The sequence below is a fragment of the Rhinopithecus roxellana genome, chromosome 18 (genome assembly GCF_007565055.1).
Source record: "Rhinopithecus roxellana isolate Shanxi Qingling chromosome 18, ASM756505v1, whole genome shotgun sequence".
NCBI classification, from domain to species: Eukaryota; Metazoa; Chordata; class Mammalia; order Primates; family Cercopithecidae; genus Rhinopithecus; species Rhinopithecus roxellana.
This window is the reverse complement of record NC_044566.1, coordinates 51,472,850-52,049,565: the sequence shown is the minus strand read 5'-3', so window position 1 is coordinate 52,049,565 and position 576,716 is coordinate 51,472,850. Positions and strand designations below refer to the sequence as shown.

Genomic DNA, 576,716 nt, shown 5'->3' with positions numbered 1-576,716 from the left:
CCACACACACACCACACACACCCCTACTAGATTTAATAAACAAGTTCACCAAGGTCAATATACAAAAGGCTGTTGTATTTCTATATACTAGGAACCATCTGAAAATAAAATTAAGAAAACTTATATTCACATCAGCATGAAAAATGAATAAAATAGGAATAAACTTAGCAAAAAAGTTCCAGGTGTGTACACTAAAACTATGAGACATTGCTGAGAGAAATTAAAGAAGGTCTGAATAAATGAAGAGGCATTACATGCTCATGGATAGGAAGACTCAATATCGTTAAGATAGCAACACTACCTAAATTCGTCTCAGATTCAGTGCAAACCCTAGCAGAAATCCCGGCAGAAATTTTGCAGAAATTGTCAAGCTGATTTTGAAACTTATATGGAAATGTGAAGGATCTAGAGTGCCCAAAACAATACTGAAAAAGAACAAACTTGAAGACTTACATCTCTCAATTTCAAAACTTAACTATAAAACTGTAGTAACCAAGATAGGTTGGTGTAAAAATAGACCTAAAGATGAACGAAGGTAAGTTAAGAGTCAAGAAATCCTATGCTTATGTTCAATTAATTTTCAACAAAAATGCCAAGGCAATTCCATTGGAAAAAGATGGCCTTTTCAACAAATGGTGCTGGGTGCTTTTGGGGGCAATGGAAATGTTCAAAATCTAATTCTGGTGATGGTTGTACCACTCTATTAAGTTTATTAATAGTTATTTAACTTTAAACTTAAAATGGAGGAATGTATGATATATAAATTACGCCTCGATAAAACTGTTGAACAAAAAAAGGCACTTCCTAAAAGTTGAAAGTGAACTAAAGCAAACACTGAAACATTTACCTTTAATGACCTTAAAACTCAGCGTTGTTGCTGGGCATGGTGGCATGTGCCTGTAGTCTCAGCTACTTCAGGCTGAGGTAGGAAGATCCCTTGAGCCCAGGAGTTTAAGTCCAGCCTGGGCAACATAGTGAGACCCCATTTCTAAATTTAAAAAACAAACACAAAAAACTTAGTGATGTTACTGTACACTCCCTAGTAGAAGATCCTGGGGAAAAAAAAAAAAAAACTTTAAAAAGCTTAAACTGTTTTCAGTAAGCATATTGTTTGTAGTAGTACTGGTATAGTTTTTCTAAGACCTCTATAGGTGCTGATCAAGTAAACAAGTGATCATATTGGTGTGGTTGAAAATGAGAACATTCAGAGTGGAGGACAAGGATACAAATGAAAGATCAATTGGGCTAAATGAAAACTTAAATGGTCCTGAAATGGAATAGAAAGTAACAGTATAAATGACTGATGTATTTGATCTTAAACATTTTTTTTAGCTTTGTCTACTAAAAATCCTAGTGAAAAATGACCTACCCAGTATTTATGAGCCCCTAGCACCCAAACTGTGGTCTCTAATACGATTTTCCACTGAAAAGAACCGATGTTTCTTGAAGAAGTGATCGATTCTAGATCTGTGATACAAAATGTACCAGATAAGTCTTGAAATGTTTGTCTAACCACAAAGAAAATAAACTACCAAAAACTACTAGCGTCATGTTCAGAAGAATTGAGGTGCCACCAACCTGACTGGATTTCCACTGGTCAAAGATGGAACAACTAAGCATCAAAAAGAGTAATAACCACAATTGACTGAAACACTTTCAGTATGTTTAAATCTCTGACTTTATAATGACACTAAAAAACAAAACAAAACCCACTGGTTGCCTTGGAATGATGCTGGGAAATCAACTCATTATTTTGAAAAATGGTAGAATAAAGCATTCATCTTGCCTTGCATACTCAAATTAAATGTTAGAATAACTGGTTCAAAAGGAAAAGTTTATCTTTAGAGAAATGATCCACGTAATAAAGGAAGAAGGAAAGGTGAAATTAGAAAATCACCATTTTGGGCCGGGCGCAGTGGTTCATGCTTGTAATCTTAGCACTTTGGGAGGCTGAGGCAGGTGGATCACAAGGTCAGGAGTTCAAGACCAGCCTGGCCAACATGGCAAAACCCCGTCTCTACTAAACACAAAAAACAAAAACTAGCCAGGCATGGTGGGGTGCACCTATAATCCCAGCTACTCGGGAGGCTGAGACAGAAGAATCACTTGAAACCAGGAAGTGGAGGTTGCAGTGAGCTGAGATCGCACCACTGCACTGCAGCCTGGGCAACAGGGTGAGACTCCATCTCAAAAAAAAAAAAAGAAAAAGAAAAGAAAATCACCATTTTACAATTTTACAACCCTAATGAAAAAATGAATTTGGGCAATAATTATCAAAGATTGCTAACATCCAGAAGAGAGAAATAATCACACACCATGGCATCCTATCTGAAGTGCACAACACCCTCTATGATGTATGTGCTAAAAGAAATTTAACTTAAATCTGATCAAGCCTCCAAACCCAATTTACAGGAAATATGGGGTAGAGGGAAATGTTAAATAGCACTACAATGATGCAGTTGACAGAATCTAGACTTTTGGAAATTCTAAAGACAAAGACACATTTCTACACTGAAAAAAAAAAAGCATGGAAAAATGAGAGGGCGAACCAATAGATTAAAAGAGACTGAAAAGACAATCAATCACAGCACATGAGCCCTAATAAAATTCCGATGATATATAAGTGCTCTAAACCGGGCTTGTGGCAATGTTAACACAACTGTTTAAGTTTACTAACAATAGGCAGGGTGCGGTGACTGATGCCTGTAATCCCAGCACTTTGGGAGACTGAGGCAGATGGATCACGAGGTCAAGAGATGGAGACCATCCTGGCCAACATGGTGAAATCCTGTCTCTACTAAAAATAGAAAAGTTAGCTGGGCTTGGTGGCGCACACTTGTAGTCCCAGCTACTGGGAAGGCTGAGGCAGGAGAATGACTCAAACCCGGGAGGCGGAGGTTGCAGCAAGCCGAGATTGCGCCACTGCACTCCAGCCTGGAGACAGAGCAAGATTCTGTCTCAAAAAAAAAAAAAAAAAAAATTACTAACAATCAAACTGTATTTACAATGGATGAAGTTTACAGCTTGTAAATTATACCTCAATAAAACTGTGTCAGGCTATCAGGGAAATATGAAGACTAATGAACAATAAGGAATTATTGTTGATTTTTAAGGCATTATCATTTTTTAAAAATACTTCTTATCTTTTAAAGACAAATATTGAAGTATTTACAAATATTTGCAGATAATTCGAAGCATTTGTTTCCAAACATTCTGGTGTGGAGGTGATGGGGACAAATGGTAGGGAGCACACAGGCATTATTATACTATTCTACATTTGTGCACATTCAAAATGTTCTATAATAAAGTGGAGCAGCTGGGCGCGGTGGCTCACAGCTGTAATCTCAGCACTTCAGGAGGCCAAGGCAGGCAGAATATCTGAGGTCAGGAGTTCAAGACCAGCCTGGCCAACATGGTGAAACCGTGTCTCTAACAAAAATACAAAAATTAGCCAGGTGTGGTGGCACGGCCTGTGATCCCAGCTACTCGGGAGGCTGAGGCAGAAGAATTGCTTCGCTGCAGTCCAGCCTGGGTGACAGAGCAAAACTCCGTCTCAAAAATAAATAAATAAATAAAGAGTGGAGTATTAAAAAATAATTTGAAAAAAAGAAAAGAGAAACAACAAGGAAGAGAAAAAGCCTTTTAATTCATTACTTCACTCTCAATTATTTAGCTCTCAACTTTCTACCTTTGCTATTAATGCAATTGATGTGTGGGAATAGATGGCATATAAATAATAATAAATAAATTTTTATAATAATATAAAAACCAAATAACCATAACTTACATCCCGTGTCTTCAAACCCATACAGAGTGTGGAACTGCTGCCTCCCATCCCTGGGATGTTGCAAAGGAAATGGAAACCAACCACTAATACAAAGATGTGACCCACAAATGGGAGATGAAGTGCTGAGCAGGGATCTGGAGGTGTTTTCGTCATGGTTTGTGCACACTGCGGTGCTGCACACAGACTGTGCCTGGGCATCCCACCACCATTTATAATAGTCAACCCCAGTGAAATTAGATCCATTAAATGGCTTCTTTTTAAAGAAAATACTTTACATTGCTGCACACTGCTGGGTGAGGTGGCTCACACCTGTAATCCCAACACGTTGGGAGGCCGAAGCGGGTGGATCACTTGAGGCCAGGAGTTCAAGACCAACCTGGCCAACATGGTGAAACTCCGTCTCTACTAAAAATACAAAAAATTAGCCAGGTGTGGTGGTGTGTGCCTATAGTCTCAGCTGCTCGAGAGGCTGAGGCAAAAGAATTGCTTGAACCCAGGAGGTCGAGGTTGAAGTGGGCCAAGATCGCGCCACTGCACTCCAGCCTGGGTGACAGAATGAGACTCTGTCTCAAATATAAATAAATAAATAAATTGTTGCATGAACATCAAAGCTTACACATTCACAAATAATGTTATTTAAGTTTACACTAAAAATGGGTGAATTTATGATATGTAAATTATACCTCAATAAAGCTGTTAAACAAAAAAGGCACTTCCTAAAAATTGAAAGTGACACCTGTCAGGTGAGTAACAGGTTTTTTCACATCTGAGTGTGAACATCAGTCACTTGCTCTGAACACAGAGCCAAAGAAAATGCCGAACACGTTCTCTGGATTTATCTGAGTGACGCAACATAACATGGTGGTAAAGAACGTGGCCTTCAGGGTTGGACAAATGGGCTCTGTTCAGCAAGCTTCAGTAAATGCTTAACCTTTCCAATCCCAGACTCCTCTTCAGGAAAACAGGAATAAAAACACCTTCCTTGCAGGATAGATGCAGGAATTAAACGAGGTAATGCAGTAAAGCTTGGCATCTAAGATTTCAACCCAAACCAGTGGCTATGATTGTTTCTAACACCAAGGCTTGCGCAAGGAGACTGAACAAGAGGGGGACTTGCAGCATGTTTCACTGGCCAAAAAAATTAAAAATAGGCTGGGCACGGTGCCTCACGCTTGTAATCCCAGCACTTTGGGAGGCCAAGGCGGGCGGATCACGAGATCAGGAGTTCGAGACCAGCCTGACCAACGTGGTGAAACCCCATCTCTACTAAAAATACAAAAATTAGCTGGGCGTGGTAGCATGTGCCTGTACTCCCAGCTACTCAGGAGGCTGAGGCAGGAGAATCGCTTGAACCTGGGAGGCAGAGGTTGCAGTGAGCCGAGATCATGCCACTGTACTCCAGCCTGGGTGGCAGAGCGAGACTCTGTCTCAAAAATAATGAAACATAAAAATAAAAAAACAGAGCACTTGAGCTGCCAGATGACCTGGCAGGGCACACATCTGACGAACAGAATTTTCCAGTGATGATTCTGAAATGATGAAGAAGTTTAAAAGAGCTTCAAAGGGCTGTGGCCGTCTCTCGAGCCCACACAGGCCGGTCAGCCCTGTCACCTCCAGAACAGGCCTGGCACCATGAAAAGGGCACGGAGCGGGCTGCCAAGGCCGGCCTCGCGCCCACGCACAGCACCACCAACCCCGCACCCGGGCCCAGCAGCTCCCCTCCATCTCCTCTCTTCAAAATGAAGACCCTAAGATCTCCCTCGAGGAGATGAGCAGAAAGCCCAGCGGCAGAGCTGCAGACACTAACGCCAGCGCGGAGCTGGGTGCTGACACTCCCTGCTGCTGTTCCGGCCCCACACCATCTGGAAAACAAGGTCTTACCCTGTTTCGTCCATGAGGAAAGAAAGGCTCAGCTCGGGGAGGACATTTGCCCAGGGTTACATAACCGGTGGGTGCGCGGGCCAGGCCTGACACCAGGTCCACCCAGATGCCAACCCTCCCTACTGTTCCTCTCCAGCGCCTCAGCCAGCTCTCAGCCTGGGACCCAGAGAGGCCCAGAGCCCGCGCTCATGCCAGCACACGATCTTTTAGGTACTAATCCCTGGATTTCATTAATCCTTATCACAGGTCCAAAGAGGAGGGGTCGCTGAGGCTGGGCTAAGCTCCCTCCCGAGTTTGACTTCCAACTTTCCATGAAGGCCTTAGCCCTGTTGTATCCCATGGGACCAAGCAAAAACCTTAGGCTCCCAGAAGATCAAGGAGATCTTTATCTGGCATCTAGGGATCAACTTCTGGAAGAAAAAAACACAGCAATATATCTAAATCCACTTCTTCAGAAAATTAATGAATGGAAGGGCTGCTCTAGCAGAAGCTCCAGAACTGAATATGCAGAGGGCTTAAGGGTACCTTTGCTAAGTAAGAGCTGTCTCACTGCTTACTTTTTATTTATTTATTTATTTATTTATTTATTTATTTATTTATTTATTTATTTATTTTGAGACAGGGTCTTGCTTTGTCACCCAGGCTGGAGTTGAGTGGCACAATCATAGCTCACTGTAGCCTGGACCTCCTGGGCTCACACAATCCTCCTGCCTTAGCAACCAAGTAGCTAAGACCACAGGCACACGCCACCACACCTGGCTTTTTCTTTTCTTTTCTTTTCTTTTTTTTCTTTTTTTTCTTCTTTTGTAGAGAGGGGGTTTCGCTGTTTCCCAGGCTGGTCTCTACTTATTGACCTCAAGTAATCCGCCCACCGTGGCTTCCCAAAGTGCTGGGGTTACAGGCGTGAGGTTACAGGCCAAGCCCTTAAATTATTCAAAGCTAAAGTTCTAGTCCCAAGACCCCTTGTTAAGTCCAAAAGTCCTCCGGTACCTGAAGTACCTCACAGCTGCTAGGCTTTATGGCTGTTGTCAGACTGTTGAAACACAAACAGAGCCAAATACCCTGCCAGCCAGCACTGACCTGCTCCCAAGAATCATGTGTTATGGTTTCCATCACACTCAGCCATCAAGTCCTGTTTGAACTTGTCATCCCTGCAAACCGTGTGACTGCTGGCACCTACCTGGGTCACATGTGCCTCTTCCCTTGGGACACAGCTTTTTGCAAAAAGGCCACAGCCACTTGCTAAGATGAGTCAGAAGTTCCCCAAATCTCCTGACACAACTCAGGGGCAAAGAGAAAGGGACAGCAAACAGGCCCAGCAGGGGCTGTCTAGCCATGACATAAGAAGCCAGCACATATCTTTAGAGGAGCCTTCAGCTCCGAATCCCAACCTGCTTCACAAACACGTGGGGCAAGCTCCAGAGATGGCATTTCCCCTGGTGATGACAGGAATTGGGCCAAACTCCACAATCCGCCTGGATACTCTTGACGTTCAGTACATTCACAGACGCTTCCTTGACCACTCCTGGGCCCAGAGACCCTGTCAGGCCAAGGAGCTGGTTCCCAGAAAGGGGAAGATTCTGACAAGCAGAGTATTTTCTCTCTGAGCAGGTGTGGTTACTCACTGAAACAGGAATCCTCTGTGTTCCACAAGCGAGACACAGAACAAACAGTGCCCCAGGCCAGAGAACTGAGGCCAGACCTGCTTCCCAGGTGACCCCAGTGTCCACAAAATAAATGCCCCTGTGGGATGGGGACCATCCGCCTGCCTCTCTGCACACACTAGTCCCCTGGCCATTCTCCTGCGAAGGCCTCAACCTCCCAAAGCCCTTTAAAATATACCATTTTTTCCATCCCCCTTTAATTGTCTTGAGTCAATGCGGACAGATTCAGACTCCGTCCCTGATTACTTTGGTGGGTAAATCCCCTGCTGCTCAGCCGAGGAGGGCTCTCAGCAACCTTGGTCCAGCCATCCAGTTCCCCATAGCCCCGGTGCCACGAAGAGCCTGGCTCCCCGACCCCCTGCCAGGCCCTTGACTTTCAGCCAAGCGTACCTGCTCACTCTTTTCCTGTGCTTTCCTGCACACATGCTTTGATTCCAGCTTTTAAAAGGCCTGGCTCAGGGGTTCACACCTGTAATCCTGACACTTTGGGAGGCCGAGGCCGGAGGATCTCTTGAGCCCAGGAGTTCGAGACCAGCCTGGCCAACATAGAGAGACTCCCATCTCTACAAAAAAATTAAAATAAAAAGATTATTCACGCCTGTAATCCTAGCACTTTGGGAGGCTGAGGCAGGCAGATCATCTGAGGTCAGGAGATGGAGACCAGCCTGCCCAACATGAGAAACCCCATTTCTACTAAAAATACAAAAATCATCCAGGTGTGATGGCAGGCACCTATAGTCCCAGCTACTTGGGAGGCTGAGGCAAGAGAATCGCTTGAACCTGAGAAGCAGAGATTGCAGTGAGTCGAGATCATGCCACTGCACTCCAGCCTGGGCAACAAAGCAAGACTCCCTCTCAAAAAAAAAAAAAAGAAGAGATTATTGGGTGTGGTGGTGTGTACCTGTAATGCCAGCTACTTGGGAGGCCGGGGCAATATAATCCATTGAGTGCAGGAGTTTGAGGCTGCAGTGAGCCATGACAGTGACACTGCACTCCAGCTGGGGCAACAGAGTGAGACTCAGTCTCTTAGAAAAAACAAAGTAGGAAAGGGAGTTTTTACATACCCTTCGTCCAGCTTCTCCTAATGTTAATGACTTACATACTCATAGTACAATAATCAAAACCAAGGAATTAACTCTGGAATGATACTATTACCTATACTGAGATTTCACCAGATTCTCCACCAATGTCTTTTTTTTCTGTTTCAAGATTCAATCCAGGATCCCTTGCTGCCTTTATCCTCATGTGTCCTGCAAGCTGAGACAGTTCCTCTGCGTTTTCTTGTCCTTCAGGACCCTGACAATTTGGAAGAGTCCTAGTCAGGTATTTTGTAGGATATCCCTTAACTTGGGTTTGTCTGATGTGCTTTCTCACCATTAAACTGAGGTTATACATTTCTGGCAAGATTCCCAAAGAGATGACGTGCCCTTCTCAGTGCATCATATAAGAAAGTATATGAGGAAACTGAGGCCCAAGAGCTTAAATAATTTCCTCAAAGGCAAATGGCTAATAATGGACAGAGCTGGTACTCAAGTTTGCACAACTAAAAAGGCATTGGTCTTTTTACCTTTCCCTGTTGCCTTCCAGAACACAGAAACCATACTTTAAGCAACATACAGGTTATGTAATACATGAAACACAGTATTCTATATTATGGCAGGTACAATATGAATATACAGGCCAGGTGCGGTGGCTCATGTCTGTAATCCCAACACTCTGGGAGGCCAAGTAGGGTGGATCATTTGAGGTCAGGAGTTCAAGACCAGCCTGTCCCACATGGTGAAACCCTGTCTCTACTAAAAATACAAAAATTAGCCAGGCATGGTGTTGTGTGCCTATAATCCCAGCTACTAGGGAGGCTGAGGCAGGAGAATCGCTTGAGTCTGGGAGGTGGAGGTTGCAGTGAGCTGAGATGGCATCACTGTACTCCAGCCTGGGCAACAGAGTGAGACCCTGTCTTAAAAAAAAAAAAAAGTATATGATGTTGATTTATCTTCCCACTGGTGATGCTAATCTTGATCATTTGGCAAAAGTGATATCTTCCAGGTTTTTCCACTGTCATCTCATTCTTTTCCCCCTTTATAATTAGAAAATATTTGAGGGGAGATGCTTTGACACTATGTAAATATCCTATTTCTCCCTTTTGCCCTCTAACTTACCATTCATCAGCAGATCTTTCTACGGCAATTATTACTGTGATATTTTAAGGGTGATCTTCCATTTCCCTCTTACTCAATAGAAGAAAAGTAACGGGTAACTATTGTGTATAAATAGGGTATCCACGTGATTTGTCATTCAAACCAGGACACTTTTGAAAGTGAAAGAAGGTACTATTAATAACTACAGTATGGCAACAAGCATAAGTTTGTCCTGGGAAAACTGGGATGCACAGTCACTCTGTGTAAAATCGAATCTCCAGCTCAAAACAACAGAAACTGGTCAACATTTACTGAAAGTATCTGTATCTTCAAGAAAGTCAACAGCAATCTTTGGTGGGGTTTTGAGGGGAAATAGATCATCTTACAGCTGAGTGAAATGTGCAAAGGAATAGAAACTGCTGGCTTGTGGAAGATAATTGTGAAAGACAATCAAGGGCTAGGAAGCAAAAGCCATAAGCAGCCTAATATACAAGAAATAATCCCCCTCCTCCAAACAAGAGAGAATGCAAACCTGCCTGTGAACCAGCTGGGCAGTACCTGTCCCTGTGAAAGGGACTATGTCGCATAAACTCATTAGTCTTTCAGACCCTAAACACTTTCTTCTCTCATGTCAAGGCCAATTTTGAGTATTCTGTTTAATAATTTCCTTCACACATCTAGTCACTTAGATCATTTCCTTTTAGAAGACACTAAGCCACAAAGAAGGTAAAATGGGGAATCTCACCAGGGAGGGTGTGTTCCCTGGAATGTCGTTCTCCTATATTTATTTGGAAAAGGTTTCAGACCCCAGCATCTGCCCAAGCTGTCTCCAGTTGGTCTGTAGTGGGAAACACCTCTTTGGCACAAAGTCATGAGCCAGTATTATTCTTTCCCATTCTACCAAGGAGGAAATGGAGCCTTTGTGAGGGGCAAAGGATCTGTTTAAATTCCTGACTTGACGCAGTAAGCGGCCAGAGTGGAGATTACTCATGCCGCAGCTATGGGCCACCTCTTTCAACTTTAATGGGAATAGTCAACATCCTATTATTTGAATGTTTATCCTGGGTTCATATTATTTCACACAGGGAAAGGCATTTAATGGTAGAAATATTTTCAAACCTAAAAAGTTAAAGGAGAGGAAAATCTTCCACATATCCATACTGGAAACAATGGCCTGGAAGAAACCCGTACAGAAGATCAGAGATTATTTGATAAATCTGTTACCTTATGTGGAAAGCCACAGTGTCTATGAATAATAATTTCCAGCTCAGAGGATCTGACGAGTGCTTCAGTTAGACCCTGCCCCCAGAGTGCTCAGAACATAATGATTATTTTTCTTGTTGTTGTAAATATTAATAAGCAACAACTGTAGCCTAACACTGTGGAGAAAACTTAAAAACTAGTGATACAAAGCAGATTAACAACTTCAGAAATTATTCCTGGCATTCCTGGAGCTATTCAAGATAGAGTCCACAGGGCATCCAAATAGTCATTTCAAGGAATTATAATCATAAAAGTTTTCAGCTGATGAATTTAGAGGAAATGGTAGAATTGGGCCAGGCACGGTGGCTCACACCTGTAATCCCAGCACTTTGACTGAGGCAGGCGGATCACCTGAGGTCAGGAGTTCAAGACCAGCCTGGCCAACATGGCGGAAACCCATCTCTATTCAAAATAAAAAAATTAGCTGGCTGTGGTGGTGTGCACCTGTAGTCCCAGCTACTTGGGAGGCTGAGGCACAAGAATTGCTTGAAGCTTGAACCCAGGAAGCGGAGGTTGCAGTGAGCTGAGATCATGCCAGTGCTCTCCAGCCTGGGAGACCGAGACTCTGTCTCAAACCAAAAAAAAAAAAAAACAAGAAATGGTAGAATTAGAATATCGCCATTATGTAACCCTCATGAAATAATGACAATAACAATGGTCATCAATGGCTGCTAATATACAAAAGGCAAGTGGACATCATGTGCTTCTCACCCTATCTATTCACAGAATACTATAAAGTATTCTTGACAAAGACTGGACCCAGGCTGGGTGCGGTGGCTCACACCTGTAATCCCAGCCCTTGGGAGGCCAAGGCAGGTGGATCGCCTGAGGTCAGGAGTTCGAGACCCATCTGGCCAACATGGTGAAACCCCATCTCTACTAAAAATACAACAATTAGCTGGGCGTGGTGGCAGGTGCCTGTAATCCCAGCTACTCAGGAGGCTGAGACAGGAAAATTGCTTGCACCTGGGAGGCGGAGGTTGCAGTGAGCCGAGATCACGCCACTGCACTCCAGCCTGGGGAACAAAAGTAAGACTCCAACTCCAAAAAAGAAAAAAAAAAAAAAAAAAAAAGACTGGACCTAAATATCACTGAGCCTCTAGATCTAGTTTTCAGGTTACACAGGGGCAGAGAAATATACTAATGGCACTATGAGGATAAAATCAGCAAAATCCAAACTATGAGACACACTACAAATGACACAGTTTCTTTAAAACAGTACCAAAAAAAAAAAATAGGGGTGACCGATAGATTAAGAAAGACTCTTAGAATACATATCAAAAAAAGTAATGTATTGCCAGGCATGGTGGCTCACGCCTGTAAATCCAAGCACTTTGGGAGCCTGAGGAAGGCAGATCACGAGGTCAGGAGTTCAAGACCAGCCTGGCAAACATGGTGAAACCCTGTCTGTACTAAAAATACAAAAAGCTAGCCAGGCGCAGTGGCGGGCACCCGTAATCCCAGCTACTCGGGAGGCTGAGGCAGGAGAATGGCGTGAACCCGGGAGGCGGAGCTTGCAGTGAGCCGAGATCGCACCACTGCACTCTAGCCTGGGAGACAGAATGAGACTCTGTCTCAGAAAAAACAAAAAACAAAAAAAAAGTATTATAATATGGATGTTATCTGGATTCTAATTTGAATGAACAAATCATCAGAAAAACCTAAAAAGTAAGTGAGAAAATGTGAACATTGTGCTAACTGGGTATTTGATAATATTAAGAATTTTTATTCCTTATGTATTATGCTGGGTTTTGTGGTTATGCTTTTCTTGTTGTTGCTTTTTTTAGTTTCTGTGCACATATATAAACACAATGTCATTAGAAGAAAACATAAGAGAATATTAGGGTAAGTAAAGATTTCTTGATGAAGACATAGAAAGCACAAATCACAAAAGAAAAAAGTAATACATTGAACTTCATCAAAAATTAAAATTGTTCACCAAAAGGCACTCAGGAAAATAGGTAACATTGGGAGAAAATACACGCAACACCTGTGTCTGAATATCTATTATATCTAATCTATATCATATACAAAGATATTACATCCTTATATACACACAGATTCCTATAGCTTATATGCAGAATATATACAGACCTCCTACAACTCAATAAAAAGACAAAAAATAATAAAATAATAAAAAGACAAACAACCCAATTTAAACATGGATACAATACTTGAATAGACACTTCACAAGACATACAAATGGTCAATAAGCACATGAAAAAGCATTCACCATCATAATCATCAGGGAAATGCAAGTTAAAATCATAATGAGACACTACTACGAACACTAAAATAGCTAAAATGAAAAAGATGAAAAATACCAGATTTCGGAGAGGACATAAACAATCAGAGCTCTCATGCATTGCTGGTGGGAGTGTAAACTGGTACAGTCACTTTGGAAAACCATTTGGCATTTTCTTAAAAAGTTGAATGTGGGGCCGGGCGCAGTGGCTCAAGCCTGTAATCCCAGCACTTTGGGAGGCCGAGACGGGCGGATCATGAGGTCAGGAGATCAAGACCATCCTGGCTAACACTGTGAAACCCCGTCTCTACTAAAAAATACAAAAAACTAGCCGGGCGAGGTGGCGGGCGCCTGTAGTCCCAGCTACTCGGGAGGCTGAGGCAGGAGAATGGCGTAAACCCGGGAGGCGGAGCTTGCAGTGAGCTGAGATCCGGCCACTGCACTCCAGCCTGGGTGACAGAGCAAGACTCCGTCTCAAAAAAGAAAAAAAAAAAAAGTTGAATGTACCTATGATCCTGCAATTACACTCCTAAATATCTCACTCAAGAGAAATGAAAATATATGCCCACAAAAAAACTTTGTACAAGAATGTATATAGCACTTTTATCCATAATAGTCAAAAACTGGAAATAGCCCAGATGTCTATCAACAGAAGAATGGATAAACCCACTGGTATATCTACACATTGCCAATACTACTTAAAAATAAAAAGGACCTGGCTGGGCATGGTGGTTCACACCTGTAATCCCAGCACTTTGGGAGGCTGAGGTGAGTAGATCACTTGAGGTCAGGAGTTTGAGACCACCCTGGCCAACATGGTGAAACCCCGTCTGTACTAAAAAATGAGAAACGTAGCTGGGTGTTGTGGTGCATGCCTGTAATCCCAGCTACTTGGGGGGCTGAGGCAGGAGAATCGCTTGAACCCGAAGGGCGGAGCTTGCAGTGAGCTGAGTTCGCACCATTGTACCCAACCTGGACGACAGAGTGAGACTTCATCTCAAAACAATAATAATAAAAATAAATAAAAGGGACCAAATTACCAATACAAGAAATAACATGAATGAATTTCAAAAATAATACTCAAGTGAAAGAAGCCAGGAGCAAAAACATGTACATAGTAAATGATATGATTCCATTTATTTGAAATTCTAAAATAATAACCAAGGATTATTGAGGATGAGGATACAGTCAAATACCGCATAACGTTTTGGTCAGAGATGGACCACACATGACAGTGATCTTATAAGATAATAGAGCTGAACATTGTCTATCACCTGGTAACATGGTAGCTGTCCTACTGTGCTAGAGCAATGCATACTTGTGTGTTTGTGGTGATGCTTGTATGAACCAACCTACCACACTGCCAGTCATTCAAAAGTACAGCACATACAATTATGTACAATACATAATCCTTGATAATGATAATAAATGACCATGTTACTGTTTTTACGGTTATTTTAGAGTGTACTCTTTCTACTTACATATATATATATATATATTTTAAATATTAACTGTTAGCCTCAGGCAGGTCTTGCGGGAGGTATCCAGAAGAAGGCCTTGTTATCATAAGAGATGACAGCTCCATGGATGTTATTGCTCCTGAGGACCCTTCAGTGGGATTAGATGTGGAGGTGGAAGACAGTGATATTGATGATCCTGACACTGTGAAGGCCTAGGCTAATGTGTGTGTTTGTGTCTTAGTTTTTAACAAAAATATTTAAAAAGTAAAAATATAGGCGAGGTACAGGGGCTCACACTTGTAATCCCAACACCTTGGGAGGCCAAGACAGGAGGATTGTTTGAGGCCAGGAGTTCAAGACCAACTTGGGTAATATAGTGAGAACCTGATTCTACCCCCCCCCCAAAAAAAGGTAAAAATTTAAAACATTTAAAAATAGAAAAATCCTTATAGAATAAGGATACAAAGAAAGTATTTTAGACAGCTACACAATGTATGTGTTAAGTGTTGTTACAAGAGTCAAAAAGCCAAAAAAATTTAAAGTTAATAAAGGGACAGTAAGCTAAGGTTAATTTATTATTGAAGAGGGAAACCATTTGGTATAAATATAGTGTAGCCTAAGTGCACAGCATATGTCAGGTCTCCAGAAGTGCACAGTAATGTCCTAGGCCTCCACATTCACTCACTCACTCACTCACTCACTCACCAGAGCAACTGCCGGTCCTGCAAGCTCCATGCATGCTAAGTGCCCTACAGAGGTGTACCATTTTTGTCTTTTATACCATATTTTTACTGTACCTTTTCTATGCTGTGTTTACATATGTTTAGATACACAAATACCACTGTGCTATAGTTGCCTACAGTATTCAGTACAGTAATATGCTGTAAAGATGTGCAGCCTAGGAGTCACAGGCCATACCATTATAGCCCAGGTGGGTAGCAGGCTATACCATCTAGATTTGTCCAAGGACACTCTATCATGTCCACATAACAACAGATTTGCTTAACCATACATTTCTCAGAATACATCCCTGTTGTTAAGCAACACTTGACTGTGTACGAAGCAAGTTTAGTCACGAGTTGATAATTATTCAACCTGAGTAAAGAGAACTCCCAACACTTTGGGAGGCTGAAGCAGGCGGATCACCTGAGGTCAGGAGTTTGAGACCAGCCTGACCAACATGAAGAAACCCCGTCTCTACTAAAAATACAAAAAATTAGTCGGGCGTGGTGGCGCAGGCATGTAATCCCAGCAACTTGGGAGGCTGAGGCAGGAGAATCGCTTGAACCCGGGAGGCGGAGGTTGCAGTGAGCCAAGATCGCACCACTGCACTCCAGCCTCGGCAACAAGAGCAAAACTCTGTCTCAAAAAAAAAAAAAGAAAAAAGAAAAAAAAGAACTCATGGGGGTTTATTATATTTTTAATTCTCTCTACTTTTTTTATGTTTCCAATTTTCCATGATAAAGAATAAGTAGGGGGTTGGAAGGACTGAGGGAGGAAGAGAGGAAGGAAGGGAGAAAGGGAGGGAAGGATGGGGAGAGAGGAGAGAGAGAAGGGAAGGGAAGGGGGTAGGACAGAGTCCAAAAACAGGACCGACCTCCACAGCCCTGAGGACATGGCTGAACACCAACTCTGCGCCATCACAGACGTTCCTAACGACGCCCCTGAGGCATCAGGAAAGGCCAGGTTGTATTGATTCTTTTTGCAACAGAGATTGATTTATGTCCACTTTGGGGGACACTTTACAAACAGCATAGAAAAAAATCCAGGCATCCTCCTTCAAATGTTCCTCAGCATTTGTAGCATGGAACAGAGCTCCGCCTGAGGACACCACCCAAATGAAGTGTCAAAGTGTTACCATCATGGGGTGTCTGGCCCTGCCCCAGGTGGCTCCGACCTTGGCCACTGCTCCCTCGCCAGGGGTTTGGAAGTTGCCCTGGAGCTGCCTTTGCCCTGGAGCTAGCCTGGAGCAAGGTGGTGTCCACCCAGCCTGGAGTATGGGAAACTCATCCCAGCACCAACAACTGGGTCTAGCTTATGCTACCTCAAAGATCTTGTAAGAGGAGCTGCTTCTGTTTCACAGCTTTAAGAAAAGAGAGGCCCATTTCCGATGGAAAACAGACCCTCTGCGGGGGCTGGGTTGTTATTTTCCTCAGACCTGGATGCATTTAGCTCAGCCACGTGGTCCCCCCAGATCAAATAAGCCGGTTTCCAGATCTGCCTTTTGGCTCAAACGGTTTCAATGCCACTCCACAGTGTTATTCAGGGATTGATCCTTGTGCTGGCAAGACCAGAGGAGAGGCCAAACCAGGCCCAGATGCGCAAGCTCCTAGAGCAGGAGACCAGGCTGTCCAACTCACTTATGCGGCACCCACAGTAGGTTAGGGAGGGAAAAGCCTCTGATGAATGATGGAATTTTCAGTTTCATGGCCTGCTATCAGCCCAGTATTTATTTGATCCAAAGAGCCTATTTTTACAGAATACTTCATGACATCTTTCTGCTAACCCACACTACATACTAAAGAGCAGCAGAAGACTGGAAGCCTCACGAGGAAAGACAGCGCGTCTGTCCCAGTCACCATATAGGATGTCTCTAGCATCTTGCATAGGGCCCGCTACACAGTGGATACTCAGTAGGTAAATGTAACTATTGAATGAATGAATGAATGAATGAATGAATGAATGAATGAATGAATGGCAGAAAATGTTACAGCGTTTCTGTAGTCTAAGAGCAGTCCTCAAATTTCAGTGTTCATAAAAATCAGATTTCTCCACCATCACAACCCCCATCCAAGATTCTGTTTCTGTTTCTCAGAGGTTCTGGAATTTGCATTTTTTACCAATCTTCCCAAGTAATTCTGAACCGTAGCTCACATTTGAGAAAGTCTCATCTCTGAAGTTCCCTTACAACAGGTTCCCTCAGGGTCTTGGGTAACTAAACTCCCCCCCGCCCGACGGACTCATTTTTCACTTCTCCATGGTCCACAGCGAATGGGTTTTTGCTCTACTCTTTTTAATTCAAAGGGAGGCTGAGGAATTAGCGTTGGCAGAAGTGGTTGGTATCCTTGGATGGAAGGTATTATAAATGCAAAGCGCTATTAAAATCACAAAACCTTTTGAACAAAAAGCCTTTCCTAATAATCCATACACTTTTCTTAATCATAGTTTTTTTTCTACAAGTCTTAGAAGTGCCCTGGAAAAAAAACAAATCAACTTATTTTGCAGAGAAACAACCAGTTCCAACACTTGCTTTATGCTGGTCAATGTCTTGCTGCTTCCAAACGTTTCATACATGGGGCCTCTATTCTCTATAGCCTACAAGGTGACAGGCACCTCCCTGTCAGGGGTAAGCCTGCAGCTCTCTTTCTGGATGACACATTTGAGGCAAAGAGCCGCTTGGTTTCAGAATGCTTACTAAGGTCAAAGCAGCACCTTTGGGAGCTGATTCACATGTCTTCTAATCCCAGAGGGGCCATTATTGTCCATAACAAACACTGAATTTTCATTCATTCAATTCATAGCAGTCTCCCCAACACTCAGATCCAGCAGCGGGGAACATGGCTGAGATCTGAGCCAACTCTTTGAGCAAGGAAAGGTAACTCAAACGCTGGAAGTATATTACATGATAGAATGCCCAGGCCTGGAAACATTCCAAAGTCTTTTTTTAGTTATCCAGAAATGACAAAGGAAATTATTTACTCCAGAAAGGTTTGCAGATTGGTGTGGCTGAGGGATCCAAGAAAGCATTTTTCCTATGTCTTCCTCCCTCTCTCTACTCCTGCCAGTAACCAAGTGACAACAGTATTGCTAGTCATCTATTTTTTTAATCATGTGATTTTTCTTACAAAAGACAAGGACAATTGCTCAGATTGTTGTTTCCAGAAAAAGGCACATGATGGTTAGATGAGATTCCATACAGCTGTTAAATGCTTCCAGCCAGCCCTATCCAGGGTTTTGAAAATTATAGCCATGTTTTTAATGGAATAACAATTACTGAAGACAGAAAAATGGAGTCAGAGGGGAACTAGAAACTTACAGATAATATTGACTTAAAATATAGCTCATAGGACTCTTAGAACTTTTGAGTCTCAGAAGATGCGTTTACAAGTACAAATGAAGTTTTCTATTCAGGTTTTTTGTGAGGAGTTTTTGTTTTTGTTTTGAGATGGAGTCTCGCTCTGTTGCCCAGGCTGGAGTGCAGTGGTACAATTTCAGCTCACTGCAACCTCCGCCTCCCGAGTTCAAGCAATTCTCCTGCCTCAGCCTCCTGAGTAGCTAGGATTACAGGCGTGCACCACCACGCCTGGCTAATTTTCGTATTTTTCGTAGAGACAGGGTTTTGCCGTGTTGACCAGGCTGGTCTGGAACTCCTGACCTCAAGTGATTCACCCACCTCTGCCTCCCAAATTGCTGGGACTACAGGCGTGAGCCACTGCGCCCAACCAATTCAGGCTACGTTTTCTCACAACTTCCCAATTATTTCTAAACAGAATTGCTTGACCTCAGGAGGTCCTCCTTTTCACCAAGACATTGTTTTGGTAGGAGTGGGGAAATAAAACAGGAAAAACTTTTCTGTCTTGCAAAGGAGAATTATTTTCCTTTCAAAATAATATTTAATTCCAAAATATTTCAAAAATATTTGAATATTTCAAGGACTTCAAATTAATTTTTTTTTTTAAGTCAGAACATGAAATCCACATATTTTATCCAATCCCATTAGGCTGGGGAGAGCTGGAGACACGCCCATCACACAACCGAGGCAAAAACTACAAATAACACTGCAATGTCCTTCTCAGGTGAGGTGGCATGAAAACAAATCACATTATCTATTTAATTAAGGGTGGCCAGTTGTCTTGTTAAAAAACAACCTCAGAGACTATAACTGTCCCAAGACGAGCACATCCTAGCTCTGCCTATAAACATGCCACCCTTTCTGGGGGAAAGTAGATAAACTGGCATTTCAGTCTTGTTAATGGCAATTTCGGAAGTAGGAACTAAGTGAAAGGGCTGCCTCTGTCCCTGAAGTCCAGAGAAAAATCTCTATGTAAAGAAAGGATTCTGCAGCCCTGGAGATGGCGGGAGGGCAGGCCAATGATCCCTTTTAGACATTTCACCGTTGCCTATACCTTTCTCTCTTGCCTTTGTGCTTGCCTCGGTTGAAGCAATAGCAGCTCCAGACTTGTCAAAAGACGGGGGTTCTTGGTCTGCTTTTAATTTGGTGGAATGTTGGCAGATGTGGGCTGGCTCACCAAAGAAGAATGTCTTTGGCTGTGTCCAGTGGTCAACTGCACTGGCCAGTTGCTTCAGGCTCAGTGGGAGGCTGTTGATGAACCAAAGTCAAGCAGGCCTGGCTCCAAACTTCTTGTTAGGATGGTTAGATGGCTGCCTCGGGAGATTGTTAGTATTTAGCCAGGGCTAAACACAGCCACAAGGCTGTATTTGGGAAAGGAGTCTTAAACGGTTCCAGTTCACCTGTGTAACTGCTCTGATACTAGGGGGTGGGGTGGACTTTAATGATAGGGGGAGGCTTTGAGCTGGACTTTGGTAAGGAAGGGAGGAGCAAGACATTCCCGATAAACAGACATTCCGGATAAACACACCTTCCAGCATGCAAAAGGCCGGAAGCATAAAAGGGCATGGAGTGTGACTGGTGCATATAGTGGAGATGCGAAGGCAAAGGTTGGTTGGGAAGGTCCTTGCATGCTGTCTGAGTACCTTCAGGCTGCTATAATAAAATACCATAATCCAGGTGGCTTAGAAACAACAGAAATTTATTTCCCTGTTTTGGAGGCTGGGAAATCCAAGACCAAGGCCCCTCCCTTTCCTGGTTCACAGATGGCACTTTCTAGGAAGGGGTATCTAGAGACAGGTACCTCTTTCGGGTTTCTTTTGTGAGGGCACTAATCCCATTCATGAGGGCTCCACTCTCATGACTGAATTACCTCCCAAAGGCCCCACCTCCTAACACTATCACCACAGGGGTCAGGATACCAACATTTGCAACATTTGAATGGGGCGGTGGAGGTACACAAACATTCGGATGGTAGTATGTGTCATAGATTCACGTTTATGCTGAGACACCAGGCTAACATTCCTTTAGAAGAATAACCCTCCAGCCTGTGATAGATTCTTCCAGGGGGCCTCTGAGTCCTCTCACCCACTGGGTGCTCTTGGTAGGTCTACTGTGAGGTGAGCGTTCCAGGAAGTAATTAAAAAGCAGTCATTTGTTGATAGGGTGAACATATAATTAATCACCCAAACCTGAACACGTTCACTAACAAGAAGAACTTAACCATAACTGTGCTGGGACAACACCTTTTCCTAAGCAAACCAGAACGTTTGATTGCTCTTATTTTGTGAGCCCTTTCTATATGCCAATCACTACCATAAAGGGTTAACTCAGGTTATTTAATTTCCACAGTAACCCCAGTATGCAGGTGTAATTCCTCCCATCAAAAATGAGTCTAAAAAGCAGAACTGGCATTCTTTGCATTCCTTTTCCAACTCTAGAATCTTTCTCTTGCACACTCATATTAAAAGCTGTGTCCATGCTTACAGCATCAGCCTAACCCGCTGTGTGTGTGCCCTTCCCAGTCACTGACATCTAGTGGCTACTGGCTCCGCATTTCTCCCCCAAATTAAAGGCACTGGCACTAAATGTGACTCCTCTCCACCCCAAGTCCCTTGGTTAGCTCTGAAATCTAATTTGCATGCTACATTCAATCTTGAGGCCCTATCATCCATCCCCTAACCTCTTCTCCTCTAGGGCCCTGGACTTCACAGCTTCTCAGACACCTGCTGCCATGACCTCACCCCAGACCCTTCCTCAACCTCCTATTCTACCCCAGACCCTTCCTCAACCTCCTATTCTATCTTTCCCTTACTTCCATTCTGCCTGTTATTCTGTCACCAAAATCATTAGTCCTTTAATGCCTTCATACACCCAGTCGGTGGTGTGTTGGCCAATGTTTAACAACCTGCTCTGTGGGGAAATAGCGTGTGCCTGTACATACGTACATAAATGAATAATTTCCTGATATAAAAGATGAGTAACAATTTACAAATAATAAAATATACAATACTCCCTACTGTAAATTATATTAGGTCAATTGATTCTCACAGAATTCTCTGATTTTTTTGGTGTACTTTTATCCGTAGCCAACATATGGTGGCAATCCAACCAGGACTTGATGAACGGATTTGTATCCCAAACCATTTTTTTTCTCAGATTTACTTTCTCAATAAACTGATGTGATTTAACTGTTAAACTATTTCTCACTCTCACCCAAATTATATTAGTGAAGCTGAAACTCTGCTTAGTGTCAGCACAGCAGCAGTGTAACAGTGAAACAGCCAAAGAGCTAACATAACTCACTCCATTTTGGTTTAAGTGGCCCTTACCCATTTCTGCACACAGACAAGGATAATTTTAGAGTACTATTAATATGCAAAAACAGCAATCATGTAGTTTTAAAAACTAACTCTGGGATTAAAGGAGAAATATGTAAACAACTATGTTTTTGTTAAAGATTTATGGGAGCACTGTGACCTGACCGAGGACAAAGAAGTTCCTGAACCCTTGCTGGCACCCAGATGTCAGTGGTTATCTGTTACCTCTTGATCTCAATCCTCTCCTCTTCCTTCTGCCCTTAAAATAAAAAGAGCCTAAAATTTGTACTGTCTTAAGATGGTACCTTAGAAGGCTAGTTTCTCATCTTCTTGGTTTGCTGGCTCTCCAATTAATCCTGCTTTTCCTCCCACCAACCCTTGTCTCTCAAATCTAGCTTTCAGGCAGTGAGCCAAGCCACACCTGGGATCGGTTATCGTAGCACACCATTACACAACATCCTCACCATGCAACACAGTCGCAGCCAACAACCTCGATGGTGGACAAGACTAACATGAATAGGATCATTACAAAATAAGGAGTTTTGAGGACTTACTATCTTTGTTTTTAAATATAATAGTTTATCTGACTTGTTGATAATGAAGGTGTTTAAAATTGGCTCACAAAACTACTGCAAGTTGGCTGGGCGCGGGGGCTCACGCCTATAATCCCAGCACTTTGGGAGGCCAAGGTGGGTGGATCACACGGTGAAACCTCGTCGCTACTAAAAATACAAAAAATTAGCCGGGCATGGTGACGGGTGCCTGTAGTCCCAGCTACTCGGGAGGCTGAGGCAGGAGAATGGCGTGAACCTGGGAGGCAGAGCTTGCAGTGAGCCAAGATTGCGCCACTGCACTCCAGCCAGAGGGCCAGAGCGAGACTTCGTCTCAAAAAAAAAAAAAAACTTCTGCAAGTTTAACCATTCATTTTTCTGGACCAGGTGACTGGGCTCCAACACACACCACTGTGCCCTCATCGACCTCAGGCTTTTCCTCTCCTCTCCTCTCCTCTCTCCCTATCTTACAGATGGAGTCCCACAGAGTGTATTCTAGACTGGGATGAGGTCAAGGTCAAGAAAGCTTAAATGTCTGTAAATTTCTTTAGTACGGGTTCATGTGGGGAACTTCTTGGGGAATAAATATCAATACTAGTTTTTATTGGGTAGATACAGGTTTACAGTTTTACTACTGATAATAGAGTTGCTGAAGAAAAACAGGCCCACTCACTCTTGGAAATGGTCCTGTAAACCTGTCTACACTCTCCTGCTTAAGAAATGAAACACAGCAAATAGGAATGCAGAAAAACACTGGGGGCTGGGCACGGTGGCTCACGCCTGTAATCCCAGCACTCTGGGAGGCTAAGGCAGGTAGATCACAAGGCCAGGAGTTGGAGACCAGCCTGGCCAGCATGGTGAAACATCGTCACTACTAAAAATACAAAAATTAGCCGGGTGTGGTGGTGCACACCTGTAGTCCCAGCTACTCGGGAGGCTGGAGCAGGACAATCAACCGAACCCGGGAGGTGGAAGTTGCAGTGAGTGGAGACTGCACCACTGCATTCCAGCCTGGGTGACAGAGTGAGACTTTGTCTCAAAACAAACAAAAAACAGAAAAACATTGGGGATGTACCAAATAGTTCTCACTTATCCTGCAGGGAGACGCTGTCAGAAGCCCCACTACGGAAACATCCCAAGGCCTACTATTACCTAAGATGACACCACTCAGCTGTGCAGGCTTTCTCCCTGACACAGGAAACCATTCGCAGACATTACCTCATCCCTCTCATCTCCTATCAAACCTGTGAGGCAGGTAACAGAAGGTATCCTCATTTTACCTGTGGGGAAATTGCTGCCCAAGCATCAGAACTTCCCACTCTGCACACACTCCAAGTGTCCCTGACACCAGCATAGACTTAAGAAGTGGGCATCTCTGGCTTATTCTGGGACCAAGTGCTAAAGTGCAAATGGATCTCTCTACCCCAATTCATCACGAGAGAAAAATCTGGTTTAAAATGTGAGCCTTATTCTAGGCAGCTATCTCATCTAAGGTCATCCGACTTGGGCAGCAATTTTAGTACTTTACAAGTCAAGTATGTTTGCAGAAACTCTAGCAACTGCAAGAACCCATCAGAGCTCCTATACTGCCATCTGCCATGTGTTTTTGTAGGAATTCTTTCTCAAAGTTGCTTGTTCGGGGATTTAAGCTCATAGAAGTTAGTATGTAAAGGACAATTAACAAGCGACCTTCTTCCTGAAGGATGTAAATCTCTACTTTCCACCAGTGGCTTCCAAGAAAACAAGAGAGTCACTTTGGGGAGATATGACATGAGAAAGGTACTAACGGCAAGAAATTTCCTTCAGCCTTGGAGTCCGTGGAAATATGGGGGCAGAGGCCTGGGGGTGGAAAAGTGTCCTGCCACCAGTCAAGCAGGAAAAGCTGGCCCCAACTGTTTTTTACTTTGCTTCTTCTAACAGGTGAATGCCTTCTCAGTACACAGTTCCTCCTCTCACAGCCACATCACCAAAGCCAGGCACTTGCACAGAAAGCCTCCTCTCTCCCTATTGGCTTCAAAAGCTCTCTTTAGTTTTCAGATGCCTCCGTGACACTCCGTAGCTTCCTCCCAAGGCCTACGGCTCCGCTTCACATCTGGTTTCCTGATGTATCACCCACCACCAACCAGGACTACTTGTTCTTCTCCTTTATCCCCGCATACAGCTACCTCCCTTTCCAGTCCACTGGAAATTCCATTTTTTCTAGTTACTTAAACTAAAAAACACCCCAGAGTCTATGATTTGACAAGTGGACCTGTACCCCAATCCGCTTTTTCCCAATAATTTTCTCAATAAATGTAACTGGTGTGATTTAAGCGTTAAACTATTTCTTACCAAAGCAACTTTTACACCAAAACAACAAACTGTAATAAGGAAGGCTACCAGGAATTGACCTTCATACACCTGGGCCCAGAATGAGCACCACCAGATGATACAGGGTTTGATGTGTATGTGATGACGTCTGCTTCAGAGACTGCCATTGTTAAGCATGGTATATCCAGTGGAACAGCCCTCCACCTCCCTTACCTAACCCCACCAATCAGTGCAGTGTCCTTGTTATAGGTCACCTAAAACACGGAGAAACAATAGCCAAGGCAAAGGTCTTCCAGTGTGGCCGATTCACAGGTCAAGAAACAAACCTAGGTACACAGCCTGATTCTACTGTCCGCTCTGGTCACATCAAGGGCCTAGATAACTGTCCAAGGAAGGAAGCCCGTCAGGCTACAAAGGCTAACACTGAGCTCCTCCTGCGAGGCCTCCCAGGGAAACCTTCCTGCTATATGTTGCTTATCAATTAATGTAAAACTTGGAAACTGGCCTCAAGTAATGACACTGGATGTGCAGTTCTGTATATATGTGCAGAGTTGTCAAAGGCTAGCTGGTTAGAGTTCTGGGGTATAATCAAGGGGTTTTTCCTAATTTGGACTAGATCTGCAGTCTTCACACTGAACTATGCATGAGCCCCAGGGGATGGGGGGTAGATGTTTTCATCTCTTCTATACATTGGGCTTCTGGCTGTCGTGTCTTTTAAAGAAAGGGTTTCCACTTCCAAAAGTGGGTAAATTTTAAAATACTGTGAAAGCGGGATGGACCCTCAGTGTCTAGAGATAAACAGAATAATCTTCTTCCTTGCTTCTCCAGCTCATTCACTTGTCCGGTCAGAAACTCAGAAATTAGGAGAAAGTAGGCTTCACAATGATTTTAAAATGCATCTTAACCATCTTAATCTAATCTCGGCTCATTCCTCAGACATTTTCTGAAAAAGGCAAACATAAACTGCCCATCTACAGCCACTTAGAGGGCTGATCCTCCCTCTTCAGCAAGGTGTGCAGTAGTGACTGGAGGCGCACTTACAACCTTAGCCATGGGGTTCAGGCACTCCATCCACCATATCTGCTTTGTGACCTCCTAGCCAGACCCTCCTAACTTGCCTTCCAGGTATTTTTACCTTTAGCAGAGTCTGTTCTAACATAAGACTTAATATGTCTAGTAATTACTGAAATTGATGTAGTTTCAGACATTCCAAAGATGAAGTATTCCAGGATTGTTATCAGGGATTGTACTTGTTCCCCATCTCAGGGGACTACGGTTTGGTCCCAGAGGGGCTGTTCCCCCTTTCCTCCAAAGGAAATACCAGATTTGAACCAACCATAACACTGTGGCTGACAAGACTTAACTCAAGTATTTAATAGCTGCACAAAAAACTTCCTAATAAAGAGCTTATTCTGCATAATTAGCAAAGAAAGACACCCAGCCATTTAAACATAATTTATGTACATTTATGGCTTTATACAATTATAGCAAAGATTGTTCTTGTGTCTGTAAGTACATCAACATCATCAGGCACTTCTCAGAGAGTATCGGAGAACAGGAACGTGGAATCTGCACTGTTACTAAACTCGGGTAGCGAAATGCAGGAGGCATGACTACGTCCTGATGGGACTTACATGGCCATCCCTGGCCACACTGCCAGGCTGTGCCCACCTCAAGGAGAGGCCAACTGTAATGCCAGGCTGGTCTGTTCGCATAAACCACAATGCATTTTTTTTTTAAATGAATGATTATTCCCAAACTAAAACCAGAAAAGAAACTTCTCTTTTAAAATTAGTTATAAATTAAGAACTCTTAAGAGCTTGAATGTAAGAATTTTAAGTTGGGGCTGGGGTTATTGGTAGCATATATCCAGCAGTTGAACAAGTCCAATTTGTATATCGTTGGAGAATGATTTCCATTTTAAGTGTCCTTATCCTCTTCTTGGGATGTTCCATTGATTTACTTCTCACTGGGATACATTTGCTCATTAATTTAGACTTTGTCAGTTTGTCAAAGCAGAACTTTCCAAGTAATACATCTATTACCTAAATATATTCCATACGTCTATATTACGGCAACAATACATCTTTATATTTAAAATATCTGAATAGCTCTATAATACAATATGCTTTTAATAACAGTACAAACCAGAGAAAATAAATCAAACAAGGCTGCATAGGTGATATCATTTGCACATTTCACAAAGCAATCATGTACAATAACTGATATATACTCATTACTCCAGAAAGTCAGTATTCTTACAGGAAAAAAAAACTACCAGAGGCCACATAATGTTTGCTTTCCAGACAGACCAGATGCTTTTCCCTGGACCTCACTGTTGTCAGAGAGCTACCCAGGATTCATGTCAGGATTTCAACACACAATGGCGGCTTGGGGGAGGTATAATTACCCAGACTCAGGAGGAAGAAACATTTTCCTAAGAGCTACTCTATGAAGTAGTAAGATTTTAACAGTGATTTTAAGTGTAGTTGTCTCTTCAATGAACAAATGGGGGCTCTGAGGTTCCTTGTATTATGGTGCAGTAATGGCATGGGAGGAAAGCGACAGTGCGTAGCAACAGAAATGAGTACACAAGTACTTTGGCACCAAGTTCAATTACACACCCGGGAGGCCGTGCTTAGAGGAACTCGGGTTTCTAAAACCAGTTATGTCTTGGAGTGCCCAAAAATGAGGATGGTTAGAGTGGTGGTGGTTCAATGAATCTTCAAAAAAAAAGATCACAGTGGGAAGCTTACAACAGAGCTGGCTTACTGTAGGCAATCTTATCAGGAACACTTGTGTTCTTGTTAAACATTTAGGAACTACCAAGCCAAAGAAGACGCAATTAACATACAAGACAAAGCAAGTGTGATGTGGACTATATACAGAAAAATTAGATCCCTCTCAAGAACGCAAGAGGAACAGTGAGTGCTGTGCACCTGTTCTCTTCATTGTGATGACTTTGGGCTTTCCACATGACTTGAAAATACTGATGGACTGAATAGGACACAAAGCCAATTAATTTGGTCTGTCAGTTACAGGTAATTGGGAAGTAATAAAACCATAATGATAGGAATTACAGTTTAGGTTGCTACAGGCTAAAGACATTTTCGAGTTCTTAAGCCAAGGCTTTTAACATAATCTCAATGCACAACTTACAGCTGGAAGTTTTCAAATAAATCTCCCCAATTTTTAAGTAAGTTCTATTCCATTTGCTACCCATCTGAACTTATGAACATAAACTCTACAAACCACACAAGTCCCATTTTTAAATTCCCTCCTTCCACTTGAACTTCCACAGTGTGCTAAGTAACCTAATCTGCAGCAGAAGGGAGAATGGGAAGAAGTGTGAGTGTTGACATAATTCCTCAAGGCAGAACTACAAAACCAACCTCCACCTGGACTGAAATAAGAGCAAAGAATTACGAGGGGAAACTTTTGCTAAAGCTCAGCTAAAAATGGTGAAGTGGATCAAAATCCCTTGTTTGACAAAGGACCATTGCTTTAGATGCAGATCTCCCTTTTCTGATCTGCAAACATTATGAGGCCTCCCAGGACTACAGAGGTCTCTAGAGAAGACTTGTTGCTATGCAGTGCGCATAGTTCAGTAGAAGCAGATGAAATTTCTTTAAAATACATACATAAAAACATATTAAGTTATCCTAAATATGAAACGCAAAGTGTCCATAACTATACATCACTTTCCTGCCCAAATAGGGCCTGAAACGTTGAGTATGCAAGTACTAATTACAATGATTTAAGATTAGTCAGAAACATCACTAAGTAGCATCCCAAAGTGTACAAACCAGTTAAGCACGTATAAAATTAGTACTAATCCAGTTAGAATACAAAATGAAAATTATGAATGCTGCCCCAAATATCTGTGGTTCCACAAAATTTACAAGCCGACTATGTAACAAAGTAGACTCTAGTTTTAAGAAAACATTATTACAGTTCAGTATCTATTCCAAAAATGTTCTTAAGTCCCACCAATAACGTCAAAAATCATCTGGAAATTAGAACCATTTGAATGTTTGTACAAATTTGCAAATAACAAAATAAACAAACAAAAAAAAAATAGAAAAGACCTGTACAAAGCTGGCATTTAACCTTTTTTTTCCAAAAGTTTAACAAGTCCATTAATTTAGCAGATTGATAACAGGCTACTTGGTTCTCATGTGAATTCTGTGGCAACGTGAACAGGTCCAAAGCTGTTCAATGGAGGTGCAGAATGGAGATTCAGTTCTTTGTGATCCGTCAGTTCCGCAGAAAACAGGTAGTACAAACCAAAGTTTAACTTATCAAGACATGAGACCCATCACAGTATTACAAAAAGAGTATAAACTTTCCTTGGACCAAATGGATATTTAAAAAAAAAAAAAAAAAAAACCACACACACAAATACAATCTGTATCTACTGCTTATATACAAAACGTGAAAGCACACCAGGATCTGAAAATCTTTTCTGCAATTATATGGTGTAGTGAGTTTGGCACTTCATTGTAATGAAATTTCCAATGGCACAGTCCTTATCTACAGCAGCACATAACCTGCACACATTGGGCAAACATCCTGTACAGGAAAAATGTCTTTGCTGCCAAGTCTGACGAAAGGAAAAAAGGAAGGTTTTTTTTTGTTTTGTTTTGTTTTTAAACCAAGAAAACTAAAAGGGAGTTGGTGAAGGACATCTTTGGACTGCTTCTCTCAGTTCCTGCTGTCAGACAATCTGAAGTACTTTTAAGTGTAACCTAGGAAAAAACACATACACACACACACACACATACACACACAATGAAAATATAGCCAAATTAAAATCAATTCAACTTAACATGTTAAGAGTGGCAGACATACTTAGGGGCAAGAAGCTAGAGCTTTCTCAAACAGCTCTAAAATCATTCAATGAGGAAAATTCTACTTTACAAAAAACCCTTCAGCATTTGATTTATATCAAATGTATTCATTTATTGAAGAGCTACTAAAAAGATGCAGCCATCGAACTGTCAAAAAGAAATCTTTAAAGCAGTTAAAGGAAGCTTCCTTCTGTTTAAGCTATGAAGGAAAATTGATAAGCTGCAAAAAGGACAGAGAATGAATGATAAAAGATCCCTCTCTGCAAGGGGCAGTCAGTTGACATCAAAGATGTGCTAACCATGGCAAGTTACTGTGTTCCTCTCTTTTAAGTTCTATTTTTCAAAAGGTCTTTTGATATTGGGGTGAACTTACCTGCTCACTAATCCTCAGCCTGACACCCAGCTATGTGTCGTCGTCTTGACACTGTGCGGGAAACTTTGGTTGGGCAACACATTGTCAAAATTAAAATCCAATGTATCTCCATCCATGAGGTCATTCCGAATGATGGATTCCATGTCACAGTCTAAGCGCTCAATGAACATGCCATCCAAGTCACTTGGGAGCTTCTCCTGGTGGAGAAGGCCCATTCTGCCATAGCCATTGCAGCTGCTCATGGAGGAGTAGCCCCCCAGGGCACTCATCTGCATGGGGTGGGGCAGAGGCACTTGTACAGGTGTCTTCACTTGGGTCAGGCGGTTCATTCCCGAGGTGTGGGGCATGGTGCTTACCGTGTGGGACAGGGCACGCCCATTAACTGCAGATGACTGCTGAGCGTGTCCAGGGTGGGTATGGGAGTTGGGATTCATCATTTTGTTATGAGATGCCTGGCTGCCATAGGTTGACATGACCGAATTAGGGCCCATCATGACGTTCTGGCCCAGAACCCGGCTGTTGGGTTGAGCTACCCCAGGATCAACTGGTGTCATAATGTCATTGTGGGGAGGAGAGTCAGAAGTCAGCAACTCCTTCAAGAGTCCAGGTGCACAGTTATACTGACTCATCCCTCCATAACTTGACTTATTGTCCTGAAGTGTTTGCATAGGCATCTGGGGTAAAGGGCTCATGCTGGATTGGCCATATGTATATTTTTGGTAGTTTGGGCTGGGTGAATTCAAACTGGTGTTTGGTGGCGCAAACGAGTAGCATGGTGTCTGCTGCATCATGGTGCCAGGTGAGGACTGGGTCGAAACAGTTAATGATGTTGGTGATGAGAGAAGGTTGAGATTATCCAAAAGATTTTCCATGTTTTCGGGATTGCTTATCTCAGACAGACTGGGTAAAGTAGAGGCCATCTTTGCGGCAGATGGCGGGTACACCATAGAATGCACATCCCCTTCTCCAAGATCATCCTGTTCGGTCATAATGGGTGAGAGTCTCCCACTAATAGTACTAGCATTTGAGCTAGTTCGAGGGCGAAATGTACTCCAGTTATCAAAGTCGTCGTTGCTATGAGAGCCAGGGCTTGCAGGCCACTTGGAAAACTGTGATCCAGGGCTGTCCCCAGCACCCTCCTGGCCAGACTGGAGGGATGCTTTCTTCTTGGCAGCTCGGCTTCGGCTCTTAGCAAATTTACTGTTGTTGTCCATGGATGCGGCTCTTCTCCTGGGAGATTTCCCGCTCTTGCCGCCCTCTGGATTGAGCATCCACCAAGAACTTTTTCCAGTTCCTTCATTCTGCACACGAATGAACTTGCTGTGTAGGGACAGATTATGACGAATTGAATTCTGTAAGGCAAAACATCTTATTAGAAGTACAATACTTCTCTGCTTGCAAAACTTACTATTCTACATGTATTACATGGAAAACAAGTAAAAAATCTTAAGAGTGTGTGGTACAGATTTTCATCTGAACAGTCCTAATGGCTCTGAAGTCACTACAAAAGATCTCAAATAGCATAGGAATAAATAGTATCTTATCTTAAAAACAGTATCTGTGGCTGGGCACGGTGGCTCACGCCTGTAATCCTAGCACTTTGGGAGGCCCAGGCGGGCGGATCACGAGGTCAGAACATCAAGACCATCCTGGCTAAAACAGTGAAACCCCGTCTCCACTAAAAATACAAAAAATTAGCAAGGCGTGGTGGCACACGCCTGTAGTCCCAGCTACTCGGGAGGCTGAGGCAGGGGAATGACGTGAACCTGGGAGGTGGAACTTGCAGTGAGCCGAGATCGTGCCACTGCACTCCAGCCTGGGCGCCAGAGCAAGACTGGGTCTCAAAAAAAAAAAAAAAAAATCTGTATTTTAATTTAATGAAGGGATAAAATTTAATAGAAAGTATTGAAATACCTCCTTTTATACAGCTATATTTTATGGAAAAATCACAGGAACTGGTTTTAATAACCGCTTAAATTTTGCTTAGCTACAACAGTACTCTGTATCAAAGTGCTATCAAAAACCCCTTCCATTCTACTATCCTTAAAACTACTGCCAATTCTCTTCAGTCTGAACATGTGCCCTTTACATAAAGAAATTTTATATCACTGGGCCCACATGCTTATAGAAACAAAAAAGATGAAAGAATATAGAGAATATAGGCCAGGCATGGTGGTTCACACCTGTAATCCCAGCACTGTGGGAGGCCAAGGCAGGCACACCACCTGAGGTCAGGAGTTCAAGACCGGCCTAGCCAACATGGTGAAACTCCATCTCTACTAAAAATACAAAAATTAGTCGGGTGTAGTGGCAGTCGCCAGTAATCCCAGCTACTTGGGAGGCTGAGGCAGGAGAAGGAGACTGCACTGAGCTGAGATCACTTCAGCCCGGGTGACAAGAGTTAAACACTCTGTCGCAAAAAGAAAAAAAAAAGAATATAGAGCTGATCAAGAATTAAAGGCCCCCAAATTAGTAAGACTTGGATTCATTCACACTTTTAAAGTCCATTAAGCAAATACAAGTGAATATAAGGAAAACAGAGTCATTGCTTTTGTATTTGAGAAAGCTGATCTGCCAAAAGAAATTTTTGTTTTATTTCAAGTAGTGCCCCTACCCTCCAGTTCTACCAACAACCAGTAGTATGAGTAGGATGCACCAACTAACTCCATGACACACCTCCACGTAGCCAGAGGCTACACTGTCCAAACAGACAACCTGGGATGGGAAGAAATGACAAAGAATGCAAAGAGCTCTAACACTCAAGCTAGCGCAGCTTCATGACTAATCATGCCACGTTTATCATCCGTAGGCCAACTAGGGAAGAAAAACCAACCATTTTTCTTTGGAGTACTTGGGTGGCTCTGCTACTTACTTACCTAGGTGACCTTGGGAAGCTGCCTAGCCCCTAATGTCTCTTAAGTTTCCTCACCTGTAAAGCAGGGATAAATTATAGAACCTTATCAGGGTTGTTACATGTATTAAATGAGATACATAAAAATGCTCAGTGGTGCCTGGCATGTAAGCAGTCACCATTAAGGGAATATTAGACCCCAACTTAGAATAGTGGTATCCTGCGCCCCCAAAGTCCTGCTCCCCTATTCCTATTCAGTGTGGCGTGTATAGGAGCTTAGAAGTAGTAGAGATACAAACCCACAACTGCAAATACATGGTGAAAGGGGCCAGAGGTGGTCTCTCCAAGTTTCAGTAGAAACACCAGAGCCAGGCTGCAGATGAGAAAGTCATGGTTTGATTTACCTCCTCTACAACACACAGTAAGACGGTGTTCAGGAGAGTCCATGGGACACGTGGAAAAGGAGACGAGGGAAACGCTGTGAGCTCCCCAGGGGGAAGGGCCTTGTCTTACAGCTTCTGGCTCCCAGCACAGTACAGGGCACACAGCCACTGCAACTTGTTCATTCAGCAGCCTGTTTCCTCAGAGGTCTGCTCCCAAGGCCAGGAGTGGGATTCTGGGTGTCCTAAGACCCTGGAATGTGCACAGTCTCCCAGCTTTCTTGGCCTCATCTGCCAAATGGATGCAAGGCTCAGCTGACCATGCCCCCTGCATCTCTGCAGGCCCTCTTCTCAACCACAAAAAGGCTCTGGCTGGATTTGTGGTCACCCAGGGGTGCAGCCACAGCGCCCACATCCTCATGCCATTGACATGGGCCCCCCCAGGACCGAGTGCCAACCACTGCGCCTGAGCAGAGCCTCTGCACAGCAGGATAAGGCCTGGCTCCAACATGAACTGGGAGAGAAGTCTTCTCTCATTAAAAGGTGGTAGAAGAGAGAAAATGGAGGGGCCTCACTTTCTAAAGGGAGATGCAAAAGTCAGGGTAAGGCCCAGCAGTCACGGCTCAGAAATCCACATTTCAAAATGCCCTCTGACTTCTGTACTCATTCCGCCTAAAGATTTCAACACGGCAGCTACATGACAAGCCCTCCTGCCAGAGCATACAGTGAGTGTGAGAGTGGGGAAGACACCACCAGAGCCCCAGATTCCCAGCTGGAGCGGAGCAGGTGTGTGAGTGCATGGCAGTGACTGTCTCCTGTTCCCAAGACTCCCTGCCTTCCTCCGCACCCAAGATCTACCCTCACCTTGAGACATGCTGTGAGGAGGGCCAGGGCCTTAAAGTCGGTACAAGAATCCCTAAAAGAGGCCAGGGAGTACATTTCCCTCCCATCCTATTTCATTCCCCTAAGATTCCCAAATTCCTATGGGAAGGCGCTACACACACACATGCATGCTCTCACAGAGCCATAGCCTTGTCTGCTACACTCACCAACCCCAGCGGAACAGAGTTCTTAATTCCTCCTTAATATCAGCAGGCCTGCCCCTGGGGTAGCGCTGGAATGCAGCCCTGCACTCTGACCCTGACGTTTTCTATACACTGGATTGGAAGTCCAGGCATTTGCACAATATTCCATCATGACAGTTTTGTTCTTTGAACACAATAGACACACAGATAAGCTCCGATGAAATCTCTGGAGGAGAGGAAGCTTGACTCCTGTCCCTGTCACATTTAGTTAATGATAAAGGGGGAAGAAAGATCTTCCCAGATAGAAGCTTCCTGGTTGTTGCACTGACTTGGGGAGAGTCGGTGAAGTTCTCTAACATTCATGATAAGCCTGTCAGATCACTGGCAAGCGCAGCTGGGGGTCATATTTAAAAAGACTACAGGAGACCTAATAAGGAAATCTTTAAAATAGTCAAGAAGCATTCACTAACTCAGGTGGGACATATACTAATTTAGACTTAAAAAAAAAAAAAAGCCACAGCAGTCTCTTACTTATCAAAACATCATATTACATATTTTTCTAAGAGGACATTTCAGGTCGCTCTTTGAGTAACAGAGCTGTCTCCTAACTTTGCCAACAATTAAATTTTTTCCGAACAGGAAAAGGTTTGCTGTGCAGGGCTTGTTACATAAATTCCTGTTTTTCACACAGCCAGCAGGACATTAAAGAAGCTACGGTTTCTAGGGGGTGGGGTTTGAAAAGGTAAATCTTGTAAAAATGTGTTGCTATTAACGACGTTGTGTCTGCACTCCTCTACCGGCCACGAGAGAGGCTAGATGAAAGAGCAGTTCACCAGAGGGACTCCGCAGCAGAGCCGCGTGGCACTGCTGGGCTCTGAGATATTATGCCCTTGAACTCCCAACAAATATTACCTGAGGACAGAGGCAGGGTGTCAGGACAGAGGCTCATGCCCTGTCAATCACTTGCCCAAATCCAGCGGTTTCTACATGACAACAGTAGAGAAACACAAGTCAGCCAATCTCCTCTCCACTAGCTTGTTTCTCTGCACCACTCACAAGCCTCTGCCATCTGCGTGCCTGGCCACCCCAAGCAGTGCAGCATGTGCTTCCTGGGAAGCCTGACCCAATGAGCTCCACAGACGGGGGAGTTGGGGAACCCCGACATGGTGTACTTGCTTGTTCAACCTGCTCTGCTAGCTGTTCTATGTTCAGATTCTGAGCTCCTTAAAGAGCAAAGGGCCGAAGTTTGTCTTTACTTTCTAATACCATAGCCTCAATAAATGTTGCTTGAACCCCAAAAAACATTACAAGGAAAATACGGTATCTTAAACACTACACATCTCCATCCATTTGAGTACCAATTCATGTCAACTAACATTTACTGGAAACTATTTTGTGTTAGGAGTAGTGAAAGACATGAAGGAAAGAGACACAGAACATGCCCTCCAGAAGCTTTTCATCTACCTGGGGAGAAAGTGAGTCCAGCTTTTGATGTACCTGGGGAGAAAAGAGCCACTTAATAGGACAGAAAACAACACAACCCACAGACTGTCCAGAAGCATGGACCTTTTCTTTCCAAAGGCTGCCACCCTGCCCTCCATGCCCCAGTTTCTGTCTCAGCCCAACTGTCCCCTCCAGAAGCATTTCTTGATGACCTCATCCCATCCTACAGCTCTAACATGGGACCTTGCTTACTCACCCCTCTTTATGATTCCACTATGTTGGGTCCCTGGCGGGGGGCATGCCTGGCTCCCCACTACACTGTGAGCTGCTCAAGTGAGCAAAGGGACTTTTGTCTGTCTTCTTGTACACTGTATCCTCACAGCGCCAACACCATATGGGGCACTCAAGTAACAGTTGAACAGATTAGTATTTCCCACATTTACAGGGTTGTTGCGAAGATTAAATGAGATAGTATGCGTGGAAAGGCTTACCTTAATCTCTACTAGCTAATGTTACTGTTATCACTACTGGCATAATAGCAGCCATAAAATAACATATGTCTGTGTTTTACAGACCTATCTATGTCATAAACATTAGTCTTATTTCTTTATAACCACACGATGCAGCTCTCACTTAACATGAGGCTTTTTGGTATGTTAATTACTGGAAAGATTGACTGGTTTGGGAAAAACAATTTTTCTCTTCACACTAGATATTGCCTCAGAACTGATTCAAATACTAAGGTAAGTCTGTCAGTGCCCTGGTCAGCCAGTGTCACTAGAATACTTAAGTCTTCTCAAGGTGCTGCAGCCAAGCCACATGTGCAGGCATTACACATTGCTGGGGCCAGGGCCCTCCAAACTCTGGACACAGTCAGCATGTGCAGAGCAGCAGCAGGGGTTGGCAGAGCAGGGACCTCAACAGGCCAGTTGGGAGGCTCCACGAGGGATGGTTCCAACTGAGCACTGCTATTCTATTCCCTCACTGTTCTGCCTCTGTGGCTGGAAGAAGTGAGGTGCTGAGGCTGGTCCCCAGAGATCCCTGAGGACACAATGCCCTCCCCAGGATGCTCCCAGCTGTCTAAGGCAATCATTAGATAGCCATTGAAGTGCAGGATGAAATCTTTACAACTTTCATTTACTTTAATTTTTTTTTTTTTCTTTAAAGACGGAGTCTTGCTGTGTTGCCCAGGCTGGAGTGCAGTGGCACGGTCTTGGCTCACTGCAACCTCTGCCTCCCGGTTCAAGCAATTCTCCTGCCTCAGCCTCCCGAGTAGCTGGGATTACAGGCACCTGTCACAATGCCCAGCTAATTATTTGTATTTTTAGTAGAGGCGGGGTTTCACCACATTAGCCAGGCTGGTCTTGAACTCCTGACCTCGTGATCTGCCTGCCTTGACCTCCGCAAAGTGTTGGGATTACAGGCGTGAGCCACCGCGCCCGGCCTACTTTAAATTTTTTATCTCAGTCTTTTAAAATTCTTATTTGTGAATGTATTATGTAATACCCACAATATATTTAAAGTGTATAAACAAGTATGTTTTATCAAAAAGGGTATGTGATTTTTTTTTTTTTTTTAATAAAAACCATTTACAGACCACTAGTCAGTCTTTCACGGTAGCCTTCTAGGAGCCTGAAGGCCCCAATAAAGATGATCAAACCAGCAGAACTAGCTCTAAGTCAAGTCTAGGTTGACTTTGCCCCCATCCTTCAAGACTGGGTTGAAAAAAAGAGACCTGGTCCCACCCTCTGCTTGCAGCTCTCTACCTCCTCAGAGCTGAGCCTGGCCGCCTTCCCAGCCACTTCTCTTCACCCTGGCCTGGAGACTCACATCCCCAAATCCTGCCTTCCAACCTGAGCTACCAGTTCACATGCATCTAGCTTGTCCCTCAGCCTATATGAAGACCACCACCTGTCAGCCAGTGATCTCCACACCACTGCTACATGCTGCATTTCTTTCTGCTTGGCAGCTCTATGATAACCCTGGTCTTTATATTTAACCAAAAACAATGCAAAATCGCAACTTATGCCTTGCTCATGAAACCCTTAGATGGCCTTCATATCCCGTGTTTCATATTTTTTATTTATTTTATAGTTTATTATATCAACTATGTATTTTACAGTTTACTGCTGTCAATACATCTCATTCCATCCTTGCAACAGCCCTATATCAGCAGGTATTACTGGCCTCACTTTAGAAATGGAAAAGGAAAAATTAAGACTCAGAAAATGATCTGTCCAGTTAGGGCTCAAAACAAAGTTCTGTGAGTCAACCTGCAACCCCACTGCTGGCTGAAAAACTATCCCCTTGGCTTCACCACTGTTAAGAGGAATCAAAAGAACATACTTAAGGCTGAGGTTACATGTGTGCACCTTGAGGGAGCAGAAATAATTCTGTTCACTGGTTTATAAAGCTCATTTTCTGCCTTAACACAATGTGGCCGGGTGCGGTGGCTCACACCTGTAATCCCAGCACTTTGGGAGGCTGAGGCGGGCAGATCACAAGATCAGGAGTTCAAGACCAGCCTGGGCAATATGGTGAAACCCCGTCTCTACTAAAAACACAAAAATTAGCAGGGCATGGTGGCAGTGGCCTATAGTCCCAGGTACTCGAGAGGCTGAGGCAGGAGAATCACTCGAACCTGGGAGGCAGAGGTTGCAGTGAGCCGAGATCACGCCGCTGCACTCCAGTCTGGGCAACAGAGTGAGACTCCGTCTTAAAAAAAAAAAAAATTACACAATGTGATTTTCTTTTTCTAGTGGGTTCTTCTTTATGGCAGGAATCCACAGCAGCTGAAGTGTGCATTTCAGATGTGAGCATCGTCCTAGGGAAAGCCTGTGGGGACTCACAGACAAAGCAGAAAGGTCCCCAGAGACCCCCAGCTACCTAGAACTGCCTACCACCCTGCGTGAAGGTGTGAGCAACAGCCACCAAATCCAACAAAAAGAACTTCACACTCAGAAACTGGAACATATGATTAAATGAATTCATTGTCCCAGAAATTCTAGAAATTCTTTCAAAATGCTAGACAAACTAGATTTTTCCAAAGCATTTTATCTAATTTATGTGAACTTTCTCAATGTGTGCAATTGTTACGCAGGCTCCCGGCATGGTCTTTATTCCCTCCTCCTCCTTCCTCTCTCTTACACCATCTCTTCCTGCACTTCCACAAGTGAAAACAAACTAAAGTAGAAAAATCTATTCAACAGGGTTCCCATTAAGAGTTACTAATAAAACAACAACTTTTAAAAATAATCCATTTTGTTTGCAAACAGAAGGAAAACATGACCTTTTGCCAACCCTTCTTTTTACAAGAGATGTCAGTAGACACACGTTAGCAATAGATAGTATGTAAGTCAATTTTACAAAGTGTTTTACACAAGATCTGCTAAGAATAGCTAATCTACATGCTTACACCCTAGATCCTTCCATAAGGTTGGTTCATTTCCCAGAATCGTCTCCTTCTTGCCTGAATATCCTCAAAGACCACTATACCCCCCACTACGACCCGCAGTACGCAGAGGTCTTAAAGTGTCTCCACTGATCCCAGGGCTGTGGGCAGAGACTCGTGGCCTGATAAAACCGGAAGGTACTTCGAAGGTCATCTGGTTCAACACTTTTGTTTTATATTAGGGAAACAAAGTTCAGAGAGATTGCAATGCAAATGGAAAGCTTATGGGTGTTCATTTACAAAAAATAGAACCACGTGGAGCTTTAGTACTGGAAGAAATGTAAAGCAAGTACCAAGAACATGCAATATTCCTCCCCTAGCCAAGCCAATCCTTACCTATAGTCTCAAACCGTTATAGACACAAATTTAGTTCTACACAGTTTTATCTCTGACTCTAGTCATTCCAAAGGAAGGGAAAATATGACTATCGACTGTAAAAGGAATATAGGAGATTATGCTTGCATGTCAAACAGTACTAAAAAGACAAATGGAAGAACTCATAGGTGTCAGGAGAAGCTTCATGGACTTGGGAAGTACACTGTGAGGCAGAACCGGAGGTGCCGGCTCTGGAGGCAGAGTTACCTCTGGGCCCTTCTGAGTTAAGCCCTGGATCTCATCACCAAGCCTGTTTTCACATCTGTAAAACAGTTATATGCACGGATGGCATGATATACATGAAATTGCCTGGTGCATCGCCTGACACAGAGACAATAAATGCTGGCTATTTTGCTTCAGGAAGTGAAAGAATACATAAACAACAATTTTTTAAGCCATTATGAATGGTTGTAACTTGATTAAAAGTCACTCATCACAAACTTCCTGTTTAAAGGCGGCCAGCCTTCCTCAGGCTTATTTCCATGTCCTCACAACTGAGCTGCAATCCTTCATTTACAGAAAAATCGCATTTTCTCCCTGTTAAGAAAATTTTAAATGAAAGAATTTGAGCACTTAACTAGCATATTCTGTCAACTTTTGAGGTGACCTGTGTCAGAACACGTGTGTCCAGGATGTTGTTCAAGTTAAGGGAGATGCAGCAGTTATCTGATAATAGATTAATTTTTAATTTTGAACAATTTTTAAAATAGATTAGGTTTTGCTATGCTGCCCATGCTGGTCTCCAACTCCTGGCCTCAACTGATCCTCCCACCTCAGCCTCCCAAAGTGCTGGGATTACAGGCCTGCACCACTGCACCTGACCTGATGACAAATTATATCCAGGATGGCGATTATTAGAATGATGTTCTCTCATCTCTTCGCAAATACTAGTCACCCATGACTATTTACTTTATGGAAAACAAACTCTAAAAGAGCCCTCAGGCCAGGCACGGTGGCTCACGCCTGTAATCACAGCACTTTTGGGAGGCCAAGGCAGGTGAATCACGAGGTGAAGAGATGGAGACTATCCTGGCCAACGTGGTGAAACTCCGCCTCTACTAAAAATACAAAATTTGGCCAGGTGTGGTGGCAGGTGCCTGTAATCCCAGCTATTTGGGAGGCTAAGGCAAGAGAATTCCTTGAACCCGGGAGGTAGAGGTCGCAGTGAGCCAAGATCACGCCACCGCACTCCAGCCCGGCAACAGAGTGAGACTCTGTCTCAAAAAAAAAAAAAAAAAAAAGGCCCTAAGATGTGAAGAGGTCAAGGAGTATAAGAACATACTACAGGACAAAATGTTTGGTAAAGAGGTGCATTACAAGTAAATGGGACTGTGGTATAAAGGAACAAAGAAGGAAGAAGGGGGCCACCTTCTACAAGACGGGGGGGCAGAAAGCTTTACGACGGAGGATGCTCTGTGGTTTGTCTGATCTTTATTAGCCAAAGGCCTAAATATTCAGAGTAACATTTCAGCCAATAACCTCACACATTTAGGATTGAAGAAAAACTCTTCAGGGACAGAACAGAAAATGTACTTAATGATACTACACCATACCAAAGCTTTTGCATTTCAGAAGGTAGTAATTAAAAAGAAGCACTACAAAATTTCACTGTGTCCCACATGAGAACCCTGTAATAAAGGAAGCTACCGTTTCGTGAAAGGAAGGGCAAAGCCCTTTAATTTTCAGGAAGTGAAATGGAAGTCTCCTATACCATTCAATACTATGGGCTCTATGCAGTATCAGAAACAAAGGACCCCAAAAAGACAAACCCCAAAACAATCCAGGTGAGGCGAAAATGAGCAATAACCTTAGACACCAGCTCCAGATCACAAGGCATTCATTTTAATCACTTTTCTTCTATAACCCCTCTGTATCAGGTACTAATGTGGACCCCTGTTTAAGAAAAGCCTGGAAAACAGAAACTATCTCACACTGTCACACGCTTGGGTTTAATGATACCACACAACCCAAACAAGGCCAGCTCTCAAATGAATGTCATCAACCCTAGCTAAGAAGGTCCCTGTGGTGGATATCCAGAGACTAAATTTCATCTAGCTAAAATTCTTCTAAATGACTTGTTTAAAGAGATCCGTAGGCGGATGGGGAACATCACACACTGGGGCCTGTCGTGGGGTAGAGGGAGGGGGGAAGGATAGCATTAGGAGGTATACCTAAAGTAAATGACGAGTTAATCGGTGCAGCACACCAACATGGCACACGTATACATATGTAACAAACCTGCACGTTGTGCACACGTACCCTAGAACATAAAGTATAATAAAAAATAAAAAAAGAGTTCTGTAGGCTACCAAGGATTTCAAAGTGGAGCTTGCTTCCCCTGGGATTGATTTAGTTTTGATGCAGCCTGCAGTTACCCCTGGGGACCCTTTAACCCACTCTCCAGCTCCTCTCCAGGGAGGCACAGAAGCCAGGCATTGCCAAATCCACAGCAGACAGCCAAAACTCCGCCATTTTGCCCATCAGGGACCTAAAGGGGCCTTCCTGAAACTTCGACCAAATTTACTGGAATATCCATGCTTTTTGCTACTTCCCCCTAATGGCTGTCTCAGATGCAAAAGGCCCCACCATAGGAGAATATTAAGAGGAAACTCATTTGACGCTGAAGTAATTCTGCTGTTCCTAATGAAAATCTTTGTCTATTTTATAGGCCATGCAATTTTTCTAATCTGCAATGATCCTATAAACGCACAGCATTATAACACAATTAACTACCTTATCTATCTGGCTACCAAAAGACTAATGCACAACAAAGTTAAAACCAAAAACAACACATTAGCATCTACTCTCTTCTGATGAAGAAATTAAATTAGGCATAAAATAAAGCATAACCATACCAATACTTTGATCCATTTTAAAGCTTTCTAAAATTTTAAAGAACTAAAGTGAATTTTAAAGTATTCCGTCAGCATTATATTGATAAGCCTACTAATCCTGTTCGTGTTAGGTATATTCAAGGTATGTTCCTGAATTGTTTACAGAAGCCAGTGAAAAACTTTATGGATACAAATTCAGAAGCAAGAACACTGAAACTTTGACAGATTAAAATCCCTAGGACAATATCCCACCTATAGTACGTACTGTGTAGAACTGTTTTTATCCTAAATATGTTTGCTATCTGGAAAATCTAGGGAAGAATTTATCTATTGGATGCATAGTCTGTTTACTAAGAATTCTTAGTAAACAGAGTACAAAGTCTAGATTTAGGTGTTTTTTCTCCTATTTTGGGACCTAGATATGATAATTCAGATTACAAAAACAACAGCAAACTGCAATAAAGTGTAATGCCGAATTACACTACCTGCAATGTTGAGTTTTCCTGCAGGGTTTACACAGAATCTTGACACCATCTTGCCCATTATTCTGTCTAGGAAGCCTAATGCAACAATGACTTGAGACTGTCGAGTACATACCGTTTGGTGGTTACCACTCAAATATTATTCAAAGTTTGTCTCAAATCAAATAGCTTCCCAAATGGGTTGACCCAATAACAGCAAAACTATTTGGGGCCAGGTTTATGCTAAAGAGAAACTCCCCCGACCACAGAGACTGAGGCCAAGGCAGGGCTGTGGCCCAGTTTCCCACAGACATCAGGGATCCACCTGAGGAGGCAGAACACAATTACACTCTAAGACACAGTAGGTCAGCTGCACAACAACCCTGCTGTCCACACTTTCCTTCTAAATAACACAAAAGACATGGTCCCCTCACAAACTGCTGCTCCCTCAGCACCACCAGAAGCCCAGGCGTGTTTAGGGACTCCAAAAGAAGCTCACAGAAATGTTTCAGTAATGCTGCTTTCATTAACATACCTAAAAGCCTCCATGACTCCTCCTGGCCCTCCTCAATGTGCCCACACTAACGTCACACATCCCCATCAGCACACACCTAACATGAATGAAGCCTACATTTTGCTTATTTTTAAGGTCAAATTTCCACCCCAATGGAAGCACCTGTATGAGAGCCGCATTTTCACGTCTGTTTGAAAACTTGGCACGCACTGAGCAGCAAAGAAGCCTGCGGAGCAGCCTTCACCACTGCGCATTCACTGGCACTCCACCAGATGTGAGCACATCTGTGTCAGGGGTACCCACGAGGACTTCCAGCTTAAATGCAGTTTCAGGTCAAAGCAAGCCAGCCCAGGAAGAATGTGCTTCCCCAAGATCACGCCTGGGCTAAAGGAATTCTGGAAGGCTCCAAGATGAGTCGGCCTTGGAACCACATTTAGATGACTTAAGGACATCCCACTAGGAATTCTTTGGGCTTCAGAGAGAAGGGAGAATGTCAGGTAGGACAAAAGGGATCCCTGAACCACCTGAGGGTCCCCATTTGAATGACTAAGCAAACCTTACCATATGGAGAGTTTTCCTTGTATTAAATATTAAACGTTTTATTCTAATGCTGCAGTTCGAATCATGTCTTTTTTGGAAACATTGACTATATTGTTGTCATAAATTAAAACAAGACTATCTTTATAAACCTCCAAAGACCAAAAGAAAACAACAACAACAACAAAACAAAACAAAACAAAAACACCTCACAGTTGCCTTTGGAAGTTATCGATATCATTTTTAGAAAAGTCGTGATCTTTTAAAAGACACTGGCTACACACAATACGCATTTGTTGTTTGAGGATGAAAACACAAAGATAATTATATACAGTTCATCTTAATAACTTTAGACAAACTAGCAAAGGCAGAAGGAATGAATGATTAAATGAACCATTTTTTAGGATGATTCAAACCAATGGAAAATTAGAACCTCCCACACAAGCCAATAATTTGCCATGGTACACCTTAAACTCCTCTTTGGAATTTTAGTCCTCGTTGTTTCAGCGTCTTCACTTACAATTTCCTCCAAAGGGGAAATGAGTATCAACCATTGTGGCTAGAATCTTGCACACAAGTACAAAGGTTTTGTATCTCTTCCAAGCTACTATTCAAGGATACTCTGCACATGTATCCCATCACTTGAAGTAAAATACAAAATTTTTAAAAAGGATACCCTGACCTGCTGCTAGTTTTCCAACACAATGTATGTATGAGCACATCTGGAGATGCCTTTTCTCTACTTCTCTTAAAACTACAAAGTTGCCAATATGGTCCAGTAGGAAGAGTACTAGAAGTCAGGGCTTGTATGTCTGTGTCCAAGTTAGATCATTACTGCACGTGTGAATCTGAGCTGTATGATGCCTGGTGCCTCCATACCATATAACTCAATGGTGCACTGTGAAGATTAAATGAGAACATGTTTGGAAAACAAAAAACAGACTACACATATGAAGAATGCTACCAATTTCAAGCATATTAGAGAATTATTCTATAAACTCATGATATTCTAGAACAAAATGCAAGGTTTTTAGAAGAAATTATTGGCTCTACTGTCACAGATACTTATATAACAAAGAGATAAGCAGTAAGGTCAGCCTAACAGATTACTTCAGCATTTCAACTCTCAAAGATCACTCTTCACTGAACCAACATGTAGTCTCTGATATTTCAATTTACTTTCACTTTGATTACTGAGAAAACTAATTTAAATTCTGACAGCCTAGTTAAGATTGCAATGGATGACTTAGAACTGCTGTTGACTGAACAAAGTGTAAAACAATCGTTCTTCAGTGGTACCCTATCACCTCCAAAAAGAAAAGTTTTACATTTTAAACATTTAAAAAATCTATCACACATAATAAATAACCAAACCTAGAAAACTCTTTTAAAGAAATATTTTGTTCAAAAATTGCTTGCTATTCCTAGCTTAATTTATAGCTACTTTGAAGACTAACATGGTTATCCAATATATTGGGGTCTATCTTCATGAAGTCTCTGATAGAAACGTATGACAGACTTTAAAGGACCATTTGGGCCAGGCTGGTAGCTCACACCTGTAATTCCAGCACTTTCGGAGGCAAAAGAGGGAGGATTGCTTGAGCATAGGAGTTCAAGACCAGCTGGGCAACACAGTGAGACCATCCTGTCTCTACATTAAAAAAAAAAAATCAAAAAATTAGGTGTGGTGGTGCACATTTGTAGTCCCAGCCACACAGAAGGCAGAGGCAGGAGGATAGCTCGAGCCCAGGAAGTTGAGCCTGGAGTGAGACAAGTTCACAACAATGCACTCCAGCCTGCGTGACAAAAATAAATAAATAAGGGACCATTCAGAGAATCAGGACTCAAAACAGAACATGTCCAGTTCATCCTGCCCAAGTCGGTGTTAGAGCACTTGCCAGGGGTGGGAGTAGGTGGAGTGAAGGGCACCAAGGAGGAAGGGTCTCAAAGGACCTTGTGTCAGTCATTTTTATTGGGAACACAAAACCAAAGATCAATTTTTATCTTCATTTTTGTCACTGGAAAATCTAGGCAAAATTAATCGGGAATCTGAGCAAGGCCTAGCTAAAGTGGGCCTAGTGTAAACTATTTCAATCCACTGACAATTTCAGAAGTTACTTTATTTCCATTCACATTTCAATAACATAAATTAGGATCTTTTGATTTGGCCAAATCAATACCGATCAATGTAATTTTCATTGAACAATTATTTACTAAGCCCCTACCGTATACTACATACTGTGGAAATAACAAGTAGGCATTAAGGCTCAAGGCTCTCCCTGCCTCCCATGGTCTTACACATATGTACAGAAGGCTGACAACACAGAAACATTAAGGTGCAGCACACACAAAACAAGAAAGGAAAGGCCCTACGCTGGAATTGGGACATGAAGCAAAGGACGACTTGGATTGCTGGATAAAAGGGGATGGGAATTCTCAGTGTAGGGCAGAGCATGAACCAATGTTGACAAACTATGTGGTGGTACTGAACATGTGTGCTAGAACCAGACTGGCCCAATTCAAACCCAGTTACCGCCTGAGTGCTCTTGGATAAGTGGCTTGTGATCTTTGGGCTTGGTTCCCTTGTCTGCAAGAAGGAAATACTAACAGTACTTACTGACAACTGTGCAGAATGTCCAATAAATATGAACTATTAGTGTTGGTGAGGAAACTTTTTATAAAACACTAGTAAGGTATCTCTGGAGAAAAGAGAAGAGGTCAGTATGGCCATGTATGAGTTTAGACACAGAAAGGGGGAAGAGAGAGAGAAGGTACGGTGGGTGGGGCCTTAACACAGGAGCATGTTTTTTATCCTACATGCAATGCACAGGAGAGCAAGTGGAAGATCAGAGGACAACAGAATAAAGTTATAATGCAGAACCTAGAGCAAAGCACCAAACCTGTCTTCCCACCTGGATGATAGGAGGAGAGTTCGGGCCCTGCTGGGAAAGCAGAAAGGTATTTCTGACTATCCACAAATGTAACTGTGTGTGGGTGTCTGTATTTTTGCATACATCTACATTGCTCTTGATAAGTAAAAGCACCTCTTCCAGGAGCTGCTGTCCTTGGCTGTGGTTCTTCCCCCACCTTACGAGAGGCTGCTGCAGCTAGTGCTGAGAGAAGGGGCCTCCAGAAACAAGTTACCTTCAGGCCCTCATCTCTGTCTCCCTCGCTGAAAATGACAGGGTTTTAGATTCAAGGTTTGGCTTCTGTCTCATGATTTAAAGGATACTTGATTGTTTTCAAACTTATGGCATAATCTGATATTTTCATAGCCAAAGAAGGGCAGAATGCTGGGGCCAGGACCACTTGTTTTGAAAACAAATTTTAAAAGTCTCCCTCCATGAAGTTGACTGCTTTCATTACATTTTATCCATCATTCACAACATTTGGCATACAAACTTGGTTCTTACATTTTCAAGGTTTATTTTTGTTCCTCGAGGTCATTGTCTAGGCTCAACCATAACATCTTTCAGGTTGTTTTGAACAGCTAAAAGGAAATTAAAGGAAATAATGGCCTACAATGTAACCATGGATTGTTCTACATAAACATGGATAAAGCTGCAACAAAGTACTCAGGCATTAGTCAGCACCCTGGTGGGCACACAGGAGATGCAGGGTCAAGGCTGTGCGGTGCTGCAGGGGTATGAGGATAAGCTGCAATGGCATCAGACTTCCCCCACCCACCCACCCCTCCTCAATGTGAAAGGCATGATTACCGCCCCCCCTCCAACCAAACGCATACTAGAAGGCAAGTGGTCCAATTCTTGAAAACTTAACTTTTAAAAGGTTGATGAGCACTTCCCACAACAAAATTCGATTATATACATTTTATGTGATGTTAACCTTATCCTCAACAGATCCCATCCTCCTTTCTTTCTTATTCCACCAACCAGATGCCCTGACCTCTAACTGCTTCCTTTCCTTCCTGTTACAAACCAGGTGTGTGCCATGCAACTTAAGACAGGGTCTAAAAGTCACAGTTACTAGCAAACAAAGAAACCTTAGCAGATAGCTCAAATATTCTGTAGAATGTGTCACAGAGTCTAATACTCTGTCCACTTTATGAAGCACATATAACCACTTTATGGATGACGGCTAAGGGATACCTGCAGACAGGAACACCACACCTTAGGTTATTAACTTTTCCTATTTCATAGCACTTCTTCCAGTCACTCCTCCTACGAGGATCATTTTATTCTCCTCACCAGCCCAAACTAAGTAAACTAATCACCTCTATTAATCTAAAGTTTTTGTCGGGATTTAAAAATATTGTACATGAACTTTTTGATCTATACTCAATGCTTAGAACAGAACAGAGCTGAGCACAACATAAAAGAATGAAACAGAATGGAACAGTAGAGGACAAAAGATAGATCAAGGGTGGTATCTGTGACCAGTTCTTAAGAGGTTAGACTTTCTTCCTTAGTTTCAGATATCAACGCAAAATAATTTATCCTTTCTACTTGGCTGGAACAAACTTACTTCAAAATAAAAGAGTTTTATCAAGTTCTATTTCTGCTAAAAGACAGCAGAAGAGCTGATGAAGGAGACGGATGCAGAATGTGCCCACTGGCTGGCACCTTTACTACCAACCTCTCTTCCACTCTTCCCTCAATTGCCATCCAGTAAGAACAAAATTGCAGGCAAAGTTAAACATTAAGTACTAAAGAAAGGGCAGTGGAGGGGGATTTGATGCAGATGGCCTCACTCAGGGAATGTGCGTTGTCAAACTCCAGGCCAAGACGCAGCAGCATGCTGGCTGTTCTGGGTCCAAATTTCTTAAGTCCATCCTTAAACCAATAAATTCTGCAGCTGTCACTCAGGCTACAGTTCATGGAACTTTAGCTAACAAAGCTGACAACTGGTCCTAGAATGCTGATCCAGTAGATTGAGAACTTTTGTGCATTCTGGTTAAATTCCTACTTGGTATGAAATCCTGGAGGCATGGTGCTTACAGTGACATGATGACAAAGATTCCCTGCAGCCAGCCTCCCATCCCCCTCCACCTTCGGGACAGTCTTTATTCCCAAAGCATCCCCAGCCACTGACTGTGCATCAGCATCCTCTGGACTCTTCCCTGCAGGTTCCCTGAAGATCACACTTTCCTCTAACAATTGAGGGCTCTTGTAGCACCTCCAAAGTAATTCCAGGACAAAGCAGCCTACTAAAGCATTCTTCAGCTCCACAAAATAATGGTTCCTTTTAGGGTGATCTGAATTCACTGAACAAACACCTTTGGGACACTCTGGCCACACAGAATTAAACAGGATTCATTCCTAACTGCACAGTTTTTTAGAGCCTTGAATACACAAAACAACGCAAAACAAACAAACAAGAGCAAAACTGTTCCCTTAGACTTTGTTTTGTTTTGTTGGTGGGATGACATGCATGCACATGCACACCACTCCACACACACACATTTCTCTGCCCACGCTTCTTGACAGAATATACCAAGAAACTGATGTTCAGCAGCACACATTTCGGAAAATGCTGATCTAATGGCAAGATGGTGGTAATGAGGAAGAAGATCTAAGTCTGGCTCTATCCTTCTGACTGGACAAACTTTACATCCTTTATGTCTCAGCATTCTTGTCTATGAAGTGGGAAAACAATGCCTGTTCTAAATGCCCCACAGAGTTGTAATGGGTATAACTGCTTTAAAAAGCATGAAGTGTTATGCATTGGTGAGATTTTATGATTATGCCAAGGTAGAAAGAGGCTCTCACTGAAAGCCCCAGTGCTGCCCAAACTTCCTACCAAATAACACGCCGGCCCTAGGTAGCTCAGAAGGCCCAGGTGTTCTGTGGGACTTACTGCTAGAAGTAATTGAACCATGCCTTACTCTTTGATGGAGGGAGGAGGAGACCAGACAATCCAAGCCAGGTCGGATTATCCCATGTGAAGCAAAACCCAGAGTAGACCTCTTTCTCCTACATCCCATCCCCCAACAGTCAACATCATCTTCAAAAATACACAGGCAGAGTTACGACAGGAGAAGAATGGGCCAAATCTTTTCCACCTCCGTAAATGCTTCTGTAAAAAGACAAGCAAGGTACAGGAAGGAACAAGCAAAGAAGGGGAAAAGAAGACAGGAGAAGAGTGATTGAGAAGTTGATTCGCTGAGAAGGCAGCAGAATAGCAGAATGAAAAAAAGGTGAGGGTAGGGCAGGGAAGGCACAATCCTAAGACTTCTCCCAGGCCAGGAAAACCCTCTAGCCTTGGCTGTGATACCGCTCATGCTGTTAGGAGCCATGATGTGAGCACAGAGGCAGTTTCTAGGGTCACCGCAATAGAGCTTGGAAGATGAGGAACCTATACACAGGGTTTCCCCATTAAGTGTAATATGTGGTGGGATTAGTGTGGAACCTAACTAGGCAAAAACGCCATCTGGGATTGTAAAGTTTATTTACAACACCTGACAATGAACATCAATCATGACACCCCTGAAACCTACTGCACACTATTTGCAACTAAAATACAGGGTGCTCTTTATTACCAATTATACAAGCTCTGTACGATTATTTCTTTTACAAGACAATTTTGATAAATACAATAATGTTGCTTCCAGGTGGTGAATATAATGGGGCTTTTTACTTTGTAGATTACCTTTGCATGTTGTCTTTTTTGCTGCTGTTGTTAAACAGCATTTTACCTTTCATAATGTTGCTACATTAGGGAAACCAACAAAAATCCAGGCATTTTCCTTTCTCATATATTCATTCAAAAATAAAGCAGTTCCTATCAAGTGGAATATATCTGAGTGAAATATATATAATGTTTATACACACACACACACACACACACACACACACACCCCTGCACAACCAAATAATAATTTGTAGTTTGCAAACTATATGCTAACATTTTTGTTTTTCCACGAAACACCCTCTTTCCTTAAGCAGGAGAAGGGGAAAGAGAGCAACAGTTTTACACAAAACTAGTGCTGAGGAGCATGGGCCTGTTGTCACGCAAACCTGGAATTTACATCCAGTACTGGCACTTAGCAAATGTGAAACCTTGGCTGAGTCACTTTTACCTCTCCAGGCTTCAATCTCCTCATCTACAAAATGGGGATAAACAACTTCCATTTCAAAGCATTTTTGTAAGGATTAAAATGAGATAATCCTACAAAGCACTTATAAATATTAGATATTATGGGCACAAAATCTCAAGCAAATGTCTAGTCCCTGGCTCCAAGCAAAGCATACCTCATCTGACCTCATGTCACTCCCTGTACACATTCAAAGAAAATCCAGTGCTGGCATGTTTCTTAAGCAAAACACATAGAGGGCACTCGTCCTTAATGTTTACGTAACCACTATTAGCAGTAGCAACAAAAGATGCTGTCATTTGAAGGTGAAAGTCATCCAGGACACAATCAAGCAAAATAAGTTCAAGTCCCTAACATCTCATGGCCAGAAGCTCGAAGACACTGAAGAACAAGGTGAGGCTCCAGGAAAGTGTCTACAGCACTGCTTAGCCTTCGCCTACACACTTAAATACATGCTGCTTCTGCTAGCTAGATGTGGCCCTTCTTGGGTTGTGATCAGGGCAACAACATTGGAAAGCCCACCAAGAGACGGAGTTGAGATAAGTAAGAAAAACTACAAAAGGAAATGCTTGGGCATTTTCTTGCAGACAGACTTTAGACTTTTCTGGGACACTACAAGTGTCCAGAGAGCATCACTGAAAATCTGGCCAGGTTTTGCGATCCCTTAACACCCTTTTTTGGACAAACCCTGAAGTGACACCGCTTGAAGGCAAAAAAGGGAAGCGAGCACAAACAGGGCCACAACAGCCTTCACACTTGTTGCTGGAACACATGCTTTCACCTTTGAAAGATGCTCATGAGAACTTGCAGAGGGCTGTCTTCATACAATAGTACAAATTGTGTTTAAACTGAGAAACCAGCTGCTCGCTCCTTGATCAGTCATCCTTTTATCATCAACAGAACTTTAATTAGTCCCCATCTGCTTCCTGTTTTATGCTACAAATCTTAACTTTCACCTGTTTGAACCAAACAGCAGTAACTACACCCATAGTAAATTAAAACAATTAACTTTCCATACAACAAGCAATTAATCCCCATTAAGCTGTTATTAGGCTATTCAAAATAATGCAGAATTCAAATCAACTAGTTTCCCACAAATGACAATGTTCTATACAAAAATTCAACAGAAACTCTATCCCACCCACTTCTTGCATTTTTTTCCATTAAGAAGGTTTTCAAGCAGTCTGGCTTCAATTTCCTGATTTTACTATTAAGTATGGGGCCATATCTGGTCATGTAAGAACAATACATCTCAAAAATATAATGCTGACTTTTATTAAAGAAAGCCAAGTTACAGAATGGTGTTTACCTTAAATGATAACATTTATGTAAAGCTTTTTTTTTTAAGGGGATCCTACAAAGAGTTTGTGGACCACATCTACCAGCACAGCCCGGGGGACGGGCTTCTGGCAGGAAAGGTGCCCTTCAACACACCAACTCCGAAATTAGTGGCTACCTCTGGGACAAGGAGGGGAGGAATTCTATTTATAGCTAAAACAAAGAGGTAGCATATGGGTACTAATTATATTGGCCCCTATGCCTTTCTTCATGTATGAAATACAGGCCTACCTTAGAGATACCTCAAGTTCACTTCCAGAATACCGCAATAAAGCAAGTATCACAGTAAAGCGAGTCACACAAATTTTTTGTTTCCCTGTGCATAAAAGGTATGCAGTATACTGTAGCCTATTAAGTGTGCAACGGCATTATTTTTAAAACACAATGTACACATCTTAATTTAAAACTGTTTTATTGTTAAAATATGCTAATAATCATCTGAGCCTTCAATAAGTTGTGATTGGTTGCTGGAGGGCCTTGCCTCGATGTTGATGACTGCAGTCTTATCAGGGTGGTGGTGGCTGAAAGCTGGGATGGCTGTGGTAATTTCTTAAAACAGCACAATTAAGTTTGCCTCATCAATTGACTCTTTCACGAAAAATTTATCTGTAGCATGTGATGCTGTTTGATAGCATTTTACCCACAGAACTTCTTTCAAAATTAGAGTCAATCCTCTCAAACCCTGCCACCGCTTTATGTAATATCCTAAAGCCTCTATTGTCATTTCAACAATGTTCTTTCACAGCGTCTTCACTAGAAGTAGATTCCATCTCAAGAAACCACTTTCTTTGTTCATCCATAAGAAGCAACTCCTCATGAGTTCAAGTTTTATCATGAGATTGCTGCAATTCAATCGCACCTTCAGGCTCCACTTCTAATTCTAGTTCTTTTGATGTTTTCACCACATCTGCATCTACTTCCTCTTCTGAAATCTTGAACCCCTCCCAAGTCATCCATGAGGATTGGAATCAGCTTATTCCAAAGTTCTGTTAATATTGCTATTAGGACCTCCTCCCATGAACCACAAATTTCTTAATGGCATCTACAATGCTAAATCCTTTCCTGAAGATTTTTAATTTTACTTTGCCCAGATCCATCAGAGGAATTACTATCTATGGCAGGGCAGCTAGGGCCTTAATAAAATGTATTTCTTAAATAATAAGACTTGAAGGTCAAAATTATTTCTTGACCCATGGGCTGCAGAATAGATGTTGTGTCAGCAGGCAAGAAAACAACACTAATCTGCTTATACATCTCCATCAGAGCTCTTGTGTGAGGAGGTACATTATCATTGAGCAATTTAATATTTTGAATCTTTCATCCTGAGCAGTAGGTCTCAACCATGGGCTTAAAATATTCAGTAAGCCACACTGTAAACAGATGTGCTGTCACTCAGGCTTTGTTGTTCCCTTTACTTCGACTTAGCACGGATAGAGTTGACTTAGCACACTTCTTAAGGGCACTAGAATTTTCTGAATGGTCCATGAGCACTGGCTTCAATTTCAAACCGCCAGCTGCATTACCCCCTGATAAGAGAATCAACCTGTTCTTTGAAGCTTGGCATTAACTTCTCTTTTCTAGCTATGAGTCCTAGATGGCATCTTCTTCCAATAGAATGCCACTTCATCTACATTGAAAATCTGTTGTTTAGTGTGGCCACCTTCATCAATTGTCTTATCTACATCTTCTGGATAACTTGCTGCCGCTTCACTTTGTACTTTTATGTTATGGTGATGGCTTCTTTCCTTACACCTCATGAACTAACAACCTCTGCTAGTTTCAAACTTTTCTTCTACAGCTTCCTCACCTCTCTCAACCTTCGTAGAATTTAAGAGTTATGGCCTTGCTCTGAAGGTGGCTTTGGCTTAAAGGAATGTCATGACTGTTTTGATCTTCTATACAAACCACTAAAACTTTCTCCCGATCAGCAATAAGGCTGTTTTGCTTTCTTATAATTTGTGTGTTCACTAGAGTGACATTTTTAATTTCCTTCAAGAACTTTCCCTTTGCATTCACAACTCGGCTGACTGGCACAAGAGGCCAAGCTTTTGGACAATCTGGGCTTTATACGTGCCTTCCTCACTAAGCTGAATCATTTCTAGCCTTTAATTTACAGTGAGTGAGATCAGAAGACAGTGTGATTCTTCATTTTATTTGAACATGTAGAAACCATTGTGGGTTTTTTAATGGCCTAATCTCAATATTGTTTTGTCTCAGGGATAGGGAACCCTGAAGAGAGGGAGAGAGATGGGGAATGGCAGGGTGATGGAGCAGTGAGAACAAACATTTATCAGTTAAGTTCGCAGTCTTATATGGGCATTAGAATTTTTTTAAATAGAAAGCTCTCCAAGTGAGTCTAATACCACTCTCTGAAACTCATCCCTTGAGAAAGGCTGAATAACAATCCACATATATCTCCAAGGCAGAGAGACCTTGCTCATCTACCTAGTCGGTACCTGAAATGTAAATATTATGTGGGGCTGAGCATGGTAGCTCTGAGCATGGTAGTTCACACCTGTAATCCTAGCACTTTGGGAAGCCAAGGTAGGTGGATGGCTTGAGCGCAGGAGTTCAAGACCAGCCTGGGCAACACGAAGAAATTCTATCTCTATAAAAAATGCAAAAAAAGAAAAAAGTCAGATGTAGTGGCACGTGTCTATAGTCCTAGCTATTCAGGAGGCTGAGGTGGGAGGATCACCTGAGCCCCAGGTAGGTTGAGGCTGCAGTGAGCTGTGATTGTGCCACTGCACTCCAGCCAGGGTGGCAAAGTGTGACCCTGTCTCAAACAAACATTTTATATATACATACATACATACATACATACATATATATATATTACTTGGATGAATCTATAGACATAATATTTCCTGTCCTGCTATTAATCAGCCCAATAACCAAGCACATAAATTTCCCTTTCCTGAAGGCAACTGGGTAAGTGAGTGGTTATCACTCCAGTCTAATGGTCAGACTCTTCTAGGAAGCTTCTGATGTTATGATTCACTAGGTATGAAGCGGGGCTTGGCAATCTATTAAAACAGTCATGGTACTGGAGCCAGGTTTGGGAACACCTGAACTACTTTCATGTATAAGATTCTTTTCAGTTCTACTATTCTAAGAAAATAAGGTAACCATGTATTCCAGGTAGATTCTGATTTAACAAGAGGAAGATGAAGTCCCAGAATATTCTTAACAAGTATCTTATATGACAGGCAAATATAAGAAACACTATATTAGTGGTACTTTTGGTTACTAACACCAAATAATAAAAGGCAATTCATTAGATATTTACGAAAGGATGTCTAAAAAACAAAATTGTAATCTTATGGATAAAAAGCCAATTGGTTCTGGGATCAAATTTTTAAGTCATCATTGTTTTTCAGAAAGAAAAACAGAAGCAAGCGTTAGGAGAATAAGGAATGTCAACCTCACCTTCCAATTCCCTGGAATTTTCCTCCCCCGCTTTCCGCTTTAGTATGTAAGTATTTCCTTTGCGCGTGCGCACGCACATGCGCGCGCACACACACACACACACACACACACACACAGCCAACTTCACAATGGAGTTTTGAAAAGATTACTACTCCATATGCCAACAGGCAAGTCGTGGACTCAGTGGGAAGGACACTATTCCAGAGCACAGCCTTCTCCAAGCCAGATCACACCAGTTTCAGCTGTTCCAGCTCTGCAGAGAAAGAGTAATCACTTCTTATCAAACATTGATAACACCTAAAATTCCTTTACAGTTCTGACTTCAGGGTGGACATGCAATTCGTATTTACCCTGAAGATATGAAAAGTGGAATGTGCTTTCATGAGATCAAAGCTTCTGTGGAAATAATTGATTCAGGTGAGCCTTACTCAGGTTAATCCCAAAAGAAAGAAGCATGAAACCTCACCCAGGAAAGTGGACCCAGCAGCTGCCCATTTTCAACGGTTGAACACAAAAGCTAAATGACAAGATGTCCAGATGGGTGAAAAACCCTATCCTAGGTAGTCTGTGCCAGCAGGGCTTAAAAACCAAACTGTATCTTTTGGGTCTGTTTGATTAAGTACATAATTTTAACTAGCTCCATGTCTGAGACCAATACAGAGAGGGGCTACTTAAAAACCAGCTCAGCCCAAATCATTGTGTGTTCAAGTGACTGACCTGTGAACTCCCTCCTCACTTCTCATATATGGCCAATTCTCCATATATGGATATATCTACCTGTTTTCCCTAACTTCAAGGCTGCTGCCGTGACACAAAGGTCTTGAAAGAATGTGAGAAGGGCCTCAGGCTAAAACTCTGGATCACAATCCATAAAATAGTGAAATCAATTGAGAGGATTGTGGCTAGTATTTCTGTGAAGAATAATAAAACAGAGCAAGCATATCTTACATAAATGGCTAAGTACAGTATTATTTTGTAAAATTCTTCTACCATTGTGTGCACATGTGCACTGAGTCATACTGTAAAATGGATTTCTCACTATGCATCAGGATGGGAAGAAACTGAGAAAGCCACAGAAACAGAAGGAAACATACTACTTCCTACAGGATATGCTTTCTCTCTCTAAGAAGGGCTTAATAACAAAAGCCCAGTAAAATGGTAGCACAGTCCCATCCCCGGGTTTCCAGAGAGACCCCAATCCCTTCAAGAACACCTACTCCTCACAGGCAACAGAGGTACCCCTTGTGAAGCTGTTCAGCAGCCTGCATAGAAGATGTGACTCTTGCAGTCTGGGATAAAAAGTACCAAATGGGAAATCGTTGTGTAGTATCACTTTTGACAATCTTTGCAACTAAATAACTTTTGAGCATAGTTCCTCATTTCTCATTTTCTTATCAACAGAATGATCCTGGAATGCTAAACCTCTACAGGGTACAATTTTAAGGAAATGTTACTACTTAAACCTTTTACCTGCACAAGACTGCCCCTCTGTCTTTCCTCTCTGATGGGTACAGAAGTTACTGACATGCAAAGTTAGCACAAGGGAACCATGGCTCAGGCAAACGAGGAAAAATGAATTTAGATTATGTTTACAGCCAAGGAAAGGAGACACGTTGAACAATCCTCTACTGGAAACACTGCTAAAGTGTTTTTAAACTGAAGATTATACCACCACTTAAGATATTTTTTGTCTGCTATTTTATCCAGCATATTACAAAACTGCATCTAGGACTGAAATAGCAGATTGCCTCAAGAGCAAATGACAATATTTGTACCAGAAATGTTGGCAACCAGCAGCACAGATGGGTTTCTGCACAGCAATCTTCAAACTGGGACTCCAAGAATAACTCCACCTACTGCACCAATGTTAAATTGCTGAATCCAAAGTCAGAAGGGCTCATTATTCCATATTTTTCTACCACCTTCTTCCCAAAGGCACGTGTACCTGCCTGACCTCCTCTGCCTGAGAAGGGCTCAGAACAAAGTAAAAAAAAAAAAAAAAAAAAAAAAAAAAAAAAAAAAAAAGTGGGGGTGGGTAGGGCGGAGCAGGAGACCACAGTGAGAAGCAAATACGAACAGATAGTGAAAAATCGATTATCCGTGAGAGGAAGGAACACAAAAATGACTGTCAAGTCCAGATAAGCCAAACAGCTATTTACATGACTAGTTTTAAACTTCCCCTTCAAATACAAATTTTAAAAAATAAAGATTTATCTTAATTTCATCTCCTCTCCAAGGCTGGGTACCCTTGCTTGAGGAGTCAAATAAAAACTTATTTTTGCTAAAAGACTCAAGGATAGAGAGAGAAGCTGGTATTAACCATGATGATTACTAGGATGGCCCAAAAGACAGTCCTTCTATACCAAGAGCACAGCTCAAGTGCTTGGAGAAAATCTTTGTTGCTTCTTCCACATCTGCTCCTCCTGCCTGCCAACTGAGATGCACTATTCTCCCTCCATTCCTCTGTATTTCTACCGAATGGTCTGGAAAGGCAAATGAAACAGAAGTCTTCACTTAATGAGACATTAATTATGAAGTCCATCCAATTAAAGTGCTGTCTTCAGTGTTCACAGTAGCCTTTCCCCACCTTTTAAGAGGGTCAGAGGGTTGATGGTGGTAATGGGTCTCTGCCTCTGTGCCACCCTAGGTTGACTTACAAGGGTAAACTTTAAGGCTTTTCATGTGAAAGAGAGTTAATGCACTGACATTTTCGGGCTAGAACGGCGCTTTTCAAATTGCATAACACAGAGTACAGAGCATTATGCTCCATATCCTCACATCTCCTATGGTGCAGGAAAGGAAGCCCAGGATATAAAGGATTCAATTCAATTAACAGAACCTTGGGAGTTCAGGCAAGCTGAATCCTACATTTAAATAAATGCCCATTTATTTAACCCTAAAGAAACTGAGTAGAGAAGGGTTAGGGAGTGCTCATCTTCCACCTTTGCTCTCCAATATTCAAGGTGCTCCTTTCTCAGGCTCTAGTTACAATTCCCTGAACAGCAGAATCAGGAAGTTTGAGTGTATCTGCACAAGACTTCTCTAGCTTCATTAACAAATCTTGAGTCACCTGAATCTGATCAGGCCAACTGATGTTGTAAGTGAACAAAATTCCCTGCCTACCTTTTCTTTTTCCATTTATTGGGCTAAAAACCTAGTGAAAATGTGCGCGGTTAAACCCTCCATAACGGTCACTAACAGAAGCAAACAATGTTCACAGAATCCCAAAGTCCAGGAACAAATATGTTAAGTTTTCATCCTTAAACTGAGTTTAAGATTTTGGGGGGGTACATTTACTCCAAGCCAAAAAATTATCCTAAGAAGACCCCTCTCTTACAGGGTCTGGGAAGCACGGTAATTATTTCCCCATTACCCATCTAATCTCCTCAACCCACACTGGCAGAGGCCCCAGGCTAATGAGAACAACCCTCAACCAAATCTTCTTGAAAGAATTCAGAATGAGCAACTATGGAGGCCCCCTTGGTAGAATAAAGGGCCTGTCCCTCATAAAGTCAACATAAAAAGAGTCAAGTACACAAGTGATTTAAAAGTGTCACTGATTGACTGGGAGTGATGGCTCACTCCTGTAATCTCAGCACCTTGAGAGGCCAAGGTGAGCAGATTGCTGGAAGTCAGGAGTTCAAGACCAGCCTGGTCAACATGGTAAAACCCCGTCTCTATTAAAAATGCAAAAATTAGCCAGGCATGATGGTACATGCCTGTAATTCCAGCTACTTGGGAGGCTGAGGCACGAGAATCACTTGAATCCAGCAGGCAGAGGTTTCAGTGAGCCTGAGATCACACCACTGCATTCCAGCCTGGGCAACAGAGCGAGACTCTGTCTAAAAATAAATAAATAAGTAAATAAATAAAAGTGTCACTGATGCCAACTGTCCATAAGACAGTCAAGGTAGACCATCATGAAATGGCTGCAAGAATACTCTACATTCAAAGACATCTCAAAAGTACCTATCTATTCACATAAACAGTTTAATACAACTCAATCCAATTCTTGCCCATTTGAAACAAGACTGGCATAAAATATAAATCTTCTCCCCAATCAAGGCCAACAATGAAATTAAAGGAAAAAACTCTCACATGAGTACAGTCTGTATTATTTATAGAAACAACTTTCATATCCATTTCAAGTTACTTAAATTCAAAACTTGCTAATAATAGAAACAGTATGTAAGTGTCACTAAAACCGGAAGCTGCTGCAAAATAACATAGAATATTTCAGAGTCAAATTCAAGGATCTGTGTTGTAAAATATTTGGTCTTTGTTACTCTCTAAGCATTTAATTTGTAAAAAGTGAACATGTTCTAGTTTGGTTAATTAACCACTAACGTTAAGTCAAATAATGAATGCTGCTGCCTCCTAAATTAATCAGAATAGATTAACAGAATCCTTTGAGCTTACTGTTGCAGAACAAATTTCAAAGCCACCACAGTAACTTTCTGGAAGTTAAGAAAGAGGAAATGTGCTTCTCATGTCAACAGCAGAACAGTTTTCAGGAGTCCCATTGTTTCAGTGCAGGGAGCTCAGCTGTCCTGGACTGGCCTGAGTCGAGACAGGAAGAGCTGTCAGACTTATGGGGCTGGTCACTCAAGCATGACTGGACAAGACCAGAAGCAGCAGATGTTTAAAGGGTGATGGGAAACAACTATGCAAAGAAGCAAACACTAGTAACTTAAAGAGTTATCAAAGCCTTACTCTGTTGACATAATTTGCAATCAATAAATACGTTTTAATAAAAGTCTGCAAGTCTGTAAGATGGGAGCCTCTCTCTCCCTGCTGCTGTGGCCCCTACCCAGCTCCTCCACATAACAACAGTATTATTTCACAACCCCAAGAGCAGGTCTTAAAATGTAAGAGAGATTTAAAAACTATCATTTCTGTCCAAGAATGACTATTCTGGCATAGTGACGCAAAGAGAAGCCATTCAGATAAACAAGAAACCTATTTTCCAAGAACAAAGAATTGGATTAGACTAGTAACATCTAATAACAGCTAAGCCCAATGATACAAACAAAACATGAGAGGAATGTGTACTATACTATGGGCCAAATGCCACAAACAGAAACCTTCTCCTTGCTAAGACTCTTCTTACATAAAGACTCCAGGCAATTATTGTCCCCCAAAATAGCTTTCTTTCCAAAATGACCATTAACCAAAAGCCCCTCTTGCAGAGCTGCAGAAGAGGATAGATGTCAAGTGTTCCATCAAGTGGAACAAGAACTAAAATATGGAACCTTGAAACCACAACTGCTGATATACCAAAGATAAATCCAAATAAACCAGAAAATTCACTCAGATAAAGTTTAGTTTTCCATCTCCACAGCATGGGTTATCACAGCGGTCTCAAAGGTTCGCACCTGTTTCACTGGCTCAGCTGTGCCATCAATGGGAGATGTGGAGATATGCTGAAATATCGTTCCAGTCTCAATAACATACCACGCTGAACTAATGCCTTCTGTGTGGCTTTTTTTCTTTTTAAAGAATATCAAAATGCTCGGGGCTTGAGAGAGATTTAGTTTAAACATTTCACCTGGTACAGTAGCATTAGGACTTTCAAAAATACCAAACTGTTCACATCACAATGTTTCACTTAACATTCCTCTTTACGAGCTGGCCATCAAAATCCTCTTCCACTTCATACTTACTCTCCTCGTTTATCACCTTCCGGTTTCTAAGGTACTGAAGTACTAGAAAAAAACAAAAACAAAAAACACAGTGCTCAGGTTCTGGAAGGCCTCTTGGGGGATGGGGCCTGGGGACACACAGAGGACCCCTTTATACCAAAAGCAAGAGGGCTAGCAGTCCCAAGAGGGAGGACTGCTTCAGAGTTCAACAGACGTCCATCACTTCTGATCTGCAAATCAGCTCAGAAATACAGAGAGACTCTTCCTGCCAAAAAGTACAAAGCAAGAAGGGGAGTAATGAGAAATCCAAGAGAGTCAAACACCCTGAAAGAGGGCAAGCTATAGCTTGCTGCTACTGCTAGGAGGGAAGCAGTGTTGAGTTTCCTAGCTGGGTGGTTCTCACCTTCTGGACATAGCACCATGAGGAGGTCCAGGCAGAAAGTAGCTCACAGGGAAGAGGCAAGGCTCACAAAAAGAAGGGTCATCAGCAGCGCACTTCAGTCAAACTTGGTGCGATTGAATTTTGAGCAGCTGAAGGTCCAGAGACTTCTAGCAATGGAGAAGTACAAAGCAGCCAGAGGCCCAGAACAGGAATCCTAGTGCCATACTTACTGGGTGGGCAGGCCAGCCAGGTAGGGTGTCCAAGAGGGATGATGGGAAGGACAGACAGCAGAGTGGAGGCTAGCAGACGATACATTCTGGGTGGCTACAAACTGAGAACGCTTTAGACCATAAAGGCCAATTGTCTTACAATTTTGCTAGTCTTGTCACTTTCATAAAACTATAGCAGAAACTACTAAAACTATATATTTTTTTTGAGACAGAGTCTCACTTTATCGCCCAGGCTGGAGTGCAGCGGCTTGATCTTGGCTCACTGCAACCTCCCCCTCCCAGGTCCAAGCGATTCTCGTACCTCAGCCTCCTGAATAGCTGGAATATTTTTAGAGCTGTGTGCCACCACGCCAGGCTAATTTTTGCATTTTTAGTAGAGTCAGGGTTTCATCATGTTGGCCAGGCTGGTCTCGAGTTCTGGGCCTCAAGTGATCCACCCACCTTGGCCTCCCAAAGTGCTGGGATTACAGATGTGAGCCACCGCACCCAGCCCTACTAGAAATTTTTTGTTTGTACAGCTAAGTAAATTAGAGCTCTACAAGTAGATTACATGAAATAAATTACTACGCTTGCTGAATTCTCACAAACTGTGACATCTGTATCCTCACCCGTCAACACTACCTGTATATTACCTATGCATTACTCTTCCAAACTGGGTAAGCCAGAATGTGCAATCCCCATCTTATTCAATCTTCATGCTACTCTGATCTCTTCCAATCTCCAGCACTCTGCTTACTAAATTCCAGACATATTAATTGAGGACCTGTATCCTGACCATGATTTAAAAAAAAAAAAAACAACTTCATCAAAACTCAGGACAGAGAAAGCTGCTCCCGGCTCACTGTACAATTTGTTTTGTGAACTAGGCCTGCAATATCTTTGAAGGAGTTACCTGAAATTATTAAAAGCAAAGACCAATCTATATCTCAAAGTTCCAGAACAAAGCTTTTCACTTTCTGAATAGTAGTGAAGCAGAAAAGATGACTTAAACCAGAAGGGTGCCCTGATTACTACATTCCTCCCGAACATTTTCTGAATATCTCCAGTTCTCCTCTCCTGCCTCTTGGAGGAACACAACCAAAACTACAGCGTCAGGTTAACCTTGTCTTGAATGTAAGCTCCTGAAGATGTAAATCTTTTGTCTCACACTTTGCCTTTCTGCAGTACTTAGCACAGTCAGGAAACCAGACTTTTAATAACTACAAAAGAATTTATATTACTCCCTCACTTTTTCCACTTTCAAGAATCCCAATCCCTATTTTCCAATCCTTTACACTTTATTGCTTCACAGTGATGGCAGGCCCCTACTGTCTTCCCAAGAAATGGTAAAGGTGTGTACAGGAGGCATTTCTGGGTCTCACATGATCAAAAGTGATTAAAGGTATATGGTTTATATTACCAAACCAATCTTATATAGGCAATCACTTTACAGCCTATATAAGATAATCCTCATGTTTATAACACCACTAAAACATCAACTATGCCTCAAGAATAGAGGGAAGCATTTTGTTTTGGGGGCTTTTTTGTTTTGTTTCTGATACAGGGTCTCACTCAGTCACCCACATTGGAGTGCAGTGGCGTGATCATTGCTCACTGCAGCCTCAAACTCCCAGGCTCAGGTGATGGCCCCAGCTCAGCCTCCTGAGTAGCTGGGACCACAGGCACACGTCACCACGCCTGGCTAATTTTTGTTGTTTTTTTTTTATAGAGGCAGGGTCTCCCGATGTTGCACAGGTTGGTCTTGAACTCCTGGGCTCAAGTGATCCGCCCACCATGGACTTCCAAAGTGACAGAATTACAAGCATGAGCCACCATGTCTGGCCTAAGGAAACATTTTGAATTAAGACTATTTAAAATCTAAGACTCAAAGGGGAGAAGTACTAAACTTCATGTCACCCTGCAACTGGAAAACTTCCAGGGTTTCAAGCACTAATTTACAATCATTCCAAGATGTCACTGTTTTCTTCCTAGGTAATCTAAAACTGCAGCAAAGAAAAGTTCTTACCGCTGTAGACTGTGCTTTAAAAATATTTCAAGTTCACACTTGAACTATGGTAATATGTAAGTAATACATATTACTCACTCAATACATATTACTTACTGAACATACCAACCTATGGGTTAGTTCTATTTATACCAAAGGTAAAGAAAAAAAAATTAGTTTCATTATTTGCTATTTTTGCAAATGGGAGTTAATTAGATAAAGAATCCTCTGGCTTACAGTAAATCTACCCCAATATAACAAAACAAAAAATCAGGACTTTGGATCCTTCTCTGACATACTTCTATGCTCCTTAATTAGATATTTCATTGGCTTTCAAGTGCTCAACTTTTGGCTCTGAGATAATTTGCATTTAGTTAGACATTTTAAGTCACCCTGTCACCATTATAGAGAACTGCCTAATGAGGTCCCCTTAGACAAGGTCTGATTTGACAACCACCTGCAATTTTAAGACTAAATTTAATACTAAAATGATCCAAGGTTTCCTAATTTCTCTGAATTTGAAAGGATTTGGTGAATGTCATTCCCTAAAGATGGGGCAGTGGGGAGGTCATATTTCATTAAGGAATATCTTCAGTTTGAAACACTTTCAAGTCAACTATATAATTATCAAGTGAACAGAAAATCAGATAAACTCACAATTTCACCTCTGACTCCTTGAACACAGCATCTCCCTCCTTGAAAAGTTAATGGACAGTGAACAAAAAGACCTACCTGATCACTTATATGCTCTTCTGGAGTTTAAGGGGGCCCATGGGGGCAGGGGGAGCCAGGTAAAAGTCAGCCAGGATGGAGGAAGAACAGAAGAGCAGGAAGGAGTCTCAGGTCCTCAAGAGCTGGCCAGAGAGCACAGAGTAGTGGAATCTAACCCCTTCATTTCAGGGTTAAGGAAACTGAGGCCCAGGGAGACAAAATTATTTGCCCAAAGTCAAAAGGCCAGGAAGTGATGGGAAACAGGCCCAGGTTACCTAAATCTAGTTACTGAAAGAGCAGAATGCACTGACATTAATTAACAAAAACAAACGTTCAAACCGCCACAATGGGAAGCACCTTTCTATGCGTTCACCTCACTTTTCTCCAAGAAAGACCACAAGATGAGGGCAGGGGAAAAGGTGTCAGGGAGGGAGGGTTCTGAATAATACACACGGGCTTCTCTCCTCCACACCATTTACAGGAGATTCTGTTTTAGAGACAGGGTCTTGCTCTGACACCCAGGCTGGAATGCAATGGTACAATCATGGCTCACCTGTAGCTTCCAACTCCTGGGCTCAAGCTATCCTCCTGCCTCAGCCCCCCAAGTAGCTGGGACTACAGGTGCATGCCACCACACCGGCTAATTTATTTTTTCTAGAGACAAGGTCTCACTATGTTGCCCAGACTAGTCTTAAACTTCTGGGCTCAAGCGACCCTCCTACTTTGACCTCCCAAAGTGCTGAGATTATAGGCATGAGCCACTGCACCAGCATACAATAGATTTTATATGCGTATTTGGTTTTGATTTTTATACTTTTATGAGAACTAAGATGGAATCCGCCCCCCTTTTCCCTCAGAGAAGGAACATCCTAATAGCTTCACATTGCAAATGGAATACAACATAAACAGAAAAAACTGAGATGGAGTGATCAGGAGGTTTAGTAAGTCAGACTTTGCTAGAAATGGCAAAACACCTCCGATGCTGAACAGGTACACTTGAGACTTCTGTTCTCTAAAGCCTAGCTTTAAAAGAGCTTGACACACTTTGTAAAGAAGAATAAAGCCTCCATTCTATAAGCGTAACCAGTAAGTGCGAGGGAGACTACGTACCATAAAAATCAGTGCTTCTCATACTGGAACATACACAGGAATCATCAGGGATCTATTCTATCCTGTCAAAATGCACATCCTTGTTCAGTATGCCTGGGGTAGGCCTGAGATTTCCTGGTGATACTGATGTCAATGGTCCATGCTACAATTTTATCTAAATTGACACATAATAATTATACATAATTATGGAGTACTGAGTAACACTATGATACATGTATACAGTGTACAATGATCAAATCAGGGTAAAATGGGGCAGGAGTGGTAATATTTAATAAAGGGGCATATTCTGTTTGAAGGACCTCTAAGACAACTATAAAATTATCAAGTGAACAGTAATAGAAATTCAACTAAATTCACAATTTCCTCTCTGATTCCTTGAACACAGAATCTCCATCCTTGAACAGTTAACAAAATGACCCACCCTGATCACATCTGTGCTCTTCTGAGCATATCACCTCAAACATTTGTCATTTCTCTGTGGGCCATAAAATACAGGAGGTATTTTATGACCACATTTCAAAGAATGTTTATTTCACAATTTGGACTGCTAGCTACAAACAGTGACATGTGAGCCTTTTTCCCTCTGGTTAGTGGTAGGCCCTGTAGAAATGTCAGCTAATTTTTTTTTTTTTTCCCCTTTGCAGGAAGGAGATAGGAGTCAAGTCCAATAAATAAGTGTAAAAGCATTCGGTACATGGCATGGTTATGTAATACAACAGAATTTGCTCTGAGTTGGAAGGACAGGGGTTTCAGCCTTTGTGTTTGTCATACAACAAAGGGACTTTAGGCTGATAAAGTTATGGAACATGAGACTTCATTCTTCTTATTAAATGGCCAAATGGACCGAATGTTTGCATGAAAGCTAATCTTTCCTTCCATGAAAAGGAAATTAACCCCACTTGCTCCCAAATGGGATGCTTTTCAGGAGTCCTGAGCTATGTTCTGGCGGAAAGCTGGGGTCTGTGACCATGGAGCAGGACTGCTGTCATCCAGGCCATTATTATCAGGAATGCCTAACATCGCTTCTTTCTGCAGTCTTACGTGCCTTGGTTAAGATGTAAGCTTTCTGAAGACTACCTTGCATACAGCCTTTGTGGGCTACTCCATATTTGACAAAAGAAATTTTAAACTAGCTTTAGGAAGAGATGTAGCTTTGGAGATCTTGACTCAAATCCCTGCCAGTTATTTAGTTACATGACCCTGGGCAAATTACGTAAGCTTTCTGTTTCTCAACTATAAAAGAAGTACGATAGATACCAGTGAGGTTCCAGTGAGATCCTGTACTTGTGACCAGCCAGTGAGCGTCTAGGGTTAGGATTATCACTGTCGCCATCAGGGCCATCCTTCTGCAACTGTCTTACTGTACTAAATATACATGTCACTGAGCAGGCTCTGTTCTCAATAAGAACAGAAGTTCCATGCCAGCAACATCTAATTTTCAAACATCACTGATAACTCTTGATTTCTGCATACTCATCTAAGCACTACAGTATACAGAAAAGAAAGACCGTAAATCATATGCACAACCATTCTCTCCACTGTCCCCAATGCCATCTCATCATTGATCCTCCCCTACCTTCCTACCACCTCCTCTCATCCTCATTCTGTCAAAGGACAGCAAGGTACCCCAAAGGGGAGGAAGACAGCGCCTAAATTCTCATTCCACCTCCCTAAATCAAGAAGAATGTGTCCTTCATGAGCCAGCAGCAACTCATCTCCCCAAGCATGGCGTAATGAGAATGGGCTGCTCTTTTGCTGTCAGTTTAGTATTGATCACATGGGGGAGCCTATTTACTAAAAGCAAAAACCTACAAAACCGCTGTTCACAGCTAGTCACACGTGATTAATGCTTTAATATCTAGTCTTTCCTTATACATTCTCAATCAATCACCACAATAACCCCAGAATCTATTAGGACTATTATTATTATTACCAAGATAAAGACAAAGGCTACTGGAGTTTGTTGCCAGAGATGAGTTCCTGGTCACCCAGCCTTAGAGCCTGTTCTCTCACTCTCTAAGGCAAACATCTTCCCAATAAGAGGGTAGTGGGAACACAAAAACATCTTTGTTATCAGAATCACCTATGTAATTCAACTGCACACATTTCTGACAGAGCCCAAGGTCCATTTTTATCAGTCTGAGCTGCATCCCTAACTGTGATCAGGACCGATAAATGACAGCCCACCACCTGGAGGCCCTTAGTCATAGCTTCAACAAGGTGCCCTGTGTCAAAATGTAAATGACAATGCTGAGTCAAGGTTGGAGCCTAAACCCTACATCTTCCCTCGGTAAACGGTCCTGCCTTAGAAAGAACTTTCCCCTAAGTCTCTTCCGCCAATTCAGGGCAGAAAGTAATGGTTAGCCTTGGAGTGCTGCTGACTCGCACCCTGGGAGCTTCTAAGGGGCCCTGTTCACCAGTGTGAAGGCGCCTCTCTCACTGCCCACATGCCCTTCTCCAGCTCAAAGGGCCTTTTCAAAGGGATTAGAGGTGTGCTTCAAAATCTTCATTAAGTAATTTAATAATGTGTGTGTCCAGTACTTCAGTCCCCAAACAGAAAGGAATGTGCCCAGGAGCCGGCAGGCAGAGCCACATTCTTCCTGTTAACCTGTTATGGTGGGGGCGGTGCTCGGGCCAAGTCCTCAGAGGCTTTCCCCGCCTAAGAGCATCAGGCTCTCATTTTCAATTTCCAACTTGGACTTTTCTCAGTTTCAAATCATAGGCTAACAGAGGTTGAAGATCCTGACAGGGCATAATATCCTCTACCAAGTCAAGACTGTGATAGGCAAAAGGGAACAAAGGAAAGAAAGAGACCCCAGTTCAGAGGAGGGAAATGGAAATCTACTCATGGTTAAGTGAGAAGATGGAACATCGGTGAAACTGGCTCTTCAGATGGCATATGGCACAGAATAGCAACTTTTGTCAAGTACTATGCATGAAATAAAGTAACAAATGGGCAGGATGGTACTTTTTAGTTCAGTTTTTGGGGCTTTTTTGTTGATGTTGTTACTATTTCTTTAAAGAAGGGGCATTCACACAAATAAATTTCTTTCCCTAAAATTCTGATCAAATTCATGACCATTTCTGATATATTATTTGCAAGAGGGAAGAAAAACAAATGAATGAACAAAAAACAAACTAATGAAATCAACCAGTCTTTTCCACTAGCATTAAAAAAAAAATCACACAACATCAAAACTTTAAAAGACAAGCTGATGCTTTCTTGAATGGATTCTTTCAGGAATATTTACATAAATGTGGTTCACAAGGTCACTACCCACCCAAATTTGTGGGGTGGTTTTTATGAGCTAAGTTCTTGTTTTGCCCTTCATAATGTCCCATCTCTGAACCTGAATACACCCCTAGCTCTGCTCTACTCCCAGTGTGGTTCTGGGGCCAGCAGCACTGGCATCACTAGGAGCTGGTTATAAATGCAGGACCTTGGGCTTCAGCCCAGACCTACTAAATCAGAACTGACAAGATCCCCAAGTGATTAATACATACACTAAAGTTTGCCATCTCGCAAAATGGTTTATTATTTCATTTTCACAGCTCAATTAGCAAAGTCTTCCTTAGTCATATGCCTTCCTAATAAGTACCATTTATGGATGCTTCTCTGGTAACTAGATGACTTGGGAAAATAAATCTTGTTTGTTGTATGAAATACTTTTAAGATAAAGTTCTTTTTTGATATGTGCAATGTTTTGGGGGAAGGGGGAATTGCTTAATCCATTAAGAGCCTTCTACAACACACCCTACTGTCATTATTTCTATTGATCAAAAATGTACACTATAAACAAGAAAAAAAGCAAGTATATCCATATTAAACCAAAAATACCAACTGAGCAAAACATGGCAATAAAAGTCAAGTGAAAAACACACTGGGGAAAAAAAAAAGCTTACAAGGTCTGTTTGCAGAGTTACTCTTGTCAGGGAAGAATATATCTGCCATATAATTCAGAGTGAGAGCAACTGCTTCTGTCTAAAAGAGATGGGATTTCCCCCACATGCCAGGCCTTGCCCTCAGCATTTTATATACTACATTATATAATTTAAGCCTCATCACAGCCTTACACGATGGGCAGTGGTTTACTGAGGTCTAATTTACACACAGCCAAATGCTCAAATGGGCTGTGTATAGCTGGATGAAGTTTTATATGTGTACCCTGTGAAATCACCACCCACAGGTATTGTCACTTACTAGCACTTACGTTCGTTTTGCCGGTTTGTTGAAATTCATACAAATGGAATTGTGTGGCATGTGTCTTTGTGAGCCTGGCTTTTTTCATTGAGTGGTTCTAGATAGGGTGGGTAGGGAAAAGGAATGCCCTGCTAAGGAGCACAGAGAAGTGTAAAATACCTCAAAGGGAGGGAGTGCCCCTCCTCGGGCCTGGGAGGGGTGGTAGAGGAATCTGTAGGGAAGGAAGCTGGAAAGATGGGCCTTTCAGATGGTGAGTGGTCTTGATGCCCAGGAAAAGGATTTAGATTTTATCCTCAAAGTAGCACAGTATCTGAAGATGTTTCAGGAGGTGAAATGTTATAATTAAAGTGATGCGTCATCTTGCCCACAGCAGAGTGAAGGAAGAAACCGGAGGCAGCAAGCCGATGAAAAGACCAGTGTAGTGACCCAAGCATGAAATGATGAAATGGTTCCAGCCAACTAGGGGAAGCGAAAGAGGAAAACTCCAAGAAGCCTCAACTCCATGCTCCACTGCAGAGGCAAAAGAGTTGAATTGGAGTTTTTCCCAATGATCCAGCACTGAAAGCTATCCTCACCTAAAAAATGATGGTAAGTGCTGTTCAAAACCTGATGACCTCAGGAGGAGAAACCCATTTCAAAGAGGAAGACGAGTTCAAAACAACAGCCAGCCATCTGGTCCTCACTGAGGTGACAAATTAGACCAAAGTTCAGGAGAAAAGATGGAGAGAGATGGACATGAGAGGTGAAGAACAAGACAGCTGGAACTAAATGGGCCTCCAGAAACCATCTGTGTGTGTGTCAAGGTGACAGGCTGAACCAGTCAGAAGGCACCACCACAGAAGTGCACAGGGGCTTTACCTTGGGGGGCATTGACATAAATTAGTAAAAGGAGTGTGAAACCTGACAGGAAGAGGGTAGGAGTATGATAAAAATCAAAGACTGTAGCATTAGCAAAAATTCCTGCCAATTAGGCATTCAAAATTTAAAGTCGCCTTTTCTCAACTCCAACTACTGCAAATGCTGAGTCAGATTCTCCCAAAAAACACAATATTTCAGAAGCTTCATTAACTCCTTCCAGCATCTTCAAGGTATTACTTTGCAAATTACTGTCTGGGTATGCTAAACTTAGTAAATTACTGTTTGGGTAGACTAAATAGTAGCTTAGTACTCTGAAAGAGTTAATGGAGCTTCCAAACCGTCTAATTTACTCCTAAGGTGCTTTTGATAGTCCAGACTCTTAACTCGATTTGCATATTACCAATGCAAATTTCAAGGCAATCCAATAAACTGGGAATTCAAATTTATGTCCAAATTGGATCCAATAAGACTTTTATTTAGACTTCCTAATCATCATAAATCTTAGATGATTACAACCAATCAACAGGGGTCTTTCCTCAAGCAATCTACTACAAATTAAAGCTAAAAAGTGATGGAAAAACATAAAACTTGAGATCAAGGTTTGCAATTAATGTATGTTTAGAAACATGAGTCTAGGCTATGTCTGGTCTGTCTAAAACCATCCCACAGCTACAGATTATTATACCTCAACACCCCCCACCACCCGTTTTCTCCTCTTTGCAGCTATTTTCCCTTTCATCAGACTATAGTAACTTCCGCCACACGACAAATTTGTTCATTAAAGTCCAGTCTTTGAAGGATATTAAATAATTCCTAAGATGAGGCATGCATCTCTTCTCTAAAGGAAAACAATAAATAACATGATAACAAGAATTTAACTTTTGACTTAAAGGTGATTGTTATGTGCTCAAGTCACTTTCCAGTTATGCTGTCAATAATGTTAGTAGTATTTTACATTATTCACTGACTGAACTTTGTTAATCAAAAAAGCCGGCAAGCTTTATACATACATTAACCGGTGGCTTCAAAAAGATAATGCATAGAAAACAAAGTAGAAGCACTGCTAAATAAGTAGTGATAATTTTGTTTAATTAAAACAATATGGCTGACTCTTTCCTAGTTTTCAAATTTGCTTTTTTAAATTATATATACAAATTTAAACACGTATTTGTTCTCAAGCCCCCAAGCAAACCTGAATAAATCAATCTTCTGAACTGTCCAATGTACTAAACATTTATTCTCCAACGTAATACTTTTTTAAATTTCTGTTAAAATTCTCAGTGATGAAATGGGTTTTTTGGTCAGACTGGCACCTTTTTAGGCACGCTTCTAAAAGATGTTGTTCTTGCTTTGTTATTCTTTTGAAAAATACAGAACAATACCTAAGCATCTTTGCACTAGTACTGCTGTACCATTAATGTCTTGATTTGATAAATACTTCGAAATGGAGATATCACCAAAGATCACAGTTCAGATCTATTAATTTTAAAAAACAGAATTGTATCTACATTTTCAAATGTTAGCGTTTTAAAAATACAGTAACCAGAACTCTCTAGAGAGGTACCTACGTTATCATTAATAATGAAATTACATATGCATACCTTTCAGAGCCAAGAGGCACTAGCTGAAACCACACACATAGAAAGATTCATGTAAACCTTAGTCCCACCATTAAAGCAAAAGACAAGCATCTGGTTTTCTTCTTAATTTATTAATATTTTCAGTTCCATCACAGTGGTTTTTTACTAACTACAAATTAAGTAGCCAACCTATGCCTTGATTGCAGGCATAATATGCTTAATATTCTTTCCCTTTCCCTCACTTTCTGAAGGTGAATCTGAGCAAAAGAAATGTGGCAGGAACAACCATGGGACAGTGAATCTAAACATATTCTATGGCATTTAAATTAGTCATTTGCAAGAAACTAAGCCTGTTATCCACAGAGAAATTTTCAAAAGGAATAGGTATATAACTAAAAGCTTTCGAAGAAAAATTTTAAAGTCTTTTCTCTTTCTCCCCAGTCTCACTTTTGAAGACAAGAAAATTTTTAAATTCAAAGCATAAAACTAATATCAATCCCTTAGGGGAATAAATGTGGAGGGTGGGGGGAGATGCATAATCAGTGTACCTGAAAAAAAGAAAGAAATTCACACAAGCAATGTAAAAGATTATTTCAAACATGAAGGAGGAGAGATTTATCTTCACCTGCTAAAACAGCTTTCTTAATGCTGGTGTTTTTCTACCCAAGGTCATTTACATTTTTTAAAAGTTATTTTAATTTCATTCCAACACAATGCATTCTATCTAGATGGCATGATTCACAAAGCCCTGATACAGCACCTTTCAACACTACCTGCCAATCATTTAAGGCTTTTCCAGGTTTTGTGTCAGAGATTTAGGTATAGGTTAGCAGCAAATCCTTCTTAGTTGACACATGTGAAGATGACCCAAATGCAAAACAAAGCAAAACACACTACCAAGCTCACCTACCTGATAAGTCTTCTCCAAGTTACACTACCATAAAATTAGTAAGTGTTCAAGGTCCCAATCCAGAGGCAACTTCATGTGGGATGAGTGATAGATGGATGGGAATGAACACCACACATGCTCTGTTCATGCACTCACTGCCTACATCACTGCACAGCTAGGCCACTAATGGAGATCTCAATCTGATGAAGTCATTTCCTCAGTTGCAATTTAGGGAGTTGGCAATGGTCCTTAAGGTCTCTCCCAGCTTACTATGCCTGTACCGTGTATTTCCATTTTAGGCTTCTCAGCACATGTTTAAGATAAATCTTATTTTATTACAGGGTAAGGAGGAGAAACAATATGTATCCTAAAAAAAGTAGGTTAGCTATGGCCTTTTGGCAATCAATGCTCTTAATGCTGCTGACTATTAGGTGGAAAGGTGTTATCCAATTCCAATCCAACCCAAACCAGATGGAGACCCTAGTCGGCACATGAATCCAAAAAAAAAGGTTGAGTTACAGCACAGGATTTTAAATATATACATATATTATAAATAAAAAAAGTATGTATACCTTATATGTGTGTGTGTTTGTGTTGTGCGTGTGTATATGTATATGTATTCCTTAAACGTTTGCCTTAAAAATATACAGGTAACTGTGCTTGAGGTACAGCAAACCTTGGAATCAAGATACTCTGGCTAGGCTTCCATTCTTTCTTATAAACCCACAGTATATTGTCACCACAGATTTACAATTTGGGTTTCTTTCAAGTGGAAGAGGAATCCAACTGAACCCCTTTCATATCAATCCAACTACAGAGGTTCTTCATGGTTTCCCCTAATCTTACAGGGTCTGACTGTAATAATTTATCAGCAGCTTAAGTCTTTCAAGGGGTTCAACTTAGTTTTTCCTAAAGATAATTATTTTCACATTCATATTTAACAGCTAACTTTTTATCAGGAAAACAAGTACTACTACACAAACACATCTGAAAAAGCACAACTGAGTTTCAAGAAAACTGTAACTCAACTACTGTACTAGAGCTTAGCTTTAGCAGTCAAGAGTGCCATATACAACAATGAAGTGTGTTTTGTCAAGGGAATTAAGAGCTGGGGTTGATGTGGTGTGCGGGGGAAGCAAACATCAGGTGAGAAAGCTAGAGTAGATGATGGTGTCACCACAGAAATTTACCCCAAACACTTATGTGCCAAAATGGGGCAAAGACTGGGAAAACTACAGAGCAGCTTTTTAACTGTGTGATTTATACTGAATGTGACAAAATTAGCCTAAATTTTGCAACTTCCACCAAAAAAAAAAAAAAAGACAAGACATACCACCTAGAAGCACTATTAACACTTTAAATGTGTGAGTGTCATTTGTTCTTACAAGGCAATCTTTTGAAAAATCTAGTTAGTGATACTGTATATGTATGTGCATGTACCTACATGATATTTAATGTGTGCGTATGACTGAGTTCACTCAACTATCTCATAATTAATCTGATGTCAATTTTTTTTTATTATTATTATTCTTGCCTCTGGAATAAACCACATGATCTGTATGTGGTTCTCTTGGTATGTTTATCTTCCCGTGTGCTATTTACACTTATATTAGAATTGATTCATGTACATTCAGCCCAGAATCATACTGGCATCAGGCAAGGACACTTAGCCACCAGCAACTATGACCAGGCAGACACATACACATAATCTATACTACAGAGAACTAACTGAAAGGTAATGCTACTTCATCACAAGCCCTTCTCTGCTGGGAGCTTTCTTCTTTAAACATGCCATGACAACAGGAGTCTAAACCAGACAACTCTATATTTTTTCACCTATTTGTAAATATTACTGTCATCCCTAAAAAGTATTATGTATAAGAATCACACACTAGATTAAGATGTTAATTTTTTTCCAGACAGAAACCAAAAGTGTGTTCATTTAACATTATAGACAGTAAAACAGCTATATGTTAACATCCTTTCTAAAATTCAATTGGTTCCTATTTCACACAAACCCTTTCCTCTAGTTCCCAGCCTCAGGAATGCAGATTTTGCTATGAATAATCATGTTAAATGCTATAGAAACTTGGAATCTTTGTTTCCAGAATTTAAAAACTGGCACATATTTGATTTAAGTAAATCAGTAATGATGTTCTTCATCATCTACTTTTTAAAAACCTGATATATATATATATATATATGTATATGTTGATCTATATATGAAATATCATATAAATAAGTATTTTTAGTCAATGGTCATCCAGTCTTCATTTTTAGTCACCAAAACCACACAATGTGTGGACAACTCAATAATAAAACACAGTTACTAACAAATGTTTATAGCAGTAAATAAACAGAAAAATAAAACTCTTTAAATTCACTGCTCAACCATATCATTTTTTTTCCTGATCAAGGAAAATTCCAGGATATTTTAAGAGAATTCCAGAGTGCCTGCAGATGCTCTGTTACAATACTAAGCACTCCAGTGCTCACGGGTGCTTAAAACTGTAACCTAGCAGTATTACTGTCAGCATTACACACACACACATTTCCTACTCGATAGCTCCCTATCCTCAAAAAGAAATTATGGGGACATGGCTCCCACTTCTCCAGCCTTAACTCCAATCACACAAATCCAACCAACTGTACTACTCAATTGCTCCCCTCTGTCCAGGCTGCTCCTCCCCCGAATCTCCTCTCAATCTGGCCCAAATACAGCCTCAGCCTGTTGAAATTCTACCTATACTACAGTGCTCACCATAGGTGTGCGCTCTATTTTTTCCTGGTTCCAACCCAATGGTGACCTTTTCTAGCCCCTAAACCCCCAAGGAACTCCCTTTTCCACCTCTCTAGTCACTTGCCAGCAGTACATATGTATCAGTAGCTACGTAAGCCCTGAACCTGCTTGGAGGTGTGGAAAGCTAGTGTGTGAAAGAAGGCTACAAATTATACCAGTAATGCTGCTGACACTAACCACTAAGAGATATCTCTTGATTACCAGCTGACAAGTATTGAAAAGTAGTAGGTATGAGCCTAATAATCTAGAAAACGTACATCGACCAAGCAATAATAAAAATATCAACAAATTTGGAACAACAAAAAACATATTCTAACAATAATGTAGTGGAATTTACTGAAAGGCATGTTCTACTTAACCAAAATACTGTGGAAAAACAATTTTTCCAAATGTTATCTAGCAAGGTAGAGCAAATGTAAAAACTGAAGATCAAAATAACCTCCATCACTTTATTGACCAAGGTGGTTTTAAACCTATCAAGTTGACAGTTTTCCAAACTGAGTTTCTATCACTCTTCAAAACAGACTACACCATATCTCTCATCACCCAGAGCTATATAGCCTAAAACTGACTATTTCAGGGACCAGCAACATGGTTGGTTAGTTTCTTTGTTTGTTTGTTTCTTTATTTAGAGACAGAGTCTCGCTCTGTCACCCAGGCTGGAGTGCAGTGGCGCAATCTTGGCTTATTGCAACCTCTGCCTCTTGGATTCAAGTGATTCTCCTGTCTCAGTCTCCTGAGTAGCTGGGATTACAGGCACGTGCTACCACCACACCTGGCTAATTTTTGTATTTTTAGTAGAGACGAGGTTTCACCATGTTGGCCAGGCTGGTCTTAAACTCCTGACCTCAAGTGATCCGCCATCCTCGACCTCTCAAAGTGCTAGGATTACAGGCGTAAGCCACCACACCCAGCCATGAAAAGGGGGTTTTAAGTGACAGCACAGCATGTTATTTTCTATGGTGGGGCTGGGGGAGAGGCAGGGTGCCAAAAGGGACTGAGAAGGACTGTAAGAGTGATTGTCCATCCTGGACACTACTTGCCAGATGTCAGCCCAGCTCATGCCCCTCCACTGTCTCTCCATCCTCCCCAAGTCATAGTACAGCCTGCAGGTCCCTGCAGCTCCCACATTCAACTTCCTCACTGCCATTCCTATCTCATCACATCCCTGCCCCTGCTTTAAACTCCTCAGTAACTTCCTTTTTCCATCAGGTAAAGACCAAGGTCATGTCATGCAAGGTTCTCAGATCTAACCCTGTCTGCTTCTGAAGCTTTGTCTCACCCTGCCTTTCCCTTCAGACTTTGTAGTTAGGTCCCCAAAAAATATTGTGCCACTTCACCCTTCCCAGAAAGTTCTCTACAAACCCACAGATCCGCCCAACTTCTCCCCACTCCTCAATCAAGACCAGACCCAGGTTTCTTCCAAGTGAGATCTCCCTATGTCTCCCACGTGGCCCTTCTATGCCTTGGTTGGGCCTCTGGTACAGAAGGCACAGTGCAACTCCGTTTACACATCTGTCTTCCAGACAAAAACCGGAGGGCAACAACCATGCTTCCTCGTGCTACACCCTGAGCGCCTAGCAAAATGCTGGGAACACAGCAAGGGGTCAAATGTCTATGTCAATCTTGCTTGAACACTCCCAGTCCTCTGAAGCAGAAAGCTGTCCATCCTAGGCAATAAATATAAGCACCAGAAAACCATCATTCTTCTTGGACACACTTTCAGGCTAGGGAATTGTTTCCCTACTAATTTCCCACTTAGAGTTTCTTCCTTCAACCATTTGTTCCTAGAGTGCTATACTATAAGTCAGGCACTGTATTAGATAGGTAGGTAGGTAGGTAGGTAGGTAGGTAGGTAGGTAGGTAGGTAGGTAGGTAGGTAGGTGGGTAGGTGGGTGGGTAGGTGGGTGGGTGTGTAGGTAGGTAGGTGGGTGGGTGGGTGGGAGGGAGAGAAGGAAATAAAGTTATCAGGGAGCTTAAAGCCTATAGGGGAGATTCTATAACCCCAAACACAGCATTCAACAGTCATTACTCCACACTATTTAGTATTGTACACATAGGTAATACATCTCTATACATTCAATGTTTTTAACCCCATTCGTCTACTAAAGTCATTCTGTTGCCTTGAGCCTACGCCAACATAAAGGTGGGAATGGAGGTGCCAATAAATAAAACCTGTATCTACAGATAAGAAATCAAATCTCAATTCTAGTGGTAGAAAGAACTAAGGAGATGGGCTAGCCCAGTATCTTCCTTTTACAGAACAAGAGGCCCACGACAGAAACAGGTTACATGAATTGCCTGGAGTCCCCCAATAGTTACACTGCTGAACCAGATTTTGAATCCAGATCTCTTAAGTCTTGGCTCAATTCATGCACCCTCTTTCTTGTCCCTTACCTAGTTGATAGTAACATGTCTCTCATGGTGTGTTACATTCAGTCCATGTCCATATGAAAAACTGAACTAGTGTTTCTTGGGGCAGAAGAAATGACAAAAGCCAAGGCAGTAAGACAGCACCATATAATATCATAACCAAAAGCTACCCTCAGTTGCTAACATTTTTAGCATTTGTAGTAGGACAGAATTATCGGTCCCAATTCTTCACTCTCTGGTAATTGTACTTCTACGGCCTCTTGTGGGTAAAGCACACTTTACTCCTTCTTGATTCCAGAGATGCTATGGCTAATGGGATGCTAGGGAATCTGATGCTGGCAAAGACTTGAAACATACTCATGCAGTCAGGCTTGCCCTCTTGCACATGACACTACCATGAGAAGAACTTACCCTAGTTACTCACCTTCCAGCCAAGGCCTCAAAGTGAGACACATGGAGTAGGCTGCTGCAGGGAATCTCATACATGTGAGCAATAAATAAATACATACAGTTGCATGCCACTGAGACTTTGGGAGTTGTTATGGAGCAAAAGCTGACTGATAATCACAATGTGTTATCCTTCAAGTCAAAAATGCATATTTCTCCTTATCTGTCACTGCTGTAACCCCTCAGAGTATTAGCTCGCTGTTGAAGTAGCAATCACCTTATTCTTTTTCTGTTTTACATTTTCTTAATTTCTCTAGGCTAGCTTTTTTCAGATTCTCTTCAGAAAAGAACAATGTCTACAAATTGAAGTGTCATCTCCAAGGTTTTTCCTGATTCTTAAGGTAGTTATTATATAAGAGGGTGGCAGAAAATGTTATCCTTTCACTGTCACATCACAAAATGCCTCCTTTTTCCTTCAAAGCAGTCAAGTAAGATTTGTCATGATCATGGTTAATTTATTAAAGATAATTTTCAGCTCATATGATGGATCCTAGAGATGGGTGGGAAAAGGGTACATGTATCTTCACTGCAAGTACTCAAGATTTTTAAAAGCTGTTTTAAAACCTTCAGCTGAAATAAATATTAAAATACAATGACTTTTGGTATTTTTAAAGGGCCTCCAAATCAGGGTAACTTTAAACAATGACACTCAATGTAAATGCCCTTCAATTGTGCCATTTTCCCATTCCAGCACACAGCTCAATGTCATTAAAACTACTCAAATTTAATTAATTATCATTATCATTTGTAATTTTTGAAGCTCAGTAGACCCGAAATAAAATTACGTTTGGATGACAAAACACATTATGCAATAAAGTCATCTGGAGGGTAGAATACCAAACTGGGAGCCTACTGCCTCTTTTTCCTTCTGCTTGCCATGACAAAGTTAATTTGTTTGCTTTCTTTATTCTTCCTTCTGTCTTACAAAGGAGATGCATACACTTACTTTGGAAAGGATGTAATTTCTATATATGTATCAGTCTACACTGTATTAATATGCCTAGAGTGTGTATAGAATTATATGCATGAGTATTTGTAAATTTAAGTCTGTTTACTCAAAACCACAGAAAATATGGTTTCAGTGCATCCTTCTTTTGATGTCAAAGGAGTAAGTGATTTTCTCAGGGAAATGAAAGCTAATTTCTTCAATTCTGGACTACAGATAATTAGAACTGACTACAAAAACAAGAAGTAAACATGTCTTCCTATTTTTGAACCAAAGCTAGTAGAATAGCACTGTCTTCAAGGAAAACTTTATTTGCATATATTCAAATTCATGCCTAAAGAAATTCTTCAGGGTGGGAAAAAAAAATTCCTCAAGGACCAGGGTTTTTAACCTGGAGCCCATGGACAGAACTCAAGGGATTCATGACCTTGGATAGGAAAAAACACATTTTTATGAGTCACTCATTAAAATTTAGCATTTCTTCCAATTACGAATGTAGGCAACACATCACAGTATTGGCAGTACCTGTGACTTTGACAACAATAGAAATTGGATGCCTTCACATTACAGCTGCTGTCAAAAATCCAAAATATTGTTTATTCATCTCCACCTCAAAATTACAGTGACCCACCACTAAATATTATTTAATGTATTGATAAAGAAGCACATCTATTACCCTATGACAATTTTGACAACTGTATTCGATGTAACTGCTTTCCTTTGCAATCACATGTAATTTAATATTATGTACCCTGCGACACTGAGGACACGCTGCATCCACTTGCCACACTCTCACTCCTCAGCTGCCCGTCTTTATTAACTAAGGACATCCGGGGTGCTTTTTGTGGAAGCATGAGCATACTGTACTGAGGGAAGGGAGAGGAGATAACAACCTATTTATATATATCTATAACAGTGAAATTTTTAAAAATGGTAATTATGATGAGGCATCTGTCTATTTGGCACCATCTAAAACCAGCAAGCAATAATTGTACAACAAGGGGGTGTTTAGTGTGTGAGGTTTAGGACATTGTGCCAGAAAACCTAAAGCATCCAAGTTGTAAAACACTGTAATAAGCAGGTAATCCTAGGCCCAGCGTCCAAGTTTCTGCCCTAACCTGTTCCTTATGATTATGATTTTAAAACATCCCAGTGTCAGCAGGTTCACTGTGAGTCAGACCTGAAATAATAAATGGCTTATTTTCCATCCTGATGGAGGAAATACATCATGGCTCATTGTGGCTCACTTAACTGAGGCTGTTTTTACAGGAAAATACAAAAATAACTAAGCCATTCCGCCTTACCATTTTTATTTTAAATTTTTTTTATTAACAAAGCTCTACAATCCATTTTAAAAAGAAAAAGCATGTTTTCAATACAGGCTATAAAAACAATAGCTCACAAACATCTAGAAGGAAAAATAACATAAACTGAGAAAATTATGCTTGTAACCAACAAATACCCTGGTTTGCCAAAATAATCAGTGAAATGCATTCACTACATCGAGATAAAGTGCTGCTTATTTAAATGGTCAACCACGTGGTAATGCTGTTAAAAGACAGCCAAAATCTTCTACCAGTATTCATTAAGGTTGCCAGGCCTTAAAAACCACATGTATCTATACACATACGTATACATAAATTCCAGAATGCAAAGTCTTAGTTGTTGCAACCTCTCAACTGAATGTTAGGAGAAAAGTTATATCTTTATCAAAAATAAATGCTTATTCAGTGGCATCAATACTGCACATAGGCTGTAAAACTCATCGTGACTGAGGATAAAATGAGTGCGCAATATATTCTCAGAACAATGAGTTTTGTTCTATCCTGTTACATAAACAAGTTCTATGTGACCTCACGGGTTTTAGATATGATTTATGACACCATGTCAGAATGCAATCTTATTCGTTACCTAAAACTGTGCTAGAGTGCTACCACTATGGTAGGTTCAGACATTATTTAAAACAAACAAACAAACTTAAGACAGCATCACTGTAACCAATACTAGATTACTAGGTACATACAGTGTATAGTTCAGGATATGACCGACCAATAAATTTAGAATCATACATAAGGTTCTCAGTGTGTAACACAAATTTGAAGCTAAAAATATTCATCACATCTGCTGATTTTGTACATTAAAAGAGTTAAGCCATAATTGTATCCTATGTCCTTGAAACAGTGATGCGGGGGGAAACCCTGCTAGAGGGGTTCACATGGACTTACCTGCCCAATCCCTCCTCACCTGACTCGTCTCGTGCCCCTAAACATGGATGGCATGATAGGGAAAGAACACATCTAAAACACACGGAAGCTGTGTTTGGGAGAGAGGATGGTGCTCAGCACTCTCCCATGAGCCCTGTTAATTCCCTCCTCCCATCACAGCTACAGTATTGTCAACAGTAAAATATTAAAACCGAGGCTGGACACGGTAGCTCACACCTGTAAATCCCAGCACAGTGGGAGGCCAAGTTGAGTGGGTCACTTGAGCCCAGGAGTTCAAGACTACCCTGGGCAACATGGCAAAACCCCGTCTCTACTGAAAATACAAAAAATGAGCCATGCATGGTGGTGCATGCCTTTAGTCTCAGCTACTCAGGAGGCTGAGGTGGGAGGACCGTTTGAGCCCACGAGTCGGGGATTGAGCCAAGATCACGCCAGTGCACTCCAGCGTGGGCAACAGAGTGAGACCCTATCTCAATAAATAAATAAACAAAAATAAAAATAAAAACTCCACTAGAGGGCTAGGTTTTGCCCTGCCTTTTTACAGGCCTACTGAAGACAGGGTCAGTAGACTGAGCGGGCCAGCAGAAAATGCACTGACTCAAGGGTTACAGTTATCCATTCTCCATTTATCAGCTGTCATGCCATAGAGACCCTGGATCCCCCCAACAAAATCTAGGCTTCCCCACTTCTACTACAGGGTTTTAGAAAGCTCAAATGGACAGAGCACAGCAGGCAGACAGCATATCATAAACACAGCTATGAAGAGAAAGTGCCATGTATGATGGAGAAAATGTTGCAGGGTCTCCATGAAATTATCAGGATGACACCTCAGGTTTTCAACCTTAAGGAAGAAAACAGAAGAGACTTGTGTGTGTGTGCTACACATATGTACGTACACAAATGCGCGCAAGCATGCCTAAGGAGATTTCTTTCAAAAAGAAGGCTGGCCCAACAATGTCAGTGGTCAAGAAATTTTATCATCCCAGGCCCAACATTTCTTGTTTCCTTGATGTCAATTTCATATACAGTACTCCTTCCCTGAGTTTTCACTTTCTACCTTTTTGTTACTTGCAGTACGATATGGTAAGATATTTTGAGAGAGAAACTGCATTCATCTATCTTTTATTACAGTATACTGTTGTTATTGGTCTGTTTTATTATTAGTTATTGTTGTTAATCTCTTACTCTGACTAACGTATAAACTATCACAGGTATGTAGGTATAGGGAAAAACGTAGTATACACAGGGTCTGATACTATCCACAGTTTCAGGCACTCACTGTGGGTCCCGGAACTATCTCCCTCCTATAAAGGAGGACTACTGGGTATCAGCTGATCTACGATTTTAACGGCAACATTTTAAAAGAGGAATGACCCACAAACTCTACTCTCCCTGTCTTCGTATTCCTTTCACCAGCAAGATAGAGGTGAAGAACTAAACTTTAATCAGCCACAATTTGAAGGCTGTCAGATGATCTCCAGTATTTAAACCTTGAAATCTGGGTGAAAAAGAACACCTCATGCCTGTAAACCCTATTTCTCCATCAGGATTATCACTTGGTCAATAAGGGATAGCAAAGTCACAAGTGTCCTCTTTTTGGCGGTGATGTGTGTATTGGAGGGCAGGATCTCTGTGAGAACGGCTAGAAGTAAAAGAGATATGGTGAAAGGTCACTAGTCTATCATCTCTCTCTTCCTGACGCACATAAGGATGTGACATAGTTACATGTGGTTTGCAAAGAGGCCTTCTCCCTTTACGATCTGCTTCTCCAACATCCCTAATCTAAATCAATTTTTATTTTCAGTTTGGTGTTTAAAAAAAACAAAAAAGTTACCACACAGAAAGGACTGTAAGTCTGAAATGTTAATCACATCAAAGTCTGGAACTTCAAAGTTGCAGTTCCCACACCAAGAGCCGCTCCGGCCCCCATCTGCAGTTTGAGTGTCAATCTAGATGGTAGTCTCTCTGATTTAAGACCTTGTTTTATGTGTACAGGGACTGTGGCCAAGTCACAGGCCCCACGAATTCGAATTTCCTGACTCTCATTTGGTTTAGTGGATGATTACGGCATCAGCATGTGCATTTGAAACAGGTCCCCAAAGAGGAAGCACATTCAGGTCACTTGAACAAACACGAGCGTGAGCCACACCAGAGCCCTCCAGCTGACTGCCTAGCAGCAGTTACACTGTCTTCCATCAGGACCCTGTGACCAGAACTACCAGGCAGCTTTCATGGAACTGAAGTTGGGTCCTCACGGCTGGTACCATTAAATGGCTTATTTTTCTAAGAGCCTGTGAAGAGCTTTAACAGACAGAAGAAAGTAAATCAGACCTCTCTTTAAAGAGAAAAAATAAAGGGTGAAAAAACTAGCACTCAACCCGGTATTTTAACTACTGGCAGTTGCCTTTCCTCTACCATGCAACACAGTGATTTGCAAAGGTATTTTCCAGCAGTTCTGGTTCCTGATTTCAGTGGCTACTCTATTTTAGGAATAAGGACAAAACTCAATACAGAGACAAATGTTGGAAAAGTCCCAGGGAACTAACCTGGCACCAGCAGTTCTGTGCAAGTCCACCCGGCCAGGCCAGGATGCATCTAAAAGCCAAACAGTTTGCTGTGTGCTTGCTTCTCATCGTCTTCATCTCCTCCAGAATCTGGAAAATTTAAAGCTAGATATGTTTAACCACCAGTAAACATGCTGACCATGAGCTCAGTCCACTTCAGAAAGTCAAGAACACTGCAGGCATTAGGACCTCTTTTCAAAGCGTGATTCTGCAACACAATTTAATTCATCTGAATTTTCTACTCAGCAAGAGGGACCTACAGGACTCAAGGTCACTGGAGTTGTATACGGTCAATGACGTTTCATTTTGTAAAGAGGAAAACTAAGAAACTGAGAGGACAGCAAACCTTCACATAGAAGATTTTGTTACTGAGAACAATGCTAGCAACTTTCTCACACTGCACAGACAGTGGAAGATCTCTTGGCCCTGCAGAGAAGAAAGCACAAGGATAGCGATGCTCCCCTTATCTAGTGGCCAACCTTCCAACCACCTCAGCCTCTGAAACACTCAAGACTATTTAAACAAACGTGAACCAGAAAGTCAGGGCTAAAAGAAAACAATGAAAGCCAAGTGCTAATCCACATAACTACAGAGCACAGAGATCCTCTCAAATCCTCATCCAGGGCCTGGCTGGATTTAAACTGTGTATAAAATAAGGCCAGTTATTTAACACACTTTGTTATAAAGTTTCTCCTGAAAGGCTCACCCCTTCCTAGCTTGAAAACCATGCTGAAGTAGCTAGGAGGCAAAGCAATGTACACAGGAAGAGAAGGTCTTTGTCAAGCTCCAGAAGACATGGCATAGGTGGTAAGCAAAAAACCAGAAGATCCCAATGATCACTCCCATCACTCCAGTAAGGCAGAAAAGCACACAGTGAATGCAGAGGTAGATAAAAAGCACATTCATGCAGCAAACAACTGCTGAGCACCTACTACCATGTGAGTTCAAAAGAATGAACAAAACAGAGGATGCTTGTCCTTGTGGAGCCTGTGCTCTACGGCAGGGGAGATGGACAAGAATACACACTGGGGGTAGGTGGCAACAAGTGCCTGGCAGAGGGGGCCAGGCATAGTGGCCCACGCCTGTAATCCTAGCACTTTGGGAGGCCGAGGCAGGTGGATCACCTTGAGGTCAGGAGTTGGAGACCAGACTGGCCAATATGGTGAAACCCCATCTCTACTAAAAATACAATTTAGCCGGCCACGGTGGTGCGCACCTAAAATCCCAGCTACTCAGGAAGCTGAGGCAGGAGAACCGCTTGAACCCAGGAGGGGAAGGTTGCAGTGAGCCAAGATCACACCACTGCACTCTAGCCTGGGTGACAGAGTGAGACTCCGTCATACATACGCACATTGATAGATAAATTAGATAGATAGATAGATAGATAGATAGATAGATAGATAGATAGATAGATAGATAGATAGATAGACAGACAGACAGACAGACAGTCAGACAGAGCAGAGGGGATGGTGCATGGCATATACCGGGCATGCGGGGAGGCTGTGATTATCAACAATGAGGTCAAGGAAAATTGCTTTGAAAAGGTGACATCTGAGTGAGCGAGGAGAGGTGAAGGAAGTAGCCAGGCAGACACCTGCGGAACAGTGTTCCAAAGAGAGGCAAGAGATATCGCCAAAGCCCTGAGGCAGAAGGATGCATGGCATGAAAGGAGGCCAAGTGACCAGAGAGACATGAAAGAGAGGAAAATGAGGTCAGGAGGGCTGGGCTATAACAGAGAGGCTTGCAGGCTGCTGTGGGAACCTCAGCTTTCAGGCTGAGGGAGGCAGGCAGCCAGGGGAAGTTTGGAGCAGAGGATCCATCTGGCCTTGCTGAGTACAGGCTGCAAAAGAAAGGGCAGAAGCAGGAAAAGCAGTTAGGAGACAGAGCAACCAACCTGCAGAGAAACTACAGGGGTTTGAACCAGACACAGAAGTGGAAGGGGTAAGAAGTAAAGGAACTTGGATATATTTTGAAGATAAAGATGCCAGCACTGCTGATAAACCGTACGTGGGATAGGAAGGGAAAGGAAAAACACCTTCTTCCCAAATTTGAAAGAGCTTTAGTTACTTGGAATATTTACTCAAAATCAAAAACAAGTATCTTTAGCTGAGACAAGAATATCTGGGAATGATAGTAAGGAGGGTTTTTTTTTTTTAAGTGAAAAAAAAATTAAAACACAAAAAAAGAACATTGAATGCCTTGGCACACAACAGAAAATTAAGTCAGAGAACGCTGCAAAGGGACTAATGTTTAAAGATGTATGAAGGAGAGAGAAAAAATTAAAAAGACAAGAACTAAACCAGGTATTCTGAAAAGTTCTGTAAAGGAAATGAGTCTGAAGAATGAGACGATGCTCATCTAATGAAGCAGACAGGAAAAGGGTTTGAAGAAGAGGGACCGTGGAGGGCCAAACGCATGTGGAGAAGGAGAAGTCTATTGGTACACTCACAGGAAGCAGCAGCAGGAATGGCCTGAAAAGGCCATGATGAGCAATTGTATTTATGCTGGAGGTATCAGGAGCTACTATAGGGCAGAACAAGACGGAAATACAAGAGGGAGACGAAGCTGTGTTTCTCTACTTAGGACAGAGTTGATCCGTGAGGCTGCGTGCAAGGGGTGTGAAGGGAAGGCGGTACAATAAAAGTAAATCCTGAAGCAGACCAAGGAATGAAAAGAAAAACCGGCACTACCTGGCAGTCTAGATTGGGAGCCAGAGCAAAAGAGACAGATGGAGAAAGGAGCAAGGAACCAGGAAACAACACTCTATTGCAACTCACCTCCTGTGAGCTTCCTGGGGCTCCTTTTTCAATGGATAGCCCTCATGCTTTTAGCATCTTTATGCTAACAAGCGAATACAAACAAAACCTCCCCACACCCGCCCTGCTGGATACAAGTCACTCTAAATAGAAATAACTGAACAGATATTTTAAAATATGATACGAAAGTATTAATTTCTGCATGAATTTCTAATGGGATAACAGAGAAATGACGGTTTGGGGAACAATCTATCTCTGACCAATAACAAAGGTGAAAGGCCGGGCACGGTGACTCACGCCTGTAATCCCAGCACTCTGGGAGGCGAGGCGGGCAGATCACCTGAGGTCAGGAGTTTGAGAATCGCCTGACCAACATGGAGAAGCCCTGTCTCTACTAAAAATACAAAATTAGCTGGATGTGGTGGCGCATGCCTGTAATCCCAGCTACTCGGGAGGCTGAGCCAGGAGAATCGCTTGAACCAGGGAGGCGTAGGTCACGGTGAGCTAAGATGGGGCCATTGCACTCCAGCCTGGGCAACAAGAGCAAAACTCCATCTCAAAAAAAAAAGGAAAGAAAGAAAGTTGAAAAGTTACTAAGAATGTTTACCATTAAAAGAGAGAGGGGTGGGAAATCATCAGAACTCACGTTCTTGTGACCAGGTAATATGTCCCCAGCATCTAGCAGCCAGAAAAGGAACTCAGTCTCATCTAATAAAGACACAGAGCCACAGTACACAAGCCTTAATAGATCAGCACTCCTCTCTCCTAACTATATTTGGGTGAAGGAACAGGTGGATAGAAAGAATACCAAACATGTTGGGGGGCGGGGGGCGGACATGACCTGAAAATAGGGAAAAAGATTTAAATAACAATGTTGAACAATAAATAAGAAGGCAAAAACTAACATGGTATTTCCTTTTTAATTTCAGAGATTCCTAACCAATGAAAGCATTAAGTGTTCTGTACGTTGTATGTAATACAACAAATGAGATGTACCACACTGGAAATTCTCTGAAAACAAGGAAAAGCTCCAAAGTGCAAGCCTCAGGTGATCAGAAACAAGAAATGGAGAAGTCCAGATCTCACACACACCTCAGGCCTGATGCATTCACTGGCAAAATAGAAATCAACAGGTGACATGCTTGCCAAAATCACATCATCTGCCTTTCTAGATATTTCTTCTAGAGTAGTGCAAGACCTGAAAACTTTTATTTTTTATTTTTATTTATTTATTTATTTACTTATTTATTTATTTGAGACGGAGTCTTGCTCTGTCGCCCAGGCTGGAGGGCAGTGGCGCGATCTCAGCTCACTGCAAGCTCCGCCTCCCGGGTTCACGCCATTCTCCTGCCTCAGCCTCCCGAGTAGCTGGGACTACAGGCGCCCGCCGCCACATCCAGCTAGTTTTTTGTATTTTTAGTAGAGACGGGGTTTCACCGTGTTAGCCAGGATGGTCTCGATCTCCTGACCTCGTGATCCGCCTGCCTCGGCCTCCCAAAGTGCTGGGATTACAGCTGTGAGCCACCGCACCCGGCCAATTTTTTTTTTTTTTTTTTTTAAGGCACGGTCCTGGCTCTGTCACCCAGGCTGGAGTGCAGTGGCGCAATCTCGGCTCACTGCAACCCCGCCTCCCAGGCTCAAGTGATCCTCCCACCTCAGCCTCCAGAGTAGCTGGGACAACAGACATATGCTACACATCCTGCTAATTTTTGTAGCAAAGGGGTTTCACCATGTTGCCCAGGCTGGTTTCAAACTCCTGGACTCAAGAGATCCGCCCATCTCATCCTACACTCCCCTCCAAGAGCTGGGATTACAGGCGTGAGCCATGACACCTGGCCCTGAAAACTTTAGATGTACATGTGGAATACTACCAATTCATACTAAAATACCCACTCAACTTTCTTCTTCCAAGCTCCCAAGAGCTGTTCCACAGAACAGGATTGTATTCTGGTGGATGATTTGGCTAAGCCGAGTGATGAGGGCAGAGAGGACAATAATTGTTATTTTACTGAACAGCAGAGTTATGAAACCAAGAACAGTACAGTAGTTAAAACTAAGAACCCTGAAGACCAATAGGCATGGATTTGAGTTGGGAAGAGATGGGCAGCTCTCAAAAAAGGCACAAACAATTGAAGGATGGATACTATGGCATATGTTAAAAGAATGTTGAAAGGAAAATAAGAAAGCCAGGAATCTCAGGATGAATCAGTCTAGATCTAGATCAGATGGTGGTGGTGAAGAAACCTTATCTCAAGACTGTAATCATTGTGAAAATAGGAGAAGATGGCAGCAAGAGCGTCTCCAAAGAGAAGAGGCCTATTAGCAGTTTATTAAATAACTCAACGAAGAAGATTATCGGCTTATGAGAGACCATAATCTTTTAGGCTCCCCCGGAGAATTACCAGAAGAACTGCAACAGCGGTTAGACGGGGTCAACGAACAACTAGCATCTCAGCCTGACTTGAGAAATGGCACAAATTGGCCGAGCGTGGTGTTTCATGCCTGTAATCCCAGCACTTTGGGAGGCTGAGGTGGGTGGATCACGAGGTCAGGAGTTTAAGACCTGCCTGGCCAACATGGTGAAACCCCATCTCTACTAAACAGATATAAAAATTTAGTTGGGTGTAGGTGGTGCATGCCTGTAATCCCAGCTACTCGGGAGGCTGAGGCAGGAGAATCGCTTGAATCTGGGAGGTGTAGTTTGCAGTGAGCCGAGATCGTGCCACTGCACTCCAGCCTAGGCAACAAGAGTGAAACTCCATCTCAAAAAAATAAAATAAAATAAAATAAAATAAAATAAAATAAAATAAAATAAAATAAAAGGAACAAATTACAGAGACTCAGAAGTTCCCAGAGAAAGTTCAAATGAATATTCTCTTCCAGAATAGTTGAACACCTTTTGGGGCACAGGAAATGCAACTCGAAGTGGACAAAATGAGAATCAAAATTGGAGAGCTATGAGTCAAACAAACTCGAACAGTGGAGTTTCAGTTTAGTCTGGAAATCCACATAAATCAAGAAAATAAAGGATTTGAAATTCATGGAGATTATACAAACATTCCACTTTCAGAAACAGATATCATACTACAAACAGGCAACAAAGGTCAACTAGTCCTGTGGCTCAGCGAACAAGAAGCCAAATTTCAGTGAATTTCAATGGTGGTAGTTCCAACGTTCTAAGGACTAGTCTTGCTTCAAGGGGGAAAAATTCAGCTGAAGGATCTTTCTCAACATTGGGAAGATTAAGAACTGGAATTGGGGGATCAGCTGGCATTCCCGGAGCTAGTGCTTCACGCACTAATTTCAGTAGTCATACAAACCAGTCAGGTGGTAGCAAACTCAGGCAAAGGGAGGCGCAACGGTTTAAAGCAGCACATGTTTGGGAAAATGGAGCTAGAGGTAATGTTACAGTGAGAAATACAAACCAAAGATTAAGGCCAATAAGATCTACCTTCAGTAGCCAAAGTCGTTCACCAGTTCAAGAGACAGAGTGGCACTGTTTATCATAATTCACAAAGGGAAAGTAGACCAATACCACCAAACCACTAGAAGATCTGTTAGGAGGAGAGGTATAACTCAAGTCTTTTTAGAGCAAGATAGAGAACAGAGAGGTACTGCATATACCCCATTCTCTAATTCAAGACTTGTGTCAAGAATAACAGTAGAAGAAGAATCCAGCAGATCATCAACTGCTGTACCACAACATCAACAATCACACTGGACCTTCAAGTGAGAAGGATCCATCCTGGAGAAAACAGAGATCGGGATAGTACTGCAGACAGAACTCATCCAGAGTAGGGCTAACAAAAAATACAGTCACTATTCAAAGCAATAATGGGGGCTTCTGCCAAATCACTTCTTGTTTAGAGCGGTCATGTATTCAAACCTATGTTAGTACCAGAATTCTTCCTAGGATTTCTGAGAATGAGCTTGTTGAGCCATCATCAGTGGCTCTTTGGTCAATTTTAAGGCAGATTATGACTGGGTCTGGAGAACCTAGTACTCTAATGGAGGGCTCAACCATTAGAGAGAAGCTCTGGTTCTCCAAGTCAGAGCTTCAGAGAAATGGTCAGCATTTACCAGAGATGCACTCAGAACTGAGTAACTTAGGTACAGTTAGACAGCAGCCAGCACAGGGAAGGTTCCTCTCAAGACAGGCAGGCCCAAGGAGATAGCACTGAAATGCATGGTGTAAATGAGACCACTCAGCCTCATACCTGAAACAGTGACAATAGGGGTAGCACGTAGTTGCAAAATTCAAATGATTTAGTCAGACTGGAACACTACCTATTCTTCCCCTTGCTCTCTCTTTTTTGTTGTTGTTGTTTTTTGGAGATGTGAGTCTCGCTCAGCCACCCAGGCTGGAGTGCGGTGGTACGATCTCGACTCACTGCAATCACTGTCTCCCGGATTCAAGCTATTCTCCCACCTCAGCCTCCCTAGTAGCTGGGATTACAGGAACCCGCCATCATGCCTGGCTAATTTTTGTATTTTAGTAGAGATGGGGTTTCACCATGTTGGCCAGGCTGGTCTTGAACTCCTGACCTCAGGTGATCCACCCGCCTCAGTCTCCCAAGGTGCTAGGATTACAGGCAAGAGCCATCACGCCTGCCCGAATATATGATTGAACCAAAGAGCAGACTGATAATCTTTCCACCCAGTGCTAGAGCATAACAGTATTGATAGTGAACTAGGTAAAATCCGTAGTGCTTGTTATCAGTGACTATATAACTGGAAACAAGCTCAGGCAATTACTTTGCATGCATGAATTTCATATTCATTGTACCGACCGATGGCTCTCCGAGAATTTCACTTGTCCGATCTGTCAGCGATCTGTTTTAGGGTCCAACACAGCAAACAATGGGTAAAGTGATGGGATCTACTCAAATATTGTATTTTAGTAGAACTGAATGTTCAGGCATTGTTTTGCTTAGTTACTTGTGATGAGCCAACTAGGATGAAAAATAACCGATTATATACAGTTGGAACTATTTTTGTGTGCTTTTTAAAACTTACTATAAAGAGGAAATTTATATAAAATTTAAAAATATAAATGTTAAATTATCCAGAAACAAAATAATTAACATTGCTAGAACCAAATAATGTCTAAAATGTTTTTATTTTGGTAATTTTGTCATGCTAAGCACTTTTGTCTCTGCACAATTCAATAGGTTAAAAACCAATCTTCTTTTTCTTAATAGCACAGCAGACTTTACTTTCAAGTTTCACAGGCTTAGTATTTGTGTCTAGACATTTCTATCTAAATAAGCTTTTCATTAACTTTTTAAGAATAATACCTTTTCATGAAAGAGTATTGGCTGAATGTTTGCTATACATACGTTACTTGAAATGTTAAATTTAATATATAGTATACCATATATGCATATATAGGTATATAATTTTAAGGTTAAAAGATTCAGTCTACAAGTTTGGTTCTTATTTAAGCTTTTCGGCTAATACTGCATATGGCACAATGTTTAATACTGGCAAGATCATCTCAGAGAGAAAGGGGATTCAGATATCATTTTAATATAGAGATAATTTACTGAAGCATCTCTGACAATCTGACTTATTAGAAAGCAAGCAATATATAACACTGAACAAGTATCTATTCAGTAATGGAAAATTTAGGACATACAGGTTATTAAACTTGTGCTCAGCCTTTTTGTAACTTTTTTGAAAGTGCAAACAATTCTTTGGATTATTAAATAAGGTATACAATATGCACAGTTTCTCAAATTTAGTTTTAAAATCTAAAAAAAAGTCTATAAAGAATCAATTGCATAGATAATATGTTAAGTTCACTTGGAGGCTAAAAATCTCCAATGAAAACAAAAACCTTTAAGAGAACGCATTTTATACAAACACAAAGAATGCATTGATGATCTATTTCTACCAATAAACATTAAAACAAACCAAAAAAATCTCAAATTTCGTAACTGTAGGAAAAGCTAGACTTATAGAGGGAGTGTTTATTTAACCACCACCACTACCTTCAGGTGAACTGGCTGCATCTCCACCACATTCTGAGACATCAACTTTGAAGTGCTAGCTCACTGAAGGAATTTCTTTTCGGGCAAAAGGCAAATCTGTCTTTCCCAAGCCAAAGAAAATCCAAACAAAAATCACCAAGCCTCCTGTCTGCTCGACATAATTCCACCATTACCTGAGCCTGTGATGAGCTAGTACACAGAAAGCACACGGCTCTATGCCTGGCATAACATGGTTTTTCAAAGTTAAACTATTTTTTATCATTATTCCTCAGATTCCAATCACCTAAAAATTATTTTCCAAATTTACTATTTTGCCCATTCCCTAAGGATCACTATAAGTAAGCATGGAAGAAGAAGAGAGTCCTGCTCTGTAAGAAACAATTCCAGACTAGAGATTTCTTAAAGTATTATCTGCTTCCAGGGTGTGATTCAAAGGTTTAAGCCCATGCCAATCATTTTATGGCAGCAAGTCTGCTGTGGCAACACACTTAAACAGTCAAATTCTCAGCAGAATCAATTCCTTTTATCAAAGGTACGAATAAATCAAAACAAAACCACCTGATTTGCATTTATTCACCTTTCTCTAAGTTCTCCAATGGGAATGTTTCAAAAAAAAAAAAAATGAGATACAGTTAAAGGGGAAAGAAAAACAAACTTGGCTTCTAAAAAATAACACAGCCATTATATTGAGATGTATTTCTCTCCAGGCCATAAAACATTTATCCCTTGGTAAGGCTGCTCTATGAACAAAGGCTTTTTTTTTTTTTTTCCCAAAAGTGACGCGGGGGACCATGTGGGGCATTAGTTATTACTGTTGCTGACTATTATGAAAATCACCTTTTTTCCTCTGCATTTACGTCTGTGTGTATCACATGACAACCCAGAAGACAGATCGGTAAACTTGCCAACAACAAGAAATAAAATAAGCAATCAAATCAACAACAGAATTAAATTACACTGACAAGTTAGAATACTGGGTTTAAAAATCAACATAAAATTGGAAGTTCAATAGTCTTTTTTCTTTTTAATGGGGAAATGTGTTTGGAGGCAGGCACAGAAATGTTTGCTGTGTCATATGAACCACTGTAAATGACAAAAAGGTGTGGTAGTCTTAGGTTGTAGTAACAAATGTAAAATTTCCAGATCACAGGAAATAAAAGTCTCACTACACTCAGAACTGGCCACACTATATCTAGAGAACTAGATGAGTTATTTATTAACACACTTTAAGAAGGACATTGATAAATTAGAGTGCATCCCATAATGAGAAAGGGGTCCAGTTCCGGGGACCATGGTCAAGAAGTTCCCCAGGCCAGGCATGGTGGCTCATGCCTGTAATCCCAACACTTTGGAAAGCTGAGGCAGGAAGAGTCTGAGACCAGCCTGGGCAACAAAGTGAGACACCATCTCTTAAAAAAAAAATTTTTTTTTTTTAAATTAGCCAGGCATGGTGGCGCACACCTGTAGTCCCAGGTACTTGGGAAGCTGAGGTTGGAGGATGGCTTGAGCCCAGGAGTTTGAGGCTGTAATGAGCTGTGATCAAACCACGGCTCTTCAGCCTGGGTGACAGTGTGAGATTGTCTCAATAAATAAAAATAAGAAATAAAAGACTCCTAATCTCTGGAGATAAACAAAGCCTAGGGGACCCTCTGCAGAAGAAGCCAAAGGAGATATGTGGCCTAGTCCCAATTCTAAGATTTTATGCACCTGGGGACTATTATCATATCATAGCCTGATAGTACCACCAACAGAAAACAGGCCAGGAATGTAATCAAAGCTGTTAAAAACTAATATTGCTTTAAAAAAAAAAAAAAAAAAAAAAAAAAAAAAAAAAAAAAACAGATCACTCAGAACATTCCTAAGAGCAGAGAGACATATGGTACTACATGAGTTTCATGAAAACTTACCCAGAAATTGCAGCAATGCTTTGCTTTATAATATTTAAAAATTGTGCTTGCCTATCTTACCCAATCACTTATAACATGCATTATAAGTGGTCAGTTCTGATTCATACCATATGATAAGAACAGCACTCTGACTAAAGGGGGTGGGATGGGAACCCCAGGGCCAGAGTACTCATCTCATCATAAATTAAATGGTGGCTAGGCAGGCAACTTGGCAGAGGGAGGTGACAGATGATACTGTGTAGGAATTTAATACTTTTTAAAGTTTATCAAGTCCACTCAAATTATTTTTTTTGGAAATTTTCAGAGTATATGGAATCAACCACTCCCTCAACCTGGAATCATTTTTGGTAAGCATGTAATGGAACACAGAATTACAATTTTCAATGAGAGTATTTCGAGTACTGAAAATAACTATCTCACTAGGAATTATGCATACAGTTTTTTATGTATATAACAGAGTATTTCTGGCAATCCATTAGATAGAAAATTTAACAATATACATTGCAATATTAAAATCTGTTTTCTATAGCTCTTTATGAACCAATCATAAAACATGGTTTTGGATGCTAGGTAAAAGTAACAAAAAGTCTAGTAATATATAAAGTTTTGACTGGATAAATGTAAGTCAGTACAAATGAAAGTACTTTTTATTGTGAGAGATTAAGTGGATTATTAGTGAAGATGAAAGTGCTTAAAGCTTTAATGCAATGGAATTACCACACTGAGTTGAGAAAAACACAAATTAACATGTTATGTTAATCTGGATTCAAAGTGGGGAAAAAAGAGGAAATAAAAGCATTATCTAACTACCACAAATGTGGCATGTTGATAATTTATTTTGACCTAGAATATGACATGCACAAATGTGCTAATGATTAAGTACTAAATTCATCATCCAAAAACTCTTAACTCAAGGGTCTCTTTCTCCACCTAAAGAAAATAAAAATAAATATGGGTATCAACAATTTTATACTGCTTATGGTTTCCAATGCTGATGAATTACTTTTCAGCAAATCCAGCAAATTCTAAGTACTGCTCAGTGTAAGTGTCCACAATTTCCCACTGTTAACACTCAAGACAGCAAGAGCAGAAAATTCGTATGTGGCCCGGTAGAAAATTCTGCTATAAAACAGAGTTTTTTAAAATAATCATCCATTTTCCATTAGCTTAGACTCAATTACAAAGAGAGTCTAAGTTGCTCTGCCTTTGGAGTAGCCATTCTATGTTCCCTTATTTTAATAAGCTGCTTTCACTTTAAAAAAAAAAAAAAAGTTTAATTTTCCACAGGGGGGAATGTGATTATATGATCTTGTAATTTTACATAAGGCAATAAGTACTCTAAAATACTTTAGGTATAAGTTAAAGAAAAACATGGCATATGATAGATAATGACTTTCCTCTTACCATGTGAAAGCAGGCCCTGGCACATACATTTTCAAAAGCAATCCAAGGCAGTACAGTTTATCAATCCTACTTTATAGATTCTCAAATTGAAGCAAGAGTTTTAAATTATGAACCAGGTCCCTGACCAGGGACGAGGATAAAGTCGTCTTTGTCTTCACTACCTTTTATTTTACCTTATCTTATTTTATTTATTTTTTGAGTCAAGTTCTTGCTCTGTTGCCCAGGCTGGTCATGAACTCCTGGGATCAAGCCAATCTCCCACCTCAGCCTCCCAAAGTGCTGGGATTACAGGTTGAACCACCATGCCCGGCCTTACTTTTTATCTAAAACCTAAGGCTATTTAAGAAAACATCTAATACATGACATATTCTATTTAAATAGAATAACAGAATAACAAATCCTAGCCAGCAGACATTCTGATAATACGATATATTTTTAACTAATTCCACTTCTCAAAACATGTAAAAACTTTAAAGGATTCAATATTCGCAAGTCTCCTGACAAAGCAACCAAGAGCAAGCACTGGTCTCAGGCGGTTGTGATGTTTTAATATAAGTGATAAACAGTTTACAACACTGAAAGCCTAATGACTTCTAAAGCTGTACTACTGGTGAGACAACTCAAGTCCCACACTGAAATATTCTCTACTCAGACTTAGTAAAAGAAAGTATAAATGCATTTTGCATCCCAGAGGTTACTACAAGTTACTAAACATGCCTAAATTTCCTTTCTTATATAGAAGATTCAGAGGTAACTCCTTGCACTCGATAAACTGTTACACACCTACAGAAATGATAACTAGGCAACATAACAAAGTTGGTAAGTTCTACCAATACCTCCCCTTTCAAAACCCGTCCTTAAAGTGAATGTCTCCATATGCTCTCTCATTGGGGAAAGATGCCTAGTTTCACTTGCAAAGACATTGGTCCATGAACTTCCCCTAAATTAGGTCCACCACACTCTCAATCCCTTAAAGCTGGAGAACAAACATTCCTCTATCTAAAGCTATGAACAAGTACCCAAGGGTGACTTTATTGGCAACTGCCCTACATGCACTGAATTTCAATCTGGCCACTGGGTCCCAAACTCCTAAAATTTCACAACCTTTTTTCTAAGTAGTTACCCTCAGGGCTATTACAGTGTGCAGAAAGAAGAAATGTATGTGTAACAACTCCTGGACATAAAACAGCCCTTTCCCAATTTTATCTTTAATCCTCCCTGCTCTTTATTTCTTTAATTTTCCAGAACACAAGCATTAGAACCCTGCCATCACCTCTGCTTCTTTTCCAGGTCCATCCCTACCCAAGCACTTTTACCAACAATTCCCCCAACCACGGCTTCCACCAACCTAAGCCTGTGGGAATCAGAGCACAAGGCCACTGCCTCCAACTTCCTCCCCACCAACTGTATCCACCTCACTCATAACTGTTCATTTTTCCCAAACCCAGATAGATCACATTCACACACCGGCTCAAAACTCAAAACCCTTGGACACTTTAAAAATAGTTGGTCTGGTTTCTTCCAAGGTGTCAATGGCATGAAAGACTCAGAAAGGCTGAGGAAATGTTCAAAGCAAAGGTAACTCAAGAAAGGTAATGGTCAAATGTACTGTACAACCCTGGACTGGATTCTGTACGAGGAGAAAAATGTCCTTGCTATTAAGCAGATTATTAGGAAACTGACAAAACTGGAACATGAAGTAAAAAATACTGCATTAACAATAACTTTCCTGGCCCAAGCGCAGTGGCTCACACCTGTAATCCCAGCACTTTGGGAGGCCAAGGTGGGCAGGTCACCTAAGGTCAGGTGTAAGACCAGCCTGGCCAGCATGGTGAAACCCCGTCTCTACTAAAAATACCAAAATTTGTCAGGCGTGATGGCAGGTGCCTGTAATCCCAGCTACTCAGGAAGCTGAGGCAGGAGAATCACTTGAACCCAGGAGGCAGAGGCTGTGGTGAGCCGAGATCGCGCCATTGCACTCCAGCCTGGGCAACAGAGCGAGACTCAAAAACAACAACAACAACAAAAAAAAAACAACAGTAACTTTCCTGAATGTGATGGTTGTACTATAGATCCATAAGAGACTATTCTTGTTCTTTGTAAATACACATTGAAACATTAATGACTACAGCAGCACCACTCATAAAAGCTACCCTTGACTGGGTTGGCAGGGGAACACATGCGTGTCTGTGTGCACAAATGTATGTACCTATAAATATAGACATATACACATGTATACATATATACATACATAAAGGATGCAAGCAAATTATCAAAATGTCAAAAACTGGTGAATCTGGGTAATGGGGACACAAAAGTTTTTTTTATTCTTCAAACTTACTTGAAAAAATTTCAAAATAAAAAATTTTTTTAAAAAGCCCTTCTGGGGGGCAGGAGGAAACTTTTCAGGGTGATGAATAGTGTTCATTCTCGAGTGTGGTGATGTTTCACAAGTATACACATGTCAAAACTTACCAAACTGTACATTCTAAATATGTGCAGATTATACATCAGCTATTCCTCAATAGAGCTGTTTATACACACAGACACACACACACACACACACACACACACACACACACACACACACACACCCCTGTGAGGGTTTCAGTCTTCCCGGGCACTCTCGCAACTTGTCTGGACAAACCTTATCACTGTAGGATCCCCTCATCCCTTTCTGTACTTTTCACCCTTCCCCTCCCCAATCCCAAAGAACTCACCGTGCTGAGTCCGTCCTCTTCAGCTTTTTTGTTCATGCTACTACCACTTCCTAGAAAATGTACAGTAGAATTGATTCATACAATCTAAACCCAAATCTCAGTTACACCAAGCCACATGCTCAAAGCCGAGTTTCCTCATCCGTGAAATGGGGACATGGCCAACCTACTGACAGAAGCAGACGAGAGCTGGCAGGAGGTAACAATGGTATAGAAGTACTTTGAAATAATACAAAACACTATTGGGAATCATTACCTTCACACATCCAAAGCCCTGCAGGCTCAACCTTCCTCCCCAGGTTGTCTCCCAGGCACCTGGCTCTGAAACAGACTCATCTCTCACTCCCCTGAATCGAGCGTAACTGTACTACTACAGACAAACTGTGAGACCACCTATAGCCTACCATGTATATATATATATTTTTTTTTTTTTTTTTTTTTTTTTGAGACGGAGTCTTGCTCTGCCGCCCAGGCTGGAGTGCAGTGGCCGGCTCTCAGCTCACTGCAAGCTCCGCCTCCTGGGTTCATGCCATTCTCCTGTCTCAGCCTCCCGAGTAGCTGGGACTACAGGCGCCCGCCTCGTCGCCCGGCTAGTTTTTTGTATTTTTTAGTAGAGACGGGGTTTCACCATATTAGCCAGGATGGTATCGATCTCCTGACCTCGTGATCCGCCCGTCTCGGCCTCCCAAAGTGCTGGGATTACAGGCTTGAGCCACCGCGCCCGGCCTACCATGTATATTTTTACAAGTGTATCTCATGAATAAAATATACTTACCCAAACTCCCCAAGATCAGGACCTGTGGGTGTCCCACCTTTATGTGCCAGCCCAAAGCCTTGCTCATTCATCCTAAGACCTCAATACTTGAATTTAACAATGTATTGAACTAGGATTAGATCACAATGGTTGAAGAGGCCCAACCAACAAATGGCAATGAATAGTTAAAACAATTTTTTTTTTTTTTTTGAGACGGAGCTTCACTCTTGTTGCCCAGGCTGGAGTGCAGTGGCGCAATCTTGGTCCAATGCAACCTCCACCTCCCAGGTTCAAGCTATTCTCCTGCCTCAGCCTCCCGAGTAGCTGGGATTACAGGCATGCACCACCACGCCCAGCTAATTTTGTATTTTTAGTAGAGACGGGGTTTCTCCATGTTGGTCAGGCTGGTCTCGAACTCCTAACCTCAGGTGATCTGCCCGCCTCGGCCTTCCAAGGTGCTGGGATTACAGGTGTGAGCCACTGCACCCGGCCAAATAACATGACTTTTGAACTGCCTAAGATTTCACAACCTCTAGAGATACATCAAGTACAGGCTGACTATCGCTTATCCAAAATACTTGGAACCAGAAGCATTTAGGACTTGCGATTTTTTCAGATTCTGGAACATTTGCATTAAGCTTACCAGTTAAGCATCCCTAATCCAAAACTCCAAAATCCTCCACTGAGCATTTCCTTTGAGCATCATGTTGCCACTCAAGAAGTTTCAGATTTTGGAGCATTTAGGATATTAGATTTTCAGATTAGGAATATTCAACCCGTATATGGACATAAGACCCATAAGACCAGTGACCCTCACTTCACATGCTTGGTGGGTTGTGGGCTTCGGCTAAAACCTGGGGAGACCACAGATTCAAAGTTTCCTTGTGGGGCACTGTGTTCTGTAAGAGGAAGCTACAGTTGAGAAGGTTCAAGGCAACTGAATATGTGCTAGTAAAGTGAGCATAAATCATTCTGAAACTAGAGGACCTACAACAAGTAGCCTAGTTTGTGCTTTTCTTGTGCTCAGCACTCAAGTGATAAGAACCTTTACATCTAACATTTTTAATTTATGAAATAATGCCCACCACTTCAAAAAAATTGATAGTATTTATATCTTCTACTTTTCTATGTCCAAAAAATAAGGGAAGGAGGTTTAAAATATAAGTAGCTAAACCAGGAACTCCAGTCCCGCCACAATGCTAGGCATTTTGTTCTAGGAATTGAAGTCCTGCTAATTTAAACAGCAAGGGGAACTGAAACTCTTGAGAATCTCTGATTATACAGAAAATCTGGGTGTAGTTTATACACAGGGCAAGCTAACGGGATCCTTCTAAACAGTACGGGGCTGTTTGCTTTTGTTATTCTTTTTGTTCTCACTGAAAAGCAAAAATCATTTGTCAACATGGAAAAACCAGCCTGGTGCGGTAGCTCACGCCTGTAATCCTAGCTCACTGGGAGGATGAGGTGGTGGATTACCTGAGGTCAGGAGTTGAAGACCAGCCTGGCCAACATGGTGAAACCCCGTGTCCACTAAAAATACAAAAATGTAGCCTACTGCAGTGGCGCACGCCTGTAATCCCAGCTATTTGGGAGGTTGGGGCAGGAGAATTGCTTGAACCCAGGAGGTGGAGATTGGGGTGAGCCGAGATCGCGCCACTGCACTCCAGCCTGGCCAGGGAGCAAGACTTCTCAAAAAAAAAAGAAAAACCAGGAAAAGCCTGTCACTTAATGTCTGTCCTGGCAAACAGGAAAAGAGCCTAAAACTATTTTTCCCTTGCCATACTGTGAAGACTGAGTTTTGCCAACACCACTCTGTCATTTTTCTTTGTTTAAATCTTTTTAATTTCTTAAATGGGAAGGAAGTTGCCTTAAGGTGTAATACCAAGATTCCTGCAGGGTACCACTCTGCAGGAATGCAGTTCAGAAACCAAGAAGCAAGGGGCACTGCCTCCACACAGGTGAGGCTTTTCCCACCCCAAAGAGGCTTACTAAAGGTAGGGGGAATTTTCCAGCTAACATAAATTATGTTGTGGGGTGGATAAGGGAGAAAGAATAGAGCTGTTATGACCACTGAGGAAAAATGAAATGGATATAAAAACATTATTGCCAAGGTCTCTGTTCCAGAGTTCTCAATCATTCAGGGCCAAGAGAGGCTGGACTTAGGGTCCTGCAGGGTGATGAAGTGGCAGCATTGTGGAGAGGGATCCCCGTGAAAAGCATTTATGCTCCAACTTTTCAGCATAACCAAAGCAGACTAACAACTAGAGCTTAAGTTTAGCACCGCCATTCCATAAACTATGACTGTGACCTCATGGCATATACCAAAATTAACTCAAAAGAATCAAAGACTTAAATGTAAGAACTAATACATTAAACTCTTAGAAGAAAACATAGGGATATATCTTTGTGATCTCGGATTAAGCAATGGTTTCTTATTAGACATGACACCAAAAGCACAAATGACAAAAGAAAAAAGATACACTGGACTTCATCAAAATTAAAAACGTTATTTTACCACAAATTTTTAAAAAATAAGGACACTGCCTCCAAAAAAAATGAAAAAAAACCAGCCAGGCACGGTGGCTCATGCCTGCAATCCTAGCACTTTGGGAGGCCGAGACAGGTGGATCACGAGGTCAGGAGATGGAGACCATCCTGGCTAACGTGGTGAAACTCCGTCTCTACTAAAAATACAAAAAAAATTAGCCAGGCATGCTGGCATGTGCCTGTAGTCTCAGCTACTCAGGAGGCTGAGGCAGGAGAATAGCTTGAACCCCGGAGGCAGAGGTGGCAGTGAGCCAATACTGCACCACTGCACTCTAGCCTGGGTGACACAGTAAGACTCCATCTCAAAAATAAAACACAAAAACCCCATAGAATGGGAGCGATTATTTGTAAATCATATATATAAGGCATTAGTACCTAGAATATATGAAGAATTCTTAAAACTCAGTACTAAAAGAACAAGTAACGCAATTTAACAATGGGCAAAGGGACCACTTGAGTCCTGGAGTTCAAGACCAGCCTGGGCAACATGGCAAAATCCCATCTCTACTAAAAACACAAAAATTAGCCGGGGGTGGTGGTGGGCACCTGTAATCCTAGCTACTTGGGAGGCTGAGGCGCAAATATCTCTTGAGCCTGGGAGGTGGAAGTTGCAATGAGCTGAGATCGTGCCATCTGTACCACAGCCTGAGCAACAGAGCAAGACTCCGTCTCAAAAAAAAGAAAAGAAAAAAAAGGGCCAGGCACAGTGGCTCATGCCTGTAATCCCAGCACTTTGGGAGACTGAGGCAGGCAGATCACCTGATGTCAGGAGTTCAAGACCAGCGTGGCCAACATGGTGAAACCCTGTCTCTACTACAAATACAAAAAAATTAGCTGGGCATAGCGGTGCATGCCTGTAATCCCAGCTACTTGGGAGGCTGAGGCAGAAGAATCACTTGAACCTGAGCCAAAGTTGCACCATTGCACAAGAGCGAAACTCTGTCTCAAAAAAAAAAGGGAAAAGAAACAAAGGAAAAAAAGGGGGCGAAGGATCTGAGTAGATATCTCTTCAAAGATATACAAATAACCAATAAGCATATAAAAAGATGCTTAACATTCATTATTTGGCATCAGAAAAACGGAAAACAAATTTACAATGATATCACTTCACACCCACTAGAATGGCTAAAATAAGACCATAACAAGTGTCATCAAAGATGTAGAGAGATGAGAATACTCATACCTTTCATGGTAGGAATATAAAATGGTGCAGCCACTTTTCAATAGTTTGACAGTTCCTCAAAAGGTCAAACATACAGTTCTTATGATCCAGTCATTTCATTCCTAGGTATATACCCAAACCAAGAGAAATGAAACATATATATATATGCACATAAAAAAACTATACATGAATAATCACATTATTAGTAACAGCAATAATTTTGAAATCTGGGGAGGTTTTGAAATTATTCAAAATCAACTGATAAATGGATAAAATGTACTATTTCCATACAATGGCATATTAATTGGTAATAAAAAGGAATGATACTGATACATGCTACCACGGGAATAAAACTCGAAAATGTTATGCTAAGTGAAAGAAGCCAGTCAATGGAGATCACATATTGTAACATGATACCATTTATACAAAATGTCCAGAACAGGCAAATCTATAAACACAGAAAGTAAATGCAGGTTAGGGAGATATGGGAAGAATGGGGAGTCACTGGTAGTAGATTGCTTTGGGGATGATAAAAATGTTTGAAAATTGTGGTGATAGTTGCCCGAACTCTTGCAAATACACTTAAAAACTACTGAATTGTACTCTTTAGTGGGTAAACTGGTATGTGAATTATATCTCAATAAAGCTGTTATTAAATATATATGAATGTAGATTTCTTTATCCATTTCATACTAAAAGATACATAGTCACAGTAACTTTATAAATGACCAAGGAAAGAATTCCCAAGTCTCCTTATGCTCAAGTACAGAAACTCAACTTTCCTCACCACAGGCACACATCAGTAGAAATGCATGATATTCTTATTTTGCCAAGCACCCAGGTTCATCAAAATAAACTTACAAATTACTGTACCCAGTAAAGCATTCACTATCAAGGTGGAAACTGAATGATGAGAAGTTTCATGCCTATTCTCTGGATGAGGTACTTTACAATCTAATAACTGACAATAGTTCTTCAACATCAAACTGTTAGCCCACATGATGGGTATATGACAGGGTACCAAGGCTGTGTGATTTTATAGTAAAATGTAAAGAAGTTTCCCTTTTCTAATAAAACTGCCCACGACAAGGTCCTTTTAGTTTTTCCCAATGATACCACAAAGCCTTGCTTTGTGCTGGACTAATCTGCAACAGAGAACTCAACAATTTAACTGGTTCAGATCCACACCCACACAACTACATACAAGAAAATATAATTATTATACCTTGCTGTATAGACAATATGAAATCTCACTTAGGCATTAACAAATGAACACTCCCACATTGAATAAACTGAACACAAACCTAAGAAGCTGCAGAATACACACAATTTAAGTCACTCCAAGTGTATTAGTAAGAAAAATGAGCCAGGGTAATATAGTTAGACCCCACTTCTACGAAAAAATTTACAAATAAGTGCCTGGGAGCTTAAGGCAGGGCAATCACTTCAGCCTGGGAGGCCAAGGCTGTAGTGAGCCATCATCATGCCACTGCATTCCAGCCTGGGCAGCAAGGCAAGACCCTGTCTCAACAACAACAAAAACAGAAAGCAACAAAGGTGGCTTTGATACCTTTTTTTTTTTTTTTTTTTTTTTTTGGAGACAGAGTCTTGCTCTGTCGCCCAGGCTGGAGCGCAGAGGCACAATCTTGGCTTACTGCAACCTCCGCCTCCTGGGCTTAAGTGATTCTCCTTCCTCAGCCTCCTGAGTAGCTGGGATTAAGGTGCCCACCACCCCACCCAGCTAATTTTTGTATTTTTAGTAGAGACAGGGTTTCATCGTGTTGGCCAGGCTGGTCTCAAACTCCTGACCTCATGGATCCACCCACCTCAGCCTCCCAAAGTGCTGGGATTACAGACATGAGCCACCATGCCCGGCCCCAATTTTTAAAAACAAAACAACCCTCTACAACTTCAACATCAATTTAGCATCATTCATTCTAAACCTCTAAACCCAACTCATATCATTTATAATTCATAAGCAATCATTTATATAAAAATCTACCTGGTAAGGCATATGGCATTGTTCACTATTGCCTGAAACAAAGTATTAGATATCAGACAAAGAAATTATAATACCTAATTCTTTATTAACTAACCAAAAAAATTTTTTGAAAAATACTGGTTCCCATTCACTGTTTATTCCTTCTACAAAGAAACACAGGAGTAAATTTAAGGTAAATTTTTTTTCTGTATACTACTAAGTATACAAGTAATGCTGTAATTCTGCAGCATCACAGAATCATTACAAGCTTCCTTTAACATTTAGGAGAAAAAAAAAAAACTGTCCCTGATAAAGAACGCTTTAACCCAAGAAGGGCAACTTTTGAAGGACTTAATGTCCAGTTTAACACTGCATCCATGGGGACCAGGTAGAGGCACTGTTTACATCACTGAGTAAGTTTTCAAAATATCATCATCCTGGTCAGTTTTGCTTTTACTCAGCTTTATAATCTGCTTGTCAAACAAATATCCTGCTAAGACTGCAATGAAAATATTTTCATTACCATGACTCTGGAAGAGTATTTTTACAGAGGAAAACTGAGATGTCATGTCTGGACAATCCCTTAAGCTAAATTTCTCACCTCTAATCACTGCCCTCTACAGTCAGTAAGGCTGATGCCTTGTGCAGGAAAGGCCTCTGGACTGTCAGGCACACCACTGAGCAGAGTGAGTCCTCTCTCCTTCACTGAGGGCCTGCCCTGCCCACTTCTGGGGACGTGACAGAGGTCCTGGCCATCAGGATGAGCTATACTCTACCTGCTGCCCCTCCCTGGGAACCAGATGCATGCATGTGACAGACCCACAGTAGCACACATCTCTAAAAACCAGTGGGAGCCAGGCACGGTGGCTCACGCCTATAATCCCAGTGCTTTGGAAGGCTGAGGCGGGCAATCACCTGATGTCGGGAGTTCAAGACCAGCCTGGCCAACATGATGAAACCTGTCTGTACTAAAAATACAAAAATTAGCCAAGCGCGGCGTGGTGGTGCACACCTGTAGTCCCAGCTACTTGGGAGGCAGAGGCAGAAGAATCGCTTGAACCTGGGAGGCAGAGGTTGCAGTGAACTGAGATCTCACCACCCTACTCCAACCTGGGCCACAGAGCGAGATTCCATCCAAAAAAAAAAACAGTGAGGTCCGTTAGGCTCTACACAGCCGTAAGCTCTACACAAGCTCTACAACCTCAAACAAAGTAGGGTCCTCTACTTCTCTGGGCCTCCATTTCCTGACCTGTAAAATGTTGATGATACTTACACCATGAAAGGCTATTGTAAAAATGAAATAATGAGATGGGCTCAGTGACTCATGCCTGTAATCTCAGCACTCTGGGAGGCCAAGATGAGAGGACTGCTTACGGTGAGGAGTTCAACACCAGCCTAGTCAACATAGCAAGATCCCATTTCTATTTTTTAAATATAACTTTTTTTTTTTTTTGAGATGGAGTTTCGCTCTTTGTTGCCCAGGGTGGTGTGCAGTGGCACAATCTGGCTCACTGCAACCTCCACCTCCCAGGTTCAAACAATTCTCCCGTCTCGGCCTCCCAAGTAGCTGAGATTACAGGCATGTGCCACCACACCCAGCTAATGGTTCTATTTTTAGTAGAGACGGGGTTTCATCATGTTGGCCAGGCTGGTCTCGAACTCCTGACCTCAGGTGATCCATGCACCTTGGCCTCCCAAAGTGCTGGGATTACAGGCGTGAGCCACCGCGCCTGGCCAAAAAATAATAATAATGCTTTTTTAAAACAATGAAATAACAAGAAGTCTAGCACAGTACCTGGTGGAGTACACGTGCTAGGCTGAATAAACTACTGTAATTATAAACAATGATTTTTCCTGAATACTATGTACCAGGTACTGTTCTTTAGGTACCTTGCCATGTATTACTAATTTATGTAGTTCTCATAACATCCCTTGATCATTATTGTGCCAATTTATAAATGAGGAAATTGAGGCATGAAGATTAAGAATTTCATTCACAAGTGGAGGAAGGTTGGATTCAAACTTGACAGATCCCCCAACTCAACACTGTGGCAGCCTTTCTGGTAGCAGTGGCAATTGATCCCATGTAAAAAGCTTATGACCGGGCGCGGTGGCTCACGTCTGTAATCTCAGCACTTTGGGAGGCCAAGGCAGGCGGATCAGGACGTCAGGAGATCGAGACCATCCTGGGTAACATGGTGAAACCCCGTCTCTACTAAAAAACACAAAAAATTAGCCGGGCATGGTGACACCTGCCTGTAGTCCCACCTACTCGGGAGGGTGAGGCAGGAGAATGGCGTGAACCCAGGAGGCGGAGGTTGCAGTGAGCCGAGATCATGCCACTGCACTCCAGCATGGGCGACAGAGACTCCGTCTCAAAAAAAAAAAAAAAAGGTTACAGGTTACAATAGGGACTGCTGGGATTTCACCCTTGATCTTAAGTCTTCCTATCTATCAAATTTTAACCAACTCAAAAATGTAAGTCTTCTATTTTCTACTTTCTATATATAATCTGTACTTCGCCAAAGTAATGATAATAATAGCTACCATTTATAACACACTTCCTACACACCAAACACTGTTCTAGAACACATTTTATGTTTTGTTCAATTCTCACAACAACCTATAAGAGTTACTATTTACATTCTTCACACGAGTAAAGAGCAGCACAGTGAGGTCAACTGCCCAACTGATAAAAGTTGGTAAGCACTGAAGGCAGGACTCCACCTAGGCAGTGTGACTGTCAGACCGAAGCTCTTAAGCACTCTACTACACTGACTTCCTCAGCAACTACTCCCTTTATGGGAATAACTGGTTATTTAGATAAGCAATACTATACAAAACTGCAGAAAAGGTTCATGTTTATCTGTATTACAGATGAGACTAAAGTATTGGATGCACCACACTTAGGGTCATCTGCAAGTTGCAGTGCACATTTTACTACCAACAGTCCACTACTGAGTTAACAGTGATATGTCTACCCACTTAAAAGTTTTTGTATTTCAAAAAATTCTTGAAATTTGGTTTTCTGTCAGTAGACTTCAGTGGCAGAAAGGCTGGAATGTTGTGAGGTTCTTTCCATTTCTAAATTTAGGAATAGCAAGGATTGATTTAGGGTCAGTTTAGTACAATGGCAGCAGTGAACCAGATCATTTAATTTAAGGACCTAGTAATTTAAAAGGTTGCACTAGAAAAACATGTCAAGCCAGATGAGAACGTCTGGCATCACCATCATCACCATAATGAGATAACTTATAGAGGAATGCTAAAGTGATGTAAGGAAGACATTATATGAAAGAATACATTTTTGCTCCTCCAACAAAAAAAAAGCTATAATTTGTCTTTTTTTGTTTTGTTTTGTTTTGTTTGAGACGGAGTCTCGCTCTGTCGCCCAGGCTGGAGTGCAGTGGCCGGATCTCAGCTCACTGCAAGCTCCGCCTCCCGGGTTCACGTCATTCTCCTGCCTCACCCTCCCGAGTAGCTGGGACTACAGGCGCCCACCACGTCGCCCGGCTAGTTTTTTGTATTTTTTAGTAGAGACGGGGTTTCACCGTGTTAGCCAGAATGGTCTCGATCTCCTGACCTCGTGATCCGCCCGTCTCGGCCTCCCAAAGTGCTGGGATTACAGGCTTGAGCCACCGCGCCCGGCCTATAATTTGTCATTTTTAAATGTCTGTTTCATTCCCATTGTGTGTGAGAAACTATATGAAGATGTTTCCTGGGACCAGAAAGGAAAAGTAAATAGAATTCTGCCCTTAAAAGCTTACAGTCCAATGAGATTTGGGGGCAAGAGACTAACTCACAAAAAGTTCCAACAGAGAGCACACCTGTTACGGGGGGAATTAAAGGAAACAGAGATATCCCATTCAACTGGGAAGGAAATCAAGACAACAAGCTTCATGAAAAAGGCAGCAAAACAGGCAGTCTGGGAGGAGTAGGGGGCCTAAGGTTTCAGAAGGTGGCAATGGTCCTAGGAAAATACATGTCCACTTATGACAGTGGCGAGAAGCGGTCATCAGAAGGATGGGCACTGTGTTCATGCTGTAATGAGGCACTGAAGGCAGCAGAAACTTCAGACCATCACTGGAAGTTCTGAAATGGAAGGAAGGGGGACAGGGCAGCACACCATCTCTGTAACTCAAGAACAGTCACTAAGGCCAGGCACGGTGGCTCACACCTATAATCCCACACTTTGGGAAGCCAAGGCAGGTGGATCACCTGACATCAGGAGTTCGAGACCAGCCTGGCCAACATGGTAAAACCCCATCTCTACTAAAAATACAAAAATTAGCCAGGTGTGGTGGCGTGTACCTATAATCCCAGCTACTTGGGAGGCTGAGGCAGGAGAATTGCTTGAACCCAGGAGCCGGGGGTTGCAGTGAGCTGAGATCAGATAGAGCCACTGCACTCTAGCCTTGGCAACAAGAGGGAAACTCTATCTCTTTTTAAAAAAAAAAGAAAAAAGAAAAAAAGAAAAGCAGGGATATGGAGAAGGTTCAAGAGCCATCAGAGTGACTCTGTCATCTCTTCAGAGGTCACAAGCCTTAAGGCTGATGGAATAGGAGGTCTGACCTTCTGACAGTCTAACCCTGCTCGGCCCTACCAGAGCATCGCCTGTCAGGAGTCCAGAGCCCTACACATCATTCTTCTAGTTTTAGGTGCAGTAAATAAAGACACTAGTAACTAAGTTAGGAATTCTCTCAGTTTTTTATTCCAATAGTTTAAAATCACTCAGTAAGGAACAAAGGCATTTTCATGCAGGAAAAAAAAAAGACAGTAATTTTGTCTAGAGCAGGGAGGATTTCACAACCTCAGCACTACTGACATACATAGTGGCCAGCACTACTGGTCAGATAATTCTCTGTTATGGGAGGTCAGCCCTATGAATTGCACGGTGTTTAGCAGCATCCCTGATCTCTAATCACTAGATGCCAGTAGCAACACACTCCCACCCAAGTTGTGACCAAAAAAAATGTTTCTTGAATTGCCAAATGTCAGAGGGACCAGCTGAGAACCACTAGCCCAGTCTTTAGCAGTGGAAGAATTTAGAACTAATTAGAAGTTTTTTCCTTTCTCCCTTCTATCTGAAAAATCTTCGAAAACAAAACAACTGAGGACAGAGGAAAGAGCAACCTTTGCCTTATGTGGCAACCCCAATCCCTCAACCCTCACAGCAATCTCGGCTAGTACTATCCTCATTATACAGGTGAGAAAACCTATACTTAGATGTTAATTTGTCCAAGGTTAAGTTAAAAAAGCTTGAATGGATTTGGTGACAATACTCAAGGTTCTAAACACTACAGAAACTCTGCCCCCAAAGGGCCATAGATTCCACTCCTTGAATAAAACAAACATTAATAACTCCAGATAATCCTACACTAAAATACCACAAATCCTGTCCGTCTATTAGGAACCACTTACTCAAGAAAAAGCTAAAGGGCCACACATCATGGAAGCATCATACGTAAAGGGAATTAAAAGAATTGCTTTTGGCCACTGTGATTTCTTTTAAAGGATAAGGAAAGGGAAAGGGAGGGAGGATGAACATTATTTGGAAGCAGAGTCCTAAGCCAAGCAATGTCTGGCTCTGAAGGCAGCCCTGGCTACCACTGCCTCTGAACCACACACTACACTCTCTCTCTATGTACTGTCCAAAGCAAAACCAAAAGACTTTCTCAATGAGGGCCCTCCTGGGTGCCATTCTGCTCAGCTGATGATCCAGTTAGAAGGGCAGCTTTAGCATCCCCCAAGTCCTGAGTCTCAGACCTCCAGTCTGGAGCAGATCACTTCGTTTCTCTTGGCCTGTTTCCTGTGCGTGCAACAGAGACAGTACTTAATGGAAGGGCTGACCTGTTCTTAGTAAAATGTGAATGACAGCTTCAGGATTTCATTTTGTTCTTGTCCCTTAACTGAAGGATCAGTAGCCTTCCTGAAGCTTAATCTCACCTCAAGAACAAAGTCTTTTCTGTCCAAACAGGTCAGTGTTTGTTATTTCTTTTGTTGTTGTTGTTTGAGACGGAATTTTTGCTCTGTTTCCCAGGCTGGAGTGCAATGGCACAATCTTGGCTCACTGCAACCTCTGCCTCCTGGGTTCAAGTAATTCTCCTGCCTCACCCTCCTAAGTAGCTGGGATTACAGGCACCTGCCACCATACCCGGCTAATTTTTGTATTTTTAGTAGAGACAAGGTTTCACCATGTTGGCCAGGCTGGTCTCAAACTCTTGACCTCAGGTGATCCACCCACCTCGGCCTCCCAAAGTGCTAGGATTACAGGCATGAGCCACCGTACCCAGCCAGTGTTTGTTATTTCTATGTGCCAACCCCACAGTATCAACAAGAACAAGTTTCCATTCCCCGTAAAAGGAGGTTCTTTTCCTCCATCTTCTAGGCAGTATGTGCAGGGGGTGACAGAGCCAACTGTGAAGCCAACTAAACAGAGCCTTCCTATCCATCTGGTGAGGAAACCACAGGCAACTCCTCTTCACCACACCGTGAGCCACAACAGGGCTACTTGGTCAACTCCTCCCAACTGCTCATTAATCACCACCACCACAAACACACTTGAATTTTCCTCCTCAGCGAACAAGAGAATACTTTGATATAAATCTCATATCTCATTTTATATATATATATGATATAACATATATATATATATCATATATATATATATATTTCATCTTTAAGAGTCTAGTTAACTAGCTGGATGAGCCAGTAAGATTTCTACCATAGGATTGTCAGTATGTGCATTAATTGCTTAGATTCTGTTAATTAACTGATTATTTATCTGTTAATTTTATTTTACTTTAGTATTTCCAGTTTCAAATTTAAGTCCTAGTTTTTCTCTCCAAATTTCCAAATTATTCTTTTTGATGTAGCAAACTGAAGTGATTAAGAGTCAGAGACCTAGGTTAAAAACCCATTGGCAGCCGGGCGTGGTGGCTCACACCTGTAATCCCAGCAACTTTAGGAGGCCAAAGCAGGCAGATCACTTGAGATCAGGAGTTTAAGACCAGCCTGGCCAACATGATGAAACCCCATCTCTACTAAAAATGTAAAAATTAGCCAGACATGGTGGCACATACTTGTAATCCCAGCTATGTGGGAGGCTGAGGAGAGAGGACCACTTGAACCTGGGAGGCGGAGGTTGCAGTGAACCGAATCACACCATTGCACTCCAGTCTGGGCGACAGAGCAATACTCCAACTCAATAAATAAATAAATACCCATTGGCATCTTGAGTCCATTTACTGTGTAACATTCAACAAATTACTCAACTTTGTGTCTCAGTTTCCTCATCTACAAACTGGGGATAGTGGGAATATCTACATTATATGTTTATGAGACTAAATAATACTTAAAAGGCATTTATAGCAGTGCCTGCTAGAGTAAGCACACAATAAATATCAGCTTCTTTTCTGTAGATAGTGTAACTTCATTGCTTTGAAAAACAGGTCTCATTCTATAGATTTTTTTCACATTCTTAAGAATTGCTATGATGTGTAAACCTCAATCTAGACATACAGTTAGCGAATGCCCTCTCAAAATGGATTGTGTACACTGTGTACTTCCCTCAACCAGTCTGTCTTCACTTATGCACTGGCAACTACACTCCAAAAATGCATCTCTCATGCCTGTCACCACATATAAATGTAAATTTCAGTTTCAGTGGAAATTTACATCTATACATCCAGACTATCAGATGACAGATATAAGCTTGGCAAACTTAACTCTTTGCAATCCTAACATGATCAGCTCAGTCCTATCTCACTGCCTATCCCATAAAAGACCCTCAAAAGTTTAATTCCAGCCCTCTGCTCTTCCCTTTAACAACATAAATAGGCTGGGCAGGGTGGCTCATGCCTGTAAACCCAAGACTCTGGACGGCCAAGGCAGGTGGATTGCCTGAGCTCAGGAGTTTGAAACCAACCTGAGCAACATGGCAAAACACCCTCTCAACCAAAAATACAAAAAAGTAGTCTACCATGGTGGCGTGCACCTGTGTCCCAGCTACTTGGGAGGCGGAAGTGGAAGGACTGGCTTGAGCCTAGAAGGTGAAAGTCGCAGTGAGCCGAGACTGTGCCACTACACTTCAACCTGGGTGAGACAGAGTGAGATCCTGTCTCAAAAATAAAAAATATAAATAATCTCAAGTTTGACTTGCTTGAATCCAAAATTCTCTCAAGGAGGAGAGAGTGAAAACCACAAACAGCATTTTCATTTCAAAATTGTTAATGTTTCTATTAAAAGTGTTTGTTACTTAAAATGTAATACAGGACCGGGCGTGGTGGCTCATGCCTATAATCCTAGCACTTTGGGAGGCCAAGGTAGGTGGATCACTCGAGGTCAGAAGTTTGAGACCAGCCTGACCAACATGGTGAAACTCTGTCTCTATTAAAAATACAAAAATTAGCCAGGTGTGGTGGCAGGCACCTGTAATCCCAGCTACTCCAGATACTGAGGTGGGAGAATTGCTTGAACCCGGGAGGCGGAGGATGCAGCGAGCCAAGATCACTCCACTGTACTCCAGCCTGGGTAACAAAGTGAAACTCCGTCTCAAAAAGAAAAAAAAAAAGAGAAAAGGAGATACATACATACATACATATATATAACTTACCCATATTTATACACTCCAAATACAACCCACTGCAAACTTTGGGTGTATTTCCTCCCAAGTGTAGCTATACAGTAGAGCCTAAGATACTTCACACAATTGAAATCAGTTGATAAACAATTTTATATTCCACTTTCTCATGCTGCCAGGTTATTTCCCCATCCCATCAGAAGTTCTTTCAAAGCATAAAAACAATAAAAGTCTGCCAGAGCACCCTTATCAAACTTGCTACACAATTACTAGGAATGCTAGGAAAGATAGGTCTAAAGGTTTTGATTCTTTCTTTGGTTCTGATCTTATGTTTTTATGTAAAAATATTCTATATAATCCTAATGTCTATAAACTAAAAAAAAAAAAAAAAATGAAAGCCCCAGAATCTCAGGTTTGCTAAGTTTTAAGTCCAAGTATTCTGGCTAGTGCTAAAATATGTAATACAGCATCATTACATAGCTCCTTCCTTTCAGCACCTCAACTTGTCCTACAAGTACTTCCCAGCAGTATCATTATCCCCATTTTACAGATGACGACGCTAGTACAGCAGTGATGTGACTTGTCTAAATATGAATTATCTGGTTACCAATGTAGAAACAGAACCAAAAACTCCTAATATTTACTGCAAAATTACAGATCTAGGTTAGGCTCATGAGGGCATTATAAAGAGCAAATGCTAAAGGGAATTCCGATAGTTCTGATGTGACCCCAACATGGGTTTTGAAACACCGTAGTGATCTAAAGACATCCTCCCAAGGCATGCCAGTAAATACATCTAACCAGCACCTTTCATCCAGTGATCTCGAAGCAAGTTTTGCAGACACTAGCACTGGATGGCCCATTATCATGCTCCAAAATTACAGGTGGGGAAACCGAGACAAAAGGAAATTGAAACACATATCCCCAACAATCTGCGATTAGCACGGGACTAGACTCTTCCTCTCACCTCACCACACCCCAAGGGGAGCCAAGTAGGCAAAGTTTCCATGTGGACTGACAAGGAAGAGTGAGGACTTTACTGCCTCTAACAGAAAGGAAAAATTTACTGGGAGAGAAAAGTGGAGTGGGAGAACGAAAGGAGGACCGATTAGAAGCCAGAGATAAAGAGTAAAAGCCAAATCTAACCAGAGCCGGAGAAAAAAATCCCAACATAAGATCTGCACATGAGTCCAGTGAGATATACCAGGTCACACATACAATGATGGCTCAGGAACTCTCAAGTGTTTTATAGGAGCTCAGAGGCCTTGGTATTAGACATCCCAGTTATACAATGCCCAGTCTGACTGGGTCAAACCTCTATACTCTCAACATATAAAATGTCTTTGGGATTATTCACCCAAACACAGAGAACGGCAGTATTCTCTCCCATCCTCATTCAAGCACAAAAACCAAACCACCCTGAGAATTTTAACTCCTTTTACTAATGTTAAGAGACTGCTCCATCCAGTCCATGGTCTCATATTCTCTAAGCTAGAAGTTAAAATTAAGAACTTCAGAATGTGAAGGCAGCCAACACTACTCATCTCAAAGTTACTAATCTTAGCATTCAACACAGATGATGCAGGAAAGTTGCAGAATCTGGTAAACCAGACTACCGCTGGCGACAGAGTCGAGACAACACTGAAAACACTGGAAATTTACATCTATACGTCCAGATTATCAGATGCCAGAAAAACTGTTTCCCTCCCTTTCCCTGCCCATTTTAAAGGTCCTATTTACCAGGACACAATGAAGGTAGTAAAACTACGGTAAGACAAACACATACTTACATACTTTCAGTTTAAAAGGTGAAAATACACAGAGGTAACTTCTATTTAGCTCACTCCCCTAAGTCATTCTCCTTGTGGATTTCCTCGTTACAGGCCTTAAGGTAACTTGCATGCCCAGGGTCAAGTGTATCATCACCACCTGCAAATATTTCTAAATGGGATCAGTTCTATTAATAACAATGACTATTTCTAAAGGCAGTAGTAAGTAAAATAGGATTGTTGTAGCAAACTTAAAACTCACACCAGCAACCAGTAATGACTAAAAAAACTTTTCATCTAATTAAAGTTAGAGAAATTTATTCAAGTCAAATATTTTAAATGAGGAGGCTGAAAATGAGAAGGAAAGCAAAGAAGAGATGAAAAACTAGGGAAGGGGAGTAGGAGGTTATCAAAAAGTACTCATTTTTAACATCAGCCATTTAGATGTGCACCCTCAAAAGTCATGGCAGTGGCCGGGTGCGGTGGCTCACACCTGTAATCCCAGCATTTTGGGAGGCCGAGGCGGGTGGATCACTTGAGATCAGGAGTTTGAGACCAGCCTGACCAACATGGAGAAACCCCATCTCTACTGAAAATACAAAACTAGCCAGGCATGGTGGCACATGCCTGTAATCCCAGCTACTCGGGAGGCTGAGGCAGGAGAATTATTGAACCCAGGGAGCGGAGGTTGTGATGAACCAAGATCACACCACTGCACTCAAGCCTGGGCAACAAGAGCGAAACTCCGTATCAAAGAAAAAAAAAAAAGTCATGGCACTCTTCATTTAGTGAATAATTGAGAAAAGAACAGACTCCCCACAATCTACATTTTTAACTAGTCTATGATGGATATCAGCCTTAGATGGGAAATGAAAAAATTAATGAACAAAAAGCAAGCCTATTAATTGATTATTTGGGGGGTGTGAGGGAATTGTGGCTTTCTTTTTTAAAGCAAAAGTTGACTTCTGTGACTTTTTTTTTTTTTTTTTTTGAGACGGAGTCTCGCTCTGTCACCCAGGCTGGAGTGCTATCTTTTGTATTTTTAGTACAGATGGGGTTTCACCATGTTGGCCAGGCTGGTCTCAAACTCCTGACCTTGTGATCCGTCCACCTCGGCCTCCCAAAGTGCTGAGATTACAAGCGCTGGTGCCATGAGCTACAGCACCCGGCCAACTACTGTGACTTCTAAAACGTGAATATTATAAAATTCTAGCTTCAGCAATTTCCCTCTGCTTCATCAAATTTTGGATATTTAAACTTCATAACAATTCATTTTTGTTTTGTTTGGAGACAGAGTCTCACTCTGTCACCAGGCTGGAGTGCAGTGGTGCAATCTCAGCTCACTGCAACCTCCACCTCCCGGGTTAATGCGATTCCCCTGCTTCAGCCTCCCAAATAGCTGGGATTACAGACATGTGCCACCACGCCCAGCTAATTTTTTGTATTTTAGTAGAGACAGGTTTCACCATGTTGGCCAGTGTGGTCTCGATCTCCTGACCTCAAGTGATCCGCCTGTCTCAGCCTCCCAAAATGCTGGGATTACAGGCGTGAGCCACCGTGCCCGGCCTGAACTTTGTAACAATTCAAAAGCGATGTTGGGACCCAGGACACACTACCCCAAAATATGACTGTAGGAGATCAGAATATGCCACCCCAAAATATACTTCCTTGGCGTATTTTGAGCTGGTTATTCTGAGAAACTGCAGACACCGGAGTAGACAAGAAAAGCTGTCCTTTTGTAAAAGAAATTTGCATCCATAAAGGAAATCTACATTAGTAAAGTATCTGTACCAGGAATAGGGCTGCTCCAGACAACTTTTATTACCTGAGAGACTTTATCCCCAAGAGCAAGACAATTGTTATTCACCATATAATTCTTCCCCTCATCTTCCTATAACTTATGTGGCCACCACTCCACCAAAAACCTCAAACCCTAATTATTTTCTGCAGCTCAGTATACAATATAAGCTTCAATCAAGGAACCTGCATTGTATTTTGTGGGACTCTTGTGCAAACATAAGTATAAATAAAATGACATTTTCTCCTGTAAGAGTCTACCTTGTGTCAATTTATTTATTTCTTCCCCTCCCCTGCCCTGAGATGGAATCTTGTTCTGTCACCTAGTCTGGAGTGCAATGGTTTGATCTCAGCTCACTGTAGCCTCCACCTCCTGGGTTCAAGCAAGTCTCATGCCTCAGCCTCCCAAATAGCTGGGATTACAGCCTCCCAAATAGCTGGGATTACAGCCATGAACCACCACATCTTGGCTAGTTTTTGTATTTTTAGTGGAGATGGAGTTTCGCCATGTTGTTCAGGCTGCTCTCCAACTCCTGAGCTCAAGTGATCCACCCGCCTCGGCGTCCCAAAGTGCTAGGATCACAGGCATGAGCCACCACGCCCAGCTATCTAGTGTCAATTTAAATCACGGCCCAGCCCAAAGAACTTAGAAGGGTGGGGGGAAGCCATTTTTCCCTAACATATAGCTTCTGGTGCCCAATGTGGAGCATCCTTCACTGGCTGGGACACCACTAGCTCCAGGACTGTTCCAGCTGCAGGATCCTGAGACCCTGACAAACGCCAGCTGCAGCGAAAACTTTTTACCACATTGGGCTCCCACATCTCTGCCTGCAGAGTCTGGTCAAAGCAAGAGTGGTAAGAGTCTCTTTTTCTTTTTCCCTTTATCTGTATAATCCCCATTAACTTACAGATGGGGATGCTCTATAAGCTTCAATCATCTGACTCTTCTTCGAGTCACCAATGCATACGAAACTACAATTTTTTTATCCTGTTAGTCTGCCTTATGTCAATTTAATTATTGGCTCCGTCAAAGAACCTAGAGTAGAGGAAAGCCATTTTGTGTTCCCCTACAGGGATAATTATTGATGGAGGTTCTGATTACATTCAGGAAAGAGAAACACACTCATAAACTTTTAGTTGGTAGCAGCAGAACACTCCCTTCCTCAGGTCAAAATACAAACTGGCTACAAGTTCCTTTTTGTAGCTCTTCCCAACTGTTGATACTTTGTACTGACAATACTAGTAAAGGCATCACAAAAAGTTCTTTCCACCATATATACTTAGATGCAAAACAGTTCAAAAACACTAAAATGTCAAACTAGTCAAAAAATAAATCCAAATAAAAAACGCAAAACCTAAATATGATTGTTAGCATTTTCTCATTATTGTGCACTATTTTCATAGGCTCCGGCTTCCATAAAAAGCATGTGCATTCAACTATACACAGCAAAAATAAAATCATTAATACCTTCTTAGTGCATTCCAATTTTACTTTTTTCCTGTCTTCCTCTGCTGAAGGAGCCAAAATGTGTATTTCCCCACACTACCACAGGAAACAAAACAAGGGAATTCCACCTAAATTGAAGGATGTCAAATTCCCAGGCATAGCCAAGCAGGATGTCAAAGGTCATACCCCGTATCTGGCCAGCCCAAAATACTATTAATATATTTATAGCTAGTATGAATAACCATAAATCCAAAAGCTTTAGCCTGATGAAAGAACAGGCATTAAAAATTAAGTTTTCTAAGCCTACATGGATATGCTGTCCTAGTAACATTCAGGTTCATTTGCACAATAAATATGACCAAACGAGTCATTATGCTCTAATCAACAGCCTTTCATGTGATGTGCCTTGTGCAGGTCTGCGGAAAAGTGGCTAACTTGTTTCAGGCCAGGTAACAAGACAGCAACGTGAGGGAGCAGGGATGTCCCCTGGAGAAGTGGGCTTTTGTGCAAACAGTCCATCACAAACCTTAAGGTTTAATAAAAGTCAATGTCATTTTAACTGAGTCTCAGCAAGCCACACAGAAACAAGCTTCATAGGACACACGACTAAGTGGAAAGGGGGTGTCTTCATTTCAAATCCCAGGAGTGTATTCACACAGTTAAGGATCACAGACAATTCTGTCTTGAAAAGAATCAATCTGATGCATTACCCTAGGATCTGAAGTGTTAAGTTCTCATTTTATTTCTCTGACTTCATTACTTCTTCCTCCCAATACCCTTTTTTAAATGAATTCTCTAAAACAAAAATGGGGGGGTGGGGAGTGTAAATGAGGCTTAATTGGAGGCCCCCAAGTTGTCAATCATGACAGAATTGATGATGACTTCCGTGGATGAAAGTGTTTCCCCTGATGGGTGCAGCACACCAACATGGCACAAGTACACATATGTAACAAACCTGCACGTTATGCACATGTACCCTAGAACTTAAAGTATAATAATAAAAAAAAAAAAAAGAAAGTGTTTTCCTTGTCCCTTCTTGCCATAAACACAGGCGGAAGTCATGGTTAGTCTAAGAAACATAACCACCAACAGCTTGTCTTTGATTGAAACGTGTCCCTATTTTCATCACAAAGGAAATGATTAAGTAGGGTCCTCCTACATGTTCAGCATTTTATATGACCTAAGATCATCTACATCGTTAAATGAGATCGCAGAGCGTAATTATTTTTTTTCTTAGAAATATAATGTATAAAGCATACAATCAAATTAGGTAATAAATTCAGAAATTGATTGACTTCAAACATATACCCTCCAATTGTTTGTGAGGAAGCAGAATTCACAATAAATTATGGGCTCCATCTGTATTGATATATTCCCTTCATTTTATTCCACATCCCTATATTCTTCACCTCTAGTTCAAAATAAAGCAATCACACCAAAGAATGCAATGGCACCAACTTTAACATTCAAACTGTTACAGGAAAGTGGTCCCAATCCAGACTCCAAGTGACAGTTCTCGGATCTCACGCAAGGAAGAATTCTGGTCCCTAGAGTTAAGTGAAAGCAAGTTTATTAGGAAAGTAAAGTAATAAAAGAATGGCTACTCCATAGACAAAGCAGCCCCGAGGACTGCTGGTTGCCCATTTTTATGGCTATTTCTTGATTATACGCTAAATGAGGGATGGATTGTTCATGCCTCCCCTTTTTAGACCATATAGGGTAACTTCCTGACTTTGCCACAGCACTTGTAAACTGTCATGGGGCTTGTGGGAGTGTGGCAGTGAGGACAACCAGAGGTCACTCTCGTGGCCATCTTTGTTTTGGTGGGTTTTAGCCGGCTTCTTTATTGCAACCTGTTTTATCAGCAAGGTCTTTATGACCTGTATCTTGTGCTGACCAACTATCTCATCCGGTGAGTTAGAATGCCTTAACCGTCTGGGAATGCAGCCCAGTAGGTCTCAGTCTCATTTTACCCAGCTCCTATTCAAAATGGAGTTTCTCTGGTTCACATGCTTCTTGACAAAACTACTTTTTAAGAGGTTTGAATCTCAATTAAGCTGAACAGATAAAGAATGTTTATTTCTGAGTTAGGCACCACAGGAAGAACTGTAGGCTAAAAAGAGATCACAAAGAAGGGCAGTGACACCCTGAGGGTCTACTCCTCAAGCACAGGGACAGGCCGATTCCAAACCAAACACTCAAGAGCAGGCAGGTAATTCTTGAAGCCTGTGACAATCATGCTTTTTAAATTGTTATTTTAATAATCTGGATTCTGTTTAGCTTTGGTTGTTGTTGTTGTTTTTGAGATGGAGTCTCACTCTGTCACCCAGGCTGGAGTGCAGCAGCACAATCTCGGCTCACTGCAACCTCCGCCTCCTGTGTTCAAGGAACTGTCCTGCCTCAGCCTCCGAGTAGCTGGGACTACAGGCGCCCACCACCACGTCCAGTTAATTTTTGTATTTTTAGTAGACACTGGGTTTCGCCACGTTGGCCAGGCTGGTCTCAAACTCCTGACCTCAAGTGATCCGCTGACCTCGGCCTCCCAAAGTGCCGGGATTACAGGTGTGAGCCACTGCACCTTGCCTAGTTTTGCTTTTTTTTTTTTCTTTTTTTTTTTTTTTTTTTTTTAGAAGATACATGGTCCCGGTGTGTTGCCCAGCCTGGCCTTGAACTCCTGGGCTCAAGGGATCCTCTGGCCTCAGCCTCGCAAATAGACAAGACTACAGGCGCACACTACTCTCTCTGCCTGGATGGATTCTGCTTTTTTTAATATAAAAAGTACATTCTAGGTATAGTTCAGAACATTGAAAGTATCAAAATGGCATTTCAAGAAATACAAAGCACCTTAAAGAAATATCCACAATTACTGGAATGTAATTCCCTAGGAGAACCACTACAGAGCACAGAGGTCACAGCAGGGAAAGTATCCACTCCAAAACCAGAAAGGAGGATGTCAGCAACATCAAAACAGGCCTAATTACAGGAATCTTTAACCCTGATAAATTTCCTTCCCATGAATTTTTTTTAATTATACCAAATACTTCGAGAGAAAAAAACAGTAAGAAAAACATTCTGATAACCTCTAAAATGTAGTCATCAACTGCTAAATGTTTAAAAAGTGTTTTATCATCAGAAAGCCTTCATATTAATACAAATGCATGACATATAAATATACATTTATTTATAATATAAATATAATTTATTATAAGTAAATCCAGGTCCTACAAAATTCATTCTATCTCACAAATTTCACAAGTTCAGTAAACTGCTCCAGGCACACCGGTAACAGAAGAGACTAGGAGTATGGGAATCTTTCAAATTCAACGTATGTAAATGTCATAATGGGCCACTGAAGAGAAAATTAAATCCTAAAAGGATGAAGGGGAGAGACCAATTCAGTCATACAGATTACAGAACTCTCAGGGTAGGATGATCCACAGGAAGCTTTCCCATTCATCACATGTAAATTTCATGATGGCCTACATACCTACCCATCCAGAGAGAAAAGTTTCCAATGCAACCAGCTTGGTGCCAAGTACACAAACAACCCCAGTTGATATTTACAAGTTTTGCAAGTTCCCCTCTCCTTCCTCCTCCCTCCCCGTTTAGGAGGTAGCCCTGCAGAGAGAGAGTTCTGCTGCAAACAGAGGAGGTAATTGTAACTCAAGAGAGCCCACTTTCTCCTGTATTCAAATCACAGTACAGTATGATGGCAGGCTGAAAGCTACTGGTGTGACAAACTGGCGATTCTTTTTTTTTTTTTTTTTTTTTTTTTTTTTTTGAGATGGAGTCTCTCTCTGTCACTCAGGCTGGAGTGCAGTAGCGCAATCTTGGCTCACTGCCTCTGGCTCCTGAGGGCCCGCCAACATGCCTGGCTAATTTTTGTATTTTTAGTAAAGACAAGGTTTCACCATGTAACCCAGGCTGGTCTCGAGCTCCTGACCTCAGGTTATCCACCCGCCTAGGCCTCCCAAAGTACTGGGATTACAGGCGTGAGCCACCGTGCCAGCCCAAACTGATGATTCTGCAAATTAAACCTCACAGCTCATGAAGGCACATCATCTCTGATACAAAATTATGGTGACCGAACATACTTATCTTGATGTTACTTATGCAACCTTATGCTGAAGGTTAGAAGAGAAAAAAACTTTCTCATGTCAAAATAGAACAATAAAATCCACATTGTGACTATTACTACCTCAAGAATCTGCCAAAATAAGAGCTTCTAGCTAAACCATATGCAAACCATTTCCTTTGACCTTGCTTCCAAAGCAACCAAAATGTCTCAAGTATTTGAAGTTTACTTGTATGGACCACTCCCAAATATTTATGTGGTTATTTTGTTTTCAAGCTTTGAAGGACACAATATTTACACAAGCCTGGGAATTAGGTGATTCAATTATAATTTATCTCTCCAAACTTAATTTGAATCTAAATGCTTTCCCCCCACCCCCCGCAAGACATAGTATTGCTCTGTTACCCAGGCTGGAATGCAGTGGCACAATCTCAGCTCACTGCAACCTCTGCCTCCTGGGTTCAAGCCATTCTCCTGCCTCAGCCTCCTGACTAGCTGGGATTACAGGCACGCACCACCACGCCTCACTAATTTTTGTGGTTTTAGTAGAAGCAGGGTTTCACCATGTTGCCAGGCTAGTCTCGAACTCCTGACCTCATGATCCACCTGCTCCACCTGCTTCAGCCTCCCAAAGTGCTGGGATTACAGGCATGAGCCACCATGCTGAACCTCTAAATGCATTTCTTTTCAGATACAGAAGGCAGCATGCCTTTTCACTCTCACCCTTGCCACTGCTGCAAAAATGAAGACCCTCTCATTCTGTGCTGGGAATTCCTCACTCAAAAAGGGGTTTTCCCTCAGTCACTCGCATGGCAGGCTTCTGAGCCTGGTACCCGCAGAGGAAATGCACTAATTTTTTAATTAAAAAAGGAAAACCAATATAAAAGGAGAGGGCTGAAACACTGAAGAGACAAAGCCCAGTGCCTCCAGACCTCAGCTAACTCTTCAGAATGCCAAACCACTGAAGAAATCTTTATCTTCCCACATAATCCAAACTGGTTGCCCTCTTCCTCCTTTCCTTATTAGGCCCAAATAAGACTTAGAGAATTAATCATGCACATTGGCTTTTTACTGCAGTTACAAAATGCAACCACTGAGCTTCCCTCCCTTTCCTGATGCAGGTTCACTTAGCTACTTTAAGATTTGTAAGTACTTTGTAAGTACTCAGCAGTACTTGCAAAGGCAGTACTCTAACACCTTCAAGATGGGGAAACCATGGTTGTAAACAGAAACACGCATTTTTCCCTCAACTTGAATGCTTTATCATATCTCTAACATGGTAAGAGCAGAGATTCACAAAACCATGACCTATATTTTCCAGATTGTTAGAACAGCAATTGAGAAAAACTGTTTATCCAAGAAATACCTTTAATCAAACAAAAAAGAACAAAAGGATACAAGGGAAGGCCTCTCTTCCACCCTCTTTCTCATCACAGGTTCGCTTTAATCAGATAAGATGGGTAGGGGCTCCAGGGCTCTTAAGCTCATGGGGTATATCATTAGGACCAGCCCTGTACCTCAACTGCACAAAGAATGAATGACATTGTTATTAAGACAAACATCATCTAGGGAGAAAAATACATCAAGGCAGAAAAAAGATTTTCTTTTTAGGTCTTGAAGATCTGTATACAGATGCTAGAACCAAGTTACACTGAAAAAGTTGACAGCCTGGAAAGTTTTCGATGTGGTTGGCCAGAGATGTATAAAGGATACAGTGGGGCTTGTTGGAAGTAACAGCACTTCCCAGATGAGTGGTGCTGCAGTGTAGACCAAGGGGCCACAACACTTTAGAGGTGGTACTGGCCTCTGAGAAGGCAGAGGTCTCTAAGAATTAAAGAACTCCTATGACTTAAGGTCAGCAGAGATAGGCTATCTTGAAAGAAATGATCTACCTCCCTTCCCTGAGGGAGATAAGACCCTACTACATTTCTTCCCTTCAAAATTAGAACCAAGATGAGAAAGGAGTTGAAGGATGAATATGTTTTACATAATATCTTTACTTACAGAAATTAAAAGACCAAAGATGAGCTGTAATTCTGAACTTCACTGGATCTACAAACATCAATAGTGGTCGGCAGGGCACGGGGGCTCATGCCAGTCATCCTAGCACTTCGGGAGGCTGAGGTGGGCGGATCACTTGAGGTCAGGAGTTTGAGACGAGTCTGGCCAACATGGTGAAACCCCGTCTCTACTAAAAATACAACAATTAGCCAGGCCTGGTGGTCTCTACTATTACAGGTGTGCCTGTAATCCCAGCTACTTGCGAGGCTGAGGCAGGAGAATCGCTTGAACCTGGGAGGCAGAGGTTGCAGTGAGCCAAGATCAGGCCACTGCACTCCAGCCTGGGTGACAGAGTGAGACCCCACCTCAAAAAAAAAAAAAAAAAAAAAAAAATTAGACTGGCCAATTCCATATTGTTTCCTGGTTGGTTTTGAATAGTTTTGCCTGGCATCATTAACAATCATACAAGCGTGAGATCCTGGTGCGCTTTGAAAGCTATTTTCTCCACGTGGAAGGTAACTTAGACATGTAATAAAACTTCATGGTAGTGGCCTTTCTCATTTACTTTTATTTAACTGTCCCCCCGACCCTCATCAGCAGTGTACCTTTTAAATAAAATATCTGTTTCTATAGGGATAAACATCTTAGTAAAATAATTTTCTACATTTCTTCTTTTTTTTTTTTAGGCAGAGTCTTGCTGTCACCCAGGCCCTGGCTGGAGTGTCGTGGCACAATCTCAGCTCACTACAGCCTCCACCTCACAGGTTTAAGGGACTCTTGTGCCTCAGCCTCCCAAATAGCAGGGACCACAGACATGCACCACCACCGACTAATTTTTTGTACTTTTAGAAAAGACAGGATTGCACCATATTGGCCAGGCCAACTCCTGGCTTCCAGTGATCCACCCACCAAAACCTCCCAAAGTGCTGGGATTACAGGTGTGAGCCACCATGCCCAGACAGCTCTCCTAAACACTTGTCATTTCTAAATGGCTGATGAGTGTTATTTAATCTGCATCTGTGCCTTCTGATGTGCCACAATGCCGTTTTTACTGCATAAACCTTTTGGTTCAACATGAGCCAGTCAGACTCACTCCAAGTACACCTAACACTGAATATATTCGGTCCTACTGGACTGTATGGTGTCAATTTTGGGTTTGGCCTATCCAAATTTAACCTCCTCTGGATCTACTGAAATACCCCATTATAATCTTCATTCTTGCATTTCGGTTAGTGAGAAGATAAATATTACAATGAGAAAGCTATCAAGAATATCTAATATTTAGCTAACGCAATATTAGAACTGACATTTACATTTTGAAATATCTTTTTTTTTTTTTGAGACTGAGTCTGGCTCTGTCGCCCACGCTGGAGTGCAGTGGCGCGATCTCGGCTCACTGCAAGCTCCGCCTCCCGGGTTTACGCCATTCTCCTGCCTCAGCCTCCCGAGTAGCTGGGACTACAGGCGCCCGCCATCTCGCCCGGCTAATTTTTTGTATTTTTTAGTAGAGACGGGGTTTCACCGTGTTAGCCAGGATGGTCTCGATCTCCTGACCTCGTGATCCACCCATCTCGGCCTCCCAAAGTGCTGGGATTACAGGGTTGAGCCACCGCGTCCGGCCTTGAAATATCTTTTCAAGCCAATATAACCTTCTCTCACAATTGCCTTAAATATATTTTGAAATTGCTAACTTCAATTCAGAATTTCTCATTTTTCAAAAAAGCAAGACTTACATTTAACAGTAATCTTTATTTGAATCACTCTGCTACCAGGACACTGGGCCTCACTGAAGTTAATTTTAAAGAAAAGATCAAGCAAAAAGCTAAATACATTATAAATGCCAACTATTCACATTAAGTCAATTACATAATCTGTTCTACGTATTGCCAAATTCCGTATGTCAGTTTCAAAATCAACTGCAGTACACTGGTTTTAAACTGCATTCCACAGGACTCCATATTTACACAAGTGTGTTCCCAAGAAGTTGCATTTTAAAATTTTTTAATGTAATCATATTTTCATAATTTCTTATTTGGCAAAAACAAAGATATCATTTGATAAATTTGGTCTGTAACACAGCGTTCTTTTCATAGTATGTCCTTCCTACCCTATACTTCTCAAACTTTGTGTGTATTTCATATGCCTATCACTCGAGAAATTTTTTTTTTTTTTTTGGAGACGGAGTCTGGTTCTGTCGCCCAGGGTAGAGTGCAGTGGCGCCATCTCGGCTCACTGCAAGCTCCGCCTCCTGGGTTCACGCCATTCTCCTGCCTGGGTCTACGCCATTCTCCTGCCTGGGTCTCCCCAGTAGCTGGGACTACAGGCGCCCGCCACCACACCCGGCTAATTTTTTTTGTATTTTTAGTACTGACAGGGTTTTACTGTGTTAGCCAGGATAGTCTCGATCTCCCGACCTCGCACTCAGAGAAATTGATACTTCCCGAATTTTCAGGCCTTTATGAATACCAGTCCACCATCCCAAAAATGTATCTTGAAAATAAGATGAACTAATGGACAGAAAGATGTGCATTTACACAGATACATGATCAAGCAAGCATAATGAAATGTTATTAGTAGAAAAGTAGCAGAAATTCTTCCAACTTTGCTGAATGCTTGAAAATTTTCATAGCAAAATCATAAGGGAACAATCTCCCATCTCCCCCGCTTTTTTTTTTTTTTTTTTTGGAGATGGGAGTCTCACCCTGTTGCCCAGACTGGACTACAGTGGTAGGATCTCGGCTAACCACAACCTCAGCGCTCCCCAGACCCCTGCCCCAAGTTCAAGCAATTCTCCTGCCTCAGCCTCCCAAGTAGCTGGGACTACAGATGCACGCCACCACACTCACTTAATTTTTTCTATTTTTAGCAGAGATGGGGTTTTGCCATGTTGGCCAGGCTGATTTCTAACTCCTGACCTCAAATGATCTGCCCACCTTGGCCTCTCAAAGTGCTAGGATTATAGGCGTGACCCCCATACCCGGCCCAATCTCCCATTTTCAATGCCTGCTTCAATGGCCAATACAGAACTTCATTTTTCTCTAAGACACTTAACTCTTCCCACTGCATATCATAGTTATTCACACGTTGCATCTAGTCTTCCTACTGGATCTATGTTTTGAGTCATTGCTACCACTCAAAAGTACCTAGCACATCTTGTACACAGTAATCATTCAACAAATAAAAGGAAAAAAAATACTTTGACAATCTGTTGAAAATAAAATAACTGCCGGGCGCGGTGGCTCAAGCCTGTAATCCCAGCACTTTGGGAGGCTGAGACGGGCGGATCACGAGGTCAGGAGATCGAGACCATCCTGGCTAACACGGTGAAACCCCGTCTCTACTAAAAATACAAAAAACTAGCCGGGCGAGGTGGCGGGCGCCTGTGGTCCCAGCTACTCGGAGGCTGAGGCAGGAGAATGGCGTAAACCCGGGAGGCGGAGCTTGCAGTGAGCTGAGATCCGGCCACTGCACTCCAGCCTGGGAGACAGAGCCAGACTCCGTCTCAAAAAAAAAATAAAATAAAATAAAATAAAATAAAATAACTGTTCTTTAGTTATATTACTTCTTAAATTATTCTCACATGATACAGACTGATATTCTCAACACACAGGAAGCTAAAATATAAAAGACCCATGTTTCAAGAAAGAATTTTTTTCCTAACAACATATTTACAATGTAACTGAGAAGCTAAGACATACAGACATTAAATTATATATAATACACAGCAGCATGAATTAAAAGATTACCAAATATTCACTCAGAGGACAAAAATTCCTCTGGGTAGGAGCCAAGATTGGAAGTTGGTGAACTGACTTGAGCCTTGCAGACTGAGCAAGATCTGCAGAATTTTGGGGCACAAGATGATCTAAGCTCTGGAGAGTCTAGGCCTGAAATACTAAAAGCTAAACTAGGAGAATGGTTAGGGGGTGGGAACTGAAAGTCTCAACAGACCCTGAGAAAGAAGAGTTAACAGACTTGGGAACACTAAACACCAGTAGAGTGCTCAGGAGGACATCAAGGTTTGAAAACTAGGGAGAGCTAACTAGACGATTAACCCAACTGGGGACCTTGAAATGAGCCATCTGAGGGCAGGGGGAAATACAGTATGTTAGGTTTCAGACATACTGGATTTGAGATAAAAGTGGGACATCCAGAGCCTTTAGGTAACTAGATAGACAAGGCAACAGAGAGTAAGTTATCTAAGAAAATAACAGAGAAAAAGTTCACACCTAGTCCTGAGGTACACTTATGAATGAGGATAGGAGAAGGGAAAATAAGTGAACCCACTGGAGAAGCCAAATGGCAGGAGGACCACTGTAATGGAATCCAAGATAAGAAATGATTTCTGAAAGCAAAGTTAAGAAAAGGAAGACTTGGCCGGGCACGGTGGCTCACGCCTGTAATCCCAGCACTTTGGGAGGCCAAGACGGGTGGATCACGAGGTCAGGTGAGCGAGACCATCCTGGCTAACATGGTGAAACCCCATCTCTACTAAAATACAAAAAAAATTAGCCGGGCGTGGTGGCGGGCACCTGTAGACCCAGCTACTTGGGAGGCTGAGGCAGAAGAATAGCATGAACCCAGGAGGTGGAGCTTGCAGTGAGCCGAGATTACGCTACTGCACTCCAGCCTGGGCAACTGAGCAAGACTCCATCTCAAAAAAAAGAAAAGAAAAAAAGAAAAAGAAAAGAAAGACAGGCTGGGCATAGTGGCTCACACCTGTAATCCCAGCACTTTAGGCAAGCAGATCACGAGGTTAGGAGTTCGAGACCAGCCTGATCAACATGGTGAAATCCTCTCTCTACTAAAAATACAAAAATTATCTGGGTGTGGTGGCGCTAATCCCAGATACTCGGGAGGCTGAGGCAGGAGAATCACTTGAACCCAGGAGGCGGAGGTTGCAGTGGGCCCAGATCACGCCACTGCACTCTAGGCCTGGACGACAGAGCGAGACTCCGTCTCAAAAAAAAAAAAAAGAAGAAGAAAAGGAAGACTTAGACACACATGCCCCCAACTCCCAAAGACTGCAGCTTCAGGGATCACCAGAACAAAAACCAGAATTGGGGGCTACATAAGCTAATTCCCTAAACAGCTCTCCCTTGATTTTTTTTTTTCCTGTAATCAATATGGCTTGAAATAAAGGACACATTTTGAATTTATGCCCTTTTTAAAGTAGCAAGTAAAGGTAAAATTCACTAAATTATATGATAAGGAGCTGCAGATTTACCTTTTCAGTTGTATTCGGCTTAATATCAAAACTAACTTGCTTTTTTGTTTTCCTTTTTAGCTTTTATCAAAACTATACAAAAATGGATGAAAGAAAAAAAAAAGTAGCCCAAATTCCTGCCAAGTGGCAAGAAAAAGTCAACCCAAGATTCAACTATTGGCAGTACTTAACCTACAAGTTGATAAACCACAGGGAGAAGACTGAGTGGAGTAAACTGGGATGTTAATAAAGCAAGTTTTTTAAAAGGCTGAACCATATAAAATAGTCAACGTACAAAAATGTATTTTTCATGTTTCATATGTTCCTTACAAGACTACAAATAACAAGCAGTAATACCTACAAAGAATTTCTGTGCCACTGACTTGATTTTTGTTCATCCTCATCAGCAACTGGCAAAGAGGAAGATGTCTTCCACACTTTACACTTTAAGTATTTGTACACAGCATATCCCTTAGGCACCAAAATACCTACTTTTTTTCGAGTACATGTGGTCTTCTGTTTCATAGCTGAGGAACACCACCAAAGGCAACAGAATTCTGTATGCACCAAGAAAAGGTGGTTGGTTGTATGACCCCAGGGAGATCCTGGGGGGTTGGGCAAGTCTCTGCAAGTTGTTGCTACAAAGGCAAAGGCAAATCTTGAACTGCAGGGAAGCAGACCAACTCCCACACAATTGAAAATTCTGCCTTCCCCAATCACTATGTGGTATTTACACTGCCTTTCCAAGAGGATCCCCAGAAAGTCCCAAAGGTACAGCACATATAGGACAAAAGAATGGCTCGGTAAATTCCCATGATGCCAGGGAACTGGGTAGTTTCCAAGGGCAGAGTGTTCCAGAAAAATGCAAATCATTCATGCTTCCCCAAATAAATTCCAGCCAAATACAGCTCCTATCTTAGAAAGTCTAATACAAAATTGCAGTTTAGATGCTTGGATGAAGGGGCTAGAAGCACAAAGACAGGCAACATGTTCACAGTCTACAAGGGATTCTAACTTGCCACTGAATATTCTTCCCCCTCATCCCCATTTCATATCACCTCTGAGAAGATTCCCTGTGTGTGCAGAGCATGAAATCTATGTGTCTGCTGCCAATGTGACACCTTTTCAGCAATTTTGGGGTCTTGAAGACCTTTACCTTTTTTTAAGTTTACATAAGAATTAAAATGCCTTATTTTCAGTATTTCAGTGTTTGTCACTTAAAAAAAAAAAAAAAAAAAAAACAACTAGGCCATAAGCAGTGGTTCGTGCCTGTAATCCCAACTACTCAGGAGGCTGAAGTGGGAAGATCACTTGAGCCAGGGGCAGGCAGAGGTTGCAGTGAGCTGAGATCAAGCCACTGTATTCCAGCCTGAGCAAAAGAGTGAGACCCTGTCTCAGAAAAACAACAACAACAACAACAACAACAAAAACTTAGTATCATTCAAAAAGAGGCCACTCTTCTTGCCATCCCCTCAATCACGGACTTGCCACAAAACCATGGTAAAAAGTAAAGTTCTTGGGAGTATGAAACAAAGTATTCCAATTTGGCATCTATCTGAAATTTCTGAACAAAATCTTTCAGCTGTCAGACGTCTTCAGGTAACTTTCAGCCTTTAAGATGATGCTACATTTAGCTGCATAATCCCCCCATCCATTTTAAATTATTTCCTCATTCTTGCTTCCCCAAGTATATACACAGGATTATCAAGGCTTCCTTTAAGGTAATTTCAGTGACAATCCAGAAGTAGGAAAGATGCCTCAGATCCTCTAACCACTCAGTCTCACCAGGATTGTCTAAGTCAAATGTGACCATGCAACAGAAAAACAGCCATCCTTCTAACAGGATCTCTGTGGCTGGTTCAATTACTCACCTACAGATTATACCCAAATTACAGAATAAATATTTATTTCAAAATATAAGCAAATCCACTGTCAGTTCATAGGCCAAATAAGAAACATCATTCCCAATTAAGTATTTATCTTAAGAATAAAAAGCTTTGGGGCCAGGCATGGTGGCTCACGCCTGTAATCCCAGCACCTCAGGAGGCCAAAGCGGGCAGATCACAAGGCCAGGAGTTCGAGGCCAGCCAAGCCAATATGATGAAACCCCCCCTCTCTACTAAAAACACAAAAATTATCCAGGCGTGGTGGCGCGTGCCAGCAGTCCCAGCTATTCGGAAGGCTGAGGCAGAAGAAGTGCTTGAACCTGGGATCGGAGGTTTCAGTGAGCCGAGATTGCGCCACTGCACTCCAGCCTGGGCGACAGAGCGAGACTCCATCTCAAAAAAATAAATAAATAAAATAAATATTTATCTTTAATTAGAATCAAAGAGGATACCTCTAATAAAACAATCTAAAAATTTATGTAACAAGAGTTAAGTGGTATAGTCATTCTTTTAATCTAAACTGTTCTAAATAATATCAAAACAGAAGAGTCAACTCAAAACTGCCATTTATTTAAAAAAATCGGAGTTCACAACACCACTTCCCAAGCTTTAGAAGGCTTTCTATGTGAGAAAACAGGTCATGGAAATCAATGAAGTTTCACTATTTATAAATACTGCACTAGATTTAGAAGATCCCGGGTTTTCCAAAAGTCTTAGGTTCCACTTTGTGTATGACCTTATAGCAATTCTAGGCAGTATTAAAACAAGTGTAGGACATTTAACATACCATCCCCACAAACACGAAATGCATATCCTTCAAATATAACCAGCACTTAACTATCTAAAGAATGACATTAAAAGTTTTTGAATTCACTAACAGTTTTCCAACTGGTTTGTCCTATGCAAACGACTCAAACTTTCAGGCAGGCCCCAGGAAGCAGCACACAAGAAACTATTTAATTAAAGATTCAGCCTAATTCCCAGTAGTAAATCACAGGAAATATTTTGTTCCAAAGCAACATCTCCTCAGTCCTAAAACAGTTAAGTTTTGGTTGATTTGCATTTAAAAACTGGATTTAAGTAAAAAGTCATAGTAAAATTTATCTTTTATGACTCTTAGAACAGGAGTCTTTCAGATCTGAGAGTGAAACTCGGTTTTAACAAGTAACTCATTTTTATGAAACTCTCACCAGAAGACTAGTTATGAGTTAGAACAGCTCAGGTTGTTTCTTTTCTTCTTAAAATACCCTTTTACTCAAACTGAAAATGCACTTGCTGTAATCCGACTTAAACCAACTGACATTACACCTGAAACATTTACTCATTTGAGAAAAGCAGCCTACTCCAAAGCAAAGCCCCATTAGGCTCCCACTGGGAGCTGCCCAAGGGCCTCCAATTCCAGCCAGATAACAGGTCTCCTAGCTCTGGCAAAGAAATTTAAAAACAAACAAACAAACAAAACTAAATTATTCTTGCATTTTTCAAAGAATCGGAACAAGAACCTGATAAAATGGTTGTAAAGATGATTTAACATCAGAATCTATTTTTTAAAAACCTAAATCTTAAAAAGTGTAAGTCACATTCCTAGTTTGAGATTAACACTCTGACAATGCCATTTGAGACGCAAAACTAAAAATATCCCAAAACACTGCCTTTATCTTTAAAGAAAGGCACTCCAGCAAGTTGAAGTAGGTTGTATCCATTTCCAAGGACTAAAGAATGGTGTAAGTACACACTGTGCTTTGAAGGCAAAAAAAGGGGGGGAATTTTTTTTTTCAAATGTCTAATACTCTGTAACAGTTGAAATGGAATTGATAGATGAGCAAGTATTTAAATTCAAATGTTAACTAAAACAAGATTTGGCAGACAATTTCGATTTTGTGACTTAATAGAATATATGCCAAGCTTAAAGGTAAGAAGGCACTTTACCTTTTTGAAACACTTGGTAAAATTGCATGCAATGCCTCGTAATAAAGCGATAAGTGATACCTTTACTCTAAAACACACTTTGGAAAAAATAAAATGAATCTTGAACTCCTTTCCTTCTCCAGGAACTTCAATATGGTGTGAGTAACTTAACCTTTTTGACACGCATTAACCACAGGGATGACACTGTATGTAAAATAACCTTGGTGTTAACAACTGCGCAGCAAAGACCAATCTTTATTATGCTGTAGAGTCAATATGAGAGGCGAGGAAAGGTTTAGAAAGATGTTTAGCTCGGCCGGGCGCAGGGGCTCACGCCTGTAATCCCAGCACTTTGGGAGGCCGAGGCGGGCGAAATCAAGAGGTCAGGAGATCCAGAACATCCTGGCCAACATGGTGAAACTCCTCTCTACTAAAAACACCAAAATTAGCTGGGCGTGGTGGCTCTTGCCTGTAATCCCAGCTAACCGGGAGGCTGAGGCAGGAGAAACGCTTGAACCAGAGAGTCGGAAGTTGCAGTGAGCCGAGATCGCGCCACGGTACTCCAGCGTGGCGACAGAACAAGACTCCGTCTCGGAGGGGGAATGAAAAAAAAAAAGGTGTTTAGCTCAACTAGACAGCCTTTACAGCAATTCCGCCACCGGTGACAGTGAGAAACTGTCAGCTCGGTGAGGCCGCGCGGCGACTGGACCCCGCCCCCGGGAAGCCTCCCCGGGGCCGAGGCCACCCCCCGCCCCGGGTCTTCTCCTCGGAGTCGGGAAATGCCTGCCCCCACGCTAAGTCTCTACTGGCCACTCTCTAAACGGCAAAAATGACAAAAATCCTCCTTTGAGGCATCGCTCCCTCGACGCCCATCACCACTCCGACTCCCTCAAAACATTGGTCGCAAAGCCCCCCGCCTGGTCCCTCATCTGGACCTCCATTCTCAAGAACAGGGTGGCAAGGCAGGAAAAGACGCACACTTCCCAGCTCCCGGCCCCCCAGGGCAGCCTCTGTGTTTCTCAATAAAGCCTCCTACCAGGGGCAAGACCAAGTTCGGGCGCTTCCCCTCGTGGAGAAACGCTGGCCTCACGGCTCCCGGCCCGGACGCGCTGGCCCTTTAAAGGCGCGGGCTTCCTGGGCCCGGGGCCCCTCCCACGCCATCGCCACCGCCCGCGCCCGCCCCCGCCGAGGGTCACACTTGAACTTTAGCTCGCCCAGCGCAGCCAGGCGCCGGCGCTCCGCAGGCGGTGGCCGCCCCTTCGCACGTGTCGGAGGCACCACCTCGGGCTCGGGACGCCCGGCCCCCGGCACTCGAGGCCACTCCAGAGAAAACCAAAACAAAGCAAAATGCGCACCGCCTCCAGAAACTGCCTGGCTGGCCCTGCACCGTCCACGGCCGGTCGCGCTCTGCCTGTCCCCTCCACCTGCAACCCGCTCCCGGGACAGGGAGATTCCGGGGCCCCTCGCCGCGCCCTCCCCCGCCGCGCCAGGCGGAAACAGCTCCGCAGCGCGGCCGGAGAGGACCCGCCCTCCCCCCGCGGAGGTCCGGGAGGGAAGGGGCAGTCGAAGCAGTCAGCGCGGGCCGGGGGAGTGCCCCTCCCAGCGAACCCGTTTCTCCTTTCACTGGCAAACTTTTCGGCCGCTCTGACATCCACTTATTGGCGCACTTTCTTTACTTAGTTCCTCGACGAGCCCCTTTTCGCGTCCCACGCGAACTCTTGACTGGCGCGCGCGCACACCTACTGCCGTCCCCGACCGGACCTGGGCGAGGTCACCGCGACCACCGCTTCTCGCCCGCCCTCCTGGGAACGCGCTGCCCTCCTGTCCCGCACCTTCAGGCCGAGCAAACCTGCACAGCTGCGCCCTCGCCTGACCCACCTCGCCCCCAAGGTCCGGCCGCGCGCCGAGACCGCTCACCTTCCAGCCCGCCGAGCTGTTGCTGTCACCCTTATCCTTGAAGTAGGGCACGCTCTTGACCATCCACTCGTAGATCTGCGACAGCGTCAGCCGCTTCTCCGCCGAGCTCTCGATAGCCTTGGTGATGAGGTCAGCGTAGGACAGGTTGCCCCACGCGTTGCGGCGGGACGAGCTGCTCTTGCGCGGCTGCCCCGCGAGAGGCACGGCGGCGGCGGGGGGCACTGGCGGGTGCTGCGACAGCGGCCCCGGCGGCGGGGGCTGTGGCGGCGCTGGGTGCAGGCAGCCCGCCTCCGGGCCCTGGAAGTCCCCGCACAGTCCCCCGGTGGCGGCCGCGGCGGCCGCCGCCGCCACCGCCGCCGCCACAGAGCCGGGTGCCTGCGGAAAGTCCTCGCTCTCCTCCAGCAAGCTCAGGTTGCTCATGAAGTCGGCGCTGACAGCGGCAGCCGAGGCCGAGGGCAGGCCCGCCGCGGCGTCGGGGTTGGCAGTCGCGCCGCCCGACGGCGCCGGGCTGGAGGTGGCCGAGTTGGACTGGCTAAACTCCGGCCTGGGCAGCGGCCAGGTGCACGAGCGCGGCCGGGGCAGCGGCTCGAAGTCCGGGTCGATCTCCACCACCTGAGGCGCCTCGGCCATGGTGACCCCCGCCCCTCCCCCAGCCGCGGGAGAGCCAAGAAGGGGAGAACGCAGCACGGGGGCCGGAGGGGGAGGGGGCGCGAAGAGACGGTCCGAGATTTGGGGGAACGAAGCCGGTGCGGCGAGCGGACGGAAACTGGGAGGAAAGCGCGGCGGAGTGGAAGCGCGAGCCCAGAACTTAACTTCGCCGGCCCATCCACATCGAGGCTCCTCAGGGTCCGCCGCACGGACTGGACGGCTGGCCAGAGCCGCCGGGCCCGGGCAGAGCCTGCGCCGCGCTCCAGCTGACAGGGCCGCGGACGGAAGGACAGACGGATGCCGCGGGCCGCTTGCTCTCCCCGGCTGCGCGCCCGCTGCGCTGCTGCCTGTTGAATGTGGCGGCGGCGGCAGCAGCTGCTGCGACTACCAGGCCGCCCGACTTACGGGATCTGCCGCCGCCCCCCCGCCCGCGCCGGCGCGCGCGCCGGCCCGCCCCTGACCGACAGCCCGCGCGACCAATGAGCATGCGGCGCCGCCGCCCGGGCAGCCAGTGGGCGCCGGGCTGGGCGGGGCCCGGTTTTCCACGGGGAGGCGGCGGTGGGCTGGTGGGGGGTAGTAGGGTGTTTTTCTCTTTCACACACTCACCTCCTTTTTTTTTTTTTTTTTGGATCGCTATTATTTTCTGGTAATTCTCGAGTGTTTGTGTGATTCTCTCGCCTTCTCAGTGTTTTGATTGCTAGGAAGCAAAGCAGCGTGGAGGCGGCGGCGACACTTTGTTTACTACGGAGGAGCAGAGCCGAGTACTCTGGAAGCCCGGGTGGGAGGAGGCGCTCGCTGAGCCCTGACCTCTGCTGCGGGCCCAGCCCGGCGGGCGGGCAGGGCAGGGGGCCGGGGACCGGGGGCGCGGACTGGGTGGGTGGAGGCGGCCGCGCGGAATTCTACTCAATCGTTCCCTCCTGGCTCCACCCACGATGTCTTTGCTGAACGACGTGGGGAATCGGTGGGTTTTGTTTTGGTTTAATGTTTTCTTTCGCTGCGATCTGTCAAGTCCTCCGGCCCCCTTACGGGTGGCACACGACCCCCGCCCCTGGCGCCGCGGCTCCTGCAGTCGAGTCTGAGCCGAGGGACCCTTCTCCGCGTCCCGTGCCCACCTGTCCGCACACCCAGGCTCAGCCTGTGCCATTCGGTCTAGCCAGAGGCGCGTCACCCAGCCGGGCAGTCCCCAACCGGATTCACTGTATTCTTGACCTTTTTTAAAAGGCTAGAAATGAGGAACAGGGGCCCCGGCGCGAGGAGGAGATTCTCCCGCCTCCCCGCACACACGGATCCAAAGGCACCCGCGACCGCATGCCCTCCGTGGGAACCTCTTCCCCTGGGCGGGAATCTCCCGCTCCGTCCACTGAGTCCAGGGCCGGCAGCGAAGGGCTCAGGAGCGCAGTTAGCGAGAACCAGGTCACTTTATTACTTACCCCTAATTAAATTTAACTGTTTGTTATTTCTTTTTTATTTACAACGGAAGTGATCGGGTGTTAAGTTAAAACGCAAGGGCGGGGGATAGGACCAAAGCCTTGGGGCGCAGCCTGCCCCATCCCCAAGTTCCTTGAGGCTACTTGCTGTGTGCGTCAATCAACCCCCCACCCACACCCCACCTTTCCTCGTCTGGGCTGCAGGTCCAGGACATCCTGTCGAGGATCAGTGGGGCCAAAGGTAGGAAGATAATGGCCCTTGTGTCTCAAGCAGAAGAAACAGTTTTCCAGTTTTGTTTTGTTATGCTTTTGCTTTTTTAGGAAGAATATGGAAGGCATTTCCTTTTAGAAAGATGGGACCACTTAGGATGGAAGATGGACAATAGGGTTTTAAATATCTTGTCCAAAAGGACAGCTTCTTATTCCCCTTTCTTTCTTACAAGTAATTCTGCAATGGAAAAAATGGCATCTAGAGAAAATTAGTCTGTTGGACAAGAGGTTGTTGAAAAAATAGAAAAGAGGGGAAAAAGGGAAAAATGAGGCCTCTTACAAAAGTTAAAAAGATTTAGAGAGAGATGTGTTTCTTAATTTATATTCTCACTATCGTCTCTGTAGTCGGGGCTCCTGTTTCTTCCTAATCCATTTATCACAATAGCTTCTTGCTGATACTGGGGATGGGTGGGGTGGGGAGCGTGAGCCGGATGGATTGGGAACGGGCGGAGGCTGGTTCCCACCCTCGTCTTGTGGTCTCTTCACGTTTACTAGCAAATTTGGACAATCTGGGCCTCCTCTGCCAGCCGCTAGGGGACCTCAGTAACCCAGATGATGAGCTCAAAGGCAGGCCCCAAAGTACAGCTGTTGCTTCCCCCATCCTTTCCAATTACACTCTGCAGAAGCAGCCCCTGATCCAGACAGCCGCACCCTAAAAATAGGCGGTGCCCTAGTGGATAATTCTTGGCAAAGGAAGCCAGCTTCAAATTTGGCCTTGCCTTCATTTCTATTCCGGTTTTTCAGGGCGTCAATCAGAGAAGAATATTTATTTGGTTAAAGGAGTCTTCCTACAGACTTTCCCCAAATCTTTGAAATCTTTGAGGCTCTCCTGCCCAATTATTTCTTCAAATGTGATGTGATAGTTTACTTTTATTTGGTCTTTCTTTTAAAAAAAATTGGCGAGGCAGGCACAGAGAACCTATAATACCAATGTCCCTGACACATAGGTCCAAAAGATTAAAAATATATATTGAAGGGTTTTTACAGCTAACCACCACACTGTTGTATCTAAATATCAATTTACTGAACCCCAGGATGTTGCTGAATATTTCACTTGTTTCCAGTCTTTAGCTATCACAGACTATTCTGTAAGAAATAACCTTGCATAACTTCATTTCATAGCTGTAGAAGTATATATACAGGAGGAATTTCCAGAAATGAGAGTCACTGAGTCAGCAAGTATACCCATTCGTAATTTTGAAAGGCTCAGCCAAATTGCCCTCCACAAGGGTTATATCAAGCTAAACGTTCTTTTCCATTAGACCCACAGAATGTTAAACTTGAAAATAAATTTGGAGATCATTTTGGTGACCCCCTTTAACTTAGAAAAAGAGAGGTGCAGAGAGGCTGATTTGCCCCAGCTCCCATAATAAAAGTGGTGATGCCAGGGCTATAGTTCTAATTTCTTGCTTTCCCATCAGTAACCTTCTCAAGACACAGATGGAAAATTATAAATATCCTGTAATCCCACTATAGCAATAACCATTATAACTTTGTGGTGTATTTCCTTCCAGTCAACGCGCAGATCTTAGTAATCATAGTTAGACGAACTCCACTGAACCAAATCAAGGTTTGAATTAAAAGACCAAAAAGACCGGGTGCAGTGGCTCGTGCCTGTAATCCCAACACCTTGGGAGGCCAAGGCAGGCAGATCACCTGAGTTCAAGAGTTCCAGAACAGCCTGGCCAATATGGTGAAACCCCATCTCTACTAAAAACACAAAAAGTAGCTGGGCATGGTAGCGGGTGCCTGTAATCCCAGCTACTCAGGAGGCTGAGGCAGGAGAATCCCTTGTACCCCGGAGGCAGAGGTTTCATTGAGCCAAGATCACACCACTGCTCCAGCCTAGGCGACAGAGTGAGACTCTATCTCAAAAAAATAAAAATAAATAAAAAATAAAAGATCAAGAAAACAGACATAAAACAATGATAGTGATAATAAGATTGAAAGAAGAGATTACAAAAGAAGTTTTGTTTTTGTTTTTGTTTTTTAAGTCAAAAATGTAAACGTTGCCGTCTCTGAAGGGTGACAAAGTATTTAGGTCATCCCTGGTTCTGCTTAAGAGAAAAAGTTCTTTTCTCCTTCCTTGTTTTTTGTGGTTGCAGCTTGCTTTGAAGGCATTTTCTACTGATTATCACTTAGCTGCTGCATCTGTCTGAACTGGGAAGAAAATAGGGAAGAAAAATGTCTCATGTCAGGTAAGGACAATTAAAATGAAAAAGGAAATTTATCCTTACAAAGCCCATCTCACAAAACTGTGTGATGTTCTTTTCTGGGCCTGGTTTTCAGGGTAACTATTGCCTCGTCCTTAACAGGAAGACTGAGGGATGGTTCCCTTTGATCAATTCCCAGGCAGAAATTTCTACATTTACCCCTCAGTAACACATGATGGATGTCTGGTTTAAATTTTTATTTGTCGAATAGATAATTTAAGTTCCATTTAATGATTAAGTGAAACACTTAGATGCTGATTTTTCAGTCAGGGCACTTCACTTCGTATTTCACATTCCCTTTCCCCAACAACTGTCCGTTTCCAAACCTTTGTCTGAATTATTAGGAGGTACTGCTATCAACCTGAAACAGCCTTTCTTCACTTAGCCTATAGAAAGTAATAATCTGAAAAATATATATATATATATAGCCTCGGGTCTTTAAACCAGTGTCCTGAAAGCTGTCATATCAACTGGTAGCTGTAGTAAGATTAGAAGTAACCATTCGTTTCTCTTAAGGGATAATTTCCTTTGGGTTTTGCCACTAATTCCACAAATATCTACAGAGCACCTCCTACATATATGCCAGGTGCTGTGCATCTTAGAGTCCATTGTTTTGATGGAAAATTCCTTGAGTTTCAAAATGGTTTATTTTCCCTGATACGATATTTGCTATCAGAGTTAAGAACACTGTTCTTTTCAAATCAGCAACGCAGAGTGACAATATTTATTTGGAGGAATTACAAAAAAAAGTTTTCGATAGATAAAAGAAATGTAAGGCTGGAAAAATTGAAACATAGTTACCATTTTGGAGGAAAATAATGAGATGAGGTGGAAAAGATTTAAAAATGCACCGTCCACAGGTACTGGGAGTATGAGTTCTGACCACTAAGCCTCAGGGTTGGGATGATCTTATTACAAACAAACAAAAGACGAGACTACTTCTGGTTATCTGTCTACTAACATGTAACAGAAGGGAAGCAGTGAACCACTTCTTTTGTCAATTCTGTTGTGAAGGGCCAGTGTTTGTCAACTTCAATAAACTATTCCTTCACTTTATGTATTAGTGAGAGACTACTTGTGGGTCTCTGTAGGAATGCTAACACATATTTGTAGATAACCTAAATGACCAACTATACAGAATGGTTAAATAAATAATGGCATGTCTATAAGGTGGAATTTCACACAGCCATTTAAAATAAAATCTTTGGGCCGGGCAGGGTGGCCCACACCTGTAATCCCAGCACTTTGGGAGGCTAAGGCGGGCGGATCACTTGAAGTTAGGAGTTCCAGACCAGCCTGGCCAACATGGGGAAACCCTGAAACCCTGTCTCTACTCAAATACAAAATACAAAATACAAAAATTGTCAAAATACAAAAATTAGCCAGGTGTAGTGGTGCAAGCCTGTAGTCCCAGCTACTAATGAGGCTGAGGTGAGAGGATCACTGGAACCCAGGAGACAGAGGTTGCAGTGAGCTGATATCATGCCACTGCACTCCAGCCTGGGCGACAATAAAATTAAATAGCTTTCCCAAGCCGCAAAGGCGATACACATTAGAATTAAAATTCTTTCTAATTTTGAGAACTCATAGAATTGCCATAACATTAATGATGGTACATGAAATTCCAAATTCTCTGAATGTCACAAATCTGAATCTTACATTCATGTTTGAAATACAATGTGTTTTCACTATTTTATTTCTGTTTCTTGTCATATTAAAGCTCTTAACACACTTCCAAAAAAGGGGGGACATATGTATTGAATAAGAAAATGCTGCCATGTCGAACACAGATGGCAGAACGTTTCTGGCAGAAAGGAGGTTTAACAAGGCATTTAACTTATTTACTTGGAAAACTAATATGCATGAATGTTCAAGTAAAGCAGTAAGAAATTAATTGCTGTTTTACAATAATCAGTTTTTCCAATCTAATCGCCCTATTTCCATACCATGATAGCAGAGAAAGGGAGTCAACTGTGATTGTAAATAAACTACTGACTAAGAGAATCCAGGATAGGAATGAAGGAAGAAACTGTTAGCATTTTATAGTAACTAACCAAGTTGCTTGTCATTCGTTGATAAAAATCAAAAACAAGAGGTAATAACTATGTAGTCAGAGTACACGTGTTTTCCATATGGTACCTACAGTCACTGACTGTCGGCTAGGGTATAAAAACAGGAGGCAAGAGTTTATCACATTTCAGATTTGGCTGACTCACAGGGCCCACCCATATGCAAAGTCTACTCTGGCAGAGAGTCAACATAGATGAATAGTGAGTATTTCCCTGGGATATCAGGTTTCTACTTTGTGGTGAATACAGCCTTTAAAACACACTGAAATATTCTATATTCTAAGGTTTAACATTTAAAAATGGAATTCCTAATTAGCTGATTACTGATATAGTGCTGGAGGAAAGATTAATTTGTCTCGTGTGATGCCATGTGTACTTTAAATAATTTTGTGTTTCAACAACAAACTGAAAACAGAACATTTGACGGCTATGTTGCATGCCTGAGCTCTAGAGCATTCCAACCTGGAAAAATTCTTTCTATAATCCAAGACTAGGCTCCGGAAGCTCTCTTCCTCATTTTTCAGATTTACAGATCATCTGACACAAGATGAGCTATAAGTCAATAAATACACATGTAAGTCTACTTTCAAGATGTTTTCAGTTATAAACTGTAAATCATTTTTTACCCAGAATGAGAATATACACATGAAAGTTTTCTTTATGCTCCAGTGTTAATAAAAACTGCTTTTTTTTTCCAACAATAACTATGGACCAAGCACTTTACAGCTATTATCCGAATCAGTCTTCCAAGCCACCCAATAATTTAAGAGTTATTATGACTCACATTTTACAGAAATTGAAACTAAGGTACAAAGAGCTAAGAAACTTACCTGAGGTCTTATCTTAGAAGTTTATCTAATTACAATCAGACTTCTTATCCAAATTCAGAGTTCATCTCCTGTTTAACATGACACTTTCTGCCCCTATAAAATGTTGGGTTTTTCTAGAGGACAAGAAATGGAGAGGTTAATTTAAGGTTTCAATTTTTTTTTCCAGAAAATTGACATTTGGACTTTTTTGGGGGTAATCTATGTCAGCGATCATCTCTGCCTAAAGCCAATTCAGTTTATGTTAATGATAGAAGCCCAGAGACAGAACATAAATAACAATAATAATGCTGATGTTTGCATGTGTGTAAGACAAACCGTGAAGGGGATTTCAAGCCATTAGCACTTGCTTATTTAAACAACCAGCCTAAGACCATATACAATAAGAGCAGCCAGCTCTTCCAGAATGGTTGGTTTATCTGGAACTCTTTCCAAATCTCTCCTTATCCTGAATAAAAGCACATCAAACCAAGTTCAACAGCCACATTGAGCTCTATCTCCATCAAAAAAAAGGGACTAGCATTGGATGTTTATCAGAAAGCCTGTCCTCAGCTGGCTTTCAGAAGCTTGGAGTTAGATTAGAACAAGTGAATATGTATTTTACAGTTCAGACAGTGGGCCTTATTCCAGTAATATGTAACCCACCCCACTCCCTGGACCTCCTGGGGAATTCGGTAGAGCCATAAGGTTTACTTTCATGAGGCAATAAACTAAAGCAAACAAACAAAGCCCTTATGTTCCTCTCTATTTTGAAGTTGGCTTCAAAGTTGAATTGCCGAGTGTCCCTCTCTCCCACCAAGTGGGCATAAAATATCAGAAATATTTTTAAAGCACCTTTAGAAAAAGTTACTGCATCAGACATGGTGGTGTGCGCCTGTAGTCCCAGCTACTCGGGAGGCTGAGGCAGGAGGATCACTTGAGCCCAGAAGTTCGACATACCAAGACCTTGTCTCAAAAAAGAAAAACTTGGCTGGAGGTTGGGCAAGGTGGCTCACGCCTCTAATCTCAGCACTTTGGGAGGCGGGGGCAGGAGGATCACTAGAGGTTAGGAGTTCAAGACCAGCCTAGCCAACATGGTGAAACCCCATCTCTACTGAAAGTACAAAAATTATCCAGGTGTGGTGGCACGCAACTGTAATCCCAATTACTCGGGAGGCTGAGGCAGGAGAATTGCTTGAACCTGGGAGGCAGTGAGCCGAGATCGCACCACTGCACTCCAGCCTGGGCGAGAGAGTGAGAATTCGTCTCAAAAGAAATGGGGTAGAATCAGGTGTCAGTGTACCCAGTTTTCACGAAAAGCATAAGTAAAACTTCCTTCAGATAAGAGTTGAGGCCGGGCGCGGTGGCTCAAGCCTGTAATACCAGCACTTTGGGAGGCTGAGACGGGCGAATCACGAGGTCAGGAGATCGAAACCATCCTGGCTAACACGGTGAAACCCCGTCTCTACTAAAAATACAAAAAATTAGCTGGGCGAGGTGGCGGGCGCCTGTAGTCCCAGCTACTCGGGAGGCTGAGGCAGGAGAATGGCGTGAACCCGGGAGGCGGAGCTTGCAGTGAGCTGAGATCCGGCCACTGCACTCCAGCCTGGGGGCAGAGCGAGACTCTGTCTCAAAAAAAAAAAAAAAAAAAAAGAGTTGAGGTTGTATTCTCTTTCCTTCAGCCTCACATCACAGAGAAGCATGGAAAGCCCCCATCAATCACAGACAAGAGAGAGGCTAGCCCTAGTCAGAAAAGCTTATCTGCGGCTACTTTCCTTTCAGGTGGGAACAGTTTAAATTGCCACTAAATCACAAAAGGAAAATCTCTCCTTGGTGTTTTTCCATCTCCAGGAGATGTGCTAGTTTTAATGGCCCATTGGCCATTGGCCTGCGCATCCACTGATGTTGGCATCAGTAGATGCTGAAGATGAACGCCAACCATTACATGATAACCCAGTAAAACAAAACCAGTTAAGCATCTCAATATATTATCTCTCTTCTTTAATGTCTATGTATTTGACTCATGATTTGATTTTCTCTTTTCATTGTAGACACAGCCAAATTAGGAGCCTGACAGAGGTCTGGGGAAGTAGGGTGGAGAGGGAAAAGAATGCTTCCCCCTCCTGGAGGGATAGCATTCAGAGATATTCCTAATGTAAATGACAAGTTAATGGGTGCAGCACACCAACATGGCACATGTGTACATATGTAACGAACCTGCACGTTGTGCACATGTACCCTAGAACTTAAAGTATAATAATAAAAAAAAATAAAGAATGCTTCCCCCTCCCTGCTGTCCTCTGGACATGACAGCACACCCTGAGTCCCTCGGTCATCTCCAGCCATGACTGGGGTGAGGAGAAGGCAATGGGAACACGGGCTCTTTACAGATCATAGCAACCCCTCATCAAGTTTGCCATGATGCTGGTCCTATATGCAAAATATGATAAAGTGAAATCACAAACAGATCTTCCAAGAAAAGCAGAAAATCACAACGCATGATCAACTAGAACCTCTTTTATTCCCTAAGTAGTGTTCCATTTATTTTGTATTTTGAATTTTTATTTTGGTATGACTTGCCACCTACATACCTCAAAGAGGTATTGTAAGGATTAAAATAATGTCTTAAAGCACTTTGAAACAGGGATAAAATGTTTGTTCTCTGACATTAGTACAACCTCGTGGGTAGGTTTTTGTTAGTATACAAATTACTTTAACTCTGGTAAATACGTGATTTCTAAATCACTGATATTTGTTCTAAATTGTACCACAGCTTCTCCACATCCACGTGTTAGGCACATTGGTTGCCAAATCCAACCGGTCCTTTGTGAATTTAGAGATAATATGTATAAGCATGGCACATCGTAGCAAGAATTTCGGAAGGCCTCTGATCTCAGGGATTGTTACTACCTATTCATGCCCTACAGCTTTGAGGGTTGTTGTTGTTGTTGTTATGGTTGGTTTTTGGTTTGTTTTTTCTAGAGACAAGGCCTTGCTCTGTCACCCAGGTTGGAGTCACAGTGGTCTGATCATAGCTCACTACAGCCTTGAACTCCTGGGCTCAAGTGATCCTCCCACCTCAGCCTCCCTAGGATTGAAGACTACAGATGCTTGCCACCACGCCCAACTATTTTTTAAATTTTTTGTAGATATGGGATCTCCCTATGTTGCCCAGGCTGGTCTGGAACTCCTGGCCTTAAGCCCCATCTCAGCCTCCCGAAATACTGGGATTACAGGTGTGAGCCATCGCACCTAGCTGCTATGAGTTTTACGTGGAAGTAAGTTGAGAATTTTGAATCTTTGATCCATCTTTTTATATGATCTGATATGCCAAAACTTTGCTAGAAAAGCTTTAAAAATCTTCATATTATTCTTGATAGTCTCAGCAGGCAATTAAAAAGCAGTTAAAAATAAAATTAGCTGACTCATTTCAGGAGTTTAGCTGACAATGGTACTGGTAGCTTCAGCTTGACAGATAATATTATCATAGAAAGCAGCACAACAATGTTAACAATCATGCAAATTTCTCTAAAACAATTGCAAAAGAGAATTGATACAATGTATCCTTTGATATTCTGTGGCTCTTCTTTCGGACAAAATTCTCAAAAACTGAACCCACTCAGACACCCCAAGGCTTTTTGTAAGAGTTAGATGTTGCTTTAAGAAATATAAAAACTGGGGCTGGGCTTATTGGCTCACACTTGTAATCCCAGCAATATGGGAGGCTGGGGTGGGAGGATCATTGAAGCTTGGGAGTTGAATTTTAAAAAAAGAAGAGGAAGAAGAAGGAGAAGAAGAAACAAATATTGGAGACAAGTGACTCATAAAAATTTTTAAATCTTAACAAAATTAACTCAAATAAGAAAAGCAAAACATATAGAACAGCAGTAACAACAAAAAGTAGATGACTTGAAGGGAACTGGAATATAATGGCTTCTAAGTCTGGGATCTGTTTTTCTGGGTTGGATTTCTTTTTTTTTTTTTTTCTTTTTTTTTTTTTTTGAGACGGAGTTTCGCTCTTGTTGCCCAGGCTGGAGTGCAATGGCGCTATCTCAGGTCACTGCAAACTCCGCCTCCCGGGTTCAAGCGATTCTCCTGCCTTAGCCTCCCGAGTAGCTGAGATTACAGGCACCTGCCACCACGTGCAGCGAATTTTTTGTATGTTTAGTAGAGACGGGGTTTTGCCATGTTGGCCAGGCTGGTCTTGAACTCCTAACCTCAGGTGATCCACCTGCCTCAGCCTCCCAAAATTCTAGGGTTACAGACGTGTGCCGCTGCGCCCAGCCGTGATTTCTTTTTTTAAGACTAGTTAAATTCTTATTTAGGAAGAACGCAATAGCCTAATTTTAATGTTCACTTTTAAAATTAAAAAGTACTCATGTCTTTTCATGTAGACGAATTATTTCTAACAAGGCAGATTCTGCAGTTATTCCTAGATTAGTTATTCTTGGCAATTGTACTGTAAAACCACGTGTCAACTATGTGTACACACGATGATTCTATTAAAAGATATCATAAATGCCACCTTATTTTCACAGCCCAATTAAAACATACAACAAATTTAGTCACTAATAAACAAAAATTGACAAGAACCATGGAAACGTCTTACATTAGAAACCAGGAAAACCTGAAATTTAAAAACAAAAGAAGCTGCTAAAATTACACAGTCAAGGTAAAAATTTATATTGTAAATGTTACCAAAAAACATTTAAAGGTGTGAAAGGGTTTTGTTTTTTTCTTAATTAGCAAGGACATTCTTAGTTCTACCTTTGGTGGTCAATTCTTAAACAGGTCATAATGAAAGCATTATTTTTTATTTTTATTTATATTTTTGGGACTGTTTCACTCTTGTTGCCAAGGCCAGAGTGCAATGGCGTGATCTACACTCACCGCAACCTCTGCCTCCTGAGTTCAGGCGATTCTCCTGCCTCAGCTCCCGAGTAGCTGGGATTGTAGGTGCCTGCCTCCACGCCCAGCTAATTATTTTTTTGTATGTTTAGTAGAGACAGGGTTTCACCATGTTGGCCATGCCGGTCTCAAACTCCTGACCTCAAGTGATCCACCTACCTCGGCCTCCCAAAGTGCTGGGATTACAGGTACGAGCCACTGCGCCTGGCCTGTTTTTTATTGTTTTATTTAAAAAAATTTTTTTTGAGATACATTTCACCCTGTTGCCCAGGCTGGAGTGCAGTGGTGTGGTCTTGCTCCCTGCAACCTCTGCCTCCAGGGTTCAAGTGATTGTCCTGCTCAGTCTCCAGAGTAGCTGGGATTGCAGGCATATACCACTGGGCCTGGCTAATTTTTTTTTTTTTTTTCTTTTTTGAGATGGAGTCTCTGTCGCCCAGGCTGGAGTGCAGCAGCATGATCTCTGCTCACTGCAACCTCTGCCTCCGGGTTCAAGTGATTCTCCTGCCTCAGCCTCCCAAGTAGCTGGGACTACAGGCGCATGCCACCACACCTGGCTAATTTTTTGGTTTTAGTAGACACGGGGTTTCACCATGTTGGCCAGGCTGGTCTAGAACTCCTGACCTCAGGTGATCCGCCTGCCTTGGCCTCCCAAAGTGCTGGGATTATAGGCATGAGCCACCACACCTGGCCATTTTTGTATTGTTAATAGAGACCGGGTTTTGCCATCTAGGCCAGGCTGGTCTAGAACTCCATACCTCAAGTGATTATCATACCTCTGCCTCCCAAAGTCCTGGAATTACAGGCATGAGCCACTGTGTCCAGCCTATTTTTTATTTATTTTTATTTATTTATTTATTTATTTATTTTGAGACAGTGTATTGCTCTGTCTCCTAGGCTAGAGTACAGTGGTGTGATCTCAGCTCACTGCAACCTCCGCCTCCTGGGTTCAAGTGATTCTCCCGCCTCAGCCTCCCAAGTAGCTGAGACTACAGGCGCATGCCACCACACGCAGCTAATTTTTGTATTTTTAGTAGAGACGGCGTTTCACTATGTTGACCAGGCTGGTCTCGAACTCCTGATCTCGTGATCTGCCTGTCTCGGACTCCCAAAGTGCTGGGATTACAGGTGTGAGCCACCGCGCCAGGCCGCTGGGCTAATTTTTTTATGTTTTTATAGATACGAGGTCTCACTGTACTGCCAAGGCTGGCCTAAAACTCCTAGCCTCAAGTGATCCTCCTACCGCGGCCTTCCAAAGTACTGAGATCAAAGGTGTGAGCTGCTCAGCCTGGATGAAAAATTATTTTTAAATGGGTTGTGATGGAGATTTTATTAAAATGGTCATAATGGATAAAGTACTTTCTTTTGTTTCCTGGAACTATTCAAGGGCCTTTCTTGAGCTGGATCACAGAAGACACTTAACTTACCTCCCTCCAGGAGCCCTGTGCCACATTCCCTCTTCTTTTAGCTGGCTGAGAAAAAGAACAAGAAAAAAAGCTAGGGAAATTTTTTGAATAATTATTTCTTACTCAATTGAAAACCCAAAGCGTGCTGTGGTTCTCATACATACACATGATCATGAGCTCTGATATCCACCAGTGACCAGGCTGCTCCCAGGCGCTCAACTTCTTCCTTTCAATGATACTTGTCATTCTTTGATTGATGTTAGCACATCGAAATTCTTTTTTTTTCCTCAAGGAGCCTGATTATTCTAGTCTGAATTGTGTTCTTCCTCCCCAAGTTCATATGCTGAACGTCTCACCCCCACTAAGGCAGAATATGACTGTATTTGGAGACAGGCTCTTTGGAAAGGTGACTAAGTTAAAATGAGACCGTTAGTCTGGGCGTTTAACCCAATCAAACCTCTGTGGGCGTAAGAAAGGGTGATTTGGATGCACACGCGCCAAGGATGCCTGCACGGGGGAAAAACCACGTGAGAACAGGGAGAAGGCAGTCATCTGCAAACCAAGGAGCAGGGCCTCAGGAGAAAGCAAACTTGCTGGCACTTGGATCTTGGACTCCAGACTGTGAGAAAATAAATTTCTGTTGTTTAAGCCACACAGTCTGTAGAATTTTGTTAGGGAAGCCCTCGCAAATTACAATGACTGTATGATCAATTATGTTTTTCCAAACATAGGTTAGGTTTTTAACATTCACATGAGGAATGAAAGGACCCTAATTCAGGGAGGCAGTTAAGCAAATAAAGCACTAGTTTTAGAGGCAGTCTCAACCAACCCCACTCTCTTAATGCATGGTTGCTTAACAAAGCGGCACAGTCAGCACCGTACAGGAAAACTGACTATGTGCCTGGTATTGTTTCTAAGCTTATTTATTTATTTATTTATTTATTTATTTATTTATTTATTTATTTATTTTTGAGGCGGAGTCTTGCTCTGTCACCCAGTCTGGAGTGCAGTGGCGCGATCTCAGCTCACTGCAACCTCCACCTCCCAGGTTCAAGCAATTCTCCTGCCTCAGCCTCCCGAGTAGCTGGGATTACAGGCACATGCCACCACGCCCAGCTAACTTTTGTATTTTTAGTAGAGACGGGGTTTCACCATGTTGGCCAGGCTGGTCTCAAACTCCTGACCTCAAGTGATCTGCTGGCCTTGGCTTCCCAAAGTGCTGGGATTACAGGCATGAGCTACCGCACCCAGCCTCTAAGCACTTTTCTGTATAAACTCATTTACTCTTCGCAAGACCCTACTGGACAGGTATGATTGGAAATTGAGGCACAGGGAGGTTGTGTTACTTGCACAGCTGGGATACAAACCCAGGCAGGCTAGAGCCACAGCTTTGCTTCTAACCAGTAATCCATGCTGCTTCCTTAGTTAATAGCTCTAATGCTTATTACCCCTCCCTTACCAACGAAATGCTCAGCAGGACAAAGTGGTAAATTAAATTCAGGCTCTACTCCTTATTCCTCCAGGCAGTTTCATTATCTGAGTACTTGGCATAATAATATCTTCCTGCTGTGGGGGTCACCTGAGATAATGATACAGGTGCTTGACTGTGGGATCAGCCCCAGGCGATGCAGGCCTGTTTGCAGTCCCCTCTGTATCTCAAGTTCCATTTGATGATATTCAAAGAAACTCCACCAGGGCCTTAGGTTCCATCAGGGGCTTCTTCCAGATCATCTTGTATCTGTAATGCACAGTGATTCAGCCACACTCATCCACAAAGGCTCATTACCTCTTGCTTTCAGTAAACCAGACTGAACACAGGTAAGAATGGGAGAAAAAAGAGGTCCCAACTCACGCTTCCCTGACCCCTGTTATCTCTTCCCTAGGCTTCTGGAGAGCCTACCCTAGGCTGCTGGCAGCCCTTAGAACATTAGAAGGGGAGAATCTTTGGATGGAAAGTATTCATGAGGAGGGCTCATTGAAAGGAAAAGGCAGCCTATTCAAATTCAAGTTAAGCTTAGACCAGATCCTATGGCTAACCCCCATAAGGATATCCTCCCACTATCTCATGTGGGGATAGCCATAGGATCTGGTCTATGCTTGCAGAGCCGTACCACCGTACCGTCCTCCCCACACGTGGTTGCCCATAAGTACAATTTGAGCTCCCCACCCGCCACGGTCTGCTGTACAGCTTAATACCAGACCTGCCTTTCCTGGAGCTGGCCTCAGATGGCTTCAGCTGGATCCAGTCCATCCAGATTGTAAGCTCTGGCCCTCCAGATAACCTCTGTGGCTTCCTCCAGGCCTCCCACAGCTGGGGCCTCTTGGAATCACAGTTGATAATGTTAGTTGCAGGCAATCACCCCGATCTCTAAGACTTCATCTCAGTGCTTTCTGTTCCTTTGCCAACCACCTGTTCGGGCTGATGATGACATTTAATGAATCTCCTTCCTAGTCTTGATAACAGCACAGGTCCCTCACTATAAGGAGAGAAACAGCGTCTCAAGAACCTGCTTTGGAAATTGGCACTCTCGACATACAACTGCATTCCTTTCAGCTCACATTACTGCAGCTGCTCCAATGCCAGCATCTAAACCATCTCATCTTGCGCCCGGTGCAGTGAAATCACCTTGTGGGGAGACCAGTCAATGTGTTGGTAGGGACCGAGGGCCAAGCCTACCCCACTGGGAACTGCCTGGGCTGGGCCCTGTGTTTGATAGAAATCCTAACATATTCAGAACCATAGGAATTTTCTTTGTGTGTTGATAGTTTACTTCTATACTACTAAAATTTGCAAAACACAATGCCACAGTCTAGGCTAAATACAGTGCACATTCTTGCTCTCTTTCTTTTTTTCTTTTTTTTTTACATTTTTTTTGAGACAGAGTTTCACTTCTGTCACCCAGGCTGGAGTGTAATGGCGCGATCTTGGCTCACTGCAACCTCCACCTCCCAGGTTCAAGCAATTCTCCTGCCTCAGTCTCCCGAGTAGCTGGGATGACAGATACCCGCCCCCACCATGCCCGGATAATTTTTTGTGTGTTTTTAGTAGAGATGGGGGTTTCACCATGTTGGCCAGGCTGGTCTCGAACTCCTGATCTCAGGTAATCCACCTGCCTTCGCTCCCAAAGTGCTGGGATTACAGGCGTGAGCCACCGCGCCAGCCACAGTGCACATTCTCTAGCTGTGCTGCATGGCCACAGGGAAAGGCATAAGCTTTCTTGTCCCCCTCTGTCTGATGGAAATAAACCAAGAAACAAAGCATTTACTTTTTCAGGACCAGATTTATTCATGGTATTGGCTGCCCTTCTGGTAAATGAGCTGGGCCTCCAGGAATCAAGCCTGCCCATGTAAACATGGCACCCCAGCCCCTGAGAATGTTAACTGGCCACTCCTCACCATATACTCCTGCCACACCACGAGTGGATGGCTAAATGGTTCATGCCCAAACTATCATCTATCTAGAAGCTATTGCGATCTAGATTTTTTAAATTACGTATTCTAGATCCACAAAAGGTATAGCAGACTAGGTGCACTTAAGTTTTGCAATTTGTTTCAGCTTGAAGGATTTCCATACATAATTGCCCACAGTTATGCAGTGTCAGCCAGCTAGCACAAAAGATTGTCTCCCTGAGACAAACCCATCTAAACAGAGCTGTCATGATAGTTTTTACAGAGATGATGATTCTCCCTTCTACAAATTTAGGTCATGGTAATCTGTCTGTTACTTTTGATCTTCCAATTGAACTATGTTTCTCCATCTTGCCAGTGTCTTCGATCGTTTTCTTTTGTGAAGGGGCAAAAGAAAAGTTATCCAAAAATTTTTTTCCCACTCTGGTTTTAAGATAATACTTAAAAGTAATGTTTTATCGCCCTCTACTGGTGTATGACATTAATAGCCATTTGTAAAAAAGTTAACTTTTAGAGAAAAGGTAATAAAACTCAGAAAAGTCAAAAAAAAAAAAAAAAGAGAGAGAGAGAGAGGAGTCTTTTATGTTCCTTTAAAAATTGTTTCATTTTTGTTTTTCTTTTTTGAGATGGAGTCTCACTCTGTAGCCCAGGCTGGAGTGCAGTGGCGTGACCTTGGCTCACTGCAACCTCCACCTCCCGGGTTCGGTTCAAGCAGTTCTCCTGCCTCAGCCTCCAGAGTAGCTGGGATTACAGGCGCCTGCCACCACATCTGGTTACTTTTTGTATTTTTAGTAGAGACGGGGTTTCACCATGTTGGCCAGGCTGGTCTTGAACTTCTGACCTTGTGATCCACCCACCTCGGTCTCCCAAAGTGGTAGGATTACAGACGTGACCCACCTTGCCCAGCCAAAAATTGTTTCTTTTTCTTTCTTCTTTTTTCTTTTCTTTCTTTCTTTTTTTTTTTTTTTTGAGATGGAGTCTCACTGTGTCGCCCAGGCTGGAGTGCAGTGACTTGATCTCGTCTCACTGCAACCTCCGCCTCCTGGGTTCAAGCGATTCTCCCGCCTCGGCATCCTGAGTGACTGGGATTACAGGCGCACACCGCTATGCCCGACTAATTTTTTTGTACTTTAGTAGAGATGGGATTTCACCGTGTTTCCCAGGCTGGTAGCAAACTCCTGAGTTCAGGCAGTCCTCCTGCCTCAGCCTCCCAAAGTGCTGGGATTACAGGCATGAGCCACCACACCCAGTCATTTGCTTTATTTTTTAAAATGTTTATTTATTTTAATATTTTTAGTAGAGATGGGGTTTCATCATGTTGGCCAGGCTGGTCTCGAACTCCTGGCCGCAAGTGATCTGCCTGCCTCAGCCTCCCAAGGTGCTAGGATTACAGGAGTGAGCCACTGTGCCTGGCCACTATTTTCATTATTCTTCATTGTACAGGCATCTTTTAATATTAGATATCTGACTTGTCTGCATCTTTTGTTCTAATATTGAGCTTTGCTGGGGAAAAAAAAAAGTTTATCAGTTGCATAATTTAGGGAAACTTTCTGAAGATACTTTTTAAGAGAAACTCCTGACCTCAGGTGATCCACTGACCTCGGCCTCCCAAAGTGCTGGGATTACAGGCATGAGCCACCGTGCCGGCCTCATCCTTTTTTTAAATCCTAATTTTGCTTTTAAAATTCACTGGAGGAGAAGCATTTGAAGTACATTTGTCATATAACTTTGATTTCTATCATTTATTTCCACCTCTTGCTTTTAAAATCTGTTAAGTGAGAAGTGAACATTTAATCAAGGCATATAGTTAAAATGTTCAAAACCATGGAATGTCTCAGTGTGTTCTGCCAAAATCTTAATTCTAGGTGTTTTAGCTTCAATTTTTAAAACTGCCATTATTAGTCATGCTGCAGAAAAAAAAAAAAAAAAAAAAAAAAAAGGATGTCTGAACTGACAGTTCTTCTAGAACCAAACCTACCCATTATAATTTCAGAGGAACTAGACAACTTGAAAACTGTGCTCGTCTCCATGGTTTATTTCTCCAAAGGTCAGAAGCATAGTGTAAATTTGACTAACTTCAAATCTCAGCTTGGGAAAGGGAAGGCACAGGAAGAAGAATACTTTTTTTTTTTCTTTGAGATGGGGTTTCGCTCTTGTTGCCCAGGCTGGAGTGCCATGGCACAATCTTGGCTCACTACAACCTCCGCCTCCTAGGTTCAAGTGATTCTCCTGCCTCAGCCTCCCCAGTAGGCTAGGATTCCTGGCGCATACCACCACGCCCAGCTAATTTTTGTATTTTTAGTAGAGATGGGATTTCACCATGCTGGCCATGCTAGTCTTGAGCTCCTGACTTCAGATGATCTGCCCACCTCGGCCTCCCAAAGGTCTGGGATTACAGGCATGAGCCACCATACCCAGCCAGAAGAATACTTTTTATGACCAAGCCTATTAAAATGCAAATAATTCTTACTGCATCCCATAGTTTTACTAAAATACCTGTCTCAAAAAAAAGAATAACGAGAGACTGACACCTACAAGCAACTGCATTGTTGCCGTCTTGTTGAATGGAAGGTAGGGTCTCCTTGTGCTAAAAGCACAATTCCTACAGGTGGGAAAAGTTGGAAACCCTGATTTAAAAAGCAGTTGCCCTGGGTTTGTTTCTGTTTTTGTTTTCTGAGTTCCACCACTAACTTACTTAGAGAAAACCTATGATTACATAGGTATTCCAGAAGAAATTCCATGATGCTTGCTTATCCTATGTTAAAAGCTATGGTAGAGATACTCAAATGAGAGCTACCATTTAGTCCATGCTTACTGTGTGCCAGGCACCATTCTAAGTACTTTGTTCATATAATCCACCATATCACAAGTTCTACATCGCTACCAAATAAGGCAACCAAGGCACAGAGGTGTTAAATAATTTATGCACAGTAACACGGCGAGTCAACCATGGGACCAGACCTGCCATCTTGCTGATCAACAGTAGGGCCCTGTGGTGATGCTGTGCCCGCGGGTACAAAGGAACACCGTGGGCTGGGTGCAGTGGCTCACACCTGTAATCCCAGCACTTTGGGAGGCTGAAGTGGGTGGATTGTTTGAGCCCAGGAGTTTGAGATCAGCCTGGGCAACATGGTGAGATCCCATCTCAATTAAAAACAACAACAAAAGGAACACCAGGGCCAGTCCTTCCTGGAGAGCCTAGGAGGGAAGCCCAGAACAGCTAGCTGAGTATTGGAGGGGAGAGGATGGTAAGAAGTTTCCTAGTCAGAGAAGGAAGGTGGTACTCTAGCACGTGGAAAGGTACAAAGGTGTGAAGTTTGCCATTTAATCAATGCAGGGCCACCAAAGCCTATTTTATTTTATTTTATTATTTTATTTATTTTATTTTATTTTATTTTTTTCATATTTTTTGAGACAGAGTTTTGCTCTTCTTGACCAGGCTGGAGGGCAATGGTGCCATCTTGGCTCACTGCAACCTCCGCCTCCCGGGTTCAAGCGATTCTCCTGCCTCAGCCTCCCAAGTAGCTGGGATTATAGGTGCCCGCCACCAGGCACAGCTAATTTTGTATTTTTAGTGGAGACGGGGTTTCTCCATATTGGTCAGGCTGGTCTCAAACTCCCGACCTCAGGTGATCCACCCACTTCGGCCTCCCAAGGTGCTGGGATTACAGGCGTGAGCTACCACGCCCGGCATTTTTTCTTCTTTTTTTGAAATACAGTTTCCCTCTGTTGCCCAGGCTGGAGTACAGTAGCATAATCATAGCTCATTGTAACCTTGATGTCCTAGGCTCAAGTCATCCTCCTGCATCAGCGTCTCTCAGCGCTGGGATTAGAGGCCTGAGCCACTGTGCCTGGCCCTGAAAGCCTTTTTAAATAAAAGGTTATCATTATCAACACTGTATTGTTAGAGATGACTGTGGAGAAACTGTGATTTCTTTTGGGTTCTTTCATCCCTACCATTCTTGGGGAAGATATGAAGGTGATGCTTCGGAAGGAGATGCAATGTGCTCCACATTATCTTCTTGCAGAACCATGCTCCAGTAAGTTATGTTTCCATTAGGGAGCTCGCTTACCCCAGTTCTGGATTTCGCTGGCTCTAGGCTAATAGATGCAGGATGATTTTACAGACTTGAGTGTGTTGAGCAGGTATGTGCAGATGTGAGGACAGAGAAGGATCTGGGCTTTGATCCTTTATCTCTACCTGTGCTGAGGGCAAGACGAGGAAAATGGGATGGGCAGCCCCAGGCTGAGCTATCAGTGGCCCTCAAGTAGGGAATTGAAGAAAACAGAATGGAAATGAGGAAGATTTTTCAGAACAAGGAAGTAGGCGGAGGTTTTCAACTACTTAGTCTATCGTGTTATGATAGATTAATAAAGCCTTATTGTTTTGTTCTGTTTTCATCAAACATTTATTGGCTGTCAGTTCTGCCAGCCAGCATGCTAGCCACTGAAAATGAATAAGATGCATTTTAAGACTTTGGGACCTTTGCTTTAAAAATAAAAGAAAGCAAGCTCTTGGTTCTATTCTTTAGGCCACTGATTTGGTGGAGTCAAAAAGCATCACCCCAAGTATTGTTGATTGGAAACTATAACCATAGGTGATGGGTGGAAAACCCAGAAAACTTAAAGAAAAAACAAAGGATGCTGAGAAAGGGGCACCATGACATAATTTTCTTTCTTTCTTTCTTCTTTCTTTCCTTCCTTCCTTTCTTTACTTTCTTTTTCTTTTTCTTTTTCTTTCTTTTTTTTTTTTTTTTTTTTTTTTGATAGAGTCTTGCTCTGTCACCCAGGCTGGAGTGCAATGGCACAATCTTAGCTCACCGCAACCTCCACCTCCCAGGCTTAAGTGAGTCTCCTGCCTCAGCCTCCCGAGTAGCTGGGACTATAGGCATGAGCCACCATGCCCGGCTAATTTTTGCATTTTTAGTAGAGGCAAGGTTTCCCTATGTTGGCCAGGCTGGTCTTGAACTCCTGACCTCAAGTGATCCACTTGCCTCGGCCTCCCAAAGTTCTGGGATTACAGGTGTGAGCCACCACACCTGGCCCTATGACATAATTTTCTGTCTTAAAAAATATATCGTGAACCTGTCAGGTAGATACAGGACTTTCCACACCAACTTCCCCTTCTACATGAAGCCAACCTGCCTACAGACCCTGCTCTGGGAAGCTGCCCTGGACTGAGTTGGACAGGGTTGACCATAATCAGAGAAGAGGGACCACAGGATCTGATCCAGGGCAGGACCTTGAGGTGGCCTGAAAGGATGGTTCTGGTCAATAGGGACTATGGTCATTACTAAGCCAGCCAACCTGGCTCCTTCCATGTTGAAGTTTACAAGGATGAGACAACACTGGGCCAGGCATGGTGGCACATGCCTTTGGTCCCAGATACTTGGGAGGTCCCGTGAGCTATGATTGCACCACGCTCTCCAGCCTGGGCAACAGGAATGAGACTGTTTCAAAACAAAAGAAAAGAGAAGAGAAGAGAAGAAGGAAAGGAAGGAAAGAAAGACAACATTGTCCATTGGGTAGAGGGAGGAGGCCAGGGTACTGTAGTGGAAGCATGAAGACCACGAGATCCAGACAGAAGAGCTCACCTTAGACCAGCCTTAGATCCAGGTCCAGTCCATGTGAACTTGCCACAAAACCTTTTTCTCTTAAAAATGTTTGAGTGAGTCTTTGCTTCTGATACAACTAGCACCTAGCAACCATTCCAGAAACAGTGTGGAGGATGGGTTTGCAGAAAGGCAGATTTTTGGCAACTCTGCATTTGATAAAAATACTTTATTGAACTCTTTTCAAATTATTACTGATTTGCATTAGACACTGTCACATGTCCTATAAACTCAAAAATTTCAGGCACTTTCTCTTCACTTTGCACTCTGAGTGGCTGAGGTGATTTTTTTTTTTTTTTTCCCGAGACAGAGTCTTGCTCTGTCGCCCAGGCTGGAGTGCAGTGGCACGATCTCGGCTCACTGCAACCTCCGCCTCCCAGGTTCAAGCAATTTTCCTGCCTTAGCCTCCCAAGTAGCTGGGACTATAGGCACGCACCACCATGCCTGGCTAATGTTTGTATTTTTGTAGAGATGGGATCTTGCCATGTTGGCCAGGCTGGTCTCAAACTCATGACCTCAGGTGATCCACCACCACCTTGGCCTCCCAAAGTGCTGGGATTACAGGCATGAGCCACCATGCCCGGCCTCATGTTCTTTAAACTTTGCATGTAGTGGGTCTTCTATAAATGTTTATTAAATTAGAAAATCCTAAAGACTGTCAAAAGGCTCCTGGGACTGACAAATGACTTCAGTAATGTTTCAGAACACAAAATCAATGTATAAAAATCAGCAACATTTTTCTACACCAATAATGTTCAAGCTGAAAGCCAAATCAAGAATGCAATTTCATTTACAATAGCCACAAAAAATAAATAAGTAAAATACTTAGGAATACATCTAACCAAGGAGGTGAAAGACTTCTACAAGGAAAACTACAAAACACCACTGAAAGAAATCATAGATGACACCAACAAGTGGAAAAACATCCCATGTTCATGGATTGGAAGAATCAATATCATTAAGATGGCCATATTGCCCAGAGCATTTTACAGATTCAGTGCTATTCTTATCAAGCTACCAATGCCATTTTTCACAGAATTAGAAAAAAAAAAAAAAAAAACTTCCTAAAATTTATATCAAACCAAAGAGTCCAAATAGCCAAAGTAATTCTAAGTAAAAAGAACAAAGTTATAGGCATCATATTACCTGACTTTAAATTATACTATAGGGCTACAGTAACCAAAACAGCATGGTACTGGTACAAAAACAGATACATAGACCAAAGGAACAGAATGGAGAACCCAGAAATAAAGCTGCACACCTACATCTGGTCTTTGATAAAGTTGACAAAATTAAGCAATGGGGAAAGGACTCACTATTCAATAAATGGTGCTGGATGTAATAGCTGGCTAGCCATATGCAGAAGAATGAAACTGAACCCCTGTATTTCACCATATAAAAAATTAACCAAAGATGGATTAAAGGTCTAAATGTAAGACCTCAAACTATAAGAATCCCAGACCAGGCTGGGTGCAGTAGGTCACGCCTGTAATCCAAGTATTTTGGGAGACTAAAGCAGGAGGATAACTTGAGCCCAAGAGGCTGAGACAGCCTGGGCAACATAAGACCCTGTCTCTACGAAAAAAAAAAAAAATTTTTTTTTAATTAGCTGATGCGGTGGCATGCACCTATAGTCTCAGCTATTTGGGAGGCTGAGATGGGAGGATCACTTGAGCCCAGGAGGTCAAGGCTGCAGTGAGCCCAAATCACACCACTGCACTCCAGCATGGGTGACAGAGCAAGACCCTGTCTGAAAAAAAGAAGGGAAGGAAAGGGGAGGGTAGGGGAGGGTAAGGAAGGCTAGGAAACACTATTCTGTACATCACCCTTCAGAAACAATTTATGACTAAGTTCTCAACAGCAATTGCACCCTGGGTGCAGTGGCTCATGCCTATAATCCCAGCACTTTGGGATGCCAAGGTGGGAGGATTGCTTAAGCTCAGAAGTACAAGCTGGGGCAACATAGGGATACTCCATCTCTATAAAAACATTTTTTAGATTAGCTGGGTATAGTGACACATACCTGTGGTCCCGCTACTCAGGAGGAGGCTGAGTTGGGAGGATCACTTGAGCCCAGGAGGTCAAGGCTGCATTGAGCCATGATCATGCCAGGAATTCGAGCAAACCTGACCAACATGGAGAAATCCCTTCTCTACTAAAAATACAAAATTAGCCAGACGTCGTGGTGCATGCCTGTAATCCTAACGACTTGGGAAGCTGAGGCAGGAGAATCGCTTGAACCTAGGAGGTGGAGGTTGCGGTGAGCCGAGATAGCGCCATTGCACTCCAGCCTGGGCAACAAGAGCAAAATTCTGTCTCAAAAAAAAAAAAAAAAAGAAGAAACTATCAACAGAGTATGCAGACAACCTACAGAATGGGAGAAAATGTTTGCAAAGTATGCATCGGACAAACAACCCCATTAAAAAGTGGACAAAAGGCCAGGCGCAGTGGATCATGCCTGTAATCCCAGCATGTTGGGAGGCCGAGGCAGGCGGATCACAAGGTCAGGAGTTTGAGACCAGCCTGGCCAACATGGCGAAACCCCATCCCTAACTAAAAATACAAACATTAGCAGGAAGTGGTGGCGCATGCCTGTAATCCCAGCTCCTCAGGAGGCTGAGGCAGGAGAATCGCTTGAACACGGGAGGCGGAGGTTGCAGTGAGTCAAGATTGTGCCATTGCACTCCAGCCTGGGCAACAAGAGTGAAACTGTCTCCAAAAAAAAAAAAAGAAAGAAAGAAAAGAAAGAAATCATGTCGTTTGCAGCAACATAAGCAAATTAACGCAGAAACAAAAAACCAAATACTGCATATTCTTGCTTATAAGTGGGGGCTAAACGTTGGGTGCTTATGGACATAAAGATGGCAACAATAGACACTGGTGACTACTGGGGCAGGGCAAGGGTTGAGAAATGAACTATATTGGGTGCTATATTCAGTACCTGGGTAATGAGATAAATCATACCTTAAACCTCAGCATCATACAATATAGCCAGGTAGGCCGGGCGCGGTGGCTCACGCCTGTAATCCCAGCACTTTGGGAGGCCGAGACAGGCGGATCACGAGGTCAGGAGATTGAGACCATCCTGGCTAACATGGTGAAACCCCGTCTCTACTAAAAATTCAAAAAAAAAAATTAGCTGGGCATGGTGGCGGGCGCCTGTAGTCCCAGCTACTGGGGAGGCTGAGGCAGGAGAATGGCCTGAACCTGGGAGGCGGAGCTTGCAGTGAGCTGAGATGGCACCACTGCACTCCAGCCTGGGCGACAGAGCAAGACTCCATCTCAAAAAAAAAAATATATATATATATATATATATGTATATATATATATATATATATATATATATATAGCCAGGTAACAAACCTGCACATGCACCCTCTTAACCTAAAATAAGTTGAGATTATTTTATAAAAAGGAGTAAGTATGGTGTGTTTAAAGACAAAACTCTACTTATTCCTCATCTGTAAGCTTTTTGGCCAACAGGAAATTCAGATTTCAGAACCATAGTGGAACTCTTGCTTGGAGAATTGAGATGATAAAATGTACATGAAGCACTCAGCATTGCGTCTGAATGTTAGCTGCAGTTGCTGTTCTTCACTGAGTGCCTGCCATGTGCAGACTCAATGTTCTGCTCACTCCTTTTACCTCCTTTTCTCCTCACAGCAAACTGTGAGGTGTGCCACGAGGATTCGCACACCCATTTTACAGATAAGGGAACTGAAGTTTCTTTTTTTTTTTTTTTGATCTGAGACGGAGTCTCTCTCTGTTGCCCAGGCTGAAGTGCACTGACACAGTCTCGGCTCACCGCAACCTCCACCTACTGGGTTCAGGCGATTCTCCTGCCTCAGCCTCCCCTGTAGCTGGTACTACAGTCACATGCTACCACATCTGGCTAAATTTTGTATTTTTAGTAGAGACTGGGATCTCGCCATTTTAGCCAGGCTAGTCTCAAACTCCTGACCTCAAGTGATCTGCCCACCTTGGCCTACCAACCTTGGCCTACCAAAGTGCTAGGATTACCGGCATGAGCCACCATTCCCGGCCTGAAGCTGAACAATATTGAGTGAACACATAAAGTCTCTCGGGTAGAAGGTGTGGAAGTTAAGGCTGTGAAGTGAATATGTCTGTCAATTTTTCTGTTACACCCAACTTTTAATTTAACTGTCCTATCACAGCTTTCAAAGGGGCAGCCTAGCATGCCAATTACCCTTTACTCCACACATGCTCTTACAATAGCTAATTAGTCTGAGAGAGGGCACCTCACCCAAGGGGACCAATCCACAGGGTGACCAGTGGCCCAGGACGTGGATTAAGATAGAGGTTCTGCCCCAGTGGAGATAAGATGGGCTAATTACATTTTGACTTTTTCAAGAATTTAAACTATGAGACAACGACATAATTATGAGCTGAAGGTGGATCTTCAAGCTAAGAGGTTGTGATGTAGACTTGAGAAGCCACAGTAAATGCAAGACAGAAGCAGCGATAAAAACAATTAGAGGCCGGGTGCAGTGGCTCATGCCTGTAATCCCAGCACTTTGGGAGGCTGAGGCAGGAGGATCACCTGAGCCCAGGAGTTTGAGACCAGCCTGGACTACATAGTGAGACCTCATCTCTACTAAAAATTAAAAAAATTAGTTGGGCGTGGTGGCATACACCTGTAGTCCCAGCTACTTGGGAGGCTGAACCTGGAGTTTGAGGTTGCAGCAGGCTATGATCATGCCACTGCACTCCAGCCTGGTGACAGAATAAGACCCCAAGACCCTATCTTTAAAAAAAAAAAAAAGCAATTGGAATTTCTCTAATATGATCCCTCTCTCATTCTCTGTCTCTCTCTCTCTCTCTCTCTCACACTCACACACACACACACACAAATTCACTATCCATCCTTACTCTCTATCTGGGATAGGTGGATGGATGGATATTGTGAGAGTAATGTGAGAGGTAAGCATAACAGACCAGAAACACAGCTTTTTGGACAAAAAGTCGACAACTGTATTCATGACACTATGCTACCTTGAAACAAAGTGCATCCACTTATATGGCAGGATCTTTATAATACTGGAGGCCTTCCAAACTTGTGTTGTGCACAATTAATTTTCAAATCATACTCATTTGAGGCTATAGAGCCAACATTCCCCCTCTCCCCTTTTACACTGTGAGATGTTGTAATGTAGATGATACACTTTACAACACAAAGGCCTTGTTACTACTAGGAGGAGGAGATTAGAAACCCTGACACAAATCATCCTGAGAGCCAAAGGGGTTGTTAATGAAAGGACCACACTCACCTCTAAGTTCAAACAGCAGGTAGACGAGGTTAACCTCACACTCTACATTTGTCCTTCAAATTCATGAGAAACCTCCCAGGAATCTTTTCTCTAATTCTCAGATGTGTATAATATGGCACTTATTATATGCTTACTTTAATAAACAGTAAAGCTCAAGACAAGCCTTTTGGATGTCTCTTCTATACTTCACCTGTGACCTCACTCTAAAAATACGGTATTTATGCCTTTTTATTTTTTATTTTTTGAGAGAAGGTCTTGCTCTGTTGCCCAGGCTGGAGTGCAGTGGCTCAAACATGGCTTACTGCAGCCTCAACCTCCTGGCTCAAGTGATCCTCCTGCCTCAGCCTCCCAAATAGCTGGTAGTACAGGCACATACCACCACGACTGGCAAATTTTTTTTTTTTTTTTGTAGAGACAGCAGTCTCCCTATGTTGCCCAGGCTGGTCTCAAGCTCATAAACTCAAGCAATCCTCCTGCCTCGGCCTCACAAAGTGCTGGGATTACAGGCATGAGCCACTGCACCCAGTCAAAAGGAATTTTTATAAAAAAGCATAGCCAACGCCATGGCTCAAGCCTGTAATCCCAGCACTTTGGGAGGCTGAGGCCGGTGAATCACTTGAGGTCAGGAGTTCAAGACCAGTTTGGCTAACATGGTGAAACCCCATCTCTACTAAAAATATAAAAATTAGCTGGGCTTGGTGGCGCACACCTGTGGTCCCAGCTACTCAGGAGGTTGTGAACCCAGGAGGCAGAGATGCAGTGAGCCAAGATCACAACACTGCACTTCAGCCTGGGTGACAGAGCAAGATTCTGTTTAAAAAAAAAAATCATTTTATTGTTATTTTACAGGGGCTTCAGGAAGGAAAGTAGATGGCATGTGTTCAATCTGTTATCTTCTGTCTGGTGTAGATTGCAATAACGACATATGTCAAAACTTCTTATTATGGAAAGTTTCTTTTTTTTTTTTTTTTTTTTGAGACGGAGTCTCGCTCTGTCGCCCAGGCTGGAGTGCAGTGGCCGGATCTCAGCTCACTGCAAGCTCCACCTCCTGGGTTCACGCCATTCTCCTGCCTCAGCCTCCCGAGTAGCTGGGACTACAGGCGCCCGCCACGTCGCCCGGCTAGTTTTTTGTATTTTTAGTAGAGACGGGGTTTCACCGTGTTAGCCAGAATGGTCTCGATCTCCTGACCTCGTGATCCACCCGTCTCAGCCTCCCAAAGTGCTGGGATTACAGGCTTGAGCCACCGCGCCCGGCCAGGAAAGTTTCAAATATATACAAAATACAGAGAATGTTCATGAAACTCTCCTCCCAACACACACACATTACCCACCACCCAGCGTTAGCAATTACCAACTCATGGGCAATCCTGTTTCATCCATATTTCTCCCCATTTGCTCCTCCTCCTGGATTATTTTGAAACAAATCCCAAACATCATATCATTTCATTTGTAAAACAATAATGGATTTGGAGTGCTTGTGTAGCTCCCTCTAGGAAAATAATTTCTAATTAGGGTACTTCAAATACTAAGTAATCTTCCCTAGAGTGTGGGTTCCTAATTAGGGCACTCCAAATGTGAATAGCGTCGAGTATAGATTAAAGTTAATCTACACACACACACATCACACTGGTAATTCTAAAGTACTTTAAAGGAAATCGCTATACAGACAATCTACCACTGTGAAACTCAAAGGTAGAGGAGAATTAGTGGGTCTTGTTGTCTGAGTAGCAGAAGCTTGAGAGACAAGGCGCTCGGGGTTGATGATTGTGTTTTGCTCTTGCGAGAATGGGAGAAGAGCGGTATCAGGAAAAAGAGGTAATTTGTGAAGAAAGATGAAGACCTTGAGATAATGTTGGACACAACAAGAAACAGACCACTGTGAATACATGATTGGGGCTCAGAGAGAGTTCAGGCTGAGTATTCGCATGTAAGAGTTATTCTTATGGAAATAAGAATTGAAGCAGAAGCACAAGTGGTTTCTCCAGCTGAGAGTGGGAAGAGAATAGAATAACCAGCGTTTATTTAGGTTAGGGAGAGGAAAAGGTGCTGCTTATCTGACAGAAAGGGAGTTGGGCCATGACACCTACAATTTACATTACCTCCTTTATCAGGCTGGGCGCCGTGCCTCACACCTGTAATCCCAGCACTTTGGGAGGCCGAGGTGGGCAGATCACCTGTGGTCAGGAATTCGAGACCAGCCTGATCAACATGGAGAAACCCCGTCTCTACTAAAAATGCAAAATCAGCCGGGCGTCGTGGCGCATGCCTGTAATCCCAGCTACTCTGGAGGCTGAGGCAGGAGAATCGCTTGAACCCAGGAGGCGGAGGTTGCGGTGAACCGAGGTCGCACCACTGCACTCAAGCCTGGGCAACAAGAGCGAAACTCCACCTCAAAAAAAAAATAAAAATAAAAATAAAAAACCATTACCTCCTTCATCACAGAGAGAGTGGTAGAAAGGGTTGTATATTACACTCTTGGGCAAGGTTCTTAGCCCTTTGCACAAGGACTCCCTTGATAGTTGGGAGAAACCTGTGGATTCCCTCTCAGAACAGTGTTCTTAAATGCATAAAATAAAATACATAGGATTACAAAGGATGCCAATTATGTTGAAATACAGTTATCAAAATATTTTAACATGTGATACAATAATAAATGTTATTCTTTTATTGACACATTAAATAACAAGATCTAGTGGCAGGTGTAATAATTACTGTAATTTTGAAGTAGTAATGAGCATAAATTATATTTTGAGATACGTGCAACAACTCTAATGTGAGATGAAAATAAATGTGACTTCTGTGGGTGACAAAGTCATAGGTACTGCTAATACTACTGTGTTTTGTTGTGTAAATTCATAATAGAAGGAAGTGCTAATTTTCAGTTAGAGGTGAATGGAAATAAGAAAGCATTTTTTTCCTTTTCAATTTCACCAACCATCCCCCAACCCCCCAACCCCCAGCCATCAGGGGACCTTCGACCCCAGGTTAAGATTTCTGTTCCAGGGTTAGTCGGTCAAATTACTTCATTCATTTAACAACTACGTTTTGAATGTCAGTCTGGGCTAGACATGGAGATACGGGAATAAATAAGCTGCAAGGAGCTCGTGGTGAAGTTAGGGGGACCAGCACATAAATAGATGCTCCTTCTTACGGAGCATCTGAAGCTCCTCTTCATTCTTTTTTTTTTTTTTTTTTTTTTTTTTTTTTTTTTTTTTTTTTTTTGAGACGGAGTCTCGCTCTGTGGCCCAGGCTGGAGTGCAGTGGCTGGATCTCAGCTCACTGCAAGCTCCGCCTCCCGGGTTCACGCCATTCTCCTGCCTCAGCCTCCGGAGTAGCTGGGACTACACGCGCCCACCACCTCGCCCAGCTAGTTTTTTTGTATTTTTTAGTAGAGACGGGGTTTCACCGTGTTCGCCAGGATGGTCCCGATCTCCTGACCTCGTGATCTGCCTGTCTCGGCCTCCCAACGTGCTGGGATTACAGGCTTGAGCCACCGCGCCCGGCCTCCTCTTCATTCTTAAGCTCCTCTTCCTCTCTCTCTTTCCTAATATCCAAGTCTTGAACACACCATCTTCTTGCCTCAGGGCCACCCTATGTACCACAGCTTGCCTTGGATGTCCTCTCCTCACCCCAACACACATATACAATTCACAGAGCTTGTTCCTACTCATCTTTTAGTTATTTCACAACTTAAACATCACTTCTTCTAGGAAGACTTCCACGACTCTCCCCCAGCTACATGATACAGTGGTTCAAAGTACTTAACTAGTCCTTCTTGACGGACAGTTCAATTATCTCCAGTTTTTAATCATTACCAGCAATGTAGTCACACACACACACACACACACACACATACCCCATTATACACTTGTACTTCTATTTCTGATGGAAACGTTTTTAGAAGTGGAATTGTTAAGACAAAATAAATGCACATTTTACATGTCCATCAATACTACCAATTGCTCTCAAGTAGGTGCTGTAGAGGATTTGCTTTCTCACACTCTTAATTCTTTTTTTTTTTTTTTTTTTGAGACAGAGTCGCGCTGTGTCACCTAGGCTGGAGTGCAGTGGCTGTGATCTTGGCTCACTGCGACCTCTGCCTCCTGGGTTCAAGCGATTCTCCTGCCTCAGCCTCCCAAGTAGCTGGGATTACAGGCGTTCACCACCACTCCCAGCTAATATTTATATTTTTAGTAGAGACAAGATTTTGCCATGTTGGCCAGGCTGATCTCGAACTCCTGGCCTCAAGTGATCCACCCACCTTGGCCTTCCAAAGTGTTGGGATTACAGGCATGAGCCACTGCACCTGGCCTACTCTTAACAATATTATCAATCTTTTAAACATTTGTTAATATTTTCATAAGATGGCAGCAATCTCATTAAGTTTACTTTTTTTTCTTTTTGTTTTTGAGACAGAGTCCCACTCTGTCGCTCAGGCTGGAGTATACAGTGGCGTGATCTCGGCTCACTGCAACCTCCACCTCCTGGGTTCAAGCGATTCTCCTGCCACAGCCTCCTGAGTAGCTGGGACTACAGGTACGCACCACCACGCCCAGCTACTTTTTTGTATTTTTACTAAAGACAGGGTTTCAGCATGTTGGCCAGGATGGTCTCGATCTCCTGACCTTGTGGTCCACCGACCTCGGCCTCCCAAAGTGCTGGGATTACAGGCATGAGCCACTGTGCCTGGCCAAGATTTTTGATTATCAATGAGATTCAACATTTTGTCATTCTATTATTTAAAATATGAGATGTAATTAGTTTGACATTATGGATAGAAGAATGTGAGACGGAAAATGAAATAAAATTAATACTCCTGCTTAAAAATAAAGGAGCATTTTAGGAAGGAAAGCACTTTCCTGACTTTGATATAAATGGCATTTGTACCTAAAGCATTTTTTGGAGTAAACAAAACATTTTAAAGTGTGCTTAAAGCTGACCATATATAATGGCTGTTTTGCTTCAGATTATTACTGAAGATGCTGCATCATCCTATATTGGTAAATCTTCTGATACATAAGCTTTATAATCATCAAGGAACAAGCTTTCACCCAGTACCCATATCTTGGTTTCTAAATGTTATTCTTCAATAACAACAAACAAAATCTAGGCTGGACGTGGTGGCTCACACCCGTAATCCCAGCACTTTAGGAGGCCGAGGTGGGTGGATCATTTGAGGTCAGGAGTTCAAGACTAGCCTGGCCAATATGGTGAAACCCTACTCCTACTAAAAATATAAAAATTAGCTGGGTATGGTGGCGGGTGCCTGCATTCCCAGCTACTCGGGAGGCTGAGACAGGAGAATCGTTTGAACCTGGGAGGTGGAGGTTGTAGTGAGCCGAAATTGCACCATTGCACTCCAGCCTGGGTGACAGAGCGAAACTCTGTCTCAAAAAAAAAAAAAAGAAAAAAAATCTAAGGGGCCAGGTGCAGTGGCTCACTCCTGTAATCCCAGCACTTTTGGAGGCTGAGGTGGGGGGATCACTTGAGGTCAGGAGTTCGAGACCAGCCTGACCAATATAGTCAAACCTCATCTCTACTAAAAATACAAAAATTGCGAGGGCCATGGTGGCTCATGCCTCTGATCCCAGCACTTTGGGAGGCCGAGGTGGGCAGATCACCTGAGGTCAGGAGTTTGAGACCAGCCTGACCAACATGGCAAAACCCCTTCTCTACTAAAAATACAAAAATTAGCTGGGCATAGTGGTGGGTGCATGTAATCCCAATTACTCGGGAGGCTGAACAGAAGAATTGCTTGAACCCGGGAGATGGAGGTTGCAGGGAGGCAGAGGTTGCAGTGAGCCGAGATGGCACCGTTGCACTCCAGCCTGGGCAACAGAGCGAGACACTGTCTCAAAAAATAATTAATTAATTAATTTAATTAAAATACAAAAGTTAGCCAGGCATGGTGGCCGGCAACTGTAATCCCAGCTACCCAGGAGGTTGAGGCAGGAGAATCACTTGAACCTGGGAGGCACAGGCTGCAGTGAGCTGAGATCACACCACTGCACTCCAGCCTGGGCAACAGAGCAAGACTCCGTCTCAAAAAAAAAAAAAAAAAAAAAAAAATCCAAGTTTTCCCAGAGAAGTGATTGATTTCAGGACTGGGGTAGGGACAAGAAGGGCCTGGAGCTGGCCACCTGCGATGGCTCACACTTGTAATTCCAACACTTTGTGAGGCTGAGGTGGGAGGATTGCAAGGTCAGGAGTTTGAGACCAGCCTGGCCAACATAGTGAAACCCTGTTTCTACTAAAAATACAAAAATTAGCTGGGTGTGGTGGCACATGCCTGTAGTCCCAGCTACTTGAGAGGCTGAAGCAGGAGAACTGCTTGAACCCAGGAGGTGGAAGTTGCAGCGAGCCAAAAACACGCCATTGCACTCCAGCCCGGGTAACAGCATGAGACTCTGTCTCCAAAACAAACAAACAAACAAAAAGAAGGGCCTGGACTGTCTTGTGGCACCAGACAATAGGAAAGTGCTCCAAAAAGATGGGGATATGTCAAAAGGTCACAGGAACCACCACAAAAAAGCTCTCAATGGCCAAACCTGGAACAACTTGAGCAAGAAAATAATGATAATACTAGATTATATCACCTAGTAGAGCTATGGGAAGGGGACTGCCGCCCTCTTGATCCAAGAATGGTAGAGCCAGCAGCAGCTTGCATCCTGATCCCAGAAAAGCCGCAGGCACTGGATTCCAGTCCATCAGAGCAGCCGAGTGGGCTACATCCAGCAAAGCCACAGGGGAGGAGTTGCCCAAGGCCTTTGGAGCCCTGTGTGCCCTGGATGGCAGACATGGAGTCAAAGGAGATTAGTTTGGAGCTTTTAGATTTAATGACTGCCTTGCTGGATTTCAGACTTGTGTGGGGCCTATTGCCTGCTTCTTTTGGCTAATTTCTCCCCTTTGGAATGAGAATGTCTACCCAGTGCCTGTATCAAAATTGTATCTTGGGAGTAAATAACTTGTTTTTGATCTTACACGCTCATGGGTGAAAGGGACTCATCTCCAAATGAGACTTTGGACTTTGGACTTGGGACTTTTGAGTTAATGCTGGAGTTAAAGCTTTGAGGAACTAGTGCAAAGGCATGTTTTTTGTTTTGTTTTGTTTTGTTTGTTTTGTTTTTGAGATGGAGTTTTTGCTCTATTGCACAGGCTGGAGTGCAATGGCACAATCTTGGCTCACTGCAACTTCTGCCTCCCAGGTTCAAGTGATTCTCCTGCCTCAGCCTCCGGAGTAGCTGGGATTACAGATGCTCGCCACCACACCCATCTAATTTTTTTTTGTATTTTTAGCAGAGACGAGGTTTCACCATGCTGGCCAGGCTGGTCTCGAACTCTTAACCTCAGGTGATCCACCTGCCTCGGCCTCCCAAAGTGCTAGGATTACAGGCGTGAGCCACTGCCTGGCCCATAATTGTATTTTGAAATGTGAGGACATGAGATTTGGGGGGCCAGAGGCAGAATGATATGGTTTGGATGTTTGTCCCCTCCAAATGTCATGGTGAAATGTAATTCCCAGTGTGGAAGGTGAGGCCTGGTGGGAGGCGATTGGATCATTTGGTGATGAGTGGGTTCTTGCTCAGTTCACAGGAGATCTGGTTGTTTAAAGGAGTCTGGGACCTCCCCTGACTCTTGCTCCCTCTCTTGCCATGTAACTCTCTGGCTCCTCTTTACCTTCCACCATGACTGGAAGCTTCTTGAGGCCGTGAGTCAAAAATCTCTTTTCTTCTTCTTTTTTTTTTTGAGATGGAGTCTCACTCTGTCACCCAGGCTGGAGCACATTGGCACGATCTCGGCTCACTGCAACCTCCACCTACCAGGTTCAAGCAATTCTCCTGCTTCAGCCACCCCAGTAGCTGGGATTACAGGTGTGTACCAGCAAGCCCAGCTAATTTTTATATTTTTAGTAGAGACGGAGTTTCACCATGTTGGCCAGGCTGGTTGTGAACTCCTGACCTCAAATGATCCACCCACCTCAGCCTCCCAAAGTGCTGGGATTACAGGCATGAGCCACTGCGCCCGGCCAATCTCTTTTCTTTATAAATTACACAGTGTCAGGTGTTCCTTCATAGCAAGGCAAGAACTAACACAATCCCATAGGACTAAATAAATACCCATAAATCCATATGGACGTAGATAAATAATTCAATAAATAAATGTTTAAGAGAAGGGACAACTCTTCCTTATAGAATTCCAATTAATAAATGTAGAAGGAATGAGTAAAATACAAAATCCCCACTATAACGCCACGGTAATAATTGTTGACAAAATCCACCAATGAATGTGAAAATCAACAGGCAAAAGTTTGAGAAGAAACAGGATGCTAGCAGTCTCAAAGCATCGCTCCAAAATGTTTATCATTTACAAAGGGAGAAAAGTAACTTTACAGCCATGAAACCTGGGAGATTCCACCTTAACCAAGTGATCACGGTAAATATCACTAATAAACCACGCTGGCATCCTGTACCCCAATAGGAAATAACAAGAGCATTTCACCTTGGGATCTTCTTCCCCAAACCTATCACCTTAGTCTAATCATGAGAAAAACGTAGACAAACCCAAACTGAGGATCATTCTACAAAACACCTGGCCAGTACTCATCAAGAGTCCATGAAAGACAAGGAAATACAGAGCAACTGTCACAGATAGGAGGAAACTGAGGCAACATAGATGGTAGGGGGTGGGAGGAGATGGTGAAAATCAAAGGGCTGTAGTTTAATTCATAGTGTTGTATCAAAGTTAATTTCCTCATTTTGATTATTGAACTGTGGTTATATAAGTTTTTGTTGTTGTTGTTTTAATTTGAGACGGAGTCTCTGTTGCCAAGGCTGGAGTGAAGTGATGCGATCTCGGCTCACTGCAACCCCCGGCTCCCAGGTTGAATCAATTCTCTCTTTTTTTTTTTTTTTTTTTTTTGAGACGGAGTCTTGCTCTGTCGCCGGGGCTGGAGTGCAGTGGCCGGATCTCAGCTCACTGCAAGCTCAGCCTCCCGGGTTTACGCCATTCTCCTGCCTCAGCCCCCGGAGTAGCTGGGACTACAGGCGCCCGCCACCTCGCCCGGCTAGTTTTTGTATTTTTAGTAGAGACGGGGTTTCACCGTGTTAGCCAGGATGGTCTCGATCTCCTGACCTCGTGATCCGCCCGTCTCGGCCTCCCAAAGTGCTGGGATTACAGGCTTGAGCCACCGCGCCCGGCCGGTTGAATCAATTCTCATGCTTCAGCCTCTGGAATAGCTGGGATTACAAGCACGTGCCACCATGTCCTGCTAATTTTTGTATTTTTAGTAGAGACAGGGTTTACACCATGTTGGCCAGGCTGGTCTTGAACTCCTATCCTCAAGTGATCTGCCTGCCTCAGTCTCCCAAAGTGTTACAGGCGTGAGCCACCACACCCAGCTTATGGTTATATACATTTTTAACATTAGGGGAAGCAAAGTGGTAGGTATATGTGAACTCTGTATTATTTCTGCAACTTTTCTGTAAGTCTAAAATTATTTCAGAAATAAATACATGCGCATCCACAATATGGAGAAGTGATAATATGTTAATTAGCTTGATTGTGATGCTCATTTCACAATGTATATGTGTATCTACCATCAAGTTGTACACCATATATATACTTTTTATGTCAATAAATCTATGAAAATATATAAAAATAAATGAATGAATCCAATAAAAAAAATTAAGAATAAGCACCATCTGAAGCACTACTTTCATAATGAGCATTAAAAACCACATCCTGGCCGGGCGCAGTGACTCACGCCTGTAATCCCAGCACTTTGGGAGGCCGAGGTGGGCGGATCACGAGGTCAGGAGATCGAGACCATCCTGGCTAACATGGTGAAACCCCCATCTCCACTAAAAATACAAAAAATTAGCCGGGCATGGTGACATGTGCCTGTAGTCCCAGCTACTCGGGAGGTTGAGGCAGGAGAATAGCTTGAACCTGGGAGGCAGAGGTGGCAGTGAGCCAATATTGCGCCACTGCACTCCAGCCTGGGTGACACAGCAAGACTCCGTCTCAAAAATAAAACACAAAAACCCCACATAATGGGAGCTATTATTTGTAAATCATATATATAAGAATATATGAAGAATTCTTAAAACTCAGTACTAAAAGGACAGAGTGAGACTCTGTCTCAAAAAAAGAAAAAAAAAAAAAAAACCACATCCTGCTGCTGCTGGCTGTGCTGAGGACTTGAACACCGTTCAGAATTTCCCCTAGCACTGTGCAGCTCTTCATCTAGAACCATGTGCTTTCACAAAATGCTGAAACTTTTTAAAAACAATGTGCATTCCACTTTTCTTCTTATTATTATTATACTTTAAGTTCTGGAGCACATGTGCAGAACATGCAGGTTTGTTATATAGGTATACATGTGCCATGGTAGTTTGCTGCACCCATCAACCCGTCATCTACGTTAGGTATTTCTCCTAATGCTATTCCCCCCAGACCCCCTCCTCGACAGGCCCAGTGTGTGATGTGTTCCCCGCCCGGTGTCCATGTGTTTTCATTGTTCAACTCCCACTTATGAGAGAGAACATGTGGTGTTTGGTTTTCTGTTCCTGTGTTAGTTTGCTGACAATCCTTTTTTATGGCTGCATAGTATTCCATGGTGTACATGTGCCACATTTTCTTTATCCAGTGTATCATTGATGGGCATCTGGGTTGGTTCCAAGACTTTGCTATTGTCAATAGTGCTGCAATAAACATACATGTGCATGTGTCTTTATAGTAGAATGACTTATAATCCTTTGGGTATATACCCAGTAATGGGATTGCTGGGTCTAATGGTATTTCTGGTTCTAGATCCTTGAGGAATCACCACACTGTCTTCCACAGTGGTTGAACTAATTTACACTCCCAACAACAGTGTAAAAGTGTTCCTATTTCTCCACATCCTCTCCAACATCTGTTGTTTCCTGACTTTTTTTTTTTTTTTTTTTTTTTGAGACGGAGTCTCGCTCTGTCGCCCAGGCTGGAGTGCAGTGGCCGGATCTCAGCTCACTGCAAGCTCCGCCTCCCGGGTTCACGCCATTCTCCTGCCTCAGCCTCCCGAGTAGCTGGGACTACAGGCGCCCGCCAGGTCGCCCGGCTAGTTAATTTTCCTGACTTTTTAATGACTGCCATTCTAGCTGGCGTGAGATGGTATCTCATTGTAGTTTTGATTTGCATTTCTCTAATGACCAGTGATGATGATCTTTTTTTCATATGTTTGTGGGCCACATAAATGTCTTCTTTTGAGAAGTGTCTGTTCATAAACTTTGCCCACTTTTTGACGGGGTTGTTTTTTTTTTTTTTCTTGTAAATTTGTTTAAGTTTCTTGCAGACTCCGGATATTAGCTCTTTGCCAGATGGATAGATTGCAAAAATTTTCTCCTATTCTGTAAGTTGACTGTTCACTCTGATGATAGTTTCTTTTGCTGTGCAGAAGCTCTTTAGTTTAATTAGATCCCATTTGTAAATTTTGGCTTTTGTTGCCATTGCTTTTGGTGTTTTAGCCATGAAGTCTTTGCCGATGCCAATGTCCTGAATGGTATTGCCTAGGTTTTCTTCTAGGGTTTTTATGGTTTTAGGTCTTACATTTAAGTCTTTAATCCATCTTGAGTTAATTTTTGTGTAAGGTATAAGGAAGGGATTTAATTTCAGTTTTCTGCATATGGCTACTCAGTTTTCCCAACACTATTTATTAAATAGGGAATCCTTTCCCCATTGCTTGTTTTTGTCAGGTTTATCAAACATCAAATGGTTGTAGATGTGTGGCATTATTTCTGAGGCCTCTATTCTGTTTCATTGGTCTATCTGTTTTGGTACCGGTACCATGCTGTTTTGGTTACTGTAACCTTGTAATATAGTTTGAAGTCAGGTAGCATGATGCCTCCAGCTTTGTTGTTTTTGCTTAGGATTGTCTTGGCTATATGGGCTCTTTTTTGGTTCCATATTAAATTTAAAGTAGTTTTTTTCTAATTCTGTGAAGAAAGTCAGTGGTAGCTTGATGGGGATAGCGTTGAATCTATAAATTACTTGGGCAGTATGGCCATTTTCATGATATTGATTCTTCCTATTCATGAGCATGGAATGTTTTTCCGTTTGTTTGTTAATATCATTATGTGTGAATTTGATTCTGTCATTTTGATGCTAGCTGGTTATTTTTCCCATTAGTTGATGCAGTTTCTTCATGGTGTCAATGGTCTTTACAATGTGGTATGTTTTTGCAGTGGCTGGTATCAGTTTTTCATTTCCATATTTAGTGCTTCCTTCAGGAGCTCTTGTAAGGCAGGCCTGGTGGTGACAAAATCTCTCAGCATATGCTTTTCTGTAAAGGATTTTATTTCTTTTTTGCTTATGGAGCTTAGTTTGGCTAGATATGAAATTCTGGGTTGAAAATTCTTCTCTTGAGACCGGGCGTGGTGACTCACGCCTGAAATCCTAGCACTTGGGGAGGCTGAGGTGGGCAGATCACGAGGTCAGGAGTTCAAGACCAGCCTGGCCAACATGATGAAAACCTGTCTCTACTAAAAATACAAAAATTAGCTGGGCATGGTGGCACGTTCCTGTAATCCCAGCTACTCAGGAGGCTGAGGCAGGAGAATTGCTTGAACCAGGACCCGGGAGGCAGAGGTTGCAGTGAGCAAAGATTGCACCACTGCACTCCAGCCTGGGCTACAAAGCGAGACTCTATCTCAAAAAAAAAAAAAGAAAAAGAAAAAAGAAAATTCTTTTCTTTAAGAATGTTGATTGAATATTGGCCCCCACTCCCTTCTGGCTTGTAGGGTTTCTGCAGAGAGATCCACTGTTAGTCTGATGGGGTTCCCTTTATGGGTAACCTGACCTTTCTCTCTGGCTGCCTTTAACATTTTTTCTTCATTTCAACCTTGATGAATCTGACGATATGTGTCTTGGGGTTGCTCTTCTCGAGGAGTATCTTTGTGGTGTTCTCTGTATTTCCTGAATTTGAATGTTGGCCTGTCTTGCTAGGTTGGGGAAGTTCTCCTAGATAATATCCTGAAAAGTGTTTTCCAACTTGATTCTATTCTCCTCATCACTTTCGGGTACACCAACCGAACGTAGGTTTGGTCTTTTCACATAGTCCCAAAATTCCTGGAGGTTTTTTTCGTTCCTTTTCATTCTTTTTTCTCTAATCTTGTCTTCACACTTTATTTCATTAAGTTGATCTTTAATCTCTGATATCCTCTCTTCTGCTTGATGGATTCGGCTATTGGTGCTTGTGTATTTTTCACGAAGTTCTCATGCTGTGTTTTTCAGCTCCATCAGGTCATTTATGTTCTTCTCTAAACTGGTTATTCTAGTTAGCAATTCCTCTAACCTTTTTTTCAAGGTTCTTAGCTTCCTTGCATTGGGTTAGAACATGCTCCTTTAGCTTGGAGTAGTTTGTTTTTACCCACCTTCTCAAGCCTACTTCTGTCAATTCGTCAAACTGATTCTCCGTCCAGTTTTGTTCCCTTGCTAGCAAGGAGTTATGATCCTTTGGAGAAGAGGCATTCTGGTTTTTGGAATTTTTAGTCTTTTTATGCTGGTTTTTCCTCATCTTCATGGATTTATCTACCTTTGGTCTTTGATGTTGGTGACCTTCAGATAGGGTTTTGTGTGGACGTCCATTTTGTTGATGTTGATGCTATTCCTTTTTGTTAGCTTTCCTTCTAACAGTCAGGTCCCTCAGCTGCAAGTCTGCTGGAGTTTGCTGGAGGTCCACTCCAGACCCTGTTTGCCTGGGTATCACCAGTGGAGGCTGCAGAATAGCAAAGATTGCTGCTTGTTCCTTCCTCTGGAAGCTTCATCCCAGAGGGGCACACTCCAGATGCCAGCCAGAGCTCTTCTGTATGAGGTGTTCTGTCGACCCTGCTAGGAGATGTCTCCCAGTCAGGAGGCATGGGAGTCCGGGACCCACTTGAGGAGGCAGTCTGTCTCTTAGCAGAGCTACAGCACTGTGCTAGGAGATCTGCTGCTCTCCTCAGAGCTGGCAGGCAGGAATGTTTAAGTCTACTGAAGCTGTCCCCGCAGCCGCTCCTTCCCCCAGATGCTCTGTCCCAGGGAGGTGGGAGTTTTATCTGTAAGCCCCTTACTGGGGCTGCTGCCTTTCTTTCAGAGATGCCCTGCCCAGAGAGGAGGAATCTGGAGAGGCAGTCTGGCTACAGTGGCTTTGTGGCACTGCAGTGGGCTCCACCCAGTTTGAACTTCCCAGTGGCTTTGTTTACACTGTGAGGGGAAAACTGCCTACTCAAGCCTCAGTAATGGTGGATGCCCCTTCCCCCACCAAGCTCAAGCATACCAGGTCAACTTCAGACTGCTGCGCTGGCAGTAAGAATTTCAAGCCAGTGGATGTTAGCTTGCTGGAATCTGTGGGAGTGGGATCTACTGAGCTAGACCACTTGGCTCCCTGGCTTCAGCCCCCTTTCCAGAGAGTGAACAGTTTTTACTGGCATTCCAGGAGCCACTGGGGTATGGAAAAAAAAAAAAAAAAACTCCTGCAGCTAGCTCAGTTTCTGCCTAAACGGCCACCCAGTTTTGTGCTTGAAACCCAGGGCCCTGGCGGTGTAGACACCCAAGGGAATCTCCTGGTCTGAAGGTAGGGAAGACCACGGGAAAAGCATAGTATCTAGCCTGGAGTGCACCATTGCTCATGGCACAGTCCGTCACAGCTTCCCCTGGCTAAGGGAGGAAGTTCCTCGACCCCTTGCACTTTCCGGGTGAGGTGACTTCCCACCCTGCTTCTGCTCACCCTCCATGGGCTGCACCCACTGTCTAACCAGTCCCAATGAGATGAGCTAGGTACCTCATTTGGAAATGCAGAAATCACCTGCCTTCTGCGTTGATCTTGCTGGGAGCTGCAGACCAGAAGTGTTCCTATTCGGCCATCTTGCCAGCCACCCACTTCTTCTTTTATCTTATGTATTAATTGAATTCACTGTTGTTCATTCAGAGAATAATTCTTACCTGCTTAAGCTACTGGTTTATGTAAAGAGCAATATGATAGAATGGAAGGGCTCTGATCTGAGACCTGGGGTCTCATCTCAGTTCTGCCATGAATTAACTACAAAATTGCTGGCAAGATACTCTCCCTGGGCCTCAACTTTCCACACCTATAAAATGAAAGTGTTTGGGAAAAAGATATTTTTCTTAGTTTTGAAATTCTAGGCTCCATGCTTCATAATTCCAGACTCTTCTTGGCCTTCACTGCCAAGTTAGGGTAACAGCTTTGGTGTAGAAGTGACCAGAGATTATATATTGCCGGTTTGGGGCTCAGTATGTCAGCACATTAACCAAACTCAATGTATGTGGCAGAGGTAATTGGTTCTTAGTTTTCTTTTCTTTTCTTTTCTTTTTTTTCTGAGGTGGAGTCTCACTCTGTCGCCCAGACTGGAGTGCAGTGGCATGGTCTTGGCTCACTGCAACCTCCACCTCACAGGTTCAAGCAATTCTCCTGCCTCAGCCTCCTGAGTAGCTGGGATTACAGGCGTCTGCTATCAAGCCCAGCTAATATTTTGTATTTTCAGTAGAGATGGGGTTTCACCATGTTGGGCAAGCTGGTCTCAAACTCCTTACCTCAAGTGATCCACCCACCTTGGCCTCCTAAAGTGCTGAGATGACAGGTGTGAGCCACCACACTCGGCCCTGGTTCTTAGTTTTCAGTATCTCAGAAAGCTAATCAAAGATCTTAATCTCATTTAAATCTCTTGATTTTATACACAGTAATAACAGTGAACACATGGTGAAATTCGGCTCATCTAACTCAGAAACTTCATTTTAGGACAATATTTCAGATGCCTTTCCCATCTAGGCATTTTTCAGTAGCAGACATGTGGCACACCTGACTCCCTTCGCCTCCCTCTTAGTGAAGGTTTAGGGATTAGACATGTACTCAGAGCCAGAACTCAGTGGCCTAAATCACCAGTCCTTGCACTACTACAAGCTCACCTAGAACATCAAAGATCAATTCTCCTTATGCCCATTGTGATGCTGGAAACATTACTTCTCTCCTCAGTTGCTGGTTTTCACTTAGCATCTCATTTTGAAAATCTTTGTTTCTCTGTGGCCACTGTGACATTTGCTCCACTGAGCTTTCTGGCTTTAATTTTTGTCCCCTCAATCAGTTCCAAATAGCCCTACTGAAGTAGCCCCAGAAACTCGCATTGCGATTCCACTCTTCAATGATTTCTTATCTAAATATTAATTACCATCCAACATTCCTGCATTTGTGGTCATCTTGTCAGCACATCTCGCTGACCTAAATGAAGAAGTTCCTATTCCTTTTACTCCAGATTATCCATATAATTCTTCTTGAAAGCTATTCTTGGGATGTGCTAAGGAAAGTACTTGACTTTTGGTGTCTGATGATGTAGGGTTTAAGTGCTGGCTGCACCACTTACTTACGAAATTTCAGAAAGGTATTAAATTCTTATAAATGGGAATAATGCCTACTTTATAAGGTGTTTCAAAAATTCAGTGATAATGTATGTGATATTCACAGCACAAGGTCAGTCTGTTGAGAAGGACCCTGCCGGTAGTGACTATGAAGATGATGATAAGTACCCATGGGATGCCATGAACAGAGCAGTCACCTTTGCTGACCTCAGCCACCAAACGCCGGCCCTTCCAGCTTTCTTGGATCCTGTGCTTTTTTCTGTGATAATATGTAGTTCTTTATGTGGCTTGAGAACAAAACACTCCTTCAAATGGTTGAAGTATCTTTATTATATACATGGTCTGTGCTTTATCATACTAATTTTCTTTTTTTTCAAGACAGGGTCTTGCGCTGTTGTCCAGGCTGGAGTGCAGTGGTATAATCACAGCTCACTGCAGCCTTGAACTCCCAGGCTAAAGCAATCCTCCCACCTCAGCCTCCTGAGTAGCTGGGACCACAGGCACACACTGCTGGGTAATTTTTTAAAAATCTCTAGAGGTGGGGTCTCACTATATTGCCCAGGTTGGTCTCAAACTCCTGGGCTCAAATGATCCTTCCACCTTGGCCTTCCAATGTGTTCAGATTACAGGTGTGAGCCACCTTGCCCAGCCCTAAATTTTTTTTCTTATGGTAAAATACACAAAAATGTACCATCCTAACCATGTTTAAGTGTGCGATTCAGTGGTGTGAAGTACATTCACATTGTTATGTAGCCATCACCACTATCCATCCCCTGAACTTTAAAAAAATCATCCCAACAGAAAGTCGATACCCATTAAACATTAACTCTCTATTCCCCACTACCCCCAGCCCCCGGAAACTACTTTCTGTGTTTATGAATTTGCCTATTTTAGGTTCCTCACATAAGCGGAATAATATTTGTCCTTCTGTGACTGGCTTATTTCACTTAGTATAATGTCCTTCCTCAAGGTTCATCTATGTTGTAGCATATATAAGAATTGCACTTCTCTTTTTTTTCTCTTTTTTTTTTTGAGATGGGAGTCTCACTCTGTCACCAGGCTGGAATACAGTAGCACGATCTTGGCTCACTGCAAGCTCTGCCTCCCAGGTGTTAAGCAACCCTCCTGCCTCAGCCTCCCCAGCAGCTGGGACTACAGGTGTGCGCCACCATGCCCAGCTAAGTTTTGTATTTTTAGTAGAGGCAGGGTTTCACCATATTGGCCAGGCTGGTCTTGAACTCCTGACCTCATAATCCACCCACCTTGGCCTCCCAAAGTGTTAGGATTACAGGCGTGAACCACTGTGCCCAGCCAAGAATTGCACTTCTTTTTAAGGCTGAATCATAGTCCATTGTAAATATATCTCATTGTGTTTATCCATTCATCCATGGATGACATTTGGGTTGTTTCCACATTTTGGCTAGTATGACTTTATCCTATTGTACGTTCTGCAGCAATTTACGTCTTTCTTTTCAGAACTATTAAGTTTCCTCATACTGATAATATTAGGAAGAGAGTCATGAAAGACTTTGATTTGATTTCATTTTATTTTTTGGCCATTTATTATTTTTTTGGGGGGGCAGCTACAAAGATTGGGATTTCTAATTCTATGCTATGATAAGTGGACAATTTAAGCCATTTTAAATTTTTTTCTTAAATTAAGCCATTTATCTTTTTTCTCATTTTCTTTTCCAAAAAAATGTATTTTTCTAAAATATGATCATGTCAGTGTGGTCTATTTTATATGTGTTAAGGAGAGCAATAACAGACAAAAGAATAACATAACAATTAGGTATTCAGTTTAAAAAAAAAAAAAAGTCGGCTGGGCACAGTGGCTCATGCTTGTAATCTCAGCACTTTCGGAGGCTGAGGTGGGTGGATCACCTGAGGTCAGCAGTTCAAGACCAGCCTGGTCAACATGGTGAGACCCCATCTCTATTAAAAATACAAAAATTAGCCAGGGATGGTGGCAGATGCCTGTAATCCCAGTTACTCTGGAGGCTGAGGCAGGAGAATCACTTGAACCCAGAAGGCGGAGGTTGTGGTGAGCTGAAATAGCACCACTTCACTCCAGTCTGGGCTAGAGTGAGACTCCGTCTCAAAATAAAACCAAAAAAAAGTTGAGGATGGGGCAATAGATAGCCTACCTCTTCTTGAACCAAGGTGTGAACTGTTGAAGAAATAGCTAATAGGCTGGGCACGGTGGCTCACACCTGTAATCCCAGCACTTTGGGATGCCAAGGCAGGCGGATCACCTGAGGTCAGGAGTTGGAGGCCAGCCTGGCCAACATAGTGAGACCCTGCCTCTACTAAAAATACAGAAATTAGCTGGGCATGGTCGTACATGCCTGTAATCCCAGCTACTCGGGAGGCTGAGGTAGGAGAATCACTGGAAACCAGGAGGCAGATGTTGCAGTGAGCCAAGATCATGCCATTGCACTCCAGCCTGGAGCCACAGATGAGACTCTGTCTCGGAAAAAAAAAAAGAAAGAAAGAAATAAAGAGTATGGTATAAGGAGGCCAGAATATTACTTTTATTATGAACAAAGCTGATTTGGGAGAATGCAGTTTATTTCTACTTACAGGCAGACGGCCATCTTAATTCTATAGCCCAGAATTAAACAGGTCTCCCAGCCACTCACAGACAGGTCTCCTGCAGGGAAGGAAAAATTATCAACTGACATATAGTCTGATTAAATGCTTGTCTTTTATACCTGCTATTGTTTGAGTGTGTCTCCTCCAAAATTTAGGTTTTGCTAAAGTGATTTATGGTATTAAGAGGTGGGGCCTTTAAAAGGTGATCGGGCCACAAGGGCTCCTATCTTGTGAATGGGATTAGATGCCCTTATAAAAGGGCTTGAAAGAGGGAGTTCATCCCCTTTTGTCCTTCTGCCTTCTGTTATATGAGCACACAGCATTCTTCCCCCACTCCTCAAGATGCAACAGTCAAGCCGCCATCTTGGAAGCAAAAACACCAGACCCTCACCAGATAACTGAACCTGCCAGTGCCTTCATCTTGGACTTTCTGACTTCCAGACCTGTGAGGAAACAAATTCCTGTTCTTTATAAATTACCCGATCTCTGGTATTCTGGTATAACAGCTTAAAACAGACTAACACAATGCCCTCAACCCACCTCTCTGCCTTGGCACCCATCACACTGTGTAGCAATGAATCTTGGCCTGTCTCTTCCCTATGAGCATGTTGCCTTCATCCATTCTTCCACTCAACTGGTTTTACTGAGTGCCTATCTTGGGCCTAGCAATAGCTAGGTGTTACATTCAGGACCTCAAGAAAGGACAGAAACTGACACAACCCATACACAGAAAATATCATAAAGGAGACAGAGTGTGGTATTAGACAATAAGAAGGGCGGAGTGACTTAACAAAGCAGGAGGAGAAGGTTTCTTGGGAAGTCACATTTTTGATGACACCTCAAGGTCAAGGAGTACTTCAGTATACTTTACTCTGGTGTCTAGTAAAGGCATAGCATGTAACAGAGCTCAGTAAATGCTTAACGAATTCATGAATGAGTGATATATGTGAAAACACTTCATATGCAAAGTACCACACAGATGTTAACCATTATCATATAGTTAATATGGAGAGATCATTTTTATTCAGTTCTCTGGAACACTCAAAAAGATATTACAACATACAACAGAGAAAACTCATTAAGGATGTCTACTCATTTGGACATACCCAGAGTCCTGTCTTCCTAAGAGACAGCTTGAAGCTATTAAGTGTAGGACTGAATACAGAGAAATTAGAGAACCAATCATCCCATTTCAATGTCTGACCAATCCCATTTTCCTCCATGCAAAAGCAAGAGTTCACAAAACTGATTTTTAAAATAGTGATGAAATGACTTTAAAGATATTGGAAAATCAGGGAAATACATAATAAAGATTAAGTATTCTATTTCACTGATGGAAGGTAATGTTAACTAGATTGAAAATGTAAAAGCAGCAAGCTGCCATTCTCAAATTGATAGTGGACAAGTGAAGAAAATGGCTCACTCTGTATCCATCATGGCACTGGAGTTCTGACAACCATGTGGAAAGAGACGGATAGTATTTTTGAAGCACGCAGTATGTATTAATACATTACCTCACTCAATTCTAACACAAATCCTGTGGGATGGAAATTATACCCATCATTTACGAAGGAGGAAACAGGCTGAAAGATTGTTATATTGACATGGCAGGGATTTGAACTGAAGTTTCTGACTCCAAAGCAGAGAAGAGAACAGAAAAAAAGCAGATAAAAATACAGGAAGGCCACTGTAGAGTGGTTTTTATTTGTTTTGTTTTGTTTTTTTTCCTGAGCCAGAGTCTTGGTCTGTCACCAGGCTGGAGTGCAGTGGCGCAATCTCAGCTCACTGCAACCTCTGCTTCCCAGGTTTGAGAAATTCTCCTCAGCCTCCCGAGTAGCTGAGACTACAGGTGTGCACCACCATGCCCAGCTAATTTTTGTATTTTTTATATTTTTAGTAGAGAGGGGGTTTCACCATGTTGGCCAGGATGGTCTCGATCTCCTGACCTTGTGGTTTGCCTGTCTTGGGCTCCCAAAATGCTGGGATTACAGGCGTGAGTCACTGCTCCCAGCCAGAATTTTTTTTTTTTTTTTTGCAACCTAAGAATATTTATTTATTAAAACTATATTAATACTTTTTTTTTTTTTTTTTTTTGAGACAGAGTCTCACTCTGTCACCCAGGCTGGAGTGCAGTGGCGCGATCCCGGCTCACTGCAAGCTCCGCCTCCCGGGTTTATGCCATTCTCCTGCCTCAGCCTCCCGAGTAGCTGGGACTACAGGCGCCCGCCACCTTGCCCGGCTAGTTTTTTGTATTTTTTTAGTAGAGACGGGGTTTCACCGTGTTCGCCAGGATGGTCTCGATCTCCTGACCTCGTGATCTGCCCGTCTCGGCCTCCCAAAGTGCTGGGATTACAGGCTTGAGCCACTGCACCTGGCCTATATTAATACTTCAATAAACTATACAAAAAAGATGATGAGGCAAACATGTGCATTTACGGAACTGCAAGTCAATCAGGCCAGTTCCCTGCAGAGGGAATTCCTAGCAGGACCTAGTTCATCTGTGAGGACACAGAGCAGTCCTTGTTTAGACATAGACATTCATCTACTGCTGCAACATGGCCAGCCTTACACTTCTTGATGGATTCCTTCGCTATGAATGCGCATGTCCAGTTGTCTGCTTCTTAGAGTGGACATTTACCTTCCTCATCCACCAGCCACTGGAGGAGGACTGGGGCCATGCAGATGATTGATTCTACCCATTATTTGGGGAGGGTTTCCCGGCGGCCCTCTTCCATCATTGTATCTGGAATCAGATGAGTTTCCATAGCTTCTTCTTTTCACATCTTGCTGAAGCAGAGTTTTGAAAAACAAAACCACAAACTCGGCTATTCCCCAGAAGAAATCTGTTATCAAAGATAATCTCCATGGAGACCGACTCTGGCTGTCCAACACTTGTCCATTTGAGATGTAAACCATCTTGCCCCACTTCCCCGCTTCGGAGTGGTGTAGAATTGTTAAGAATTCAGGAGCTAGCAAGCAAAGACACACTCTGAGCATTTCTCTTTGCTTCCTTGCCCTCTGAACTGTTCAATAAATAGTGAAGAACACAAAGCTAACTCCGGTATTTATCTGGGATCTGCTGTTGCTCTCCAATTTAAAAGCAAGACAGAAACATTAAATTTGTCACAGTTTAAATTGGTAAAGGTAGACCTCTATCAGATACAGGTGCTTCCTGACTTACGATGCGTTTACTGGGAAGGGAAAACATCCTAAGTCCTTTTAATACACCTAACCTACTGAACATCAGAGCTTAGCCTAGCCTACTTTAAACACACTCAGAACACTTACATCAGCCTACAGTTGGGCAAAGTCATCTAATACAAATCCTGTTTTATTAGAAAGTGTTGAATAGCTCATATAATTTATGGGAACAACATTCTGAACATGAAAAACAGAATAGTTGTATGGAGACTACTGAATGTGCATCACCTTTGGAACTATTATGTTGAAAACTTTTAAGTCAAAGCATCGTAAGCCCCCGACCGTCTGTATATGAAACGCTCCCTAAGGGGCACTATGTCAGATACCACGCCTAAGTGTTTTCTAACTTTCTGTACTACATTCAAAAGGAGCATCTTCATAAAGATGTTACTGACATTGTGGAAAATATTAGTCCTTCCTTTCTTTTGCAGCTAACAGGATTTTTGAAAGAAGCTCTAAACCACAAGCATATTCTAGCAACTGTTTGTTCTTCCAAGTATGAGCTACTTCCTTCCTCTGCCTCCTCTGCCACCATCGCTCATATTCTAGTTTGAGGAAATACTAAGAAGCACAGTAAATCAGTCTGTTTTCAGAAACTGCTTAGTCCTTGAATTAATGTATCTTCTAAAGCTCCTTAAGATTTGGTCACTTAGAATAAAATCTGTTCAATTTGTAGCCAATTTACATACATGTATAAATGCATGAATTTTAAAAGCACCTTTAGGATTAAGAGAGATTTGTTGTCTGTATTTACATAATTTAAAGCTAATTACTTAAGCAAGTTTTACAGCAATTTTAAGAATAGTAATGAGACAAGAATCTTAAGATAATACATTCTTGCCAGGCACTGTGGCTGATGCCTGCAATCTCAGGACTTTGGGAGGCCAAGACAGGCATTATCACTTGAGGTCAGGAGTTCGAGACCAGCCTGGCCAACATGGTGAAACCCTGTCTGTACGAAAAATACAGAAATTAGCCGGGCGTGGTGGCGGGTGCCTGTAATCCCAGCTACCTGAGAGGCTGAGGCAGGAGAATGGCTGGAACTCGGGAGGCAGAGGTTGCAGTGAGCCGAGATTACAGACTACACTCCAGCATGGGCCACAGAGTGAGACTCCTTGCAAAAAAAAAAAAAAAAAAAAGAAAGAAAATACATTCTTTAGAACCAAGAATCTAAGGACAATACATTCTTTAGAACCAAATGTGTAAATGGTCAAACAAAGGATGTTTTTAACAACATGGTCCCAACTGTGGCGGTATCATCATCTTTCAAAGCTATCTGCAAAAAAGGGACAATGTCATCACTGGCTAGTGAAAATTGGAAAAATTTAAGGAATTCTCAGCAAATGTCTAATCTTTTAAAATACCAATGATCATCCCCTAACAGGGTAAATGCACCTGTCTTTCCTAAAAACAAAGCAAAACCAAAACAAAATTCTACAGAAAGATATTATAAAATCAAGGATTAAATTTAGGTTGATTAATAAGTGATTGAGGTTACAAGTAATACTACCTCCAGGATTTTAATTTTTATTTCTTTCTCACTCTGTTGCCCAGGTTGGAGTGCAGTGGTGTGATCTCAGCTCACTGCAACCTCCACCTACTGAGTTCAAGTGATTCTCCTGCCTCAGCCTCTCGAGTAGCTGGGACTACAGATGCCTGCCATCATGCCCAGCTAATTTTTGTATTTTTACTACAGACAGAGTTTCACTATGTTGGCCAGGCTGGTCTTGAACTCCTGGCCTCAAGTGATCTGCCTGCCTTGGCCTCCCAAAGTGCTGGGATTATAGGCATGAGCCACCACGGCTGGCCTACCTCCAGGATTTTTAATTTCTCAGCAGGGATAATATGACATTAAAAACAAGCTTATATTTTATTAATAAGGAGAAGATTTATTCACAACCAATTTCTGATTCAAAACACTTCCAAGCATATAACAAATGCTATTCTTAAAAGACGGATTCCCTATTTGATTGTCTCAGTTTTAGAATATGGATGGTCTTTTCATTCGAGATAACATGGCCTTTGTTTGCTTGTTTTTGTATAGGAATTATCTTGGAATCTGATAATTCTGAGACTCTGCTGATGGCTAAGTACTACATATCTTCATTATGTGCCCATTTCCATTCATTCCTTAAAATATTATGAAACACTGCTACATACAAAATATGTATAATATAATGTATAATGTGCATAACATATATTGTAGTATAATTATATTCATCATATAATAAGTATAACATAAAAGCATGATGAAATGACCACCTGCAAAACTGCCATTCAACTTGGGGAACAGAATCATAGTACTACTGAAGCTCCTGTGTGTCCCTCCTCAATCACTGTGTTGTATTGATCATTCCTGTGCTTTTCTTTATAGTTTTATCACATTTATAGCTAAGAAAGTATATTCATAATTTGGCTTTTGAATTTTATAAAATACTATTATATTGCATGCATTCTGCTGCAACTTACTTTTTCACTCAGCATTGTTTCTGAAATTCATGCATGATGTGTATAGCTCTATTTCAACCATTTTCACTTCCATATTGTGTTCCATTGCATGGATAAACCACAAATTATTACCTGTTCTCCAGGTCTTGGGTACATTCTCCCTTGATTTGTACTGTTTTGATCATTTCTGTACTTGCTTCCCAGCCCTTATCTGCCAGCGGTTTTTTTTGGGGGGTATGTTCTCCAGGAACAGGATTGATTGTTCATAAATTATGTAATTACATATATATATAAATATATATATAATACATACACACAATTATATATATTCATAAATATACTTGTTTAATATGAATATGAAATGTTATATAATTACATATTATATAGAACATATACTATAAATGTAACTGTGTAATTCCAAAAAGGGGTTGCCAATTTACACTGCCACCAACAGTGTAAAAGTGGTATCACCTAATTTTTTGACCATCTAAGGGATATACAAATGGTTTCAATATGGTTTTAATTTGCATTTCCCTGAGCATTCTTTTATATCTTTATTAGCCACTAATATTTTTTCTTCTATGATATGTATGAAATGCTATGGAATTTGCCCACTATGTTTTTGGGTTGTTTGTCTTCTACTTTCTTTTTTTGTTTGTTTCTTGAGACCGAGTTTTGCTCTTGTCACCTCAGCCTCCCAAAGTGCTGGGATTACAGGCATGAGCCACCGTACCCAGCCCTTCCACTTGATTTTTAGGAGTTTGTTTGTTTTGGACCAAAGCTTTTTAATGCACTATTTTTTTCTCCAGGCAAAGGACCTTCAGAAAAGATCCATCCATAAATTTATAAATGGTACTTTTTTTGAGATTGATTCTCCCTCTGTTGCCCAGGCTGGACTGCAGTGGTGTGATCTTGGCTCACTGCAACCTCCACCTCCCAGGTTCAAGTGATTCTCCTGCCTCAGCCTCCTGAATAACCAAGATTACAGATGCACGGCACCATGCCTGGCTAATTTTTTGTATTTTTAGTAGAGACAGGGTTTCACCATGTTGACTAGGCTGATCTTGAACTCCTGACCTCAAGTGATCCACCCACCTCGGTCTCCCCAAGTGCTGGGATTACAGGTGTGAGCCACTGCACCCAGCCTGCTTCAAACATTTTAAATTTTCTCATTTAAATCATAAATCCAAAGAATTGGATTTTTTTTGTATGTATGGTATGAAGCAGAGAATCCATTTTTCCCCCTCCATATGGATAACCAATTGTCTTTGCACCATTTATTGAATAGCCACCCTTTTCCCATTGATCTACAATGCCAACTATCTTAGTCCATTTTCTGTTTGTTGCTTGTAACAGAATACCTGAAACTGGGTAATTTATAAAGAAAAGGAACTTATTTGTAAGTTATGGAAGCTGAGATGTCAAGGTCAAGGAGCCATGTCTGGTGAGAGCCTTCTTGCTGGTGGGGACTCTCTACAAAGTTCTTAAGTAGCTGAGCATGCTCACATGCTATGCTAAAGATTCTCCCTCTTATAAAGCCACTGGTGCCCTCCCATGATAGCCCATTAATCCATTAATCCATGAGTGGATTAATCCATTGAGGGCAGAGCCCTCATGATTCAATCAACTCTTAAAGGCCCCACCTCTCAATGCTGCCACATTGGGGATGAAGGGTCAACATGAGTTTTGGAGGGCATATTCAAACCTGATATGGTCTGGCTGTGTCCCCATCCAAATCTCACCTTGAATTGTAGCTCCCATTATCTCCACATGTCATGTGAGCGACCCAGTGGGAGGTAACTGAATCAAGGGGGTGGGATTTTCCCATGTTATTCTTGTGATAGTGAATAAGACTTACAAGATCTGATGGTTTTATAAAGAGCAGTTTCCTACACACGCTCTCTTGCCTGCTACCATGTAAGATGTGCCTTTGCTTCTCCTTAGCTTTCCACCATGATTGTGAGGCCTCCCCAGTCATGTGGAACTGTGAGTCCATTAAATCTCTTTTTCTTTATAAATTACCCAGTCTTGGATATTTCTTCATAGCAGTTATGAAAATGGACTAATGTAAAACCATAGCACTGATTTTGTCACATGTCAAATTTCCATATACTAATGTTCTATTTCTGTGTTCTCTATTCTCAGTCCATTTAACTATCTGTGTGTATTGTGTCTAATTATTACAGCTTTATAATAAGTCTTGATAGCTTATAAGTTAGGGCAACTCCCTCAACTTGTCCTCTTTTTTCAAGAGTATTTTGGCTCTTCTTGGTTCTTTGCTTCTCCCTATGATGATTTTACAATACATTTATGAAGTTCCATGACAAATCCTATTGGGGCTGGGTATGGTGACTCACGCCTGTAATCCCAGTACTTTGGGAAGCCAAGGTGGATGGATCACCTGAGATCAGGAGTTCAAGACCAGCCAGACCAACATAGTAAAACCCTGCCTCTACTAAAACTACAAAATTAGCCAGGCATGGTGGCATGTGTCTGTAATCCCAGCTACTTGGGAGGCTGAGGCAGGAGAATCACTTCAACTCCGGAGGCGGAGGTTGCAGTGAGACGAGCTCGTGCTACTGCACTCCAGCCTGGGCAACAAGAGCAAAATGCCATCTCAAAAAAGAAAAAAATATCCTCTTGGAATTTTGTATGGAACTGCATTAAATCTAGAGATTAATATGGAAAGAAGTAACATCTTCATGATATTGAGCCTCTACTCTAGAACTTATCTACCCAATTAAATCTCTTTATTATTATTAATTTTTGAGATAGAATCTTCCTGTCACTCAGGCTGCAGCACAGTGGCATAATTTCAGCTCACTGCAACCTCAACCTCCCAGGTTCAAGAGATCCTCCCACCTCAGCCTCTCAAGTGGCTGGGACTACAGGCGTGTGCCACCACACCCAACTAACTTTTGTATTTTTAGCAGAGATGGGGTTTTGCCATGTTAACCAGTCTAGTCTTGAACTCCTGACCTCAGGTGATCTGCCGGCCTTAGCTTCCCAAAGTGCTGGAATTACAGGCATGAGCCACCGTGTCCAGCCTAAATCTCACTATTTTTATTACTAACCTATGTTTCATTAAAGTTTTAAAACTTCTTCATAATGTTCTTATGTATATATATATACACACACATATATATACACACACATATACAGATAGATACATACATACATATATATACACACACATACACATATATATATATTCTTTTAGACGGAGTCTTGCTCTGTCACCAGGCTGGAGTGCAGTGGCGCCATCTTGGCTCACTGCAACCTCTGTCTCCCGGGTTCAAGCGATTCCCCTGCCTCGGTCTTCGGAGTAGCTGAGACTACAAGCACATGCCACCATCCCTGGCTAATTTTTTGTATTTTAGTGGAGAGAGGGTTTCACCATGTTGGCCAGGATGGTCTCAATCTCCTGCCCTCATGATCCGCCCACCTCAGCCTCCCAAAGTGCTGGGATTACAGGTGTGAGCCACTGCACCCAGCCTGTTCTTGCATATATTTTATTAAGATTTTATTTATTTATATTTTTGATGCTACTGTAAATGTTAACTTTTTATAAATTATATTTTTACCTGTTTGTTGCTGGCATATAGAAATGCAACTGTAGAAGTGCCAAATAAATGGTTAATTCTTATGAGTTAGTCATAGATATTCTTTTGTTTTCTATGTAATCTAGTCTCTAATCAGGTTTGTCTCTTCCTTTATTAGCTATCTACTGGTGCATAATGAATTACCTCACAGTGGCTTAAAACATATACTTACTATCTCACAGTTCCTGTTGGTCTCCTGCTCAGGGTCTCACAAGGCTGTAATCAACGTGATAGCCAGTCTGTGATCCTTTCTAAAACTTAGTGTCCTCTTTTAAGTTCAGATGGTTGTTGGTAGGATTCAGCTGAAGCTGTAGGATGGAGTCCCTGCCTTGTTCTGGCTGTCAGCTGGGGGTTTCCATCAGCTCCTAGTGGTCCCCAAGGTTTCTTGCCAGGTGGCTCATTCACAGGCCTTCTCACAACATGATAGTGCACTCTGGTCCGCTAACAAGGAATCTTCTGTAACATCACATAATCGCAAGGGTAATTATTCCATTACTTTTGCCACATAACATGAACCAGTCAAAGCAGTGACTATCCCCATTGCCTTAGCCATATTCTGTCGTTGGAAGCTAGTCTCAGGTCTCATCCACATTTAAAGAGAAGTTGTGATTTACTTGGCGTTACTATATGGCGGATTTCCAATCCTAATCACTTTTTTTCCTGCTATTCGGCATACGCTAGGCCCCCAGTACAATGTTGAAATCATGATAGTGATTATCCTGCTCTTGTTTATAATCTTAAAGGAAATCATTTAGTAATTCAGCATAAAGTAAGATATTTGCTGTAGACTTTTTGTAAATGCCACTTATCAAAAGAGTTCTCTACTCCAAGCTTTCTAAAATTAATTTAAAAAAATTATAAATGGCTGCCAAGGTTTACCAAAACTTTTTTCCTGCATCTTTTGAGACGTGATCTTTTCCCTCCATTGTTAAACCACCCTGACATTCTGGAACAAACTCAGCTTGATAATGATTTCTAGTTATTGCTGAATTTGCTTTACAATCTTGCTTTGGATTTTTCAAATTTGTCTTCATGATTGAGATTAATTGGGGAGTGCTTCCTCTTTTTCTATGTTCTGGAATAATTTACATAAAATTGGAATTACTTTTTTCCTGAATGAACGTTCCTGAACACTTCTCTGGGTTTAGTGTTTGTGTTCTGGGAAGATTTTAAAATATCAATCAAATTTCTTTAATGATTATTCCATTTTTCCTTTAAAATTATTTTGATAACATAGTTTTGAGTAATTTGCCCATGAAATTTTGAAATTTGTTGCCATGAAATTGTTCATAATAGCTTCTTGAAAAATAAATATCTTAATTTTTACAACATGAATAGTTTAAAAATATATATTTCTTCAGATATGGGGTCTTGCTCTGTCACTCAGGATGGAGTATAGTGGCACGATCATAGCTCATGCAGCCTCTAACTCCTGGGCTTAGGCAATCCTCCCATTTCCCTCCCAAGTCACAGCGATTACAGATGCGAGCAACTGCACCCAGCTTTTTAAAAAAATAAATCTGGACAGAAATGTATTCTTTTTTAAAAAATGAATCCGTGTTTGACTTTATGGATCCTATTATACTAATTATACTATTTCTATTAACTTCTGCCTTTATCTTATACATTTCATTCTATTTCCCTTTAAGATTTATTCTTATTAAATCTCCTAATCACCCCATCTCCGTTTTCTCTATTTACATTGTATTAATATTCCAGTTGTAATGTGAAGCTAGTAGGATGTTTCTTTTTGGAGGGTAATGGGGGTTAATCTTGGCATCATAAAAGTGTAAAAATCAAAACCAAATAAGCATATGTTTCATGTAGGCCAGGCATGGTGGCTCACACCTGTAATCCCAACACTTTGTGGGGCTGAGCAGGAGGATAGCTTGAACCCAGGAGTTCAAGGCCAGCCTGGACAACATGGTGAGACCCTGTCTCTACAAATGAAAACATTAGCTATGCACGGTGGTGTGAGCCAGTGGTCCCAGCTACATGGGAGGCTGCAGTGGGAGGATCACTTGAGCCCAGGTCAAGGCAGCAGTGAGCCATGTGCCGCACTCCAGCCTGGGCAAGACTGTCTCAAAACAACAACAACAACAACAAAACAGAAAAAAAAAAACACTTGTTCCTTTTCTCGTATCTTAAGATTATAACCTTACTTCACTGATTTTCATTCTGTTTTTTTTTTTTTCTGGAGATGGAGTCTCACTCTGTTGCCCGGGCTGGAGTGCAGTGGCACGATCTTGGCTCACTGCAACCTCCACCTCCCAGGTTGAAGTGATTGTCCTGCCTCAGCCTACCAAGTAGCTGGGACTACAGGCATGTGCCACCATGCCCGGGTAATTTTTGTATTTTTTAGTAGAGACAAAGTTTCACCATGTTGACCAGGCTGGTCTCGAACTCCTGACTTCAGGTAATCTGCCTGCCTCGGCCTCCCAAAGTACTGGGATTACAGGCGTGAGCCACTGCGCCTGGCCTGAACATTTTTTTCCTTGGCCTATGAGTAAGTTAAAAGGGTTTCAAAATTTCTGAACATATGGAGTTTTTCTGGTTAGCATTCAGTTACTGGTCTCTAACTTAATTGCAATGTAGTTGGGAAACATGTTCTACATTCCATTGAAATGTGTTTAGGTGTGCTTTATGGCTAAGTTTATGATTGATTTGTAAATGTATGTGCTTGAAATAAATGTATTTGCAGCTATTTAGATCACTGTGTAATGATCTAAAAATTTCCATTAGGTCAAGATAATTAGGTATAGCAAAGCTTCTGTTTGCTGAGTTCATCAATTATTACATTAAAATATTTCATCATAATAGTAGATTTGTATTTCTATCAGCTTTTGTCTTGTATATTTTGAGTCCGTGTTATTAGGTACATACAACTTGGTATTTTTCTGATAAATAGAATTTTTTTAAGTCTCTAATGTCTTTTCAGACTGTTTTTTTCCTGATATTAATATAGCTATCCAGCTTTCTTTAAACATTTGTCTGGTATATTTTTCCTTTTTACTTTCAACCTTTCTGTATTCTTGCTTTATATATACCTCTAGTAAATAGTGTTAATCACTTGACATTTAAAAAAATCCGGCCTGGCGCAGTGGCTCACGCCTGTAATCCCAGCACTTTGGGAGGTGGAGGCGGGTGGATTACTGAAGGTCAGGAGTTCATGATTAGCCTGGCCAACATGGCGAAACCCTGTCTCTATTAAAAATAAAAAATTAGCCAGGCATGGTGGCGTGTGCCTGTAATCCCAGCTACCTGGGAGGCTGAGGCAGAAGATTTGCTTGAACCCGGGAGGTGGAGGTTGTGGTGAGCAGAGATCGCGCCATTGCACTCTGGCCTGGGCAAAAAGAGTGGAAGCTGTCTCAAAAAATAAATAAATAAATAAATAATCCACTTGGACATATTCTACTGTCATATATTTTAATTAATCCCATACGGTATGACTGTTTTATTAGTGCTTAGAATTAACATATATATTCACTACTGTTTTTTTTTTTTTCTTAATAGCAGACAGCTTATTGAAGGGCAATAGAGAGCAGAGAGTTTATAGAGAAGACATTACACTCTGAACAATGAGGCAGAGCAGGATGCTGAAAGAGAGTGAGCCAGCAGCGTATTCACTACTTTATTCATCCACCATTTCTTCTTGCATCTCAGGCCTTAAATTTAAAATCACTTCTCTTCTGCCTGAGGTGCAACTTCAGGAGTCTTTTAACGAGTTTGCTGGTAGCCAACTGTTTTTGTTTGACAAATGCATTTAGCCCTCATTTCTGAAAGACATTCCAAATATATCAATAACTGTGATAAATATAAACAAACTAAACACCCAAATAAATACAAAGTAAAAAATTTTCAGTGTCCCATGTGTACTGGAAAAAAAAAGTATTGGGAGCAGTTTCTATACATGACCAACAGATTGTTGGTTTTTTCTTTTTCTTTTTGAGACAGAGTCTCACTCTGTCACCCAGGCTGGAGTGCAGTGGGGCGATCTTGGCTCACCACAACCTCCGCCTCCTGGGTTCAAGCAATTCTCATGCCTCAGCCTCCCAAGTAGCTGGGATTACAGGCACGAACCACCATGCCCGGCTAATTTTTATATTTTTAGTAGACATGGGGTTTCAACATGTTGGTCAGGCTGGTCTCAAATTCCTGGCCTCAAGTGATCGTGCCCACCTTTGCCTCCCAAAATGCTGGGATTACAGGCATGAGTCACCACACCTGGCCAAGGGATTGTTGATTAACTGTGAATTAATATCTTTCATGAATTGTAAAAAACTCTCACCCATTAACTGTTTAGAGGCCGGGTGCGGTGGCTCACGCCTGTAATCCTAGCAGTTTGGGAGGCTGAGGTTGGTGGATCACCTGAGGTCAGGAGTTCAAGACCAGCCTGGCCAACATGCCAAAACCCCATCTCTACTAAAAAATACAAAAATTAGCCAGGTATGGTGGCGCATGCCTGTAATCCCAGCTACTAGGGGGTGCTGAGGTAAGAGGATCGCTTGAACCTGGGAGGTGGAGGTTGCAGTGAGCTGAGATCGTGCCACTGCACTCCAGCCTGGGCAACAGAGCGAGACTCTGTCTCAATAAAAAAAATAAAAACTATTTAGAGTTAGCCTCTGACCTATTTTCTCTTTTCTTTCCTATTGGCAATATGATTGTACAATGTTACTCTTCTACTTCCCTTTCCTATTTCTTTCCTCTTTGCTTCTCTCTGCTGCATATGGATACTTCTTTACTACTGTTTAACTTGACTAATTTTTTTTTTCTTTCATCCTCTCAACCCAGCTTGTCTCAACTTTGGGAAGAACTAGGAAGAGAAGGCCAAATTTTTTAACGTTTTTCAAATCTGCTTGGTCACTTTTAAAGCATCCTGCTCAATATTCATTCTATCTTACACATATTTTATATTCTGACTCTGATAAGCCCAATATTCGGAGGCTTTATGAGTCTGATTCTGTTCTCGTTTCTGTTGGTACACATTCATGGTTCTGCTTCCTTGTGTGTTTTGTCATTTGAAGCCTGCGGTTATGGTGGATTCCTTCACATGGTTCCTGTCGACCTGGAACACTATTAGCTTGAGACTGCTGTCAACTAAATCTTGTTTTGAGATTTTTTGAGTTTTTTTAGAGGCCTTAAACCTTAAAAAAAATATAGGCCAGGCGCCGTGGCTCATATCTGTAATCCTAGCACTTGGGGAGGCCAAGGCAGGCAGATCACTTGAAGTCAGGAGTTCAAAACCAGCCTGGCCAACATGGTGAAACCCCATCTCTACTGAAAATACAAAAAATTAGCTAGACGTGGTGGTGGGCACCTGTAATACCAGCTACTTGGAAGGCTGAGGCAGGAGAATTGCTTGAACCCTGGAGGTGAAGGCTGCAGTGAGCCGAGATCGCGCCACTACACTCCAGCCTGGGTGACAGAGTATGACTCTGCCTAAAAAAAAAAAAAAAAAAATTAAAAAAACATTTTCTTGAGACAGAGTCTTGCTGTATCACTCAGGCTAGACTGCAGTGATGCAATCAGAGCTCACTGAAGCCTTAACCCCCTAGGCTCAAGGGATCCTCCTACCTCAGGCCCCTGAACAGCTGTGACTACAGGTACATGGTACCACGCCTGGTTAATTTTTAAATTTTTTGTAGAGACGGGGTCTCCTCTCCCTATGTTGCCCAGGCTGGTCTCAAACTCATGGGTTTAAGTGATCTTCCCGCCTCAGCCTCTCAAAGTGCTGGGATTATACGCATGAGCCACTGTGCCCGGCCCTCAATCCTTTGAATTATATGAAAGTTGAGTCACACCGCTCAGCAGCATAATTGAAAAGAAATAATTCTAACTTTGGCATGATGACCTAAAGTAGTAGAATGGATCAGAATAAGCCCTTTATTTCTACAAGATTAATTTCTCTATAGTGACCCAGACTTAGATGAGGGTAGTTAATTTAGTGTAAAATATAAGTATGTACAAATGTAAACAAATAAAAATATGTACATACATATCTGTCTATAAATCATCTCAACTGTTATAACATAGTACTGTGATATCATCCAGTAATTCTATTGTATTTCAAAGAAGTACGGTCACTGAGTGAAAAGAAAAAGGTCAGGAGTTGTCGTCTTAAATGCATTGCTAATTCTCAGATATTCTTTTGAACCTCTGAATACTGATGATTTTTCTCCATGCAAGAATATTTTTCGGTTACCAACATATTTTTTAAAACAATGTAACATTTATACCAGCCAAATCAAATGTAATAATCAACATAACATATATAAATTCTAGTAAAATTATTTTATTTAGTTGTAATATCCATCTCTAATTGTTTGAAATAAAAATTTCCATGGTCTTAATTGAACTGTATGTTACTTTCTTTTAGAATGTCCTTTTTTTCATTAAAGTAATTTCTAAACCACTCTATGTGCTCAACCTTCTGTTTAACACTAAGATACGGGTTTTTGGAAAGGCCACAAGTCACCAGCTCCATGAAGTGGCGAATTGGTCCTTGTTTTGGAAAGCTCTCCAGGTGTTTCTCCAGAAATATATGTTCATGAAATTCTGAACCATCATCATCAAAACCTAGGAAATGAGACAAAATACATTACATTATAATTTTAAATATAAAACCTACATCATAAAAATAATATTGAGGTAATACAATATTACGGTTTAAGGCATGAACTTTGGAGTTAGAACCTAGGTTGTATTTTTTTTTTGAGTCGGAGTCTTGCTCTGTTGCCCCAGATGAAGTGGAGTGGCGTGATCTCAGCTCACTGCAACCTCTGCCTTCTGGGTTTCATATGATTCTCCTGCCTCAGCCTCCCGAGTAGCTGGGACTACAAGCACGTACCACCACACCCAGCTAATTTTTTAATTTTTAGTAGAGATGGTGTTTCGCCATGTTGGCCAGGCTGGTCTCAAACTCCTGACCTCAAGTTATCTGCCCGCCTCGGCCTCTCAAAGTGCTGGGATTACAGGCATGAGCCACAGCGCCTGGCCTGGAGTTAAGACCTAGCTTTGCCCACCAATTTAACAACAGTGACTTTGGACCAATTAACTTCTCTGAGCAGCAGATTCCTCAGGCGTAATACTGAGAACTAAAATAGCACCTTGCTGGCATTTTTGTAAGATCAAATAGACACAAACTATATATAAAGTTCATTTACAATGCCTAGCATGCCATAAATGTTAAAAATGTGGTGGCAAGACCAGGCGTGGTGGCTCACGCCTATAATCCCAGCACTTCGGGAGGCCAAGGCAGGCGGCTCACTCGAGGTCAGGAGTTCAAGACAAGCCTGGCCAACATGGTGAAACCCTGTCTCCACTAAAAATACCAAAAAAATTAGCCAGGCGTGATGGCATGTGCCTGTAATCCCAACTACTTGGGAGGCTGAGGTATGAGAATTGTTTGAACTTGAGAGGCAAAGGTTGTAGGGAGCCAAGACTGAGCCACTACATTCCAGCCTGAACAACAAAGTAACACTCTGTCTCAAAAAATAAACAAATAAATAAAAATAAATAGGATAGCAATTATTGCTAATGATTATTTTTTTCTTTTGAGATGGAGCTTTGCTCTTGTCACCCAGGCTGGAGTGCAGTGGCACAATCTCGGCTGCCTGCAACCTCCACCTCCCAGGTTCAAGTGATCCTCCTGCCTCGGCCTCCCCAGTAGCTGTGATTACAGGCGCCCACCACCACGCCCAGCTGATTTTTTTATTTTTAGTAGAGACAGGGTTTCACCATGTTGGTCAGGCTGGCTTGAACTCCTGACCTCAGGTCATCCACCTGCCTTGGCCTCCCAAAGTGCTGGGATCACAGGTGTGAGCCACTGCACCCAGTCGCTAATGAATATTTTCATAAACAATGGCAACCATCAAGAACACTTTAAAAATATTTTAAAATATATAAATAAAACAAGATGGAATTGTGAAAAATGTTCAGGCAGCTCATAAGAAGCTAAGAGACCTGGCACCGTGGCTCACACCTATAATCCCAGTACTTTGGGAGGCTGAGGCAGGGGGATTGCTTGAGCCCAGGAGTTCAAGACCAGACCGGGACACATGGTAAAACCCCATCTCTACAAAAAATACAAAAAAGTAGCCAGGTGTGATGGCACATGCCTGTAGTCCCAGCTACTTGAAAGGCTGAGGTGGGAGGATCACCTGAGCCTGGGAGGTCGAGGCTGTAGTGATCTGTGATCATACCACTGCACTCTAGCCTGGGCAACAGAGTGAGACCCTGTCTCAAAAAAAAAAAAAAAAAAAAAAACAAAAAAGCCAGGAAAAGACAGAGGAGGCCGGGAGTGATTGCTCACGCCTGTAATCCCAACACTTTGGGAGACTGAGTGGTGGTGGTGGGGGTTGGGGGGGGGCGGGGCGGGTCACAACGTTAGGAGTTCAAGACCAGCCTGGCCAACATGGTGAAACCCCGTGTCTACTAAAAATACAAAATTAGCTGGGCATGATGGCATGCACCTGTAGTCCCAGCTACTCGGGAGGCTGAGGCAGGAGAACTGCTTGAACCCAGGAGGCGGAGCTTGCAGTGAGCTGAGATGGTGCCACTGCACTCCAGCCTGGACAACAAAGTGAGACTCTGTCTAAAAAAAAAAAAAGAAAAGACAGAGGAACGAGAAATAGAGAAAATGAACAGAAAATAATACTTTAAATGTAAAAAATCTAAGTATATGAATTAAAAGACAGAGATTGGCACAGTGGATATAAAAACATAAACCAACTACATGTTGTTCATAAGAAATTCACCTTAAATACCACATAGGTAGACTGAAAGTAAAAAGGACGGTTAATGTTATCTTGGTAACATTAATTTTTTTCAAAAGTATGATTGGCTATATGAATAGAAGATAACATAGATCAACAGTCTTTCTAACTTAGAATGCTCCAGGAGGGCAGAATGAATAGATCCTTCCTGAATGAATCAATGAATGAATGATAGTCAAGTGGTACTAGCACATATAATGCAAAGGAAAAAAAAGAGAGCAATAAAGAGGGTATACTATATACAAAAATAAGTTCTAGATAATAGAAAAAGGCTCCAGAGCTGTATACAAACTAAATCTCTATTCACTAAAGACATTCTAAACATTCTAAATTATCTTACCAAAAGATAAGCACCAAGGTCAGCCACGGTGGCTCATGCCTGTAATTCCAGCACTTTGGGAGATCAAGGCAGTAGACTGTTTGAGTCCAGGAGCTTGAGACTAGCCTGGGCAACCTGACGAAACTCCACCTCTACCAAAAATACAAAAAAATTAACCAGGCATGGTGGCATATGCCTGTCACCCCAGCTGTCATACTTTTTTTTTTTTTTTCTGAGACAGAGTTTCACCTCTTCACCCAGACTGGAGTACAGTGGCAGGATCTCTACTCACTGCAACCTCTGCCTTCTGATTTCAAGCAATTCTGCTGCCTCAGCCTCCAGAGTAGCTGGGATTACAGGCGCCTGCCACCACATCCGGTTACTTTTTGTGTTTTTAGTAGAGACGGGTTTTACCATGTTGGCCAGGCTGGTCTCAAACTCCTGACCTCATGACCCGCCCCCCTCGGCCTCCCAAAGTGCTGGGATTACAGACGTGAGCCACTGTGCCCCTCCCCAGCTATCATACTTAAGAGACTGAGGTGGGAGGATCACCTAAGCCCAGAGGTCAAGGCTGCAGTGAGCTGTGATTGCGCGACTGCACTCCATCCTGGGCAACACAGTGTGAGACTCTATCTCAAAAACAAAAAAACAAAACACATACACACACACAAAAGAATAAGCAGCAAGGACTTAAACTGCGGCAAACTGAACCCATGCTTAAATCTCTGCTCCCTTGTCACACCTACCAAATGGCCATAAAAAGAGTAAAAAGGACAAAAGCACAAAGATGAAAATAAAAAGAAACAACAACAGACAAGAGATGGCAGTAAAACTGCAGAAGATGCAAAATGCACACGAGTAGTAACTGACTTAGCAGAGAAGATATCAAAACTATCTGTAAAAGAGGAAGAAGCAAAAACACTTCAAAAAGACTTCAAGAATAGAGGAATTGGGTACCACTGAAGTTATGAGTAGGGATAAGGAACAAAAACCAGCAGGATTAATTGAAAATCGGTTTAGGGAACAGTTAGATTTCCAGTGTCCCATCTCCCACATACACCTCTAGCTGCGTATCCTCCTCTACTCCTGAAGAAGATGAGCAGTTTACTTTTTGGAGAAATTAAAATGGAAAGAGAAAATAAGTTGTTGGATTGATAAGGGGAGAATTAAGTGAAAGTCTGTATGCTGAATGGTGAGACACTCCCCTCATCCCCAATCCTTTTCCCCCACCCAAAGGAAAAAAAGAGCAATAAACAGCATACATTATATACAAAAATAAGTTCTAGATAAATAGAAAAAGGCTACAGAGCTATGTACAAATTAAATCTCTATTCGCTAAAGACATTCTAAACATTCTAAATGATCTCACAGCCAACGCCTATAGCCTCAAGTCAAGTGGTTGGAAGATTTCTCATTGGAGAAACTCAGTGAGAAGAATTATAAATATGGAGTTATAAAAGTCCTTAAATGAAGAGGTTCCTTCCCAATTCTTCTCAAATGAAGCCACCAGTTAACTAGTCCCATCCATTCACACGCATCTAACAAATAGTTTTTCATGGCTTCCCTTCAAGTATAAAAAAATATTCAAAGAACAGTAGACATTTTAAGAAAGTGTCTAACGTAAGTGACAGACACCTTGGCAGGAACTGATACCTATCTCTCAAATCCATTCTGGCTTTTTATCTTGGTAAAAGAACTAAACATGTGCATGGGCAGGGAATGGTGACTCATGTCTGTAATCTCAGCACTTTGGGAGGCCAAGGCAGGAGGACAGCTTGAAGTCAGGAGTTTAAGACCAGCCTGAGCAACAAAGTGAGACCCCGTCTCTACAGAACATTTAAAAATTAGCCAGGCGTGGTGGTGCGCACCTGTAGTCCTAGTACCTAGAACGTTGGGGACAGGAGGATCAATCATTTGAGTCTAGGAGTTTGAGGCTGCAGTAAGCTGTGATCACACCGCTGCACTCCAGAAGGAGTGACAGAGTGACACTACACCTCTTAAAAGAAAAGAAAGAAAAAAACCTGTACATGGCTGTTCGGCAACATTACATTTCCCAGCCCCTTCTGGGTTAGGCACGGGCATATGTTTAAATTATTACCAGCAGAACCTAAACAGAAGTGATGTGTGACATTTACAGCCCAGAGCCTTCAAGAGAATGAAACTGGGTCAGGCACAGTGGCTCATGCCTGTAATCTCAACACTTTTGGGGAAAAAATCTAATACTAAAAAGAAGAACAACAACAATGCATTTAGTTGTTTTTTTTTTTTTTTTTTGAGAGAGAGTTTTACTCTTGTTACCCAGGCTGGAGTGCAATGGCACAATCTCAGCTTACTGCAACCTCTGCCTCCTGGGTTCAAGCAATTCTCCTGCCTCAGCCTCCTGAGTAGCTGGGATTACAGGTACTCACCACCATGCCCAGCTAATTTTTGTATTTTTAGTAAAATGGGTTTTCGCCATGTTGGCCAGGCTGGTCTCGAACTCCTGACCTCAGGTGATCCGCCTGCTTCGGCCTCCCAAAGTGCTGGGATTATAGGCATGAGCCACCACACCCAGCCCAATGAAACATTTGGAAGTTAAAAATATGGCATCAGAAACAAAAATCCAATGGAGAGATTGTAAGATAATAGTTAAGGAATGTCCCCAAAGCATAGAACAAAAGGAGAAAAAGAAAAAGATTGGGAGGCTGAAATTATCAAATAATACAAGAAAATTTACCCAGAATTGAAAAACGAAGTTACTGGATTAAAATTATCTAATAATGTCTAGAACAATGATTGTAAACAAATATAATCCCTTTCCAAGGATAACCCTCCTGAAACTTATGACTATTATGAAGAGAAGATGCTAAAAGTTACCCAAAAAATAAATAAAAGAGATCACATACAATGAATCTAGGAGAAGAATGGAAAAAATGGCAAAAGCATGCTCAACAATATAAGATGGTAGAGTGGCCGGGCACGTGGATCACGGCTGTAATCCCAGCACTCTGGGAGGATGAGGCAAGTGGATTGCTTATTAAGTCCAGCAGCTCAAGACCAGTCTGGGCAACATAGTAAAACTGCGTCCCTAATAAAAATATAAAAAACTAGCCAGGCATGGTGGTGAGCGCCTGTACGGGAGGCCAACATGGGAAATAACCTGAGCCTGGGAGGTCAAGGCTTCAGTGAGCCAAGAACGCGCCACTGCACTCTAGCTTGGATAACCAGAGTGAAACTCTGTCTCCAAAAAAAAAAAAAAAAAAGGCCAGGAGTAGTGGCTCATGTCTGTAATCGGGAGTCTGAGGCAGGAGAATCGCTTGAACCTGAGAGGTGGAGGTTGTAGTGAGCTAAGATCGCGCCACTGCACACCAGCTTGGGTGACAGAGCAAGAAAGACAATGGAGCAAAGGTTTATTGTGAAATGAAACTATTTCCAATCTTGAATTTCATCCTCAAGTAAACCATTAAAAAAGTACCAAGATAGAGGAAAGGCATTTTATAGATCAAGTGTCTCAAAGCATGCGCTTCAACAAAATGAGATAGAGAAGAAAACATGTGGTCCAAAAAGAAAGGGTATCCAACATAGAAGAGACAGGAGTCCCAAGAGGAGGACAAAATGATAGGAAGACAGCTGTGCCAGAAGACCTAGGTATAGATGACAGCTACAGACAAAGAGCTCCAGGTACCCATGGACAAAAAACAAAATTAACAGGAAATCCAATATTTTTGTGCATGTGAATTTGAGAAGTTGTATGAAATGTAGAAAAACCTAGCTAGAGACTCAAGGAAAAACAAAGCAAATATGAAGAAAAATAAAGCAATTGTTAACTTTGGGTGGGAACAGGAAAAAAAACATAGTACATGTTTTGTCTTACCATTAAAACAATTTTCCAGGCTGGGAACAGTGGCTCACACCTGTAATCCCAGCACTTTGGGAGGCCAAAGCAGGAGGATGACTTCAGCCCAGGAGTTTGAGGCCAGCCTGGGCAACATAGTGAGACCTCATCTTTAGAAAAAAAAAAAAAAATTATCCCGGCATGGTGGTGTGCCTGTGGTCCTCCTTACTAGAAAGGCTGAGATGGGAGGATCACTTAAGCCCAGGAATGCCAGGCTGCAGTGAGCCATGATCCTATCACTGCACTCCAGCCTGGGTGACAGAGTGAGACCCTGTCTCAAAAAACCCCCAATAACAAAACAACACCCCACACAACTGTCCACAGTCATATTAGTGTAAACAATGAATTCAGGTCTTACAAAAAATTGTAATATATCTACACTGGAAACATGAGGAGAATATACATACACTAGATGACATCTAAAGTAGATAGAAGTAAGCATATAACTTAGAAATATAAAAAATAAAACACAGTTAAAAGATTAAAAACTGTTGGCTCTGAGAACAGGTCTAATAGGTGATAAAAAGAACTGCTTTATAAGACTTGTGCTTTATATTATTACCTTTTATATTAAACTAAATGCTTACTATGATTTTTAAAGTCAAATTATTTTAAAAGAAGGCAAAGAGACAAACTGGGAAACATATTTCCAACACATGTAAAAGTTTAAGAATTAAAGTCCGTAATATATTGAGTTCCTACAAACGCTATTAACAAACAGCCCAACAGAAACAGTCAAAGGATATAAAAACATAAGTCACAGAGGAGTACAAATAGCCAATAAACATATGAAAAGATGTGTAATCTGGTTATCAATCAGAGAAATGCAAATAAAAACACCAGTGATATCATTTTTTATCCAGAACATTTGAAAGATTAACAATATCCAGTATTAGGCTGCGGAGAAACAGGATTTTTACATAGTTGGTTGACTGGCTATCATTTCAGAAGAGACTTTGTAAGTATTTATTGCCATTTAAAATATACCTATTCTGAATTGAAAGTACTCAAACATGTACACAAGAACATGTGTAAAAGGATCTACTATAGCTTCATCATTCAAAAGGAAAATGGCAAAAGAAATTATAGTCTGCATTCGTAACAATCGGACATATAGAACTATAAAATGAATAAGGTCTATCTCTATGTACTGACAAGGAAATGCTTTCAAGACATACTGCTAACAAAAAAAAATACACACACACACACACTGCAGGGCAATATATGTATGGTATGTTCCCATACAAGTCAAAAAAACCAGCAGATAAATGTGTAACTGCCATTTAATGTTGATTGAGAGGACATATATCAAACTATTGACAATGGTTATTTGAGGAAAAGAAGAGAACCGAGGGGTAAAGTACATATTCTTTCACACGATTTGACTCTTTTGCAAGTAAACTTTCATTATTATTTACGTAATTTAAAATATTTTTAATAAACCAAAGTAGCATAATACAGTAAAGAAAACATGAGAGACAGTGAAACATTAAACATAAGGAAATCCTATATGATGCACAATCAAGGTGACAGGTTAATTATGTCTAATTCTGTTTTAAATATTGAATACACTTTTAAAATATTATACAACAAATAAAGAGTGAATTCCAGTTAATAGCAATGACCAATTATTTTTGAGAAGGGCGTAGTAGGGCACTGAACCAGACTCAGTCATAGCAATGACCGGTTAGTTTTGAGAAGGCCATAGTAGAGCACTGAACCAAACTCAGTCATTTTCACTTTGAATTGTTGTTTCCACCTCTATGTATTATCAAAACTATTATTTATTTTCCTGTCAGTACTTTAAGGCTCCTGTTCACAGGCCATCATCTCATCTAAAACAACAAACAAATCCTGCTACCTTTCAGTTAGCACATACCTAATAATCTTTACACCTCCCCTAATTTTCTCCACACTATACTTGCCCAAATAACAGAGCCCTTCTTTAGGGTTTTATGGTAATTAGAACTTTTCTCACTGTTCTTGTTGGATCATATTACAGCACATCTTCCAGATACCCCAGAGGACACATAAGAAGTGAAAAAGTTTAAACCAATTAAAGAATAGAAACCAAAGTGTGATTAACTTTCGTCCTGACCTTCTTTGCCCACTGAAGCCTCTAAATTGAGAATTACTCTAGGAAAGCATATCAAAAATTAGCCTTAGACTAGCCATATGCAGAAGACTGAAACTGGACCCCCCACCTTTGACCATATACAAAAATCAACTCAAGATGGATTAAAGGCTTAAATGTGAAATCTAAAAGTATAAAAACCCTACAAGAAGACCTAGGAAATACCATTCTAGACAATAGCCCAGGCAAGGACTTCATGACTAAATCAAAAAGCAACTGTAGACCCAGCGCAGTGACTCACTATTGTAATCACAGCACTTTGGGAAGCTGAGGCGGGCAGATCACCTGAGGTCAGGAGTTCAAGACCAGCCTGGTCAACATGGTGAAACCCTGCCTCTACTAAAAATACAAAAAGAATTAGCTGGGCATGGTGGCAGGCGCCTCTAATCCCAGCTAATTGGAAGGCTGAGGCAAGAGAATCACTTGAACCCAGGAAGTAGAGGTTGCAGTGAGCTGAATCACGCCAATGCACTCCAGCCTGGGCAACAAGAGCAAAAACTCTGTCTCAAAAAAAAAAAAAAAAAAAAAAAAAAAAAAAAAAAAAAAAGAAGCAACTGTAACACAAACAAAAATTGAGAAGTGGGACCTAATTAAAGAGCTTCTGCACAGCAAAAAACTTTTAATAAACAGAAAACCTAGAGAATGACAGAAAGTATCTGCAAACTATGCATCTGACAAAGCTCTAATATCCAGAATCTATAAGGAACTCAAACAATTGAAGAAGCAAAAAACAATCGACCCTATTAAAAAATGGGCATAGGCTGGGCGCAGTGGCTCAAGCCTGTAATCCCAGCACTTTGGGAGGCCGAGGTGGGCGGATCACGAGGTCAGGAGATCGAGACCATCCTGGCTAACATGGTGAAACCCCATCTCTACTAAAAAATACAAAAAACTAGCCGGGCGAGGTGGTGGGCGCCTGTAGTCCCAGCTACTCGGGAGGCTGAGGCAGGAGAATGGCGTAAACCCGGGAGGCGGAGCTTGCAGTGAGCTGAGATCCGGCCACTGCACTCCAGCCCGGGCGACAGAGTGAGACTCGGTCTCAAAAAAAAAAAAAAAAAATGGGCATAAGGACATGAACAGACACTTCTCAAAAGAAGACATACATATGGCCAGCAAACATATGAAAAATGCTCATTATCACGGATCATCCAGGCAATGCAAATCAAAACCCAACGAAATACCATCTCACACCAGTCTGAATGGCTACTATTAAAATGTTGAAAACAACAGATGCTCGTAAGGTTGCAGAGGAAAGGGAACGCTTATACACTGTTGGTGGGAATGTAAATTAGTTTAGCCACTGTGGAAAGCAGTCTGGAGATTTCTCAAAGAACTTAAAACAGAACTACCATTCAACTTAGCAATCCGATTACTGGGAATATGCCCAAAGGAATATACATTATTCTTTCATAAAGATACATGCATATGTATGTTCACTGCAGCACTATTCACAATAGCAAAGACATGGAATCAACCTAGGTGCCCATGAATGGTGGACTGGATAAAGAAAATGGGGTGCATACACACCATGGGATACTATGCAGCTATAAAAATAATGAGGTCATGGCCTTTGCTGCAACATAGATGGAGCTGGGGGCCATTATCCTAAGTGAATTAATGAAGAAACAGAAAACCAAATACTGTATGCCCTCACTTGTAAGTGGAAGCTAAACACTGAGTACATATGACACAAAGAAGGGAACAACAGACACTGGGGCCTATTTGAGGGTAGAGGGTGGGAGGAGAATGAAGATTGGGAAACCACCTTTCAGGTATTATGCTGATTACCTGAGTGACAAAATTATCTGTACAATACTGTACACCAAACCCCCATGATACTCCATTTACCCACATAACAAACTTGTGCATGTACCCCTGAACCTAAAAGTTGGAAATACAAAAATAGGAAGAAAACACAAATTAGAGACACAAATAAATGAGAGTTTTAAAAAGGAGACATAAATTAAAAAGGAGACATAAATCAAATAGCTAAACATTTAGCTATTTGAAAAAAATAATTTACAATTCCCTAACAACGTATGATGTTTTTTTTTTTTTTTTTGAGACGGAGTCTCACTCTGTCGCCCAGGCTGGAGTGCAGGGGCGTGATCTCAGCTCACTGCAAGCTCCGCCTCCCGGGTTCATGCCATTCTCCTGCCTCAGCCTCCCAAGCAGCTGGGACTGCAGGCGCCCCCCACCACGCCTGGCTAGTTTTTTGTATTTTTTAGTAGAGATGGAGTTTCACTGTGTTAGGCAGGATGGTCTCGATCTCCTGATCTCGTGATCTGCCCGCCTTGGCCTCCCACAGTGCTGGGATTACAGGCATGAGCCACCACGCCCAGCCCATATGATGTTGTCATATGCCATCCTTATATGTTCTTTGGTAGAGCGAACAGATATTTTGCCATTTTATTTTTACTTATTTATGTATTTATGTATTTATTTATTTTTGAGATAGAGTCGTGCTCTGTCACCCAGGTTGGAGGGCAGTGGCGCGATCTCCGCCTCCCAGGTTCAAGCAATGTATGTTCACTGCAGCACTGTTCACAATAGCAAAGCAATTCGCATGCCTCAGCCTCCCGAGTAGCTGGGATTACAGGCCCCGTGATCACGCCTGGCTAATTACTGCATTTTCAGTAGAGGCCGAGTTTCGCCATTTTGGCCAGGCTGGTCTCAAACTCCTTATCTGAGGTGATCTGCCCACCTCGGCCTCCCAAAGTGCTGGGATTTCAGGCACAAGCCACTGCACCCAGCCCATTTTGTTTCTATTTATTTATTTTTGAGATGGAGTCTTGCTCTGTCACCTAGACTGGAGTGCAGTGGCGAGATCTCAGCTCACTGCAACCTCCCTGTCCTGAGTTCAAGAGCTTCTCATGCCTCAGCCTCCTGAGTAGCTGGGATTACAGGCGTACACCACCAAGCCTGGTTAAGTTTTATATTTTTAGAGGAGATTTTTAGAGGAGATGGGGTTTTACCATGTTGGCCAGTCTGGTCTCAAACTCCTAACCTCAAGTGATCCACCCACCTGGGCCTCCTAAAGTGCTGGGATTACAGGCATAAGCCACTGCACCCGGCCATATTTTGATTTTATTTTATCTTATCTTATCTATTATTTTATTCTATTCCATTCTATTCTATTCTATTCTATTCTATTCTATTCTATTCTATATCTTATTTTATTTTATTTTATTTGAGACGGAGTTTCACTCTTGTTGCCCAGGCTGGAGTACAATGGTGCAATCTCGGCTCACCACAGCCTCCGCCTCCCGGCTTCAAGTGATTCTCCTGCCTCAGCCTTCCGAATAGCTGGAATTACAGGCATGCGCCACCACGCCCGGCTAATTTTGTATTTTAGTAGAGATGGGGTTTCACCATGTTGGCCAGGCTGGTCTTGAACTCGTGACCTCAGGTGATACACCTGCCTCAGCCTCCCAAAGTGCTGGGATTACAGGTGTGAGCCACCGTACCTGGCCAATAATTTTTATTGTGTATTTTGTATACCTGTCCTTTATCACAGATACGTGTTTTGCAAGTATTTTCTCCTACTCTGTGGCTTGTCTTTTTATATTTTAACAGTATCTTTCACAGTGCAAATGTCTTATTTTTAATATAATTCAACTTACCACTTTCTTCTTTCATGGATCATGCTTTTATGTTGTATGAAAGAAGCCAACACTCCCCCTCAACAAATCCCCTCTCCCCCATAAAAACCAGCCTTAGAAACACTCTGTTACTGGGTAAGCATAAATGTGATTAAATTTAGTTAAAATCAAAGTAGAGGCTAAAATAAAAATGGATCACTAACAATCCAATATACAAACTAGTGCCAAGTCTAAGTGAGAACAATTCCATCTAATAGCGCTTGTAAATCTCCATGAAGGCAAAGCACAAGGGACTAACAAGCTCTTAAAACAGAAACAGAAAAAAAAGCTATTCTCAATTGGAAAAATAATTTATATGCATTAAGTGGCAAAACAACAAACCTTAATTTTTTATATAATGGAAAAACACCATACTGCAAAGTAAACTGTAAACACACGACATGTCACTTTGTCATTTTCAATATTATGTTCCAATACTACTAAAAACAAAACAAAACCTCTTTCCACAAAAGAATCCAAATAAATCTTCATAAAGCTATTAGTAGGGAAAGAAAGGTATTTCATTCATTTCAACATTTAAGTATAAGAAATATAAAAGAAAGTTATTGAATTGTTGAGGTGTCAGGTTATAACACCAGTTTCTCAAAGTACAAGTTTCTAAGTGTGCACCCAGGGCAGTGATCAAAGTGAGAGTTTCCATAGTCCTTTCCTGTTTTTACTTCAGATAACAATGCCTTAAGGAGCTGAAAATGAGTTACCTACCACCTCCTTTTCCAGCCCTGAAATATCAATAATATGAAGTGTCATGTGGATAGTTGTCACATTTATCTCCCCAACCTGACCAAAAAAACATGTTTCTCTCCTTTTTTAGAAATTAAATTGGCCGGGTGCGGTGGCTCAAGCCTGTAATCCCAGCACTTTGGGAGGCCGAGACGGGCGGATCACGAGGTCAGGAGATCGAGACCATCCTGGCTAACACAGTGAAACCCCGTCTCTACTAAAAAATACAAAAAACTAGCCGGGCGAGGTGGCGGCGCCTGTAGTCCCAGCTACTCGGGAGGCTGAGGCAGGAGAATGGCGTGAACCCGGGAGGCGGAGCTTGCAGTGAGCTGAGATCCGGCCACTGCACTCCAGCCTGGGTGACAGAGCGAGACTCCGTCTCAGAAAAAAAAAAAAAAAAAAAAAAAAGAAATTAAATTGGCCGGGCGCGGTGGCTCAAGCCTGTAATCCCAGCACTTTGGGAGGCCGAGATGGGCGGATCACGAGGTCAGGAAATCGAGACCATCCTGGCTAACATGGTGAAACCTCGTCTCTACTAAAAAATACAAAAAACTAGCCAGGCGAGGTGGCGGGCGCCTGTAGTCCCAGCTACTCGGGAGGCTGAGGCAGGAGAATGGTGTAAACCCGGGAGGCGGAGCTTGCAGTGAGCTGAGATCTGGCCACTGCACTCCAGCCTGGGTGACAGAGCGAGACTCCATCTCAAAAAAAAAAAAAAAAAAAAAGAAAGAAAGAAATTAAATTTTCTCAGAAACGAGGTCAAATTTAAAATAAATTCCGTTGGAGTTTGATCAAATTTTGATGCACTGAAGTGTTTCACTGCTGATGACAATATACCATGAGTTCGTGGTTTCCTAACACCCTACTTGGTGGTTCCCAGATAATACACACTATCCTTATCAATACTTTAAGATTTAAAATGTTCCAGTATAAAGTAAAATTTCAAAAAATAAAATGTTACAGTATACAATGGAAAACCACTACAGAAGCAAACCCCCTCACAATATTGTTGCTGTAGACACAGGGGTGATGACGGTGATGACGCTTTACTTGTTTAACCTCACTTACTCCTCACACCAATCTTGTATAATGAGTCCTATTATTATTCCCATCATTTTAGAGATGAAGGAGGTGAGGCTTGGAGAGATCAAGTCTGTAACTTACTCAGGATCTTGAACTTCTAAAACCACTATGCTTCACTGACTCTCCTGAATAAAGTCACATTATTATACCTCAATACTGTTTTTTTTTTATTCTTTCTTTTTTTTTTTTTTGAGACAGAGTTTCGCTCTGTTACCCAGGCTGGAGTGCCGTGGCACAATCTTGGCTCACTGCAACCTCTACCTCCTGGGTTCAAGTGATTCTCCTGCCTCAGCCTCCCAAGTGGCTATGATTACAGGCATGAGCCACTGTGCCCAGCCTAATACTGGGTTTTTCAATCAGGTTTTTAACCATGAGGACTTGGAACACCCAAGTTTCTTCAAATAATGAAATCTAAACATGTTGTAAGAGTAAACCAAATCTTTCCTTAAATCAGATATTATTTTACAGAAGAGGATACTGAGGCTCAGGAGCTTAAATAATTTCCTCAAAGGCAAATGGCTAAAATGGACAGAGCTGGTAATCAGGTTTGCACAACTAAAAAGGCGTTGGTCTTTTTACCTTACCCTGATACTTTCCATAACATAGAAACCATACTTTAAGCAACACACAGGTTATGTAATACATGAAACACAGTATTCTATATTATTGCAGGTACAATATGAATATACAGGCCAGGTGTGGTGGCTCACACCTGTAATCCCAGCACTTTGGGAGGCCAAGGTGGGCAGATCACCCGAGGTGATGAGTTTGAGACCAGCCTGGCCAACACTGCAAAACCCTGTCTCTACTAAAAATACAAAAATTAGCTGGGTGTGGTGGTGCATGCCTCTAATCCCAGGTACTCGGGAAGCTGAGGCATGAGAATTGCGTGAACCCGGGAGGTGGCAGTTGCAGCGAGCTGAGATAGCGCCACTGCACTCCAGTCTGGGTGACAGAGAGAGATTCTGTCTCAAAAAGCAAAAACAATATGAATATACAAAATATTAAGAATTTGATAAAAGAATCTGTAAGTCTCTAAAGTTTTCCTATAAAAAGTAACACTTTATGTTATATTTACATCTAAGACTAAATATTTCTGATACTTAAGCTTCCATTCCACCTATTAATCCAACAAATAAAAGATTATCAAAAATTAAGATATTACAATGATACCATAACATTATGAAGGTTAAAATACGGACTACATTTTCCTAAGACTTATTTAGACTTTTCCAACTTCTAGCTAATCTTAGCCTAAAAGCAAATGAATCTTTTCTCTTTTTTTTTTTTTGTTTTTTGAGATGAAGTTTCACTTTTGTTGCCCAGGCTGGAGTGCAATAGCGCAATCTTGGCTCACTGCAACCTCCGTCTCCCAGGTTCAAGCAATTCTCCTGCCTCAGTCTCCTGAGTAGCTGGGATTACAGGCATGTGCCATTACGCCCGGCTAATTTTGTATTTTCAGTAGAGACGGGGTTTCACCATGGTGGTCAGGCTGATCTCAAACTCCTGATCTCAGGTGATCCACCCGCCTCAGCCTCCCCAAAGTGCTGGGAATACAGGCGTGAGCTGCGCCCAGCCATGCATCTTTTCCAATTCAAAATACATCTATAAACTCAATTAAAATGTTTAACTGATGACAACATGGGTATCATAAAAAATAAATAGCATAGTAATACTGTTTTTCTTTTGCTTTAGGAAGAGGTAACATCTCCAAAAAATACCCAGTAAAGTAGATGATATTCTGTTGCCAGTTCAAAGCATCTGTATTATGCGGGCAAAGATTTCCAAAGCCTACTAAGGTTTTTGCTTTGAGTGGCTCATACAAGTTCCTTGTACCTCATTAATGCAATGGTTTTATGACTAAAGGACACCAGCGTGAGACTTTAAGAGCTGTAATGTTCTCCAAAATTTAGGTATAATCTCATACGCCTTATGTAATTTACTGAAGATCCACCAAGTAATATCCTGTTTAGCAATTAGAAAACTGGTATCATTTGTAGTTCTCAGTCCTTTTATGTCATAGAAATTCACGCTGGATTTTTGCCATATAGTTTTACTTCTTCATTTTCCTTATCGAATATCTAAAAATAAGTGAAATTCTAACATCTTTTTTAAAAAACCTTGTCACATTTATATTAGGACACCATGAAGATATCCACAAAAGGTTTTGAAATTCATGTAAGTATCAACACTCTAAAAGTAAGTATCTGGCAGAAATAAACTCAATACATTTTATAACCCCCTGAAATTAACACATACCTGCTTCATTGTTAATTGGGTACTCCCATAGTTTCCCCTCTTTTGTCCACTGGATCAGCTCTTCAAACCCATTCTGAAGGGGTTGTTCATTTACTGTGGCTAACTGCTTAGCAAATTCCACATCCCAAAGTGAAGGTGATGCGTCTGTACAATAAAGACATTTTAAATAAGAACAAGTCAATGTAAGTGTCTTTTTAAAAAAGTTACAACCAATCCTGAATGGATCATGTATTTTTCAGACCCTGATACTCATAATTAAATAGTATATAATAAAAAGTTACTGAGAGATAACTGCAAAAATTATATTAAAAATTGTAACTACAATAATGGCAAGCTTAACTTTTCTTTTACAACAATGCCAGGTAATCACTGCCCCCTCTACTGGAAAGAAAAAATAAATTTGTGTTTTGTTTAAGGGTATTTTTATGAATGTGAATGTTTTTTGTAGAATATGTGACTTTGATTTTTAAAGTCTAGCCTGTTGGTCTTTAGTCTATCAAAATTAGTTACAAATGTACTAGTGTTAACAACCAAAGAAGTTATATTAACAGAATAACAAAACTGCTAATGAATACTGATTACTTCCTCTGTACTTAAATGCATTTATTTTATGCATTAGTGCATGTAATTCTCACAACCAACCCTATGAGTAATGTATTATCATGTTGGCTAATTACCACTATCATATTACATGTTTCAATAACTTATTTACTTCTGAAACTTCAGATCATCTTTTGAAAATGAGCCATATTCCCACCAGTTACTGCTGCTAGGAACATAAAATGGTACAACCACCTTGGAAGTTTGATGGCTTCTTAAAAAGTTAAAAATATATCTATTATTCAACATAGTCGTTTCATCCCTGGATATTCACCCAAGAGATAATACATGTCCACACAAAGACTTGTACACAAAAGTTAATGGCAGCTTTCTTTGTAATAGCCAAATGTGGGCTGTAACTTGGGAAACAACCCAAATGTCCACTAACAGGTGAACAGGTACAAAAATGTGATACATCCATACAACTGTATACTACTCAGTAATAAAAATGTGTTACTAGTACATGTAACAGCATATGGATGAATCTCAAATCATGCTGAGTCAAAGAAGCCAAATGCAAAGGAGTACATACTAAGTGATTTCAGTTATGTACAGTTCTAAAAAGATACAAACTAATCTATTGTAACAGAAAGCAGATCAAAGGTTGCCTACATACTGTGTGTGGGTGTGTGTGTCTGCGTTTATTGCAAAAGGACACAAGGAAACTTTGGAGGTTCATGAAAATGTTCAGAATTATAACTGATATTTTCATGGGTGTATACATTTGTCAAAATTAGTCAAGTTATATACTTTAAATATATGCAGTTTGTTGCACACAAATTATACCTTAATAAAGTTGTAAAAAGAAAATGAATATCAGTATCTATCCCTTGGCTACCGTTTTTCCTATATTTTTATTCTTTAGTTATTTTTACCAATATCTTTTTCTTATTTTTTCTGTGTTATATCACTTTTTAAAATAAATGAGGATCGTATAGTTTGGTAATCTACTTTTTTCACAATTAATCCCCTACTACTGAATATTTTGATCATTTATATATTTTCTCTTTTAAATACTATAGTGACAAATGTCCTTGTATTCTGTGCATATCTGTAATATTCCCTTAGAACAAATTCCTAGGAACACAATTTCCGGTTTAGAGGCATAGACTGCATATGATCTATCCTCCAGCTTACCTCTTTACCCACTTTTGCCAAGCCCACTAACGCATATCAACAAATACCTCAATTACTCTTCTACCTGGGTAAGCCTTATTTTATCTATTTTGCTTTTTCTGCATCTATTTCTATAAGGCTTTATGTGCAGAAATGTCTGTAGATATTAAGTATTTTGGCCTAGATCATCTAATACTGGGAACCAATCAGTTGTCAGCCTCAACTAGCCACATTTACAGAGCAATCACACCAGTAAAATAAGTTAATTGTCTCAGTTATCTTTCACTTGGTGGTCACTGACTGACCTATATCTTTTCCATCATCATTAGGATCATTACTATATTTTTACACTTGCTAATATTTGTAAGCATTTATTAAATATGCACTATGTTCCAGGCACTGTGCCTGACACTTTTCTCAGATTACCTCATTTAATCTTTGAGATGTATGTAGTAACCCTCATTTTACAGGTGGGGAAAGGTTAGTGCGGCAGAATCTGAATTGGAATCCAGTTCTACACAACACCAACACTCTTTCTGTTAAACTATGCTGCCTGTGGACGCTAGGATAACTAGTAGGGCCTACGACTATATCCTTTGTAGCAGTGGTAAGAACTTAGTGGGGAACAAGACATGGGAATCATGGAACAGAATAACTCATTCAATCAGTCAATAAAAAAATTACTGAATGCCAACTATATTTCCAGCATTATTTCAGGTGGTGGGAAAACAACAGTGAACAATTGCTAAATTTACATTTTCACATTTTGCTATTCTTGTATTTAACTGGGAACAAAAATTATTCTTTAGACTCATGCAAGTATAGCATATTCACACAGTACCTTCATTAAAGTAAATTATTACATAAATTTGTGTGCTATTGTCCTCACTGGAGTATAATCATTTGATACTGTTTTATCAAATACATAAAACTTTAGTGCTTCCTTGCCAACTAACTTCAGTTTTAGAAATAAGATTTTTTCATTTTAAAAAGTAAGCTGGTTCCTTCAAGAATCTCAAGAATCTTCAAGTGTCTCTTTTGGTTGGACAATAGCAGCTGCCCTGACAACCAATTTCTTTCTTTCTTTTTTTCTTTTTGAGACAGAGTTTTGCTCATCACTCAGGCTGGAGTGTAATGGTGCAGTCTTGGCTCACTGCAACCTCTGCCTCCTGGGTGCAAGTGATTCTCCTGCCTCAACCTCCCGAGTAGCTGGGATTACAGGCACCCGCCACCATGCCCAGCTAATTTTTGTATTTTTAGTAGAGACGGGGTTTCACCATGTTGGCCAGGCTAGTCTCGAACTCCTGACCTCAGGTGATCCACCCACCTTGGCCTCCCAAAATGCTGGGATTACAGGCGTGAGCCACTGTGCCCAGCCAAAAAATTCCTTTCTGATGCACACTTAACCATTTGAGCAGGGGAGAGGTGATTCCTTGTCCCTATGGATTTTGGACTTCCTTTTCATCATACACAAGAGAATGCAGTTTTTGTAACACAAGAAGGGGGTTGTTCTTTTAGCTTCACCTTCAGTTCAAATGAACAAACACTGAATTAACTTCTTTCCTCTATAGATACATATTTTACAGTACAGTTTGTTCAAAAAAGAATTTAAGATTTAAGATAACTAGTTCCTATTATCTGTAAGCCACATGAGTAGGTATGCATGAATGAGATACAGCCCCTAGTAGTCTATTAAATAGAGGGAAAATCAAAAGTTCGTATAAGTAGCTGTAGAAACATTAAATGAGCCCTTGGAGGCCCGCCTAGGAAATTATCTATCATATAAAACATTCTTTTTTTTTCCCCCTTCAAGATGGAGTTTCACTCTGATTCTTAGGAAGGAGTGTTATAGCACAATCATAGCTCACTGCAGCCTCGAATTCTGGGCTCCAGTGATCCTGCCACTTCAACTTCCCAAGTCACTAGGATTATAGGCATGCACCACCACGCTTGGATAATTTTTTTCTATTTTTTAGAGAAAGGGGCTTAATATGTTGCCCAGGCTGGTCTTGAACTCCTAGTCGCAAGCCATCCTGTTGTCTCAGCCTCCCAAGTTCATATACAACATTATTTCTACCAAGATCCAAAAAACTAACTTCTTTTCTTTAGAAATGCTCGTCACTTATACACTACAGACCATTTGTATTAAGTTTCTTCGTTTATTTTACTAGTAAACTAAATTTAATGTCAAGCAAGAGGACACTCTTATTTCTCTTTTAGACTTAAAATGGCAAATTTCTTACCCAAAGAAAACACTACAGGTCTGTTAAATATATTCCTTGAATGTTCTTCCCATCTCCGGAACAATCACTAAGTCACTTCAGGAAGTTATTTTGTAACTGCTATCTCCTCTTCTAAGCTGCCTAAGGGCAGGAACCAGTATATCTTTATGTAATAGCGTAGAGATACACTGTAAATGGTAGTTGATTATTAATGTTCTAACCCAAATTAGTAGCTAATCTGGACCTCTGGATTTGGTAATTGGTAGTACTTTACCTCCCACTGTCTCAAAGAATGCAACATTTCAAGGGGGAAACCTGACCAAAACTAGCAGTGTTGACAACTGTAGTGTGATGTGTCCCCCACCAGGTTACTTAAGAGCGTTATGCATGTTGCTTGGATCCTGAAACCTGGGCAGGGAGCCAAGGCCATGGTGCCTAGCTGAGGAGCAGGTGTCCCTGAGAACCCAAACATCCCTGGGCATGCCTGGGAACGTATCAGAGAGCACTGTCATCGCACACACAGAGTAGGCAAACAGCCAGAACATTAGCTGAAAGGCAGCTTAGAAATGGGAGACAGGGTGACTCTAGAGCTGCTCAGGAATGTCCAGTATGTAAGTCCTAGTAAACTCATCTATTTGCCAAGCTGGACTTGCCCAAATTATACTTTGGTCTCTCGACTCCTTCCCAGCTTGGGGGGATGTTACAGTCCCAAGTTTTCCTTATAACAACTGCCACATTCGTAAGCAGGCTCCAGGCCAATGACAGAATGGAATATTAAAATATCCAACTATTACACCATTAGAACACTAAGGACATCTTGGAAAGATGGAATGTTTCTCCACCGGAGAAAGAGTGTTATTCTTAACAAACCTGTTTCAGGTGCTTCTTTAGTAACCGCTGTCATGTCAAAAATATTAAGTCTTTTCCCCGAGAACATGTTTTTCCTAAGTCTAAAAAAAGAAAATAACATTTTAATGAATATATTTTAAACTGTCAACAAAAATTATGAGAAAATATCTTAAGTGAAATATTCTATGTAGAAATTAAAAATAATTCCACTGACCCACATCAAAAATCTTAGCTAAACTGCCACATTTTTAGGACGGATAAACTAAAAACAGAAATGTGCACTTGAAGTTTTGCTTCATATACAACAAATCAGTTACAGCAATTTAATTTCCAAACAACCTAATTGAAAAGATTAGCTTAATTTGCCATAATTTTTATTTTTTCGCTTTTATATTAAGGTTTTAAAAACTCCATGTTTTGAAAAACTATAAAACTATGCTAAAGTAGAAGCTGTTAAAGTCAACATTTGTCTTTAAGGGCAGAAAACACTGCAAAGTTTAATTATATATTATAATTATAAAAGATTGCATTGGTAAACCACAACATTCCCTTTCATAAAGCAATCACTCTGCATTTTAAAATAATTATTAACTTTCTTTACATGACTATTTTTAATTAACTATTGAAATTAATATCAGAGTTAATAGGTAACATTTTCTTACACACTTGATAATCAACTGCTTTATGCATCAGTTCACATATTTACTTGAATAAATTTACTGGCAGATTAAAATCCAGTTTATAAACTGGAGGGTTGGCCAGGCGAGGTGGCTCACGCCTGTAATCCCAGCACTTTCGGAGGCCGAGGTGGGTGGATTACCTGAGGTCAGGAGTTTGAGACCAGGCTGGCCAATATGGTGAAACCCCGTCTCTACTAAAAATACAAACAAAATTAGCCAGGCATGATGGCAGGTGCCTGTAATCTCTGCTACTTGAGAGGCTAAGGCAGGAGAATCCCTTGAACCCAGGAGGCAGAGGTTGCAGTGGGCCGAGATTGTGCCACTGCACTCCAGGCTGGGCAATAAGAGTGAGACTCCGTCTTAAAGAAAAATAAAAAATAATAAACTGGAAGGTTAGTTTTAAAAATAATTTTGAATTCTTGTTTTTTTAATTAACTAAATTACTTCCCTCTACTAAATACAGATAACTGGAAAAAATGCAAATACCATATGAACGTTAAATAATGTGATCTCAAATTATATAATCTTCCATCTAGTAGTTCCAAGTTATTTGTAAACAAAGGCTTTTATGCTCCAGAACTCTCTTCGGTGCCTTGCATTCTTCCCCCTCAACTACACGTCTGGTAAACAGGATGGTGGATTAAAGCAAGTCAGAGCAGAGGGCGAATGCCTTGGTAAAGTATTGAATTTCAAAAGAGGAATGTACTACAAAGAGAGGGAATGGACATTTGCTGAGCACCTACCATGTACCAAATAGTTTACACGTTTCTTTTCTATTCCTTAAGAAAGCCATTTAAGCTAGGTTTCACTTTCAGCATTTTATAGCTGGGGAAACAGGCTGATAGAGGCTATAAAAGGTACCCCTATCACAGAATTAGTCAGTGGCAGTGCCAACATTCTGAGGCCAGTGTGAACTATCAATCTCCAACAGAAAAAATCAGTCCAGGCCTGGGTTGTCTGGGGTTGATACCCCAGATCCTGCCCCAGTCACAGCAGGGTGAACAACTCGGCATCTCATCATTGCTTCCCCTTATTCACCTCTAGCTGGCTTGTTAACACATTGAAGGCACAGAAACCCCTTTCCTACTTTAGTTTCTAAGTTTTAAAATATTAAATATCAAATCTAATATTAAAAATCAAATTATAATATACCATCCTAATGTAGTTGCACAGAATCATGTTCAAGATGAATGATTCAGTTAAATATTCTTGAGGATTAACTGATTCAGTTAAATATTCTTAAGTAAAACTCCAAGTACACCTTCTCCTGTATTCAATAACATGTAACAGATACTAAATCACTTTAAATTAGTAATTCAAATAATCTTCCAAAGTCACCATAACCTCTTGAACTTCCTGTGTTAACTGCTGACCACCTTTTCCAACTTTCCTGTATAAATTAGTAATTTAACACCCGGAAGGAGTTAACTCAAGTTCCTGATTTTACTTAAAACAAATCCACAGAATATACAATGCATTGAAAACACTCCAATTGTGAGCATATCCTGCTATAAAGACAAGTTAATTTTTGTCAGACCATGCCAAATATCTGGTTCCTCCTTCCCATCTATCACTTTCAGGGTTTAAGGAAGAAAAAGAACAGAAATGTTATGCAAATACAGAACAACTTTAAATTCTAAAATAACTATGTAAGGCATAGCTCAGCATCTTTAAGAACTTCAAATCTGTAAATTCAAATGGCCACAAATAATCTACCATTTTAAAGTATTACATAAACATTTTTCCTCTTGCCTTTCCTTCTTTTTGTTGGTGGTGGGTTATTTCTCTAAGCTATGCCAACAGATAAGCATGTATTGAGATATAAAGGCTATATGAATACACAGTATTAGACACATATTTAAAATGAAAAATAACGTTTCTCACAAAATACTTATTTGCTCAGAATTCAGTCAGCTCCTCTTATTCTAAATCAAAGGACCCCTATTCATTGTGGGTAGATGTGAAGCATGGCCCATTTTGATTTCAGGTATGGAAAACTACAAGACTGGCTAAATCCAGCACATGGTTCCCTCTCTAGGAAGTGGTATACAGAGAGTAAGAACACAGATGTAAATGCATTCATAATGTTCAAATATCCAACAGCAATAATAAACACACACAATAAGGTAAATCTACAGTTAAGGTAAAAACAAACTACACAAACAAAACCCAGCAGATTACAAAGCCTGATACCTTTTTGTAAGATCAGTGGTCTTCTGCTGGTCAGGATAATTGTCATAGCCTTCATCAAACTGAATCTGATGCTCTGGTCTTGAACGAACTCTAGCTGTAGAAGGTCTGGCAACTTTCATATCTGATACTATGTTACTGAAACTGAAATAATAAAAAGATAAAGTGTATTAGAAATCTTAGTTACAGAACAATAATAAACTTCCTTAAACACTAGACTGAGATCATTTAATTCTTATTTCATTTTTATGCACTAATTACATAGCATAAAAGTGTTTAAATAAAAAATGTCAACTATTAACAGTCACATAACATGGAACATTACAATTTGTTTACTTTCATCTTTTAAAGACGTTCTTCAGAAATCTTCATTTAAAACGTGTCACATGAAAAATTATTCAGAAAAAATGATAGGAAAGTAAAATCAGTATGTTATACCTATCAACTACATCCAATAACTAAATTAAAACCAAGAGTTAGCCATATTTATTTGTTGCTTTTTATTTGTTCAAACACAAATATAATGGGTCACTGAACTGACGGTCCAGATATCTACGTCTTCCTTTTTTTTTTTTTTTTTTGAGATGGAGTTTTGCTCTGTTGCCCAGGTTGGAGTGCAGTGGCGCAACCTCGGCTCACTGCAACCTCTGCCTCCCGGGTTCAAGCAATTCTCCTGCTTCAGCCTTCCGAGTAGCTGGGACTACAGGCACATGCCACGACGCCAGGCTAATTTTTTGTTTTTAGTAGAGACAGGGTTTCACTGTGTTAGCCAGGATGGTCTTGATCTCCCGACCTGGTGATCCACCTGCCTCAGCCACTCACAGTGCTGGGATTACAGGCGTAAACCAACGCACCTGGCCTTTTTTTTTTTTTTTAAATTACAGTTTCTTGTCTCACTCTATCGCCCAGGCTGGAGTGCAGTAGTGAGATCATAGCTCAATGCAACTTCAAACCTTGGATTTAAGTGATCCTCCTGAGGCTGCATGCAGTGGCTCACATGTGTAATCCCAGCACTTTGGGAGGCTGAGGCAGGTGGATCACGAGGTCAGGAGATCAAGACCATCCTGGCTAACACAGTGAAACCCCATCACTACTAAAAATACAAAAAAATTAGCCAGGCGTGGTGGGGGGCGCCTGTAGTCTCAGTACTCGGGAGGCTGAGGCAGGTGAATGGCATGACCCCGGGAGGCAGAGCTTGCAGTGAGCTGAGATCACGCCACTGCACTCCAGCCTGGGTGACAGAGCGAGACTATGTCTCAAAAAAAAAAAAAAAAAGTGATCCTCTTGCCTCATGCCTCAGCCTCCAAAGTAGCTAGACTACAGGCACGCGCTGCCATGCTCAGCTAATTTTTTTATGTTTTGTAGAGATGGGGTCTTGCTTTTTTGCCCACGCTGGTCTCAAATTCCTGGTCTTAAGTGATCCTCTTGCCTTAGCCTCCCGAAGTGCTGGGATCATGGGCATGAGTCAACACACATGGCTATTTCTTTTAATTTCTTGAAATAAATCTGGTATACACACTGAGAACAACTGATTTAGATCACTCTCCAAAATGAGGCAGTGTTACTGCTTACTATACTTACTACTTACTATAATGTAGGCAGCAAGTAGTATAACATGGTATAAAACAATGAGAGATGAAGAGAACGAGTGGAAAGGTGTCAGATGAAATATAGAAGAGGAAAAAGAGAAGGAAACAGACCTGAAGATTATCATACCATGCATAAAACCAGCAAGCTATTTAACTGAAAAAAATTACTTTTCTCAGAGAAGCTACCTGTTATTTATTTTTAATAACATTACTGAATTTACCATTTCTTTTTTCATGGACAAGAAACTATAACTTCCTAAAAGGAAACTTTATTCAATTGTTTTTTTTAAAACTATAATCACAATTAAGACATAAGTTTTTTAAAAAGTTGAATTGCTAAAATTATGCGGTATATTTTATATATAAATTCCACTTACGTGGTACATTACGTGTATTACTCACTAGCCACATGAAAATGGCCCAATTTGAGATATAAACATTACTGACTTAAGGGTTTGACTCACTCACCTAATTTTAGGTCGCTCTGCATCTCTCTGTGCCCTTGACTCTTCCTCATGCTGCTGGAGCTGCCTCAGTAGCTCTGACTTTGTTGTTTGCTTGTCAAAAGGGAGAGAATCTGCCACAGCAGATGCAGCTGCCACCAACTCAGGACTCAGGGGCTCAGTTCTGAAAAAGAAAATGACAAGCAAATGAGAAAGAAAAAAAGAGAGATTGGCCAGGTGCAGTGGCTCATGCTTGTAATTCCAGCACTTTGGGAAGCCGAGGCAGACAGATCACTTGAGGTCAGGAGTTCGAGACCAGCCTGGCCAATATGGTGAAATCCTATTTCTACCAAAAATACAAAAATTAGCTGGGTGTGGTGGTACGCACCTGCAGTGCCAGCTACTCAGGAGGCTGAGACAAGAGAATTGCTTGAACTGGGAGGTGGAGGTTGCAGTGAACCAAGATCACACCACTGTATTCTAGCCTGGGAGACAGAGTGAGACTCCATCTCAAAAACAAAACAAAACAAACAAACAAAAAAGAGATTGCTTATTACACCATTAGTTTAGTGAAAAGTAAAATGATTTTTGGAGAAAACTTTGGTGTTCAAAAAAGTATTCAATTCAATTTCTGACAAGGGCAAGAATTCTCAACCATTAGGTACTGGTTTTATATAAACTTTGAAATGTTAAATGTTAAAATTAATGGATATTTGCTGAAGCACAACACTAACTCAGAACAATATATTAAGGTAGAGGGGCGAAGGACAGACCAGCCTCAAAAATTATAAATGACTGGAATTTTTAATTAGATGCTATTGTATTTTGGAAACAATATACATTGTAAGCAAATATTAAGGCAGGTTAACCAGTTCACAGAAACTTTATTGGAACCAGCCTAAAGGTCTGTCATCAGAATAGAAAAACAAATTGTGATACATCCATACAATGGAAGAGTACTCAGCTCATGACAACATGAATGATTTCCATAGACATTAGATCAAGTGAAAGAAGTTGGACACAAAGAATATAAAATACAAAAATTAGCCAGGCATGGCGGCACGTGCTTGTAAAATCCCAGCTACTCTGGAGGCTGAGACATGTGAATCGTCTGAACCTGGGAGGTGGAGGTCGCAGTGAGCCAAGATTGCACCACTGCACTCCAGCCTGGGTGTCAGAGCTAGACTCTGTCTTAAACAAAACAAACAAAAAAAATCTGTATGATTCCATTTATATCAAGTTCCAGAACAGGGAACACTAATCTGAGGTGAAAAAAAAAATCAAAACAGCAATTGCCTCAGGACTGATGGCTACTGACTGGGAAGGTGAAAATGAAACGCAGAGTGTCTTGGTAAGTGTGTGGGTCACAGGGGCTGATCTGTTTGTCAAAATCCTACAGCTAACATTTGTACACTTTAATATATGTAAATTTTACCTGAAAATAAAGAGCCATAAATCATCATCAAGTAGGAGATGGAAAGTGGGTGAAGGCATAGATGACATAAGAATGGCAAAATGTTGATCACTGTTAAAGCTGGGCAATGGTAGAAAGGGGTTATACCATTTTATGTTCTTTTCATATGTTTTAAATTTTTCATAAGAAAAAGCTTTTAAAAGCTTCCTAAATTAGAGCAAGTTAATAGAAAAACATTCTATTATAAAAAGAAAATAAATTATTTACAACATTTTTTCTTTCTTTCTTTCTTTCTTTCTTTCTTTCTTTTTTAAGAGACAGGGGTCTCAATATGTCATTAAGTCTGGCCTCGAAGTCCTGGGTTCAAGCAATTCTCCCATTTCATCCTCCTGAGTAGCTGTGACTACAGCCATCTGCCACCATGCCTGGCTATTTGCAACATTTTTTAACTCACTGAGAACTGACATCTCAATGAGTGCGATCCAAATTAATGTTTTTTTATACCTGGCTTTCTATATTATGATCTGTTACCTAATATGAAAATTAAACTTTCCAAATTCCTGAAGTTCCTGGAGAAAGATTTTAAGGACTTAACTAAGGTATGAAAGATCTAAAATCTGATAGGAATAGAAGAAAAACAGAAGACTGAAACAAGGGGTCGGGCACGGTGGCTTGTACCTGTAATTCCAGCACTTTTGGGAGGCTAAGGTGGGAGGATCACTTGAGCCCAGGAGTCTGAGAGCAGCCGGGGATAGAGAAAAAAAGAAAAGAAAAGGAAAAAAAAAAAAAAATTAGCCAGGTGTGGTGGCACGTGCCTATAGTCCCAGCTACTGGTGAGGCTGAGTGGGAGGATCACTTGAACGCAGGAGGTTGAGGCTGCAGTGAGCCATGATTTTTCCACTGCACTCCAGCCTGAGCCACAGAGTGAGAGTCTGCCTCAAAAAAAAAAAAAAAGGGGGGGGGGGGGAATATAACAGTTAAAATAAAATGTGCTATCAAAACTGTTACCTATGGCCGGGCGCGGTGGCTCAAGCCTGTAATCCCAGCACTTTGGGAGGCTGAGGCGGGCGGATCATGAGGTCAGGAGATCGAGACCATCCTGGCTAACACGGTGAAACCCCGTCTCTACTAAAAATACAAAAAATTAGCCGGGCGTGGTGGTGCGCGCCTGTAGTCCCAGCTACTTGGAGGCTGAGGCAGGAGAATGGCGTGAACCTGGGAGGCAGAGCTTGCAGTGAGCCAAGATCGCGCCACTGCACTCCAACCTGGGTAACACAGGGAGACTCCGTCTCAAAAAAAAAAAAAAAAAAAAAAAACTGTTACCTGTGAATAAAGGAAAAAAAATCTTATTCCAAAGTCATTGTATTTCTTTCATAAACTACTTATGAACTTCACTTTCAAATTTTTATGTATTTGATCACAGTATACACAGAACATAGATGAATATTCATTTTCTAGAATCATACTTTTTTTTTTTTTTTTTTTTGAGACGGAGTCTTGCTCTGTCGCCCGGGCTAGAGTGTAGTGATCTCAGCTCACTGCAAGCTCTGCCTCCCGGGTTTACGCCATTCTCCTGCCTCCGCCTCCCGAGTAGCTGGGACTACAGGTGCCCGCCACCTTGTCCGGCTAGTTTTTTGTATTTTTTTAGTAGAGACGGGGTTTCACCGTGTTAGCCAGGATGGTCTCGATCTCCTGACCTCGTGATCCACCCGTCTCGGCCTCCCAAAGTGCTGGGATTATAGGCTTGAGCCACCGTGCCCAGCTTAGAATCATACATTTCATAACAATGGTTTCATATATAGTTATATTCTCTGGCTTTATAATTGGGAATGTTCTAATTAATAAAAATTGTGGGGGAGCCTCTGTCATTGAATAATTTTTACATACAGGGATCTTTGTTTATATATTTTAACAATGTAAGGAGAACTTGTTAAAGTATCTTTGAACAATCTATTCTATCCTGTAATTAAAACTATTTCATGAATACATACTTTTCCCCTTGATAACATTCTGTACTTTTAAAATTTCTTTAAAATAAACTGTATAACATACAATTTCAGAAAAGAATTCTGATGGGGGAAAGAAACTACTGAGTGGATACTTCAATTGACACCGCTTTTGGCAGGCAGCTTGGTGACATATATCGAAGGCAAAAAAAAATGCACATCTTTTGACATAGCAATTCCACTTCTAAGAATATGTGTTTAAAGAAAATAAACAGAAAAAAAGAAAAAGAAAGAAAATAAATGGCTGGGCGTGGTGGCTCACTTCTGTAATCCCACACTTTGGGAGGCCAAGGTGGGCAGATTACTTGAGTTCAGGAGTTCATGACCAGCCTGGACAATACAGTGAAACACTGTCTTTACAAAAAGAAAAAAAAAATTAGCCAGGTGTGATGGTGCATGTCTGTAGTCCTAGCTACTTGGGAGGCTGAGGTGGGAGGACTGCTTGAGCCCATATGTGGAGGCTGTAGTGAGCTGAGATTGTGCCAGTGAACTCCAGCCTGGGGAACAGAGCAAGACTCTATCAAAAAAAGAAAGAAAAGAAAAGAAACAGATTTGTGAAATTTGAAGGGTACTGTATACTCCAACCTCAAGGCCTAAGCAGTTCTATCCTCTACGCCTGAAAAAGAATTCATCTTTCAGATATCTGCATGGCTTTATCCCTAATTTGATTCTAATCTTTGCTCAAATGTTACCTTATCAGAGTTCTTCCCTGATTATTCTTAAAAATAGCACCTCTCCAGCACTCCCATTCTTTTTTTTTTTTTCCACCCAGGCTGGAGTACAGTGACACAATCACAGCTCACTGCAGCCTCAACCTCCTCAGCTCAAGCAATCCTCCTGCCTCAGCTTCCTGAGGAGCTGGGACTACAGGTGCATGCAATCACACCCAGCTATTTTTTTTCATTTTTTTGTAGAGACCGGGTCTCACTATGTTGGCCGGACTGGTCTTGAACTCCTAAACCCAAGCAATCCTCCTGCCTCAGCCTCCCAAAGTGCTGGGATTACAGGCTGTTCCCAGCCCAACTGCATCACTCTTGTTTTTCTTCATGTTTCACCACAAAGTATAGACATTGTATATGTGTGTGTGTGTGTGTGTGTGTGTGTGTGTTATATATACATCTTCTTTCCTACATCCCTCCCCCCATTTTAATGTAGTAAGCAGAGACTTTGTTTTGTTCAATGTCCAATTTCTAGCACTTCGGATGGTGTGTGAAATATAATGAATTCCCAGCAGGGATCCATTAAGGGAGTAATAGTTAGCCGATGCCTTCCAAATGAATCAGGTTAAGAGGAAGTTAAAGCAGATGCTAGAAATTTTGGTTATTGCTGCACCACCAGGGATATTCTTAGGTTTCGCTAAACATTCAGACCCAAAGGACCACTACAGGTGACACCTGGTCCAGTCCATTCAGGAAGATGAAAGGCAGAACTACAGCAGGCCAGCAGGGCAGCCTTGGGTGTCCTTCTCAGCAGGAGTTCTTGCAGTGTTCATGCAGGTGACACTTCACATAGTCATTCATCTTAGAGTAAGGACATGAGATCTGCAAGCTGCCTGGCTTACTGCCCCACAGGAGCCAGTATCTCTTGTAACAAGGCCACATGCAGTTTCCAGAGTCCCTGCAAAGGACATGCAGTAAGAAGAATCACTGCATTTATGTCCTAAATATGGTATCCCCATCAGGTACCCATAGTTCTCCCAGGCCAGATGCAATCTATGAATTAGGGGTCAATTTTGTCATGACAATGTTGCCTATAATATAGCTGAAATTCTACAGTTATCAGGTACCAGATGTATAATCAAAGCAGATTATACTTTGAGAAAATAGTGACAGCATCACTTCTGGTTCCACATGCTCTTCCAAAACATTGCCACATATCCATCAAGAGAATCTATCTTCCCTCCCTGAAAACCAGGGGAAACTTTGTGACTGTCCTGACGAACAGAACAAGATAGAAGTAACATGCTGTGACTTCTGAGGCTAGATCAAATAATGTGATACAGCCTTCACTTCCATCTCTCACGACATTTGTCTGTGGAACCTAGTTACCAGGCAAGAAACCCAGGCCACATGGAAAGGCCATGGGTAAGTGTACTGGCCAAGAGCCCTAGCTAAAGCCTCAGCCAACAGCCAGTATCAACTACTGGAAAAGGGCCCTCAGACGATTCCAGATTCCAGCCTGGAATCTACCTCAGCTAAAGATGAATGGAGAAGACACAAGCTCTCCACTTGGGACCCTGGCTCCCAAACTGTGCCCTAAGGCACTCTGGGGCACCACAGGAAAACACAACCACGTCAATAATGATGTAAACTAGGCAGTTCACAGTAACATTACAGCAGTCCCTTCATATCTGCAAAGGTTGGGGGAGGCGGGGCCGTGGGATACAGGCATTGTTTCCAGGAACAACTCTGGCCCCCACCAGGATGGATGCACAAGCCCCTTATATAAAATGGCAGAGTACCTGCGTATAAGTAATGCACATCCTCCAAACACTTTAAAATCATCTCTAGATTACTTACAATACCTAATTATGTAAGTAGTTGTTATACTGTGTTTTTTTCTTTTTTTATATTTTTCAATCAGAAGTTGGTTGAATCTGTGGATGCAGAACCTGCACATACAGAGGGCCACCTGTATATTGCTCCATTCCTATCAATGACATTCTATCTTTGTTAAGATTGTTTCTCAGGAGTGGTTGTAATAAAAACAAATATCCCAGGAAAATCAGTGTGGAACAAGGGTGAACACGGTAGTGTCCAATCTTATTACAAGGCTAGGTCATTAAAAAGAAAATACAACTTTGTCTTGGCTCACTTTCTCTTAAGACACCCGCCCTGGAACTCAGCCACCATGCAGTGATAAAGCCCAGGCCACAAAGAAAGCCACATGTAGGTGTTTCTGCTAACACCCTCAGCTAAGGTCTCAGCTGACAGCAAGCATCAACTGCCAGACCTATGAGTGAGCAAACTTCGGATGATTCCAGCCTCAGACTTCCAAGTCTTCCAACTGAGGCCCCAGACATCACAGAGCACAGACTGGCCTTCCCCACTGTGTTCTAGTCAAACCGCTAACCCACAGAATCTGTGAGCATAATGAATGAATGTTTCACGCCACTAAGTTTGGGAGGTAGTGTAGCCATGGTAACCATATCAATGAAGGTTCAATATATAATACAAAGAAAGAAAAGCAGGCTATGTGTGAAGCAATGATGACAGTGCCACATGAAGCAAAGATCATGACTAACCTAATCCCGTGCACCTTGGAGTCCTTGAAAAAGGGGGAGGGGAGGAAAAAAATAATTAAAAGACACCTTTTAAAAACTCAAAACAAATGTACCTCATTGACCAGTCTTTTGATGTAGGACCAAAGCCTTTTCTTTGAACACAGGACCATGACAGAGGTTCTAAGACACATCTTTTACATACATCACACCCATCCTCCAAGATTCTCAATTTTAGTTTAAGTGGAAAAGTGGAGCAAGAATGTAAGAAAGCTTACAAAGCAATCTAAGTGTATGATCTTCCCACATATGTATGTTTGCCTCACTCATACCTAATTGGAAAGAAAATTTTTAAATGACCTGTACTGACTCTTTCCAAAGCATTCAACTCAATTTACCATTTCTGTAATAGTTAATTCAATTATAATTATAATAAAGAGCATAATGGGTCATAAATAGGTCTAGGAGCTTTAAAAATGCCACTCTTGATAAGTATTTATATATGTTTGTATTATTTTTTCCATATATTTATATATAACCATTTTGTTTCTAAAAGCAGGAGGAGGAGGAGAAGTACCTATTATGGGTACTGATCATCTGAATTAGCTTACTCTACCACGCAATCATACTTTCTAGAGGTATTTTTGATATAATGTAGAAAACAAGAAGTTCCATTAAAATGTTAAATCAGTCTAGGAAACAGAAGACTCTATTAAAATCTGTTTGTTCTGGTAACAGAAGTCAGTGATGAGTATCCTAAAGCCACATACCTTACTACTTGAATTAATGACATCACTGAAATACATCATTACATAGCACTAAAAAAAATACTGCCATTTAACCTATTGCATAATGCCAAGATATCACTGATAGCACTTAGAATTAAATATAATACTCTTTTGACAAACACAAATAATTATAATACTCTGAGGAAACTACCAAGAAAGCTGAAAGCACTGATAGGTGTTGATCAAGGGAAGTCATATAAAGCAGTTGTAATCAACATGCTCAAACTTTATTCCAGAAATCTTTAAAATGGAAAATTTTAAATAAGCAAGTCCTTTACAGACATTAAGCTACCTTCAAATCAAGATGTAAATAATACTGTTAATGAACAGCTTAAAGAGGCAATTACATGGCAGTTAATAACACTGATAAATATGTAAGAGAGTGAAATTCTCAATGAGATCACTTCTCTTTTCCTTTCTCTGGATTGTGTACAGATATCCTCTTGTTATTTAAATATAATACAGTAACAGCATTTCTCAAGTAATTATTATTTTGTTGTTGTTGTTGCTTAAGACAGAGTCTCACTCTGTCCTCCAGGCTGGAGTGCAGTGGCACAATTCTTGGCTCACTGAAACCTCTGCCTCCTGGGTTCAAGCAGTCCTCCTGCCTCAGCCTCCCAAGTTGCTGGGATTACAAGCATGCGCCACCACGCCCAGCTGATTTTTGTATTTTTAGTAGAGATGGGGTTTCACAATGTTAGCCAGGCTGGTCTCAAACTGCTGACCTCAAGTGATCTGCCCGCCTCGGCCTCCCAAAGTGCCAGGATTACAGGTGTGAGCCACCACGCTCAGCCTCGAATAATTATTAGAGTCCCTGTGTTTACAAGCTGATATTTATTCTTCATTAATTCAACATTTCCCAAGTACTTGTATTAAAAATATTTTTTACCAAAAGAAAAAGCTTACTGGAGTTTCAAACAACATTTGAATTGCAATTAAATTTACCTCTTCTTTGGAGCATATTCTGTAGCTCTTTGAAGCCTGCCAAGTGTAACTTCCAAACTTTTAAATGGTCTTCTGTTGGGGGGCTTTGTTGTTTGTACATTTACTGTGCTTAATTCAACTTTCATGCCCTTAATAACGTCTAACAAGTCTTTTTTTGTATTTTCCTTTGCACTGTCTTGGCTCTCTGAAGTCTCCTTGGAAGTCTCATCAGTTCGAACAGACTGCTCATCTTTCTTGCTACAGATCACGCTGTTAGTGTCAAAATATCTTTGGATATTTTTCATCCTGAAAAGATGTATTAAAGAAAAAAATGAAAAATACAACGCAGTCTAATAAAGTAAAACACTATGTATCTAAAATTTTTTTCAATTCAAGCCCTTTCCATTTGCTTTTTTTTTTTTTTTTTTCTTTTCTGAGATGGATTTTCACTCTTGTTGCCCAGGCTGGAATGCAATGGAGCGATCTCGGCTCACTGCAACCTCTGCTTCCTGGGTTCAAGCGATTCTCCTGCCTCATCCTCCCAAGTAGCTGGGATTACAGGCATGTGCCACCACGCCTGGCTAATTTTGTATTTTTAGCAAAGATGGGGTTTCTCCATGTTGGTCAGGCTGGTCTCTTTTTATAATTATTGTTAACAACCATAACAGCAGCAACTTAACATTTATTAGCATATACTACATGCCTCATCTTGTGTAATATACTTTATGTACATTTCTCATACCCACATTAACTCCCTAAGGTCTCTATTTTGCAGATAAGGAACCTGAAAATCAGAGAAGTCCCAAAGTCATGTAACTCACAGCTCACTAAGAACTAAGACACACTGTGTGCCACAAATAAGTAGAGGTGTGCTGAGCTATTGATCACTTGGTCCTTCGGGTGGCCAGGGGAGGTCTGGGGGTGCTGGTGCTCCCAAGTCTGTTCCCTCCCTCCATTTACCCCAGGGTTCGGTAGAAAAACACTGACATGGTTAATAAATGACAATTTATTATTCTCAAACCCAAATGTGACTGACTGCAAGTCCTTGCTCTTAACATAATACCTCTTTAAAAAGTTATAATTAAACAATACAAAAATAAATTTCTATCAATAAAAAAGATTATTTCAAAAAAACTTTCTGAGTGGGTGTTATCTAATCTGATCAACATTCTCATCGAGCTACATGCCACTTAACCCATAACCATTTGTAAGGTAAGCTAGAATGGAATAGAAAAGAGAATAATCAATGGCTAGAAATGTCACTTTTGCTTTCTTCACGGGATACATTTATGAAAAAGATCAACACAAATGATTACATCTATATTAGACTCACGTAAAACATTTCCTAATTCTAAGTAACCCAAATATCCAATTTTATTCTGTGGGGTTAAAAACTTGTTTTGGTATTTGATTACTGAAGAACTTTCAAAACTCTGAATATGTTAGTTTCAGTAAGAGGGTATATTAAAAAGTCATTCATTAAATTTAGTGAATATCTACTCTGTGGGGGGCACTATCCTAGGTACTGACAATATATTAGTAAATAAGAATTCATGGTCCCTGCCTTTATGAAGCTGACGTGCTACAGCACTGCTTCTCAAACATTAACATGCATAGAATTTTTCTTTTTTTTGAGACAGGGCCTCACTCTGTCAGATAGGCTGGAGTGCAGTGGCGTGATCTCGGCTCACTGCAGCCTCGACCTCCCTGAGCTCAGGTGATCCTCCCACCTCAGCCTCCTGGGTACCTGGTACTAATTTTTTGTAGAGACAAGGTTTCACCATGTTGCCCAGGCTCGAATTCCTAGGCTCAACCGATCTGCTCGCCTCCCAAAGTGCTGGGATTTCAGGCGTGAGCCACCACACCTGGCCCATAGAAATTCTCTATGCTCCCTGCTAAAACACACTTTGGTCCCACCAAAGAATTCTGATTCAACAGCTTTGTCCAGGAGACACTTGTAACAAACTCCCAGGTGACGTTAACGCTGCTGGTCAGAGGACCACATTACAGTAGCTATGTAAGTTACTTAATCCTTACAATTTTACAGAACAGGTTTTATCATTCTCACTTTACAGAACAAACTGTTGCCTACAGAAGTTAAAGCAGTAGTTATTAATCTTTAGAGGTTATACAAATCACACAGAGAGCTGACTTAAAACACAGTTCTTAGTTTGAAATTTAACATTTTTAACTAAGACCCCAGGTGATTCTCATGCAGGTGAGCTCAAAAGCCTGTATCAGACACTGGGTTAAATATTGTATCAAGTTCAGCTGGGTGCGGTGGCGCATGCCTGTAATTCCAGCAGTTTGGGAGACGGAGGTGGGCAGATCATGAGGTCAGGAGATTGAGATCAGCCTGGCCAATATGGTGAAATCCCGTCTCTACCAAAAATACAAAAATTAGCCAGGTGTGGTGGTGGGTACCTGTAGTTCCAGCAACTTGGGAGGCTGGGGCAGAAGAATCGCTTGAACCCGGGAGGCGGAGGTTGCAGTGAACCGAGATCGCGAGATTGTGCGCTGCATTCCAGCCTCAGCAACAGAGTGAGACTCTGTCCCAAAATAAATAAATAAATAAATAAATAAATATATATAGTATCAAGTTCTCAAAGGCAGAAAATGGCAGCTGCAGGTTAAGGATACTTATATGAAAGAGAAATGGCAATTTCCAAAAATGCTGAAACAAGCTATTTGATCTGCTAATGAAAACGTCAGAGGCTATCAAATCAGGCACTTTAAAATCAGAAAAAAGCCAACTGCATAACTAGTATCCTCATAATCAGTACACAGGACTCTCATTATAACATTCAATATATGGTACAATCTACTTAAGAAAATGGTCTATTATTTTACATTTAAAATTAATATTCAAGGTATTTTAATAGAAAGGTGGTAATCAGGGGAATGAATCTCACATATAATCTTTACTACAATGTTTTCTTTCAAGAGCTATCGTACCATAGAAAGCAATCCATATGATAGGAAAATCACATCTAAGTAACCCCCTAGCACTAAAAATAATAAAACTCTAGATCTAACCTCCCACCTGTTTGTTTCCACTGACAGCATCTCATCAGTACTTCAAACGCAACACCTTCAAAACCACATTCAAGACTCCTCTTTCAGACTGACTTTCCATTTTTCACACTTTCTATATTAAAAGGCCCCCTAACGTAAACAGGCATTGTTTTCTAAAAATTATAACATATGTACAAATCTTTCTCAAGCCTGGCTCCGCATTCTTCTGTTAACATTAAGGATACCCTAATACTCCAACGCAGCCAGTTGAAATCTTAGCTACCTCTGACCACCCTACCATTATCCCATGATGTCACATCCCTTTAATTCTACCTGTGCAATTTTTCTCCTCCATTCAGCTGGTCCTTCCCATCTTCACTGCTACTAACCTGCTTCAGCACTGTACTTAACCAAACTGCCTTCTGAGTGTTACACACGGAATTTACGTAGTGGAATTAGGTTTTCATAATAAAGTTCTCAGAGGATAAACACCAAAACCAAGTATGCCGCAATTCCCTTTTTTTCCTGGCTAACTTCAACCAGTGGTCCTCCTTCAGGTTGCATCAGACTTTTTCCAGAAACGGTATCCTGGGTCTCCCCTACAATGGTTACGTGTCCCTATTTGCTATCCCAGCAAATATTCACTCATGTTGGCTGAATAGTGTACTCTGTGCTTACCCACACTATCTCAGCTATTACTTCACTACATAGCACTTGAATTGTCTACTTGCTGGAACTACACGCTCCGTGATGGCAGGACTGTCTCATTTGGGGTTTACAACCAGTACTGGCACGCAGTTTTTCAAGTTTTTCAGTAATGAACTAAAGAATAAATGACGGAAAACAAATGAGACTATCAAATAAATCTTGGGAGGCAAAAGGTAAAAACAACTTTGCTTTTGGAACCTGAGTAAACTGACTGATGATAAGAGGAATGAGGCGCGGCGTGCAGTATTAAGAGCACAGCGACCAGGCCTGTAATCGTAGCTCTATTTTCCACGCACACTATGACCTTCGGCAAGTCATCTTTTCTTTCTGGGATTTCTCTTTCCTCAGATTTAAAGCAATAGCTTCTAAGATCCAGCAGGTAATAATATCGACTCCAGGAAGTCGGAGGATAACTGAAATGTACAGGACCGGGCACGCTGTTGCCTGAGGACCTGCGGGGCCAAGAGCGCTGAACTGCGGTACCTGACCGTTCCATGCCGAGCAGCGAGTAGCATAATCGCAGCCGCTGATGTCTCCGGGCTTCCAGAGGACAAAGGGTGGCGGGAAAGGGGGCGAAGAGGTAGGAACGTCGAGACTCTAGGAAACATCGCCGAGACACAAAACGAATCAAAAACGCAACCGAAATGCTGTGTCCCGCTGCCAAACACGTCCCCGCCCTCTCTTCCGTTTCCAGCCTGGCGCCTTCCTCTCTCTTTGCGTTCCGGTGGGCAACAGGAGCGGGTAACTGTGTTCCGGACTCGCCCGCGGCTGGGCGGAGCCAGCTGCCTCCAAGCGATCCCACCCACCCCGCGATTGTAGTCCTAGAGGTGGACTCCTCGCTGGAGTTCAGGAACAGTTCTCTGGCCGAGGCGGGTTCCAGACCGGCGAACCGGACAGTGGAGGGCGTAATCAGTTGTGCGAAAACTACAGATGGGGCCAGTGAGATCAGTCTCTTATTTAACGGACAATATTTTGCGATGTTTGGAGGGAAAGGGTCTACAGGGTTCACCACGTTCTCAAAATGCGCAATGGCCACCAAAGAGGTTTAAAAAAATTACTAAAAGACCTGCTGCCCTGTGAATCAGCGTTTCCTTTCGGTCTTTATTCTTGATGTAGAGTCAGAATGAGACATAGGTTTCATTTTTCAAAAATGGCTTTAATGGCCGGGCACGGTGGCTCTCGCCAGTGATCCCAGCACTTCGGGAGGCCGAGGCGGATGGATCACTTGAGGTTCGAGACCAGCCTGGCCAACATGGTGAAACCGTATCTCTACTAAAAAAGCAAAAAAACACAAAAAATTAGCCGGGCGTGGTGGCGGGCGCCTGTAAGCCCAGCTACTGGGGAGGCTGAGGCAGGAGAATCTCTTGGAACTCGGGAGATGGGGGCTGCAGTGAGCCGAGATCGCGCCATTGCACTCCAGCCTGGGCTACAGAGCGAGACTCTTGTCTCAAAGAAAAAAGGATTTACGCTGGGTGCCAGGGGCGCAGTGGCTCATACCTGTAATCCCAGCACTTTGGGAAGCCGAGGCGGGCGGATCACTTGAGGCCAGGGGTTCAACACCCGCCTGGCCAACATGGTGAAACCCCGACTCTACTAAAAATGCAAAAATTAGCCTGGCATGATGGCCAGTGCCTATAATTCCAGCTACTTGGGAGGCTGACACAGGAGAATAGCTTGAAGCCGGAAGGCGGAGGCTGCAGTGAGCCAAGATTGTGCCACTGCACTCCAGCCTGGGCAACAGAGACTCTGTCTCAAAAATAATAATAATAATAATAATAATAATAATAGGAAAAAAAAGATAAAAAAATGCAAGAGAGACACTTGGCTTTTACCTGTCCCTCATGAAACAGGGAACTGTGACCCCAGAAAAGATGTGGGGTTCCCAAACTTGGAAGGGCATGAGAATAAATCTGGTGGGAAATGTTGGCTAATAGGACACATGGGAACCACTAGCCTAAAATTCCATAAACGCATTCCAAAGTTTACATCAACATTTTCCCCGTCCTCTCAAAAAACAATCAAGGTGGGGAGGAGAGTTTTTGTGATGCTAAAACAGAGCTTACATTGACCAGATCTTCCTGAGATCCACTAACACTAACAACCTTTGTGACTGAATGCTCTACACAGTACACTTGGGGATGCTTACTTTGTCTGATTTGTAAAAAACCAAACTTAAAAAATATTGAAGCATAACTTTGTCAAAAAACATAATTATGGCAAATTTAGTATAACTGGCTTTTATTTGTGATGCTAGAACAGGGTGACATCTCATTCTGTAAAATAGTTCGAGTGTTCCAGTGAGTTGAGCAGAGGGGTTTGGCTTTATAAGCACAAAAGGGTTGAAGAAAATAGAAACAGGGAACAAAAATCAGATTGGTCATTTCAAAGTTGCCTTCCTTATTTAAGGGTTAAAACAGAGAGATTTTCTTATCAAGCTGGCCTCTGATTGGTGCTGTGAATCTCCTGCTTTTGGAAAACTGGCCCTGATTTCAAAGTTCAGTTTGATTACTTGGCACTTAGCATAAGGGACTATTCTGGTTTGGTCTGGTGTGCTGGGGGCTAGTACAGGAAGCTTATCCAAAACTACAGCCTCCTATAAACTTTAGCAACTTCAATACAGAAAAGTATATGAATTATAAATATGTTGATGACAATGTATTTTTGTTATTGTTGAGATGGAGTCTTGCTCTGTCACCCAGGCTGGAGTGCAGTGGTGTTATCTCAGCTCACTGCAACCTCACCTCCCAGGTTCAAGCAATCCTCCTGCCCTAGCCTCCTGAGTAGCTGGGAGTACAGCCGTGCGCCACCACCCCCGGCTAATTTTGGCATTTTTAGTAGAGACAGGGTTTCACTATGTTGGCCAGGCTGATCTCAAACTCTTGATTTCAGGTGATCTTCCCATCTCGGCCTCCCAAAGTGCCGGGATTACAAGCATGAGCCACCGCGCCTAACCAAAAATATGTTTAAGGAATGATCACAGAGTTAATACACCCAATATAAACCTCCACCTAGATCAAGAAATAGAATATTAGCAGTATGGCATACTTTTCTTGATATCACTTGATACCCAGGGGAAAATCCATTCTCGAGTTTAATAAGCAGTCCATGTGGATCACATTTAATAGTTACTTCATCTTTTTTCTCTCCTTCCTTCCTTCCTTCTTTCCTTCCTTCCTTCCTTCCTTCTTTCTTTCTTTCTTTCTTTTCTTCTTTTCATTTTTTTTGAGACGGAGTCTTGCTCTATTGCCCAGGCTGGAGTGCAGTGGTGCGATCTCAGCTTACTGCAAGCTCCGCCTCCCGGGTTCACGCCATTCTCCTGCCTCAGCCTCCCGAGTAGCTGGGACTACAGGCGCCCGCCACCATGCCCGGCTAATTTTTTTGTATTTTTTTAGTAGAGACGGGGTTTCACCGTGTTAGCCAGGATAGTCTCGATCTCCCGATCTTGTGATCTGCCCACCTAAGCCTCCCAAAGTGCTGGGATTACAGGCGTGAGCCACTGCGCCTGGCCTCGATTTCTTATAATATCCTTCAAACGGGTTTTTTAAAACCCTAAAAACTCTTGACAAAGGAGATGAATACTTCCATCTCAATTTCACAGCTTCTCTGGGGGAAGGTCTTGTCCCATTTACCTTGTTCTTAATCTACTCTAAGGTAGTGCAGACACAGTAAATTACCTCCCTGCCGCGTACGGGCAGATAGGCTGTGACTATGTGAAAGTGCCTGGCTGAGGGTCACAAGCCAGAATTGAAATTTAGTCTTCTCTACCATTTGGTTCCTTCCACTATCACTTTCTTACAAAAGACGCTTTCTTTGACCACCATGGTTAATGTAGTCTCCTGCCCCCTCCAGCCGCACTCTGGCAGGGATTGCTGTTGTCCACCTATAGCTATTCTCTTCTTCTGGAATTTAAGCTGAACTCATGACCCTGTCTCTACAAAAAAATAAAAAAATTAGCTGGGCATGGTGCTCCTGTGGCCCCAGCTACTTGGGAGGCTGAAGTGGGAGGACCGCTTGAGCTCAGAAGGTGGAGGCTGCGGTGAGCAGTGACTGGGCCACTGCACTCCAGCCTAGATGACAGGGAGAAACCCTATCTCTAAATAAATAAATAAATTTCACTTTGATAAAAAAGAGAATTAATAGGATAGTTCTACTTGGCCATAAATTAAACCATAAAGAGAATTTCAATAAATTCCCCCCAAATTTCAAGTCTGTCCTTTGAAAAACTAATATAACTTGTGTAATTTTTTTCCCAGAGCAATCATTTATGAGAGTGACAAAAATAAAGCCGAAAGTGAAAATGTTTTTCCTCCTCTAACTTTCTATTATGGTATTTGATTCACCAGCCATTTTCTTCCCAGGGCCCCTTGGAAATGTACTTTTTAGAAACAAGGCAAGAAATAGAAAATCAACTGAAATTGCTCCTGATACAGAGCGGTGACTTTGTCCTAGCTATCTCATAAAATTCTATACGAATTAACTCAACAAGCCTTACAAGGAAATGAAAAAACAAAATCACCCTATATTCCAGTTATCTATTGCTGCACAACAAACCATCCTAACACTTAGTATCTTAAAACAACAATTTATTATCTATCCTGGTTCTGCGGTGGACAGGGCTCAGCTGGGTGATCCCTACTTTGATCCCTCATGTGGTTGCCATCAGATAAGACTGAATGTCCAGGATGGTTTCTTCACCCACACATCTGATGTCTCAGCTGGAATAGCTGGAAGAAACGGGCTGGCTGGGCCTCTCTCCATACCGTGCCAGGCGTAAAGCAAGCTAACTCTTATAAAGTTACAAAACCACAATGAAGATATTAAAGTAGCAGGTTAATTAATGGTACAAGCAATTTCACTTCATTGCAATGAACTTCTTTCCCATAATATTTAATGTATCCCAGATTCATTTCTACCATTACTTAATTACTATACTAATTCTTAGAAACACTTTAAATCTAGTAAATAATACATCTCGGAAAGATCTAAGTGAATTAATAATACATCTAGAAAGATTCAGAACAATTTAGAATGTTCTGCCAATCTGCATGTACTAGCCAGTAGTTCATGCTAGTGGATCACAAAAGGGTAAAAACAATGAAGCTCCTTCTCCCAAGTGGCAGGATGGCAGAACACGAATGTCATAGCACAAGTGAGGTTTATAAGCTCTGTGGCTACTTTGCCTGTGGATTAAAATGTATCATATTCTGCTTTTTGTTTTATGCCATTTTTCCATCATACTTACTTTGTCTATATGCACTTCATAGGCAATCAAATGTAATTGATTCTGTTAATTGCTTTTTAGTCACTAGAATTGTCCACATAGGTAACTTCATTTCCCAATGAATATGTCTATAAAGCTGTATATTTTATGTCCAAAGTAATTCTTTTCCCTAAAATCAACTCTGAATTAACTTTCAATGCCTCTGTGTAAAAAAGCATGTAAGACTTTTTCCAATAAAATCAGGAGGCAGCATAAACATGCACAATATGGTAATGAGAATAATAGCACCACTAACTGCCATTGTTGCATACTAAACCATTTACATTCTTATCTCATTTAATTTTCTCATTGGCATCAGCATTATCCAACAAGACCAGTCCTGTGTTACAGCAGATGTATGAAACCCTGTAGCAAGGAGTCCAGGAATGGTCAATATTTGAAAATCCAACTATCCAGGTCAGCAATGTCCCCAGTCTTCTGAGGTTTGCTCTTTGTGAAATAAGCCTGCAGAATAAACCCAGTTGTCCAGCAGTTTCAGCTACCTACTTCAATTTACTTGTGGCTCCACTAGCAAAAGTATTAAAGGATTATGAACATCTTTCCAAAGGCAGCGTACTAGCTGAAGGCACAGAAAGAAGGAGAAAATGAAACTGGATGGGCTCACTGGGGACGTAACTTGTCATGAGGTTTCCTGATTTGGGTGATGGATGATGTGTGTGGTACTACACTGGCTGTGGTATTTCCCTTCTTTTTTCCTAGGTGGATTAAAAGCGTTTTTGTCTCTGCATCTTCCAAGTTGAGAAATTCTTTTCTTTCTTTCTGGAATATATATATATACACACACACACACACATATATACACACACACATATATACACACACATATATATATATACATATACACACACACACACACACACACACATATATATATATGTATCTCCAGCTGGTCTATCTTATAAACCAGATCAAACTACAGTATCAAACACAGCCTAAAACAGCACTTTAGGAGGCCGAGGCAAGTGGATGCTTGAGCCCAGGAGTTAGAGACCAAATGGGCAACATGAGGAAATCCCATCTCCACAAAACACACCAAAAAAAATTAGCCGGGTGTGGTGGCGTGCACTTGCAGTCCTAAGTACTTGGGAGGCTAAGGTGGGAGGATTGCTTGTACCCAGGAGGTGGAGGCTGCAGTGAGCCGTGATCATACCACTGCACTCAGGCCTGGGTGACAGAGCAAGATCCTGTCTCAAAAAAAAAAAAAAAGCAATAGATGAACATACATGCATGTTTATATAATATATAGATAGATGATATTAATGTAAATGTATAACATTGTGTGAAAAATGTAGCTTTAGTCTCCTTGGAACACAGGGATGAGTATGACTTGCTCCCTGCTTCAAGGGGCTGGTGATCCAGCAGGGATCACAGATGTGGAGCAGGTAATAGAACAAGATATGTAATGCAACAGGTGCCAGGCCTGTGGGGGCCCAGAGAGGTTGCACCCAGATGGATGAGTCTCCTAGAGCCCATTACCTTCTTCACAAGGTCTTTAGTGCCCAAAGTCAAAGTGCCCAAAGTGCCCAAAGTAAGGGGGAGGGGCACGGAGAGGCCCACAGCAGCAGAACTTACGGGAGACGGGACGGAAGAGGAAGTGGTTTGGTTTTGTGCCCTTCAAATTAGATTGTCTAGATACTTGTCTTTCCCATCCACGTAAGATGACTCATTCTTAGTATATTCATGTTTAAAATTGCTTTGGATTTTAAGTGCATGGAAGACCAGGATCACGGCACACTGATGTGTATTGCACAGCTTATGACCTAGAACTATGCTGAAACCGTGCTTAGCACATAATTTTTGGAGATGACAGAGATATCACCAGGCAGAACCATCCTCAGGTCAATTTCTAAAGTACATCAAAGTACTCTGGTTCCCCCTGCCCATCCTCTTGACTTCTTGTACTCATTTTCTCCTGTCCCTTGGCCCGTCTCTATGTTGCCTTCTAGCTTCTCAGAGCCTCCTTGCTTTGGGTCTCACCCAGGCCTGACACCCTTGCCAAGATCTCTCTAAATTAGCTTTTCATCTCCTCTCCTACATGTCAAACTCCTCTGTCATCTCTCCACCAGGGGGAGCGCTATATTATTCAACTAATACTACTGTACAAAAACCCACATTGCTAGCTTATTGTACTAACTATCTCAAGAAAATTTAATTTTTAAAAGAAATGCTTTCAAATTTCAATAAGCAAAGGCCTCAGCTGAGATTATTTTCTTTTTGCATTCTTGGCCCCTCAAGTTTATGCCTTCGGGAAACTGCTTCTCTAAGTGCTGACCCAAGGTGGCCCTTAGATAACATTTGTTATGTTCAAGTGCCCTCTGGAGGCAGAAACAGTCTCCTGTTAGATAAAAGACAGGCCTGCCAATGACCCACAAATGATTGGTCCCTGTGCTGTGAGGTCCATTCATTCCTTTCCATCTTTCTTTGTGCAGGTCTAGCACAGCCCTGCCTCAGGGCCTTCAGCTTAGGCACAGAATCTTCTTTGGCCTGGAATAGCCATTCCAAATACTGTCCCACGATTGTTTCCTTCACATCATCCACTTTAGCTCAGCAGGGCTTTCTCAGGAGTGCACCATGTCTAGCCAAGCCGACCTTCCCACTCTGTCATGTCGTGCTGTTTCCTTCTCTTCCTACATGCAGCACTATCTGAAATAATCTCCTTCCATTCATTCAACACGTTCATTGAGTGCCTGATCATATGCCCTGTCTTATGCACTTGAGACAGATCAAGGTACAAATGCAACACATTCTCTATCCTAGTGGAATTTACAGGCCTTATGAATTACATGGTTTCCTTTTTCATCATCAGCCTCCCGGCTAGAATGTAAGCTCTAGGAGTCAGGGACCTCTGTCAGCCTTGTTCACTACTTTATCCTAAGAGCCTAGAACTGTGCCTGGTACATCCTTCATGGTCAATCAGTATTTGTGGAAAGAATAAACAAATGTTTATATTAGCCAGGCACAATTGCTGACAAGAGGATACTTTGATGCCAGGAGTTCAATTCCAGCCTGAGCAACAGAGCAAGACCCCAGTCTCTAAAAAAAAATTTGTTTTAAGTCTGTATTTTCTATCAGGATACACAACTAACATTTTAAACTTCTTTTGCTGTGAAAAAGTTAATTCAGAGACTTTTCTGACTCATCCAGCTGGAAGCAGAGAGGCTAGGATTTTCCTTTCAGGTGTCTGACCCAGAGCTTGCATGCTGAGTCCTAAGGTGATGGCGTCTCAACTGTGCTAGGCCTTTATTTTTGTGTGTCCTTTCAATGGTTGTATCTGCCTATGTTTGACCAGAATAATTAATTTAATGAAAACACTTTAAAAACGTTTATAAACAGCTAAGTATCTAGTGATGGGTGCCATATAAATATTTAGATACAAAGGGTCTAAATTCAGATTATTTTTACTGGGGGAACCATTATTAATGTAATTATAAAATAGTACATTGCAGATATGTGCACACAAGAGAGAGAAGAGAGAGACAGAGAAGCCGTGTACACTTGCTACTTCACAACAATGATGCAATTCAACAGATTTATGACAATGATCCCTTTAGACAGATACTAAAACTCACCAGGGGCAGAGCCCTGGGCCAGGCAAGGAGTAAGTCACAGCTCCTAGGCCTCAGCAGGGCCTAAGATACAAGTACTTGCCCTTCCTGCGTGGAGTAGCTCACACCTGTAATCCTAGTGCTTTGGGAGGTCAAGGCAGGAGGATCACTTGAGACCAGGAGTTCAAGACCAGCCTGGGCAACATGGCAAAACCCCATCTTTACAGAAAAATACAAAAATTATCTTGGGGTGGTGGCGCACACCTGTAGTACTCAGGAGACTCAGGTGGGAGGATTGCCTGAGCCCAGGAGTTCGAGGCTGTGGTGAGCTGTGATCATGCCACTGCACTCCAGCCTCGGTGACAGAGCAAGGCCCTCCCTGTTCATGCCCCCGACAAAAAAAAAAAAAAAAAAAAAAAAAAAAAAAAAAAAAAAAAAAAAAGGTACTTGCCCTTGTGGTTGGAGCCACAGGGGCCATGAGTTCAGCAGGGACTCCTGCCAGCTGCTCCAAGTCACTCTCCCGGCACTCCCTGCTCTACTCTCCTGCAGAACCAAACTGCTTACCATTCCCTAAACATGCTCTGCTGGTTCACACCTCTGTGCCTTTGCATGTTTTCTCGGACTGGAATGCTCAGTCCGTGTAGAGTGGACACGTGTCATGTTTTCTGGCTGCTTAGCAGGGTTTGAAAACCCTGCCTATGTTCTGGGAATTTCCTAACACAAGAATGAGTCCTGCCTCCCCAAGGCAGATGCCAGAGATCACACTTGGCCAGGGTTCTTTGCAGAGCAGGGTACAGGCACATGACCCAGCCTCCCTCCATCAGCTTCATCTACACAAGATACCAACTTAGAGATGAGCAATCCAAGGCAGTGGGCGCGGGGTAGAAGTGATGTATCAGGCAATGCTGGTAACGCAGGCGCCAGGCTTTGGAGAAGCAATAGTTACCAGGATGTGGCCCTGGCACAAGAAGGGGCAGCATCACAAACCATCACATCCAGAGCTCTAGAGGGGCAGCGGCAGTGGCTTCCACTGCAGGCCAGATCTCCAGTGGATGTAGGGTCTTGTTTCAGGAAGCTCTTCATGGCACTGTATGTCCCCATCCATCAAGCAGAAGAGTCACTCCATATCCTTGTAATCCTTTTAATCAATCCTTTTTGTGCTTTTGTTGATTACAACTAAGAGCCTGGCCTAGTTGCAAGTCTTCCAGCCCCTGTGGTAGTTCATACACCAACCTACATTAATCCTCTTAACGAAAGGCGACTTGCTTTGCAAAATCCACGTTCGCATGGAGGTCTCCTGTGGCCCTCCCCTGAAACCTTCTATTCCACTCCTCATTCATGTCCTCCTGGGATGCCCTCACTACCCACAAGCCTCTCGCCACATGCCCCCCTGGATTATACTTGCTTGTTTCTTCCTCCTCTGCTTGGACCATGATTTCTTTGAGGCTAGCCGTTGGCTCTTTCACTTCTGCATTTCCAGCAGTTAGTTTGGGTTGACAGCATCCAACACAGGATAGGTACTAAAGGGAAGTTTGTTACTGATAGGAAGGGATGCTCTGATTTGCTTTCTGAGAACCAGGAATCAGAAACAGGTGCTATGAGGTGGCTGCGTCTAACATAGATCTCGGTGAATGGCAGGGATTTCAACAGGTGGAATTGGTGGGGATCATCCTGCACATGACATGTAATCTGCTTTTTAAAAATTATTATATCCCTCAGCATTTTCCCGTATCCTTAATATGCTGTATGGGACATTCTCAGTTGCCCAACAACCCTTCCCTTGCTCTTCTTTTTTTCAGGTTTGGATGGTGATGTCTCCAGGAAGGTGGACCCTCCCACAGCCCCAAGGGGATGAGTCCTCATTGCTCCAAACCAGGGGTTGACCAACTGCAGCCTGCTAGCCAAATCTGGCATGCCACCTGTTTTTGTATGGCTTCACACCATACAAAATGCTTGTTATAGTTTCAAATGGTTGGGAAAAAAAGAAAAAAGAAAAAAATTATTTGTGCCAGATAAAAAATATATAAAATTCAACTTTCAGTGTCCACAGAGACCCTGGAACATAGGCATACGGATTTGTTTCTGGTGTCTCTAGCTGCTTTGGCTCTACAATGGCAGAGTTGAATATATGTGACAGGGACCACATGCCCTGCAAAACCTGACATATTTACTGGCTGGTTCTCTTCAGAAGAAGCTTGCTGACCATGTTCTCAAGCAATCATGCTAATGCCAATCTCCTCCAAGTGTTGATTTTTGGGAGGAGCATGAGACCTATTTCTTGGCCAATGAAACACACAAGAAAGCCTGGCAGAGGGCTGCTGGGAAAGATTGTTTTCTCCGATGAGAGGGAGATACGTGAGTGTGCTGCCTTTTTGCCTTTGGATGTTGCATTTGAGAATGTGATAGGCAGAGCTGTGGCAGCCATCTTGTAGTCATGAGGGAAAAGCTAAGAGAACCATAGAGAAGCTGCCCCAGATATTGTTGAGCTGTTAAATTAACCAGCTCTAGAACCTGCTACCTCTAGAATTTTTTAATATTCAAAGTAAATATACTAGGCTGGGCACAGTGGCTCATCCTGTAATCCCAGGACTTTGGGAAGATGAGGTGGGAGGATCATTTGAGCCCAGCAGTTTGAGACCAGCCTGGGCAATATAGTGAGACCCCTGTCTCTACAAAAAAAAAAAAAAAAAAATTAGCTGGGCATAGTGGCACACACCTATAGTCCTAGTTACTGGGGAAGCTGAGGTGGGAGGATGACTTGAACCCAGGAGTTCAAGGCTTCAGTGAGCTATGCTCACACCACTGCATTCCAGCCTGGGCAACAGAGCCAGACCCTGTCTCTAAACAAACAAATAAACTGACAGTTGGGCATTCTGTTCATTGTGGCCAAATTCGTCGTAAAGCATATGATGTGAGAAGAGTATTTCCTCTTACTGATGAACCATAAAATGTTAACCATTTATGAGCATTTTCCCTTAATTATTTGCTATTATAAGTTTTATATTTTTAAAAATATATATCTTACAAATTCAAATTTAAGGATTATTAACTATCAGAGGGAACATAGAGAAATAAAATAAAATAAAAACAAATTTAAGGCTCATAAAATATGTGCCTCAGTTAGTGCCTTCTCCCTCTCCCTGTTCGGCTTCCTTCTCCTCCCACTTCTGCTCCCCATTTCTTTCCCTGTACCATTAAAACGTTGCCAAGGAAAAGACAAATGAAAAAAATTGCCCATCCCCAAAACACTGTTCTAACAAGTCTTTTACCGGATGCAGATCGCCCTCTTATTCTACGTAGATTGACAGAAATCCAAATCCATGTTTATCTATTTAAAATACAAATTCCATTATGGTTATTAGAGCCTGGGAAAGGCAGAGGGAGGAAAAGATAGGGAGAGACCGGTCAACAGAGATGAAATTTAAGCTAGATAAGAGGAACAAATTCAAGTGCTCTATAGCACTGTAGGGTGAATATAGTTAACAATAATTTATTGTGTATGTTCAAAGAGCTGGAAAAGAGGATTTTGAATGTTCCCAACACAAAGAATGAGAAATGTTTGAGGTGAGGCCTATGTTAATTGCCGTGATTTGACCATTACACATTGTATACATGTATTAATATATCACTCTGTACCCAAAAAATATGTACGATTACTATATGTCAACTAGAAATAAAAGGAACAAATAAAATAACATAAATTCTACCTGACTCCAAAACAGACTTATGGGAGTTTTCAATAAAAGTTACATCAGCAGCCAGGAGTATTTAATGGGTACTAAAATTGCATAATCAAAAGCAAGTTTTCTTCTCCTTCTCCTCCTCCTTCTCCTCCTTCTTCTCCTCCTTCTTCTCCTCCTTCTCCTCCTCCTTCTCCTCCTCCTTCTCCTCCTCCTCCTCCTTCTTCTTCTTCTTCCTCTTCTTCTTTTTCTTCCTCTTCTTCTTTTTCTTCTTCTTCCTCTTCTTCTTTTCTTTTTTTCTCTTCTTCTTTCTTCTTCTTCTTCTTCCTCTTCTTCTTCTTCCTCTTCTTCTTCTTCCTCTTCTTCTTCTTCTCCTCCTCTTCCTCTTCTTCTTCCTCTTCTTCTCCTCCCCTCCTCCTTCTTCTTCTTTTCTCCTTCTCCTTCTTCTTTTCTCCTTCTTCTTCTTCTTTTTTTGAGACAGAGTCTTGCTCTGTCACCCAGGCTGGAGTGCAATGACGCGATCTCAGCTCACTGCACTGCAACCTCCACCTCCTGGGTTCAAGCAATTCGCCTGCCTCAGCCTCCTGAGTAGCTGGGATTACAGGCGCCCGCCACCACGGCCAGGTAATTTTTGTATTTTTAGTCGATACGGGGTTTCTCCATGTTGGCCTGGCTGGTCTCAAACTCCTGACCTCAGGTGATCTGCCCACCTCAGCCTCCCATCTTCTTTCTTATTAACTATAAATACATTTGAGTCAGAGATGTTTTATGCGGTTGATCTGTTTGCAACTCCAATGAACTCACTTTGTTAAAACATGCCCCATGTGGTATAAGAAGCAGGGATACATTTTCTGAAATTATTTCTCCTTTCAGTGTCATTAACCAGTGCATTGTGAAATGCTGTTGAAATAGCAAACGCTTGCTTTTCCATGCAGACATTCCATGTCTGTCCTCTCACCTCTGACCTGCGTCACACCTGCCACCTGCCATCACAAAGCCAGCTGCTTTGAAATCTCTGAATCGTGCAATTCCAAGTGCAGCAAACAGTCACCTGGAGCAGAGAGGTCAGTGTGTTGACGTGTTTCCTATTTGGAACCTAGGTCTGAAATACTATTGAGTTGAGCTACCTCTACAGAGAGCAGTGATCCATGTCTTTAAAATGTTGTTCTCAAGAGGCCACAGGATTCCTAGGAATTTTTTGTTGTTGTTGTTGAGACAGAGTCTCACTCTGTCACCCAGGCTGGAGTACAGTGGCACAATCATGGCTCACTGCAACCTCCACCTCCCAGGTTCAAGCGATTCTCCTGCCTCAGCCTCCTGAGTAGCTGGGATTACAGGCACGTGCCACCATGCCCAGCTAATTTTTGTATTTTTAGTAGAGACAGGGTTTCACCATGTTGGTCAGGCTGGTCTCAAACTCCTGACCTCAGGTGATCCACTCCCATTAACCTCCCAAAATGCTGGGATTACAGGCATGGGCCACTGCGCCCGGCCAGGATTCCTAGGAAATTACACTCAGAACAAAGTTTGCATGGACACTTTCTTAATTTAGTGCCAAGCAGATGATTTTACAATCACTTCTCTGAGCATCTGAGAGATAGGAAGCATTTTAACAACTGTGTATTTCTTTCTTTCTTCCTAAAATAAAGATAGCAGAAAGAGCCACTGTTGTGGGGGATTTTCAGCTGCTGAGGCGACTTTTATAAACTATTATAGAAGGAGATGTATTTCAGAAGAAAAAACTTCCAGTTCCTGCAGCCCTCTTGCCTTTTTTTTTTTTGAGATGGAGTCTCGCTCTGATGCCCAGGCCAGAGTATAGTGGCCCAATCTCGGTTCACTGCAACCTCCGCCTCCTGGGTTCAAGCAATTCTCTGCCTCAGTCTCCTGAGTAGCTGGGATTACAGGCACCTGTCACCATGTCCGGCTAATTTTTTTTGAATTTTTAGTGGAGACGGGGTTTCATCATATTGGCCAGGGTGGTCTTGAACTCCTGACCTTGTGATCCACTCGCCTCTGCCTCCCAAAGTGCTGGGATTACAGGCGTGAGCCACCGCGTCTGGTGCCTCTTGCTTTTAATAAGAAGCCTCGGCTGGGCTCGGTGGCTCATGCCTGTAATCCCAGCACTTTGGGAGGTTAAGGTGTGCAGATCGCTTGAGGTCAGGAGTTTGAGACTAGCCTGGCAAACATGGTGAAACGCCGTCTCTACTAAAAATACAAAAAAATTAGCCAGGCATGATGGCGGGCGCCTGTAATCCCAGCTACTCAGGAGGCTGAGACAGGATAATTGCTTGAATCCGGGAGGCAGAGGTTGCAGTGAGCCGAGATCGTGCCACTGCACTCCAGCCTGGGCGATAGAGTGAGACTCCATCTCAAAAAAAAAAAAAAAAAAAAAAAAAAGCCTCTGGAAGAGAGCACTGCACAGTGTGGCAGCTGAGCACCTGACCTTTGGAGTTAGACAGAACTTTGCTGAGTCCCTGCTTTTCTCTTAGCACCTGTGTAATCTGGCCTCTCAACACCTTGGTTTCTTCTCCAACCTCATTCTTACCAGCCATTGGGCTAGGCAAGGGGACACAGCAACTAAGTTGGACAGAAGACAAATGGATGAGAGTCTGTGCAAAAAAAAAAAAAAAAAAGGATAACTTTGTAGATTATGGATTAAAAATCTGAGCAAAATTCCGATCATTTCTCATAGAACAAATTGGGAGGTGTGGAGAGTAGAAATGTGGAAGGCTTGGGAGTGATGAGAGTTTGGAACAGCCTTTATCAGGACAGGAGAGGAAGGGGCTCAAGGAAGACATGACAAAGCACTAGGGGCCAATGGCTAGAGGAGAGCACCATGCGCCCTGCATGGTGGACTGTTCCAACAGGCTGATGGACAGGGGGTTCAAAGGAACCGGTGATGCAGTCATGCTGTGGCTGGGGTTTACAAAAGGCTAAGTGACTCACTAAAGGTCACACAGGGACATTAACACAAACATCCTGGCCCCGAGTCCAGTGCTCTTTCTAGTCTAGAACAGGGTCCTTCCATTTTTTTTTTTTTTTTGAGACAGGGTCTTGGTCAGTCGCCCAGGCTGGACTGCAGTGGCATGAACGTGGCTCACTGCAGCTTCAACCTTCCAGGCTCAAGAGATCCTGCCACAGCTTCCCCAGTAGCTGGGACTACAGGCATGCACCACCACACCAGGTTTAAACAATTTTTTTGGTGTTGTTCTGATTTTTAGTACAGACAGGGGCTCACTGAAACTGCCTTTGCAAAAATCATAACAGAAAATTATGATGGTGAAAAAGATCTGACCTAATTGACTCCATCTTGCTTCTAACCTCCAAACTGTCCTTGTTCTGGGCGTGGGCCCAACTAATTTTGGGAGGAGCTTAGTTGACAGTTTAGTGTTGAAACAAAGATGGTAACAGCCCTTTCCCAAAACAAACACCCTTCCTGCCTGGGGAGGAGGCTGCCTTGGTAGGACTAACAAATTAGCCACAAGTTTACAAATTATGGTTTAGGAGTCATGCAGTTGGAGGCTGCAAGATTCTAAACCTCCCCAAATTGCTCCTCAGGATGACATCACTATTGTAAAACCTAAGATCAGAGATAAGATTGAGATATTTTGCAGACCCTGTACTAGATGGATTCATCAGCTGGCACTACCCAGATTGATAAACTGGCTCATCTGGTTTTGTGGCCCCCACTCAGGAACCGACTCAGCTCAAGAGGACAGTTTAGACTCCCTATGATTTCATCTCCAACCTGACCAATCAGTACTCCCACTCACTGGCCCCCTAGCCACCAAATTATCCCTAAAAACTCCAAACCCCGAATTCTTGGGGAGATTGATTTGAGTAATAATAAAACTCTGGTCTCCTGTACAGCTGGCTCTGCGTGAATTAAACTGTTTCTCTATTGCAATTGCCCCATCTTGATAAATTGGCTTAGTTGAGGCAGCGGGCAAGAAGAACCCACTTGGCAGTTACATCACTATGTTGCCCAGGTTCGACTCGAATTCCTGGGCTCGAGCAATCCTCGTGCTTCAGCCTCCCAACATGTTGGGATTACAGGCATGAGTCACTGCACCTGGCCAAGTCTGTCCTTAATCAGGGCTCTTTTGGGTCTCATTTTCCTAAGCTGCAAAAGCCATTGGACCAGGTGATATTGCCAACCCCTTTAAGCTGCTGTAACCGTAGTTTCGGCTCCTGGGTCTGCTTTCAATTAGTTATGTTCCCCATCACTTTGGACAAGTCATCCCAACTCCCTGGCTTGTTTCTGTAACTCGATTATGGTCCAGAAGCCCGAGTTCTAAAGTGCTGATTCTGATGAGGACCCACTTACCAGGCACTCTGATCCCATCATAGCATCTACCACAGCCTGGGAGGTCTATTCAAGTGTGCATTCATGTTAAGCAGTAACACCAATCAAATCACTTAAATAACGTAGGTAATAATCCAATAGCACAGCCAGACATGGTGGCTCACACATGTAATCCCAGCACTTTGGGAGGCCGAGACGGGCGGATCACGAAGTCAGGAGATCGAGACCATCCTGGCTAACACGGTGAAACCCCGTCTCTACTAAAAAATACAAAAAACTAACCGGGCGAGGTGGCGGGCGCCTGTAGTCCCAGCTACTCAGGAGGCTGAGGCAGGAGAATGTCGTAAACCCGGGAGGCGGAGCTTGCAGTGAGCTGAGATCCGGCCACTGCACTCCAGCCTGGGCGACAGAGCGAGAATCCGTCTCAAAACAAAAACAAAAACAAAATTAGCTGGGCGTGGTGACGCATGCCTGTAATGCCAGCTACTTGGGAGGCTAAGGCAGGAGAATCGCTTGAACCCGGGAGGGGGAGGTTGCAGTGAGCTGAGATTGCGCCATTGCACTCCAGCTCGGGTGAGAGAGTCCAAAAAAAAAAAAAAAAAGGAAAAGAAAATAATAATCCAACAGCACATCCAAACAAGGCTGAAAGTTGTAAAATAAAATTACACTGTGTGGAGGGTGTGTGTGTGTGTGTGTGTGTGTTAGAGACGAGGTCTCTGTCATCCAGCCTAGAGTGCAACAGTGCCATCATAGCTCACTGCGGCCTCCAATTCCTGGCCTCAAACAATAATCCCGCCTTGGCCTCCCAAATAGCTGAGACTAGAGACAAAACAAGATGTCACCACATCTTGTTTTTTGTTGTTGTTGTATGTTTTTATGAGACAGAGTCTCGCTCTGTGCCCAGGATGGAGCGCAGTGGTGCGATCTAGGCTCACTGTAACCTTCACCTCCCAGGTTCAAGCGATTCTCCTGCCTCAGCCTCCCTAGTAGCTGGGAGGCTACCGCACCATCACGCTGGGCTAATTTTTGTAATTTTAGTAGATGGGGTTTCACCATATTGGCCAGGCTGGTCTTGAACTCCTGACCTCAGGTGATCCGCCCACCTCGGCCTCCCACAGTGCTGGGATTACAGGCGTGAGCCACCATGCCCGGCTAATTCCTGTATTTCCATACTCAGTTGTATCTCCTATTAGGGCCTTGAATCCCGAGTATAATTTTGTACTCAAATATAATTTATAAATAAGGCCTCAGCCTCCCAACAAGGTCAAAGCAGTAAAAAGTCAGTCCTCTCAACCACTGACATTCCCAGCCCCCAGCCCTCAGTCCCAGCCCAGCGGGCTAACTAGGGTCCGGTCGCAGAGAGGGTCTCAGGGATCCCAGAGGCGGGAAAGTCTCCGGAGGCGCAGGCCCCGCTCTCCAGCTTCACCAGGGTCGGCGGCAGCGCCACACCGGGTCGCTGGCTGGGCTGTGCGCGCCGCGGTCCCACGCCCACTTCCGCTTCCCGTGCTGGGGACTGTGGCAGGGCCCGTAGGCGGTGGCGGCTCCAGGTCCCGGCCTGGGCGCGGCCCTGCGCAGCCCGTCCCCCAGCCGCAGGGGCGCTCCTGAGCTTAGCGGGGCCGCCGCCCCGGCTGCCTGCGCGGAGGGCGGGGCGGAGGGCCGGCCGTGGCCGACGTGGGTGTTAAGTGGCCGCCCCAGCCGGCGACCCGGAGCCGAGAGCGGCGGCAGAGCCTGAGCGGGACGCGGCCACGCCGGCGCGGCGGTGAGCGCAGCCCGGCCTGGCGCCTGCAGCTGCACAGAGCGCGCCAGGCGGACAGAGTGGGGCACGGGGCGGGCCTCGGTGTCCGGGTGGCGTGACCTTCCCGGGCGGCGGGGGAAGCAGCTAGCGTAGCCGCGCACGTGCCGCGGGACCCAGAGAATCTAGGGGTCGTCGGCCTCCTTCCCGCAGTGCCCACCTGGTGGGAACTTTTGTCCTTCTTTGCCCCCAAGTCGTGTCATTTGGCTGCGGTGCTCCGCGCCCCCGGGACGCCAGTGCTGGGCAGCACGGAGCCGCTTCTGAATGGAGACTTGCAGGCTGTCCAGGAGTGGGCGGCTGGGCAGCCGCGGCGAGCGTTTAGGGCCGGGCAGAGAAAGTTGGAAGTCGTCTCCCTGACCTGTTCCTTGCGAGGCCCGGGAAGACACGCGCCTGGCCGGGTCCTTGGCGGCAAAACTGATTTGCATCTCCACGTTTTACTGATTTGCATCTCCACGCTTTACCTAAAGCCCGGGCTCTGGGGACTGGATGGCGAGCTGGCCAGCGGCTCATGCCGCCCCAGGTTTAGCGAGAAGCCGGGATCTTCCCGCAGCGGTTCGTGTTCCCTCGTGGAAAATGCAGCCTCATCTTCTGAGTCTCCCTCCCATCCAAAAAAAAAAGTTAATTTCCCCAAGGGTCGAGAAAAATGGGTGGTTGGCACTGTTGTTCCTCAGTCGCACCCTGTTGTAATTTGAGAGAGGGGTCAAAGGCGCTGAAAAGATTCTTTTTTCTATTCCAAGTGCTACAGCAAGCTCATAAATCAATTTTAATTCATGGTGAACAGTCTTGCCTCCTCCAAGCCCTGTGTCTTCTCCAAGCCAGAGCTACACATAATATGAATTAGTTGCCCACTCCTTCTGAGTGAATCTGTTAGTACCCGTCATCGTTTTCTATCCTAATAATTCTAGTGGCTATTTGTAGAATTTATTTATTTGTTTATTTTTTTAAGATGGAGTTTCGCTCTTGTTGCCCAGGCTGGAGTGCAATGGGGGCGATCTGGGCTCACTGCAACCTCCGCCTCCTGGGTTCAAGCTATTCTCCTCCCTCAGCCTCCCTAGTAGCTGGGATTATAGGCATGGCCCAGTACGCCAAGCTAATTTTGTATTTTTAGTAGAGACGGGGTTTCTCCGTGTGGTCAGGCTGGTCTCGAACTCCCGACCTCAGGTGATCCGCCCGCTTTGGCCTCCCAAAGTACTGGGATTACAGGGGTGAGCCACTGTGCCGGGCCTATTTATAGAATTTAATGTGTTTAAATTTGGCTCACCTAACGGTTTAATTCATATGGACAGACAGAATGCGATGTGATGTGACTTTCCTTCAAAGTTAAGAGAGAAGTGTCTGTGCCAAAAGAAATAAGCGCGTTGAGGTTTATCTGGGAGGCCACATTGGATTTGCCTCTGTAGGTCTTCTCAGTTGCCCCAGTTTTTTTCTTTCCCTAAAATACAGGGTTGGGTGTTTTGTGTTGCCTTTGGCCAGGTTGAAATACTCAGATTAAGTGTTGGTTTGTAGGCACAGGCCTGAAAGGACAGGACTTTGAACTGAATCCTCTGTCACTGACAGTTGGGTGGCTTTGGTTGACCTTGTCTTGCTCCAGGCCTTAGTTTGCCTTCTGGGAAGGGATTAGGACCCTGATAAACTTTTTTAAAAAAAGGTTTTTTTGAGATGGAATCTCGCTCTGTCGCCCAGGCTATGTGCAGTGCCACAATCTTGGCTCACTGCAACCTCCGCCTCCCGGGTTCAAGTGATTCTTCTGCCTCAGCCTCCTGAGTAGCTGGCACTACAGGTGCGCACCACCATGCCGGGGTCATTTTTATATTTTAAGTAGAGAGGGGGTTTCACTGTATTCGTCAGGCTGGTCTCAAACTCCTGACCTTGTGATCCGCCCACCTTGGCCAGCCCAAAGTGCTGGGATTACAGGCGTGAGCCACCACGCCTGGCCAGGACCCTGATAAACTTTTTTAGGAAGATACCAGATGGCCGCCACCTTTTCAGCCTAGTAAATGGTCCTGTCTCTCCAGATCTATCAACAGCATATAAATCAGTGTCTTGCACTTCTAACTTAGATGCTTTATTAAGTAATGTGCTGTTGTTGCCACTGGTTTTAAATTTTTTGTAAATAAAGGAAGATTATTGAAGTCTGGTCATTGGCAAAATGCTTCAAGAGGTTTAAACAACTTCTCCGTGGCCAGTGTTTCCTGTTGACGTTCAGGTTGACATTGGTGTTAGGAGGGCACTTGGTGTTCATCTCTGATCCAGCACGATGGGTCACACGGCTCCTCAATGTGATGAGAAATAAGTTGTTCCTTATTATTTGCAAATAAGTTACTGGCACAGTTTGAAAGTTATACAGGATTGGTTGTTGAGTTGGATATTTTAGTCAACGTTTATTAAGCCCACGCCTCAACAGTGGTTGACTTTTGTCTTAAGGGAGAGAAAGAAATTCTCTTTTTCCCAAATGCCCAAGGCTCCAACCCAAACATACTGAATCAAGATTTCCAGAAGAAAGTCCTGGCAATTTGGATATTTAATAACTACTCCAGGTGATCAAGCGGATTTGGACACAACGGGCCAGGTGTTGTATCTCAAAGTGTGAGTTTGTGGACTGGCATTGTCCGCCTCACTTGGGAGCTCATCAAAACAGGCAGAATCTCTGGTCCTGTCCGAGGCTACGGAATCAGAAGCTGCGTTTTATATAGCGAGGCCCCCAGGCGACTCCTGCGCACATTTACATTTGAAGGGCTAGTGGACTGTGGTGACAGGAAGATGTGTGTGACAGGAAGGTGCTTGTGCAGGGCCTTGTTCTAAGAGCACGGGACGCTTGTGTACAGTGGGGCGTCCCATCAGTCTGATGTGGCTATTTGTGACTACCTTTGTTTTACAACATTTTTATTATTCACCTTGTACAGATGAGGACTCCCAGCTGTAGAGGCTGAAGGAGCCACGCTGCAGGTAGAACAGGCATTCACCAAGGCGTGTGTGATCCCAGGGTGCAGCTCCCACCCTTGGCTGTCTGAGTGTTCCTTTCCAGACCTACTGTCTTGTGAGATCCCCTCAGGCACCCAGCACAGGCTGCTGTCTGAATTTAGAACTGAGCCTGTTCAATTGGTGGCTCAATGTAGGCCTCTAAAAAAACAAGTCTGATGTGGTTTGGTACTGTGATTGGCTTACTTATTTGGTGTTCATTTTTTCAGTTTTCAGAAAGCTCGCTTGAAATGCTGCTGGTGGCTGTAGCATTGATATGCAGGGAAGGTTTTTGATCTGTGAGTTTTCCAGGGGGCAGTTGCTAAGCTGCACTGATACCTTGAACCCCTTTCCTTTGGAACGATGTGGAGCCTAGTTCATGGCTCCCAGAAGTTTGGGTTCCGTAATTTGGCTGCAGGCCTAGAGAACAGGATGCTGCAGACTTGGACTAATGGTGAACTCTTGCCTCCCTGCAGGGATATGTGGTGCCTGTCATAAGCTCCAGAGAGTTGCCTTCCACAAGACCAGCAGAAGAGTGGGCAAACATGAAGTCCAATCCGGCTATCCAGGCTGCTATTGACCTCACGGCGGGGGCTGCAGGTACAGTCATGTGCCTTATCACCATGTTTCTGTCGGTGATGGACGGCGTGTCTGGTGGTGGTCCCATGAGATTATACTACCATATTTTTACTATACCTTTTCTGTGTTTAGATACATTTAGATGCACAAATACCACTGTGTTATAGTTGCCTACAGCATCCAGTACAGTAACATGCTGTACAGGTGTGTGGCCTAGGAGCCACAGGCCATACGGTCTAGCCTAGGTGTGGAGTAGGCTATGCCATCTAGAGTCGGGTGTGTATGCTCTGTGATAGCACAATGATGAAGTTGTGTAATGACGCGTATTTCAGAACGTGTCCCAGTTATTAAGCAATGCCTAACTGTAATCACAGAGAAAACCCAGTTCTCTTTATTCCTCAACTACCCTCTAAATGAGATCAGATGAAAATGGTATGCAAATATTACCTTTCTCCCCAGAAGCGATGTGCTTTACCTTTGGGATGAATCCATTTGATGGAAGTATAGTATTGTTCAGAGCGTGGCAGAAGGCAAAGGAGTGTCCATTATTGTTAACACCTTGTGAGTCAGGGTGAGGGGTGGAATGTGCCCAGTACAGCTGGAAAACAGCTCAGAAGTGAAGCCCCTTGTCCATTGTCACCTGGCTGGGATATGCAGGTGACATGGTTCTTCACTTCAAGCCTGGCAGTTTTCAGAGCCCTTGTAGTGCAAAAATAACACCATAGCATCTCCTGGGAAATACCACTTACTGTCGCTGCTAGTGTTGGGAAAGAAAGGAGGACACTCTTAGAAATGTCTTTAAAAGGCTGGGCGCAGTGGTTCACGCCTGTAATCCCAGCATTTTAGGAGGCTGAGGCGGGCAGATCACCTGAGGTCAGGAGTTCAAGACCAGCCTGACCAACATGGAGAAACCACATCTCTTCTAAAAATACAAATTAGCCAGGCGTGGTGGTGCATGCCTGTAATCCCAACTACCTGGGAGGCTGAGGCAGGAGAATCGCTTGAACCCGGGAGGCGGAGGTTGTGGTGAGCCGAGATCACACCATTGCACTCCAGCCTGGGCAATAAGAGGGAAACTCTGTCTCAAAAAAAAAAAAAAGACATGTCTTTGAAAACGAGACTGATAACGGACTGTGTCTTAGAGCCGTGAAAGAAGTTGTAGGATTTGCTGGGAATGTCAGCTGACCTGAGCCTAGGGGCCTAAACCCAAGAGCCTGAGGCTCCCCCGGCACAGGGAGGTGCTGCCTATGATAAGGGGGTAGTGCTGGCATCGTGCAGGCTACTCCTTAGAAAAATCAGCTTGAACATGCAAGAAGAGCAGGACCCTCAGGCTGAGGCACAGGCAGAATGGGAAGGGCGTGGTGGTAATTTGGTTCTTCAGCCTCCAGAAGTAGGAGGAGCAGTTGGAATGCTGATTGTCCAAAGGGAAACCCTGGACTACCCTGGCCTCCCACAGGTTTCTCATAGTAGTTGCAGCTCCCTGGAGTGGGGAGGCTAGAGGGGTTGTTGCCCAATGCTGTCCTTATCCAGCACACCCCCCACCCCCACCACTAACAGATGAGTATAGTCATGAATGTGGCCACCTCATCAGTCATTTGCTCAATTGTGAAAAATAAATTGTTCAGAGAAGAACGAAGTGTTTTCCCCTGAGCCAAAGGTCGGCCAAGGTATGCTAATGAGGAGGACTGGAGAGAGCACGTCACTGACACTAATGAAGAGCACTGGGCCAGGGTACTTCTCCCAGGGCAGAACCCACTCCTGGCCCCAGATGCCCAGGGAACTGAAGGCTGGTGGGGGTCTGCCCAGTAGTCTCTTGCCCACTGTGTGCCTTTAGGCTACAGCCTGCCAGGCCCCGTGCCCCCATGGCACATTGGGGAGGACGCTTACCCTGAGAATGGTGCAACCATCTGCCTGCCCCAGGCCGCCTCTCACCAGCAAGTGAATGCTCTTGGGCTCAGCTCTGTCTCTGCAGTAGGAGGGTGTTTAGCCATATGTAGTCTCAGCTTTTGACATTTTATGTCTTTCAGTCAGTCTGTCAAAGATCTAGAACCTCTGGTGATAGAATTTAAAAGTCTACCTTTTCCTATTTATGTGCATACAAGTATTTGGGTACCACATTTATAATTTAGTTAGTTTGAAAGATAGAAATTGCAACAGTATGGTTGGGAGCCTGGTATGTAAGGCATTTGCTGGTGGGTATGTTTTGAACACGTATTGGTCCCTTATGTGTACTGACACACTGTCCCCATCACTGTTGGACAGGTATTTCTCCCCGTGCTGGCGACACAGGGATGCCCCTCACCGAGGTAGAGCTGCGATGGGTAGTCTAACTTCTGAGGACAACGAAGCCCATTCCTGGGAGGATGGGATGGGGAAGGGGAGGGAGACTTGGTCTTTAGGTTGGGGCCTGGGCAGAGGAGGTGCCCATCAGTGACACAAAAACCTCCGTTCTGCTGTGAGGCCCATGGGATGCAAATGGAAAGTAGATTCCCACTTTTGAGGATCTTGGAGTCTTTGAATGCTGGAGCTAGAGCGACCTTTAGACATTGTTGGCTCCAGTGCTCGTTGAGTATGTAGAAAAAGGCCCACGAGGAGCAGTAGATTTGTTCAAGGTTATGCAACAAGATGGTGTGAAGACAGGGCAGGACCGAGGTCCCTGGGTCCCTTGTCTGGTGGTGTTGCCGTCTCTGTTTTAGTACTCAGTAATGCGTCTGCAGCACACGTTGGAGCCTTTGGGCCCTGACTTTCTGGATGTGGAACTTGCTGGGCTTTGGGATTTTTCTGCCAGCCATTGGATAGGAGCAGAGGACCTGTAGTGTTTTGCGGCAGAGGTCACCCATGGAAGCGATCCGACTGTAAGCACACAGCCAGCTGCTGCCCGAAGTGATGTGGATGGAGCTTAAATGTGTTGTGTGTATTTCTTCTTTTCCTTTTAAACAAAGTTTTCCCCGCCACACAGGTTTTCAGCCAGCTCGTCTACTCTAAAGTGCTGGGAAGTTCTCATTTCCCTATCTGCAATGGCTGTAAGAGATTAGGTCCCTAATCAGCTAGGACGAAGGAGGATTTCAAGAACTTAGTTAGGTAATCAGATAATTATTGAAATGAGGGCGCGTGGATCCCAAAAGTTAAATAGTCTTGAAGGGAAACTTGGTACCACTTTAAGAGTTAGTCATTCAGCAGCTCTAAAACAATGCAGTCACTACTTTGACTACTGTTGCAGTGTACCTTGTTTGGCATAGTTGGGGAATGTGGCATTTCAGATCATTGAAGTTTATCTTCTCAAATGCCAAAATTAAAAACAACCCCAAACCTGTTTTTATTGGAGTTTCTTGAAAATTATATACTTCCCTGCCCTGTTAAACCTGTACGGATGGCCTCCAGAGGGGTTTGGGGTCTCACCTCTGCTTGGGGGGACCTGGTCCTGTGGTGTGAGTCTGATTCTCTCTTCTCACCTCTCTGCCTTCTTCAGAGCTGTCCCTTCCCTGAGACACTGCCCCTGCCCTGATAGATTTCCTTTATATCTCAAGATTTAGTGACTCTATGTCAAGGACTGAAAATCCAAACCACCACCCTTGGTAAAGTGTTAGGTATGACATAGTCTGAGTGCCTTTCCTGCGGAATAAGGTGCTTGGCTGGCCACCACACCGCCTAAAGAATGTTGTTATTTGTCTTTTAAAGAGAATACGATCAGAAGTCTGACTTCTAGGCAAGTGGAGAAAGATAATATTTATTCATGGCTTTATAGACTTGATAGATCTTCGAGAACCTACTAGGTGTCAGGCTCCGTGGTTGGTACTGGTGTTCAGAACAGTCTTCTCTCACTTGAGGGCACAGTGAGCGCCATGACCATGTCATTTGTGGTAAATTACACAGGAAGTTAGCTTACCCTCGCAGAGGACGGGAGACAGTTGTTGCTAGCATTTGTACATTCATTAGCCTACCCCTTCTCCCTGTTGGAAATGTAACTATCCCAGATATACAGCAAATGTGTATTCTAGTAACCTGTGATGCCTGAACTGTTCAAGATGATCAACTTAAAATATGAATGTGCTGAATTAAATGCTTTATGGCTAGATGCAGCTTATCTGCATCTAGGCTCTCTGAATTACACACCCACTTAAAACATTCTGTCACCTCTTCTCTTGGAATAATTAAATTATTTTAATGTCATTCATATATCTTTTTATCCTAGCCCAGCAGTACCTGGGAGAGAATGACTCAGGATTAATCATAGTAAAATCATCTTAACTTATATTCCACTAATTCAGAATTGGGGATTATTTGGCAGTTAAAGGCAGAAGTGTGTCATCCCTCTCCTGGAAGAAATGAACAGTAACGATGGGCTCACACAGATCATATTGCTTGTTGCTTAAAAAAGAGATCAAAGGCCGGGCGCGGTGGCTCATGCCTGTAATCCCAGCAGTTTGGGAGACCGAGGCGGGCGGATCACGAGGTCAGGAGATCGAGACCATCCTGGCAAACACAGTGAAACCCCGTCTCTACTGAAAATACAAAAAAATTAGCCGGGCGTGGTAGCGGGCGTCTGTAGTCCCAGCTTCTCGGGAGGCTGAGGCAGAAGAATGACGTGAACCCAGGAGGCAGCGGTGCTTGCAGTGAGCGGAAATCGTGCCACTGCACTCCAGCCTGGGCGACAGAGCGAGACTCCGTCTCAAAAAAAAAAAAGAGATCAAGCGGTTTTCAGACTCTTTGGAAGTGTTGGCTTGTTTGCCAATAAATAATTGAGAATTATTCTTAATGTCCCTTCCCCCAACTCCACTTTCCAGAGTTTAGATGGAATAACTATGTATAATGTCAAAGTCAGGAAGTTGCATTTGTCAAATATTTTCTGTAAGCCTTCTTTTGCATTTTGATGAAGCTTTAAGAGCTCCTCTCAGGTCCAGGAGGAGATGGTAAACGCTAACCACTTCCCAGTTCCCATGACACCAACCCTACTACAGGGTGTGGGGATGTTGTAGGGTGGTTACAGTTCATTCCTTTTCTTCTGTTTAGAATTTTTAAAATGATTTCACGTGGCTGGGCATGGTAGTTCACGCCTCCCAGCATTTTGGGAGGCTGAGGCAGGAGGATCATTTGAGGCCAGGAGTTCGAGACCAACCTTGGCAACATGGTGACACCCCATCTCTATGAAAAGTACAAAAATTAGTCAGGTGTGGTGGCGGGCACCTATAATCCCAGCTACTCGGGAAGCTGGGGCACAGGAATTCCTTGAACCTGGGAGGCGGAGGTTGCAGTGAGCTGAGATTGCACCACTGCACTCCAGCCTGGGTGACGGAGCAAATACCATCTCAAAAAGAAAAAAAAATTATTTTATGCAATGTAGACTTTGCTGTATTTAATATTCTTATAAAAGTATATAAATAAAGGATTTAAGCTAAGCATAAATAAATTTCAGTCCATTCTCTAAATACATGTTATTAATTGGTAGAGCTCAAATTAAAGAGGTTTTTCTATAGAATGAAATATTTAGCTCTTTGGGGATTAATTAGCCAGACTCCTTGTTTCCTTTCTGTGGTGCCGGGTCTGCTCAGTCCCACTGGGCGTTAGGCAAAGTAAGTGATGAAGTCTTCCTAGGTTTCCCCTGCCTTTCTGTGGTTTCCGTTTCTCGCGCCCACAGTAGCCGCTGGTTACTAACCACTTACGAAGCTGCTGCTGTGCTGAGCTTGTCTCCTCCATTTTTATTTAATCCTCATGCTAACCCTATGAGGTGGCATGGATGAGGAGCTGAGGCTCAGAAGTTACACGGCTCGTCCAGGATCTCGCAGCAAAGCCATAGTCCCTCTGACCTTATTGCTCAGGCTCCTACATACTCACTGCACTGTTGCATCCTCTGCCTGCCACTGTTGAGCACATGTCTGTCTCTCTCCCCTGCCTGGCATGAGCTCCTTCAGGGTGCGACTTAGATGCCAGGCACATCAAGGACCTGCTATAAATCGTTTACTGGACATGGCTGGAAGGTTTTGGAGGAAAAGAGGTTGAAATGAACTGAAGCAGGGGTACGTTCTGGGGTAGGCTGCCTGTGCCTTCTTTCCATAGATAATGGAAATGTAGCCTCATACTAGAGCAGTCATCTGTCCTGATTCCAGGGGGCACAGCGTGTGTACTGACCGGGCAGCCCTTTGACACGATGAAAGTGAAGATGCAGACGTTCCCTGACCTGTACCGGGGCCTCACGGACTGCTGCCTGAAGACTTACTCCCAGGTGGGCTTCCGTGGCTTCTACAAGGGGACCAGCCCAGCACTAATCGCCAACATCGCTGAGAATTCAGTCCTCTTCATGTGCTATGGCTTCTGCCAGCAGGTGGTGCGGAAAGTGGCTGGATTGGACAAGCAGGCAAAGCTGAGGTGAGTCAAGGACACACACTATCTTTTATTTAAAAAAAACCCCACAAAACTGGCAAGGCATGGTGGCTCATGCCTGTAATCCCAGCATTTTGGGAGGCAAAGGCAGGAGAATGGCTTGAGGCTGAGAGTTCAAAACCAGCCTGGGCAACATAGCAAGATCCCCATCTCTACAAAAAATAAAAATTAAAAAAAATCTACTGTTGGAAGGTCACAATTTTACTGACGCCTTATGTGGAAGAACATTTCCTTTTTAAAAAATAACTGCTTTCCTTTTATTTATGAAGTTATACATTGTCATCATATAAAACTTGGAAACCACATGTGCACGCCACAGAGGAGACCTGCTCATCATCCACCACTGAGAACGAACCGCCCTTCGGTTTCAGTTTTCTCCGGTAGAATGCTGTTCAAATGCAGCTGGTGGTGCTGCCTCTCGTCAGCAGACATGCTGCACTAAAACTGTAGATGCCGCTTATGATCCACATTTTAGCTTTTCTTTCATTAGCAAAAAGCAGAGTATTGGAAGAGGTTGTCTGAGCCAGATGAATTTGAGGAGTTTTAGGAAGGGTCGGAAATGTTTGCAAAGATGCAAGGGAACCCACCTTTCTCTGTCCAGATCTTCCCAAAACATCAGACTTTGCCTCGTTCTTGGTCTTGCCTTGGGTATTTATTATATAGAGACTAAAGAGAATTCGGAAACCACTGGGATGTTTAGCTATCCCTGCTTTGAACGTTGATTTTATTTTATACCACTTAAAATTATTATATAAGCTTCAAGACTGCCAAGGGCAGTCTTAGTTATTTCAGTAGGAGTTTGAAACCTGATTGCAGCTGCAGGTCCCACACAACTGAATTCGGTTCCTTGTGCACAGCAGTGTTCTCTGGAGGTGCCTGGAGGTCTGAAGGGTGCCCTTTTCTAGGCAGGAATTCCACCATGATAGTAGAGCTTGAGGCTTGGGACTGGATACGATTGCCCAAGAAGGCAGTGTAGACAGCGAGGAGGGCTGAGCATGAATGAGATGAGCCTCCAGCACAGAAAGGGCAGGCAGGAAGGCAGTAAAGAAACAAGCAGGGCACAAACCAGGAGAGTGTGGCCTGCCATGATGGAGACTGAATGAACAGAAGCAAAAACCACAGGCGACTATAGTTTTGTTCCCTGTCGAAGGAGAGACACTATTAGAGAAGACCTGGACTTCATTTCAGTTCAGTTTCCTTAGCAAAGGACAAAATGGGGAGAGAAGACAGGGAAACAGTAAGCAGCCACGTGAGATTCTGGAGAAGACCTGTGTCTTCTGAGCAAAGCAGCCCCTCCAGCCGCAGGACAGACAGTGACTTCTGTCTTGCATGAGCGAAACCACTGGGGATCTGGCCCTGCCTGCCCCTCCACTTTCTTGCTTCCTTAGCCTGTGAACAAAGTGGAGGACAGGTAAGAGCATATTGCTTTTCTGCTGAGAACAATCTAATACCTTACAGCTGCATTTCCCCACACTACTTTCAGAACATTGAATTGCTGGGTGTCCTTAAGAAAGAGTTGGGAAATTACGTCACAGTGTCTCTCTCGTGAAGAATCACCCTGGGTACATTTATTTCATGTAGTGTATGTGTTATTTAGTTCATTAAAGATGCTTAAAGCTGGGCACAGTGGCTCACGCCTATAGTCCCAGCACTTTGAGAGGCTTAGGTGGGCAGATTACTAGAACCCAGGAGTTTGAGACCAAGCTGAGCAACATGGCAAGACCCCATCTCTACAAAAAATACAAAACTTAGCTGAGTGTGGTAGCACACGTCTGTGGTCCCAGCTACTGGGGAGGCTGAGGTGGGAGGATTGCTTGAGCTCAGGAGGCAGAGGTTGCAGTGAGATGACACCACTGCACTCCAGCCTGGGCAACAGAGCAAGACCCTATCTCTCAAAAAAAGAAAAGATGCTTAGTTGTTTTGCAGTAAATAAACCATCCTGATTAACCTTGTCTAATCCAGTGCTCATCTTTTTTGAGCTTGGGCCTTTTTTTTCTTTTTCCATTCTGAGGAACAGTGTTTGCCTGTTACCTGTTGGGGAAATGCTGTCTTAGAGTCTACAAAGCTCTGACATGTATATCATGTCTCTGTAGTCCTCACCGTGATCCTGTGAGAAGAGCAAGGCAGATGTTCTCTCTCTAAGGGATGGAGGAACTGAGGTGCCGATATTGACATGCGCAAGGTCACCCGGCTAAGGACTTGGACTTGTGTCCTCTGAGCTCCTGCCCAGTCTCCTTTCCATCAGACCACGGTTGGGGGTCTGGAATGTTTTGTAAGGGTCAGTTCTAGAGAGAAGATTAATCAGGAGCAGTGAAAGGAAAGAACTGCTTGTGAGAGCCTGTGGTGAATTTCTGCAATCACATTGTAAATATTTGTCTGTTCCCGGTTTCAACATGACCTAGAGTGTTGTTCTGCTTTGACGTTTTGCTGGACAGGGTCTTACACAGCAGGAGTGCTCAGGTACATGTTTGTTGAATATATGACAAACGGATGATTCTTACAAAATCCCATCCGATACTTACTACCATTTCAATTCCAGTTCTACACATTCGTACTCTGTGCAGAACCAGGGGCCCATGCACCTCCTTCTGTGCACTAGTCGACGAAAGTGTTTATTGGAAAGCCAAAGTCCACTGCATATCTGATTTGACCGTGTCCTTGCACTATAATAATGTGCTTGGTGTTCACTCAGATGTCTGAGCCATTATTATATCTTCAACTCAATAGACTTCTACATTTATTGACTGCCACCTTTGTCCTGGCAAACTTGGCAGACCCTGGTTAATGCTCCTAATTGACTATTGCCTGTCAGCAGGTTAACAGAGAGTCCCTGAGGGAGGCCAACTGTGGATCTGCAGGCTGACTGAAAGACAGCAGAAACCATTTTAAGCTTTGGTTCTAACAAGCTGCTAAGGAGTGAAGTGGGGGAAAGGAGTGGACTGAACAGCATTGGATGGTTTCCACAAGCCATAAAAGCGTGTGCAAGTACATTTGTGTACCTGGTTCTTCTTTGTTAATGGTTTTAGGCTTAATTCTCTAACATCAAAAGGAAGTCCGCACTGCAAGCAGTGTCTTCCTACTGAAAGAAAGCCCCACTCCAGGCCAAGTCTTCTGAAAGATTTGGGTGTATCAAAGGCCAGCTCAGCCTCTGGGAACCCCCCCTTGCATCTGGCCATGGCACAGAAGCTAGACCGCCAGGGACTAGCAAACCAGGGCCAAGACTAGCGCCACCTTGATTTTATACTAATCTTTAACACTGGAAAAACTTTAGTACCCCTGAATGTGGTAGGTCCATCTGTGCTTTTTTTTTTTTTCTTGAGAATGGAATCTCACTCTGTTGCCAGGCTGGAGTGTAGTGGTGCGATCTTGACTCACTCCAACCTCTGCCTCCTGGGTTCAAGCAATTCTCCTGCCTCAGCCTCCCGAGTAGCTGGGACTACAGGTGTGCACCACCATGCCCCCCTAATTTTTGTATTTTAGTAGAGATGGGGTTTCACCATGTTGGCCAGGATGGTCTTAATCTCTTGACCTCATGATCTGCCCACCTCGGTCTTCCAAAGTGCTGGGATTACAGGTGTGAGCCACTGCGCCCGGCCTCGTCTGTGCTTTTGCTCAGTTTGGAGAAAAATTGTTAGGGGATTATCTCTCTACCTGGGTAGTTAACTGAGGAGATTTCCACCCACCCTCGGGGGTTTTTGGAAATCTGTGAGGGCGATCTTGGCTGTCCAGTGAGAGCACGATGCCAGCATTGAATGGGTGTCAGGGAACCAGTTCAGTCCTTCCTGCCCAATGAAGGATTGTCCCACCCCAAATGCCAGTCATGATCCTATCATGCAACACTCTTCCGGGGCTGGAAGGGACCTTCTATCCCGACTCCCGTGAACCGTGAACTCGCAGAGAAGCCTTTCTTTTGAAACACTTCTCAGACTTTTCCCCATATTCATTTTTTTTTTTTTTTTTTGAAAGAGTCTCACTGTGTCGCCCAGGCTGGAGTGCAGTGGCATGATCTCGGCTCACTGCAACCTCCATCTCCCTGGTTCAAGCGCTTCTTGTGCCTCAGCCACTGGGGTAGCTGGGATTACAGGCGTGCACCACCAGGCATGGCTAATTTTTAGTAGAGATGGGGTTTTGCCGTGTTGGCCAGGCCTCAAGTGACCTGCCTGCCTTGGCCTCCCAAAGTGCTGGGGTTACAGGTGTGAGCCACCACGCCTGGCCTCCCCATATTCTTGAACTCTTACTGGATTCCAGTTTCATAACCCTGCTAGTGACCTTTGGCTGCTGGTACTAAATCCATACAGGAGGCGAATGTTTCTGTGTTTGTATTTGTGCATTCATCGCGCTGCCTACTTTAGATTTCTAGTTTAGCCATTTCACCTAATACCATTGAGCTTGCAGACTTGTACTGGCTTCACCCACTCCCGTGGCACCATTTTACCCTCTTCTGTGTTGCTGAGGTGGTAGATCATCAGCTGAACTGGAAAATCTTTTTGTGATGCAGCAACTTTTGGTTAAAATTTTTTCTGGGTTTTCATCTGTGGCAGTTACATTGCACATCTGGCTGCTCCAGGTTGGATTGTGGGCATGTGGGGATAGTCTTAGAGCCTAGTTTTATTTAAAACTTAGGACAAATACACTGAAGTATTAATAGTGCGTATTCAGTGGGGGACTATGGGTAATATTTTTCTCCTTGCCTTTGGGTTTTTTTGTGGAGTTTTATTTTGTTATGTCGCGATGTATGTTGGCTTTGGCTGCTGTAACAGAATACTCCAGACTGAGTGACTAAAACAAACATTTCTCATAGTTCTAGGGACTGAAAAGTCTAAGATCAAGGTTCCAGCAGATCTGGTGTCTGATGAGGGCTTTTTCTTCATTTGAACATAGCCATCTTCTCACTGTGTCCTCATATGGCAGAGAGTGAGCAATCTCTCTAGCCTCTTCTTCTAAGGGACTAATCCCATCACAATGGCCCTGTCCTCATGACCTCATCTATACCTGACTATTCCCAAAGGCCCCATCTAACACCATCACCTTGGGGGAATAAAATTCAGTCCATAGCGCTGTGTGTAATCAAAAGAATATGGGTGTTGCAGTCAGGAAGACCTGGGTTCACATCTTAGCACTGCCACTTAGTAGCTGTGTGACTGGCCACATTATCTCATCTCTAAGTGTCACTTCCCATAGGGAATTGGGGTGCTACTGTCTGCCTTACAGGGTTGTGGGATCCTTAGATGAAACAGCACATGCAAGTTTCCTTCCTTTCATCATTTTTTTAGACATGGAGGTTTCTCTTTGTTGCCCAAGCTGGAATGCAGTGGCTATTCACAGATGCAGTCATAGCACTGTAGCCTAGAACACATGGACTCAAGTACTCTTCCCACCTCAGTCTCCTGAGTAGCAGAAATCACAGGTTCATGCCCTCACACCTGGCTCTTTACCCTGCTTTATCACCAGAGTGCCCTCCGTGTGGTGGGTGGCGAAGGAATGAAGAAGCTGAGGGGTAACTGTCTGCTTGTGTGCTTTCAGTGATCTGCAGAATGCAGCTGCCGGTTCCTTTGCCTCTGCCTTTGCTGCACTGGTGCTCTGCCCCACGGAGCTCGTGAAGTGCCGGCTGCAGACCATGTATGAGATGGAGACATCAGGAAAGATAGCCAAAAGCCAGAAGTAAGCACCACTTGGGCACAAACGTCAGGTCTCTATTGCCCTAGTGAATTGGATGATTTCTCATTTTATATTGTACTAAAGTGGCAGATGTGGAAACCGATTTATTTACTCAAAATATTGTTTCTAGAATGCTTTCCCCTATCAGTCAGAGATTTTCTGAAAGGATTGGCTGTGATTAGACTCACCATCCACTGCACAGAAAGTCTTAGACAGATATTTAATACCCCAGAACTAGAGAAACCAGGAGCTTAACACCCTTTTTGGCCTCTTGGAAACAGGAGGCATGATCTTCAACCATTTTAGGAGGTACATAGTGGGTGGCTTTTGAACTTTGCCTTAGACCTGAGCCTTCATAAGTGCCAATTTGGATTCTGAGATGAATATTTGATGCCCACTTCCAGGTTTCACATGGGTATTCAGGCTGATTGCCCTAGTTCCTAGAGGTAACTTTCCTTACCCCACTTATCCCCAGTCCTTCAAGCATACCTGCAAATGGTCCAAGTTCTGAGAACATTAATCAATACTTTTGTAAGCATAGCTACTCTTCAATGATTAAATCACTCTCTAGCTCACTCTTGAAAACACATTCCCATTATCCTCTGAGAGTGCTGTGTCATACACAATTTGATTTACTTGAATTGGAAAGCAATTTATTATCCTTATTAATTGCAAAACTTGCCTACTTACCTTGACATCTGGCCAAGTTCTGACCAAGGATATTGCTGTGGTTAACTCAAAGCCTATAAATCTGCTGGAAAAAAGCAGTAGATAAATTGACCATTTTCAGGGATCAGTCCCCACTCAGTGAGAATGGGGTTTGGAAGAGTGCCCTGTTTTCTACACCCTTGAGACACATTACAACCAACTTGAATCTCATATTCATTGCCTAGAAGTCCAAGAGTGTAAGTCTTTAAAACTTTTTTTTCAAATATACACATAGTATCATGAATGCACATGTAAGTCACATGTATGCAGTTCTGTATTTAGTGATACAATTTATGTGCCTTTATAACCTGTGTCCAGATTAACTAATAGAACATTAACAACACCCAGGAAGCTGCCCTCATGTCCCTTGGAAGTAATTCAAGGTAATTAAAAGATAGTAATAGTTATATCCAAAGGACTTAGGCAGATCGACACCTTGAATTATCAGCTGACTTTGTATTTGAGGTCTAGCAGTGTTCACACAAAGCATATGGTATGGTAACTTAGGGCTAAGCCTCAGATGTGTTGAGCTGGATTACTTTTGTTAAATTCCATGTAGCAGTGCTGCAGGAAGGGCTGGCTGATGGGGAATACCTGACAGTGCCTTCTGAAGCTCTCAGAAGGAAAATAGTTATTAAATGTCTGTGGCCTTTATTACCTTGGGACTTGATCCTTTATCTATCCAAGCCAAGTCCCCTTCTCGCTGAGAACAAAGTGAGGAGAGAGGGATTCACTGAGTTGCACTGAGTATGTGATTTCTTGGCCTGTTTTTAGCAGGGATAAACCTGCCCTGGTAGCCCCCCATTATGAAGGGGAGTCAGACAAAAAGTTTTCTGTGTTCTGGCTGCTACAGGAGCAGGGCTGTGATCTGCTTAGAAGAAATTCTCCTGCATCCCTGGTGCTCTGAGAAATAAATTCTTGATGCTTCTGCATAATAGGAGCTATAACTTGTTCTCAGAATTTATCTTGCCTTCAAACAACATTTACTCCTTCACTCATTTCTCTGCACTAAAACAAAACAAATCCTATAGGCACCTGAACAGATTTCCCAAAAACACACCAGAAAGATTGAGGAAATAGGAATCACGGCGATAAGGGACCGGGCAATACAATGCCATTTTATGCTTGCTGAGTTTAGATAATTCCTTCCTGTAAATAAATTTCCTTCCCACAGAAGGAAGCCTTGTAGTCTCGGTTCCTAGCTCTTCATTTAGAAAATCAGCTTCTTCCTTGCTAGTGCTTGAGCAGATCTGTTAACTGGTTGCAAATGCTCTTGTCCTTTCTTCCTTCCCACCTGCCATAACCGTGCTCTCTGTGTTTCCTCCCAGGACAGTGTGGTCTGTCATCAAAAGTATCCTTAGGAAGGATGGCCCCTTGGGCTTCTACCATGGACTCTCAAGCACTTTACTTCGAGAAGTACCGGGCTATTTCTTCTTCTTTGGTGGCTACGAACTGAGCCGGTCCTTTTTTGCATCGGGGAGATCAAAAGATGAACTAGGTAAATGTGTTTGCATTGACAGCAGTGGGGTGTGATGGTGTTTGCTCCTTACAGGTGTGGTTTCTGTGGATTCTCTGTGGATTCCTTTGTGCTCTCCTCCCCACATTGGTGGCTGCATCTGGCACAGGGAAGCTTCTGGATGCCAGAAGGTAACATGGTGGCAGGCAGTTGATAGCACCCACTCTCCAGGCCTGATAATTTCCTTAGGACAGGGCCTGAAGCAGTACATCCCAAAGTTTCTTACTGGAATAAAGTTTGTTAGTTTTTCTGGATCTATTTTAGGGGAGAAGAAATCCAGAAATGACTTTCCCAATTGGGGAATCACCTAGAAATAATCTTGAAATAAGCTTAAAACTTGGTAATCTTAATAGTGTTTTGAGAGCCGCAGAAACCATAGTTCTTGTAGCTTATCATGTTTAGCTGGTTGGTATTACTACATGCGATGTTTGGCTCACATAAGTGAGTTTTTCTTACCATCTCCCTCAGTGTGTGTTGAATCTATTCTGTGGTTAGTCAAGCTCCCAGACTTAACTGCTCTGTTTAATAAAAACAATTTTGGCTTTTAATGGTAAAGGAAGAATCAGGGCTATTAAAATACTTAGGAGTGAGAAAGTTGAAAAAAGACGTAGATTGTGTTTGGCCTGTCTTCTCCCCACTGTAGGGGGTTGCCACTCAGCTGGAGGCCTGCTGGTTCATGTGGGCCAGCCCTCGATACCTCAGTGACCAAACTAAATACAACCCTCACTAGGGCTTCTTGTACTTGGCACGACCCAGGGGTAGACCTGGGCTACCAAACAAAACCTTGTGTTCTTAGAGCTTGGTAACAAGAGCTTTGACAGTTTCCTCAAAGAATTGTATTCTGCAGCATTAGCATTTTTATTTTCATCTACCTGCAGCCATTACTACATTGACCTCTGGAAATGTCACATCAGCTGTTCTCGAGACAAAATACCATTTGCTATTTTTTTTTTTTTTTCTCTAGGCCCTGTCCCTTTGATGTTAAGTGGTGGAGTTGGTGGGATTTGCCTCTGGCTTGCTGTATACCCAGTAGATTGTATTAAATCCAGAATTCAAGTTCTTTCCATGTCTGGAAAACAGGCAGGATTTATCAGAACCTTTATAAATGTTGTGAAAAATGAAGGTGAGTAAATACCTGTTTTTCAAGCATCCATATACATCTTAAAATCTGAGATGTGGGCCAGGCGCGGTGGCTCATGCCTGTAATCCCAGCACTTTGGGAGGCCGAGGTGGGCAGATCACGAGGTCAGGAGATTGAGACCATCCTGGCTAACACGGGGAAACCCCGTCTCTACTAAAAATACAAAAAGATTAGCCGGGCGTGGTAGTGGGCACCTGTAATCCCAGCTACTGGGGAGGCTGAGGCAGGAGAATGGCGTGAACCTGGGAGGCGGAACTTGCAGTGAGCCGAGATCGCACCACTGCACTCCAGCCTGGGCGACAGAGCAAGACTCCGTCTCAAAAAAAAAAAAAAAAAATCTGAGATATGAACTTCTCTGTTTTGATTGTAAAAAGAAAGAGGACAGTAACACAGAAACTTTCTGTCCCAAATAGAGCACAGATACCTTGTCTATTACTCATAGTAATCTTCCGTTACATCTGTATGACAGGTAAAGTTTTACAAAGTATTTACACCTTCCTCCCTTATCTAATTCAATCTTCATAACCACCCTGGGCAGCACTAATACTATAAACAGTCTCCGGCTTCAAGGTTGGTGCTCCTGCCACTGCCCAGGTGAAGCTGCAGAGCTGCTGCCACCTCTGTCTCCATAGTTGCCTCCGTCTGGCCATCTCAGGCCTCAGCTCTGCCGTATCCATGTACTAAGCGTGAACCAAGCATGGAATTGGGGTATGTTACCTGAGCATCAGTCAGTTTTGCCAGGAGACCTGATACTTGGCCTTGTTTCTGTTAGTCTATTTAGGGAAAGCGGGGAATACATCCTTTCATGACTTGTTGGTTTCTAGCACTGCTGTCTGGGTTTGCATGTGTAAATATACCTGTGCTATGCAGCTGCGTGGGTGTCCCCAAAGGAGGGATTGTTGCAGTCTTTGATTGCCCTTTTATTTGCTAGGAATAACAGCCTTATATTCTGGACTGAAACCTACTATGATTCGAGCATTCCCTGCCAATGGAGCACTCTTTTTGGCCTACGAATATAGCAGGAAGTTGATGATGAACCAGTGGGAAGCATACTGAAGTGTCTTGGTGGGCCTGAGCCAAGCACAGGTGTTTGAGGACTACAGTTCATCTCAGGGTTTCTTGGAGTACAAGACCAGTGTGAAGTTATTCTGATTTCTTGGGAATTTTGCTTTTTGTCTTCCCTTCTACCCTACATCTTAAACTTTATGGAAGAACCTGTATTTTGCATCATATCGTTTCTGCCCATAATCGTACTGAAATAGAAAAGTCACCGCACTTGCTCTTGGTAAAATATAGAGTGGTCAGTAGCCTTATGCGCCTAATTCAAAAGGCGGAATATAGTTCCTACAGCCTCCACTTATACATGCAATTTGGACAGTTATGTGTTGAGGGAAATACAGTTTGGTTCCATGTTTATTTCAAATATCAGAAAAACCCAGAGGTGATCATTTCTCATGAAGATGCTTATAAATGGTTGCTTAACTCATTCTAGATGTAGGGTCTGCTTAATGGATGTACTTTTCTAAGTGGTTATTATTTTTTTGATATGGAGTCTCGCTCTGTCACCCAGGCTGGAGCGCAGTGGCATGATCTCAGCTCACTGCAACCTCTGCCTCCTGGGTTCAAGCAATTCTCTCACCTCAGCCTCCCGAGTAGCTGGGATTACAGGTGTGCACCACCATGCCCAGCTAATTTTTTTTTGGTATCTTTTGTAGAGATGAGATTTCACCATGTTGTCCAGGCTGGTCTCGAAGTCTTTACCTCAAGTGATTTGCCCACCTCGGCCTCCCAAAGTGCTAGGATTACTGGTGTGAGCCACCATGCCTAGCCAGTGGTTGAATTTTTAAAAAACTGTTCATGGGGTACTTGAAAACTAAAATATTCTTCTAGATTTGTAAGACAGTATACCTGCATACTGGTGTGGCTTCCACACTTGAGTAAAAGCTTCAGAGTAGGCATCCTAGATTTCCCCAAGATGCTCTACTCTTAAAATAGTGCCATTCATTTTCTTGGTGGGATCATATTCCACACTGACTATATTGCTAGGGGTGGCCCAGAGGGTCAGGCCTTTGGGAAATAGCACGGCCTTTACCAGCTTCCCTTCTCTCCCAAAGAACTTCCCCTCTTGGGCTTTAGATTGAGGAAGGGGCTGAGTGGTGGGCAGTGCTGCTGTGCTTTGATGAAGACCCATGTGGCTGGCAATAGCTCTTACCTTTTGTCTCTGGGTCCTGGCCTGGGTAGGATTCCTGGGTGTTCTGTTGGCTCATTTGGGGCCATCAGTCCACTTTGGACCACTCACTGTCTGCTCTGCCTCCACCAATCAGAAACCCTTCCAAGGAACAGTGAGAGCCAAAGCCAAGAGAAGGCTCCTTCCCTGTTTGGTGATTGTGTGACTGTGGGTGAAATCCTTTCTCAGAGAGAACTAGAAAGAACTCAGTGCTTGTACTCCATAGTGAGTAATGTCAGGGCTGACCCATCCTGAAGCCTATCTTGCCATGCTTTTACAGCGTTGGAGGCTTCTCCATTTGGTACTGGCAGTCAGTAAGTCTTAATGATGACTGTATATGGGATATGAGTTTACAAAGCAATGCAACATAAGCAATTGTAGGCCAGGCGCGGTGGCTCACGCCTATAATCCCAGCACTTTGGGAGGCTGAGGCGGGTGGATCACAAGGTCAGGAGTTCGAGAACAGCCTGACCAACATGGCAAAACCCCATCTCTACTAAAAATACAAAAATTGGCCGGGCGCGGTGGCTCAAGCCTGTAATCCCAGCACTTTGGGAGGCCGAGACAGGCGGATCACGAGGTCAGGAGATCAAGACCATCCTGGCTAACATGGTGAAACCCCGTCTCTACTAAAAAATACAAAAAACTAGCCGGGCGAGGTGGCGGGCGCCTGTAGTCCCAGCTACTCGGGAGGCTGAGGCAGGAGAATGGCGTAAACCCGGGAGGCAGAGCTTGCAGTGAGCTGAGATCCGGCCACTGCACTCCAGCCTGGGCGACAGAGCAAGACTCCGTCTCAAAAAAAAAAAAAAAATACAAAAATTAGCCGGGCGTGGTGGCGTGCACCTGTAATCCCAGCTACTCAGGAGACTGAGGCAGGAGAATCACTTGAACCGGGGAGGCGGAGGTTGCAGTGAACTGAGATTGTACCACTGCACTCCAGCCTGGGTGACACAGCGAGACTTTGTCTCAAAAAAAAAAAAAGAAAAGAAAAGCAATTGTACTTAACCATGCCATATATATGTGTTCACTGACCACAAATTCACTGACCAACCAACCAAACTCCACACTTCATCTGATCCCCCATAGACTTGGGGATGGACAGCTGTTCTTTGGCCATATGGGATAAGAGGGTCATTCTTGTCACTACTAAAGTTAACCTCACCATTTTGTGCTGCTCCAAGACCAGCAGGGTATCTTCCAATAAAGTGTTCCTAAGCAGCCTGTATACTGAGTGCAAGCAGGTTAACAATTTGAATAAGAGTCCATACCATGTATGTGTTTCTGTCAGCAGAATGTACATGTTGTACAAAACCTCCAGGTTCCTTAAGCTTTTTGCTGTCCATGAATCCTCTGTGGCAACTGTAGTCATAGAGCCAGAAGCCAGAGGGTCAGGTATATGAGGGACTGACAAACAGCAGGGGACATCTGGGGAGGAGATCCCTGTCATGTCTCTTGTGCCACAGGGCTGTTATGGCTGGTCTTCCATTTGCTTTTTCTTTCTTTAAGTGAAAACCATTTTTCTACTTTGCTCTTCTCTCCGTACTTAAATGGTCAGTAGCTACTGAGTGGTGCTTTATCTGAATAGGCCTGGATTGAAGCAAAATATAAATGGGACTGGCTTTCCACAGGAAGTAAACTGCTTCAGAGCCCACAGTCCCCTGCTCAGTGCCCAGAAACAAGTCAGTCATCCCTGTTGGCAGTAAATCTTCCCACAGGCCATCCATTAGAGATTTAACTATATATCTTCAATAGAAAGAGTCTGAGGCAAGTGGGAGTGAGGAATGGAAGCTTAGGTCGGGAGAATGTTTTTTCTTTTTTTTTTTTTTTTTTTTTTTTTTTTTGAGGAGGAGTCTCGCTCTGTCGCCCAGGCTGGAGTGCAGTGGCTTGATCTCGGCTCACTGCAAGCTTCGCCTCCCGGGTTCCCGCCATTCTCCCGCCTCAGCCTCCGAGTAGCTGGGACTACAGGCGCCCGCCACCTCGCCCGGCTAGTTTTTTGTATTTTTAGTAGAGACGGGGTTTCACCGTGTTAGCCAGGAGGGTCTCGATCTACTGACCTCGTGATCCACCCGCCTCGGCCTCCCAAAGTGCTGGGATTACAGGCTTGAGCCACCGCACCCGGCCGAGAATGTTTTTTCATTCTGTTTGCTTAATTCAGAGTCCAGTTTGTGCTATTTCATATCTGTACTCCAGGCAGAAATATAACTTGAAAATACTGTGTCTAAAGAAATTTCAGTGTTCTATCATTAAATTATTTACTTAATATTTGAGTCTGATGAATTTCATTGAAGTTCTTTACATCCATGTTAGGAACCTACTGTCAGGAATGTTAAAGAGTGATGTGTAGTAGTGTTTCAAGGCAGCGGTTTTATTGCAACAAGCATTGTATTCAGTCAGCAAGACACCTGATGTAATTTCACTATAGGTGACAAAATTATTTCTATGCACTGAAGTTATGGAACTTGGCTCACTAGAATTACTTTCTCCCTCCACCTGTTTTTATCCCTCTATTTTAAAAAATAGTTAAACTGTCTCCTCTTAAGTTTTGGATGATTCGATTCCAAGTTACTAAATTCTACTTAAGAAAACACATATCTGAAGTGCCAAGATGGCTGACTAGAAGCAGCTCGTGTGTGCAGCTCTCACAAGAGGAGACAGAGTGGTGAGTGAACACGAGCTCTTCAGATTGATCAGCCAGCAGGCTGTGTTGGGATTCATCAAGGAAGCAATGGTGAGTCACGGAGAGCAGAGGGGAGTAAGGCAGGACAGCTGCCCACCTGGGATTGGTGCAGAGCAAGGGGAGGCTCCCTACAGCAGGGAAAGGGTGAGTGAGTGAAGGCTCCTGGGGACACACACTTCTGCCATAGACGTTTGCAATCCCCGGGCACAGGAGATCATCCATGACTCCATTTGCCCTCCCCCCCGCCACACACACACCCTGGGGCTCTAGACTGACACAGAGAGCTGCTTGGGGTCTGGGCAGAGCCACTGCTTAAGCCAATGTGGATCCCTGAGCGGCTATGGCCCCAGCTGCCATAGTCCGGCCAAGGTAGGCCAGGCTCTCTCATGTGCCCCTAGGATAGGGGCCATCTCCATGGTGCTGAGGAGTGGACAGACTGCAGGCCTCACCTCCGCTGCACCTTGCCAGGCAAGGCCCACTGGCCTGGGCCTCCATCGCAGCCATCCTACCCCCTGCCTGTACACTCCAGCTGGTCACAACCCTCATTTCTCTGGGATGGAGCTCCCAGAAGTAACCAACAGACCCTCTGCCCTGCCGTGGCCTGTGCCCCTGCTGCCCTCAGGCTGGAGAGGGAGCAAAAAGCCCAACAGCTGCCATGGGCCTCCAGCCTGCCACAGCTGGCATATGGAAAGGCAACCCAGACCATTTTCCACATGAGTCTGTGGTCCTGCTGCTACTCACTGGGCAGGATGCCTCCTGGCTTGGGCCCCCAGCACAGCTCCTGCCTGATCACCAGTTGGTGGTGGCTCTGTGTTTCTCTGGGATGGAGCTTCCAGAGACAACTGACAGGCCTCTGCAGTTGCTGCCACCACAGTACCCACTCTTGCTTCCCTCAGGCTAGGGAGGGAACAAAGAGCCTGACTACTTTCTCAGCATCCTACAGAGAGGAGGCCAGACTGTCTTCTAGGTCAGGTTGCCTGACCTCCCTGCTCTTCAGGCAGGGCCCCCGGCTTGGGCCCAGCCGCACAGCTGCCCCAACCCTGGCTGATAACAATTGGCTGTGGTTTTGCGTTTGTCTGGGGTAGAGTCCCCAGAGGCAACTGATAGGCCCTCTGCCATTGCCACTGCCCGGGTCTACACTCCTGTTGTCCCTAAGCTGAGGAGGGAACAAAAAGCCTGAGCTTGCCCTGGGGCTGCAGTGTGGCAGCTTGGGAGTGCCAAGGCGAGATCTGTAGCAGGCACTAGAGCAGGAGAGGAGCCCACACTCTCAAGAGTACTGAGAGGGCTGTTACATGAACCTCTGGGCTACCACAGCAGTGGGTGTGCCTCCCTATGCAGGGCCAGCTGGCTGGAAAAGGGGTGGCCTATTTCCCTACCTCAGCCTCTGCCTGAGGGAGCACACCTGACAAAAGAAACGTGGGCACAGTGCCATTGGTTGGAAGGGGCTCCCCCAGGGCCCAGGAGCGGACCTGATGAGGTGGTCACCTCTCTTCCCACTGTACCGCAGAGCACAGCCAGAAACACCAGGAAATACAGAGGAGCCAAGTGGCTAAGATCTATCTACCGACCATTACTCCTAAGTGCCATCTATGGAATTCAGCCCAGACTACAAAAATAGTTTGCTAATATACCTTCCTGTAAAGCCAAGGTAAGAATTCAAGCACAAATAAAGACCCTGCACAGACTCTTGGCCCTCAGAAAACACGAAGAAATACAGCCAACTGACTATGCTCAACTTACACCACAGTTAAAGGAATACCAACCCTCTCAGATGAGAAAGAATCAGCACAAGAACTCTGGCAATTCAGAGAGCCAGAGTGTCCCCTTACCTCGAAATGAGTCCACTAGCTCCCTAGCAATGGTTCTTAACCAGTTGGAAATGGCTGAAATGACAGATGTAGAATACAGAATCTGGATGCCAAGGAAGCTCATCAAGATTCAGAAGAAAGCTGAAAATGAATCCAAGGTTTCCAGTAAAGTGATCCAAGAGCTGAAAGATGAAATAGCCATTTTAAGAAAGAACCAAACTGAACTTCCATAGCTGAGATATTCACTGTAAGAATTTTATAATACAATTGGAAGTATTAACAGCAGAACAGACCAAGCTGAGGAAAGAATCTCAGAGCTCTTCTAACCAACTCAGACAAAAATAAAAAAAGAATTTAAAAAAATGAGCAAAACTTCTGAGAAATATTGGATTATGTAAAGAGAGCAAGTCTATGACTCATTGGCATTCCTGAGAGAAAAGGAGAGAGAATAACCACTTGGAAAATATATTTGAGGATACAGTTTATGTCACTTTCCCTAATCTTGTTAGAAAGGCTGACATGCAAATCCAAGAAATACGGAGAACCCATGCTAAATACTATATAAGATGGTCATCCTCAAGGCACATAGTCATCAGATTCACCAAGGTCAATGGAAAAGGAAAAAATCTTAAAGGAAGCAGAAGAGAAGGGCCAGATTATGTACATGGGGAAGCCCATCAGGCTAGCAGCAGACTTTTTGGCAGAAACCTTACAAGCCAGGAGAGATTGGGGACCTACTTTCAGTGTCCTTAAAGAAAATAAATTCCAATTAAGAATTTCATATCCCACCAAAAAGCTTCATGAGTGATGGAGAAATAAAATGCTCAGAGAAACAAGCACTTAAGGAATTCATTTCAATTAGACCAGCCTTATAAGAGATCCTTTAGAAAGTGCTAAACATGAAACTGGAAGAACCTGCTACCACAAAACACGTTTAAGCATATAGCTCATAGGCAATACAGAACAACCACACAAACAAGTCCATACAACAGCCAGCTAACAACATGACGACAGGATGAAAATCTCACATATCAGTACTAACCCTGATGTAAATGGGCTAAACTCCTCACTTAAAAGGCAAAAAGTGACAGTCTGGATCAAAAGACAAGACTCAATCATCTGCTGTCTTCAAGAAACGCTCCTCACTCCTAATGATATCCACAGGCTGAAAGTAAAGGGATGAAGAAAGTTCTGTCATGCAAATAGAAAACAAAAAAGAGCAGGAGTCGCTATTCTTATGTTAGATAAAACATGTTTTTAACCAATACAGAGGACAAAGAAGGGCATTATAGAATGTTAAAGGGCAAAATCCAACCAGAAGACCTAGCCTAAATATGTACACACCCAATACTGGAGCACCCAAATTCATAAAACAAGTTTTTCTTGGCCTACAAAAAGATTAAGACAACCACACAATAATAGCAGGAGACTTCAACACCCCACTGACAGCAATAGACAGATCACTGAAGTAGAAAACTAACTCTGTGCTTAAACTTGACAGTTGACCAATTGGACCTGATAGACATCTACAGAACACTTTATTCAATAAACACAGAAGATACATTCTCATGTGCTCACAGAACATAATGTAAGATCAACCACATGCTTGGCCATAAAGCAAGCCTCATTAAATTCAAAAAGTTTGAAATCACACCAGGCACACACTCTGACCACAGTGCAACAAAAATAGAAATCAGTATCAAGAAGATCTTGCAAAAATACATAAATACATAGAAATTAAATAACTTGCTCCTGAATCACTCCTGGGGTGAACATTTAAATTAAGGCAGAAATAAAAAAATTCTTTCAAATTAATGAAAATAGGGACAAAACATATCAAAATCTCTGGGATGCAGCTAAAGCAATGTTAACAGGAAAGTTTACAGCACTAAAGGCCTTTGCCAAGAAGTTAGAAATATCTGAAATTAATATTCCTACTTTGCACGTAAGGGAACTAGAAAAAAAAAGAATAAATGAACCCCAAAGCTGGCAGAAGAGAAACAACTATAATTAGAGAAGCATGAAATGAAGTGTTTTTTGAGGTGCTGTGTTTTTTTTTTTTTTTTTGAGAATAGATGCAAAAATCCACACAAAAGATCAATTAAACCAATAATTAGATTATTTTTAAAAAAACAAGATTGATAGGCTGATAGCTAAACAAAGAAAGAACCAAATAAGTACAATCAGAAATGACAAAGATGACATTACAACCAATCCCACAGAAATACAAAAGATCCTCAGAGAATACTATAAACAACTCCATGCAAACAAATTATGTCATCTAGAGGAAATGGATAGGCCAGGCACGGTGGCTCACGCCTGTAATCCCAGCACTTTGGGAGGCCAAGGCGGGTGGATCACGAGGTCAGGTGAGCGAGACCATCCTGTTCATCAGGGTTTCACTATGTTGGCCAGGCTGGTCTTGAACCCTGTCTCTACTAAAAATACAAAAAATTAGCCGGGTGTGGTGGCAGGCACCTGTAATATCAGTTACTCTGGAGGCTGAGGCAGGAGAATCACTTGAACCTGGGAGGCAGAGGTTGCAGTGAGCCAAGATTGTGCCACTGCACTCCAGCCTGGGCGACAGTGCGAGACACTGTCTCAAAAAAAAAAAAAGGGGATAAATTCCTGGAAACATAAAATCTCCCAAGATTGAATCAGAAAGAGATTGAAATCTTGAATAGACAAATATCGAGTTCTGAAATCAAATCATTAATTAAAAAATCTACCAACAAAGAAAAGCCCAGATGGAGCCACAGCTGAATTCTACCAGATGTAGAAATAACTGGTACCGGTTCTAGTGAAACTGTTCCAAAGAATTGAGAATGAGGGGCTCCTCCCTAACTCACTCTATGAAGCCAGTATCAGCCTAATACCAAAATCTGGCAAAGACACACACACACAGAAATAAAACTTCAGGCCAATTACTTTGATGAACACAGACACAAAAATTCTTAATACTAGGAAACAGAATCCAGCAGCACATCAGTAAGTTAATACACCACAATCAAGAAGGCTTCAGTCCAGGGATGCAAGGCTGGTTCAACATATGCAAATAGGCTGGGCACGGTGGCTCAGACCTGTAATCCAAGCACTCTGGGAGGCCGAGGCGGGCAGAGCATGAGGTCAGGAGATCGAGACCATCCTGGCTAACACAGTGAAACCCCATCTCTACCAAACATACAAAAAAAAAAAAATTAGCCAGGCGTGGTGGCGGGCACTTGTAGTCCCAGCTACTCAGGAGGCTGAGGCAGGAGAATGGCGTGGACCCAGGAGGCGGAGCTTGCAGTGAGCCGAGATCGCACCACTGCACTCCAGCCTGGGTAACAGAGTGAGACTCGGTGTCAAAAAAAAAAAAAAAAAAAAATACATGCAAATAAGTGTGATTCACCACATAAACAGGACTAAAAGCCAAAACCATATGATCATCTCGATAGATGCGGAAACAGCTTTTGATAAAATCCAATATCCCTTCACATTAAAAACCTCAACAGATTAGGTATCAAAGGAACATACCTCAAAATAGTAAGAGCCATCTGTGACAAAGCCACAGTCACCAACCTACTGAATGAGCAAAAGCTGGAACCAGTCCCCATGGGAAATGAAACAAGACAATGATGCCCACCCTCACCACTCCTATTCAACGTAGTACTGGAAGTCCTACCCAGAGCACTCGGTCAGGAGAAAGAAAGAAAGGCATCCAAATAGCAAAAAGAAAAGTCAAACTATCTCTCTTTGCTGATGATATTATTCTATATTCAGAAAACCCTGAAGACTGCCAAAAGGCTGCTAGAACTGATAAACAACTTTCGCAAAGTTTCAGGATAAAAAAATCAATGTACAAAAATCAACAGCATTTCTATACACCAATAATGTCCAGGCTGAGACATCAAGAACAGAATCCCATTTACAGTAGCCACAAAGAAAACGAAATACCTAGGAATACAGCTAACAAACGATGTGAAAGATCTCTACAAGAACCACAAAACACTGCTGAAAGAAATCAGAGATAACAGTTAAATGGAAAAACATTCCATGCTTATGGACTGGAAGAATCAGTATCACTCAAATGGCCATACTGCCCAAAGCAGTTTACAGATTCAGTGCCATTTCTAGCAAACTACCAATGTCATTCTTCACAGAATCAGAAAAATGTATTCTAAAATTCATATGAAAGCAAAAGAGAGCCTGAATAGCCAAAGCAAATCTGAGCAAAAAGGGCAAAGCCAGAGGCTTCAAACTATAACGCTATAGTAGTCCAAACAGCATGGTACTGGTACAAAAGCAGACACAGACCAATGGAACAGAATAGAAAACCCAGAATCAAGCCTTACACTTACAACCATCTGATCTTTGACAAGGTTGACAAAAACAAGCAATGGGGGAAGGACTCCCTGTCAATAAATGGTGCTGGGGTAACTGGCTAGCTATATGCAGAATAATGATACTGGACCCAAACCTTTCATCATATACAGAAATAAACTGGAGATAGATTAAAGATTTAAATGTAAGACCTCAAATGATAAAAATTCTAGAAGAAAATCTCAGAAATACCCTTCTTGACATTGGCCTTGGCAAAGAATTTTTAACTAAGTCCCCAAAAGCAATTGCAATAAAAACAAAGATTGACAAGTGGGACCTAATAATACTAAAGATTTTCTGCACAGCAAGATAAATGATTGACAGAGTAAACAGACAACCTACAGAACAGGAGAAAACATTTGCAAACTATGCATCCAACAAAGGTCTAATATCCATATAAGGAACTTACAGAAAAGAAACCAAGTAACTCCATTACAAAATGGGTAAAGAACATGAACACATACTTCCCAAAAGAAGACATACAAGTGACCAATGAACATATGAAAAAAATGCTTCACGTCACTAATCGTCAGAGAAGTGCAAATCAAAACCACAATGAGATACCCTCTCACACTAGTCAGAATGGCAATTAATAAAAGTCAAAAACAACAGATGCTGGCGAGGCTGCAGAGAAAAGGGAATGTTTATGCACTGTTGGTGGGCATGTAAATTAGTTCAGCCACTGTGGAAAGCAGTCTGGAGACTTCTCAAAGAACTTAACAGAGCTACCATTTGACCCAGTAATCCCATTATTGGGTATATACCCAATGGAAAAAAGATCATTCTACCGAAAGACACGGCCACTGATATGTTCATTGCTGTGCTATTTACAATAGCAAAGATATGGAAGCTGTGCTGTTCACAATAGCAAAGATACGGAATCAACCTACGTGCCCATCAGTGGTGGACTGGATAAAGAAAATGTGGTACATATACACAATGGAATTCTACGCAGCCACAAAAATGAGCGAAATCATGTCTTTTGCAGCAGCATAGCTGGAGCTGGAGGCCATTACCCTAAGCAAATCAATAAAGGGACAGAAAACCACATAACACATGTTCTCACTTATAAGAGCTAAACAACAGGTACTCTTGGACATAAATATGGGAACAATAGACACTGTGGACTACTAGAGGGGGATGGAGAGGAGTGCAGGTTGAAAAACTACCTACTGGGTACTATGCTTACTACCAGGGTACGATATACTGATGTGACAAACTTGCACACATACCCCCATGTTTAAAATTAAAGTCTTAAAACATGAGTATCATTCTGATATAAGTTTCTTGAGTTGTTCAAATAATCATTCATTTTGCATTCTAAGAAAGCAATACCCAAAGAGGTCTTAAACGTTTAAGTTTTCTTTGAATAAGCAAAAGCAGAATAGTGTTAACAACTCATGATTTCCAGAAATTTTGGTGGGTCTTGGAGATTTTGGGAAGAGAAACCTTAATGGTTATCTCCTTATTTCAAAAAGTGAAATTCCTAAAATAAAAAAGGGGATTTCCTTTCTTCCTGTATTGGTAGTATTGAAAAAGACAGATCTTACTCTTCCCTGAGCCAGCTAAGTATTTTCCTGCCTTTTCATCTAAACCCAGGACATAATCTGCCCTCTGTAGATTACTGCTGTGTGAATTTTAAATGAAATAGTCCTATATTGTGCCTACACGTTTCTGTAATATGAATGGGTATAATATTAATAATAATAACATGAAGGGAATTTGAAAGCATGTTATATGATCTTTTTTTTTTTTTTTCCCCTCAAAGGGGGAACCAGATTAGCGGGAATAAGAACATAAGCCTTTAGCTGGGCTGCTGCACTGGCAATTGGAACCTTTTTTGGAATATTTAGAGGAGAAAAAATCACCTGCAGCTAGGCTGCTCACCAGCCTCATGGGGCTCTTGGCTCCTGGCAGGTTGCTGCCTTCCATGCCCACCATGGCTCGGGGCCCTACTCATCTGTGCCACTCTGGTACCCGCAGCCCTTATATAAAGTATTCTATTTCCACTCAAAAATAAAAAAGCTCCTATGGCAAACTCCAGACATTGAGCTGCTGAGGTGGGTGGTCCGAATGGTTAGTGTGTTGGTTACAAAGTTGTTATGCTGGAGTGGTTTGCCTTGAACTCTCAAACCCTGTATTTTCATGAACTGCTTCTTTTTTTAGTGCTTTCTGTAGAGTGCAAGGTTTTTCAGGAATGAGTATATCGTGTTTTAGCAGTGACCCTTGTCTTATTAGTTGCTACCTTCCATTTCCTGATGAATTCATCTTGGTCTAGATTGTTGAGAGCCTTGCCAATAAAAGGAAAATCATTCAAATAAGAATAATTTCAATAAAGCCACAATAGAACTTTTTCAAGGACAATCATGGCCTGAAGATACAGTGGCAATGAAGGTACTTTGAATAAAGTAACACCCATGGGCTGGGCATGGTGGTTCAAGCCTGTAATCCCAACACTTTGGGAGACTGAGGCAGGCAGATTGCTTGAGCTCAGGAACTCGAGACCAGCCTGGGCAACATGACGAAACTTCATCTCTACTAAAAATACAAAAATTAGCCGGGTGTAGTGACATGTGCCTATAGTCCCAGCTACTCGGGAGGCTGGAGGTGGGAGAATCACCTGAGCCTGGGAGGTCGAGGCTGCAGTGAACCAAGATCACACCACTGCACTCCAGTCTTGACAACCAGAGTGAGACCCTGTCTCAAAAATAAAAAATTTGTTTTAAAAAAGTAGCACCCAGCACCAAAGAGGAAATAATAATGATTTCCCATAGACATAAGGCTAACCAGTGTTTATAATGAAAAGATTACCTCCCTTCAGAGTTCCCCCATTTCCCCCAAGCTCAGGTGAAGTTGGTTGTGAGCAGGAGTAGTGGATTTCAAAATAATACGCCTAGATTACTCTAAGAACAAATATTTCTTTTGATTCACTTACAATTTTATACAAAAGCAGAAGTTACCGAAGATTATTTATCCTTCATATTTTTTACCACGATCTTCTTACCCCAACCCCCATGTCTGTGTGTAATTAAAGGAAGCTTGTTAAGTAAGCTACTCATTTCGTGCTTGGAATGAGAGAAAAGAGTGTGTGCTGGGAGTTGGGGGACTGCCTGTGTGAAACATTTCTCTCTTCTGGATTTAAAACTTAGTCTTTGCTGCCAATCTGTTAACAGACAGTTTGTAAATGAAGTAGAAGAAAAAAATATAAATTAGCTTTCTAATAAATGTGAAATTACAAATGTGAAACAAAGCAGGGAATAAATATTTGACCAAAAGTATGTGAGTAAGTGGGTGTTGGGGAATCACAATTTTTAAATATCTCAATTATTTTGATATGAAAGTTCTATTTCAAAGTTCTTCAGAATGATGCCTAATGTTCCTGCATACTGTGTTCCAAATTTATATAAATACAAGATGGAAACTGTGAAGTATATGCCTTCAAAAAAGAAAAAAAAAGACATTTTATCTATATATACTTCATAGATTTATCAAGAACATATGTAAACATATATAAATATAGATATACCATCAAGGAAGATTTAGAACATATAACTATGTGGCAGGGGTTGGAAAGAACATAATTCTTTCCCAGAAGGGGAAGGGGGAGCTACACTTAATCAGATACCAGCTACAACGTAACTGTAAGTCATTTCTAATTTAAAAAGAAAAATCTCTACTGCAAATTCTGGTGGGTAAATTTTCCATGTCTTTTGTTCATGTGGATTGTCCAATTCATTTCTTTGTGGTTAAGCCTAAGAATAGAAAAAAAAAGTTATTACATGTTTATATTGGGGCTAACTGAAAAGCCATGCAGTTGGGTGCTCTTGTTAGAGCTTGAAGAAATAAGAAAAGAACCTTACCATGAATAGAACCTCAGCCCCTTTTTTGTGTCTCAGTTGGCTCCAGCAACACATCAGTAACTGATTCTTTTTTTTTTTTTTTTTTTTTTTTTTTTTTGAGACCGAGTCTTGCTCTCTTGCCCGGCTGGAGTGCAGTGGCCTGATCTCAGCTCACTGCAACCTCCGACTCCCTGGTTCAAGCGATTCTGCCTCAGCCTCCTGAGTAGCTGGGAGTACAGACACTCACCACTACACCCAGCTAAGTTTTGTACTTTTAGCAGAGATGGGATTTCACCATGTTGGCCAGGATGGTCTTGATCTCCTGACCTCATGATCCACCTGCCTCGGCCTCCCAAAGTGCTGGGATTACAGACGTGAGTCACCGTGCCCGGCCGCTGATTCTTTTTTTTTTTTTTTTTTTTTTTGAGATGGGGTCTTGCTCTGTCGCCCAGGCTGGAGTGCAGTGGCCTGATCTCGGCTCACTGCAAGCTCTGCCTCCCGGATTCAGGCCATTCTCTTGCCTCAGCCTCCTGAGTAGCTGGGACTACAGGTGCCCGCCACTACGCCCAGCTAATTTTGTTTTTGCATTTTTAGTAGAGACGCGGTTTCACCATTTTAGCCAGGATGGTCTTGATCTTCTAACCTCGTGATCTGCCCGCCTTGGACTCCCAAAGTGCTGGGATTATAGGTGTGAGCCACCGCGCCTGGCCGCCTGGTCTCTGATTCTTTTAACATTGCTTTTTATGGAATGAATGACATTCAGGTTTAATAAAATATCTAAATTTCAGAAATCAGTCAGGCTAGGTATGAATGAAAACCCAGTAATATAATACTATATCCCTTTAAATTTATGTGTGAGGTTGCAATTTTTTGAATTTTTATGATCAGACCTTGGAGATGACCTTGAGCAGTAGTATATAACTCCCACATGCTTAGCGTTCCAATAATGGAACACTAGGCATAAATCTGTTAACCCATTTATGCCTAATGTTCTAAATGATAGAAGTTGGCATTTTTGGCTAAACAATCTCATAACAAAAACAGCTTTACCAAGTAGTATGTAAATTTAAACGTTACAGAAATCTTTAGAAATTTATATAAAAGTGAGAATAAAAGTGATCTAACTTATTGCTTCTTCAGAATGAACATGGTGTTTTAAAGGAAAAAAAGTATCCTTTAGCAAGAACCACTTTTGAGGAACAGCATCAAATGAAGCTCCACCCAGCTCTATTTGAGGGACTTTGCTCATGTTAGAAGAAAAAGCTTATTGTTTGTATACATCCAAGAAAAAAATTGTAAAAAATTTCCATCAAATCCAAAGTTCACTCTATCAAAATCCATTAAATGTATATACATTACAGGTGTGTAGACCACAGGTTTAATTTACTGTTGCCTTGCTGGACTTAAGGAGTTATTAGATCCAGTCCACATCTGAAGAAAAGATTAGGACTGGGTGTAACAATAACTATCAATTCATGCCGCATATAATCATAGCCACTTCTTCAACTCTCAACTAAATCATTTAAAAAATATTTTCTCCTTTTGTATTGAAGAGTATGGTTGATTAGAAAAAATCTCAATTTTTCATCACCACAGAACAAATGCTACTTATAGTGGATAACTTCTAGACTGAAAAATGAGTTTCCAAATATATAGCAGAAGGTTTTTTTGGAACAATAATCTCCAATTCCAATTAATAATTTTTCAGAAAGTTTTCCCAATTCAGTTATTAGAAAGCCACATTTAAATGGGAGGTTATTACTTAATGATATTTTTTAGCTGTAGTCCTTAATACTTATTGTGTCTTATAACTTCTCCTAGATATAAGTGTGTCAGTCAGCTTTTCAGCTAGCTGAAGCCTCCCTAGGTCCTGCCTTACTTTAGCACAAAATTTGGTGATGATTTGTCATTGGTAAATCAGCACCTGCTGAGGACCTGACATACTGAAAGTACTGAGCAGACTCATATTGAACTTCTCTGGGAAGAATTTGCTATCACACTTAAGATCTGGTTATAATATTTTTGAACTCATAACACAGTCCTATGGCATGGACCTTGAGGATACTGCAACAGTGGATCTCAAGAACCACTGTATTTTTAAAATAACCAAATTAAGAGGAGTAAGGCAATGGTCAATGGTGGCTTGAGGAGTTTTTGCTTTCTATAAAGTTCGTGACAACCAGGAAAAGACTTGCCATTACACCTTATACATAGACATTGAAGATTAGGCTGTTTCTATAGGTTTATATTATATCCATATCTGTTATTTTGTATAAAAGATGTGTTAAACCAGAAAAAAAAGAACAGTTGTCACAGTATTTAGGAAGATCCTAAAAAGAAAAAAATATATATTTTCAAAGTAAAACTGATACCAAGAACTAATCATTCCAAAGAAATTAAATTTCATTCCTTTATATATTTATCAAACAATGACAACCATTAAATACATAGCACTCTGCAGTCTATAACAATAAACTCAAGACACAAAGGAGGAGGCTTAAGAAAATGCTATTGCATTCTCTTGCTGTTTCTATCAAAATTTTCAATGCTAGATATTTAATATTAAATTAAAATGTAAATGCTGATATTTGTATCTGGTTTAGATAGTGCTAAACAGAATCTACTAAGGACCTATGCCTAAGGACCCAAGTATATTGTAGTGAATTATTACACGTTTTTTATTGCCTCAGCATCCCTTTTAAATATAAGTTGGACTTTCTGATATCAGAAGCAGGGTTCAGTCACCCTCAGCAGTTTCCAGTTCGCCTCCTCCCAGTTTCTCAATGTGACTGATCCTGTTATCTACTTTATTCAACCTTCTCCTGGGGACTACTTCATTATGGGACAGCTAGATATAACCTACTTGACTCACCCCACAGACCCCCATACTCCACATGAACCATGTGGATGTAACAGTGACCACCTCTCAGTTATAGCAGAGACTCATGGCTGCTTGCATTAAACCAAATTGCACCTCCCTGTAGGAAACCTGCTTAGATAGCACCTTACATCCCAATAAAGAATTCCACTCCCAGGTCCCTCCCTCTCTCTCACTATTGATCCCCGTCAAGCACAGGTCTCCTGGATGGCTCTCCCTTCCAGTTAGCCCTGCGAAGTGTGCTACCCTCTTCTCTCTGGAATAAAAAAAACTGCGTCAGTTATTTGATGTGTTGTATTGTGCTGCCTTCTCTGTGTTTCACCCAACGGAGTCAGCCAAACCTAACTCTCTTTCCAGTCAGTGCTCCGAGCTACTTGGGAGGCTGAAGTGGGAGGACTGCTTGAGTCCAGGAGGTTGAAGCTGCAGTTAGCTATGATCACGCCACTGCACTCCAGCCTAGGTGACAGAGTGAGACCCTGTCTCAATTTTTTTTTTTTTTTTTTTTTGAGACAGGGTCTCACTCTTGTTGCCCAGACTGGAGTGCAGTGGTGCAATCTCAGCTCACTGCAACCTCCGCCTCCCAGGTACAAGCGATTCTCCTGCCTCCACCTCCCGAGTAGCTGGGATTACAGGCATGTGCCACCATGCCCAGCTACTTTTGTATTTTTAGTAGAGACAGGGTTTCTCCATGTTGGTCAGGCTGGTCTTGAACCCCCGACCTCATGTGATCTGCCCGCCTCGGCCTCCCAAAGTGCTGGGATTACAGGCATAATTAATTTTTTAATTTAAAAAAAGATGCAAAACAAAATGTAATCATTGCTATGCAGTAAAACATAACTGGTTTTTTTTAGCATCTTCGCTTTTTTGTGTGTGTGTTTATTTTGTATTTTTTGTATTTGATAATTAATATATGTAAATTTAGACAAATTTAGAAAATTTACAATTTAGAAAAAACAAATGAACAAAAATTATTCAAATTACATATGTTCTTTTAAAAAAATTTATTATAAATCTGATTTATTGTTTTTCTCCCCCTCCCTCTGTGGGATGACATCTGTCATCTCCCTTGTTGGGAACCGTAGTAAAGCAAATCTTAAATAAAATCATTCAAAAGACCAGACAAGAACAATGGCAGAGGCTGTTTCTTGATTACTCACCAAAGAGAAAAATTGCACTTTCACATCATCATACAGAGGTGGGTAGTTGAATACATCAATTATTGCTCTAGTTCAGTGTCATGAAATACCTGTCAATGAACACATGGAATTTAGAACTATAAACCTAACTAACAATAACAGTGAAGTTCCTTTTCACTTATTATGACTTCCAATATTTATCAAGTACTTTTGGTCTCACGGCCCAATCACCACATGTATAAATAATTATTAATAATATTTTCTAGTTGTAATACTGTTATGTGTGTGTGTGTGTGTTTGAGATGGAGTCTTACTGTCACCCAGGCTGAAGTGCAGGGGCGTGATCTCGGCTCACTGCAACCTCTGCCTCCCAGGTTCGAGTGATTCCTATGCCTCAGCCTCCTGAGTAGCTGGGGCTATAGGCAGATGCCACCACACCCAGCTAATTTTTGTATTTTTAGTAGACATGGGGTTTCACTATATTGGCCAGGCTGATCTCGAACTCCTGGCCTCAAATGATTTGCCCACCTAGGCCTCCCAAAGTGCTGGGATTACAGGCGTGAGCCACTGCACTGGGCCTGTTGTTCACATTTTTTAAATGCCAACACGTTTGAGGGTTATCATGAGGCACTTTTTTTTTCTGAGACAGTGTCTTGCTCTATCACTATGCTGAGTGCAATGGTGGGATCTCGTCTCACTGCAACCTCCACCTCCTGGGTTCAAGTGATTCTCCTGCCTCCACTTCCCGAGTAGCTGGGACTACAGGCTTGCACCACCATGCCCAACTAATTTTTGTATTTTTAGTAGAGACCATGTTTCACCATGTTGGCCAGGATGGTCTCGATGTCTTGACCTTGTGAAGTGCCCATCTCGGCCTCCCAAAGTGCTGGGATTAGAGGCATGAGCCACCATGCTTGGCCATGAGGCACTTTTAAAAAGTGCCTCACTTTTTAAAAATATTGAATTTTCTGTTAGACTTTAATCAATTAAATATTATAATGTGTGTCATTTGATGTTCATGCCTTAGGGCCTCTTTTGAGAATACATTAAGAAGCTCAATTTTAAAGCTAGCATTGACATTCAAAAAGCAATGTGTAACTCACCAAGGTTTTTTATTTTGTAAATTTAAAAAATAACAACAGGGGCCTGTAACACTTGGGCGGTGCGCCCACCCGTCCCTACCGAGGGAGGGGGAGAGCGGGGTCCCCCTGCTCATCATGTTTTATCAGAACTCTTGTGTTTGTCAATGGGATCTTTGGACTTGACCGTTGCAGGTTGGTGGATGAAGTGACCAAAGATAGGTCAAGTTTTGGAATGAATGACTTTGAAGCTATACTATTTCTTTGACTCACTCTCCTATAAATAATGGCACCCACAATAAGAAAGGTCTAGGTCCTGTGAAAAACACAAAAGGAGGTACAGAGTCCGTAGGTTTCTTCAGGGAGCTGTACACATAAGAAACAATAGTAGAATGGTATATAACTCAATCTGTTTAATGAAGACTGGGTGTGCTGTTATGCACTATTGGGGGCTAGTTAACAGGAGGTGCAGAATGCAAAAATTTCACTGAGGAGGTAAAAATTGAACTGGACATGAAACAGTTTAGATAAAGGAAGAAGGGCTCTGAAAATAGAATCTAGTCCACACAGAGGGAAAAAGACCAGCAATAATGTGAAGTAGAAATTAGAAAAATAGGCCGGGCATGGTGGCTCACGTCTGTAATCCCAACACTTTAGGAGGCCAAGATGGGCAGATCACCTGAGGTCGGCAGTTCGAGATCAGCCTGACCAACATGGAGAAACCCTGTCTCTACTAAAAATACAAAAATGAGCTGGGCGTGGTGGCGCATGCCTGTAATCCCAGCTACTTGGGAGGCTGAGGCAGGAGAATCACTTGAACCCAGGAGGTGGAGGTTGCAGTTAGCTGAGATTGCACCATTGCACTCCAGCCTGGGCAACAAGAGTGAAACTTCATCTCACAAAAAAAAAAAAAAAGAAAAGAAAAAAGAAAAGAAAAAAAGAAATCAGAAAAACAATAACAAAAAAGGTCAGGCAGTCTGGCTCATGCCTATAATCCTGGCACGTTGCGAGGCTGAGGTGGAAAGGCTGCTTGAGCCCAGGAGTTTGAGACCAGCCTAGGCAACATAGCAAGATCCAGTCTCTACAAAAAATAAAAGAATTGGGGGATTGCTTGAGCTCAGGAGGTTGAGGCTGCAGTGAGCCATGATCACGCCACTGTACTACAGCCTGGGTGACAGAATGAGACCCTGACTCAAGAAAAGAAAAAGGAAAGGAAGAAAGGAAGGAAAGAAAGAAAGAACCAACTAACTAAGTAAATAAATTAGAGTTGTGTTCCAAGAGCCAAAGAGGATGACCTAGTTTATTTGGAATGAAGTCTGTTGGTCAAGCTACTGATGGAAAAAGCTCAGGTATTACATTAGGGCTATTACATCTTAAGAGCTCAGGAGTCAAAGAAATAAGAGTGAAGTTGTTGAAGAATATGGTGGGGCATTTCCTACGTGACAAAGATGCCTGATAATTATCACATATAACACTTATTTAGTGATTTATAGTATACAAAGAAACTTTATATTATCTAATTTAATTCCCATAACACTTGAGATATGATATTTATTTTACAGATAAGGATGTTGGGCCACAGGTGTGAACTGGCTCTGACCACGGGCACACAGTGTGTCTTCTGCTCTACGTACAACTTTTCACAATGAGAGAATATTCCAGGATGCATATTTGAGGATTCTATACATTGTATTATATAAGGAGAAAGAAAGGGTAAGGAGACCATTGTAGAAATCTAAGCATGAGCAAATGAGGTTCTGGACAGTTAGTGGCAGTGAGAACAGAAAGGAAGGAGAACACAGAAAAATTTCAAAGGCATAATCAGCAGGGATTGATAACTAACTGGATTTAGGGAGCCGAGGCAAAGAGAATCAAAGCACAAGGCCTGAGTGGGAGAATGCTGGTGCCATTTGCAGAAGCAGAGAAAGCTCACTGACAATTCAGGCTGGCTAATGCATTTGAGTTGGAGTGGAAACTGTTCATGTTGTAGCTCCTGCATCTACAACTCAGTGGGTTCTCATAAACATCTGACCAGTAAATGAACAAATAATAGTTTAAGTAAGGGGAATGCGTCATTCTTCAACCAAGAATAAAGCATTTGCTAAGAACAGAAAGCCAAGGGTCAGGCCTGGGTGAATGCCATCAGTTGAGAGAGGCCAAAAAAAGAGCAGGAGAGAGGGGGCGATGCAGAGAGGGAAGGAATAAGATAACAGGAGAATCTGAGACGAAGGCCTGGGTAGGAAAAGTTTATGGTTATTAGACCCATGAAGGAAGCTTTCTTATTGTTTCAGAAAAGGTATATAGTTTTAGGCATTTCTTCATTGCAGCAAAACATTGACTACCAGGTCCTTTTTGCTTTGGATAAAGAGATTCCTCCCCAGTTCATTCACTCTTGCATTATTTCTCATAGGGTCATCCCACAGAACGTCTGACTTAGAATCACTTGGGACATTGCTAAGTCTGTAGATTCCTGGCCCCCATTCCAGATTTCCTGAATCATACTTTGGGGGTACAACCTACGAATGTAAATCTTTACAACCTCCTTGGTGGTTTTCATGTACACTAAAATTTTAGAATCAGTACTATATAATTAAAGATAAAATGAACAACAAGAGAATATGGCTGTAAAGACCAGATATGTAAATTAAAATCCTTAACACATTCCTGGGAACATGCTCAGCATTTATGGAAAAGTGAAAGGCAAAGCAACACTGAACAGAAATAAATTCTGGAAAGGACCCTGAAAAAACTGTTTTGAACAAACAGGTTAATTTATCTCTGGTTTGCAACCAAACCCAGTGACACCAAGTTGGATGGTTAACCAGAAAGCGTTATAGACTCTCTTTATGGTGAGTGATAGTTTAGGGAGGTGAACATTGCTGCTTTGACATTCAGCCGTAAAACAAACACCAGATTTTTTTCAATTCACATGCTTTCTCTTACCTAACAATTTCTTAAATAAGTACAGGAAAAGTACAACCTTTTTCTCTATTACTATTTTGACTTTTAGATCATATCCATCACCTGCTCCAACACCTAAATGAAATTAAAAAGTTAGGTTGGTTAGCACGAAGATCAAAATGTCTCACCAATTAACATCATGGATGAAAAAGAGAAAAAGTGATCCAAGCTAACAATGTATCAGTAGTTACTATTTGGTCTTGCATGGATTTTGTCCTTGAAAGACAAGGCTTCAAGCCCAGTTCTGTCTCCTAAAGCAGATTTTATAAGACTAGAGAGAAGAAAAAAAATTACATATAGTTCAGCTTTAAAGACTTAGAATCCCATCAATATATCTTTCCAGAAAAAATATCTAGGGAAGGTGGGCCGGAAACGGTGGCTCACACCACCATAATCCCAGTACTTTGGGAGGCCGAGGTGGATGGATTAGTTGAGGTCAGGAGTTCGAGACCAGCCTGATCAACATGGTGAAACCCCATCTCTACTAAAAATAACAAAAATTAGCTGGGCGTGGTGGCACGTGCCTGTAATCCCAGCTACTCAGGAGGCTGAGATAGGAGAATCACTTCAACCTAGGAGGCGGAGGTTGCAGTGGACCAAGACCACACTACTGCACTCCAGCCTGGGTGACAGAGCAAGACTCTGTCTCCAAAAAAAAAAAAAAAAGAAAGGAAGGAAGGAGGAAGGAAGGTGACTTGCAACCTTTCTTGCTAATATGTTGCTTTCTTCAGACTTCTAATCATAATGATTCTTAATAATAAATACTGTAGTCTAAACTACTTTGGCCCTACTTTAAGTCTAGTTCCTGATGTAATCTCTATAAAAATATAGGATAGTTATATCCAAAACTTCCTGTGGTGTTCAGCATATATTTACAGAAAAAGGCTCTTTTGCCCCTTTTTTTGAATTCAAATGACTCACTTCCTTTAGCATTTCCTCAAAGACTTGGTTTCTCAGCCAATTAACTTTTTATTGCTTTACTCTCAACTCTACATTTTTAATTTAAATATGCACAAAATTAAAGGTAGAGAATTAAAACAAATATTTTAATAAACTAGTGTATTAATTATTCTTGATTGCTCATATTGTATGCTGTTTGTTTTCTTTTCATTTAATTTTGTTTTCACTAACACCATGCTATTAATTTGTCATTAGAAATCACAGTTTCTTGCCTCAGTTCCCTCTTTCCCAATCCAGGTGCAGAACTTCTTTCTATTGATGTCTACCAGAAATCAGTGAAATGTAGAACTAAATTCAGAGAGCTAAAAATACTAGGCTGTCTGTGTGGAAACCAGCATCCTGGCACCATGGCACCTATAATACCCAGCACTGGCACCACCTCAGGTCCACTAGGTGGCTGCTAGAAGAGGTTTGCTTTAGGGGTTCAGAAGCATCGCTTCCTCCCTGCTACCTCTCTGGCAGTGGGAGTGGTGAGACCCCACCCCTTCCGCACAGACACATCCTGCTTTTCCACCTCCCCTGAGTGTAAGCTGGGAGTGAGAGGGTTACAGATGGAGGAGAGAGGGGAAAGGGAGAGCCCAGGATGATAAGAAAAAAATACGCCTCTGAAAGAAGGTGAGAAAATGATATGGTATGGAGACACCTGCACCAAGACAAGCTCTGAACTAGAGGTGGTTATGAGAAATAACTAGTCTTGAGGACACATGGGTCCTCCTCCTCCCTCATCAGAGGCTCACTCTGCCCTGAAAAGTCTACCCTGGGTTGAGACCAGAGGAGCAACGAGAACAGGAGAGATGGGAAGGGGATGAAGTCCCCCAAAAGAAAAAGTGAAGAACATCTAAGGGCTGGCAATCAATGGACAATTGCAGGAGGAGGGGCATACGTAAGGAGGAGTTCACGTGTGAGGATATGTAAAAAGACAGATATGAGTTAGGATCATCTGTATATGTAACTATGAGCAAAAGCCTCCCAGAGCAGGAACATTGGCCCTCCTGCCCAATTCTCCAATTATACATAAAGCACTTACCATGAATCGAATAAATAATGAATGCTTTTGTAAAAAGTATCCTTCTTGGAGGGAGATTCCAGTTGTAGATATGTTTCACTTGTGCAAAATATCCAACATATCTATTCTGAAAAGCAACAGAAGCCTCACTTGAAGTGGAGATGAAAAGTCTAAAGTCAGCATTCCTATATATATGTATATTTTATTTTGCATAAAGCTTTTTAAGGGAAGTAAGTAATTAAGGAAACATTTAATGGATGACATTATATAACTAGACATTTTGAGGGATGCTGCCTCACAACTAATACCTTGGGGGTAAAATACTGAATTAAGTGCTATGGGGAATTAAGAAGGATGGAGCCAGGTCTTGTTTATAGGCTGCTTACAGTTGAGAAGGCAACTAATCGGAACCAACAACAAAATAGTTACAGCATTATCAGTGTACAGAGAGAAGCTTAGTTGTGACTGAGTTAGAGAAAGGTTTGTGGTTTGGTGAAGAGCAGCTTGCTGGGCATGAGAGCATGGTATATGTGAAAACTCAAAAGGAATACCTCCATATCTCAGTAGCAGATTTCATGTCATTCTCTTGTTCCTGACAGCTACAATTTCTTCACTTTCTATTTCCCCAATTCTGTTTTCACAAGGAAGCCCCGGAATTCTCTTAGTCTTGTCCTTTCCCCGGGGCAGGCTGTTCACAACTGCTCTCCTTGAATCTTTCTTCAGGGTGTTGAAGAGCTCTGGTACTGAATCAACTGGTTCAGAATTCAAAAGTTGGCCGGGTGCTGTGGCTCACACCTGTAATTCCAATACTTTGGGAGGCTGACGTGGGTAGATCACTTGAGGACAGGAGTTTGAGACCAGCCTGGCCAACAGGGTGAGACCCTATCTATACTAAAACTATAAAAATTAGCTGTGCGTGGTAATGGGCACCTGTAATCCCAACCACTCAGGAGGCTGAGGCAGGAGAATCGCTTGAACCCAAGAGGTCGAGATTGCAGTGAGCTGAGATTGCACCACTGTACACCAGTCTGGGCGACAGAGCAAGACTCTGTCTCAAAAAAAAAAAAAAAAAAAAAGAATAAGTTCACAGACTGTTCCTTACCCATTGGGAAATGCTCATTTCCAATAACTGACATACTTTCCTTTAGAAAGGGCCAGTCATGAGGAAGGCTCATTAAAGTTCTTAAGAGTAGATGTAAGGCCGGGCGCAGTGGCTCACGCCTGTAATCCTAGCACTTTGGGAGGCCGAGGCGGGCGGATCACAAGGTCAGGAGATTGAGACCATGGTGAAACCCCGTCTCTACTAAAAATACAAAAAATTAGCCGGGCGCAGTGGTGGGCGCCTGTAGTCCCAGCTACTCAGGAGGCCGAGGCAGGAGAATGGCGTGAACCCGGGAGGCGGAGCTTGCAGTGAGCTGAGATCGCGCCACTGCACTCCAGCCTGGGGGACAGAGCGAGACTCTGTCTCAAAAAAAAAAAAAGACTAGATGTAGTCAGTAGAATAGCCCCCAGTGCAGGATCAGAATGTGATGGTGTCTGAGAATCACCAGCAGACACAGAGGGCACTCTGTCCTGAGGTCTTGCCAACACAGCTCTCAAACATGCAGCTGAGTCCCTGTGTTGCTTTCTCAGTGATTCAGAAGAGATTCAGTTGCAGCCTTTGGTGTGCTAGTTCTGGACTAAAGTTTGGGAAACTACGCATGACTGCAGAAGAAATGGGGATGGGGAGATGTGTGGGGAGAGGTGTTGAAGGAGCTCCATCTAGCATCCCCTTAGCTCCTGCCACCAGATTCTCCACCTTCCCCTAAAGGCTGTAGCCTACCAGGGCCCTCAAGCTGCTTGTGCTCCCATGCTTCCTTCTCCTAAACTTAAAACAACATGGACGTGTAGTAGAAATTAATACAATCAACACATAGGAGCCACTCACTACAAACAAAGAAGATATTATGAGAAAAAGGTGGAAAGATGGGTAAGCCATGGGCTTTGCCTTTAAAGGGGATACAGAAGTCACCACTTCAAATACCTAGAGAATAATGGAAAGTAATGTAGTCCCTAAGAGAAACACAAAGGGCTTAAAGAACTGAAAAAGCAAGACTACTTCAGGCTGAGAAGGGAAAGAGATGCCAGGAAAAGGGGCATGAGCAATGGCACAAGGGAATCACGTGTCCACAGGCTGGGAAACAGCACACAGCCTAAATGTGTTCAAGTGTGGGATGTGTGCATGCATACAGTGGAAGAAAAGGTTGGAAAAGTCAAACTGCGGCTCCTGAGTGCCAGGTTGAAACATTTAGCTTATTGCCATTGGCAGTGGGGACACAGTATGGATTCTGAGCATGGAAGTGGCATGATTAGGGCTGCACTTCAGTAAATTCACCTATTACTTTTAGCTTAGGGTCTATGACTGCCTTTGTTTTGTTTTGTTTTTGGCTGGGGTGTGAGAGAAAAGTATCAGTGGATAAGGCTGAGTTCTTTTGACCCAAACTAAGGGTTTAGGGCCAGTAGTTACAGTGTTCTTCTAACGGGGCCAAGAGTACTTACTCAGCTCCCATCACTTAAAGAAAAACTCATTTACAGCCACATCCAAATCTATTTAAGAATTCCCAACCCACTCTCACTTCAGTTTTAGGGGCAATACAGAAAAGGCAATATAAATGAGAAGCAGCGCACAGCAATGGCTTCAGAGTCTGACATCTAGATTTCAGTCCTTGGTTCAAAAGTTACTTTCTCTGAACCTCAGTTTTCTAATTTATAAGATGAGAATCATAGTAGTGGCCACTCATAGAGTTACTGAGAATATTAAATGAGCTGGTGAATATGTAACTCTTAGAATAGCTCAGCAAAGTCTAGAATGTTGTAAATGCAATAGGATAAACATCCTGGTTTCTTCAATAAACAAATTACAAGTAATAAAAAAAGGTGAAAAATCCATGAACTTAGATTCTTAAAAGAGACTTAGGAGACACAGCAACCAAATGAAATGTGTGGACCTTGTTTGAATTCTGATTGAAACAAACTAAATTTTTAAAGATTTTAAGACAATTTTGGAAACAAACATGGACTACAAATGTGATATTAAATATTTTTAAGGTGTAATATTTTTATATATGATAAAGAGTATTCAGGGTTTTTTTTTGTTGTTAAGAGTCCTTAAATGTCATACTGAAATACCTGTGGGATAAAATGATCTGAGGACTGAAATTTCCTTTAAAACAACCCAGGTTTAGGGAAACCAAGAGTGGAGAGTGGGGTTAGGGGTGTGAGTAGAGTGGGAAAAGAATGGATGAAATGTGGCTGGTTGCAGGCTGAAATGACTGTTGCAGCAATGTGATGACTATATGGGGATATATTGTATGCTTCTCTGGACTTCTGTATATGATTAAACTTTTCCATAACAAAGGTTTTTCTTTTTTCTTTTTTTTTTAAAGGAGTCTCACTCTGTCACCCGGGTTGGAGTGCAGTGGCGCCATCTCAGCTCACTGCAACCTCTGCCTCCTGGGTTCAAGGGATTGTCCTGCCTCAGCCTCCTGAGTAGCTGGGATTACAGGCACCCGCCACTACGCCCAGCTAATTTTTGTATTTTCAGTAGAGACAGGGTTTCACCATGTTGGTCAGGATGGTCTCAAACTCCTGACCTCATGATTCACCCCACCTCGGCCTCTCAAACTGTTGGGATTACAGGCATGAGCCACCGTGCCCAGCCAACAAATGTTTTTAAAAAATAGAGTAACAGTGTATTTTTCACATAGGTGTTACAGGTATTAAATGAGATATGTAAAACTGCAATACTGTCTGGTATATAAAGAGTTTTTGAAAAGTTTATTTCCCCTTTACTTTCTCTTTTTACACCTCCCCCACAACACACAGAAAAGACACACACACACACACACACACACACACACACACACACACAGAGGAGTCACCCAAAACAGTCTTTGTGATGTTCTGCAAGGTTGAATTGCCCGAGTAAGGGTTTGTGAAAGACTTGGATCTTTTTTATATTGAAATCAAAGGCTGGTGATTTTAGATAAACTTCAGGGTCCTGGAGCCTTAGGTACTGGACCTTCCTACTTTGGGAAAATAATCAACTCCTGAGCTCTGTAAACAATAACCAGCAGAGAACAGAATTCAGGATGCTCTGAGGAGAAGCCAGAGCCCCCAGCCTGTGGGTGGGAAGCATGGCCCTCAGCCTCAGGGAGGGACAGAGGCCTGTCACAGGGTGCCCAAATGCTGCTGCCTGATCACCAAATTAACAGGTGGCAATCTTAACCCACTCCCCTAAAAAAACTCCCCTTTTAAAAAGGAAAACTTGCCTGAGAAGGAATTTCTACTCCCTGAAATTCAGTGCTGTTGGTTTTATCTGTTTGCCTTTCTCCAAAATAATACAGGCTTTCCTACAAAGAAGGGTCTAATCCAACCATGGTTCATCTACACTCTTTCCTTTCATATATTAGGTACCCTTAGTATTTCTATGGCCACCTTCTTTCCTAAAGTCAGTGATTATTTTTTTTTTTTTATTTTTTTTTTTGGTAGATTCTTGCTCTGTCACCCAGGCTGGAATGTGGTGGTAGGATCTTAGCTCACTACAACCTCTGCCTCCCAGGTTCAAGTGATTTTACTGCCTCAGTCTCCTGAGTAGCTGGGACTACCACCATGCCCAGGTAATTTTTTGCATTATTAATAGAGATAGAGATTTCGTCGTGTTGGCCAGGCTGCTCTCAAACTTCTGACCTCAAGAGATCCACCTGCCTCAGCCTCCCAAAGTGCTGTGATTACAGGCATGAGCCACCGTCCCCGGCCACAGTGATCTTTGGGCAGAGCTACCCAAAATAACAAATTTAACAAAGCCACATCAAGGACTTATCTCATTCAAGGATTCATAAATTCATAAAATTTTAGGGCTGGAAAGACCTTAGAAATCACTTGGTCCAACCCTTCTTTCCATATTACAAATGAGAACACTGAGACCAAAAGAAAACCAAGCAATCTGCCATAGAGATGCTATAGAGATGCTACAGCCAGTTAGAGGCAAGTCCCTGGTTCTCACTCTAGGGCTCTGGATCAATGGCTGTCAATGACTTTCAAAACTTTTGTTTTTTAAGCTGCAATCCACATTAATAAACCTAGGAGACACACACACACACACACACACACACACACACACACACACCAATACTTAAACCTTTTGATATTTTCCATTCTGCTCTATTCCCTTTTATTTTTATTTTTTTATTTTTATTTTTTTTGAGACGGAGTCTCGCTCTGTCGCCCAGGCTGGAGTGCAGTGGCCGGATCTCAGCTCACTACAAGCTCCGCCTCCCAGGTTTACGCCATTCTCCTGCCTCAACCTCCTGAGTAGCTGGGACTACAGGTGCCCGCCACCTCGCCCGGCTAGTTTTTTCTATTTTTTTTTAGTAGAGACGGGGTTTTACCGTGTTAGCCAGGATGGTCTCGATCTCCTGACCTCGTGATCCGCCTGTCTCGGCCTCCCAAAGTGCTGGGATTACAGGCTTGAGCCACCGCGCCCAGCCTCTATTCCCTTTTATTTTTAAAAGATGTTAGTCACAACCCAGTCACTTTATTTTACAACTCACTGATAAGTCATGATCCATAGCTTGAAAATAATCCATTTTCAAAATCTGTGTGTCTCAAATTAGAAAAACCAAAGGTGGTGGAATTGGAGTGCTGGGCATTGTGCATAACAACCACTTCTTCCCTAGACTGTAGGCCAAAGAACTCGAGCAGAGCTGCTGGAATGGTAGCATCTCAGCAAGAAAATGACAGTAAGAAACATGACCGAGAACTCTACTTTAAGTGGAAACAGCCCACCTTGTCTTACCTGAAATTTCTAGAGGTCAGACTCCACATGTATTGACTAAGCAAAGATATTTACATTCAGGGGATGCTTTGAGTTGCAAAATGTTGCTTTTATCTATCTAAGAGTTGTGAGGATGGTCAAGGCTCTTTGGAGAATTTATCTAATTAAGCCTGATAATATTCTCACGAGGAAGGAAGAAGTCATGGTGAGAGACAGGACTGGACTAGCTGGATTTCCTAAGTTGACTAAGAATTCCTAAGCCTAGCTGGGGAAGGTGACAGCGCCCACCTTTAAACATGGGCCTGGTAACTCAGCTCACACCCAACCCATCAGGTAGTAAAGGGAGCTCACTAAAATAACAATTAGACTAAAAGCAGGAGGTAAAGAAATAGTCAATCATCTATCCCCTGAGAGCACAGCGGGAGGGACAATGATCGGGATAGAAACCCAGGCATTTGAGCCAGCAGTGGCAACCCCCTTTGGGTCCCCTCCCATTGTATGGGAGCTCTGTTTTCACTCTATTAAATCTTGCAACTGCACACTCTTCTGGTTCGTGTTTGTTCCGGCTTGAGCTGAGCTTTCACTCACCATCCACCACTCACCATCCACCACTGCTGATCGCCCCCGTCTCAGACCCACTGCTGACTTCCACCCCTCTGGATCTGGCAGGGTGTCCTCTGCACTTCTGATCCATCAAGGCGCCCATTGCTGCTCCTGATTGGGCTAGAGGCTCACCATTGTTCCTGCGTGGCTAAGTGCCCGGGTTCGTCCTAATCGAGCTGAACACTAGTCACTGGGTTCCATGGTTCTCTGTGACCCACGGCTTCTAATAGAGCTATAACACTCACTGCATAGCCCAAGGTTCCATTACTTGTAATCCGTGAGGCCAAGAACCCCAGGTCAGAGAAAAAAGGCTTGCTGCCATCTTGGGAGTGGCCCGCCACCATCTTGGGAGTGGGCTGCCACCATCTTGGGAGCTCTAAGAACAAAGACTCACTGGTAACAATGGTACTAGCAGGAGTAAGAGCAGGGCCAGCTGGGGTGAGGGAAGCACTATGATTACTGAATGTTTTTGTATCTGTGTAACATGGCTTTACTCCCCTCACCTTAATCCGGCCCCATTAGGTCTTGTCTTTATTTAAAATGTTGATATTATATATATCATAGTTTTTTGCATTAATTTTTATTGTTAAAATATTGCATTAAAAATTATTTATTTTAGTTATTGCAATTTTTAGCATTTCCTTAAATTTTGCACTTCATTGACCTTACTCTAGTCTTGGCCCAAAGAGATTCTTAAGTCAGCTACTAACTACTGCATGTTAAATAAGAAAGTATCAAAAACAGGCTCTCTAAAAACTGCTTCTCCAATTAGTTTCACTAAGCACCATGACTAAATCATCTTAACATCCTACCAGTGATGTGTCAGAACTAGCAAACTCAGTCATCATAAGACAAAGTTTGTAGTAACATCTTTCATACCTTTGCAGTTAAAAATAGTTCAGAGGCAATAAGGAAGGCACAAACCACAGTTCCAGTTCTTCCCAGAAGAGAAGTTAGTTCAAGGAACATACGTGGTATAAAAACACACTCAGAAATATTCAAGGAGTTCATTTTAAATTGATTTTCTTTCTTTTTTTGAGACAGAGTCTTGCTGTGTCACCCAGGTCGAAGTGCAGTGGCACCATCTCAGTTCACTGCAACCTCCACCTCACAGGTTAAAAATACGCAAATTACATTTACAGTAAAAATATTTCTCACCACCTCTCTACAAAAGGACACGATGAGGTTTTTACCAAATCTATAAGAAAGCAATCATTCATGTGTTTATAATTTTTTTTGGATATTGGTAAAAAAGAAAAATTCCTTTAGTCAACTCGTTTAGTAGACTAATATAACTGATTCCAAACTTGCACAAATATAGAAGAAGAAAAGATAACTTTATACCAGTCTATACACATGAATGTAGATTTAAAAATATACATATTTTCAAAATGAATTCAGCAATGTAGAAACACCATGTATCAACACCAAGTGCCATTTCTCTTAAGAATGGAAGGATTTTTTTTCCAAGATGGCAGATTACAGGCTTTTAGCATGCCTCAGTCATTTGGAAATAGCAAGCTAGTACATAAAGATAAACTCTGTGAGCTTTAATTCAAGAAAGAAAATGGCAATTCCCTGGAATTATGAAGGACACCCCAGATCCTGGGGAGGACAGTGCAGCCCAAACAGCCCTCATTACAGCATTCGACTGATAAAAGAGAGTGAAGCCTCAGTATGTGAGAGAGGCAGACAACATCCTTCTGTCTTACCTTTCCACTGGGGATTCAAGCAACCTGGGGCTTCTCCCAAGCCCTGGAACTAATTTGAGGAGAGAATTGGAGACTTTGTGAGGGAAAGACACACGGAAAAGCTGCAGGCATTTTCCCAAATCTGAACTGAGAGTAGGACAACATTGGGGGACCTTCCCCATCTGGCTCCACCCATGTTGTACCCCCAATGCCCCTACCCCTAAGGCTGAGGAGGGAGCTCAGATTAATGTATACTCTGGGAATCAGCCCATTGCCTGAAGCAACAGAAAGCTCCTCTCCATAAACAAGGATCAAGTATATAGCCAGCAGCACTGGCCACAGCCAGCTCTTACCCATGGTGCCATCTACTGGCTTGTAGGTCAAACCACACACCCAATATAAAACTTTCTGACCGAAGCACATAGGGCTACAGAAGCAAAGCCAAAAGATGCCATCTAGCATGCTCTACAGTCACACCCCCTAGGGAGGAGGGAAAGGGAAAGAAGAAGAAAGAAGGAGAAGAAGGAGGAGGAGGAGAAGGAGGAAGAGGAAGAAGAAGAAATAATAATAATAATATCATCATAGGAAAGGAAAGAAAAAAATTCTACTCAAAGAAAAATAATTACAAAAACTAGAAGTGCTAGCATCTCCAGATGAGAAGGACCAGTGCAGGAATTCTGGCACCATGAGAAATCTGAATGTAGTGACACCACCAAAGGATCACACTAGCTCTCTGGCAATGCTTTCTACCAAAATGAAAACTCAGAAATGACAAAGAATTCAAAGCATGGGTTGCAAGAAAGCGCAATGAGATTCAAGGTTGAAATCAACAAAAAGAAACTTCTAAATCAATCCAGGAAATGAAAGAAGAGATAAACATCTTAATAAGAAATTAATCAGAACTTCTGGAATTAAAAAAACTCAAGGAATTTCAAAATACAATTGAAAGCTTTATCAATAGACTGGACCATGTAGAAAACATAATTTCAGAGCTTGAAAACTGATCTTTTGAACTAATGCAGTCAGACAAAAATAAAGAAAAAGATTTTTAAAAAGTGAAGAAAGCCTTTCAGAGATATGAGATTATGTAAAGTGATCAAACCTACAAATTACTGGCATTCCCTAGAGAAAAGGAGAAAAAGAAAACAACCTGGAAAACATATTTGATGGAATAATTCAAGAAAATGTATTGACTCTTGCTAGAAAGGTAGACATCTAGGTACAATAAAGCCAGAGAGCACCTGCAAGATACTACAAAAAAATGAACGTTACCAAGGCATATACTCACCAGACTGTCCAAGGTCACCATTAAAGAAAAAAATCCTAAAGGCACTAGAGAAAAACGCCAGTTCACATACAAAGGGAGCCCCATCAGGATAAGAGCAGACTTCTCAGCAGAAACCTTACAAGCCAGGAGAGATTGGGGGGTCTATTTTCAGAATTCTTAAAGAAAATAAATTATAATCAAAAGATTCATATCCTTCCAAACTGAGCTTCAGGAGTGAAGGAGAAAAAAAAAAAAAAACAAAAACATTTTTCCAGAGAAGCAAGTGCCAAGAGAATTCATTACCACTAGACCACTCTTAAAAGAGATGCCTAAGGGAGTTCTAAACATGGAAATGAAGGAATGATACCTGCTATATAACATACTTAAGTACATAGCTCACAGACCCTATAAAACAACCACACAATAGAAAGTACAAAATACCAGCTAACAATTTCACGATAGGGTGAAAAGGTCACAGGTCAATATTAACCTTGAATGGCAAATGGTTTAAAGACACCACTTAAAAGTCACAGAGTGGCAAGTTGGATTACAAAAACAAAAAAAAAAACCCAAAAAACAAAACCCATCTGTCTGCTGTCTTCAAGAGACCCATTTCACATGTAACAACACTAATACATTCAAAGTAAAGGGTTGAAGAAAGATCTATCACACAAACTAAACACAAAAAAGAGCAGGGGTCACTATTCCTAAAACAGATAAAACAGGCTTTAAGCCAACAATAGTAAAAAAGGACAAAAAAGGGCATTACATAATGATAAGGAGTTCAATTCAACAAGAAGCCTTAACTATCCTAAACATATATGCACCCAACATTGGCTCACCCAGGTTAATAAAACAGACACTTCTAGACCTGTGAAAACAGCCACACAACAATAGTTAGGGGACTTCAACGCCTACTGATAACTTTACACAGATCATTAAGGCAGAAAACTAAAAAAGAAATTAACTTTGGACTACCAATTGCACCTAATAGAAACCTAAAGAACACTCCACCCATCAACCACAGAATATACATTCTTCTCGTTTGCATACCAAACATATTTCAAGATCAACCACATGTTCCACCATGAAGCAGGACTCAATAAATTAAAAAAAAATTGAAATCATACCAATCATTCTTTTGGACCACAGTTGAATAAAAATAGAAACCAATACCAAGAAGATCTCTAAAAACCACACAATTACATGGAAATTAAACAACTTGCTCCTGAATGACTTTTGGATAAACAATAAAATTAAGGCAGAAATAAAAAAATTCTTTGAGGAAGTTGGTTCTAAGATGACCGAATAGGAACAGCTCCACTCTGCAGCTCCCAGCGTGACTGATGCAGCAGATAGGTGAATTCTGCATTTCCAACTGAGGTACCTGGTTCATCTCACTGGGACTTGTCAGACAGTGAGTGCAGCCCACAGAGGGTGAGCCGAAACAGGGTTGGACATCACCTCACCCAGGAAGCACAAAGGGTTGGGGGATTTCCCTTTCCTAGCCAAGGGAAGCTGTGACAGACTGCACTGGGAAAATCGGGACACTGCCACCTAAATACTGCTTGCACTTTTCCAGTGGTTTTGGCAAATGGCACACCAGGAGATTATATCCTGCGCCTGGCTCAGCGGGTCCCATGCCCACGGAGACTTGCTCACTGCTAGCGCAGCAGTCCAAGATTGAACTGTGAGGCAGTATGCCTGGCTTGGGGAGGGGCGTCCACCATTGCTAAGGATTGAGTAGGTAAACAAAGCAGGTGGGAAGCTTGAACTGGGTGGAACCCACTGCAGCTCAAGGAGGACCACCTGCCTCTGTAGACTTGACCTCTGGGGGCAGGGCATAGCTGAATAAAAGGCAGCAGAAACTTCTGCAGACTTAAATGTCCCTATCTGATAGCTCTGAAGACAGCAGTGGTTCTCCCAGAACAGTGTTTGAGCTCTGAGAATGAACAGACTGCCTCCTCAAGTGGGTCCCTGACCCCTGTGTAGCCTAACTTGGAGACACCTCCCAGTAGGGGCGAACTGATACCTCATACAGCTGGGTGACCCTCTGAGACGAAGCTTCCAGAGGAAGGACGAGGCAGCAATATTTGCTGTTCTGCAATATTTGCTGTTCTGCAATATTTGCTGTTCTGCAGCCTCTACTGGTGATACCCAGGCAAACAGGGTCTGGAGTGGACCTCCAGCAAACTCCAACAGACCTGCAGCTGAGGGACCTGACTGTTAGGAGGAAAACTAACAAACAGAAAGGAATAGCATCAACATCAACAAAAAGGACATCGACACCAAAACCCTATCTGTAGGTCACCATCATCAAAGACCAAAGGTAGCTAAAACCACAAAGATGAGGAGAAACCAGAGCAGAAAAGCTGAAAATTCTAAAAACCAGAGCACCCCTTCTCCTCCAAAGGATTGCAGCTCCTCACCAGCAACGGAACAAAGCTGGATGGAAAATGACTTTGATGAATTGACAGAAGTAGGCTTCAGAACGTTGGTAATAACAAAGTTCTCCGAAGTAAAGGAAGATGTTCACACCCATCGCAAGGAAGCTAAAAACCTTAAAAAAAGATTAGATGAATGGCTAACTAGAATAAACAGTGTAGAGAAGACCTTAAATGACCTGATGGAGCTGAAAACCATGACGTGAGAACTACGTGACACATGCACAAGCTTCAGCAGCCAATTTGATCAAGTGGAAGAAAGGGTATCAGTGATTGAAGATCAAATGAATAAGAGAAGTTTAGAGAAAAAAAAAGAGTAAAAAGAAATGAACAAAGCCTCCAAGAAATATGGGACTATGTGAAAAAACAAAATCTACGTTTGATTGGTGTACCTGAAAGTGAAAGGGAGAATGGAACCAAGTTAGTGAAAACACTTCAGGATTATTATCCAGGAAAACTTCCCCAACTAGCAAGGAAGGCCAACATTCAAATTCAGGAAATACAGAGAACACCACAAAGATACTCCTTGAGAAGAGCAACCCCAAGAAACATAATTGTCAGATTCACCAAGGTTGAAATGAAGGAAAAAATGTTAAGGGCAGCCAGAGAGAAAGGTCAGGTTACCCACAAAGGGAAGCCCATCAGACTAGCAGCAGATTGCTTGGCAGAAACTCTATAAGCCAGAAGAGAGTGGGGGCCAATATTCAACATTCTTAAAGAAAAGAATTTTCAACCCAGAATTTCACATTCAGCCAAACTAAGCTTCATAAGCGAAGGACAGATAAAATCCTTTACAGATAAGCAAATGCTGACAGATTTTGTCACCACCTGGCCTGCCTTACAAGAGCTCCTGGAGGAAGCACTAAACACGGAAAGGAACAACTGGTACCAGCCACTACAAAAACATGCCAAATTGTAAAGACCATCAATGCTAGGAAGAAACTGCATCAACTAATGGGCAAAATAATCAGCTAATGTCATAATGACAGGATAAAATTCACACGTAACAATATTAACCTTAAATGTAAATGGGTTAAATGCCCCAGTTAAAAGACACAGATTGACAAACTGGATAAAGAGTCAAGACCCATCAGTGTGCTGTATTCAGGAGACCCATCTCACATGCAGAGATGCACATAGGCTCAAAATAAAGGGGTGAAGGAAGATCTACCAAGCAAATGGAAAACAAAAAAAAAGCAGGGGTTGCAATCCTAGTCTCGGATAAAACAGACTTTAAACTAACAAAGATCAAAAGAGACAAAGAAGGGCATTACATAATGGTAAAGGGATCAGTTCAATAAGAAGAGCTAACTATCCTAAATATATATGCACCCAATACAGGAGCACCCAGATTCATAAAGCAAGTCCTTAGAGATCTACAAAGAGACTTAGACTCCCACACAATAATAATAGGAAAATTTAACATCCCACTGTCAATATTAGACACATCAGTGAGACAGAAGGTTAATAAGGATATCCAGGACTTGAACTCAGCTCTGAACCAAGCAGACTTAGTAGACATCTACAGAACTCTCCACCCCATATCAACAGAATATACATTCTTCTCAGCACAACATCGCACTTATTCCAAAATTGACCACATAGTTGCAAGTAAAGCAATCCTCAGCAAACGTAAAAGAACAGAAATCACAACGAACTGTCTCTCAGACCACAGTGCAATCAAATTAGAACGCAGGGTTAAGAAACTCACTCAAAACCGCATAACTACATGGAAACTGAACAACCTGCTCCTGAATGACTACTGGGTAAATAACGAAATGAAGGCAGAAATACCAATGGTCTTTGAAACCAATGAGAACAAAGACACAACATACCAGAATCTCTGGGACATATTTAAAGCAGCGTGTAGAGGGAAATTTATAGGACTAAATGCTCACAAGAGAAAGCAGGAAAGATATAAAATTGATACCCTAACATCACAATTAAAAGAACTAGAGAAGCAAGAGCAAACACAATCAAAAGCTAGCACAAGGGAAGAAATAACTAAGATCAGAGCAAAACTGAAGGAGATAGAGACACAAAAAACCCTTCAAAAAAATCAATGAATCCAGGAGCTGGTTTTTTGAAAAGATCAACAAAATTGACAGACCACTAGCAAGACTAATAATGAAGAAAAGAGAGAAGAATCAAATAGACGCAATAAAAAATGATCAAGGGGTTATCACCACCTCTCCCACAGAAATACAAATTACCATCAGAAAATACTATAAACACCTCTATACAAATAAACTAGAAGATCTAGAAGAAATGGATAAATTCCTGGACACATATACCCTCCAAGACTAAACAGGAAGATGTCAAATTCCTGAATAGACCAATAACAGACACTGAAATTGAGGCAGTAATTAATAGCTTACCAACCAAAAAAGTTCAGGACCAGACGGATTCACAGCCGAATTCTCAAGAGGTACAAAGAGGAGCTGGTACCATTCTTTCTGAAACTATTCCAATCAACAGAAAAAGAGGGAATCCTCCCTAACTCATTTTATGAGGCCAGCATCATACTGATACCAAAGCCTGGCAGAGACACAACAACAACAAAAAAGAGAATTTTAGACCAATATCCCGGATGAACATCAATGAGAAAATCCTCAATAAAATACTGGCAAACCGAATCCAGCAGCACATCAAAAAGCTTATCCACGATGATCAAGTGGGCTTCATCCCTGGGATGCAAGGCTGGTTCAACATACACCAATCAATAAACATAATCCATCATATAAACAGAATCAAAGACAAAAACCATATGATTATCTCAATAGATGCAGGAAATGCCTTCGACAAAATTCAACAGCCCTTCATGCTAAAAACTCTCTATAAACTAGGTATTGATGGACCTTATCTTAAAATAATTAAAGCTATTTATGACAAACCCACAGCCAGTATTGCACTGATTGGGCAAAAACTGGAAGCATTCCCTTTGAAAACTGGCACAAGACAGGGATGCCCTCTCTCACCACTCCTATTCAACACAGTGTTGGAAGTTCTGACCAGGGCAATCAGGCAGAAGAAAGAAATAAAGGGTATTCAGTTAGGAAAAGAGGAAGTCAAATTGTCCCTGTTTGCAGATGACATGATTGTATATTTAGAAAACCCCATCGTCTCAGCCCAAAATCTCCTTAAGCTAATAAGCAACTTCAGCAAAGTCTCAGGATACAAAATCAATGTGCAAAAATCACAAGCATTCTTATACACCAGTAACAGACAAACAGAGAGCCAAATCATGAGTGAACTCCCATTCACAACAGCTTCAAAGAGAATAAAATACCTAGGAATCCAACTTACAAGGGATGTAAAGGACCTCTTCAAGGAGAACTACAAACCACTGCCCAGTGAAATAAAAGAGGACACAAACAAATGGAAGAACATACCATGCTCATGGATAGGAAGAATCAATATCGTGAAAATGGCCATACTGCCCAAGGTAATTTATAGATTCAATGCCATCTCCATTAAGCTACCAATGACTTTCTTCACAGAATTGGAAAAAACTGCTTTAAAGTTCATATGAAACTAAAAAAGACCCCGCATTGCCAAGACAATCCTAAGCCAAAAGAACAAAGCTGGAGGCATCACGCTACCTGACTTCAAACTATACTACAAGGCTACAGTAACCAAAACAGCATGGTACTGGTACCAAAACAAAGATATAGACCAATGGAACAGAACAGAGCCCTCAGAAATCATACCACACACCTACAACCATCTGATCTTTGACAAACCTGACAAAAACAAGAAATGGGGAAAGGATTCCCTATTTAATAAATGGTGCTGGGTAAATTGGCTAGCCATAAGTAGAAAGCTGAAACTGGATTCTTTCCTTACTCCTAATACGAAAATTAATTCAAGATGGACTAGAGATTTAAATATTAGACTTAAAACCATAAAAACCCTAGAAGAAAACCTAGGTAATACCATTCAGGACTTAGGCATGGGCAAGAACTTCATGTCTAAAACACCAAAAGCAACAGCAACAAAAGCCAAAATTGACAAATGGAATCTAATTAAACTAAAGAGCTTCTGCACAGCAAAAGAAACTACCATCAGAGTGAACAGGCAACCTACAGAATGGGAGAAAATTTTTGCAATCTACTCATCTGACAAAAGGCTAATATCCAGAACCTACAAAGAACTTAAACAAATTTACAAGAAAAAAACAAACAACCCCATCAAAAAGTGGGCAAAGGATATGAACAGACACTTCTCAAAAGAAGACATTCATACAGCCAACAGACACATGAAAAAATGCTCATCATCACTCGCCATCAGAGAAATGCAAATCAAAACCACAATGAGATACCATCTCACACCAGTTAGAATGGCAATCATTAAGAAGTCAGGAAATGACAGGTGCTGGAGAGGATGTGGAGAAATAAGAACACTTTTACACTGTTGGTGGGACTGTAAACTAGTTCAACCATTGTGGAAAATAGTGTGGCGATTCCTCAGGGATCTAGAACTAGAAATACCATTTGACCCAGGCATCCCATTACTGGGTATATACCCAAAGGATTATAAACCATGCTGCTATAAAGACACATGCACACGTATGTTTATTGCAGTACTATTCACAATAGCAAAGACTTGACATGGTGAAACACCATCTCTACCAAAAATACAAAAATTGGGCATGGTGGCGTGTGCCTGTAGTACCAGCTACTCAGAAGACTGATGCAGGAGAATCGCTTGAACCCAGAGGCAGAGGTTGCAGTGAGCAGAGATCACGCTATTGTACTTCAGCCTGGGTGATAAGAGCGAAACTCCATCTCAGATAAAAAGTTGTTTAAAAAACTAGTTTTAAAACATAAATCATTTTTATTGAAGTGTATTATATCATGCGCATAGTATTTAATCATTAAATTTGACTTTTATAAAAAAAAGTATCACACTTAGATAAGCATATATAAGTAGAACATACATGGAGCTTATATTGCAGTGGGAATCAGAAGGATGAGAGACCTCAGGGAAAAGCAAAAGGATCTTTATTGAGTGCACTCAGACCCAGTAGATTAACATCCAAAAACTGAGCCTAAAACAAAGACAGGTCTTAGCTTTTATATACACTTCAAAAAGGGGATGTGCTAGCTTGAACCAGGCTTACAGTGGCGTGAAAGCAAGGATAGAGAGGCAGAACAACAGCAGTTAATCAAATTGTGACAGGTGAATCACTTAGGATTACACATGACCATTGCCAACCAATCCACATGGCCGTTACCTAGGTTTTGCTCAAGAGGCTTGCACTGATTTCTCTCATAACCTTCGCTGTGGTGCTCAGATGGCTGTAATTCAGGCCTGCTCAGGCTTCTCATGACCTTCACTCCCCTGATTAGATAAAATAATACTTGAAGTCACTAGTTGCAGAGAACAGGAATCTATAAACTCATACCATAAGAGAAAGGAAAATTTGTTTTTCTTCTCCCTATGTTAAGGGAGTGCTAGGAGAGTCTCCACAGAACATTCCTTGTGTCCTGGCTTCTTAGATAGTATTATCAAGACTTTTCCTGGGTCTAGGCTGTGCCTGTTGCTGCCTCTGGGATAAGTCAGCCTAATACAGGAAAGCTTATTTCTTTTTCTTTTTAATTTTTTCTTTCTTTCTCACCTCAATATAGTAATTATATTTCTTTTTCTCTTTTTTCTTACACATTCTTAAATACAAGTCCTTTGTTTCTATAGGAGATATTCTCAAAGTGGGATGTGCATCTACATTATGAAGCATAACAATTAAATAACATCCATACACCCATCACCTCATGCATAATGAAATATTTCTAGTCCTGTCGAAGCTACGGGACTGCTGGAATTTCTTCTCTGATTCGGTCCCCTTGCTTCACCACAGAGATGACCACTCTTCTGAAGGTTATATTCATAACCCCTGTGCTTTTCTTTATAGTCTACATATATATCTATGTATAGAGGGGGGAGGTGTAGGTATAAATATACATATATCTAAAAATATATTATTTTGTCATATTTATTTTTAAGCTTTATAAAAATGGGTATCATGCTGAAGTAGTATTTACCTTGAAGCACACTGTGATCAAAACAAAAAACAAAAAAACACCATCACGCCCAGTGGTATAAGCATGGCTCACACAACTCATTCTGGCATTTTGGGAGGCTGTGGCAGAAGGAGTTCAAGACCAGCTCTATAAAAAATGGGACCAGCAGTTCAAGACAAGCTCTACAAAAAATGAGACCCAGTCCCTACAAAAAAATTTAAAAATTAGCCAGACACGGTAGCATGTGCCTGCAGTCCCAGCTACTCAGGAGGCTAGGGCAGGATAATCGTGTGAGTACAGGAATTCAAGGCTGCAGTGAGTTGTGATCAGACTACTTCACTCCAATCTAAGTGACAGAACGAGACCCTATCTTAAAAAACAGAACCGGCCGGGCGCGGTGGCTCAAGCCTGTAATCCCAGCACTTTGGGAGGCCGAGACGGGCGGATCACGAGGTCAGGAGATCGAGACCATCCTGGCTAACCCTGTGAAACCCCGTCTCTACTAAAAAAAATACAAAACCTAGCCGGGTGAGGTGGCGGGCGCCTGTAGTCCCAGCTACTCGGGAGGCTGAGGCAGGAGAATGGCGTAAACCCGGGAGGCGGAGCTTGCAGTGAGCTGAGATCTGGCCACTGCACTCCAGCCTGGGCGACAGAGCGAGACTCCGTCTCAAAAAAAAAAAAAAAAAAAAAAAAAAAAAAAAAAAAAAAAAACAGAACCAAGGGAGAGAGGCAAAAATGGCTGATTCAGAGCTGCTGCGGTCCATGGCTCTCATGGAAAAGAATGAAAACAGTGAGTGAATTCAGCACCTTCAACTGAAATATCCGGGTTCTCACATTGAGACTGACTAGGGAGATGGCTTGACCCACAGAGAATGAAGAAAAGCAGGGTGGGGCGATGGCCCACCTGGGAGCAGCATAGGGTCAAAGGAATCCTGTCATAGTTAATACTGACTGTCTACTTTATTGGATTGAGGGATACAAAGTATTAATCCTGGGTGTGTCTGTGTGCATGTTGCCAAAAGAGATTAACATTTGAGTCAGTGGGCTGGGGAAGTCAGATCCACTCTTAATCTTGTGGGCACAATCTAATCAGCTTCCAGCGAATATAAAGCAGGCAGAAAAACATGAAAAAGACGAGATTAGCCTAGCCTCCCAGCCTACATCTTTCTCCCATGCTGGATGCTTCCTGCCCTTGAATGTTAGACTCCAAGTTCTTCAGTTTTGAGACTTGGACTGGCTCTCCTTGCTCCTCAGCTTGCAGACAGCCTATTATGGGAGCTTGTGATTGTGTAAATTAATACTTAATAAACTCATATATATATATATTATATATGTATATGTATATATATGTATATTTATGTATATATTTGTATTTCCTATTCTGTCCCTCTAAGAGAACCCTAATACAGATTAGATTCTGGTACTGGGAGTATGGTTCTAGAGGAACAGAATATAAAGGATGGAGTTCTTCTATTGGTTTGGGGGTCTCCGGGGTTGGCTGATTAATATGATTAGACCCAAAAATGCTAAGGTCTCTACTTCTAATAGTATGGAGAACACTGATAGTTTTTGGCGGAAACTGTTTACAGAGTTATACAAAATAAATGCATTTGATTCTCCTGATTCACCACTCATGAGAGGCAAGGAGTTTAGTGACTCTATACATATCTTTGACCATATGTGGAGAATCAATGAACATAATGAAGCTGGTTGGTTGCTCCTCAGTTCAGTGGACAAAGTGATAAAAGAAAATGATGAACTCAAGGATTCTGTCTCCCAGGTTCAGAAGCAGATACGGAGCCTCAAATCTGCTAAGACTGCCCCGAATGAGAGTCTTATCTCCTGTAGAGAAAGAGCTGAAATTGTGGAAAAACAGACCCAAGCTCTTACACGAGTGGCTAACCAGCAATGAAAGATGCATGCACTGCCTCACCAGGTGTCTACTGTTAAAGTGAGGGCATTGATTGGAAAAGAATGGGACCCGGCAACTTGGAATTGGGACATGTGGGAGGACCCTGATGAAGCTGGGGACACTGAGTTTATAAACTCTGATAAACCATTTTTTGCCAGAAGGAACAGCTTCCCCATCCCCAGTAGTGGCAAAAAAGCCTCCCTGACCTATGCTGCTATCAGCCTTTCCACCTTTGTCTGAGGAGAAAAACCCTATGCTGCCTGCAGCAACAGTGATGGCCTCCCCTAAGCCAGTTGTCAGGCAAGAGAACGTTGAGTCTCCTCAGAGGCCACCCTCAACACCTCTGTTTGCATCTAAATCTATAACTAAAGTCCTGGTGGGCCCCTAAGGATGAGGTTGAGAGTAAGACCCATGAGGAGGTGTGCTACACTTGAACTGCTTGAGTTCTCTAATTTATATAAACAGCAATCTGGAGAACAGGCATGGGAATGGATATTAAGGGTATGGGATAATGGTGGAAGGAACATAGAGTTGTATCTGTAGCAGGATGAGCCATGGACAAAACCCCTCAGACACCAGGTTGAGGAAGGAAGTAGATTTATTTGGCCAGGAGCGTCGGCAGACTTGCCTCTCAAAAACCAAGCTCCCCAAGAGAGAAATTCCTGCCCCTTTTAAGGGCTTACAATTCTAAGGCGGTCTACCTGAAATGGTTGTGATCAATTGAGCAAGCATGGGGTACAGGCTGGGGCTGCATGCATCGGTAATTAAGACAAAACAGAACAGAAAGTTTCACAATGCTTCCTCATACAATGTCTAGAATCTATAGATAATACAAGCAGTTAGGTCAGGGGTTGATATTTAACTACCAGACCAGGTCTGGTGTACAGGGCTAGGCTGCCTGACTATTGATCTCATTTTTGCCTTTCTTTAACTTTTATTTCCTTTCTTTTTCTGAGGTATGAGAAAATAAGAGGTGGTCTCCTTCCTCATTCCTCCCTTTGAGAATCTCACTTATTAGTGGGAGTTCTCACTTTCATCTTCACTACCTAGGTCTTCCTGCAAGACAGACTGATAATGATTCATGTAATACATTTGAGCCTTATCTGTACTTGCTAGTTTCACAGTCCTTGAGGCTCAGCAAGTTCCTCCTTCACCTCCCTAGTGCAGCTGCAAAGTTACAAGGTTTATACAGAAACATGGTTTCCCAAGGATGTGGAACATATAGTATAGATAAATGTAAAAGACTGATCAACTGCCTTTGTTCTTGCTTCTGTACATACGCTTCCTGCATCATGTAGCTCCCAGCCACTGACTGCTTAAAAGGTGGCTGCTTTCTTTGTCCGGGGCTCAGACTTTCCTGGACATTAGTCCTACTGAGCCAGGTGATCACCTTTTAATAAAGACCTTTCCTGAACTCACTCTGTTCGGTCTCTCCCATCTTTGATTGTCCCGCAACAATAATAACTATAAAACAGAAAGACTTTTACTTGTTGCCCTATCCCAGTGACCTGATGAATATACTGGGAATAGTCCTCCATGCGGGGAAAATCAGTGGAAGTCCTTATTATATAAGACCAAATTTTAAAGAGAATAAGTCCCATGATAAGTTTCCTCATGCTTTGGCTGTGCGTAGACGAGTCAGCTTCTGGGTGTGACAGGAGCAGGGCTTGTCGTCCTTCTCAGAGTCACTTTGCAGGGATTGTTTGGGCTTGGTCTCACCTCCCAGGTCTCAGAGGCTGCAGGTTTCACGTGGCTGTGGTGGATCCAGGCTGGGATTCCTTCTATCTTTACAGCTGTGGGGGTGATCAAGATGACGGTCTGGGGTCTTTCCACCGTGGTTGCAAGGGGACTACATTCCAATCCTTGATCCACACTTGATCCCCTGGGGAGAAAGGGTGAACTGGGGAGAATAAGCTGATGCGGCACCTCTCATTTACCCAGGATGAAATTGTTTGAGCAATTTCTCCTCAGGCCTGTAGCTGTCATTGTAACTCAATTTCACCTAGCTCTTGTGGAGTGTCTGGGAGTTCCTGTAGTATGGGAGGGGGTCTATGATACAATATTTTATAAGGGGAATATCCTATTCTTTTAGAAGGGGTACAGCTTATTTCAAACAATACCATCGGGAGAGCCTGTATCTATTTTAATCCTGTTTCCTGACACACTTTCCCTAAGCTATTCTTGATAGTCCGGTTCATTTGCTCCACCTTTCCAGAACTTTGAGGTCAGGAAGCAACATGCAGTTTCCATGTGATCCCTAATACCTTTGCTGTCTTCTGTACCAAGTCAGCCACAAACGCCTGCCCATTATCTGAGCCAATTCCTAAGAGCAGTCCAAATCTAGGAATAAGATCTCGAAGAAGCATACAGGTTGCTTCACAAGCTTTCTCAGTTCGTGTTGGATAAGCCTCCACTCACCCAGAGTAGATACACACGAGAACTAGTAAATACTTGTTACCTCCACACTTGGGCATTTCTGTGAAGTCCACCTGGAGATTTTCAAAGGGAGCTGCTCCATAAACTTGTATGCTGGGCAGAATGGCTGGACCCTGCCTCGCATTGAACTGTCGGCAGGTTACACACCACTGCGCCACTATTTTGGCAAGGGCTGACAAATGGGAGATGTAGAAGTACTGGCCTAACAACTTTTCAAGTGACTCCTGACCTAGACAGGTGGCTTCATGCACAGCCAGTACAACTGCTGCTCCCAGCAGCTGTAGCACAGCTACTTTCCTATCTGGTAACCAGATCCATCCTTCTTCTATCACCTGTCCTCCCTCTGCCTGTAGAAAGTCCTTTTCTTCTTTAGAATAAGTAGGTACAAGGTCAGGTGCTTGAGGGGGACTGTGACTGATGCCCAGTATGGGGCAGATGCTGCTTTTTGAGCCTCTGAGTCACCTCGGGAGTTTCCCAAGGCAACTGAAGTGCAAGCTCCCTGGTGTCCTCTGCAGTGCATGACTGCAACCTTTTGAGGTTTCCATACTGCTTCTAATAATTGCAAGATTTCTTGCTGATATTTTATGACCTTTCCCCCAGAGTTCAACAGGCCCTTTTCTTTATATAATGCTCCATGCACTTGGAGGATTAAAAAGGCATACCGGAAGTCAGTGTAAATGTTTACAGCCTTACCTTCACTGAGTTCTAAAGCCTGAATGAAAGCAATGAGCTCGGCTTTCTGGGCTGAGGTACCTTGAGGCAATGAGTTGGCCTGAATGACAGCGTCCAGGGTTACCACTGCCTATCCCACACACCTTTCTCCCTATCCCACACACCTTTCTCCCTGTGGTTTGACGAAGCTGCTCCCATCCATGTACGGCTCCCAGTCCATTGATGCCCAAGGTTGGCCCCGGAGGTCAAGTCTGCTAGAGTAAACTGAGTCTAACACCTCTACACAGTTATGCTCGACAGGGCTCTCTGATACCGGGAGCAAGGTGGCGGGGTTCAGGGTGTTACAAACTTCAATGTTTATGCAGAGATTTTCACAGAGCAAGCTTTGGTACTTTGTTAGTCTAGCATTCATTAGCCAATGATGTCCTTTGGTATTCATTAAAGTCACCACAGCATGGGGGGCCTTCATGTTCAGGTTTTGCCCAAGAGTTAGTTTATCTGCTTCTTGTGCTAGCAGGGCAGTTGCTGCTAAGGCCCTCAAACCCGGGGGTCAATCTTTAGAAACCCTGTCTAGTTTAAGTTTAGAGAGGTGGGCCACTGGCCTTGGCCAGGGCCCCACAGTCTTGGTCAAAACCCTAACTGCCATTTTTTTCTCTCTCTGACACATATAGTATAAATGGCTTTGTCAGGTCAGGCAGACCCAGGGCTGGGGTTGACACAAGTTTTTCTTTTAACTCATGAAAAGCCTGTTGCTGTTGGGACCCCCATTCAAAAGGTTCTGTGTCACCCCCCTTTGTAACTTGGTACAGAGGTTTGGCCAGTACTGCAAAATTTGGGATCCATAACCTGCAGAACCCCACAGCTCCTAAGAATTCTCTCACCTGCCTTCTGGTCTTAGGCTCTGGTAGGTTGCAAATGACCTGCTTTCTTTCTGATCCTAGGCTATGCTCCCCCTGTTGGATAGTAAATCCTAGGTGGCGTACCTGCTGTCTGCAGATGTGAGCTTTCTTCTTGGACACCTTATACTCACAGTCCTCCAGGTGCCAGAGCAGGGCGTCTGTTCCTTTGGCGCACCCAGCTGCTGTGGGGTGTCCCAGCAGGAGGTCATCGACATACTGGAGCAACACACAGCCTAGGTCTCTGGTGGGAAACTTTTGCAGGTCTCGAGCCAGGGTCTCCCTGAAGATAGTGAGGGAGTTCCTGAACCCTTGGGAAGCCGGGTCCAAGTGTCCTAAGTGGTGACACCTGACCCTGGATCTTCCCACTGGAAAGCAAACAGTTTCTGGCTCTCAGGAGCTAGTCTGGTGCTAAAGAAAGTATCCTTCAAGTCCAGGCAGGTGAACCAGCTGTCCTCAGCTGGTAGTAACCCTAACAACATGTATGGGTTAGCTACCGTTGGGTGCAAAGTCACTGTAGCTTGGTTAACCAAGTGCAAGTCCAGTACTGGTCTGTAATCCTTGGTTTCTGGATAGAAAAGAGTCAACAGGGGCGTGCTGCAGGGAGACTTGACAGGGGGCTATAATTCCATAGGTGTTCAGGCACTGGAGATGGATCTGGATACCTTCAAGAGCTTCTCTGGGTACTGGGTACTGTTTCTGCCTGACCGGCTGGGCCCCAGGCTTAACTTCTATGAGTACGGGGGCTTGGTTGACTGCTAGCCCCGGAGGATTATCTTCCACCCACACCCTTGGCCACTGCTTAGCTGGTACTTCAGGCATGTGCTACTGTGCCCTGATAATTTTTGTATTTGTGGTAGAGATGGGGTTTGACCATGTTAGCCAGGCTGGTCTTGAACTCTTTACCTCAAGTGATTGGCCCGCTTGGCCTCCCAAAGTGCTGGGATTACAAGAGTCAGCCACCATGTCTGGCCCTCTTTTCTTTATGAATTACCCAGTGTCAGGTATTCCTTTACAGCAAGGCAAGAACTAACACAATCCCACAGGACAAAATAAATACCCACAAATCCATATGGACATAAATAAATAATTCAATAAATAAATGTATGAGAGAAGAGATACTTCTTCCTTACAGAATTCCAATGAATCAATGTAGAAAGAATGAGTAAAATAAAAAATCCCCACTAGAACACCACAGTAGTAACTGTTGACAAGATCCACCAATGAATGTGAAAATCAACAGGCAAAAGTTTGAGAAGAAACAGGATGCTAGCAGTCTCAAAGCATCGATCCCAGATGTTTATCATTTACAAAGGGAGAAAAGTAACTTTACAGCCATGAAACGTGGGAGAGTCCACCTTAACCAAGTGATCGTGGTAAATATCACTAATAAGCCACGTTGTCATCCTGTACCCCTGATAGGAAATAACAAGAGCGTTTCACCTTGTGATCTTCTTCCCCAAACCCATCACCGTAGTCTAATCATGAGGAAAACATGGACAAACCCAAACTGAGGATCATTCTACAAAACACCTGGCCAGTACTCATCAAGAGTCCATGAAAGACAAGGAAATACAGAACTGTCACAGATTGAAGGAAACTGAGGGGACATAGAAACAAATGCAACGTGGGATCTTAGATTATATCCTGGAATATTAAAAAGGCATGGTAGGGGGTGGGAGGGGATGGTGAAAATCAAAAGGCTATAGTTTAATTCATAGTATCGTATCATAGTTTAATTCATAGTATCGTATCAAAGTTAATTTCCTCATTTTGATTATTGAACTACAGTTATATAAGTTTTTAACATCAGGGGAAACAAAGTGGTAGATATATGTGAACTCTGTAGTATTTCTTCAAATTTTCTGCAAGTCTAAAATTATTTCAGAAATAAAATAAATACACACGCATCCACAAAATAGTAACTATGGAGAGGTGATAATGTGTTGATTAGCTTGATTTTGATGGTCCTTTCACAATGCATGTGCATATCAACCATCAAATTGTACACCATATATAATTGTTATGTCAATAAATCTGTTAAAATATATAAAAATCAATGAATAAAATAAAAAATAAATTAAAAATAAGAATAAGCTCCATCTGAAGTGCTACTTGCATAGTGCACATGGACCACCACATCCTGCTGCTGCTGGCTGGGGGACTTGAACACCATTCAGAATTTCCCCTAGCCCTATGCAGCTCTTCATCTAAAATCATAACTACAAAATTGCTGGCAAGGTACTCTCCCTGGTCCTCAATTTTCCACACCTATAAAATGAAAGTGTTAGGAAAAAAGATATTATCCTTTCTCAGTTTTTTTTTTTTTTTTTTTTTTTTGAGATGGAGTCTCACTCTGTTGCCCAGGCTGGAGCGCAGTGGCGCGATCTCAGCTCACTGCAAGCTCTGCCTCCCGGGTTCACGCCATTCTCCTGCCTCAGCCTCCTGAGTAGCTGGGACTACAGGTGTCTGCCACCGTGCCTGGCTAAGTTTTTGGTAGTTTTTGTAGAGATAGAGTTTCACTGTGTTAGCCAGGATGGTCTTGATCTCCTGACTTCGTGATCTGCTTGCCTCGGCCTCCCAAAGTGCTGGGATTACAGGTGTGAGCCACTGTGCCTGGCCTTTTTCTCAGTTTTGAAATTCTGTGCTTCGTGCTTCATAATTCTCAACTCTTCTTAGCTTGGCCTTCATTGGCAAGTTAAGCTAACAGCTTTGGTGTAGAAGTAACAGAGATTATATATACCAGTTTGGGGCTTAGTATGTCACCACATTAACCAAAGACAGTCAATGTATGTGGCAGAGGTAATTTGGTTCTTAGTTTTCTTTTTTTCTTTTTGAGACACAGTCTCACTCTGCCACCCAGGCTGGAGTGCAGTGGCACGATCTTGGCTTACTGCATCCTCTGCCTCCACTTCAAGTGATTCTCCTGCCTGAGCCTCCCAAGTAGCCGGGATTACAGGCATGCGCCACCACGCCTGGCTACTTTTTGTATTTTTGGTAGAGACAGAGTTTCACCATGTTAGCCAGGCTGGTCTCGAACTCCTGACCTCAGGTGATCCGCCCGCCTCAGCCTCCCAAAGTGCTGAGATGACAGGTGTGAGCCACCGCACCTGGCCAGGTTCTTAGGTTTCAATATCTCAGAAAGCTAATTAACGATCTTAATCTCATTTAAATCTCTTGATTTTATACACAGTAATAACAGTGAACACAGGTGAAATTTAGCCCATCTAACTCAGAAACTTCATTTTAGGACAATATTTCAGACGCCTTTCCCATCTAGGCATTTTTCAGTAGCAGACATGTGGCACACCTGACTCCCTTCGCCTCCCTCTTAGTGAAGGTTTAGGGATTAGACATGTACTCAGAGCCAGAACTCAGTGGCCTAAATCACCAGTCCTTGCACTACTACAAGCTCACCTAAAACATCAAAGATCAATTCTCCTTATGCCCATTGTGATGCTGGAAACATTACTTCTCTCCTCAGTTGCTGGTTTTCACTTAGCATCTCATTTTGAAAATCTTTGTTTCTCTGTGGCCACTATGACATTTGCTCCACTGAGCTTTCTGGCTTTAATTTTTGCCCCCTCAATCAGTTCCAAACAGCCCTACTGAAGTAGCCCCAGAAACTCGCATTGTGATTCCACTCTTCAATGATTTCTCATCGAAATATTAACCAGCATCCAACATTCCTGCATTTGTGGTCATCTTGTCAGTACATCTCACTGATCTAAATGAAGAAATTCCTATTCCTTTTACTCCAGATTATCCATATAATTCTTCTTCAAAGCTATTCTTGGGATATACTGAGGAAAGTACTTCACTTTTGGAGTCTGCTGATCTAGGGTTTAAGTGCTGACTGCACCACTGAGCAAATTTCAGAAAGGTATTAAATTTCCTGGGTGACAGAGTAAGACTCTGTCCCTTTTGCCTTCTGTCATGATTCTGAGGCCTTTCCAGCCATGTGGAACTGTAAGTCCAATTAAACCTCTTTTTGTTCCCAAAAAAAAAGAAAAAGAAGAAAAGAAAAGTAGTTTCATTTTGCCTCCTGAATTCATTTTAGACTCCTTAGTAATTTTTTTTTGAGCTGGAGTCTCGTTCTGTCACCCAGGCTGGAGTGCAGTGGCATGATCTTGGCTCACTGCAGCCTCTGCCTCCCAGGTTCAAGCCATTCTCCTGCCTCAGCCTCAGCCTCCCGTGTACCTGGGACTATAGGCACGCACCACCATGCCCAGCTAATTTTTGTATTTTTTTTAGTAGAGATGGGGTTTTACCATGTTGGCCAGGATGGCCTTGACTTCCTGACCTTGTGATCCACCTGCCTCAACCTCCCAAAGTGCTGGAATTACAGGTGTGAGCCACTGTGCCCAGCCTAGACTCCTTAGTAATTTCTTACTAAGAATATTAATTCTATTGTATATCTTTATTTCTTTTTGAAAATATAAAGGAATCTAAAACTTAGTTACTTAAACTGTAATTTAAATTATTCACTGTTCCCTCATAATAAAGTAACATAAAATTCAGCTTACTTAAAAAACAAAACAGAGAAGCAGATTCATCTTAATAGTAGTTTGTACTTTTTTTTTTTTTTTGAGATGGAGTCTCGCCCTGTTGCCCATACAAGTAAATCCACCCAAACCTTCTTTTCAACATAAGAAGCTAGGCAAAACTAGTGTAATTTTGGAAGTCTATATTTAAGGAAACATGTATTATTTAAAATAAATTATAAAGGTAAAAACAAATTTGTTTAAACCAAAAAATGTCAAGTGTTTACTTCTTTTTAAATTGAAATACCATGGGAGACCTACATACCATTCTGAGCTTCTCAACACCTTTTAATTCAGTCACTGACATTAAAATCTGCACCTAGAAAGAAAAAAACTATCACATCACTCATCCGCACAACCTATTAATCAGCAAATAATTATTAAATACTTACTGCATCCCAGGCACTGTTCTTGGCACTGGGGAGTCAGCAGTGAATAAAACCTGTCTTAACAGAAGTTAATGGCAAACTGTTATAGCTATAAATATACCCATATTTTAACATTTAATTGTTCATCCTGAAACACTTAGATTTTTTTAAATTAATTTTAACTACAGTCAACCTTACTAATTTCACAGATATAAATAATGTACATTTCCCTCAACCCCTCTGCCCTTACAGAAGCTTTCTCATACACACAACAAAGTCAGAACTAAATCAGACTCCCAATATGCCATTAGTTAGGTTGGGGAGGAGGCTTGGTGACTGGGAGCTGAGTTAAGGCCCATAAGCCTTTCCCAGCCCCAGCTTGCTCTTCAATGTAGCTACCTATTCAGTCTACTATTCTCTTAGTGGCTTTATCTGTTACCATGCCTTTCCTACCAACAACGAGAAGCATCTTTAAATTCTGTAAAGTTTTGTCATATCTCCAAGCTACATGGCAGTCGAGAGCCTACAGGTGATAATTATATACTTACAGATAACAGTGTAAATGTATCCATAAACACATTTTTCATCTCTGGGGACACAGAACAATGATTACATTTAAACACAGTACATAGTAAGATAAGTTAAAAATATTGAAAGTACTCTAAATAAAAGCTTGCTAATTCAAGATAACTGCAGGCAAAAGCAATCTGGAAATTTTAAATTAAAAATTTCTTAAAACAAAATTTTCCAATTTACTAATTTATAAAAGAAATACAACTACATGGGCCTTAATAAAAATTTTAAATACATTCTCACACACACACTATATTCTAGAGAAGAACTATTCCATCAAAATCCTAGCTTTGAATAACTTATTATTTTAAATAATCAGTAACTAAAACCAAGCAATCTATCACACAGAGAGGGGAAAAGGTAATATTCTGAGTTATAAATTTTTTACCCTGTCTCATAAAAATAGACACATAAAAGTTTAACTTACATTTTTCCTGGATTTAAATTTATAGATAAATTTGCTTTTCAGTGAAATATCCTCAATAGCAATTTTACCAAGGAGGCCTTCTTCTGAAGGCCACCTCTAAAATAATTAGAGAATAAATGTCAATGGCATGATATTAAGATGTTGTTCGCCTGGGCGCAGTGGCTCATGTCCATAATCCCAGTACTTTGGGAGGCTGAGGCGGGCAGATCACGAGGTCAGGAGTTTGAGACCAGCCTGGCTAACATGGTGAAACCTCGTCTCTACTAAAGATACAAAAAATTAGCTGGGTGTGGTGCCGTGCACCTGTAATCCCAGCTACTCAGGAGGCTAAGGCCGGAGGATCACTTGCACCCAGGAGGCAGAGGTTGCAGTGAGCCAAGATTGCGCCATTGCACTCCAGCCTGGGCGACAGGGCGAGACTCCAAGAAGGAAAGGAAAGGAAAGGAAAAAGAAGAGAAGAGAAGAAGGAAGGGGGAGAGAGAGAGAGAGAGAGAGAGAAAGAGAGAGAGAAAGAGATGGATGGAAGGAAGGAAGGAAGGAAGGAAGGAAGGAAGGAAGGAAGGAAGGAAGGAAGATTATTCAAGAAAAGCATTTAGGGGCCAGGTGCAGTGGCTCATGTCTGTAATGGCAGCATTTTGGGAGGCCAAGGCAGTAGGATCACTTGAGGCCAGGAGTTCAGAGGCCAGTCTTGAAGCAAGAACTCGTCTCTACAAAAAAAAGTGTAATGAATTAGCTCAGTGTGGTGGCACATGCCTGTAGTCTCAGCTCCTCAGGAGGCAGAGGCAGAAGGATGGCTTGAGCCCTGGAATTCAAGGCTGCAGTGAACTGTGACGGTGCCATCACACTCAAGCCTGGGTGACAGAGCAAGACTCTGCGCCCCCAGCCCCCAATAAAAGAAAAACAGGAAAGGAATTTAGGTAAGAAACTTTTCTATTGCTCTTAAAAGTAATAGGACCTAGAAAGGTAGAGGATGAGGCCAGGCACAACGGCTCACACCTGTAACCCCAACACTTTGGGAGGCCGAGGCAGGCGGATCACTTGAGCCCAGGAGTTCAAGACCAGCCTTTGCAACATGGCAAAGCCCTGTCTCTGAAAAAAAAAAAAAGCAAAAATTAGTCAGATGTGGTGGCATGTACTTGTAGCCCCAGTTACTTGGGAGGCTGGAGTGGGTGGATCACTTGAGCCTAGGAGGAGGAGGGTGCAATGGCCCAAGACCGCACCATTGTACTCCAACCTGGGCAACAGAGTGAGACCTTGTCTCAAAAAAAAGAAAATGTAGAGGATGGTATGACTCATGTTTTTTCAGGGTTTTCACATATGTATCAAGGCACTAGATAACTTGACTCTAGAATTTGCTAAGAGTGTAGATATGCTGTCTTGCTGACTGAATAGCCCTATTACTCACGTGCCAAAACTGAAACTGGGATAAGCACATTTGAGAATAAGCCCTATCACCCAGACCTTTCCTTTCCTAATTTGTAGCTTCCATTTGTGTAATCAGGCCTAAAATCCTTTTTTTGAACAGATATACAGCAGAAAAGCAAACATGTAAAGCAGTACAGAATAAGAATTTAACATATAATACGTAAGAGCAGAGTTTCTTAACTCAGCACTACTGACATTTTGAACCAGATACTTCTCTGTTGGGCAGGACTGTCCTGGGCATTAGGGGATATTTAGTAGCACCCTGGTTTATATTCGTTACATATCAGTAGCTCATCCCCTATCCAACATTCATGATAACCAAAAATCTCTTCAAACATTGCCTAAAGTTTCCTGGGAAACCAAATATTTCCAGTTAAGAACCACTGCTTTAGAGAATTGTGATAAAATTCTATCATAACATAAAGATAAAATAATAGTACAAGTAGGATTATGTAGTCTACAATTTTCTGGGATTACTCACAACCTCTTAGTATTTTTCCGATTTTAAAATTCTTGCTCTCACAATTTCTATATATGTCTAGATATCCACACTGCTGTGGTAATTTTCATATATTCCCCTAAAAAATACAACATTAAAAAACTCACAATACTCTCAAAACTTTGTGTTTCTTCTGTACCCTCTCATCATTTATCGAAATATACACTTCATTCCTCTATAAAACCCTTATTGTTAAGATTTCCCATCTCAGCATTCTGGTTAACTTAAAATGAACAGACGTCTGACCAAGAAAGCAAATTAAACTTTCATTTCTCCGTTAGAAAAAACCAAAGCCAGACTAAGTAGAGAGAGCATGTTAAGTGTTTCCATATAGTTTTTTTACTTCTAATAGTAAGTTTATCTGTGGCTTAAATGCTAAAAGACTGATTTAACCAATTTTAAGTGATCTCATATCTGCAAACAATATGAAATGTAATTAAGATGAGAAAAATAGGTATTGGGTTTCTGTAATTAAGTTGAGATTAACATGAACAAAATGCAGCTTTGCTATTTAAGACAGAAATGGATATGTTTATAAAATTATAATTTAATACTTACTATCTAATTTTTGTCCTTCTATAAAAGTTTCTAGAGCAGCAGCAGAGTTTTTTAATGGTATTCACATATCCTGCATGAACATATTTAAAACAAATTAACACACACACAAGATCTGGAAAATAGCCTTCTTTCTAAATAAAAACATCTTAGTATTTTCTATTGTTCAAAGAAAAAATTTATTTTAAGTATATGTTAGTATGCCAAGACACTTTCTAAAATACTATTAACATCTAGTACAATTTCCAGTAAAATTCAATTTTAGAACTTACTTCAGAAGGAATTTCACTTTAATTGTACATATTTGCTTATTCCAAAATATCATTATACAAAGGAATTCAAGCAGTTTCTTACTTAAAGAATAAAGTTACACTTATCAACAGAAACAAGATGGGATATAAAGCTAATAGATATAGAGCTTTCATAGCGTTAAATGTAGCCTATTCAGCTTGATTGAAGAATAGGATGTTCTCTAGTCAGTTAAATAGAGTAAATTCCAAATGATAAACAAAAAAGGAATGTGAAATCCATCAGTTTCATCTATACCTTGCAGTTATTTCAATCATCACTATTTTAAAATATATTAAGTATAGATCTCCTATCACATACGAGGTTAACAAAACAATAGAACTATAACTTTATATTTAAAGTTAAATCATATCTGCTATAAATACATACATACACCATCAAGCTTACGTTGCCCTCTCTTATCCTCTATCAATAGCACACAACTCTAATAAAATGCAATTAAACATTCTGTTCAAAGCCAGATACAATCTAATAGATGGCTATAGCAACTGATCAAGAGTTAACATTAGAGGGATTAAAACTTTTTCACCCTGTGCAGTCACAACATGTAGGTGTGGTAGCTGGAAAAATAATTACGTAAGAGATTACACAACTAGGGAGATCAAGGACAAGTGCAGGAACACAGGAACACTTTTATTTTCTGCCAACTGCCTACAAACTCTAGGGATTTTTCCAGTTTTCTTAAATCGTAAAATTATTTCAATAGCCACATGTGTCACTGACTTTGCTTTAACCTAGTAGCATAATTCTCATAAAGCAATGAATACAGATGCCCCTCAACTCACCTGGGGTTACATTCGATCAACAGAAAGTGTGGCTCAAACTAAGAGAGCAAAGAAGCTATAAGATGCTACTTCAAGGGCCTCACTTTTTGTACCCTGCAGGCTGTTATAAGAAATTTGGGCCGGGTGCGGTGGCTGACGCCTGTAATCCCAGCACTTTGGGAGGCTGAGGCGGGAGGATCACGAGGTCAGGAGATTGAGACCATCCTGGCGAACACGGTGAAACCCCGTCTCTACTAAAAATACAAAAAAATTAGCCGGGCGCGGTGGCGGGCGCCTGCAGTCCCAGCTTCTAGGGAGGCTGAGGCAGGAGAATGGCGTGAACCCGGGAGGCAGCAGAGCTTGCAGTGAGCGGAGATTGGGCCACTGCACTCCAACCTGGGCGACACAGCGAGACTCCGTCTCAAAAAAAAAAAAAAGAAAGAAATTTGGACCTTAGGTGCGATGGAAAGCCATGGAAAGTTCACTGTTGGTAGGAGAGAGACATGGTCCAATTTACTCTTTTTAAATGTCATTCTGGTTGCTGTATGATGAATACATAATAACAAATCAGGACTGGAAACAGAAACTTCTTAGAAAACTTCTACATTAAGTCTAGGCTAGAAAACGATGTTAGCCACAGAGGTGATGAAGAGAAATATAATGAGCTGGAATACATTAGAACCAGCAAGACTTGCCAATGCAGGATAAGATAAACTGAAGATCAATCCAGGGTTTTGGGCTTACTTAGATCTATACCTGGCACCCAGTAAGCACTCAATGAAAAGTATTGATTTCTCTCCTTGCAGACATTTTTCTGCCTTTTCCCCAATCTCTAATTTGACCACATCTCCTTTGCCATAAAATATAAAAATGTTTGCCTCTCTAGTCTTAATCTTCTCAAAGCCACTAGTAATCCCTTATCAAATCCAACAAGCTGAAAGGTAAGTTCTTTCAGCTTACCATTCTGTTTGCTTCTTAAAAACTAATGTTTTCTGGGTTGGGCGCGGTGGTTCACACCTGTAATCCCAGCACTTTAGGAGGCCGAGATGGGTGGATCACCTGAGGTCAGAAGTTCAAGACCAGCCTGGCCAACATGGCAAAACCCCATCTCTACTAAAAACACAAAAATTAGCCAGGCATGGTGTGCGTGCCTGTAATCCCAGCTACTCAGGAGGCTGAGGCTGGAGAATCGCTTGAACCCAGGAGGCAGAGGTTGCAGTGAGCCGAGACTGTGCCATTGCATTTCAGCCTGGGCGACAAGAGCAAAACTCTGTCTCAAAAAATTAAAAATAAATAAAAATAAAAAATCTAATGTTTTCCTTGGGCTCAGTACTTAGACTTCCTTCCCTTTAGAAACATTCTTTGACTCTTTAAGTGGTGTCGGGGCTTCACATACGACTTGAATCATCCTGATGACTCAAGTCTATCTTGAGAGCCTAAACAATGCTCCCGTGCAATATGAGCATTGTTTTCTCTAGACTTCACCCGAAATGTCCCAGAGGCAATTCATAGACAAATATTCAAAATCTAAAACTATTTCCTCTCTTCAAACCTATTCCCTCATGCTGAATGCAGTCTTCTAAGTGCTATCATCCTAGGTGCCATTTAAGTGAAAAGCACCAATTCCTACTACATTCTGCCAGCCAGAAACTCAAGAGTCATCCCTTATATTCCAATCATCAAGTCCAGTGCATTTTACATAAAAAAACTCCCCTCCATGCCCTCAATCACTGCCCTACATGCAGATTTGACCTGGTCTGCACCACCATCTTCCTGCGATCCACTATCCCTTACGACTCCTCCAATTCATTATCTACTCTGCTTTTAAAGTAGGTTTTGTAATTCAGAAAATTTCATTACTTTCCTCCAAATTCTTCACAGATCTCCATGATCATATGATAAAAATGAAAACCATCTGCTGAGATTTAATGCCTTTGATGGCCTGGCCTCTCTCCACTTGTTTAGCCTTTATCTCCTGGCACTTGCCTCCTCATATTTTATGTTCTAATACTACTGAACAACTTGTATTACTCCCAAAACAGAACAGTTATGTAGTCTTTGCCATGTGCCCAGCACTGTACTAAGCATACAATACAGGGTACCTCACTTATCCTTATAATAACCCTTTCAAGTAAGTCCTATTTGTTCCCATTTGACAGATGAGAAATCTGCTCTGGAGTGATGACAGGAACCTTACCAAAGTTACACAGTTATCATGAAACCAGAATTCTGACCCAAGAGTCTCTGACTCCAGAGCCTGGACTCTTAACCGCCACACACACTTGGCCTTGAACGATTCTCAAAATTCACATGTTTTCCCTCCCTACTGAATTTTGCAACCTCCTCTGTAAAGTTTTTAACTCCCTCAGTCAGATTCTATTCTGCTATGCTGTTTTATACATAACACCATTACAGTAGTTACCTTATATTTTAATGATCTGTTGACTTGTCTTTCCACTAGACTGAAAACTCACTTATTGAAGTTTTTTCATCCTGAGAGTCCTGATTTCCAGTACAACATTCACCACTTAATGTTCATTCTTTGTTGAACGAATGAAAAATGTGAAACAGCATATGTGATAAGAACATCTCCCCCTTTATTCCTAATTGGATGACCTTACATAAAATATACACATTTTAACTCATATGATACCAAGTGACCTGAATCCCAAATGGCTGTTAAAGCAGCCCTTGGGAAAATCCAGGAGAAATACCCTCACATTCATCATCAAGATTTCAGCCCTACTTATCATTACCAATTATTTAATAATTTACATTGATCTGTTCATCTTTGTGAGGTCATCTCACAGTTTAAAAAGAACATTTCTTCTTAACACAGCTGGTTCTTATGATGATCATCCTCCCCACACCCAAGGTTTCTGATTAGGGGTCTGTGGTGGGTCCTGAGAATTTGCATTTCTAGGGCCAGGCACAGTGGCTCACGCCTGTAATCCCAGCACTTTGGGAGGCTGAGGGTAGTGGATCATTTGAGGCTAAGAGTTTGAGACCAGCCTGGCCAACATAGTGAAACCCCATCTCTACTAAATCTACAAAAATCAGCTGGGTGTGGTTACACATGCCTGTAATCCCAGCTAATTGGGAGGCAGACGCAGGAGAATTGCTTGAACCTGGGAGGCGGAGGTTGCAGTGAGCTGAGATTGCGCCACTGTATTCCAGCCTGGGCGACAGAGCAAGACTCTGTCTCAAATAAATAAATAAATAATTTGCATTTCTAATATGTTGATGCTGCAGCTCATCTGGAGTCCACACCTTTGAGGACCACTGTTCTATAGCACTAGACTAAAATTTAGGAAACCTGTGTCCTGAGGTCCCCCTTCTGCCTGTAACTGGTGTGTCTCTATGACAGATCATTTGGATTTACTTGGGTCTCAGTTTTCTTTTTAAGAAATGGGGTCTCTTTATGTTGCCTAGGCTGGTCTTGAACTCCTGATCTCAAACTCCTAGTCTCATGTGATCCTCCCACCTCAGCCTCCCAAAGTGATAAGATTACAGGCGTGAGCCACCACACTCAGCCAGGTCTGCTTTCTTATGTACACTGTGAAAAGGAAGAGTAAGAAGTACTGGACTACATGAGTCATAAGGATCTTTTTTTAAAAAACGAAATCTCACTCTCTCACCCAGGCTGGGAGTGCAATGGTGTGATCTCGGCTCACTGCAACCTCTGCCTCCCAGGTTCAAGCAATTCTCCTGCCTCAGCCTCCCAAGTAGCTGGGATTTCAGGCACCTGCCACCACGGCCCAGCTAATTTTTTATATTTTTAATAGAGACGGGGTTTCACTATGTTGGCCAGGCTGGTCTCAAACTTCTGACCTCAGGTGATCCACCCGCCTCAGCCTCCCAAAGTGCTGGGATTACAGGCGTGAGCCACCACACCTGGCCCATAAGGATTTTAAAGGAGAATTTGCACTTCTGATGACTTGCCAGGTGATCCTGATACTGCTGGTCCAAGAGCCACACATTAAAAACCAAGGTACCAGTGCTATCCACATGACTATTCTATGCAATTCTACTCCTAGGTATATATAATCAAAAGAAAGAAATGCATGTGTTCACCAGAATACACACAAGAGTACTCACAGAAGCTTTATTTATGCTAGCTAATAACTAGAAATAAACCAGATGTCCAATCAGAATAAATTGTGCTATAGTTACATTTATACAACATATATTTATACAATTATACAATGGAATACTACACAGCAATGCAAAAGAACTACTGCTTCACACAATATGGATGTATACTCATGTAATGACTAAAGCAAAAACAGACTACCTACATTGAATAAAGCACCTACTATATGATTCTGTTTATGAGTCAATATCAAGCAAAATGAACTGATGGTGATGGAGGTGAAAACAGGAGTCAGCAGGACAGTAAGAAGAATTGCTGGCTGGGAAGGAGCATGAAGGAACTTTATGAATGGAGACGCTCTATATCTTGATCTGGGTGGTGCACACATAGGTAAAAACCCATCAAACTGTAGACTTAAAATTTGTGTTATTTACATGTATCATATATGCCTCAATAAAAAATTTGAGGCCGGGTGCAGTCACACCTGTAATCCCAGCACTTTGGGAGGCTGAGGCAGGCGGATCACCTGAGATCAAGAGTTTGAGACCAGCCTGGCCAACATGGCCAAACTCCATCTCTACTAAAAAGTACAAAAATTAGCCAGGTGTGGTGGTGTGCACCTGTAATCCCAGCTACTTGGGAGGCTGAGGCAGGAGAAGCACTTGAACCTGGGAGGTGGAGGTTGCAGTGAGCCGAGATTGTGCCATTGTACTCCAGCCTGGGCAACAGAGTGAGACCCTGTCTCAAAAATAATAATAATAATAAGTAAAATAAGATGGAAAGTGACAACGAAGTTCATTATATTAATATTCTTTAAAAGTAACTTTTTTTTTTTTTTTTTTGAGACAGAGTCTTACTCTGTCACCCAGGCTGGAGTGCAGAGTCATGATCTCAGCTCACTGCAACCTCCGCTTCCCAGGTTCAAGCGATTCTCCTGCCTCAGCCTCCTAAGTAGCTGCGATTTCAGGCACCTGCCACCATGGCCCAGCTAATTTTACAGACATGAGCCACTGTGCCCAGCCTAAAAGCAACTTTTATATAAACTGGATTTCCAAAGGAAGCACTAGGCCTAACATGACAATTAAGAAATGTAATTCAAAGTAATAGCTAATATAAAAAATTATGGCGAAAAATTCTCACTGCTTCCTGTAACATGATCCCAAAACTGATCCCAGAAGCCTTATTGCTGGTATCTAAAGGTCTATATATTTAGATTCAAAAAACACACCTGGACCCTAAAAGGCCTTACAGGACCTGGCTCCTGGTTTCCTGTCCAACCTTATCTCCTAATCAAATGGGCCTTCTAACAAAAAGGGCCTTTTTGCTGCTCCATATATAGACCCACTTCATTCCTACTTTAGGATCTCTGCACTGGCTCTTGGTCCTGCCTGGAATGTTCTTTCCCAGAGCTTCCAAGCTCATTCTCTTGTTCCTTCAGGTCTCTGCTCAAATATCGCCTTAACAGAGGCTCTAGTAGTCTGTGGCACATTTCTTATAAAAGCCATAGCTAGAAAAGATGCTGTCTTGCCTGAAATTGTTAACCTTACTTATGTTAGATCATAACAACAAAACAGGGTTTCTTTTCTGTGCTTTATTAAAGCAAAAGGAAACAAAACAAAAACCAAAAAAGATCTCCTGTTAAAATTGTGACCCACAGCATTATTTGTCTTTAGGCTCTTCTTTAACTCTTATTAACTCTTGCTCTTTTACATTCCTTTAGAGCTTCATAGTTTGTCTTCACTGCACACCTATGAGAAGTGATTTCTAGGTTAGCTAAGTATATAACTAAGACTAACCCATAGCAATCAGCGCCTTTGCACACAGCAACTCCTAAAAAATTTTTGATAAACAAATGAGTGAATAAAGAACTATGACAAGACATCTGGAAAGTTTCAGGGACATGAGGGAGAAGGTTTTTGTTCCAGTAGACTGACTTCATACCGACATTTTTATATAAGAATGGCAACAATGATTATCACACAAAAAAATTAATTTTCATCGAGCCCAGAGTCCACTTTTCTCTTCTAGTCATAAATGCCATTTAAAAAAAAATCATTTCAGCCCAACTACAGATGCCAACTATGCTCCCAATAAATAGAGGAGGTTTTCCTCAGAAGCTTCAGGAATGCAAGAGTCTGGAAGTGGAAAGGGCAAGACAGGAGGAGTCTGAGGTAACGCGGCTACCGGGAGACAAAGGAGACAGAGAATCTCAACACTGGGGCTGAGACGCAGCATCCCTAGAGCCTGGGTGCCAATCAGGCGGTGCTAGCAGGAGGCGGGTCAGCCGGGAGTGGAGGAAGCAGAAAAGGCTCTCACCTCTAACGCCGCCTGGGGGTCCTGGTCGATTACAGCATCTGAGAAGCTCTGGAAAAATCTGTCAGAAAAACGACTTCAGCAGAGCCCACTGGCCAAGGAAAGGGGGATAAAATAAATAGCAAAGGGAAGGAAAAACACGCACCTCTGAGATGCTGCAGGTCCTGCTGCAGCCGCCGCCATCCCTCGTAGTCACTGTTGCTGCCGCCAGAGCTGCTACTACCGCACTCAGAAACTCTGCCACCGCTCGAGGGGGAAACCTCTGCAGAAACACCAACCGAACTTCCGTCCTAAGTAGCCAACCAGCAGCCACGCAGCGTGCTGCTAGCGGGACGGGGAGGCGACACGCGGACGCGTGGCCGGCTGGGTCAGTGGAGGACCGAGTTCTCCCAGCCGGCACCCCGCCCGGGATCTGCGCTCGCAGTCCCCGCCCCCTGGCAGCCATGGTTACGGAGGCCTGGGCCTACAGGTTCTCCCTCTTTTCCACCGCGCCCATGCCCGCGGGCACTCCGACAGAGCCTCCAGGAGTGGTAGCTCAGATGCACTTTTGTAACATACCGTTATCCCTCAGGAACGTGTACGGGCAGGGGCGTTTGCTTGTTGTTAATAACAGAAGCTACAGGCCGGGCGTCGTGGCTCACGCCTATAATCCCAGCACTTTGGGAGGCCGAGACGGGTGGATCACGAGGTCAGGAGTTCAAGACCAGCCTGGCCAAGATGCCGAAACCCTGTTTACTAAAAATACAAAAACTAGCCGGGTGTAGTGGCACGCGCCTGTAATCCCAGCTACTCGGGAAGCTGAGGCAAGAGAATCTCTTTAACCCGGGAAGCCGAAGTTGTGGTGGGTCAAGATTGTGCCACTGCACTCCTGCCTGGGCGACAGAGCGAGACTCCGTCTCAAAAATATAATAATAATAACACAAGCTACTTCAAGCTCCGTTTTCCCTAGGTGTTATCATGGCTTTCGTCTCCGTGATGTCACTGGCGGCTGTGCGGTCTTTTCAGGGAACAGAGGGGCATGGATGGCGCCTGGATTCCCGTGATCATTGCGCTGGGAATGGAAAAGGACTGGGACTCGCTGGAAATCGTTCTGACCTAATAGCCTTCTGGTTCCGGGGAGACGCGCCCGGCGCCCGCCTACTATTCATTACCTTCCTCATAACTCCACAGCTCAGGATTTCTTCTTAGTAGGTTTCCCAGATCAAGAAGGAAAACCTTTTCTATCCGAAAGCACTGAGGGGCGGAAGGTGGTCTGAAGTGATCTCGGGGCCGCTTTGTTTCCCACCCTAGTCGGTCAGGCCCTCCCTCAGCGCCCTTTGACCCATGCAGATCAGATGGGGAAAGGTGCCAGCGCGTTGGGGAGCTGGAGGGAGTGGTCTTTATCTACCTTTATACCACTACCAAACTGTGTTAATTAATGTAGCTTTATAATAAGTCTCGAAGTCCTGTGACTTTATTCTCCCAAGATTGCTTTGGGTTATTCTAAGGCCATTGTATTTCTAGATGAATTTTGGAATTAGTTTGTCAGTTTAAAAAAAAAAAAAAACTGCTGGAATTTGTACTGGGCTTGCATTGGATCTATAGATCTGTTTGGGGATAACTAGTATATTAACAATATTAAGTCCTTCAGTTCATTTAAGAGGCTGTTTATTTAAGGGCCTCTAATTTCTCCTGGCAATGTTTTGTAGATTGTACACATATTTATACTTTAATGCAGCTGTGCTTGGATAGATTGCGGTATAGAGATCACACATATCTTTCATTAGATTTCCTCTTGAGTAGTGTTTTGAATGCGATGTTAAATAGCATTTTTTAAATATTCTCATTTGTTGTAAGACTACAGGAACGCTATTGATTTTTACATATTGATGTTATATTCAAGCATCTTGCTAAGTTCCCCTATTATTTGTAATACTGTGTAGAGTCTTTTGGAATTTATGTGATCACAATCTTGGAATCTGTGAATAAAAGTGGTTTAACTTCTCTGTTATCTTTATACCTTTTAGTTTTGTTGCTGGCTAGTATGTCCACTATTGAATAGAAATAGTGATAATGGACTTCCTTGTCTTGGTTATAACATCAAGAGGAAAGCATTCAATATCAAGTGCTTTTTCTGCCTTTATTGAAATGTTCATATGTATTTTTTAGTAATAATATGTTACTGTTATATAATAATAATTTAAAAATAATATTTTAAATAATGTTACAATGTAACCAATTACATTGGTTAATTTTCACATGTTATCTAAATGGCCAGTTGTCCTTCCAGATCCCCATTGATTCCAATTGCGATGGTACTATAGGAGAGGCGGAGCCAGCAAAGGAGTTATAAGGTTTATTCAGGACTTACATACAGGGGTGGTCCAGTGGTGGTGGGCTGGCCTGGAGAACTGCTACTGTTCATAAAAAAGGCACGTAGTCTATACAGCATTTTCACTTAGCACCCTCCTTCTAGCAACATCCATTTAACCCAAAACAAAGGACCCCAATCCACTGTACAGCCTGTGTTCCAAGAGATGGGGCAGGGGTATGGATATCCTTCATAGGTAAAGAGTGAATCTTAGTGTTGGCTACTCCTGGATTCCTTAGGCTAGGACTCCAAACACACTTAGAATAGGGTTATTTTCAGGTATGCTCCAGTTATGGCTCAGCCATACACCACGGTGTGTACACCAGCCCCTGCCATGCATCAATATGCATATAAACATGAATAGTCTCTGAAAGGGCGAATTCCAAGATTGACCTATAGGCCCAATGTGAAAAGTTCTGTATTAATAGCTATGTCATGGCTGGATGTGGTGGCTCACGCCTGTAATCCCAGCATTTTGGGAGGTTGAGGTAGGTGGATCCCTTGAGGCCAGGAGTTGGAGACCAGCCTGGGCAACATGACAAAACCCCATCTCTACTAAAAACACAAAAATTAACTGGGCATCTGTGGTGAGCACCTGTAATCCCAGCTACTAGGGAGTCTGAGGCACAAAATCGCTGGAACCTGGGAGGCGGAAGTTGCAGTGAGCAAGATGGCACCACTGCACTCCAACCTGGGTAACAGAGTCAGACTCTGTCTCAAAAAAAATATATATTATATCATGGACATTGAAATCATAGCAAGATTCCAAAACTACCACCAGAATGACTCAAATTAAAAGGACTTCCAATGCCAAGCATTGACAAGAATATAGAGCAACTATATGTTTCACCCATTGTTGGTGAGCGTTTAAATTGGTTAATCATTTTGGAAAACTGTGTGTCACTGTATTAGTCTGTTCTTGCATTGCTATAAAGAAATACCTGAGACTGGGTAATTTGTAAAGAAAAAATATTTAATTGGCTCATGCTTCTGCAGACTGCACAAGAAGCATAGCAGCTTCCGCTTTTGGGGAGGCCTCAGGAAGCTTCCAATCATAGCAGAAGGCAAAGGTAGAGACGGCATCTTACGTGGCAGGAGCAAGAGCAAGTAGGGTGGGGGGAGATGCCACACACTTTTAAACAACCAGATCTCCCAAGAACTCACTCACTGTTACGAGGACAGTACCAAGGGGGATGGTACTTAATCATTCATAAGAAACCCACTCCCATGATCCAATTACCCCCCATCAGGCCCAACCTCCAATGTTGGGGATTATAATTTGACATGAAGTTTGGGTGAGGACACATACCCAAACTATATCAGACACTATGTACTAAAGCTAGTTATACACAAACCATACTACCCAATAATTCTACCACTGGGCATATACCCGAGTATTTATGATCATATACAAGACTATTCATTGCAGCATTATCCACAGTAGCAAAAACTGGAAATAATCTAAATGTCCTCAAATTGGATAAAAAAATTACATAGCAATGAATAAGAATGTACTACTACTATACACAACAATATGGATGCATCTTATATACATAAGTTGAGGTAAAGAGGCCAGAGTACATCATGATTCATTCCATTTATATGAAGATAAAAAACTGTAGTGAGAGGTGTCATAAGGGAATCTCCTGGTTGTCAGGGAGGGTGGGGAGCACCGGCATGAAGAAACCTTCTTGGATGCAGGAAATGTTACATATCTTGATCTGGCTGGTAATCACAGAAGTGTATTGAGACATAAAATTTTATCAAGTTATACACAAGATTTGTGCAGCCTGGGTGCAGTAGCTCATGCCTGTAATCTCAGCACTTTGGGAGGCCAAAGCAGAAAAATTGAGCCCAGGAGTTCAAGACCAGCCTGGGCGAGATGGGGAGAATTTGTCTGTATGAAAAATAAATAGAAAGCATTAGCCAAGCATGGTGGCGTGTGCCTCAGCTATTTGGGAGGCTGAGGCAGGAGGATCGCTTGAGCCCGGGAGGTTGAGGCTATGATGGTGCCACTGCACTCCAGCCTGGGCAACAGTGCGAGCCTCTTTCTCTTTAAAAAAACAACAACGACAACAACAAAAATTGTTCACTTTATTTTGATTTTGCAGACTAGTTTGGGGAGAAATGATATTTTTCCTGTCCATGAATACAACTGCTTGCTTCATTCATTCAGTTTCTCATATCTTTTAGTAAACTTTTATAATTTTCTCCATAAATTCTTGGCATCCGTTTATTGAAACTTTGGGAGGAAGGAGAGACAAATACTTAAGAAGTCATTGATGAAATATGTTTTCATATGCAAATGACACAACTAAATATGCCAATGTACTTCGCTTGGGTAATTTAAAGAAGGTGACAAATAACCATGCTGGATTAGGGGACATTTCTTGAAGGATAATTGGTCTTCAACTCGAAGAGTGAAAATATTTAGTCACTTATATTGTGTTACCTAACATCTACCTAACATCTATGAGAGGGATTATTTTCATTCATTTGAAAGAGAAAATCTTCCCAATCTAATGTTGAGGCCGTCCTTAAGTAAATGTATTACACTTGATAATTTCCTTTCGAACTGAATCTAACAAGAATATCTTATTTGTATCTTTTTCACAATAAAGCTTTCCCAAAGAGAGGTTTATGAATTTGTGCACTTTACAAAGTTATATATATGGATTTGTGCACTTTACAAAGTTGTATTTTAATAAACTAGAAAAAAGATTTTAAGCAAAATCACTAATAATCAAAAATTAAAATGTAAAAAGCCATGACATTTACAGTTACATAAAAAATATTAAATACTGAAAAGTAAATCTGACAAGATGTATGCAAGACATGTGCACTGGAAACTATAAATCATTGCTGAAAGAAATGAAAGAAGACTTGGGAGGCCAAGACGGGCGAATCATCTGAGGTCGGAAGTTCAAGAGCAGCCTGAGGAACATGGAGAAACCACGTCTCCACTAAAAATACAAAATTAGTCGGGCATGTTGGCACATGCCTGTAATCCCAGCTATGCGGGAGGCTGAGGCAGGAGAATCACTTGAACCCGGTAGGCAGCAGTTGCGGTGAGCCAAGATCATGCCATTGCACTCCAGCCTGGGCAACAAGAGTGAAACTCCGTCTCAAAAAAAGAAAAAAGTAAAAAAAAAGAAAGAAAAGAAATTGAGCGGGCATGGTGGCTCATGCCCATAATCCCAGCACTTTGGGAGGCTGAGGCGGGAGGATCATGAGGTCAGGAGATCAAGACCATCCTGGCTAACACCGTGAAACTCCGTCTCCACTAAAAAAAAAAAAAATACAAAAAAATTAGCCGGGCGTGGTGGCGGGCGCCTGTAATTCCAGCTACTCGGGAGGCTGAGGCAGGAGAATGCTGTGAACCCGGGAAGTGGAGCTGGCAGTGAGCTGAAATCGTGCCACTGCACTCCAGCCTGGACTGTTGTTGGAGCAAGACTCCGTCTCAAAAAGAAAACTAAAGAAGACTGAAAAATGGAGAGCTCCTCCATTAGTCAAAAAGACTCAGTATTGTTGAGATCTTCCCAGACTGACCTATAGACTCAACATGATCCTAATCAAAATTCCAAGTGGGGCATGGTCATGCCTGTAATCTCAGCTACTGGGGGGTGAGGCAGGAGGCCAGAAGTTCACTTGAGGCCAGGAGTCCGAGACCAGCTTAGGCAATATAACAAGACCCCGTCTCTGAAATAAAATAAAACTAAAAATCCCAGAGTCTTTTGCCTTTTAGAAGTTGACAAACTGATTGTAAAATTCAAATAGGGGCCAGGCACGATGGCTCATGCTTGTCATCCCAGCATTTTGAGAGGCCGAGGTGGGCGGATCACCTGAGGTCAGGAGTTTGAGACCAGCCTGGGCAACATGGTGAAACCTCATCTCTACTCAAAATACAAAAATTAGCCGGCCGTGGTGGCAGGCGCCTGTAATCCAGCTACCTGGGAGGCTAAGTCAGGAGAATCACTTGAACCCAGGAGGCAGAGGTTGCAGTGAGCTAAGATCATGCCATTGCACTCCAGCCTGGACAATGGAGTGAGACTCCGTCTAAGCAAAGAGGAAAGGAAGGGAAGGGAGGGGAGGGGAGGGGAGGGGAGGGGAGGGCAGGGAGAAAGGGCCGGGCGCGGTGGCTCACGCCTGTTATCCTAGCACTTTGGGAGGCCGAGACGGGTGGATCACGAGGTCAGGAGATCGAGACCATCCTGGCTAACACGGTGAAACCCCGTCTCTACTAAAAAATACAAAAAAATTAGCCGGACGAGGTGGCAGGCGCCTGTAGTCCCAGCTACTCGGAGGCTGAGGCAGGAGAATGGCGTAAACCCGGGAGGCGGAGCTTGCAGTGAGCTGAGATCCGGCCACTGCACTCCAGCCCGGGGGACAGCGAGACTCCATCTCAAGAAGAGGAGAGAGAGGGAGCGGGGGCGGGGGCGGGGGCGGGGGCGGGAGAGGGGGACGGGGAGGGGGAGGGGGGAGGGGGAGGGGAGGGGGGAGGGGAGGGGGGAGGGGGGAGGGGAGGGGGAGGGGAGGGGGGAGGGGAGGGGGAGGGGAGGGGGAGGGGGAGGGGGAGGGGGAGGGGGAGGGGGAGGGGGAGGGAGAGGGGGAGGGAGAGGGAGAGGGAGAGAAAGGAGGGAGGGAGGGGAAAAGAAAAGAAAAGAAAAAAAGAAAAGAAAAGAGATACTCTAAGTATCTTAGTGACTTAAGCCTGTAATCACAGCACCTTGGGAGGCTGAGGTGTGTGGACCACCTGAGGTCAGAGGTTTGAGACCAGCCTGGCCAATATGGTGAAACCCTGTCCCTACTGAAAATACAAAAATTAGCCGGGCGTGGTGGCGTGCACCTGTCTTCTCAGCTACTCGGGAGGCTAAGGCAGGAGAATCGCTTGAACCTAGGAGGTGGAGGTTGCAGTGGGCTGAGATGGTGCCACTGCAGTCCAGGCTGGGCAACAGAGCAAAACTCTGTCTCAAAAAATAATAAAGAAAGAAGGGAAGGGGAAGGGCAAGGGGAAGGGGAGCAGCCTTTAGATAAGAGTATTCTTCCCAGTGCTCATATCAGATGTGGCTGTTGAGGACAACACCAGGGAGCCACAGCCGCCAGTTGACAAAGAAGGCTGCATATCATACCAGAGATCTTAGACATGAAGCTGGATAAGAGTATCCAGATGACACTCTGGCTGATTCTCTTTGGGAAATAAATACATTTTTCATACAAACATGAGCATGTTTTAGTGTATGTGTAGGAAGATGGACTTACATACATAACAGTAGGATACTCATTCCTCCCTTCTTCCTTGCTGTTGAGCGCCAATTTTGATTCTCCAGCACATGACCAAGTGATTTGTGGTAATCCCACATGGTTGGCCAACAGTATGGTTTAGGAAGGGGTATATGACTCATCTAGTCAATGAGCCATGTGTGAGATGTCTGCTCAGGGCTTCCAGGAAAGGTCTCCTTATTGATAAACAGAAATACAGAATAAACTACTGCAGCTACCTTTAGCAAGAGCCATCCTGGAAGACCAAATTGATATCCCAAGGAAAGTGAAAGCAGAAGGATGGAGAAACCTGGTACCTCGATGTTACCACTGAGCTCCTGAATTAACCAACCCAGACGCCTCCAAACTGCAGACTTTTTGTTTTGTATTATTTAATAATTTTGAGTTGGGTTTTTCTGTTTGTTTCTTGCAATTGAAAGCATCCTTCTTCTAATCGATGTGACGTCTTGGAGAGTAGAACTTGATGATCAGGCTGGTGAGATAAAGAAAAGGTGAGACCACACAGGGCCTCAACTCCGTCTGAGATTAAAGAACCACCGAAGGACTCACATAATTAAATTGACGCTCCTATTGCACTGGGGAGAACAGATTGGAAAGGGATAAGGTGAAAACAGAAAATAAGAACAGTGACCTTTAGATAAAACTTGGAGGAACTCCAATCTTTGAAAAAGTTTCTGGAACAACCCAAGGGGAACATTAGGAAATTATTATTCACATGGTAAAATGGGGAAATATTACAGAAGCAGAACGATAGGGGAGGTGAGCACTTCAGATTGGGCAAAACTGAAGGCAATAGAGAGTTTAAAGGAAAAGTGAGTTACAAAAGGTTATCAATTGCTGGAGAGGTCCAGGAATGGAAGGAAGGATGGAATTCGGCAATATAGAGATTGGTTACTCTTAGTGACCTCTGTAACAATAATTTCAGGGTACTAAGGCAAATGCAATACTACAGAGGGTTAAAGCATAAATGGAAAGTGAAGAAGGCAGTAAGTTTATAGGTTAAGGACAGTGACAGTAGTATCCCAGGTCCTTCCTTAATAAACAATGTTGAGTCAATGATTTGGTGTGGAGAGGCCTAGTACAGACAGCCATGTCCTGTTCAGGAGTTGGTGACTAGGTTTTGTTAGGGCTAGAGAGAGTCAAGACATCATATAGTGACTGAGCCATAGAAGTGGATGAGATTGTCAAAGAAGCATGTGCAGTGGGAAGAGAGCCAAGAATGAAACCTTAAGAAATACTAGCACATAAGGGAGATCTCCCTAACGAATGTACCATGAATGGGTTATGGGTGTGCCCCAAATATTGATCCCTTTATTCTAAGTGGATGGTGAGAGCCACTGGCTGGTCACACGCAGCAGTATGCCGCTTCATTCATTAATCCCAGTGTGTCTCTGGAGGGTGGACATTATGCTTTTTCAACTTTGTACAACGAGTTCCATGACTATGTAAAGCCATACTTGACCCAATAGGTGTTGGTTGAAAGAATAAATGTAGAGCAACATCACGGGATAAGCTTAAAAGAATAGGTTGGGGCTAGATCAGTGGTTCTTAAACTTCCAAGAGTACATTAAGATTACCTAGTACTTTTCAAACTTGAATGTCTATATTATTCTGATTCATTAGATCTGGAGCAGGGCCTGGAGTTCTGTATTTCTAAAATGTTTCCAGATGATGTTGGTGCTAATTTAGGGCTACTCTGTGTAGCAAGGAATATACAATACTAGTTAAACATGCAAACTGTGCTGGGCACGGTGACTCACACCTGTAATCCCAGCACTTTGGGAGGCCAAGGCGAGTGGATCACCTGAGGTCAGGAGTTCAAGACCAGCCTGACCAATATGGTGAAACCCCGTCTCTACTAAAAATACAAAAATCAGCAGGGCATGGTGGCAGGCACCTGTAGTCCCAGCTACTTGGGAGACTGAGACAGGAAAATTGCTTGAACCCGGGAGGCGGAGGTTGCAGTGAGCTGAGATTGTGCCACTGCACTCCAGCCTGGGCGACAGAACGAGACTGTCTCAGAAAAAAAAAAAAAAAAATGCAAATTGTACAGCTTTCCCATGAGATGCAAATTCAGTAAGTATGGAGTGGAACCAAAAATTTGCATTTTAAGGAAAACATCGGCAGGGTACAAGGGCTCACTCCTGTAATCTCAGCACTTTGGGAGGCTAAGGGGGGGGCAGATCCCTTGAGCCCAGGAGTTGGAGACCAGCCTAGGCAACATGGCAAAAAACCCTTTCTACAAAAATACAAGAAAAATTAGCCTGGCACTGTACGCACCTGTGGTCCCAGCTACTCAGGAGGCTGAGGATCGCTTGAGCCCCAGGAGGCGGTGATTGCAGTAAGCCAAGATTGTGCCACTGCACTCCAGACTTAGTGACAGAGCGAGACACTGTCTCAAAGGGAAAAAAAAAGGGTGACACTGAAATAGTTGGCCTAAGAACCCAGTTTGATGGAGGAATTTGAATGTTAAGCTAAGGATTTTGGACTTCACCCTACAAGTAGAAAGGTATTGAGGGTTTCCATATATGAACATTATGCATTCCCGAGGGATATTTTTATTTGATTTTTTTGAGACAGGGTCTCATTCTGTCACCCAGGCTGGAGTGCAGTGCTGTAATCACAGCTCACGGCAGCCTCAGCCTCCCAGGCTCAAGAGATCTCTCACTTCAGCCTCCTGAAGAGCTGGGACTACAGGCTCTTGCCAGCATGCACTGTGAATATTTTTACTTTTTCTGGAGATGGGCTCTCACTATGTTGCCCAAACTGCCAAGGGATATTTTAGAAAGACTATTCTGTAAGTAGGTGCATGATTGTGATACAATGAAAACATCTTATTTGGCTTTTATCCCTAGTTCCCGACACCCTAGCTTCTGAAACCCTTGGCATTTAGAAGGGTAAGAGCATATTTTGTTATTTCTAACAAGCCCCTTTCAACCATACCTGAGTTTATGCTAATAAGGTGGACACTTCATGGGTCCCCAGATAGTTTCAGGATGGGAAATGATTTCCAGAGGAACCAACCATGTAATTAGAGTTGGAACTTTCAGTCCCATCCCCTGGGAGGGGAAAGGGTGTAGCAATTGTGTTCAATCACCAATGGCCAGTGATTTAATCAGGCATGCCTATGTAATAAAAGCTTCATTAAAAAACTCTTAAAATGTTGGTGTCTGGAGAACATCTAGGTTGGTAAACACTTTGAGGTGCTAGGTAGATGGCACACCATGAGACGGGAGAGCAGCTCTGTTCACTTCCTCCCATTCATTGCTTTATGCATCTCTTTCATTTGGCTGTTCATGAGTTGTATTTTTTATAATAAACTGACATAAATGTAAACCAGTAAACTGGCTCCCTGAGTTTTGTGTGCTCTTTTAGTAAATTATCCAACCTAAGCAGGTGGGGGTCATGGGAACCCCTGATTTATAGCCAGCTGGTCAGAAGTACAAGTGGAAACCTGGGACTTGCAATGGGCATCGGAAGGAGGGGCAGTTTTGAGAGACTAAGCCCCTTAACCTGTGGGGTCTGTGCTAACTCCAAGTGGTTAGGGTCAGAATTGAACTGAATTGTAGGACAAAGACACCCAGTTGGTATCAGAACTGGGAGTGGGTGTGAAAAAATTCCAAGTTTTTAGTGTTAGAAGTGTGAATAAAAACAGTTCATGTTGACGAACTAAGAGTTCACAAGCAGGAAGTCACTTGGGAGGCTATTGTCTGTTTTGTTCACTGACCTATCTCCAGCACAGAGAATATTGCCTGCCACAAAATACACACTCATATATTGTTTAAGTGAATAAACTGTGGCAAGAATAACATAGAAAAGACTACAACTAGGATGGTAACTATAGATACAAAAAAGGAATATATGGATACATAAGACATTCTAATGGGGGAAACACAGGTTCCTTAGTAGCTGATACTTAGTTAAGGCCAAAAGACTAAGCTTTTAAAGTTTTAAGGTTCTTACTACATGACTTTCTTCTCCTTTTTTTTTGAACACAGGGTCTCCCTCTGTCACCTAAGCTGGAGTGCAGTGGCATGATCATGGCTCACCGCAGCCTCCATCTCCCTGCCTCAAGTGATCCTCCTGCCTTGGCCTCCCAAGTAGCTGGGACCACAGGAGTGCATCACTACACCTGGCTAATTTTTTGAATTTTTGTAGAGATGACATCTCACTATGTTGCCCAGGCTGGTCTTAAAACTCCTGGGCTCAAGTGATCCTCCCACCTTGGCCTCCCCCAAAGTGCTGAGATGACAGGCGACAGCCACCGCATCCAGACTTCTTTTCCTATCTTTAAAATTTCAGTGTTCATGGTAATTGTACACTATTCCAATAACCTTAAATAATAGTGTCTCTAAAAATTCTTATACTATACCTTTTAAACTTAAAAAAAATACACAATTTAAATGGTGCTACTATTATAAAGAGTTTATCTGGTATCTCCTATAACTGACTCAAAAATAGTGCAAGATTCTTAATTTTTAAAAAATCATTATGTACTGTATGCTACGGCTGGAATGTTTGTTCCCTCCAAAACTCATGTTGAAATTTAATTGCCAAAGTAAAGGTATTGGGAGGTGGAGCCTTTAAGCAGTGATTAGACCAGGAGGGCTCCACCTTCATGGATGGGTTTAATGCCTTCATAAAAAGGCTCACACCTGTAATCCCAGCACTTTGGGAGGCCGAGGCGGGCAGATCACCTAAGGTTGGGAGTTCGAGACCAGCCTGACCAACACGGAGAAACCCCGCCTCTACTAAAAATAGAAAATTAGCTGGGCATGGTGGTGCATGCCTGTAATCGCAGCTACTTGGGAGGCTGAGGTAGGAGAATCTCTTGAACCCAGGAGACAGAAGTTGACGTGAGCCGAGATCACGCCATTGCACTCCAGCCTGGGCATCAAGAGCAAAACTCTGTCTCAAAAAAATAAATAAATAAATAAAAAGTCTTTTGGAAGTGGAGTGGGCTCTCTTTGCTTTTCTGTCTTTGCCATTTGAAGATGAAGCCTTCTTTCCCTCCAGAGGGCACAGTGTTCAGGCACTGTTTGGAATGAGAACTGTCAAACCTGCTGGTGCATTAATATTGGACTTCCCAGACTCCAGAACTGTGGGCAAATAAATTTCTGTTGATTATAAATTACCCAGTCCCAGATATTATGTTATAGCAGCAACGAAGAAAATGAACTAAGACACTGATATTCACTATGTGGTGAAAAACCATAAAACTAACTTATCTAGTTAAAAAAGTTTTATTTAACTGGATTTTGGTATACTAATATAGTATTACACGGCCTTTAAAATCACATTTTGGAAGAATATTCACAAACGTGAAAAAATGAATAAGTGAAAGTTACTTCTTATTGGATTACAGAGATTTTAATCTTCATAAGAAAATTTTTCGATGTTTTCCAAGTTTAACTATTAACTGACCTAGTTTCTAAGTAGAAAACTTACTTTCAAAAGTGTGTTTAGGTGGGGCGTGGTGGCTTACACCTATAATCCCAGCACTTTGGGAGGCCAAGGCGAGCAGATCACCTGAGATCAGGAGTTCAAGACCAGCCTGGCCAAGATGGTGAAACCCCGTATCTACTAAAAATACAAAAAATTAGCTGGATGTGGTGGAGGGCACCTGTAATCCCAGCTACTTGCGAGGCTACGGCAGGAGTATAGCTAGAACCTGGGAGGTGGAGGTTGCAGTGAGCCGCGATCACGTCACTATTCTCCAGCCTGGGCGACAGAGCTGACTCTGTCTCAAAAACAAAACAAAACGAAACAAAAGTGTGTTTAATATTATTGCTGGGAATATTTCATTGTTGTCTAATTTTTACAACTTGGTAATCCATTGTGTGATGTTTAGAAACTGTCATTTGGCCTGCTATAAAGGAAAAGTGAAAGGATGATATCCTGCAATTCTGAGTAATGGAGTTTGTTTATTTATAAACATTAAGTAATGCTAATGTTCTTTTTTTTTTTTTCTCAGTTATGTTAACTTTATTAATAGGCTGCGGTCTCAAAAATCTTTCTCTTCATCATCAGATGTTTGCAGAACTTTTGGCCTTTTAGCTTGAACCTGGACCTTTACTCCATCTATAATATGATATTCCTGTTGTAGTGCATTCTGAAGTTGTTCTTCTGAAGAAAACTGAACCGAACCCAAACCTCTGTGAAAGCCAGTCCCCTGTCAAAAGGTACAATACACCTTTTTACATGGCCAAACTGTGCAAAGTATTCTTTCAGCTGACTCGACGCCGCAGTCCAAGGAATTTTTCTCACAAAAGCAACCGGCCAATCGATATTTCTACGGAGCGCCACAGCACCTCTCGCTGCTGAGGCCACCATCTTTAGATTAAAGGGAGTAATGCTAATGTTCTAGCAATATTCTTTGTACACTTATTCTTTAAGAAACTTTTGCCTGAAAACAGAAACACTGAGAATTTTTATATGATTTATTTAATAATAAACCAATTAAAGATACAAAATTGTTTAGAGGATTCCAAAATTTAAATTTTTGTTTAAATACAAATTCACTCTGTAATATGAAAACATAACATTAGACCTCTAAACATAATGATTTCATCTACAAAAATTTCTGTTATACTAGAAAATTTGCAGAAGACAATTTTTTTGTGACATTAAATGTACATTATTTACAGTTGAAAAAGTAATCTAAAAACATTTCATTTCAGAAACTTGGATATATATGTTATCTTTGTATGCAACCCCCCAAGTCCACCCCCAATAAAAAATGATCCTAAATATAAAGCAATTACGCTTTTATAACTGACTACTCAGCCAGATTAGCCCAAGGCTCAAGTTGCTTTCTTGGCCCTTAAGAAAGAGTCTTGACTCTCTCAAAATAGCAGTATTCTGTTTAGCACTTAGCAAGACAAGTTTACTAATGGACCGCAAAGCACAGTGGCCTCAAGAGTTAGTAAACAAATTCTTTAGGAAGAATTTATGGCAGATCTTACCCATAACAGATGAATAAATTTTGTTGGGTCACTTATTTCTCTGCAACATTTCAGCTATTCTTACATTAGGAAATAACCTGATAATGATTTAATTGACATAACTTGAAAATACAGGTATTATAATTAAAAAGATTAGAACTAGAAGAGACAGTGGTAATCATCTAGTCTAGTCCAACACATCTCTTCCTTTTATGAGAAGAACTAAAGCCCAAAGAGGTCAAGATTACATAGCGAGTTAGTGGGAGTGCCCTTCTTAGTCAGGCTGATGCTTTTATACTATCCTGCTTCTGAAACAGGGTCAGCCACACCACCAGCACCTCCAATTTTTCATGTTATTTTACATATTCATAGTTCTATATTATATAGTACAGCCAACTAAAGTCAATCTAAGAGACACCATAATTTTAACAAAGCATAAAATATGTTTTTTGCATTTGAAAGAGTCAAGACTTAACTTATACAAGTGGAATGAAAATAGTTCCTATATAAATTTCCTGTTGCCTTCTATTTAAGTTCTGTATTTACAAAAGAATCAGAAAATCTAATACAATGTAAAATTAGAAAAGAAACTTTAAAAATGCTTATGATATAGCAACTGAAAAAAAAAAAATCTCAAAAGAATGTCTTCATAGTGTAAAATGCCTGTTCCTTCACGACTGAATTCTGAAACATTTAGATAACAAAGAGAAACAGTTGAGTTTTCCTCCCTCATCTAACAAAATCAAAATTAACTCTATCTTTAACAATTACAAAACTAGAGGCCGGGCGCGGTGGCTCAAGCCTGTAATCCCAGCACTTTGGGAGGCCGAGACGGGCGGATCACGAGGTCAGAAGATCGAAACCATCCTGGCTAACACGGTGAAACCCCGTCTCTACTAAAAAATACAAAAATCTAGCCGGGCGAGGTGGCGGGTGCCTGTAGTCCCAGCTACTCCGGAGGCTGAGGCAGGAGAATGGCGTGAACCCGGGAGGCGGAGTTTGCAGTGAGCTGAGATCCGGCCACTGCACTCCAGCCTGGGCGACAGAGCGAGACTCCGTCTCAAAAAAAAAAAACAATTACAAAATTAGAAACCTCCTTAGACTTTATCTTAGAATCAATCAATCAGTTTGCATATAATTGAAAATGTTCAATTAACAAACAATCATCCATAAGCTTTGGTATATTAACTAAAAAGAGTTGGGTTCCAGCAGTTCGTTTTGTTTCATAGCTACCTGAGAAGTAAATCCATTGGAACTGGACACCACCATCACATACGGCTGTGGCTGCTGCTCCGTTTTCTCAGTGTTCTCTTTCAAATGATCTTCAGATTCCTTTTTCTCTACTTCTTGTGTAAGAGTTTTTGTTTCTTGAGTTTTGATAACTGAAGTGATTACAGTGCCAGGTGGGTGAGCAACCAGCTGTGAACTGCGAGGAGAAAAGGTCACCACAGGTGCAGTAGCATTGAAGGATGGAGAGGAAGCCACACTGACGGTTCCATTGCAAATGGTCTGAACATTGCTAGTAAGGACCTGCTGAACCTGGGCAGGGCCCAAGACAATTGAAGGAGGAGAGCCTGCCTTTTGTGACTGTAGCATGACATTTTCTTTCAGTACTGTCATGGGCTGTGATGATGGAATGGCTTGCAAAATAAACTTCTGAGATCCAGTACCTGCCGATGGATCTGTGCTGGCTATAACTGTTGTGAGTGGCACTGTTTGGAGTGTTACTGTATGCAACTGCTGATTCCTAGGAGACACAACCACTGGAACTTGGGTTGGAGCCTGTATAGTCCTATTGAGATGATGAAATTAAAGTGAGACAATTAGCATATTCTACATCATTTAAAACTTTAATACTTGACAAGTCATTTTACAAAATACCAGTTGTAGGTTTCAAAATGCTACTTCCCATATTTTCAACACAGCATGACCAATCTCATGCCAGACTTTGTATTAAACACTACATACAGAGATGCCTAACACAAAACTCTCAGGCCATTAACTATGATACCATCTGCTGAGTGCTATGGACGAAAGGTCTGTACATAGAGTCACATTAACACAAATGAGGAGCTAATTTTGTTGGGGAAGGAGGAGGATGTTAAAATGCTTAGCAAGGGCTGGGCGTGGTGGCTCATGCCTGTAATCCCAGCACTTTGGGAGGCCAAGGCGGGTGGATCACGAGGTCAGGAAATCGAGACCATCCTGGCTACATGGTGAAACCCCATCTCTACTAAAAATACAAAAAAATTAGCCGGGTGTGGTGGTGGGTACCTGTAGTCCCAGCTACTTGGGAGGCTGAGGCAGGAGAATGGCATGAACCTGGGAGGCGGAGCTTACAGTGAGTGGAGTTTGCGCCACTGAACTCCAGCCTGGGCAACACAGCGAGACCCTGTCTTTAAAAAAAAAAACCGCTTAGCAAGAGGTTTGCTTGAGCTTCTTAAAATTAGGAATTTAAAAGCAAATCTGTTTGATTCATTCCTGCTATTTTTTTTGAGATGGAGTTTCACTCTTGTTGCCCAGGCTAGAGTACAGTGGCGTGATCTTGGTTCACTGTAACCTTCAACTGCTGGGTTCAAGCCATTCTCCTGTCAGCCTCCCGAGTAGCTGGGATTATAGTCATGTACTACCACGCCCGGCTAATTTTTGTATTTTTAATTGAGACTGGGTTTTCTATGTTGGTCAGGCTGGTCTCGAAGTCCTGACCTCAGCTGATCCACCCGCCTTGGCCTCCCAAAGTGCTGGGCTTATAGGCATGAGCCACTGAGCCCGGACTGCTATTTTAATACTTGAGAGATAATGTTATCAACATGCTCATCCACAATAATTACGAAAATTCATATAATTGTACTCAACCTGTTTTTATATATAAAGGGGGAAGTGCTTAATTAACTTATACAAAAAACCTACCTCAGTCTTAACCATACAACAGAATTCTTAGGGTTTTAATAGCTCGCATTTCATGTCATATTTAGATGAAACAAGCCATGATTATAATTAACCTGTCAGGGCTCTTGGACTGGCAGAGAAAATATGGCTAAGCTTTGGAAAAATACACAGAAGCATGTTTTAGCAGTTTTCCACGTTCAAATAATTTTCACAAATTTTGGTCATAACGCTACAGTTTAACATAAAATCCTTTAATGCAAAATCTAGTTTGTGTAGGCTGTTAATCCCATTCATTGAAGAGAAAGTTACATAAATGATATTATCATTCAATCTAATTTAAAAAGTTCACAGCTCTAAAATTTATAGTTATGGTTATTAATATAGTATATAAAACAAATGTCATTTAAAAATCTCAGCATCTGGATGTCAACTGTTTCTTTGAAGTCTGTAAAGTTATTCAATGAAAGATACTTGCTATTTCAAACAACTAACAGCTAGATTAGTCTCCATAAACCAAGCGTTACATATTACCACTACATTATTAAAGCTGCATTTTGAAAGTTAGTTATGCAGTCTGTTTCTCACATAGGAGAAATAAAATAGTGGAGGAGAAAAACAAATGGGCTTGGTGGAAAGATGAAACAAAGGCCCAGAACAACTCAGGACAGGTTCAAAAGAAGTGGGAATAAAGGCACAGGGTGACGAGAGCCCGCCCATTCACACAGGATACGGACCACCAAACTTAGATGGCCACCCAAGCTCTCTTGCCCATTTGGTGCAGGGAAATCTAGGGTGAGATGGGAGTCTGGGTATAGTACCTGACACTATAGCCAGATACTGTTTTTTGTTTGTTTGTTTATTTGTTTTTGAGATGGAGTCTCACTCTGTCGCCCAGGCTGGAGTGCAATGGTGCGAACTCAGCTCACTGCAACCTCCACCTCCCAGGTTCAAGCAATTCTCTGCCTCAGCCTCCCAAGTAGCTGGGATTACAGGCACCCACCACCATGCCCAGCTAATTTTTTTGTATTTTTAGTAGGGACAGGGTTTCACCACATTGGTCAGGCTGGTCTTGAATTCCTGACCTCATGATCCACCCACCTCGGCCCCCCAAGGGCTGGGATTCTGGGCGTGAGCCACCATGCCCAGCCCAGACACCATTTTTAAATAAAAAAGGCCCAAGGGCTTCCCATGACAAGAGTTTACATAACATACACATAGATATTTGACATATAGTTAGCACACAGATTATATCAATATGCATAACCTTATAATATGTATAACCTTGTCACCCTACAAATATTATCCCCATCTTACATATGAAAACACTGATGCACAAACAGGTTGTAACAGCTTGAATAAGGTGACCAATTAGAGAAGAAGAGAGGCCATCTGACTGCAGAGCCTATGTGCCGCCTAACCATTACAATAGACTGCCGCCACTTAAGTCCTGAGCAACTTCATCTTTAGTAAGTACTAAAGATGAGTATTTGCTATTCTATCCTTAAACAACAGGCAGTTACAACTCTTCAATATACGCCTCTCTCATTCTTCTTTCCTTCTCTAAGGTATGACACAAGCAATAATGTACTTGGAAATTTTCCATATTGCTAATCGCGGCTACCACTAGGACTTCGATGCTTCTGTTTAAATTAGAAAAATATGTCATTTTCTTGGCCGGGCGCGGTGGCTCACGCCTGTAATTCCAGCACTTTGGGAGTCCAAGGTGGGTGGATCACGAGGCCAGAGTTCAAGACCAGCCTGGCTAACATGATGAAACCCCCATCTCTACTAAAAATACAAACATTAGCTGGGCATGGTGGCACATGCCTATAATCCCAGCTACTCGGGAGGCTGAAGCAGGAGAACTGCTTGAACCGGGAGCTGGGAGGCGAAGGTAGCAGTGAGTGAGATCACGCCACTGCACTCCAGCCTGGGTTACAGAGCAAGACTCAGTCTCAAAAAAAAAAAAAAAAAGTCCTTTTCTTTTAGACACCTGACTGCCATCTGTCAGAAAATATATATACTTATCCATACTATCTACAATGCAAATATATTGGCTTATTGGAACAAACTCTAAAACAATTTTCAATAATACAAATTCAGAGATTAAATAAAATATTATGAAGTATCTGCTAACCACAGAATTTTAAAATTACTTTTTTCTTAGTTAATGATTAAACTGTCTGGTTATATTATGTAATACAGATTCTGTTACAGCTGACTACTTTTAAAAAATCTCCTGCTTGTAAACAACTGGAAAAATATTGGTAATTTACAATTTATCAAAATTTCTGAAACTAACACAGACCATACAACATTTAGCTTTTGTTGAGGATCTACTCAGGTGTCAGGTGTTGCTTAATTGCCACAGCCACATGGAAGGTTCAATATTATCATCTGTGCTTTATAGATAAGGAAAAAGACTCAAAATAATTAACATGATTCAATTTCACATCTAATAACTGGCAAGGCCGAAAAGCTGAAAAGTTTTTTTTTTTGGAAACGGAGTCTCACCCCGTCACTTGGGCTGGAGTGCAGTGGCACAATCTCAGCTCACTGCAACCTCCGCCTCCCAGTTCAAGCGATTCTCCTGCCTCAGCCTCCCGAGTAGCTGGGATTACAGGCGCCCGCCACTACACCTAGCTAGTTTTTTGTATTTTTAGTAAAGACAGGTTTTCACCATGTTGGCCAGGCTGGTCTCGAACTCCTAACCTTGTGATTCGCCCGCCTCGGCCTCCCAAAGTGCTGGGATTACAGGCATGAGCCACCGCACTCAGCTTCTATACGCTTTTAAGAGAACTTACACATAACACATTTTCACAGGATTATTTGTTTATTTACTTATTTGAGACGGAGTCTCACTCTGTTGCCCAGGCTGGAGTGCAGTCATACGATCTTGGCTCACTGCAACCTCTGCCTCCTGGTTCAAGTTATTCTCCTGCCTCAGCCTCCCGAGTAGCTGGGATTACAGGTGCCTGCCACCATGCCCAGCTAATTTTTGTATTTTTAGTAGAGACAGGGTTTTGCCATATTGACCAGGCTGGTCTCAAACTCCCAACCTCAGGTGATCCACCCGTCTCAGCCTCCCAAAGTGTTGGGATTACAGGTGTGAGGCACTGTACCTGGCCAGGATAATTTATTTAAAAGATCCTAAGAAAAATTATTAATGCTTGGCTAAATAAAAGTTATGTTAGGTAAAATGGCATCCCATGTTTACCAAGAGGCAATTTTCAGAAAATAGTGTACCAGCAGTTTTTCTGTTGTTGTTGTTTCTTTGACTACCATGAAGCCAGAATCAAACTGGCTTCTTTTTGTAAATTTGTAAAAACTGAGCATATATACTGTACACCAATTAAGAAAAGCTTAATTGAATCAACATAGATGCATGCAATCACATGAAATAAAAATAAATGAGTGAAGGACAAAATTAAGATGTTGCTGCTTTACTGTAAATAACTGACAATTCCTGTGATTTATGTAAATCAGTAGGCAGTGTAGCAAGTCATTAACTTCACTGCTTGCAGCTAAACAACTGGCATTAAAATACTATCTCCACCATCTACTAGATGTGACCAAGTTCCCTGGTTTCTCCTTGCTTCAGTTTCCACATCTATAAAACGGGGATATTATCTATTCTTCATTGAGCTATGAGGATTCTATACCTCACTATATGTAAAGTGTATGAAATACAAAGAGTGCTCTATAAGTGTCAGCTCTTGTTGTTATATTAATAATTTATCTAATTATATATATAATCATATATATTCCATCCTCTCTCAACCACAGGGAAAAAAGTTAAAAGCCTCTGATTTTATTAATAAGTCATCAAAAATCAAGAAAGATACAGCAAAGAGAAAAAAGAGTATAAATAAACAGAAAACAAATAATGCAAAATGCTATCAATTTGTGAATTTAGGTGGATAGTAAATAAGTGTTCATAGTACTAGCTGAATTTTTCCATACTTTGAAAGTTTTCATGGTAAAAGGTTGGGTAATTAGAAAAATGCAAACAAAAAATATAAAAAATAACAAAACCAGAACTTGTCCTAATAAAAAACCATTCTAAGCCAGGTGCAGTGGCTCACACTTATAATCCCAGCACTTCAGGAGGCCGAGGTGGTAGGATTGCTTGGTTGGCCTTGGTTCAAGACCAACTTGGGCAACAAAGTAAAACTCCATTTCTATAAAAATTAAAAAATTAGCTGGACATGCCTGTAGTCCCAGCTATAAGGAAGGCTGAGGTGGGAAGATGGCTTGAGTCCTGGCGGTAGGATGCAGTGAGCTACAATGGTATCATTACACTCCAGCCTAGGCAACAGAGCTAGCTAGACTTTGTCTCAAAAACAAAAAAACAACAAAACAAAACAAAACAACCTACTCTACAATATCTACAATTTAGTATCTTTCAAAGGAAGAGTTTTTTGTTTTGGTTTTATTCTCACAGTCTAAAAAGAATATTTTGAATACAGGTGCTAAAAAAATTCCATGGAATCAGCTGTGGCCATTATAGGTCTCCTATCAACACAAATGCAAACAACAAACAGCCTAGAAACCAATGGGAGGAACTACACACTCCCAACTAGACACCCAGTCATCACATGCAACCCACAGGGCCTAAGGAAATATAAAACATTAAAGGAAAAATACAGACAGTAAGAGTTAAATAAGCACCCACTGAGCATTCCAAATCTGAAAATCTGAAATCCAAAATGTCCCAAAATAGGAAACTTTTTGAGCGCCAATATGACGCTCAAAGGAAATGTTCACTGGAGCATTTTGGATCTCAGATCTTTGGATGTGGGATGATGTGCTGGGTAAGTATAATGCAACGATTTAAAGTCTGAAACAGTTCAAAATCCAAAATATTCCTGGTCCCAGGCATTTTGGATAAGGGTACTCAAGATATACTCCTTTAAAAACAGTTAAAGATGTAACAGCCAATTAAAAATTTAAAGGTCATCTTTGCACTCCTTGCAAACCAACTGAAGATTTAAGAGAATATTTCACAAGGTCAAACATTTTAAATTGTCTATACAAAGAAGACTGAATCATTGAAGTCTGCCTTGATTCTAGGTAATGTTACCTTACTTCAAGATCAATTGAGCAAAACCTCCACATTTACATTCTAAGACTGAAGTGTGCTAATAAAAGTAATTAAATAATTTGTATTGGCTTTGAAAAGGCTGCTAGATTTTATTATAATTCATGTTCTAGAAATTCATGACAGTATAAACAGAAAAATGCTACAAATATCCATATAATTTTCTGCCTTCCTCCCATACCCCCATTCTAAATCAGCTGAGACGAGTCCCAAATTTCTGCTGAAGATCAGTCCAACGCAGACAGGTTCTCTCAGTCAATTTGTTGTTTAGCATCTTTTCCTGGGGCTCTGAGGCAAATCTGATTTAACCAAAAAGGAAAAGACAAACAAACAAACAAACCCTGCTTTTCTGACTTCTGCCGCTCTAAAAGCCTGAAAAAGAGGACCTTAGATTCTTGGCCTCCCCTCCTATTTGAACTTTAGAATTGTTCCAAGATAGGATCTTCCAAGGAGCAACATTTATTGCTTGGAACTCCATGCACTCTCAATGTCCTAATATGACAATTTACGTTGAATTTTTGAGGCTTCTGACTTGGCCTGAATAAAGATTTGAAAAAATTCCCTGGATTTTCTCACATCTAGATAACTTCTTATATGGCTCAATCCAGTTATACAAAGGTATAGTGAACTATACTTAAACTGACAGAATAATGTCAATAATGTCAAAATGTAAATGAAGGGACCAGTGGCATAATTAGAGGACTGACGTAATATATACTGCTCCTGAAAAATCTGGTAACCAAGAGTTCTAGCTTGAAATCTATATACTTTTATTTTCATTTCTGAATCTTGACCCACTTAACAAATAATGTCTCTGGTCAGAAACATATTGAAGTGATAAGCATCAGTAGTTTGGTTTTCTCACCTAATACTCTGAACAGAAGAATTTAATGTTTCATCCTGCACGGTACTGGTTCTAGCTGCTTCTCCCTCTGGGACAGCCTGTACTGGCTGTACTACATGAACAGTCCGGAAGAGCTGGGTAGGATATGGAGACTGCGTGGGCTGCACTGTCCTCAAAACTTCTGATGGCTGTGCAACTTCCACAGGATCTTTGGGTTTTGCAGCTTTAGAATTCCCTGGTTTTAGAACTGTAGTGGCTCCTCCTTTTACCCCTGGACTTGAAGAGACTCTCGACCGGCTGGCTTGATTCCTATTTGAAGTGGCTGATGAAGATAGTGATGGATCTGAAGACTCTATGCTGGAACTTGGATCCTCATCATTTATATATACAAGATCTTTTGGCATTTCTTTAAACTGATACACCAAGCGCTGACCTTCCACTTTTGCCAGAATACCCCTTTGGTAATAGTACCTATTCAAAGCAGACAATTTCATTAACATTTTATTCAATCAAACATCAATTAAAATATTTAACAAAATCAAATTTCCCTAATCATAAAAAAAACTTTAAAGTTGGAATCAAACTAATGAGAAAAGAATTTCTAAAAAAAGGACAGTTATTTCATATAAGATAAACATACATTTATGCACAGATAAAGTTCTTATTACCAACTAAATCTAAAACTAATGCTGGTTGGGGGACTGTTGATAGAGTATGTGAAATCTTCTGGTCTTTCATTTTTCTTCCTCTATCTTTCTGCTAATTTATTTACTTATTTATTTAGAGACAGAGTCTTGCTCTGTTGCCCAGGCTGGAGTGCAGTGGCATGATCACAGCTCACTGCAGCCTTGAACTCCTGGCCTTAAGCAATCTTTCCACCTCAGCCTCCCAAGTAGCTGGGACCACAGGCGCATGCTACCACACTCGGCTAATTTTTGCATTTGCAGGGACTGGGTTTTGCCATGTTGCCCAGGCTGGTCTGGAACTCCCAGGCTGAAACGATGCTTCTTTCTCGGCCTCCCAAAATGCTGGGATTACAGAAGTGAGCCACCACACTTGGCCCCTTTCTGCCAGCTTGCGAGGATCATCAAAACTACGAAAAGCCTCAATAAATTGTTTCTCCTCTGCAGCTTTCTAGAAATGTTCCTACTAGGCAAACTGTATCAGTTTAAATTTGATTCAGTAAATGTAATTGACTTTTGTGTATAAAACTTAATGATATGCAATAGAAGTGATCCAACTTTTTGTCATCTATTTTAATAAAATCAAGAACCTAAAAAATGTATGTTAAAAAATCCAAAAACTGTAATTAAAGAATTCTAATTTAAGATTGCCAAATTTAATATCTATATCTATCCTCTAAGTCACTCAGATCATTCTTATTTCCAATAAATCTCTCTCAAATACATGCATATCTTGAAAAATAAATGACAGTCACCAAAAAATGAACTAAAAGTGAGCTTAAGAATAAAATGTTACTCGTCCAAAGTTCTCATGATGTCTAGTAGTACTCTTGAAGCACTAATTTATTCTACCATAATAACTAACATATCATACCTGCAATTCATGTTTGAGAATGCACTCTCCTTTTTTTTTTGAGACAGGGTCTCACTCTGGTTGCCCAAGCTGGAGTTCAGTGGTGCAATCTCGATCACTGCAGCCTCAACCTCCCAGGCTCAGGTGATCCTCCCACCTCAGCCTGCCGAATAGCTGGGACCACAGGTGCACACCACCATGTCTGGCTAATTTTTTGTATTTTTAGTAGAGACAGGGTTTTGCCACGTTGCCCAGGCTGGTCTTAAACTCCTGGACTCAAGCAATCCACCAGCCTCAGCCTCCCAAAGTGTAGGGATTACAGGCATGAGCCACCGTACCCAACTGAAAATGTACTCTCTTATTACGTACTTGCATTACCACTACTGGTGCTTTGCTGAATTTAAGCTTAATATTTTTTTTTTAGGATTCAGGAAATGATATTCTTAACAAAATAAAATACCAAAACTTCGCATACCTGAGTGCTCTTCCCATGGTCTCATAATTCATGTCAGGTTTGTTTTTGTGCTTCCCCCACAACCTGGACACTGCTTTAGAATCCACCAATTTAAAAATGCCTTTCTCTCGCTGGGTCCACTTGATGTATTTAGGACAAGTAGCCTTGTCCTGGAGCAGTGCCAGTAAAAACTCCCAAAGATAAATTGTGTTTCCTGAAACAAAAACAATTTCTTTCTAAATGACCAAAATTTCATTTAAAAGAACATCATAAAAGACAACTAGAAGTCTTAGAAGTGTCTTTCATATTTATACAAGAACATTACATAATTCAGTTAGTATTGGTGACATAATTTAGTTAGTATGGGTGATATAATGGTCATACTTTTCAGCATCTAATAAAGATCTTTTTATTAGTCCCATATAAAATACGTGAACAAAGAAATCTTGTCATAAGATTTGTGATGAATTAGGAGAAAGTACTTTGAGATAATTTTTTTCTGTCTCTTTGTGAACTCTCTCCTTTCAACAGTTGTTCTCTTTAGATTAGAGCCAGCAGGTCAGCCATAACAGTTATAAAAATGCTTGAATTTCATGACAACATGTTGAAGGGCCTATGAACTGAAAATCTAATCCGGTTAAATTCTTCCAAGAGTCTCATTATTACATGAAAACAATAGATTATTTGGACAGGTAAGTGAAAATCACTCAAATGAGTTTCTTGGTCTACTTTACTATCAGTTTTCCTTTAAGAATTTGGCAAATGTATCTAATAAGCATGTGGCAGCAGTAAGATCCATTGCAGGATATCAAGAAAGCTGGTGGTTTCTAGTTGTAACAGGCAGGTGCTATAAAGCAATCTAAGTGTTACTTGACCTATAAGTATTACACGGAAATTACAGTAGTACCCTTTCCATCTTTGTTTTTCTTCTTTACAGATATGTTTGGCGTAGTGGCTGGGGAATCTGGTCGTGGTGGTTTCGTTTTTCTCCCTGAAATAAAAACAGCTCTGCATAAATATTTGCCTTCAAAAGTGACAAAAATGGACAATTCAGCTATTTTGTCAAGTGCCAAATGTTTTTATACATGGGTCACATATACTGGTCTCTTAAAATGCTGTTTGATAAAAGGAAAACAACTTTAATAAAACTTGGACATTAAACCATAAGCACACTTATGTAAGAAATGGTACCTCTGACACCTCAGTTTATATCTGTAAAAATGAAGTTAATTTAAAATACTATAGCTTGTCTTTGAAGTACCCATACTGGTAGCACTTTCTTCTTTTTTTTTTTTTTTTTTTTTTTTTTTTTTTTTTTTTGAGACGGAGTCTCGCTCTGTCGCCCGGGCTGGAGTGCAGTGGCCGGATCTCAGCTCACTGCATGCTCCGCCTTCCGGGTTTACGCCATTCTCCTACCTCAGCCTCCGGAGTAGCTGGGACTACAGACACCCGCCACCTCGCCCGGCTAGTTTTTTGTATTTTTTAGTAGAGACGGGGTTTCACCATGTTAGCCAGGATGGTCTCAATCTCCTGACCTCGTGATCCGCCTGTCTCGGCCTCCCAAAGTGCTGGGATTACAGGCTTGAGCCACCGCGCCCGGCAGATAGCACTTTCTTAAGCTTTTGGAGAATGCTTTTGACATTGGTAGAACATGGGCTCTACCATGTCTTTCTGTCTATTGATTATACCAGCTTTTTAAGGTAGGAGAAGTGGATTTTTAGCTTTTTTCTCTATTAAATAATTTCTGTTTACAGTTAGTTCTCAAGTATAAGAAACTCCCCAAACTCTAGAAATACAGAAAATATGTGAGGCAAAATTTTGGTGAACCACATAAATACTATCCTTCTGTGTATTTCTAAAAACATCTCGTTTTTCTGTACCTTTCAATTAACAACAAACTTCATAGTTATCTTACCCGCCATCAATATCTAAATAAGTCCATCCCAATAGTCTCAGAGTGGGGTCGATAAACTATTCTAAAGCCCTATTTGTGATCTTCTTTTGCCAAGTATCTAGAACCACGGCCTAGTAGCACCACTGCCTTGTATTTAGGTTTAGATCATGATCATGCTGTCTGAACATACTACCAATCTATAGGTGAGAAACAATGAAGAGTTACTACCTCCTACCCCAACATTCTTGAGGCTGCCACTCTGGTTTGGATTACTGTGATGAATTCTACGTAAATATAATATAGGGCAGGACAACAACTTAGAAAAGCAGAATTTTACAGCTTAAAAAAAAAAAATCACAAGGTCAGTGACAATCTATCCCCAGAAACGGAATAGGAAAACGTTTCTGAAGTCATTTGGGTGAATGAGAGGAAGGGAGTAAAGTGTCAAAAAGCCCACTCTTCAGTCTCTAAGACTGCCAAATGTATGCTAGTCAGCCAGGTATCCTGACTTTCATTACTGCAGACATCTGCAGAGAACTTTCAGGAGACAGATTCTTCTGGCTGTGTTCATGATAACAAGTATTAGAAGCCAAGACTTCAGTAACTCCCACCTTATTTTATGCTATTAATATATACCAGCTTAACAAAAATAGATATCATCTTTATTTCCACTACTTTCCTCCACTAGCTTTAGTTACAACAGATGCTGCCAGTAAAAACTCCCAACCCAGTATCCATCCTCTCCAACATCTTCCTAATCATTCAAGGTGGCAATGTACAAAGCTTCAGACAAATTATAGCTTGGTTATAGAATTTTTGGTTGACAGTGATTTCTTCTCAGCTCTTTGAAAATGTCTAATTCTTTCAGTCTCTCCTGGGAGCTTCTAAACGGCCAATCTAAAAAAAAAAAAAAATCAATCCTCTTGAAGTAATGTAGTTTCTCCCTGGTTTGCTTCTTTTTTTTTTTGGAGCGGGGAGAACTTGAAGAGAGGTCTTTGGTGTTCCGCATTTTTATCAACAACACATTTAGGCCTAGATTTATTGTAGCTGACCTACTCAGGATTTACAATGCTGAGGATTAATGTGATTCTGGAAAATTCTTAGTCACTATCTCTCGAATATTGTCTCTTCCTCACTTTTCATATTCTCTGTTTCTGGAACTTTGATTAAACATTTTCATTTCATTTCATTTCATTTTCATTTAGTTCTCCATGTCTGTAACTCTTTCATATTTTTTAATTCACACCAAATCTATTGGAGTTTGCTAATTCTTTCTTAGCAGTGACTAGTCTATGTTTTAATCCACACATTATGTTTTCAATTTCATTTCATTTTTTTTGTGTTTGAGATAGAGTCTCGGCCGGGCGCGGTGGCTCAAGCCTGTAATCCCAGCACTTTGGGAGGCCGAGACGGGCGGATCACGAGGTCAGGAGATCGAGACCATCCTGGCTAACACGGTGAAACCCCGTCTCTACTAAAAAATACTAAAAAACTAGCCGGGCGAGGTGGCGGGCGCCTGTAGTCCCAGCTACTCTGGAGGCTGAGGCAGGAGAATGGCGTAAACCCGGGAGGCGGAGCTTGCAGTGAGCTGAGATCCGGCCACTTCACTCCAGCCTGGGCGACAGAGCAAGACTCCGTCTCAAAAAAAAAAAAAAAAAAAAAGAGATAGAGTCTCACTCTGTCGCCCAGGCTGGAATGCAGTGGTGCGATCTTGGCTCACTGCAACCTCTGCCTCCTGGGTTCAAGCGATTCTCATGCCTCAGCTTCCCAAGTAGCTGGGATTACAGGCACGTACCACCACGCCTGGCTAATTTTTTTCCATATTTTTAGTAGAGATTGGGTTTCACCATGTTGCTCTCGAATTCCAGACCTCAGGTCGTCTGCCCACCTCAGACGCCCAAAGTACTAGGAATACAGGCATGAGACACTGAGCATGGCCCAATTTCATTTCTTATTTCTATAAATTCCATTTGGTTCTTTATCATACCAATAGTTTTTCAACATTAAGTAGAATATTAGTCTTTTATTTTTTAAGCAGCTTTGTTGAGGTATAACTGACTTATAATAAACCACATATGTTTGGTGTTTATAATTTGACAAGTTGGGACTATGTAAAACCACCACTACATTCAAAACAATGAATATATTCATCACCCCAAAAGTACTTTATGACCTTTTGTAATCCTTACATCTCGCCCTTCCTCACCCTGCCCAATCCACAGGCAACCACTCATCTGTTTCCTGTCATTATAGATTAGTTTGTAGTTTCTAGAGCTTTATATAAATGTAAAACTGACCCTCAAAGAAAATACAGCTTTGAACTGCACAGGCCCACTTATATAGGGATCTTTTTTCAATAAAAGTTACATCAAGTGTGCCTGTGTCTCCTGCCTCCCCCCTTCCACTTGCGCTACTCCTGAGACGGCAAGACCAAACCCTTTTTTACCTCCTCCCTCCTCAGCCTAGCCAACATAAACACAACAAGCATGAAGACCTTTGGCCAGGCAGGGTGGCTCACACCTGTAATCCCAGCATTGTAGAAAGCCAAACCAGGAGGAATGCTTGAGCCTAGAAGTTTAAGACCAAGCTAGGCAACACAGCGAGACCCACCTCTACAAAAATAAAAAGTTAGCTGGGTGTGGTGGGGCTCGCCTGTAGTCTCAGCTATTCAAGAGGCTGAGGTGGGAGGATTGCTTGAGCCCAGGAGTTCCAAGTTGCACTGAGCTATGATCTTGCCATTGCACTCCAGCCTGGGTGACAGAGCAAGACCCTGTCTCAAAAAAAAAAAGGCCTTTATTGATCCACATCTGCTTAATAAATAGTAAATGTATTTTCTCTTCTTAATGATTTTCTTTCTTTCTCTTTTTCTTTCTTTTTTTTCAGACGGAGTTTCACTCTTGTTACCCAGGCTGGAGTGCAATGGTGTGATCTTGGCTCACCACAACCTCCGCCTCCCAGGTTCAAGCAATTCTCCTGCCTCGGCCTCCTGAGTAGATGGGATTACAGGCATGTGCCACCAGGCCTGGCTAATTTTGTATTTTAGTAGAGACGGGGTTTCTGCATGTTGGTCAGGCTGATCTCGAACTCCTGACCTCAGGTGATCCGCCCACCTTGGCCTCCCAAAGTGCTGGGATTATAGGCATGAGCCACCACGCCCGGCCTATGATTTTCTTAATATTACATTTTCTCTTCCCTAACTTATTTTATTGTAAGAATACAGTATTTAATACATATAACATACAAAATATGTATTAACTGACTGTGTATGTTACCAATAAGGCTTCCAGTTTCCAGTCAACAGTTGGTTATTAGTAGTTAACTTTTTGGGGAGTCAAAAGTTTTACATGGATTTTTGGTTGCAGAAGTTGACACTCCTAACCCCCACATTGTTTGGGGGTAAACTGTAGAAGCATATTTTTTCTTCTGGCTTCCTTCTCCTAGCGCAATTATTTTGAGAGATTCATCCATTTTTGTTGAATGTACCAATTGTATATTGTTCTATTTTTGAGTGGTATTTTTATTGTGTTGATGAAAGTGCCACTGCACTCCAGCCTGGGTGAGAGAACGAGACTCCATCTCAAAAAAAAAAAAAAAAAGAAGATACACAAATGTTCTTAGCAGCATTATTTGTAGCTGCCCCAAATTGGAAACAACCCAAATCTCATTAACTGCTGATTGGGTAAACAAATACTACATATTTAAAAAAATTTGGGCCGGGCGCAGTGGCTCAAGCCTGTAATCCCAGCACTTTGGGAGGCCGAGACAGGCGGATCACGAGGTCAGGAGATCGAGACCATCCTGGCTAACACGGTGAAACCCCGTCTCTACTAAAAAAAATACAAAAAACTAGCCGGGCGAGGTGGCGGGCGCCTGTAGTCCCAGCTACTCGGGAGGCTGAGGCAGGAGAATGGCGTAAACCCTGGAGGCGGAGCTTGCAGTGAGCCGAGATCCGGCCACTGCACTCCAGCCCGGGCGACAGGGCGAGACTCCGTCTCAAAAACAAAACAAAACAAAACAAAAAAAAATTTGTACATAAATGGTCGGGCACGGTGGCTCATCCATGTAATCCCAGCACTTGGGAGGTCGAGGCGATGGATCACTTGAGGTCAGGAGTTCAAGACCAGCCTGGCCAACATGGTGAAACCTCGTCTCTACTAAAAATACAAACATTAACCAGGCGTGGTGGTGCATGCCTTTAATCCCAGCTACCTGGGAGGCAGAGACAGGAGAATCACCTGAACCCAAGAGGTGGAAGATGAAGTGAGTTGAGATCAGCCATTTATGTACAAATTTTTCTATAAACACCGTGAACCCTGGGCCTGTCTTAACCTGGGTTTACAACTAGATTTTAAACTACCACTGACATTAGGAATTGCCAGCCATGCAATTAACAAAGACGTAGCCCCAGGGCTGTAATAACTATGGGGAACCAGGCAGAAGCTCTTACAGAATTGCTCAGGTGGGTTATACATTCAACCCAGGCCATACAAGATTTCCTCAGATAAAGCCCTGTTGAAGGTGAATTCACATTTTGGTATCACAGAATACATGAGGAAGACACTTTCTGAGTGAGAAGCAGCAGACACAGGAAACCCTAGGATTAGTTCTCTAAGAATCACACATAATAGAATCATTAAATAGAAACTTTACATAGTATGATTAGAGTTTTTAAAGCAAAAGAAAAAAAAAAACAGTGTCAAAGAATAAGGCTATTAAAAAAGACTAGGTGGGAACTTCCTCTTCTAGTCAAGACGGAATAACACAACATGGATTTATCTTCCCACCTGAAACAATTAAAAACACAGAAAAAATGTATGAAACAATGGTACGGAAGAAATTGGACATCGGTCAACAAAAGTCAGTGATCCCCAAGAGACAGGAAATAAATGAGGCAAGTCCTATGATTGCCCCACCTTAATACATGAAGAAAAAATTTTTTGGAAAGTAATGTTTCTGAAAAATATTTAATGTATACTTAACATGTGATCCAGCCATTCCACTACTAAGTATTTACCCAAAACAAATTAAACCAGAATTTCTCTACTCAGAGGCCTGGCTGAATGGGACCCAAGCTTCCTTGACATCCGTCTGCGCCAATGGGTGGATTTTTTTCCCCCCAAGAAGGTATATCCCTTCAAGGGTCCCAGTTACATGCGGAGGTCTCTGTCCAATACCCCATCTTGCATAGCCCAAGATCTAAGCTTCTGCCTCAACATAAGCAATAAAACCAAAGCCCCTTGGCATATCCTTCTCAGCCCTTCTGAGCTGCTGCAGTGTCGGCTCCTGTTTACTATTTTTATTTTCCTCTTCATTTTCGGCTCTTGGAATTTCCCTGACTTTCACATGAACTTAGGTTACTGGGTGGGTGGTGATGCTATTAATCAAGACATTATACTCAAAATACTAAGCAAGCATGAATAGAATCAGAAGGCAATAAAATGGAAAAGGTGTCAGACTTTAGAATGCAAGTGTGGTCCTAATTGGCAAAAAATTTAAAATTCCCATTCAACACATCCTAACATACTCCTCTTCAGTTACTTACCTGTTGATTTCCAACCCATTGTATTTTTTCCAACTGGAGTCTTATACTGGAATCACTGGTACAGACCGGAGGCTTTCAAAAAATAACCCCTGGGAAGAAAGCTGACTAGCCCTCACCCAAGGATGAAAGGGTTTAGATAGAAATCTGAGGCTTTAAAAAGTTGGAAAATCCCTTTTCTGTAAGATAGACCAAACATTTTTAAAGTATAAAATAATTTAATTATTATAATTTTTTTTTTAGATGGAGTTTCCCTCTTGTTGCCCAGGCTAGAGTTCGATGGTGTGGTCTCAGCTCACTGCAACCTCCACCTCCTGGGTTCAAGTGATTCTCTTGCCTCAGCTTCCCAAGTAGCTGGGATTACAGGCACCTGCCATCACGCCTGGCTAATTTTTGTATTTTTAGTAGAGATGGGGTTTCACTGTATTGGCCAGGCTGGTCTCAAACTCCTGACCTCAGGTTATCCACCCACCTCTGCCTCCCAAAGTGCTGGGATTAAAGGCGTGAGCCACCGTACCTGGCCCCAAAATTTAATTTTTTTAAAACAAATGACTCTACTATGAAGAAATACCTCTTTTTCTTATTTATTTTTTATTTTATTTTATTTTATTTCTTAGAGATAGATTTTCACTCTGTTGCCCAGGCTGGAGTGCAGTGGCATGATCTTAGCTCTCTGAAACCTGTAACTCCTGAGCTCAAGGGATCCTCCACCTTGGCCTCCCAAGTATCTAGGACTACAGGTGCCCACCATGCCTGGCTAATTCTTAAAATTTTTTTGTAGAGATGAGGTCTTGCTTTGTTGCCCAGGCTGGTCTCAAACTCCTGGCCTCAAGCAATCTTCTTGCCTCGGCCTCCTAAAGTGCTGGGATTACAGGCATGAATCTCCGTGCCTGGCCAAGAAATACCTCGTATTTCCATTTTGTGCCTTCAATATTTTTCTTACATAAGTTTGAACTGCTGTAGGAAAGAACTACATAGAATAAAAATGGTATCTAGATTTTACATCAAGACTTGACTGTGTGCCCTAAATGAAGTAACCCACCTACCTTTTTTCCTCTTAGGCTGTTCTGGTGATGAGGCTCCCGGTGAGTCTGCGTATTTTTCTTGCACCTGCTGTGTCTCCATCACTTCAGGAATTCCATCTAATGTGACGGATACATGGGTGACTGGGGCAACAACCATGTCATCTTCAGGTGAACTGAATATATTATTATCTAATGAAAATAAAATCAACTAATTATAGTCCACTGTGTATTATAAGTAAAAAACGATTGATAAAATTTCTTGTTTTTATTATGACTAGAAGATTAAAGTAGAAATAAAATCTTGAAATCTATTCCTGCTTTTAATTTCCTCTTCCCTAAATCAAATACCCTAAACCAGTCCAGGCGCAGCTGAGCTATTTCAATGTCTTTCTTACTTGACTTCCTATCACCAGTGTGTCTCGTTTCTCCTCTTGAGTATTCACATTGCTGTGAGAGTTATTTTCTGAAACCTAAGTCTGATCTGACCATACTCCTCTACACAAAAACTTTATACCCGGAAAATTAGGGGGAAAAAAAAGAAACCTGACGTATCTTTCCATAGTTCATAGGAAAAACAAAAAACAACAACAAAAAAAACATAAGCACAACCCATCTCTACAGCATGCCTTACAGAGCTTCTGTAATCTAGTTCCAAACCTACCTTTCCAATCTCATTTCCCACCCACCACGAAGCTTACACTTCAACCACACCAAAACATCTCGATCTCAAAGATTTCATTCATTTTCTTTAACAGATCTGTGTCCTGTAGTTTACCTCTATTCCCTCCACCTTGAATGACCTTTCATGTCTCTTCTACCTATTAAAAGCTTGTCGTTTACAGCCCACGTCAGAATACTCCTTTAATGAAGCCAGTCTCTGATATTCTCAGCTAGAATACTCACCGCTTCTAGAGCAATTTGCTGTCACTCTTGTGGCCTTTATTCTTGGCTTTGTAGTTATTTACATAAGTAACTGTCTTCAAAATTAAACTGTAAGCTTGAGGAAAGGAACAATATCTACTCATTTGCAGCTCATGTTATTGCCTAATTATTGCTGCTGTGAATATAGTAAATATTCAATAAATATTTTGGAATGATTTAGTAATAATTTACTTTATGAATTTGATTGTCAGAAAAGCCCAAAGGAGAACATGAAATTTAAAGCAGATCAATAATGTGGCAGTGAATTTTATGCCATGATGTGTTAGTAAAATTTTCAATAGATTGTTGCCTATTTGCTGATAAATAACTACAGAGATGACTACATTATAATCATTTGGGCCCTTGATACCCTAATACTCTGATCAATATGTTAGGAGAAGAAATTCTGTATGATCTTCTATTCGGTAACTAATAAATTATATATTTTTTGTTCCCAAAGGCTTCATTCTCAAATTAAAATGTCGCCTTTAACTCTACATTTTTGCAAAAGCATCTCAATTCCTACTATACCTTAAAATGTGATTGAAACAAAAAATATATAACATCATTTCTAATCTCTTGAGTTTACTATCTAATAGAGAAAGATGGCAGGAGTGACTTAACGAAGTACATAAACATGAACAATCATAACCATAACCACTCACTTAATCGTTTTTCATCCAGCATAGGGCCAGGAGAATCCATATTGAGGAGTGCCTCAGCAGCCTCAATAGTTTCAATTGTTTCATCTCCGTCATGACAAGAAGCTTCAACTGCAACACATTTAAAGAGAAAATTAAATTAGCCACAAGACATCTGTTACTCTGAACGTCATACACTGCTTATCTCTAGAACCAGAACACATCATTTAATATTTTAGTTTATATACATATAAACTATAAACACATAAAATTATACTAAACCTGGGCGGCACAGTGGCTCATTCCTGTAATCCTGCACTCTGGGAGGCCAAGGCAAGCAGACTGCTTGAGGTCAGGAGTCTGAGACTGGCCAACATGGAGAAACCCCGTTTCTATTAAAAATACAAAAAAATCAGCTGGGCGTGGTGGCATGCACCTGTAGTCCCAACTACTCAGGAGACTGAGACAGGAGAACTGCTTGAACCCAGAAGGTGGAGATTGCAGTGAGCCGAGACTGAACCACTGCACTCCAGCCTGGGTGACAGAGCGAGACTCTGTTTAAAAAAAAAAAAAAAAAAAAAAAATTACATTAAAAAATCAATAGTTCCTTAATATTAAATAGCCAACCAGCATTCAAATGTCCAATTGTGTTAAAAAATCATAAATGGTGGCAGTGCAAGGAAAGACAAGACAGTTTTTTTTTTTAATCAAATTAAGTCTGCATATCGCAATTGACTGATACATTTCTGAGTTGCCATTCATGTGTCCAGCTTTTTTTACTTTGCAATTTATTTGTTGAAGAAATCAGGCTGTTTATTCATGTAGAGTTTCCCATAGTTTGGATTTTGCCAACTATATTCCTATTGTGTAGCTTAACATGTTTTTCTACACCCCCTCTAACTGAGTAGTCACATCTGGAGGCTTGATGAAATTCAAGTTTAATTTTTTCTGGCAAGACTAAGAAACAATTTATGTATTCTGATGACAGCTCAAAATATAATCTAAGCCTCAAACTTCATAAAATCATTAAATTTTTTTGGTTTTGCTTTTTTTTTTTGAGACAAGATCTTACCCTGTCTCCCAGGCCAGAGTGTAGTGGCTCAATTATAGCTCACTGTAACCATAAACTCCTAGGCTCAAGCAATCCTACCACCTCAGCCTCCCGAGTAGCCAGGACTACAGGCTCAGGCCACCATGCCCAGCTAATTTTTAAAATATTTTGTGGGCCGGGCGCGGTGGCTCAACCCTGTAATCCCAGCACTTTGGGAGGCCGAGACGGGCGGATCACGAGGTCAGGAGATCGAGTCCATCCTGGCTAACATGGTGAAACCCTGTCTCTACTAAAAAATACAAAAAACTAGCTGGGCGAGGTGGCGGCGCCTGTAGTCCCAGCTACTCGGGAGGCTGAGGCAGGAGAATGGCGTGAACCCGGGAGGCGGAGCTTGAAGTGAGCTGAGATCCGGCCACAGCACTCCAGCCTGGGTGACAGAGCGAGACTCCGTCTCAAAAAAAAAAAAAAAAAATTTTTTTGTGGAGACAGGGTCCCACTATATTGCTCACACTGGCCTTGAATTCCTGGGCTCAAGTGATCCTCCCTCCTCAGCCTCCCAAAGTTCTGGGATTACAGGTGTGAGCCACTGCATCTGGTCAAATTTTTTATTATGAAAATTTTAAACAAAACAAAGAATTGTGGAGTACAGTATATATAATGAATCCCCATGTGCCCATTCCCAGCTTCAACTATTATCACCAAATAGCCAATCTTCTTTCAACCATACCCCACTCACTGCCCCTGAGTCCTTACCCTCTGTACAGGATTATTTTGAAGGAATCTAAGATACCATATTTTATCTCTAAATACCTCAGCATGTGTATCTAAAAGATGTCTAACACAATACTACTATCATATCTTAAATATACTAACAATAATTTTTTTTTTTTTTTGAGACAAAGTTTCACTCTTGTTGCCCAGGATGGAGTGCAATGGTGTGACCTTGGCTAACTGCAACGTCTGCCTTCCAGATTCAAGAGATTCTCTTGCCTCAGCCTCCCGAGTAGCTGGGATTACAGGCATGCGCCACCATGCCCGGCTAATTCTGTATTTTCAGTAGAGACAGGATTTCTCCATGTTGGTCAGGCGGGTCTCGAACTCCCAACCTCAGGTGATCCACCCGCCTCGGCCTCCCAAAGTGCTGGGATTACAGGTGTCAGCTGCCCAGCCCACACTAATTCTTTAATATCATCTATTACAGGCTTAATGGTATCCCCCAAAATTCTATGTTGACATGCTAACCCACAGTACCTCTGAATGTCTTTAAAGAGATAACTGAGTTAAAATGAGGTTATTTTAACTCATTTAACTGTAGGCCCTAATCCAATATGGTTAGTGTCCCTCTAAGATGAAATATGAACACAGGCAGGTACAAAAGGGAAGACTATGGGAAGACACTGGAAGACAGTCACCTATAAGTCCAGAAAGAAGCCTCAGAAGGAACTAGCCCTACCAATACCTTGATCTCAGACTTCTAGCTTCCAGAACTGTGAGAAAATCAATGTCTCATTTGAGCCACCCAGTCTGTGGTACTTTCTTGTGGCAGTCCTAGCAAACTAACACATCATCTGAAGCGCCACCTAACACATGTAAGAACAAAAATGTCCTATCCTTATTCTTTCTTCCCCTAGAGCTTCTCAAAGGCTACCCGTCGTACCCATTGGGGAATAAGGAAGATTACGAGGTTCTTCCCTTTTTCATGACATTGCTCAGAAAAGGATAGAAGAGTTAAAAAGTTTTGGTAAGTTGGGAGGTAACGGAAAGGGAAGAAAAAACGCAAAGAGAGAATCTGGTTTTCAAGATCTGGCTTGCCTTCTAGACCCATTCCACATCAGTTCTATTTTCTAGGAAAGAACCTGTCTACATCTTGTCATCTGCTGTCTTCAGGTCTAAATGCAAGGGAGTGACGCACTGAAGGGAAGAGGCAATTCCTTCTCCTAAAGACCTAATACCTGCTTTCCTAGATTCAATTTCCTCTCTGAGGGCTAATGCCTTCCCTGATGACTAGAATTAGGAATACTCCTTCCAGAAAGACAGTGGTCCTCAACTTGCAAAGAGTGTAGCCTTACCCTAAGGCTTTAAAAGTTACATCCTTGGCCGGGCGCGGTGGCTCAAGCCTGTAATCCCAGCACTTTGGGAGGCCGAGACGGGCGGATCACGAGGTCAGCAGATCGAGACCATCCTGGCTAACACGGTGAAACCCCGTCTCTACTAAAAATACAAAAACTAGCCGGGCAAGGTGGCGGACGCCTGTAGTCCCAGCTACTCGGGAGGCTGAGGCAGGAGAATGGCGTGAACCCGGGAGGCGGAGCTTGCAGTGAGCTGAGATCCGGCCACTGCACTCCAGTCCGGGTGACAGAGCGAGACTCCGCCTCAAAAAAAAAAATTAAAAAAAATAAAAAATAAAAGTTACATCCTTACCCTAAGGCTTTAAAAGTTACATCAGAATACACTGCTACACCCCCACTAACTACAAGGCAGATACATGCATAGTGGTGTTTCTTCTGTTACACCAACAGATCAGAGAGTAATGAATAGAAACTTCTAACCTGATTAGTCTAATTCCCTTACTGGTAAGGGAGAAGTAACTCTAGATTCAACAAAAAACTTTTATTGGTTTGTTCTGAACAAAAAATGTGAATATATGCAAAAAATGCTTTGTAAAAAAAAAAAAGAGTGATATGGTTTGGATTTGTCCTTGCCCAAATCTCATATTGAATTTTTTTTTTTTTTCTTGAGACAGAGTCTCGCTCTGTCGCCTGGGCTGGAGTGCAGTGGCCGGATCACCGCCTCCCGGGTTCATGCCATTCTCCTGCCTCAGCCTCCCGAGTAGCTGGGACTATAGGCGCCGCCAACTCGCCCGGATAGTTTTTTGTATTTTTTAGTAGAGATGGGGTTTCACCGCGTTAGCCAGGATGGTCTCGATCTCCTGACCTTGTGATTCGCCCGTCTCGGCCTCCCAAAGTGCTGGGATTACAGGCTTGAGCCACCGCGCCCGGCCCTCATGTTGAATTTTAAACCCCAATGTTGGAGGAGGAGCCTGGTGGGAGGTGACTGGATCGTGGAGGTGGATTTTCCGCTTGCTATTCTCATGATGGTGAATGAATTCTCATGAGATCTGGTGGTTTGAAAGTGGGTAGTACCCCCTACCACCCTGCTTTCTGTTCCTCCTGCTCCAGCGATGTAGGATGTGTCTGCTTCCCCTTTGCCTCCCACCATGATTGTAAGCTTCCTGAGGTCTCCCCAGCCATGCTTCCTGTACAGCCTGCACAACCATGAGCCAATTAAACCTTTTTTCTTTATACGTATTACCCAGTCTCAGGTAGTTCTTTATAGCAGTGTGAGAAGTGACAAAAACAGGACAATACAAAGATGAGGTATTGACAACCAATGTTATCAGTGGGGCCTCTCCCTCACCAGATGGATACAGTCATTCTAACTTTCCCCTGATTTAAAATGTTACTGTATCATATGTTAACTTCCTAAATAGATCAGAACCTGCATTTAGACTTACTATTCAGTTCTAAGGCATTGTGCTATATGCTAAGGTAAAGCTGAGAAAAAGGCAGCCCCAGTACTTGCCACTATGAAATCTACAGATATACCTTGTCATGCCTATTTCTGATAAACTTTCTTTTACGAATAAAGTTGCAAATATTTACTTCCAAATAGTTTTCTCAAATATCCACAACATCCCTGGCCAAGATATAGGAATGTAAATGAATAGAAAAAGAAAGCATGTACCAGTTTCTAAGTGATGAAAGTATTATTACTACAGTCTCACATTTATGTAGCCTAATCTTCAAGTTTAAAACATCTTACTAGTTCTGACTGAACCAGAAAAGAAATCTATAAATACCAGGACCTTATCATACATGTGGGTCATAGCCCACCATTATGCTTCCTGTGGCAGTGGTAAGAAAAGAACATTCTTCTCTTTCCCTACAAAACAACTTATTTTGTTCACAGGAATATAGAGGAAGGCATATAAGAAAGAACTCAGTGAGCTGGGTGGGGTGGTGCATGACTGTTGTCCCAGTTATTCAGGAGGCTGAGGCAGGAGGATCACTTGAGCCCAGGAGTCCAAGTCTAGGCTGGGCAATACAGTAAGACTCCATTTCTTTAAAAAAAAAAAAAAAAAAAAAAAAGGTGTTCAGTGAAGACTTGATGAATTGAGTAGGTTTGGTTCCTTTTACATGCCTCTTATTTTGTCACATTCATCTCAATATATTTAGGAAAGGAGAAATGGGAGATGACAGTACTAAAACCAGCAGATGAAACAGAAAATGTAAATTTCTTCTCTACATAGGGCTCTAGTTTCTTAAGGTAATACAGTTCAAAACCAAGTTAGGGGCGTTTTATGGCCCACAAACTCAGGATGAGGACACTGCCTAACGCTGTGCTGCAGCAAGGTCCTACTGGATGGAGACACACGCACCTGTAAGGGTGATGTCATCATCATCATCGTCTATGATTTCCTCTTCAGCAACATCCAGTGAACTCTCGGTAATCATGTCATTGGGCTCTTCCACACAGGCTAGACCGGCATAACTATTGAGAATATCAGCACCAGGAACATGTTCCACAATTACGGCAGGAAAAATAGCTGGATCGCCAAGCTGAGGGGTTAGGGAGAGGTAAATGAAAACAAAGGATTAACACAGTTTTGCTTTTGTTAAATACTGCTCAAAACTATTTTATACTAGCCATCAATTTAATTTTTAGATTATCAGGCTGTATCTCTACAATCCTTCTAGGCATTAGGAAATTTCTGTCTATTACAACCAAATAATGGCATTGAAATTTAAAAATGAAAGCCGGGCGCAGTGACTCATGTCTGTAATCCCAGCACTCTGGGAGGCCGAGGTGGGCAGATCACGAGGTCAGGAGATCAAGACCATCCTGGCTAACGTGGTGAAACCCTGTCTCTACTAAAAATACAAAAATTAGCTGGGCATGGTGGCACATGCCTGTAGTCCCAGCTACTAGGGAGGCTGAGGCAGGAGAATCACTTGAACCTGGGAGGTGGAGGCTGCAGTGAGCCGAGATCGTGCCACTGCACTCAAGCCTGGGTAACAGAGTGAGACTCCATCTCAAAAAAAAATAATAATAAAATAAATAAAATGTTAATTAAATAAAATCTCCTGGGTTCAAGCTATCTTCTCAAATGTAAAAAAAAGTTTCTGCTCATAGATAATATAATGCCAGGCACCTTACTATTTTCCTTAAGTAAGTCTGCTATATTCAAAATATTATTTATGATTTCATTACAACTAAGCAGCCTCCATCTTTTAAAATTAATGTTTACTGAACTACCCACTGAGGTTAGACATTACTTCTGTCATAAGAATTTAATTACCCGAACTAAATATGTATCATAGGTGCTAAACAGATAATATCCTTGCCTTCGAGAATGCTATGTTCTGAAATTTATGGTTAATAATCCTAAAACACATTTGGATCGTTTTATTTCAAAATATTTCTTCCTGTTTCAGAAAAGAGGAAGCTAGCTAGAAAAGTAACTGGCTCTTCAAATAGTAAAACAAATTTTAAAACAGAAACTAGGAGGCTCAAAAATTATACTATAGAAGCCAGGCACGGTGGCATGTGCCTGTAGTCCCAGCGACCTAGAAGGCTGAAACAGGAGGATGGCTTGAGCCCAGGAGTTCAAGGCTATACTGTGCTATAATCACATCTGTGACTAGCTACTGCACTTCTGCCTGGGCAACATGGCAAAACCCTGTCACAAAAAAAAAAAAAAAGAAAAAAAGAAAGAAAGAAAGAAAGAAAAATATTATACTGTAACTCACACAAATACACTTCACACACCTTAGAGAAAATATATAAAATGTCCAAAGCAAAGTGTAGCTAGCCTTCCCTTTTCCTTTTTTGACAGGTAAACTGTAGACATGCAATCCCACCTAGCATGAACATGCACTTGTTAAAACACTTTTCCTTTTCTTTTCTTCTAAGAGCTCAATTAAGCTCCTGGTCTTCTCAAGGTTTAGTCCAGAGTTAAGCACTTTTATGCTGCAAAAACCCTATGTACAAGGTAGGAACAGAGCTCATCACTTCATCCACTGATAAGTCAGAGACAGGCGTGTAAATCGCAATTCACAGGAGCAGTTCTCACCCAAATGAAACCAAAGTATTCCTCCCTATCCAAATCTATTTGGCTCCTGCAGCTTGGGTAGAGTGTGCTAATGTGTACATAACAAGGGATACCTCCAAAATTTTGAATCTATACAGTTCTTGATTTTCGGTTAACCACAGATACTTGTTACTACTTTATTCCTTGTCCTGTTCTACTAACCGGTAATTACTGTATTCTCCAGAATCCTCCATTATAATCATTGTCACTTCTACCACAGTGCCCTTCCCAGAGGCAATCACTGCTACCAATTTCTTTGTTCCATAACAGACAGTAAATGTACAGTCAGGCATACTCCAAAATGCTTTAAACAATCATAAATTCAGTTTAAATTTAATAATTTTTAAACTATTTAATAAGAAAAATTTCAAACACACAAACGTCAAGAGAAAAAAAATGTTTCCTTTGAAGCAAAAGGTTTATTAAGAATGGTTTTGAAGTCTTTGGGATTAAAAAAAGAAAAAGAGTGGACAGGCATGGTGGCTCATGCCTGCAATCCCAGCATTTTGGGAGGCCAAGGCGGGCGGATCACTTGAGGTCAGGAGTTTGAGACCAGCCTGGTCAACACAGTGAAACCTTGTTTTTACTAAAAAAAATACAAAAATTTAGCCAGGCATGGTGACGGGCACCTGCAATCCCAGCTACTTAGGAGGGAGAGGCAGGGGAATGGCTTAAACCTGGGAGGTGGAGGTTGCAGTGAACCAAGGTCGCACCACTGCACTCTGGTCTGGGTGAAGGAGACTCTGTCTCAAGAGAAAAAAAAAAGAGAGAAGAATTAAAAGAGACACATGGTTCTGTGATATAGAAGGCAGCAACATACAGCAGAAAAGAAAAACTGGGAACCAGGAGATCTAGGGCCTTCTCCAACCCTGATTTCATGACCTTATTTTCTGAACCTTTAAATGAATGAAGAGCACCAGATGATCCTACAGGCCCTTCCAGGTTTTGCTTTGTTATTTTTTTTTTTTTTTTTTTTTTTTGAGACGGAGTCTGGCTCTGCCGCCCAGGCTGGAGTGCAGTAGCCGGATCTCAGCTCACTGCAAGCTCCGCCTCCTGGGTTCACGCCATTCTCCTGCCTCAGCCTCCCACGTAGCTGGGACTACAGGTGCCCGCCACATCGCCCGGCCAGTTTTTTGTATTTTTTAGTAGAGACGGGGTTTCACCGTGTTAGCCAGGATGGACTCGATCTCCTGACCTCGTGATCCGCCCGTCTCGGCCTCCCAAAGTGCTGGGATTACAGGCTTGAGCCACCGCGCCCGGCCTGCTTTGTTAATATTTTGAATTCATGGATTCTACTGTCTGAGCTTGTAACATTTCACGAGACGAGATTATTCGCTCTCATGCACTAAAATGGGAGAGGGAGTAGCATGCACTGTGGCCACATAGCGGCTGCCATTGCTATTAGCCAACATTTTTTGTACTTAATATGCACCAGCCATTTTGCACATTGCTTTACGTGAATTATCACTCTACTTTAATCATCACAAAATGCTATGATGGAGACACATTGGACTATCCATTTTACACACGAGAAAACAGAGGCAAGGGAAATAATCTACTCCTAATCATAAAACTAACTTGAACTGACTCCAGGGTCCATGTCCTTTACTTATACACTATTGTAGTCAGTTTTAAACATGGTAGATTTGTTCTGCTGGCATACTTAACTTGGCTCTGTTTAGAAAACCAGAATAATTAAGGAGCTGTGTTTAAGGTGGAGGTATGATTTTCAATATTATTTCCAAGGCTTCACCAATCAGTCAATAATAAAATTTCTCATGGGAATAGCCAGTTCCTCTTGGTCAGCAGGACACTTCCCATGATCACTCCTAATTTAGTCCTACAGCCTTCTCCTGAGGTTCTTGCTCTTATCATGAAAAGCATGGTCCAATCTTTTCTAGTCCACTGAAATGGGATGTATATTCAAAGTTGTTCATCTCTAGTTTCCCCGGGGTGCTATTAATCCATATATAAGAAAGAGATCAACTTCAGATTTTCGTAAGAATATGAATAGTTAGGTGCCGGGCACAGTGGCTCATGCCTGTAATCCCAGCACCTTGGGAGGCCGAGGTGGGCGGATCACGAGGTCAAGAGATCGAGACCATCCTGGCCAACATGGTAAAACCCCGTCTCTACTAAAAATACAAAAATTAGCTGGGCATGGTGGCATGAGCCGATAGTCCCGGCTACTCAGGAGCATGAGGCAGGAGAATCCCTTGAACCCACGAGGCGGAGGTTGCAGTGAGCCAAGATCGCACCACTGCACTCCAGCATGGGTTACACAGCGAGACTTAAAGAAAAGAAAGACAGAGAGAGAGAGAGAGAAAGAGAGAGAGAGAGAGAGAGAGAGAGAAAGAGAGAGAGAAAGAAAAGAAAAGAAAAGAAAAAGAAAGAGAGAGAGAGAAAGAAAGAAAGAAAGAAAGAAAGAAAGAAAGAAAGAAAGAAAGAAAGAAAGAAAGAAAGAAAGAAAGAAAGAAAGAAAAAGAAAAAGAAAAGAAAGAAAAGAAAGAAAGAAAGAGAAAATGAATAGTCAGGTAAGAGGCTTGAATCTGTATATACAAAATACATTTAGGAAACACCTCTCAGGTGACTAGAAAGACTCTTACCAGTCTACTACCATAAATAGAAAAAAATGCACACTCCTGAAACTCCAGCTGCTGATCTGGGCTCGTGATAAACTGCTTTGTAAACTGGATTGACTAGTAACTGGCTAAAGTATGAGTCATCAAAAACCTAAGAACTCTATAACCACACATTCTACAATTCATTCCAGAGAACTGGTTCCTTACCTTTTAAAGAAATAGTAAAATTTCAAATGCTGAATTTTCCTAGGTTTAGATTTTCAAAACAAATAAAATATTGGGACTTATATTAGTTTGCTACGGCTGCTGCAACAAAGTATTACAAACTGGGTCCCTTAACAGAAATTTATTCTCTCACAGTTCTGGAGGCTAGAAGTCTGAAATCAAGGTGTTGGCAGGGCTGGTTCCTTTTGCAGACTGTGGGGGAAGGATCTGTTCCAGGCCTCTCTCTTTGACTTACAGATGGCTGGTCTTCATGTTTACATGGGTTCTGTGTCCAAATCCAACTCCACTCACCTCCTGACCTTTTAATTGAGACAGGATGGAGTGCAGTGGCGCAATCTCAGCTCACCATAACCTCTGCCTCCCAGGCTCAAGTGATCCTCCCACCTCAGCCTCCCAAGTAGCTGTGACTACAGGCATGCACCATCACACCTGGCTAATTTTTGGATCTTTTGTACAGATGGGGTTTCTCCATGTTCCCCAGGCTGGTCTCGAACTCCTGAGCTAAAGCGATCCACCCAACTTGGCCTCCCAAAGTGTTGGGATTACAGGTGTGAGCCACCGCACCCAGCCCAAATTTCCCCTTTTTATAAGGGCACCAGGTAGTAGAGTAAGGGCTCCTCTCTACTGTAGTGTAACTTCTTACTAATTACATCTGCCATGGCCCTATTTCCAATAACCAAATAAGGTTACACTCTGAGGTACTAGAGGTTAGAACTTCAATGTATGAATTGGCGTATGGGTGTGCGCATGCACAATTCAACCAATAATATAACTTAATTTAATTTAGTTTTAAGTCTATCATTTGACAATTTGTTCCCTCTGCCTGAAATAACTTCTATAAACTAGTCTTTTCATTGTTTCTAAACTGAGATTGGATATTACTCTTCAGGTTTCTTTGCTGAAGATCATCAAATCTTACCCACCTCAGTTTTTTCCACACCATTTCAAACAGACCCTTTCCCAAGATTTATTTAAAAGATGGGCTTCAGGAAGAAGATAGCAGATATTCGTAAAATAGCCATACTCCTTAATAGTAAGCAATAAGATGTTACCTACTTTTAAGAAATGAAGGTGTTGGCCAGGCACAGTGGCTCACGCCTGTAATCCCAGCACTTTGGGAGGCAGAGGCGGGTGGATCACCCGAGGTAAGGAGCTCGAGACCAGCCTGGCCAACATGGAGAAACCCTGTCGCTACTAAAAAATAAAAAAATTAGCTGGGTGTGGTGGTGTGCACTTATAATCCTAGCTACTCAGAAGCCTGAGGCATGAGAAGCTTGAACCTGGTAGGCAGAGGCCGCAATAAGCCAAGATTACGCCACTGGACTCCAGCCTGGGTGACTGAGCAAGACTTCATCTCAAAACAAAATGAAATGAAGGTTTCAATGTTTCTTTGATGACTTAACAAAAACATTATATTCCACTTGAGTGGCTGCTACTTCAAAAAATGACGTTCCAAACACTTCTAAAAACTCTCATCATTTAAATAATTAGATTAAGCATCTTTTCTATCTTTTATTTGCATCACGAAATCAAATTAAATTCTACTGGTGCTTATCAATTTTCGCTGTACAGTGGGAAACATTTAAGAATATCAATATTTGACCTTGCATGGGATAAAATAAATCAGACTATCTGGGGGTGTGACCAGAGCTTGATATTAAAGCTCCCCAGGTGGGTCCAATTTGCATCCAGGCTTCAGGAGCACTGCTCTGAAGAATGACAACATTCAAAACTGCATTCCCTAAGTTGAGTTAGCTCTAATTATTCTTGCCAAGATCTGGGATATTAGTAATTCAAACAATTACATTTTTAAATTATTAGATCTTTTGCTATTCACTTGCAGACTATTCTCCCCTTTGGTTTTTGAACAGAACCAAAATAAACCACAAACCAAGGGGACAGGAGAGAGAAGATCTCCTGGAATTAAAATCTATCAAAGATCAGAGTTTCCAAAGCTTCAATATGTAGAAGCAAATTAAACTGGGTGATAAAGTGATTTGCAATTGTTTCATAACTTTCTTGAACATCTTAACAGCTCCAAAGAGATTTCCCCTTTCTATTAATTATAGATAAATTTAGGATATATGTTGAAAGCAAAATTTCAGCAAACATTTTTGCAGCAATAGTAAAATTCAAACCAAGTTTTAGCAAAAGAGAGTCACAGTTCCCCAAATTTCAACATTGTCCACGATATAGTTTCCACTTGTTGTGGTTGATCACATATGTGGCAATACCATCAAGTTAAAAAGAGAAGGAAAGGGACCAATGTAAGCAGGGCAATATGTGACTCCCTAACTAGGCTTGCTTGTTCCATATACCACAATCCAATGTGGATCCATGTCCTATGTGGATATTTCAGAAACCATGAATCATTATTCCAATTTTATTAATAATTCTGTTCATCGGGTTTTTGGGTATCAAAAAGCACAAGAACTTTCATATAACTTGTTTACCAAGTTTCTCTAACAGCAGAACTCAATCTGGTATATGGTGATTGTGAAACATCCCATGAAAATTCTCTCTAAAATAGCTTAAAATGAAATACCTACAAAATATTTTCCCAAAACAAAAAGCAAGTTAAATTTAGTCTTTAGCATTTTTCCAAAGCAGACACTACTTTTTAAAGCCAGGTGCAAAATGAGCACACCTTCAAGCAGTTCACGCAATATCTTTGCATCGAGGCAAGAAAACACCAAGAGGGGCCTGGTGCCTTATTGCTCCCATAGTCTTCAATAGCTCCCCTGACCCCAAAGCCTCTCCAATAAGCATACAAATTAAACACTGCACTTGCTACGAAAACACATCTTTGACACAAATTCCTGTGCCCAGACTTCGAATGAGACTGAGGCCCCAAAGCCTTATCCCATGAAGATACTGCTTTGAGGACTTCTGAATTATTCTTGAAATCACTTCCTTTTACATTTGATTTAAAAAAACAAAAACCCAGCACCTCACTCCATTACAACACGACCTAGCAATACTTTACCATGCAGCAAATGCACTACATACACACATGGTGAACAGGGTGCAACAGTAAAAACGCAAGTTCTTATTTAAGGTAGGACTCCACTAAGCCTGGGTATCTGAACTCGGGCAAGTTATCCAGCCTCTCTAAGTTTTACTTTCTATGTCTATCCAAAATAAGAATAATAATATATTCTAGAATTGTTGTAAGAATAATGTGTAATTAAATCACTTGTGATAATGCATGGCTTCTAGTAAGCAATAAATAAAATGTTTCGATGATTAAAGCCCTTCAACATTTGATACGGATAGAAATAAACACACTCAAAAACTGACTTACTACAATCTCACATGGACAGGCATGGTTTTGTTTTTATTTTTTGAGACAGGGTCTTGCTCTGTTGCCTCGCTGGAGTGCAGTGGCGTGATCACAGCTCACTGCATCTGTGAACTCCCGGGCTCATGCAATCCTTCTGCCTCAGCCTCCCAAGTAGTTGGGACTATAGGCGTGTGCCACCATGTGTGGCTAATTTTTTTTTTTTTTTTTTTTTTTTTTTAGAGAGGAGGTCTCTCTATGTTGCCCAGGCTGGTCTCAAACTCCTAGGCTCAAGCAATCCTCTACTGCCTCGGCCTTCCAAGTACTGGGATTATAGGTGTGAGCCACCATGCCCGGCCCTTTTTGTTTATTATTTTTTGCTCTATTTATTATTTCTTTTGCTTTCTTTAACCTTTAAGCTTTGTTAGGATTTGATTTTGTTTTATTTTTAATGAGAATAGTCTTTTCAAAATATTGGTGAACAAACCTTAACCATCACACTTAGCAACAACATTTAGTTTCAACTAAAAGCAAATGTTGATACATACGTGTGGTTCACTTTGTGAAATTCATAAACTGTATGCTTATTACTGATGTATATTTTTGTATTTATGCTACACTTCAATAAGAAGTTTAAAAAGCAGAGGTCCATCTGATAGGAGAAACAAAACTTCAAAACATCTTCAAAATACTATGATGGTATTCCTTCATTACCTCATATCAACCATGATAAAATTAAAGGAAATCTCTGCACACAGTACATATACATGGATAAACACACCCAAAAAATTAGGGTGACTGGTGAACAAAATGAAAAGTTGAAATCCTTTCAGCAAATCCCCATGGCACATTTTTAAGAATTATCTTTGGGAATAAATAATACAAAACATATTTATATTCCAAGAGTATAAAAAATCATTGCTTCCTTTCCATATAGTGCCCCTCCCCAATGGCTTCCATTATTACTAAATTCCAAAGTGTATTTTAAATGATTTCAGGAATTGATGTATTACACAGAACAAGCTGGGATTGTGCAATACATCTCCAAGGCCCAGTACAAAGTTTTCTGTGAAGAATTCTTGACAGCCAAATTCTCCACATACTTTTAAAAAATCTGCCACTAAAACAGCTCCAAACATTTCTGTTGATTAACTCAAGCTCCCTGTAAACACTTTATATATATATAAATATATTTATTTATTTATTTATTTTTTTAAAGACAGGGTCTTGCTCTGTTGCCCAGGCTGGAGAGCAATGGCACAATCACAGCTCATCGCAGCCTTGACCTCTGGCGCTCAAGCAATCTTTCCACCTCAGCGACATGAATAGCTGGGACAACAAGCATGTGCCACCACACCCAGCTAATTTTTGTGTTTTTTGTAGAGATGGGGTTTTGTCATGTTGCCCAGGCTGGTCTCAAACTCCTGGGCTTAAGCAATCCATCTGCCTCAGCCTCCCAAAGTGCTGGGATTACAAACGTGAGCCACTGCACCCAGGGTCCTAGTCTTTATTATAAAATAAAAAGTAGTTTTAGCAACCAGGCAGAAAAGTCTATGTAGCTGTAGTATCCACTGCTCAACACATTGGTCTAAATTATAAGAACATCATAGTTTTACTCACTACAGGTGTAGTACGTACCTGAGTCTAGTTCTTAAAAGTGTAATACATAAATGTATTTGGGAAAAAGTAAAAAATCGCACTAATCCTAGATATAATCAGTGTAAAAGACAACTTAACAGTCTTTCATATTCTCTTTTTCCTTTATGGTTCTTTTTCTCTCTTATACCTTAGCATAATGATTAAGTTTGGACTTTCTCAGGTCAGTCAATTTCAATACAAGTGGCACTTTACAGTTGTATGTTTCTGGGTAACATGCATTCCTTCAACCTCTTTTGAGATTCCTCATTATACATGTTTTCCTGACTTGTAAAATGGGGATAACAAGAGTTGTCATACCATACAGGCTTTTAAACATGAAAATACAAATTGCATATCACATGCAGGGCCTGGCAAGGGTAAGAGACAATAAATGTTCATTAATTATTAAACAACATATCAATTCTTAGATTAGACCATTGTTTATATGTGTGTATGCACATTCTGCCAGGTTTTGCTATCAGTTTGTTATGTCAGTTTTATAAAAATGAATTAGGAAACTCTCTCTGAACTGAAACTGTTTAAATTAGTTCATTAAATTTTTAAGACAGGGTCTCTGTCAGTGAGACTCCCGGCTAGAGTGCAGTGGCACAATCATGGCTCACTGTAGCCTCTACCTCCTAGGCTTGAGATCCTCCCACTTCTGCTTCCCAAGCAGCTGAGATCAGAGGTACAGGCTGCCGCATCATGCTCATTTTTAAATTCTTGTGTAGAGATAGAGTCTTACGATGTCATCAGGGCTGGTAAAGTTAAAAATAACTCACCCACGGAACTATCTGGGCCTACTGGTTTTGTGTATGTGGGGAGTGCTCCCTGGCAATTTCCTCAGTTTCTTTCATTGTTACTGGCACACTTTCAAAGAAAAAAAAAATCTACATTATTACCATTCCAAAAAACTTAAAATATTTCAATGCATTAGCTCAAATGACATATCAAATCCCTATACTGTTCTGCATTATCCCATCATCCCTTAAAATATAAACACACAAATCAAGTATTGTCAAGATTAACGAGGAAATTAATGAATAGTTAAAAGACAAATTATCCTCCAGTTGATACTCACAAAGAGTATTAGTAAATCAGAACTGGAATCGAGACTTATTTAGTAATTCAGCTAGGTTACTTTGAACAGTAATTACTCTGGATGCCTTTGTAACCCTGCCCTACAAATCTATCATAGGTGAAAGATTCTAATACAGGTCTCCTGGTTACTTACTAATAAATTCAAGATAACATTACACTATAGAAAATGAGAAGAATACGATCTCTATCATACAGTGACTTATAAGGATCCAAGCGTATACTGAGAAGACCGTAAACTACAAAGAGCTGTACAAGATGTTAGGCAGTGTTATCTTTACATTGTATTCAAGACTAAGGCAAGTAAATGTTTTCTTGGCAGAAAGGTTAACATCCAAAGATTAATATCTGTGACAAGAAAACATACTTGTCTCTATTAGCCTCCTCATTTCCCAATGGCATTTGTTCTCCAATATCCTAATTTTTATGTATTATGTACCTGCTATAAATGTCACATAGATAAACATGTGGTTTAATTAAGGGGAAAAAAGAATTCAAGTGTCTGGTCATTGACATAGTCAAAGTGCTTTCAACTACAAAAACTCACTACAGCGCTGTGTAAAAAGTGTTCTCTAGGCTCTGTCTTTGGGAGTTCTTCAATATAATAAACTATAAAATAGAATACAGTGGTACCCCCAATGTGGTGATGATGGAAGCAGCTACTATGTTAAGACATCATATGGCTTTATCCACTTAATCCCCACAACAACACTAGGCTATATATTATTGACACCTACTAGTCAACCAGCCAGGAAAAGCTGAAATCTGAACCCAGGCAATCTGACTCCAGAGTCCACAAGTTTAACCACTACCAGTACAGGATCCTATAGATAAACTACTTAGAATTTATTACTAAGTCATAATGAAAGTCTCATCTCAATTAACGCTTGGATAAAAAAATCTATATTACATATAGATTGATAGTTATCTTCTAAATGATCACTGTATTAGACCTACAACTGAAACAAGTTTGTTTTACTGTTCTTTTTTTTTTTTTTTTGAGACAGGTTCTCACTCTGTCACCCAGGCTACAGTGCAGTGGCAGGATCACAACTCACAGCAGCCCCCACCTCCCAGGCTCAAGTGATCTTCCCACCTCAGCCTCCTGAGTAGATGGGACCACAGGCAGGTAGGTACCACAACACCGGTACCACAACACCCTGCTATTTTTTTAAAAATAGAAACAGGGTCTCCCTATGTTACCCAGGCTAGTCTCAAACTCCTGGGCTCAAGCGATCTTACTACCTTGGCTTCCCAAAGTGTTGTGATTACAGGCGTGAGCCACTGCGCCTGGCCAGTGTTCGAGTGTTTCTGAAAGAATTCTGGCTTCTCTCTTGCACAGCACCATCAAAAACATAAAGGTCTAAGTAAAATCGTCTTTTCTCCAGAATTCCCCAAGATAATGTTTGAAATTCCGTTGCAAATCCTTGTGGAGTTGTTTTTTAACAAAGTCTAATCCTAGTATAACTGTGTCATGACAATTGGCTTTCTTTAGTCTTTGCCTAGATTTTTCTTTTTGTAACTAGGATAAATTACAATTTGGCCATACATCTCAAAAAGTAAGAGTCAATGAGCATGATCTGTTTTCTTATTGGAATGTCCACTTTGAAAGCTTAATAGTATTGGTGGGTTGTTGTGTGTGGGTATATGTAAACGGAATCAGTTATGAGGTAAACAAACCAGTAGATTTGGGGGGGGGGTATAGTACATATTAACCATGTTTAAATGTTTACTTTACTTACAAACTAAGTAGATTAATAAACATCAGAGTAGTCACTACCAGATTGGTAAGTGTTTTAAACATGCAGATTCCATATAACTCAAATAATTTACATAAAATCATAAAGGGGCAATTTCTGCTACAAAAAGACAGACTTTGACAAGAATCCTATACAGCATGTACACAGCAAAGAATAAAATGAGGCAAGGCATCCTTGAATATAGGCAGTTTAGCTCCAACAGAGCCTGTCCCAGAATGGAAGATTCATGCTACCTGCTCAAAGGTATGGGAGAAATCAGTGGTACTCCAAAACAACTGAACAACGCCAGGGCAAACTACGTCAAAACAAATGTTAAAGGGAAATGCTCCCTTACAGCATAAGTCTATCAGATTTTTAAAATCCTGAGTCACAAGTTTATTGGTTTATTCTAGAATCAAGCCAGACATTCTGGATTATCAAAGGAAAAATGTGACAACAGAACAAAACTATCTGAATGAATTTGTGTAACTGGAACGCAAGTCACAAAACTCACTTTCATCACTCACTTACCAATTGGGTAATAGAGATTATCCAGTGTAAGACAAGAGCTATTAAATCTTTTTCTTGATTTATCTCAGATCATTAATATGAGAACTGCGGGACCAACAGCAACTGCTACATTTATTGATGACTTCCATGTACCATGCTATAGGTAAATGCATTGCATAAACATTTAATGCTCATAACCTTGGGAAGTAATTCTGTTATTTTTGGTGAAAGAAATAAAGCTCAGTGGTATTTAAAAACTTGTCTAAAGTCACACAGCTAGAGCCAGGTTCCCAAATTGATGGTTTTTTTTTTTTTTTTAATGCCATATCACACAGACTCTTGACTAACAAACATCAGTTTTCATGATTAAATGTTATGTCAAAGTTGTAGGCAGTGGACTGAACACACACTAATCAATCACTGTTTAAAAAATCATCTCCCACCTAAGTCTTTAAATAATAAATTATTTCCAAATGTGTGCACTGAGGTAGGAAAGGGGAGGGAGGAGATTACAGATAGCTGGGCTTCCCAGTAGCTCCTTTTCAACAGAACAATGGAAGTTTGTTCTAAATGTTCTTGTTTTTATTTTGCATATGCCACAAAATAAAGTAGAATGGGGAAAATGCAGAAATCATGTAAAACCAGAAAATATCATAAATCATTAAACTGTCACCTAAAAGATCACCTTTTAGGAGGGAAACTTCTTTCCTAACTTTAATCTTTGCATCATCCTGCTAATAAGTTTCCTGGTCTCATATCTTCAGTACTTTCTCTCAACATTACGTTAAGTGGGAACAGAGTAAATGGGTCAGCTTACAAAGGTTTACCAGTCAAAATATTATAATGTAGTACTTCTAATAACAATTCCTTAGCAATTTTCCAAAAGAAGAATTGCTCTAATATTGAGAATTTTGGTTACTATTTCTGAAACACACAACCACAATTATTTTCATCAGTACTCTCTAAATATGTTGAAAATGACCCTCTTTTATTAAAAAAGGCCAGTAACACTGTTTATATAACTGCCTTTTATGTGCTATGTGTTCACTGAAATGGAAAGGAGACAAAAATTTTCAAGATCACATAGCAAAACTAAGACACATCAAAGGTGTCAGATGTTAGGGGGAATTTTTTTTTTTAAGTTATATTTAGAAGCAACAGAGGTGCTAACTTCCTTTTTTTACCCAGCAAGGATATTCCAGGTGATTGAGTATTTTCTGGGAGAAGAAGTTGACAACTCTATTTCCCACAAGAAACTGACCAAAACAACTGTTCTTTGAAAACGTGTACAGAATGGATAAATAAAATGTGGTATATCCATATGATAAAATATTATTCAGTAATAAAAAGAATGGAGTAATGATACATGGCACAACACAGATGAACCTTAATAACAGGATGCCAAAGTAAAAGAAGCTGGTCGCAAGATAGCACATATTCTATGATTCCACTTACTATATGTAATTGCCCAGAATAGGCAAACATACAGAGACAGAAAGTAGATTAATAGTTCCCAGGGGCTAGGAAGAGGGGGGAAGAATAGGTCATGACTACTAACAGGTACAGATTTCCCTTTGAGGTGATAAACATGTCCTAAAATTGATTATGGAGATAAACACACAATTCTGTATAAAGACCATTGATTTGTACACTTTAAGTAGATGGATTATATGGTACGTGAATTACATTGCAATAAAACTTTTTTTTAAAAAAAGGTACATACACAGGTATGCCAGGCATAAGAACCATCTACCTGTAATTATACTAACAAATTAGCTAGAATTAATAACTTTTTTGCTAAAATCATAAATACAGAATATAATAATTCTTCCATATTTTAAACTACTTTTCACCACTTACATGTTGCAGTGGCTAGCATTATTCAATTAGTGGTTAAAGGCACAGGCTGGGTTACAATTCCCAGCTTTATCACTTAGTAGCTATGACATTACAGGTAAGTTGCTTCCCTTCTCTGAGCCTCACATGACTCTTTTGTAGTGAGAATTAGGAGCAACTACTACTTAGGATTGTTAATTATTAAATAGGATAATCCTTGTAAAGCACAGTGCATGGGGCAAGATGCTCACTAAACACTACATACTAAAATTCACCACTTAAAGTTTCTGGAGCCCATCTAGTCCATGTTCTACCCTATACAATGATCTCATCTTACTCATTTCAGGACGTTATCCCTGGGCCTCTGTGGGATGGCTAGGGGGCCGTTAAAGGAAGATTTTGCAAAAAAGAGTAATAAGTTCCTACTCTCCACACTGACTCCTCTTTCGTAACAATTATCAGCTTCCTTGCTGCCAAGAATGGGCAAAGAGATAAGCCAAATGTTAGACCACAGGCAGGGTTGTCCCTTCACTTAACCTGAAGAGGGCCTCAGCCCTTATGCAAAGTCAGATATCCCCCAGAAGGCAGTCAGGCTTGTACCTGGGGGCTCTAAGACATAACTCCTTTGATAAAGACTTTTCCAAGTATACTGAAAAGAAATAAGCAACCTTTGTTAGTTTCACAAATGGCCAAGCTTTTAGTGGATTTCTTAAGTTTGATATGACAAGATTTAAAGAGAAGGCAACCAAAGCAGATAGAATCTGGAATTTTAGGTAAATAACAGAGGATGCACTGAGTCCATGCACAAATTAGTAGCAACACTCCAGCTTCCTGCCCTTCACATCACTGGTGCTGAGTAAGTTACACATTAAACAGTATCAACTCATTCCTTCTGCCTTACTTTATGAGGTACACCTAATCTCTGACCTCACAGAATCTTGCCATTTCAGTTGAAAAAATGGCAGGTTGGTGTGACTTATCCTCTTACATACAGGAAATAGTATATAAGGAAAAAGGAAAGCTCTATATGAATGTTAGTTTCTCTGATTTTTGTTTTTTGGAAAACCGATTTTAATATACAACAGAGTAGAGGGAAAAACAAAAGCATCCACATGCCCACAACCAGATTTAATAAATGTGAACAACTGTCATTTAACGCATTTTATTTATTTACAATTTCAATGACAATCTTTAAAAGTTACTTGAAGTGTTTTTCACTAAATGTACAACAGAACAGTTCCAAATACTTTAGAAAAAAGATTCCATGAACATCTGTTTCTGGTCTTAGAACTGTGGTGACACAGCTACATTATCCCTGCACCAAATGAGAATGTGGACAATAGGTCCCGGGAAAACGTATTCTGCAGTCAAGAGAGCTGTGGGCAAAGCATCACCCTCTCAACATTCAGAGATCTTCTGATATGATCAGGACCATAACCATAACTGAATACATATACATCCCAGATCATCTAGCAACAGTTAAGTTTTATCTATTTTACAGAAGAGATCACTTATTCAACAGATTTTTTTTCTGAGACGGAGTCTCACTCTGTCGCCCAGGCTGGAGTACAGTGGCCGGATCTCAGCTCACTGCAAGCTCCGCCTCCCGGGTTTACGCCATTCTCCTGCCTCAGCCTCCCGAGTAGCTGGGACTACAGGCGCCTGCCACTTCGCCCGGCTAGTTTTTTTGTATTTTTAGTAGAGACGGGGTTTCACCGTGTTAGCCAGGATGGTCTCGATCTCCTGACCTCGTGATCCGCCCGTCTCGGCCTCCCAAAGTGCTGGGATTACAGGCTTGAGCCACCGCGCCCGGCCGCCCGGCTAATTTTTTGTATTTTTTAGTAGAGACGGGGTTTCACCGTGTTAGCCAGGATGGTCTCAATCTCCTTACCTCGTGATCCGCCCACCTCGGCCTCCCAAAGTGCTGGGATTATAGGCGTGAGCCACGGCGCCCGACTATTCAACAGATTTTAAAAATGAAAAAAAAAAAAAAAAACTTTAAGAGGACTCAATGATATTAAAGGCTTTGGTAATATTAAGGGGAAAAAAGACAATCTCTTACTTCAAATAATTTAGCACTTATTTGAAAAATTAGTAAAGTGTATATGAAAATTTAACATGGCAAATGTGAGACTGATAATAAGCAACACAGAAATAACAGGATAAAGTTGTTAATTCTTTTTTTTTTTTTTTTTTTTTTTTTTTGAGGTGGAGTCTCGCTGTGTCGCCCAGGCTGGAGTGCTGTGGCCAGATCTCAGCTCACTGCAAGCTCCGCCTCCCGGGTTCACGCCATTCTCCCGCCTCAGCCTCCCGAGTAGCTGGGACTACAGGCGCCCGCCACCATACCGGGCTAATTTTTTGTATTTTTAGTAGAGATGGGGTTTCACCGTGTTAGCCAGGATGGTCTCGATCTCCTGCCTCGTGATCCGCCTGCCTCTGCCTCCCAAAGTGCTGGGATTACAAGCGTGAGCCACCGCGCCCGGCCAAGTTGTTAATTCTTGAAGGAATTATTTTAGGATGAGTTCCTGGAAAAAGTATGTTTTGTTCTAAAATCTTTAAAGATTATTAGACTTCAATATGCAACAGGTATGAATGTGGGAGATCATTTCTGAGCCAACAGTGGGGAAGCAGGAAAGCACTCTGGAAAATTACATAGTGTGAAACAGGCACACTGTGAAAAGCTTCTGTAGGTTAAGGTGTTTGGACTGATAATGAAGTCAAGATAATCTGTTAAAAGTTTTGGTACACTCTGCTGCTCTAGAACACCTCCTCTTATTCATCTGTCAGATAAACTAGATCCTCCTTTGAGATCCAGTTCAACTTTCATGGTGAAGCATTCCCAAAGTTGCAGTGCAGTCAATGATCCATTCTCAGTATCCAGAGCACTTTGCATTTACCTCTGTTACACTGAATGGTGCTTCCCAAACACTGTATGAAAAAAAAATCACTGGGCAGCTTATATAAAAGACAGCAAGGAAGTGTTATTCTTTTTTTTTTTTTTTTTTTTTTTTTTGAGATGGAGTTTCACTCTTGTTGCCCAGGCTGGAGTGCAATGGCGCGACCTCAGCTCATCTTCCGAGTTCAAGCAATTCTCCTGCCTCAGCCTTCCGAGTAGCTGGGATTACAGGCATGCGCCACCACACCCGGCTAACTTTGTATTTTTAGTAGAAATGGGGCTTCTCCATGTTGGTCAGGCTGGTCTCAAAACTCCCGCCCTCATGTGATCCACCCACCTTGGCCTCCCAAAATGCTGGGATTACAGGCCTGAGCCACCACGCCGGCCCGGCACTGTTACTCTTTAACCTCCAGGAATTAGCAGTCAGAGGAAGCCAATTTACACCCTAGAGAGGAAAGTGCTGAGACTACCTTCTTATATTGTGATGAGAGTCTAGAAAAATTTGTTGCTCCACATGTTCACTTCTTCCATGTCACCAAACTTCTCTCTAGTGACTTAAGTCTATTAAACATAAATATGATTTGCCAGAAATTCTACTTTTAAAACCAACAACTGAAAAAAAATACAGTTTTTTTTTTCATATAATACATCAAAATTATAAAAAGCATTGAACTACCAGCTGTTCTTCATTAAATTGACTCCTGGAACATTTAAGTAAATAGTTCTCCTTCTCTTTAGAAACTTGTATCCACAGACTTCTGCTTGCTTTTTATTCTCATACATTCACCATGCTAACACACTTGTTAAGATCAAACCAAAGCACCACTGCATAAAAGGATATTGCACTCAATACTGATGGGGTTGCTCTCCCACAGAAGTGCCTCATTCTCAGCTACAAATATTCCCAGTTTAGAACAGACAGCAAGAACAGTTTTAAACTGTCAGCATCAACAGCATTGACACTTCCTTTCCAACACCCCCACCATGACCCCTGCCATCTCCACTCAAGAGTGCCAAGCAATTCTGAAAAATAGGAACTGAATAAGCGAAGATGATCAAAATGCTGGCAACCATATTAATAGTATCAGTTTCTTTAGACTAATATATTTATAACCTAGACCATAACTGAAAATGAAAAATATATTCTAATCTGATGCCTTCAGTGATTTTATAAACAGTCAAAACTTTGGAATACATTCTTTTAAAAGTCATAAATACTTTTTAACTTTACAAAGTTAAAATCCCAACAGGGTTTTGATGTACTTTACAAGCTAACTGAAAAATTCATTCAAAATCCTATTCTAATTTCGGGGAAGGAGGATATCCTATCGGATATCAAATCTATAAAATGATTCTAATGAAAACAATGTGATACTGGCACAATACAAAAACAGTTCAATGAAGGAGAATACACTAGGAAGTTCAAAACTGAAGCCTGTACATATGGTAATTTAGTATTAACAAAGGTGGCAGTTTAAGTGTGAAAAACATAAAACATTCAATAAATGGCAAAGGGCTAACACCACCATTTGTGGGAACGGGGGGGAATCTTCAAATCATGAATACCTCACATCATACAAAAATAAACTGCAGAGGGACTGAGGAGCTAAGCATTTGAAAGATACTAGAAGAAAATGTAGGCCGGGCGCAGTGGCTCACGCTTGAAATCCCAGCACTTTGGAGGCCGAGGCAGGCAGATCCCGAGGTCAAGAGATGGAGACCATCCTGGCCAACATGGTGAAAGCCCGTCTTTACTAAAAATACAGAAATTAGCTGGGTGTGGTGGTACATGCCTGCAGTCCCAGCCACTTGGGAGGCTGAGGCAGAAGAATCGCTTGAACCTGGGAGGCGGAGGTTGCAGTGAGTGGAGATCATGCCATGGCACTCCAGCCTGGGTGACAAGGTGAGATTCCATCTCAAAAAAAAAAGAAAAAAGAAGATGTAAAGAGAGTATATACTAATTTTAGGAGTGATAGGAGTGAAGAAAACTTTCCTAAGCAGAAGGCAAGAAAAGCCCCCAAAACTAATATTATTAGTTTGTAATACTGATATGTTTTGTTAAAAATATTTAAAATTTCTATAGAGCACAAGGTATCACATTGTTAAAAGACAATACTAGACTGGGAGAAAATATCAATGATTCTAATGTAATAACCATAATATTTAAAGGATTTCCACTGGGCAAAAGGATATATTAATAAGTAAATCAAAGAAAACTCTAGTTGACAATAAATAAAATTTACAAATAATAAACCACCTCACCACTAGTAGTCAAGAAAATGCAAATTAAAATAGTCAAATGTCATTTTCACCCTAAAGACTGGGCAAAAAAAAAAAAAAAAAAAAGGACTTCTGTTGATAATGGTTTGGGAAATACCCTATTAGTAGCAGTAGAAACTAACACAGCCCCTCTTCCCTCCCTCGCCCAACTTTTATTCTAGATTCAGGGGGTATATGTGCAGTTTGTTACACAGGTATATTGCTTGTTGCATGGGTGAGGTTGAGATTTGAGGTATGATTGATCCCATCACCCAGGCAGTGAGCATGCACCCAACAGTTAGCTTTTCAACCCTTGCCCGATTCCCTCCTTCCCCCATCTAGTAGTCCCCAGTGTCTACTGTTTCCATCTTTATGTCCATGTTACACAGCCTTTTAAAAGAATTATTTGTATTTATGTTTTTAGTAAGCTGAGTAATTGTTTTTAATAACCCTACAGATATAATCACGTAAGTGTACAAAGATAGACGACACACACACACATAATGACAAAATTATAGTGCTCAGTAAATATGAGCTATGAGCCAGACATAGTTCTAAGAGCTTTAGAAACATCAACTCATTTAATTCTCACAGCAATCCTATAATTTAGGTTCTATTATTTTCATCCCCATTTTGCAGATGAGGAAACCAAGGCACAGAAAGGTTAAGTAACTTGCCCAAAGTCACAGACATAGTAACCAGCAGAGCCAGGGTTCAACCCAGGCATTTCAACTTCAGTACCTGAGCTCTTAACTACCGCTACTACTAGGTAGATCTACTGCCTTCCAAACAAGGATGTTCATTGCAATATTGTACATCATAGCAAAATACTGGTAGCAGCCATGATCAGGAACTGTAAAATAAATAATGGGCTGCTCATGATGTAAAATAGTAAATGATGTAGAATCAACATATACACAAATATTTATAATATATTAAGTGAAAACAAATGAGACCCAAAAAAGATTTAGCATAACTTCATTTGTGTCTTAAAAGCAACCTCTGTATGCAGTTTTGTATATATATATGTTCATTTGTTCAGACATTTTTCTAAAAAATTACACACAAAATATTAATACTTAATACTAGTTTCTTCTGGGAAGGAGAACAAAATTAGGAGTAAGGGTGAAGAGAGATTTTTCACTAGTTATTTTATATATCTTTGTATTAGATGACTTATTTTATTAATATAAATGGCACGTTATTACTTTTCTATTAAAAACAAATTAAGCTAATAAGCAAACAGCGAGGTAGAGCCCCAGGTTAGATAAGATGTTAATATCACCAACAGCACTGGATCTACCCTCCTGCAAAGCAGTTAAATTTGCTATGCTGATGGCCACAGACTGAAGACAGCAAAACTCACGAAGAGTTTTAAACATTTTGATGCTGATTATAACACAGTAAGATTGTCACACATTATTGCAAGAATATATAAAATATCATTAGTAAGAATCAAACTGGCTGAGTTCAAATTGCAGCTCTACTACTTACTGGCTGTATGATTCCAGGAAAGTGACTTAACCTCTTGATATCTCAATTTTCTCATTATAAAATGGGGATTCGTATTTACCTTATATGGTTAATACTTATAAAATAATACCTGCACATAGATTCATTTTGTTAAACAAAAATAAATAACTTAAGAAAATACATATATGTACATGCTGATGTTAACCTAACAGTACCATCTCCCTTTCCAAAAACATAAATAACCTCTGCAAAACAAACTAAGTGCATCATACACAGTAAGTGTATAAGTGTTGTTTTGCAAAACATTATTTTAGGCTATGCAGACACATATATGAATATGGTACCATAATGTAAAATTCACTTCTCATGTTCCAAAGAGTATCAAATCCACTATAACTAGAGCATATTAGTGAGTGGCTTAGGGCTTTGTCCTCTGTTGCTACATCCCAAGATCAAACCTCACCACATCAAGCCTGGCATCTATCACAGCATCTTTCATTTAAGAGGGCTGCAGAGTAAACACAGAGTTTCAAACCTTAATATGTGCACAAACATCCTGTCTTAAACCAAATTCAAAATACCTTTCTTCCTAAAATATCTTTTCTGTTGTCTCTAGATTAAATCCATATCACCATTAATATATTTTTAGTCAAGACCAAGCAATCCTCTCCCCGAACCTTTTTTCCTCTCTAGCCAAACTCACCCTGATGTTAAGGCAACTTAATCCAAATCCTCACCTTTTGTAGGTTTATTTATAAACTTTTTGTTCTGTCACTCCAATGGACAACACAGCTAAAAAAAATTTTAATTTTATAAAAATCATTAAATTCACTCTGCCAAAAGTAAGAATTTTATTATTTGCAGTAACTATGTTTCCAGAATAAAGGCATTATATATTATAATCGGCCTATTAAAATTAGGTGTTTAGTATTAGGCTTATTTCAGTAATAAATCAACTTGAGGCTGGTTCTCAAAATATTTTTCCTAGTACCCTGCCTGAATCTCTCCAACATATACACTAATTCTCCCATATCATATCTTACATTCCCTATATAACTTGTTTAAAATGAAGTTACCTGTAAAGTCCCAAGAAACTTTAGCCTCGTTGCAGTTCTTTTGTGTGTGTGTGTGTGTTGTGGGGAGAGGGGAAGGAGACTCAAATTAATCTTAGATCCTTTACTCAGTACCTCCTAGATCTTTTTTATATACTGAAAACAGTAATTTGCACATCTTATAGAAATTCACTGAAAGATGATTTAGAAATTCTTCAGTTCAATTCCCTCATTCTGCAGATGATGAAATCTAGATCTAGAGAAGTTAAGTAACTTCCTCAGAGTCACATGCTTTGGACTGAAATGATGTATGATTATGGACCGCTAACACAATTGTCTCATCTACTCGAAGAAGTAGCCCACAATTACAAACATTAATTAACCACATGCATTAAAAGGTAGTATATTCTCTGGAACTTTTCAAAGTACTTAAAAATAATTACTTAAGGCATTTAGTGTTAAGTAATTTTACACTAAATTTTACATTTTATAGAAAAACAAGCTAAACCCAAAGTTTTACTTCCTTGTTACCATACCAAAGCTAAGGATAAGATTTATTCTTAATGAATTAACTGGTGCTTAAAACACAGTATCGTATTTCCTCCAAATATTTCATTTATAAATTTTCACTTTTAATAGTTTCTCATTGTCTTTTAAAGGAAATAATTTTCCGGTATGAATAGAAAAATCATGATAAAATCATTAAAATGAAATTTTCTCTGGATCTCATACCTGTCGTTCATCCTCCATGACGTTACTAGCAAATTCAAATACTAGGTCGTTCTGTTGGACAACAGCGGCCATAATAAAGCATTCCCCTTAGATCCACATGAGAAAAATTCCAAACAGATTCACGTATCAGGCGGCAAAATCCAGTGACTGATTTGGGTAAAAAACCCTCAGCTCTGTCTGTGGAGTTACTGTACACCCAAGTTTTCTTCAGGGAAGGTGCTTCAATTTTCCTGGTTCATTGATACTCTAGTCAAATTGAGACAATTTTCCTGAAATTTTTCTCTCAAGCTTCTTGGCCTGAAAAACAAAAACGTAGATTAGTTATGAAAAAGCAATCAGCCACTCAGGATATAATAACTGATAGAGAGGGCGGTATCGCCAAAGCATTTTTTTCTTTATTAACGTTTTTAAATAAAATTGACATGACTAATGAACATACGCTCTTTTTAAAAAGTTACATATTTTCTTTGAAGAGTTTGCTCCTGCTAAGATCATCTCTCACTACTGAAAATTATGCCTCTCTCCCCCACTCTACAGTTAAACTACTGTTAAAGTACTCAATATTAAAAAAAAACAAAAGGTCAAAAACCCCAGCAATAATGAAGGTTGTAATCGCAATAAAGGATATATAAACAATTTCCTTCTTTTCACCAACTCAGCAAAGCACACACACAGAAACTGCTACCCCATGAGTAATTTCATAACATATATATTTTCACCTTTAATAGAGGATTTATATAAGGATTTAAAATCGAATACATTTAAAGTTTAGTAAGAACTATTTTTAAATCTGTTAAAAATAAGCAGAAATTAAAGCCCACTCTTTCTGTGCTTTAAAAAGGCTTCTGATAAGTAAAATGTTTTAAAAATTACCATGCTTAAGCCTGTCTTCAGTGGCTTCTTTTTTAATGCACTGAAATGTGTCCTTATCTCTAGCATAGGCTTGCAAGCAACAGGAAGGAAACAGCACTTGACCACGTCATGGCAAATTAGAACATGCAAAGAGCTGCACTTTACAATAGTAGAAAAACAGAAACGCAACTTAGCAGTGAAAACAATTTCACAGCGAAGGGAGAAAGGCTTTTAAAATGTCTGCCAAAGATGTTTGCCTATTTAAAAAAAAAAAAAAAGTTATCAATACTAACAAAAGGAAAAAATTCTTCAGGTGTTTATCACAATCATTACATTTTCATCAAACGATTATGGCCATAAATGTGGCATAAAAAGAAAGATATAAAAATAATCACATTAAATAACATCTAGTTCTTTGAATTAGCATTTACAGTTTTAATACAAACACTTTAAAAAAGAAGTTGACTCCAAGGAAAGGATGGCCAGTAATTTCCTAATAATTTTAAAGAGACAAGTCTGGGGATGAAGCTGACCTGGTGAATCAGTTTCCCTGAAAACGTAAATCCAGCTAGTACATGCCAGCCAAATCCCTTAATCGACTTCCTAATTTCTGTAAAGCCAAGTCCCTGTGTGTTCTGGGCTTTTTTTTTTTTTTTTTTTTTTTTTTTGAGACGGAGTCTGGCTCTGCCGCCCAGGCTGGAGTGCAGTAGCCGGATCTCAGCTCACTGCAAGCTCCGCCTTCCGGGTTTACGCCATTCTCCTGCCTCAGCCTCCCGAGTAGCTGGGACTACAGGCGCCCGCCTCGTCGCCTGGCTAGTTTTTTTTTGGTATTTTTTAGTAGAGACGGGGTTTCACTGTATTAGCCAGGATGGTCTCGATCTCCTGACCTCGTGATCCACCCGTCTCGGCCTCCCAAAGTGCTGGGATTACAGGCTTGCGCCACCGCGCCCGGCCATGTTCTGGGCTTTAAGGGCCATCATGGATGACTGTGATTTTCCTAGCAGGAACTCAAAATAAAGTAAGAATTAAGAATTCAATTCAAGAGACATTTCTACTCACTACACTAAATTCCAAACCAGCAAATTTCCCACTCTCATCCACTCCCTTTTAACAGGAAGTTTAACTCCAACACTGGGAAAGTATTTTTAGCACATTCAGGTGGTTTTTAAGCAATGTGCCATATCTAGAAGAGGAAAAAAAAAGTGTTTTGATCTAAATTGATCACAGAGATAAATTTGGTCTTGTACTTATTATTATTTATAATACCTTTTTCCTTAATTATCCAACCAAATTCCCTATAGCAGACCTGCCTTATGTTCCCCCACACAAACTATTCAATCTTGCCTCTTTTCTCAACTTCTGTTATTTCCCATGCTTGCAACACACCCCCCTTCAACTTGCCAGCATTCAATCCCATCTTTTCCATTCAGTGCTCAAGCCCCATTTATTTCACAAAGCCTCCCAACATCTATGCCTCAAACTGTAAGGACTGCTCCCTTCAAAAACACAGCAATTACTGTCTGTAGAACCAATTTAGCATTAATTGTAGTACATTGTCTCACATTTGAAAACTGTGTTCCCTTAATTCAACTGAATACATGTTTGAGTGCCAATTATTTGCACGGCAATGTGTCAGTCACCAAGACAATTGAAGCAAAACCTCTTCTGAGGAAATAACCATTGTCTAAAATTTCTTCTGTACCTCCCAAACCTGTGTGCCCACAGTGATGACAAAAAGGATTATATTGATGACAAATACTGTTTTAAATATCTTATCAGGCCAGGCATGGTGGCTTACACCTGTAACACCAGAATTTGGGGAGGCTGGTGGGGAAGGAGTCACTTGAGACTAAGAGTTCGAGACCAGCCGGGGCAACATAGCAAGACCTCGTCTTTACAAAAATTAAAAAATTAGCTGGCTGTGTTGGTGTGTGTGCATTTGTGATCCTAGCTACTCAGGAGGGTGAGGCAGGAGGATTGCTTGAGCCCAGGAGTTCAAGGCTGTAGTGAGCCATGATTGCCACTGCACTCCAGCTTGCATTACAGAATAAGACTCTGTGTTCAATAAATAAATATTATTAGATATTTAAGCTATTTCTACAAATATCCTTTATTTAAAAAAGAATAACTGACGTACTCCTGATAAAGAGGAAACTATTATCATAAGTTTGAAAAACCAGAGTAAGAAAATATAATCAGAATCAAGGGATGTTTGCTGATATAGAAGTTTCTCTGTAAAAGATTAGGTTCCAGAAGGCTATTTCAAAATCCATTTGCTCATAAATGCAAAATGACATTGTGCCAATGGTCAGTGTGAATACATCTAGGTAAATTTAAGTTTCACTTTCTTTTCCACTGCTATCGTGTACCTTTCCGTATCAGCACTTCCACACTGCTACTGTGCTTTAATAGTTGTCTTTCAGAAATCTAAAAAATCAGGATAAGTAATCAACATACCCACACCTTATAGTACACACTAACAACCAACAGTAATATATCAAAACTGAAATGGCTTCCCACAATCACCAAGCCACTTATTGCGGCAGAAAAAGACACCTTTGCTCAGGCATGTCGTTTTTGCTTATTTCTATAGAGAAGTCCATAAACTGAAAATGTGTAAGTAAAGAAAAGCATTTTACTGGCTTAATCATGTCTTTGATGCTCTGTCATCTTTCCTGCTCCTCTTCCTCTCCCCTGTGTACTTACATACCCTACGGTATCAACGTGATTCTTGAGAATACATTTTCTGATACCTGATCCAGAGGGAGCACCTAGAGATATTAAAGATTCTTACAATCTTTGATAACAAAGCCCAGGTATCTTACATTTCTTTCAGTAATAGACAAGATGGAAGATCTAAATCAGTGATTCCATTTTTGATTAGTAAATTGGGGTGGTCAAGTTCTCACAGTCTACAAGCAAAACAGAACTAAAACTAGAATTTTTGTTTCCTAAACCAGGACTTAAGCTATAACATACAGCCAGGCCTCTAAAATCCACCAAAGTCCTTTCTGCTATAACAGTTTATAACACAGATTAAGTAAATGCATATATCAAAAAATTTTTGAATTTCCATCTCTAGGTTCAGCTTTTGAGCTCCAAATCCAGTCACTAAACTATCAGACAAATATACATCAGTGCCCCTTGAAGTCAGTATGTAAAAAACATGTCTAAAACTAAATGCATCATCTAATTCCTCAAATATGCTCTTAGATGGAAAAAAAATATGGCCACTCAGAAAAAAGGTTTCTGTTCTAACCCAACAAATTGAAAGGTCCTCAGGTTAATTTAAACAAGTTTTACATTTACCCATCCTTAATTATCTGTTATACCAGGAAGGACTTTGCTGTATTAATAGTTCTCAAACATGCTTTTTCAAAGTGTCAGTCTTTATAAAGTAACAAGAAAAAATGTAAGTGAAACTACTTCTTCATCACACAGACATAAGCAGTCAACTTATTTGCATAGTTTTCAGAGGGCATCCAGGCAGACATCTACCAGATAATAAAAAAATCTCAGGCTGGCTCAGATGTCTCCTAATTGGGGCAAGACCATATTCTTATTCTCCAAAGAGACATGCTACAGGAATACTTAGCAACAAGGTTCCTAACCTCTCATCCCTAAAATAAGCTTTGGAGTTAAGGTAAAATGGTAACACAAAGCAGTTCAGAGAACAGGCTCTGGAGTCAGACTGCTTGGGTGGCAATCTTCTGCAGTGTGACCTTGGATCAGTTACTTGCTTGGTGTCTCAGTCTCCTCTTTCCGTAAAATAGGTATCAGTCTCAAGTTTCCTCCTTCTGTAAAATGGGTAAAGTAAGTAATACTAACACCTAGAGCTGTTGTGTAGATGCAAAAATGCATGTGCAGAATACCCGGCACATAACATGCACTGAGTTAACATTAGCTTCTTTAGCACTGTAAGTATTAGCAAGAGATGTGTGACAGGTGCATGCTAGGTAGCTAATAATTCCTTAAGTCTCATTTCTGTCCTCCCTGGAAGTCTCCATTACCACAGCTATTCACCAGACTCCAAAAAAAGAACATTATAGCCCATTATCAACAAAAGTATAATTCTATTCCAGTGCTTAAAAGTTTGGCGTTTTTTTAACAAATCCTGTTGCTTCAAGGCTAGGACTTCACTCTGTCTGGCAAGCCTCCCTAACACAGAGTCCCATTATGCCTCATTCCAAACAAAATGACTTCACTGATGGTGAACACAATACCCTCAGCCACACTACTAGCTACTATAACCAATTCAAATGGTTACTTGTTTAATTTATTATAGAAGATTTTAGGTACTAAAAAGACATGATAGTCAAAATTGATCACTAATTGAATGTAAATTTAAGATTCCTTCAGAAAGGTCTTTAGACACAAGGATATTAAACCCATGAATTCATAAATATATTTTTAGAAAATCATTGCTCTCCTTTTAAGGTACTATGGTACCAAATGCTTACGGTGAAGATTAATAACTAGTCGGGTGCCATGGTTCATGCCTGTATCCCAGCACTTTGGGAGGCTGAGGCGGGTAAATTACCTGAGGTCAGGAGTTTGAGACCAGCCTGACCACATGGCGAAACCCCATCCCTACCAAAAATACAAGAAAACTAGCCGGGCATGGTGGTGAGCACCTGTAATCCCAGCTACTTGGGAGGCTAACGCAGGAGAATTGCTTGAACCCGGGAGGAGGAAGTTGTGGTGAGTCAAGGCGCACCACTGTACTCTACCCTGGGCAACAGAGCAAGACTCTATCTCAAAAAAAAAAAAAAAAAAGAAAACTAATATATAAAGAGAATCAATCAAACAAGCAAAAAGGTTTTAGATTGGACAATTCTGGGATAAAGAAGGTGAAATATTCCAGCTTAAAGCAATGAGGTGGTTGAATAACTTCTCCAATAAAGCATGTAATTCAGACTGTGTGTCTGTTTATATACATACGCTATGTTTGTAGGTTGGCAGTATCTAAAAAACTGGAAAGCTACAGTAACTCTAGATACCAAGTAACTGAACAGAAAGAACTTTCACAAGATGTGGTAACCTAACGAAGGGCTCTTTTCAACATATACAAATAGCCATGATAAGAAATGCAGTATTTGGAAAGACCATTAGAAAAAATATAACAGAAATGAAAGAAAACAGAGTAAGAAAGTGAGAGAAGAGAAGTTATACAAAGTAGAAATGAGAAGCAAGCAATAAATCCATAATCTGTAATGACTGAATTCCTGTGGGATGGACCATAGTTTGGCCTTTTAAAAAAATTTGTTTTCGGCCGGGCGCAGTGGCTCAAGCCTGTAGTCCCAGCGCTTCGGGAGGCCGAGACGGGCAGATCATGAGGTCAGGAGATCAAGACCATCCTGGCTAACAAGGTGAAACCCCATCTCTACTAAAAAATACAAAAAACTAGCCGGGTGAGGTGGTGGGCGCCTATAGTCCCAGCTACTCGGGAGGCTGAGGCAGGAGAATGGCATGAACCCGGGAGGCAGAGCTTGCAGTGAGCTGAGATCTGGCCACCGCACTCCAGCCTGGGCGACAGAGCGAGATTCCCCCTCAAAAAAAAAAAAAAAAAAAAAAAAAATCTGTTTTCTATTATAATACAGTAGAATGCTCTATATTAGCTCCCAGCAGATATGAAGTCAGTGATATGAAGATAAACTGCACACAGTCTTCCAAAGGTTGCCAAGTCTCAGTTTAAAAAGTGAAATCACAGGATATTAGAGCTGAAAAAGATCTAAGGATTACCTAGGACAACATATTCATCGAAAAGATAAGGAATTTAGGCCTAGAACATTCTGATGTGTCCAAGGACACACAGCTAGTTCGTGGCAAAGAAAGCAAGAAAAGCCCAGATTTCCTACTGGTATCTTTGTATCTATATTAATAGAACTTCATTAATATTTTTTCCATAGCAGAATATCTGGAAAAATAAGAAATCCCCTAGACAAATACTTAGCAAAAGTACCTTACCATACCCCAGTACAACTGTCAATTAAAATGCTTTTTATATATTATGCAACCTCTTGATACTTGGGATAAATCATTTTTCAACCATAATTTTAACTGAAACAACTGGTGCAGAGAGTTTGTAGATTTCCCTATTTACTGCTTTAAATCTTAAAGTTTTACTGTCATTATCTCCCAAGTTTACTATATCATATCACCTTGCCTTACATTTTCACTCAGCCTAAAAAGTAAAAAGCAAACATGTATAGCCTTTTTAGAAGGCTACCACAACTTTGTAACTCATTAAAATACTTCAAAATAGATTTGTACTGACATTTTTCTTTCTAGTTATTTTTTTTTCTTTTTGAGACACAGTCTTGCTCTATCGCTCACGCTGGAGTGCCGTGGCACGATCCTGGCTCACTGCCACTTCTGCCTGGGTTCAAGCGATTCTCATGCCTCAGCCTCCCAAGTAGCTGGGACTACAGATGTGCACCACCACGTCTGGCTAAGTTTTGTAATTTCAGTAGAGGCAGTGTCTCACTATGTTGCCCAAGCTGGTCTTGAACTCCTGAGCTCAAGTGATTTGCCCACCTCAGCCTCCCAAAGTGCTGGGATTACAGGCATGAGTCACTGTGCCTAGCCTTTCTAGTTATTTTAAATACAGTATTGCTAGAATTTACATTAAAATATGTGAATATGGAAAAAACAAAAAAGAAACATCCCAAAATGTAGGTATAGTTAAGAAACTAGATTTGAACTTTCCCGAAAAAGAATAGTCATACTTTCTCAGTTCCTGCTTTCTCTAAACCAGGTACTCTACACACAAAATTGAAGGGAAAAAAACACAAGTTAATGTCACAAGGCAAACAAGTCATTTCATTGCACTCAGTGTTCTCATAATTGAAAAAGAAAATGTTTCTATACCCCAACTTTTCATTTAATTTTTTTCAAATATCAACAAATTTAAGAAAGTTGAGAAAACGTTAAAAACTATATTTTTGCAATCTAAACAGGTACCATGTATTTACTATGAATATATTTTAGGTAGCTATGCAAGATAGTTACTTAAAATTAAGCACTTTTATTTTTTAATTAATTTTTTTCATTGTTGAATTCTTTATTAATTCAAAACATTTTAAGTCAGTGTAACGCACATGCATTTTAAAATAACATCCATAGATTTCCACAATATAGTAAAATGAAAACAGCTCTATTTTGATTTACTTTGAAAACTCAAAGAAAGCTACCTAGTTTGAGACTTCTGAATTTTTTTACATTACTGTTATGCTCAAATTCTACTACATGGTGAAAATTCTAGCATTTTCCAGAAGTATGTTATTGTACATAGGTAAAATGATAAAACTGATTCTAGGAAAGGGGAATAAAAAAACCCAAAAACTTAAATTGGAGGAAACATAATCTGGATTATCTATTCAATTTATGAGTACCCACTGTTATTCTGGTGTTGCAAAATAACCAAGTGTGGTGCCTCTTAAGCTGTATTCATGCACTCAAAACTTCTTTATTGTCCACCAATAAATATTAGTGGAGTACAATATATGGATATAGATTAAGTATGATGAACATGGTAGTAAAAAATATACACATTTGATACATCATTTTACAAAACCAGACACATTATTTAGCAAACATTTAAAAATCATATACAAGAAACATATTTATGACAAACTGGTTAAAGCCGGCGGGAAATACATCAGGCCTTTTACATTATTTCAATATTCAGTGTTCATTGGTTAGTGGAGGGCAATATAGAAATGCACTAAGCAAAATGGCCAGTTTAAATTTAAGTTACCTCTTATGACAATTAGTAAGACTAAGATATTTAATGTTGAAAATATATGGAGGACTATTGTAATTATTTACGCAGATAGTTCAAGGGAAAAATTCACTTTCACCTCTATTAGGTGAATATTCAGGCTAAGACTTTTGGAGTTTTATTTTTCTACTTTACTGTATTTTCTTTATAGCATTTATTAGTAATCACTTAATGGAACCTAATATTAGGGTTGAAGAATCTGCTCAGAATTTGTTTAGCTCAGTGTAAATGTCCAGAAAATTTACCTTCAATATAATCTCTTTAAAAATGTATTACTTTGGCCGGGTACAGTGGCTCAAAGTTGTAATCCCAGCACTTTGGGAGGCTGAGGCAGGTGGAATGCCTAAGCTCAGGAGTTCGAGACCAGCCTAAGCAACAGAGTAAAATCCTGTCTCTAATAAAAATACAAAAATTAGCTGGGCTTGGTAGCGTGTGCCTATAGTCCCAGCTACTCAGGAGGCTGAAGCAGGAGAATCACTTGAACCTGGGAGACGGAGGTTGCAGTGAGCCAAGATTGCGTCACTGCACTCCAGCCTACAGACAGAGTGAGACTCCATCTCAAAAACAAACAAAAACAAACAAACAAACAAAAAAGTGTTACTTTACAATGGAGAAACATAATAGATGCTAACTCAGGTAAGTGATCAAGATTAACATCAACAGCTAAGAGTAGCCTAAAGTTTGAGAAACTGTCACAGCTAAGAGGAATCCTGATGATGGCATGTACCTTTGCTATCATGTGATAAGCATGGCACTTTACCTTTGTTCTTCCAAAAACCAAACCCGTGTCTAGTCATGAGAAAAACATCATGAAATGAAAGAAAACAGAGGGACATTCCACAAAATACCAGTTTATTTCTCAAAATTGTCATCAAAAACAAGGAAAGTTTCAGCAACTGTCACAACTAAGAGAAACCTAAGGAAACATGACAACTAAATGCAATGTGGTATCCTGAATGGGATCCTGGGACAGAAAATGGACATTCGGTTAAAAACTAAGGAAATCTGAATAAAGTATGAACTTAATGACCAATATTGGTTCATTAATTTTGACAGATGTCCCACAGGTCTCTATGGGTATTTGCAGTTTTTCTGTAAATATAAAACTACTCTAAAATTAAAGGTTTCGTGGACACATTACTATTTAAAATTTTATTTTTATTTTCAACATTTTTATTTTTTCTTAGAGTCAGGGTCTCACTTTGTTGCACAGACAGGTCTGGAACTCCTGGGCTCAAGTGATCCTCTCGCCTTAGCCTCCCAAAGTGCTGGGGTTACAGGCGTGAGCCACCATGCCCGGCCCATTACTACCTTTTATTTATTTATTTATTTATTTATTTATTTATTTATTTATTATTATTATACTTTAAGTTCTAGGGTACATGTGCATAACGTGCAGGTTTGTTACATATGTATACTTGTGCCATGTTGGTGTGCTGCACCCATCAACTCGTCAGCACCCATCAATTCGTCATTTATATCAGGTATAACTCCCAATGCAATCCCTCCCCCCTCCCCCCTCCCCATGATAGGCCCCGGCGTGTGATGTTCCCCTTCCCAAGTCCAAGTGATCTCATTGTTCAGTTCCCACCTATGAGTGAGAACATGCGGTGTTTGGTTTTCTGTTCTTGTGATAGTTTGCTAAGAATGATGGTTTCCAGCTGCATCCATGTCCCTACAAAGGACGCAAACTCATCCTTTTTTATGGCTGCATAGTATTCCATGGTGTATATGTGCCACATTTTCTTAATCCAGTCTGTCACTGATGGATATTTGGGTTGATTCCAAGTCTTTGCTATTGTGAATAGTGCCAAAAATATGGAACGCTTCACGAATTTGCGTGTCATCCTTGCACAGGGGCCATGCTAATCTTCTCTGTATCGTTCCAATTTTAGTATATGTGCTGCCGAAGCGAGCACTACTACCTTTTATTAAGTTTTTATTTTCATTGTAAAATTGTTAAAGAAAATCATACTACCTTAATATTAAAAAGTGTTTTCTAATTGTCAATCTCTTATATCTTAGTCTTAGGCCTATAACTCATTTATATATTTAGCAAATAACTTGGTACTATTTCTGTCCTTGGGAATGTTGTTTTTATTTCCTTTGGAAATAAAATTTTCAAATGATTTATCTTATTTAAACTTTAATTTTAACCTACAATTGCATATCTATCTATCTATCTATCTATCTATCTATCTATCTATGTCATTCAGAAACATTTCTATAGATTTGAGGTGATGGTGAACTGAAAGAAGTGATTCGGGATCATAAGCAAAGCAATAACACTGATACAGTGTTCCATCTTAAAATATGATTGCATGTTTTGATGAATAGCTACATCAGATGTTTAATGTATGTTTTGGAAAAAAATAGGGGAAGTGCATTAAAATGACATTTAATACAAGCATAAAATAACTATTCAGTTGAAGAACTTTGATAAAATAATGTCATATTTTATTCTTTCCATGTTTGTTTTATTTAATGCTCATAGCCATCCTGATAATTAAGTATATTTGTCATTTGCAGATGAGAAAATGAACTCAGAGAAGGTAAATGATTTGCCCAAAGTCACCTGAGACAGAAATGTAACTTGAAATCAGATTTGTAATTTTAAGTTCCTGATGTGTTTACACTATGTTCCCTAAGTGCATCTGTGGACACACATTTCCTTTAGTAAGCACTGTATGTGGCATTCTTTTAATACAGCAATAAGAGCTAGATCTTTAGAAAGGAAATGTATCTAAGCTTAGGACAGAAACACAATCTGTTTATTATTCTAAAATGTTTATTTCTAACTGTTTAAAAGCTGTAATGCAGTGATAGCAGTTAGGTATAAGTCAACAGTTTTAAAATCCTAAAATTTCTGAAATGAGATTTAATATGAGAAATAATGAAGGAAGAATGAATTTCACATTGCACATATGACATATTTTAAAATATTACATTTGGTTATTGTCATCAATGCTTGATAGTGTTCCTTTTCCCTACTCGTCTTAAGAGCTTTTGTCATAGGAATAAAATCAGTTCCCAAACTGGGACCTTCTATCAGTTGGGGCAACATTTCGCCTTTTGTAGTATTTTCATTAGAGTCAAAGTCTTGAACATCCCCTTGAATTCATCTGAAACAGTGTCACTTGGGGCTGGAGAGGACTATACCTGTGAGGATTAGGATCCAACAGATTTCTATTGATCACCTCTCTAACTCGAGAATTCTCTAACTCGAGAATCAAGACTGACCTCTTTTGGTGATAGTATAGAAATGTAATCTTCATTTATCATTCTAGCCTTCTCTCTTTTCTTTGATTACTTTTTTGTTCTGTTCTTTCTTTAAGTCTTCACAGGCAAACCAGAAAAGTGGTTCTCTTTGTTGTATTCTGTTCAGAGGAACTCTCTGAAAAGGTGTCTTCCTGCTGGGGCCTTCATCATCTTGTCAAAATTTTGAGACCAGGGCAAGACTTCCTCTGCAGTGGGGTTTTGGCATTCCTCTAAGACCTGGATACTCTCCGTGTTCGTAGTGTGTATGGTTATTCCTGCATTTTCCCCTCTTTCTTCATTCCTAACAGTGAGGCAGGAGCAGCTGAAACAACAGCACCAACGAAAGCAACAGATGTTGTTGAGCCTTTGGTTTCCAGGTGCCTGAGACACAGCAGGTGTTCCTTCATTTTGAGACTGCTGCCTTTTTCACATTTCAGCTACTTCAGGACCCAACTGGCCAGTTGCCTGGAGGTGTGGGCAGCGCACCGATGGGTCCAGGGGTAGCAGGGCTGGGCGGCTCAGTCCTCTAGTGGAGCTGGTTTGCTACTATCTGCCCAACTGAAGCACCCAGCGGGCGAGAAGCTAATTTATATTTATTTTTTAGAGATAGGGTCTCACTGTTGCCCAGGCTGGAGTGCAGTGGCATGATCCTTGCTCACTATGGCCTCAAACTCCTGGCCTCAAGCGATCCTCCTGCTTCAGCCTCCTGAGTAGCTGGGGCTATAGGTATGTACTACCATACCTGGGTAATTTTTTTTAATTTCTTTTGTAGAGAAGGGGTCTCACCAACTTGTCGAAGCTGATCGCAAACTTCTGAGCTCAAGCAATCCTCCCACCTAGGCCTCCCAAAGTGCTGGGATTATAGGCATGAACCACTGTACCTGGCGGGGTTCTTTAATTTAAATTAGGCATTTTTTAATTGAGGGGGAGTAAGCAGAGGGAAGTGCCCAGGATGTTATCAAAAGTACAGTTTTATTTTTATGTAAATAAAGCACAAATCGATGTTTTTTTTTTGTATAGGATGTCTCAGTCAAACTTCCGGTGAATTAAACAAATCTGAAACAGGTTTTGGCAACTTGATCAAGGTCACCTTAGCTTCAACCATGCTAATAATAAAAAATATATATATATGATGAAACTAAACAGACTGATTTCTCTATGCGTTTGCCTTTTTGCTGACAACCAGGTGAACAGTTCCAGGACTCTTAAGGCAGGGCCACAATTACTCACCACCCAAACCTGAAATTCCAGTTCTTTCACATAGTTCTTCACTTCCCATCATTGGCCACTTGGGCTAACCTGGTATCAGAATACACTGATACCAACTAGGGCAGCATTTATAGCACCCAGCAAAACAGCCAAACAGACTGAATACCTAGACCTGTCCATACCTGTGGTCTCAAGTTTAACTCTTTTTTTGAGCATGTTCTGAAAACAAAGAGAATTCAAAATCAAAAGAGAAATATCAGCCAGGTGTAGTGGCTCATGCCTATAATCCCAGGACTTTGGGAAGCCCAGGAGGGCAGATCACTTGAGGTCAGGACTTCAAGACCAGCCTGGCCTACATGGTGAAACCTCTTCTTTACTAAAAATACAAAAATTACCCAGGTGTGTTGGGGGAATGCCTGTAATCCCAGGTACTTGGAGGCTAAGGCACGAGAATCACTTGAACCCGGGAGGTGGAGATCGCAGTGAGCTGAGATGGCACCACTGCCTGCCAGTCTGGGTGACAGAGCAAGATTCAGTCTCAAAAATAATGAAATCAACAAACAAGAGAAATATCTAACAGTTATGAGATACTGTTTTAATTCTGTTCATTAAAAAGAAAACATAAACATGCTAAAACATCTTTATCAGCAAAACCTGTTCAGGCAGTTAAATTTCTCTCTACAATAAGCAAGATTTAACTTGCAAGGAAATTGTTTCATTTCTGTGACCCTTTATTCTCCCAGTTAATATTTTCATTTTCTTAGAAAAGACATGCTCTAGTGCACTGGTTCCCCCATCTGAGAATACAGCAGATTCCCACTAGTAACTGTTTCATGCTGGCACTGACTGGGGGTAAAAAGCCAGGGATATGTTGTCTCAAAGTTCCTCAGGAGATTTTGCTGCATGACATGCCTCCCCCACCTCCAATTCCTACACAGCATAACTCTCTTCTGGTAGAAACTGTATTCTGTTATAAAAAGTTTCACTCTTAAAGGGAGGCACACCAACAACTGAAAGCAAGATTTAAAGGTCATCTAAATCACTTCATGCTCATTATTAGGTGATATGCTCTTTCACATATTTATTTGATCGGCCCTTACTACCTCTATTCTAGCCCCACTCCAGTGGCTCTTCAGCCTGGAGTAGGAGTCATTCAGCAAAAGTAAAAATATGATCAACTTACTTCTCTGACAAGTAATTAATAGCTTCCATCGCCTACAGGCAAAACTCCAAATCTACTAACAATGCTAAAATAGCTCCTCGTGATGTGGAAGGTATGAGGAAATGGTAGTCAGATGTGTAAGACAGGATGTCTGAATACCTGCACTGGAGAAGTGAATGGAAATATTCTATGGATCAAGCTTAAAAGTACACCTATAACCTATAGTAATCAAGACAGTGAGATGCCAGTGAAAAGAACAAAATAGATCAATGAAACAGAAGAGAGAGCACGGATAATGGCACCACATAAATAAAAAGACAGTTTTTGTCAAAAGGACAAAGGCATTACAATTAAAAAAAGACGGTTTTTCAATCAACAGTGGTAGAAAAACTGGATATCCACATACAAAAATAATAGTAATAATAATAATCTAGACACAGACCTTAGACCCTTCACAAATATTAACTCGAAATGGATCGCACACCTAATATATAGCATAGGATAAAAATCTAGATGAACATGGGTTTGGTGATGACTTTTTATAGATACCAAATGCAGGACTCATCAAAGAAAGAATTTGTAAGCTGAACTTCGTTAAAATTAAAAATTTTTGCTCTGTGAAAGACAATGTCAACAGAATGAAAAGACAAACCACAGATTAAAGGACGGTTATCTAAAATATGCAAGGACCTCTCAAAACTCAGAGAAAATAGTCTGATTTTAAAACGGGCCAAAGACCTTAACAGACACCTCAGCAAAGAACGTATACAGATTAGCATATGAAAAGAAGCCCCACGTCATATGTCACCGGGGAAATGCAAACTAAAATGACAATGAGGTGTCACTACAAACCTATTAGAATGGCCAAAATCCAAAACACTGACAACACCAAAAGCTGACAAGGATGTGGAACAACAGGAATTCTCATTCACTGCTGGTAGGAATGGAAAATGGTACACTTTGGAAGACAGTTTGGCAGTCTCTTACAAAACTAAACACACTCTTACACCATACAGCTGTGCTCCTTGGTATTTACCCGAAGGAAGTAAAAACTTATGTCCACAGAAAACCTGCACGTGGATGTTTATAGCACCTTTATTCGTAATTGCCAAAGCTTGTAAGCAACCAAGATGTCCTTCAGTAGGTGAATTAATAAACTGTAGTGCATCCACATAATGAAATATTATTCAGCACTAAAGAGAAATAAGCTATCAAGCCACAAAAAGACATGTGGAAACTTAAACGCTTATTACTAAGTGACATTTGCCCAAACTCGTAAAATGTACACCATCACAAGTGAACCCTCATGTAAACTATGAACTTCAAGTGACAAAGCGTCAGTGTAGGTTCATCAGCTGTAACAAGTGCACTGCTCTGGTGCAGATGCTGATTAGCGAGAGGCTGATAATGGGGAGGTTATGCATGTGCAGGGGCAGGAGGTATATGGGAAATATTTGTACTTTCCTCTCAATTTTACTGTGAATCTAAAATGGCTCTAAAAAATAAAGTCTTTTTTTTTTTTTTAAGTATAGCTCCAATACAATTTTAATACTCTTCACTATCATCTCAAAACAACATTCCAGCATTTCTGCATTTTATAGTTCCCCCACTTCCCCATCCCACTATTAAAGAAGCCGAAGTCAGCCCTGCCTTAATCCCACCAAGAACCCGATATATACTACCTCTTTCCAGGCTTTCTGTCTGTACTCACTGCCACTGAATCCAGACCTTTCCAACTATTCTCTGACAATCACAACCTTTTGTTCCTGTGACATTTTAGGATCCTCTTTCAAGTCACAGTGCAACCATGTTTAAGGACGTAATCTCCAGGGAAATAAACATTTCCATCTTTTCCCAAGTTACCAACACATTTGTGACTTTAAGATTCCTTGTGCACAAAACTTCCTGCTCCCCGTGTGAAAAAAAACCCTGAATGATCTGTTTTCACAGTCTACCTCTTTTCTTCTTCATTTATTATTTCAATCTTTTTTTTCGTTTGAGACAGAGTCTCGCTCTGTTGCCCAGGCTGGAGTGCAGTGGTGCAATCTCGACTCACTGCAACCTCCGCCTCCCAGGTTCAAGTGATTCTTCTGCCTCTGCCTCCCGAATAACTGGGACTACAGGCACCCGCCACCACGCAGGGCTAATTTTTGTATTTTTAGTAGAGATGACGTTTCACCACATTGGCCAGGCTGGTCTCGAACTCCTGACCTTATAATCCATCTGCCTCGGCCTCCCAAAGTGCTGGAATTACAGGTGTGAGCTACCATGCCCAGCCATCTTTTTTCTTTTTTTTTTTTTAAGAGATGGGGTCTTGATATGTTCCCCAGGCTGGGCTCAAACTCCCAGGCTCAAGCGTACCTCCCACCTTGGCCTCCCAAAGTGCTGGGATTACAGGTGTGAGCCACCATGCCCAATATCCTCTTTTCTTCTTTAAATTACATAAAACGATTTTAAATCAGCTTAGATATCATCAAAAGAGTTCTGATGTTTCATGTCAGGATCTTTAAAATGAGATTCTTCCTATAATCATCTTTGCAACTGTCTGGCAATCACCTAAGTTTCTAAACTCAAATGAACCCAAAAAACAAGAAGCAGGCCGGGTGTAGTGGCTCATGCACATAATCCTAGCACTTTGGGAGGCCAAGGTGGTCAGATCACTTGAGCCCAGGAGTTTGAGACCAGCCTGGGCAAAAAGGTGAAACCTCATCTCTACAAAAATACAAAAATTAGCTGGGTGTGGTGGTGTGAGCCTGCAGCCTCAGCTTACTCGTGAGGTTGAGGCGGGAGGATCACTTCAGCCTAGGAGGTGGAGGTTGCAGTGAGATGAGATAGCATCACTGTACTCCAGCAGGGAAGACAGAGGGACCCTGTCTCAAAAAAACAAAAGAAGCAGCAAAACCACAAGATGAGAAATGAAAATATGGAAGGCCATGGGCTTAGTACTGTAAGATATACACAGTCATTTGCCACATAACATTCTGGTGAACAATGGAGCAGATAAACAACAGTAGTCCCCTAAGATGGTAATACCGTGTTTTTACTGCACCTTTTCTATGTTTGTTTAAATACAAAAATACTTGCCATTGTGTTAAATTACCTATATTCTTCAGTACAGTAACATACTGTACAGGTTTGTACCTTAGGAGCAACAGGCTATACCATATAGCCTAGGCGTGCAGTAGGCTATACCATCTAGGTTTGTGTAGGTACATTCTGTGTTTTTTTGCAAAAGGATGAAATCACCTAATGATTCATTTCTCAGAATGTATCCCAGTCATTAACTGATGTATGCCTGTATTCGGTATTTACAAATTATACATTAACTTTATATTTAACTATTGTACAAATCTTAGAAGCAAACTTTAAATACAATTAGTAAGTAAAACATATACAGAATAAAGATTTAGACCTTCCCCATTCATAATATAATTTCTCAATCTTTAAATCAGTTGAATCCATTATGGTTACTGTTAACTAAAGTGCATCAAATACCGTGGCATTAGGTTTTCTCTAAAAGGAAACTGTTTTATGGAGGCCAAGGCAGGCAGATCACTTGAGGCCAGGAGTTCAAGACCAGCCTGGCCAACATGGTGAAGTCCTATCTCTACTAAAAAATACAAAAATGAGTCGTGCATGGTGGTGCACACACGTAGTCCCAGGTACTCGGAAAGCTGAGGCACTTCAGGCTGGGCAACAGAGCAAAACTCCGTCTCAAAAACAAACAAACAAAAGGAATAGTTTAGTTATGCTTATGTGATGCATCCAGAACTAATCAAAAGATCCCAAACATCTAATTTTAGAGGCACCTGTGCTATTATTGATGGAGTTCGTGGTAAAATGTTGTTAAGTATTTATTCAGTTTCCCCTAGGCTCAGCACTGTGGAAAATATATAAAGATAATGCATGGCCCCTGTTCCCATGAAATTTACTATCTAGTGCAGAAAACAAGACCAAGAGAAGCAACTAAATGCCATAAGGTTGTATTAAGTGCTAATAAAGCTGGTCAGTATTGCAGTATTTTAGAAGAGGAGATGGTCAAACAGGTAAAGAAAACACTTCACAGATAATGTGGGAACTAAACTGAACCTCAGAAGGAAGGCAGGAGTTGGAGATACTAAAGGGGAAAGGAAAAGATAGTAAAATACATCGTGTGTGTGTGTGCCTGCATACGTGAATGCCAACACAAAAGAACGCAGAGACTCAAAAATGACCAAAGTTTAGAGCTACTTAACAGCCTGATAAGAGCTAAGAGTTCACAATGGGAAATAGAAAGTCAGGCAGTAAAATTTAGGCATGATTTGAGAAGAAGTAAAAAAGTTCCTGGAGGTTATCAAACTGGGTTGCAACAGCAGATGATGGTCTATGACTACAAAGCCCAATGCAAGTCATGTAAGTGGGATGTGGCAACCACCATCCAAAAACGATGAGGACAGTTTAAACAGACATTCCACAGCTTGACTACTACATTGAAAACTTCCCATCACCAATGTGTATACTGTCCTCCTTAAATTCTTCATTAATTACTTAAAATAGAGATTCTCAACCATGGTTTTTATTCTGCTCAGGGTGTGGCAAAACTTTTTTTTTTTTTTTTTTTTTTTTTGAGACGGAGTCTCGCTCTGTCGCCCAGACTGGAGTGCAGTGGCTAGATCTCAGCTCACTGCAAGCTCTGCCTCCCGGGTTTATGCCATTCTCTTGCCTCAGCCTCCCGAGTAGCTGGGACTACAGGCGCCCGCCACCTCGCCCGGCTAGCTTTTTGTATTTTTTAGTAGAGACGGGGTTTCACCATGTTAGCCAGGATGGTCTCGATCTCCTGACCTCGTGATCCGCCCGTCTCGGCCTCCCAAAATGCTGGGATTAGAGGCTTGAGCCACCGTGCCCGGCCAAAACTCTTTAAATCACTTAATTTACTCCATGTTTTTGTTCTTCACCTAAGAATTGGAAGAGGGGAGAAACAGGAAAATAAGATTTTCAAAAACGTATGACTACTTACCACATAATCTTTCTTACTATTCAACTGAACATCAAAACTACCCATCATTCACTTGAACACCAGTTTAACTTTAAAATATATGAACTGCTGCATCTTTGGATGACTGTATCTTGTCAGTATTAAGTATTTTGAAGAGATGATGCTGACTTAGTTATTCAGTGAAGAAAGATGTGATATAAATAACAGATCCACCTTTCTTCGTCACTGAAATAGAGACTGCTATCACCAGCATTCACAAAATCTTCGTTTTCTTACAAGGTGACATTCAGAAGATACTTCTGTAAAAATAATTAGTTGACCAAATGAGGCTGCATTGAACCTGGCTTTTTTTTTTTTTTTTTTTTGAGATAGAGTCTCACTCTGTTTGCCAGGCTAAAGCACAGTATCACTATCTACAGCAATTCTCCTGCTGCCTCAGCCTCTAGAGTAGCTGGAACTACAGGCACGCCACCACACCCGGCTAATTTTTGTATTTTTAGTTGAGACAGGGTTTCGCCACGTTGGCCAGGCTGGTCTTGAACTCCTGACCTTAACTGATCCACTTGCCTTGGCCTCCCAAAGTGCTGGGATTACAGGCGTGAGCCACCACGCCAGGCCGAACCACCACGCCAGGCCGAACCTGAGTCTTTATTAGAGGTGTTTTCTGCTTTACAGCTTTGTTGTACTCTTGGAAAGTTCAAGAATTGAAAGTTGTCTCAGTAGATGTAATGGGCACTTACCAGATTAAAAAAAAAAAAAAACTATAAAGACACATTCAGGAATTGTACAATATCACAATAAGGTTTATTTATATTATTTGCTAGCAATACCTAATGTCTAGTAAGTTCTTTGTGGTTTACAAAGTAAAACATATACAGTATACTGTTTTTTATTTAATCCTTAAACATCTCTAATAACTACTGAAATTTCTGCATAGATACAAAACTCTGACATGTCCTCAAGGAGAGTAGGAAAGTGATGATAATAATAAATCATAAAGTAAATAATTAGATATTACTCAAAGAAATCTACAGATTCAATGCAATCTGTGCAATCTGTATCAACATACCAATGACATTCTTCACAGAAATAGGAAAAACACTTTTCTTTTTTTCCTGAGACAGAATCTCACTCTGTCGCCCAGGCTAGAGTGCAATGGCACAGTCTCAGCTCACTGCAACCTCTGCCTCCCGGGTTCAAGTGATTCTCCTGCCTCAGCCTCCCAAATAGCTAGGATTACGGGTGCCCATCACCACACCAGGCTAATTTTTGTATTTTTAGTAGAGATAGGGTTTCACCACGTTGGCCAGGCTGGTCTTAAACTCAAGACCTCGTGATCCACCCACCTTGGCCTGCAAAAGTGCTGGGATTACAGGCGTGAGCCACTGTGTCTGGCCAACATTTTTTTTATTATTATAATTTATACGGAGGCTGGGCATGGTGGCTCGTGCCTGTAATCCAGATGCCGGCACTTTGAGATGCCAAGATTTTTGTGGTTCCACAAAAGATCTCAAATAGCAGATAACAAAGCTGGAAGCACCAAACTACAAGTCTTCAAAATATACTATAAAGCTATAATAACCAAAATAGCATGATTGGCATAAGAACAGACACACAATGTGCAAGACCCTGTTCTAAGTCCTGGGAATACAGCAGTGAACAAACCAACCAAAATTTCTGCCTTTATAGGACTTAGAATCTAGTGATCTTAATCACAACATTCTGTTCCCCTCAAAATATTCTGCTTTAAAAATGTGAAGCCAGGTGCAGTGGCATGCTCCCATAGCAGGGGGCTGAAGCAGGAAGACCACTCCAGCCCAACAGTTCAAGTCTGCCATGCACTGTGATCACACCTATAGACAGCCACTTACTCCAGCCAGGGCAAAACAGCAAGACCTTGTTTCAAAGAAAAGAAAAAAAAATGGGGATTGTCAGGCAATATAGGCTGTTATCTCAAAACCCATTAATAGAAACTTCTGTCTCTCTTGTTCAGTATCTAACTCCTAGTTACAATCCAACCCCTGACAACTGGACACAGAAAATGTGACGTCTCCTACACTAAGTGGGGGAATGAGAGTTGTGGGGAGAAGTTTTTTACCTTTCAGAGACAATCTGCGAGTATATAAGATGAGGGAAAGGGAAAATCTGGGGAGGAAACAGGTATGGATAAATTCGAAAGGAGACTGTTCCAGGTAAAGTTGATTTACTTAGGGACAACCTCAAAGCCTTCATTTTGATTTAATTTGACTTTGAGCCAACCAAAATGTGACAACAAACAAAAGCGTACTGGGATTTTTAAAAAACATCCCCTTTATAAATAGAAATACCTTGGAGAAGAAATAATTCTTTCTATATTGTCTTTTCCTATATATTAATAGTAGATGGCCTGCAGAAATCATATCAGGGCCAGGTGCAGCAGCTCATGCCTATAATCCCAGCACTTTGGGAGGCCAAGGTAGGTAGATCATTTGAGGCCAGGAGTTCGAGACCAGCCTGAGCAACAAGGCAAGAACCCATCTCTACACAAATTAAAAACTAGATGGGCATGGTGGCATGAGCTGGTGGTCCCAGCTACTTCGGAGGCTGAGGTGAGAGCCATGATGTCGCCACTCCACTCCACAGAGCAAGACCTTATCTAAAAAGAAAAAAAAAAAGGCAAGTCCCATCCCGAATAAATAAATAAATAAATAAATCAGTGTTGTCTATATTCTTCTGGACAAGCACTCTTTAGGGACCTATCTGCCAGACACTTGTGGGTAAGGGAAAAGGGTAGGAAAGCAACAAGTAGCAACAAGACTTTCCCTCCAGGTGATCACACTCTATCAACTAAGGCAAATGCACATCACAGTAATATGTATGCTACAGCAGAAGTGGGCAAAGTTCATTATCTCATGTAATTCAGTAATTATTTACTATGTCCTATCTCTTAAGATTATAAGCTACTTGAAAACAAAAGACATAATAAATTTTTCTATATGTTATTAATAAACACAATTTAAAAGAATATTAAGTACAGTGTGTGTTAAAAAGTCAAGCTAGGTCAAGATCAAAAGACATTTTATTTTCTTAATTTTTACTTACTAAAATTCTTCATTGAGACAGTAAAAGATTAGTGTTTTCATATGTTTGTTTTAGCATTCCATAGAATTTCACATGATGCATGCATGTGCTTCCCAGAACCAACTGGTGGTAAGCCAAGCTTCACTGACTATCCTCAAAGGGACATACATAACATGTATTTTTCTGATTCAAACTCAGAAATTCATCATCACCCCCCAACAAACAGCACAAAAAAGGGAGGTCTCACATTAAAAGGACACTCAAAAACCCTATAAACTATTTTCCACAGGTCTGCCTCAGTTTTAATAAACAAAATAACTATTTGGTTCTTCTAAAACTCCTTAAAAATTAAACTCATATAGCTTCATAATTTTTCCTTCAATCTTTAAAAATTAAATCCTTAAATCTGACTTTGATCATTTAGATTTATTGTTTAAAAAGATATAGTAACTTCTATCAATTTTCGGCTAGAAAAACTGTTAATATATAAACTTTATAAGACATTCCTAGAATGGCCAGATCTAAGGTAAAGTCCTATTTATGAAATTTATTGCTCTGTTGACAAGACAACTGCAATTTATAACCCTCCAATCACTGAGGCACAAAAAACTTGGTGACAACAGAAAATAATACCTGGAAAAGCAAAAAGTAATAAAGAGAATTATTATTTCCATTTATTCAGTGGAGATACCAGGACCACAATGAAGGGCTAGACATTTTTTCCAGATTAAAGCCAAAAGTAAGAGATTTTTGATGCTTAGCAATCTAAAATAATTAAGCTCTTCAGCTACATTTTTTAATGGACCAATATGTTATCTCCACTTTTAACTAGGATGAAAACACTAATAATTTCACTAGGATATCTCATTTCCATAAACAGCAAAAACGAACTGGGGGTGGGTAAAGCTCAAGTAGGAAATAACTTTTATAATAAAATTATCTTAGAAATAAACCATAAAGGCAACTTGTAGAAAAGATCCACATTATAGTTCTTTAACCAGCTTATGATTCTAGAAAAAAGAAAATAAATATCAGGCACATACTTATTCCCCCAACAAGTATTTATGAAATCTACTATATGCTATTTACTGGGTATACAAAAAAAAGACAAATAAGATATGATCCTTGTCCCCAAGTGGTTCAACATGTGAAAAGAAAAAATGTAAACAGATAACTATAAAACAATGTAAATAAACAAGTCAACCAAAAGATGATAGAATAGAGAGGGGTAAATACCTGTGAGAACCTGAAAAAACTTCATAAGTGACATGTGGGCTATTTCTTTAGAAATAAGTAACATCTCTTTTTTCCAAGGAGAGAACATGAGAGGAAAGGGGGTGGGGGATATTCTAGGAAGAATAAGCAAAGGTGACCCTAAAAGTTAAAATCACTGAGAAATAGGTAGAATAGTAATTTAATGAAAACAAACCTTTTCCCTAACATTAGGGATACAGGATCTATCTAGCATCAGAACACCTGCATTCAAGTTGTAGTTGAATGCCATTTACTAACTGTATTTTCTTAGATAAGTCAACCTCTATATTCCTTTCCATTTCATTTTTCTTCTTGAAGTTGTACCAAATAAGAACTTACTTTGTAAGCTACAAAATGCTTTACAAATACATAAAAGTTAATATACTGATATACTAATACATAAAAGTTAATAGATACTAAAATTTCAAGATCAAAATATTAGCCTAACATTTCACAGTGAATTTATGCCATATATATATGAATTCAAATGCCAATTTCTTATTGCCTAAAAAATGTCACAAAAGCAAATACCTTTTAAATATGTAAAAGATATATGTTCCTACTAGGTGCTGTAGTAAACATCTAATTGCCACCACATGATGCATACAATCCATATAGTACCAAACAAGCCTACAATGTCCCTCGAATCAACAAGTGACAGAAGTTTAATGAAACTAGCTTTATGCTTAACTGGTCTCCCCAGTGGCAAATTAAAGCAGCAATTGTACATCTGTGTCTCTGTTCCTCTCATCGTGGTTTAACTGACAGGAAACAGAGAGTAAGATATGGCACACAAATGTCAAGTATTTCCTGCCTTCTCTGTTACATCTTTATGTCTTGTTTTATAAATAGTCCAATAGTTTGTGTGAAAATATATCAAAGTACAGTAGCAGAAATATATAAATGGTGAAGAGTGTTTATACAAACAGAGCCAATGAAAAAGTATTTCGGTCTTGGGATCTAAGATTCAATATGCACACAAAGACTCATTTATAGTCTTTTGAAGAAGTATTCTTAGGAGCAAACACCACACAAATTAAGATTTGAAAACCACAATGACTGAGTAAAAAACCAAGTGTCTAAACAACAGAACAGGCCCTCAAACTATTTTACCCAACTGTTTACATGAGTAACACTCGACCACCTTGATATGACCCCCCACAACCCCTGCTATCCCTATCAAAAAAAAAAAAACTACCACAAAAAAACAAAAAAACCTTTAAGCAACTGACTATCAACAAAGCAGGACTGATAACTTGCATCTTTCATCTTCGGTCATTTTTACCATGGCTTCTTATCAGCACTCTCCCGGATTACAATTTGTATCCCCCAACCAAACTATCTCTACTCCCTTCTCACTTCCTGTATATCCCAAACTTGGCTCATGTTATTTACTCATATATATTCAACTATATACAACCAAATAGAACTCTGTTCTCCATAGGTGAATCCTGCCTGCTTCAAGTCATGTTAACCAAACTTCCAGTTAATTATAACTAAGGGGTGCTCATTTTTCATCATGCCAAGCTGCCGCCCAAATTAATAATCCTTAAGAATGAATTCAATTCATTACTCATATGATTCATATTCTTTATCATAAACTTGGGCAAAATGCAGCTATCTTATCCATTCATATTGGTCAATATTTACTTATGCTAGAATAAGCATAAGTTGCCACAATTACAATTCCACCAGGGTTTACTGCTATTCCATTCTAGGTCAATGTCCAAAACCTCTCTTCATATTTTACTGCACAGAAGTCCATCTTGAGCTTCCTGTGACCTCTTTTCCCTAAACAGAACTTAACATATACCTAATAATCACCTGTAAGCATGGTAGTAGACTCCTGAAGTAATATTTCTCAAATGAGTGGCTTTGAAAAACAATTTCATTTTTACCCAGTATTTTTCAACCAGAAGGATCCAGCTCGTTCTTTATAGGAATCTAAGAGTTATTAGTGCCTTCCTAGCATATCTTTAGTATATCTCTGCTCTCACTGGTAAATGTATTAGCTAAATTGTCCCCAGTATCTAGGGAATAAGGAGTAAGTGCTCCACGAACCATGAAGGAAGAATGAAGGAAGAACATCCATTTCCTTACACATTAGCTCCCCTCCCCTATCCTCTGGTTCTGATGCTTAGTGAAATAACCCTAAGGGCGGGGGAGGGGAGGGCGGGGGACGGACGAGGAGGGAGTGGGAGAGTCTCAGAGCAGCTGCGGAGAACCTAGTGTCCATCACCTACCCAACAATCAAACACAGTTAACCATGTGTAACTGTTCTGTTCTACCAAGGGCAGATAAGTATTACATCTTCCTTTCAGTTTATTCTTAAGACTAAGGTTGTAAATTATCCTATAACAATCTGCAAGTTTTTCTCTGATCTACAGATCAAAGGATCAGGCACGATGTTCAGTTTGCAACGAAAGCATTTTGAATAAAATAATTTACACAATATACCTTATGTCTAAATACAAACTTTTTAAGTTGCCCTTCAAACTAAAACACATGTAACATTAATTCCAATGAATTACTCAAACTTAAATCTAAAATCTTATTTTTCCTTATAATTTAGTATATACATACATTTTGTATAGTATATTTTAAAACTTTATATACACAGCATGCTGTATATATTCTTCCAGCACACTTTAACAAGTTTATCTAAGACATACAATTTTGAATAAACACAATGGCTATTTGGAAAGATATTTTAAACATCAAACCCTCCCTGGAACTTGGTACTTAGGAAAATATTAAACCTTACTCAAGACAAGTCATGATTATTATTAGGCTCCCATTATAACAAAGAGAAGAAATACCTCAAATGCACAAAGCAGCCTATCTTCAATCATGCCCCTCACAAAAAGTGTTCCTCCCTGCTGCAGAGTACAGATAATACACCTCAGGAACGCCCTGTGTAGAGGTCTTAGCAGGAAGCCCAAGGGACTCAACTCAACAGTAGCCTTCTAACCTGCTTATAAGTCATTTCTTTCAGTCTGAAGCTAAATAATATGCAGCAACTGAAAGCTCTTTCAATTAAGAACACAATGGGAAAATGTAAATCAGAAAATGCCTAAAGAGAAATTGAGTCTACTGGAGGAATTTCATTTGAAGGCACATTCCACATATTATTATTATTATAAAGTATCTAAAAATGATTGATACCATTGCCAATTCCTTTTACTGTAAAAATAAAATTGCTGTACAAACATCCCTTAGCCTACTGGAGAAGACAGTAACTGCCACCTTCTGCCTTTCAACTTCCCTTTTCTTAATGACAAAGGCATCCACTAAATGGAAGCACTGAGGCTCAGAACCAACACCTTCATTTTCTTTGAAGAATGCTGATTTCCTCATTAGAGAGGTGCCAAAAACAGAAAAATATTGTGTTATAACCTTATATTTAACATAAACTTTAATAAAATTATATTTCTGCCATATAACATTTATTTAATCCACCTCTAATTTTTAGACATTTGTATTATTTCTAATGTTGCACAATTAACAGTGATTCACAAAATGTAATCCTCAGACCCACAAAGGATCCAGAGACCCTTTCAGGGGGCTCTTGAGATCACAACTCTTTTCATAATAATGGCAAGGTATTATTTGGCTTTTCCACTGTGTTGACACTTGCCCTGATGATGCAGAAGCAAAAGAGGATGAAACTGCAAGTGCCTCTGCCCTGACCAAGGCTGCACCCTCAAGCCACGAGTCTACTCCTTACAGCTGGGCACTCACATTTTAAAAAGGCGACTTCACTTAAGAATGTAAAAACTATTTTCTTGAATCTCAATCATTAAATACATATGTTTTTAATATTCTGAGTGATAAAATGGGAGGTACAAATAAAGTACTACTTCTGGCATAAACAGAAATAGCATTGTTGTCTTGAGAAAAAGCATTTATGCTATTATTCTTCGACGTGTGAGCTTAAAACTAGCTGCTGCTTTCATGAAATGTAATTTTTACTTAAAAGAACTAATTATTATTCAGAATTGGATATCTGGCAGAAATTTTTCCAAAAATGAATAAAGCATGCCCATCACGTCAAGGAAAACAACAGCAATTGTCACCGATTATAAAATGCAAGCTTTCAACTGAAAATCAGAATTTTAGAAAACTTGTATCTACTGCTTTGACTCTGTTGGCTTCTTAATGCATTTAAAAGGCTTTTCTGATGAGGCTGTTGTGATTCTGATACTATGTCAACATTTGCAATACACAAATGACTCATGCACGATGTTACAAAATCTTGCTTAGGTTAAAAAAAAAAATCAATCCATTCAAAGTACAAGACAGATCCATGGATGTTAATGTTACAGGGGACAAAATGTTCATTCATAGGTTTTCAGAATCTCATTGTTCTAACCTTTAAAAAACTAGTATTTGTTGATGAGCTTTGGTGTAGTATCAAAGAATATCCACAATTATCTGAAGTGGCCATTAAAATATATCTACTTTTTGCAACTAGACATCTGTGTGAGGCTGAATTTTCTTCATATTCTTCAACAAAAGCAACATATTCTAACATATTTCATGCAAAAGCAGATATGAGAATATAGCTGTCTTCTGTGAAGTCAACGATAAAAGATTTACACCCTTCTCGGTACAGCTTTTGTTTTGGAAAACACATTTGTCTTTTTTTGCACTGTGTTTTTTCAAAAAAACAGGGTCCTGCTGTGTTGCCTGGGTCGGACTTGAACTCCTGGGCTCAAACAATCCTCCTGCCTCAGGCTCTCAAGTAGCTGGGCTTGGGTCACCGTACCTGGCTCAAACTTGTCCTTTATAACAATAATTATGTTAACATGTAATGGGCGTATTATTTTTAAATAAATACATTAATATTTTTCAAGTTTCTGTTTTAATTTCTAACACTGGTTAATATTGGTAAATGTAACCCACATGAACCAAAGCTCTTTGGGAGCCTTAATTTTAATAGTATAAAGATGATATAAAGAGCATAAAGCTTGGGGGAAAAAAAAGTGTAAGGTTTGAGAACTGCTACACAATCACAACCAATGATTCAAATATCCTTATAACTGAATCTTTGGTCCCATCCTTAAATTTTCTTAAATTTTCTACCAAGAACTGAATTCTATCAAAAGGCACATAGACTTTCCAAGCATTTGATATCATAATGCCAACTGCCCTGCAGAAGATTTTTTAAGTTTATACTGTTAGCAACAGAATACCTGCATGGACATTTAATGTCATTTGCAACAACCCACAATACTTGAACTATTGTCAATATGATGGATAAAAACACAGGGGGGTTATTTGACTTTAATTTGCATTCCTTTGCTACAAATTAATATATTTTAATTTTAAAGATAATAATTTAATATACTTCCCAATTTTAAAGAATTGGTTATTCTTTGTGGAAAAGGGCTAGGAGACACAAGTAAATAAATGGTAAAGGTGACAGTCTATGATTTTTCTCATTGGGAAAAAAAAAAACTTCAAATTAATGTTTTTACTCTAGTTGTTTGGTTTAGAAAGCTTGTGTTTTTTTAACTTTAATTTAATAATGTAAAACTAAGAATGATATTTAAATTACTAGTTGCAATAGTGCAGCAGCTCTCAAACTTTTTGGTGTCAAGATCCCTTTATAATCTTAAAATGTATTGAGGACCACAAAGAGCTTTGGTTTTCCTATGTCATATTTATCAATATATGTTTTTTACTCATAGGATATTATTATTTATTATATGCCCTTTAAAGGAGCCTTTTCTCAGAATAGCATATTGAAAAAAAACTCTGGGAATTTTTCCTTGATTAAAAATAATGCTGTTAAATATACATGCTTTGGGCCAAGCATGGTGGCTCATGCCTGTAATCCCAACATTTTGGGAGGCCAAGGTAAGAGATCAATTGAGCCCAGGAGTTTGTAACGATAACAACAAAAATCACTAAAGATTCAGGAATTGCTATCATTACAGTAAGAATTCTAAGGAAGCTACATGAAACACTGATCAGGAAGCAATATGAAACACTGAATATGCCAGTAAATCTGGTTAGACACAACAATCTATTAGCTACTTAAACGTTCATGGATGTTAATACTATACTAATTATTTTATGAACGTTTTCGTTTTGAAACGTGTTTTTGAAAAATATTTGAATGTGGGATAATTCTGAAGATGAAACCTAACTAAATTACTTCTAGGTAACTAAAGCTCCAATTTGTTAATGGATCTCAACTGGAAATTACTATTTATCCATCCAGAAGTATGCCTAGATCTTCTTAGTTATTTGGGACAGACACACAGTCTTATAACACTTACATCTGAATCTACCCAATCCCTTTCACTGAAATAGGCAGTTAACTTTTTTTTTTTTGAGACAGGGTCTTACTTTGCTGCCCAGGTTGGAGTATAGTGGCACGAACATGTCTTACTGAAGCCTTGACCTCCTGGGTTCAAGTGATCCTCCCACCTCAGTTCCCCAAGTAGCTGGGACTACAGTCATGCACCACTATGCCCGGTTTATTTTTGTATTTTTAGTAGAGACAAGGTTTCATGTTTTGCAAGCTGGTTTCAAACTCCTGGGCCCAAGTGATCCAGCTGCCTTGGCCTCCCAAAGTGCTGGGATTACAGACTTGATTGAGCCACCGTGCCTGACCCCATTTTTAAATGATGCAGAGTTTTCATTTTTTTGAGAGACGAGGGTCTCACTATGTTGCCCAGGTCTCAAACTCCCGGGGTCATGCATTCCTTCAACCTCAAGTTCCCAAGTAGCTGGGACTACAGGTGCATCTCAGTGCCCCTGGCTCTGATGCAAACTTTATTTGCCACTTTTTTTAAGTCAACTTTTACTACCAGTCAAATTAAATATTATTCCTCAAGATACTTATAATGTGGGGCAAAAATAAACTACAGCTTACAGATAAAAATGTATTATGAGGCTAGGCGCGGCAGCTCACACCTGTAATCCCAGCACTGGGGAGACCAAGGTAGGTGGATCACTTGAGGTCAGGAATTCAAGACCAGCCTGGCAAAACCTCGTCTCTACTTAAAAAAAAAAAAAAAAAAGATAAATTAGCTGGGTGCAGTGGTGGGCACCTGTAATCTCAGCTACTTGGGAGGCTGAGGCAGGAGAATCACTTGAACCCAGGAGCCAGAGGTTGCAGTGAGCTGAGATTGTGCCACTGCTCTTCACCCTGGGCGACAGAGCAAGACTCCATCTCAAAAAAAAAAGAAAAAAAAAAAAAAAGAGAGAGTATTATGAAACAGTTAAACCAAAGAGGATTCATCTAGCTACCACCTAGCTTTATATTTTACCATAGTTTGTTTCTGGTTCTTTGGGGTTTTTTTTTTGTTTTGTTTTTAAGAAAAAAAGGTCATCTACAGTTAAAGCCGCCTCTAATATCCCTCTCCAGTCTCATTTCATCCCTTCTTGGACTATTCTAAGTTTAATTTTATTTTCTTCTCTCTGTTTTAAGACACAGGTTCTTGCTTTGTCACCCAGGCTGAAGCGCAGTGGTGCAATCACATTTCACTGCAGCATTTACTCCTGGGCCCCAGCAATCCTCCTGCCTCAGCTTCTCAAAGTAGCTGGAGCTACAGGAGTGTGACACCACAACTGGCTAATTAAAAAAAAAATTTTTTTTTCTACTTGTAGAGACAGGGTCTTGCTATGTTGCCCAGGTTGGTCTCGCATTCCTGGCCTCAGTGATCCTCCCACTTAGGCTTTCCAAAGTGCTCAAATTACAGGCATAAGCTACAGTGCCCACTCATCAACTATTCTAAAATTGGTATCTTCCCTGTTACATACTTGTATAACTTTATTACATATATATCAATATAGTAGGATTGCTTTTATATGCATACTTGGGAACAAGTATTTATTAAAATTTATTTTTTATTCAAAATTATGTTTGAAATAATTTAATTCTAGTTAAGAAATGACAAGCATACTGAACTGTTTTCGGGGTCAAATATATTGTTGTCTACAGCTTACTCTGAAATGCATCAACTGCCCATCTGTTTACAGTCCTGGTGGATTTTACACCCCAGGGCAATACACCATAGAAAGATTCTGAATGGGTTAGAAGTCATCACTGGCAGGTATCTGATCCTAGGAAAGATAATGAAGATCTCTAAATTACATTAAACTATCTATACTCTGCAAAGCCTTCACATCCCTCAATGTGAAGATACTGCTCTAGAGAACTTCTACATTTATGTTCCAGAGAACCATGTACAAGTGTTCCCAAGCTGAAAATAAACTAATGCCATCAACAAGAGAGAATAAATACATTCTGGTATAGACAAACAATGGAATACTGTATTGCAATGAAAAGTAAGATAAGTCACAAAGCTGAATGAAAGAAGCAAAGTCACTACAGAATATATGGTGTGATTCAGGTGTATGAAGTTCAAAGAGGTAAAACTATAAAGAAAAGATTACCACAAAAGTCAGCATAGTAGTTATTTTTTAAAGGAAACAAACATGAATAGGAGTGGGGCCTTCTAGGGTAATAAACATACTCTATATTTCTTAACACAGGTTGTTTCTCAAGATACTTATAAATATGAGGCAAAACTGTTTAAATAACATTACAAAATGTTTACCCATGTTGTAACACTTTATAATTTTATTTAAACTCTATATGTTTTATGTATTCTCCTACATGTGCATTTCATTTTTAAAGAAAAAATAATGAATTGCCCCATTACAATACTAAACTCTCATTTAGTATTTTGATATAAAAAAATAAGATGTATATAAATTGTTAAATCACTTCATTTTAATAGTTTTATTATAAAATGTTATAGTTTTACTATTTATAGGACTGTTTTCTAAACCCAGAAACTAATTTTCTTTAATTATATTTAGATTTTAAAAATTGCACCATGTAACAGCACAGACATGATCACTATATGACTGGGCATCTATCATGTAGATACTGCAGCATGTAAAGTCACACTGATGCCTGCTACTTTGAAGAGCTTCTAATATACAGAGTAGAACACAGGAAGAGGACAAATCACATGAAAACACAAACTTAAAAAATAAAAACAACTTCTCTCAGTGGTTACCTCTGGACAGCAGGACTGAGAGTGAGAAGGGGTAGAGGAGGGAGGCTCCTTTTCATTACAGACCTATGAATTAAATTTTGAATGGTATGCATGTATCACTGATAGCTTTTAATATAAAAATTGTTAAACCAATCTTCATACAAACTATGGAAGGCAAGAGGGCTCTGACGATGAGGATGATGTTAATACCTGGAAGAGAAGGAATCAGAACGTTTCTGCATAGAAATTTGTACGTCTGAAGCTCATCTGTATAATTTCTACCTCTCTGTCATCAAAGCAAATAGCACACAATGAGTTACTTTTCTCATATAATAACTTAAGGTGCTTAGAACCATGACCAGAAAAGACATGTGTAGTACCGCTCAACAGCCACTTTTATTATAGTATACAGTTCATTTGACAAGACACAAAAAACTCTCTTGTCGGTTCTCCATACTAATGGAAGAAAAATTGTTCAGATAGTTGGAAACTGTCCTAATCATTGGAGTTGACTCAATAACGTTACTAACTTAATTTCAACCATTTATATGAAGCAGCTCTTAAGTAAAGGTGCAAAATATTCTGGTTAATTTGTGAAAGCAATGATTATCTTCAAACAATTCAACTGAGGGGACTTTTCTTCTCATTTATACAAGTCAGTGAATACCGAACAATGTCCCATTAGATGAGATGGAATGTTAGGCAAACCTACAAATATGCAATCAAAGATGCAGTTAAATATCTGAAGAAGCTTCAAAACTCATATACAAGCATTACAGGGTTAAAAAAAGTTACTTCCTCCCAGACTCAAACAAGTACATACTATCACACTGGTCTTCAAGTCGCCCCTGCCCCCCCACAAAAAAAAAGAAAGAAAAGAAAAATATCACAAATAATAATAGTGTTATTTCCCAAGAGAGAAGAGCTTTCAAAAAAGCTATAATCACCACCCTAAATCAGTAAGGGGGTGTTTTTCCTAAAGCCCCAGGAATAAGAGGATGGAGAGGGAAACCAAGAGGCAACAACTGGAACCAAAACAACTAACACTGAAGAGTTCACTGAGAAATAAAAAATAGGTTAATTTCATTAAAAAACAAAGATTACTTTATTTATTATGGTCAATATGGCAGTAGGTTGCGGGGGTGGATCAGAGAAAAGGAAAGAGGGATAGCCACATAGTTGAACAACATATAGCACAGCAAAAAAATGGACTAGAGAAACGGATAACCAGGATGGGAAAGGAGCCTAAATGGGTTCTAATACTGATAAAAAAAAAAGTATCCTAGTTGCTTTCCTTCCTTACTAGAGGCTATGGGCTTCAAAATAGCATTGCTGCCTAAAATGTCACATATTTAAATGCAAAACAGCTAATTCCTCTTCATAGCCTTAAACCTGTAAACTCTCTTTCTGAAAGTGTGGCATATAAGCACCTACATCATAATCATTTAGGGTACACAGGAAAAAATGCTGATTGTTTAAGCAAATCCTAGGCCTAATGAATCAGAATTTCTGAGTTAAAACTGGGTGATTCTTTGTTACACCAAAGGTTGACAATTACAGCTTTAAAGGTAATACTATCAGATAGTATTACCTACAACATGCAGACACCAGTCAGAGATTAAGCTGAGGGCCAAGTGCTTTTTAAAGCTGTGCCATCTTTAACTTCAGCAAGATAGCCAACTGAATTTGTCACATAAGATGGCAAAAAAGAGTAGCCAAAGGTTTAATACAGCAAATAATACCTGTCTACTCATATGTGCTTGGTACTTTGTCAAAGGTTGAAAAAGGCAGAAAAAACAGAATAAAACCTCTCTCCTCTCAAACAGCATATATTCTTATTCTTACTGATGAAGACGCTCTTCTTAACATAGAAATGCTATTCGACCTTCAACATTCATCATTCCTTCAAGATAAACTCTCCTGAGTATTCTTTCAGTCATCTTTTATCTCTAGGCAATCTGAACCTCAATTTACCTAGTCAGTGGTTGGTCCTATTCTTTACTTCACTTGTTAACATGCCCGTTTTCCCAACAAGAATTTCAGTTTATGAGGATAAAGTCCATGTTCCTAGCCTTTTGTGCTTTTTATTGTTTAGAACAATGATGGCCACACTGTGGACGATTTCACACTGAATTGAGTTGGGGCACTCAGACCTTTAGGAGATTCAGCAGTTATGCATGAACTATTAAAAATCCAAATTTCAAACCTATAGAATTTCCAACCACCCCAATAAAAAATATCAAAAAGTTAACAGACAAAAGATTTTGTAGATACCAAACAATTCTCTTATTTCAAAGGAGGAGGAGAAGATGTGACAAAGATAAACAAAATGAGATTAAGTATCTTATAATAAGGTCAAATTTAAGATAAGTGTAATGTGAAAGCTTAGACACCTCTGGATTTTGTAAATTCACACGCATGGTGGCGCATGCCCGTAATCCCAGCTACTTAGGAGGCTGAGGCAGGAGAATTGCTTGAACCTGGGAGGTGGAAGTTGCAGTGAGCCGAGATTGTGCCATTGCACCCCAGCCGGGGAAACAAGAGTGAAACTCCGTCTCAAAAAAAAAAAAAAAAAAAAAAAAAAAATGAGGTAAAACTAAAGCAGAAATAAAACTGTCTTTGTATCTAGAAGCTCAAATTAAACTCCCAACTCTTTATATTTCCGTCTAAAGCCATCTTAAAATAAGCAATGTCATGAACAAAAAAATTCTAACAGTGAAATACAAAAAGTTGTTGTAGAAATAAAATGAATGCATCATCTTCCTGATGAAAACGAAAACTAACTACATTTTCAAAATCACTGGTTGATCCATTTGGTTGCAACTTATCACCAAGATTATCACCAAACATCTTAATTAAGGTTTTATTTACTCTTAAGGAAATACAGAGCATTTCAAACAAAGCATCACTTGTTGTGGACTGGCAGGAGCAGTTCCAGACTGGTAAGCCATTAGGTACTGCATGACCTCAAGCAAATCACAGGACCTCTGTGGGCCACTGTTTCTTCATCTATAAAAGTGAGGCATTTGGACAGTCTTCGGTCACTTACAGCACTAAAGTTCTATAAATCAGTAATTCTAAATTTAATTCTGATGGCTCAGTTCAAACTTACATTCAACCTTATGGAAGGAAAAACGTGGAGAGGGAACTACTTAATAAATTTTTCTGGTCTTTTCTTGGTTCTCTTTTTTTTTTCCCCCTTCTCCCTTCTCCTTGAAGCTCCACTGCAGTCTTTATCACATAAGAAAATATATAAACAATATCTATTTTACTTAAACTGTACCAGCTTCTTAAATTTAAGAAACCAATTTCCTCTACTTCTCTTTAATAAATAAGATCTTAATTATGCCGCTTATTTGTGTGCCTCTTGATTTTTCTCTTATGGATCACCACCTTTAAAAAAATTAAAAAAAAAAAATAGAAAAGTCTTCATTAGATTTTTCACATAGACCAGACTAGAGGTAAATACAGCTTTTGCCTACTCAAAGGCTGACTAAACCAGCAATATACAAACAAAGATGATAGCAAATGGCTCAGATGAATTGGTAAAATGTCCGCTGTGTCTTTCTTGTAAGACTGCAAAATTGAGATGTTAATATCAACAATCCTTACAAAAGAGTAAGAAATAATAACTGATTGCCTTTCTGTCTTCCCTTTAATCTGACAGGCCTTCAAGCACTTAGAAAGTGCAGAGCAAATTCTCAAAGAACTAGCTAAATATCATTTTGGTCAACCAGAAATGATTTGGCAAGTTTTATATCCAAAAACTTTATTTTTTGGAATCACTGCATATTCCAATTTTTATCTTCATAAATACGTTTCAGAAATAAAATACTACTGCACTCAGCCTTACAGAGCACCTAGGACTTTAAGGCACAGCAGGATGTATACTCACCAGCCAAAATCTCATAACTACAATGACAAGTACTTCAGGAAAAGACTGAGCAATCTTTTCATTTACAGAAGGTTTTTTATTCAAAGCAAGCAAATTTTAAGAACAGTAATACAGAAGGAAGGCCAATACTCATCACCTTTTCTTTTTACACAAAATTGAAATAACCACGTTTCCTCAGAAGACAGCTTTACCTCTAAGGTTGTTACTCAGAACAAGTTTCCAGTGTGAATTATAAAACTTCATTTTTTTCCTAATAGTAAATGAATCATGCTAGTCTTTCTTCCTCTTTATTTAATACTCACTTTTACTTGTTATCTAAATAATCTAATATTCATTTTTACTTATTATCTAAATAATCATTCACTTTACTTAAACTTCTATTGGGTTTCCAAAACGAAATGTGTAATACAATTTCATTAACTTTAAAAACAGAGAGGGAGAAAAAAAAAAAAAAACCGTAACAGTCAATGAGCAACACCTTATGACTGAGTTGTCCCAAAGCTTCACCCTTAGCTAAAATGCCAAAACAAAGCCACTGCCCCTGGATTGTTAACATCCATATCACACAGGAATAATACGGTTTACTTAATTATAACTTCGACTACCCCAAAAAATACAATTAGATTCTTTAAATTAAAATTTGATCTTAAGTTTGCTTTGTGGTTCTTAAACACAAACAAACAAACAAAAAACCTCTTTTATTCTTAAATTACTTAGAAAAAAAAAATCACAAAGACATATAAAATGCTTTAACAAGAAGATCTAAAACTTTCCAGAATTTCAGTGCTTTGTTTCCTCCTAGCAATTAAGTTCAATCAGGCATGTGACTGACCACACACATTTTATCAGAGAGTTAAAGAACACATTCAGCCATGTTCTTCGACAGGTAAGAACCACCCTCTGTTTATCAGCTCAAGAAACAGCCAGAAGCAAACATACAGAATCGGAACAAGTTACCTTCAAGTATTCTTTCTCTATCGTCTTTTGGGCTTGAAAATAAAAAGCAATCCGACAAGTTTTAGCTGTTAAAATGGCTCCTGTAGATTGGGGAAGTGGTGTCTGTGCTTCAGCTTATGAGTCATACATGAAACCAAGTGTTTCTAAGGGAGGCACGCCCATGTTGCTGTGGACCCAATTATTCTGCTAGGTCAAACATGCAAATCTGCAGGTAAAAACGGTATAGGAAAGTGGGGAAGAAGAGGCAAGGAGCAAGATCTACCTTGATTAGACCGTTACTAAGCTCATATTAACTGCCATAATTTAAAACTAATAATAAAAGAGAGTAAGAATCTACAAGGGAGCAAAACTAAAAACTATATATTGTTTTAAAATATAAAAATCTCAATTTTTAAAAGTTACTTTACTGTATCAAATAAAACTGTGAAATGAAAAAAGTGTGAAAGGGGATGGAAGGGAGATAGCAAACTCTGTGGCTCCTAATGTAACAATGGACTGATGAGTATAATCTGGCTACTCATTAACCCTTTTATGAAAGAGCTATATTGCTGCGTAGTCTGGAAAGGCTAGCAAACCACAAAGTCAGATGCAGATCTACAAGTTCACTAAACAGATAAAATCCACTAGAAAATTCAAAGTTCACTGGAAAAATAAGTGTGAATTAAACTGGTTTACAGACTTTTTAAAAACCCATACCCCAATGTTAGAAAGTAGAGTCCAACAAAGCAAAATGATTTTAAATAAACTGCAAGCTTATAAAACCCTTTTCAAAAATTATCGGTACGATCATAGTTCATAACTCTACTGCTTCCAAATGATAGCCACAGTTTGATTTACCTTTCAAGCAAAACGTTCTATGTGTATTTCAAGCCTCTTGTGCACCCTGCTACAGCTCCGCTGCACTTGTGGCAAGGCCAGCCTAAGGGGACAACTGTGGCCAGCGAAGCTCTGCCTTCCAAGTCAGAATACATCTGACAAAGTGCCCAAAGCACTGAAATATTACTACACTTACTTATCTTGGCCTCTGGGTGAATATACTTATTAATTTATTCTAAGAGCTTAAATTAATCAAAATGGCTTGAAAGCACTAAGTACTTCCAAAGCGCGTGAAATGATAAATGCAGCTCAATAGACAGCCTTCGTCCTGGTATCTTACGAAAAGTAAATAGGATTTAGCAAGGTTTGCTCCCTTTAGTTAATGAGTTGGGAGTTTATTCTGGCTTACCAGAGGCATAGATGAGAGCACAAGCTGTCACTGACTTAGGAACTTTACAAAATGCTGCAAAACTGCAACGATTGTGAACCGACTTTCTGCCTATTAAGTGCCTATTTATTCCTTACACTTGGTTTATCTTTTTACTGAAAAATAATCTCTATGGTTTTACAAATTGTTAATTAAAAATTTGTTAAAAAGAAATATAGATCATGTCTTCTCCTATTAAATGTCATATTTAGCTTACTTTAGCTCACTTACACAAAATGACTATTCAGAGCCCATGCACCAAGAAACAAGGTCTGCTGAGCAGTCACGGGAGATTCACTTGTTCACTGGAAAGTTCCCCCCAAGTAATTTTCCATATCTGACATTTATTTTAGATAATATTAATGTAAACCTAACAATGTGATTATCTTCTTTTGGCTAATTAGAAATAAAAATTGTAACGGGTAAAAGAGGGGAACAGTATTGTAAAAGGATGTCAGAAAAAGTGAAAGAGCTGATAATGACATAAAAAAAACCCACCTTATAAAACTAAAAATAAATATAACTTTTAAAGTATTCGATATGAAGCCATTATATAAGGTCAGTAAGTTGTAATATTCCCTAAGTATATTACCATACACTAAGTGTCTCCAAGTCAGCATTAGTGTAAGACAGGCCTTCGAAAGCCAAAGTGGGTAACATCAAGTGTGTGAGATGTTTTATGAAGAACAGATACCTAAAAGGATAAGCTTCTGCTATTGAGAAAATCCATTTATATAAAGCACCTCATTACTTAATAATGGCAAATATTCCACCAAACATAATTTAAAAGAAGTACTCTGGCCACCAGTAATGTGAAGACAATTAAAGGAAAAATAATTATACCTCTTCAACAGAAACAAATATCTTAGCTGTTCCTAAGGAGATGACTCCAGAGCTGCCATTACAAGATATTATCCCTTTGCCCAGGAGTGCCCCTATTAGCATTATTCTATCACCTACAGGAACTGAATCCTTGTTCTATTCACAGCCCCAATAAGTCAATCTCTGCATATGAGAGTATCAAAGAAAAAAAAAAAAGGCAAACTGTCTGACACACGTTCTAGTCAATCTATTTGGGTTTGAATCCCAGCTCTGCTACCTATTAGCTATGTAATCTTGGGCAGTTACTTAACAATCCTGCATCAAAACTTATTTATCTATTATTTAGCCTAATAGTATCTACACACAGAGTATGAAGATTAAAATAAGTCCACATACTGCTATCCAGACTACATAAAGCACTTTCACAACTCAAAAACAGGAAAACAACCCAGTTTTTTCAATGGTCAAATCTGAATAGACACGTCACTAAAGAAGTGATAGAGATGGCAAAAAAGTACATGAAAATATCTCAACATCAATACTCAATAGGGAAATGCAAATTAATGTGACAATACCACAACAAAACGAAACAAAAACCACCGATAATACCAAGTGTTGATGAGAACATGGAGCAACTACAACTCTCATATATTGCTGGTGGGAATGCAAAAGTTTAGCCACTTTGGAAGATAGTTTAGCAGTTTCTATAAACATACACTTACCACATGATCCAGTAATCCCCTTCCTAGGCATTTACCCAAGAGAAATGAAGATACATGTCTATTTTAAAACTTCTATGCAAACATATATAGCAGTTTTATCATTCACCAAATATTGAAAACTCAAATAATGTCCAGCAATAGGTGAATGGATAAATCCATGTAATGGAATGGTATAATATATCCATATAATGTAATGCTACTCAGCAACAAAAAAAGGTCTGCATTTCTGATATATGTGACAACATGGATGAACCTAAAAGCTAGGCTGAACAAAATAAGACTGATTCTATGACTCTGTATGATTCCATTTATATGTGACATAATGGAAAAGGCAAAACAAAAGGCACAGAAATCCTATCAGTGCTAGGGGCTGGAAATGAGGGGAGGGGATTGACTACAAAGGAAGACAAGGAACTGTTTAGGGCGATGGAAACATTCTGTATCTTGATTGTGGTACTGGTATATGACTTATGTACATTGTCAAAATTCATAGAGCTATAAAACTAAACAGGGCAAATTGCACTGCATATAAACCATACCTCAATAAAACTGACTTTAAAAAAAAGAAATCTAGGCCAGGCACGTTGGCTCATGCCTGTAATCCCAGCACTTTGGGAGGCCAAGGCAGGGGGATCACTGAAGTTCAGGAGTCCAAGACCACGCCGGCCAACATGGTGAAACCATCTCTACTAAAAATACAGGTATTAGCCAGGTGTGGTGGCAGATACCTGTAATCTCAGCTACTTGGGAGGCTGAGGCAGGAGAATTGCTTGAACCTGGGAGGCGGAGGTTGCAGTGAGCCAAGATTGCACCATTGCACTCCAGCCTTGGTGACTGAGCAAGACTCCATGTCAAACTCCCATGTTCTGTAACAAATCTCCAAGTTCTGCACATGTACCCCAAAACAGAAAGAGAGAGAGAGAGACAGACAGACAGAGAGAGAGAGAGAGAAAGAAAGAGAGAGAGAGAGAGAGAGAGAGAGAGAGAGAAAGAAAAGAAAGGAAAGGAAGAGAAAGAAAGAAAAGAAATCTCATTTAGATATATGAAATGTACATACTGTGGATATGTTTATTTCTAAAATTAGATATGGATCAAGTCAGTATATACCTTACTATATATATTAAGCTTTCATGGCTGCTCCTGGAATTGTCAACATGTATATTTAAACTATTAGCTGAGAGAGATTGAGTCAACTGAATGAATTTAAATGCCAACTGATTTCAGATACTATTTATTTCCTCCACTGAAACAGAATTTATAAAAAGAATTTATTGTGCTAGGGCTTATTTTTCCTTTTTATCGTTACCTCTTCTCTTTGAACTCAAATCTGAAAACTTCTAGTACAAAAATATAGAATACTCTAATTTCCATATCTAGGAAACTTAGGCTAAAAAAAGCTTTGTTTGAAACCATCCCATAGGTTGGAAGCTAACACGCTATCACTGTCAGAGATGGAAAAAGAAAAGATCACACCATTAACATGGCAAATGACCAAAATCAATGTTCCCCACTATTTAAATAGAAAAATAAAATTTAAAAGACTGAGATTGTTACAAATCTTTCAATCAAGCAGAATTTATTTTGTTGATGTTAACGCCTCTCAAAAGTATAATCCCAGGTTCCAAGAATTGTGCAGAATTTCTACATGTGAGCTTAAACGTAAAACATAGTTAATTTTCTATGCTCTATCACTAGCTTTGTTAAACCAAATCCTCTTTCCCACTTCTGCATGGACAGGTAACTAGGTGGTATGGGTAACAGGTAACTAGGGTATTTTACTACCCACCAAAAGTGGACCTCTTAGACAACAGTCTATGTATTTTCAGGAGCTTATCAAAGGCAAAAGGGGCCATGGCTTTTGTCTATACTATATTCTCATCACCTAGGACAGGGCCCAAAACTCAGTAGAAACTCAGACATGAATGAGTGACTTTCCTAAAACTGCTCACTGAGGGGAAAAATGTAGCATATCAGGATTTTAGTAAACATTGAAATATCTTTAAAGACATGACTTGGCCCCTATGACTTGATATAGATCAATTCAAGGTTCTATTGCAGGTACTATTCTGAGTGTTACGGTTTCCTCTGATATTAAAAATAACCAAGAACTGATGGTATGATTATATTCTTTATAAAGCTCCCAGGTAATAGGCTGACTGCAATCTCAAGTTGTTTGTATAGAGATATTTTATCTCTCATAATTAAATTTTAAATTCAATATTAAAAATAATTTATCTTTTACTTCAGGAGCCTGTAACCAGGAATGCACCCCTTAAAGGAACTTCATGAAGACACATGCCAACTCCTGGAAATGGATTCCGTAGTACAGGTGGTTAGGCTTATGAGAACCACTGCTGTTTTTGTTTGTTTGTTTGTTTGTTTTGGGGGATGGGGGACAGTTGTTTTTGTTTTTTGAGACACAGTCTTGCTCTGTCACCCAGGCTGGAGTGCAGTGACAGGACCTTGGCACCTCAGCTTACGGCAATTTCTGCCTCCAGGCGATCCTCCCACCTCAGCCTCCTGAGTAGCTGGGACTACAGGCGTGCACCACAATGTCTGGCTAATTTTTGTATTTTTTTGTAGAGGTAGGGTTTTGCCATGTTGCCACAGCTGGTCTCAAACTCCTGAGCTCAAGCGATCTGCCTGCCTCAGCCTCCCAATGTGCTGGGATCACAGGTGTGAACAACCACACACGGCCACCACTGCTCTGTTTCTATGTAGCCCTGGCATCTATCTAGTTACTGGTCTTCACACAGCAGTCACTCAAAGACATTTGCTAACCTACTATTCAATAATCTCTAAATGTTGCAGAGAGGAAATCTAATTTTTATACTGAGTTTAGAATGAAACTTAAGCTCCTCCTTTGCTACTCTTCAGGTAAAAGAGTGCTCATCATATCACAGAAAAATAATATCACAGTCTCCTCCTAACTGACTGTTTCTCTATCACCAACTGCCTACTTTAAATTCACCTATCACTGTGCTATTAGAGAAGTCTTCCTTAAGAACAACTCTGAGAGTGAAATGATTATCACTTATGGCCCAAAAAACAAAAAGAAATAAAAATAACTGATTTCTTAGAGGCAAAATTAAAAGCCAGACTATTATGGTGTTCAAGGCTTTCATAATCTGACTTTAATTTCCCTGACTTTTCCAGCCCTATCTTCCTGACTCCCCCTCACTCCCCAGCCCGACAGCTGTACGGAAATTTCCTGAATTGCCCCATTCCTATTTGTCTCACTTCCTTATAACTGTTCCCTGGGCCTGAAAAGCACTTGCCTTATTTCCCATCCTATCCCCGACCTCTGCCTAATGAACATCCATCCATCAAGTCTCAATTTCAATGCCTCCTCTGCAGAAGGATTTCCTCAACAGCCCCACTTACAATTACTGTGAGAACTGATCATCGCAGAACTGGAAGAGACCTTAGAGATACTTTATCCAGTCCAGTGGTTTCTAAAGTTTTTACTTGAGTAGCTGAATTCTTATAAAGGCTTCAAGGAACCCTGACACTCCATACATTTAAGTCTTCACTGTAGGAAAGCTTAAAACACGAATCCAATCCAATCTCATTTTAAAAATAGAGATAAGAGGTCTGTACCAAGTGACTTCCCAATGTCAAGTTAGTGACTGATTTGAGGGACTCTGTCATTCATTTAACAAATATTTACTCAGCACTTACTATGTGCCAGGTACTGTTCTAGCCCCTTGCTACACAGCAAACAAAAGAGACATACTGATGATAAATAAACCCTATTCGGCCTATGCAGAAGACAGATGAATCTAGGAGAATCATGGTGGATTATCATAAGCTTAACCAAGCGGTGACTCCATTTGCAGCTGCTGTACCAGATGTGAGTTCATTCTTTAGCCTCAACACATTTCCTGGCATTTGTTATATACAGCTATCAATCTGGCAAATGTCTTTTTCCCCCATACCTGTCCATGAGGCCCACCAGAAGCAGTTTCCTTTCAAATGGCAAGGCCAAAAATACCTTCACTGTCCTAACTCAGGGATATATCAACCCCCTACCCCTATGTTATAATTTAGTTCACAGGGATCTTGATCACCTTTCCCCCCAAGATAACATATTAGTCCATTATATCAATGACATTATGCTCGCTGGACCTAATGAGCAATGAGTAGCAACTACTCTAGGTTTAATGATAGCACATCGCATGTCAGAAGCTGGAAAATAAATGACTAAAATTTGAGGGCCTTCTATTTCAGTGTGATGTCTAGGGGTCTATTGGTGTGAGGCATATCATGACATCTCTTCTAGGGTAAAGGATAAATTGTTGCATCTGCCCCCCCCACTACCAAGAAAAAGGCACAATACTTAAGTCGTTTATTTAGATTTTGGAGGCAACACATTCCTCATTTAAGTGTTACTCCAGCCCAATCACCAAGTGACCAGAAAAGCTGCTAGTTTTGAGTAGGACCCAGAACAGACGGCTCCGTAACAAATCTGTAACAAATCTGCTCTGCAAGCTGCTCTGCCACTTGGGCCTATGACCCAGCAGATCCAATGGTACTTGAGGTATCAGCAGTTGGCAGGCCTCTCTCTACAGGTGAATCACAGCACAGGCCTGTAGGGTTTTGGAGCAAGACCTTGCCATCATCTGTAGATAATACTTCCCTTTTGAGAGACAGCTCTTGACCTGCTACTGGACCTTAGTAGAAACTGAACATTCACCACGGGCCACCAAGTTACTCAATCTACTTGTCTATCATGAAGTGGGTGTTACCTGACCCACTCCAAGCCACAAGGCTGGGCATGCATAGCACCATTCCATCATCAAACCGAGGTAACATATATGTGATTGGGCCTGCATAGGTCCTAAAGGCACAAGTTACATGAAATGGCCCAAATGCCCATGGTTCCTGGTGCTACACTGTCTTTTCTCACCCAGATTGTACCTCTGGCCTCATGAGGAGTATTCTACAATCAGCTGACAGAGCCTTGTTTCCAGATAGTTCTGCATGATATGCGAGCACCACCCAAAAGCGGACAGCTGCAGTGCTACAGTCCTTTTTCTGCAACATCCAGTCATGAAATCTTCCCAGCCGGCAGAACTTACGGCAGCACACCCAGTTGTGCACTTTGCTGTGAAGGAGAAATGGCCAGATCTGTGATTATACATCAATGCATGGGTTATTGACAATGGTTTGACAGGATGCTCAGGGACTTCGAAGGAACATAACTAGAAAATTGGTGACAAAGAAATTTGGGGCAGAACAGATCTCTCCTAACTGGGCAACAGACGTGAAGATATTTGTCTCATGTGAATAGTCACCAAAGGGTGACCTTAGCAGAGGGGGGCTTTAATAATCAAGCGGATAGCATGACCTGTTTTGTGGATACCAGTCAGCCATTTTCCCCAGCCACCTGTCATTGCCCAGGAGGCTAATCCTGGACATGGTGGCAGGGATGGAGGTTATTCACGGGCTCAGCAACATGGACTTCCACTCACTACAGCTCACCTGGGTATAGCCATAGCTAAGTGCCCAATCTGCCAGCAGCAGAGACCAGCAAAGAGCCCCCAGTATGACACCATTCCCTGGGGTGATCAGCCAGCTACCTGGTGGCCGGCTGACTACGTTAGGCTGCTTCCATCACAGGAGCAGCAGTTTGTTCTTATTGCAACAGACACCCTAGATACAAATGTGCCTTTCCTGCATGCAATGCTTCTCCCAAAACTACCATCCATGGACTCACAGAACGCCTTATCTACCATCACGGCATTCTACACAGCACTGCTTCCGTCCATGGAACTTATCTCAGTCACAAAAGTGGAGTAATGGGCTCAAGCTCATGGAATTCATTGGTCTTACCATGTTCCCTGCCATCCTGAAGCAGCCAGCTTGACAGGATGGTGAAATGGACCTTAGAAGATGCCGTTACAGTGCCAACTAGGTGATAATACCTTGCAGATCTAGTGCTAGGTTCTCCAGAAGGCTGTATACATTCTGAGTTAGCATCCACACCACATGGTACTGTTTTTCCCATAGCCAGGATTCAATATTCCTTGTTTCCTGAACCAAGGAATACATATAGGAATGGCATTACTCACCATTACCCACTAGCAAAATTTTTGCTTCCCGTTCCCATAACTTTATGCTCTGTTGGCCTAGAAGTCTTAGTTCCAGAGAGAGAGGAATACTTCCACCAGGAAACACAACAATGATTCCATGGAACTGGAGTCAAAACTACCATCCAGCATCTTTGGGCTCCTCATGCCTCTGAGTCAATGTAGCTGGGGGTGATTAATCTAAACTAGGAATGGGAAGCTGGACTACTAACTCACAGTGCAGGTAAAGAAGAGCATATCTGGAATACAGGAGATCCCTTGGGGCATCGCTTAGTATTATCATGCCCTGTAAATAAGTCAACAGGAAACTAAAACAACCCAATCCAGGAAGGTCTACTAATAGCCCAAACCCTTTAAGAATGAAGACTCCACCAAATAAAGAACCACAATCAGCTAAGGCGTTTGCTGAAGGCAAAGAGAATACAGAATGTGTAGTACATGAAGGTAGTTATCAATGCCAGCTATAACCACCTGACCAGTTGGGGAAATGAGGATTTTAATTGTCATGACTATGTTCTCCCTATTTTGTTCAGAATACATTTGTGTGTATATATACATAGATATAACAAAGCAAATCTTTGTGTTCTTTCCTCTTATTCCTTTACTACGTAACGTAAGATGTATTTACTTTGTCAGCATTTAAATATTGTTAATTTATTTTTTTATCTTTTTGAGACGGAGTCTCACTCTGTTGCCCAGGCTGGAGTGAAGTGGCGCGATCTCGGCTCCCTGCAACCTCTGCCTCCCAGGTTCAAGCGATTCTTATGCCTCAGCCTCCCGAGTAGCTGGGACTAAAAAAGTGCGTGCCACCACGCCTGGCTAATTTTTCTATTTTTATTATTGTATTTTTAGAGACAGGGTTTCAGCATATTGGCCAGGCTCATCTTAAACTCCAGACCTCATGATCCGCCCACCTTCGCCTCCCAAAGTGCTAGGATTACAGGTGTGAGCCACCACGCCTGCCCAAGTATTGTTAATTTTACATCATATAATTAAATTGTGGGATATAAGAGGAGAACAACATTCAAGAGCTTTACCTCCTCTTCTGGGGAGAAATCAGTGCATTTTCAGTTGTATACAGGGTAGTTGTATCATTTTAGGCAGAACTACAATTTCGCAATTGTCTCTATTTGGAGATTAAGTATGGTTAAAGGAGATGCGCATGGGTGCCACGTTGACAAGGGGTGGACTTGTGATGGTTAATTTCAGATGTCAATTTAACTGAATTAAGGGATACCCAGATAACTGGTACAGTATTATTTTTGAGTATGTCTGTGAGGGTGAGGGTGTTTCCAAAGAGACTGGCATTTCTTTTTTATATTTTTGAAACAGAGTCTTGTTCTGTAGCCCAGGCCTGAGTGCAGTGGCCTGATCACAGCCTCAACCTCCCAGGCTCAGGTGATCCTCCCACCTCAGCCTCCCAAAGTGCAAGGATTACAGGTGTGAGCCAAAGTGCCCAGGGAGATTAGCATTTCCATCAGTGGACTCCATAAGGAAGATCTGCCCTCATCCAATGTGGGTGGGCACCATCAATTGACTAAGGACCTGGATAGAAAGGTGAATTCTCTCTTTCTTGGAGCTGGGGCACCCCCCTTCTCCAGCAACTGGAAAGATCGCAGTTACCAAAACTGAGACAGGAAAGAGGACAAATGGCAATGGTTTGAGGTAGAGGAATATCAGAGTTCGGTTCTGAACACATTAAGCTTCAGATGCTCATTAGTTACCAGACTAGAGACACCAAATTAGATATGCAGTCCTGGAGTTGAATATAAAGTCCTAAAGCCCAGGTTAGAGGTATGGGCTAGAGATCATAAACTTGGGAATAATTAACATACATATATATTTATATTTATATTACATTAACATGTATATAATATTAAAGCTATAGGTTAAAAAAGTAACAATGACAGATTCTTGGGACACTCCATCATTTAGAAGTATGAGGCATCATTAAGAAAGATGAGGCATAACTAACAAAGAAGGCTAAAAGGAGTACTCAGAAATGTAGGAAAAAAACAAGGCATGTGTGTTTCCAAGAATAAGGAATGAGCAACTGTGCCAAATGCTGATGGCAGATCAAGTTAGATAAGGTCTGAGAAAAAAATGACCGTTGAATTTGGCAACATGGAGGTCACTGTTGTTTTAAAAGGGAAGTTTTCATGGTACAGCAAAGGTAAAAACAAACAAAAAAAGTTATTAGAAAAAGTTTAAGAGAGAATAAGAGATGAAAAACTGAAAACAAAGTAATTTTGGGTCAGGTGTGGTGGCTCACATCTATAAATCCAACATTTTGGGAGACTAAGGTAGGAGGATCACTTGAGCCCAGAAATTTAAGAGCAGCCTGGGTAACACAGTGAGAACCTGTCTCTACAAAAAATAAAAACAAATAAAAATTAGCCAGACTTGGTGGTATGTGCCTGTGGTCCCAGCTACTGGGAAGACTGAGGTGGGAAGATTACTTAAACCCAGGAGATTGAGGCTGCAGTGAACCGTGATCACGCCACTGTACTCCAGCCTGGGTAGGAGTGAGACTCTGTCTCGCACACATAAAAATAAAGTAATTTTGTTGTGAAAGGGTAAAGATAAAGCTTTTTTGATTTGGGTTTTGTTTGTTTGTTTTTGGGGGGCGGTGCGGGGAGGTGACGCCTTTTTAAGAAAAGTCATATCTGGCCAGGCATCGTGGCTCATGCCTGTAATCCTAGTACTTTGGGGAGCTGAAGCAGGTGAATCACTTGAGCCTAGAAGTTCAATAGTAGCCTGGGCAACATGATGAAACCCCATTTCTACAAAAAAATAAAAGAAATGAGCCAGGCATGGTGGTGCACACCGGGGGGTCCCAGGTACTCAAGTGGCTATGGTGGGAGGATCACTTGAAGCCAAGAGGTTGAGGCTGCAGTAAGCCATAATGGTATCATTGCTCTCCAGCCTGGGTGAAAGAGTAAGACCCTATTTCAAAAAAAAAAAGAAAAAGAAAAGAAGTACCTTTACTATCTAGAACATGCCATTTTGTATTACTGTCAATTTTGTACAAGTCTGTTTCTACACTGATAAGCCAGTAATGTATCTGAGAGCAGGAAATGTATTGTGCAGCTTCTACAACTAAGTGTGGACAAGTTATTTCACACTACTATGGGATTTCAGTTTCCTTTTTTGTAAAATATTGGGACAATCTAGAGAGTTGATAATTTTGAAGATCCATTCTAGTTCTGACATTTGATTTTATATATAGCCTCTCCAAGTTCTCAGAATAGCATCTACAGAACTGAGGACAAAAAATCAAACTGAGGCTACACTTAAAACAAGTCTCCTTGGCCAGGCTCAGTGGTTCACGCCTGCAATCCCAGCACTCTGGGAAGCCGAGGTGGGTGGATCACGAGGTCAGGAGTTCAAAAGCAGCCTAGCCAAGATGGTGAAACCCTGTCTCTACTAAAAATACAAAAAAATTAGTCAGGCGTGGTGGTGGGCACCTGTAATCCCAGCTACGAGGGAGGCTAAGGCAGAGAACTGCAGAGGTTGCAGTGAGCCAAAATCACGCCACTGCACTCCTGCCTGGGCAACAGAGCAAGACTCCATCTCAAAAAAAAAAACAAAACAATCAAGTCTCCTCATCCAATTGTTATATAATTTGCTAAGGTAACACGTAAAGTTAACAGGTACCCAGAATAACATAGAAGTTTTATAAAATCCACGAAAATTTAATTATACATATTATGCTTCACTAATAAAATGCAGAAATATGGCCGGGCATGGGGGCTCACGCCTGTAATCCCAGCACTTCGGGAGGCCGAGGCGGGCAGATCACTAAGGTCAGGAGACAGAGACCATCCTGGCTAACACATGAAACCCCGTCTCTACTAAAAAAAAAAAAAAAAAAAAAAAAAAAAAAAAAAAAATTAGCCGGGCGTGGTGGCGGACACCTGTAGTCCCAGCCACTCAGGAGGCTGAGGCAGGAGAATGGCATGAACCCAGGAGGTGGAGCTTGCAGTTAGCCAACATCACACCACTGCACTCTAGCCTGGGCGACAGAGGAAGACTCTGTCTCAAAAAAAAAAAAAAAAAAAGCAGAAATACCACACTAACATTCTAGAAACATTCTTTTTATCTTATAGCAGTAGGATATTTCAGCAAATGGACTGTTAGCACACAAGTTCAAAACCGGTCATCTTAAATACACCAAAATTTCAGTTCTTAAAATAAAAAAGACAACTACCTTTGCCATTAGTAAAATTTAAAGCAATATCATAGAAGGCAACCCTCTTATTTTAAAGTAGGCTGATTTAGAATGCCTGTCTATTTTTATTTGATATTTATTTATTTACTTTTTTTTTTTTTTTGAGACAGAGTTTCTTGCCCAGGCTGGAGTGCAATGGCACGATCTCGGCTCACTGCAACCTCTGCCTCTGCCTCCTGGGTTCGAGTGATTCTCCTGCCTCAGTCTCCCAAGTAGCTAGGATTACAGGCATGCACCACTATGCCCAGCTAATTTTTGCATTTTTAGTAGAGACAGGGTTTTACCATGTTGGCCAGGCTGGTCTCGAACTCCTGACCTCAAGTGATCCGCCTGCCTCAGCCTCCTAAAGTGCTGGAATTACAAGCGTGAGCCACCGCACCCAGTGGTATTTCTTAATTACCTGTAAAACAAAGATTCTATTTATAAGGAGATTAAGAAAAAACAGGGCCAGGTACAGTGTCTCATGCCTGTAATCCCAGCACTGAAGTGAGAGGATCACTTGAGGCCAGGAGTTCAAGACCAGCCTGGGCAACACAGTGAGACCCTGTCTCTACAAAAAACAAAACAATTAGCCCGGTATAGTGGTGCAAGCCTGTAGTCCCAGGTACTCAGGAGACCGAGGCAGAAGATTCTCCTGAGCCCAGGAGTTTGAGGTCACAATGAGCTACAGTTGTACCACTGCACCCACCCTGGGTGAGACAGCAAGACCTTGTTTCTAAAAAAAACACAAGAAAGAAAAGAAAAAACTTAGTATTATGGTTACAATTCTCATAAATAGAAGCACTCAATGTTAAATGTTAAGTCATAATGTCCTACGGACTGATGACTGACTTGGCTTAACCTTTTGCTTTAGGCCTGAATCACAGAACCCTTAGCTCCCGAAATGATTTTTAAAAATTATCCCTGCTATTATTACTTTTGCTCTTTGGTAAAAGAGAAAACAAATATAAAGAGAAAAGAAAGGGAATTTTAGGACACATTAAAAAAATGTGAACTTTAACTTCTCTTAGTTACACTTCTGGTCATAACAGAAATGAGGAAACTAACATTAGCAACTAGCCATGTAGCCTCATGACTAAGAACATGGGGTTTGGAGTGGGTGACCCAGGCTGAGTCCTAATTCTATTACTGACCAGTTGTATAACATAGAGCTACTTAAAATCTCTAAGCCTCTGTTTTCACATCTGTGAAAGGGACAGTTAAAATCCTTATTTCACAAACTAATTCACTTAAATTACTTGTTATAGTGCCAGGACACATAGTATGTTCTCAAATACATAACGAAAAGAGGCAGATAAACAAGCTGCAGTACATCCATACTTAGCAATAAAATGGAGCTAACTATTGATAAATACAACTTAGATGACAATCAAAAGTGTTATGAAAAAAGCCATGGTCAAAGGGTTACATACTGCAGGGGTCCTCAACCCCAAGGCAGGCAAGCATCACCACCTGAGCTCCGCCTCCTGTCAGAGCAGGCAGAGAATTAGATTCTTATAGAAGAGGAAACCCTACTGTGAACTGTGCATGCAAAGTATCTAGGTTACGCACTCCTTATGAGAATCTAATGCCCAGTGATTTGGGGTGGAACAGTTTCATCCTGAAACCATCCCACCCACTTCTGTGGAAAAATTGTCTTCCATGAAACTGGTCCCTGGTGCCAAAAAGGTTAGGGACCACTGAATACTGTATGATTCCATTTACATAACATTTCCTGAAGAGACAAAACTACATTGATGGAGAACAGATCAGTGGTTGCCAGGGATATAGATTGGTGGGAGGGTGTGACTACTCAGAGAGCATGAGGATTTTGGGAAGTGATGAATTGTTCTATATCCTGATTACGGTGATGGTTACACAAACCTAGACATGTGTCAAAATTCACAGAGCTGTACATAAAAAAGTCAACTTTAATTTATGATAATTTGAAAAATAAAATGAAATTTTAAAAAACCTCCAATAGCCCCATAACTCATTAATTCAGTCCATAATCACAAGAAAACAAGAGACACAATCAAATTGAGGGACATTCTACAAAACACCTGACTGTTACTCTTCCAGACTGTCAAGGTCAAAAAGGAGATTTGAGGGGATAAGAGAGATAACAATTAAGTGCAGTGTGGTAATACCTTGGACTAGATCCTGGAACAGAAAAAGGACATTAGTGGAAAAGCTGAGAAAATCCTAATAAAGTCTACAGTTAATAGCACTGTACCAATGTTTCTTAGTTTTGATCACTATACTATGACTGCATAAGATGTTAACACCAGTGGACGCTGGATAAAGAATATACAGGACCTCTTTGTGCTATTTAAGAAACTCTTTTCTAAACTTAAAATCATTTCAAAATAAGTTTTAAAAAAATGCCAGCATCTTTAAGAAAAAGTCTGTAATAATTTCATAAAGCAAAAATACATTTCTTTCAAAGACAAACTGATGCCATCATGCATACTTTGATTAAAATGATTTTACCTATACTAAGAGTATATGTTATCTGAAAGGGATTAAAACAGACTCCACCATATATTATGCAACTTATTAGCCATACTCATTGCCAGCATATATGCTTATAACTTTTATAATTCTATCATTTGATTTCCCAATTCAAGAATAATTTATTTTTAAAGCAATGTCTCAAATACTACCCCTTAATATTCCTATTGGAAAAAAAAAAAAAAAACCTTCACCAGTCTATCAGCACCCATAGAAAAATTCCAATACAAAACATTTATCTATCTTGACTTCAGTCTACCTTACTATGCCTTACCTCTAGGCATTCCACCCCCCAGCATGTACTCCACAATCTGGCTCTGTCCTGTTTAAGTAAAGTGTATACTTTTCAAATATTTCTTAAGACTCTATAGAAGATATTATGGATTATGGGCACACCACTATGCCCAGCTAATTTTTTAATATTTTGTAGTGACAGGATACCACTATGTTACCCCAGCTAGTCTCAAATTCTGGGCTCAAGCAATCCTCCCACCTCAGCCTGCTAAAGTGCTGGGCAGGTGTAAGCTACCATGCCCAGCCGAAGATATTTTTTAATTCAAGTTTTTCCTTTAAAAAAAAAAAAAGAACCCGAATTGGCACCCTGTCACACACTGCAATCCCAACTACAACCACTATTCATTCTCACTCCCTGCTTTTCACAGCCAAACTTCCTCAAAAGATGTGTATATACTGTCCTTACCTACTCCATTTCTTCATCTCCCACTCATTCTTCAACTCAGCCTAATCTAACTTAATCCTGCCCCTATTATGCCACTAAATCTAACTAAAGACCTCCCAGGGCTAAATCCAATTAACATTTTCAGAACTTGTTGTGTTAGGCCTATCACTGTAAACACTTCTTTGGCTTCTCTGATAACACTCTCACCTGATTTTGCCTCAATTCTAGACAGCTCTTTCTCAGTTTTCTCTGCCCCACCTCCTCACCACTTACCACTGGAGGTCCTAAAAGCTCAAAGTCTTCTTACTCCAGACTATCCCAAGACAAATAGCAATTTTTAGGGCTTCAAACTACCAAGTCACAGTATCAAGGTGAAAATCACTTATCCTCAATTACCCTTGACAATTCCCTTAAGTTCACCCTTTAAGTACACTTTACCATATGAACAGCCCACAATGGCAGCCAATATACAATCCCATCCAACATTCAAACACCACACTAAACAGGTAGCTTATAAGTTAAAGACCAAGGGTACAGGGCTGGGCGCGGTGGCTCAAGCCTGTAATCCCAGCACTTTGGGAGGCCGAGACGCACGGATCACGAGGTCAGGAGATCAAGACCATCCTGGTTAACACGGTGAAACCCCGTCTCTACTAAAAATACAAAAAACTAGCCGGGCGAGGTGGCGGGCGCCTGTAGTCCCAGCTACTCCGGAGGCTGAGGCAGGAGAATGGCGTAAAACCCAGGAGGCGGAGCTTGCAGTGAGCTGAGATCCGGCCACTGCACTCCAGCCCGGGCTAAAGAGCAAGACTCCGTCTCAAAAAAAAAAAAAAAAAAGACCAAGGGTACCAAAAAGTACATCATTTTTCTTGCTCCTATGCCATTCCACCTCCATAATCCCTCATTTAACACCCATCAATATCTGCCCACTCTGCTGAAGATAAAAATCAAAATATTTAACATAGCCGAGAATATCTTTTTTTTTTTTTTTTTGAGACGGAGTCTCGCTCTGTCGCCCGGGCTGGAGTACAGTGGCCGGATCTCAGCTCACTGCAAGCTCCGCCTCCTGGGTTTACGCCATTCTCCCGCCTCAGCCTCCCAAGTAGCTGGGAGTACAGGCGCCCACCACTTTGCCCGGCTAGTTTTTTGTATTTTTTAGTAGAGACGGGGTTTCACCGTGTTAACCAGGATGGTCTCGATCTCCTGACCTCGTGATCCGCCCGTCTCGGCCTCCCAAAGTGCTGGGATTACAGGCTTGAGCCACCGCGCCCGGCCCGAGAATATCTTGTATTATTTGATACCTTGCAGCCTTATCTCCCATCACATCTTACTTTCTACATTACTACCCTCCAGGCCTTTAATTTCCCAAAGTATACTCTTTCTTCCTTGCAGAGCATTTGCAAAATGCTACTTCCTCAATCTACTGTGTCTTCCCTTTTCTCCCTTTCTCTTATATAAGGCTTAGTCATCCTTTGGGTCTCTACAGAAACATCATGTCCTTAGGGCAGCCTTCTCAATCCAGCCCTTCCCCACACCTTGCTAGGGGTCTCCTGCCATGCATGTACACTTAAGCACACTTTTTACTTGTTCGATCAATGTCTGTCTCTCCCACTAAACTGTAAGCTTCATGAGGATCTTGTCAGGTTTATCATTGTTTTATCCCAGCACCTAACACTTACATATTGGTGAAATAAGAAACTTCATCATTACAGATGCTTTTTACACTCATAAATAATGAGCATACAGTATCCAAATACAAATTGAAATCTGCTTTTTAAAATTATTTAATTGGGGTAAAGTAGAACAAAATGTATCATCTTAATCGTTTTTAAGTACACCGTTCAATAGTCTTTAGTACATTCACATTGTGGTGCAACAAAACTCTTCTAATCTTTCAAAGCTGAAACTCTATATCCATTAAACAGTAACCCCCATTCTCCCTTACCCGCAGTTCCTGGCAACCACCATTCTACTTAAGTCTCTGTGAAACTATTCTAGATACCTCATATAAGGTGAATCATGTAGTACTATCTTCTTTGTGACTGGCTTATTTCACTTAGCATGTCCTCAAGGTTACGTAGCATGTGTCAGAATTTCCTTCCTTTTTAAGGCTGAATCCCATTTCATTGTATGTACACAGCACACTTTATTTAACCATTCATCCACCGATTGATCTTTGGGTTGCTTCTACCTTTTGGTAACATAATAAGTATTTATTATTGTAATGCTGCTAAGAACAACGGTGTACAAATATCTCTGAGACCCTGCTTTCAATTATTTTGAGTATATATCAAAAAGCAGAATTGCTGGATGATAATTCTCTTTCAAAAAAAAATTTTTTTTTGAGACGGAGTCTTGATCTATTACCCAGTCTGGAGTGCAGTGGCACAGTCTCGGTTCACTGCAACCTCTGCCTCCCAGGTTCAAGCGATTCTTCTGCTTCAGCCTCCCAAGTAGCTGGGACTACAGGTACCCGCCACTAAGCCCGGCTAATTTTTGTATTTTTAGTAGAGACAGGGTTTCACCATATTGGCCAGGCTGGTCTCGAACTCCTGACCTCGTGATCCACCCGCCTCAGCCTCCCAAAGTGCTGGGATTACAGGCGTGAGCCACTGCACCTGGCCTCTTTCAAATTTTTTAGAAAGTGCCATCCTGTTTTCCATTATGGCAAGACCATTTTACATCCCCACCAACACAGGCATTCTTGTACAAGAGTTTCAATTTTTTCACATATTCTGTTTTGTTTTAATTTCATATAAACTTTATGTGCCTTCATTTTCCTACAAATTTGTGGCAAAAAGCCATCTAAAAATATGTTCCATAAACAAATAACCTTCTAGAAGGTAATGGCAAGGCAAAAGAAAAAAGTTTTTCAAAGTCGCATTTTAAGGGACAGTAACATTGTAGTTCATGTGAAATGGCATTAAAAACAAAGGAAAAAAAAAAAGGAAAGGCATTCCCACTCATATCTGAAATTCTCTGATGCCACCTGCCTGCATGGAGCTTCAAATTCCTTGAGCAAGCTTATGTTTTGCCTCCCTTCAGGATACTCCTCCTTCACTACTGCCCCAGATTCATGCGCCAGGACACCTTCTCCCATTCTCTTTGCCTGTGGCTGTACCTTTCCTTTCTATTTCAGCTCTGCGCACCTTGGCATTAGACTGTATCAATGATAAACACAGATGTTTGAACAGCAGGGGTAAAATGAATCCCATCACAACCTTGCAAAGTTGAATGTTTGATTAAAACTGAAAATGAAACACACACACATACACACACACACACACACACACAACCTGAAAATGGATAAAAAAGCTTCATATAGAGCAATATATCAACACATCCTAAATCAGAAATGTATCTTGGTCTCTGGACTCCAAATTCAAAAAACTTTAAGTAATAAGATTAAACTACAAATAAAGATTTAAGACAATCTAGAATGATTCTCTCGATCAAAAAGTCACTAGGCTAGACACCTTCCCAAAAATTTAAAATAAAGCACAAAAATGTTTTAAATCAAAGGTATGTATTCAATAGTGATTAGTCTGCATCCAAAAATAAAAGATGTTTTCAAGTTTGCATACACACAAAATTTATAGAATAGTTGTTACTTTTTCAAAGTTCGAGTCATCTATATTAGAAGTACTTTTCTTTTTCTTTTTTTTTGAGACAGAGTCTCACTCAGTCTTTCACCCAGGCTAGAGTGCAATGGCGTGATATTGACTCACTGCAACCTCCACTTCCCAGGTTCAAGCGATTCTCCTGACAGGCCCTCCAAGTAGCTGAGATTACAGGTGTGCACCACCACGCCCAGCTAATTTTTGTATTTTTAGTAGAGACGGGGTTTCATCATGTTGGCCAGGCTGGTCTAGAACTCCTGACCTCAAGTGATCCACCCACCTCAGCTCCCCAAGTGCTGGGATTACAGGCGTGAGACACTGCACCTGGCCAGAATTACTTTTCAAAGAAGAAAATGTTTTAGTATTTACATTTGTGAAAATGAACTCAGGAGTGAACACTTCCATTAATCCTGAAATAGTAACCATTATAGCACAAAAATGTAGAAAGATATTGTGTGATAAAGTTTCTTAAGTATTGGTTAAATGTTAAACTAAAAATGTATTTACATAAGTTCATTGTCATTTACAGTTTTAAAAAGGATATCATAGCAAAACCATTAAAGAAGGTTAGAAAACAAATATATCTTCAAGTTTACTGACTCTTCATTCAATACCTAGGTGAAAAGTAACTACATCACCAAGTATTCTGAAAGTTACTTTCCTTGGCCGGGCACAGTGGCTCACACCTGTAATCCCGGCACTTTAGGAGGCCAAGGCGCCCAGCATTTAGAGTTTGCAGTGAGCCATGATCATGACACAGCAGTCCAGCCTGGGAGACAGAGACTCCCTGTCTCAATAAATAAATAAATGAGTAAATACTTAAAAATAAATTTAAGAAAGTAAGTTACTTGTCTTAAACTGTATCTAAATAATACTAACCTAATCTAAATAATCTAAATTATATGGCAATTTACCTTGTAGACCTACATAAACATGTGCACTTTCATCATAGTCTACTTCACTTACAATTACACAGTACTGTTTGTAGAATATAAGATATACATGTTAGCAAAAAATAATTTTGAAAAGTTACCCACAACTCCATATATTTACTTTGAAAAAGTTAAATAAAACCAAACACTTAAAGTTTATTGTGTTTGTCAAACTACATTTTTCAGAAGAACTGTCTCAGAGAAATATTTAAATAATGAAAATCTCCAGGCACAGTGGCTCACACCTGTAATCTCAGCACTTTGGGAGGCTGAGGCAGGAGGATCACTTGAGGTCAAGAGTTCGAGACCAGCCTGGCCAATACAGTGAAATCCCATCTCTACTAAAACTACAAAAATTAGCCGGACATGGTGATGCATGCCTGTAATTCTAGCTACTTGTGAGGCTGAGGCATGAGAACTGCTTGAACTCGGGAGGCGGAGCTTGCAGTGAGCCGAGATCATGCTACTGCACTCCAGCCTGGGTGACAGAGTGAGACTCCGACTCAAAAACAAAAAAAAAAGACCATTAACATTATAGTTGACCATTAGTACATTACCAAAATGCAAGGTCCTTATGGTGAAGTATCAGGTCCCTATGGGGAAGCATCAGTGGCAAGGGGGTCAATCAATGATTCATCCATTCTCCTCAGTGTGGATATCACCTTCTTAACGAAGGCACAATTGCTGACCTCAGAAGGCTGCTTCAACCCACTTCTGCTTTACTGGTGACACAAATTTCAAGCCCTAAATGGCTATCCCACCCCTTCTGACACCTCTGGAAATTCAAGTGTGTAAGACATTTATAACATTATTGGCTGTAAACAGCTCATCTCTTGGGAAAGTTTTATTTGGTCATGAGTCCAAAACTGAAACATTTCCTGAGTTGCAGTGAGCAAATAAGTATTTCACAATCACCATTTTATTTTGATTCAAGCTAGTTTATGAAACTACCAAAATAGTATAATTTGTGAGCAGAGTGTCCTTCTAAATAAGTAGCATAATATAACCCAAACTCATTTGTGTAAATACAATTAAGGCAATCCGTCCAAAACAGAGAACTTTTAACAACTAAAACCAAATCCACAAAAAAACAAGGCAAGAAGGCCACTTTCACTTAGCCAAAAAAGGGTATGGTGGGATGTTTGATATATTTCTCAAAAAATACAACTCTCAAGGATAATACCATATGTCTTATAAAATGGGATGAAAAAAATCAGTACAACAAAAGGGACAAAAGACTATTTCACAACAGGCCTACATGCCACAATATTTTAAAAAACCAACCCTTTCACATGAAATTTCTGGAGCAAAGAAGTACCATCTAAAAAGCATTCTTGAATCATTGCAGCTTTTTAAAACTACTGGTTCCATTTTAGATTCCCTTTATTTAAAAGCCTCAGAAAAAGTTCAGAGAACAAACTAATTTCAAGCTTTCTATTGAATGAGCATCACCTGCGCGCACCCAGGTGGAAGAACCAAAGCCAGTTCTAAAACAGTAAATCACAAATGAATGAAACTTTAATTCTTGATGGTTTTAGTCTTGATATTTTGTCCACAGGGTGGCAGTCTCATAGTATTAACTTGTTCATGAAGTCAATGCACAATTTTAGAGTTCGAAAGCCACAGACACATGCAGGTATGCAATAAATTTATTAGCTGGCCAATGCTAAGAGTAAAAACTGCCAGTCCCCTCCAATAAACTCCATGCTTCATAACTTCTCTATTTCTTTTGGAAATATTTACTTTCTGAAGTCGTAGATTTTTCCTTCAGTGTTATCTCTTGTATCCGATCCTTTCTATTCTGCTGCCACCACCCTATTTAGGAAGAGAGTAGAAGCAAGGAGAGCTGTTAGGAGATTATTATTGGACTGCTGGAAGTCTGTTACCTCTGTCAAGGCCTAAAGGAGTGGGAACAGGAAAGGGATAGTAGAGACGGAGACCACAGATATAATCCTTCCATCCTCCAGTTCAACCTGCACGTTACTACCAAATTCGTTTCATTAAAACATTCCTCGTATTACCAGAAATCTCTTTCCCTAACTAAACTACTTAGCTCCAAATCCAAAGGGCTTCCAAAATCTCCTTGTCAAGGGTCTTCGTAAAATAAACTTTGTTTTGCTTTAAATAGACTTTGCCACTTCTTGATTTTCATTCATTCATTCAAATGTTTTCTGAATGTTTACCAGGTGCCAAGCCCTGCTTCAAGTCTGATGATACAGAGGAAAACAAGTCAAAGCCCCTGCCTCCAAAGTTACACTCCTGACAGTACAGTCTGTGAGCTGGAGGATATGTCCCCAGACACTTCCAGCTCTCTGCAGGTCAGAGGTATGGTTCTTCCTAAGTATGAGCCATTGGAGGCACACCAGGCATCGGGAGGACAGTAAAAACACATTGTCCACTACAGACCCTAATCTATTTTCACAGCCTTATTTCCCATTCTTATCCTACTTGCAACCTCAGCTCCGTTAAAATGTGCTAGTAACTGTTGGCGTGCCTCTGCTCCTGCTTGCTTCCTCTCAATGCCTTGTCCCCGTCCCTGTCTCTACTAGCAAAAGCCTAACCAGCCTTCAAAGTTTACCTCGAATGCTGCCTCTCACAGGAGGCCTTTCCTCATTCCCCTCACACAAACTCAGATGTGGATTTTGAACACCATCAAACACTTATGATCCCTGGCTTAGTCCCCTCTGAGCATGTATCACACTATGTATTGTATCATAATTATCTGTATACTTATCTAACCTCCTCCATCAGTTATTTACTGAGCACTTGCCACATTTGTGGAACTAACTAGGAGCTGAAGTTTTCCCATTAAATTACTCCATTATTATTTTAATTTTTATTTTCTAGAGAGAGGGTGTCACCCTGTTGTCCAGGCTGGAGTTCAGTGGTGCGATCACAGCTCACTGCAGCCTCAACCCAACCCCCCAGGGTTCAAGCAATCCTACCACCTCAGCCTCCTGAGGAGCTGGGACTACAGGCATGCACCACCACACCAGCTAATTTTTGTATTTTTTTTTTTCCGTAGAGGTAAGTTTCACCATGTTGCCCAGGCTGCTATTATTTTAAAACAGATAATATCCAAATGATAAATGTAAAATCTAGAGATCAAATATTCTATTTGGTTTTTATTGCTTCAATCCTTTTTAAGAGGTTGGTTGAGATAAAACTTACATACCATGAAGTTTATCTATTTAAAGTGTACAATTCAACATTATTTAGTACATTTATAGAGTTATAGAGCTATCACTGTAATCTATTTTAGGACTTTCAATCACCCTAAATTTACTATCCACATTGGCAGTCACCTCACCCGAAACCTCCCTATCCCCTCTAAGCTAAGGCAACCACTAATCTACCCTCTTTCTCTATAGATTTGCCTATTTTGGATATTTCATATAAATGGAATAAAAATGTGGTCTTTCATGCCTGGCTCCTTAGTGTAATGTTCTTGTGATTGAGTACCTCATCCCTTTTTATTCCCAAATAGTCCACTACGTGGATACACTACATTTTACCTATTCACCCTATTTACTCATCAGCTGAGGGACATTCAGGTTGTTTCTACTTTTTGCTTATGAATAATGCTGCTATAAACATTTGTGTACAAGGTTTGGTGTGGGCATGTTTTCATTTCTACTGGGTACATACCTCGGAGTGGAAATACTGGGTTATATGGTAACTGTTTAACAGCTTGAGGAACTGCTGAACTGTTTTCCAAAGCAACTGCACCATTCTACATTTCCAGCAGCACCGTATGAGGGTTCCAACTTCTTTACTATTGTTTGAATCTTTACTACATACAGAAGAACGATCTCATTATATGATATCCTTGCCTTCAGGGAACTTATATTGACAGAATAACACAAGAAATAAACAGAAACAAACAGGTTAATTTCAGATACTAAGAAAATGAAAAAAAAAAGTCATAAAGTAACCAGAAAGTAACCAAGGAAGAGGGATCTCAGGTGGTCAGAAAAGATCTCTCTGAGAAGGTAATGTTGACCTGAGATGTGCAGAGCTAGAGGGGGAATATTACAGGCAAAGGAAAAAGGCAAGTAACGAAACTCCGAGACAAGTATAAGTTTGGCATGACAAAAAGGAAGCCTTCGTAGCCAAGATACAATGAAGTAGTAGATAAGGTAGGACCTGAGGTTACGAGGGTAGGGTCCAGACAATGTTGGACCTCCGAGACCATGATAAGGTCTTCAGATTTTAGCTGAAATGCAGTAATTGTTTTAAAATCCCTTCTACTTCTTTAAATACCAGCGTTCATCTCGGCAAACATTTACTGAACTTTCACGTCTTTCTTTCCCGAAGACCTTGTCTCTTAAAAAAAAAAAAAAAAAGAGACAAGGTCTTCGGGTCTTGCTCTGTCACCTGGAGTGCAGTGGCGCCATCACAGCTCACTGCAGCCTTGAATTCCTGGGCTCAAAGGATCCTCCCACCTTAGGCTTGCAAGTAGCTAGGACTACAAGCATGTGGCATCACACGTGGCTAATTTTTTTACATTTTATTTTTGTAGAGACAGGCTCTTGGTAAGTTGTCCAGGCTCTCTCACTCTTTTCTTTCTTTTTTTTTTTTTCCCCTGAGGTGGAGTCTCGCTCTGTCTCCAAGGCTGGAGTGCAGTGGCATGATCCTGAGATCCTGGCTTATTGCAATCTCTGCCTCCAGGGCTCAAGCGATCTTCCCACCTGGGCCTCCTGAATAGCTGATACAGGCGCAGCGTGTGCCACGACGCCCGGCTAAGTTTTTGTATTTTTGGTAGAGATGTGATTTCACCATGTTGATCTGCCTGCCTCAGCCTCCCAAAGTGCTAGGATTACAGGCACGAGCCACCACATCCTGCCTCTTTCATATATCTTCTAATAACACCTAACAGTAGCAAATATTAAAGAGGTTATTTGGGTAAATCGACAGCACTCAGTGTCACTAATTTATGGCCCAAGAGAGAGCTCCTAAAATATGCCTGCCAATAGCACAAGTGTAAGAATGAATCCTCACAAATTGATCACCTAGCCTTAACCAATTTAAGATATGTCTTACTGACAGTAACGAGCAGCTGTCTTCAAATACCAAGGTCACTTTCAACAAAGCAAGACAGATCATTCTCATACTTTAAACCTAGATTTCATTCCTATAAAGTGAATTCTTATTAACTGATTGCTTTTCTCCATTCTATTAATTACAAATTAATATTCAACTCCTAAACATAAAATCTACGGACACAAAACAGTCTACGTTTCTTTATTGCTTGAATCTTTTAAAACAAGAATTTTTCACATGCCACTGCTATCTTTGGGTTTTCCAAGAGACAGAAATGGTTTAAAAAATTTTTGCGACATAAAATGTCACTCCTTGATAAAAGAACCTGTTACCTACTCAAAATTTTATCAAGTTAAAATTCCTTTCTACATTCCCAGCTTGATTTCCCATGGCTCTCCCTGCAGGCACTCTGTGCTCCTGCCAAACCGACTACTTGCCAGCCTCATACTTGTTCACCCTACCTGAGTTTTATGATTCACATTCCCCAACAGGAGAAATCCAACCAGTTCTTCAAGGTCCACTCTCCCCTCTAGGTCTCTCCTCCAGTCCTCTCCCTAGAGCAGAACCGATTCCTCACCTGTTACTCCAGTAGCACTTCTACAACTCAGACGTTGCCTTACCACATTCTATGTAATGCACAACTACACGAAAGATAAATCCGTGTTTTATACAGAGATGACCCAACTACTTCCTTTGTGTTCGCCCCCCAGTATATGGTACTATTTGCAATTACCGAGTGCACAGTTGAAAATAACATCCATTTTAGCACCATTTGGTATAATGTTGTAAACTCATTACAAAATGCAAGGTCAGCGCCTGGCATGGTGGCTCACGCCTGTAATCCTAGCACCTAGCACTTTGAGAGGCCAAGGCGGGTGGATCACCTGAGGTCAGGGATTCGAGACCAGCCTGGCCAACATGGTGAAACACTGTCTCTACTCAAAATACAAAAATTAGCCGTGCGTGGTGGCGGGTGCCTGTAGTCCCAGCTACTTGGGAGGCTGAGGCACAAGAATAGCTTGAATCTGGGAGGCGGAGGTTGCAGTGAGCTGAGATCGGGCCAATGCACACCAGCCTGGGTTACAGAGGGAGACTGTCTCAAAAAAAAAAAAAAAGTCAAAACTTAAGGCCTCTCTGGGGACAATTAAGGCAGAGTTATCCAAGTTATCTTTCCTTCTTTCCAAATTTTCAACTACTGTATAATTCTTTAGTAACTGCTTCTTAATGACACACTATTACTTATTTAAATGAAACTTCCACTTTCATTATCTACTCAAGAATCACTCAACAATTCTTGTAACTCTATTTAAAATTTGTGAGTCATATGTGTTATCAAAAATGTATGGCTCTAAAGCCAGAGAACAGAGAAGGTGAAAAGTCTCATCATACAGCTAATCACAGAAACCAAAATATTATTCGATTCAGTATTCTATCCACTAGCTAACATGAAGAACCCGAATATCAGTAAATCCAAAAGCATCTGGTGGTGCTTGGTGTGTAGCAAACACACAAGTATTTGAATTAATGAAGATGATTTAAAATACTTAGACTTTTTCTTTTTTTTTTTTAACAAGGTAAGCCTAACTAATCCTTAATCACGCAGATCACATTAACAAATTTACTGTGCAGTTAAAGCTACAAAATAGTCTGGGAACACACATACTAACAACCAAAACATCTGCTCTCAGTAATGGCACTGACCAGAAACCCATCTACAAGAGTCACTTTTTCCTTCTTCGTTTGTTCCCAGAGGCCCAACAGACTAAACATTATAGCTGACCCTACTTTCTAATTTCAGCTTGCATTTAAGATAACGCTTTTGTTTCATTTACAGCTCACATGAGGCTGACACAGCTGCCCCTTCTTTGTAATAAACACAGGGCTTCTATATTTAAAAATACAGTGAAACGTTGTTTTAACGTCCCCTCCCCAGTCTCCAGCCAATTTTCTCTTTCCCAAGCCCCATCTCCACCCCAAGATGTGTTGTTGTTGTTGTTGTTTTTAATCAAGTTTTTTTTTTTTAAATCAACGGCGCTCAAAATGTTAGACCCTTTAGAAAGTCGATTTACTTATTTAAAGCCATCTCATCATAGTGGTATTTTTCTTCTCCATAGCTCGTGGTGTTTAAAAGGGAAAGAAAAAAGATTCTCGTTCCCAAAGGCCTTTTTTCGAGGGTACTTTCCGCGACCGCGACCAGCACCCCTAACGTCAAGTTGGGACGACCTCGCGGGCCGGCCTCGCGCTTGCACGGGCGCCGCGGGTGGAGACGCGAGCGCACACGCGGCGGAAAGGGGCGCCGGGCGGCTGCGCTGCCGGGAAAGCGCGCCCCCCGGGAGGGCGCGGAAAGCACAGTGTGTTCCGTGGGGCCTGGTAAATACCCTGTGGCCAGAGGACCACTAGAGGTATGGGCCCGGGCGCGGGCTCCGCGGCGCCCAGGGCAGTGGGGCCAGCTCGTCCCGCATTGGAAGAGTCGCAAGGGCGGCCGAACAGGGTGTGGGCCGGAGGGGGGCGCTGGGAGGAGATAACGCAAGGCCAGAGTTAATCATCACCTCCCGGGCGTCTGGAAAACTACGGGCCGGAGGGGCGGGGGAACAGCCCCGGGGAAAGTGAAACTCCCTCCGGGTCCACCAGCCCCGCGAGCCGGAGGCGGGAGGGAGAAGGACCCAGAGCGCACTCGCTTCTCCAGCAGGCACGGTGGGGCACTCGCCGCTCCAAAAGCCGCAGCCCAGCTCCTGGCGCCACTAACTACAGTAATGCTCGTTTTCTACAAACTCACCCAGACAGGGGGACAAGAAAGGAACCAGAACACAAGATTTAAAAAGTGAGCCCTCCAAACTGATAGTTTAAGAAAAAGAAAAGGGGGGGGGGGAAAAAACGCAGCTTTCCCATACCGGGAGTCGAACCCGGGCCGCCTGGGTGAAAACCAGGAATCCTAACCGCTAGACCATATGGGAAGTGCTGCTATAAGAAACTGCCGTGACCCACCTGACAAACGTAAGCGCCTCTGCCTCCTTCGCCGGGCCGCTGGCCACCGCCGTCGTCGCCGCCGCGGCCGCCGCCGCCGCCGCCCACGCGCTCCCCGAACTAGGGAACAAGCCCAGTCCGAGCGCGCGGGCGTCGTGGGGGAGAGGAGGGGCGGGGCGGGGCCGCTCCGCCGCAAGAGCAAAGTTTGAGGCGAAGCCTGGCGACTCGCGGCTCCGGACCCCGCAGTTTCACCTCCTTTTTTAAACTCCGCCAGAGGACCCCGACCCACAGATCCCGGTTGCTCTGCTGGCCAAAGTGCCTGCGGACTAGTTGGCAAAGTTGAGAGCAGCGACTTCTCTGGGAACAGCTGTTTGCGTTCGGGGCGGAGGCGGCGCGCGAGCTCCTTGGCCTGGAGCCAGCGAGTCTAGAAGGAGGGTGGAGGTTCTGGGTCCCAGGGTAGGACCCAGAGACGGCGGGATGGCGCAGGGATTTGAGGCTTGAGATCCTGTCCTTCGGCTCAGGTCCTGTCGCGCTTTTGCCCCTTCCCAGTGACCTCAACCCCTTTATACCGACCCCACCTCTTTGGAGCCGGGAGTACCGCCCCTGTAGGGGGAGGGGAGAGGAGGTGATTTCGAACGCGGATTGGATCGTTTGGGCACCCGTAGTTGGGAACGGCGGAACGCTGGTCCCGTGGACTGAGGAAGGTGTCTGGGTAGGAGGGAGGTTCGGGTGGGCCTCGGGCGGCTGGAAGAGCCCGACTTGTCCCGCTGAGAAAGCGCGAGTCTGAGTGGAACCCTGGACGACTTGCAGAGCGGCTGGCGCAGTCATGTGAGTTGGGTCTCAGGCCCTGAACAACGAGGTGTTGTTTCTCTGGGCGGCCCCTTCTCGCCCGGGTCTTCCCCTCCTCTCCTCCCGCCCTTCGGCCGGGGGCGTGACGGATGCGTTCTTAACTCGCTCGGGACCGGCCCCAGACCTGCAGGGCCGGTTCTTAGAGCTGGGTAGAAATGTTACCCCGCCGAGCGCCCTGGGGTGTGGGGCACGGGCTCTTGGGGGAGACCGGCGGCCGGTTCAGGGGCGGGTTGGACGGCCGCGGGTGAAGCGACGCAGTGCTCTCTCCACGAAGCTGTCGGGGGTCGCACGCGCCCCTTTGGCCTCCGAAGCCCCTGAACCCTAGTGTATTGTGAAACTAGGGCTGGGCTGCGGCCTCCCCCGCCCACTGGAAGCAGCCAGCTCTGGATAGCGTAATGATTTTTTTTTTGGTCGGCCGTCTACGAAGTCCCACGGCTTTTCCAATTCTCTCTTGCTTTGAGGCTCAAGAACAGTTTGTTTTAACTGATAGTCTCGGAGGAACTGCAGTCTTCCCCCAGAGTAGTCTTGTATGTTGTTCTTTTGGTGGGAATAACTTGATTTAAGGCGAACTTTATGAGTTTCCTCAGGTCTCCATTACATCAATCTCCCCCAAAGCCAGAAAGGATAAATGTTGTCTAAGATGTTCCTTAGTTTTTCGTAACGATGACGGTAGCAAGTGAGGAATTTTTGAAAGCCATCTTATTGAAGGGAGTTTTGTAGTGAATTAGGTACAGACTTTTCCTGCTCTGCTGGCAACAGAATTTCAATTGACTGTTCCAACCAGATAAACAATAAAAAACGGCTATATATAACAATACAAGATTCAGTAGCAGGGGCATGTATTTCAAAAGTTAAAAAATGTAAAGCATGCAAAATTTTACCTTTTTAAGTTTTACATGAGCTTAGCCTTGTTTTCTCCCTTTTTCAGGGCGGACTACTGGAAGTCACAGCCAAAGAAATTCTGTGATTACTGCAAGTGCTGGATAGCAGACAATAGGCCTGTATGATAATTCCGCTATTAGGGATTCTAATAATAATTGTGTTGAATGAAGAAGTGCTTTTTTATGTAAACTCAGTTTACAAAGCACTTTTATGCACATTGCTCTTGCATTTTAAAAACATCAAAAGATTTCTGTTTTCTCAGCCCCCTATGAAAGCTGTGAGCCTTCTTCCTTTTCGTCAACCTAACTTTGATTATGTATTAAGTGAAATTATTTCTCTGTGGCCTTTTGGGAAATGGGCAATGAGTAGGTCATCTCATTCATGTTTATGAAGCACGTACATTATAACGATGGTGTTCATAATACTGTCATACACAAAGTATTGTGGAAAGCCTTTAAAATATAAAAGCAACATTTTAGTTTTTCTTGTATATTTTCTGCTCTAGAAATAATCAAGTGTATTTAATGCAGAGTTGTATATCTTTAGATGCTTAAATTTGAAAGAACACCATTATTCGCTTTCTCATGAAACAAAGTAACAACTCTGTTAGGTATGTTGTTAGTATGTTGTTAGTCTATCTCATAGTTGAGATCCAGTGTTGAAGATGTAAAGCAAAAAGCACACCACTGATTTTTCTCCCCTCTTGCATGTCGAAATACTGTGTACTTACCACATAAACACTAGGCTATCTGTTAAATGTATTTTATGTTGATACCCTTTTTACTTGGCAAAGTTGTATGCGCAAAGAATAGTAGTCTCATATTTTAATGCTGTGGATTTCTTCTGTAGACATTTATTTACTGTTATCTGCAAGGTGTTTAGGATTTGGATTTTTTTTGATGTTTTGGTCTTTTTGGATAGTTGCTAAAGTTCTTGACTATTTTATTTTACATAGGCTATCGTTATAAATAAATACCATGAATTTTTAAAATCACACAAATCACTTAAAGTCTCTCTTTCTTGGAGGTACCTAGGCTGTAAAATGAATTTTGTGAATTATCTAGAGTAAGTAATCCCTTCCAGTGTAGTCTGTCTTCATCTTCTTGAATTGGTAATACACATTGATTTAACCTTTAATTAGTAACAAAATTAATTTAATTTTGAATGGTCCTTTAATATTGTATTCTTTGTGTAGTGTAATCAACCTTAGGAAACCCAATGTATGAAAAACAGGAGGATTATCTGCTTTACAAAGTCACACTTTAAAGATGAATTCACGGTAGTATTTTAGAATAGCTCAGTTAATGCATCATATAAGATTTGATTGACAGAACTTATTTTGCAGAGCTTGCTAGGAATTTCTTACTGCCTTTAACTAGAAACTTGTAATTTAGGGAGCATTTCTGATTGTTTAAATAGATAATTGCGCTCACTCACCCGCCCCTGTACCCAGTCATCCAGTTGCCATCACTCCCCATAGGTTATCATTTTTTTTCATTTTCTTGCCTATCCTTCCATTGTTTCTACATGCATGTAGACATAAGTTCATCTTCCAGCATACATAAAAGGTAATGTATTGTATATATTGTTCTGAACTATATTTTTAAAAAATTGAACAGTAACTGGAGCTCTGTTTGTATCCATACATGAAGAGCTGCTTTTTCTCTGTTACCATAGCCTATGAGAATGTACCATAGTTTAGCCAATCAGTCCCCTAGAGATGGATACTGTATTGTTATTGCAAACAGTGCTGCAGTGATTAAGCTTGTATATATCATGATTTTGTACATGTGCAGGTATATCTATAGAATAAATTACCAGAAAATGAAATTGCTGTGTCAAAGGGTAAATGTATTTGTAGTCTTGATAGATGTTGCCAAATTATCTTCCATAGAAGTTGTACATTTTGAACCATTACCACATTGAATAAAAGCATTTGCTTATAATTTAGGAGGAATCTTAAAATATGTACTTTTCTCCTAATTTTGAGGAATAAAGCAATAAAATAATTGTTCTCTATGTCCCTCCTTGTGACAAATAGAGCAATAAAATTCTAAAGGCTTTTGATGTTGAAAGTTGTTTAAAAATCTTTTGGCTTCATGTCGTGTTTGAGTCCTCATTACAATCATAGTCACTAGATTAGTCATCAAGGGTACCTTGTATTTTTCTCCATTAATAAGGTCATCATGGTTTATTTTAAGAACCAAAGGAAACCTAGTCAGAGGACATAATAATAAAACAATGTAGTTCCCTAGCATCATTTGATTAAAAGGGCAAGTTTGCATTAAATTAATGTTTTTGTCTTTTCTGCCATTTTAATTTTAATTTTCTCATGTTTATGAGAAAATTGTTTATATTTACTATGAATTTTATGATGTTTATGTAGTTTTCTTTTGTATTTTCTCTTTTTTCATTTTCAAGAGTGTTGAATTTCATGAAAGAGGAAAGAATCATAAGGAAAATGTGGCAAAAAGGATCAGTGAGGTAATTTAGATTGTTTCTTTGCTAATTTTTCTATGCAAATGTCAGTCCTTTATCTCACTTTCACTGTTATGTATGTCTTACATAGATTAAACAGAAAAGCCTGGATAAGGCAAAGGAAGAAGAAAAGGCATCAAAGGAGTTTGCTGCAATGGAGGCAGCTGCCCTGAAAGCATACCAAGAGGATTTGAAAAGGCTTGGCTTAGAATCAGGTAAAAAAAAAAAAAAAAAAAAAAAGCAGCCAGCATGTTTTAAAAGTAACATCAGAGGTCATGCTAAGTAAGCTTTGATTGTTTCCATAAAGAGGTTATAAACTGACTATACTGTCAGTGCTTTTATTATGCATCATAGCAATGTTTAGACTATGGAAGTTTGTTCATGCCCTTTTATTGTACTTTTAATGTTTTATCTTTTAACACCTTCATTCATAGCAGCCATACTACTTTTGTAATCCTAGTTCTATCCTAGGTAAGTGGTTCATTTCAGAGACACTTTGAGGTTTTTAGGTATTCTAGTTATTTGGCTAAAAGACACTATGCATTTAAAAAGAGGCCCTGCATTGTAATTACAATTCACTGTGTCCATATGGTGAAAATTATGAGTCTTGTATATTTATATGGGTGATTATGTAATGAATTAACCTTTTGTGGACAATTTGCAGATTTTACTACTAGAAGGAAGTTCCAGGTGAAAAACATTATTTAACTAGACTGTGTCTATCTTGTCATTGAATTTAGGCTTTAAACTGGGAAAGTTTTGTGAATAATTCTTCCATATCAAATCCATTTTCCTTAAGCCAAGCATATAGCAGATCTCAGTTGATCTTACATACTGGTTGCAGTCATCAACATGTGATGGTATTTCTCGAATAAAAACAGCTTTCAGTTAAGGTTTTAAGTAGAGTACCAGTTAAGTTAATTGGCATTGTGTTCATTAAATAAGAACAGTTATAGCCAGACTTTAAAAATGTTATCCTGGACATTGATAATTAAAAGATGGGAAAGTTGTTTGGTTCCTTGAGGATAGAGCCATATGTTCATTTTGAAAGGAAAAAGGATTTAGGCATTTCTGGAGAATTAGGAGTAGGTGAAAGTCCAACTATTATCAATCATATGCATTGAGAGATTCCATTATGCTGCCCTTTGAGCAAATAAATTTTACCATTTTATATTTAAATGGATTTTTCCTATTAAATATTATCATTGCCTTGTTTTTCCAAATAGGATATATATTCCTTTAAACATACAAAAATGCAGTACAAAGAGTTTTTAAAAACTCACTAACTGTTAAGATTTTTTGCAGACCTCTTCTTTAGATCTTTTTTTAAATTACATATTTTGTGCTATGGTCTATTTGCCCGTTTTATTTTTTCTCTCAATGATGTATCAAATGTATTTTTTCTTTTAAATAATTAGGAAGATATATCATTTTTATGTGGTAGTTAGGAGCAGACTTTGGAGTCACAATTTCCTCTTGCTAGTTATGATTTTAGATTATTAAAACTAAGTGACATTATGGTATAAATTGCTTATTATGTGACCACACATAACAAATGTTGAATAAATGGTAGCCACTGTTATTTTGTCTCTGTACTATAATTTATTTAATCTTTTCCTGGTTAACGTTTAGGTTGCTTAGCGTTTTTCACTAAGATGCGTTAAGCATCTTTATGCATGTATCTTTTTACACTTATTTGTCTCCGTAGGTTCAGTTTCTAGAAGTTACATTACAGTATCAAAGTGTGAATATATTTTATATTGATAGTTAATACCACATTGTCTCCAGAAATGGACTGATTTACATTTTCACTAGAACAAAAATAAGTTTATTAACCCATTTTAGGAGTAACTAGCCAATCCTTTGGAAAGTAAAGACATTAAAAACTATTTTTCTCTCTTTTTTTTTTTGAAGATAGGTCTCGCTCTGTCACCTGGCTGGAGTGCAGTGGCACAATCATGGCTCACTGTAGCTTTGACCTCCCCGGCTTCAGTGGTCCTTCCACCTCAGTTTGCCACCAGTCCCAACTATTTTTTGGTGGAGACAGGGTCTTGCCATGTTGCCCAGGCTGATCTGGAACTCCTGGCCTCAAGCAGTCCACCTGCCTGGGCTTCCCGAAGTGCTGGGATTACAAGTGTGAGCCACCGTCCCCCACCAAAACTACCCATTTTTTCAAACCAATGTAAATACCTGATCCATCAAACTAATACTGGATTTGGTCATTCTTTTCGGTACTTACCAATCTTCTGCAAAACAACAGAAAAACATTTTTTTGAATATTAGCAAAAGTAAATGTTAATTGGCCGGGTGCTATGGCTCATGCCTGTAATCCCAGCAGTTTAGGAGGCCAGAGTGGGAGGATTGCTTGAGCCCAGGAGTTCAAGACTAATCTAGCAAGATGGTGAGACCCCACCTCTACTACAATATAAAAATAAAAAATTAACTGGGCGTGGTGGTACGCACCTGTAGTCCCAGCTACTTGGGATGCTAAAGTGAGAGGATTGCTTGAGCTGAGGAGTTCAAGGCTACTACTGTGGGCTTTGATTGCGCCACTGCACTCCAGCCTGGACAACATAAGAAAAAAAAAAAAGTTATCTGAATTGTCTTTGTAATTGTTATCTATTTTTCTATTAGAATGTTTGATTCATAAAGGATCTTTGTTAGGAATATTAACCCTTTCCTATGTTTATTGTAAATATTTTTTCATTTGTTTTATTTTTTTTTATTATTGTCATACAGAATATCTTAATTTTTATGTAGTCAAATTTAACATTATTTACTTTGTGTTCTTTTTGTAACTATCTTTGACCTAGTATTTAATAAAAAAGGGGGAAGAGAGCAGGGAGTGGGAAACAGCTTTGCTTTTTTTCCAAATAATTAACCAGTTAATCTAAAAACTTTCTTTTTAAACATGCTTTCTTTATTTCCATTTTTATTATTTTTTTTTATTTTTATAGATTTAGGGGGAACAAGTGCAGATTTCTCATATGCATATATTGCATAGTGATGGAATCTGGACTTTTAGTATACCCATCTCCCAAATAGTGAACATTCTACCCAATAGGTAATTTGAAAACCTCTTTTTTTAATGATCTGTCTTTTATCCTCTTGATATGAAATACCAGCCAACCTGAAGTTGGCCCTGTATCTGGACTATTCTGTTTCAATTATGTGGTTGCCTATTTCTATGTTAGTTCCACACTGCTGGCTGTTTTTTTAACCCATAGTTTTAGAATAAGTTTTAATAACTGGTAAAACTAAATTCTCCTTTTTCTTTTTATTACAATTTTCCTGCCCTTACATGTTTATTTTTCTGAATGAACTTTATAATAATGTGTCAAGTTCTCAAAAGAATCTTAGGTTTTTGGTTGAAATAACGTTAATGTTCTATGCCAACAGCAATAAAAAATAGTAGTTAACTATGGCTGCTTTACCCTTCTCTCATCTCTTTAGAAATTTTGGAGCCAAGCATAACACCAGTAACCAGCACTATCCCACCCACCTCTACATCAAATCAACAGAAAGAAAAGAAAGAAAAGAAGAAAAGAAAAAAAGATCCTTCAAAGGGCAGATGGGTGGAAGGCATAACCTCTGAGGGTTACCATTACTATTATGATCTTATCTCAGGAGGTAAGTCATTTAGGCATAAAACTGGTAAAGAACAGTGTCACTAGTAGAATAGAACAGTTTATTTTATGTTAGGATTTGTATCTAGTATTGGAACATTTTTCATTTTTGCCCCAAAGGTAAGAAAACTGTGTGCCCTTTAAAAAGGTACTCTTCTCATAGTGACTAAGTGTCATACTTAGTCAAAGCCTTTAAGAGTGACTTTCTTACAAATAAACTATAGCTTTATATTTTTTCAATAGTAACTTCTGTAAGTATAAACTACATGGAAATAAAGAATTTTGCGTAGAAATAAAGAATTTGAAATCCACTTCACAAATTGTAGGGGTACTTGAAATAAAATATTCTACAGTAGAGATTTTCTTTTGGGAGCCAGTAACTGATTTCTTTTTTCTGTAGCTGCCTTGATTGATTTGATATTGTTACTGAAAAATGGCATTGTGTATTTTATTGGAAACTGATATCCAACAGAAAAATACACAGTGCCAAGGCCAGGTGTGGTGACTCGTGCCTGTGATCCTAGCACTTTGTGGGGCCGAGGCGGGTGGATTACTTGAGGTCAGGAGTTCAAGACCAGCCTGACCAACATGGTGAAACCCCATCTCTACTAAAAATACAAAATTAGGCCAAGTGCAGTGGCTCACACCTGTAATCCCAGCACTTTGGGAGGCTGAGACAGGCGGATCATGAGGTCAGGAGATCGAGACCATCCTGGCTAACGTGGTGAAACCCTATCTCTACTAAAGATACAAAAAATTAGCGGGGCGTGGTGGCGGGCGCCTGTAGTCCCACCTACATGGGAGACTGAGGCAGGAGAATGGCGTGAACCCGGGAGGCGGAGCTTGCAGTGAGCGGAGATTGGGCCACTGTACTCCATCCACAGAGCGAGACTCCCTCTCAAAAAAAAAAAAAAATTAGCCGAGCGTGATAGTGCATGCCTGTAATCCCAGATACTTGGGAGGCTGAGGCAGGAGAATCGATTGAACCCGGGAGGTGGAGGTTGCAGTGAGCCGAGATCACACCATTTCACTCCTGTCTGGGCAACAAGAGCGAAAGTCCATCTCAAAAAAAAAAAAAAGAGAAAGAAAAGAAAAAAAAATACACAGTGTCATTTTACAGTAACAATATCAAAAGCATCTTTTTGTTTTTCCTAAAAACTAAATGTATTTGGGGTTTTTACTCCATATATATTTTGGAATAAATTAATACACTTATTCTACATTTATGTAGCATCTTACTCTCCAGAGTCATAAAATTTAGCGACAGAAACAAGCTTGATACAAGGAGGAATTTTACAGTGCTGTAATAGAAGTGTAATTAAGATTATATGGGAACTCATAATAATGTTGAATTCATTGTGATTATGTAACTTTGAGAGATTGTCATAGGAATGACTTTAGAGCTGATCTCTAAATTAAGATAAGGACGTCAGGAATGATGCCTTACTCACCATTTTATCCCTAGCACCTAACTTAGTGCCTGGCATAGTGCAGGCACTCTGTGTTTTGATTAAAGAAGACTTCAGTAGATTATTAAGAGGTACAGAATCCGGACAGAACAATATGAACCCCAAAAAAGGTTTAAAAGTACTGGGAAATAGTGGTCAAGGTAAAACATGCAGTTCTTTGAAGACATCTTAGTAGAGTTAGATTAGAAGGTAAACTGGGGCCATATTATGGAGGGCTGAGAGAATGATGGCGCCGTTTACTTAGATATGAGATATAGGAACCGAAAATAAGTTTAATGGGGACAATAATAAATTAGATATGTTGGATATGTTGAATTTGAGGTACCTACAGAATAGTCATATGACAACTTTTGGTAGCTGATTGATGGTTACAGTGTGGAGTTGAACAAAATTGAGTCTGGGAATATAGATAATATGTTAACTTTTAGGAGTATATGAGATCACAAGCAGAGAGAATAGAGCAAGAAGTAAAGAAGGTGAGTGTTACATATATTAAAGGAATGGATAGAAGAAAAGCCAGCAAAAGAAAGTTAAGAATGCTAGGAAGGTAGGAAATAAGATCAGAGAGTTAATCATGAAGAAATCCTTGGGCTAACAATCTTACTGTAATGACTATATCATTAGGATCATAATTACCTTTGGACTATGTAGAAATATTAATCTGTTAGAGTTTGCACTGAGTCTTAAGTGACATGCATATTGTAGTTTAGCAATGAAGATACCATAAATGATAATGTACTAGCTATTAGAAGTCTTTGTCAAATTCCCTTAGAAACTATTCTTTCTTTTCTCCCTTCAGTGTTCATTGTTTGCTTCTTTTTTTCAAATGCTACTTTATATTCTCTTCCTCTCCATGATACATGTTTTTAATTTCTGCATACTAGTTGTTCCTCTTCTGAGTCCTTACTCAATTTATATCTCAATCTCCCTTGCCCCAAGATATCAAAAGACCTTTGAAACTTATCAAACCTGAATTCTATGAAACCTTTATGAGAAGCCCTGCCTGGCTCTAAAATTCCTGTGGAAGTTCCAGTAACTTCTAATCCCTTGTTCTGTCCTTTCTTCTTGGTTACATAGCATTCACATAGATTCTGTGTACTGGGGTGTATGTTCTGTTTTATTTTTCAAATATGTTTTAAACTGTAGACCTGTAGTGTTCTGTACATAATGACTATAAGTTTTGTCCAAATTTTTTGGAAAATATTTTTTTAAAGCAAAAACATGTTATAAATGCAATATATTTTGCTTTAAGCATCTCAGTGGGAGAAACCTGAAGGATTTCAAGGAAACTTAAAAAAGGTAAGTGAAGCATATTAATAGTGTTTTTGTTTTATTCTTTAAAGTGATTGGTTTCTTGGGGTTTTGTAGAGGTTTGTTAAGCAACTTTATTTACAAATACTCCACTCCCTCCACCCCAAAACTGTGTCCTTTTTTTCCCCCATAATGCTTTTGTTAGAAGGTTGAATGGAGATGAAATAGTGATATCTGGCCAGGCGCAGTGGCTCACGCCTGTAGTCCCAGCACTTTGGGAGGCTGAGGCGGGTGGATCACGAGGTCAGGAGTTAAAGACCAGCCTGGCCAAGATGGTGAAACCCCATCTCTACTAAAAACTACAAAAAAATTAGCCAGGCACAGTGGCAGGTGCCTGTAATCCCAGCTACTCAGGAGGCTGAGGCAGGGGAATCGCTTGGACCCGGGGCGGCAGAGGTTACAGTGAGCCGAGATCGCACCACTGCACTCCAGCCTGGATAACAAAGTAAGACTCTGCCTCAAAACAAAAAAAAAGTACTGATATCTATCCAAAAACAGCATTCAGGGCAAATATTAGTTGGTTTGCAGTCAGTTGCCATTCACATGTCGCTGTCCATTTGGAAAGAACTGTTCCTGGCTTTCAAAGGTGAGACATTCACTCCTTGAAAGTTGGTTCATTATTAGCAAAAACCAAGCTTCCTGGCCATGATTAGTACTACCATCCCTAATACCCAGGTATATTAGTCAGTTCTTGCATTGCTGTAAAGAAATACTTCTGAAACTAGGTAATTTATCAAGAAAAGAGGTTTAATTGACTCACAGTTAAACGCAGGCTATACAGGAGGCATGGTGGCATGAGCTTCTGCAGAGGCTTCAGGAAACTTAAAATCATAGGAGAAGACTAAGGGAAAACAGTCACATCTTACATGGCCAGACCAAGGGAGCAAGGGGTTAGCCGGGAGGTGCCACACACTTTTCGATGACCAGATCTCAGGGGAACTTGCTCACTATTTCGACAGCAGCACCAAAGGTGGATGGTGTTGAAACCATGAGAAACCACCCCTATGATGCAGTCATCTCCCACAAGGCCCCATCTCCAACATGGAGGATTACAATTCTATATGAGATTTGGGTGGGGATGCAGATCGAGATATCACCAGGTGTCAGGAGGAGAGGCAAGGGTGGCTGACTCTGTCTGAGTTATTCAATAGAAAATCATCATGGTTATCCTCAGTTTATGCTGAGTTTTTTCCTCCTGTTAGACAGCAGTGAAGACCGTTTGGGTAGAAGGTTTAAGTGAAGATGGTTTTACCTATTATTATAATACAGAAACAGGAGGTAAGTATTACCTTTGATTATCTTAAGTGTTTAAAATTGTACCTGGAACTGCTTATTGACCTGCTGATTAATCATCTGAACTTGGAAATTTTAGTATATGATAAACATATTTGTATAGCAAGCATGAGTTTTTTGTAAATTAAAAACAATACAGTAGAAAAGCCAAAAGATTTCTATTCGTGTTATATTGTGCTGTTCACCAATGTTATTCTCAGTTGATATTGCATTCACAAACTTAAAAATAGAATCATTTTAGCTTTCTCTAATATTACTATTTTTATAATTATTTTAGAAAAACAGTCATTACCTTGGAAGGTAGCTTAGAGATCATTTAGCCCAACTTGCCTTTTCCTTTTAAAAAATAAAACTGTGGGCCGGGCGCGGTGGCTCAAGCCTGTAATCCCAGCACTTTGGGAGGCCGAGACGGGCGAATCACGAGGTCAGGAGATCGAGACCATCCTGGCTAACACGGTGAAACCCCGTCTCTACTAAAAATACAAAAACTAGCTGGGCGAGGTGGCGGGCGCCTGTAGTCCCAGCTACTCGGGAGGCTGAGGCAGGAGAATGGCGTAAACCCGGGAGGCGGAGCTTGCAGTGAGCTGAGATCTGGCCACTGCACTCCAGTCCCGGCGACAGAGCGAGACTCCGCCTCAAAAAAAAAAATAAAATAAAATAAAATAAAATAAAATAAAACTGTGGCTGGGCACAGTGGCGCATGCCTGTAATCCCAGCACTTTGGGAGGCTGAGACAGGTGGAACACCTGAGGTCAGGAGTTAAGCAACCAGCCTGACTAACATGGTGAAACCCTGTCTCGATTAAATACAAAGAAATTAGCCGGGTGTGGTGGTGCATACCTGTAATCTGAGCTGCTTGGGAGGCTGAGACAGGAGAATCTTGTACCTGGGAGGTGGAGGTTGCAGTGAGCCAAGATCGCACCATTGTACTCCAGCCTGGGCAACAAGAGAAAAACTCTATCTCAAAAACAAAAAAAAGTAGGCCAGGTGCAGTGACTCACGCCTATAAGCCCAGCACTTTGGAAGGCCAAGGCGGGCCGATCACCTGAGGTCAGGAGTTCGAGACCAGCCTGACCAACACGGTGAAACCCCTTCTCTAGTAAAAAATTACCCAGGCATGGTAGTGGGCACCTGTAGTCCCAGCTACTTGGGAGGCTGAGGCAGAGAATCGCTTGAACCCAGGAGGCAGAGGTTGCAGTGAGCCAAGATCGCACCACTGCACTCCAGCTTGGGTGACAGAGCAAGACTGTCTCAAAATAAAATAAAAAATAAAACTGAATCTATTTAGTAGTGTCTAACAAATTAGTAAAAGTGAAAATTTAAAAATGTTTCAGTTGCATAAATACTTATGAAGCATGCATAAATACTAATTGTTATCTAAAACTTTAAAATTAATGTTTCATCTAATTTAACATAAAGTGCAGTTAAATTTATCAGAACAGCTATAACATTAATGTGACTTTAGGAGAGGTTTGTTTTTGTTTTTTTAATTCTGTTATCATTGGCTCATTGCATAGCATTAAATCTTTTAGGAAGAAAAGGCCCTTTTAACCTCCAAGTAGATATTTAACCTGCCCAGTTATAGCAATGTTTATATTCCAGTACAATTGAAGGTTGGGATTTTTATACATATAAAATAGTATAATGATGTAATGTAGCTTTAGAGTTAGACAGATCTGAGTTCAATGCACAGCTTCTTTCCTTACCAGTGATGAGACTGTGGGCAAGTCACTGAGCCTATAGTCACTCTTCAGTGAAATAGAATAAACATATGTGCTCTGTAAGGTCATGAATGTTGTATGTCATAAAATTCCAATAACAGTGCTTGGCACATAGTAGGTGCTTAAATTAATAAATTACTTCTTGAACTGGCGCGGCAGCTCATACTTGTAGTCCCAGAACTTTGGGAAGTCGAGGCAGGCAGATCAGTTGAGATGAGGAACTCACGACCAGCCTGGGCAACATGGTGAAATCCCGTCTCTACTAAAAATACAAAAATTAGTTGGGCATGGTGGCACTTGCATGTGATCCCAGCTACTAAGGAGGCTGAAGCAGGAGAATCGCTTGAATCCTGGAGGTGGAGGTTGCACTGAACTGAGATCATGCCAAGTAAATAAGTAAAAATAAAATAAATAATTTCTTGAAAGTCCTATTGTTACTTGTGTGAAATGTGGATAAGGAAAAGTAATGTTTTTCATTAACCGTGCCAAGAACTCTGTATTAATTAAGGTACCATATATATTGATTTGCCTTGAATGATTACGGTTTATTCCTGGACCAGAATAATTATTAACAGCAGCCCTTTTCACTCTTAAGACTCTCCCAGTTGAAAATAGGTCATTAATTACAAGGTAATTAGAAATATTACTGTTTGCTAAAAACCCAATGAACCACTGGATGGCAGTAGAGTTAGTCAATTGAGATTCCCACTGCGGCCCCCCCCCCCACCAAACCACCATATAAAAATGAGAACTTAATACTCAGTGCTTCACAATATAATTTCACTCGATGAAAATCGTAGGAATTTTTTTTTTTTTTTAATTGAGACAGAGTCTTACTCTGTCGCCCAGGCTGGAGTGCAGTGACATGATCATGATTCACTGCAGCCTCTATTTCCTGGGCTCAAGCAATCTTCCCACCTCAGCCTCCTGAGTAGCGGGGACTGCAGGAACATGGCATGATGCCTGCTAACTTTTAATTTTTTGTAAAGACAGGGTCTCGCTATGTTGCCCAGGCTGGTCTCAAACTTCTGGGTTCAAGCAATCCTATCTCGCCTTTTCAAAGTGTTGGGATTACAGGCATAAGCCACCACACTGGGGCCAGGAAAAGAAATTCTGTGATAAGTAAGTTTCAGGAAATCTCTTGTTTGCTCATTATCAGTATGTTTCCTGAAATTGGTGTCAGATAAATTGTGAACTATCACCTGTTACAGGTGATAGAAATATCACCCTGTTCTTAGGTCTCTCATTCCATTGCAGTTAATAAGTTTATACATCTAGTAAATCCAGGCTGTTTGAAATCAATTTCTGAAAGATACAAGAGCAAGAGATTTGGGAACTCTATAATCTACTTGATCAAGAGATAATATGAAATTAACATACAGTATTGTCATTTAATAGTGTAAGTGATAACTGTTATGTTGAAATTACGTCTGAATAAAATTAATAACTAAATAACCTGACTTTAAAATGTGTTGAACAGAATCCAGATGGGAGAAACCTGATGATTTCATTCCACACACTAGTGATCTGACTTCTAGTAAGGTCAATGAAAATTCACTTGGCACCCTAGATGAATCCAAATCATCAGATTCGCATAGTGATTCTGATGGGGAACAGGAAGCAGAAGAAGGAGAGGTCTCTACAGAGACACAAAAACCAAAAATAAAATTTAAGGTAGGTTTTTTATTTTTACTCTTCACATCAGTTTTTTTTTTTTTTTTTGAGATGGAGTCTTGCTCTGTCGCCCAGGCTGGAGTATCTCGGCTCACTGCAACCTCCACCTCCCAGGTTCAAGTGATTCTCCTGCCTCAGCCTACCGAGTAGCTGGGACTACAGGCGTGTGCCACCACACCCAGCTAATTTTTTGTATTGTTAGTAGAGACAAGGTTTCACCGTGTTAATAACCAGGATGGTCTCAATCTCCTGACCTCATGATCTACTTGTCTCAGCCTCCCAAAGTGCTGGGATTACAGACGTGAGCCACCACACCCAGCTGATACCAATTTTTGAAAAGCTCTACAGACCTTAAGTCTTCTGATAGAACATAGAAATTAAGACATATTTTGGCAAGTGGATAAATAAAACTGGAAACACTCAGGAGCCCATGAGTCAAAGCAGAGAAGACACATTATTAGCATTGAGCAATGGTTGCAATTGTTGGCCTGAGAAACGTAGGAAAATTGAAAAGTTCCTACATACCTAGGCTACACCTAGGATCTTGTCATTGCCTACAGTTTCTCTACCAACTTCACAAATCTTGATGGAACTTAGAGTAAGGGTTATGTCCAGTTTACAGAGGCGCAGCAGCAAAGCCTTCGTTGTAGTTGCCATCTCACAATGATTATAGCCAGCCAGATTTAGGTAATCTGGTATCAATTTAGGATAGAAATAATTAATTTCTGTCATCAAAATTAATGTATTCCAACAACAACAACAAAAAAAATACAGGCCAGTAACCCTGCTGAACATAGATGCAAAAGACTTCGGCAAAATATTGGCAAACTGAATCCAGCAGTACATCGGAAAGATTAATACACCATGATAAAGGGATGCTTTATTCCAGGGATCGGCAAAATATTGGCAAACTGAATCCAGCAGTACATCGGAAAGATTAATACACCATGATAAAGGGATGCTTTATTCCAGGGATGAAAGGATGGTTCAAAGTATGCAAATCAATAAATGTGATTTACCATATAAACAGAATTAAAAACAACCATATAATCAGCTCAATAGATAAAAAGCATTTATTACAATTCAGCATCCTTTCATGATAAAAACCTTCAGCAAACTAGGCACAGAAGGAACATACCTTATAATAATTAAATAATAAAAGCCATATATGAGGCCAGACACTGTGGCTTATGCCTGTAATCCCAGCACTTTGGGAGGCTGAGGCGGGAGAATCGATTGAATCTGGGAGGCGGAGTTTGCAGTGAGCTGAGATCGTGCCACTACACTCCATCCTGGGTGACAGACCAAGACTCTGTCTCAAAAAAAAAAAAAAAAAGCCTTATATGATAAACACACAGCCAATGTTATACTGAATGGGGAAGCATTGAAAGTATTCTTCTTAAGAACTGAAACAAAGCAAGGATGCTCACTTTAACCACTCCTTTTTGACATAATATTGGAAGTCCTAACCTGAGCAGTCAGGCAAGAAAAGAAGTAAAAGGCATCCAAATTGGGAAAGAGGAAGTCAGACTGTCTGTGTTAGCTGATTAAATGATCTTAGTACCTAGAAAACCCTAAAGAGCTCTCCAAAACACACCTGGATTTGGTAAGTGACTTCAGTCATGTTTCAGGATACAAAATCACTGTACAAAAATCAGTAGCATTTGTATATACCTGTATCTATACAATAATGGTAAAACTGAGAACCAAATAAAAAACTCAGTCCCATTTGTGATAGCTACAAAAAGAAAAAAAATCTAAAAATCTAGGAATACATTTAACCAAGGAAGTGAAAGATCACTACAAAGTGAACTACAAAACACTGATTGAAGAAATTGTAGATGATACATACAAATGAAAAAATATCTCATGCTTATGGGTTGGAAGAATCAATATCACTAAAATGACATACTGGCCAAACCAATCTACAGATTCAACACAATCCCTATCAAGTTACCAACTTCATTTTTCACAGAATTAGAAAAGCCAATTCTAAAATTCATGTGGAACCAAAAAAGAGTCTGAATAACTATATCAGTCCTAAGCAAAAAGAACAAAGGTGGAGGCATCACATTACTAGACCTCAGACTATACTCCAAGGCTTCCGTAATCAAAACAGCACAGTACTGGTATAAAGATAGACACAGATTGATGGAACAGAATAGAGAACCTGAAATAAAGCCACATACCTACAGCCAGCTGATCTTCAACAAAGTCAACAAAAATATACACTGGGGAAGGGATACCCCATTCAATAAATGATGCCGGGAAAACTGGCCAGTCATATGCAGAAGAATGAAACAGGACCCCTACCTCTCACCATGTACAAAATTTAAGATGGATTAAAGACTTAAATGTTTAAAGATCTGAAACTATAAAAACCCTAGAAGGAGGCCAGGCATGGTGGCTCACGCCTGTAATCCCAGCACTTCGAGAGGCTGAGGTGGGCAGATAACCTGAGGTCAAGAGTTCAAGACCAGCCTGACCAACATGGAGAAACCCCATCTCTACTAAAAATAGAAAATTACCTGGGCATCCTGGCACATGCCTGTAATCCCAGCTACTCGGGAGGCTGAGGCAGGAGAATCGCTTGAACCCGGGAGGTGGAGGTTGCAGTGAGCTAAGATCACGCCATTGCACTCCATCATGGGCAACAAGAGTGAAACTCTGTCTCAAAAAAAAAAAATTCTAGAAGGAAATCTAGGAAAAACTAGTCATTGCCCTAAGCAAAGAATTTACGACAAAAGTCTTCAAAAGTAAACACAAAAACAAAAATAGACAAATGGGAGGGACTTAATTAAATTTAAAAGCTTATGCACAGCAAAAGAAACAATTAACAGAGTAAATAAATAGCCCACATATTGGGAAAAACTATTTGCAAACTATGCATCCAACAGACTAATATCCAGAATCCGCAAGGGACTCAACAAGAAAAAATCTCCATTGAAAAGGGGGAAAAGGACATGAACAGGCATTTTTCAAAAGACACACAGATGGCCAAAACATGTGAATAATGCTCAATATCACTGATCGTCAGAGAAATGCAAATGAAAATCACAATGAGATACCATCTTATACCAGTCAGAAGGCTGTAATCAAAAAGTCAGAAAATGTCTGGATGCAGTGGCTCATGCCTGTAATCCCAGCACTTTGGGAGGTTGAGGCTGTCAGATCATTTGAGGTCAGGAGTTCAAGACCAGCCTAACCAACATGGTGAAACCCCGTCTCTACTAAAAATGCAAAAGAAATTAGCCGAGTGTGGTGGCGTATGCCAGGAGAATTGCTTGAACCTGGGAAGCGGAGGTTGCAATAAGCCAAGATCATGCCGTTGCACTCCATCCTGGGTGACAGAGCGAGATTCCGTCTCAAAAAAAAAAAAATTAAGAAAACGGATAGTGGCAAGGATGCAGAGAAAAGGAAACACTTATACGCTGTTACTGGGAATGTATGTTAGTATAACCTTTACAGAAAACATTTCTCAGAGAATTAGAAGCAGAACTGTTATTCAATCCAGCAGTCCCATTTCTGAGTATCTACCCAAAGGAAAAGAAATCATTAAATAAAAAAAGACACCTGCACTCATGTTTGTAGCAGCATTGTTCACAATAGCAAAATGTTGAAATTAATGTAAGTGTCCATCAGTAGAGAATTGGATAAAAAAATGTGTGTATACACACACACACACACACACACACACACTATGGAATACTACTCAGCCATAAAAAATGAAATGATAGCTTTTGCAGCTATGTGAATGGAACTGGAGGCCATTAATCTAAGTGAAATAACTGAAAGTCAAATACTACATGTTCTCACTTACAAGTGGGAGCTAAACAATGGGCACACATGGACATACAGAATGGACTAATAGATAGTGGAGACCATAAAACGTGGGAGAGTGGGAGGGAGTTGAGTTGAAAATGTATTGGGATTGTTCACTATTCAGGTGATAGATACACTAAGAGCCCAGACTTCACCATGACATACACATGTAAGAAATCTGCATTTGTACCCCCTAATTATTTTTAAAAAGGTAAAATTATACAAAAAGGGAAAAATTTGTATAAAAAATTATACAAAAAGGGAAAAAATTACGAAATACAGATAGGCAAGGACAAACTCCCTATACTCTTGCCACCTCCCAGAAAAATTCAACAGAGGCACAATTATAAAGGGAGTCACTGTTGGATATGCAAGTAAAGTAAGAAAGCAGAAAAGAGGAGAAGTTAAGAGAGCCCTGTTTATATGTCCTTAATTGTAGAATTTAAGACATTAAGGTGATGATTTAGGGAGCCTTTGTCATGGTATATCAACATTTCAGACATGGAAAACCTAATCAAGCAGTAAAGTTCTATGTATATTTATTGTGTTATATGCAAATTTAAATTGAGTTAGTGAATTATTTATAAATCTGTAACAATACCTTTAAAAGCCTTAGTTAAAGTAATTTTATTTTTGTCCTGGTAGTTTTGCTTGAACTGTATTATTTCTTGGCTTTTACATTTCAGGAAAAAAATAAAAATGATGGAGGAAGTGACCCAGAAACACAGAAAGAAAAAAGTATTCAGAAACAGAATTCATTAGGTTCAAATGAAGAAAAATCCAAAACTTTTAAGAAATCAAACCCATATGGAGAATGGCAAGAAATTAAACAAGAGGTTGAGTCTCAGTAAGTACCTGGAGCTTTAATCTCACTGTTATTACAAGTGATTTTACATCCCAGTACTTCCCTAAATTGCAGTAAGTAATTTCAAGGATGCTGTGCTTATTAAAAGTATAGCTTGAGGCCAGGTGTGGTGGCTCACATCTGTAATCCCAGCACTTTGGGAGGCTGAGGTGGGCGGATCACGAGGTCAAGAGATGAGACCATCCTGGCCAACATGGTGGAACCCTGTCTCTACTAAAAATAGAAAAATTAGCTAGGTGTGGTGGCATGTAGTGGATCCCAGCTACTCAGGAAGTGGAGGCAGGAGAATAGCTTGAACCCAGGAGGTGGAGGTTGCAGTGAGCTGAGATTGCGCCAGTGGACTCCAGCCTGGCAGCAGAGCAAGACTCCGTCTCAAAAAAGAAAATAAAAAGTATAGCTTGGCCGGGTGAGGTGACTCATGCCTATAATCCCAGCACTTCAGGAGGCCAAGGCAAACAGATCACCTGAGGTCAGGAGTTCGAGACCAGCATGGCCAACATGGCAAAACTTTCTCTCTACCAAAAAAAAAAACTTAGCAGGGAATAGTGACACACATCATGTTCCCAGCTACTTGAGAGGCTGAGGTGGGAGGATCACTTGAACCCAGGAGGTTGAGACTGCAGTGAGCCATGTTCACACCACTACACTCCAGCCTGGGCAACAGAGTAGGACCTTGTCTCAAAAAATAAAAAAATAAAAAATTGTAAAAACTAAATAGATAAGCAAATATTGCAGCAACTCAAGTATTACTCAGCAAAGTACATTCCTATAGGATTCAGTGTTGCTATTTAGTTTTATAACTTAAAACAGCCTATGATAACTGATAGCAAAGAAGGTCCTTGCTGGCCAGGCAGGTGCAGTGGCCAACACCTATAATCCCAGTACCTTGGGAGGCTAAGGCAGGAGGTTCACTTGAGCCCAGGAGTTGGATGCTGCTGTGAGCCATGATGGCACTACTGCACTCCAGCCTGGGAGACAGAGCAAGACCCTGTCTTAAAAAGAAAAATCCTCGGAATAGACTGCCTTCTGCAGAGTTCCATTCTCCAAATAAGATGATACATGTTTTTCAACAGGTTTTATGCTCTCAGCTATTTAGAGTTAAACATAACGATCTATCTGGTCCATGTTCCAAAATCTCATAGATGAGACTGATGGGTGTGATGTGACTAACTTGCTCTTTCATGGACCAGTTGACTATCTAGGGAGTACGGTACTGTGATAGGCTCTTTTTAATCAGATACTGATATCAGGACCACTCAACTGATTATTTATAACTAATCGTGGATGGTTGAAGGGCTAGTTCTTAGAAAAGGAGTGCTAGGCATACAGCTCCATTCAGTCTTCTACACAAGGATAATGAGATCTCAATTCACTGCAACCTCTGCCTCCCAGGCTGAAGTGATCCTCTCACCTCAGCCTCTCAAATAGCTAGGACTATAGGCACATGACACCATGCCCAGATAATTTTTGTATTTTTTGTAGCAATGAGGTTTTGCCATGTTACCCGGGCGCATCTCAAAACTCCTGAGTTCAAGTGATCCTCCTGCCTCGGCCTCTCAAAGTCCTGGGATTACAAGCATGGGCCATCGTGCCCAACCGCCTTATCCCTTTACTTGTGCTGCTTATATATAAGCCCAAGCGTTTTCTTAGATAATACATCCTTTGTGCAACAGGAATAAATTAATACATAGACCTTCTCCCAGCATTTATCCACCTGAATAAGTGCTCAGTATCTTAAATAATATTCTAAAGTCAGTATTTTAAAGTAATTCCTACTCCAAAATGAGCAACTTTTAATGTATTTTCATTAGAAAGCTGATCTTGGGGCATTGGTTATATGAAAATGTTTGTCTTACCCTGTCAATTACTGGTTTTATTTTAACTCATTTCCAGTGAGGAGGTAGATTTGGAACTTCCAAGCACTGAAAATGAGTATGTGTCAACTTCTGAAGCTGATGGTGGTGGAGAACCCAAAGTGGTATTTAAAGAAAAAACAGTCACTTGTCTTGGAGTTGTGGCAGAAGGAGTGGCCCCAGTCTTCAAAAAGAGAAGAACTGAAAATGGAAAATCTAGGAATTTAAGGCAACGAGGTGATGATCAATAGTTGCAGGAGAGCTTTTTGTATATGCTTTTAGGACAGAATGGAGACTTATACATCCAAAGTTTATCTGTGTTTGTAAGTACTTTGATGCTAAAAATTTAGATTTATTCTAAATTTATTTGATGTGAATTAAAATAAATATTTTTTCATGTGAAATTTATTTTGGTTCCTAAAATGGAAGCCTACCACATTGCATTGTAATACAGTGTATTATGTTCTGTGTCTAAAAATTGCTAATTAAGTCATAATTTAAGATGCTATGTATCTGTTATTTAAAACATGGAGAAACAGGGCCTTTATTCCATTGGTATTCATATGAACATATTTATCCTGCATTGAAAATGCATTACTTTTGCACATTGATGTTAACTATTGTCCAACAAATAAGTATCAGTACATGAGAAGATTCACAGCCCAGTGATGATTTGGTTCTGAGGCTGATGTAAAAAATGAATGCATATTGGCTTACGTTACTCAATTTAAAGTCAAAAGCCAACAACCAGGAGCAGCTCAGGTACTTCAGAGGTGCTTAATAATGGAGTGAAAACTGGATCAGAGGTGGAAATGTATATTTGCCCCAGTTCACTTCAAAACAGCAAACGTTTAAGCATTTTACTTTGAACCAGGCATTGTGTTAGGAATCCAGGGATAAAGATGAATGAAATGTATTTCTATTCTTCAGTAGTTCACATTCTAGCATATTCCTTTTTTCCCCCAGTCATGCACTCTTTTTAGCAGCCTTATATGTACTAGAAAAGATTTTTTAAGGTTTATTTAAAGCTGTGTAGATGAAGACTTGATCTAAAATAGTATAAGGTCTCCGGCTTCAGTAAAAGTTTTTAGTGTTTACTTAAATTAGTAATTTATCACTTTCTGTCTGTTTAAAATGTCTTAAAAAGTAGAATTTTCTTATTTAATCCATTTAGTAGTTACCTCCCTTTTACTTTTCAAATTCACAAAATTATATTTCTCATAAATTGTATAGTATTTAACTTTTGATAGTTAATATTTGTCTTTTTAAGATTACTAGTGTACATGTAAAAAATAGCTTATTAAAAACTTTGTCAAAGAATAAGTTAAATATTGTTATTATTCTAATTCCAGTCAGAATCAACTTAGCATTGGTGAGATAGTATTTGGAGATTTGTCTTTGCATTTTTTCAGTCTACTTTTTGGGTATTTTATGAATGTGAAAGCCTAAACTTTCCCCTTCATTAGGAAGAGATATTTTATAGTTCTTGATAGCCCATTCATCATCTAGCTGAGCAGTGCATTTTGGGGCGTCACTCTTCTCAGTTGGAAAAAGTAATGGACTGTAAATGCAGTGCTCCTATACTTTACCCACATTTAGCTCTTAAAAAATACAAAATTGAAGGCATTTTTAAAATTATACCTCGTGTAAACTTTCTCTTTGATGATTTTTAAAACAATCTCCTTTACTTTTGAAATTAGTATTCTCAAAAACTGAAAGCAAGGTAAATGTCTTTAAACAGTATGGTTTTAAGGATTGCTCAGAAAAGACTTGATAATAACAACAATATTTTAGTAAATCAAATCATGAAAAATAGTAATATTCCATCTGCTTTGGAGGAGTAGAGAACATACAGCTTTTAACTTACTTGGATGTTTTTGTAAGTGATACCATTTCTACTATTACCTTTCTATATTTATATATGTATGTATAATATATATATACACTTGTAGATCATGAAAGTAATTTTTTAATAAATATAAAAATCCAAATAATAGAGAAATAAGTTTTTAGGAAATCTCAGTAATCTCTCAACCCCTCTCCATGACCACTGTGGGGTTTTCCATTTTTCTCAACATAACTGGGTGTATATGGGTAACCCTTATGACAGCTGGACCTATGAGGTTCACTATCTGGATGAAACCATATTCAAAGAAACATGATCCAAACAACCAAAAGTAGTTTTTGTTTTTTTAATGAAGTTTTTATACATTCCAAGAACTATACTAGGGGAATCAACCCTACCAGATATTTATGTATTAAAAATCTATAAGATACAATAAAGGCCGGGGATGGTGGCTCATGCCTGTAATCCCAGAACTTTGGAAGACCAAAGCAGGCAGATTGCTTGAGTCCAGGAGTTTGAGACCAGCCTGGGCAACAGGGCAAAACCCCATCTCTACTACTAAAAATAGAAAAAGTTAGCTGGACTTGGTGGCATGCGCCTGTGGTCCCAGCTACTCAGGAGACTGAGGGAGAATCACCTGGTCCCAGGAAGTCAAGGCTACAGTGAGTCATGAACATGCCACTGCACTCCAGCCTGGGCAGCAAGAGGGAGACTCTTGCCTTAAAAATAAAATAAATTTATGTACGTTATGTATAAACTAGTTTGTTTCTGGATTTATTTTATTATGCCAGTACACACTGATTTAATTACTGTGTTTTTATAGTCTGTTTTAACTTCTGGTACAGCACATATCCTTATGTTACTTCATACTTGAACTACTTTTTCGAGATGTTCATAGTAAATATCCACTCATTATATCAAATAACTTTTTGTCAAGTTGTTTTCCCTGCTCCCCTCAGAAGAACTCTTTGTGATTTTTTTGCTACACTTGAGTTGATAATTGCCATCTTTCTGACATTCATTCATCTTATATATCAACATGTGTTGTCTTTTCATTTAGTTCTTTCATGTCTTTCTGAAGTTAGTTTTCTCCATATGGGCCCCGCACATTTCTTGAAATGTAAGCTCCCAGGGCCAGGTGCAGTGGCTCATGCCTGTAATCCCAGCACTCTGGGAGGCCGAGGTGGCGGATCACGAGGTCAGGAGTTCGAGACCAACCTGGCCAATATGGTGAAACCCCATCTCTACTAAAAATCCAAAAATTAGCCAGGCATGGTGGCATGTGCCTATAGTCCCAACTACTCAGGAAGCTGAAGCATGAAAATCGCTTGAACCCAGGAGGCGGAGGTTGCAGTGAGCCGAGATCATGCCAGTGACTGACCTGGGTGACAGCGTGACTCCATCTTGAAAAAAAAAAAAAAAAGAAATGTAAGCTCCCTGAGGGTAGGAGCTTTGTTTTGTTCACTTAATTTCTTATACTTTGATGTTTTGACATCTTAAAAAGCTTGTTGGCCTGGAAGTGGATACCTCTCCCAGGGCTAGTCCCTTCTTAGAGATAACTGAGGGCTCCCTAGAGCACTCTTTGTTTTGCAAACCAACTAATCCCTAATCTATAGCCACACCCACCTGGTCTAATTCACACATCAGGCCAGTATTTCCCTTGCCCTAAATCATCCCAGGGCCAGATGCCAGGCAACTAGAGACCACTCCTATAGCCAGCCCAAAGCCTGCCAGAATTACATTAGCCAATCCTAAACAGTTTACTTGGCCCTGCTTTGACTTTCCCATGGAAACCACAATGAAGGCTCTGGGCTAGACTTTCCCCCCTATCCTGTCTTACGCTACCTAACCAAAACGTGGTGCTTCCTCTGAGGCCCTGCATGGCACATGATGACCCCTTCTTTAGGACCTGTGAGTATAATAAACTTCTTCCTTCCAAGCCTCAATCAATACCATCTCCTTCTGCAGCCAAACTAACTTTACCATACCATATCCAACATTTACATTCTTAGAACAGTATAAACTTATATAACCTCTTCAGAGAGCAATTTTTCAATAGAGCAAAATGTAAAAGCATCTATCTGTTGACCTTGCAATACCACTTGAAGAAATATTTCCTATAGATACTCTCACACATGTAAGAAATGACATGTAAGACTAATAAATGTGACATTATTTCTAAATCAGATTGGAAACAACCTTAAGGTCTATCAGGGCAAAACTCGTTAAATTAATTATGCTACATCTAGTCATTAATTATGCTACATCTACTCAGTGCAATGGTGTACAGCTGTTAAAAGAAAGGAACTTTATAGGTACTTACGTGGATTGATCCCCAGGATGCATTGTTAGGTCAAAGAAGCAAAATCCAGAAAAGGAAAAATAGTGCATTGGTTAAATCAGAAGTTCTAGTACCAATCATTGCCATTCCCTCTTTTGCTACCTAATAGCTTGTAAGATTGGGCAAGTTATTCCATCTCTGTATGTCTTCCTTTTCTTATTTGTAAAACAGTAAGTGTACCTACCTCCCAGCTTTGTTTTAAGGAGTGAATGACTTAATGTGTATTTAAAGCACTGGTTTATAATGATACTAGCTAAGATTTTGAGTTGTTGCTATGTGACAGGCATTGTAACATAGCAACAACTCAAAATCTTGGTATCATTTGTGAAAAAAAAATAGACAAAACGTAAAATAAAAACACTAAACAGCATCTACTTTCTAGCCATTAGCACCATGACTCATTCCTTTTTCTCTTCCCAATACTCTCATCTTACACAACTCCAAAGGCCAATTATTGCAATTTAGATATTCTCTAAATAGCTTGATATTCTGTGTGGTTTCTTTTGTAAATCAAACAAAGCTCTTGATTTTTGATTCTCAGGCTAAAATAGCTTAAAATTAATTCATTGGAGATGGATGACGTGATGGTTATACAACAGTGTGAATGTACTTAATGTCACTCAACAATACATTAAAAATTGTTAAGGCCAGTCACAGTGGCTCATGCCTGTAATCCCAGCATTTGGGAAGGCTGAGGTGGGAGAATCGCTTTAGCTTAGGAGTTCACGACCAGCCTGGGCAACATAGCAGGACCCTGTCTCTACCAAAAAATATATATATATATATAATTTTAATATATAAATACATATTTATATATAATATATAACATTTATATAAATATATATAATATATAACATTTTATATATAATATATAACATTTTTATATATTCTATATATATTTCATTTATTTAAATATAAATTTAATTTAATTTATATAAAATATATATTTATATAAATATATGAATATATATAAATATAAAAATATATATTTATTTAATTTATTTAAATATAATACAAATTTATTTAATTTTATTTATTTTATTTAATTTATATATAAATATATATTTATATAAATATGTAATTAAAATTAACATTGAATTAATATTGAGTTCATATTAAATGTTTATATATACACACATGTCTTTATATATTTATATGCATGTATGTATATGCATATATAGTTAATTTGATGTATATTTTACCACCAAAAAAGCACTCAGTTTGCACATTGTATTGTAAACATCACTTCTGCCTTACTAAATCATAAAAGAACTTGTAGAAACTTATTTCCGCCAACCTCCTGTATTTATTCAATATTTTTTTGTTTGTTTTTGAGACAGAATGTCACTATCACCCAGGCTAGAGTATAGTGGCGTGATCAGAGCTCACTGCAACCTCGACCTGCTGGGCTCAAGTGATTTTCCTACCTCTGCCTCCCAAGTATCTGGGACTACAGGCATACAGGCATGCCACCACACCTGGCTGGTTCGTTTCTTTTTTTCTGTAAAGACGGGTGTCTCATTATATTGCCCAGGCTGGTCTTGAACTTCTGAGCTAAAGCGATCCTCCTGCCTCGGCCTCCAAAAATGCTGGGATTATGTGCATGAACCACTGCACCCAGCCTAGTACTTTTCTTTTTTTAATTGTAAACTCACTAGCCTAGTTTAAGCCATCTTCACTTCAAGCCTAGAATACTACTGCACTCCCAACTTTTGCTATTCTAGCTGATCCTTCACAGAACCAACAGAATAATCTTCCATGGTAAACCTCTGCAAATTTCCCTCCTCCACTAATCTCAATATTTCAAATCTATTAGCATTTAAGACTTTTATCTCATTTCTCAAAACAGGCTACTTATCTCTCTTTTAATTGGTTATTTCTACGTTGAAAACATTACATTCTTTTTTGTTTGTTTTTTGAGAGAAAGTCTCACTCTGTTGCCTAGGCTGGAGTGCAGTGGCATGATCTCAGCTCACTGCAACCTCAGCTTCCCGGGTTCAAGCAATTCTCCTGCCCCAGCCTCCCAAGTAGCTGGGACTACAGGCATGCACCATCATGTTTGGCTAATTTTTGTATTTTTAGTAGAGACAGGGTTTCACCATGTTGGCCAGGCTGTTCTCAAACTCCTGACCTCTGAAAACATTACATTCTAATTATAGCAAACTTAGAAAATATTTTTTTAAAAGAAAGATGACATAAATGGGAATCATATATCCCCATTAACTGGTAAAATTCATCAGGGAGCATATGGTCTGGTGCTTTTTTTTTTTTTTTTTTTGGAAGATTATTAATTATTGATTCAATTTAATTAATAGATACAGGCCTATTCAGAGGATCTATTTTGCATATAAGTTTTGGTAATTGGTGCCTCAAAGAATTAGTCCATTTCATCTAAGTTATCAAGTTTGTGTGCATAGAGTTGTTTATAATACTCCTTTATTGTCCTTTTAATGTCCATGGGTAGTAGTGATGACCTCTCTTTTATTTCTAATAAAATATTAGTAATTTGTTTCTTTTTTTATGGTTAGCTCACATGAGGTTTATCAATTTGATTGAACTTTACAAAGAACAAACTTTGGTTTTGTAGACATGCTCTTGATTTCCTATTTTTAATTTCATTGATTTCTGCTCTAATTTTCTTCTATTCTTCTGCTTGTTTTAGGGTTCTATTGTTTCTCTAGTTCCTAAGTTAGAAGTTTAAATGATTGATTTTAGGTCTTTCCTTTTTTTCTAGCACATTCATTCAATGCTTTAAATTTCCCTTTAAGGACTGCTTTCACTGTATCCCACGAGTCTTAAGTTGTATTTTCATTTTTGTTTGATCCAGAACATTTTAAAATTTCTTGAGACTTCTTTTTTTACCCATGTGTTATTTAGAAGTTCCCAAATATTTGGGAATTTTCAGCTTTCTGTTAGGATTTCTAATGTAATTCCATTGTGATCTGAAAGCATGCTTTATATGATTTCTATTCTTTGAAATTTGTTAAGGTGTGTTTCATAGCCCAGAATGTGGCATATTTTGATAAATGTCCAATGTGAATTTGAGAAGAATGTGTATTCTGCTGTTGTTAGATGAAGTACTTTAAAGTGACAATTAGATCCAGTTAACTGATGGTGCTATTCAATTTAACTATGTTCTTATAATTTCCTGCCTGCTGGATCTGTCAGTTACTGATAGAGGGTATTGAAGTGCATTTTATGAGAGTCCATTTGCTCTCCTCTCTTAGCGTATCAATTATGCCTCATTTTAAAATTTCTTTTTTTTTTTAGAGAAGTCTCACTCTTGTCCCCCAGGTTTCAGTGCCATGGCTTTATCTCAGCTCACTGCAACCTCCGCCTCCTGGGTTCAAATGATTCTCCTGCCTCTACCTCCCAAGTAGCTGGGATTAAGGCACCTGCCACCACGCACAGCTAATTTTTGTATTTTTTAGTAGAGATGGGGTTTCACCATGTTGGCCAGGCTGGTCTCGAACTCCTGACCTCAGGTGATCCACCCACCTCGGCCTCCCAAAGTGCTGGGATTACAGGGGTGAGCCACTGAGCCCGGTCTTAAAATTTCTTTAGTGGTTACCTAGAGTTTTCAATCTAAATCAGCAAATCTAAATCCTTTTTCAAATATGTATACCACTTCACAATTCCTCCCATCTCTTAGAACATTGTTGCCATTGATTTAACTTATCCATACATTAAAACCACCCATTACATTGTTGCAATTATTACTATGAACATTTGTCTGCTATATCAATTAAGAATAATAAAAATAAAATAGTTTACCAGGTGCACTGGTCCCCACCAGTAGTCCCAGTTACTTGGGAAGCTGAGGCAGAAGGATTGCTTCAGCCCAGGAGATCAACAACAACCTGGGCAACAGAGTGAAAGTCCTACTCAGCTACTCAGGAGGCTGAGGCAGGAGAATCGTTTGACCCTGGGAGGCAGAGGTTGCAGTGAGCCAAGATCACGCCTCTGTATTCTAGCCTGGGTGACAGAGTGAGACTCTGTCTCAAAAATAAAATAAAATAAAAAGGAACAAAATAATGGCATTTGCAGTAACCTCAATGGAGCTGGAGTCTACTATTCTAAGTGAAGTAACTCAGGAATGGAAAATCAAATACTGTACCGTGTGTTCTCACTTATAAGTGGGAGCTAAGCTATGAGGATGCAAAGTCATAAGAATCATTTAATGGACTTTGGAGATTCAGTGGGGAAGGGTAGGAGGGGGATGAGCGATAACAGACTACACATTGGGTACAGTGCACTGCTTAGGTGATGGGTGCACCAAAATCTTATTTCTGGTGTGCGGTCTTATTTCTGGGTTCTCTATTCTGTTCCATTGGCCTGTCTGTTCTTATACCAGTACCATGCTGCTTTGGTTACTGTAGCCTTGTAGTATAGTTTGAAATCAGGTAGCATAATGCTCCAGCTTTGTTCTTTTTGCTTAGGATTGACATGGTTATTCAGACTTTTTTTTTTTTTCTTTTTTTTTGGTTCCATATGAATTTTAAAATAGTTTTTTCTAATTCTGTGAAGAATGTCAATGGTAGTTTAATGGGAATAGCATTGAATCTATAAATTACTTTGAGCAGTATGGCCATTTTCATATTGATTCTTCCTATCCATGAGCATGGAATTTTTCTCCATTTGTTTTTATCCCCTCTGATTATCTGAGCAGTGGTTTGTAGTTCTCCTCGAAGAGGTTCTTCACTTCTCTGTTAGCTGTATTCCTAGGTATTTTATTCTTTTTGTAGCAATTGCGAATGGGAGTTCATTCATGATTTGGCTCTCTGCTTGCCTATTGTTGGCATATAGGAATGCTAGTGATTTTTGCACATTAATTGTATATCCTGAGACTTTGTTGAAGTTGTTTATCAGCTTAAGAAGCTTTTGGGGCCGGGCGCGGTGGCTCAAGCCTGTAATCCCAGCACTTTGGGAGGCCGAGACGGGCGGATCACGAGGTCAGGAGATCGAGACCATCCTGGCTAACACGGTGAAACCCCGTCTCTACTAAAAATACAAAAAAACTAGCCGGGCGAAGTGGCGGGCGCCTGTAGTCCCAGCTACTCGGGAGGCTGAGGCAGGAGAATGGCGTAAACTCGGGAGGCGGAGCTTGCAGTGAGCTGAGATCTGGCCACTGCACTCCAGTCCGGGCGACAGAGCGAGACTCCGCCTCAAAAAAAAAAAAAAAAAAAAAAAAAAAAAGAAGCTTTTGGGCTGAGACTATGGGGTTTTCTAGATAAAAGATCATGTCATCTGCAAACAAAGATAATTTGACTTCCTTTCTTCCTATTTGAATACGCTTTATTTATTCCTCTTGCATGATTGCCCTGGCCATGACTTCTAATACTATATTGGATAGGAGTGGTGAGAGAGGGCATCCTTGTCTTGTGCTGGTTTTCGAAGAGAATGCTTCCAGCCTCTAAAGTCTTTTAAAATAAACTTCCACTCCAGCTCTGAAACTTGCCTCAGTCTCTTTTTCTGCCTTATACCCCTCAGTTGAATTCTTTTTTCTGAGGAGGCAAGACTGAGGTTGCTGTAGCCGTATAGGGATTTGCTGCTGATAACTCAGATATCAACCAGTAACATTATCATTAGCTAAAATAGTCCACCTATTTCCCATGAGTATTCTTGTGTTATTTACAACAGCCCCAATGCCTGCCACTTAGACAACAGACTATTTTTGAGCCTCATTCCACTTTGGTGCCTGTGCTTTGAGAATGCAGTATTTGAGGTCACATTTACCATCCAAAAATTTCCACAAATTTGAGGGACCACATACTCTCTATAGGTGTTTGGATTGTGCCTTAGCACTGAGGATTGTTGGTCACTGCTTCATAGCTACCTAAGATTCCATTTGTAAAAACATAGACATGAGCCTTTATTGGGTTAGAGTACATGATTGTTCCCACCTTTGCATTTGGGAGTCAGTTTTCATGTTTGGTCTGGTTTCTTCTATCCATTTGATGAGTGCCAGGTTATCTTTTAAGGTAGCTTCCCATCCTTTTCCCTTATCTTGGAACAGCATTCCTTTTATGTGGCCTAGTTTTCACATGGAATTTTTCTCTACATTCCTACATTACATTAGCTATAAACTCAGCTTGCCCCAATATACCTAGCCCAGCTTCAATTTTTCCAATGAGGTTGCATGTTAGTCTTTTGGGTGGCCAATTTTGATGTATCCAGGAAGGCTGTTGCCATAATATACTAATGGCATTAGGGCAATTTGCATAAATGAAGTTAATCCAGAACTGTTGGGTGTCCCAAACAATTGTTAGGTGGGTGGAGGCCTACCAAAGGGCTGGGATCACAAGTTTGTTGTTGTTGTTGTTGTTGTTGTTGTTATTTTAGACAGAGTCTTCCCCAGGCTGGAGTGCAGTGGCATGATCTTGGTTCACTGCAAACTCCGCCTCCCAAGCTCAAACAATTCTCTTGCCTCTGCCTCAGGAGGAGCTGGGTCTATAGGAGTGCACCGCAACGCCCAGCTAATTTTTTTGTATTCTTTTAGTAGAGAAGGTGTTTCACCATGTTGGCCAGAGTGGCCTGGAACCCCTGACCTATAGTGATCCCCCCTCCTTGGCCTCCCAAAGTGCTGGGATTACAATCAGGAGCCACCGCGCCTGGCCATCCAGCCATGTGTTTCTTATATAGGGTTCGTGTCAATGTAAAGACTAAACTCAGTTGTATCTATGTGCAGATGGGCAGACAGCATGACAAAATTTATTATTTTCGCGATGTAATGAAAACTGTTGACCTTTTAGTGTGTAAGTACATTAAAGCATAACTATAATTATTGTAAAAGTAGATATTGTTATGGGGATCAGGACATCTGGACTTTCTGTCGTTGTAGGAGTTTGTCCTTATAGGCATTACCAATCTGCTTTCTTAATTGTAAACATCTCAGCACTGTTGATTGTCACTGGCAAGGAATGTGCCTTGCTAGTTTTAAGACGGGGTTGACTTTTAAATAGTGTCACTGGCTTTCCTAGGCTCCTGCTTCCCTAGGCTCCTGCTTCCCTAATAGGAGGACTGCTTGAGGCCAGGAGTTTGAGGCCACCCTGGGCAAAATATCGATACCTTGTCACTACAAAAAAAAAAAAAAAAATTAGCCAGATGTGGCAGTGTGTGCTTGTGGTCCTGGCTACTGGAAGGCTGAGGCAGGAGGGTTGCTTGACCCCAGGTGTTGGAGACTGTAGTGAGCTGAGAGCATGCCACCGTACTTCAGCCTCGGTAACAGAAAGAGATCCTGTTTCTTTCCCTCTTTTTTTGGCTTCATATTTTGTAATATTTTATTTGAGCATTGAAAAATTCTAGAAGTTACATAAATATAAGTAACTCATTTTACAGATTAAAAATTTGAGATTGAAATATTAGGCAACTTGCTTGAGGTCAAAAAGCTGGCAAGATACAGAATAGAGACTGAACATATGACTCAAGATTTTCTGCATGTTTTACATTGGTGGGCTCAAATGTATTCAAATGACAGAGCCTCTGACTGATGTGGTATTCCTTGAGAAACATCTACTTAATTCACAAGACTACATTATATGTACACAGTATGAGAATCATGAGAACTACATGTCCATGTCAAAAACATATGTCCACGTCAAAAACTGTCTGCTAAAAGAAATATGAACCATTTATAAGTTTTCCATGAATATTCATATAGCACCTAATAAGCAATTTACTACAAGCCTATGAGACAGATACTAGTATTACCCTCATTTTGAAGATAAGAAAATGGCATAGAGAAGTTAAGTCACTGGCCCAGGGTCACACAGCAAGAAGTGAAGATGAACCTCCAACTCAGGCTGTCTGACTCTAGAACCCATGATCTTTAAGCATTATTGCATCATTTTGTCGTCAATGAGGAGGAACAAGAACATTTACACATTAGTTTATATGTGTGTTTGTGTGTGTAAGACCCTATTTCTAAAAAACAAAACAAAACAAGAATTTGTTGAAAGGATACCACATGCGAAATTGATTGGACAAATAACCAGCCCAGCAAATGTGAGAGGACAAATACTTCTCTGGCAGCCAGAACCAAAGCGAAACTGAAGTCAGAGCAAATATCAATAAGTCTCATAACACATTTCTAGGAGGGATGGGGAAATGGCACCATTACATATTGCTGGTGGTAGCATACATGGGCATAAGTTCTCCAGAAGGCACTTTTGTAATACCTGTCAAAATTCCAAGTGCCAAATGTACACACCTTTTGAGAAGTTGCTTCTAAAAATATTTTGGCATAGATGTGAAATAATATAAGTGCAAGAGTATTCACAACAGCACTGTTTGTAATGGCAAAAGATTATAAGTCACTTAAGTGTCCACCGATGGAAACTTAGTGGATTATGATACATTTGTACAACGTCTACTCTGAAGATAAAAACAAAAAGAGTGAACAGGTCCTTGATGCACTGATATGGCACATCCTACATAGCATTAGAAGCAGTTTATATATGTAAAATATTTATGTTTTTATATATGTACAAAAATACACATATGTAAATGAAAAATAAAATTATAAGCCCTCAAATGACTAAATGGACCCCCTCTTGGCCAAGAAGACACCAGAGAAACCTTAAAAATGAGTTCCTGGCCATGACAGGAAAGGAGGTCAGACAGGCCTCATGACGTCCCCTCCCTTTTGGAATTTAGACACAACTGACTAGAAATAATGTTACAATAGAGATCAAAAGACTCACAGAACAAACTCTGTGGCAATAAAATACCAAATTATAAACAGGACCTAAAGCCTTGCAAGGCAAGGGTTAGGTCACACCTGCAGGCTATCTGTCCTGCTAAGCAGGTCATTTTGACCCAGTGTATTGAGGCTTGCACTCACAACTGGACTCTGACACAGCATCCTTATCCTAATTTCAACATTCCTTTCTGCTAACTCCAAGTTTTTAGACAAAGCTTTGTTCCTTTAACCAATTGCAAATTTAAAAAACCTCTGAACCCACTATGACCTGTAGGCCCCTGCTTCAAGATATCCCATGTTTTTGGGCTAAACTAGTGTATAACCTCCATGTATTAATTTGTGGTTTTGGCTATAACTTTTGCTTCCCTAAAATGTATACAACAAAGTTACATTCTCGAACTCCTGATCTCAAGTGATCTGCCTCCCTAGGCCTCCCATAGTGCTGGGAGTATAGGCTTAAGCCACCACTCATGGCCATAGACAAAGTTACATTCTGACTGCCTCAGGACCACTTACTCAAGGCTTCTTGGGTTTGTGTTTTCCCTGGGCCTCCATCACTCATACTGGCTCAGAATAAACCTCTAAAATATTTCACAGGGCCCGGCATGGTGGCTCAAGCCTATACTCCCAGCACTTTGGGAGGCCAAGGTGGGAGAATTGCTTGAGCCCAGGAATTTGAGACCAGCCTAAGCAACATAGTGAGACTCCATCTCTTAAAAAAAAAAAAAAAAAAAAATATATATATATATATATATATATATATATATATTAATACACACACACACACACACACACACACAAGCCAGGCACGGTGGTTCACGCCTGTAATCCCAGCACTTTGGGAGGCCAAGGTGGGTGGATCACGAGGTCAGAGTTTAAGACCAGCCTGGCCAATATGGTGAAACCCTGTCTCTACTAAAAATACAAAAATTAGCCGGGTGTGGTGGCACGTGCCTGTAGTCCCAGCTACTCGGGAGGCCGAGGCAGGAGAATTGCTTGAACCCAGGAGGCAGAGGCTGCAGTGAGCCAAGATCGCACCACTGTACTCTAGCCTGGGTGGCAGAGTGAGACTCTGTCCAAAACAAATAAAAATAAAAAATAAAAATTAGGCTGGTATGGTGGTGTGTGTCTGTAGTCCCAGCTACTCAGGGTGGAAGGGTCATGTGAGCCCAGGAGTCTGACAGTCTGAGGCTGCAGTGAGCCATGATCATGTCACTGCACTCCAGCCTGGGTAACAGAGTGAGATTCTGACTCTCAGAAATAAAATACAATATTTTACAGTTTGTTTGTTTGATTTTAGGTCTGGCTCTATACCCCAGGCTGATCCCTGGCTTCAGCCCAAATCTGAAGGTCTCAAACCAGGGTTGCTGATGGTGTAACTCTCAGCCTGAGACTGAAAGCCTGAGAAGGCAGGGGGCTGCCTGCATCAGTCCTGCAGTCCAAAGAGCCTGGAGTTCTGATGTCCAAGGATCACAGCAGAGCATCCCAGCTTTAGGAGAGAGACGAAATTACCCTTCTTCTACCTTTTTTGTTCCATCTGGCCCCCAGCTAATTGGACTGTGCCCACCCACATTGAGGGGAGATCTTCCAATTCAATCAGATTTACATGCCAATCTCCTCTGGAAACACCCAGAAATAATGCTTTACTGGTACTCTAGGTATTCCTTAATTCAATTAAGCTGACACCTAATATTAACTATCACAAGGTGTTAAGAAACTGGGGGGCCAGGTGTAGTGGCTCACACCTGTAATCCCAGCACTTTAGGAGGCCGAGGCAGGTGGATCACGAGGTCAGGAGTTCGAGACCAACCTGGCCAGAAACCCCGTCTCTACTAAAAATACAAAAATTAGCTGGGTGTGGTGGTGCATGCCTGTAGTCCCAGCTACTAGGGGGGCTAAGGCAGGAGGATCGCTTGAAACTGAGAGGCAGAGGGTGTAGTGAGCTGAGATGGTGCCACTGCACTCTAGCCTGGGCAACAGAGTGAGACTGTCTCCAAAAAAAGAAAAAAAAGAAGATTCTTGTTAATACACTTATACTGCGGCTCCAGATCATGGATGTTGCTACTGCTGCCACCACAAGAATGAATTCTAAATACCTTGCTTCTTTGTGTCACTTGTTGAGATTCAAAATCCTGGAAAAGCCCACACATGTTCACAACTCACTTCCACAGCCTCCCTGCCAGGAGTGCCTGCTTTTCCTTCCGCAGGTCATCCCTGGTCACAAGGAGACACGCCCAATATAAGGTTGTCCAAGCATACAAACGCAGCAGCTGCAGATCCAGGGATTTCAGATGCTACACGATCCACATAACAACACATTCTGTGGGAACATCTTTTTATATAAATACACACAGATCCATCTCATTCTTTTTAATGGCAGCATAAGATTCTGTAGTATAAATGTTTGTTTACTAGATATTTGTTTATATGAAAGAACGTTTTGCTTTGATAGATAAAGCTTTATTGTCGGCCGGGCGCGGTGGCTCAAGCCTGTAATCCCAGCACTTTGGGAGGCCGAGACGCACGGATCACGAGGTCAGGAGATCAAGACCATCCTGGCTAACACGGTGAAACCCCGTCTCTACTAAAAAATACAAAAAACTAGTCGGGCGAGGTGGCAGGCGCCTGTAGTCCCAGCTACTCGGGAGGCTGAGTCAGGAGAATGGCCTAAACCCGGGAGGCGGAGCTTGCAGTGAGCTGAGATCCGGCCACTGCACTCCAGCCTGGGCCACAGAGCAAGACTCCGTCTCAAAAAAAAAAAAAAAGCTTTATTGTCTTTGAGTATTTTCTTACTATACATAAAAATAATCCTAATCGGCCAGGAGCAGTGGCTCACGCCTGTAATCCCAGCACTTTGGGAGGCTGAGGTGGGTGAATCATGAGGTCAGGGGTTCAAGACCAGTCTGGCCAACATGGTGAAACCCCCTCTCTACTAAAAAAAAAAAAATACAAAAAATTAGCTGGGCATAGTGGCGAGCGCCTATAATCCCAGCTACTTGGGAGCCTGAGGCAGGAGAATCGCTTGAATCTTGGAGGCAGAAGTTGTAGTGAGCAGAGATCGCACCACTGCACTCTAGCCTGGGTGATAGGCGAGAGTCCATCTCAAAATAAATAAATAAATAAATAAAACAAAATAAAAAATAATCCTAATCAAGGCTAAAATTTAAAAGTATATTATAACTTGTTACTCCAAGAAGAATTTATTTCTAAATTACAAGACCTCTTCATTCTCTTGAAATTAAACCCATCTTTCCTCAAGTACAGCATTAAAAAATAAGTTTAAAACTGTTACATAGGCTGGGCGCGGTGACTCATGCCTGTAATCCCAGCACTTTGGGAGGCCAAGGCTGGTGGATCACCTGAGGTCGGGAGTTTGAGACCAGCCTGACCAACATGGAGAAACCCTGTCTCTACTAAAAATACAAAATTAGCTAGGCGTGGTGGTGCATGCCTGTAATCCCAACTACTCGGGAGGCTGAGGCAGGAGAATTGCTTGAACTCAGGAGGTGAAAGTTGCAGTGAGCCAAGACCGTGCCATTGCACTCCAGCCTGGGCAGCAAGAGCGAAACTCTGTTTCAAAAAAAACAAAAACAAAAACAAATAAACAGACAAACTGTTATATACAATTCTTAATTATTCTAACTTGTTCTGATGCAACAATATTTGTTTTATTGCAAAGCACAGTATTTTTACTACTTTATTGGCTCCTGTGCTAGACCTAGGCCTAACCTCAATGCTGTATTATCACAAATAGCCTATCAGTATTATCGTGTTCTTATTTACATCAAGGCTTATCATTGTTCTATTGTTTAAAATACAGACAAAAGAAGTCTCAAAATTGAAAAAACAGTATCAAATGCAATTGTTTCATGAAATCTTTGCTGACCTGATTTTTCCAATAGATGGTGTGGCTCATATCTGCATATTTTCTAGTAGAGGACATCAACAGTATCCCTTGTGTAAAACACATAATGAAAAGGTAGGTGGATTGGAGCAGAGTCCACAAGTAACAGATGGTAAACCTAAATCCAGACGGGTAAATGACCTCATGTGTAAGGTGGTGATGACAGGGGCTGCTGCCATCACGCCGGCTGCAGCAGGGAAGTGCAGCTGGGGTTGCACACTCCATGGAGTAAGTGGGAGCCCGGCCCCTTCTGAGTTGGGACGGGAGCTCCCTGTGCCGCTGCAGCTGCCCCAAACGCAGCAGCTGCAGATCCAGGCCTCCTGCTCTACTCCACCGAACAGGCAGGAGCCCCACCCTCCTGGGTGGGGCTACAGCCGCCCAAAATGCAGCAATGGATCCGAGCCTCCCTGTGCTCTTGGGGGAGCTGGGAACAGGTAGGATCTGCCCTCCCAGATGTAGCTGCAGCTGTGGCACCTGCAGCTGCAGATCTGGGCATCTGGCTCCAGGAATAGGCAGGAACCAGGGACAAGTGGGAGCCCCACCCCATCCCACACATCCCTACCCCCCACCAACTCCCACCGCCTGTCCCTGCAGGCTCAGGGGTGTCTGCTCTCACTGCCTGGCCTCTCTCCACTCTGCACACCTGCAGAGCAGGGTTGGAAACAAGCCCCAGGACCATGAATGGCAGCAGGAGGAAGATAAGAGTCCTGGGCAGAAGGGGGCAGGGTCCCCAGTAAGGCCTCACCTTCAGGCAGAGAGGGCCTGAAGGCTAGGGGCTGGGCTGCCAGTTTCTCTGGTGTGAGCGGGAATTCATGATAACTCTTCTAGGCCTACCAATGGCTGCCCATGGACCAACCAGCATGCACTTCTTCCCCACTGAGGTCCATAAAAGCCCTGGACTCAGCCTGAACAGGGCAGAGGGCTCCGATGACATAGAGGGTGCAGAGATGGAGCAACTACCTGCAAAAAGGAGTACCTTCTCCGTTGAGAGCTGCAGAGGCGACCTGCCGGCAAAGAGGCCCTACCCTCTCTGCTAAGAGCTTCAGAGACCTGCGGAGACGTCCAAATTACTTGCCTGCAGAGAGGAGGCACCCTCTCCAGGGCCTCCTCTCTGCTGAGAGCTGAACACTCCACAGGACGACCTGCCTACAGAGAGGAGCTACCCACTCCTCTGATCTGTTCTAACACTAAATAAAACTCTTCTTTGGCCAGGCGCGGTGGCTCATGCCTGTAATCCCAGCACTTTGGGAGGCCGAGAGGGGGGATCACGAGGTCAGGAGTTCGAGACCAGCCTGACCCACATGGGGAAACGCCATCTCTACTAAAAATAAATTAGTCAGGCGTGGTGGCGCATGCCTGTAATCCCAGTTACTCTGCAGGCTGAGATAGGAGAATCACTTGAGTCCGTGAGGTGGATGTTGCAGTGAGCGGAGATTGTGCCACTGCAGTCCAGCCTGGACAACAGTGCTAGACTTTGTCTCAAAAAAAAAAAAAAAAACAAACAAACAAACAAAAAAAAACTCTTCTTTACCTTTCACTTGTCTGCATACCTCATTCTTCCTGGATGCAGGACAAGAACTTGGGCAAAGGCACCATGGCCACAGAGGTTTCCAGCCAAAAAAGTTGACAACCCAGAGATCCCATAGCAGTGGTATCCTAAATGCTAGACTCCATCTCCTTCATTTTTCCCTTTCTAATCTGAGCAATGTGCAACAAATTTGGAAGCATAAAAAAAAAGAACTCTATTACTGGTGATATTCAAGCAGAATGTGAATGGCCATTTGTCAAAAATGCCATGTAATGGGCAAAACTTATTGGGTAATTTCCACTTCTATCACTCTGGGTGTCGGCAAGTAGAGCCAGACAATAACTTGAAATAAAATATGGAAAATAATTCAATTTACTTTGATGACTAACTGCAACTTAGTGATAAAGTAAAATAAACATGAAAATCCCAATTTTTGCCAGGCACAGTGGCTCAAGCCTGTAATCCCAGCACTTTGGGAGGCTGAGGCAGGCAGATCACCTGAGGTCAGGAGTTCAAGACCAGCCTGGCCAACATGGTGAAACCCCGTTTCAACTAAAAATACAAAAATTAGCCAAGCGTGGTAACATGTGCCTGTAGTCCCAGCTACTCAGGAGGCTGAGGCAGGAGAATCACGTGAATTCAGGAGGTGGAGGTTGCAGTGAGCCAAGATCGAGTCACTATACTCCAGCCTGGGCGACAGAGAGAGGCTCTGTCTTAAAAAAAAAAAAAAAAAAAAAAAAAAAAAAGACCAGTCTGGGCAACACAGTGAGAGTCCATCCCTACAAAAAATTTAAAAATTAGCCAGGTGTGGTGGTGTGCACCTGTAGTCCTAGCCACTCAGGAGGCTGAGGCAGGAGAATCACTTGAACCCAGGAGGTGGAAGTTGCAGTGAGCCAAGATCAAGTCACTATATTCCAGGCTGGGCGAAAGAGAGAGACTCTGTCTCAAGAGAAAAAAAAAAGACCAGACTGGGCAACACAGTGAGAGTCCATCCCTAAAAAAAAATTTAGAAATTAGCCAGGTGTGGTGGTACGCACCTGTAGTCCTAGCTACTCAGGAGGCTGAGGGGGAGGATTGCTTGAAGCCAGGAGTTCAAGGCTGTAGTGAGTTACGATTGTGCCACTGCACTACAGCCTGAGCAACACAGCTGTAAGTAAAAAAACAAAACTGTCTTTCAGACCAAGTTCTTTTCCTGCCTGCAGAGTCCAGGAGAAACCCAAGAAAACAAGACAGAGACCCTGCTCTCATTAAGATTATAATCTAGTGAGGATACAAACAAGTAGACAGGCAATTACAGCACACGCATTGTCAGTGGAAGCTCTGGGGACCATGGGAGCCATCCAAGGAGCACCAACCAGATGTCAGTGTAAGGGAAGGCTTCCTGGAGAAAGTGATGTCTAATCTGGAACCTGCAGAGTGAGTGGGCATTAGTGAGGTCACAGGGTGCAGTGAGAATAGGTCTGATGGGGAAGAAGAAACAGTGTATTTTCCGGAATCTGAAAGTAATTTGCTATGATTGAAGTATGCATATCTTTCTCTTTCTACTGTTTTTATTTATTTATTTATTTATTTATTTATTTATTTTACAAAATGACAGCATGCTATATAAACTGCTTCTGATCTTAGAGCATGTTCCATATTAGTATATCAAGTGTGAGGATGAAGGCTGAGGCAGGTGGATCCCTTGAGTCCAGGAATTTGAAACCAGCCTGAGCAACATGGTGAAACTGCGTCTCTACAATAAATACATAAAGAATTAGCTGGGCGGTCGGGCATGGTGGCTCATGCCTGTAATCCCAGCACTTTGGGAGGCCGAGGTGGGCGGATTGCCTGAGGTCAGGAGTTCAAGACCAGCCTGGTCAACATGGTGAAACCCCGTCTCCACCAAAAATACAAAAATTAGCTGGGAGCAGCAGCACGTGCCTGTAATCCCAGCTACTCAGGAGACTGAGGCTGGAGAATCACTTGAAACCGGGAGACAGAGGTTGCAGTAGCCAAGATCGTGCCACTGCACTCCAGCCTGGGAGACAGAGTGAGACTTGGTCTCAAAAAAAAAAAGAATTAGCTGGGCATGGAAGCATGCATCTGTAGTCCCAGCTACTCAGGGAGCTGAGCTGGGAGGGAGGATTGCTTGAGCCTGAGATGGGGAGGTTACAGTGAGCGGAGACTGTGTCACTGCACTCCAGACTGGGCAACAGAGCTGGGATCCTGTTAAAAAAAAAAAAAAAAAAAAATCATGAGGATGAGTCAGAGGTATAAAGGTGAGCCAGAAAGGCAAACAATGAAAATGTATAAAGAAATTTGTAAGCTATTTTAAGTAAATTGGACTTGTACCTGATTGCTATGGCCAGCGTATTAAAGATTTTAATCAGTGAAGAGACATGATCAGATTTGTATTTTATCAAGATCACTCTGGCTGCAACATAAAGCAGGGTCTAAAATATTTTTATTTTTGTTCTTTGGACATAGTTGGTGGTCTGGTAAAGCCTACAGATCCCATCTTGAATAATTATTCAAATGCCTAAAATAAAATGTATAGGAATACACACAAAAAATGAAATTAGCAAAATAATTTCATTCACAATAGTCTCAAAAAGAAGAAAATACTTGGGAATAAAAGAAGTATAAAATTCATACTCTTGGCTGCACATGGTGGTTCACGCCTGTAATCCCAGCAATTTGGGAGGCCAACTGGGAGGATTGACTGAGCCCAGGTGCTTGAGGCCAGCCTGGGCAACATAGTGGGACCTTATCTCTACCAAAAAAACAAACAAACAAAAAATTAGACAGGTGTAGTGGTGTGCACCTGTAGTCCCAGCTACTCAGGAAGCTGAGGCAGGAGGATTGCCTAAGCCCAGGAGGTTAATGCTGCAGAGAGCCACGATCGTGCCACTGCACTCCAGCCTAGGTGACAGAATGAGACCCTGTCTCAAATAAATAAATAAATAAATAAATAAAATTAGTGCCCTGAAAATTACAAATTATTGTTGAAAGAAATTAAAGAATACCTAAATTAATGAAGAACAGACGACGTTCATGGATTGGAAGACAATGTTGTTAAAACGGAAATATTCCCCAAATCGATCTACATTCAAAACAATCATGAACAAAATCCTACCTGATCCTAAAATTCATATGGAAATGCAAGGGATGAAGAATAAGTCAAAATAATCCTGAAATAGAAGCACAAATTTAGAGAAGTTGCACTTCCTGATTTCAAACTTCTACAAAGTTACAGTAATCAAGACATTGTGGTGCTTGGGATAAGAGTAGACACATAAATTAGTGGAATAGAATTGAGACTCCAGAAATAAACTTTTATTTTTATGGTCAATTGAATTTTAACAAGGGTTCCAAGACCGTTCAATGGGGGAGAGAATAGTTTTTTCAACAAATGGTCCTGGAACAACTAGATATCCACATGCAAAAGAAATGAAGTTTGACTCCTTCATAACGCCATACACGGAAATTAACTCAAAATGAATCATAGACCTAAATGTAAGAGGTAAAACTAGAAAACGCAGGGAAGAAGATGTAGGAGAAAATCTCCATGACGTATGTTAGGGAAAGACATGACAATGAGCTGTGTTGTATCCCCTACCTGTAATCCCAGTGCATTGGGAGGCCAAAGCAGGATGATTGCTTGATTGCTTGATGCCAGGAATTTGAGACTAGCCTGAGCTACATGGTAAGAGCTTGTCTCTACATTTTTTTTTTTTTCTTTAAATTAGCCTGGTGTGGTGGTGCATGACTGTAGACCTAGCTACTTGGGAGGCTGAGGCAGGAGGATCACATTAGCCTAGGACTCTGAAGTTACAGTGATCTATGATTGTGCCACTGCACTCTAGCCTGGGTGGCAGAGCAAGACACTATCTCATAAAAAAGAAAAAAAAATTAAAGTTAATAAAGGAGAGGCATGACACTGAAAGTACAAACAATGAAAGCAAAATATATTGGACTTCATCAAAATAAAAAACGTTTGTGCTTCAAAGAACACAATAAAGAAAGTGACAATTCACAGTGTTTTAGTCTGCTGGGCCTGCCATAACAAAATGTCACAGACTGGATGGCCTAAATAACAGAAAGTTATTTCCTCACAGTTCTGGAAGCTGGAAGACCAAGACGAAGGCAGCAGCAGGTGTGGTTTCCTCTGAGGTCTTTCTCCTTGGCTTGCAGATGGCCACCTTCTCTCTGTGTCCTCACATGGCCTTTCCCTGTGCCAGTGCATTCCTGGTGTTTCTTGCACGTCCTAATGTCCTCTTCTTCTTCTTTTTTTTTGAAATGGAGTCTCGCTCTTTCGCCCAGACTGGAGTGAAGTGGTGCGCTGCTTACTGCAACCTCTTCCTTGTCGGTTGAAGCAATTCTCCTGCCCCAGCCTCCTGAGTAGCTGGGATTACAGGCACCCACCATCACACCCAGCTAATTTTTGTGTGTGTGTGTGTTTTTTTTGAGACGGAGTCTCGCTCTATCGCCCAGGCTGGAGTGCAGTGGCCGGATCTCAGCTCACTGCAAGCTCCGCCTCTCGAGTTTAAGCCATTCTCCTGCCTCAGCGGACTACAGGCGCCCGCCACCTCGCCCGGCTAGTTTTTTGAATTTTTTAGTAGAGACGGGGTTTCACGGTGTCAGCCAGGATGTTCTTGATCTCCTGACCTCGTGATCCACCCGTCTCGGCCTCCCAAAGTGCTGGGATTACAGGCTTGAGCCACCGCGCCCGGCCAATTTTTGTGTTTTTAGTAGAGATGGCGTTTCACGTTGGTCTTGAACTCCTGACCTCAGGTGATCCACCTGCCTCCCAAAGTGCTGGGATTACAGGCGTGAGCCACCATGCCTGGCCTCCTCTTCTTATAAGGACACCCTACTGGCTTCATTTTAATTTAATTACCTCCTTAAAGGTATCTCCTAATACAGTCACATTTGTACTGGGGGTTAGGGTTTCCTTCATTTCCACCAAATGAAGATGTGTAAATTAAATATGGTGTATACATGCAATGGAATATTAGACCATGCCAAGGAATGAAATATTGATACATGCCAAAGCATAGATGAAACTTGAAAACATTCTGCTAAGTAAAAGAAGCCAGATACAAAAGATCATATATTGTATGATATTCCATAATTCAACTTAAATAAAATGCCTATAGAGACAAAGAGTAGATTGGTGGTTGCCTCAGTCTGAGGGAGAGGGGTGAGGCTGAGAAGAAATGGGAGGTGACTGCTAATGCGTACAGGGTTTCTTTGAGAGTGATGAAAAGAATGTTTAATTGTCGTGATGGTTGTACAACTCTGTGAATATACAAAATATTGAACTATGTACTTTAAATGGGGAATTATATGATATGTCAACTGTATCTCAATAAAGCTATTAAAAATACATAGGATTACAAACAAATCCAATTATTTTAAAATACAGTTTTCAAAAAAAAAATTTTTTTTTTTTTTTTTTGAGATAGAGTCTCACTCTGTTGCCCAGGCTGGAGTGCAATGGTGTGATCTCGGCTCACTGCAACCTCTGCCTCCAAGCAATTCTCCTGCCTCAGCCTATTGAGTAGCTGGGATTATAGGTGCCCACCACCAGGCCCGGCTAATTTTTTTTGTATTTTTTTTTAGTAGAGATGGAGTTTCACCATGTTGGCCAGGCTGTTCTCGAACTCCTGACCTCAGGTAATCTGCCTGCCTCAGCCTCCCAAAGTGCTGGGATTATAGACATGAGCCACCACACCCAGCCTAAAATATTTAAAAAGCATAAGATAGTGTTGAGCTGGGTGTGGTGGCTCATGCCTGTAATCCCAGCACTTTGGCAGGCTGAGGCAGGTGGATCACCTGAGGTCAAGAGTTTGAGACCAGCCTGGCCAACATAGTGAAACCTCGTCTCTACTAAAAATACAAAAAATTAGCTGGACGTGGTGGCAGGTGCTTGTAATCCCAGCTACTAGGGAGGCTGAGCCAGGAGAATCATTTGAACCTGGGAGGTGGAGGTTGCAATGAGCCAAGATTGCACCATTGCACTCCAGGCTGGGCAATAAGAGCGAAACTCCGTCTCAAAAAAAAAAGATAGTATTATATGTGCTTCTTTATACATAAGAAGATCTAGATCTAGCAGTAGGTCTTATCAATAACTACCATATTTCAGAGAACTAATGAATATAAATGATAATTTGAGATATTTGCAACAACTACAACATGATATAAAATATTTACAATTTCTTTCTTTCTTTCTTTCTTTTTTTTTAGATGGAGTCATACTCTTACCCAGGCTGGAGTGCAGTGGCACAATCTTGGCTCACTGCAGCCTCCGCCTCCGCCTCCCAGGTTCAAGAAATTCTCTTATCTCAGCTTCCCAAGTGGGTGCCTGTAGCACCCATCACCACACCCAGCTAATTTTTGTATTTTTAGTGGAGATGGGGTTTCACCATGTTGGCCAGGTTAGTCTTGACTCCTGACTTCAAGAGATCCACCTGCCTCAGCCTCCCAAAGTGCTAGGATTACAGGTGTGAGCCACTGCGCCCAGACTTGAAATATTTATAATTTCTATCATTAGGAAAGTTACAGGTAGTGCTAATATTATTGTGGCATATTGCTTACATTCATAAAAAGGAAATATTAAGTTTTAGTTATAGATTAGTGAAAATAAATACATATTTTTTTCTCAACAAAGTTCATGAGTCCTTTGAATTCTACCTACATACTTGGGTGTGTGTGTGGGGGGGTCTTCACACTCCAAGTAATAAATCCTGAATTAAAGAAGAAACCAGTTAAAAGGTTATTATAGAAGCCCAAGCCAGCATATATGTGGGCTAGCGTGAAGACAGCAGGGATGGAGAAAAGTGGGGAGTGTGTAGTTGTATTGTGGGAGCCAAGTAAGTAGAGTTTAGTGATGGAATGGATGTGGACAGTGAGGCAGATGGAGGGCAAGATGATGCCTGGGCTCCTGCCATGTACCTGAGTGGACCTCCATCACAACGGGAAGCAGGGAGAGAGAAGCAGCTTCTGGGAAGTGAGACTAGGTGAGGAAAAAGAGATCTGTTTGGAATATGCTTAGCACAGGCAGAGCTGTGGAACAGGATAACTGAATATATGGTTCTGGAGCTCAGAAGAAAAGATGAACTAGAGATACAGATTTGGGAGTCATCAACATCAACCATGCTTGAATGCAGTGGCACAGAGAGAAGGAGAAATATAGAGAAAGTAGATGGCCAAAGCGGGAGCTAGAGGGTCAGAAACGTTCGAGGGAAGAGAAGATTGACTAGAAGGCAGAATAGATGTTGGAGATGGAGCAGAATCAGAGAAGGAGGAAAGCCAGGAGAGTTGATTCCTAGCACCAGACAGATGCAGGGCTCACCTACAAAATTATACAATCTTTTCATACACGTAGTTTGTAACATACTGTGCTTTGGGATCATGTGATGTATACTTTTATAATGTGTGCTGTTATACTTACCAAGCTTAAAACTAAAATTTAAAAATAGGCCAGGCACAGTGGCTCACACCTGTAATTCCAGCACTTTGGAAGGCTGAGGAGGGCAGATTACTTGAGCTAGGGAATTGGAGACCAGCCTGGGCAACATGGCGAAACTCCATGTACCAAAAATACAAAAATATTAGCCAGGTGTGGTGGTGTGCACCTGTGGTCTCAGGTTCTCAGGAGGCTGAGGTGGAAGGATCACTTGAGCTCAGGAGGTGGAGGTTGAAGTGAGCTGAGATCGCCTCACTGTACTCCAGTGACGTGACAGAGTGAGACTCTGTCTCAATTAAAAAAAACAAAAAATTGCACTCTATTACTGATTCCAAGAAGCTATTTTCTCTTATTTCGTCTCTGACTTTTAAAAAACACAAAAAAGTCTTCATTTAAAAACTACCACTTGACAAATTATTTATTTTTATTGTGGTAAAATATAAATAACATAAAATTTATCATTTTTAATAAAAATTGTATGTATTCATTTATTTAGTTGTCTTAGAAATAGGGGTCTTGCTATGTTGCCTAGACTGAACTCAAACTCCCAGGCTCAAGCAATCCTCTCACCTTAGCCTCACTAGTAGCTGGGACCACACTGCATGCAACAATAAAATTGACCATTTTAAATTGGCCCTTAAAATTGAGTGGCATTAATTATATTTACAATGATATACAACAATCACTACTATTTCCAAAACATCTTTGTTACCACAAACAGAAGATCTGTAACCATTTGAGGAGTAACTTTCCATTCCTCCCTATCTCTAGCCCCTGAAAACCTCTAATCTACTTTGTATCTATGAATTTGCCTATTCTAGATATTCATATAATTCATAACAATATTCATATGACTCCATTTCATACAAGTGAAATCATACAATATTTATCCTTTTGTGTCTGGCTTATTTCACCCAGCATGATGATTACAAGTGTTCTGCAGTGGGCAGGGCTAAGCAAACCTACCTCCAGAGTCTGAGAAAGCTGAGAGGCCAAGGAGGCTGATATAACCAGCTCCTCAGAAAGAAACATTTAATAGAGACTTAAAATTCCACTGGTAAGTAATTGTCTTTTACATCCCTTCTGAATCACCTATATCCTTTCCCTACCATAAGCCCTGGGTCTGGTGAGTAATGGTACAGGGATCCACCATCTTGTCTTGCTGCCCTTAGAGACTATGGCTTCTGTTTTTAAGTCTCTATTAAATGTTTCTTTCTGAGGGTGAAATATTCCACTATGTTCATAAAAGAGAAAAACATACAGTGTGAGAGAAATGTGATTTATAATAACATCATTATTCCATGATTAAAAACACTGTGTGTGTTTGGTTGTCTGGTAGAATATGCACATCAGAAACAACCTGTAGTTCTGGAAGCCTCTGGGTTGCTATAACAACCAGACAAAACAGTTTAATAATAGCTCTACTGCAAAGCTGGAAAATTGACAAAAAGATGAGGCTATAAATGCAGGTGTTTGTTATATAAATGTGAACAACTACCAAACACATTTATTTCTTCAACAAATATTCATTGAGTGCCAATGCCGCACCTGGTCCTATTGCTAGGAACTTCGAAAAAGATAAATATGGTCCATGCCATGACGGCATATACATTCTTCTTTTTTGGTGACAACAGGTGCACACCACATGCCTGGCTAATTTTGGGATTTTTAGTAGATACAGGGTTTTGCCACGTTGTCCAGGCTGGTCTCGAACTCCTGGACTCAAGCCATCCAATGCCTTGGCCTCCCAAAGTGCTGGGATTTATAGGCATGAACCACCGCGCCCAGCCTCATATACATTCTAATGGAGGAGACACATAATAAAGAATAAACAGATTGATAAACTGAATGCTTGCAGCATGAGAAGAGCCCTACCATAAAGCAAGCAATGGGATTATGATACCGGACAAGCACTAACTAGTGTAAAATATGGAGAAGAGTCTGGTCGTATCATATAAACAAAATCTTGTCTTCACCATGACTCACACCTGTAATCCCAGCATTTTGGGAGGTAGAGGCAGGTGGACCACCTGAGGTCAGGAATTGGAGACCAGCCTGGCCATGATGGGAAACGCCATCTCTACTAAAAATACAAAAAGTTGCCGGCGTGGTGGTGTGCGTCTGTAATCCCAGCAACTTGGAAGGCTAAGGCAGGAGAATCACTTGAACCCAGGAGGTGGAGGTTGCAGTGAGCTGAGGTCGTGACACTGTACTCCATCCTAGACAACAACGGCAAAACTCCATCTCAAAAAAAAAAAAAAGTTGTCTTTAAGTTTTTAAGTTAAAAACTTTTAAGTGTAAATTAAAACTTTTAAGTTTAAACTAAACTGAACTGGGACTACAGGTGCGCACCACACATCTGGCTAATTTTTGTATTTTTAGTTGAGACAGGGTTTCGCCATGTTGGTCAGGCTGGTCTCGAACTCCTGACCTCAAATGATCCACCTGCCTCAGCCTCCCAAAGTGCTGGGATTACAGGCGTGAGCCACCATACTTGGCCCTACTTTTTGTTTCTTGAGAAAGGGTCTCACTCTGTCACCCAGGCTGGAGTGCAGTGGCGTGATCACAGCTCTCACTGCAGCCTTGACCTTCTAGGCTTAAGTGATCCTTCCACCTCAGCCTCCCAAGTAGCTGGGACCACAGGCACATGCCACCATACCTGGTTAATTTTCCTATTTTTTGTAGAGGCAGGGTTTTACCAAGTTGCCCAGGTTGGTCTCAAACTCCTGGGTTCAAACAATTCACCCGCCTCGGCCTCCCAAACTGCTGGGATTACAGGCATAAGCCACTGCACCCAGCACCTTTAAGTTTATGGGAGATTAGTAGAAATGAAATATAGAATGGAGGCACATACTTGACAGAATTATCCAAAATGTTTTCTGAAAGCTGTTCTGAAGCTTTCACAAACCGAAAAAAAAAACGGCACTATATGTATATATTAAGTAAAGCACAATCTACCTGAAATTAGTACAAGAAATGGGCAAGAAACTAAGTTTTGAATAAACTATTGTGGCTAATGGTCTGAACTTCAACAAAGGGGGAAATAAGTAGATTACATTCACACAGCACTGCAAAGATGATTCAGGCACAGAAAATGCTGGAATGTTGCTAGATAGTCTAGTTAGCTCTAAGAAATTTCCAGTTTTTGGCCAGGCGTGGTGGCTCACACCTGTAATCCCAGCACTTTGGGAGGCCAAGGCAGGCAGATTATGAGGTCAGGAGTTCCAGACCAGGCTGGCCAACATAGTGAAACACCATCTCCACCAAAAATACAAAAATTAGCTGGGTTGGCCGGGCGCGGTGGCTCAAGCCTGTAATCCCAGCACTTTGGGAGGCCGAGACGGGCGGATCACGAGGTCAGGAGATGGAGACCATCCTGACTAACACGGTGAAACCCCGTCTCTACTAAAAAATACAAAAAACTAGCTGGGCGAGGTAGCGGGCGCCTGTAGTCCCAGCTACTCAGGAGGCTGAGGCGGGAGAATGGCGTGAACCCGGGAGGCGGAGCTTGCAGTGAGCTGAGATCCGGCCACTGCACTCCAGCCTGGGCGACAGAGCGAGACTCCGTCTCAAAAAAAAAAAAAAAAAAAAAAAATTAGCTGGGCATGGGGGCATGTACCTGTAGTCCCAACTACTCGGGAGGCTGAGGCAGGAGAATCACTTGAACCCAGGAGGTGGAGGGTGTGGTGAGCTGAGATCACACTACTGCACTCCAGCCTAGGCAACAGAGTGAGACTCCACCTCAAAAAATAAATAAATAAATAAATAAATAAATAAATAAATAAATAAATAATAAAAATAGCCTTTCTTCCCTATCCTACAAGGAGCAATGGCTGAATTCTAACTAGATACATGTTGATCCAGAATAGAGACTACCTCTCCCAGGCATCCCTGCAGCTAGATGTGGCCATGTAGTTAAGATCTGGCCAATTTCACGCGACCCGAAGCAATATGCACAATTTCCCTTACAGGGAGAGTCGTGCCCTCCCCTTCCCTTTCTTTCTTGATGGCTGGAATGTGGACATAAGGATGAACCACCTTGGACCGTGTGGGTCAGGGCAACACCCTAAGTAAGGATAGTAGAACAGGAAGATAGAAATGCCTGGGTCTCAGATGACTTTGTAGATTGGGATCCACATAACAGACTGGACTTTTATATAAGGAACTTATTTAAAGAACTAGGGAGTCCCAGCCTGGGCAACATAGTGAGACCTGATCTCTACTAAAAAAAAAAAAAAAAAAAAAAAAAAAATTAAGGCTGGTATTGTGGCTCACCCCTGTAATCCCAGCACTTTGGGAGGCTGAGGTGGGCGGATCATCTGAGGTCATGAGTTCGAGACCAGCCTGACCAACATGGAGAAACCCTCTCTCTACTAAAAATACAAAACTAGCTGGGTGTGGTGGTGCATGCCTGTAATCCCAGCTACTTAGAAGGCTGAGAGAGCAGAATCGCTTGAACCTGGGGGATGGAGATTGCGGTGAGCCGAGATGGCACCATTGCACTCCAGCCTGGGCCACAAGAGCGAAACTCTGTCTCAAAAAAAAAAAAAAAAAAAAAAAAAAAAATTAACCGAGCATGGTGGTGCATGCCTGTGGGCCAGCTACACGGAAGGCTGGGTTGGAAGGATCACTTGGGCCCAGGCAATCGAGGCTGCAGTGAGCTATGATCATGCCACTGCACTCTGGCCTGGGTGACAGAGAGAGACTCTGCATCTAAAAAAAGAAAAAAGAATTATAGGGTCTCTATTACATACAACCAACCTACGTGCTAACTAATGCATAAAGTGAGAAAAAACACTGTCCCAAGATATAGTCTCTGTATTATATATACATATATACACACACACACCCATATGTATTTCTCTGTATATAGAGAAAGCCCTGTAAACATTGAGACTCTGGATTAGGCTGTGTTTGAAGTGAGTGCCATTGCTGGATTTTCTCATTATGATAGGCAAAAAGATCCTATTTTGTTTTCTTATCTAAATTAAGGTTCTGTTGCTTATAATTGAGATTCCTGACTCCTCTCCTTTAAGGCATATTCGTTTTAGAAGAATATTTTGGCCCCACTCACATAAATCTGATTTGGCTAGTTTTCCAAGAATTAAGGATTAGTTTTCCCCAAAAGAATATTCCTGATTGAGACATAGCAGTTCCAACCAGCAATTTTAGCTTTGGAGGTAAGAATGTAAAAGCTTGACTCTATTGGAGAAAGGTGGCTCTATACTGACTAGGGTTTTTTTGGTTGTTGTTGTTTTTTATGAGACAGGGTCTTGCTCTGAAACCCAAGTTGGAGTACAGTAGCATGATCACAGCTCACTGTAGCCTTGACCTCTAGGATTCAAGCAATCCTCCCACTGCAGCCTTCCAAGTAGGCATGTGCAACCACATTCAGCTAATTTTTTCCAAATGAATCATAGCCAGTGTATTCCAGTTCTTCAAAATTTATACTCAGTATGTTGTTTCTAAAATGTACATCACCCTTTATATAATAGTTCTTTTCTTTCTTTCTCTCTTTCTTTTGAGTCTTGTTCTTGTCACCCAAGCTGGAGTGCAATGGCGTGATTTCAGCTAACTGCAACCTCCGCCTTCTGGATTCAAGTGATTCTCCTGCTTCAGCCTCCCAAGTAGCTGGGATTACAGGTGCCCGCCACCACGCTTAGCTAATTTTTGCATTTTTAGTAGAGATGGGGTTTCACCACGTTGCCTGGGCTGGTCTCAAACTCCTGACCTCAGGTGATCCACTCACCTTGGCCTCCCAAAGTGCTAGGATTACAGGTGCGAGCCACCGCACCCAGCCTATAGTTTTTTCATCTTTTCTTTACAGTTCTTCAGTAGAAGCCAGAATCTTGAGTTGCCCAGTTAGGAGCCTATGACCTGCTATTCTGATTAAGTTTCTTTTCAATATTCATGGCCAACATCTGACTTCTAAAAGAAAAGCTTTTGGTCTTTTCAATCACTTGCTGATAGGGTGAGACTGCACTGTTATCCATGACCTAATTTAGAATCAATCTTGGCATCCAGTCTTACATGTCTAATCAAATTTACAGTCTACCTTTCAGCTTCTTCTGGAGTCATGTTTAGTTTGTCTGCCAACATGTTAATGCCAATATACTAGTAGCTGTGATAGAAAGTCTCAAATAGGAAGAGATGGGCATTATCAGTGAAATCCTCAAGACAAGCCACCAAGAAGTCATTCACAAACACTGATTCACATTCCCTCAGCTTTATCTGAGCCCCATCAAAGTCAAAGTTAACATATCAGCATTCAATAAATTCTGTAATTGGGTCTTTATATGTTTAAGACTCCTGTTGAATAACTTCGACTAGATCTTTCAGCACCTGCTGAAGCTTTTGAGCATCCTTCTTTGTTATAACTGCTGTAGTCAAATAGTGAAGAATGTGTGGACACGTTGTCTGAATTGCACTAAGATACTGTGGTTGGTAAAGGAAGAGATTGATAATATTATTGTGACCTTTGGGGTGACTGAAGAAAACAGAGACCAGTGAAAGAGCCATGTTCTCTGCTGAAGAGACTGGAGTGGAGAACGCACAGAATTATTATCTATCTGTTGCTGGAACCTTCGCACTTGCAAGTGAAGCAAAACACAGCTAATCTGTAAATTAAGAATTCACCAACACTCTAAAAAAATAAAGATACTCTGCTGCTCCTGAGTAATTCCCACATTCATATTGGAATTTTGTCTATCTGTAGAGCTAATCTAAACATTCCTGCCTACAGCCAAGCTGGTCTGCCAGGTAGTCAAACAGTATCCTACCACCCCTGGTTGGCTGCATTTGCCTTGTAGTTTCTGGATCTTCAAATATCTTCACTATTGATTCTGCTTCTGCCTGAGAAATGCTTTAAGTTTACTATAGGGAAAGCTGGCCTCTGAAATCTTTTTTTTTTTTTTTTTTTTGAGGCAGAGTCTCACTCTGTCGCCGGGGCTGGAGTGCAGTGGCCAGATCTCAGCTCACTGCAAGCTCCGCCTCCCGGGTTTACGCCATTCTCCTGCCTCAGCCTCCGGAGTAGCTGGGACCACAGGCGCCCGCCACTTCGCCCGGCTAGTTTTTTTGTATTTTTAGTAGAGACGGGGTTTCACCGTGTTAGCCAGGATGGTCTCGATCTCCTGACCTCGTGATCCGCCCGTCTCGGCCTCCCAAAGTGCTGGGATTACAGGCTTGAGCCACCGCGCCCGGCCTGGCCTCTGAAATCTTAATGCAGACTTGGGATGCAGCCGTGGAAGACCTTACATGGTTAAAAGAGACCAGCCTGGCTGACATGGTGAAACACTGTCTCTACTAAAAATACAAAAATTAGCTGGGTGTAGTGGCAGGCGCCTACAATCCCAGCTACTCAGAAGGTTGAAGCAGGACAATTGCTTGAACCCGGGAGGCGGAGGGTGCAGTGAGCTGAGATTGCACCACTGAGTTCCAGCCTGGGAGACAGAGCAAGACTCTGTCTCAACAAAAATAAAAACAAAAAAAAAAATAAAGCCTTAGTTGGAATAAGGCTGGGCATGGTGGCTTATACATGTAATCCCAGCACTTTGGGAGGCTGAGGTGGGAGGATAAAACTTGAGGCCAGGAGTGTATTATTTCAACAAAAATTTTTTAAAAATTAGCTGGTAATGGTGGTGTGTGCCTGTAGTCCTAGTTACTCAGGAGGCTAAGGTGGGAGGATGGCTTGAGTCCAGGAGTTCAAGTTTACAGTGAGCTATGATTGTGCCACTGCACTCCAGCCTAGGCAAAATAATGAGACTCTAATATGGTTTGTCTGTGTCCCCACCCAAATCTCGAATTGTAGCTCCCATAATTCCCACATGTCACAGGAGGGACCCGGTGGGAGGTAATTGAATCATGAGGGTGGGTCTATTCTGTGTTGTTCTGCTGACAGTGAATAAGTCTCATCAAATCTGATGGTTTTATATAGGGAGCTCCCCTGCACATGCTCTCTCTTGTCTGCCACCATGTAAAGTGTGACTTTTTTTTTTTGAGATGGAGTCTCTGTTGCCCAGGCTGGAGTGCAGTGGCACGATCTCAGCTCATTGCAACCTCTGCCTCCTGGGTTCAAGTGATTCTCCTGCCTCAGCCTCCAGAGTAGCTGGGACTATAGGTGCCTGTCATCAAGCCCAGCTAATTTTTGTATTTTTTAGTAGAGACGGGGTTTTGCCACGTTGGCCAGGCTGGTCTCAAACTCCTGCTCTCATGTGATCCCGCCCACCTTGGCCTCCCAAAGTGTTGGGATTACAGGTATGAGCCACCTTGCTTGGCCTTTTGCCTTCCACCATGATTGTGAGGCCTCCTCAGCCACATGGAACTGTGAGTCCATTAAACCCCCTTTTCCTTATAAATTACCCAGTCTCGGGTACGTCTTTATTAGCAGCATGAGAACAGATTAATACAGACCCTGTTTCTATTTAAAAACAAATCAGTTTATTTAGAATAATAAAAGGGGTGTTGAAATTTTTAAGCAGGTATGGCAAAAGAGATCCTGTTACAAGTGCTCTTACCTTGGGTCTGATGGGCTTCAGAAATGGGAAACATCCTTGAAATTATAATTATGTCCCTTTTGCTTGGGAATGGATCAAAAGCTTTCCTCAGATCCTCAACAAGATATAAAAATTAAAAAATAAATCTCTGCTCAATTAAAAATGATGATAAAGAGCTATTACTACTTAATTTCAATCTTTAATCCATATTTAGACAAGTTAGTGGCTAAATTTGTTTCTATTTTATCCTTTTGAAAACCCTAATACTACTTATCATCTGCATTTAAAAGAATTTACAATAATTTGGGTTCTCAGCTTTTCAGACTACAGGGACATAAATACAAAGGATAATTAATGTCATTCTAAATCTTACAGATGGTAGTCTGACAAATGACATTATATTAAGTGTTTGCTAAAATATGTGTGGATTAATTGGAAAACTATACAATTATGTTGTCATGAAGGGATTTCAGCACTGCAGTGATCCCCAACCTTTTTGGGACCAGGGACCTGTTTCCATGACTAGGGGTATGGGGATAGTTTCAGGATGAAACCGTTCCACCTCAGACCATCAGGCATTAATTAGATTCTCATTAGGAACATGTAACATAGATCCCTTGCACGTGCAGTTCACAATAGAGTTTATGCTCCTATGAGAATCTAATGCTACTGCTGATCTAATAGGAGGCAGAGCTAACACTCGCTTGCCTGCAGCTCACTGTGTGAGCCCAGTTCCTAACAGGCCACAGATCGGTACAGGTCTGCAGCCTGGGGGCTGGGGACCCCTAATTAACTGCACACACAAAAGTTTTATACATTTAGTAGAATCACTGAAGTAAGAAGTCAGGAAGCATAAGTTCTGGTACCAGTTTTATTTATAATTAACCACATACAAATCACTTTTCTACAAAATAATGGTTAACATCTATTCCTTAATTCACAGAAATATCACAAAACCAAAATCCTTCCCACGATATACTACTATTTAGTCTAAGCTTTAATTCAAAGGTTGAGAATGACGAATTGGAGAATGTCTTTCATACATAAATTGCTTTCCTTAATTCTGCAGATGGGTAATCTGTTTGAGATTAGCACTGTCATCATGTTTCAACCTTAGAGAACAAAAAGCTATCAACAAGATAACGGTAAAGAAAATGCTAGCCAAAAAATAACACTATTGAGAAACAGGCGCGTATTAAGTGCAATACTTATAACATCTCTGATGTCAAATGACCAAAATTTAGCCTTAGGGCACTAAAGCACATCTGCTCTTTTGAAGCACATACTAGTACGGCACATTTTATTTCACTAAAAGTGATGTTAAACATGAATGTCTTGTAGACTATTTAAAGAGCCAGTCAAATGGCTAAAAAAACCCATTGTTTTTTGTTATAACTCTTTTCGTGTCTCCCTCTTCCATTCTCATCTTAGGATATTTTACTCAAAAATTTAGTTACCCACCCCAAACACATTTCTCTCCCTTCTGCCAGGGTGTAACAAATATTAACATTCTGTCACTAGAAAATAAACACTGAAGAGTAATTAGCATGTTAATGAACAAAGATTAAGAAGGTAATACTAACAGGATAAAGGAAAATGTAGACCATAAGCATCTGGTCATTTATCATGTACATGTATCATGTCAACCATTATATATTAAATCTTCAAGAGGTAAGTACTTTTGTTTTAGTGTGTTTAACAATGTCAGTTTCGTGGGATTTAGTCTGTGTTCCTGGACTTTCTCTTACATTATGGTAACAGAAAAACAAAGACTGGAGCACGGTTTACAGAGAAATACAAAACACATACAAACATCATAATAAAATAGCCATTTATATCACTATTAGAGAAATATTTTAGAGAAAACATACTTTCACCAGTGGCCTCAAATGCCATCATCCACTTATGTTCTTTAACTATCAACTTTGTTTTTCTAAGAGATGGGATCTTGCTCTGTTGCCAAAGCTGGAGTGCAGAGACATGATCATAGCTGCAGCCCTGAACTCCCAGACTCAAGTGATCCTACATTCAAGTGATCCTCCCAAATAGCTGGGACTACAGACTTGGGCCACCATTCCCAGACATATTTTTTATTTTTGTAGAGATGGGGTTTTGCTATGTTGCCCAGGCTGCTCTCAAACTCCTGGGCTGAAGCAGTCCTCCCATCTCAGCCCCCTGAGTTGCTAGGATTACAGGCATGAGCCACTACACCCAGCAACTGTCAACTTGTAATACAAAAATACCTTCAAGCTGATAATCAAGAACATTTAGTGACTTTAAAAAGTTGACAGAGTATTTTCATGCTACACAAAAACAGTTCTATACACAGCTTTATAGTTTTAAAGTTCTTTGCTGGCACTTGACTTTATAGTTAACACAATGACTACTGATATCAACGAAATACTGTTTTTAGCTTATATATATTTTCAAAATCAGTATTACCTCACAAAACAGTAAAGAAATATCACTTCTGCTGAAGAATCCTCTAAGATGAACACCAAAACTGTGCAGCTAAAACATATTGAGAATCACATACATTTTTAAGGCAATAGATAAAAATGTATACAATCCAGTGAAATTTATACATGTCCAGCGGAAAAAAGGATTATTCCTCTGATTAAACGAAGCATGTATCAGGTTTAGATCAACAATACAAATCTACAAAGCAAGTTACTTCTTTTTTAAAGTTCTTTGATGATTTGGTGATTTGGTGACACAACCAGAATATAATTTTTTAGATGAAAATTGGTCACTTTGCAAATCTACATCCTAAATTCCAAAATTAAAACAAAACTTCTTTTCAAACAGCAGAATCCTGGTTTGTTGTTTTTACTGTCAATGAGCTTATAGCTATTCTCTGTATTATTATAAATGAAATCACCATTCAGTCACTCTAACACACATATACTTTTTTTTGAGACGGAGTCTTGCTCTGTCACCCAGGCTGGAGTGCAGTGGCCCAATCTCGGTTCTCTGTAGCCTCTGACTCCCGGGTTCCAGCAAATCTCCTGCCCTGGCCTCCTGGGTAGCTGGGATTACAGGCACATGCCACCAGGCCCAGCTAATTTTTGTATGTTTAGTAGAGATGGGGTTTCACCATGTTGGCCAGGCTGGTCTTGAACTCCTGACCTCAGGTGATCCACCCGCCTCGGCCTCCCAAAGTGCTGGGATTACAGACGTGAGCCACTGCGCCCGGCCTGCATTTTTTTCTTCACAGAAGAAAACAAAAGTAAAACTTCTCAAATTATGTTTAACTTATAACACATTTTGCAAAGACCCCTTAGGTTAACCATTTTGGAAATCTACATTGTTCCGAAGAAAAAGACAAGCTTTCAAAACACTATCTAGCAATTCCTAATCATTTTTCTATTATAAAAATTAAAATTCAAAAGTTACTGCCACAGTGCTTGTGGCAGTAAACAGAATGTAAAATTTATCAAAAGACTAAATTAGTGTCATGAAACATAAACATACTAAATAATCAAATAAATACTGGACCCTTAGCACAGAAAATTATTAAAAGGTTGATTTGAGTGTTAAAATGTGTAATATTAAATTACCTTCGTATTTCAAATATTACTTTTTCTAAACCAAACCAGCAGTTAATCAACTTTTCCTTTCCTTTAGGAACAAAAAAGATATTTAAGATATTTTCCAAAACAGTAAAAACAACTTAGGGTTTCAATTCAGTTACAACAAACCCTGCTGATCCCGTGCATTTCACTGAGGCGCTACACGCACCCAAAAATCATCATCAGAAAGAGAACTTGAACTTCCTGACTCAGAGTCTGGCTCACTAAATCCACCTAAGTCCCATTCAGTGCTAGACTCACTTGGTATTTCTTCTTCTTCAGTGAGAAAACTCTGACCAGGTTCAAGGCAGGAAGGATAAACACGAGCAGAGAGGCAAAAAAAGTTAGAATCAAACTGCAAGAGGCCTAATGTGGTACCTATATTAATCCATTGGTCTCCCCTAATATCATATTCATACACAGTCACCCGGTTCTTTTTCCACTGTGGGGTGCGAGAGGTGATGAGCAACAATTTTTGGCCATGCTTGATAATCCGGTAGTTGTTGGTCTCTGAGACCAAGGGAATATTATTCATTTGCCTCCATTCTGCCCTAACTGGGTTGTAGACCTTCATGACTGGGATGTCACAGATACAATAGATCTCCTCATTGAAGACGCACGCTTCCTGAAAGTCATTGCGCTTCAGAGAAACGCACTTCAACCACATATTATGGCTAGGATCATAACAGAACATGCGCTTACTGTTGAGAGCATAGAGATAGTCCCGAATTACCATTAGGTCAAAGGATAAAAAAGAATGGGGCAGTGGAGCCACCAATGCCCACTGGTTTCTCTTAACATTGTAGCATTCCACTTCCTTCAATTTAACTCCAGTAATAGGGTCTCGCCCCCCCAAAATGTAGATGTAGCCATTGAGATATGCCACATCCATGCCCTCACGACACAGCAAGCGATCTGCAAGTTGCTGCCAACTATTCTGAGCTGGTTTATACACCCAGAGGTCTGTCCTGGGTTGGGCAGCTAGATAGATGTCATGGTCAGGAGAGATACAGACAGCTAAGGTGGTGACAGTCCTAGTGTGAGCCAGACAGGTCAAAGGTGACGGCACTTTGTAAAGGTCCCCCGAGTATGGATCACAGCAGAGAAAGGGATCTCTGGGGTGTCCAAAGAAGATCACCATCTCCTTGGCACACATACCCAGTCTCTGGGGTGGATTTTCTGCTGCAGATACAAGAGAGTTGCTGCTGCTACTGCTGCTGCTGCTGTTTGGCACTGGCACCAGAGACTTGTACAACAGGTCACCATAGCGCATCTGCAGGGCCCCTTCAATAACGTCCAGGCAGTACTTCTTCACGATGGGCTTGGTCAGCAGCCCTTCTAAGTAGTCCTGATCTTCTTCAGTGAAGTGCATCCAGCGCACGCACTTGAAGACTTCTGCAGCACTGGGACCCCGCTCTTTGGGAGCAGCCTCCAGCCACTGCACTGCCACGTGGCACACTGTCTGCTCACTCTCCACGTCCAGACTATCCAAGCGTAGGACAGCCAGCAGTTGGGCCAGGGTGAGATCTGCTAGAGTCTCCTCCCGAATTGAACCCATGTGGCTGAGCTGCTTGAAGTTCTGAGCTACATAGGACTGGGCCTGGGATCGCAGCTTGCGATGGCCAAAGGCGTCTGCAAACTTGAGGATGGCCGTGCAGTTGGTCAGGTCAAGACGTCGGGCTAAGAAGGAGGCACAGGCTTCCCGCACATACTCCAGCTGTAGCATGTCGGAGGCCGCGTACAGGCGCTCCACGTTGGCCTCACTGAGAGACACACGACCCGTGTAGCAGTAGTCGACCAACACCTCGAAGGACTCGGCGTCCACATCGTGCATGGTCACGCTGGTCTGCTGGCTCTCGTACATGCCACCTGTGAACATGCTCTTGAAGTAGGGACACGCGGCGGCCAGCACATTGCGGTTGCAGGGGAAGAGGCGACCTGTGCCAGGCCCGCTGCCAGGCGTCACCACCTCGATGGTCACATCACACAGCTGCCGCGCATCGTAGAAGGACTTGAGCTGTGCCAGCAGGGCTGCAGAATGGGCCGTGTCCTTTAATTCCTCTGGACCCGTGAAAAAGGCCGAAACTGTGGGTTTGTGAATCTTCTTGGGCCGCTTCCCACCGCGGGGGCTGGCGAGGCGGCGAGAGCGCGGGGCGTCTTCCCGGGACTGCATGGTGGAGATGGCGACGGGCGCTGATGGCGAGAAAGGCTGCCGGACCCGGCTCTGGCTCCTCCTCAACCTTCCCTCGCTGACGCTAAGACAGCAGCGTCTCCTAAGAGACCGCAGCACGAGCCCATTTACTGAATTCAGCCCTACCCTGCGGAGCTGCCTCCCTTTATCGTTTAGACAGTAGCTGACTCACCCTCTCTCACTCCCGCGTCCTTTCTCCGCGTCTGCTCGCCTTCACAGGCCCCGCTGGCTTGGAGCCGTAGAAGCCGCTACTGCCGCGTGGGCGACAATACTAGGCGCCCAGGAGAACTCCCGCTCCCAGGTTGCCTTTCGCGCCCCGAGGGCTGCTGGGGCTCTTGGGCTCCCAGGCCGATACCGAGGGAAAGAATCCGCTTTGCATGTTGGGAATAGTAGTTTGTGTAATATCGCGATCCTTCTCTGGTGTTCCTTGTTTTAACTGACGACACTCGAAAGCGCCAGTTTTCCTAGATTCTGTTTTGTGGTTTGGAACTTTGGTTTTGGAATCCACAGTAGTCGCCTCGTTCTAGTATGTATTGTTCGACTTGTCTCTTTGAACTGTTTCTTCTTTTGTACAGTGTGAACAGTAGTATTTCATGGGATTGTGTGAAGATTAAATGAGTTGGTTATAGGACGCTGTTAATATTTATTGGTTTGTAGAATAATTACTCAGTTCTTAGAATATAAAGGTTCAACAAGTTTTCTTCCAGCCTTTATGTATATAGAAAAAAAGGAACCATCACTAATTTGAAATTATGAGCCTGTAGGAAAACAAAGAACAACCCCCGAAAACAGAAAACCTTGCAAATTCCAGCAGAGATCCCTTTTTAGGGGGGTGTGTGTGTGTGTAAATTAGATTTTATTTTTAGGTTTACAGAAAAATTGAGCAGCAGGGACAGGGAACTTCCATATATCTCTCCTCACTTCACAGTTCTCTTATTATTATTAACATCTTGTATTAGTGTATGCATCCATTAGAAGTGATTTTTTTTTTTAATCACTATGCCTCTCCCTGATACCAAAAATTAACTCAGGGTTTGTAGGATTGGTTGGCTATTGCTGGAATTAGATCCCTGGCTTTTTCACAATTGCCTGTCCTTACTTGCCATAACTAAAACGAAACCACCTCCAATCACCTTACTTTGAGACTTTCCTTCCATATCTGCATTTCAAAATCTGAAGTCCTCTCTGGCCACTTTTCCCACTTGGTCTCTCCAATATTCAGTACCCCTTTCCCTTTTTTACACAAAAGAAGAGACATGCTTTAGGGGGTCCTCACCCCAAAACTCAAGGGAAGACAGAGGCCTGGTTGGTAATTTAGCATCCTTTTAGACCCAGAGGCTCAAGCATTTCTCCCCTTGCTTGTATGAAGTTGCTGCTCCATCAGAACTGACTTTATTTTTAGTCATTCACTCAACCTTTACTTACCCCATGCAGTTCAGACATTAGAAGTCACTGAGAACACCTAACACGTTTCCACTTCGGACTCACCTCCTGTGAAACCCTGCCACTGTCTTCCTCTCACATCACTGTCCACCATAGGCAAAACAATCAAGCCACTCTTCTTCCCATTCCCTCTGAAGGACAACCTTGTGACTGTATCACGGTCACACAGTCATTCACATTTCCTCACTCTGACATCACCAGAACTCCTCTCAGAGACCTTGATATCACCTTCTTTGTAGATGGTTCTTACCTCAGGAGTACAAATGGGGAATTTTAAGCAGGATACACTATTGCAGATTTTCAACAGCTTATTAAGTTGAAATCTCCACCTAAGTTAACGTGGCCCAAATCATTGAATTCTTAAGCACTCACCCAAACTTGAATGTCAGCACAAGATAAGGGAACTAACTTTTATACAGACAGCCAGTTTACTTTTGGAATTGTACGTGATTTTGGTATGCTATGGAAAGAAAGAGGTGTATTACAACTGAGGAGTACCGATCAGAACCCAACTCACTAACCTATTTACGTCTTTTTTTTTTTTTTTTTTTTTTGAGATGGAGTCTTGCTCTTGTTGCCCAGGCTGGAGTGCAGTGGTGCAATCTTGTCTCACTGCAACCTCTGCCTCCCGGGTTCAGGCAGTTCCCCTGCCTCAGGTTCCTGAGTAGCTGGGATTACAGGTGCCCACCAACATGCCTGGCTAATTTTTTTTTGTGTGTGTGCTTCTGGTTGAGATGGGGTTTCCCATGTTGGCCAGGCTGGTCTCAAACTCCTGACCTCAGGTAATCCACCCGCCTCGGCCTCCCAAAGTGCTGGGATTACAAGTGTGAGCCACCGCACCCGGCCCTCCTATTTAAGTCTTTACAGCTATCCAGAAATTAGCTGTTCTCAAAAATCAAAGCTCACACTAGTGGCTGGACTAACAAAGCTAAAGGAAACTTAACTGTCTGAAAATATGCTAAGGTTGCTGCTTCCCAAGAAGACACCTCCTGAATCACATGTATACTTCTCCTTGCTCAACCTACTCTAAAGACAGAAACTCTTAAGAAACAAGGTATAACAGCTGCTAGCACCTGAGGCTGAAAAAGCAAAACAGCAACAAGCTGGATGTTTTATCTACTCAGATGGGCTTTGGAGACACCTAGACAGCTGTTTGATTTCTCTTGGTCCCTCACCCAAAATTTATTCTGCAGCCTCCATGAGATTACACATTATGGCAAAGAAAATCTTAAGGATCTCCACAAATATTGTTCGAGATGCCCTAATATTGAGCTGTTAACTTCAACTTGCCCCATCTGCCAGAAACACAATCCTAGTCAACATATAAAGTGGGACAAGGATGAGAGTCAACTCTCTCTAGTCCTTGTTTTCATTGGAAAATGTAGAAACTTGCAAAGTCTCATGGGTACAAAAATGTTCTAACCATAGTTGGCATGTTTTCAGGATGGTTAAAAACTTTTCTCTGTAAACAAGCTACCATCACCACTGAAGTTAAGCTGAGACCGGAAAGAATTTTCCCCTTAGGGATCTCTTTGTTTTTCTAATAACAGTGGAGGAACTCACTTCGGTAGTAAGGTTATTCAGGATCTTCAACAAGTACTTCCAATGTTACAAAAACTGCAGTCTTCTTACCAGTGCTCTGGAAAAATGAAACAAGCAGGCCAGTGGTACTCTTATATTCAAACTAGCCAAACTCCTTAAGGAACTCAACCTGCCCAGAGTCTCATGCCTTATGGCCCTTGACTTCTATTATCCCCGGTTTCTCAGCATGTACTAAATGAAACTTAATTCCAAACATGATTAATGAGTCTTTTGAAATCTCCAAACTGAATGACTCCACTTTCTCAGGATCAAGTGTAGGAAAAAATGTAGGAGTACTTTTATGTCTAATATTAACCATTTTCTCTTCCACCACTTCCCAACCAGCCTTACAGACTGCATTCAGTTCCACACAAAGACTGCTCTTCTGAGGGATCTACCCAGTTGTTAATCCCAGTTAATTGTTAATAATTACTATACCTCAGACCCCACCTGTTTCCCCATAGGATACCACTTTTCATGCCTTCCCCAAGGGCATTTGGACTGATTGTCTGGGACTTCAGAATATTTTAAGCGGCTATCCCACCTGTCAACTGTGTGTCCCTCTGGAATTACCTCCAAATTGAGGCAACTACAGGGAATTGGGGAAAACCTCCTAGGGATATCAATGATTCTCTTTTCATATGCACCATGGGAGCCCCTAACACCCACTATGGCATTAATACAGTTAAAAAGGGTAGTTCAAAAAAAAAAAAAAAAAGAAAAGAAAAGGTAGTTCAAGCCTCTCCTTAACCTTTGTAGAAGAAGAAAATTTTACCGCTCTGGCCCTAGAAGCACAGAAAGTAAGTTTAAACGCACAGGCCCAAGTTGTTAGGCCAATCCTACAACTTTCAACTTCCTTCTAACTAGACAGGGAGATATTGGTGCCATAGCCAAAATCTCTTGTTGCAATTGAATAAACACAACAGGACAAGTGAATGCTTAGTTACTAAACTCAAGGAAAAGGCTAGTTGGCTTTCTAAGGTAGATTAAAATAGCCTGAGACATGTTCTACTGAGCAAGATTTAGAAATAGAAGATCCTGGTTTTGAGCTGTATTACAAACATTGCTAATTGACATAGTTTGGATATTTGTCCTCGCCCAAATCTCATGTTGAAGTGTGATCCCCAGTGTTGGAGGTGTGGCCTGGTGGGAGGTGTTTGGATCATGGGGGTGGATCCCTCATGAATGACTTGTGCTGTCTGTCCCCGTGGTGTTAAGTGAGCTCCCGCTTTGAATCCCCATAAGATCTGATTGTTTAAAAATATGTGGTATCTCCCCCACCGATTCTCTCTCTCTCTCTCCCTCTCTCTTTTGCTTCCGCTTTCACCATGTAACATGCCTGCTTCCCCTTCGTCTTCCACCACGATTGTAAGCTTCCTGAGGCTTCCCAGAAACTGAGCAGGTACCAGTACCATGCTTCCTGTAAAGCCTGAAGAACCATGAGCCAATTAAACCTCTTTTCTTTATATATTACCCAGTCTGCGGTATTTCTTTCTAGCAATGAAAGAATGGCCTAATACACTAATAATTTTCCTGTTTGTAGTCTTACACCTTGCAGTTGGGCAGTACATCATGCCTAGTCTTTTTTTTTTTTTTTTTTTTTTTTTGAGACGGAGTCTCGCTCTGTCACCCAGGCTGGAGTGCAGTGGCCGGATCTCAGCTCACTGCAAGCTCCGCCTCCCGGGTTCACGCCATTCTCCTGCCTCAGCCTCCCGAGTAGCTGGGACTACAGGCGCCCGCCACCTCGCCCGGCTAGTTTTTGGTATTTTTTAGTAGAGACGGGGTTTCACCGTGTTAGCCAGGATGGTCTCGATCTCCTGACCTCGTGATCCACCCGTCTCAGCCTCCCAAAGTGCTGGGATTACAGGCTTGAGCCACCGCACCCGGCCCATGCCTAGTTTTAAATGCTACTACACAGTCATTTGTCCTCACAAATTATTATTCAACAATGTTTCATGATCTGGTAGACGAAAGGGTAACTCTGCTTCCAACTGACTTCCCAGACAGAATTTCAATCTGAACTGACAATTTTACCCATGGAGATCAAGATCTTGGAGTTAAGAAATTCCACAATGTTTTCTTTTCCTAAATCTCCTTACTCTTTTGTGCTCTAGGAAGTGGCTTACACAATGAACCATCCTTCCCATATGACGTAGATTACTTTCTGTCTACTTTTTCTCATGCCTACTGTAAGACTCACTCACTGATGACCTCCCTACCTTGTTTACCTGTGAAAAGGCCAAACACAGCCTTTTCATTTTTGCCTGAACCTGCAGGCAAGACCAGACAAGAGTCTCCCACTTCCTGTCTTTTATCTCATGAATCATTAGCTGAAATTAGAGCTATTAGTCTACCACATGCCCCCCTCAGTTCCAAACTAGCTAGACAGAGAGATAAACATTTTCTGTGCAGATGACTGAGATGTCCCTGTTTACAAAAACAATCCCAACTAAAAATCATTCCATTTAAAACAAGTCTACTCCTCCCTATAAACTATAAGGTAAAAGCATCTTGCCAAGCACCCTAATCTTTGGATGTGGGGTGCTCTCCCTATTGCAGTAGCCTGAATAAAATCAATGTATTTGCTTGTTTGGTTGATAATGCCTACCTTATATTATATGCAAAAATTAATTCAAGGTGAATATCAGTACTGTGGTGTTATTATGTGTATGTATGTTTTCGTCCATGGTCCTGGTTCATAACTTCCATAGCCCTTGTTACAGATTTTGTTATAATCTTGAGTGTGTTAGGCCTCAGGGGCAGGCCTCAGGAAACAGAACCTGTCTGACTTTCACCTGCCCCAATGCAGGACTCTAATTTTCCCTCACCTTTCTGACTGTGGGTCATAAGGCCTTCATTCCAGAGAGAATCCTGCCTTGTACTCTGGGGGAAGAAATGCTGATGTCATGAGGCTTCTATAAAAACCCAAGAGGACTGGGTTCAGAGACCTTCCAGATAGCTGAACACGTGGAAGTTCCTAGAGGGTGTCCTGCCTAGAGAGGGCATGGAAGCTCCGTGCCCCTTCCCTTGTACCTTGCTCTGCGTGTCTCTTCATCTATATCCTTAGTAATATCTTTTATAATGAACCAGTAGATGTGTTTATCTGAGTTTTGTGAACTGCTCCAGCAAATTAACCAAACCCAAAGAGGGGGTCGTGGGAACCCCAGCTTGAAGCTGATCTGTTCCAGGCTGGGTACAGTGGCTCACGCCTGTAATCCCAGCACTTTGGGAGGCCGAGGTGGGTGGGTTGCTTGAGGCCAGGAGTTTGAGATCAACCTGGCCAACATAGCAAAACCCTGTCTCTACTAAAAATACAAAAAATTAGCAGGGCGTGGTAAGTGCATGCCAGTAATCCCAGCTACTGAGTAGTCCCATGCTGAGGCATGAGAATCGCTGGAACCTGGGAGGTGGGGGCTGTAGTGAGCCAAGATCATGCCACTGCACTCCAGCCTAGGTGACAGAGCGAGAATCTGTCTCAAAAAAATAATTAAAAAGAAGTTCCAGAGGTCTGAACTTGCGATGGGAGTGGGGGTCACGGGCTGGCAGTGGGCAGTCTTGAGGACTGATCCTCAACTTGTGGGATGTGATACTATCTCCAGGTAGACAGTGTCAGACTTGAATTGGAGGACACCCAGCTGGTGTGTGCTGCTTGGCGTATGGGGAAAAACCTCCACACATTTGGTCCCAGAAGTTTTCTTCTGTGTTGATGGTGGTGGTTGTGGTATGCGAGCAGATGAAAAACATGGCTTGAGGGTTTTCCCAAAAGAACTACTGAACAGAAAAGCTAAAAGTGTGAAGCTTCTAAAAGATAACACAGAAAACTATTTCTGTGACTTTAGGATAAGTAAAGATTCTGTAGGAAACAAACCAACAAACCACTAATCATAAGAGAAAAAAATCTGATAAACTGAATTTCATCAGAACTAAAATCTTCTATCAAAAGACACTGATACAAAAGGAAAGCATAAATGACAGGCTGGGAAAAATTTTTACTCTATATATGCACATGACAAATGACTGTCTGGAATATATATATTGAAATATTTACCTCAAAGAGTACAGTATATATTTTAAATATACTTTAAAATATGTATTCCAAATAGCCATTTGTCATGTGAAATGGGCAAAAGACTTGAAAAGACATTTCCTCAAAGAAGATATATGCACTGCTAAAAAACATGAAAAGGTCTCAACATTGTTAGTCATCAGGGGAAAGCTAATTCCAATCACAATGAAACACCATTTCACTTTCACTAGAATGGGGAAAATTTAAAAGACAATACTGCTTGATTATGTGAATAATACTTGATTATGTGAAGCAACTGGAATTCTTGTACATTCATAGTCAGAGTATAATTGGCATGTTCACAATAGAAAATGGCCTGGCAATTCTTTTAAAGTTAATTACTCAACAATTTCAACCTTAGGTATTTGCCCAAAGAATATAAAAATATATGTCCATAAAATGACTCATACAAGAATGTTCACAGTAGCTTTATTCATGATAGCCAGAAACTGGAAACTATTAAATACCCATAAACAGAAGAATGAATAAATAAATTGTGGTATGTTCATGCAGTACAATACTGTTAAGAAAGAAAATGAAAGAACTTTTGACTTATACAGAAATGTAAATGAGCTTCAAACATTTTATGCTAAGCAAAAGAAGCCAGATATACAAGAGTACTTACTGTACGTATGTGAAATTTCAGAACAGGGAAAATAAGGTAGGCAAATAAAATTAGTAATAGAGTCTGTCACTATTGGGACAGCAAGTAGGGGGATGGATTGCTGGATCGGCTGGAAGGGAACATGAGAAAACTTTCAGAAGTGATGGGAATGTTCTTTTCTTAATTGGGCTGGCAGTTACATAGTGTATACAATTGCCAAACCCACTGAAATGTATTCTTCATATCTATGCATTTTATTTACTGTAGATTATACCTCAATAAAAGAATACAACATCAATTTGCAAAAATTATCCTTAGTGTAAATTTTATTATTTTTCTTAATAGTTTATAATATATATATTGTTAGGGTGATTAGGAATTTAAAGCAAACATTGTTCTTCATATAGCAAATGACAGCAATTCCCAGTGCACAGGGTGATTAAAAGGTTAAATGAAATAATAAATTGAAATTATTTAGAGTACTGCCTGGCATACAATAAGGTTTTAGTCAATTATTTCCTTTATGATTACACATACAGTCAAAATGAACTATATATACTACCTGTTCTATTTTCTCTGAAATAATCAAGTGCAACCAAGAAGCCTTATTGACTGATCTGCTGCCTAAGGTATTTGAGTACTTAGGTTTAGATCTTACCCTCTACCTCTCAAATTTTTAAACTCTGAATTCCTTCTTCTTTTCTGCACTTAAAAATGAAACTCTGGTCCAGGAATAGAAAGAAGCATGTCATTCTGTCCTAATATGTTTTAGAGCAAGGGCTGTGTGTAATCTAGAGATGGTATACAAATTCCCATTTAAATCGGGGTAATCTGTTTGGTTATCTGAATGTGGGGTCTTTAATACCTCCCCAGACCTACAAACACTGTAAACTAAATCCAGTACCACAGTTAGTGGTATTAAAATGGAAAACCATATATATATATATATATTTTTTTTTTTTTTTTTTTTTTTTTTGAGGCGGAGTCTCGCTCTGTCGCCCGGACTGGAGTGCAGTGGCCCGATCTCAGCTCACTGCAAGCTCCGCCTCCCGGGTTTGCGCCATTCTCCCGCCTCAGCCTCCCGAGTAGCTGGGACTACAGGCGCCCGCCACCTCGCCCGGCTAGTTTTTGTATTTTTAGTAGAGACGGGGTTTCACTGTGTTAGCCAGGATGGTCTCGATCTCCTGACCTCGTGATCCGCCCGTCTCGGCCTCCCAAAGTGCTGGGATTACAGGCTTGAGCCACCGCGCCCGGCCGAAAACCATATTTTTTAAAGAAGGTTAGATGAATTCATTTGTGTCATTGTTTCTGTAGACATGGATATCCACGGTATGGTGATAATAACCATACATAATGTATAGTAAAGTTTTTCTCATTTCAGCATTCTATTTTAGACAACATAGATGATTAAAAATATGATTTTATATGTTAAGAACATATTTGAAAAAATGAAAAATGCCAATTTACAAAACTCTAAATTGGTGATAAAAATTTATTCATTAGTGGTACACTAATGATACACGTGAGACCATTGGTTTGGAGCAATCAACATGTAAACTAGAGACATGAACACATGTGTATTAGGCCATTTTTGCATCACTATAAAGGAAGACCTGAGGCTGGGTAATTTATAAGGAAAAGAGTTTTAATTGGCTCACAGTTCTGCAGGCTGTATGAGAAGCACTGTGCCAACATCTGTGTGGCTCCTGGTGAGGGGCTCAGGAAGCTTACAATTATGGTGGAAGGTGAAAGGGAGCCAGCATGTCACATGGCTAGAGTGGGAGTAAGAGAATGATGGGGAGGTCCTGACTCTTTTAAACAACCAGCTCTCCTGTGAGCTAACTGAGCAAGAGCTCATTCATCACCAAGGAGATGGTGCTAAGCCATTCATGAGGGATCTACCCCCATGATCCAATCACCTCCCACCAGGCCCCACCTTCAGCGTTGGGAATCACATTTCCACATGAGATTTGGAGAGGACAAACATCCAAACTATATCACTAAGTATACTTAACACCTCATGTAAGTATGAGCATCTGAAGCCTTCAAAATATGAAAGATGTCTTTATTAAAATAATCTGATTTTTAAATCAAGTCTTGAAACTGGGCAGTCCTCTTTCTGTATACCCAAAGCGAATATCCCCACCACAGAGTCTGCACATTACTTTACTTATTGGCTACCACAAGAGTTTTGATGGGTCCTCTGTCCCTCAGCTGGAGTGCCTAGTGAGTGAGCCTGCCTGCTGAATGACATCTTTTCCATATTATTTAGTGGCAGCTCACCTGATTAAAACCTGTCATAGAGTTTTGAAAAGAATTTATTTTCACAATTCCTTTTAGTTATTTTTGACTGTTAGTACTTTATTGATCCTATAGTGCTCTCAATTTCAATTTAAGTTTTTAAATCTAAATTATATTTTTTGAAATAAAGTTTTTTCTTCATTGTTATTCTAAAGATTTTGTGTATATGAGGTAATAAACTTGGGTTTTCCAGAAGTTTTATAAAAACCCTGAAATATTTTCAGTTTATATGTCCATTTCTTAACATTTTTCCATTAACATTTAAAAGCCGTCAAATTTATCTTTGTACTTTGGGAGACTAATAGGTCTAGCTGAATGATGTGGTTTCACTGAATGTCACTGTATCAAAGAGTATAACATATGAAATCACTTAATTGGTTGAATAATAGATGTCTGAGATTCTTGCTACTTAAGTGTGGTCCCTGGACCAGCAGCATCTGGCATTGCCTAGGAGCTAGTTAAAAGAAATCGCCCCAGAAATACTGAGTCAAAATCTGCATTTTAAAAAGAGCTCCTGGTGATTCCTGTGTATACTGAAGTTTGAGAAAAACACTGTCTCGCTGTTTGAGCTTTTTGATCTACCTTTGTTTTTGAAAGGTAAAATTGTTTCAATGACATATGTTTTTATACTTGACATACTATGAGAAATAGACTCTCTTCATTCTTTGCTGTTTTGCACAAAGTTTAATATTCACATTTGCTATTCACATAGCATTTAATATTCACAGTCCTAACTTTCACATAGTTAATAATACTTTGTCTTTAAACAAGGGATATTAAAGTCACTTATAAGTCTTATATCACGCAGTTTTACTACAATTTTTCTGAAGTAGTAGATGAAAAAAATGTTTACTTTTCTTTTTTTTTTTTTTTTGAGACGAAGTCTCGCTCTCGTCCCCCAGGTTGGAGTGCAATGGCACAATCTTGGCTCACTACAACCTCCACTTCCCGGATTCAAGTGATTCTCCTGCCTCAGCCTCCTGAGTAGCTGGGATTACAGGTGCCTGCCACCACGCCCAGCTAATTTTTGTATTTTTAGTAGAGATGGGGTTTCACCATGTTGGCCAGGCTGGTTTCGAACTCCTGACCTCAGGTGATCTGCCTGACCCAGCCTCCCAATGTGCTGGGATTACAGGCATGAGCCACCACACCCGGCCAAAAAAAGAGTGTTTAACTTAATTTGTATATGGTTTTTTAAAAAGGCTCATAGAAGGATCAAGTGACCAGTCCTAACTCAATCATCAGTACTGTATTTTTCTTTCCAATCGGATGTGCTTATTTTCTGTTTGGAGAGTTGAACTATCCTTTACAGGAAACCTAATATAAACTGTTCAGGTCAAGAAATGTGATTTGATTCATCAAAAATATATATTTGCTAGTCCTATTACTTTTAGCTGCTCTTTATCAAAACTCTTAAGGATTGCCATGCCTCAGTCTTAGCATAGGCCCATTTCCTTTGCTTTGTTTCATGGATTTAAGGTTGTCATCTAGAAGTTCACTGATGGCTTCTTTTGTCTGCTGATTGAAAAAGTCTCTGAACTAGCAGATCCTTGTGGCTTCTCACCACAAAAAAAAAAAATCCCTGGTAAAAGAACTATTATAAAAACAAGTGTATATTTATTTCATTTGTTTAACTGTTACTACTTAATAGCCACAAAGGATTAATAACAATGTGGGTTTTTAATATAGTGGACACAACTGATAATTTGGGAAGGATTCTCTGTTTGTAGAGCCTCTTTATACAAAATGAAAAGGTCAAAAAGAACAAATGAAATCATACCCTTTCTTAAATTGTTTAAATTAGCAGTCTGTTTTTTAAATCAGTTTTTTGTAGTTTGATTACCCAAACCTGGTGGAATTCCAACTTGACTAGAACCCCAAAGCAGAAATGATAGTTCCTATAGTACATAGTACACAGGAGGGGCTCAAAAAACCTGACTAAACAGTAAACCTCCCAGCTATTAATGCCAGGTCCTTCATATTTCACTCCCTGTTATGTATTTAATTACAGTGTGACCAATCTATCTTGTGAATACATTGTATATATAATACATAATATTGTGCAATAGAATATTATATATTATACAATAATATGTATAATATAAATCATAAACATATATAATTATATGTATTATATAATATATAATATAAATAGAATAGAATGATATGAAAACATTGATATACAATGTATTAATATATTGACATACTATATATTTATTATTACATATAATTACATATATAGTCAGTGTAGTGTTTATGCCGACACTTGACTTATTTTTTTTGAGAGGAGTTTCGCTCTTGTTGCCCAGGCTGGAGTGCAGTGACGCAATCTCGGCTCACTGGCCTCCTGGGTTCAAGCGATTCTTCTGCCTCAGCCTCTCAAGTAGCTGGGATTTACAGGTGCAAGCCACCATGCCCAGCAAATTTTTGTATTTTTAGTAAAGATGGGGGTTTCACCATGTTGGCCAGGCTGGTCTCGAATTCCTGACCTCAGGTGATCTGCCCACCTCAGCCTCCCAAAGTGCTGAGATTAGAGGCGTGAGCCACCACACCTGGTGAGCACTTGACTTTTAGCTGAAGTATCACCCCAGCTTTTTGTGTCTTCCAGGAGTAGCACACACAGAGTACAGATAACCTCCCTGGGATCATGACTTTAAATAAAAGATATCTTCATCCATTGCTTGGTGTCAACAGAACACTAGAGGAGAACTGGATCATTTCTATGTGGTTGAAAAATTGCAGTCTGTCTCTAAGAACTTGTAAAACAAAACACTCTGCTGAAGTTATTCCTGCCTGGTACCTTTTTCATAAGTGGATCTAGCTTCATTTTCGTTTGGCGAGGCAACAAAGACTTTGATGGACAGATGGTTGTAATCCAGTGCACAGGTCATGTGCAATGAATTGAGAAATGCTTTTTAAAAAACTAGTTTTATCTATCTACGGAGACCAGAGACCAACAGAGAATGAGTAGCAGCTGTTGAAGCTATCTGGGCTAGTTAGTTCCAGTTTTCAGCTATTATTTTTAAATTGCAGGCTGGGTGCAGTGGCTCACACCTGTAATCCTTTGGGAGGCCAAGACCAGTGGATCACTTGAGTCCAGGAGTTTGAGACCAGCCTGGCCAACATGGTGAAATCCCATCTCTAGTGAAAATACAAAAATTAGCTGTATGTGGTGGCACACGTCTGTAGTCCCAGCTACTTGGGAGGCTGAGGCACAATAATTGCTTGAACCCGGGAGGTGGAGGGTACAGTGAGCTGAGATCACACCACTGCATTCCAGCGTGACTCTGTCTCAAAAAAATTGTTATGAAATAACGTTCATGTACAAGTTTTTAATGTGAACCTAAGTTTTTATTTCTCTGGGATAAATGCCCAAGAGTACATTTGTTGGGTTATATGGTAATTATATGTTTATTTTTGTAAGAAAATTCTAAACATTTTTTCAGAGTGGCCACATCATTTTACATTCCACCAGCAATGTATAAGTAATGCAGTTTCTGCATGTCTTTGTCAAAATTTGATGTTGTCACTTTTGAAATTTTAGCCATTCAGATAGATGTATAGTGATATCTATTTGCATTCCCCTGTTGGCTAATGATGTTGAAGATATTTTCATCTGTATATCACCTCTGGTGAAATGTCTCTTCATATGTTTTGCCCATTTCTAGTTGTGATAGATGCAGGAGACAGATAATAAGGGAGGTCCCGGGAGACCCTCCCACCTGCCCCACAAGTGTTTACACCAGATGCTTTTGTGCAGATGAGGGAACCTGCCCAGGGTTTTGTCTGGGCATGCCCGCAATGGTCTGTGTACTCAAAATATGAGCAAGATTTTTTGCAGACATAAAAATGTGCACTGGGAAGATGGGGTGGAGCCATAGGAAGTTTGTGCCCTGTGCAGTAGGGAGGAACCTGGCCTCTTCAGCTCATGTATGGTGGCCTGGTATCCAGTCTGTGAGGTGGGAGCCTGTTGGCAAGACTCCCTCTCACTTTGCTGAGTTTTTTTTTTCCTTTTTTCCTTTTCGCCCAATACATTCTGCTCCCCTCACCTTTCAGTGTGTCCATGTGCCTAATCTTTTCTAGTCATATGACAAGAACACAGTTTTAGCTGAACTAAGGAACAAAAATTCTGCATCAGTTGGATTGTTTGACTCATTGTTGTGTCTTGAGAGTTCTTTATATATTTTAGATATTAGTCCTTTGTCAGATATGTGATTTTAAAATATTTCCCCCATCTATAACTTGCCTTTTAATTCTCTTCACGTGAGCTTTCACAGAGCAAAGTTTTAAATTTTGATAAGGTCAAATTTATCAATTTTTGCATTTTTGACATGTGCTTTCCATGTTAGGGCTAAGAATTAATCACTAGCCCTAGATGCTAAAGATTTTTACCTAGTTTTGCTAAAATTATTACAGTTTTACATTTTACATTTAAGTCTTTGATTATTTTCAGATCAATTCTTGTATAAGATGTGAAGGTTAGATTGAGGTCCATTTTTTTTTTCTCCTGATAGGTATCCAATTGCTTTAGCACCAATTGGTGAAAAGACCATCGTTCTTCTACTCAGTTGCATTTGAAACTTTGTCAAAAACCAGTTGAGTATATTGGTGTGGATGTGTTTCTATTCTGTGGATCTGTCTTCCATTCCATTGATCTATGTGTCTGTTCCTTTGCCAGTACCACACTGGGTTGACTACTAGAGCAATGAAATAAGCCTTAAAATCAAACAGAGTAATTCTTCCCACTTTATTCTTCATTGTCAAGATCATTTTAGCTATTTTAGTGCATGTGGTTTTCTATGCATATTTTAGAATAAAGGTTGTTTATGTCTGCAAAAAATCTTGCTCATATTTTGATAGGCATTGCATTAAAACTATAGATTCACTTAGGGAGAATTGAAATCTTTAATACATTGTCTTCCAATCTATGAGCACAGTGTGTCCTTCCATTTAATTTTGTTTTCTTTAATTCCTTTCATTACCGTTTTGTACTTTTCAGCATAGTTAAAGTATTTTGTTAAGCTTATACTTAAGTATTTTATTTTGTTTGGAGCTTTTGTAAATGGCTTTGAAGCCATCCTCACAGGATTACCAAGAATTCTCTTTTTTTTTTTCTGAGATGGAGTCTTGTACTGTTGCCCAGGCCGGAGTGCAGTGTTGCTATCTCAACTTGCTGTAACCTCCGCCTCCTGGGTTCAAGTGATTCTCCTGCCTCAGCCTCCTGAGTAGCTGGGATTACAGGTGTGTGCCACCATGCCTGGCTAATTTTTGTAATTTTAGTGGAGACAGGGTTTCACCATGTTGGCCAGGCTGGTCTCAAACTTCTGACCTCGTGATCTGCCCATCTCGGCCTCCAAAAGTGCTGGGATTACAGGCGTGAGCCACTGCGCCTGGCCAGGATTACCAAGACACTGACCATTTGCATCCCCATTGTTCCTATAGATAGGATTTCTGACCCCAGTTTGAAGACCCCCACAGAGGAACCTAATCAGCATGAAAACACAGTTTCTTCATCTCTCTGTCCCTTGACCTCACCCTGCACTCTTCGATCTCCACACTTTGTCCCACTCGAAAACCCTTAAGAACCCTATTCCCATACTCCCCAGGGAGACGGATTTGAGATTTCCTCTCATCTTCTCATTTGGCAGCCCTAGGATTAAACCACTTTCTCAGAAGCCACCTGGTGTCTTTGTGTATTGACTTGCTGTGTGCATCTTGCAATATACCTATTATAATAACAGTTTTGTGTTTTTTATTTTGATTCTGCCTGTCCATTGTTAGTAGATAGAAATGCGATTGATTTTTGTGTGTGACCTTGCTAAATTCATTTATTATTTCTAGGAAATTTTTAAAGATTCCTAGAGATTTTCTATGTAGATAATTACATCATCTGGAAATAGTTTTATTTTCTGCACTTCAAACTTTATGCCTTATTTATTTTTCTTGATTTGTTACAGTAGTTAGAACTTCCAGTACTATGTTGAGGCAAGACCCCATCTCTACAAAAAATAAAAATTAAAAAAGCTAGCCAGGTGTGTTGATGCATCCCTGTGGTCCCAGCTACTTGGGAGGCTGAAACAGAAGAATTGCTTGAGCCCAGGAGGTCATGAGGCAGGAAATTAAAGAAAGAAAGAAAAATAAAATTAAAAAAGAGAAAAACAAGCTTTCTATATTAGGCTGACTCATCCTAAAGGCAGTAACAGGCAAAGCCTGGACCCAGGTGAAGTCTCAATAACATTATCTAAGAAGCCAGAGCTCAAAAGAATGTGATCTGGAGACTCAGCACTCTCTCAAGATAGGCATAAGAAAAATACATTTTCCTGTCTCATTTAGTATAAGGAAACTTCCCCCTTGAATCCTACCCCCTCCATGTGATTGTACCTTGCTCTGCAAGTTTTATAATGTTATAGATTCCTGTTTTTTGTAACTAATAACTTCAGGTATGCTGTTTTTATCTGAACAGTGCAGTGAAGGTTGTAAGACATGCCTGAGTGGGCCTGGGCTGCAGCCATCTAGGTGCCATAGTGAACGTTATGAGATAAGCCCGTGCAAGGCACTAGAGCAAGCCTAGATAACAGCTATCTGGGCCACATAGCAAGAGTCACATGTAATCCTTACACACCTGTCATAATTTGATTAACTGCCTTTGTTCTGCCTCTGTATCCTTGCTTTCGTGCCACTGTGCTTCATGCCTCTGTAAGCTTGTTTCAAGCTAGCCCACCCCCTTTTATAATTGTGTGTAAAAGTCAAGTGCAGTCTTTGTTCTGGGTCCAATTTTTGGATGTTAATGCGCTATGTCTGAGTGCACTCAAAAAAGTCCTCTTCTTTCACCTTTCGGTCTCTCCAGTCTCCTGATTCCAGCAATAGTCAAGGCTACAGTGTGTGGTGTTTTCACCACTGCACTCCAGCCTGGGCAATAGAGTGAGACCCCATCTCAAAAAGAAAAAAGATGAAAGATAGTAAAGAGAACATCCCTTTCTTGTTCAGGATCATAGAGGAAAAGCATTTGGTCTTTAGTCATTGAGTCTAATGGTAGCTGTAGGATATTGTTGTAGATGCTCTTTATCAAATTCATCTAGTTGAGATAATTCCCTTCTAATCCTAGTTTGCTAAACATTTTCTTCTTTTTCTTTTACATTAAAAAAATTGAGTGTGGAGGGAAAAGCAACTTCATCTTGGATGCTTAATCTGCCTTGTTGACTTCTGATTAAACCCACTCCCTGGAATGCCTCTGAGATTTCTATTTTATCTGTTACTCCTTATGTAACAGCATGTATTTACCATAAATCCTGCCATTAGGTCAAAAGAATCTTGACATTATTGTACTTACCGTAAGTCCTGCCCTTAAGCAATTGTCCCTACACATCCCTTTTGAATCACATATACCCTTTGCCTGTGATATATAACCTAGCGGTATGGGGGGTAATGGTACAGGGCCCCACCATCTTGTCTTGCTGCTGCCTGAGGTTACCGGACATGACTTCTTTTCCTAAGTTCCTGTTAAATGTTTGTTTCTGAGAAAATGGATATGTTAAGCCTTTTTCTTCAGCCTCTCAATGTCCTTAGACTATTGGGGGCAGTTTTATATAGACCTGCCCACCATGGAACATGTGGTGAGCCAGGCCAGAAGCTGAGAGATCAATAAATGGGAAAAAGGTATGAAGCATTCATGGGGGAAATCCCACGATGGCCAGCCACTCCATGTGGAGTGGTGTGGATCACCTTTTAGACATTTGTGGACCACTGCATGAGAATGAGGATGCCCTGAAAACACTGATGGGTTTAGAGCAATTATTAACTGATAACCATCTATCATACTGCTGTAAGGAAGGGTGGTGAGTAGCCACTGCAGTAAAATGTCTGCTTCTATAGGCTGCCTGTTTGGTGATGGGAGCCCACCTAGGAGTGTTGCAATCTTTTTGCCTGAGGTATTACCCAGAGTTCTTTGTCTCATGACCAATAAAATTAAGGAGCATGGACACCAAGGGTGAGGTTGGAGTGAAAGTTTAAAAAACCAAAGAAGAAAGCTCTCCACAATGGAGAATGGGGCCTGAGAGGGTTGCCAGCTATGAGACTGAGTCCCAGGTTTTTATGGACTGGAAAGGGGAGGAATGTACTGACTGGTCTGTAGACTCTCTTGGAGAACCAGTTGGAGGTAGAGGGGAAGGCGTGGCCCAGGACCAATTGGGCTGAAGTGATGATTCACCCTATATAAATGAAGCCTTGGCCTGTGGCCAATCACAGAAAGGTAGGCATATGTAAAATAGATGAAAAGTCAGAGCCAAAAAAGGAGTGGAATTTGTTCATCTTGATTCACAGAGTAGACGTTTCCATTCAAGGATGTGGGGCCTGTAGTGATTTTCAGGCTGTTCTTTGAAGGAGTTTTACCAAGGAACCACCTTGTCTGCCTGACCAGTTTCTTCCTTCCTCCTCTCTCAGCAGCAGAAGCAAAATAAAACAGCTTGAGGAGGAAATACCGTTAGGAAAGATATATTTTTTAAAAGACCTGTATAGTGAAAAGTCAAGGACTCTATAGTCAAATTGGTTAAACCTGATATTTGGGTATGTATGTATGCATATGTATTGTTTTAAGGCTTCTGCCCTCGCTCTGTAAAACAACTCAGTTGACTGATTTCTCAGTGTTTGTCCATTTACTTCTGTCTGTCCCTCCTTCTTGCCATCCTTGATGCCACATGAGTAGATCCCAAAAGGATTCCCAACAATCTGGAATCACTTAATGAAAACAGAAAAGGCATCAAAGTCTTCTTTTTGGGGTTGAACCTGTTTTTTTTTTTTTTTTTTGAGACGGAGTCTCGCTCTGTCGCCCAGGCTGGAGTGCAGTGGCCGGATCTCAGCTCACTGCAAGCTCCGCCTCCCGGGTTCACGCCATTCTCCTGTCTCAGCCTCCCGAGTAGCTGGGACTACAGGCGCCCACCTCGTCGCCCGGCTAGTTTTTTTTTTTTTGTATTTTTTAGTAGAGACGGGGTTTCACTGTATTAGCCAGGATGGTCTCGATCTCCTGACCTCATGATCCGCCCGTCTCGGCCTCCCAAAGTGCTGGGATTACAGGCTTGAGCCACCGCGCCCGGCCATGTTTTTTCTTATAGAACCCCAAGAATTGTAAGCAGACAGATTCCTCTCAGCTATAAAATCCTGTTCTCTTTTGTATTGCATTACTTGATCTCTTTGGATTTTGAGGATAGAAGACATTACTTTGTAAGTTTGAGGATTTGATCTTGCCACGTGTAATGACTGGTGAGTCACAGGTGAGAGTTACAGTGTTAGAGGTAGCTGAGAGACAGTTCCTTATAGTAACTGGTTATTACTACAGGGGCCTACTCATTTCTTTGCGCATTTGAGAAAAGCAAGGTTTAGGCCTTAAAAACTGCTTGCTTTCTTTGTCCTATTCATTAAAAGGGCTCCAACTTCAAGTCAGTAATCTAATTAAGAAACAAGCTAAGTTGAAAAGACACTTTCCCTCAAAATCTTGTCTTCAGATATATTGGTGTTTAAGTCTAAGTTCTGGGTCTTTGATACGTACATTTTCTACCTTGTTTCACCTGAGTCATGTCTTTAAGAATGATTGATAGTCTAAAAGTGGGAGAGAAACTGTTTGAAAATTGGTGAGTGAAAAATCTTATAAATTTATAAGATCTGCTTCTGTGTGTCTTTATGTCTATATGTATATGTCACTTGTGTGAGCTATTACACTATCAAAATATATGAAAGAGCTTTAATCAGCTGGCTTATAGAAAAGTAAGTGCTTAAATAAAATACTTTGTCAGAAAAATAAAAGCTAGCTCATGTTGGGACTCAGAAACAAATACCCAAAATATGGTGCATTGCCATGCTGAACTGAAGAAGCCTTGATCAAGGCCTCTCTGACCTCCCCACCACCCACTGTCTCTCTCAAAGGAGCTGAAGTTCCTTTATCTACCTAAAGTCCAGATCCAGCAGAGGAAAGAAATGTTTTTTCTTTACATGGACATAAAGCATGATGGTAAAAAATTTTTTTTTTCTTCCCTCCCTGTAAGACTAAGAATGTAACCACACCCAAACAGATCTTTTCACTGTCAAAGAGCACTATTTACAAGTAAGTCATTCTCCCTAGTAATCCTCTCAACAGCATTTCTTTTCTCTCCCCTTCCATAACTTGTTTTTGCCAGGATGGTGTATAAGCTTGTAAAACTCACTGGGGAGTTGGGCCTTCATTCTGAAGGATCCTGTGTATACATGTTAAATAAATTTATATGCCTTTTCTCCCATTCATCTACCTCATGTCAGTGATTTTTCAATGAACCTGCAAGGGGCCAAATGATATTAGCCACTAGACTCAAATGATTTTTAGTTCACATGACTTTAGTAATCATTGATAAATAAAACTAGTTTTGTTACCATTTGACCAGGTTCTTGCCCACTGCCCAGATAGAACCAAACACTGAGACAGCAAGTGTGGTAGTAGAGAAAGACTTTAATTATCACAAGGGAACTGAGGAAGGAGAATGGGAGATTTCTCAAAGCTGCCTCCCTGAGAATTCAGAGGCTAGGGTTTTAAGGATAATTTGTTGGGAAGGGGCTAAAGGGATGAGTGTTGATAATTGGTCTGGCATGAAACCACAGGGTTGTCAGAGGTGCCTTCATGTGCTCAATCAGTTATTGGGTCATGGTGAAGTCACAATGCAAGTCAAGTCAGTTCCTTAGTTACCCTCATGGGCCACAGGTACAGTTGGCATCAGTTGGTCCAGACTGTTAGAGGCAAAGTCTGAAAAATATCTCAAAGACCAGTCTTAGGTTTCACAGTAATGTTAGTGACTGCTGGTTACTATGGAAAGCAAGCTGGGAAACAATGGCAGGTTATTATTTAACCATGGCTGTAGCTTAGTAGAAAAGTTTGCATGAGGTGAAATCCCTGGTGGTCAAAGCTGCTCAGCCTTCTCCCTTGGTAAGTCCAACTTCTGGAAGCCATAGGGAGGATCTGCATAATCTGAAGATCATATTCTTTGAAGAAAAAACTTCATTAATCTTGTGGGCAGCCTGCCTGGGGGCTAAGACAAGGAGGTAATACATTATTAGTGTCTACTGAAATGACTGTGTGCAAGCAATCATGCCCGGAGGAGGAAAAGATCTGAGAGAAAGATAAATATCTTAACAAAATTCAGCCCCTTACCATAATTTTAATCTTGTGGCCTTTTAAAATTTCGTAACAGTGGTTTCAATTTCAAAATTCTCTTCAGTAATTTAAAATCTTAAAGTCATGTTATATTAAATTAAGTAATCCTAGGTTTTTTACTGAAATTAGGGTTACTAAGAGTTAGAATAGTTGTTAATATATGTAATTAAGAACTACTGTTAGCTGGGTATGGTGGCTCATGCCTGTAGTTCCAGCTACTCAAGAGGCTGAGGTGGAAGGATTGCTTAAGTCTGGGAGATTGAGGTTGCAGTGAGCCATGATTGCATCACTGCACTCCAGTCTGGGTGACAGAGTGAGACCCTGTCTTAAAAATATAAATGAAAGGCCGGGCGCGGTGGCTCAAGCCTGTAATCCCAGCACTTTGGGAGGCCGAGACGGGTGGATCACGAGGTCAGGAGATCGAGACCATCCTGGCTAACACGGTGAAACCCCGTCTCTACTAAAAAAATACAAAAAACTAGCCGGGCGAGGTGGCAGGCGCCTGTAGTCCCAGCCACTCGGGAGGCTGAGGCAGGAGAATGGCGTAAACCCGGGAGGCGGAGCTTGCAGTGAGCTGAGATTCGGCCACTGCACTCCAGCCTGGGCGACAGAGCAAGACTCCGTCTCAAAAAAAAAAAAAAAAAAAAAAAAAAAAAAAAAAAAAAAAAAAAAAAAAAAATATAAATGAAAACAAAAAAATAATAAAACTACTAGATACAAGAAAAATAACTCTATATACAGAGTGTATACAGAAATATGTGGTTTTGGTCAGGAAGTTTATTTTAAAAAGACATGATGATACGATTTTGGTAAAGGAGAACTAATTTTGTCTAATTTAGAGGTTAAATGTTTCAAAATGAAGGAAATAAATTATGTAGATAAAAGTTAATGCATAAAAAGGAAAAGGATAAACAGGTGAGGAATGAGGAACCTTTGATTCCCAGGTGCCCACGTGATCACCCACAGCATAAAGCTGCTGTGCTGCATTCAGTTACTAAATGCAAAAGTTACCAGTGGAATTTAGAGATGAATTCAACTCCTAGAGAGTTGGGCCAATGGAACTGCAAACTAAGGAAATGCAAACTAATAAGCAAAATGTGAAATATTAAGTCCCTTGGTTATTATAAATCAAAAAGTGTCTGAGAAAGACCTCAATCAATTTAGAACTTTATTTTGCAAATGTTGCGGACACACAAGGGAAAAAAAAGACATAAGTCACAGTAGGATCTGTGGCCTGTGCTTTTTCCAAAGAGAGTCTTGAGCACTTCAATATTTAAAGGAAAAATAGCAAGCAGCAGAGGAAGGAGGGGAAAGGGGGGGAAGGGTGAACAAGGAGGTGAGTAGTTTATGTCCTGTTACAAAAAAACCAGATTCTTATTTAATTTATGCAAATAACTGCATTGCCACAAATTAAGAATATTCACAGATAGCTTCCAAATTTTTTTAGAAATCAGGGAGAGAGAAATACGCTTCAAATTTTGCTTATAAGAATATACTTTACTCAATTGTTAAAAGCTGTAAATAGCTCAAAAGAAAAAAGTTTTCTTGATTCTGATTTAAAAAAAAAGAATCAGCAATGTTTCAGACAAAAAAATCACTGAAAAATTATTTCAGCCTTCCATTAGTTCAGTCCATGCAGTTAACCCCTGTCCTGCTTGATACTGAGCCAGCAATCCTCATGAATACATTAGTTCTTTAATGAGAGTCCTGGAAGTTTTTTTATTCTTTAGTATAATGACATAGTCTCCAAGGTTATCTGAAACCTCCATTTAAGAGCACCCATCAGTCCTTTCCATGAATTCCCTTGAAGAAGCAAGTTTTATGACCTTTTTTTTTTTTTTTTTTTTCTGAGGCAGAGTCTTGCTGTGTCACCCAGGCTTGCTGTGTCACTGGAGTGCAGTGGCGTGATCTTGACTCATGGCAACTTCTGCCACCTGGGTTCAGTTCTGGTGCCTCAGCCTCCCAAGTGTCTGAGACTGCAGGTGTTTGCCACTGTGCCTGACTAATTTTTGTATTTTCAGTAGAGACAGAGTTTCGCCATGTTTGTCAGGCTGGTCTCTAACTCCTGGCCTCAAGTGATCCACCTGCCTTGGCCTCCCAAAGTGCTAGGATTATAGGCATGAGTCACTGCACCAGACCAAGAAGCAAATTTTAGATTTTTGCTTTGTAGAAACCACTTTTTGAGAAGAATCAAGGTAAAACAAATAATTGTGGATGATAAAAGTCTTAGAACAGCCATGGTTAAAGATACAACTGACCAAGATATTTGGTTAGTTCTGTGGTATAAAACAATTTCACATAATGATCATTATTATTATTGATAATATGTACTAAAACATATAAGAATTATAGGAATCTCATACACTTTTGGAACATATACTAATAACACATTTATATAAACATAACCCAAAGAAAATTAAACACCAATTTATATTTGATAATGGTTCTTGTATGATTGAACATATCAAATAAGCCAGATATGTCTCTTTTGGACTGCAGGGGACCTACTATCTAAAAAGATAATGAGGTTTAATGACTGAATTTGGAATTTGATTTTGGAAAGTTTGTCAGATATCAAAGGTTTAAAACACATGATGTCAGGGCCGGGCGCGGTGGCTCATACCTGTAATCCCAGCACTTTGGGATTTCGAGGCGGGTGGATCACAAGGTCAGGAGTTTGAGACCAGCCTGGCCAATATGGTGAAACCCCATCTCTACTAAAAATATAAAAAAATTAACCAGGCGTGGTGGCACATGCCTGTAATCCCAGCTACTTGGGAGGCTGAGGCAGGAGAATCCCTTGAATCCGGGAGGCGGAGGTTGCAGTGAGCCGAGATCACGCCACTGAATTCCAGCCTGGGTGACAGAGCAAGACTCCGTCTAAAAAAAAAAAAAAACAAAAAAAAAACCCACGTGATGTCACAAAACCGGATGACAGGTTACTGTAAAATAAGTCATTCATGTAGCCAAAATGATAATTCAAAGATTTTTAAAAAGCAAAAACCTTTACTCTTTGATATAGAGGAGACTCAGTTTCTCAAACAATAAGACCTAGTAAAGTCAGCATGAGGCCAACTGAATCTAGCTCACCTCTCCCTCTTTTTTTTTTTTTTTTTTTTGCAGTGTATTCAAAAGGCAAACAAAAATATTTTACTATATCATTTTATTTTTGTTTTTTTATTTTTTGAGATTCAGTTTCGCTCTTGTTGTCCAGGCTGGAGTGCAATGGCACGATCTCGACTCACCGCAACCTCCGCCTCCTGGGTTCAAACGATTCTCCTGCCTCAGCTTCCTGAGTAGCTGGTATTACAGGCATGTGCCTCCACACCCGGCTAATTTTGTAGTAGAGGCAGGGTTTCTCTATGTTGGTCAGGTTGGTCTCCAACTCCTGACCTCAGGTGATCCACCTACCTCGGCCTCCCAAAGTGCTGGGATTACAGGTGTAAGCCACCGTGCCCAGCCCACTATATCTTAATATTAGATGATTACTCAAAAGAGAAAACCAAATTTTATCTTTGCGTATGATATTATTAATGCAAAAGCTACTTTTAATAAAATCTTATAAACAAATTCATCCTTAGAACTTCTAGACAAAAATTATGTTCCCTTAAAAAATCCACATTCGCATGCCTTCTTGTAACCATATTTTTAACCGAAACACATTCTACTTTTAAAATACACTTTGTGTGTATCTAGTAGTTTTAATTAAATACATTAATTATAATGTTACCTCTTAGTAACTCTTATTTTTGAAAACGTAGGAGGTTCATAAGTTTATAGACAAGTAGAAGCAAAGTTTTATGTCTTTAAGCATTTAGCACAGTATTTAACCTGCCTAACTAGTTTAGATCAAAAGTCTAAATTAAATTCTGGAGATGTTTTTATTTTATCAATAATTTAAAAACTAGTTTTATTTACCAAATATTGCTAAAGTTACATGAACTAAAAAAGCATTTGAGTTAAAGTTTCTATTTTTCTGATAAAAATTTTATTTAAGCACTTACTTTTATCTTTAGGCCAATTAATTAGAGCTCTTATATATTTTGGTAGTGAAACATCACATACACATGACTTGTATAAACACATTGACATACAGACATACAGACATATAGACAGGAGCAGATCTTATAGATATATATGAGTGTTCATTTGTCAGTTTTCAAAATACCTCTCCCCCGCTTTAGACTGTCAATTCTTTTGATAACCTGTTTCATTGCCCTGAGCAATTGCCAGCTAGACAGCTCAAAATTTGCATTTCTAAACAGACAACACTTAGGCAAAGCAAAATAGACACTTTGCATTTTATAAGCACAGAGCTAACACATTAGGCCTAAATATTGTACCATCATTTGCTCAAGCCAAGAGAAAAACAATGGTGTAAGTAAATTTTAGTTAAGATGGCCAGGAAAAGTACTTTAAACAAAGGTATGACTTACGAATTTAAAGCAATGGGAAGAGTTTCTAATGTACATAGGGAGATAACCATTACAAATACAAATTTCCTTGAAGATGTAAATTTATTTTATGAAAGAGTTTTCAGATAGTCAGCTACATGCCTGAAAGTTTTATTTTGGCTTTTTAAACTTGACTTGTTTCTTAATTAGATTACTGGCTTTAGGGTAGAGCCCTTTAATGAATATGAGAAGGAAAATATGCAGTTTTTATGGTCTGATATTTAAATACGTGCAAAGCAAGCATAGCTGAAAGGCAGAACAGATCCTCCAAAACCAAGGATTCCATTTTTACACTCCATCTGTGGTTCCCAAAGAGAGGGGAACAAAGAGAGGGGAACACCATGGGACAAGATAGTTCAATGCTTTTACAGCGCCTCTCACTGCAAGGATATTCTGTTCTCCCCAGGATGGTAGGCGACTCAATGCCAGTCAGCGACTCTGTGATCATCTCATCCCCCACAGGAGTCTTATCTCTCAGTCAGGAGTGGAGATGTTTCCATAGCTTCTACATGCCCCAAAGCTCACTTTTCTCATATACATGCACAAGGAAATAAGTAAAACAATGTGGTCATGACTACTCACTGTAAGCCTCTGCCATCAGCCATTTCTAAAAGTGTATTTCTTTTTTTGTTTGTTTGTTTTTTTTGTTTTTTTTGTATTTTTTTTTTGAGACGGAGTCTCGCTCTGTTGCCCGGGCTGGAGTGCAGTGGCCGGTTCTCAGCTCACTGCAAGCTCCGCCTCCCGGGTTTATGCCATTCTCCTGCCTCAGCCTCCGAGTAGCTGGGACTACAGGCGCCCACCACCTCGCCCGGCTAGTTTTTTGTGTTTTTTAGTAGAGACGGGGTTTCACCGTGTTAGCCAGGATGGTCTCGATCTCCTGACCTCGTGATCCGCCCGTCTCGGCCTCCCAAAGTGCTGGGATTACAGGCTTGAGCCACCGCGCCCGGCCTTCTAAAAGTGTATTTCTTATCTACCTATTGTATACACCAAAGTTACTTTCTCTTTTTTTTTTTTTTTTTTTTTTTTTTGAGACGGAGTCTCGCTCTGTCACCCAGGCTGGAGTGCTGTGGCCGGATCTCAGCTCACTGCAAGCTCCGCCTCCTGGGTTCACGCCATTCTCCTGTCTCAGCCTCCTGGGTAGCTGGGACTACAGGCGCCGCCACGTCGCCCGGCTAGTTTTTTGTATTTTTTAGTAGAGACGGGGTTTCACCGTGTTAGCCAGGATGGTCTCGATCTCCTGACCTCGTGATCCGCCCGACTCGGACTCCCAAAGTGCTGGGTTTACAGGCTTGAGCCACCGCGCCCGGCAAAAGTTACTTTCTCAAAAGTAATTTTAGGTATCCCCCCAAAGTAAAACAAAATCAGGTAACAAAATACAAAAGAGAACAGAGTTTTATTAGATATGAGTGAATTGGTCTGTTTACAACTTCTGGGAGACATGAAGAAAAACAGATTTCTTTCAAACACAGAAGAAGTCTTTTTGGTGCCTTTTCTGTTTTCACCAGTGGATCCCAGGCTGTCAGAAATTCCTTTTCTTCTTCTTCTTCTTTTTTTTTTTTTAGGTGCTTCATGTGGCATTGAGCATGGCAAGAGAAAGGAGGGACAGGCAGAAGTAAATAGAGAAACAATTTAGCTGACTGAAAAGTTTTTACAAAGAGAGAATAGAGGCTTAAAACTAGTGTGTGTGTGTGTGTGTGTGTGTGTGTGCGTGTACATATATACCCTAGATACCAGTTTTAGTTAAGTCTACTTTTGACTATTGAGCTCTTAAAAAAAAAAAAAAACAACTTTTAAACTCTTTTACCACCAGATTTTTGCCATAACAAACAGCTGGTATTTGAAAAGTCATACAAATATCAAATCAGAAAGGACTCATTCTCTGGCTGGAAAACAAACCCAAGTCACCAAGGTGAAAAGGGAAGAACCTTAGTTACTGAACTGCAGCATGGGGGTGTCCATTGTTTTTCTTAGAGGGAATCTAGAGCAATTTTGAGCTTTTAAAGATTTTAAACTTTTTTTTTATGTTAGATTTTGCTCAAGCGAGTTCTCAAGACTAGCTATGACACTATTATGTGTCCTTTTTAAAATTTAGTTTTCCCATCAATTCTTTAGAGTAAGAGATCTCTAAAACCTTTTTTATTTTTCTTTTGGCATTCACAATTAGGATTTTCAGTGGTGTACTTTATTCTGATAGCAACTCAATGCAAAAATCTCTCTGTGTAAAGCCCAGGTCATAATTTTCGAGGTTTAGAATAAGTTTTTATATTCCTGGAGAGGGCAGAAAGGAGGCAGTCCCCATGATCCCTAAAAATTCACTCTTAGAAATAGATTTAAGATAACAAAAGATGACAAAAACCCCATAGGGATGAGATATTTTAAGAAAAAACTTCCCTAAGAAGTTGACACATTTGAAACAAAAAGTGTACTGCTTAAAATATTAGTTGTCTTGGATTCCCAATCTTTGCAGACTGGCTTCCTGATGTGAACCTGAAAATTCCCACCCTCCAGATAGTGGAGACTAAGAGAAAGTCAAGCTCTCAAGGACATAAAACAAAATGAGAAGGAAACCTCATCCAGTTTTTATTTCAGGGGCCTACAGCAAAGTTTGTCTTAACAGATACTGGTATAGTCCGAACTGCAGAACTGACCAGTCTGCAGGGCCAGCTTGAACAGTGAGCTGACACAGAAAGACAAAGACAAAGAAAACAGCACCAGAAAAGGCTATTTCTTTCCAAAAATTTGGGAGATCAGGGATCTCTGGAGGAAGAAGCTCCCAGACCTCAGCAAATCATCCAATCTGTCAGAGTAATAAAGAGCTTTTAGTCAGCTGGTAGGAGAGCTGCTGCAGGCCAAAGGGCAACAGTCAACTCAGAATCCCTTCATGTTTGCCGAAATGTAAACCCAAAAGTGTCTGAGACAAGTCTCAGTCAATTCAGAGGTTTATTTTGCCAAGGTTGAGGATGCACCTGGGAAAAAGAGGCACAATCACAGTAGGATCTTTTGCCTGTGCATTTTCCAAAGAGGGTTTTGAGGTCTTCAATATTTAAAGGGGAAAGAGCAAGCAGCAGGGAAATGAGGAAAAAAAAGACAAGAGGGTGAACAATGAGGTGAATAGTTACATTCTTATGAGGCTTTGATTAATGCTCACTGAATCCACATTCTATATGTGAAAGGAGCCAGTAGAGGAACTGTTATTTATACGTTCATCTCATGCTCAGTAAATACGCATTTTACATAAACCTAGAATATGGGAAGAAGTCAAATTTACATTTGTCTTCAGGTGGGCAGAGGCATGCTTTGTAGTCTTATCTTTGTCATGTGCCTATGAAGATAAGCTGTTAATTTACATTGTCAGGGTGAGATTCAACAACTCTGTTTTAGGGTTAATTTATTGAAGGGATATTTATTCTGAGAGATTTGGGGGTCCACAAGGAATTTCCTTGTGAGAAATTTGTGAGGGAGGCCACCTGGAGAGATATGTGGCCTTCTATCATTGTAGCTTTCTGTTTAGGAACAAAAGGAAGGCTATTTTTTGCATGAATCTGTTCCCAAGCTTTGTGTTTACCTTTGGCATTGTGATTTGGGGGACTTAATCAAATTATTATTTGTTTGTTAACAATAAGTTATTGTTATGTATAAAAGCTAAAATGAAAGTAAAAGAGAGTACCTGGTTGGGCCTTGAGCCTGGACCAACCTCAGATATAGGTCTGTCTGAGCTCAGGTTCTTAGCCTCAAATGTACCCACAAGGGAGAAAAAGCACAACAGAAAGTACCTTTAATGTTTGTGGCTAGTAAGTGTGGCAGAAGGGCAAAAGCAGGTAACAGTTGAAACCATAGGGTATAGTATGAAGGAATCATTCCATTTCCTACAACAGTATCAGCAGTTTCCTGAGGAACTTTTACTAAAATGGATTGTGAGAGTAACTAATTTCAAACCAAAGCAATGGCTTTGGTTTGAAATGCTGCACAGTGGAAAACATGTTTGGGTGATGTAAGACCCACAGGTCACTATAGAACAATTGCAGATTCATATATATGATACAGACACATAGGAGGTTATTCCTGAGAGAAGAACTCGGCTGGTAGACTGGATGAAAGCCACTGTAAGATCATTTTACTCTGAAAAGGGGGTCTGTTCAACTCCCCCCATAAATGCCAAGTTGGGTACTTCAGATGAAGCATGCATAAGCCATGTGTGACTGGCTTTATGAGGCCCGGGATATTCACCCACTGAATATGCCTGTTACCCAGGTTATGGTAAATGCTGTGGTTAAGGGGACCCCTTCTACATGGGTACCACATGTAATGACATCACTCCTGAAAAATGGAGCAAGAGTCCTAGAAGCCTTATCAAATTTGTTTTTTGTTTTTTTTTTTTTTTTTTTTTTGAGGCGGAGTTTTGCTCTGTCGCCCAGGCTGGAGTGCAGTGGCCGGATCTCTGCTCACTGCAAGCTCCGCCTCCCGGGTTTACGCCATTCTCCTGCCTCAGCCTCCCGAGTAGCTGGGACTACAGGCGTCCGCCACCTCGCCCGGCTAGTTTTTGTATTTTTAGTAGAGACGGGGTTTCACCATGTTAGCCAGGATGGTCTCGATCTCCTGACCTCGTGATCCGCCCGTCTCGGCCTCCCAAAGTGCTGGGATTACAGGCTTGAGCCACCGCGCCCGGCCTCAAATTTGTTGTCTCAGCTTTCCTTGATGGGTCTTACAGATATTAATTTTAAAAGCTAGGTTAATTAACAAGAACGTGGTGAAGGTTAGAGGAGAGAGTCAAAGGACTCATCCCAGAAGGGTGTAAATGTTTAAATGTTTGCTAAGAAATAAGATGAATAGGCCGGGTACGATGGCTCACGCCTGTAATCCCAGCACTTTGGGAGGGTGAGGCAGGTGGATCACGAGGTCAGGAGTTAGAGACCAGCCTGGCCAACATGGCGAAACCCTGTCTCTACAAAAATACAAAAATTAGCCAGGTGTGGTAACAGGCACCTGTAATCCCAGCTACTCAGGACGCTGAGGCAGGAGAATCGCTTGAACCTGGGAGGTGGAAAATGCAGCGAGCCAGGATCACGTCCTTGCACTCCAGCCTGGGTGACAAGAGCAAGACTCCATCTCAAAAAACAAAAAAAAACAAAAAAAAACCAAAGCATTGATAAGGGTGAAACTAAAAGGAAAAAGAAAGGGGAGAGTCATGGGACTCATCCCAGCGGGGTAAACATGTTTAAATATTTATTAAAAATGGAATAAATACAACAGAAATTGATGGGGTTAAAACAAAGGTCTTAATACAACACTGTCAAAGATTGGGTAGACCAGAGGGAACCCCGACTGTCTACAAGCATTATAGGGCCCAAAACAGTTTTCTGTATTTGCCCTAGATTTGTGAAATTTAAGAAAAAAATGAGAAGGTAAAGATTATAATGAGAAAGCTGACCAAAAATTGTCTGGGGCAATGTTGAGGCAGTTAATCAAGATAAAGATTGACCAATGAGCCCAAGTCCCTTGGCTCAACTCACTGCTGGGAACTCAAATCCTTTTTCACAAGAAAGGGTAAAATGGTCTAGGGATGGAGAAAAAGGTTCCTGGACCTACAACATAAAATGTAAGGGTCGATAGGATTTTAAGAGTTAAAATGTTTGAACAGGCTTTATGTAAAGTAGCTGTGTCTCCTTTACCTAAATGTTTTCTGGGAATGGACATTGTATATGACTGGAGGATGTTTCCCCTTCCTGGTACTGTGAAGCAGAAAGCATGTAAATCTTCCCTTTGAACAATATTAATTGGACATGCTCAGAGGGAACCAATAAGACTGACCAAGCCCACAAAGTGTAGAATAGAAGCTGAAGTGCTGCTAGGGAACAAATTATCCACTGGATAGCTCCTTGTAGAATGTTTATTGGGGCTTATGGCAAAAGTCTATGAGCACCTTCACTAGAGAATTTTCATTTGGGGGCATTTGCTGCCTTGTAATTGGATGTTAGCTGAAGCTACTGCTATAATTCAAGGACATAAAATGGCCTTGACACCTGAAGTAATAATGTCTGAATGTCAGAGAAACACTCTAATGAGGATAGCAGCACCCAAAAGAGTCCCACTAATAAAATGGGAATGGTTTGTGTAGGATTTATGCTATCTGAAGAACGCAAGGAGGAGATATGAGCAGGGAGCCTCTTTTTCCCTAGGACTGACTCTGAAACTGTGTGAGGAGCTGCTGGATTCTACAGTGCATAATAAACAGCTCTCACCTGACCGACAAAGAGCTGCTTGGTTTGTGGATGGCAGTTCCAAGGTGAAAGGACAATATCCTGTTTGGAAGGCTGCTACTCTAATTGTTAAGTATACTATTGTGAACAAAATTTACCTGTCTCTCTACCTGATATCTGCAAAACTGGAAACTATTCATATATTCTTATGATATGGGAATATAGTTATTCAAATAAGTTCAGTAAGAATCTGTTTTCTTTTGTAACAGGACACAATTGGAGACACAGGTTCTTTTATCAAGGCCTTGACTGGAGTGGCATGTTTTCAGATATGACCACATTGCTTTGAGGAAATGAGGTTGACGTCATAGAGCTGATAAAGCCCCCACGCAAAGGCCAGCCTACCTCTGGTAAGTAAAAAATATCACTTTCTGGCAGGCCCAGGAACTCACGTTATTTTTGGGCCTCAAGGAGAGAGGAATACACCTATTCATATAGGTATGACAGGCACAATCGGATACTGAATCCTTGACTTGGTTAGCCTCAGGGCTTATAGAAGTCTAATCTGAGATTCCTTATGAAAAGTATCCCAATGAAGCCATCTTAAAAGGAGCCAATATGGCCAATCCCTATTCTCCCTGCACTTTATGCAAATAGTCAGGTCAAGTTAATGAGACTAAATTTGTTTCACAAGTAAATTGGTCCTACTTTGACTTATCCTTAGTAGAAATGGGAAAGCTGTTGAGAAAAACTGTGTTTCAGAAGAAAACTGTAGTATGCTCATTATTAGATTGTAGCCTTAATCATTGTTTTTGAGTTTTATTATTTGCCTGTAATTCAAACTGAATCCTGAATTATTTCCTCACTACAAATTTCTAAAGAAAAACTGAGATTTAATTGTCTTCATGCCCTTTTTGATTGTAATCCTTGTGTGCATTATATTTCTACTATTCAAATTATTAATGTTATATATCTCTCATTTTTCTTCTTCCAAGAAAACCAAAGTCATGGTATTCCAATGACTAGAGATGACAAAACAAAGCCTGTGAATCTCCCTAATTTGGAATGCTACTGGGTCTGATCTGTTTTCCCTTGCCAACCCACTGCTGCTAAAGTTGCACAATATCAAGCACTTTCCTTAAAGGCTCAGAAGAGGAGGGTGTGTGAGATTAAGAGGGGTGGAGTGTGGGGGCTAAAGCATCTTGGATATTGATCTGCCATATTGAGTTCTGACTAAGCCCATTTCCAAAAAAGCCTCTAAGATTTTTTTGTTTGCTTGTTTTGCTTAGTGTTCCTTGTGTAAGATCGTGTACTTACCTTACATCCTGCCCTTGAATAATTGTCCTACACTCCCTTCTGTATCACATATACCCTTTCCCCATGGTATATAAGCCCTGGTTCTGGGTGTAATGGCATGGGGACCCACCAACCTGTCTCCACACTACCTGAGACACAGACATGGTTTCTATTCATAAGTCACTATTAAATGTTTCTACCAGGTGCATTGGCTCATGCCTATAATCCCAGCACTTTGGGAGGCAAAGCAGGAGGATCACTTGAGGCCAGGAGTTCAAGACCAGCCTGAGCAACACAGTGAGACCCCCCTCCTCCCTTTACAAAACATAAAAAAGTTAGCTGGGCATGGAGACACATGCCTCTAGTCCTAGCTACAGAGGCTGAGACATGAAGATTGCTTGAGCCAGGAGTTCAAGTGGCTGTGATCATGCCACTGTACTCCAGCCTGGGATCCTGTCTGGAAGGAAAGAGGGAAAGAAAGAAAAGAAAGAGAGGAAGGAAGAAGGGGAGGGAGGAAGGAAGGAAGGAAGGAGGGAAGGAGGGAGGGAAAGAGAGACAGAAAGAGAAGAGAGAAAGAAAAGAAGAGAAGAGAAGAGAAGAGGCCGAGCATGGTGGCTCATGCCTGTAATCCCAGTACATTGGGAGTCCGAGGTGGGCGGATCACGAGGTCAGGGGATTGAGACTATCCTGGCCAACGTGGTGAAAAAATACAAAAATTAGCTGGGCATGGTGGCGCACGCCTGCAATCCCAGCTCCTCGGGAGGCTGAGGCAGGAGAATTGCTTGAACTAGGGAGTTGGAGGTTGCAGTGAGCTGAGATCATGCCACTGCACTCCACCTTGGTGACAGAGTGAGACTCTGTCTCAAAAAACAAGAAAGAAAGAGAGAGAAAGGAAGAAAGAAGGAGAAGAAGAAGAAAAGAAGAAGAAGAGGAGGAAGGGAGGAGGGAGGGAGGGAGGGAGGGAGGGAGGGAAGGAAAGTTTCTTCCTGAGAAACTGGATATGTAAGCCTCTTTGGGCTCTTAACTTCCTTTGAATTTTAGTGGTTGGTTTGCATAGGCTTGCTCACTGTGGAACATTGAGGTGAATTTCACATAATGTAAAATTAACAGTTTTGAAGTGAACATTTTAGTTGCCTTTGAGGTTAATCCTTGTTGTAGAATGTTATCAGTACTTCCTTCCTTTTTATGGCTGAATAATACTCTATTGAATAAATATGCCACATTTTGTCTTTTTTCACTCATCAATTGATGGACACTTGGGATGTTTCCACCTCCTTTTGGCTATTGCACATAGGGCTGCTAGAACATTCATTCGTGTATAAGTATTTGTTAAAATACCTGTTGCCAAATATTTGGGATAGATACTTAGAAGTGAAATTGCTGGGTTATATGGTAATTCTATATGTAATTTACTGAGGAACTAACAAATTGTTTTCCTTAGAGGCTGAACCATTTTACATTCCCACCAGGAATGTACAAAGGTTTGAATTTTTCGACATCTTCACCAACACTTGCTATTTCCCCGTCTCATCCTTTTTAATAGCCATAGTTATATAATTATACTCATTTCTAGTGGGTGCGAAGCTATATTTCATTGTGGTTTTGATTTGCATTTCCCCAATGACTGATGATCTTGAGCATCTTTTTCATGTACTTGTTGTCCATTTGTTTATCATCTTTGGAAATATGTCTAAGTCCTTTGCCCATTTTTAAATTGGGTTGTTTGTCTTTTTGTTGTTGAGTTGTAAGAGTTCTTTACATATTCTGGATGTTAGACTCTTACGAGATATATAATTTGCGGATATGTTCTTCCATTCTGTTGTCTTTTCACTTTCTTGAGAATGTCCTTTAACAAACGAAAGTTTTTAATTTTAAGAAAGTCCAATTTATTTTTTCTTTTGTTGCTTGTGTTTTTGATGTCATATCTAAGACTCCATGGCCAAATTCAAAGTTATGAAGATTTACCCCTAACTCTTCTGAGAGTTTATAGTTTTAGTTCTTATATTTAGGTCATTGGCCAATCATTGCAACTTAGTTTTTGTATATGGTATGAGATGGGGGTCTAATTCCGTTCTTTTGCATTTGCATATCTAGTTGTCCTGTACTTCTTTTATTGAAGAGACTATTCTTTTTACCAGTTTACCAGTTTTGTCCTTAGTTTACTCTTCTTTTTCCCTGTTCTTTAAGGAATAGGGTTAGGTTATTGATTTGTGATATTTCTTCTTTTTTAATATAGGCAGTTACAACTATAATTCCCCTATGAGCACTGCTTTTGCTGCATCCTGTAAGTTTTGGTATTTTGTGTTTTGCCTTTAATTTTTTTTTTTTTTGAGACAGAGTCTTGCTTTGTTGCCCAGGCTGGAGTGCGGTGGCATGATCTTGGCTCACTGCAAGTCCTCTATTTACTTATTCATCTGCTATTAAATGTTCTATTATTTTTTCTCTTTTTTTTTGTTTTGTTCTATTATTGAAAGTGGGTTATTAAATCTCCAATGATTATTGTAGAATTAGTTCTCCTTTATTTCTATTAACGCTTTCTTAACATATTATGGGGCTCTGCTATTTGGTGAATATATTTTTATAATTGTTACATCTTGGTAATGAATTGACCCTTTTATCAATATATTATAATATCCCTCATTTTAAAGTCTATTTGGACTGATATTAGCATAGTCACCCTGGTTCTCCTTTTGTTACTGTTTGCATGGAATATCTTTTTCCATTGTTTTACTTTCAATATATTTGTCTCTTTGAACTCAAAATGAGTCTTTTGTAGATACCACATAAGTGAATCATATTTTTTTAAAATCCATTCTGCCAATCTCTGTCTTTTAATGGTGAGTTTAATTTTTTAACATTTAAAGTGATGACTGATAAGAAAGCAATTACTTCTATCATTTGCTATTGTTTTCTACAAGTTTCATATACTTTTTGTTCCCCAAATACTGTATTTTGTGTTTGATTGTGTCTTTCGTGTTTTTTAAAGTGTACCATTCTGATTCCTTCCTCAGTGTTTTTTTCTGTATATATTTTAATTATTTTTTGTGGGTACTCTGGTGATTACAAAAAAACACCCTAAATATATAAAAACACAGTTTGAATTGATATCAACTAAGTTTTAGTAGCATACACAAAATCTATTCCTATACAGTTTTGTTATTGTCACAAATTGCATCTTTTATACATGTGTGCCCATTAGCATACTTTATAATTATTGTTTTCTACATTTGTCTCTCAAATAATATAGGAAACAATAGGGTACAGACTGGGCTCACAACTGCAATCCCAGTAATTTGGGAGGCCAAAGCAGGAGGATCTCTTGAGGCCAGGAGTTCAAGTTTAGCCTGGGCAACATAGCAAGACCCCCATTCTACCAAAAAAAAAAAAAATTAGCAGGATGTGGTGGTGTGTGCCTGTAGTCCCAGCTACTTGGGAGGCTGAGGTCAAAGGATCACTTGAGCTGCAGTGGGGTTTGAGGCTGCAGTGAGCTGTGATTGTGCTACTGCACTCCAGCCTGGCTGACAGATTAAGAACTTGTCTCAAAAAGAAGAAATTAAAAAATAAAGATATAGGAGGCGGGGCTCAGTGGCTCACACCTGTAATCCCAGCACTTTGAGAGGCGGAGGCGGGTGGATCATGAGATCAGGAGTTTGAGACCAGCCTGGCCATCATGGTGAAACTCCATTTCTACTAAAAATACAAAATTATCTGGGTGTGGTGGCACGTGCCTGTAATCCCAGCTACTTGGGAGGCTGAGGCACGAGAATCGGTTGAACCCAGGAGGCAGAAGTTGCAGTGAGCTGAGATCGTACCACTGCACTATAGCCTGGTGACAGAGCCAGACTCTCTCTCTCTCTCTCTCTCTCTCTCTCTGTATATATGAAACAAAATGAAGACTTATACTAAAAATACAATAATACTGACCTATGTAGCTACCTATATTGGAGTTCTGGATTTTCTCATATATTTTCATGTTAGTGCTTAGAAATGAAAGAATGCTAAGCATTCTTTCATTTCTGCCTAGAGGACTCTCTTTAACATTTTGTATAGGGCAAGTCTACTAGGAACAAACTCCATTTTATTTGTCTGGGAATGTCTTAATTTCTCCTTACTTTTTGAAGGAAAGTTTTTGAGAATGAAATCTTTGAGTGACAGGATTTTTTTCTTTCAGTACTTAGCTTATTCTCATGTTTTCTGGCCTATATGGTTTTTAATGACAAATTGGCTATTAATCATATTGAAAAATCCCTTGTATGTGATGAGTTCCTTCTCTCTTGCTACTTTCAAGATTCACTTTGTCTTTGATTTTCAACAGTTTGATTGTGTCTCGTTGTCAGACTTTTTGAGTTTGTCCTATTTGAAGTTTATTAAACTTCGTGGATGCATACATTCATGTATTTCATCAACATTGGGGAGTTTCTGGTAATTATTTCTTCAAATATTCTCTCTATCCTTTTCTATGTCTTCTCCTTCTGAAACCCCCATAAAGAGGATGTTGATAGGCTTTAAAGTATCCATGAGATCTCTTTGACTCAGTTAATTTTTTCTTCATTCTTTTTGCTTTCTGATCCTCAGAATGGGTCTCTTCAATAGTGCTGTCTTTGGCTTGCTGAGTTTTTTCTTCTTACTTCTCAAATCTGCCACTGAAACTGTGTAGTGTTAGTTTAATTTCAGTTATTATACTTTTTTTTTTTTTTTTTTTTTTTTTTGAGACAGAGTCTCACTCTGACACCCAGGCTAGAGTGCTTTGGAGTGCAGTGGCACGTCTCAGCTCACTGCAACCTCTGCCTCCCAGTTCAAGCTATTTTCCTGCCTCAGCCTCCTAAGTAGCTGGGACCACCACACCCAGATAATTTTTTTTTTTTAGATGGAGTCTTGCTCTGTCACACAGGCTAGAGTGTAGTGACACGATCTCAGCTCACTGAAACCTCCACTTCCCAGGTTCAAACAATTCTTCTGCCTCAGCCTCCCGAGTAGCTAGGACTACAGGTCTGTGCCACCAGGCCCAGCTAATTTTTGTGTTTTTAGTAGAGACGGGGTTTCACCATATTGGCCAGGCTGGTCTCAAACTCCTGACCTCATGATCCGCCCGCCTCAGCCTCCCAAAGTGCTGGGATTACAGGCATGAGCCACTGTGCCTGGCCTGTATTTTTAGTAGAGATGGGGTCTTTCAAGGCCAGGCTGATTTTGAACTCCTGACCTCAGGTTGATCTGCCCACCTCAGCCTCCAAAAGTGCTGGAATTAAGGCGTGAGCCACCATGCCCAGCCTCAGTTATTGTCCTTTTCAGCTCCAGAATTTTTGGTTCCATTTAAAACATTTCTGTATCTTTATTAATATTCTCACTTTGTTCATATATCGTTTTCCCAGTCTCCTTTAAACTTTTGTGTATGGTTTCCTTTAACTCTTTAAGACAACTGATTTAAAGTCCTCAGGGATGGTTTATGTCAATATTCTACACATACGTGGACCATACTTTCTTGTTTCTTGTATGTCTTGTAATTTTTTTGTTGAAAATTGGACATTTTGAATAGTATAATGTAAGTAACTCTGGAAATCAGAATTTTCACCTTCCCCATGATTTGTTGTTGTTAATTGTTGAAGCCTGCAGTCATCTTCTTGTTTAGTGATTTTTCCAAACTGTTAGAAATAGAGCACGGAGTTGTAAGGAAAACTAGCACACAGACAAAGGATTTCTCAGCAAAGCAAATTTACTTCTGCACAAAGGGGTGCCTCCGTATGGCCAGTCCCCACGAGAGTACACAGAACAAAGGAGAGTGAAAGTTTGCATTCCTGATGCAAATCCTGCCCCTATGCCCTTTCCCCATTGGCTGGGGTTGGACTGCACAATTTAAGCTAGACCTGCTTGGCTAAACATTTAAACTTTTTCTTATATAAGTGGGCACGTAAGAGAGAGAGGGGAGAGAGGGAAGGGGTCGTCTGCAGTGAGCTAGAGAGGCAGTCTTTTCCCAAGTAAGGAAAGGAATGTGAGCTGGTATTGATAACACCACTGGTGCTGTGGCCTGCCTGGGCATGTAGTAACAGCAGAAAGAAGGAAAGAAGAAGAGATGGGGAGGGGTACTGGGAATTAAAGAGTAAAGGATTAATCCGGTTGTTTGAAGAGAAACTGCCATATTTCACAACTTTCCTCTTCTGTTTTTTTTTTTTTTTTTTTGAGACGGAGTCTCGCTCTGTCACCCAGGCTGGAGTGCAGTGGCCGGATCTCAGCTCACTGCAAGCTCCGCCTCCTGGGTTTACGCCATTCTCCTGCCTCAGCCTCCCCAGCAGCTGGGACTACAGGCGCCTGCCACTGCGCCCGGCTAGTTTTTTGTATTTTTTAGTAGAGACGGGGTTTCACTGTGTTAGCCAGGATGGTCTCGATCTCCTGACCTCGTGATCTGCCCGTCTCGGCCTCCCAAAGTGCTGGGATTACAGGCTTGAGCCACTGCGCCTGGCCCCTCTTCTTTTTTTAAATAACTTTTTCTTTTTAAACCTTTTTAGCATATTCTGACTGTGCTATTTGGCTTGATTTTTTTAGAAGAAAAAGTTCACTTGAATAGGGTTGGGGAGAGTTGAGAAAAGCTTTGGTGAGAGTTATCTCAGTAAGTTTTTGTACTACCCCTCGAGCACAGGGTATAAGGCAGCATCCAACAAGGATTAGTATACCTGTGACAATTGCAAGAGAGGTGAGTATTGAAGTTATTAACCTTTTCTATCCACCGAATCACTTTTCTATAAGGCCTGGAAAGGGATCATTTATCCCTGAGTTTTTAGCTAATTTATTTGATAGAAAGGTAAGGCCTTGTAAAGCCTTTGTAATCGTTTCATTGGGGGCCATGTTATTAGGAATAAAGATGCAACATTGGCTTCCAGTCATGACACAAACTCCACCTTTTTCTGCTAGCATCATGTCTAATGCTTGTCTGTTCTCCCAGGCCATTTGACTGGCAGGCCCTAATTGTTCAACTGTTCCTTTAATGGCATCTTTGGTATAGTTAACAAAACGTTGTTGGATATAGTAAATGTAGTTTATTTAATTTACAATTTTATTGATAGTTACCCATTACAACAATGCAGATTCAAACCCTGCAGCTATTTGGTTTCAGGCTTTAAATTTATTTGGCACTCCTCATGGAACCCCGATGGCATCTATATAGACCTGAGGATCAAATAACTCATAAGGAGCCTCTCCTGGCTTGTGGTGTTTTGCTTTTACTTTCTTGGGTTGGTTTCCAGTCTGCCCGGGTGAAAGGGACGGCCAATTGGACTAGAGCATAAGTTCTGCCCCAGTTATTTGGTAGAGCATCCAGTGGAAGTCTGCCTCCACACCACCATACATCTGCTCGGGATGGCTAAGGGCAGACTGATGGGTAAGCTCTTGGAAGGGCTAAGCTCTTTGCATCCCTTTAAGTTTCTGAGAAATGTCAAGTTTTCCCCCTATTGTGAGAGATATGAGGTAGACCTGGCATTGAGAGGCAGAGGCTGAATGGCCCTTGGGGGCTGACCCACATGGTGTTGAACTTCAGGGAACAGCAGAGAGAGAGAGCTTGGCACGATTTATCATCCAAGGCTGTGGGATTCTGGAAAAGAGCCACTATACAGCTTATGCCCAGTTGATGGAGAGACCATCCAAGTGGCAAGGGGACAGTCTGGACCTCTGGCCTACCGTGCACACAGGCATAATAGTCACTTTTGTTCAAGGTGTGGACAGAATATTTAATCCATTTTAGCCAGGCATTTGCATCTTGGTATCTTGTCTCAATTGCTAAGGTTTGTTTTAAGTCATTTGCTTTTACAACTGACACCTTAGTCCTGTCATTAGGTATATGAATAACAGATGTTTGGTTTAAAGCTGAAATTATTGGGCATGGGGAAGGAGGAGTAGGAGTAATATGTATTTCAAAAATACCTGTAGGATCTTTCCCATTGACATTGGCCCCTGTTCTATAGAGGCAACTGAGGGCAGGCTGAGGGTCGGTGGAGGTAGGGATAGTAATAGAAATAAGGATAGGGTTGCATTGGTGGGATTGGCACTCAGGGAGAGTAGTTCCTTTGGTAAAGTGGAGGAGGGGCTTTAGATCGACGCACAACCCCTTGTAGAGGTCCAATGTTGGTATTGGGTGGACAAAAGGATGTAGTCCCAATTACTACAAGGTTGCCAGGCTGTGGGAGTAAAGGAATGGCATTTTGGTTGTAGATGATCACAACGGTGAGAACTAGGAGTAACAGTGGAAACTAAAGGGCCAGGGCAGAGATACTTGTCTGAAGAAGCTAGTTGCCTTTGGTCCTTTAAATCCTCACAAGGTATAACAAGACAAGCATTAAAAACAATGGTTTGGGGTGAGTCAGACTTCATTTTTTTGTTTTTGTTTGTTTGTTTGTTGTTTGTTTGTTTTTTGAGACGAAGTCTTGCTCTTGTTGCCCAGGCTGGAGTGCACTAGTGTGATCTTGGCTCACTGCCACCTCCATCTCTCAGGTTCAAGCGATTCTCTTGCCTCAGCCTCCCATGTAGCTGGGATTACAGGTGCTTGCCACCACGCCCGGCTAATTTTTGTATTTTTAGTAGAGACGGGGTTTCACCATGTTGGCCAGGCTGGTCTAGAACTCCTGACCTCAGGTGATCCACGTTCCTCAGCCTCCTAAAGTGCTTAGATTACAGGCATGAGCCACTGTGCCCGGCCAGACTTAGTGATATTAATAATGAAGTAGCTATCAATGGAGTAAGGAAAAAGGGAGAGACAATATAATACATATAGAAGAAGTAAGTACTTTTTAGCTTTAATTTGGTAGGATTTGACCCTGGGACAATGGCCCATGATTCCAAAGGTGGTGGTGGTGCTCCTTTGACTCGAGTGTGGTGGGTCCACCCTCTTTCTGCTATTCAGACTGCCATTTCAGTAGTTAGGAGCACTAGATAAGGTCCTTCGTAAGCTGCCTTGAGTAATTTTTTCTACCCTTTGATGAGGATGTATCTCCAAGTTGATGTTGGTGTACTTGTAACTTTAGGGGCAGTGCCTGTGCTAGGAGATGTTTGGTTTTAAGAGAAGAAAAACTGAAGATAGACCAAGTATATACTTTTTGAGGAACTGATCTGTAGTTTCAAATGTAGGGACATCAGTAGTAGAATGTAAATAAGGCAGCCTGTATAGCATCTCATAAGGGGATAAACCAACATCCTTTTGAGGGGAGATTTTGATCCTTAACAAGGCAATGAGGAAGTATTTAGTCCCTGGTAACTGGGTTTCTAGGACTAGTTTGGTCCTCATCTCCTGCCCCTGCAGCCATCGCAACAGGACAGTGGGACACGTCTCCCCCGGGTGGGGTGACCAAAGACCCCCTCCCGAAGGAGAATGGTAATCCCTGACAGGCCATCAGAATTTGTTAGAAATAGAGCTCGGAGTCGTAAGGAAAATGAGCACTCAAAGGATTTCTCAGCAAAGCAAATTTACTTCTACTGAGAGGGGTGCCTCCTGTATGGCCAGTCACCATGACAGCACACAGAACAAAGAAGAGTGAAAGTTTTTATTCCAAATGCAAATCCTGCCCCTGTGCCCTTTCCCCATCAATCTGGGTCAGACTGCACAATTTAAGCTAAACCCACCTGGCTAAACATTTAAATTCTTTTTTTTTTTTTTTTTTTTTTGAGGCAGAGTCTCGCTCTGTTGCCCACGCTGGAGTGCAGTGGCACGATCTCAGCTCGCTGCAAGCTGCACCTCCTGGGTTCATGCCATTCTCCTGCCTCAGCCTCTCCAGTAGCTGGGACTACAGGCACCCGCCACCACACCCGGCTAATTTTTTGCCTTTTTTTTTAGTAGAGACGGGGTTTCACTGTGTTAGCCAGGATAGTCTCGATCTCCTGACCTCGTGATCCGCCCGTCTCAGCCTCCCAAAGTGCTGGGATTACAGGCGTGAGCCACCATGCCCAGCCTAAACTCTTTCTTAGATAAGGTGGGCACGTAAGGGAGAGGGGGGAGATGGGGAAGGGGTTGTCTCTGGCAAGCCAGAGAGTCAGTCTTTTTTCTTTCTTTCTTTTCTTTCTTTCTTTCTTTCTTTCTTTCTTTCTTTCTTTCTTTCTTTCTTTCTTTCTTTCTTTCTTTCTTTCTTTCTTTCTTTCTTTCTTTCTTTCTCTTTCTTTCTTTCTTTCTTTCTTTCTTTCTTCTTTCTTTCTTTTCTTTCTTTCTTTCTTCTTTCTCTTTCTTTCTTTCTTTCTCTTTCTTCCTTCCTTCCTTCCTTTCTTCCTTTCCTTCTTTCCGCCTGCCTGCCTGCCTTCCTTCCTTCCTTCCTTCTTTCCTTCCTTTCTGTCTTTCTTTCTGTCTTTCTTTCTTTCTGTCTTTCTTTCTTTCTTTCCTTTTTTGAGATGGCGTTCTGCTCTCTCGCCCAAACTGGAGTGTACTGGCACGATCTCTGCTGACTGCAACCTCCGACTCCTAGTTTCAAGCAATTATCTTGCCTCAGCCTCCCGAGTAACTGGGATTACAGGTGCCCACCACCACACCTGGCTAATTTGAGAGTCAGTCTTTTCCCAAATGAGGAAAGGAATATAAGCTGGTGCTAATAATGCCACTGATGCTGTGGCATGCCTGGGCAGAAAACAGCAGAAAAAAGGAAAGAAGAAGAGAGAGGGAGGGGTACTGGGAATTAAAGAGTAAAGGATTAATCAGGCTATTAAAAAAAAACTTTGCCATATCTCACACAAACTATTTTAGCAAAGACTGTATTCTTTATAATGTGTGCTCACTGAAGGCTGTATTTCATCATCTCAGCTGTTAACCAAGTGGCCTGACAGAGATTTCCTTAAATGCCTGGAACCAAAGAAAAGAAAAAAAAGTCTCTTGCAGGTTGCCTCTAAGTGTGAGTACTCCTTCAACACTATGCAAAGTTATCCCTCAACTCTGCCTTAGCCTTCACCTCCTGCTTGCACGGAGCCTAAAGATCAGCCAAAAGTGCAAGCCTAAAGTCGTCTCTGGTGTTTTCTGAGCAAGCAACTGGTCCTAGGCATGTGTGTTAAATTCCACTTTCACTAGTACATGCAGTAGTGTTTCAAAGCTCTTATTACCTCAAGAATCTTTCTTCATAGCCTACTGTTTACCAGCCTTTGAATATTCCCAGATTTTGCCCCATTTGCTCTCTCTTGCCCCAGGAGAATATAGGAGATATTTACAGTGAAATGCCTTTTTCACATGCCTCCTGGAAAGGTGCTACAGCCCAATGGGGGTAAAACAAAGGTCAGCCTTTATACTGATTGCTCAAGGAGCTGCCAGGCAGGTCAAATTGCATACCACCATTTTTGAAGAACAAGGTCCATATTGGCCCCCTAGCATCAGCAAGGTGCACCAGGATTTCAGATTGCCACTCCCATAGCCACTGCCAAGCTGAGAATGGAAATGGTAGGTGGGTAAACAAGAGTACAAACAACGTTTTCTTACTAAAATTTAGCAGTCTCATTCTTTATTATTTTTATTTTTATTTTTTTTTGAGACAGAGTTTTCACTATTGTCGTCCAGGCTGGAGTGCAATGGCGCGATCTCGGCTCACTGCAACCTCTGCCTCCTGGGTTCAAGCGATTCTCCTACCTCAGCCTCCTGAGTAACTGGGAATACAGGCATGCACCTCCATGCCCCGCTAATTTTGTATTTTTAGTAGAGATGGGGTTTCTCCATGTTGGTCAGGCTGGTCTCAAACTCCTGACCTCAGGTGATCCGCCTGCCTCGGCCTCCCAAAGTGCTAGGATTACAGGCATGAGCCACCGCGCCCAGCCCAGTCTCATTCTTTATTAAGCACTCCCTTCAATGTGGTAAGATTTTGATGAGATTCCAGAGTTCTAAAAACGTTTATTCTGTTGTTTTTTTTCCACCAACTTAACAGTTGATTCACTGGAGTGACTGATTCTTGGATCTTTCTACTCTACTATTTTTAATAATGTAGCTCTTGAGAGATTTAAATTTTTTTTTTTTTTTTTTCTGGAGACAGTCTCGCTCTGTCGCTCAGGCTGGAGTGCAGTGGCGCCATCTCGGCTCACTGCAGTCTTTGCCTCCCGGGTTCATGCCATTCTCATGTCTCAGCCTGCCGAGTAGCTGGGATTGTAGGTACCCACCACCACGCCCAGCTAATTTTTGTATTTTTAGCAGAGCGGGGTTTTGCCGTGTTGGTCAGATTGGCCTCAAACTCCTGACCTCAGGTGATCCACCTGCCTAAGCCTCC

General features: G+C 41.4%; 8 protein-coding genes, 2 non-coding genes and 5 pseudogenes across 37 annotated transcripts; 3 read left to right on the top strand and 12 right to left on the bottom strand.

The window, feature by feature from the left end:
- Positions 1-26,128: 26,128 nt before the first annotated feature.
- Positions 26,129-137,412, bottom strand: FOXO1 (forkhead box O1). Of its 2 annotated transcripts, XM_030922046.1 has the most exons (4): positions 136,354-137,410; positions 84,528-84,635; positions 29,912-31,263; positions 26,129-29,436 (listed from the first exon to the last, which is right to left on the bottom strand). In XM_030922046.1, exons 1-3 carry the CDS (start codon positions 136,981-136,983, stop codon positions 29,926-29,928), a joined length of 2,076 nt encoding a protein of 691 aa, XP_030777906.1. In that variant the 5' UTR covers positions 136,984-137,410; the 3' UTR covers positions 26,129-29,436; positions 29,912-29,925. The 2 variants fall into 2 exon arrangements, with proteins under 2 accessions (XP_030777906.1, XP_010372824.2); XM_010374522.2 differs by lacking the exon at positions 84,528-84,635 and having other exon boundaries at positions 136,354-137,412.
- On the top strand, positions 89,502-92,169 carry LOC104671109 (annotated as a pseudogene).
- Positions 137,413-183,267: 45,855 nt separating the features above from the next.
- LOC115894601 lies at positions 183,268-196,654 on the bottom strand (annotated as a pseudogene).
- Positions 196,655-198,913: 2,259 nt separating this feature from the next.
- Positions 198,914-237,915, bottom strand: MRPS31 (mitochondrial ribosomal protein S31). 3 transcript variants are annotated; one of them, XM_030922384.1, is made up of 8 exons: positions 237,707-237,915; positions 233,522-233,806; positions 227,241-227,297; positions 225,174-225,332; positions 223,120-223,260; positions 220,268-220,347; positions 215,460-215,603; positions 198,914-199,213 (listed from the first exon to the last, which is right to left on the bottom strand). In XM_030922384.1, the coding sequence occupies exons 1-8, from the start codon at positions 237,829-237,831 to the stop codon at positions 198,984-198,986; spliced, it is 1,221 nt and encodes a 406-aa protein (XP_030778244.1). In that variant the 5' UTR covers positions 237,832-237,915; the 3' UTR covers positions 198,914-198,983. The 3 variants fall into 3 exon arrangements, with proteins under 3 accessions (XP_030778244.1, XP_010372820.2, XP_030778246.1); XM_010374518.2 differs by lacking the exon at positions 227,241-227,297 and having other exon boundaries at positions 237,707-237,913; XM_030922386.1 differs by lacking the exons at positions 227,241-227,297; positions 233,522-233,806 and having other exon boundaries at positions 237,707-237,913.
- A 17,627-nt stretch (positions 237,916-255,542) lies between these two features.
- On the top strand, positions 255,543-276,256 carry SLC25A15 (solute carrier family 25 member 15). Of its 3 annotated transcripts, XM_030922165.1 has the most exons (8): positions 255,543-255,794; positions 259,262-259,385; positions 265,469-265,584; positions 265,684-265,727; positions 271,266-271,403; positions 273,437-273,606; positions 274,589-274,747; positions 275,697-276,256. In XM_030922165.1, exons 2-8 carry the CDS (start codon positions 259,331-259,333, stop codon positions 275,819-275,821), a joined length of 807 nt encoding a protein of 268 aa, XP_030778025.1. In that variant the 5' UTR covers positions 255,543-255,794; positions 259,262-259,330; the 3' UTR covers positions 275,822-276,256. The 3 variants fall into 3 exon arrangements, with proteins under 3 accessions (XP_030778025.1, XP_030778024.1, XP_030778026.1); XM_030922164.1 differs by having other exon boundaries at positions 265,469-265,727; XM_030922166.1 differs by lacking the exon at positions 271,266-271,403 and having other exon boundaries at positions 265,469-265,727.
- Positions 276,257-289,571: 13,315 nt separating this feature from the next.
- Positions 289,572-307,085, bottom strand: LOC104671115 (phosphatidylinositol 3,4,5-trisphosphate 3-phosphatase TPTE2-like). The gene is made up of 5 exons (XM_010374521.1): positions 306,996-307,085; positions 304,009-304,089; positions 299,720-299,825; positions 297,715-297,795; positions 289,572-289,591 (listed from the first exon to the last, which is right to left on the bottom strand). Exons 1-5 carry the CDS (start codon positions 307,083-307,085, stop codon positions 289,572-289,574), a joined length of 378 nt encoding a protein of 125 aa, XP_010372823.1.
- On the bottom strand, positions 293,577-340,164 carry LOC104671104. Of its 18 annotated transcripts, XR_004054688.1 has the most exons (8): positions 339,470-340,147; positions 339,328-339,385; positions 331,849-331,918; positions 328,915-328,955; positions 328,391-328,440; positions 328,264-328,317; positions 323,542-323,737; positions 319,346-321,332 (listed from the first exon to the last, which is right to left on the bottom strand). XR_004054688.1 is itself a non-coding variant. In XM_030922167.1 (4 exons), coding segments are annotated over exons 1-4 (429 nt in total). In that variant the 5' UTR covers positions 339,770-340,164; the 3' UTR covers positions 319,346-323,736. The 18 variants fall into 18 exon arrangements, 3 of the variants coding, with proteins under 3 accessions (XP_030778027.1, XP_030778029.1, XP_030778028.1); XR_004054692.1 differs by lacking the exons at positions 319,346-321,332; positions 323,542-323,737 and adding an exon at positions 316,462-316,861 and having other exon boundaries at positions 339,470-340,149; XR_004054687.1 differs by having other exon boundaries at positions 319,346-323,737; positions 328,264-328,332; positions 339,470-340,159.
- A 12,454-nt stretch (positions 340,165-352,618) lies between these two features.
- Positions 352,619-354,799, bottom strand: LOC115894607 (annotated as a pseudogene). Its single transcript, XR_004054750.1, has one exon. The product of XR_004054750.1 is annotated as an SRA stem-loop-interacting RNA-binding protein, mitochondrial-like (transcript).
- A 61-nt stretch (positions 354,800-354,860) lies between these two features.
- ELF1 (E74 like ETS transcription factor 1) lies at positions 354,861-469,673 on the bottom strand. Of its 4 annotated transcripts, none has more exons than XM_030921909.1 (9): positions 469,555-469,673; positions 403,265-403,561; positions 380,232-380,412; positions 374,767-374,874; positions 373,202-373,369; positions 365,630-365,713; positions 364,744-364,936; positions 362,754-363,203; positions 354,861-355,690 (listed from the first exon to the last, which is right to left on the bottom strand). In XM_030921909.1, exons 2-9 carry the CDS (start codon positions 403,334-403,336, stop codon positions 355,087-355,089), a joined length of 1,860 nt encoding a protein of 619 aa, XP_030777769.1. In that variant the 5' UTR covers positions 403,337-403,561; positions 469,555-469,673; the 3' UTR covers positions 354,861-355,086. The 4 variants fall into 4 exon arrangements, with proteins under 4 accessions (XP_030777769.1, XP_010372817.1, XP_030777768.1 ...); XM_010374515.2 differs by lacking the exon at positions 469,555-469,673 and adding an exon at positions 440,693-440,897; XM_030921908.1 differs by lacking the exon at positions 469,555-469,673 and adding an exon at positions 404,138-404,247.
- LOC115894680 lies at positions 413,712-413,818 on the bottom strand. Its single transcript, XR_004054811.1, has one exon. It is a non-coding gene; the product is annotated as a U6 spliceosomal RNA (small nuclear RNA).
- Positions 414,882-415,589, bottom strand: LOC115894531 (annotated as a pseudogene).
- On the top strand, positions 469,226-493,781 carry WBP4 (WW domain binding protein 4). Of its 2 annotated transcripts, none has more exons than XM_030921912.1 (10): positions 469,226-469,390; positions 471,311-471,383; positions 473,686-473,748; positions 473,834-473,957; positions 477,196-477,372; positions 480,090-480,136; positions 481,351-481,426; positions 484,643-484,836; positions 489,345-489,505; positions 491,417-493,781. In XM_030921912.1, exons 1-10 carry the CDS (start codon positions 469,323-469,325, stop codon positions 491,625-491,627), a joined length of 1,194 nt encoding a protein of 397 aa, XP_030777772.1. In that variant the 5' UTR covers positions 469,226-469,322; the 3' UTR covers positions 491,628-493,781. The 2 variants fall into 2 exon arrangements, with proteins under 2 accessions (XP_030777772.1, XP_010372815.1); XM_010374513.2 differs by lacking the exon at positions 469,226-469,390 and adding an exon at positions 470,195-470,361.
- On the bottom strand, positions 469,452-469,523 carry TRNAE-UUC. Its single transcript has one exon. It is a non-coding gene; the product is annotated as a tRNA-Glu (tRNA).
- Positions 493,782-522,980: 29,199 nt separating the features above from the next.
- LOC104671114 lies at positions 522,981-527,275 on the bottom strand (annotated as a pseudogene).
- On the bottom strand, positions 526,499-531,748 carry LOC104671100 (kelch repeat and BTB domain-containing protein 6). The gene has a single exon (XM_010374512.2). The coding sequence runs from the start codon at positions 531,384-531,386 to the stop codon at positions 529,362-529,364; it is 2,025 nt and encodes a 674-aa protein (XP_010372814.1). The 5' UTR covers positions 531,387-531,748; the 3' UTR covers positions 526,499-529,361.
- Positions 531,749-576,716: the final 44,968 nt, after the last annotated feature.

What these genes read in the sequence shown, in the direction of transcription:
- LOC104671115 (XM_010374521.1), bottom strand. Translation starts at nt 307,085, where the DNA reads ATGTTCCTTGAACTAACTTCTCTTCTGGGAAGAACTGGAACTGTGGTT. An exon ending in GAGTAGAAATTCCTTCTCAG is followed by an intron (nt 299,826 to 304,008) that starts GCAAGTTTTCCT and finishes GTTGCTTTTCAG; the next exon opens with AATAGATATGTTGGATATTT. An exon ending in CATTATTTATTCGATTCATG is followed by an intron (nt 297,796 to 299,719) that starts GTAAGTGCTTTA and finishes GTGTTGGAGCAG; the next exon opens with GTGATGGATATGATCTAAAA.
- ELF1 (XM_030921909.1), bottom strand. Translation starts at nt 403,336, where the DNA reads ATGGCCGCTGTTGTCCAACAGAACGACCTAGTATTTGAATTTGCTAGT. An exon ending in ACAGCCTAAGAGGAAAAAAG is followed by an intron (nt 365,714 to 373,201) that starts GTAGGTGGGTTA and finishes TTTTTATTTCAG; the next exon opens with GGAGAAAAACGAAACCACCA. An exon ending in GAAAAACAAAGATGGAAAGG is followed by an intron (nt 364,937 to 365,629) that starts GTACTACTGTAA and finishes TTTTTGTTTCAG; the next exon opens with GAAACACAATTTATCTTTGG.
- LOC104671100 (XM_010374512.2), bottom strand. Translation starts at nt 531,386, where the DNA reads ATGCAGTCCCGGGAAGACGCCCCGCGCTCTCGCCGCCTCGCCAGCCCC.
- SLC25A15 (XM_030922164.1), top strand. Translation starts at nt 259,331, where the DNA reads ATGAAGTCCAATCCGGCTATCCAGGCTGCTATTGACCTCACGGCGGGG. An exon ending in GACAAGCAGGCAAAGCTGAG is followed by an intron (nt 265,728 to 271,265) that starts GTGAGTCAAGGA and finishes GTGTGCTTTCAG; the next exon opens with TGATCTGCAGAATGCAGCTG. An exon ending in AAATGTTGTGAAAAATGAAG is followed by an intron (nt 274,748 to 275,696) that starts GTGAGTAAATAC and finishes TTTATTTGCTAG; the next exon opens with GAATAACAGCCTTATATTCT.
- LOC104671104 (XM_030922167.1), bottom strand. Translation starts at nt 339,769, where the DNA reads ATGGCTGCCAGGGGGCGGGGACTGCGAGCGCAGATCCCGGGCGGGGTG. An exon ending in GGACCTGCAGCATCTCAGAG is followed by an intron (nt 339,386 to 339,469) that starts GTGCGTGTTTTT and finishes TTTTTCTGACAG; the next exon opens with ATTTTTCCAGAGCTTCTCAG. An exon ending in ACCCCCAGGCGGCGTTAGAG is followed by an intron (nt 331,919 to 339,327) that starts GTGAGAGCCTTT and finishes ATGTTCATGCAG; the next exon opens with GATATGTGAATACCATTAAA.
- WBP4 (XM_030921912.1), top strand. Translation starts at nt 469,323, where the DNA reads ATGCTCGTTTTCTACAAACTCACCCAGACAGGGGGACAAGAAAGGAAC. An exon ending in AAGGCTTGGCTTAGAATCAG is followed by an intron (nt 473,958 to 477,195) that starts GTAAAAAAAAAA and finishes TCATCTCTTTAG; the next exon opens with AAATTTTGGAGCCAAGCATA. An exon ending in AAACAAGAGGTTGAGTCTCA is followed by an intron (nt 489,506 to 491,416) that starts GTAAGTACCTGG and finishes ACTCATTTCCAG; the next exon opens with TGAGGAGGTAGATTTGGAAC.
- MRPS31 (XM_030922384.1), bottom strand. Translation starts at nt 237,831, where the DNA reads ATGTTTCCTAGAGTCTCGACGTTCCTACCTCTTCGCCCCCTTTCCCGC. An exon ending in TAAAGAAGCACCTGAAACAG is followed by an intron (nt 215,604 to 220,267) that starts GTTTGTTAAGAA and finishes TTTATTGTACAG; the next exon opens with ACGCATCACCTTCACTTTGG. An exon ending in CCCAATTAACAATGAAGCAG is followed by an intron (nt 199,214 to 215,459) that starts GTATGTGTTAAT and finishes CTCATTTCCTAG; the next exon opens with GTTTTGATGATGATGGTTCA.
- FOXO1 (XM_030922046.1), bottom strand. Translation starts at nt 136,983, where the DNA reads ATGGCCGAGGCGCCTCAGGTGGTGGAGATCGACCCGGACTTCGAGCCG. An exon ending in ACAGCTCGGCGGGCTGGAAG is followed by an intron (nt 84,636 to 136,353) that starts GTGAGCGGTCTC and finishes TAAATTTTCCAG; the next exon opens with ATTCTGGAGGAGATGAAGAC. An exon ending in CACAGAACTGCTGGTGCCAG is followed by an intron (nt 31,264 to 84,527) that starts GTTAGTTCCCTG and finishes TTTGCCTTACAG; the next exon opens with AATTCAATTCGTCATAATCT.